The 520,000-nt window shown below is 39.8% G+C and overlaps 1 protein-coding gene and 2 long non-coding RNA genes across 6 annotated transcripts in view; all 3 read left to right on the top strand.

The window, feature by feature from the left end:
• LOC134295989 (uncharacterized) overlaps positions 1-1,627 on the top strand; it is a 6,615-nt gene extending 4,988 nt beyond the window's left edge. Inside the window, exon 2 of the long non-coding RNA XR_010002534.1 lies at positions 1,217-1,627. This is a non-coding gene — a long non-coding RNA (uncharacterized LOC134295989). The remainder of the gene's footprint in view (positions 1-1,216) is intronic.
• Positions 1,628-76,433: 74,806 nt separating this feature from the next.
• suclg2 (succinate-CoA ligase GDP-forming subunit beta) lies at positions 76,434-349,680 on the top strand. Of its 4 annotated transcripts, XM_008105400.3 has the most exons (12): positions 76,501-76,582; positions 87,430-87,482; positions 139,232-139,373; positions 202,521-202,620; positions 202,719-202,809; positions 209,490-209,642; positions 211,228-211,317; positions 233,132-233,228; positions 237,270-237,431; positions 246,587-246,729; positions 331,503-331,623; positions 347,962-349,680. In XM_008105400.3, the coding sequence occupies exons 2-12, from the start codon at positions 87,465-87,467 to the stop codon at positions 348,075-348,077; spliced, it is 1,233 nt and encodes a 410-aa protein (XP_008103607.1). In that variant the 5' UTR covers positions 76,501-76,582; positions 87,430-87,464; the 3' UTR covers positions 348,078-349,680. The 4 variants fall into 4 exon arrangements, with proteins under 4 accessions (XP_062825760.1, XP_003217877.1, XP_008103607.1 ...); XM_003217829.3 differs by lacking the exon at positions 87,430-87,482 and having other exon boundaries at positions 76,435-76,582; XM_062969689.1 differs by lacking the exons at positions 76,501-76,582; positions 87,430-87,482 and adding an exon at positions 131,427-131,456.
• Positions 349,681-459,452: 109,772 nt separating this feature from the next.
• On the top strand, positions 459,453-470,259 carry LOC103277973 (uncharacterized). The gene is made up of 4 exons (XR_010002533.1): positions 459,453-461,203; positions 464,560-464,709; positions 468,461-468,579; positions 469,964-470,259. It is a non-coding gene; the product is annotated as an uncharacterized LOC103277973 (long non-coding RNA).
• Positions 470,260-520,000: the final 49,741 nt, after the last annotated feature.

Raw genomic sequence — 520,000 nt, 5'->3', positions numbered from 1 at the left:
TGCTGACTTCTGTCAACACTCCATTGGAAGCCCAAGATCATCCAATAGGTTTCCAAGGCCAAATGGGAAATCAAATCCTGGTCTCCAGACCTGTAGTCCAATGCTCAAATCACTACACAAAGCTTTGGGATTTTCTACTGCAGTGGTTCTCAACCTGTGGGTCCCTTGGTGTTTTGGCCTACAACTCCCAGAAATCCCAGCTAGTTTACCAGGTGTTAGGATTTCTAGGAGTTGAAGGGTAAAACATCTGGGAACCCACAGGTTGAGAACCATTGCTCTCCTAGAAGATGTGATTCCATTTTTTTGTCCTTCTGCCAACACTTAAAGGCACTTCTATCCAGTAAGACCACTGTCCTCTAAGCTAGCTGGTAAGAGTGGAGCACTATCTGTTTGGGTGTTGGTGGGGTTTTTTTTATTCATGGGTTTTTAACTGGATTTTAAATATGTGGGTTTGTTTGGGTTGCAATTCCTTTTGTTTTGATCTAGCTGGGGATTCTAAAATTCAGAGTCTGAAAAGTAACTTTCCCAAACTCTGCAAAATGCCCTCTTGCTAAGCCTTGTTTATATTCTTCTATGTAAATATGTGTATGTGCAACATCACAGCTGCTTGGCCTCAGCTTGAAATAAAGACTCTGCAGAAGATAATGCCACCTGTGCACACCTAATTGCAGACCTTCTCAATCTGTTCCACAGCTAAAACATATTTAAGGGGAGGTAAAAAAGGTGGCACTTTCTCTCTGAAGATTGCAAAGAAATTGACAAGAAGGAATTTGTTAAGCCTTATAGATTCCCATGTGACAAAACCCTAAAGGGCTTAGATCTATTTTGCCCCTCAACAAAATCACATAACTCTTGCAAAGAAGATGCTTAGACTATTATACCTTTCTTTAAAGCAGCCTGTCCCAATTGTGGGCCATCTGGATTTAAAAGACTACAACTCTCATCATTCCCAGGCCATGATACTGCTGAGGCACAATGACCACTTGTGGGAAGATTCCTGTGCTCTTCCCATGGAACAAATGTATCATCTATCTCTCTATCTGCCTACTTACATATCTAACTAGGGAAAATTTGGAATAGAGGCAGAACAGAGTTTACGATAGTTTTAGAGATTTAGGGGTTCAAGAGCTAATTGAGGATTCAATGGTTCGTAGATATTATTTGTATGAATTTTAATAAACTTCCACTTCTTTGTTTTATCCCCATCTCTTATTAGGCTTGCTGGAGAAGCTGGTCATACCACAGTGAGCCCAACACAACAACACAGTGACAGGTCCACATATAAGGGATTGCCCTGAAGTCCAAGTACCCAACCCACAGTTCCTTGGGGAGCAAGAGCAGGGAGAGAAATAGGACTTCAAGGATTGGAACTATGGAGCCATCCTGGAAAGGGGATCTGTTTTTCAGAATGAGAGTGATCACATTCAAGAATTCCAATATTTTATTGGAAAAGCTTGTTCATATTACAACATTCATCCCATCCCATTGACAGAGAAGCAAAACCCCGCAAAGTTGTGGGCTGCAGTTGTGTGGTTGTGAAAGACTATGGCAAAGAATCTCAGGCTAAAGATGTCATTGAAGAGTACTTCAAGTGCAAGAAATGGACAAATAAAATATTTTTTAAAAATATTTGTTTTAAAAAAACATTCATTCCATTCCCACTTGGGAGAATGTATAGAGATTAGTGAGGGGATATGAACTGTGAATATTTTGATTATGGTGGTACAAACTGGAAATATTTGTCCTGAAGAAAAAAAAACTACTACGAACCCATAGCTCATACGATGGTGAACTTCTACTGAAAGGATCTTCCTCTGGAGCTGGTGACTGGGACTCAAAATTATCACAACTTAAAGAAAGTAGTAACACAGGTTGAATGTGTTGTCGAAGGCTTTCATGGCCAGAATCTGTGGGTTGCTGTGAGTTTTCCAGGCTGTATGGCCATGTTCCAGAAGCATTCGCTCCTTGAACTTTTGGCCAAAACTGTGGCAGGCATCCTGCCACAGATGTGGGTGAAACATCAGGAAAGAATGCTTCTTGAACATGGCCATACAGCCCGGAAAACTCACAGCGACCCACAGGTTGAATGTTGTAGTGAATGTTCAGAAACTAGAGTAGAGTGGTAGCACAGGGAATTGCACTACCTTTCAGCTCCTTGTGCAGTTAAAGCAGGATTTGTTTTTTCTCCCAGTGTCATCATAATCTCTCCATTTCTGTGGTGCAACTGGGCTAGTGTCCCATCCCACAGAAATGGTTGGACAAATTCATGGAAGTGGAGATGCATGTGCTGTGCAGTTGTGTATTTATCTCACTTGATGTGTATCCATCTGCTGCCCTTCTTAATAGTACTCTTCTATGTGTACATTCACTCATTCAGCTGCAGCTTTATACTCATACTTGGTCATGCATATAATTGCAGATTCAGTTGTGCAATATTGCCATCCAACGTAAGAGTCACATAGCCTGCCCAGTTCACATCTATTGATTTACATTATCCAACCCCAGCTGTGGGAGATCAAAGAAGGAAGAACAGAAGTAATTGCTGCTTCCCAGGGAATGTCATGATTCTGGATAAAGAATAGTACACCATTAAAATAGCTTTTCATCAACAAGCCAGCTCAAATATGTTGCTAAATATTAGTACTGCTATGGATGTAGTGAAATCGTTATAATGACTTACACACCTTCGATTCAAAGGAACAGTGGAAGGAACTATGAATATTCATTTCTGTGTTGACATCATAGATTCTGTTTAATCACAGATTCAGTCTAATCACAGCTACCCAAGGTGATGAACATCCCACCTGGGAGATATGGCTAAGTCATATTTTAAGTGTTGCACTTATTTATTCCCACAATTGTTCACATCCTTGGCCCATTATAGTGTTCTGTAATGATAAACTTTGTGAGTTCTATTACATTGCACACATTTTGATCCATTCCTGTAAAATCATTTTTCTCACTTATGCTTCAGTGTGACTAGGGAAATACCATTTTCCCTTAAAAAAGAACTGGAAGCTATTTGGAAGAAAGATGACTCCTTGCAATGTGTGTGTTCATCCCATAACCCATGGTAAACAGAGAGTGAAGAGATATTCCTGCAGGCACTTTTGGAGAGTTTGCAAATCAGAACCTCTGACACATCTAAAATACCATTAATCTGGAGCAAGCAGTATGGAAAATAGGAAGAATTATGTTTCATCCCAAAGTTTCTATTTCTGAGTGTCCATGCTATTTTGGATGCATATAGTGTAGAATTAATTCAGTTTGCCACTACTTTAATGGCCATGGCTGAATACTATGGAATCCTGGGATTTGTAGTATGGTGAGCTACGTGCACTCTTTGTCAGAGAAGGCTAAAGACCTTGTAAAACTATAAATCCTGTGATTGCTTTAATTTCACTGTTGCTTCCTTCCCATTCAGTGGCCATTGGTGGTTTCCATATCAGTGGAATTCATCTGCATTCCAGCACTGTAGCAGTGTAATAATAATAATAATAATAATAATAATAATAATAATAATAATAATAATAATAATAATAATAATAACTTTATTTTTATACCCCACCCCATCTCCCCGAAGGGACTCAGGGCGGCTTACATGGGGCCAGGCCCGATAAAACAAACAAAACAGTAACAAAGCAATAAAACAATTATCCCAGTAAAAAACATCAACATCAATAAAAACAATCATTAAAATCAACAAGCAGGATACAGTGTTAAAAACAGGAGACTAATTCGTAGATCCCAGGCGAAATGCAGAGTGATACGACATGGGAAAAGGAAATTTCACAGTTGGACAATAAAGTGCGGTATAAAATGGCAAGACAACAACAATGGGACTATTATGGAATGGACAGATAGATCAATCCAGCAACAACTAAACATCGAAGGCCTTTTGAAACAGCCAGGTTTTTAAGCTCTTCCGGAAGGAGAGGAGGGTAGGGGCCTGCCTGATCTCTCTAGGTAGAGAGTTCCAAAGCCGGGGGGCCACGACGGAGAAGGCCCTCTCTCTCGTCCCCACCAACTGTGACTGTGAGGGTGGTGGGAGCGAGAGAAGGGCCTCCCCCGACGAGCGAAGAGAACGTGTGGGTTCATAGAGGGAGATGATATCAAAAAAAGGCAAATAAAGTACAAGTTATCATACAGAATAAATAAATAAACAAAATAGAAGCCTGAACTCTATTTTAGTTCACTTTATGGTAAACCCATTAAACACTTTGACTTAGATGTTGGCTTGCCATTGATAATTTAATTCTAATGAGGATTAACCAACAAGATTCAGACTTTAATATAAACATTGTTCTTGGTGGGGTCACACTCCCTCCTGAGAGACTGTGTTTGCAGCTCGTCAAACGTGCTCCCTACCAGGTTCAGCTAATACACCAACTGTGCCCCTTCCTAGAATTGGAGGACCTAAAGATGGTAGGATATCATATTCACTGATACTACAGTCACTCCACTGGTTGCCAATTAATGTCTATGCAAAATACTAACTGTTGGATTTGACCTTTAAAGCCCTACATGGTTTGAGTCCAGGTTACCTACAGGATTGCCTTTTCTCCTACCATTTGCCCCTGCACACTCAGGTCCTCTTGAAGGCAGCTACTCCAGCCTGCCAAAACCCAACTGGTGACCATCACTCAGAGGACCTTTTCATTGGCCACCCCAAGAATATGGAATAACCAGCTGGAAGTGCTCTGATAGCTACATCAGCTGTCAGAGTTTAAGAGACAATTGAAGACCTATCTCTTTGGCCAGGCTTATCCGTCAAATTTAACTTGTGAATTTTAATCTGCATTTTACTTGTATATATCTATTATATATATTTTAATAATGTTTTGTTTTATCTTGCTATTTTAACCATGTTGTACCCCACCTTGAGGTGGGTAATAAATTATCATTATCATTATTTAGGGTGTTCTGATACAACACTTCGTACTTCCCTTGAACTACAGCAGAAAAGCTCTGCAACAAAGTTTGAAATTGTGTTATATGGTCAGTGTAGACTTATTAAATGTAGTTAACTGCACTGCACTGCATTATATGAGTCTACACTGACCATGTAATGCAATTTCAAACTGTATTATATAGGAGTATAGATGAGGCCCCAGTGTCTCAGCACTCAAATCTCCTTGACAGTGTAACATTATCAAAGTGTTCTTTGATAATGTGTAGTGTACTAAACTATTTAGTTCATTCTGGTGATAGGAAGTAATAAACCAAGAAAGAAGGACTGGAAAGAGTTAGAAACCAAGTTCACTGCTTTCTGCAGACAATAGCTGGATTAATGGAGTATGTACCTATATCATGACAAATACCTTTTATAAATCATTTCAACCTTCTTGGAGACTGGCCATTGAAGAGGAACAAGAATACTAGATGTGAATACTTGGCTTTGGAGAAGGTGCAATCAGGACAAAAAATGGCTTCCTGTGCTCTGGTAAGAGATGTGTTGTACCTCTCATGTATGTGGATCTATTTGCTTTGTTGTTTGTTCGTTCAGTCGATTCTGACTCTTTATGACCTCATGGACCGGCCCACACCAGAACTTCCTGTTGGCCATTGCCAACCCCAGCTCCTTCAAGGTCAAGCCAGTCACTTCAAGGATACCGTCCATCCATCTCGCCCTCGGTCGGCCCTTCTTCCTTTTTCCTTCCATTTTCCCCAGCCTCAGTATCTTCTCCAAACTTTCCTGTTTTCTCATTATGTGGCCAAAGTACTTCAGCTTTGCCTCCAATATCCTTCCCTCCAGTGAGCAGCCGGGCATTATTGGATGGACTGGTTGGATCTTCTTGTGGTACAGGATTTTCCTCCAGCACCAAAGTTCAAATGCATCTATCTTTTTTCACTCAGTCTTCCTTATGGTCCAGCTCTTGCATCCATAGCTTACTATGGGGAATACCATAGTTTAACTATGCGAGCCTTCATTGCTAGTGTGATGTCTCTACGCTTCACTGTTTGCTAGCCTTCTCATAAATCTGATCAGGAGAGTTTTACTGAGCTATACAAGGAAGGGATATAGTACCAGGTGTCAGCTGTGGCTGGGAGGGCCTTCGCACAATTAAAACTTGTGCACCAGTGGCGACTGTACCTTAAAATGCCTGACTTGGACATGGTGGTTGACACCTTACATCAGAATGGATTGCTGCAGTGCACTCTACGTGGGGCTGCCTTTGAAGATGGCTCAGGAACTGCAATTAGCGCAAAGGTCCACAGCCTGACTACTAACAGAGGCTACCTATAAAAGCAGCTCCACTGGCTGTCAACAAGTTTCCAGTCCAGTTCAAAGTACAGGTTATCACCTACAAAGCCCTACATATTGGAGTTCAACATGGTTGTACTGCCCATTTAATTAATGACTATTGCTGTGTTTTTATTGATTATTTTATTTAAATTGCGTTGAGTTGTTTCTATTTTTTTGTAAATGTTGTCTTATGTTAATTGGTATTGCTATTGTTATAAATGTTGGTATATTTTATGTGTTTTTATGGCATTATGTGTCTGGGAGATGGTGGCAGGATATAAATAAACTTTTTGTTGTTGTTGTTGTTGTTAACAATAATAATAATATTTTACCAGAGAGTATAGGGGATATCACGTACTAAGGCAATATATTTAATAGAATCAGGCAAACAGTAAAACAACCCAACAGTGGGCTTGAACGGGGGGCGAGGGGGGGGGATAAAGGGATATAACTTCTTCCAAAGAAATGGACCAAACAGGAGAGGAGAAGTAGCACAGGATGTCAAGTATGTGAGGAGATCAATGGCAGAACATGGAAACAGGTTGAAAACTCAGTTCACTGGAAGATCTAGAGATTTCTAGAGAGAACATTTTAATCAAATCTGTAAAAGTTTGCTGAGTGGAAGAGGCAGCCAGAGGGTGAGAACTCTATTTTAGAACTTCTGCCTGGGGCCAGCCTCACCAAACATACTGAGTGTGGCCTACACAGCTGTGCAATCTCACCTGAAGCCAGCAGCAGATAAAAAAGCCATCACTGGCCCTCTGTCAGTAGTGGGTGGTGGTGTTTGTATTAGAGACGCCATTGATATTTTTTTTGGGGGGGGGGGAGTTTTACCATCGTCTTTGCAAGGGTTGTTTGGGTCTTGGAGGGTCTTTTTGGGTTCATGGCGGGTTGGGCTATTTTAATTTGGGTCTGGGTGCTGGGTTGGAGTGGGTTGGGCAAGACCTGTGGAGTAGACAAGCTTGAGGCTCTGGATTTATATCCAATCCATCTATGTTAAGGCAGTCAATAAGATCTTGGCACAATAGGACTTTTACCAACATGGATAGAGACACCTTGCCATCACAAGAAAAAACACTGCCGTCTGCCTCCCCAAGGACCTCATACCACAGTTTATAACCCACCCACCCCCTGCCCCCCGAAGACCTGGGCTGCATTCCTGTGCCTAAACAGTATCCAAAGGAGTCCTTATTTGTGATGACCTGTGAATCTCTGGGAGGGCATAAAGACTGGGGGTGGATATTATAGGGAGGGAATCGGGACACGAGTGGGGGAGGGGGATGGTAACCAAACCCATATAGGTCCTTTTTAACTTGTGGAATTATGCAATATAATAATTCTAATTCCGCCAGCATCTTAAACACTGACTCAGACACTACGTCAGACCTGTTGGCTTGTCGCAAACTGCAGTTTTACGTTTAGCGTTTTAACTGTTTACTAATATTAGATCTATTAGTAAACATGTCCTAAATGTTTGATTTATTTAAAATTCTAATTTTGTTATTTTTGAGTTCTATAAGTACACATGATGATATTTATTTTATTGTTTATGATTTGATCTCTGTTTTATGTTGTCACATGTATGTTTGGCATTGAATTTTGCCATTATTATGTTGTAAACCCCAGGGGTGAGAAAAGTGGTATATAAATGCAGTAAGTAAGTAAGTAATAAACTTGCAAATGTGGAGGACCATCTATATTTCATTTTGTTATTCATACTTTTATTTCCCTTTTATATTGCTGCATCTTTCAGGACAACTGACAAAATGGAGATAATTATGGAATACAAGAAGATCCAGTGTAAAATGTGCAGACTATTAAGAACCATAGAATAAAAGCAATGGGATATCCCACAACTGCGATGTCTTCTGCTTAGGAGGCCCTTGCCAGTTCTCATTGTGGAGAAAACCAGAAAAGGGTTTTAGAAGACAAATTTAGGGCATGAGAAAGTGAGACTAGGACCCAAGCTGCTTACAGCCTGAAATATTAATCTTAGCATTTTGAACTGAAATGGGAATTTTTCCTCTTTCAAGAATTTCTAGAGAAATGATTTTCCTCCATCATTCTACACCCTGTTGTTGCTTCCAAATAGTGTGGAAAATTTAGAGAGGCTATTTTCACACAGCCCTGTTTAAAAGCCATTGTTTTCATGCACAGAATAAAATATAACCAGATGGTTCTCATCATAACAACAAATACCATAGAAAAGTATATTACAGGTATAAAATTATACTGAAAAACTAGCTATCATGCTATTTAAACTGTTTCTCCAATTATTTTTAATAACACTAAGTCTTGCTTAGACTATATTAAACCAATAAATTGGTAGAGAGGGGGAAACATGTATTTTTTTTAAAAAAAAAGGAAATCTCTGCTCTTTTCATAACTGCCATGTTTCGTAATCATGCCAATGTGAATTCAATACAACCAATCCATTCCTGTTATTCTCCCTCTTGGCTGAAATCAATTCTTCAAAGGAGAAAGCAATAAGAACATTCACAAATGTAAATGTCTGCTTAAAATCAATGAAACTATTTTATGGTCTCCCTTTTGAAAAAAAAATGTAAAGTGAAACATGACATTTTAATTTTTTAAAAAAATAAACTGACTTGCCTTCACTTGCACCCTTTCAGCATTTCATTATTTTCTCTGTAGGATGTTTCTCCGTGTGTTTCATCTCTTGAACTCTCTTGGGAGGAAGCAATTATCTATTTATTCCTGCAAGCTGAAGAAGATAAACACCCCCCCCCCTTATCCACAGACTCAATATTCATGGTTTACTTACCTATATTCCAAAAATATTCCTCTCAGAAATGCTTGTGGGCCTCTCTGGAACCTTCAGTATCTTCTGGGATATTTTCCAGTTTGACCATATTACAGAATAGTAGGACCAAAGAGAAGCCAGATTTGACCACGGTGGTCTATGCCTTAGTTACATCAAGATTGGATGATTGTAATAAACTCTATGTAGGGCTGCCTATGAAGACAGCTTGGAAACTGCAACTGGTCCAAAGATCTGCAGCTAGGCTACTAACTGGAGCCAGCTATAGGAAGCACACAATGCTTCTATTAAAGCAGTTCCATTGGCTGCTGATAAGTATTCACTCTCAATTCAAAGTGGTAGTTATCACTTAAAAAGCCCTAAACTGCTCAGGTCCTGCCTAGCTTCATGACCACATTCCCCCTATGAACTGGTGTGGGCTCTAAGACCTGCCGGGGAGGCCCTCCTCACAGTCCTGCCACCGTCACAAGTGCAGTTAGTGGGGATGAGGGAGAGGGCTTTCTCGGTGGTGGCTCCCCAGCTTTGGAAATTCCTACCCAGGGAGATTAGACAGGCCCCCACACTGTCCTCCTTTTATAGGAACTTGAAGACATGGCTCTTCAATCAAGCCCTTGAGAATATTTAGCCCCTAGTTGTCCTACATAATAATCACACATCCTGCATTTTATCCCATGCCCTCTGTCCATTACTGCAGCTGGTACTTATTTTATTCCAGTGTGTACAACCCAACCATGGTGTCAGTAATTTACCACCACAGTTAGAGGATCACAGCTTAATAGAGTGTGAATTTATGTTTTATATGTTGTATGTGTTTTATTTAATTGTATTTTATACTATATTCATTTTTTAGGCACCTTGTGCCATCTGTAAACCACCCCAAGTCCCTTCAGGGAGATTGTGGTGGTATATAAGACTAAAGTTGTTATTATTAAATGTTTGTGAGCTTTTCAAGGTCATCCAGTGCTATACTATGATATGCTTTCTGCCAAGTATTTTCAAAATATATATTTTGACATTATCCATGGTTTCAGATATCCAATGGATTATCATACCAGATAGGGGGTACCGATGGGTTTTGTTATTCAATAGCAGGGAATGGGTTTGTTGAAGAGAAGTAGCAGTTTACTACCTCTATGCAATAGAGTCCTTGTTCTACTTTAGTATGATCCCTGTGCTGTACTGCACCTCTCTACCTTTGAAAAGATATAGCTGCCATCTCCACAAATGCATGATCCCAGATCTCTATGGATACAAAGAATAAGGGTGAGGCAAAATACTTTCAAAGGATTGTTGGGTGGGATGAAATGATAGTTCTTCCCCTGCAAGTAACTTTTCTCCAAACTGGTTCACACACTTACTTACTTAGGTAATCTCTCATTGTCGAGTATGATTGTCTTCCAGGTGGAGTGTCCGGGTAGTGGATACATAGGTGACCAGAGCCGGCCCTAGGTATTTTTCAAGTGTAGGCGAACAGAATTTTGGCACCACCTCCCCCCTTCCAAACCAATCACTGAAAAATAAAAGTGTTGGATAAGCGAAAATGTTGGATAATAAAGGATTAAGGAAAAGCCTATTAAACATCAAATTACATTAAGATTTTACAAATTAAGCATCAAAACATCATGTTTTACAACAAATCAACAGAAAAAGCAGTCTCGACTGTGCCCCCATATGTTTTGCACCCAAAGCGACCACTTAATTCGCCTCATTGTTGGACCGGCTCTGTAGATGACTGTGGGGCCCTATTCTTGACACACATGTTCTTCCACATTAAAGGCATCAATTTCCAAATGGAAGACGGTCCTGATCAGGGTTGGCTTGACGTGCCTTCCTCTTGGCACGTTTCTCCCTTTCTCCCTCCATTCGTGACTCTTCAAATTCCACAGCACTACTGCTCACAGTTGACCTCCAGCTAGAGTGCTCAAGGTCCAGGGCTTCCCAGTTCTTGGTGTCTATGCCACAGTTTTTTAGGTTAGCTTTAAGTCCATCTTTAAATCTCTTTTCCTGTCCACCAACATTCCATTTTCCATTCTTGAGTTGGGAGTCTAGTAACTGCTTTGAGAGACTGTGATTGGGCATTCGGGCAATGTGGCCAGTCCAGTGGAGTTGGTGGCATAGGAGCATCGTTTCAATGCTAGTGGTCGTTGCGTCTTCCAGCACGCTGACATTTGTCCACCTGTCTTCCAAAGAGATTTGCAGGATTTTTCAGAGGCAACACTAAAACGCAAACACACACACACACATATACAAAACAGGGTTAACTGCTGGTTTTGAAGGGGAAAACAGTGAAGTACAGAGAAAGATGTCAATGAAATCAGTATCTACAGGGGACAATAAGTTGGTAGCAGAAGAATGAGCATATACTCCTTCCCAATGATTCACTACTGAAAGTTCTTTCTTGTGTTAGTTTTCAAAGGAAAATGTAGGTGGGGAAGAGCCTTAAATTTTTGCCAAAACATGTCATTCTGCCTTAATTGGTGCCTTGCTCCAACTGCAACTTCCAGTACCCTTGTTACTCCAGCGATAAGGAACTGAGAAAGCATACTTTCCCCATCCACTTCTAGCTAAGAAATCTACACATCCTTCCTTTACTTAACAACACTGGCATTGTGATGCTAATATGAAGTGGCTGCTTTAGGTACCTGCGAACAATGTGGCAAGGTCTGCTATTTCAAATGATGCTTTTGATTTGACAGAAGCTCCTTACTTGAGTTCATGAACAAAATGCCAGCAATTTGGGGATGCTGCCTCAGGTGTTGCTGGGAGAACATTGTTACTGAAGAGGCTTGTTAGTCAATCAGAAACTCTGCATGAAGCAGGCACACATAATACGCAAGAGATGAAAATAGATTTCTCCATTTCCTACCGGCACAAAGGCGAATGGCTGTCTCTAATGCATCTAGAATGCCATTCTGTGGTGCACTTTCAACTGGCAGGTAGCTGTAATACAGATTCATTTGAGACCAGCTCCTACAACAACCAACTTGCTCACAGAGCCATTTATTTTTTCCTGCAGCACTTTCCTCCTCCTGGCAACCAGCTTTCCTGGCTCATTCACCATGAGAAGAACATGGAATTTTGCATGCTGCTGTAAACTCTCCCACCATGAGCTGAGCAGCAGAGTGAAAAATGCCAGGTTTTACCTATGATGAATAATCAGTCAACCCATTCTTCACAGCTGAAAGAAATAAGCTTCCCTATAGAAGGATTTTAGCATGTGTCATTTCCAAAGCTGAAGCGAACATGGGGTTTTCAGAACCCAGACATTTCAGTGGGGAAAGCAAAATATTTGTTGGAAGGATTCAGTCTGGATCAGACTTGGAGACTTCTAAAGTCACCAAAGGGTTGCCATGTTGTTGCTGTTGCCCTCACTCCCCCCATGCAGAGTTCTATGCTGAGGTAGCAAGTCAAGGCTAAGATCCTGTTTACTGCTGGTAAAGTGGGGCGTTCTGCCAGCATATTGACACAGGAAGCCCTGAAAGTAAAAAGAAACTACAAAATAGAAATGTCCCAGCCATTGGTGGCCATTTGGGTCAGGGGAAAGACAGATTTGTGCTCAGCACAATCAGATTGTCATTGTGCAGCTGTAGAAAACTGTTGCACAAAGAGGTACTAGAAAACTACTTGTTTTACTGGAAGCTGCCTAGAAAACCTGCAGGCTGGTTTAGTTTGAATGCATTAGATGGGATATTTGGGAACTATTGTATCTATTTCCTTGATCATTCGTACATTCCAGAGATCAACCAGGAAATAATAATAATAATAATAATAATAATAATAATAATAATAATAATAATAATAATAATAATTTGATTGAAGTCAAAAATCAGAAACTCCTCAAAGCACAGCAGACAAAAAAAACAGTACAAGAAAACCACACTACAAACTAGAGCTGACAGCTGGCCCAACAAAACATTGCATGGAAAGTTCCTTGACAAAATTGAAGGAAAAGCTGATAAGGAGAAGACCTGGCTATGGCTCACGAATGGGACACTGAAGAAGGAGACAGAAGGCCTGATCCTTGCAGCCCAGGAGCAAGCCATCAGGACAAATGCAATCAAGGCCAAGATAGAAAAATCAGCTGAAGACCCAAAATGCAGACTGTGCAAGGAAACTGACGAAACCATTGATCATATCTTCAGCTGCTGTAAGAAAATTTCACAGACATACTACAAGCAGAGGCACAACTATGTGGCTCAAATGATTCATTGGAACTTATGCCTCAAGTACCACCTGCCAACAGCAAAGAACTGGTGGGATCACAAACCTGCAAAAGTATTGGAAAATGAACACGCAAAGATACTGTGGGACTTCTAAATCCAGACTGACAAAGTTCTGGAACACACCCACCAGACATCACAGTTGTGGAAAAGAAAAAGGGTTGGATCATTGATGTTGCCATCCCAGGTGACAGTCGTATTGACGAAAAACAACAGGAAAAACTCAACCGCTATCAGGACCTCAAGATTGAACTTCAAAGACTCTGGCAGCTACCAGTGCAGGTGGTCCCGGTGGTGATGGGCATACTGGGTGCCGTGCCAAAAGATCTCAGCTGGCATTTGGGAACAATAGACATTGACAAAATTATGATCTGCCAACTGCAAAAGGCCACCCTACTGGGATTTGCACGCATCATCTGAAAATACATCACACAGTCCTAGACACTTGGGAAGTGTTCGACTTGTGATTTTTTGATACGAAATCCAGCATATCTATCTTGTTTGCTGTGTCATAATAATAATAATAATAATAATAATAATAATAATAATAATAATAATAATAATAATAATGTGGTTTTCTGGCATTGTATATTTCTGCCGCTTCTGTGACTGTTCATTTGTATTTTGATTTTGTAGCCCACTTGTTGATGGATGTCCAGAATCGGCAGCATCCACCGTGGTCCTTTTTATTCTGCCGCTTCTGTGACTGTTCATTTGTATTTTGATTTTGTAGCCCACTTGTTGATGGATGTCCAGAATCGACAGCATCCACCGTGGTCCTTTTTATTCTGGACAACGACCGAGTCAGTATCGACTTCATTTTAGTTTGATTCTCCTCAGCTGAGACCTTTCTGGCTTGGTTTGACCAGCCAGTAGTTAGACTACCACCAGCATAGCTCTCAGCATCCTTGGAACAGTTAAGCCCCTCCACCACGACAAAGTGGCACCTACGGGAGGGATTATTATTATTATTATTATTAGCAGATGAGCCATTCAATTAGTGCAAGACATCTTTGGAACCAACCAACCAATCCTCCCCCACCACGACAAAAGGCCACCCTACTAGGATCTGCGCGCATCATCCGAAAATACATCACACGCTTGGGAAGTGTTCGACTTGTGATTTTGTGATACGAAATCCAGCATATCTATCTTGTTTGCTGTGTCACACTATGTTGTTGTGTCAACAACAACAACAACTTTATTTTTGTACCTCGCCTCCAGTTCCCCAAAAGGGACTTGGGCAGCTTACATGGGCATGAGCCCAATCAACATAGTTAAAATATAGCATACTAAGTACCTACATAGTATATAGTAGTACATAAACAGTAACTGACTTTGACATGACTGCCAGCAGAGGTGACAGGAAAATCCCTAAGCCACCAGGAAACCATTCACATTTGTAAGTTTCCTGGGTCCGAGCCTTTTAATTGCTTTCCTCTCACATCTTAGAGCCCTTCTACACTGCCATATAATCCAGGATATCAATGCAGATAATCCACATTATCTACTTTGAAATGGATTATCTTAGTCTACACTGCCATATAATCCAGTTCAAAGCAGATAATTTGGATTTTATACATCTATGTAGAAGGAGCTATAGAGGCTCCAAATCTCCAGTGACTGCAAAGTGACCTGTTAATGACAGGAGAACTATAAAGCTCTCCTTCATTCTCAAATCACCACGTCCCGTCCAGTCCAGAAAATCACATCCAGAATATGCCCAGCAGTTTGGGGCAGACCCATGTTTGCCGTGAGAGATATGAAGTTCTGAGACACTGCAAACAGGGCAGTCTCAGCATGGATGCTGTTAGTCCCTCAGCACAACAAACCAAGGAGACTTCAACTTCATCCTGAGAACATTCTGGGTGACTTAAGAAGGAAGACTATAGGACAGCTGTCTAGGCAAAAGTTGTTTTCTCAATTGTCCATCTCTAAATATACAGACTCAAATGCAGCAGACTGTGGGATGAGTCATCTGGTCAGGATGATGGAATTCCTATAGATCACTGCAACTCTGCCTTTCTGTCCTCCCACATCAGCTTGCCCAGTTCCTGTTACATAAGCCAGGTTGACCTGCTCATCCATGATCAAGTTTTGAACCATAGCAGCTTTACCATTAGTCCATCTGGCATTGAGCAGCAATATTTACAACTCGGGGGGACTGTTGCCACAGCTAGCTAGAATATTTGAACTAGACAACAAAGCATGTCTGTGTGCATTTTGCAAATCTATGTATTTTTACTAATGCATGTTTTCAAAAGTTTGCATAGTGTTGTATGTGTTCCCCCTTCCAAAATAATTTGAAAGCTGCAGAATGTAAGGAATCCTGGCAAGATTCATTTTGTTTCGGAGCCAGTCTTAGGAACCATGAAATTGTTATTTCTATATGCAAAGCCAGCATATTTATTTTCCACAAGCTGCTTCTAACAGACTTCTCCAGTGTATACATCCAACATGAACTGACCTTATTACAGAAAGCGTATTTGTGGTTTTGCTGAAGATAAGAAGTTACTAATCCAGATTGAAAAACGGGAACCATACTTGAGGTCAATAGATCTAGATGGTGGCAGCAGGATGAAAACTGGCCAACAAGGAAGGCACAGGAGAAATAGGCTGCTGAAAGCTGACAGATTTGACTCCTTTCCCTCACCACCACTGTTCAATCCTAGAAAATATGGCACAGCTACCATGGTACTCCAACAGCATTCTGGACCATTACTATGACTGGAAACTTGTTTGTTATATACTGATTACTAATTGACGTGTTTTGCTCCAGGAAGAGACTAAGATGATGTATGGGGTGTGATCAACATCTTTTTGATCAATCACTTATGCGGTGGTTTTCTTTCTGTCTGTCTGTCTGTCTGTTTTTGGTCAAAGGTTACTACTTATTGATTCAAAAGATAGCAGATTCTGGAATTTTTTATTGTGATGATGATAGTTTCAATATATTTTGCTTTTGGCATTCTAATAAGTACTGTAGAGAAAGTACATCACTCATGCATTGGCTTAACCACCACCATTTTCAATTATCACTACGGGAGAAGCTATGCTTAACTAGGAGGGATTGTACCACTTTCACTAAGGCCCTTCCCACACAGCTGAATAAAATCCCATATCTGCTTTGAACTGGAATATATGGCAGTGTGGACTCAGATAACCCAGTTCAAATCAGATATTGTAGAATTTTCTGTCTTGACTTCTGGATTATATGGCTGTATGGAAGATCCTAAGTTATTCATGCGAATTTGTGACAGCTTCTCCTACATCTTTTTCATTAAACTTTCCTGCTATCTCTCCTGTCAGCATTAGAAAGAATCGCCTCAAAATTGTTACTGTTATGTGTCTGCAAGTTGTTTCCAGTTTACTGTTACTCTATGGCAGTGTTTTCACGTTGCCTTTTTTTTTTTTGCGGGGGGGGGGGGGGGATTAGGGATTTGTTACATGTTTCAGGGATTTCTGTAACTTTGCTGCCCCTGAGGGCCCTTCCACACAGCCATATAACACAGAATATCAAGGCAGATAATCCACAATATCTGCTTTGAATTGGAATGTCTGAGTTCACACTGCCATGTAATCCAGTTCAAAGAAGATAATGTGGGATTTTTCACAACTGTGTGGAAGGGGCCTGAGATTCAGACAGTGTTCCTTGTCCAAACCTACCTCTGTGTCTTCATGACCAAGGTGGTATTCGGACCTTGGTCTCCAGAGTTGTAATTCAGTGCTCAAGCCTCTATACTACACTTGCTTTATGTTTTATAAAATATCTTCAGCTAAAATACAATATTTAGCTGAAGGAGTGTAAGGGACTGTTCTTGGTCATCCAGCGCATTCGGAGGGGAAGTAAAGGAGGGAATTTCAAGAGAGTGGTAAAACAAGCCTTTTATAGTTATAGTTATAGTTACAGATATGATAAGGCAAACAGACATACATACCCCAAAGGGCTATATCATGGAAATGTCCGCCGCCCTGTATGTCACAGCAAACAAAGAATATATACCTTGGCCTATCTAAAATTGACCAATGGCTGAGGGTTTTCCTCACTTTCCACACCCACTTGGCATAAGTGATACCTGTGACCTCACTTGTTGATTTCAAGCTAACCTTTGGTCTTGGAACTTTCTGGAGAAAGGGACCAGCTCACACGAAGGGAGGGGTATATGCAAAGGCAAAGCCATATAGGCAAAATTTTACTATTTTCTGGCTTATGGTCCCTTCAGGAGTAATAGTATTGGGTTGCTGTGAGTTTTCCAGGCTGTATGGTCAGCTTCCAGTAGCATTCTCTCCAGATGTTTTGCCTGGCATCTTCAGAAGTTCTGTTGGCAGTGAGGCAAGTGGACTATCTAGGGTGGGAGGAAAGACCCTTGTCTGTTTAAAGTAAATGTGAATGTTGCAGTTAGCAAGCTTGAATTAGCATTTGAGTAACCATGAGTAGCCTTCTTCCTTACCATGACTGCCATGTCCTCCAAACGCCCAGTATTTTCACAACACATGAACTTTTCCTTCGATCACTTTGTCCTTTACTTACCTATTTTCAACTTCTATCACTCCTTTTGAAGTACAAAGGCAACTATTAGGGCATTTTCTTCAATTGAAAGAGCATGACTTTGACAAAGTAACTATTTTCTCCTCTGTCTTGAAAGGTCCACCATTTCCACAGCCCTTATTTTCCTGCCTCAATACAAGAGATTTCTTTTTCAGCTAACTGATCCTGAAAGGAATCAACTGTCACTTTCAGCACTGTATTCTACTTTTTCCACCTGATTGTAATTCTGTGTTGGTCTGGCTGTTTCCTTGAGAAAGACCCTTGTCCCGCACTTTATGAGAAGCACTTTCCTTTATTCCCAAAAGACACCAGCTCAAAGCCCATCTGGATGGATTAGAAAAAACAGAATGCCTCTGCTTTTTGTTCCTATTGTTTCTGATTCTTTTCTTTCTCTTACATCTACATGTGGTAGATTTCTTGGGATCTACATGAAGTAGATTATCCAAAATGCTTGGGACCAAAAGTGTTTTAGATTTCAGGTTTCTTTGGAATATCTGTATACCTAATGAGATAACTTGGAGATGAACCCAAGAATAAACATGCATTTCATTCATTTTCATTACTACTCTCCAGGGTCCCTTCTGCACAGCTGTATAAAATCTAGATTATCTACTTTAAACTGGATAATCTGGCAGTGTAGACTCAAATAATTCAGTTCAAAGCAGATAATGTGGATTATTTGCCTTAATATTCTGGATTATATGGCAGTGTAGAAGGGCCCCAGCTCAGTTATATTAACCCAGTATTTTCGAAAATAAAATACTACTTTCTGCCCACATTCCATGAAAGTGCATGTTATCCATTAAGACACTGCTGCCAAGAAACAAAGCAATTGTTCACAGGAAAGCAGATTCAACAGAGATCAACTGAGGGAAAAAAGGAATGCAAGCAATAAAAGAAAATGATATCAATGCTTAACATGTGTAATATTTTTCTGAAGCACTTTAGCACTTTGACAGTAACTCCTGAATAATAATTAAAAAGGTCTCAGAAGAAACAAGTGAAAGGCAATTCCCAAAGTGTTGTATGAGTCTAGATGCGACACATGATTGGTAGGAGGGGGAAGAGAAAGATGGCAAAGGAAGGAGGGAAATCAAGAAAGAGCTTTGATACAAAACCATGAATATCCACACAAAATTAAAACAAAAAGTAATGGAAAGTAGGGATGCATTAAAGATGATTCAAAAGTCATTACAAAACTGGGGAGCACTGGCGTTTCATTTTAAAAGTGTTTTTGAAGTATAGTAAGTGAGAAATACATTATTATAGCAAGAAAAATTTAATTTTGTTGCTATTTTGTTATAGTAATTGTGCATAATTACTATAATTGGAAAAATGTCGGGGGCTCCTTTCTCCCTCATTTTTACAGCTATTGGGGTGAAACTTGCTACAATGAGTTTTTATAAGAACATTTTTAAAATAATAAAGAAAACTTGTTCCTAGTTTGACAGTATTATTTCCTGTTTAATTGTGTAGTTTTCACTTTGAAAGTAGTAGTTCTACTCCAGGAACTTTGTGCCAAAGCCTTTGTTAAATGGGTGGATGACAATGTTAAATTGGTGGACTGGAGACGCCAGAAAAGTGTGCTATAATACAATGTCCCTTATGCAAAGACAAAGTTTTTGCAGTTTAATAAATATTTGCCATGATTTTATGATAAAACCTATTAGGAAATGACATGTATAACTCAGGAACAAAAATCATAATTTATTGGAAATATGACTGGCTACAGAGGGGCAAATGTCTCTGATGCTGAGCAGGACACTGCATTCTGAAAAATGTAGTTTAGGGTAGGGCCTTTTGAATTCTCTGGCATAAGGCTCCTCTCTTCCCAAACTATATTTCCCAGAGTTCTGTGCTGTTCACAGAAAACACTGCTCCCTCTTTTTCCTGCTCCTAATTGCTTCCTTGCACTGAATATGAAACTGACTTTGGGAGCTTTCTGGGATTCACAACATGAAAATGAAAAAGTATGGGATAAGTGTCGATTCTTACATTTTTGGCACGGACCATGCCCATGTATCGGATATCACCTTGTAAGTACGAATTTAACAAATTTGATCCAATTTATGAGGATTAATGAAAAAATGCACACCTCTATTGGAAAGCCTTGACACTTCCAATGTCAGGGCAGCCAGAGACTTTCAAATGTAATTCCACCTCCTTACCAATGATGGAGGTGCACCCAGAGGCCTTTCCACCGCTTTTACAAACCTAGAAAAAAAAAAGAATTTGCTTTTTTCTTACCACCCCTGCCCAGCATCAGCATAAGTCTTGTCAGTGGATCAAGGGAATCTTGGCTTATGTGATGCAAGTTGTGCATAGGTCATATTCAGTCAAGGAAATTCCGCCACAGAGAATAATTGGAGGTAAGGTCAGCAAGCAAGGATGGGGCAGTGAGGAAAACAGGCTCATGTTTTCCTCCATGTGGTAGGAGAGATCAAGGCCCAAGTAATGTTCTTCAGTCTAGCCATATAGTCAAGAAATGTTATCCTTGAGATAGGAAAATACAAAAAAGGCCAACTATTTATTGCAAATATATTTATCCCACAGCTCCACAAATAAAAACTGCACATACTGGATCATTAAATTTCACAATGGTTTGCTTCATGGGTCATAAAACGTAGCAGTTGTTTTTTCATACCTAATAGCATTATAGCAACAATATATTGGTGGCTCCAAATCCAAATGAAAATTCTTGCATCATTAGCATGTTGGCCTGTGTGTCCTTTGTATCTTTCATTTCTCTCTGCTGTGTATAGGTGGTTAGTAGGCTTGATCGATCCATGAAAAATTTGATTCTAAACTCGTTTCAAAACTAGAGGGGGGCAGCTTTTCGTTTCTGATGGTATTTCCAAATTTGGCCCCCAAAAATTTTCGAAATTAACGAAAATTCGTTATTTTCAAAATTAATTCATTAATGGCGGACGCGCATGCGCAATTCCCAAAAACAGCACAGAGGGAGAGGACTTTACAGGACTCTCCCACCCTCATTTTTTGAGTGATCTTCTTCAAACTTGGTACAGTGGTAGAACACATTTAACACTGATAGCTCACCAAAATTTGGAACGTTTCCCTTATCCTCTGATTTTTGGAGAATTTTCATAGCTTTTATAATAAACCATTTTTTAATAATTGCAGAAATCTGTTCCTGGTTTGAAAGTCTTATTTCCTGTTAAATTGGGTTGTCTTTACTGTGAAAGTCATTGTTCTACTTCAGAAACTTTGTTTTTGTGGCTGAAACTTTGTTAAATTGGTGTGTGTGTGATATATACTGTGTATATATATATAGTCCCTGCATATATGTGTGTGTGTGTGTGTGTGTGTGTGTATAGGTAAAGGTAAAGGTATCCCTTGACGTTAAGTTCAGTCATGTCTGACTCTGGGGGTTGGTGCTCATCTCCATTTCTAAGCCCAAGAGCCAGTGTTGTCCATAGACACCTCCAAGGTCATGTGGCCGGCATGACTACATGGAGTGCCATTACCTTCCCAGAAACACCCAGAAAATGGGAATTCCAGACAGGAAACAATCAGGGCCAGCTAATACCTCCCAACAAAGGATTCCCCCAGGTAGGAAGCAGCCAGGCTTTGAAGCTGCAAGGCTATTCAATGCTAATCAAGGTGACCAATTGCAACATTCACACTTGCCTCCCACAGACAAGAGTTCTTTCTCCCACCCTGGACCTTCCACAGATATATAAACCCCACTTGCCTAGCTTCGCACAGACGTCAAAACCTCTATGTCTGCCACAGATGTGGGTGAAACGTCAGGAGAGAATGCTTCTGGCACATGGCCATAGAGCCCGGAATACATACCACAACAGTGTGATCCTGGCCATGAAAGCTTTCGACAACACAACCACAGTATCCATTCAAGTTCATGTAGTGTGGTATGGAGACCTGTATTGGGGGGAGGGAGGGTGCGAATCTGGGCCCCTGGGAGTCGTAGTCCTCCCTCCCTCCCTCCCTCCCCGGGAGCAGCCGAGGACGGGCCTGGCCCACACCCCCTCGCATCGCCTTCCCGCCTCACAGAGAGACACCAGGCCTGAGCTGAGGCGAGGCGGCGGCGGCTGCGGCCATTTCCCCCCTCCGTCTTCCTCCTCCTCCTCCTCCTCGGCCTCCTTCCCCCTCGCCCCCTCCCATTGGCTGAGCCCGTGACGCCCCTTTTGCTGAGGGGCAAAAGGAAAGGAGTTTGGGTGATTTGCAAAAGCTTTTTTTTCCTAACGAAAAAAACGAAGAAATAAGAAAAAACGGCTTCTCGCGATTCGAAACCGCGATATCCAGACGTGTGGACAATCAAGGTCGTATATTGCTTCAAAACAAACGAAAATAACGAATTAATAACGGGTAACGGGGAAATCGAATTATTTGAGCAAGCCTAGTGGTTAGAGTTACTACTACTAATCTGACCCTTTACCAGCATAGTAATTTTCATTGTGAGCCATGAAGCTCATTTCAGGAAATGCGCCTCCCCCCCCCCCCTCAGCTTTTTCATTTTCTGAAGACATTATTGCATGAACACTGCTATTCTGTGGCATTCCCAAATTGGGGGAATAGATGCTGTTTTTCTCAATTACAATGGGAGACATCACATAACAGTTGGCATAACTCCACCCTTCTTTAGTGTAATTCCCCCCTTTGTTTTTTCATATATTTTTTTAAGACACTCGATAATTGCAAATTTCAAGTAGGAGAGTAGAGAAGGTGCTGTCACAATAGCACCCTGACTTAATTGCACAAGGCAAATCCCAGGACCATGGCATGGTCACCAATGACTATTGACAGGCTTTCCCCATCAATGGCTTCACTGCAAGGAGGTTGCAGACTGGCAACGGGTATCACATGACACTTTGTGATAGGACCAAAAGTGATGGTCCTTCAACTGTGCCAGTTCCCAGCTCCATGTGATAAAGTCCTAAATCAGAAGAACAAATGCCTCCCTATACTACTGCTATTGCCATGTTACTGTGGTTCAATTTTTGTCTTATTCGGATTTGCTTCAGGCAGGCAATCCTGCTTTCCACCAAAGCTCTGAGAGGTCCTTTTTCATATGCAGGGGTCATAGATTTGGAAAAGACCTCATGGGCCATTGTCCAACCCTCTCTCAAAAAACATGAAAATTGCATTCAAAACACCCTCAGCTCTGAATTTATTTATTTATTTATTTATTTCCAACATTTATATCCTGCCCTTCTCACCCAAAGGGACTCAGGGTGGCGTACAAAATTGGCAACAATTCGATGCCTACACATAATTAAAACAGCAATGAAAATCCAATTAAAACAATTAAAACAATATAAAAATATAAAACATGATTAAAATCCATATTTTATCATCCTAGGTTCCCAGACCTGTATTTTAGAGATGGCCCCTGGTATGCCATTAAGTCCCAACCACAGTAACTTCCAATTTGTCATTCAAACACATAAAGGAGGATGAGAGGAGAAAAAAAGACAACATATTTTTGGAAATTAAGACAAAAATTGTAGCTATAAGTACTGTTCCCAGAGCAACACAAATTAAGGAGACTATAGACAGCAGTCTACATTTTCTGGAGTTAGGAGGCAGGAACCTTACAAATGTGGAAACATCATGAATAATTGCTATTTAAAAAAATAAAACCAAAAAACCTTCGTTGTCTCTTTATGACTTTATGATCAATTTCCACAGAGTCACACTGGAGGACTAAGACATTTCTGAAGAGAACATTTTAATAAAATCTATGGAAGCTTAAATCAAAAAAAGTCAAGCCCAAAATGTTGATGGCTAACTGTGTTCACTTGCTTAGGGATATGGCACAAGGACTAATGAATACAGCTTACTTCTAGCCCACTGTATCCTGAGAGTGTGCTTATCTCTGCAAACTGGGAGCACAATGTTGGCCCTCCATGAATTCTGCATCCATAGATTCAACCATCCAAGGTTTGAAAATATTTTTAAAAATCCAAAATGTAAACCTTCATTTTGCCATTTTATAAAAGGGACATCATTTTACTACACAATTGTATATAAGGGGCTTTGAGTATCCACAGAGATTGGAATCAAACCTCAGCAGACACCAAAAGACCAATGTCTCTACTTGGGGTACAGGTGCTGCACACTCATATAGTCTGCTGGACCTGATGCGGGGGCAGTGGCCATCTACTCCTATTTATTAAAAAATATATAACCCCTTAAACCTCTCCATCCTTAAGCAGCTGTGCAATTTTGCTAGCTCTCCATCCCCCCAGGGATGTGATTTAGGCCCCGAAAATCACTTCTGATTTTGAAACAGCTGGACCTAAAACAGCTCTAAGGAGTAGGTTTCATACCTAACTAAATTTTCCTCTGTGGTCTCTAATGGGTAAAAGTGGTATATTTCAGTAAAAGTGAACCTGGGGGTGTGCATTATCAGCACTCTTGATATAGGGAGAAGCTGAGCTGGTTCCTATTTTGTGCTTCTTCTGGAAAGCAAACAATGTTTTTATTTAGACAAGCCTTTGGCATTCAAGCTGTTTTGGTTGGCTGAAGGGGGTATTAACTGTTTGAGTGCTGCATATTTCCTATCATTGCTATTTTTGAATCCCAATTGTAATGGATTTGTTTCTGTGTTTTGATAAAGATCTTGCTTTTATTTGTATTCTCTTAGCAGTAGCTTTCTTTAGCAGGGGAAAAGATAGAATACACAGTGAATAAAAATAGAAGAGTTAAGGGGCAATATAGACTCCATCACTGTGCTGAAATAGTCTTGTTTGGAGCAGGAGTTTCTCCGAAAGGCTTCTGTTCAAATTCATCAGTTGGAGACAAACAGACAAATGCTTTGAAGCTACAACATGCTGTTAAAGACAAATCACTGACCAGGTTCCATCCCTTCTTTGGGGGCTTTATCACATGACACTGTTAAAGAACAACTTTGACATTATAATAGTATATTTACTTGGTGATTGCTGCACAATGTTGTATCTCATTGTTGCATTCAAGTCATTCTTGGATCGCCTTTTATCATTAAGGAGGAAAACCTGTTAATGGTTCCTATATTGCTGAGTTGCATCACTTTTTCTGGTGTGATAGTTTCCTTCTGAGGCAGTCCCAGAATTGCCTCATTCATGTGTAGATTGCCCAGTGTGATCCTCCTTCTGTCCCAAGCAAGCAAAATGGTGGGAAGTTGCTCCTAAGATGATAGGAAATTGTGAAATTGCATAGCATTGATAGGACAGAAAAAATATTGTACATTTGTAGGGCAAGGTGAACACAAAAAAGGAGGGGCGAGTGGTAATGTGCAGAAAATTCATCTTAGCATCAAGAACCAATATAGCAGCAACATTATGTGATGGCTGGCAAGTATGTGAAAGTGTTTGTTTGTTTCAAAAGGGTTGCTTAAACAATGTAATAATTGTGAGACATTAAGCTGGTGTGATAAAGTCCTTATACTCTCCAGAACAATGGCTCAGAAAGCCTTACTGCTAGCCATATTGACTCTAGTTTCTGGGAACTGAAGTCTGAACCATCTGCATTGCTCTAGGACAGAGAGGAAAACATATGGTTCTTAGAATACTGCAATTCCTAGTAGTCCAAACCAGCATAGCCAACACCTTATTAGATTGAGAAATTTTCCAGTTGTAGGACATTTCAGCCTCTATGTTATCAAAAGCTTTCATGGCCGGAATCACTAGGTTGTTGTGCATTTTCCAGGCTTTATGGCCATAAAAATGCACAACAACCCACTTCAGCCTCTTTTCAAGCATGGAGGGGCACTGAGCTCAACACAACTAATTCTGTCTGTGGCTGAAAAGAGGCAAATGTGTCCTGAAAGTAGGGAACTCCAGCAATTGACCTCATCACATTGAGAATAATCCCCTCCTAGGACACTTCAGCCTCTTTCCCATGTTTACAACTGAAAAACATGTGTGATAGGAACCATTACAGTTTCCCATCCTGTTCCATCGTGCAGCCGTCAGCAATGGTTTTAACCTGGCTCACTGTCCTTTGTCTCCTGTGGACTTTGATGCAGAACCATAGGATCCCATGGAAAGCAGTGGTTTTAACCTGGATCACTGTATCTTGTTTCTTATGGGCTTTGATGCAAAACCATAGGATCCCATGGAAAGCATTGGTTTTAACCTGGATCACTGTATCTTGTATCCTATGGGCTTTGATGCAGAACCATCAAAGGGATCTCTTGGTTTTTGGATAGTGTTGTTTCTCCTGAATAATACTGACCTTGTGATTAACGTAAGATGAATGTACTGCCAGCTCTTAAAGTGTGAGTGTGATGGGGAGGCGGAATGCGAAATATAAGAGGGGTGATTCTTTACTCTTAAAGGGACAGTCATTCATGCTTTCCCCTCTCAAGGTGATGAAGTGGTAGGAGTTGTATCCTTACAGTCCTGTATTTTATAGTGTTATAAGGGTGCTGTTGTGAAGCTTTAAAAAACATTTCTATGCTGCCAAATATGAGCTAATACAAAAACAGACAACCAAAGTTCAACATGCTTGAAGGAAGGGGTGTGGTAGAAATGTAATAATCTCATTTTCTGAGGAGCTTTTCTCTGTATGTGAAACTTTTACCTGAGCGTTTATTTCTTTGCTTAACTCCATGACCTCAATGGTCTATTGACCGGAGTTTCTACCTCTCATTCTTCACCGTCTCCTCCCCTGTTATCAAATTCAAACACAGGAAACAGGTTGTGCATTAGGAGCTTTATGGTGGCATTAGTGGATGTGTTGTACAACCATCATTCTTTTTCATGCTGTTTTTGATGGCTTTATGACCAATGGAAGGCTGGGCTTGGTTCAGTGAGTTAGCTGACAAACCGCTCTATGGATCATTCTTCAGGATGCTATTGCCTGTTTCTCTTCAGCTTTATCGTACCTTACACTCCTGCTAGCATCTAATTGAAAGTGTTTGGGGAACTCAGCTTCTAAATTATGTGGTTGTATGCTCCAAAGGTTAGAGTTGAACAAATACATTGTTATAAGGGTTGTCATTGTGTCAGCTGATATAACTCCAGATGAGTACACATATAGAGTAAGAAGTTACTTCCTAGAAGTAACTTTTACTCAATGGTTATTGGTTACTCTATGGTTATGTTCTATAGAGCACTGCTTCTTAATCTGTGGGTCCGGACCCCAAATGGGGTCCCCTTAATTCAGTGCTGGGGTCATGAAAAATGTGGTGACAGTAAAAGGTTTCTTAATGCCATGAATTTAAACAAAGCTATTAGCAACAACATGCAGGCAGGGGATTCTACAGAAAATGCTTTAGCTGACCTCCACAAAAAGGAAAACTAGTCTGTTTAGCAAGCCTTGCAAATGCTGATTTGTTATTACAGTAGAGTCTCACTTATCCAAGCTTCATTTATCCAAGGTTCTGTATTATCCAAGGCAGTCTGCCTTTTAGTAGTCATTGTTTTTGTAGTAAATGTTGCAATGTTTTTGTGCTAAATTCGTAAATATAGTAATTACTACATAACATTACTGTGTATTGAACTGCTTTTTTGTCAATTTCTTGTAAAACATGATGTTTTGGTGCTTAATTTGTAAAATCATAATGTAATTTTATGTTTAATAGGCTTTCTTCTTAATCCCTCCTTATTATCCAAGATTTTCGCTTATCCAATGTTCTGCCTGCCCGTTTATCTTGGATAAGTGAAACTCTACTGTATTAATGTTTGATTGTTATACCTCTTTTAAATACCTATATATTCGGGGTTAAGTAAAAATTGCTCAGGTAGAAAGGGGTCATGAGTAGGAAAAGTTGAAGAAGCCCTCCTGTAGACCACACCTCATGTCCCTGTTTTAGCCTGATAACAGGTGATGGGAAAGATATCTGCCTAAGGCCCTGAAAAACTGCTACCAGCCAAAGATGATAACCTTGGATTTAGTAAGCAAACAAGATATAAAAGCTGCTTCTGGGTATAAAAGCAGCTCTTTATGTCTATGTTCCATCTCTTTTTGTTCATCATTGTTTATTCAGAGAAAAATTGCAGGTGCATAGACATTGATAAGGAAGAGCAGGTGAAGGGCCAGAGTCTCCACAGGTGCAAATGGGCTCTTGCCAAGGTGTGGCCTGCAGGGGTGGCCAAATATGCCAAACTGTGAACTTTGGTTCCAGTTTTTACAACTCTCATAATCACCCTTTCCACTTTTTGAACCATTTCCCCATAAAAGAAACCCATCATGCAGAAAAAGAAATCAAGTCCATGCAGTTGCTTCATGGTACACTGCTCCTTCTGATTAATTCATTCTAGCCACTGAATTTCAGCTGTTTGATCACAGATTTTTCATTTGTGCATTATTGTGCGGACAGCATGACTTATTTCGAGACAATATTTGCTTTTGGGGTGGAAACAAACATTGTCCCAGTTGCTTTCAAGGAGGGAAATTTACATGATATATATTTTGTATCAGAGATATTATTTGTACACTCACCAATCATTGCTTAATCTTCATGTGGATTTTGTCTTGTCATTGGAATATTCACAGCACTTGGATTTACCTGGATTTATCTGGCAGCCTGCCTTTTAATTAAGCACATGGTCAAATAAGTTTTTTAGAAAGTTGAGTGAGTGAGTCCATGTTGGCAAACTGTGACCTAGTCATGTGCTATTCCATCAAGTTACACGGTGACCACAACATTTAAAGAAAAGAAACCTGACATAAGTACATTACAAAAACAACATATAACAAACACACTTAACTATATTAACACAACTAAACTACAAAATAAAAATAAAAAATGATGCCTACCTTAACTAATTACTGAAATTGTCAAATTAATAAACATACTCTAAATAATATGTTAACTGTGCTTCTACAACATGCATGTCTCTACTATTTCTTGATACTTAATAGCTTCCCCCAGCATACAAGGCAACTGACTCTTGCAGTTAAGCAGAGGGTGATTATTGGGAAATGTGTGTGTGTGAGAGAGATTGTAGTGGATTTCTCAAGCAGAGTAATGCATTAGGGAGAGGCTGAACTCTTCACCAACCCAGTCCACCCACACAAGGTCTTTCAGAGAAATAAATCAAAACTTAAATTTTCTTTGTAAGGTATATAAAAGTAGATTTACTCATACTTATGCATAATCAAACAGGTTCATCCTTTTCAAAAGAGAAAAGTAAGAACACTACATGGTATCAGGAGAGTTGGAACAACTCATCTAGAGAGGCAGTGATCACATATGCTTCATGGAGGACAGGGAGAGATGGGGAGATGAAGTAAATGAGAACTAACAGAGAACTAAGAAAATCTTTATGATATATTAAGAGAATCAACAGATGCATGACAAACAAACTGGAAAAGAAGGGGGGTATCACACCTTGAAGACTAATTTGTTTTTTATTTTAGCATAACCTTTCATTAATATAATTCCAGTTCTTCAGATGCAGTCCAAAGAGATATCCAGGCCTCAAGATAGAACATATTTCCCTTTTGTGGGAGTGGGATGGAATGTAATAGAGCCCAAATCATGCCCCTTGCCCTCAGTTTTCAAAGAGCTAGGTGATGTGTTACAGATTTTGCAGATCTTAACAGTGGCCACAGGCGTTTGAAAGCAATACAGTCTCCTTGGATTTCAAAAGCTTCTCTGGGAAAATTTCTTTTGTTAAATTAAATATACAATAGGGAGGAGTCTTGTAGTAATGCATGTTATGTGCCATGAAATCATTGTCTTTGTTCCTGTCTCTGTAAATGGATTGGAATTTGTCAATATAACTGGCAAATAGAGGGAGAAAATGTGGTGACAGTGGCTGACTTTGTATTTCTAGCTGCAAAGATTACTGCAGATGCAGACTGCAGTCAGGAAATCAGAAGATGTTGACTTCTTGGGAGGAGAGCAATTACCAACTTCAAAAAAATAGTGAAGAGTAGAGACATCACACTGGCAACAAAGGTCCACATAGTTAAAGCAATGCTATTCCCCATAGTAAGTTATGGTTGCGAGAGCTGGATCATAAGGAAGGCTGAGCGAAGGAAGATAGATGCTTTTGAACTGTGGTGTTGGAGGAAAATTCTGAGAGTGCCTTGGACTGCAAGAAGATCCATCCAGTCCATACTCCAGGAAATAATGCCCGACTGCTCACTGGAGGGAAGGATATTAGAGGCAAAGCTGAAGTACTTTGGCCACATCATGAGAAGACAGGAAAGCTTGGAAAAGAGAATGATGCTGGGGGAAATGGAAGGAAAAAGGAAGAGGGGCTGACCAAGGACAAGATGGATGGATGGTATCCTTGAAGTGACTGGCTTGATCTTGAAGAAGCTGGGGGTGGCAACGGCCAACGGGATCTTTGGCGTGGGCTAGTCTATGAGGTCACGAAGCGTCAGAAGTGACTGAACGAATAAACAACAACAAAATTTAATTCAGCTTTGAAAAATTAGTCTTCATTTGTACCTTTTATAATCGGGAAGGTGGAACACGTGTGGTGAAGGGCAATTTTGTCAAGTGAAACAAAAATGTCCTCCTTCACGACCCAAATCTCAACATGGCTACAGCCTCACTGATGAAGGAAGGAGGGTGGGGGGAGCAGCTCACACCAAGAACAAAATTGGATTCTCCTTTGGGCTCTCCTCCCAACTTTCAACCACAAAGAGTGTTTTTACACAGCTATTTACTCCTATTCGGGATGTGGATCAAAGAGATTCAGTTCACTTCAGAGTGCTTATACAGATACCCCAAGAACCAGCTGCAAGCTCCCATGGAGTCTACAAAGCTCCTATGATCTATCCAAAGCAAGGAGCCATGAAACGTGCTGTTTTTAAACAACATTTTTTTCTGCAGGAGAGCAAGGGAATAGAGAGCAAATGAGTGTACCCTGGGGAGTGCTGTCCTTTCCGGGGGGGGGGGGTGTTCGTTTATCTTCCCTCTTAACTAACTATCCAGGTTTTGCCTGTGACTCCTGAAACTGTAACCCTGTACTGACAAGCAGTCCAAATGTTTTTTCTACTTTGTAGCATGGCACTGTTTATACAGTAATCAACTTTAGTATATTTTATGGCGTGATCCAAAATTTCTGTTGAATTTTATAAATATCTGGTTTCCAGATGGATGGATGTCGAAGGTCACATTGGGAGTGAATGTTTTGTAAACACCCTGATATTGAGACAGCTTCAAGCTGGATTATATTATAGTGCCAGTGTAGATGGGGCCTAAGGCAATCACTATAGCTAAATGTTGAGGTCTAGAAAGTGAGGGTGGATAATGCACTTTCATGCCACTTGGCAGAGCTTTATAGTACCACATCTTGCTCTGTGTTCTCTATCACACCATTCAGCATATCATAGACAATGGTTCCCCCCTTAGACAATGACTTTATATTGTTTTGTTTTGTTTTTTTCCTACATCTCTGGCTTTCCTTCTTTTCTTTCACTCTTCCTCCCAAATCGCTCTCATTCAATAATTCCTCAGTCCATATTCACTCTATTTCTCCTCTTTCACTGTCTTTCCATCCATTCCCACTTGAGTACAGTGTACCACAATTGAGCACATTGTGGGTTTACTCTTTTCATTCCTTCCTCCTCTACTTTGCTGTCCATCACACTTCATGCAATTTCAGCCATTGCCTGCCAAAAAGAATGAGGAGGTCAAGGTAGGCAGCAAAGTAGAGAATGTTGCAGGGAAATTATGTGGCAAATGGAAATCTTACTCTCTGGGAAGTATGTCCTGAAAAATTATACCAAATTTTGTGGGGTGTACATTCTTTATAGTTTGAGAGGATGTTGATATGAAAAAAAATGTAAATTGATGTAATTAATAACAGCCCATGGTTCTAATCTCTGGTTCGTATTTTGTCCACTTTGGGGATATAGACATTTAGCACTTCTTCTTTAGACTCACATAACTATATGGTCTAAGGAGCCCCGGTGGCGGAGTGCGTTAAAGCACTGAGCTGGAGACCAAAAGGTCCCAGGTTCAAACCCCGGGAGCGGCGTGAGCGGCCGCTGTTAGCTCCAGCTCCTGCCAACCTAGCAGTTCGAAAACATGCCAATGTGAGTAGATCAATAGGTACCGCTCCGGCGGGAAGGTAATGGTGCTCCATGCAGTCATGCCGGCCACATGACCTTGGAGGTGTCTACGGACAACGCCAGCTCTTTGGCTTAGAAATGGAGATGAGCACCAACCCTCAGAGTCAGACATGACTGGACTTAACGTCAGGGGAAACCTTTACCTTTTAACTATATGGTAGGCATTTGGCATAAAAATGAAGGCATTATCCACAAGGATTTGTGATTTATAACTGTCCATGGCGATACATCAAGGAGTACTGGAGTAGTAATAACAGGTGTAGATTTAATAGGAACAGAAATGAGGAGCTCGGTTGTTTCAGATTGCTTATAGACCTACCATTTTCTTCTAAATCTATAGCAATTTGATTTCATTGGTGGTGATATATGAACATGTGAAACCTTCTTATCCTAAGTCCATCTGCCTCTGTATTTTTTACTCTAGTTGAAAACAGTTTTACAAATCCCAGAAAGAGGTTGCTCTCATTCTAAGCTGTACATTTAGTAACCAATCACTTGGACTTTCTAGTAGCTGAACTTGTCTTTTGCAAGCTATTTTCCATCACACTGACGCATATATATATATGCAGCACCCAAAAACAATTGCACCACAGAGATAGAGGACTTAAATATGTATAACATTTGCATGTGCTTATTTATAAGTGTAGACACACATTTATTTATATATGTATGTATTTATTTATTTATTAGAAATAATTTCAAATGTTCTGATATACTTTGGGAAGAGTAATCATAATAACTGAGCAATAATTGTCTGTCTAATGTAAACAGAAATCCAATACATTTTCTGGGAGAGACTTTGACCAGGAAACCTATGCATCTGTTGCTCAAAGTGCCGTCCAAGTGGAACTTCAAGGCATCTGCTGGTCCCCTTTCTTCCTGTTCTGTATGCTTAAGTCAGACTTGAATTGGAGAGCCCTTCAAATAAGATTCTGAGAACACCTTCAAAGAGAATGGCTATAGAGGATGTCTTCAAAGAGAATGGCAATAAGGCATGCATGTGTATGTTTCTATAGTGATAGGGAGCACCACTTTTCCTTTGAATTGAGGTGGGCAAATGTGGCCCTCCAGATATTTGCCTGGTGGCAGCTCCTGTCAGTTTAGCCAGTGGCAAGGGATTATGAGAGTTACAGTTCAAGAGATATCTGGAGGACCACTGTTACCTACCTGTAATTTAATCAGCAACGGAATCAAATAATAATAAAAATATAATAAAACTTTATTTATATTCTGCCCTCTCTCTCCAAGGGGACTCCAGGGTTTTCCTGATGATGCTCGTTGCAGCTCCACAGTCTGTTTTGTCCAGAACAAGATAAGGTTGAATGTTGACAATGAAATCCATAGCATGTAATTCACATGTCTGGGAGGCAGCACATATCTTTTGCACCAAATGGTCCTTTTATGCTTTCTTTTGAAGAGGCTGAACTACAATCTTCTCTGAGATGAGGTTTGAGCACCACATCTCATTCTCTCTTTCAGGATAAGAATTGAAGCAAAATGAAACCAATGCACAATTATATCAGTTTGATGTTGTTTTAACAGTCAAGGGTCCATCTGAACTATCTTGGCATTTCTAGTTTGGTGATGTACATCCAATTCTTTGCGAGAGAATTCAACTGATCTAATTCTCAGTCCTTGGCTTCTCAGGTAGCTTGCTATCTTTGCTAAAATTCAACTCTCAGGATGTCTTAGCATAGTGATATTTAAAGTAGATTGAAACTTAAATAGAAGGATAGTGTAGATACATTTTGAGTGGGATGTAATTATGTATCACCACATTGAGGACTGCACCAGAAAACTCAGCCTTCTCAATAGAGGACTGGAAAATCATTACCGTCCATTTTTTCTCAGAAATAAGTCCAACTGAGTTTAGTGGAGCTTTCTCCTTAGCAAGCAGCCATAGGATTGCAGCCAAAATCATAAATTAATTCTGTTAAAGGAAACCAACTTCCTGTAATCAAATAGAATTAGTTGCTTGCATTTATATGGTGTCATGTCTGAAAAACCCATCCATAAGCTGTGAGTGGACAAACCAGCCTGACTTTTCCTAGAACCTAAGAAACTAGGATGGTCTTTAGCACCTCTTGTATGTCTTCTTCAGGCTTCAGATTATGACAGCGTCAACAGCATATTTCTTCTATATGTTATTGGGAGCTTCCACTGGGGAGAATATGATAGTTCATAAACTTTCTGTTTGCAACAAACACCCCCTATTTTTACAAAGCTTGGCAGCTTGTAAAACTATTTTCTGTAGCATTTTTCTTTTCACATTTTTAACCATCTCTATTGTCATACATACGTTCTTGGTGTACATGACAGGACCCCAGCATGGGGTTGGCAATCTGTCAGACCATCTCCCACAAGCTGCTCGTTGCAAGTATTCTTCAGGGAAGCCACAAGCTTTCCCTCGCTCTTGAAGCAAACATCTGTAACCTTTTAAGATATCCAGACTGCTGGATGGCACAGCAACAACAATATTCCATCCAAATCATAAGAATAAGGTAACCATTCCCACATCATAAAGTAAGTAGTCTCACTCCTGGAAAAAAGGAGAGAATATAGATTTGCTTAAAATTGTGCATTTTTTTATTCCTATGTAAACTGAGAAAAATTATTATAGTAATGTGTTTTATTATGCATCTTATTTTGTGTATTTTATGGTAATATGTTTCAACTGTGTTGTGCCCTGCCTTAAGCCACAATTGCCATAAAGTGCAACCAACAAATAAATAAAGCTACTATAAATTAAATAATAATACAATAAACATTGACATCAAACAATAATAAAGCATTGCAAGAAATTAACAACACACCACTAAGGATTACATTTTAACTAAACTATTAACCAGACTTGAAAAATTAATTTTAATCATTAAGATTTAAAAACCAGATTCATGTATATCCATGTGAAGCCCAAGAACATATCCTCTGATGTGTTTTCAAGTACCAGTTTGAAACTACATTAAATTGTCTAGCTATTACAATATTTGGTCTTCATTCATAGACCATGTTAATGGTAATACTAGTACCGCACCCCTTGCTCAAGCACATCTCAATTTGGAGAAGAGTGTTATTGTTGACTAATTTGTAGTGGGACAAATTAGTCAACAATAACATGCTTCCACAAACTGGGGAGAACCCCCAATTTATATTGTCCCATTTCTAAGATATAATGAATTGGTCCATCATTGGATCTGTATTTTGTCCCATTAGAAAATAGTGTTGTTATCTTAAAAGATTTGGGGGAAAAAATCTTGAACACACTCGACACAAAAAGACAGTGTCTATCTGTACAGATGAGAGCATTATTGAACAAGTAACAGGCTGTGCACATGCAGGTCAAATGGAGACCCGATGAAAATAAATCAAGAGATGAAGCCACCTAGGTTGAAGCAGAGCTGGGAACAGCAATCACCCCATGTGGTTGGAAGAGGATGGTTTACCGCCAGTGCATCTCCTGACAGTGACAAATGGCTCTGACAATATGGTCCCTCGCAAAGAAAATGGTTCAGAAATGTCTCTCAAAGACTGTGGCAACCAGAAAGTGAAAAATGATGTTGAGTGTATTGTTGTAGCCATCATACCATGATGGTGGGGCATGCCGTGAGTGCTGAAAACTGACACTTGAGGACAACGTGGGTTTTTATTTTCCAGGAAATGGGACAGATCAGGCACCCTGGAACTGTTTTTCAGGTGGTATGAAAGCTCAATACTGGCAGGCAGGTTCTTATTAATTTCACCTGTTTAGAGGTACGTTTTACAAAATATTAAAAGAATAATCACCAACATCAACTGAAGCAAGAAACACCATGCAATGAGGCCAATGGCAAAATAATAAATCAAATTTATCAATACTGAATAAATTTTAAAAATGTGAATAATACATCTAGCAAAGTGGGGACATATATATAGGACCCTATTACTTGGATGCTTATACACTTTTCTATCACATCCCTCTTTCCAATATGTTTCTTTAAAAGCAAATTCTGTGATGATATGTTAGAAGGTACAGGATTGCACATATAATATTCCAACAGAAAATGCAAAACCCAAGCCTGAGGTAGAGAGAATCAGACATAAGGCACAGTCAGAAGGAAGACAAATCATTCTTAAAAATGAAAACTCTTACAAGCGCAATATGTGCCATCCATGTGTTCAGTGCAGCTTACTCCCAAGTAGATGAATGCAGTCTTTGATATCCCTGGGAGGGATTCAGTCCCTGGGATTCAACTACAACTGTCTTAATGTTTGTGTGTGTGTTTGCTTGATTGCTTGGTGCATTTGTGAATGATTTATTTATCATGTCAGAAGCAAATTGAGAATTCAGTTACAATGTATAGAAAAACTACAAAGTTAAACACTTGGTATTATACTAAATTTATTTTGACCAGAAGCTGGCCACTTCAAGTGCCTCTGTTGTCATTGTAAGAAGGTCCTCCATTGTGCACGTGGCAGGGCTCAAACTGCATTGTAGTAAATTATGAATGATAATTCCTTAGGAGATTCAGTTAAATAGAACCCTTGGTGATCCAATTTGCCTAATCATCTCAAGAAGGGAGGCTCGGTCCCATTAGCCTAGTCTTGGGGAGTGTGCTTAAGCTCCCTTTCCCATCCTATTCAAGGGTCCATGAGAAAGATGGAGTTTGTTGATCCTGGTGGGAAGATTAAGCACTCTTTTACTTCTGAGAAGCAACAGCATGTTTACTTCTTCTGTTTTATTTGTAGGTTTCATAATCTTGCAAACCTGTTTGATCAGACCTTATGAGGATGGAGAAGAAATACATGTATATAACTTGTGAAAATTATTCATGGATTTACTTAATATGTAGATCCCAAGGTTCTGGTAGGTTGAAATTACCTTCTTGTGTGCCTTCAAGCCATTTATGATGTTTGGTGACCATCAGGCAAACCTATCTTGGCGTTTTCTCAACAAGATTTGTTCAGAAGGAGTTTGCCATTGCCTTCCTCTGAGGCTCAGAGGGTGATTTGTCCAAGGTCACTCAGTGACTTTCTGTGGCTGAGCAGGGATTCGAACCCTGATCTCCAGAGTCCTAGACCAAAGATTATACCACTCTATCAAAACACTGTCTCTCAATATGTGAAATGATGTTTCACAAATTCCAACTCCCTTAGAAATGATTCATTCAGTTTAAACAACAGATAACAACTAACAATCTGGTCATATAGTGTCTTCAGTCTGATTCCAGTGTAGTAATGACATATCTGGTTTAAAATTCTCTCTCCTCCCTCAACACACATGATTAAGAAAAGGTGAGGTCACTGGGACATGAAATGCAAAAAGTAAATACAATGGTACAAGTCTGGATTAAGCTGACTGGACCTTGGAGTAGTTACAAAAGCCAGGATCTTCTTTTACACATATGCGAGCTTGCCTATTGAAGCCTTGTGCTGTGATGGACCTAGCTAGGTGGTACTGCTGGGTCAAGATAAGACCTCCTTGAAGCCAGAGCTGTTTTCAGACATAGAGACAGATGGTCAAGCCTCTTTTCCCCAGGAGCTTTTCTTACCTGAGAACATCACAAGAAAACAACTTTCTGTGTATGTGTGGTGCCAGTAATAAGATGGGACTCCTAAATACTTTGAAGCCATGTGCCAGTATCAGTATTGATAATCAATCTTTGCTGTGATTATTGCCTAACTAACAGTGCCTGCATTAGTAAGACATTTAACATTAGCCTTGTAATTCAAACACAAGAAGCCCATCCCTGTTCAATTCATAAGAGGTTGAAATGAACCTCTTGCCCCACTATCTAGAGAAGGATGTGAAAATTTATATTATATTTTAACTGCCCTTTAGGACCTCAAGGCATCTTATGTATTCATTCATTCATTCATTTCTCTCATGTCTCCAGAGGCCCATTCACTGCACAATTATAGTGCTATTATTCTACTTTAATTGCCATGGTCCCATCCCTGATTGCCTTTTGCAGGAAAGTGAAAATGTACCTCTCCTGTCAAGCATTTATGGAATGATGAGAGGCAGGCTGCTGTGGATGATGTCAATGGGATTTTGAGGTGGCTGTGTAGTTTTTAATGTATTGTAATATTTTTATGTTAAATGATTTAATGACATGATGAGTCAAATTGGGTTTTTTTATGTCTATACTCATGTTTTAATGTTTTTACATGGTTTCGATTTGCATTGTGTAATATTTATTGTTAGCTACCTTGAGTTAGTAAATATGTAAGTAAATAAATCTGATGGAATCTAGGAATCTGCAGTCTGATCTTCACTGGTGGTCTTTGGATTAGATGTCTAAATGCTTCAAATGACCTAATCACACAGTTGCCCCCCCCCCCCCGCTATTTTGCCAAACTCCGTAGTGAAACGGCAGGGACACAGAGCAAGTCTGTCACCCCACACACTGCTCCCAAGCATTTCCAAAGCGGCACTGAAATGGGCTGGCTTCATTGGAGGCAGCACAACATAGGGGGCTTTCCATGTTAGGAGGGAAGCGTTCTATGATGCTTTCACTCTGGTTGGGGGGTTGGGGGTGGGGCTTCAACAGGAAGTCCAGCAATGTCATGTGGGCAGCATGTCTATCCATCACTGAACTGTCTCTTTAGCATTCTACGATGCTAAAAAAGGTAAGTGTGATGAGGTCCCTAAACTACCAGGATTCCAAGGAATCCAACCATAGCAGTTAAAGTGGAATAACAGCAAAGAAGAGAAAAGAAGATAAATTGACAGTGTACTTTAGGGGCTTATCACACCCCTATTACTTGTTATACCATTTGAATTGCATTCCAGAGAATTTCATGAGAGTAGCTGATTTTATATGCTCTATTGTAGCCTTGCTGCACTTGCATTTTAAAATCTTTATTTCATGGACTTTTTAAAATGCAGATTTATGGCATCATTACTAACTCCTGGACCCTTCCATAATAGCATTACAACAACAAAATGGTACTATGGGAACATGCTATCATGTGATGGCAATATAACAACAAACAAAAATAATTGGAAGAGGAGGATTAAGAAGTTTAAACATACTAGAAAAGCCACCTTCTCAACCTGAGCACCAGACGTGGTCTGAGCTTCTCTTTGGGAATTCTTGACTAAGGTACAACCTTACTCATTCACCGGATAAAGTGCTATGAGATATCCACACCTGAACTGATTACTAAATTGTTGAGGGGAGGACATTTAGGAGCAAGTGTCAATAGCCCTAATTAGATTTTGATTCCACGTATTGACAAGGGATTCAACAGGATTATTGATGATACCAGACACAGAACACCCTAAGGTAGTGGTTTTCAACCTGTGGGTCCCCAGGTGTTTTGGCCTACAACTCCCAGGAGCTTTTCTTACCTGAGAGCATCACAAGAAAACAACTTTCTGTGTATGTGTGGTGCCAGTAATAAGATGGGACTCCTAAACACTTTGAAGCCATGTGCCAGTATCAGTATTGATAATCCATCTTTACTGCGATTATTGCCTTACTAACAGTACTTGCATTAGTAAGATATTTAACATAAGCCTTGTCATTCAAAAACAAGAAGCCTATCCCTGTTCAATTCATAAGAGGTTGAAATGAACTCTTGCTCCACTATCTAGAGAGGGAGGTGAAAATTTATCCCAGCCAGTTTACCAGCTGTTAGGAGTTCTGGGAGTTAAAGGCCAAAACATCTGGGGACCCACAGGTTGAGAACTACTGCCCTAAGGCCTCCTGTAATCTCAAAGGATCCATTAGCCTTCAAGGGCAGACTATTTTAAAAGGTCCCCCGTCCCTGCAGGTTAGTATCACAGGTTGTAGCTGTGATACTAGCCCTGACCAGAAAATGATCTGTCCATGACAACTTGGTGATATTGGTCATCTCCTCCTACAGATTCATATGTTTCAAGCTGAAAACTGCATCAAGGATATGACCTACCAAGTTCATAGGTCTGGAAATCAATTGGGATAGGCCCATGGCCTTCAGTGGTATGTTGAAGTCACACAGAAGCAAAGGTCTGGGTGACTCCAACAACACCTTCAAGCTCAGATAGACAGATAAATAATTTGCCTATTCTGCTTTCCAGTGCAGGATGCAAGATGGTTCTGCTTGGGTCCTCTTTTCCCCACTGGATTTCACAACAACCGTTTAGTGAAGATATGGTCCACAATCCCATAGCATGTTTCATGAGGGAAATGTGATATTCTATAAAATCAGTTCAATGCCCAATTTGGAAGCAAGTGGAGTTTTTTTTTTAAGAGTTTTAATTAAACTAGTTTGAAGAACACCCCCTTCCCTTTACAAGACCTGGACTTTTTGGAACTGCTTGCAATGCTGTGCTCTAATCTGTCTTTCAGCAAGCAATGGAACACAGACACAGACATGCAAACCTTTCACAATATGCATTCAGCATGCCTTGCGCACACAGTCATGGCACGACATAACCTGGACCACAGAGTGATGCATTACTGAGACACATCAACATTCAGGCTGGGACATAAACAAGCCAAGTGAAAGTATCTTCAGCAAGAAGTCAAAAACCCATCCACCAAATCTTTCCATAAATCATCCTCTGAGATGTAAGCTGGGACTGAAACCCTACCAGCCTAAGATCCCCAGGGATTAGACATTTCTATTTTGTGATGCTTTTATGGAAGTGATATCAGCTATGCCTTAAAAGTCTGCTGAGATATTGATCCCAGGCTTCTGAAAGTATATACAAGACAAGCAGCCATCTAAGTACTGAGTGGTAGCCTGAAATATATGTTCATTGGTTCCTACCGTGCATTTCTATTGAATTTTGTGCATATCATAGATACCCCCCCCCCCCCACACACACACACACACACTTTCTGAATTTATGGAGTTTATTGAAGGAGTAATAGAGCCAGTGAATAAAATAAAAATATTCTGTCCAATATGTCATCCAAATTGAATTGGATTTAGTCAAAAGGTGAATAGAGTTCTACTCTTCATCCACTATGTTAACATTCATTTTTCCCAACGAAGATTGCTTATTTGATAAGAGCTCCTTCATCTGGATCTGATATTAATGCATAAATCCCAGTGATGTGTCTGGAAAGACTCATACATTTTGAACAAACTAAAAGATAAATAAATTACACCCAAAACTAAAGGAGAATAATGGCCTTTTGGAACTAAATGTGACTTCTTTGGCCTCTTTCTGGAAGCGATTATAGGAATAATGTCAAGTTTTGACATCGCAAAAGAAAACAAGCATGGAAAGCTATGGTAAATTATATTTAACGTGATCTCATTGAATTAGATTAATGGAATAAGTGAACATATGTAATGATTATCTCTACTCTGCTTGTTAAGCTCTATTTGCTCTATGTGTATTTAAGCACATGAGTAAAAACACTTATAGTCTGTCCTTATTCATGTCATTAAATTCCAGAATAAGTCTCATCGGACCACTGGTAAATGTGTTTAAGCTTGTATCCTGTTGGAGTATTTCAAATAACTACATGGATGAGGTAGAACAGAGGGTTTCATTGTATGAACATCCTTAAATTAGCTTAAGCCAATCATTTTTGAATCTTGGCATCTTCAGGATGCTTGTGCATTTCTACATTTTATGGATTTTTTTACAGCAACCTCAGAATAAATTAGTCAACACAATTTCCAGCTGTACCATGAACACAATATTGTGCTTTGATAGCAGCATGACCTCTGTGAATCTTAGATTTTCATTAACAATCATGTTTAACCATAATGATCAGTGGTGTGGAAAACTAGTATCTATAAGAGTTCAAGCTAGAGGTGGCCGTTTATAGCTAAAATGGAACCATTCCAATAAAAGTGGAAAATACATGCCCACAAAATACTAAAAATATCCAGAACCAATGCATGTGGATTTGAAGTTACTTTAAAACAACAACAAGGAAGCCTACCAACTTCAGATCAGATTGTTTAATCTATATTTATCCCATCTTTCTGGCAAAGCTGGAACTTAAAGCAGATAACAGTAATAAATTTCCAATAAAAGTCAAAATGCAATTAAAACATAACAAAACAGATGAAAATAATAATTTGAAGGGCATGGCAGAGTAGTGGGGTAGATTTTGTTTCATGTCAGGCGTGACTTGAGAAACTGCAAGTTACTTCTGGTGTGAGAGAATTGGCTATCTCCTAGGATGTTGCCCAGGGGACACTCGGATGTTTGATGTTTTACCATTCTTGTGGGAGGCTTCTCTCATGTCCCTGCATGGGGAGCTGGAGCTGACAGAGGTAGCTCATCTGCTCTCCCTGATTCGAACTGCTGATCTATTGGTCAACAGTCCTGCCGGCACAAGGGTTTAATCCATTGCACCACCAGGGGCTCCAGTGGGGCAGATGTACAGCATTGCAGTTCTGTCCAGTACCAACCTTCAAATACACATACACTAGAAACTGAAATGCGGAATGGGCGGGGACTGAACTAACTGGTGTAATGATTCCGAATTTGGGACAAAATAGGAGAACATAAAGCATCTCATGGGATGATACAATGTCTTTTAAAATGGAAGGAGATGAAGAATTGCTTTGCTAAGAATTCGATCCTCCCTCCAGCACACACATACACACACACTTTGTGCAATGCGTCTGATGAAATCTCTAGATAGACAAAATGAAATGTACAGATATAGGACAGAAAACACTTGGCTTGAAAACAGTACATGTGAAAGTGACTTAGGAGCCTTAGTAGACAACAAGTCGAACACGAGTCAACAGCATGAGGCAGCAGCTTTAAAAGCCAATGCGATTCTGCTGCTGCTCAATCACATAGTCGTTTCCGACTCTTTGTGATCTCATGGACCAGTCCACGCTAGAGCTCCCTGTCGGCCGTCACCGCCCCCAGTTCCTTCAAGGTCAAGCCAGTCATTTCAAGGATACCGTCCATCCATCTTGCCCTTGGTTGGCCTCTCTTCCTTTTTCCTTCTATTTTCCCCAGCATCATGATCTTTTCCAAGCTTTCCTGTCTTCTCATGATGTGGCCAAAATACTTCATTTTTGCATCTAGTATCCTTTCCTCCAGTGAGCAGATGGGCATTATTTCCTGGATGATGGACTGGTTGGATCTTCTTATGGTCCAAGGCCCTCTCAGGGTTTTCCTCCAGCACCATGCGACTCTAGGCTGCATTAATAGGAGTATATTGTCTAGATCAAGGGAAGTCATAGCCCCACTCTATTTTGTTTTGGTCACACATCACCTGGAATACTGTCCAGTTTTGGGCACTACAATTCAAGAAGGATACTGACAAGCTAGAATATGCCCAGAGAAGGGCAACCAAAAATTATCAAAAGTCAGGAAGCCAAGTCTTATGAGGATCACCTTAGAGAGTTGGCTATGTTTAACTTGGAGAAGAGAAGATTAAGGAAAATGTAGCTATGTTTAAATGTTTGAAAGGATGACATATTGAGAAGGCAGCAAGTTTGTTTCCTCTTTATCTGGACACTACGACATGGAGCAATGGATTCAAATAGCAGAAAAGGGGATTTTACCTGAACATTAGGAAGAACTTCCTGTCAGTAAGAACTATTCAGCATGTTGCCTTGAAGTATGGTGAAATTCTCCTAGAGGTTTTTAAGCAGAAGTTGGATGGCCATCTGCCGGAAATTGATTGTTTTTCCCTGCATGACAAAATGGGGTTGGACTGGATAACCCTTGTCTCTTCCAACTCTATGATTCAATGAATGAGATGTTTGGCCACTGTAGGGAGAGAAGTCCAAATGCTATTTTGAGAATCCCATTGGATTTTAGCCAAAGATAACTATTGTAAACAAAATTGAATCAAGTTGAATGATCAGATGTTTGAAAAGTCATTTTGCTTGTTTGAAAAACCTGTCCAATTATAATTGCAACTTCTAAATCAAAAACTGTATACTATGCAGTGTGGTTTTTAGCTTTTTTCTTTCTCTCTCGCAGACACTTTCCCCTGTTTTACAGAACTGCAATTTATTACTTGGAAAAGAGCTTATTTAAAAATGTTCAGGCTAAAAGCCAAACAAAACCGTCTTATAATGAAGTTAACTTGCCCTCGTTAACTGTCGCCTTTCCTACCGTGAAGGTTACAATTAAAAACTCTGTCTGTTTATACTGCACCAGCTGCTTGGCTTCTTTGGACTCACTTTGTTCTTTACTGTGGGTTGTAATTAATGAGACTTCTTGGATTATTATCGGAATGGCTGGGTTTCTACAGATGAAAATTAGTCCCCTGCGAAAAATGTCATCTTATTTAATCGATAGAAAGCTCCTCGAAATAGAACTTATATCTATCTATCTTGCTGTGACATTTGAGTGACTGAGTAACAAAGCTTGGTAATTCAACAGAATGATATACTGTCCACCCACTCTGTAAGATCCAAGTTCAACAAAGAAACATACACTGCAACGTTTGGGTGGGAACAACATTATTCACGCAGTGTTTCCCTCTGTTGGGAAATTGTTTGAACACTTGATTTATAGTATGATCTGATATATAACATGGAACTATGTGTAGATATCGCTACAGTCTTTACCTGAGAGAAGACTGTAGACACACAAGTTGCTTTGGAACCAGTGTTACAATATACGTAGGTGGTGTCTACATTGGGCAAGTTACTCTAGAGTATTCCTTCCCTGGAGCTTCCCCGGATCCAACACATAGTGGTTGAATCTGAAACCAGTGTCCAGGTAGATTAGACTGTCCCCATGCTGGTCCCTTGTCCATAGGTCATTGCCCTGTCCCTTGCTAGCCACAGAACTCCTTCAACACAGACCTTGGCCATCAGATGTTGCATCTGCTGATGTCAGAATGGGGCACCTGTGGGATTAGTAAGGTGGGGCTAGAAGCACCTTCTTTGCTGATCATGCAGGTGCCCCATTCTGATACCAGCAGATGTGGCCTCAACAGCAAAAAACTCACAGGTAGCTCTATGGCAGACAAGGAGCAGCAGCAGCAGCAGCATGGGGAGAATCCATCTCCTTTCCCTGCACTGGAAAACGTTGGTAGCAATGGCAATGATGTCCATCTAGACAGTGGATCAAGCTGAAAGAGACCTCCTGATCTAGCTTTCAAGGGTGCTGTGAAGTCTAAGGATACTGCTGAGTTTCCACCAAACTCTACAATATCCCCCCAACCGCCTACAGCAAAGCAAAGTTGGACTAAGGGCCAAAAACCCTGGATACTCACTGGAATTCCTCATGCTGGATTTGAAATTTCAAAAGTTGTTTTTGTTTGTTTTTCTTTAGATATGCCCTTATTAAAAGTAATGGTATGTAAATCCCAGTTCTTTAACTGCATCTCTTCTATGATTAGGATTCAAATTCCCACTAAGCCACCTAACCATACTGTGTGACCATGAAAAAGTATAGGTCTCTGCTTAGAACTGGCATTGGTGTTGTTGTTGTTGTTGTTGTTGTTGTTGTTGTTGTTGTTCTTGTTCTTGTTGTTGTTGTTGTTGTTATTAATACCCATGTTTTCTCTCTACAAATGAGACTCAAAGTAGCATACAGTCACAATATTTCTTAACACTCAATAATACTGCAGAAGTATTTCATTTTCTTCAGACCAGAAAGAAACAGAGAGACAGAGAGACCATAGATCTTAAAAGCAAAACTGAGAAAATAATAGATTGCACGCCATGTACAAAAGAAATAGAGATCTAAGATTCCAGATATACATTTAAGTTGACATACAAGATGAAAAGGGTGTTTCTTTTCTTTCCAAATACTGGCTTCTTTGGTGTTTGTAGATTGACAGCACAATCCTGTCTATTTGGAAACAAGTCTTACTGGGTTCAGTGGGATTTACTCCAAGGTCTAAGTATTGCAGCCTCAGGCTAGGCATAGAGAATGACCTTTTGGAGACTTGCATGCAGTGTTGTCAATCTGTCAATATCACTGGTTCACATGTTCATTTCTCTGCATCAATAGAGCTGTGGTTGTGGTAAGATTTTATTGGAAGGGAAAAATAAGAACATGTCTTTTGCTTTGAGATCCAGCCTCCTGGATACAAATCTTGCCAAGTAAACCCTATGGTAAGGTCTCCATAAGTCAAGTATGACTTATAGGTGTATAAAAACTCTAAGGGGTTGACACCACTTTAACTGCTATAGCTCAGTGCTATGGAATCATGAGAATGATAGTTTAGCTTTCTCTGTCAAACAAATCCCAGCATTGAGCCGTGACAGTTGAAGTGGTTTCGAGATGCATTAATTTTACAGTGTGAATGCATTCTACAACTAGTTCTAGGATTAACACTAGTGAGGTCAAATTTAGACTAGAACCATGGATACGGAGGGTCTGTGCATGGCAAATATTTACGCTCACAGCCCAATGTTTCAGATTAAAGAATACACTCACCAGGTGAAGACAGCCACAGAGATTTAATTTATGATCTGGCTAGAAAGGATACATGTACAGCTGATGCCAAAAATGTACAAGAAGAACATGCAATACGGAGACATGAGGTTTTATATAGCTGACCGCTATTCAAGCTTCCCGCTCCACCCGCTCCCCTCCCTGATTGGCCAGTAGAGAGGCTGGTCTGAAGCAGTAGCCTGATTGGAAGAGAGAGAAAAATCTTAACTGAAGAAAACCTCAAACATGTTTACATTTCTCTGTTCAATAGCTTGACATCCCAGTAAGTGTTCATGGGATTGTAATTCTATCCTACTTTAAATCCTAGTGCATATTAGACATCAACCCTCAAGATGTTGGTGGGCCATACCTTAGCAATGGAGAAGGATGATGGAAACAGCAATCCAGCAACATACAGAGAATAACGTATTTCCCATCCTCATTGGGGAGCAATAAATACATAGCATCTATACGTTAAACCCACTTCCCTGTGAATAGGTCCAACTGAATTCAGTAGGGCTTACATTCATGTTGACATGGATGAGATTGCACTGTTAGGTTATTTAAAAGTATAACTATTCAAATAATGCTGAATAAGAGTAAAGGGTTTCACAGCAAATGTACAGATGTTCCTGAAAACTTTGTTAGGCCCATTATTCACTGTGACTTATTATTGTGTTCATTGTCACCCAACGGCATGCGACACGCATAGGATGTCTGATTGATAAACACTGACAATGAACAGTAGAAACTGCTGAGGCAGTGGCGGAAACTTCATCTCAGGGTTTATTTTTTTTTCTTCTCTTTTTTTTCTTTTATTCAGGCTAAGAATACATTTTGTTCTTCCTAATCTTTCTTTGAGTATAGAAAATACCTTCATAAGCATATCACATCACACCAAAAAGTATGGACCCCTTCATAATTGTGTAGTCATAATTAATTCATCTTTCAACATTCATTTCTTCCAAAGATTTACATTTTCTTCAGACAAGTAGGAAAGAGAGAGAATGGATCTTAAATGCAAAAGTGAGGAAATTAAACAAGAAATAGAGAGCTCTAATACTCTGGGTGCACATTTGAATTGGCATACATGATTATTATTTTTTTCTTTCATTCCAAATGCCAGATTTCTCAGCATTTGTAAACGGACAGTGCAATGTTCAACTTGCCTACTTGGAAGTAAGTCTTACTGAGTTCAATGGGATTTGCTCCAAGATCTAAGGACTGCAGCCCCAGGCTAAGTCTAGAGAACAACCTTTTGGAGGCTTAAATACAGTGTTGTAAAACAGTCAATATCACTGGCTCACATGTTCATTCCTGTGTCCCAGTAGTGCCTTTTGTAAGGTTTTATAGTGCTGGAATGTTGAAGTAAGACAATCTGTAACAAAACCCTTGCTTTTTTTTTTTTAAGTTTTTAAAGTCTTTTTTAGAGAAGCTAGGATATATTGAGAGCACTTCAGGTGGAGTGATTTGAGTGCTGTACTTGGAGACCAGGTTCAAAAACCCATTCAGCCTTAGAAACTCAGTGAGTGACCTTGGGCAAGTCACACTCTCTCCGCCTCCAAGGAAGGCAAAGTCAAACCTCTTCTGAACAAATTTCACCGAGAAAAAAAACATGATAGTGATGAGTGATTTCAGCTAAACACAGAATACGGGTCCGAAGTCTGACGCACGCTGCTACTTCCAATAAGTCAGATTCAAGACACAAACCAGGGTTGAAGACAACAAACAGAGATTTATTCTATTTAGCCAGATCAAATGTCAGTACAGAACGAACATAAGGTATGCCAGGAAGTAGAAAGCAGTTTATCCACTTTGCCATCCATTCAAAATACCCAAGCCCTCCCTGACTGATTTTGATTTGAGCTCCTGTTGGCTGGGGAATCCTCCTAATATCACTTAACTTAAGGAGGTTTCCCCCATGGCGGGAAGAAGGAACAGCTTTGGTAGATTTAAAGGCCAGGTCTATTTAAAGATCTATCCCCATGAAGGGTGTGAGTCTGGGAATGTGTTAAAACAAAATGCAAATAGTTCCATGATTGTCCTAATATCTAATCAGGTAAATGCAAAAAGATGGTTTGGAAAACACAAACAGGGTGATTGAGATTATCTGGTAAAACAAAGGCGGATTCTGCACAATTCCAGAGGCCAGAAGAGACTATTTTTAAACAAGCAATGCATGGAAGTGTAAGAAGACAACAGAATAGGAAGGACAAGAGACCTCTTTCAGAAAATCAGAAACATCGGAGGCAAATTTCAGGCAAAAATGGGCGTGATCAAAAACAAAGATGGCAGGAACCTAACAGAAGCTGAAGGGATCAAGAAAAGGTGGCAAGAATATACAGAAGATCTGTATAGGAAGGATAATAATATAGAGGATAGCTTTGATGGTGTGGTGAGTGAATTAGAACCAGACATCCTGAGGAGTGAGGTTGAATGGGCCTTAAGAAGCATTGCTAATAACAAGGCAGCAGGAGACGATGGGATCCCAGCTGAGTTGTTTAAAATCTTGGAAGGTGATGCTGTCAAGGTGATGCATGCCATATGCTAGCAAATATGGAAAACACAAGATTGGCTATTAGATTGGGGAAAAAATCAATGTATATCCCCATACCAAAAAAGGAAACGCTAAAGAATGGTCAAACTTCCGTACAGTGGCACTTATTTCCCATGCCAGTAAGGTAATGCTCAAGATCCTGCAAGGCAGACTCCAGCAATACATGGAGAGTTGCCAGATGTAAAAGCTGGGTTCAGAAAAGGCAGAGGAATGAGAGACCAAATTGCCAATATCCGCTGGATAATGGAGAAAGCCAGGGAGTTTCAGAAAAACATCTACTTCTGCTTCATTGACTATTCTAAAGCCTAAAGTGCAATGGCCAGCCTTGACAAAATAGTGAAGAACAGAGAAATCACACTGGCAACGAAGGTCTGCATAGTCAAAGCAATGGTATTCCCCATAGTAACTTATGGTTGCGAGAGCTGGACTGTAAGGAAGGTTGAACGAAGGATGATAGACACTTTTGAACTTTGGTGCTGAAGGAAGGATATTAGAGGCAAAGTTGAAGTATTTTGGCCACATCATGAGAAGACAGGAAAGCTTGGAAAAGATCACGATGCCGGGGAAAATGGAAGGAAAAAGGAAGAGAGGCCAACCAAGGGTGAGATGGACGGATGGTATCCTTGAAGTGACTGGCTTGACCTTGAAGGAACTGGGGGCAGCAACGGCCGACAGGGAGTTCTGGCGTGGACTGGTCCATGCGGTCATGAAGAGTCGGAAACAACTATGCGATTGAGCAGCAGCAGCAGCAGATTCTCCAATCCCATCAATGCAGACCAGGAGGTTTCCAGCTCACATAAGCAGATTTGTGAACAGGGGAGTGGTTTTACAATGGAAGGGAGTTGCAGTTTACATACACACAATGAAAATCCCATCAAGGAGGCTTGAGCTCCAGGCTTGCATCCATTAACCAACTGTGCCCATTTCCTGTCTCCAGGCATGAAATTTTGCAAGACAGATGTATACATTGCAGTTTCAGTAATATTTTAAGGGTTTGATTTCATTTTATTCTAGTTCATAATTTATACAATTTCATAAAAATTGATTTTGTGCCCAGGAGATATGGCTTACCGAACTATTTTACAGTTGAAGCAGAGCAGCACTTTAGAATTGCGGAATTGGAAAAATGGGAAAATAAAATAAATTTCAAATTTAATTCATCTCTGTTCATTAGTGTTTAATCTTAGTGGGCTCGATTTATCAATAACAATAGATTCACCATATTGTCACCATAAGTCAGAAATGACTTGAAAGCACACAGCTACAATGACATGTTTATATAGTACACATATATTGAACTTTATTCAGAACCCATAATCAGAAACCCCCTTTGAGTCATTGGCAAAATGAACCAGCAAAGATTTGGGCCTTGATCCTTTTCTATCACTTTGCTTCTATGTATTCTGCTCGATGGCTATAGATGTGCTTTCTCTGAGTGCCCATGTGTGTCATCTCTAATCTCCCCAAATATGAATTTCCATAAGTGATTGAACTTTCCATTCAAATAGTAATTTCTACATAATCCCCAAAAGATAGACACATGTCAGCTCACCACAGCCGCTCCTGAATGAACACACGAGACTCTCTGTGATATCACCAGAAACTTTACTGCAGGAAACATAAACATCCGAAAAGCCAAGAATGGGAGACTCCGGCCAACCATCCTTTATATACCCTCCCCCTCATTTGAAAAGTCTCTTCCCGCTCAGTAAAACCCCGCGCAAATTCCCCGCCAAGTCCAGCAGCCGTTTCTTCTCCGAGTCCTGAGACGCAGGTGTCTTATCAATGTCAGTGACCCTGAAACTCAGAGCCACATACAGGCTCTAGTAGCAGGGTTCTGACATGGCGTCCTCCTCCCCTTCGTCCTGGAAGGAAAAGATTAAACACAACTATTGTTCTCCGCTGTCCAGAGTTCCTTTATACTTTTTTAACAGGCTGCAATGGAATACCGGGTGTACCTTCCCTAGGTCCTTGGGTAGCTTCAGCTCATAGGTCACTTCGTTTATTCTTTTCGCTACCCTGAACGGCCCTATATAGCGTGGAGCCAATTTCTTAGATGGGAACCCCAATTTCAGGTTTTTTGTGCTCAGCCAAACCAGATCTCCTTCGCCCAATTTGTCCCCCTCTCGGCGCCTGCGATCTGCAAAGAGCTTGTACTTCTTTTGTGTTTCCCTCAATGCCTCCACCACGGTCTGCCACCCTTGCTTAATTTTGGCCGGCCATTCCTTGTCGGTCTGGCCCTCTCCTTCCTTCCACTCGGGTAGCCTGGGGAAAGGTGCCACCTCCTGTCCGTATACTATTTCGAATGGGGCACGACCTGTGGCCGAATGTACGGCCCCGTTAAAAGCCATCTCAGCAAACGGAAGAAGGTCCGCCCAATCGTCCTGTCTATAATTGGTGTACATCCTCAAGAATTGGCACAGTGTCTGTTGGGTACGTTCGACCCCCCCCGTTGGTCGCGGGATGAAAAGCCGAGCTCAGATTCCTTTCCGCTCCTAACAGCTGTAAGAATTTCCCCCAAAATTTTGCAGTGAATTGGACTCCCCGGTCGCTAATTATTTTGTCGGGACACCCATGTAGGCGATATACATGCTTCACATACAAATCAGCGAGCTTTTCAGCCGAGGGGAGTTTTGGCAGGGCCACAAAGTGTGCCTGTTTTGAGAATAGATCCAATATTGTCCAAATGTATCTGTGGCCTCTGCTGGGGGGTAGTTCGCCTACAAAATCCATTGCCACGCATTCCCATGGCCTCATGGGCTCCACCACCTTCTGCAATAGCCCCTGGGGCTTCCCAGGCGGTGTCTTGCCCTCTGCACATAATTCACACTGCGTGACGTACCCCCTGGCGTCTTTCCTCATTCCGGGCCACCAGCATTGTTTGGCCAACAGTTTAATAGTCCTGGTGGGGCCTAGATGACCTGCACCCTTGTTATCGTGGCATTTCCTTAACATTTCTTGTCTTAAACATTCAGGAATATACAATTTCTTATTAACAAACACCAAATCCCCACACAGTTCTCCCTGTTCTTTGTTCGTTTGTAACCATTTGTCCATTCCATATGCTCGCTTCAACTCTTCCTCCCATATTTCTCCTCCCCCCGTGGAAATGGCAGTGCGTTTGTTTTCTTTGGCTGCTTGTGCTCGAGTCAGTACTGCCAGGCCCCATTGCTTATCTAGGAAAAGGCTCCCCTCAGATTCCTGAATTCCTCCCCCGTGCTGAGGCATCCGGGAGAGAGCGTCAGCGAGTATGTTGTGTTTCCCCTGGAAGAACTTGAGTCTGAAATCAAAACGGCTGAAATATTGGGCCCATCTAATCTGCTTCGCTGATAGTTTACGAGGGGATCTCAGATACTGTAAATTTCTATGATCAGTCCACACCTCAAACGGTGTTCCACTTCCTTCCAGGAAGTGTCTCCAGCACTCTAGTGCTTTCAGAATCGCTAAGGCTTCTCTCTCCCAAATCGGCCAGTTTTTTTCTGTATCGCTAAATTTTTTCGACAGATAGCCACATGGCTTCAGGTTCCCCCCCTCGTCTTTCTGCAGCAGAACTGCCCCATATGCCCGGTCTGACGCATCGCAATGTAGTACAAAGGCCTTAGACATATCAGGGTGCTGTAGGACAGGCTCCTCGGTAAAACGCTTTTTTAGGGCTTTGAAAGCTTCCTGGCATTCTATTGTCCAGGTCAGTTTGGCCCCTGGGGCCTTCACTTTGGCTGTTTCTCCCCTGCCTTTAGTCTTTAACAAATCCGTTAATGGCAAAGTGAGGCGCGCAAAGTCCTTGATAAATGTTCTATAGAAGTTTGCGAACCCCAGGAAGGATTGCAGCTGCTTCCGTGTTCTGGGGGCTTCCCACCCCCTCACGTCTTCCACCTTCGCAGGGTCCATCGCCACTCCCTGGGAGGAAATCCTATACCCCAGAAAGTCTATCTGGTCTTTATTGAACTCGCACTTGGCAAGCTTCGCATACAGCTTCGCTTCCCTCAACTTTTGTAGGACTTCCCTGACTAGTTCTACGTGTTGCTCCTTGGTCCGAGACATTATCAATATATCATCTAAAAAAATGAAAACTCCCTTGTACAATAATGGATGCAACACTTCGTTGATTAATTGCATGAACGCGGCCCCTCCCCCGCATAAACCGAATGGGAGCACACAATAATTGAATAATCCGAAGGCGCAGGAGAAGGCCGTCTTCCACCTGTCCTCTGGTTTGATCTGCAATTTATGGTAAGCCTCAATTAAATCCAATTTAGTGAATATCTGTCCCTCCGATAACTGGGCGATCAAGTCCTTCACTAAGGGTAGAGGGTATTTATTTACAGTACTGATTGCATTCAGGCCCCTGTAGTCAATGCAGAGCCTCAGCGTTTGGTCCTTTTTCCTCCTAAACAACACAGGGGCCCCTAAAGGGGAGTTCGAAGGTTCTATGAAACCTCTCGCTAGGTTTTTATCAATGTACTTTCTCAGTTCCTCCTTTTCCCTAGCCGACATCGGGTATATCTTTGCCTTGGGAAGCTCTGCTCCTGGGACTAGCTCTATTTTCACTTCAACTCTCCGCTTCGGTGGGAAATTGTCTGCTTCCTTCTCGTCAAACACGTCCACAAAATCCCGATACTCTGGGGGTAATTTATCTGCCAGTTCTGCTATTCTGATAGAGTCTTCCTCCCCCCTTTTCCCCGGCTCCCTCTCAACTTCCTGGCTCCCTTCTTCCAAACTCATCCCGAAAATCATGCTCTTATCCTCCCAGTTGATTTGCGGGTTGGCCTGCCCCAGCCACGGCATGCCTAGTATAACATTATAGCTGGCTATTTGTGATATCACAAATGACACCTTTCCTTCCCAACTCCCTATCTTACACTTTACCTCTTCGGCACTGTATCTAGCTAATGATCCTGATGCTGTGGATCCGTCCAACTGCGAAAATGCTATTGGGGATTCTAGGTTCGTCCTTTCGCATCCTAATCCCCTGGCTAATTCAGGGGAAATGATGTTCCTGGAACATCCACAATCCACAAACGCTTTGCAGGTTGCTTGTTTGCTGCCATTTTCAAGCTGAATGGGGACCACTATCATAGCTTTGTCCTGACTTACCAACCCCCCCGAATGGTGCCTCATCGGTGTTTCTTCCTCGGCGCGTTTTCCTGCCACGGCTCTTGGTTTGGGCTGGCCTCCGCTTTCCCCTTTTCTCTGCCAGCACTCGGCAGCTCTGTGGCCCAACCGGCCGCACACAAAGCAGCCACTCCTGCTGGCGCTCACGTTCCCTGTCGGCTCCGCTCTCCTCCCGGCTGGGGCTGATCCCTCCTTCCGGCTCCCCTCTTTCATCTGCGGCCGTTGCTGTAGCGCTCCTCGGTGCCTCCTCGCCTGGGCCAGCGATGTCTCGACGCGCCCCGCCAGCTGAATCCATCCGCGCAGTGTGTCAGGCTCATCACGATGCACCGCCCAGGAGAGGATCTCCCGCCTGAGCCCCTCTTTGAAGAGTTCCATCTTTGTCACTGCAGACCATTCCGGCACCTTTTCGGCGAGGCATTGGAATTCCTCCGCATACTCAGATACCGACCTCTGCCCCTGGGAGACGGTCTTCAACTTCTCCCTCGCCCGGATCTGCTCCAATGGATCTCGGAAACGGGTCTCCAGGGCCCCCATAAAGCGTCGGACTGACCCCAGACATGGGTCGCGCCGCGCGTGCAGCTGAACGTACCAGCTAGCCGCTCCCCTCTTCAACACTGCACCAATGGCCCGGACCCGGCTGGATTCCGTTCTAAAAGTGTGAGCATTGTCCTCCATATAGCCCCTCACCGTGGTAAGGAAAAAGTCCAGTTCAGAGGACTCTCCCCCAAACTCGATCCTTAGTTCCTCTCGTCTCGGTAGGGGTCCCTGTGGCGGCAATCCCCAATCCTCCGCCCGTCGCAAGCCCCCTTGCGGACCAGTGGGCCCCGCTGCTGTTTCTCTTGGCCCTGTGCCACGCCCGGCATTCGCCAGGGGCACTAGGGTCTCAGCTGGGAGCGTAGCCGGGATTCTCGGAGGCTTTTCCCCTTCGTCGTCACTCTCCTCCACCCGCGTCAGGCTTGGTTGGGTCTTGGGCCGGGCGCCGGGCTCCTTTCGCATTTCCCTTCCCTTCGGTGCTGGGAGGTCTGCAAAGCCCTGGCTGCTTCCCACGCTCACGTCCCACGTTGAGCCAGCCCGAAGTTCCCTTCCTCTCTCTGGCTCCGCCAAAAACGCCAGGCGCTCCATCGCCCTCGACATTACTGCCAGGGTGGTCTCCATCGCCGACATCCTCTCCTCCAGAAACACCATCCTCTGTGGGCCTGGGGAAGGTGAACCTTCCTCTCCTCCGGTGCTGTCTCCCCGCACCACTCCACGCCTCTGGGTTACCCCATTTGGCTGGGCATAAGCGGTGGATGACGCCAGGGCCGCCAGCTGGTGGAACTCAGCGTCCGGCTCGGGAGTGGCCCTTCCCGACCTTCCTCCTCCTGCGCCCAAGAGTTCTTCATCCTCCACTTGCATGTTACACCTCACCGCTACGGCGGGATGGTGTCTATATTCTTGGCTTAGTGTCAGCTCACCACAGCCACTCCTGAATGAACACACGAGACTCTCTGTGATATCACCAGAAACTTTACTGCAGGAAACATAAACATCCGAAAAGCCAAGAATGGGAGACTCCGGCCAACCATCCTTTATATACCCTCCCCCTCATTTGAAAAGTCTCTTCCCGCTCAGTAAAACCCCGCGCAAATTCCCCGCCAAGTCCAGCAGCCGTTTCTTCTCCGAGTCCTGAGACGCAGGTGTCTTATCAATGTCAGTGACCCTGAAACTCAGAGCCACATACAGGCTCTAGTAGCAGGGTTCTGACAGACACACTTTCCAAAAAAGTGTGTTCCATGAACGTGCCCATCTTTCTTAACTAGCCAATCCCAAAAAATTTTTTTTAAATGCAGAATAAGTTAAACTCTATTTATGAATAGATAGACAGGAAATTGATATATTGTGTATGGATGGAAACCTTAGTTCAGTGCATGTTCAATTACTAACATTCATTATTCCGGCAGTCTGAAATGTAGTTGATATTCTTCTTTCAGAATATATATCTTGGCAAATACACTTAAATCCCTGTTTTTGACAATAAATATCCATATTTATACATTGTTTACCCTTCATGAACACCATGCGGCAATAAAAAAAATTAAAAGTATCAGAAACAAATTGAGATGATTACATTTTTTCCATTCTCTGGATAATTTGTTGGGATTGAAAGCACAAGGGTTTCTGTTTGCATTAAAGGGATTTTAGTGGACAATCTGGACTTGCAAAAAGTTGGAATCCACCCACTTCCAAATATATCCACAAAAGGTGCATCCTCTGTCTGAGTCCATTCCATATGATATATTTGGGGCTTAATCTGGCATGCAGACAGTTTTCACTAGGATAGTTATGAAAGATGGGTTTAGTTGTCTTGATAGACAATCTTTGCTAAGAACTGAAAATGCTCCCTTTTGAGTTCAGCTGCTTTTGATGATGATGATGATGATATGATGATTATTTTTGTACACAGCCTCTATCTCCCTGAAGGGACTTGGGGCAGCTTACATGGGGCCAAGCCCAGGTAATTACAATAAATAGAATAAAACACATCAAAATAAAAATACAAAACTGTACACATTAACATAGTTAAATTAAAATGGTGACCATAGTATAGTTAAAAATAGTTTAGACACCAGAGGAACAGTCATAAAAACCAACTGGGCAAAAGTGCGCAGAGCGAGTGTTGTAAACACAGGGGAAGAGGTTGATGACTAAAGTGCTATAATCAATAAGAGACTTAGAATGGGGTGGACACTGGAGCTATTTCCAACTGATGGATTAAGTAAAGTGCAACAGATAAAGTAATGGCCACTAGTACGGGATCTATCATGAGGATAAAAATTCATTCTCTAAAAGCATGCTGGAAAAGCCAGATTTTAATTTTTTTCTTAAAAACTAACAGGGTGGAGGCTTGCCTAATCTCCCTGGGGAGCGAGTTCCAGAGCCGGGGGGGGGGGCACCACAGAGATGGCCTTCTCCCTTGTCCCCACCAGAGATCACACAGGTGCATAGGGGGAAATGCGGTCACGAAGGTAGGCGGGGCCGGAATCATTCAGGGCTTTGTAGGTGATAACCTGAACCTTGAATTGGGCCTGGAAGACAAACGGCAGCCAACGGAGCTTCTTAACCAGGGGAGTTGACCACTCCCTGTAATTCATTTGCTCCATGTTTTGAAAACAGGGAGGCACACTCTTGCAAAATGGTCCCTTCTCTCCCTCCTCCATTTCGATGCTATATCCAGGAGTGAAAACTCTCCAGCCTTGTCTTGGTTTCTATGGGGCTCTTAAGCCCGATGCAGGAGATTGGTTGAAAAAACTTATATCAGAAGATATTCCGACGGTATTCCAAGAATAGGCTCCAACGCTTCAAATTGGAAGGTTAATTCTGAAGCGCCTAACCACCTCGGAACCCCGTTCGAATGAATTACGATTAACAGATTATTACGATTAACAATGATTCTGATTAATTCGTCCATGCCTAGTAGCTACTATTAGCCCCCAAACTATGTATGTTATAGAGCAGGGGTCCCCAAACTAAGGCCCGGGGGCCAGATGCGGCCCTCCAAGGCCATTTACCTGGCCCCCGCTCTTAGTTTTAGACTTAGGCTCGCCCAAAGTCTGAAATAACTTGAAGGCACACAACAACAACAATCCTACTTGATTATCTCATTGGCCAGAAGCAGGCCCACACTTCCCACTGAAATCCTGATAAGTTTACAGTATGTTGGTTAAAATTATTTTTATTTTTAAAGATTGTATTGTTCTTTTATTTACCAATATTGTAAATGAAATATTGTAAATGAATTATATGGTAATAATATAACATATTGTGTATACATATAATATTGATAATAATATTATAATGTAATACAATATAATATTTATTTATTTATTTATTTATTTATATGTTACAGTATTTCTACCCCGCCCTTCTCACCCAATAAATGACTCAGGGCGGCTAACAATAATAATGCAATATAATAATAGTAATTATATATTATATATTAAATGTAATATTACTAATAATATTACGGTATAGTGGTATAGTACAATATATTAATATATAATGCTAATATGGTACTATGCTAATAATATAATATATTGTATGTACATACAACTTGTAAGCCGCTCTGAGTCCCCTTCGGGGTGAGAAAGGACGGGGTATAAATGTAGCAAATAAATAAATAGTTGTTGTTTGGGGGGGGGGGGTTGCACTACAAATAAGATATGTGCAGTGTGCATAGGAATTTGTTGTTGGTTTTTTTTCTCCAAATGATAATTCGGCCCCTCAACAATCTGAGGGACCATGAACTGGCCCTCCACTTAAAAAGTTTGAGGACCCCTGTTATAGAGGATTGGTTTTCAAAATACTGTATAGAGGATTTAAAGGATTTTTTAAATTGCCAAAAGTTGCAAAGACTTTTGTTTCAGCTACCACCAACAACACCAACACTTCTCCTGGGGTTTAACACCAATAGAGTCACAATATATTTCTCAGATGTTTCTTTCCTGAAGGTTTTAACTATATTCCTCAAAGAGGCTTCCTTAAAAAAAAAAAAACAATTCTCATCTGTCTATTTTCAAATTTCAAACTCCAACTCCCAACTGAAAAAGAATTATTTGGCTGCCTAGCTCCAACTGTCACTTTGGCTCCGCCCATCTCCAGTTGCTAAGCAACCTATTCATTTGCATCAGCCAATCAGACTTTTCCTATTCTCTGTTAGTCTAACTCCTTCCTATAGCCTTCTGTCCATTCTCCACAAACACTCTATTCTTTTCAGCAACAAAGCATCTTGGTCAGTTAGATACATATAAATTAAGGTATACTCTCTTTTTCTCTTATATTACATATTCTAATCCTTAGTTTAGAAAAGGTGAGTAGTGCTGCGGTTTCTCATTCACTGGGTTACAATAAGTCAAAGCTAACTTGACAGCAATTAACAACAACCACCATCCCAGAACAGGATGTTGTAATGACCTCTAGCTTAGAACTTTGTATAGGATGTTACATAAAACATACTTTTGTAAAAGCTTGAAGCAGTCTATTATACCACCATTTGATACTGTCTGATATTTGGCTGATTGGATTCTTTGTTCCTGAAAAGAATAGGGTGTTTGTGGAGAAGGAACAGAAGAACACTGAGTTCTCTTACACAAAAAGGAGTCACTCACTTCCGTGTGCAGAAAAAAAGTGCTGACTTTAAAAAGATAATGTCGACAGCTCTACTCTCTGGCTCACGCGAGTACAGGGTTGTAATCTTTTGCACGGTACCCATCTTTTGTCATTGTGCAGATATTCTGCCCAAGTTTAATTAAAAATATGTTCAAGCTGATCAACTCTTGAGTCTTTCAATGAGACAGGACCTTTTTGGAAGTAGTATCCCAGTTATGGGGCAGACTCTTTATAGCACCAATGAATATCTATTTACACAGGCATTATCCAGTAACTTATTAATACACCCAACTCTACAAATCTGACAGGGACGGTCTATATTGATTCTCTGTCATCTCATTTTTCTATTGCTTTTAAAATGTCCCAGTTTCTACCTCTTTTTCCTTTGTTCTTAGTTTATTTTAATTGCTGCAAACTGAGTGTCAAGGGCATTGAATGGTTGGCAACACTGTGAACCGCCCTGAGTCCCCTTCGGAGTTGAGAAGGGCGGTGTATAAATAACACAAATGAATAAATAAATAAATAAATTGCACTCAGTGAACTCAGCAGGGGAGAAAAGAGAAGAGGAATATTGCTTTTCACAGTAAGGTTAAAGCAAAAGATAATTGTTGCAGTCTTTCCTAGTTTTTGAATTCTTCATCATTTAATAAATGTATTTATTATTATTATTATTATTATTATTATTATTATTATTATTATTATTATTCCCTGCTTTATCTCTCCAAAGGGGAGTCAAAGCGGTTTGACATAAAAGCATTGGTCTCTAATTTAAAATATACAAATATACAAACATTAAAACAGAATTAAACACAAACAGCATGAAAAAAATCAGTTAAAATCCATCAAACATACTGAAAGTTAAAAACCTTGATCACATTTGATGTTTTTGGTTACATTTCCTAGTTTTCATCTGTGAAACAATAGATGGCATACACATGTAGTCTTGAGTCTCTTGGATTTATAATTGGGATGCTCTGGATCTTGTGACTGTATTTTATGTTGCATTTATACTACTACTACTACTACTACTACTACTACTAATAATAATAATAATAATAATAATGCGGCAATAATAATAATAATGCGGCAATAAAAAATTTTTTAAAAAATTATAACTAGCCTCCATCTCTCTGAAGGGACTCTGGGCAGCTTAGATGGGGACCAAGCCCAGAAAACAAGTATACAAGATACAAAAATTAAAACGAGAGAAGGCCCTCCCTGGCAGATCTTAGAGCCCATGCCAGTTCATAGGGAGAGATACAGTCACAAAGATAAGCAGGACCCAAACCATTAAGGGCTTTGTAAGTCATAACCTGCACTAAGAATTGGGACTGAAAAATTATCGCCAGTCAGTGGAGCTGTTTCAGTAGAGGCATCATACGCTCCCTGTAACTAGCTCCTGTTAGCAACCTGGCTGCCGACCTTTACACCAGTTGCAGTTTCCGGGCTGTCTTCAAAGGCATCCCCACGTAGAACACATTGCAGTAGTCCAATATAGATGTAACCAAAGTATGGACCACTGTGGCCAAGTCAGACTTCTCGAGGTACGGTTACAGCTGGCACACAAGTTTTAATTGTGCAAAGGCCCTCCTGGCCACCACCGACACCTGAGCATCAAACGTCAGTGCTGAGTCCAGGAGGACCTCCAGACTGCGGACCTGTGTTCTATTTGATTTTATAGTTTCATATTTTATTTTCTATTTAAACAATTCCTATGTTTTACTTCTATTCCATCATCCCTCACCTTTGACTGTGCTGATTAAGACTGATGGGAGCTGCAGTTCAGCAGCATGCAGAAGGCTGCCCTTTGCCCAACCCTGCCATAATTAAATGATAAATAAATGCTAATTTTAGATCCCCCTCATCAACACTGCATGTTCCCTCTAGAGATAAGCAGATTTCACTGGGAAGGTTTAACAAACTGGAAATTCAATCAAGGTGAATGGGATCTAAAATAAGAAGCATTTAAAATAAGAGAATGAAACAGTGGGAAGTTTCTATGTTGGTGGGCACCTCAGGTGCACATTACCTGAGTTTCATACATTAAATCTCTACTGGAGATTTTCAATGAGCACTTTTATACTTTCCATCTTTGTCTTGGAATTTTAGTATAACCTGAAATCTTCATCATCTGCTTCTAAGAATAAGCTACATTTTTCTTTACTCTTCATTGGTTTTTCATGGAAGAAGAGGAGGAGGAGGAGGAGGGGGGGGGGATTCCTTAAGTATAGATCAGAATACTCAAAATGTGATGGGGAAGGAGTTGGAGACAGATCTTGTTTTATCTATTAAAGAGAACTACATGATATCCTGCTTGCCTGGGAAACTCTCCTTTTAAATACGTTAAACTTACAAATAGTCTGATCCTTTACTCATTACTTTAAAAAAATGATTAATGCTTTAAACCACATTATGCTTTCAATGCTCAACTCAAGTGCTCAGCAAAAAGAATAACATTCAATACAGTATCTATATTTTATTATATACCTAAACTGTGTAATGTTATCATTTTAGACCTTTTCGCACTGTAGTTCTAGAATGCCTTCATCCTATAGAATCCTGGGGTTCAGATTCTAAATATCTCTCCTTGAACTTGAAATAGCAGAATTCCACAGGATGGAACCATGGCAGGTAATTATAGCTTTCTTAGTGGGTACATTTACACTGTACATCCAATGCATTTTGATGCCACTTTACCTGCCATAGCTTAATGCTATGGAGCTATCGTTTTACAAGATCTTTAGCCTTCTCTGCCAGAGTTCTGGTCTCTCACCAAGCTACACATCCTAGTGTTCCATGGCATTGACCTATGACAGTTAAAGTGATGTTAAATCTCATTAATTCTACAATATAAATGCACTCTCAGTGTAGTGTGTAAAGGCCTCACATAGGAAAATCCCCACATGAAAGTAGATTTTTACATGTGCATGCTGATGCTACAGAAAATATGATTCTGTATCACAATACTTCTCTGCATTTAAGTGGCTTCGTGCTTCTTTGTTTATATATTGGGATCTGACCTCAACAAAGATATTTTACTACCTCGGGATCTATTGCCTTTTCTGTCTAATGGCAGTTCCAAGCCTGATTTTGATAAACCATCTGAGACTCCTAGGTGTACATGACTCATTCCCTCAGCATTATGATCTATCCAATGGATACCTGTCGTAAGATGATATTTTGCAGTTGACACCTTATTACTGAAACACACCCTTATTCAAGGACAGCAGTAGTTACTTGCAGATTTTCTCAAGACAGGATTCTTGTCAGGTGTGTGAGTTTTTGAACCACCTCACCTGAGTTGCTCCTTCACTATACATATATCATTACATTCTCCATCTATGCCAGACATGGATGCTATAGACAATGAATGCAAAATTCAGTCAAAACCTGCACAAATATTAGGAGAGCCTGCTACCTTTGTGTCCCTGCTGGCTATTCTCATATTCAAGGTACATGCGACAAGACATTCTAAAACCAACACGTGCCTAGTAGCTATAGTAAAACAAGTTGAGGGAGTTAGGTATGTTTAGCCTGGAGATGAGAAGACTCAGAGGTAATATGATAGCCATCTTTGAATATCTGAAGGGCTGTCAGCTGGAAGATAGGAGTGAGTTTGTTTTCCCTTGCTCAAGAGGATAGAACCCAAATGAATAGATTCAAAGTACAAGAAAGGATATTATAAGCAAATATTAAGAACTTCCTGTTGATAAGAGCTGTGTATTAATAGCAGGTGTTGATTCTCTTAAGGTATCCATGGGACAAGGGTGGACAACTACTGTTTTTCCCTGAAAATATGACAGTGTTTTATATTAATTTTTGCTCCCAAAGATGTGCTTATTTTCAGGGGATGTCTTATTTTTCCATGAAGAAGAATTCACATTTATTGTTAAACAAAAAAAAAATGAACATATATTATATACTAGCTGTGCCCGGCCACGCATTGCTGTGGCGAAGTCTGGTGGTATGGGAAATAAAGTATTGAGGAATTGGTGGTAGTTAAGGTCAAGGGTAAAGGTTTTCCCCAGACATTAAGTCCAGTCGTGTCTGACTCTGGAGGTTGGTGCTCATCTCCATTTCTAAGCCGAAGAGCGGCGTTGTCCGTAGACTCCTCCAAGGTCATGTGGGATGACTGCATGGAGCGGCGTTACCTTCCTGCCGGAGCAGTACCTATTGATGCACTCACATTTACATGTTTTCGAACTTCTGGGTTGGCAGAAGCTGGGGCTAACAGTGGGGGCTCTCTCCGCTCCCCCAATTCAAACCTGTGGCCTTTCGGTCCAGAAGTTCAGCAGCTCAGCGCTTTAACACGCTGCGCCATCAGGGGATATTATTTCCTAAAGGTTGTGAATATACAATATTTCTGATTGGTTTTTTTTGTTTGTTGGAGGCAAGTATGAATGCTGCAATTAGGAAAAATGATTAGGATGTAATGGCCTTGCAGCTTTAAAGCCTGGCTGTTTCCTCCCTGAGTGAATTTTTTGTTGGGAGGTGTTAGCTGGCCCTGATTGTTTCCTGTCTGGAATTCCCTTGTTTTCAGAGTGGTGTTGTTTGCGATATTTTATGTGCTTCTACTGTCTGTGGCCCTGAGAAAACAGGATTTGCCAGACTTTGATGATGGGAATACTTTGTTGGGAGGTGTTAGCTGGCCCTGATTGTTTCTTGTGTGGAATTCCCCTGTTTATTTACTGTCCTGGTTTTAGAGATTATATTGTTCTGCATTATTCTATCCCAGTAATTATTTCATATTAAAGAAGAATCTCACTTATCCAACATTCGCTTATACAATGTTCTGGATTATCCAACGCAGTCTGCCTTTTCATAATCAATGCTTTTGTAGTCAGTGTTTTAAATTCATTGTGATATTTTAGTGGTAAATTTGTAAATACAATACAGTACAGTAGAGTCTCACTTATCCAACATAAACGGGCCGGCAGAACGTTGGATAAGCGAATATGTTGGATAATGAGGAATTAAGGATAACCCTATTAAACATCAAATTAGGTTATGATTTTACAAATTAAGCACCAAAACATCATGTTAGACAACAAATTTGTGAGAAAAAGTAGTTCAGTACACAGTAATGCTATATAGTAATTACTGTATTTATGAATTTAGCACCAAAATATCACAATATATTGAAAGCATTGACTACAAAAATGCGTTGGATAATCCAGAACGTTGGATAAGCGAGTGTTGGATAAGTGAGACTCTACTGTAAATACTACATAGCATTACTGTGCATGGAACTACTTTTTCTGTCAAATTTGTTGTATAATATGATGTTTTGGTGCTTAATGTGTATAACGATTACCTAATTTGATGTTTAATTGGCTTTTCCTGAATCCCTTCTTATTATCCAACATATTCACTTATCCTGCCGGCCTGTTTACGTTGGATAAGTGAGACTCTACTGTATATTGATAATCTTAAATTATCTGCTTAGAACTGGATTATATGAGGCCCCTTCTTCACAGCTGTATAAAATGCACACTGAAGTAGATTATATGGCAGTGTGGAGTCAAGATAATCCAGTGCAAAGCAGATAATATAAGATTATAAATGGGTTATATAGCTGTGTTGAAGGGCCTTGAGTCTACACTGCCATATAATCCAGTGCAAATTAGATAATCTGTGGAAGAAGTCTAAGTGAGGCCTAAATCTGCCTGTCCCCTAACTGAAACCTGGCTGTCCCTTGGTTGCTAGGCAACCAAGTGGGCAGAGATTAGCCCTCTAAACTGGCAGCCATTGGATAAAAACAATTATTGCTCTCCCTCTAATTAGGACTTTATTTTTCTTTTCTTTTTGTTGTATCAACCTTGAGGCATGGATGATGGGTTGTGTTGTCAAATTTTGAGGTTGGGGGGCCTGTACTTTTGTTGTTTTGTGAATTGCCGTGATGCCATCACTCTTTTATATATATAGACTGTACAGTAGTTGTCATCACAAACCAGCATAACCAGACAAACTGTGAATCCTATCAAGAATTTCCTGTTACTACCATTATTTCCATGTACAACTGGTATGTACATTTACCAATTCTGCACGCTCTAGTGTTCTGTTTGGCAGACGCCGGGCATGCTTCTAAACAAAAACTTTGCTAGGTCTTACTTTTGGAGGAGGCCTTATATTTAGTAATTCAGCAAAACCTCTACTAGGTCTTATTTTCTGAGGATGTCTTATTTTCGGGGAAACAGGGTATGGAAGACTAGGGGGCACATTAGCCTTCCAGGAGATCTTGAGGGAATATACCACCTCATGCACCTACTGCCACAAAACAAAAATACCCATAACACCATACATGGGCATGTATTGGATATTACCAGGCCATTCAGGGGCATTATGGAGCTTGAAACAGTTAATTCTGGTCTCGGGATGGGTGGGGGGGGCACTTTGCCGCCCCCCCCCCCCAGCTCATACAACTTGATACTCTTCTTTCCTTTCTACAATTCAATTGGTAGAAACGTCAAAATATTTTTGTTTCAATTCCCTGATTTCAGTCCATTCTTTTCTAGAAGCAGTAAATGAGGGGGAGATTTAGAATTCATTTAAAAGACGAGTTAGGTAAAGTTTTTTCCCCTGACATTAAGTCTAGCCGTATCTGACTGGGGGCTGGTGCTCATCTCCATCTCTAAGCTGAAGAGCTGACATGTCCATAGACACCTCCAAGATCATGTGGCAGGCATGACCGAATGGAGCACCATTACCTTCCCGCTGGAGCGGTACCTATTGATCTACTCACATTTGCATCTTTTTGAACTGCTAGTTTGACAGAAGCTAGGGCTAACAGGGAGCTCACCTAACTCTCCGAATTCAAACCACTGACCATTTGGTCAGGAGGTTCAGAAGCTCAGTGGTTTAACCCACTGCACCACCAGGGTTCCTACAAAAAAATGAATTAATCTCCCTAAATACTCTTAGGATAGACAGTCTGAAAGGGTTGCTAGCCACAAAAACAGCCTTGAAGGAAACATGCAGCCACAAAGCCAGACTTTGCTCACTCCTGGTTTGCATGACCAGCTCCTTAGTGACATTGCACTAAACACTGCATATAGGTAGTTTAAAGGATCTTGTTTTGAATATTAACTCAAATGTGGCAAATTAGTCTTCTATTTGATAGTCATCTCCTTCCCACTGCTGTGCAGACATTGGTCCCTTGGTTCTGGATCTGAGTTACTACCTTGGAAACAGAGACTCTTAGAACTGTGTAAAATACAAGGGTATTTTACTTTTACTCTCTGCCATATAAGAACACATGACTAAACAACTCCTCAAAGATGCCCATCCAACATCTGTTTAAAGGCTCTCCAAAGCAATTTATTCCACGATCAAGCAGCAATTACAGTAAAAAAGTTCTTAAGGTGGAATCATTTTTCTTGTAATTTAAATCCAATTGCTGTATATTTTAGTCTCTAGAAGAGCAGAAAACAAACCTCTTCCATTCTATACATGACACCCATTCAGATATTTACAGATAACTACCATCTCACCAATCGATCTTCTCCCTCAGTTGTTTCTCATAAAGCTTTGTTTCTAGACCTTTGGTCATTTTGGTCAACCTTCTCTGGACACATCAGAGTTCACCAATATCCTTCATGAACTTTGGTGGCAATAACTGGGCACAATATTAAATGTGAGGTCTGACCAAAGCAGAATAGAGAGGTATTATTACTTCCCAAGACTCTTCAGGGTTTGATACTGATGAAGTCTAGAATCACTTTTTTTGACTACCCCATTACACTGTTGACTCACGTTCAACTTGCACTCTACAAAGATCCCTAGATTCTTTTCACATGTACTGTCACATGTCAGATGCCACCCACCTTATATTTGTGCATTTCATTTTTCCTGCTTAAATGTAGTAACATTTCTCCCATTGAAAATTCTTATATTTGTTTTGACCCAACTGAAGTTCATTTTGAATTCTGATCCTGTTCTCTGGGGTATTCATTACACCTCCTCCCAACCTGGAGTTATATGCAAATTGACAAGCATGCCTTCTGTTCCATCATCTGAGTCATTTGTAATGATGTTAAACAACATTGGGCTCAAAACAGAATAAGACCTGTCACTTCTCTCCAAGATGAAGAGCAACCATTGATGGGTTAAGTCTTTAAAACAATTACAAATCCACCTGAATATGTATGTATATACATATGTATGCATATACATAACACATAATATTAGGATATTTATCAAGTACTGCCTGAACTCATGCTGAAGCTTTAACTTATTATTTGAATGAAATAAAAATTTGATTGGTTGGCACATACAATCTGAAATTAAATGATTGTTCTTGAAACTGAATGAAAGCATTCACATTGGTAATCTACACAAGTTCCTGAAGTAGTTCTTGAACTAGGTTTTATTCATCTTTGTTTTGGCCCCAGCAGATAATACTATGATCAAAGTATCTTTGTGTGTCATATCTTATTTAATTTGAGGCCAGGGAATGATCAAATTAACCATTTGTAAGCTGCTCTGAGAACCTTTGTGACTGAAAACTGGGGTTTAAATCCTTCAATGAATGCATGATTGAATGAACAAATAAATCTTGGAATTTAAACAGGATCAGTTCTTGTTAGCATTTGGATGTAAGACTGCCAATGAATACAGTTGCCATAGACTGTATTTCAGAGGAAGGAACTGACAAACCACATCTGAGTTTTCTTTGACCAAGAAAACTCTTAAGAAATTCATGGGGTCATCATAGGTTGACCACATACACACACACAGTTGCTTGTGATTGAACTGTAAAACTTTTAATTTTATAAAAAGATTGTAGCTCTGAGATGCAGCCTTCACTTTGCAATTACAAATGCAGATGATTGTACAAATAAGTGTTACCATTTAAATTCCTAGCATGAAATAGGGATCTATCAAGAGAAAGTATTCAGACTCTCCTGGGCTGTTTTCCGTGATCTCTGACTTCTTGTACGCTAATTTGTCACAAATAAAGAGTAAAACCTGAAGGCCTCATTATCCCCTCATTCCCTATCCCCAGTCAGGGTCCATCAATTACTCAGGCACCTAACACTTTCTCTTGCTGCTATTTGTCTACCGAAAATCACCCTAGTGAAACAGCTTCTCTCCCTGGAAAGAAAATATACGGTGTACCTAGGCATAGAGTGACAAGGATGCTTGTAGAGTGGATTTCACACAGAGAAATGGTAGGAAGGGGCAGGATAAAGCTGTCCTACCACTTTAGATCAGAGCCTCCGGAGCATTTTTAAATGAAAACAACAGATTCAACAAGAATAGCAATGGAAAATAACCATTGGGAAAGTGTATATACAAATGTTCATTTCATAAGGGGGTCTTCTCCTGGAATGCAGCAAGGGTGAGATTAATTTCCAGTGATTATCATACCACAGACATTACAACTTCATTAAAAAAAAACCCTGTAGCTTATCTGCAAATCAGCATGGTGTAGTGGTTTGAACATTGGATTATAACTCTGGAGGCCAGGGTATGATTCCCTGCTTGGTCACGGAAACCCACTGGGTGACTTTGGTGAGTCACATACCCTCAGCCTCAGGAAATACCTTAATAGGTTCACCTTCAGGGTGTCCTATGTCAGAAATGAATGACTGGAAGGTACAAAACAATGAATGGTTAAACCCTTGTGCCAGCAGGACTGCTGGGCGAAACATCAGCGGTTTGAATCCTGGGAGCAGAGTGAGCTCCCATCTGTCAGCTCCAGCTTTCCATGCTAGGACATGAGGGAAGCCTCCCACAGGATGGTAAAACATCCGGGTGTCTCCTGGGCAACATCCTTGCAGACGGCCAATTCTCTCACACCAGAAGCGACTTGCAGTTTCTCAAAGTCACTGACACAAAAAAAAGCTGCAAAGGTAGAACTAATATTGAAGTATAGTTTGCCCGTATTTTAACCCTGGAAGAAAACCTGTTGCAAAAATTATTCCTTCCTTTAGTAATAACATATGTGGCAAAAGTTATCTCCATGAAAGTGGCCAGTGAAAAGTTGAAGAATTATATCTCAAAAACAATATAGGACAGATTGGCATGTGTTCATGTGTGTAGATGAAAGACAAATGAAGAAATAATTACAGTAATGTAAATAAGAGTTCAGTACAGTGTGACCCCCTGTATTTGTGAGGGATAGATTCCTAAATCTACTGTGGAAAAAGAAAATAGTGGATAATAGTGAACCCTATTTAAATACACAACTTTCACCAGAAGTTACTATAGAGTCATCCTGGGGGGAAGACCTCGAAAATGGCTATGGAGGTATCCTGGAAGACCTAGAAAATTTGTAGAGAAGATACCTCTCTAGGTATCTGTAGGCCCTCCAAGATAACTCTATGCTAACCTCTGATGGAAGCATACCGAAGAATCGCTGGCAGACCTTAAAAATTCCTAGAGATTACCTATTTTGTCAGATTCAGATAGATGAAACTTTGAGTACAGTCCTATGGTTATGCGGGTTGTACTTTACATCTCAGCATCATGGAGATCATCAGTGATCTATCTGTTTCCTGCTTAGACTCTTGTCCCGGTGCTATTAGCTATGGATGAACTTTTCATTTGAATTGGATTTGCACTAGGTGGACCTTTTCGAGGAAGCCGTCAAAGAAAAGGCTGTGCTCCGTAAAGTAGAACTTATGGCCATCCATGTTGAACTCCAACCTGCACCCCTATTTTGTTGTCTTTAATATGTGGTCTTTCCTATCACCATTGTCCTTTGGACTCTATTTCTGTTTCCAAAGCAGCTTCTGGAGGGCCATACTTTCGTTTTATCAGTGGCCCGGACTCTGAGTAGTCATTTTCATCTAGTAGGTCTTGCACAGCTTTGATCGTAACACCTTTTCCTTTACTTCCATGGTCCTCTATTGCCTCTGACAGAAATTCAATAAAATTGTCTCTCTCTCTCTTCACAATATAGAGTGCTGTAACGGAGTGGCAGGGAGATTAGAACAAACTTCTCTCAAAAGGTTGAGAATCTCTTTCCCCGTTTCATTACACAACATGCCTTCTGGTTAAGATAATACAGTACATTGTTTTTATAAAGTGATGTGCCACTTGTCTAGTTTTTGGCCAATTCATTACAATCACAATTGGCATGCCTGTGTCCTTTTTTTCAAAAAGAAATCTTTTTATAAGTTTGCAGTCTGATATGAAAAAAGAGCAAAGAATTATTGCTACTCTTTCTATACAAGACACTCGAGTTCTAAATCTCTTTTGACCTGCTCCCACCTCCAGAAAAGCACACTTCGTTTCCTTTCAGCTTGTTATTTTTCTTGTGAGTGTTATGAAGTGTTCACTCTGAATGAAATTTTGGCTGTCTTTGAGATAAGTAGAACTCTTAGCCATTCACATCAATGAGGAGAGGATTAAACTGTGGGGTTTCTTTAAAAAGTGATCAATGATCACTTGCAGGGAGACATATAACAGATCTTACCAACCCATGGTTCATCATTTAAAAAGCACCCTCACTCTTAACATGCTGATAGAAACTTTTACACACTTTTTGACTTCTAGGAAAGGAGTTTCCATACAACCCTGTTACCCCATCTTATATCCTGGTTTGCCATTTCAGCTTTTGAGAAATGGGAAAGACCCAAAGTTTCAGTAGCTGCCATTTTAACTGTTTATTCTATGAAGTAAATCACAAAATGGAAGATCTAGACTACATTAGTTGTTCTTGGGAAGACTGATTCTGGCTCTACACTGCAGAATTAATGAATTGACACTACTTTAACTGCTATGGCAGAATGCTATGGAATAATAGGAGTTGTAGTTTGCTGAGGCACCAACACCCTTTAGTAGAGAAGGCTAAAGACCTTGTAAAATGACAATTGCCATGATTTCATAGCCTTAAACCATGGTAGTTAAAGTGATATCAAAGGGTATTAATTCTACAGTGTAGATGCACACTAAGAGTATTGTCAAAGATTAATTATGACATAAGTCACATGATGTTACTTGGAAATGCAGCTATGGATATGTTTTATATTTTAAAAAATTCTGCTATCAAGTCAACTGTGACTAACAGTGATTTTATGAATGAAAGACACATTGTTATCAACAGCCTTGCTATGGTCTGGTAAACTCAGGGTTGTGGGTTCCTTGATTAGATCTGTAATGGTACATACCCTGGTTGCATCCTGTTTGGATTAATTCAGTTCTCTCTTCTTGGGTTTGCCTTTGAAAAATGCTCAGAAAGTTCATTTGGCCCAAAGGGATGCAGCTAGGTTGTTAAGTGAGATTGGCTACAAGGAGCACCATCCTTTTTGCAATAATCCCACTGGCTGCCGGTAAGGGAGTGCAATGCTTTGGAGCTCAATTTCATAACTACTTCTTGGGAGGAGAGCAATGACTAACCTTGATAAAATAGTGAAGAATAGAGACATCACACTGGCAGTGAAGGTCCACATAGTTAAAACAATGGTATTTCCTGTAGTAGCCTATGGATGTGAGAGCTGGACCATAAGGAAGGTTGAGCAAAGGAAGATAGATGCTTTTGAACTGTGGTGCTGGAAGAAAATTATGAGAGTGCCTTGGACCGCAAGATCAAACCAGTCCATACTCCAGGAAATAATGCCTGACTGCACACCGAAGGGAAAGATTTTAAAGGCAAAGATGAAGTATTTTGGCCACATAATGAGAAGACAGGAAAGCTTGGAGAAGATAATTTTGCTGGGAAAATGGAAGGAAAAAGGAAGAGGGGCCAACCAAGGGCAAGATGGATGGATGGTATCCTTGAAAGGACTGGTTTGGCCATGAAAGAGTGGCCGACAGGGAGCTCTAGTGTGGGCTGGTCCATGAGGTCACAAAGAGTCAGAAGCAACTGAATGACTAAACAACAAAAAAGGTAGATGGCAGTAGGAAAAGAGAATACCACATTACAAAGAATCAAAGAAGCCACAGATGTGAGTTTGAAGGATCTGAATCAGACTGTTGGTAATAGGGACATTTGGAAGTGTCTCAATAGGGTCCCCATAAGTCAAAGATGAGTTTATAGCAGTAACCATTTAGTTGTATAGCAGCCTTAAGGTTTATGTCCCCTCACCCTCACCACCATGCTTTGTGGAAAGAAATCAAAGTAAGGCAATCTAAAACAGTTAAAAATAGGATTATATATGATATGTGGACACATATCATGTATCATAGATTGAGAAATGCAGCTATAAGCCAGTTTTTCAGTGGCAGCATTTCATGGTAATTTGTATGTTAAGATTAATGCAACCTTTATCTATGGCCAACTATAGTTGGCAATTGTTGACTTTCAAATCCCACTGAGTGTTTCTTCAGTTTGATGGTCAAAGTGTTACCAATTGATCTCAAAACAAATCGTTCTTCCTTCAAGAGAGTAAATCCAGAAGACAGCCTCATTCATAGGGTTGTTGTTTCATTCATGTTTGCTGGAGGAATTCACATAGAAGCCACTGGCCCTAATAATAATGTCATGAATCAAGTGAAGTCATATTTACTCCCCAGTCTATTTAATTCTAAATTAAAATATGGTTATTATTTTTTGAAAACACATACACACGCACAACACTCAAAATGCTCCTTGCTTCACTGCTGTAAAAGCTGTTTTATTCTTCAGCATGTATCAGCAGGAGCTCAGATGGCATTCAGAGGATTTTATTTATTTATTTCCTTTGAAAGGGCCATGCAGCCCCGCTGGTTATAATGAGTTTGTATTTGTCAAATAGGCTTTATGCTTAAATAAAAGGTTAATGATAAACAACATTTCTTGAACTGCTGGGCACACCACTCAAGCACTGGGTATAGCATTCATCTTGAACAAACCAGAGTTCAGAGAAAGATCTATACAAATAATATGAAAAAGAGCATGCTATTTCAGCATTACCATATACTTTCCAGAATAAAAGGAAATGTGAGAACACATTCCCCTGCCCCCACAACAAACAAATCTGTTTAGTATCATTTTGTGAACAATATCACAATATATTTGGAACGAAGGAAGTAAAGATCAAGGTAACGCATGGTATCTTGCCATGCACCATTGCTATTTCATTGAAATCTGTAAGTATGTCCTTGGCACAATTGTTTCAGAGTAAATTCCACTGAAATTGGTGGGGAGAGCTGCTCTACTTTCAACTCAAGAGATCTTCACAATGCTGAATTCAGCATATTCAAACACCAGTCATGGCAATATCTTTCAGCTTTCTCATTGTTACACCATTGAAATACAAACCACACAGACAGCAGACGCTATCTGGAGATTAAGCTTGACCCCATGAATGATAATGTAATCTAGGGACTTTAACCGACAACAAGACTGCATGATCTGGATTAATTGCTAACATATATAGGAGAACATTTTTGCTTTTGATTTTGTGAGCCTTGGTCTTGCAGCTTCTTCCCCTCCTTCTCTCCCTACAATATGATTCATGAAAATGAGACAGTTACATTTTCAAGTAACTGTAATGTATTGTTCTGCCAGAACCCAAAACAAAATGAATTGTACCAATGATGTATAGCAGCAGTGGGGAACATGTGGCCTTCCAGCTATTGTTGGATTGTTCCGTCACAATCCCTTGCTCTTGGTGGTGTTGGCTATGAGAAATAGCAACTGCGGTCCAACGGCATCTGGCAGATCACAAAGTCCACATCCCTCGTGTAGGGAAACAAGCCAGAATCATAAACCGTAGATTGAAGTTGGCTTGTGTCCCTAAACTGAGATGGAGAGAAGATTTTTTGCTCTATGGATGACATCTGGCCCATCATATTCTTTCCTCATTCTGCCCTGGTCTTTCCTACCTAGAAACTTTGCAGCAATTCAGCTTGTTTAATTCAAACTTCATGTGCAATTGTGGATGAAAGAGTTATCTCTCCTTTCCCTGCATGTTGCGATCTCTACCTGGCAATTAAATGTGAAAAAACCTCTAATTGACTCCTGTTGGAGGCCTTTCTCAAGCATAAGTACTGCATGGTGGGTGGCTTGAAAGCAGGAGTCTGAATGTGTTGAAGTATTTTATGAACAGGAACGTTTATGTGTCTATACACAAGTATGTAGGTTTGAGAGCATTTCAGGCCATGCTTGTCCAGATTAGGAATGAAGAAAATAATTCTGTTACCAGTGACTTGGGGTCCAAGTAGGGAATGGGTGGTTGTCTCATCCAGCTATTATAAAAAGATAAAGGTTTTCCCCTGACATTTAGTCTAATCGTGTCCAACTCCGGGGGTTGGTGCTCATCTCCATTTCTAAGCTGAAGAGCCAGTGTTGTCTGTAGACACCTCCAAGGTTATGTGGCCGGCATGACTGCATAGAGCGCTGTCACCTTTCTGCCGGAGCAGTATCTATTGATCTACTCACTTTAGCATGTTTTCGAATGGCTCAGTTGGCAGAAGCTGGGGCTAACATCACTTCCCAGATTCAAATTGTTGACGTTTCAGTCAGAAAGTATAGCAACTCAGCAGCTTAATCCACTGCGCCATTTGGGGCTTCAGCTACTAGAGTCAATATTACATGCCATTTTTTACAAGTAATGTGAAGTTTTGTCAATAGTGTAAGAGAAGTCATGCCAGAAAACAATGTTTAACTATACATCTCCCTTTGCATTCCCTTCTGTAATTGTTCCAAGTCTTTGCTATCTTCTACTAGTAGTAATAACTTTATTTTTATATTCCGCTCCCATCTCCCCAAGGGAACCCGGGGTGGCTCACATGGGGACAAGCCCAGCATCATCATACATTAAAACACAGTCATAATTTATAATTTAAAATAATATAAAACAATAAAAACAACATAACACAGCATAAAACAGCATAAACATATCCGGTCCTTCAAACCCAGAGCATAGTGCAAATATGTAAGGGAGAGCTTGTGCAGACTATAGGTGAGACTCGAGGATAATAATATAGGGCTATTAGGGAAGATTACAAGATTAAAATCAACAAGAGTGAAGGACATTTATAAAGTGCAATAATTGTGACAAGTTAATATCTAACTGGAACTATTCATTCGAAGGCATATCTAAATCTGTATTTATTGACAGATTTTAGTTAGAACTGCAACAGATTTTGGCCCTTTTTACACTGTCTTTATATCCCAGGATCTGATCCCACATTATCTGTTTATCCCAGATTATCTATAATCCAGTTCAAAGCAAATAACCTGGGAACATATCCTGGGATATAAGGACAGCATTGAAGGGATCTTTGTCTCCGTAGCTTGAAGCAGCTCCATTGGTATGCCAGCTGTTTTGGTGATTTATTTCTTCCAGATACCTTAATTCTTGTGTAGGTTACATTATTAAAAAAACATTTTCATTCCTTTACCCAGCCCTCACATTTCTGTACTGACCTAAGCATGACGTTCTGGCAAATGAGAAAGATAACTTTGTTTATGACATCTGAGGAAACTGATTAGAATAAATAAAAAATGGAGAGGGCTTCTGCATTTTGGTTGTTGCAGAAGAAGAAATCTCAGCAAGTCTTGCTTGTTGGGCAACCTAGTAACAAGCAAGGCCGGCTGAAATGCCTTCTTCGTGTAACATGAGCTGTCTCCATTTTTCACTTTGGGATGCATAAAACCAACCACAGGCCTGCAATGAAAAAAAACTCATGGGGTTTTCTTGGCAAGATTTTTTGGAGGAGGTTTGCCTTTGTCTTCCTCTGAGAGATTGTGACACATTTAATGGTCAACCAGTGGGTTTCACACCAAGTGAGAAAGGGAACCCTCATCTCCAGAGTTATTGTCCAAGCCTCAAACCACTGTGCCATGCTCACAAAACCTTGTTTCAAAACACTTTTTGAAAAATGGAAGGGATCTGAGGCTGTTAGGAATTGTGGGAGTTGCAGTCCAAAAGACCTGGAGGGCCCAAGTTTCCTAATGTCTGATGTAGATGCACTTTGATCCCCCCTTTGCTCAATATCCCTTCCTTTTTGCAAAAAGTTTATGATTCTCAATTTTGTAATGGTTATTACATGAATCAGGAGCCCTGATGGCAAAGTGTGTTAAAGCACTGAGCTGCTGAACTTGCAGACCGAAAGGTCCCAGGTTCAAATCACGGGAGAGGCATGAGCGGCTGCTGTTAGCTCCAGCTTCTGCCAACCTAGCAGTTTGAAAACATGCCAATGTGAGTAGATCAATAGGTACCGCTCCGGCGTGAAGGTAACAGCATTCCATGCAGTCATGCCGGCCACATGACCTTGGAGGTGTCTACGGACAACGCTGGCTCTTCGGCTTAGAAATGGAGATGAGCACCAACCCCCAGAGTCAGACATGACTGTAAATAAACCCCACTTGACTACTTTCCAACAGACTTCACAATCTCTAAGCATGCCTGCCATAGATGCAGGCGAAACGTCAGGAGAGAATGCTTCTGGAACATGGCCATGCAACCAGGAAAACTCACAGCAAACCAATCATTATTTTTCTCTCTTCTCTTTCTCTCACCACCCCCCTTCCCTCAATTGCCTGCTTTTATCTCTTTTTTTCTCCTTCTCCCTCCCGCCTTTTTTCTTACTCCTTCCCTGAACTTCCAAGGCAAACTCTTCAGCCTCCTTCAGAAGCAGGGGAAGCAGGGGGCGTGGCCTCCCGGGAGGGGCGTGGCCTTTTGTCCTTAGGCTCCGCCCCCTCCGCAGCCCGCGCGTGGCCCGATCAAGATGGCGGCTCCCATGGCGTGGCGGCGCGCTCCTTCCTGGCTGCTGCGCGGCCACAGACCGGTGAGTCCGGCCGGCCTCTTCCTCCTCCTCCTTCTTTTCGCGGCCTTCGGGCCTGCCTGACAGCTCCCTCTTCGCCCTCTCTGTAGAATGACTTAAAAAGGCGGTTTGACAGCTCGGACTGCCATGGCTCAGGGCTATGCAATCCTAGGACCTGCAGTTAGTTGTCAGGGAGGCGGAGGAGGCCACATGCACACCTTGTGAAACAGCCACAACGCGGGATTGCATAACACTGAAAGCATTGCTTTCTACAGTGTGGACGCACTGCCGAGAACCCGTGTCTACACAGAAGTGAATGGGACTTGCTCCCAGGAATTTAGCCTTGTTTTTCTTCCTTCTCACAACTCTCATTGGTGTTTCTGGAGTGGAAAGGAGAAGGCACTCTGCACAGGCTCAGAAACACTTCGTTGGTGTTGAGCAAAGCCACAAAGGGAGGGCGCAAAGTGCATCTACACCAGGCATGGACAAACTTGGAGGCTCCAGGTGTTTTGGACTGCAACTCCCACCATTCCTCACAGCCTCAGGCCCTTTCCTTTTCCCCCTCAGCCGCTAAGTGGCTGAGGGGGAAAAGGAAAGGGCCTGAGGCTGTGAGGAATGGTGGGAGTTGCAGTCCAAAACACCTGGAACCCCAAGTTTGCCCACACCTGTGGGATGAATTCATTTAGTTACCACTATTAACTGCCAAGTCTCAGTGCTCTGGGATTATTATTAATATTTACACCCTGCTTTGAATATTAAATATTATAATATTAAATATTATACCCTGCTTTTGGGGGCCCTGGTGGTGGCACAGTGTGTTAAAGTGCTAAGCTGCTGAACTTGCAGACCGAAAGGTCCCAGGTTCAAATCCCGGGAGTGGAGTGAGTGCCCGCTGTTAGCCCTAGCTCCTGCCAACCTAGCAGTCCGAAAACATGCCAATGTGAGTAGATCAATAGGTACCACTCCGGCGGGAAGGTAACGGTGCTCCATGCAGTCATGCCGGCCACATGACCTTGGAGGTGTCTACGGACAACGCCAGCTCTTTGGCTTAGAAATGGAGATGAGCGCCAACCCCCAGAGTCGGTCATGACTGGACTTTACGTCAGGGGAAAACCTTTACCTTTACCTACCCTGCTTTATCTCCCCCAAAAGGGGACTCAAAGCAGCTTAACATAAAAAGGTTAGCACCGCATTTAACCACTTTGTCACACTAGAGTTTGGATCCATTTCAAGTCCACTTTAAGAAAGGTCCTTTAAACAGCTCGGCCAGACAGGTCCTGGATCTCACCAAACTACAAACCGCAGAATTCTGCAAGAGGCAAAAATTTATAAAGTGGATAAATGTTCAAGTGTGATGAGGTAGTAAATGGAGTCATGGGATTTTTAATTTGGTGAGGCACTGGCACTCTTCGTCAGAGAAGGCTAAGGACCTTTAAACTAGCTAAGGACCTTTAAAACTACAACTCCCAAGGTTCCATAGCATTGAACCATGGCACTTCAACTGGTATCAAACTATTAATTTTACAGTGTAGATCAGGCTTGGGCAAACTTCTGCCCTCCAGGTGTTTTGGAGGCTGTTAAGAATTGTGGGAGTTGAAGTCCAAAGCACCTGGAGGGCCGAAGTTTGCCCAAGCCTGGTGTAGCCTGGTGTTTTGTACTCAGTTAATTTTGTGTATTGTTTTTATGCTATGTACCGTAACTATTTTATGTTGGCACCTTGGAGTGCTTTTGTGAGCCACCCTGAGTCCCCTTGGGGAGATGGTGGTGGGGTATAAATAAAGTTTGTTATTATTTATTAGATGCAGCCTTTATGGAGTAGGCCTCTGTTCACTTGGGAACAGAGCAGATGTGGTTGGTACTTTGAACTGCTACCTCCTTATTTACTTTGACTAAGGAGTTGCTACTGCTGTGTGCCATAGAAGCAAAGGCAGTGTCCCTGCTCTGCTGACTTCTCTGTGATTTTTTTTTGTAAGAATAGCATAAACAGACATATTCTTCTGGAATTTGTACTTTGTTTCCTATTTATGATTGTGATTAGTTCTAATGGCACTGATAATAATGAGACTATTATATACTAAGTCGACCTCATCTATAGATCGGGGGGAGAGTTGGAGACCAAAATTATGGATTTTGATATAATTCCTGGGTGAATTGATGGTCATTCTGCAAAGGGGGAAATACCAGTGCAACCTGAGGACCAGTTGCTTCTGAAGCCTCATCTACCCTGCCATATAATCCAGTTTCTAAATCCAGATTACACTGTGTTACATAATTTTTGTTCTGGGTTATAAATGTCATTTCCTACTTAGTTCTATCATAAAAACATGGAAAAAGTTTATTAAACAGCAAAATCTTTGTTTTTGCGGGACATCCTGCAGCACATTTTGCTACAGTTTTTCATTGAATATCTCATGGTCTCAACCAATCCAACATAGTTTGTAGCAGCTACAAAAATGAAGTTTCTGTAGTAATACAAATAGTTTCAAAGTAAGTACCACACAATTAAACAGGAAATAACCCTTTCAAGCCAGGAACAGATTTTTTTCCAAATGTTGTTACATAGTGTTATATGCTGTTAATTGGATTCTATGGCAGTGTAGACTCATATAGTCCAGTTCAACGCAGATAATTTGGATTCAGAAACTGGATTGTGTGGCAGTGTAGATCCAGCCTGACTGCCACCATTTCCAAGCCCAGACACTAAAAAAGGCCTGAAGCGATGCTATAGCAGAGAAAGTAGAGTGGGACCAGGGCTTCTTTTAAGTTCTCCTGAGTTACACTGAGGCAATGGTTCCCATCCTTTGGTCCTCCAGGTATTTTGGACTTCAGTTCCCACAATTCCTAACAGCTGGTAAATTGGCTGGGATTTCTGAAAGTTCAAGTCCCAAACACTTGGAGAGCCAAAGGTTGCAAACCACTGGGCTAAGCTCTTGCCTTTTCCTACTCCACGAAGGAGATGGTATCTTTTTTTATAAGACACACACTGACCCATGGATAAAAGAGTCCAGTTTTTTTGTGACTGAGTTTTTGACTAAGGTTTCTAGACTTATACATGAGCGTATAGCAGAGCTTTCCAAACCGCATGTCGCAACACGTTTGTGTGTCAGCTGGAGTATATAGGTGTGTCGCGTGAGCATAATGAGAAACCTCTGAGTCTATGTGAAATAAGAAATAACTCATTTTTTAAAAATGTAAATGAAAGGTGTTCATGAGATATGTTGTGTCCCCATACATTTCATTATTACAATTTCTGTATGTGTCTGTATCTCATATAAGGAATTTTTTTAACCTCCAGTTTGCCATTTTGTGTCGCAAAATGATGCCTGTCTCAGAAGTGTGTCACCAACATGAAATGTTTGGAAAGCTCTGATATATAAGATAGTGGACACTTACTATGAGTGTAGCTTGATCTGTTGCTAATACTGGCAACTATGGGCCATGTAAACAGGCTGAATAACCTGAGACAGGAGTGAATAGATTTTGTGGTGTTCACATGAGGCACAGTTTATTTATTTATTTATTACATCATTTCTACCCCGCCCTTCTCACCCATCAGGGGACTCAGGGCGGCTTACAATATACATTGGAAACAGTTGATTCAGCCCCCATGCCTGGCAAGGATGCTTAACACGGTTCTGCCCCACGTTATCTAAAGTCAGAGAATGCCCTGGAGCTTCCTTGCACTTTGTTAACAGTCATCCTATTTTCCCTGGGTTTGGGACAATACCTTCTTTTCCCCTCTCCCCTGTCTGAGTCTTACTGATGCTTTTTAAGCTATCAAACAACAACTAGGAGCACATTTGGGCGCTGTCATTGCTACTGTGATGGTGACAAGATAACAACTGATAAGAAAACCACGTGAAAGGTTTATTTTAGGTTTGCCATAATTCTGAAACAGAGACTTATGGTAAATTTGAATGCATGCAGTATAGATCCCCCCCCCCCAATTCAAACACGAAAAGTGTCCACCATTGGTGGCCCTGGGTTGGTACTAGTTTATTTATTTATTTTATTTATATGCCGCTCTTCTCCCCCAGGGGGACCCAGAGTAGTCTTACACAATGGCAGAATTGGGTGCCACATATAATACAAACTGTAGTAAAACCAACAGTTGTAAAACACAATCAAAAGCTGATACTCAAATCCAATTAAAACAATAAAAACCATGTGCCCATTACAACAGAGGCAGTAGAATTGAGTCAAAGTCAGAGCCAGTCCATGTTCAACTTCATATTAATCCAAAGAATCCATCAGGTCATATCAACCCATATCCTAGGATGGGCCAAAGGCTTGGTCCCACGTCCAGATCTTCAGCTGCTTCCTAAAAGACATGAGTGAGGTGGCTTCCCTAATCTCCCTTGGCAAGGAGTTCTACAGCCATGGAGCCACCACTGAAAAGCCCTGTCTATTGTCCCCGCCAACTTCACCTGTGATGGTAGTGGGACTGAGAGCAGGGCCTCACTCGAAGATCTTAATCTGCAGAACACCTCGTAGGGGGAGATACGTCCGGAGAGGTAAGTTGGACCAGAGCCATTTAAGGTTTTGTAAGCCAAAGCCAGCACTTTGAATTGTGCCCGGAAGCTAACAGGCAGCCAGTGAGCTGCTTCAACAAAGGAGTTGTATGCTCCCTGAATGGTGCTCTGGTTAGAAACCTGGCTGTGGAATGTTGGACTAGTTCCAGCTTCCAAACAGTCTTTGAAGGCAACCCCACGTAGAGTGTGTTGCAATAGTCCAAATGAGATGTAACAAGAGCATGGACCGTGGCCAAGCCAGGCTTTCCAAGGTACGGGCTCAGTTGGCACACAAGTTTGAGTTGTGCAAAGGCCCCCTGGTCACCACCGAAACCTGGGGTTCCAGACTCAGCAATGAGTCCAGGAGGACTCCCAAACTGCAAACCTGCGCCTTCAGGGGGAGTGCGACCCCATCCAGCACAGGCTCTAACCCTATTCCCTGTTCAGCCTTGCAACTGACCAGGAGTACCTCTGTCTTGTCTGGATTCAGCTTCTATTTGTTCACCCTTATCCAATCCAACACAGCAGCCAGCCACCAGTTCAGGATCTGGATGGCCTCTTTGGAAGCTGGAAAAAAGGAGTGATAGAGTTGGACATCATCCGCGTACAGATGACACCGAACTCCAAAACTCCAGATGATCTCACCCAGCGGCTTCATGTAGATGTTAAACAGAGGGGACAGTACTGAACCCTATGGGACTCCACAAGACAACAGTTGTGGTGTCGAACAGCTGTCCCCCATCAATACCTGGGTATGGTCCTCAAGGAAGGATTGGAGTCACTTCAAAACAGTACCCCCAAGGCCCATTTCAGCATGGCGACCTAGAAGGATACGGTGGTCTACAGTATCAAAGGCTGCTGAGAGATCCAGGAGAACCAGTAGGGACACACTCCCCCTGTCCAGCTCTCTGCGGAGATCATCCACCAAGGAGACCAAGGCTGTTTCAGTTCCATGCCCCAGTCCGAAGCCAGGTCTGAAGCCATCAGCTGCTGGTTCTTGAAGAGTTTTCAGGAAAGAAAGAAAAACAGTCATCACCATTGGGCACAGATGTGGTGCCAGTTATAGAATTATAGAGTTGAAAGAGACCACAGGGACCATCCAGTCCAACCATGCAGGTAAATACAATCAAAGCACTCCTGAGAGATGACCATCCAGCCTCTGTTTAAAAACCTCCAGGGAAGGAGACACCACCACACCCCGAGGCAACATATTCCACTGCCAAACAGCTCTTACTGCCAGGAGGTTTGTATTAATGAGGTTTATCTAATCATTTTGTAATTGATTCAATTGGCCTACTGTAATTGGGATTAGCAGTTGGATTTAGGACTATATAAACTCTGCTTGCTTGTCTGCCAGCCTAAAGGGTATATAATGGATTCTGTTTCCCTCTGCCTGCTATTTCTGTTGTTTTGGCTTCACATTTTCGTCTCCGTTTCAGTGTTGGAGTTTTTAATCCTATGACAGTCCTCCAGTATCAGGTACTCCTGTTTTATAGGAGTTAAAAGTGATATTTAGCGGTTGATTTATTTCTGTACATAACTGCTGACATATGGTAAAATAAAAACATTTAGCACGATGAAAGGATACTAAAAATCATGTGCCACCTGGAGCTGCACAAGTGTAGTTAATTGGTCTTGCCTGGCTTTCAGTTATAAGAATTTTCCTACCCGAGCTGTGTATTAAATGTTGAGAAAGTATCTGTTCTAAACATTAAGGGTTTTCCTCACTAAAAAGCAAGGAGCACCATGAGTGGGGTCTTGAGTATATAGTTGAATTTTGGAATCAAAGGTCTTCACTAATGAGAAGGTTAGTCCAGTTTTCTACCTGGAAACAGCTGCTTCTGAATGATTAAAGAGAATATTAGTGGAATATATAATGCTACAGACTTTTAGTATTGGCCTCCAATTCCATTGCTAGCCGCAACCAGTGTGTGTATAGTATACATGTGCCTGTGTATGTATGTACCTTCAAGCTGGCTGTTGGCCCATGGAGACTCCATGAATTCTATAGTTTTCTTTGGCAAGGAATACTCAGAGGTTGTTTGCCATTGTGGACTATAGTCTACAGCACCTGGTGTTATTTTGTGATCTGACAAGTACCCACTAATGGAATAGTAACAATGTATTAGATATCATTAAACATTGTATTACGTACAATAAATGAATATAAATATCAGATAAATGGTTACAAATCACAATCAAACTGTTACATTCACAGTATGATGAATGGTAGTTGCATTCACAATGTAGTAAACTTTCTGGTTTATATTCTTGAGTCTTTGTAAAAGATGAGTAGACCTCGATCCACAACTGGTTTCGACTACCTATAGTCTTCGTCTGGTGGTAAGGTTTTCATTATTTAGTTCAAACAATTCAAGAATGTAAACATTCTACTTGCAGTAGAATGAAACCTGAATGCAGAGTATCATTGATTGGAAATGAAACGCTTTGTTCCATGATATCTATGAAATATTTTACTCTTCATTGTTTACATTCTTGAATTGTTTGAACTAAATAAGAAAAACCCTACCACCAGATGAAGTCTATACGTAGTCAAAACTGGTTGTGGATCAGGGGTCTACTCATCCTTTACAAAGACTCAAGAAAATAAACAAGAAAGTTTACTACATTGTGAATGCAACTACCATTTATCATACTGTGAATGTAACAGTTTTTGATTTGTAGCCATTTATCTGATATTTATATTCAGTCCTATTTTGTTTCAACTTTCTATAGTTTGCCCATTTGGAGGCCATTAATTGGTTAATTAAATTACACTTCCATTAGCCTAATCTGGTAAAACTAATAGTGAGAGAAAACGGAAGTTGCAGTTCAACATTTATTTCCATGTTAAAAACATGACTAAAACACACACACACTGGAGGGTCACATACTCCTCAACTTTGTGCTATCCTATAGCCCCGTATCCTGTGCCACACTATGAACATGGAGACTTGTTCTAACTCGTCTTCTTCAGTCTAATGCCATCCAAATGTGTTGGATGGTAATATGATAATTCCTGACTCTTTTAGATGGAAATGTTAGGATTTTTAATTTATAATGTCTGGATTTTATTTGAATGAAATGTTACAGTATTCTCAAGATTGGGAAGAGACCATAATGGAATGACTTAACATGTTGCTGTTGCTCAGTTTTGGCTCACCGCCTCTTAGTATTTTAGCCTCTAACTCTTTACCTGCATGTAAATTCCACAGGTTGAAATAAATATACCTATTTTATAGCCTCAAATGGGGATGTTTTGTCAACCAAGAAGCAGAACTGTAAAAAACTGTCAGTTGAAAGGCATTATGAAACTGTGGTTGTTCTGTGGTTGATGTTCCCTTGGGATAGCCAATTACATACGGGTGAGTGGGATGATAAATTTTAACAATCTACATTTTACAAATTTTAGAAAGAAATGCTATTTCCCTTTTTTTGGATTATGTCTTTTACCCAGCTATTTACAGTTCTTTTCAGAACACTGACACTCAGCATTTGTTAAATACTGAATGAAATAAAAGGCACATTTCAATTTAATATATCAAAGTTACCACTCACTAGAAAGAAAAGATATTTTCAATACTACTCTCCTCCATTGGTGTTCTTTCCCACAAACTAAATTTGAAGTATCATCTAGTCACAAATTTTGGGACTTGTCTGTAGAAACTTTTTAAAAAGACAAAAAAGGACCACATGTTTTGAACCGATAAGCATTTTTTTGGCATTTCATTCCTAACATTGTTTGGGAACTATAGTGCAGCGATGGAGGTACAAAGCATGTTTTCCAGGGAGCAGTGCATATTTTCCTCCTTCTATCTAGATAGGTTATGGATCACAATGTCATTAGTTTTTAACACGGTCTATTTATTTTGCTATTTTTAATACTGGCAGGGTTGATCAGAAGGACTGGTGTTGGATTTCTCTTTCCACAGAAAGCCCATTTCTATTTTTTAAACATTTTCCCCAGGTATCTATTACCTATGCAGAAGTTTTATCAACATGATAGTGTATGGTATGTGGCATCTATGATCTAGTTGTGTAGTTATCTAAGCTCAAAATTAAAGAACGAAAATTTTCAGGGCACAGGGACATTCCTCATATTTTTATGCCATGATCTATGTGTCTACTAGAAATGTGATACTATTGAACTATAAGGCTTTGCTATTTATTTTAGTAACAAAGGGTTTATTCAATGGTGTTCTTTTTTTAAAAAAATCTTTTTGATCAAATAGACAGGGGCTTTTCGTTTTGGAGTAAGTAACCAGACTTCAAAATGCAATGCCTTGTTTTGCTAAAGGTGTTATTTTTAGATGTGAGAGAAAGCATACATGATGATACACATGTGCTTTTTCTATAAACAAGGTATATGCGTGCACATTATTTAAATAACTATATTTGTATAGATGTGTTCACATTATTATCTCTCTTTGTAAAAGTGAAAATATGCATACATGTTTGTTCCACAAAGACTTCTGTATGGTTTGACAGATCTTGGCTGAACTTGCTACACATGCTCTTTATTAACCAACTTAAAATACTGGCAGGGTTTTTATCAAAGCAAAATATCACTGCTTTTGTTTGTTGCCTTATTTTTAAAACAATCTACATTGGTGGCCCATGAGCCTCACCCTGCTGGGTCAAATGCAACCATAAGAAGGCAGTATGTAGATAGAAAAGCTTCCTCTGAGGGAGAAGTGACAAATGGGAAGAGGAATAGAGAGCATTTATTCTGAGGGCCAGAGCATTAGCATGATGATGGTCGAAAGGAGGCCTTCATAAAGGAACAGGCAAAGATGGTAGCAAAATGGAGATGGGAAAAAAGGAGTCCTGAGAATGACAAGAGCTGTAATTCAGTTCTTAACAGAACTCATATTTAGAGAAGTGTATTTTTATTCAGGGAGAAAAGAATCAACCTGGTTTAATCTATGCTGATATAATTTTATGATTGTTCCCATTAGAAAATTCATATCTAGACAACACCAGATACATATGCTGGTATATAGATCAATAGACTACTTCTTGGACAGCTAGCTGACTGTGATACTACCATCAGTGTGATGGAGACAATAGCAGCAACCCTGAACCAAACTAACCAAAAATTAGGTATATTTTTTCCTTCTCTCTTGCTCACTGTTTAAGAATTAGACTGGGGTCCCATCATTAACCAGCAAATGTTTGAATTGTTCCCTTAATGGATCGATTACAGTTATATTAATATACTTTTTATTAATATATTAATATATAATTAATATTTTAACCTAAATATTATGGAGATTACTCTAGAATGATTGTTGCTGGAATCTCACATAAATAAGATGTTAAAAAAAATACAAAAATTAGACACTGTTTTAGATGATTAGATATAAAAATGTTGCCCCTTGAGCAATGCCCTTATCTATTTGCACTATTAATTAATTAGAACAAAATTAATGTTCACGCTAAATCAACTGTAATATTAATATTGTTTTTAAATGAGATTACAACTAGTCTTTAATGAGTTTTAGAGCAGCACTTATTTGCAATTAGGAATTCATCTACAGGTTTTATTTTCTGGGGTCAAATTCCACCCCCCCCCCCCAATTAAAACCTAAAAAGCTCTAATGCTGAGAAAGCTTTATTTTATTTAAAACTGTGGTTAACTCTTTTAATGAAAAGCAGATGATCTCTGTGTAATATACTGGTAGATTAATTTAATAATATAATGATCTTTTTGTGCTCTTGGCAAATAATTTATGGGTGCTTTTAGGATTAGTAGTGCCTGTCTTCAGTAATAATTTGGACTGCTCAGTGGATTAAGTGGCTGGGAAAGCTAAAGCTTGTCTTGGGAGCTTTTGAGAGTTGAGGTGGTGATGAACTTGGTGTCCCACCATCTCTCACATTGGAGCTGGAGACGATGGATGGGGATTAAAATCCAACAGCATCTGGAGATTCCCAAACATTGAGCAATGAAATTAGGCAGGCTGGAAAACAAATATGAGCTGATGTCACAGGAACGGTCTGTTTTATGTGTTTTTCTAAAGGAAAATATAAGGTAGGGGAAAAATGTAGAAGAGGTTGTTCTTCATATCAATGGTAGGGAGGAGAAGGAAATGTGTGACCTTCATAATGGACATGCATGTTCTCCTTTACCTAATGAGATTTGCCTAATTCTTCATGGATGCTTCTTTTCACTGCTGAGGGGATCTTTGAATATATAGTATAAGTACTTTGTTTTTGTAATTTCAAAAGAGTCCTTTAAGAGAAAATCACCAAACCACAGTTATTGTTTAAAATCCCCCATGGTCCAAACGTTATTGGTGCACTGAGAAACTGACACTGATCCTAAATGCATTTATAGGAAGAAAATTGTGTTTCTTTCAGATGAACTTCCTTCCAACTATGCATAGGATTACAGCATGAATAATTTATTCAAGGTAGGCATCATCTTATTAGAACATAATATTCTTCCCGCATTAGAATTCAGTTTACGCTAAGCTTATGTTTATTTTTTCTTTCTAATACAACACATTGTTTGGAAAAGGGAATATCCTGTCCATTATTAATGGGGAAGAAATTAAATCTAGTTGTTAACAACAACAACAACAGCAACAATATTTACCCATCTCCCTTTGTGTTTTGAAGTAGGGAACAAGAACACATAAGAGAATGCATAACATAAGTTAAAAGAGCATAAAATGTCAATACATGTTCAAATCCATAAAGACATTTTTGAAAAAGAATAATTTGAAAATAATCCAGGTAGACCTGCCTGGAAGAGACTGGTTTTTCCTGCTGATATATATTTAGACTGCATCTTGAGTGTGGGAATCTCCTTTAGCATGTCATTCCATAGTTTGGGGACAGCCAAAGAATCAGTCAAATTTTGGCTTACAGAAGCAGATTTTTCCAGAGGACCTGAGCATATGGGGTGGATTATAAGGGAGAAGGCCATTTTGTAGGTAACCTAGACCCAAACCATGTAGGGCTTTAAAGGTACTAACCTGGACATTTATTGTAGCGATTTTAATATTTGTAATATGGTCCTATGACCAATTCGGTTGCCATGTTTTAAATGAATTGAAGTTTCTGAACTTGGTACAAAGGTAGCTCAATGTACAGTGCATTACAGAAGTACAATCTTGAGGTTACCAGGGCATGATCTACCATCTTTAAGTCCTCCAATTCTAGGAAGGGGTGCAGCTGATATATCAGCTGAACCTGGTAGTAAGCACTCCTGGGCTGACATTTGGAGAGGCGGATACAGGAGCACTCCCAAGCTGACACACCTTCACCCCCAAGTTAGGACTCTTGATGGCAAGTGTGTCTATCTTGTATGGGTTTAGCTTCATCCTGGTTTTTTTCATCCAACACATTACCTCCTCCAGGCTTTCATTCAGAGGAATGTATTCATCAAAAGCATAAAGAGGTTTCCTATGTATAAGTCCAGAGAGTTTAGTCAAAAGATCAGCCCGAAAAACCTGAGTTGGTTTATCCACAGATCAATATAAGTGCTGTATCCCAAACTTTCTCAAAAAGGGAACTATCCCCTTCTTTGAGTTGACTGCCAGAAGATGAGAGTGTAGTCCATCCCAGAGGAACCTAAAAGAAGATTGACACCTGTTTTCTCTGTTGCAGCAGTGCTTCTGGCTCTTTTGAATCACTGGGCAGGGAAATAGTGGCAACTGGGGTGGCTCTCCCCTTGAGTGGCATTGTTGCTTTCCCTTCTTTGTGGAATGACTCTTGATTTATCCACAAGTCGTATCAAAATCAATATTTTTGCCCCCAAAACCTGCTCTTGATTTAATCATGAGATTGACTTATACAAATATGGTATATTCTGGTGCCATGGAAGTAAATCCCATGTATTTGATAACATTTATCCCAAACACACATAGACTTGTAGTCTTCCTGGAAATGTCAATTATTGTATTTAGGATGTACGGTATTAGAATTTTTGTACTTTTATGCTTAAACTGCTTTTGCTTTGTTCCCACTCTTTACTTGAATGACAATCCTCTGTTAATATAGAGTAAAACCCCTCCTAAAAGATAGCAAAACTTGCAACTGAGGAAGTGTATTGATAGTAAATATGTTTAGGATGTTTTAGAATAAAGGTTAAGAATGAGCTCAATAATTCAGAAATTTCATCTACGAGCTGTAAAATAATTATGATCTGGAAACATATATTATTTCTTACGGAGCTGTGCTTGGCACTGTATATTTCTGAAACAGGTAGTTATTAAACAGCCCTGCTGTGTTGCTAATTAGGATAAAAATAATGTTTAATTGCTGTGAATTGGAAAATAAAACACTATTTGCATTTAAAGCTGCAAAGTAAACAGAACTCCCTTTTCCTGAAGTAATATGGAAGTCATATGAACATATAGATGGATTTTAATGCTTAGAATGTGAATATATTATCTTTTCAAACAGTTGACAGGGCAATCCTATCTGCCAAATTGGAGTCTCCAATATATCTTAAGGTCATCTAGCTTGGGAAGGGTAGAAGAAGAGAAATAGATATTTTTAAGTCGTCATTATTGGGTTATTTTGGACGGGGGGAGGTTTGCACATATTCATTTGCTGAAATATTTATTTTATTTATTTTTATTTTGTTTATTTATTTACAGTATTTATATTCCGCCTTTCTCACCCCGAAGGGGACTCAGGGCGGATCACATTATATACATATAGGGCAAACATTCAATGCCCATATACACATAGAACCGAGACAGAGACAGACGCAGAGGCAATTTAACTATATGTTTGTGTTTTTAATCTGCTTACATTTGTAAAGGATTTTCTTTTTAATTTTCTGTTTCGATGTTGAACATTTTAAATACATTTAAATACTCAAAATCTCAACATTTTCAACACAAGAGTACTCATAGCATGTTAGCTATCTCAGTTATAATGAAATAACTTTTACACATTTTTTAAAATCCTGGGGGATATATCTATCTATCTATCTATCTATCTATCTATCTATCTATCTATCTATCTGTATGTATGTGTCGGTAACTTGGCAGTATAAAAGTAAATCTCCCTCTGAGTAAGTAATTACAGTAGTTCTTATTTAAAAATAAGTTAAACACGGTACAATCAAGCAAAGTTAAGCACTTCCAATTCTTGATTTTAGATGTCCAAATCTTAATTTTAGCACTATTGAATTCTGTTTCCCGGGAAAGCATTTATGTTTTTCCAGGAAACAGAGCCTAACAGTACCTACCTTGGTGCAGGACTTTGTCCTTCATTTCCAATATTACATTTGTTAAACTTACTCAACACATAAAATGCAACATGTAACCTTTCATGTTTTCTTTATGTCTACTGTTAGATAAGTATGAAAAACTCTACTACTAATGGAAAATGCAAACTGATTTATCATTCCATAGAAGTGCTAGAACAAATGATGTCATATCTGAGATAATTAAATATCTCAGACATTACTTCTTAACATTCATCTTAAATTTAAAACATTAATTTCTACTTTCCCTGAGAAATATTGTTGTTATTACTGTATTTCACCACATAATAGTTGGACTTTTCACTCCCCCCCTTTTTTTGAAAAGGGGCTCAACTATTATGAGGTGGAGACTATTATGCAGTTTTTTTCCATTTAAGAGATTTCACTTGATTGTCAGCCGAGGGAAACCCCATAGCTCCAAAGGGCAGTGGCATGGGCGAGTTAATAAAGGGTGCATCTTTTATGCAGTGAATAGCAAAAATACCAATTTGCCACCAAAAAAATGGAAGTGCAACTTATATGCGATGGCAACTATTATGCAATGAAATACAGTATCATTATTGTTTAATATTTCACTTCAGAAATTATAGCATTTCCAGGAATGGATGGTTTTTGAGGACCAGCATGATATAATGGTTTGAACATTTCAACAAAGAATCTGGAGCTCAGGGTTCAATTCCCTGCTTGGCCATGGAAACTCATTGGATTATATTATTTCAGTCTCAGAGGAAGGCAATGGCAAATTTTGCTATGAAAATTCTGTGGTAAGTTCATCTTACCACAGAATTCTGGAATAACTTGAAGTCACACAACAGCCACCAATATGGTATACATTTTCTCCTGTGTCTGGTGTTGGGGGCCTTTTCTGCCACATGAAGGGACACAAACAGTTCCCCTTTCAGGTTCCTGTTCTCTTGTGTTAGAGAGCTAAAGGCTTTTTTTTTTTTGGTTTTTTTGCAGAGTCTGAGGTCCCTTTGATATTAAACAGTTATTGTAGTGCTATGGTTCCACTTTAATGGACCTCTTGGCCTCCAGTGAAATTCTGGGATTTGTAGCTTGGGGAGGCACTAGAGCTCTGGATGAGAATTCCAGATTTCATCCATTGCAATTCCTAGTATTCCATAGAATGGGACCATCGCAAATAGTAGTAGCACTATAACTGTGTAATATTAAAGGGCTCCAGGAGATTTCAAAGATATACTTTGCATACTGGGATATCAGTATGTAAGGGATCCTGTAGATCTTTGAGAGTAACAGAGAGAAAGAAGTTGTGATATAAGGAAGTCATCTGAGGAAGCAGGTTAAGGATGCATTTACACTGTAGAATTAATACAGCTTGACACCACTTTAACTGCCATGGCTCAATGCTACGGGATCATAAGAATGGTAGCTTTAAAAGGTCTTTAGCCGTCACTACCAACCACTGCTGGTGCCTCACTCATCTCCTAGGAGTCCATTGCATTGAGCCATGGCAGTTAAAGTGGTGTCAAACTGCATTAATTCTACAGTGTAGATCTACCCAAGTCTACAAAAGCATATTCTACAACCCTTTTTAACTCAGGTGCTTCAAAATCCCTTGGAGACTCTTTTTGTTATCACATTTCCTTCATAGGTTGAACCTTGTTAACCTTTCAGATCTTGATAACCTTTGAAAATGATAACATGTGGTTTTACACCTGAGGCTGTCATAGGTAAGGATCAATCTCTCAACCCTCAAAGGCAAAGATCTCTATCATACTGCCCTTGAACTCTAAAGCAATGCTTATCAGCCTGCTTATGTGGATAGTTATCAATATTTTTTTTCATAATATTCCAAGGATTAGCACCATATTTGTATCAATTTGTTACAGCTGTTTTTATTTCATTGAAATTGACTGATAGCCGATAGAGACCAGGGTTACACCTACACTGTAGAATTAATACAGTTTGATGCCCTTTTTATTGCCATGGCTCAATGCTATAGAATCCTGGGATTTATAACTCGGTTAGGCTCCAGTATTTTTTGGCAGAGAAGGCTAAGAACCTTGTGAAACTACAATTCCTATGATTTCATAACATTGATTAATGGCAGTTAGGTGGAATCAACCTGCATTAATTCAACCTGGACCCCAGCACTGGTCCAGCGACCATTGCTCTTGAGTGTAAATGATCATAGCATTGGATAGTGAATCATGTTGAGATGAATGGGAATATATAATGCCTTGTAGTTTCCAAAGACAGTGAAACCCCATTATTTATTTATCCACTGGGACTGCAAAATGAGTTTTCTTATGTTAAAATGCTGCAAGACAGTTTATTTTCTGGAATTTAGACCCATTGTTCTCTGCCTGTTTCAGTTTTGCAAAGGGATGCTAATGCTTTGGCAAAATCGTAAGCACTTTGCAAAAGTTGCTGGGTAGTGAGAGCATGAAGGAAATAACAGTGAATGTTTTAAAATGCATTTCTTTTGTTTCGTCAGTGCTCCAAAGCTCTTTATTTTTTTAAAAAGGGGTCTATGAAATATTAAAAGTGTTGATAAAACATTTCAATTAAGCCAGTTTCTAATTACTGCATTCAAATGAAAAGTCTCTCTCAAAGGCAACATTCTTCACTTAACTGTATCACACAATTCGAAACTGTCTAGGTTGTTAATCTTAATTTCCCGTGTCCCACGTTCTGTAGTTCCTTGCGAACTAGAAACAATTCCAGGTTTTTGTGCTATATCTGCAAAAAGAGATACCAGACTTGTGATGCCAAGAAAGCAGAGTTTATTAACTCCTGTGTGTAGCAGCATAGCAGTTTTTGCTTACACAAAGGGCCATGCTATTAAAGCTGTGTTTAAATTGTATGTGTGATTTGTTGGGCTTTTTTGTTTTCTTTTTAAAAAACTGAGGCATAAAAGAAACTTTGCAAAAAAGTATGCAAAGACATTTAGGGACAGCCTGATCCCATTGTGAGCTGTTGCAGTTTCATTTCTTCTATCTATGGCCTTGCTTAGGCAGTTTCTAATATGTCTTGACAAGAGGTTGAATTGGGGAGGTAAGCTAATTAAGATCTTGTTAACCTTTTTGAATGATAACATGCTGGCGTGCTTGATGCTTTCAAGAACAATCTCCATTAAACGAGGAGTTCTTTATAGGAATTCGACTGCTGACAAATCATTTTTGGAGGGGAAGGCATTTATCATCAGTTTTTCCTTTCATTAGTAGTGTGGTGCTTCTGTACCGAATCTGAAATGATTGCCAAAGAAGGGTATCCTAATGCTGATATGACACATGTGATATTTGCCAAATCAGGGATAGCCTTTCTATCCTTTTTATGTAAGTTTATGCACAACTGGTGGTTTTGTGTGCCCAGAATAGAAGAATGGTGATGATTCAGAAAAAGGCAGCTGGAATGGCCAGGGGTCTTTCCTTAGGAAGAAACAGTGAAGCAACTTGGTGCAGTTGGATATTGGGGAGCGGGGGGGGGGGGGAAATACAGTAATTGAATAATTGAGTTGTCTTTGCCATTTGGAAGTAATTGGATATAGATGAATTTCCATAAGTGCCCAGTAACGGAAGTGAGACAGCAGTAGGTCTTCCACTTTTGCAGGGGTTAGGGACACAGGACTCCCACCAAAGTGGAAAACCAGTAGCTAAAATTAAGCTATATCCCCCCCCCCCCCGAGATTCCTTTCTAGGAATCTCTGGGTCATCCAGGGCTGGTCTGTGGTCAGCTTCTGCCGGAATTTCTATTTGAAGTTGTCTCTTTTTATATATTTATCCTTATATGTAGTTTTATATTATAAACTCATTTTTGTTTAATAAAGGTTGCTTTAAAATGTTTATATAAATGCAGACATTTTAATCAAAAACATCAACCCCAAAAATTGCATTGACTTACCAACTGGCTAGTGTGAGTACTGCACCTGCAGATAAGTCAACCCCCTTCTCTGAATAGGGTGATGAAAGCAACAGCTTAGTCCATCCTAGGACCTTCTCTAATCTCTCTTCTGTGGTGCCGCTTCTGGCTTTTTGTAATGCCTGGAGAAGAAATCAAAAGTCCGCAGGGCAGAATCCATGCTTTCCTCTCTCCACAAAATGATCCTCAAGTGATCCACAGGTCATATCAAAATCTGTAATTATGGCTGCAAAATGTGGCCTTGGCTTATAGATGGGGTCAACTTGTACATGAGTATATATGGTTAAGAACATTTCTTTGCATCCAGCAGATTATATCTAGTTAGAACTTTGAAATCATTTTGCAGAAGAGTATTTTTGCTGGTAGAAAAGGCTTCTATGTCAAGTGAACACTCTGCAGTTAGAACATGTTTACAGTGCATTCCTGCTTTGGAGAGCCCTCTGAGATGAACTTTAAGAGCTCTGCTCTAGCATTGCCCCCTTGATTGGAAGGTGAACATTTTGAATATAGGTCTCCAGCAACCAGTTTTTTTAAGCCTCTTCCGTATGCAGAAACAGAGAGGAATGGAGCAATGGAAAATCCTTTCACCAACTTTCATCAAAGTTTCATCAAACTTTCACCAACTTTCACCAACTTTCTTTCAAAGTATTTAACAATTGGTTCTGTCTATATATATCTTTGGCCAAAATGTGTACATGTGTAAATGTACCCACAAGTCTCCCATCAACTGGGAATGTTTCCTGTCTCACTGCCAGGATCACAATAGCTAGCATTTGTTTTTATCTGGCATCTGACTGAGTTTTTATCTTGACTGAGTTTTTATCTTGATATCTGTGGGCCTGGATGATTGGTTGCTCGGTACATCTACATCCCCATCTTTCTCTTATGGTTCTGGAGGATTGATTTCTTCTCTCTTTTTTGACTCTCTTGCTTATCTATGCTTCCCAGAGTCTTTTACCTGCCCCTCTTTGTGCCTCCTGGCTCCCTTTTCTATCCACTGCAGCCTTGCTATTTTTTAACAGTTACAACAACTGGTTCAGGTCATCCAGTGTGAACCAACTGAATGACACCTAGATGCATCTCAAAAATTCATACAGAATGATGAGAATATGTGCCAGCTACACGGTCTGCTTTAACTTCTGAACTAGTCTTCAAAGTAAGATATTATAGACTAGTCATATATAACATGCACTGCATTGTGTGATTCGGAGTTGTCTTTGCCCTAGTTTACATAGGTGGTAAAGTAAATAATCATAATAGAGTTTATAGGGCTCTTTCCTATGCTATTCCCTCCAAAGGGATCCAAATGTTGTTTTCCTTAAGGTTAAATATTAAGTTGTATGTTCTTTCAGCTCAGTGAAGGAGGCCAAGGCCCCGTGTTTGCAAGCCGTAATGTACTGGTAAACTCCAGTGAAGAGACACAAGATTTTAGCAAGACACGAAGATCTGTGAAATGGTGGAAAGTGTGGATTCACACTACCACTATACTTGGATTCCTTCCATTTCATAGATCCTCAGTCTCTCTCCAGATACACATCTTGTTCCTTTTCTGCTTGTATTGTATCTGAGATGCGAGGCTGAAGAGAAACTGAGGATCTGTGAAGTGGTAGGAATCTAAGTATGGTGTTTGTATGAATCCATACTTCTCTAGGCTGGTTCTCTTTCCAGCTGCAGTAATAGAATGCCACTGTGCTACTTCTATTCCAAAAAGCCACACCCCTAGATATGAAACACTTGTGGTTCCAAATATTTCCAATAACAGAGATTCAACCTTTATAGATTTATTAGAGGAATAGTAGGATATATACAGTGGGCCTTTGATATCCACTGAAGTTTAGCTGCAGGAACCCCCCCCCCCCCCCCCCCGGGCAATGGCAAAATCTTTTGGTGCTCACGTACCATTGTGTACAGTGGCATGGTAAAATCAAGATTTGTTTTTTGGTCTTTTAAAAATATTTTTTTCAAGCCATGGATACAGAATCTGTGGATTTGGAGAGCTGACCTTTCTATGTAGTGAATTTTCTATTCTATGTATGATCAAAGCAGGTATTCCATATACTGAAGGGCAGGTTGCCAATAGAATATCACTCAGTTTAGCTTCTATTGTTTTGTTTTGTTTAATTTGTTTATTTGCTTACATTTGATTCCTGGCTTTGTTAATTCAAACATTTACCATTTTTTACTCTCTGCTTATCCAGGAACCTTTGCGTGTTTCATCAAATGACCGATCTGAGTTACAGTTGGCCTTTATGTTTTCACAGATGAGGGTCACTCTTTGTCACAGGATGCTAGATGTAATATGATAACTGTAGCACTTGTCAGCAGTGACTAATTCATTCAGTTTGCAGTTTTCATTTTGAATCCGAGTCTAAAGTCACAGATGGCATCTAGTTAATATTTGGCATTTTCTGTTTATTCCCTTTCCCTTTGTTTTTGTTTTTGTTTTAAAATCTGTATAGCATAATGAAGAGACCTGAACAATGTGAAAGCTTATAGAAGTGCTGCTACATCTTGAGCACCAAAAGATGGTCCAAATATTGTCCAATTGCAGATTTGGGGTATCCACTTTTTAAAAAACATATACAGTACCAAAGGCAGTTGCAGTACAAAACTTGGTGCCCCAATACAATACATAATCAAAGGAGTAAAATACATTTCCTATATTTTTGTTGAAGCTTACCTAGCAAACTACACCTTTGGAAATTCCCCTTTCTGTGATAGTAGATTTTACACATATATAATAGTTATACATGAACACAGAAGTAGTCTAATTAGTATATCAATGGCTGTCACAGAGAGGAGATGGCAGGTGGTTCTCTGCTGTCCCAAAGATTAGCACCAGATCTAATGGTCTGAAGATACAGGAGAGTAGATTTAAATTGAACAGTAGAAGTAACTTCTAGACAGTGCAGTTCAACAGTGGAAATATTTGCTGAGAGATAAGGTGGAGTTTTTTTCTTTTGACCTCTGAAGAAAAAGATTAGCCAGCTACCTATTAGGGATGCTTTGGCTGTAGATCCTCCATTGAGCAGGATATTGGACTTAGTGTCCCATGAGGACCTTCCAACTCTATAATTAAGATGAGAATGAAAATAATATCAATAAAAATATGAGCACATTATATAAAATTAACTCAACCCCAAACAGGGCATTATTTAAAAAATGACCAGGAGCTGTTGTTTAAATTTGTTTCACTTTGATCCATTAGCATTTTTCAGTGTTAGTTAAAAGTATCCAGGCTTTTCTAGGTTCTAAAAGCATTCTCTCTTGTTCTCGCCTAATAAGTCTGAGAAAGTGCTGTCACCTTACTCTTGGGAGTATATAAGGGCCTCCTAAGTGGAGATATGGTCCTTCATGTAAGTTGGACCCTAGCTGTATAGGGTTTTATAGGTCACAACCATCATGGTGCTTGGAAATGGACCATAAGCCAGTGGGCTCCTGCAACAGAGGAGTTGTAGCCAGCCCCAGTTAACAATTGGGCAGTTCTCTGGGGCAACTGAAGTATCTGAACATTTTTCAAATTTTCCATTTAGAGTACATTAGAGTTAACCAAATAGGATACAACCAAGACATGTGTGATTGTGGCCAGATCTGATTTTTCCAGGAATGGGTACAGTTTCCGCACTCATTTTAACTGTGCAAATGCACTCCTGGTCACTGCTGAAACCTGGGACCCCAATCTCAGCACTGAATCCAAGGATCCCCCCAAACCGCATCACTTTAAAGAATAATGAGTTCTCTTTGGCACAAGATGCACTCCTTCATCTGATAAAGGCAACTACTAATCTAATAAAAACTTCCATGGTGCCAGAAGACTGGTTTGTTGCAATAGATGAAGATTTAATCCTGTGCATGCTGCATTTAGAAACAGTTTCACTGAACTCGGTGGGACTTCCCTGAAAGCCATAGGATTCTAGTTTCAAAAGCCTGCTTGTTGACCCATATCAGCATTTTACCATAGTTGGGGAAGGTCAAGGTTAATTGTGTTTCTTAAGTCTGCTATAGAATGTGTTCCTTAATCTGATTTAAAGGTATTTGAAAGCACCCTGTGGTACTCTGTGCTAAAATTCACTCATGATTATAGCTTTCCTTTGTAAACGTTCTGTTCGTATCTGTGGTGATATCAGACTTGCATTGTTCTTTATCCTCTTACTTTTTCCTTTCTACAATATTTCCGATAATACTGAATGCAGGCCTAATACTTTATTGGGCGATAAGCAGCATCAGAAGTTTCATCTTCTTGTATCAGCTTCTGCCAACAGGCCTGCAGAAAATGTGTTGTGATTAATATCCAGAATTTAGGCCCTTTTATAAGTTTTAAAAAATCACAAACTGTAGAACTGGTTATTTTGTTTTTTCTTCTCTGGTGTATACTGCTGAAGTGATGCTCTGCACTTTAATATTTTCCTATTCTTCCAAAAAAGCTCAGTAGTAAATCTGCTTTATAGAATATCTTTGAGAATTGAAAAATGAAAAGCTGTATTGAACCAGACTTAGGGAGAACTGAGTTTAAATGCCTGCTTAGCCATGGAGACCTTGGTCAAGACACCATTTCTCAGCTTATCTTACATACTTTCTATGAAAATCTAAGCAGGAGGAAGAAAAGCATGTATTCTACCTTCAATTCCAACAGAAAAAGTGAAATAGAAATTTAATATAGTAAATAAGTAACTAGATTTTTGTGAGGAAACACTCTTTGTCTCTCATATTTTTTTAAAGGCACAGTTGCAGGACAGCATGCCTCAGAGCATTTCCTATTTAATATTTCACATTTGATGCCAGAACAATATGATGGTGTTGAAGTTTCATTTTAGACACATTTTTTTACTTTAAAAGGAAGGAAGGAAGGGATGAAGGAAGGAGTATTTGAACCATAACAACTAAGGAAAATCCCAAATCAATTAATGAACAATAGTTTTATTTGGATTATTTTTCCTCAGTGGCTTAATTTCTCCAGAATCCATTATGCTGGATCAGAGCTTTCCAAACTGTGTGTTGGCTGCAATATGTTGTGCAGATGTAATGAGAAACCTCTGAGTTTAAGTGAAATAAGCAATAAATCATTTATTTAAAAAAATATGAAATGTTTTCATGAGGTATTTTGTGTCCCCATACATTTTTGTATGTGCCTGTATCTCTTATAAGGGAGCGGTTTAACTTGTGGTTTACTAATAAAACTGAATCACTGTGAGATATATTTGTTTGTTGCCTCAGGCAAAATACAGTACGATCCACAGTATTTGCAGAGGATGCATTCAAAGACTTTGTGCATATACACGAAACCACAGGTAATGGCAACCCCTAATGAACATATAAGGGCAAGCATGCTATACAATCAACTGGAAGACCTAGGAAATGCCTAAGACAGTGGTTCTTAACATGTGGGTCCCCAGATGTTTTGTCTTTCAGCTCCCAGAAATCCTAACCGCTGGTAAACTGGCTGGGATTCCTGGGAGATGTAGGCCAAAACACCTGAGGACCCAAGGGTTGAAAACCACTGGCTCTCTCTAGACATTGCTATGTCCTTCAGCATGATTGTGGTCAACCTCTCACAGAAGCATACCATAGAATTGTCTGGAGAACTTAGGAAATGCTTAGGACATATTTTGTCATGGGTAAATTAAACATGCTGATATGAGTTGTCCTATACTTATGATTTGGCCTTAACCAGTCCTTTCACTTAAAATGTATGTCTTAATCCAGTTGTTTATCTCAGCTAGACTAGATCCATTGTATCATTAGAATTAAAATGTTGTTTCTTTGCTTTGCTACACTGTTGGCTGAGAAACTATTGCTGTTGATACATCCTGCTAATGGAAGAACCAAATATCAGTTGGTTCCAGCCTAAGCAATGGAGAGGGTCTCACCTCAAGAGAACGTCCTTATGTAAGAGGAAATCCTTCCATTATCCAACTCTTAACTTGAGGTGGATTGTGTCTTGGGGACAAGGTCCATTTAACTCAAGATGATTTACCTCTGAGAGCAAGCCTGATTTGCCTTGCTAATAAATATTTACTTATATTATTTCATCCTTTTTCTGATAACAGCTTTGTAATGTCAAGAAGTAGATGTTCAGTGTAAAAGGAAAAAGGCAATGGAGAAGACAGGAGCAGAATTCAAAACGATCTTGACAGACTAGAGAGATGGGCCGAAACTAACAAAATGAAGTTCAACAGGGACAAATGCAAGATACTTCACTTCAGCAGAAAAAATGGAATGCAAAGATACAGAATGGGGGACGCCTGGCTTGACAGCAGTGTATGTGAAAAAGACCTTGGAGTCCTCGTGGACAACAAGTTAAACATGAGCCAACAATGTGATGCGGCAGCTAAAAAAGCCAACGGGATTCTGGCCTTCATAAATAGGGGTATAGCGTCTAGATCCAGGGAAGTCATGCTCCCCCTCTATTCTGCCTTGGTCAGACCACACCTGGAATACTGTGTCCAATTTTGGGCACCGCAGTTGAAGGGAGATGTTGACAAGCTGGAAAGCGTCCAGAGGAGGGCGACTAAAATGATTAAGCATCTGGAGAACAAGCCCTATGAGGAGCGGCTTATAGAGCTGGACATGTTTAGCCTGCAAAAGAGAAGGCTGTGAGGAGACATGATAGCCATGTACAAATATGTGAGGGGAAGTCATGGGGAGGAGGGAGCAAGCTTGTTTTCTGCTGCCCTGCAGACTAGGACATGGAACAATGGCTTCAAACTACAGGAGATTCCATCTGAACATCAGGAAGAACTTCCTCACTGTGAGAGCTGTTCGACAGTGGAACTCTCTCCCCCGGGCTGTGGTGGAGGCTCCTTCTTTGGAGGCTTTTAAGCAGAGGCTGGATGGCCATATGTCGGGGATGCTTTGAATGTGATTTCCTGCTTCTTGGCAGGGGGTTGGACTGGATGGCCCATGAGGTCTCTTCCAACTCTACTATTCTATGATTCTATGATTCTATGGTTGGAGCCTGATTGTGCCATGATAATAGTAGATCTGTTAAAATCAGTGGTATAAGCTGTGACTAAGTCGTCTTCATTTCAGTGTGTGTAGCTGAAGTATGATTGCATCTGGATGTAATACATGCTAATCTTTCCATTGGAGAAAATAAAACAACTGTATAGTTTAAACCTTTTGCTGCTCTCATTGACATCCATGTCCTTAAACTGTCTGATTGGTTTTCTTATGGAGGTGCGTCTGTGAGGTTGGATATGAGGAAACGTATCAGATAACTAGGTATTTTTTCTGCTTAGAAGTAAGGGACTAACAGTTATGTGCCTGCACTTACTGGCCAAGTGTAGCTCAGCAGACATGACTGGCTTTCATCAATAGCTGTGCATTCCCCTCCCTCCATCTCTTCCACTCTAAAGAATGAATATGTGACTTCTATATAAAGTACCCAAGCAGTTTAAGTTAATAAAGACCAGGGCTTTATCTTAAGAATGTGTAATAGAAAGAATACTGACCTTCAGGACTCAATGGACCTTAAATGATATCCCGCTTTGTCCTAAATTGAATTAGGCTTTTATGACTGAACTGTAAATGAAAGAGCATGTTTGCCAGAAAATGAATGGTTACTTCTCAGAATATCACTTTCAAACGCTTTAATAAAAAGCGTCCATTCGGATGTTGTGAGCTCTGAGTAATTCAGGAAAGATAAGCAAGTTGATGAAGGTAATAACTGGGGAAGGTGAAAAATGATCAGAGATTATGGCTTTTGTCACCCTCAGGGACGATTCGTACAACTACTAAGCAAGGTTGAGAGATATCCTCTTCCTCGCTCCCCTCTTCTCTCTCTTTTGCCCCTCCCCATGGATTTTGTCAAAGTCATGGCAGATGCGTTAGGTGAATTTGCTTCTTCCAAGTGTTTTTGTACTTATGAGATATGCTTTGGATAATTGCTTGCTATGAGAAGAAGGAGAGGAGGAGAATGAGGTGGCAAGCTTCTCAGTCATGTGAAGAATGTTGTGCGTCTATTTTCAAATATTGCGTATATGTATTTGTATGTGTAACAATTGCGACGTTATCCAAATCAAGGCCTTTGGAAGGACAAACTTCTATTAAACTTGTATTTGAAATTGTGTTGGCAAAGTTGGTTTGGTTTCCTGAATCCATTGACTTTACCACATGAAGCTCTAAAATGAGTCTTGCCATTGCAAATCCATCTTGAGAGCTAGAACATGCTAGGATAGCAACTCTTGTTATTACACCAATCATTTCTGCAAACACTAGCAGAAACCTAAAAGTGGTTTAAGCTTATTGCAGCTGCTAGGATGTAACTCCTCCCAACCTGTGCATTGCTTTTCTTCATCCATGCTCCTCCTTAACTGCCCCCCCCCCAGAAGAATAGCACATCTTCAAGATTTCAGAATCTCACAACACTGGGGCTTTGTCTCTATGTGAGTCCATAGTTGCACAATTAATTACTTTCTCATTGTCACAGCACACAAGCACTAAAATATTCATTAAATAATCAAGATGTATTTTACAATTATCAGCCTTTTCCTGATTTATGTATTTGGCAAGGGTGAGGTGTACTTTTGATTAGAAAACCTTGTTTATTGCTCCATGGCCTTGCATGAATTATTTTTTCAAAATAATAATAATAATAATAATAATAATAATAATAATAATAATAATAATATTTATATTCCACCTTAACTCCCCAGGGGGACAAAGGAAGTATTGCAAACAGTAAGGAAATGGTTAATTAAGAAGAGGAATCCCTACCAGTGCCTGGAATTATTTACAAAATTGTGCAGTTGCTTGAATTATTTTTTGTAAAGATGGAAGTTATGGCTTTATAGCTCAAGATCCTCTTGGGTTGCTCTCTGGAAGTGGAATGGCCATTAGTTTGGGGATGGGGCAGTGAAGCAGCTGAAAATGATACCCCCAACGTATCCACAAACACATTTCACATGCTCCCAAAGTTGCTGCAGGAGCAGTATTTCTCCCATTTATTGAAAAGTACTACTTCAAAAATAGTTGAAAACTGGTTTGGAATGAGTTTAGAATGAAGTTGTTCCATCATGAGTGCTTCCATTCATTGCTAAGAACCTTACAGTGCACAATACAAGCCCCATGTGATAATCTCCCAAGTCGTCAGTGACTCCAATTCATATGTCTTACGAATTTACCATTATATGAGGAAGGCTGTTGTTTATCAAGAGAAGAGAGCTTGTTTTAAATGAGCATTTTCCAGATATAGCAATTACTATTTATCATAATTAGGGAGCACATTGATAAAAAAACTACAAACAGCAAATTATTCCATTCAACAAATTATACATTTAGTAGATTATTCCTTTCAATCAGCCCATTCTCTACCATTTTTCCTGTAGAATTTTGAGTTTCTTTCTACATTTTGTAGGCACCGAGCATCTCCCAGTCCCCAATAAACTGTTGTTTGTCGTTGTTCCTAAACACTAAAAAAAAGTCACTGAGAATCTGCTCCCCACCGAACCTGCTGATCTTTCCTGGCTCTATTTCTGTCAACCCCGTTTTGGCTGCATTTCTTTCTCTTCTCACTACCTTCTGATGGTTTTATACTTAGTCATTGAGTTACATAAATAGAACTTTTGCATTTATTCTAAAAACTGCTTTGCTTTCTTTGGAGAAGTTTTTGAAATCATAGTTCTTTGGGGTTGAAGCTCCTCTCACCTTATTACAGATATTATATCCCAGGAGTCTCTTGTGAGCCGTGGGAGAAACCTGGTTGTTTGCTCTTATCTCTGTCAACCATGGAAATTAAAGTTTTAATTATTTTTGAAACTTATATCCTAGCCTTCTTTAAAATATTCATGGTGAAACTTACTAGAAAAATACAATGAAATAATGCACAATAAGGAAATCAATTTTTTAAAAATATATCTATTCTAATATGACAGACTGAGAATACCTAAAGTAGTGGCAGCAGCTATGTAAGTTTAATTTAAAAGTAATAATTTTCAAAAGCTCCCTGTCTAAAACCTCTGGGACTACATAGACCTTTTGGAGGGACCTATTCCAGGTGTTGACTCAGAACTAAAAAGATCTTGTCCCAGGAGCTGTAATCCCAAGGCAGCCAAAGCTACAGCAATGATGTCTTCAGGAAAACCTACCAGCTGTTCTTTCAGTTAAAAAAAAAGAAGACATTTTGCTGTCACCATAACTACCAGATTTATGGATGTGTAGATAGAGAAGTGGTGGCTTAAACTAGGTTGTAGATCTTTTATGCCTTTATGGTATAAATGAAATGCTGAATCACTTCCACCCATGAATGGTCTGATGTAGCCATTTATTGAGCAGTGTGCTCATTACAAAGGTCTTACATGTTCTCTCCATCATGCTGCTTCCTGTTATTGAAATGCTTTGCTTGTGAGCATCCATCTTGCAAAAGCATGGGGAACATTTGGTCCTCCTGAAGTTAATGGCCGGCTTACTGTCGTACCAGGGCGTTGCTTCTTCCTCTTCCCTTTCCTCCTCTCCTTCAAAACCGATGTACCAATCCATTTTCAGAATGCACCTGCTAATGCTCTAATTTAAATGCACAAGTAGAAGGAACCAGATCAGCGCCAGAAATCCTGAGGTGCTCTAGGTTTGCCACCATCTCTGATGCTGCCCTATGCAATTTTATTAATAGGGACTTCAGTATCCACTTTTTAATATATATCTTCTCATGTTCCTGGAACCAACACCCACTGATACCTAGGGTCCATTATACCTATATGTTGACTCATCACTCGACAATTGACTGAATAGTATTTTCTAATTGGGAGTAACAAACAGAATGCCAGCCGTTTTATATGTTTTCTTTAAAAAATACCCAAAACAAATCCTCCTTGATACTGTAAAATGCCATACTAAGTAGTAAATTAACCCATTCTAATGATCTACACACATACACATGAATGACTAACTTGCAGATGTCTTTCAGAGATCTGAATTCTAATTTCTCAAAAATCAGCATTTTCCCAGGTAATTTAGATTTATTTCATTTCATTGCATAGGAAATAAATCCACTCTGTATACTCCTTTTTTGAGATTATACACCTGTCTTTTTCATAATTTCATTTTCCTTTATATTGATTATGGGAACAGTTCCTAGGCCTTCCTTATCTTTTATTTTATGTTTGACAACTGCTTTTTTAAAAGGCACTCTAATTATTGTTATGTGGAAAGACAGCCATCTGTAGTGTTTGCCCATGCAATACGGAATAATTCTGTCACATTCTTGCTGCTCTGGATGTTTGATGGGCATGGCGGAGTAAAAGTGTGAATTGGAAATTATACTGATGTACTTGTGAGCATGTTGGGCTAGGGATGGACCCAACATGCTCACCATCCGAGGTGTGGGACACCTCCCCCCCTTTCCAGTTCTGTGTCAGGTTTTGGTAATTTTGAAAGAGGGGAGAGAATTGCTTTAAAAACCTTCACATACTTCTAGGCATTGTGAAGGACAGTTTCACTCTTTTACGATTTAGAGGAAGTTCTAAAGATGCTTTCTTCTAATCAGGAAGTAACTGCACCTTGGTTCTTCTTTGGGGGAGGGGGGGGACCCCAAACATATCAAAGATTGTTTATGTGTCAATTTTGTAAATAAAATAAAAATGGTGTGGAGTTGGAGTTATACTTTGTCTGTCTTGGACTAGGGACAATAAAGCTCAAATCCCAATTTAATAATAATAATAATAATAATAATAATAATAATAATAATAATAATAATAATAATAATAATTTAACCATGGAGCTTCTTGTGTAACCTTGGACCAATCCTTCGCATTTATAGTAATTTGCATATTATTGTACTCGCAGAATTGTGAAGATAAAATCAAAGGGAAGGAAATATGAATGCTGATCTGAATTCAGTATCATACAGCGGTACTCCATAGGTGGCAAGGGAGCCAATCAGTGAAAATTGTGTTTTTGTACAACAATGAATATTTGCCACTGCCTGTTGTAAACCGCCCTGAATCCCTACAGGGAGATAGGTTGGAATATAAATAAAGTTCATTATCATTATTATTATTATTGACACAACGACGTTGTATGACACAGCAAACAAGATAGATATGCTGGATTTCGTTTCACAAAATCACAAGTCGAACACTTCCCAAGTGTCTAGGACTGTGTGATGTATTTTCGGATGATGCGTGCAGATCCCAGAAGGGTGGCCTTTTGCAGTTGGCAGATCGTAATTTTGTCAATGTCTATTGTTTCCAAATGCCGGCTGAGATCTTTTGGCACGGCACCCAGTGTGCCCATCACCACTGGGACCACCTGCACTGGTTTCTGCCATAGTCTTTGAAGTTCAATCTTGAGGTCCTGATAGTGGCTGAGTTTTTCCTGTTGTTTTTCATCAATGCGACTGTCACCTGGGATGGCAACATCAATGATCCAAACCTTGTTCTTTTCTACAACTGTGATGTCTGGTGTGTTGTGTTCCAGATCTTTGTCAGTCTGGATTAGGAAGTCCCACAGTATCTTTGCGTGTTCATTTTCCACAACCTTTGCGGGTTTGTGATCCCACCAGTTCTTGACTGCAGGGAGGTGGTACTTGAGGCATAAGAAAAATAAAGTATTATTATTTATTATTTAGACTCGTATAGTAAAATCCAGTCTTCCAGATTTGTTGTTGCAGTATACCTTGAAGCCATTTCTGATTTATGTATGAACCTGTCATGGGGTTTTCTAAGAGGGCGAAATTCATCCAAGATCACATAGTGCATTTCCATGACTGAGCAGGAAATTGAACCCTGTTTTCCAGAGTCATAGTCCAGTTCTCAAACCGCTACACCACATTGGCTCTCTTTTGTATAGATCCAAGCTGTATAATTTTTTAATACTTGCATATGCTGCATAACTGTTGACAAGCTGGAAAACGTCCAGAGAAGGGCAACTAAAATGATCAAGGGTCTGGAGAACAAGCCCTATGAGGAGCGGCTTAAAGAACTGGGCATGTTTAGCCTGCAGAAGAGAAGGCTGAAAGGAGACATGATAGCCATGTACAAATACGTGAAGGGAAGTCAAAGGGAGGAGGGAGCAAGCTTGTTTTCTGCTGCCCTGCAGACTAGGACGTGGAACAATGGCTTCAAACTACAGGAAAGGAGATTCCACCTGAACATCAGGAAGAACTTCCTCACTCTGAGAACAGTTCAGCAGTGGAACTCCCTCCCTCGGAGTGTGGTGGATTCTCCTTCTTTGGAGGCTTTTAAGCAGAGGCTGGATGGCCATCTATCGGGGGTGGTTTGAATGCGATTTCCTGCTTCTTGCACGGGGTTGGACTGGATGGCCCATGAGGTCTCTTCCAACTCTACTATTCTATTATTCTACCATTTCTTTGTAGGGATAGAGAAATCTTTTTTGGGCACTTGTACCAATAACCTGTGATTGGTCTGGTCAACATCTAATCTCACATATACAACTTCTGCACATAAATGGGTATTGGTGAAATTGCACAGTGCAGCAGTAGAACACAAGTCATTCCAACACACCTCAGGCTGTGCGTGGGAAAAACTCCCTGTTGAAATCCAGGGAACATGTTGATCAGTATATACAAGATTTCCTCAAAATTAGTTGTCCTCTAGACATTTTGCTGCCCCAAAACATATGGAAACTACTAGGTTGGTGAAGGCAGTTAGCTATTATCCTAACAAGTTTGGAACACGGCTATCCTGTCTTTTGTTGTTAGTTTTCAAGTTGTTTCTGACTTAACAGTGACTCTAAGGTGATCTAAATTTGTTCAGGGCAGAGATTTACTTTTACCTTCCTCTGAAACTAACAGAGGATGACTTGCCCAATGTCATCCTGTAGTTTCCATGGCTGAGTCCTAGTTTCTAGATCATATTCGAACACTCAAGCCATGAAACCACATTGGCTCACATATCCTTTACTACAGTGCTTTTAATGGGCAAGTGAAAAGTCTATTATTTATCTGTGAATTATCTGTGTTACTGTAGCCTAATTTTGTAATTTCCACAGATGAGTCTCCTTCAGGACCTGCTAAGAGCTGATAGAAATTGGCTTTCTACAGCTCCTTCTATGTGACTTATTTTGCTCTTAGGTCCTGGTCAAATTGTACGTGTCTAAATAAGTTTGACCATACAGATGAACCAGAGTAGTAAGTTTATTAAAAAAAGAGTATCTAATATAAAAACAGTTTCAAAATACATCCATGAGCAAGATTTCCAGAAGCTTAACAAAAAGCAATGACCGACTCTGAATAGGATTTCCAAAAATTATTTAAGGCAAAAGCAAGAAACTACAATCTAAGGCTTGTTGCACTTAAACTAGAATTATATCCCAAAGCTTGAAAGCATGAACATAACCATAGTCAAATGTCTTGATACTTGAACTTGACTATACAGTATTCCCTCACTTATCGCAGGGGTTATGTTCCAGGACCACCTGCAATACGTGAAAATCCGCGAAGAAGGGACACTATATTTATTTTAATATTTATACTTTATTTTAGCAGTTACAATATACAGTACACCGGCAGAGAAGAAGAATGGAAGCCAAATAACCCCTCTTTTAATTTCCAACCCTTTCCTATCCTCCCCTTCTCCCTTTATTTCTCACTCCCCCCTTCCAAAATACTTTCTTTTTTTACCATGTTTCAATTGAAAAACCTTAATAAAACCCGCAAACAGTGAAAATACTGCGATAAATGTGTACATTAATATTCATTGAAAACCCGCAAAACAGCGAGGCTCGAAAATCGAACCGCAAAGTAGTGAGTGAACATGTAATCCCAAAGGCTTGAAACTTCAAACAAGGAGGCATGGAACTTAAATAGGAAAACAAGATACAGATCCAAGAACAGAACTCCTAACTCGGAGCTCTCAAGACAGGAAATTTGGCACATGAAAATCCAACATTGATCTCCCCACCAAACATTGACTCCAGATCCTTAAGAATACTCCCTCTTGCCCATGACATCACTCTTTCTCATACTCTTGTTCCCTTTGTTTATCTTTCAGTCTCCAAATTTGTTTGTTTCACAGTAACCCTTCTGATCTGTAAATGTTTTTTAGGTTTTGGAATACATGTATTGGCATATACAGTAGAGTCTCACTTATCCAACACTCACTTATCCAACGTTCTGGATTATCCAATGCATATTTGTAGTCAATGTTTTCAATACATCGTGATATTTTGGTGCTAAATTTGTAAATACAGTAATTACTACGTAACATTACTGCGTATTGAACTACTTTTTCTGTCAAATTTGTTGTATAACATGATGTTTTGGTGCTTAATTTGTAAAATCATAACCTAATTTGATGTTTAATAGGCTTTTCCTTAATCCCTCCTTATTATCCAACATATTCGCTTATCCAACGTTCTGCCGGCCCGTTTATGTTGGATAAATGAGACTCTACTGTATGTACATAAGGAAATTCATTTATGTTGCATATGCACATAGCCTGAAGGCAATTTATGTACAATATATTGTTAACAATTTTTGTACATGAATCAATGTTTGCTTACATTGAACCATCAGAAAGCAAAGGTGTCACAATCTCACCTATGTGGACAGTTTTTGGATTTTGGAATATTTTGGATTTCAGACTTTTAGAAAAGGGATATTCATAGCTCCCTTATCTGTATTGGGAAACTCTTGGGACTGATTTTTGTGACTGGCTCAAACATCTTCTTTGTAGACTACAGAGTATAAAAGAACAAAGACTTCCTTTCCTTTTATAATCCAAGCTAATAATCAGAACCAGTTTGGTTATTAACAGAAAGTCATATAGACAGTATGAAGAAAGGGATGGCTTGACCTTTGGGCTTCAGCTGGAATTTAATCTATGACTCCCATCTTCTTCTTCTATAAGAGCCTGTTCTCTTACTGGTGTCACCAACCAGGGTGAATAGAAGGCTCCTTTGCTTCTGCTTCTTTTTTAAAAAAACTGTTATTAAATTTTTCTCCTTCCATTCAAAGGGAAAACCCAACTTGTAATTTGGTATCATATTGCTTACTTTCAAGGACTCTTAATGTTGTTTCTGAGGTCAGGATACTTTGCACTTCTGATTGTTTGTTTGTTCTATGAAAGTTCTTCTCTGCCTTTGTCTCAGAGAATGTGACGCAAAGCAACTAACAAAGTTACAGGTTAAAAAAGAGATTAATTGAAATTTCAAGCAGCTTAAAAATAATTAAAGATGAATCAGTTTTTAAAAAGGCAGTACCTGGCTGGATTAAAAACTCCTTTTATAATAGTCCAGTTTAAACATCAAAGGCATGCCTGAATAAAATGTAGTAATAATATGTTGTGGGCTTTTAAGGGTTTTTCTGTTCATTGATAAAGGGAGGAGGCATCCCAACCTCTCTTGGTAGGATGTTAGCAAAGGAGTGACCAACAAGAAGACCTTTACTTATTTTCCCACCAAATCTGTCTCTGAGGATACAGGGGGATTTCAAAGATCCCAGGGCCTGGACACAAAGGTGGAGTGAAGAAGGTGGTCTTACCAGATAACTTAGCCTCAGATTGTATGGAGATTTATATTCCATAATTGGCATCTTGAATTATGCTTGGCACTTCAAGCTAGAAGTACTAGTAGCTGCCAAAAGGAAAGGATTGCATTCCTTCCTTGGGCACCATTGGATAACAGTTAGGCTCCACCATTTTGGACTACTTACAATTTACCTTTTGCAAAGTTACTAGTCCTTTAGCACACATTACAAAAATGAATACCTACAAATTTCAGATCAGTTGTGTGAGCACATTCCTGGCTGGTATAAAACTTGGGAGATTGTGGTTCAGAACTAAATCCCAAAATATACCCTGACTGCACACCTGCGTCTTTGAAAGGAGGATGGTCCAATAAAACCCAGAGTGGGTCCTCTTCCCAGTAAAAATCCCAGAATCTCAAGCATAGGTTGACTGTCATTTGTAGTCCATCTTAAGTTTACAAAACATTTCTGTATTTTATTTGTATATAACTTTAATGAAGCACATTGATATAGCAAGAAAGGCAGATTGGTCCAAATTCTCAGATATGCTAGAAGACAAGATCATATCGGTTGCCCCAATCTGTGAGGAATATGGGCGCTTTATCAAAATAGTAAAAACTTGCTCACAGGCCTCTATACCAAGAGGCTGCAGAACACACTACCTTCAGGGCATTACTCCTGATACAGCTGCCTTGCTGGAAGACTACTACAGGCTCCACAATGAAGACCCATTTAGTGAGCAAACTCTCCAGACAGTGCAGAGCATTCTGTCCTCCATCTCTTAAGCCAAGAAAGAACAGTGGATAACAGAGTTGACATGGGCATGAGCAGTCAGAATAATAATAATAATAATAATAATAATAATAATAATAATAATAATAATAATAATCTAATCTTCACATGACGTGGATTGACTACAAAAAGGCCTTTGACTCACTCCCACACAGCTGGATCATCAAGTGCCTGGACGCCATCGGGATTTGTAAAAACGTTGGCACCTTCATTGAAAACATGATGGAGCACTGGAAAACTGAACTGTTTGCTGGAAATGAAAGCTATGGACTTGTCAACATCAGAAGAGGAATTTTCCAGGGAGATTCATTGTCCCCTCTGCTTTTCATTATTGCCATGATCCCTCTGTCAACAATCTTACAAAAAACAAATCTTGGCTATCAAACATCTAAGAAATCTCACAAAATTTCGCATCTGATGTACATGGATGACCTGAAGCTGTATGGGAAAACGGAAACTGAAATCCAGTGTCTGACCAACACTGTCCGAATTTTTAGCACTGATATCAGCATGGAGTTTGGTTTGGACAAATGTTCGACAGTGGCATTGAAGAAAGGAAAAATCATTGAAAGTGAGGGCATAAATATGCCTAATGGCCAAACAATATAGTGTCACCAGCCAGAGGCCTATAAATATCTAGGCATGCTACAGCTGGATAACATCAAGCATGAACATGTGAAAATTGTGGTCAGCAAAGAATACACACAAAGGGTCAGAAAAATTCTCAAAAGCAAGCTCAATGGAGGCAACACCCTCAAGGCCATAAACATCTGGGCCATACCTGTCATAAGACATACTGCTGGCATTATAAATTGGACACAGGCGGAACTGGACAATTTGGACAGAAAAACAAGAAAACTCATGACCATTCATCATTCACTGCATCCTCGCAGTGATGTTGACCGGCTGACTCAGCACAAAGAAGATGGGTTTGAAAGGCAGCAGATTACAGGAGCTGTCTTCATAGACCTGTCAGCAGCTTATGACACTGTAAACCATCGCCTTCTCCTGAGAAAAACTTATAATATCACAAAGGACTACCACCTCACCCGCTTTATAGGAAATCTGCTACAAAACAGGAGCTTTTTTGTTGAATTCCAGGGTCAGAAAAACAGATGGCGAAAACAGAAGAACGGCCTCCTTCAAGGGAGCATGCTTGCTCCATCAATGTTTAACATTTACACAAATGACCAGCCACTGCCAGAAGGGACAGAGAATTTCATCTATGCTGATGATTGTACCATCACTGTCCAAGCAGGGAGCTTTGAAATGGTTGAACAGAAGCTCTCTGAAGCTTTAGGTGCTCTTACTGCCTATTACAGGGAAAAACAGTTGATCCCTAATCCATTTAAAACACAGACGTGTGCTTTCCAACTTAAGAACAGACAAGCATCTCGAGCTCCGAGGATTACCTGGGAAGGAATCCCACTGGAGCATTGCAGCACACCAAAATACTTGGGAGTTACCCTGGACTGTGCTCTGACTTACAAGAAGCACTGTTTTACTATCAAGCAAAAAGTAGGCGCTAGAAATGACATTGTACGAAAGCTGACTGGCACAGCCTGGGGATCACAACCTGACACAGTGAAGACATCTGCCCTTGCGCTTTGCTACTCTGCTGCTGAATATGCATGCTCAGTGTGGAATACATCTCACCATGTTAAAACAGTGGATGTGGCTCTTAATGAGACATGCCACATTATCACAGGATGACTATGTCTTACACCACAGGAGAAATTATACTACTTAGCCGGCATTGCAACGCCTGACATCCGCCGTGAAGTAGCATCCAGCAATGAAGGGACCAAGCCATTGACATCTCCGGCCCATCCCCTGTTCGGATATCAGCCAGCATGCCAACGCCTTAAATCAAGAAATAGCTTTCTAAGATCTACAGAGATACTCACAGCAATACCTCAGCAAGCGAAAATCCAAAAGTGGCAGGCTAAAACCCGGAACCTTAATCAGTGGCTGATGTCGGATGAGAGACTCCCCCAGGCACACAGAAAACTGGGCGACTTGGAAGGCGATGAACAGACTGTGCTCTGGCACCACGAGATGCAGAGCCAACCTTAAGAAATGGGGCTACAAAGTGGAGTCCGCAACATGTGACTGTGGAGAAGAACAAACCACTGACCACCTACTGCAATGTATTCTGAGCCCTGCTACATGCACAATGGAGGACCTTTTAACAGCAATACCAGAGGCACTCCAAGTGGCCAGCTACTGGGCAAAAGACATTTAATATTAATGCCAAATTTTATTTTATTTTCTTTAAAAAATCTCTATGTTTGCAAATCCATTACAACTTGTACCCTCAGTTCGCTTCTGACACAAGAAATGAATATAGCAATTTTGAGATTCCTAAATACATTCATTGGGGTTAGGGGCACAGGTCACCCATGACAGTGAAAAACCGTGAATAAAAAATTTCCCTGTTTTTAACCCGAGCAAACACTTCTGTAGGAATTTCCAGATCTTCCAGCATGACTTTATGGTGGAGTCTAAACCACAAATGTGGAGGGAGAACTGTAAGCTTTTCTGTACTCCAGTTCATTTCATCAAACCACTGGAACCTAGATATGTATTTTCCTCAATTAGTCCCAAAGGTGTTGCAGTAAAATGATGACACACATACTTAAGGAAAAATATTTTACTGTATCCATTAGGCTGATAACACATATCACATACAATCTTACTCCATTTGGAGATGTACAGAATGTATTACAGGATTTTCTACAATTGATTGTACACTTGTATATTGCAGTGTGAATCTATTTTCATCAGAAACTTCAAAGCTGTTATTTTTTTAGGTCAGGAAAGCATGCTATTCCCAGAGCTTTGAAGTTTTAAATAAGCAAAATAGTCATAAATTGACTGAAGTTAATTATGTATGCAAAGGAAGTTACATTGATAGCTGACACATTGGAATAGAGTCTCAGTTCTTTAGCATGCGTGTATCGTCTTTCAGAAACCTTATTTCAAAATTGTTGCAAATCAGTGGCGGCTAATGTGAAAGTTTTTATAATATTAGCTGTATTTGCATATCAGTTTTAGGCAAGGATTATGTCTTATTAAATTACATCTGGAATGAGCTTGTGTTGCCTCTTCTCCTTCTTCTAATGGTGAAATGAACTAGCTGTAACATAAACTTACTGTTATATTCAAACTTGGGATTATGGTTGGTTGTTCCCATAGAAAATGACTTGAAAGTTGCACCAATTGCTGATTTAAAGTTTGTTTATGATAATTCCATGTTTAGTTCTCAAACCATAATTCTGGTTTCTCACTTAATGCTATGGCATCTGTGCCTTTTTTACTTCCTTGCTTCGGTAAGGAGCAAAACAAGATAAACAGATATTCATCTGTAATAAAATTCATACACATTGTGGTTCAATAACCCAAGTTTCCTAACCAACAGTGACATCCAAATTTGACTAGTATTTATAGTAGTATAGTCTCTCTTTGTCTAAAACAGGGGTCCCCAAACTTTTTAAACAGGGGGCCAGTTCACAATCCTTTAGACCATTGGAGGGCCGAACTATAGTTGGCCACCAAGCAATAATAATAATAATAATAATAATAATAATAATAATAATAATAATAATAATAATAATAATAATAAGAGGGTTGGAAGAGACCCTTTGGGCCATTGAGTCCAACCCCCTTCTGCCTTTTTGCACCAAAAGCACAAGCAAGGCACCCCTGACAGATGGACTCTCCGCCTCAATGTTAATAATAATAATAATAATAATAATAATAATAATAATAATAATAATAATAATAAAGAGGGTTGGAAGAGACCCTTTGGGCCGTTAAGTCCAACCCCCTTCTGCCTTTTTGCACCAAAAGCACAAGCAAGGCACCCCTGACAGATGGCCTCTCCGCCTCAATGTTAATAATAACATAATAATAATAATAATAATAATAATAATAATAATAATAATAATAATAATAGAAGAGAAGAGGAGAACCCTTGGGTCATTTAGCCCAACCCCCTTCTGCCTTTGTGCTGTGGGGGCCGGATAAATGGCTTTGATGGGCCGCATGTGGCCCCCGGGCCTTAGTTTGGGGACCCCTGGTCTAAAAGTTGCTTGTACTAGCTTCTTTGAAGAAAAGGTGTGGAGTCTATTCCTGACTCTAGGAAAATATATGTGACTCCAGATGATGTTGGATTGCAACTCCTGTCAGGCAAAATAGCCAATAGTGAATGAAGGCTTTTAAATGTTTTACTCTATCTTACATTGTGAGAAATGTAAGTGTGTGTGAAATGTGAATTGAAGTGTGTGGGTGTCTCCGCTCTTCTTCAGTAATTCGGAGTACATAAGAGAGAATTTGCACTGATATTTTACTTACGAATCCTTGATAGAGAGGGCAGGAGTAATGTTAATGTACTGAGAGTACAGTGGAATTCCTGCCATCATCTGGTTTCAAGTGGCTTCTTATTCTGCCTACAGGAAGATCTTGCAATGGGAGAACATTCAAGGAGATATCCTTTCTCTTAGGGTGAGAAGACATGGATCTTCTCACCATTTTCACTAGCTCTGTAAATAGCCTTTGTATTGCCTGTAGTTATTTACTGGTTGCTTCATTGCCACAAAGCAAAGGATCAGAAATAGAAAGTTGTTTGCTGCAAAATTCCGTTCAGGTTTCATAACTTCTATTAAGCAAAAATGGAGTTGTTTAAATTCTTTGAGTGTTGATGAAAGGATAGATTTCCTTAAGTCAAAATGTTTTGGTGAGTTAGTGCTGACGGCTGAACAAATGAAAATAGAATGAATGGAAGCAGAATAAACACTTGCAAATGCATTAAAATTTAGTTTCAAGGTTGCTGGGGGAAAGCTGTTCACAGCTCTGTGTTAAGTAATATGTTTTATGTTGGTTTCTTGCTCATGACATTTTGAATGTGTTGCAAAACCTTGACAGAATTAAACAGCAAAATTAAAGCCCCCCACCTCTTTCTTTCTGCTAAGTAGATAATCCAGCGTTTCCAGGGATTAGTTAATAGTTTCAGTTCTTACATTCAATGTTTTAGCTTTCCGCTAGTTACGGGGTTTATGGAAAGATGAGCTTTGTGTAGCTTGACGCTGAGCTTTTGTTTTGATCCCTGGATTTTAAGTTTTTCTATAATATTTCCATGCTGATTAGTCCATTTGCTGTGGAACAGGAATGATGAAAGTCATTCCACTGAACCAGCTTCTTGTTCCACCACTCCTATTTAGACTAACTATGACTAACCTGGGTTGCCTACAGCACTAAACTGTGGTTTAGCCCTGTCTTGATGAGCCTCAATGATTTCCATCAAAGCACTGGGCTCATGCAGTCTATCTGACTATGTTATCTCAAGTGGCTAGGAGGGCTTCAGCAATTTATTTATTCTGTTGTCAACTACAGTAGAGTCTCACTTATCCAAGCCTCACTTATCCAAGCTTCTGGATTATCCAAGCCATTTTTTGTAGTCAATGTTTTCAATATATCGTGATATTTTGTGCTAAATTCGTAAATACAGTAATTACAACATAACATGACTCCGTATTGAACTACCTTTTCTGTTAAATTTGTTGTATAACATGACGTTTTGGTGCTTAATTTGTAAAATCATAACCTAATTTGATGTTTAATATGCTTTTCCTTTATCCCTCCTTATTATCCAAGATATTCACTTATCCAAGCTTCTGCTGGCCCATTTAGCTTGGATAAGTGAGACTCTACTGTACCTTTAAGTTGACTTTTATGAATAAGAAACGGCCAAGTCCCCTGATCATCAACAGCTCTGCTTAGGTTATGCAGATTCAGAGCCATGGCTTCTTTGATTATACTGACCTATTTTCTTTTCTCATTGCCTTCTACTATACCAAACGTTATTGTCTTTTCTAGCAAATTGTGTCCTCTCTTAATGTGACCAAAGTTTGATGGTCTCAGTTTCATTATCTTGGCTTGGGAGAGTTCAGGTTTGATTATCTTGGGTACCCATTGTCTTTTTAGCAGTCCACATTATCCATATCACATATCTCCAGCACATTTCAAATGAGTTGGGTTTCTTTCTGTCAGTTTTTCTTCACTTTCCAACTTTACAACCACGCATACACGTTAAAATAGGAAATGCAATGTCATGGGCAATCCTAACTTGACATTTCAGGATGATTTCTATTTTCTTCATAGCTTCTTTCTGAAGCCCTAAACTTTTGCTTTCTTGACTGCATTCTCCATTCTGATTTATTTATTTATTTATTTATTTTATTTTATTTCCAATATTTATATCCCGCCCTTCTCACCTGAAGGGAATCAGGGCGGCTTACAACAAATGGCAACCAATTCAATGCTTACACATAGTTAAAATTCATAGCAGTAGAATCAATTAAAAACTATTAAATACAATATAAAAATTTAAAACATATGGTTAGATCCATTCGTCCAAGAAACATCATGCTGTAGCCATAAATTGGTCCATGTCGTCTTTGTCATTTATTCATTAAAAGCCTGAGCACATAACCATGTTTTTAGGGCTCTTCTGAAGCCCAGTAGGGTTGGGGCTTGTTGAATATCTCTGGGGAGGGTGTTCCACAGTCGGGAAACACCACCGAGAAGGCCCTGTCCCTCGTTCCCGCCAGCTGCGCTTGCGACATTGTCTACTTTGAAATTATGCTTATGTTACTATATTTTCCTTGCAGTCTTCACTCAGATTTTGCCTTTGACTGCTTTTGCTATATCTCTCCTCACTTTTAAGATCACACTACCTTTTATTAGATGTGCATTTCCAGAGATTCATAATCTCTCATTGCTGTCATTGCAATGTTTATGTTTCTTTCTTGTTTGACTATGTATAGCTTCCTGTACTTCATGTGTCTCACATTTATGTTTCTGTAGTATGAGTTTTGCAGCTTCAGACTTTCATTTTGTCTCTGCACATATCCCTAGTCTTTTGGCTTGAGTCCAGTTGTTTCATTTACTGGAGCACTTCTCATAGATGTCCTCTGCTATATTCCAGGAGTGTGTTGAGTGCCATCTGACCTGAGAGAGTCTCATCTTGTAGCAGTATCTCTTGTTTCATTTTGGATTGTGGTAAAAGATCTTTGAAAGGAGGATTACATGCCTCCCACTATGCAACGTTAACAAGCATTTGCCACTGCTGCCATCTCTGAGAGATCCTCCACCATTTTCACTCCCATTAGTTCTGCTATCCATTGGATTTATTTATTGTGGGTTGATAGGCTTATTTATTTATTGATTGTATGCCAAATAAAACTTCTTAGTTTTTAAGGTGAAAATGTTCTGTTGTTTTTACTGCAAAGGTCTAAAATGCCTCTTTCCACCTTTTTTCCTGATTTTTATGTTTTTATGGCTTAGAGTTAAAAGTCCTATACTGCGTAATCTTCTTTTGAACTCAGTGCCTTCATTTGAACTCTTCTAAAATTTTCAGCTTTAAAAGTTTACTCACTGTACTTATCTTTTGCTCTTCAACTCCTAGCAACATCTTGTTAACCTTTGTGCCAAGTTGTTTCCCTTTCCCTGATCGCTTTTCTTATGTAGAGTAAATATTAATTTTTGAATCCTCCTTTCTCTTTGCTTTATTCTTATCTTCAGAAGACTTGTTGCTTAATTTTAACTTGCTTTATCTTCAGGATTCTCCAGTGTGATTTTAAGTTTCTGGACTGCTTTTCTATATGAATCTATGGGGTGGCCACACTAGAAATACAATATAAAGTCCTGGCCATTGCACCAAGGTCTGCTTCACACTCTGTAACAATAGCACTATTATTACAATTGAAACGCTATAGATGTATCCCACAGAATCCGAGATTTGTAATTTGGTGTATCACTATAGCTATCTGGGAGAAAATTTGAAATGCCTTACCAAACTACAAATCCTAGGATTCTATGGGATAGAGTTGTAACAGTTAAATTGAGATGAAGATGCTGTAAGTGTGTGGTGTGAAAGATTTCTGCATTGTCCATAAGATGATATTCCTGTATACAGTCAGCAATGCTTACTTGAAGAATGTGTTGGGATGAACCAGCTCTTGGCCTCATAAAATTCAGTCAATGTCTGGGAGAAGTGACTGTAGAGCTGGAGAAGATATAGAAAATGGAACCCCAAATAACAGGAAGCAGGAGCGATTAGCCTATCAGGAAATGATATTGTGTTTGAGACTTGTTAGTTTAATGAAGGTAAGTTGAGAGGATCTATAAAAGTATTCATTGTGTGTATGAAGCACACAATGAATACTTTTATAGAGGAAGGAACTGGCAAAACCTTTTCTGGGAATTCCTTGCCTAAGAAAACACTGAGATATTCATGAAGTTTCCATGAGGTCTTAGGTGATTTGGAAGCATATGCACACATCAAAGGAATAGTTTCTTCAGGCAACTCTGAACACCATTTGAAACCTGCCCGATCTTTACAATCATCCGGGGAGGCCCTTTTATCACCACTGTCTTTATCCCAGGCCCACCTTGTGAGTACAAGGGAGAGGGCCTTTTCTGCTGTGGCCCCCCGATTGTGGAACTCACTACCTACTGAAATTAGGCAAGCTCCCACGCTGTTAGCTTTTAGGAAAGACTTGAAAACATGGCTCTTCCGCTGTGCCTTTGGTGAGTAATTTCTGTTATTTCTGTGTTACTCCCACCCCGAACATCTATCCTCTAGATTACCCCACTTCCATATGTCCCTGTCCGCAGTGGAGTACCCCTATGTCCCTCTCACTCCAGGTTTTATCTTTGTGTTCACGTGGCCTGCCCTTGTTTTACTGTTTTTTGATTTCTTGATGTAATGCCTATTATCATTTATTGTATTTTTAATGGTGCTATGTTATGTTGTTTTATATTTTGTTATATTGTATTGCTCTGGGCATGGCCCCATGTTAGCCGCCCCGAGTCCCCGTTGGGGAGATGGTGGCGGGGTATAAATAAAGTTTTATTATTATTATTATTATTTGGTGAGGAGCACAACTGGGAGAAGACTGTTGTGCTCTTCTCTACTTATAGGTTTCTCTTAATTGTTTGGTTGCCCAGTAAGGACAGAGAAAGCTGAAATATACTGAGAAGGTGGAATACTAAGGCAAAAGAGGAAAACCAAATTACAGCTGGACGGAATCCAGGAAGACACATCCCCATGTTTGTAAGACCTAAACAGGGCTGTAGATAATAGGGTGTTTTGGAGATCTCTCACTCATAAGGTTGTCATAAGTTACAACCGATTTCACAGCAACTAAGAACAAAATAGCATTTCCTATATCCATTAAGTAGCCTCAGTTCATTGTCTTCTATCATTCTTCTTTGTCCATTTCCATAATATTTGACAAATGCTTGCTTTGCTTTTGATTGAGAATATACATATTTGCAAATATTTCATGCTGAAGGAATGTATTTTGGAAGAATCTGCTGCCAACATTTGCTTCTTTGAATTTATTTATTTAACAAAGTGACTGTAAGGTACAGACTTTTTTGTGATTTTTTTTTTGGTAGCAATTTTCACCACTGAAATCTTTACCTTTTGATCGGCTAATAAGCTAAAGAAAAATTCAGTTAATCAGCTAAACTAGAAGCCTTTAATCATTTGATACTTCTGTGCATAAATGTATGGATATTTGTATTTGAATATTTATGTGGCAAGTCGAATGAATTTGCCTTCATAGCATTGCAACGGAAAAAATGCCCGATTTTGCATCTGTACAGGATGAACAGGTCATTGAAATTTAAATGAGAAAATAATGTTTTATCCCTCTTGAAGAAATTGCCTGTGAATACATGATAAAAATTTAATTGAAAGAATAATAAAGATATTGCTTCTAGTCATATTTCCCCCACATACGAAAAAACCAATTACTTCATCAGTCTCACCTTCGAAGTGTCTCAAGTTAGTCTGATTTTTGAAAAGATTAAGGAGAGACATGGCAAACAACCAGAGAGGGATTATGAATTGAAAACTGGGTGTTTATTTTTATTTCCAAGGCCGTTTCAAACGTCAGTAAATTTTAAGTTAGGCAGACATATGAATGGTTTTTGTTTTTTTGTTTTGCTTTGCTTTCCTTTGCTTTGTTTAGATAGCATCAGCTTTACTATGACTACAGACATATGAAAACTTGGACATTTTTCTTGGGGCACCTAGACAAAGACTCAGTGGATAGAAATGGTTTTGTTAGCAGATCTGAGTTAAAAGAATTCTCTCTATCCCTTCTTTCCATACCCCAAGGGTCCTTAGGGACTATTCTCAGAAGTGTGGACAACCCACTGAAGCAGATTTTTGAATGGGACAGAGGCTGGATGGTGTGTGTTTGTATGCATGCCTATGTGTCTGTTGAGAATATAGTCCAGGTAAAAGCATGTGAGGGGAAGGAGAAACATTCCTTCCAGTTCTGTTCATGGAACTGGTCTATCAGCAAAGGTCCAGGTAAAAGCATGTGAGGGGAAGGAGAAACATTCCTTCCAGTTCTGTTCATGGAACTGGTCTATCAGCAAAGGTACAGTCAACCTTCCACCATCACTGGGGTTAGGGGCACAGTACCTCCATGAAAATAAAAAAAACCCTGCAAATAAAGAAATTGCTATGAGAAGAACACCTCTCTAGAAAATTCTGGGTCTTCCAACATGACTCTGTGTTTGAAGTCTACTGGAAGACCTAGAATCACATGGGAGGAACAAGAGATCTCTAGAAAGAACACTGGAGTCAGTTTGCAGAGCCACTACCATGTAAGGAGCAGGCTGTTCCCTCCTCTTTAAGCTTGGATCGGGCCTTTTCTCCCAGGGCCTAGAACTTTTCCTACAAACTTGCTTGGCAAGTTTGGCCCATTCCGTTATGATCAACTACTTCTAGTCATCCTGGAGGACCTAGAGATTTCTAGTGAGAACACCTCTCTAGGAGAACTCTAGGGTTTCCAGTGCAATTCTACAGTCAGCTTCCAGAAGAAATTAACCTTAGAGTCATGTTAGAAGACCTAGAAATTCATAGAGACATTCTCTCAGGTAAAAAAGTAGCAATTTCTTTCCTCACCGTTTTTCACTTTCATGGGGTTCCTGTGCCCCTATATGCAACAAATCTGGAGTGCTGACAATAGTGTGAGGTCTTTTATTTCCTGCCCTTAATAATATGGCAAAAATAAAGGGAAATCTTTGTAATTCGGATTGAGGACCTTATAGCTGCATTTTAATAGAAAAATAATAATCAGATTTTAAAAAGTAAATCCAATCTAATTTTTGGAAAAAACCTGTAGTTTTGATATATTAAATGAAATATTGTAGTCAGATTAAAATTATCCATAATTCATTTTAATTTTTGAGTTTAACAAAGTGGTTTTTAATTCATTAAGTATGCTAATATTGCATTCTTTTTTCCCCAATGTCTCTGGTTCCTTCTGCCCCCTCCCACCATATATCCCTCCTGTAGCATCAACATTTCTGGATATTTTACATCCCTACAGGTATTACATCGTACATAGTAAAGTGTGTTAGTTATTATTTATTTATAAGGGACAATGAATGTATCTTGTTAAGATTTTCATTATATTGCGATATTTATATACCAAGGGTGCAAACCAACTACTTTAAATGACATTAATAGGACTGAGGTTAGTCACAAAGATGACATATTCTATTGCTTTTAATTTTCTTGATTATTTGCCTATTTTTTTCTATTCCAGGGTAGAACAACAGCCACCATCTTGTGTGTCTCACACTGATAGATCTAGTTTGATCTGAGCCCAGCTTCATACATTAGGGATTAATATGTTGACATCTGGCACACATGATCTTCTCCATCCCTTCGGATTTGGAAACATCTTTTCAGCATTCTTGTAGTATGAAACACCCTCAAAAAAGCACAACCCATTAACCTGATAGAGGAGGAAGTGTTTCTAATGTACACAAGGCACAAGCACAAGTTTGACCTGCAACCTAATATATAGCATGTTCGTTTGTTATCAAAACTGCATTAGCTCAGGTTACTTTTCCTGATGCTCCTTTAGCTATGAACTGCAGCAACAGTGGTGTTGTCAGTTACATTTATTCAATAATTCAGAGTCTGCAATAGAAACGCCTTGCTTGTTTTATTGATGAATTGTACACTTTTTCATTATAGACAACTTGGCATATTTCCTTCAGCATAGTCTCGGAATTGCAAAGAGTGCTTTGTATTACAGGTCACAGCACAAAAGGAAATCGAATAAAATGTGGAACAGTGGAGAGTGCAATATGTGTTTACTTTCTCAGATTTTTTTATTTTATAATAGGTTCCCATTTCATCTGCCTTTTACTGTTAAAGGTTGTTTTCTAAATGCTTACTCTTCACTTCAGAATAACTTGTTTCCAGTATAATACATTTTACATTATTCCGTACTTATGAACCCTAAAACTATAAATAATTGATGAATAATGTTGGAAAATTTGCATTGCTAAACCTGCTTCAACATCAGCATTGTATCTGTGATCACAAGCAAAAGCTATATCAGTTTAGTGAGCACATTTCAAGATATTTATATGTTCTACAGACTTCCTGGATATGGGACATGGACTTATGCAAGTTGTATTCTTTGATTTGACCTAAATTATCTCAATGTATTTTCCATGAAATTTGTCCTGAATCTATGATACATGTAGCCCTTTACATAGATTAACCTGTCAGATCTTTTGTTACCAGACATTGTCAAACCGTTTACACGTTACTTATATCCAAATAAAGGCAATTTTAGGTCATTATACAATATCACTGTGTGCTGTGGTTGACCACTTGTTTTTAAAACCATGGCCTTTCTCTGTTATGTATTCCAAGTTGTGAACAATTAATCTATTTTCACCTATACACAGTGTCCTCCGTGTGGCACCTATAAGATGTTATTTTTGTATGTGAATCATGTAGTACCACACATATTATTAAATGGCAAGTCCCAGCAGTTCAAGCCAGCATAGACATGTGTTGAGCAATGTTCAGAATTGGCAGTCTCAACATCTGTATGATATTCGTTCTTGATATGAACTTTGCCTGAGCTTCTTTATTTTCTGTGAAACATAAAATCCTCTTCCTCCCCAAGAGCAGCTAAGAATAAAAACACGCATCTATTTCTGATGTAATGCTAATCTATTGTTTGGTGCTGTGTGAATAAGCCTTTTAGTCTTGAGCACTATCCCTTTTCTTGTTTCTGCCATATCTCTCTCTTCCTAATCGTGTGACAAATCATAGTTTGATGTTTGGTTTACCATAACAAAGATAACGATTGGGGTTGGACAAAGTGTTTTTGTTGCTCTACTAGGCTGTTTTGCCATTCTTAATACTGCAGGTTATCTCATAGGCTCATCTAGTCCAACTGCATTCTATACAATAAAGGCTCTCCTGACAAGCCACTAGGATTGACAGTAGGTTGCAGAGCCTCCAACACTGTAACAGTTAAAACACTCATTTTTCAAAACCAGGAGAGTTTTTTCTGGTATTTTTGTCTTAGTTTTTTGACAGTCTGTGTGGATCATAGGGGGCACTGGAGCAGAAAAATGCCCCCATTTGGACCATAGTTGCCCGTTCTGGTCTACAACCAAAGATTTACAGATGTAGCATTGTGAATGGGGATTGGTTACAGGGAGCAAATAGCCCCTATGATATAACACCTCAGTTGGCTCCACTCCGTTGCTGGTCATGATTCACAGTACTGGTTATCATAGACTCATAGAATAATTTAGTTGGAAGAGACCACATGGGCCATCCATTCCAAGTCCCTGCCATGCAGGAAAAGTACAATCATGCAGGAAAAGCATGACCTATAAGGTTCTCTAAGGCTTGAATCTAAGCTATTTGAAGCATCATACGTTCCCACATGAGCCAGCCTCAATGCTGAAATTGTTGGAGAATCACACCTCTTAAATCCCAGCACCTTCACTAGCATATTTGTTAGGAATTTGGGAAAATATCTTATTCTGTGTGACTGCTCCTGCACTCTGAAACTCTCCTTCCTGGGAGGATAGACTGAATCTTATTTATGTAATTACTGTACTATTTATTTTTTGGATGCAAAGTTGCAAATGCCAGAGACAGGCAGTAAGGTTTCAGTCTAATTACATAGACAATTTAATACTATTTTAATTTTAATTGTTTGTATACTTTCAGATATATATGTTTTTTATTTGTACGTCTTTGAGCCCCGGTGGCGAAGTGCGTTAAAGCACTGAGCTGTAGAACGAAAGGTCCCAGGTTCAAACCCCAGGAGCGGCGTGAGCGGCCGCTGTTAGCTCCAGCTCCTGCCAACCTAGCAGTTCGAAAACATGCCAATGTGAGTCGATCAGTAGGTACCGCTCCGGCGGGAAGGTAACGGCGCTCCATGCAGTCATGCTGGCCACATCACCTTGAAGGGGTCTACGGACAACACCGGCTCTTCGGCTTAGAAATGGAGATGAGCACCAACCACCAGAGTCAGACATAACTGGACTTAACATCAGGGGAAACCTTTACCTTTACTATTTGTACGTCTGCTTTATGATGTTGGCTTCCTTGGGTTCTATTTTAGGGTGAACAGCTAGGATATAAATAAAATGATTGATCAAGCAAATGATCTGAAAGGGGAATATTGTAGCAGTATGCGTTATTTGTGTGTGTGTGTGTGTGTGTGTGTGTGTGTGTGTGTGTTTGTATGTAGCTGGAGTAGAAGCCAGCAGCACTTTGGGATTAATTGTCTAGATTCAGAAGAATCAATGGCATCAAAAAGGCTAAGAGGAAGTGATTATTCTCACATTTTCGCAATACCGTAGTTTATTTTTCTACCAAATAAAAGCTTTGTTTCTGAGCTTTTTTGATAACCTGCAGAATTGATGGTGCATTTCCTTCTTTATTTCCTCAGATACTATGGCCCAATAAAATGTATTTTCAGATGGAACACAAACAAGAGTGGAGAGTATCATACTTTCAAGCTTCCAGATTTGTATCTAAATCCATCCTTCTTTTTGCCTTTCTCTGTACAGCAATTTACATTGCAACCGTGTTCTGTATTTGTTTTACAGACCACAGAAACAACCCACCTTATCAATATTTAGAGGATGCATGTCGTGTTTAAAGATTAAAGTTCTTTGCCTTGTCAACTGGTATGGGACGTTGTTGAGAGTGTGTATAACATGCTGCGCTTTGTCCTCTGAAAATAGTTTACAGGGCATCGCCTCCTATGTAGCTCATTCACTGTCTATTGAACTGGCAGGGTCTTTATGAGCAAGTAGGAAGCTGGAAACTGCCTTAAAGCAGCCAGAGGCAGTCAGTGGTATGTCAGTCAAAACATATCTGTTGAATTGCAAGTTCCATTTCTTAAAGTCAATGCAAGTTACTTGTTTTGAGTATAGAGCAAAAACATACAAAATAAGTTTTGAAATGTATTGTTTTGAAGATACTGTATTGAAATGGCGCCTTAATGGGATAATAGGGTACTTAGAAGGGCTGGCTAACTCTCTTCAGATGTTGTGATGTTATAGCTTTTATAGGTTTTTTTCTTTGTGAGCTTGGAATAAATATGTGACTGCCTTTCTTTTATTGGGGTTGAGGCTTGACGTGGACTTAAAAAAAACCTATGTGTCCAATAATGAAAACCATCTCCCTGGGTGCAGTCAGAAGGAACATTTTCTGTGATCTTTACTGACAGAAATTTTGAAATAACCTATTTATTTAAAATTTGGGAAATTGATTTCTTACTTTATATAAAACTTATATAAAAGTAAGATTGGTCATTACTCAGTTCTGCAAAGAGGTGAAATAAATATCTGCGATGGACTCACATAATAGCTAGTGGCAATTAGCTTTGATGGAAAAATTAACTAATAAACATTTCAATCAAAGCTAATTGCCACAAGCTATAATATGAGACTGGACCCCCGGTGGTGCAGCGAGTTAAACTGCTGAGCTGCTGAATTAGTTGACTGAAAGGTGGGTGGTTTGAATCTGGGGAACGGAGTGAGCTCCTGCTGTTAGCCCCAGCTTCATCCAACCTTGTAGTTTGAAAGCATGCAAATGTGAGTCGATCAGTAGGTAGCGCTCCGGTGGGAAGGTAATGGCGCTCCATGCAGTCATGCCGGCCACATGACCTTGGAGGTGTCTATGAACAAGACCGGCGCTTTGGCTTAGAAATTGAGATGAGCACCAACCCCCCAGAGTCGGACGCAACTAGACTTAATGTCAGGGGAAAACCTTTACCTTTCCTTATAATATGAGAAAATTACAGATATTCCCTTTAGGTCTTTCCAGAACTAATGTACTGAGGAAACATAATGGTGGATTTCCAGGGGCATTCATGTCTTTTTGCTTGTGGGTCCAACAGTTTTAAATTACAGTGGGTCCTTGGTATCCATTGAAGTTTGGTTCTAAGTCCCCCTATGGATACCATTTATATATAATAATGCAGTAAAATGATATCCCTTATGTAAAATGGCAAACAAGTTTCGGAAAGAACTCGAGAGCTTGTGAAATGGTAAAGGCTGCTGCAGGATATGTCTGTACATCAACACATAGTGCTTGGCATGTGGAAAAGCAAGATTTGCTTTGTAGATCCCCCCGAATATTTTAAAGCTGTGGTTGGTTGAATTCATGGGTGCAGGGTACAGATTGCTTATATTATAACTGTATAATTTAATATAAAATATATGATTATTTTTTGGTAGTAGAATATATAAAGGGGTAAAGCATTAAAATCATATCAATTGATTTTTTGTCACTGCTTTGATCCTTTAGCAACAACACTTTTAAGTTTTAATGCAATGCTTGTGTTGAATGGGATGCCTGTTAGTCACTAAATAATGTTCAGGATCAATGTGTCACTTTTAAATAATTTAAAATATTATATATTCTTATTTGACTACTTCTTTCTTCTACATACCAGATGTTCCCTTTGCCCTCTGCATGCCTGTGTCCTGTGGTTACAGAGCACATGGATTGCCCACTCTTTTGGTGTTTTCATGTTGTGAGCCACAGAAATGTGTGGACACCCAGAATGATTGTTGATTTATCAAATGCAACATGTATCTCCTGATCCATTAAAAATCATTTAAGGGACCCCCCCCCCCATTTAAGGAGGATTTTTCCCTATTTCAGGGGAAAATTATAAATAAATAACACATGTACACTGGTACACACAACTATGCAAAGAAAATGAATATACTAGATAATTCCCTTAATATTTATGCACATTTTCCTTTCCAATTTATATGCAAAAGATCAGTTTTCTTATGTTACGTAGAAACAATAGCAATCCCTTGATCTAATACAGTGAAAACATGGTGCCCAGTGCTGAACGGAATGGAAATGACAAGTTGAAAAGCTGGTGTGTGTCTCACGCACAGGAGCCGACTGTTTACACTTGGCTTTTCTCTGTCTTTTACCTGCACACATCTCAAATGACATCCCATGAACCTTGCTCAAGCCCTAAGTAAACCCTGCTCTCCATCTGTCATGGATGGGCTGGCCTGCAATGCTTCCTGTGGCAAGACGGTGCTGAGGATATCCATGCTGTTGACAGCAGTAGACAGTGACGGGGGTGGGCCGAAATAGGAAGGGAGGTTGTCAGAAGCTCTACAGCTGGCAGGTACCTGATGCAGGAGGAAGATCCACATGCGGCTTCGATTCCCTGCCAGATTTAAGCAGCTTGTTTATTAAGCCTCAAGGGAGGAACATGCGCTTCACAGTAAGACGGGATGGACTGAGAAACATAGGGTGGCATGTTCTCGCACAATGCTGTGGCAATACGAGAAATATCCAGTCTGTGTGAGTGTATTACACTTTGTGATACAACTGTATAATGTATATTTCCCTGTAGATATTTGCAGAGGCTGAAATTGATTTCTCCATGAAGTCAATGTCATATAGCTAACTATATTGCATGAGGATTGGGTGTGTGTTTGTGGCTATTAAACAGCATGTGTTCATGCCACTTATACAATATTATTGCAAAGCAATGATATATCAGTGTTCCCTTCATAGTTTGGCCAACCTTTTAATTCATAAGCGCTGTTCCAGTGTTAACAGTGGTGTGATATTAAGTGAATCCATGTAGTATTGTGGGAATGCTGTGGCTATAACTGTTCTCCTTCCTCCTTCCCTGTTTCCAAATGTGGCCATTGAACTTCCCGTGAGCAGATGGAGTGAACCTCTGACTGCATTGCCATTACTTCCCCCATTTGCCTTTTCCATCCCTTTTATTTTGCATATTAAATGTAATTGTACAGGTTTATTTTTGGCACTATTCTGACTTCTAGTTAGTTATGCTGTTATGGTCCCACACCCCAAAACCAGTTTGGACACTAATAACTACACACACACACGACCATCAGAATTAACATTTAGGGGCAGGATTTTGCAATTGTCATCCAATAGAATTGACAGTGAATTCATATTTATTTTAATTGAAGGTATGGAGAAATATGGAACATGATGCTGTCAAAGTGATGCATGCCATATGCCAGCAAATATGGAAAACACAAGAATGGCCATCAGATTGGGAAAAAAATCAATTTATATCCCCATACCCAAAAAGGGAAACACTAAAGAATGCTCAAACTTCCGTACAGTGGCACTTCTTTCCCATGCCAGCAAGGTAATGCTCAAGATCCTGCAAGGCAGACTCCAGCAATACATGGAGCAAGAGTTGCCAGATGTCCAAGCTGGGTTTAGAAAAGGCAGAGGAATAAGAAACCAAATTGCCAATATCCGCTGGATAATGGAGAAAGCCAGGGAGTTTCGGAAAAACATTTATTTCTGCTTTATTGACTATTTTAAAGTCTTTGACTGTGTGGAACATAATAAACTGTGGCATGTTCTTGGTGATATGGGGATACCAAGTCACCTTGTCTGTCTCCTGATAAATCTGTATAAAGATCTGTATAAAGTAGCCACAGTAAGAACAGACCATGGAACAACAGACTGGTTCAAGATTGGGAAAGGTGTACAGCAGGGCTGTATACTATCGCCCTACCTATTCAACTTGTACGCAGAACACATCATGTGGCGTGCGGGGCTTGACGAATCTAAGGCTGGAGTTAAAATTGCTGGAAGAAACATTAATAACTTTAGATATGCAGATGATACCACTCTGATGGCTGAAAGTGAGGAGGAGCTGAGGAGCCTTATCACCAAGGTGTAAGAAGAAAGTGCAAAAGCCGGGCTCATCAAGAAAACCAAGATTATGGCAACCAGTTAGGGTGAGGGAGAAAACATGGAGGAAGTGACAGACTTTATATTTCTAGGCTCAAAGATCACTGCAGATGCAGACTGCAGCCAGGAAATCAGAAGATGTCTACTTCTTGGGAGAAGAGCAATGGCCAACCTCGATAAAATGGTGAAAAGCAGAGACATCACACTGGCAACGAAAGTCTGCATAGTTAAAGCAATGGTATTCCCCATAGTAACCTATGGATGCGAGAGCTAGACCTCAAGCCCAGCTCACTGTTTACCTAAGCAGTTCGAAAACAGTTTATAAGCTGTAAGTAGAGAAATTAGGTACTGCAAATTGTGGGGAAGATATTTTATGGCACCATAAATAACAAGACCAGAAATGCAGTAACCGAAAGGTGGAAGGAGGAGGAAGGAGGAAGTTCTGATGGCTCTTTGTCATAGAGAATGAAGCAACAGCACCCCCTGTGACTGAATTTGAGCGCAATATCAGCCTCTAAGGCACCAAAAAAACTGGACTTCAAGACTACATACCTCCTTCTGTTTGTCTTACTCTGTTCTGTCCAGTCTCAAAAACGGCATTGAATGTTTGCCGTGTATGTGTACTGTGATCCGCCCTGAGTCCTCTTGAGGAGATAGGGCGGAATATAAATAAAGTGTTATTAGTATTATGTTGTAGACAATGAAACTTTGGTATCCAGAAATGTTGTATTCATGGCAGGTCCTGGAACCAAACTCCAGTGGATACCAATGTTATACCCATTGTGTATAGGTCAAAATAAAACTAGAAAATGTTATCCATATCAGGTCTTTGTTACCTTCACTTTCAGACTACAACTCCCAAAACCTCCCGGTCCTGAATTCTGGACACTCGGGCAGCCTGGGGATACAGAATGGCACCCCCTGTTTTTCTTATTGTGACAACCAGTGGGTGCAACATGGCTTGTGCCGAGGTAATAAAATGATCTCCCTTATATAGAATAACAATATCTATGTTTCTTTCTGGAATTCTACCCCTCCCCCTAAATCAAGTCATGGATGGTTGAATCTCAGTACAGAGATTGTGGCTAAATAGGGCAGACCGTGCAAAGGCTTTCTTTCTCATTGCCTGTCCAAAGATATGGACTTAGGTGTTGATATAAATGATTAGATTTGATGTGAGTAGTCGGAGGAGAAAAAAACTGTTTTGTTAGTCACATCAATACATAATTTTGGAGTTCTTCAAGATCGTTTTCTTGTACACATCAATTTCAAGTGTTGACTTTCTGTATGTTTCCAGCTCTGTCCGGAAAACCGCTTCTCTGCCCCTCTGTTGATGCTATAACTTGTTGTAATGAAATAACAGAAATCCTGGTGTAAACTAGCAGGATAGGTTTCCTTTTGCTCAAGGGAGGTATTTCTTCTTTGAGAAAGATTTTCTTTCCCTGCAACTTGCAATGTAACTTTTTAAACACATATTCTTTAGCTCTACAGAGCTTTTAATGCACAGTCAATATCCAGCAATTTCCAAAGTGTACAGATAATCAATGATGGTTGTATGCAGTAATAGCATGCATTCATTCATCTTTGCCAGTAGTTCATTTATCACAAGGAGTTTGGATATTGTGAAAAATCCTGATTGAGAGGCTCTCTTGGTTGAAATTCAAACTGGAAAGGGACTCCGCTGTGCTTAAAACAGCTGTAGTCTACAAAGGAGAGTGGTGATAAATAAAAATGTCTGATATGTGCTTGTTTCAGTCTTTCCTTTAAGAATGCATTTTATGATTTCTTCTCCTCCTCCTCTTCCTCCTCCTCCTCTTCTTCTTCATCACCACCACCATCATCATCATCATTCTAAGGCAGTGGTTCTCAGCCTGTGGGTCCCCAGATATTTTGGCTTTCAACTCCCAGAAATCCTAACAGCTGGTAAACTGGATGGGATTTCTGGGAGTTGTAGGCCAAAACACCTGGGGACCCACAGGTTGAGAGCCACTGTCCTAAGGCATGGTTGCTTGTGTTTCTTCTAAGTTCCTGTTTCAGTAAAGGTAAAGGTAAAGGTTTCCCCTAATGGACACTCGGGCAGTCCAGTCATGTCTTACTCTGGGGGTTGGTGCTCATCTCCATTTCTAAGCCAAAGAACCGGCGTTGTCCATAAACACCTCCAAGGTCATGTGGCCGGCATGACTGTATGGAGCGTCGTTACCTTCCCGCCGGAGCGGTATCTATTGATCTACTCACATTGGCATGTTTTTGAACTGCTAGGTTGGCAGGAGCTGGAGCTAATAGTGGCCGCTCATACCGCTCCTGGGGTTTGAACCTGGGACCTTTTGGTTTGCAAGTTCAGCAGCTCAGTGCTTTAACACACTTCGCCACAGGAGTTCCAGAGAACCAGATTATTTGTAAGTTTTATTGTAAATTGCCTTGGGAGTTTTACACAGAAAAGTGATATGTTTGGGTTATACTGTAATTAATAAAAAAGCAAACCGGATTTCTCTCCTATATACTTCTGTAAAGTTGCTCTCTGCTTCACTGAATAGAAAGTAGACCTTGAGCTCTCTTCAAGTATTGCTAGTTTTGACATGGATTTGTTTGCCAAAGCTTGTTTCAGGTCAAATCAGAAATGATCTATTTGTGTGTGGCTCAAAGGCAGGTTGTGTCGAGTTGTGGTTTTAATTGTAATGATTTTAACCATGATATAAATCACTTCCCCGAAGGATTCAATTGTAATGATTTAAGTTAAAATATTTTAAATTGCTGTGAGGAAGGTTCTATTTAATCATATTTTAGTCCATTATTGTTTAAGATAACCTTAATATATGTTCTCTACAACACAAGTGCGCACTAAGCAATGATTCTTTTTGTTCTTTACTTGCATTTTATCTGGATGATTTATTTTGCAATTGTATCGTATAATTTTGTGATTTGTTATTTCTCCATTCCTTTGTCTGTGTATGTGTACAGACACATATTTTTGCTTGTACGTCTCTGGGAAGATGCATTGTTCTTACTTGCTTTATTTTAAAGTGTACACTTGATGGTGCCATATAAATAAATGAAATAAAAATAAGAATTCTGAATAATTTGCAGATTGATTTTCAGTTCAAAACATTTTTGAAGGCAGTGACATAGGTTTTGAGTATGGGCTGAGATGGTGATATGGGCCTTGGGGAGAAGTTGTGGATTCTTTAGTGAACTCAGCTTTTGATTGTAGCTGGTGACCAAGATTCAAATACTCACTTGGCCATGGAAACTCATTATGTGATCTTAGGCAAGTCACACTCTCAGCCTCCAGGGAAAACAAAGGCAACCCCTTTTGAACAAATCTTGCCAACCTCAAGGTCACCAAGTCAGAAATGACTTGAAGACACAACAACAACAAGAAGAAAATGCCTCTTTTCAGAAGGACTTTTTGAGTCCTGAGAAGTACTGAGTCTGAACCTAGATAAATTATCATCTTATCTAATACTATTAGTCTTCTCAGTGAAAATTAAAGGTGGATTAATGCTGCTAGAAGTAGTAGTTTTAGTTGTATGGTTAAGTAAACTCAGAAATTTTGCTAGAACCATTTTGCTCATTCTTCTCTATATTATTTATTTACGGTATTTATATTCTTCCCCTCTCACCCCGTAGGGGACTCAGGGCAGATCACAGAACACAGAATATATGGCAAACATTCAATGCTGATTATAACAATGACAAGACAGATAACAGATAGCAGTTTATTTATTTATTTGTAGTATTTATATTTTGCCCTTCTCACCCTGAAGGGGACTCAGGGCGGATCACAATGCACATATAAATGGCAAATATTCAATACCATTAGACATATGACATATATACAGACACAGAGGCAATTTAACATTTCCAACTTCTGACTTCATGAGGGTATGCCACAAGGGGAGCTGCAGCTTCATCGTCCACTTGTGACACTGATGGAGTACTTCTTCATTCCTTTCCACACGCTGCTGGAAGTTTTTATGGTGTTGTAAATTAGTTAAATTAGCCTCCCCGCATAAAGCAGTACCTAAATTTTCTATTTGATAGATGCAACTGTTTTTCAAGCTGCTTAAGTCAACAGTGAGCTAGGCTATTAAATGGTCGGGAGCTCAATCTGACCCCAGGCTTCCATCTCATGGCCTCTCGGTCAGTAGTGATTTATTGCAGCTGGCTACTAATTAGTTGTGCCATAGCCCATATGTAGGATTTCCCATCTTTCAGCATTTTTGGAGGCTGTGCTCGGTTCCATCTACCGGGGCTTGTTGTCGTGCCATCTCCCTGTCGAAGAGCTTTCTTTGTTCTTAAATGTCCTCCTTTTTTATGATCAAACTCTGAGCCTAAATACCTCCCTGCTTTAATCCCTGCTTTAATCTACTCACATTTGTTTTCAAACTGCTAAGTAGGCAGAAGCTGGGCTAATGGTCAGGATCTCACCTTTCTCCTATTTTATTAAAGTCCCTCTTATATTCCAAGTGGACAACACTGGTTAAATGTTGGTTTGTTAACTAGAATCGTAAATTGCAATCAAATCATCTAAAATCCTGGTTAGTGAAAAAGCATTAGGCCTCATTGTCTTCTTTTTTATATAACTGGGAATTAGTACATAGATGTCAAAAGAAGCACAAAATGGCAGGAGGGGAAAGGCAAAAGTGAAGTGTACGGGCTTGAGGTGCCTCATGTTATGAGAGGGCCGTTTAATAAATAAGTATTGTAATATCACATCCAGGTCTTGGAGGTTCCTCATATCTGTTTGATAGGGACTATCTGACCCTGATTCCATGATTAATTTTAATTAATTCCATAAGCAGCTATTCTGACTACTTTATTCAGAGGCAGAAGTGACACAACAAAGTTCCATCTATCAGCTCAACTGGGACTCCTTGTCATTGGGTCCCTTCACTTCTAGAGTTTTCCCTATCTTTTAAAAACAGGAATGATATGTGCTGAAGTTGCAAAGCAGTTAAGATGAACCTTTGTAGTTAATGTAGATCTCAAACTTGCTTAATGAATTAACAAAAAGATTTACGAATTTTCTACTGAAGGGCAAGGAGGGTCACAGAGTTGACATGTACAAGAATTTGCTATACATTTCCCAGGTGCAGCAAAGTTACTCACATCCTGCTTATGTAGCGTACAATACTTTCCCAAATAAATTTTGATTTTTTTCTCTACTAATCAGGCATGCATATAGTTTTGCACCCTTTTCGGATGAAGTAGTATTCTTAGTTGGCCTAAGCACTGCAGTGGACATTTTAGATATAATTCATAACCCCTCAAATTGAGAATATCTCATTAGGCCTTGTTACAGGGTCACCATTTGTGAATGACCTGAGGCTAGGAGCTGTTTGTGCACTGGGAGAGGCATCTAGTAGTAATCATTTGAAACTCTGTGCCCCACTCGTTCAATTGAGTTTCATTTATGGGTGATTCGTGGTTGCAAAGGTAGGGCAATTTCAAATCAAGTCACTTTTTGAAACACCCTGTTATTACAGTTGGCTTGGAGTTGAATCAACAGTGCTTTGTCTAGAATTTCTGATCATGTTGTGCAGTTAAGGTGCTTCATTAAGCCTATAAAAGGAACATAAATATTTTCAAGTATCTTGGAGCATGTTGAGATACTTGTCTTTTTCTACCAGGTTTACATCTGGCAATTATTCAAAGCACTTCTCAGCAAAGTATCCTGAGAGATGTAAGAAATTGCTGATTCTGCAGCCACTATCTTGTGTAAAAGCTAGGTTCTGCTATTACTACATTGTTATTTGTGAAGGCCATGAAACATTGAACTACTAGACGTGTCTGTGTATCCAATAGGCATTCTGTAATGATTTCACTATTTTTAACAGTTCACTATTTTCTGTTCTATTTTGCTTACACCTCTGTTTTGGAAATGTTAGCACTGTATCACCATATAAATGCAACAAAAAACTTAAAAATTGAAATGGCTCCATTCAGTGATTTATCATATTCACATGACTCCAGAAGCAGCAAGTGCTTCAGGTACTCTAGGGTCATAGGAGGCTGCCAGATTACTCTACTTGTTCCTCTCTGGAGTCCATGAGATAAGAAGCCGTCTAACTAGCAGTGGCTGATATTTCGATAATCCATTAACTTATTTTCCTTTTTAAAGATGATCTATATAACATTGACAATTTCAAATGTTACAAAACCCCCACCCCTCAAAAATGCAAACCCATAAATAACTTATTCATCTCCCCCCCCCCCCGGTAATTTCAACAGAATTGACCTTTTCTTGCCAATTTCTGGGGGGGGGGGGGAACCTAGAAATTCCTTGATTCAGATAATTAATGATATAGGAATGGGCAACTTAGTGGAAGGTCATGTGGCTACGTTGTGTTAACCCAGGCAGGTAGAATAGAATAACTTTATTGTCATTGTACATCGTACAATGAAATTGAATCACATTATATATGTACAAATTACAAAACAAAGCCCCCATCCTTACCCATTCTAATCACTAATGCACAACCCCTAATGCCACATCAGTGTGAAACCACAGAGTTCAATATAGCCACAGCTCTAGGGTAAAAGCTATCTCTCAGCCTATTTATCCTTGTTTTTATCATCCTATACCACCTGCCAGGTGATAACAATAAAAAAGAATATCCAGGGTGAGATGGATCCTAAAGAACAGAATTCAATTAATATCTCAGGGGATAGGGCAGGATAGGATACTTCTTAATTTATTGTTGTCTGTAAATTTGATAAGCACGTCCTCTATTCCATCATCCAAGTCATTGATAAAAATGTTGAATAGCAACGAGCCCTAGATAGAGTCCTGTGGCATCTCTAAGAGGAAGAGGAACCATTGGTGATTAAGCAAAGGTCAAAACAACACCAACAAACGACACAGGAAGGGCTCCAAACATCTGCTGAAACATAGGTTGAAATAATGGCAAATCTGACCCCTAAGATTACACTATATACACAATAAAACCTATTATTATCTGTCCCCTCTACTCTTTTCTCCTGTTTTACAACTGTAGCACCGTTTGTTGGGATTTTTAAATATATGGTAAGCAGAGATAGATAAAGGGACACTTTCCTTTTTTTTATGGCACGGGAACAGTAGTGATTTAGGTTAAGTGATACATCCTCTGCCTCACATATCTCTTCTCCTCTAGACCCATTTGTTACTTGGCCCCAGAGGTCCCATTTCCTGCTTCTCCTTAGTTGCAAAGCCAGACAAAATGCCTGTCACAAACCCCAGCTAACTATGCAGTGGGTTTGGCTACGTGCCTCAAGGTCACCACTGACAGCTCTAAGCATCTGTGCAGCTCCCTTCCATGCTGCAGCGGTGCTTGGCTTTCGCTCAAAGAGTTATGTGCACAAAGGGGAGGTCTTGGCAGATGACCACATGCAGGCCATGTACCCAGGCAAGCTGTTCTTCCGCTAGAAGGGGATGGAGATGTAAAAAAGTGGTTTTCCAAGCTCTCATCTGACCCTGTAGACATTGTGCAGGACATCCTGAGAGCAGAAAGTAACCAAAACAGTAGAAAGGTGCAGGCTTAATGTTTGCCCTTAAGATGTCAGTGGAGAGTTTTGAATCCTGTGCAAGAAGTTTTAAGATTCTGGCCAGCCCTGATGGGAAATTTGGTGTAATCGAGTGTGCTTGTTATAATAAAATCCTTGGCACTGCGTTGCACTTGACCTAATAATGAAGATGTAGAAATGGAACAGAGTCTAGCTGGATTAATAAAATCTTGTACATATTTCCCATATATATTAGCAGATGCATTGAAACAATGTGTTTAGGTGAACAGTTTTCAAGACAGATTGCGCCCTAGGTATTATTATTCTGCTTAAAAATAAGTTGCCCCAACCCAGTGTGACATCTTCACATTATTAGAAAGGCATTTTTTGCTGTCAACAAATTTGATGGGTGGGATGTGATGAACATTGAGTCATTCCCAAGGTTGCAGAAGTTGCTTGTCCCAAATCTAAAGGTTTTTCCAATAGTTTCCGTATGATATGTACTATGACTGAGGAAGAGTGGTTTGCTTGAGAACATCTTGCAAATTCATGGCTGATGAGTTTCCATAACTAGTGCTCCGTTTAATGGATATCAGTGGCTATAGGAAGCATGCAGTATGAATTTCCATAACTAGTATTTCATTTAATGGATATCAGTGGCTATAGGAAATACTAGGCAAGAAAGTTACAGGCAGTTAGCATCATGTTTCTACAGTATGTAGAGTTTATAAACTTTACTCCTCCCCAAATGTGTTGCTTATTTTAAAAGTTGTACAGATATTGCAGGTTTGGAATTGAATAGAAAATAATCTGTTAACATATGTTCACTGAGACTGAAGCTTTACATCCATACAAGAATAAATTCTGTTGTTATTCATGGAACTTTTCCCTAGGGAAGCATGCAGCTTATTCTCACAACTCAGCAATGGTGTTTTATAATGTAGAAAAGGACAACTGTAAATATATAGTACATTACATTGTATGCAGAGATGCTCTTTTAAGTGCCATTCCTGCTTATATAAAATAATAAGTAGCACCATACACCTGTCTTATTGTAATGTCTTCTAGGTTTTTAAAATAGGTGGCACATAAGAGTTTAACTAATATACCTTCTGCACAATATTACATATATTCTAGCCTTGTTTATTGCTAGTTGCAGGTGACTACATCCATGAGACTGAATAGCCGAGTTGACTGTTGCATGAACTCTTCGTAATGAATATGATGATTTCCCTCCTCCTTTCTCTTTTTATTTCTGTAGGCTGTTCAGTTATCCCCCAGACGATGGTTAAACCTGCAGGAATATCAGAGCAAGAAACTGATGGCTGATCATGGGGTCACTGTTCAGAGATTCTTCGTGGCTGACACTGCAAATGATGCTCTCGAGGCAGCTAAGAGACTTAGTAAGTTGGCTAGTAATGAAGTGATCTCTGCAAGATGCTAAACAAGCTTGGAAAATTAAATGGGGCTGTTGTGGGTAAATAGATGGTTGCACGTGGACTTTGAATCTGAGACACATTATAATGTAATGATCAGAAGAATATAATTAGGATGAGCACGATTTCATATGCAATTTGGATTTTATTTTTATCCCACTCAACCCCAGAGGCTGGGAATGAGATTCTATAAATGTAAATATGTATAACTTATCTGGGAGTATAGCAGATATTGTTATTCAAAATAACTTGTAATAAAGAACATGGGTGAATAAGTGCTAAGAGTATGGAAACCAAAGTGAGGAGGAACAATATCTTTGGAGACGATAAACTTTGCAGAAGTACAGTTTGAAGAAGGGCAATCCCAAACACATCACAGGAAAAATTGAATAGGGGAAGAAGAAGGGGGAATAAAATGACATAAGGGCATGGGTTGTTGGTTAAAACATTTTGCTGGAACAACTTGCTAGCATTTGACACACTGCAATATTTTGCTACCGATTCCACATTCTTCTTTTTAAACAATCAAAACTACGATGGTTATTTGTATATGCTTGCAAAACCATCACTAAAAACGTGTATAGTAATTTATCTATTCAAAAACAAGAACAAAACCTTGTTAAACTGTCAGCCATTTTTTCCTAGTTGTCTTTGAGGGGGTGAGGGAGTACAAGTAGTGGGATTGCCATGTTTCTTATGCAAAAAGAGCAGTTACTTAGTCTGGGTAGTGGTAAAACTTCCAGATGCTGTTAATTGGCTGCCAGCTATATATGCTCAGAATCCTTTGGGTACTTAAATTTCATTGGGCTCAGTAGGATTTATTTCTGAGTATGCCAGCATCCCTTTACATGTATATTTCTATATATATATATATTACAAAATTCTATCGCTGCTTCAATGCCACATAAATCAGCATATGATACAATAGCAATAAATGTGGCAACATTGAAACATCAATTTGAAGTCATGGTAAAATGTAAGAGGCCATTAAAAGTTTGGGGAGGGGAAGAGAAAGAACTGTGATTGCCTGGCACCAGAGCTGGTGACACTATAAAAAACCCCCAGAAATGAAAGATTTCTACAGGTGAGATACCACTTGAAAAATGAAAGTGATATTCCACATTCTGGGGATGACCTTCCTAGGTTCAGGTGGCAGATAACACTTCTTCTGATAATATGGTCCTTGGGTTTCCTTGGGTCCTTGGCTTCAAAACAGTTTTATTATGAGAATTTTTAGGAAGTTCACTCTCAGTTTTTTGTATGAGACAGTGTGACCTTGCTATCTGCTGTAGTTTGGTTTTAGGGTACCAAAATCTGTTGATGCTCAGGCCCCAGAATATACAGTGGTGTAGTAAAATGGTGCCGCTTATATAAAATGGCAAAATCAGCATTTCCTTTTTGGAATTTTTGTTTTTGATATTTTTAAGCCATGGATTATTAAATTCGTAGATGCAGAGTCCATGGATATGGAGGGCCTACTATACTCAGGAAACCTTTGGGGGGTGAACTTGTCTTGTTACCCTTTGAAAATTACATTACAGGCACATGCATAAACAAGATTTCTAAGATCACATTAATATGACTGAGTAGCTGGAATGAGTTCAGTGTATGTGAGTAGTTTTTTCCATAAAGGACAAGCCTTCTTATTATTGAATATTGCTTGAATATGCAGATAGGGTTAGAGAGTACTGATAGAGATAGTTGGGGACAGCTTTGATTTCCCTGGCCTTTAGAAATTTTGCTTCATTTGAAAACAGATTTATTGTAATGGGACTTCAAAGCCACTTCTAGGTGTGTGCTCAGTCCTGAGAAGTGTGCCTTCTAAATTAGTGATCTTAGTCCCACTTATACAACTTTGTTCTACCATAGAGGAGAGTTGTTTCAACTCTTCAAACTGTAGTGACAAAAGGCAGCAGAATACAATATGTGCCGTTTCAGCAGATTAAATGAAAATTCTCCTCTATGAGGTTCTGAATCCATCATTTTTAATCTTTCGCTTTTCTTCTCTCATCAGCTCACTTTAAGGAATGCTGAGCCCAAAAAAGATCTTGTAGCTTACCTACTGGCTGCTTTTAACTTGAGACTCAATGCTACTTAATAAGAGAAAGGGCAGATAAGAGACATACTCATGTGCCCAGTATAATGAACAGAGATGGCTTTCTAGACTGAGTCATATTCTTACTGTTTGGCATTTCCATGATTTATAATGATATTTTCATTGATTATGGTATGTAATTACAAAGATATTAATGCAGATTTGAAAAATATATTTATAGTAGAGTCTCACTTATCCAAGCCTCGCTTATCCAAGTTTCTGGATAATCCAAGCCATTTGTGTAGTCAATGTTTTCAATATATCATGATATTTTGGTGCTAAATTTGTAAATACAGTAATTACAACATAACATTACTGCGTATTGAACTGCTTTTTCTGTCAAATTTGTTGTATAACATGATGTTTTGGTGCTTAATTTGTATAATGATTACCTAATTTGATGTTTAATAGGCTTTTCATTAATCCCTCCTTATTATCCAAGATATTCACTTATCCAAGCTTCTGCCGGCCCTTTTAGCTTGGATAAGTGAGACTCTACTGTATTGCATTTTAAAACATAGAGGATAAATTAAAAGCAATATTTGCTATGTCTTGGTCTAAATGTACCCAGAATGAAATATACGTCTGCTCATGCCCTGATGGCAGGAGAGATGGGCATTCATCTGTTTCTCAATTCTCCCTCCCTGTTATGACCTCCATGCCACGTCCCATGGTATTCCTGAGGTTTTCCTAACCCAAAGGGTCACATTTTCAAGAAATGACTGGCCCCAGGTGTAGTAGGGCATGGTGGGAAGAGTGAGAACAGTAAGAGAATATGAAAATCCAGGCCAGGAAACAACATCCAGTTATGTTTATCATACAGTTTGTTTCAAAAAGATGGGCCTGATTTGAAATGTCTACATGTTTGCAACCATGAATTCCTCATGAATAAAATCTTTACCACTTGAAAGGATGGGACATAGATTTTCAAATGATTGTGGCTAGATGCCTCTCCCAGCACACAAACATCCCCTAGCACCAATCATTCGTAACATGGCGACCCCACAGTATACAGCTGAGTTAATCGTTTGCTGAGTATTTTTTCGATTTGTTTCTGGCTCAAAATGGTTAATAAAACTTGATAACTCATTAAACGATTTGTAACCTTTTGTTTAATTGTAACACATTGCCATCATGAGATATATTTCTTTGAAACTGGGTCCATAATTTCAAAGCAGCCTGAACTCCCAACATAATGTGATAAAATCACAAGACAGCAAAAGAAATGTGGTCAATATATGTATTTTGCTGCCCTACAGCTTTCATTTTTGAAACACTATTTTTCATAGCTTGTAACAATAATTGTCATTTACATTAGTACATTAAATGCACAAAGAATTTACTGGATTATTTGAGACACTGCTTTTTGATGTAAAGGAATGTGAAATTACCTCCATACTCCATTAAACCTTTAATGAACATAGTCCTCATAGTTAACACACATTGGGCCAAAAATGCATCTTGAAATTGATACGGTGTTACACATCTCTAGAGATCAACTGATGCTTTATTGTTGCATATATTCTGACATCGCCATTCATTCATTCAATTTTATATTGTGCCTTTCTCAGCACACAACTGAAGGCAGATTGTAGCAGATTAAAAGTACAGCTAAAAACCATTAGTGCAAAAGTTAAGAAAACAATAAACATTAAACAGACCTTTCTGTTTAAACCACGATGTTAAAAACAGTTTAAAACAGAATGGAAAACATATAAAAGACAAAAGCACATCACAACTCATTAAAATACATTTGAAAAAACAACCAAATATCTTTCCTACGTAAAGAGGTCTTCCTGTGGGATAGAATTTTATGACTTGGTAGCAGCCACAAAGAAGGCCCTCTAGCCTATGATGGTGTCAGGACCCAGGCTGCAGAGCACCAATAACCATACACAGAGGCCAGAATCTATCTAATATCTTTATTGAAGGAGTATATAAAGTTAATAAAAACAAGTGTAGAAAATAGTCCAGAATTAGACCTTTCAGGAAAGGTCAAAATTAGTCCAAAGAAACAATGTCCAATATGAAATATTAAGGTCCAAAGTTGTAATCCAATAACCGAAACACTCACTTTGCCAGGCAAAGTGAGGGGAGATGACAAGGTCCTTAGTCCATGAAACTTGAGCGAGGCAATGGAGTAACTTGAAACAAGGCTTGGTACAAGGCAGCAAGGAACGAGAAGCAAGGACAAGATCCGTGGAATTACTTGGCAAAATCCGGGAAACAAGGCAAGGCTGAGTCCTGGAAAAACAAGGCTAAGTCCTAAGAAACAAGGCAAGATCCGTGGAGGTAAACAAGGCTGAAAACGGGAACGAAGGCTTGGAAACAGGAACGAAGGCTTGGAAACAGGAGCGCGCTGTCCACACACAACTTACTCCCGTAGCTGACGAATTGACTCCGCAAGATTCCTAAAGGGGCAAGGAATCTAAATAGGGTCTGGTTTTCCCACCAAAGAGCAGTTCTCTGGAGAACCAGAAACGAAAGCTAATCTCTGAGTCCAGATGCATGACTCCTTAAAGTTTCCCATGGAAAGCAGGCTTAATCAGCTGAATACTTAGCAGCTATCCTAGCACTCCTGCGAGAGGCCGCTTGAACTCCCCTCTGTTGTTTACAAAACTCGTGGCGAGAAAACACAGGAGATTTAGGCTCAGGGCTTGTTTGACAGACTTCTGGAAGACAAATCTCTTGCAGGTGCAAGGTTCCCAAATCTGGCTGGGAAAATTCCAAATCAGACTGAGACGGTGAAAAACCCAAGTTTTCCTCTTCATCTGGCACTACAGTGCCAGAAATGGGACTACATGGCCCATGACTCATCACAGATGGGGATGGAAAAAAAAATCCTCCCAAGATCTTAAAACTTGGGCAGGCTCACATAAGAAGATGGGGTCTTTTAGGCAGTCTGGACGCAAATGTTATCATTGGTCATTATTCGAGACATTGTAGGCATAGGTATGGAAAGACTTTCTTTAGAAATGGACAGTCTTGCCAGACAGTGAGTGACTCACTTCATACATTAGCATGGCTTGTAGGGCATTTCTAAGAAACAAAGTCTGCATTAAACAATATGTGTGTAGTTTAAAATACAAAAGAAAAAATAGTATAATTGAAAAGAAAAACCAACAGTTGCTATGATACCTCTATCAACTTTAACATCAACACATTTTAGCAAAGGCTGAAACACACATCTAATTTATTGTTTCAGTTGGTGTAACCTTGTCCATAGCACTGAAAATTTTATCCCATGACAATTCAGGAAGAAGATGGAGGAGCATGGAAGCCAAAGACCTTGATCCTGATTCCTGATCTCAGTGATGGCTTAGAGCAGGAGTCCTCAAATTTTTAAAGCAGAGGGCCAGTTTAAAATTGCTCAGACTGTTTTGGGGGGGGGGGGGTCACTATAGTTTGAAATAAAATGAACAAATTCCTATGCATAGTGTACATATCTTATTTGTAGTGCAAAAAAACCCACAAAAGAACAATATAGTATTTAAAACGAAGAAGTGAACTTCAACATAAACTGACCAGTATTTCAATGGGAAGTGTGGGCATGCTTTTGGCTGATGAGAGAGTCAAGTTAATTAGAATTGTTGTTGCTGTGTGCCTTCAAGTAGTTTCATACTTAGAGTAACCCTAAGTCTAAAGTTTAGGGCAGGTTCAGATAAATGACATAGAAGGTTCACATCCTGCCCGCAGGCCTTAGTTTTGGGACTCCAGGTTTAGAGCATGGTTGGGGAATATGTGTATTGCAGTTCCATCAGCATCGGCCATAAATTGCCGTCCAATAACATTTAAGTATCACACACACCCCAAACACAATTTGGAGCTTGTGAATGATATTGTTATCCTGAACCAGTAACACAACAGTGGAAGAGTTTATTTCTAGTTGGAAACATAAACTGGTCGCTAATGAACAGGTAGCAAAGATGATATTAGAAAACCAAAAATATGGTGGTTAATATAATCACTTTGATACAGTCTCTGAAATAACTAGAATCAGTGGCAATGCTATAGCACTCTGTTTAATACATTTCTTGATTAATAGTTTCCTTGGAAACATGTCAGAAAATACACTAATAGCTCAAAAGGGAGGGGGAACATAAAAGGATTTGTAAACAAGTTTTATGGGCCTGGTGGATTTTTTTCACCAAGCGAAACCTAGCAGATGCCTAGAAAATTAAAGTCATGCCATTAATACTTGCCTTCAAAGGGAACTCTGACTAGTAAAAGATAGAACCCAAAGGATTTTTGGCTTTGTGCATTGCCGAACAATTCTCGGATGAAACTGCTTTACAGGAAACATTGCTGATGAGTCAACATTAAGTCATTTTATGCTCCTAGACAAGAAGATGTACATCTCCAACGAATAAAGAAAAGGCTCATTCCAAACAATCTTAAAAGTACTGTTACGCCTGATCCGCTTTACGAGGGAGGCTCCAAATCAACAAATTTGCCTTTTTATATCTGTGTTTAACATAGAATAACAAGCTAAGGGATTTGAGAGCCAGTTTTTGAAATTCACATTATGAGGGAACAATCAGAATGTATCATTAATATTTGCATGTGGTTTATTGTCTGTGTTAGATGTGAGGCAGAACTTCTGCAAAAAAAGGAGACAGATGGAATAAAGTTAATAGTCTAAAAATAATCAGTATCAGCAATAACTTTCACTGAATGTGAATAAACAGCCACATTTGTGAGCAGTAAGTAAAGTAGGTAGTTATTGATTTATCTTGCACAAAAATAGGATTGTATTTCCTTTTACAGTAAAGAAAAGTATTATTCAGAGTGATAGTATGTAGAGTGACATCTGAACCTTTTCCTACTCATATTGTGCAATATGTATCTCGGCTATCTTTCACAACTTCAGGCTTCCAAAGCCATCATGCAAATACAATATAATGACAGTATATGGCCATAAAGTCATAGATAAGTTTTAAATTTAAGAGGGAACCAATGAAAACAAGCCACATTCATACCTTCAGCAACTAGTTAGGCAAATATAGATAATAAATCAATTAAAATAAATACATATAACTCTTTCTGGGGTGAATCAGTGAATTTGGATCTTGTCCTAACAATAAGGACTTAACTCTTTTTCTAGACATAAAAAGTACTTTTCTCTCTGTTGGTGTTTTGTGGGATAGTTGTCTCTTGCATAAGTCATCAATACGTCTTAGTCTTGCATTATAGGATTAGCTTATGGGGTACACTGGGGCCATTTGTGTTGTCTAGATCTGACAGGGACTTGGGGAAGTTCTGGCACATTGAGCCATGGATCTCTTTGGGTGACCTTGGGACGGTTGCTTTCTTTTTAATTTGATTCATCTCATAGGATTGTTGTAAGAATAAGTGAGGAGGAGGAGGAGGAGGAGAGCCAAGAAATCCTCTTGTGCTCTTTGGAAGAAAGGAAGGATAGGAAAGCAATATAATAAATAAATAAATAAATATTGAAACAGTTGAAACAATGCAGATTAATTAGGAAAGTTGAGGACATTTTTCATACTGCCTCACACTGTGTATATATGCATACATGTGCCTTCAAGGTGCTTGTTTACTTAAGCAACCCCATGAATTTATAGGGTTTTTTTAGGCAAGGCATGCACATAGGTGGTTTTGCCAGGCCTTCTAAGGAAAAACATGTTTGCCTTCTAGGGCACATGTGTCAAACTCAAGTCCCGCAGGCCCAATTCAGTCCATCGTGTCATTTTATGTGGCCCTTCAGATGCTGAACTACAACTCCTATATTTCTCATCATTGGACATCATAACTAGAGCTGATTGGAGTTGTGCTACAGTAACATCTGGAAGGCTACAGTTTGTTCTGTTCAGTCAGGATAGTGGGATTTTAATTCCCACTATCCTGGGGTTCTAGGGTTGTGAGTATGATGTCTGACTTTAAAATTTCCTTTAGCTCTTTTTCAATCTCAGAGCCACAAGTGCTGTTGGGTTGCTATTCCCATCATCTCCAGTCTGCATGACAGATAATAAAAAATGATGGGAGTTGTCGTTCAATAACATCTGGAGACCCAAATCGGGTAAAAACTAAAGAGCACCAACCATGATGTTAATAAATTTTAGTTGACCCTTTGTACCCATGAATCATCTAACCGTGAATTCAACAGCCCTTTGAAGGTAGATGTAAGGCTGATGTGACGAAAATTAGTTTGACACCACTGTTCTCGAGGATGATCAACAGAAGTCTGGTTTTTCCACTCCTGATAGAGGGAATGCTCCAGGCTAAAAAAAAAAAGGAACCGTATTCTTTCACATTTTTTAAAAAGTCTTACTGAGTGCACAACTGAGCACAAGCTGCAGCCTACCTTCAGTTATTTTATAACCCTTTGCTGCCACAGATGTCTTTGAATCATATAGATTTATAGTAATGTGAGTAATGGGTATGGGAACAGCAAATCAAAATCTCATTTCAGATATTTGACACTAATGTTGTGCTGAGTTACTGTACTCTGTGTTGGATTTCTGATCAAATTACTAAAATTGCCACTTGGAAACAGGAATGGAAACAAAAATACAAACAAATATTGTTATAAATGGGTACTGAATTTCATAGTTAGTCGATGTCATAGATACCATTTTTAGTCCTGTTTATGCTAAAAGGGAGAGGGAAATCAAATATTTGATTGGTGGTTTTTCTATGCTATTGCAATTTTTAATGTTTAAACATGATAAAAGCCAGATTCCACAATGTGTAACATAGTTGTGTGTGTGATTATTTCTGATTTGTCATGATATGTACTATTTAGCTATTAAATCGGCTGGCGGCTCTGTCGATGCTCTGGTCGCTCTCTGGAACAAGGAGACGACCAGGGCAATAGACACGATCGCTCCGAAACGTCCCCTCTTGAGTACCCGAGCTAAACCATCTCCTTGGTTCACCGAGGAGTTGGCAGCAATGAAGCAAAAGAAGAGGGAACTAGAGAACGTGTGGCGTTCAGAGACGGACGAGCCAAATCGAACACGGCTATGCTCCTACCTCAGGGCATATGCAGCAGCAATAGATGCTGCAAATAATTCCTTCTATGCAGCTAATATTGCATCTGCACAGAACCGTCCGGTGGAGCTGTTCCGAGTAGTCAGAGGTTTGTTATATCCTGTCTCCCAAGACGGGCTCCTTGACAACCCGGTAGCCCGCTGTGAAGCATTTGCTCGGTTCTTTGCGGACAAAGTCGCTTTGATCCGTTCTAGCTTTGACACCATGTTAACGGCAGTCTCCGAGGATGTACCTAGAGCATCTGCTTGTCCCATTCTGATGGATTTGTTTCAATTTGTGCAGCCTGAGGATGTGGACAAGGTGCTTGGAGAGGTGAGGGCTACCACATGTATCCTGGCTGGTGGGAGAAGCCAGAGGGGGATTGGCCGAGTGGGTGAAGGTGGTGGTGAATACCTCCCTTCGGTAAGGCATATTTCCAGTGAGCCTTAAATTGGCTGTGATCAAACCGCTGTTGAAAAAGCCATCACTGGACCCCACTCAATTGGATAACTTTTGGTCTATTTCCAATCTCCCCTTTTTGGGCAAGGTCGTGGAACGTGTGGTGGCCACACAACTTCAGGCATTCTTGGTAGACACTGATTATCTAGATCCGGCACAGTCTGGTTTCAGGCTGGGGCATGGTACCGAGACAGCCTTGGTCGCCTTAGTAGATGATCTACGCCACGAGCTGGACAGGGAGAGTGTGTTCCTGTTGGTTCTGCTGGACCTCTCAGTGGCCTTCGATACCGTTGATCACGGTATCCTTCTGGGACTTCTCATGGGAATGGGACTTGGAGATACTGTTCTGCAGTGGCTCCGCTTATTCCTGGAGGGTCGTTCCCAGATGGTGCCACTGGGGAATTCCTGCTCGGCTCCACAACCTTTGTCTTGTGGGGTCCCGCAGGGTTCTGTACTGTCCCCCATGCTATTTAACATATACATGAAGCTGCTGGGAGAGATCATCCGGAGTTTCGGAGCTCGGTGTCATCTGTACACAGATGATGTCCAGCTCTGTCACTCCTTTCCACCTGTTACTAAGGAGGCTGTCCAGGTCCTGAACTGGTGCTTGGCCGCTGTGTCGGACTGGATGAGCGCGAACAAATTGAAACTCAATCCAGACAAGATGGAGGTCCTCCTGGTCAGTCGTAAGGCTGAACAGGGTACAGGGTTGCAACCTATGTTGGATGGGGTCACACTCCCCCTGAAGACACAGGTTTGCAGTCTAGGGGCTCTCCTGGACTCATCGCTGAGCCTGAACCCCGGGTTTCGGCGGTGGCCAGGGGAGCCTTCACACAACTTAGACTTGTGCGCCAGCTGCGCCCGTACCTTGGGAAGTCTGACTTGGCTACGGTGGTCCACACTCTGGTTACATCCTGTTTGGACTACTGCAATTCTCTCTATGTGGGGTTGCCTTTGAAGACTCCAACTAGTACAACGGGTGGCAGCTAGTACCTTTGACAGATCAGATGGTGGTGGTGGTCAGGAATGTTTTTGTCTAACTTCGTTTGGTGATCACTTCCTGAGGAAGGAGCATTTGGCCCCAAGGGATTCACAAACAGCAGCTTACTGTAGTTCTGTATATGACTGTATATGACTGCTCTTGAAAAGTGATTGGCATTTACAGTTACTACGCACTACAGTGGCCGGTTAGACATTTGTCAGACTGTGTTTTGCAGAGCCTTTTGTTACTTTGAGTTTCAAAAACACAACCGTGTTAGTCTTCAGTATTATTATACATAGGGATCTTGCAATATGTTATAGACTAACTGACAGATTGAAGTTGGTAGCATAAAATTTCATAGGTTAAGGGTTCATCTACACTATAGTACAGCACATTAAGTGCCATGGCTCTATGATATGGAATTCTGGATCTGTAATTTGGTGAGGCACTAGGATACTTTGGCAGAAAAAGGTAAAGATCTTGAAAAACTACAACTGCCATGATTCCATAGCATTGAGCCATGGCACTTAATGTGTTGTTTAACTGCATTAATTCTACAATATAGATGTACCCTTTGTCTCATTTCTCAGATGCAACTCAGAAGTTCTGAAGACTGCTTCTTTCATATAAATCTGCCCATAATTTACAATCCCGTTATATAATTTTCATGGCAGAAAACATTCAAAAGGGGGTTAACGTTCCCCCTTTTTTGTGATCCTAAGAATTGTTAGCTATAGTTCCACTCCCATTGTTTCTGAGACATCCTCCTCCTATGTCACCTTTTACTTCATCTACTGCCTAGTAGGTGTTTGGCACATTTGATCCTGTTCCTAAACAAAAGTCCATCTAAAATGGGAGTCCTTGTCAACCACATTGCTGCAATCATCATAACATGATGTTTCACAGTCCTGCCTTCATGGAAAGGTGAAAGCTGGAGAACAAGGATAGGAAGAAGTTCAACTCATCTGAAATGTGGAACTAGGGAAGGGTTCTGCAGATACTGTGGAATGACAAAAAGAAGAATAAATAGGTTCTAGAACAGTGGTTCCTAAAATTATTTGGCCTACCGCCCCCTTTCCAGAAAAAATATTACTCAGCGCCCCCTGGAATTTTTTTAAAAATTTTAATAGCAATTAAACAGAAAGATATATGTATTAATGCATATGGCAATTGCACCTGTGGCCATCATGACCCCCCTGGATCACTGCAGCGCCCACCAGGGGGTGGTAGCACCCACTTTGGGAATCACTGTCCTAGAGCAAATCAAGCATGGACTCTCCCTAGAAGCCACAATGATTGAACCGAGACTGTTGATATATCAAGAAATGAGACACCAGAAAAAGACTATAATACTTGATAAGGTAGAAGCCAGTAAGAAAAGAGGAAAACCACATTCCAGGTAGATAGACTCAATCAAGGAATCCATGGTCTTGGGTTTGAAAGACCTGAGCAGAGCTGTTTATGATCTTATTTATCATTTCCAGGCCTTTACATCTATAGTCTGGGAACAGACTGGTAATCGTGGAGATGTTGTAATGGTGTAGTTCCTGTTTTGGATAAACACCAATTTCTGAACACTCTTCAAAGATTTGATAATGGTTTGGTATTCTAATTTGTTTAGCTAACAAACCAATGTGAAGGACCTTTTTGTACATGTTTGTTTGCAATCAACATATGCTAGGACTAGATGGAACAAATTTTTTCCCAATAGCATGAAATGCATTAGTACAGCAAGGACTGTCAGCTTGTTTTGACATACATTTTCCTGTCATGTTCATGTTACTGAAGTACAGAGATGAGATGTAAAATAATAGTCCCAGTTGAGAAATCAGCAAATGTGTTATTGCTATAACTTAATTCCCCCATCCCTCTGAGTACTGTCAAGTGGCAGCATAAAAACGTCTTCAGAAATCACCTGATAATATTATATTTATTGACAAGAGATTTAGTAATAGTCAATCAAAATCTACTCATTGTCAAAAGCCTATTTATGCTGTTTTAGTTGAGCTATAGGTAAACTGTAGGATAAAGGCAACATATGATACCCTTTCCTGAAGAGTGAACTAAATTTTTGATATATGTTGCAAGTTATAATTTTATGCTGCAGATTGGTAGGGAAGTGTGTCTTGGTTTGACGTGACGCCCTCTATCGGGGAACGAATAAGCACCATTGGCCCATTGGAGTACCTCACTCTCCATATATTTCTTTCTAGCAGAAAAGTGATGTCCTGGTGAATCCATTGCTGCTTCCAGATGGTATTTCTTTTAGCTTTGTGGATATTTCACAACTGAATCGATTGTGAAAAGACTATCTTATGGTGCAAATGTCTACCTTGAAGCTGTTTTATGTGACCAGCGGTGAGCTTCCACTACCTTAGGATAGTCGTTATCATGACAGAATTCTTGAAATGAAGTGATATGGGATGCTAGATAGAAAATGCAGGTCTTCTACTGCAAGATACAGCCTTGTACCTCTTTGAACAGAAATTGCATGGATGATGTTTGGAAGAAAGTCATTTATCAGTGAAAGAGTCTTTTTGACAAGCACTGTTGGAAAACACACCATCCAATGCTAAATGTAGGTCAGGGTAGGCTGAAGCTGGTGTCTGTTAGTTCTGGAGGAAGATGAGTGCTTAGATTTGCTTACTTCCCTTAAGCCATCTGCTCTTGTACATTCAAAATAGTTTTGAGCACGTTTCCCGTGTTACTTTACTCAAATTATATTTTTAATTGCACAGATAGAAAGAAAGTTAGTATTGAGATTACTATGAATGTGCCTGTAAATAAAGCATCATGAATATCGTAATAATTTATTGGTACATTCTTTTTGAAATGCTCTTTGCAGTCTTATTACTTGCATATCAAAAGTCCTTTAGGTTTTGGGAAAGTCACACTCACTTATTCTCAGAGGAAGGCAATGGCAAACCTCTTTAGAACAAATATTTCCTTTAAAAAGCTCCCGATAGGTAGACCTTAGTGGCATTGTAGGTTGGGAATGACTTGAAGGCACACAATGACAACAACAACGAACTAGAGATAAAGGACATAGGAGAAGAGCAAAGGACATCCCTCCTAAATCACATAGAAAATCCATCTAAATTATCATTTTACTTCTTATGAATGGAAATTGATTATATAATCATTTTCCATTGGGAAATGCTTGTCTAGAATATTGACTGTACATCTGGTGGATCTTCAGCCTTACCATGTTCATTCACATGGTGGATGATGGAGAGTCATGTTTTCCAAAGTGCATTGTCCCCTATTCCTTGAGCTGTTCTAGACACATAAATCATTTTTCCATTACAGCAGTGGAACCTACACTTTGTTCCTCCAGATGTCTTGGACTTAAGGTCCCAAAATTCCTGATTGTTGGCCAAGCTGACTAGGGTTCCTTAGGGTTGGAAATCCTAAATGCTAGAGGGACACGGTATGGGCACTGCACCATTTGAATTACATTCCAAAGCATGGTCTACCAGCTCAATAAAATTGTAGCATAGTTCTTAAAATTGTACCCTTGGATCCTTCACAATTTAGAATCTCCATATTCTGTGGCCCTTGAATACACAACCAGCCTGAAAAGTAGCTCTTGGATCTTCAGTGGTAGCATACCAGTTGTGTGCAGAAAGTTACATGAAAATGTTCAAATTGAAGATATAAGAAGAGAGTGAAAGACAGAATGCATCCTAAGCAATGTATTAGTGCTAGCATAGAGTCATAGAAACATAGCATTGGAGAGGTGGTCCTGAAGGGCAATTTGATCTAACCACTTACCATTCAGGAACACAAAAATGAAGCACTAATGAAAGATGGCCATTAAACCTTTAAGACCTCCAAAGGAGGGGACTCCACCATTCCACGTGCCTGCCCATTTTACTGTCAAACCGTTCTTACAGTAAATCTTTCTAAATGCAGATGGAACCTTTTTACTTGTAATATGATCCCATTAGTTCATATTCTAGTATAGGCTTTCCTAACATTTTACTCCTGCAGGAACTATTGAAATAATTTTCCAGTCCCTGCAAACTGTTGCATAATTTAAAAATCTACAGCTACAAAAATGTTTTGTTATTTGTTCAACCACTCTGAGTCTTATACTTATATTATAGAATTAATGCTCTTTGAAGGCACTAATTATCATGGCTATGGAATCATAGTTGTAATTTTGTGAAGTATTTTGCTTTCTCTACCAATAATGCTGCTGAATCACCAAACTACTAATTACAGAATTTCGTAGCATTCAGGTATATCAGTTGATGTAGTGCCAAACTACCTTCGTTCTACAGTGTAGATGCATCCAATCTCTTGTGGAAGTTCCATCAACCTCTTGCAACAACCTAAGGTTAAAGGGAATCCTGGGGAATAAACCATTTTCCCATCTCTGGAGCAGAAGAAAACAAACCTCATATTCTACATGCAGGCCCGGTTGTTTATGGAGGCCCATGAAGCCGCCGCTTCAGGCGCAGCCCTTGCTGGGCGCACTCGAAGTGGTGGCGTCAGCAGCGGCGACCATTGGGTCGCTCGCCGCGGAACAAGAAAGTACTTGGTATTCTCATGAGATCTCGCAGAAATCTCGCAAGAATACCAAGTACTTCCTTGTTCTGCGGCGAGCAATCCAATGGTCTCCACTGCTGGCGGTAAGTTGGGGGGGGGCATAATTTTGGGGGGGAGGGGGCGCGGCCCTAGGTTTGCTTACATACTGAAAAAACCTAGGGCCGCTCCTGTCTACATGAGATCCCTTCAAGGATTTAAATATCATATTAGCTCTCCTAAAAACGTGCAGGTTCTTAAACAGTGCCCCATAGGGCTTGGAATCCTTTTACAATCTCATTTCTCTGGACATGTTCCAGCATGTCAATATTGTTCTTAAATGGTGTTTCCCAGCACTGGACACACTATTCCAGGTTAGGTCTGGCCAAAGCAGAATAGAGTGACACACTACTACTTTCCTTGATATGGATACTACATTCCCATTGATCAGCTAGAATTTTCAATTTGACAACTTGAGATCAATTTCCAATCTCCCTTTTTGGGCCAAAGTCCTGGAACATATGGTTGCCTCGCAACACCAGGTGTTCTTGGAATACATGGAATATCGAGATCCTACACAGTCTAGCTTTAGGCCGGGACATGGTATTGAGACAGCCTTAGACACCTTAATGGATGATCTACACTGGGAACTGGACAGAGGGAGTGTGTCCCTGTTGGTTCTGCTGGACCTCTCTGTGGCCTTTGATACCGTAGAACAGTGTGGTCCAACCTGCGGCCCACCAATTCATTTTTGTTGGCCCTTGCCCTTCTTACTGGAAAAATATTTTAATTTAACATTTGGAGAAAAAATCATTTACCCTTCTTACTGATTTAAGTTTTTAAGAAATGTTTTCTTTCTGGAATGTCTCTGGCCCTCACTTTCCTATACTAAAGTTTGATTGGCCCTCAGGTAACTAAAGGTTGGACCATATTGCTGTAGACCACAGTATCCTTCTGGGACGTCTTGTGGGAATGGGTCTTGGAGGTCCTGTTTTACAGTGGCTCCAGTCCTTTCTGGAAGACCGCTCCCAGAAGGTGCTTGGTGCCACAGCTGTTGTCCTGTGGGGTCTCGCAGGGTTCAAAACTGTCCCCCATGTTGTTTAACATCTACATGAAACTGTTGGGAGAGATCATCCAGGGTTTCGGAGGTGCCATCTGTACGCAGATGATGTCCAACTCTATCACTCTTTCCCACCTGCTACTAAGGAGGCTATTCAGCTCCTGAACTGGTGTTTGGCAGCTGTGACGGTCTGGATGAGAACAAACAAATTGAAATTGAATCCAGACAAGACAGCGGTGCTCATGGTCAGTCACAAGGCCAAACAGGTTGTAGTGTTACAGCCTGTGTTGGATGGGGTTACACCCCCCCTGAAGACACAGGTTCGCAGCTTGGGAGTGATCCTGGACTTGTTGTTGAGCCTGAACCCCAGATTTCAGCGGTGGCCAGGGGAGCTTTTCCACAACCAAAACTTGTGCACCAATTTCTCCCATACCTTAGGAAGTCAGTCTTAGCCATGATGGTCCACGCTCTGGGTTACATCCCGTATAGATTCCTGCAACACGCTCTACGTCGGGTTGCATTTGAAGACCATTTGGAAGCTTCAGATGATCCAGCAGGTGACAGCCAGGCTACTCACTGGAGTGGCATACAGGGAGCATACCACCCTCCCTCTTACGTCAGCTCCATTGGCTCCCAGTTTGCTTGCGAGCTCAATTCAAAGTGCTGGCATTAGCCTATAAAGCCCTAAACAGTTCCGGCCCAGTCTACCTATCCGAACGTATTTCCCTCTATGAACCACCTCAGAGATTAAGATTGTCTGGAGAGGCCCTGCTCTTGGTCCCTTCTCAGTGGTGGACTTCTCTGTGGTGGCCCCTCGGTTGTGGAACTCCCTTCCTAGCAATATCAGATTAGTCCCCTCCCTCCTAGCCTTTAGAAGAAGAGCAAAAATCTGGCTCTGGGAGCAAACCTTTTTAAAATAGCACAGTGCAACAACCTTAACAGGAAAATTGTGTAATTGATTACGGAACGGCCTTAGACCTCATTTTTGGATGATGTGTTTTTACATTGAAATGTATTTTAATTATGCTATTTTGTATGTACAGTAGAGTCTCACTTATCCAACACTCGCTTATCCAACGTTCTGGATTATCCAACGCATTTTTGTAGTCAATGTTTTCAATATATCATGATATTTTGGTGCGAAATTCGTAAATACAGTAATTACTACGAAGTATTACTGCGTATTGAACTACTTTTTCTGCCAGATTTGTTGTATAACATGATGTTTTGGTGCTTAATTTGTAAAATCATAACTTAATTTGATGTTTAATAGGCTTCTCCTTAATCTCTCCTTATTATCCAACATATTTGCTTATCCAACGTTCTGCCGGCCCGTTTATGTTGGATAAGTGAGACTCTACTGTATTAATTTTAATCTAATTTTATCTCATGTTTATGTTATGTCTAAGACACTGTATAAGTGTTGTTGTAAACTACCTTGAGTCCCACTAGGGGGAGTGAAAGGCGGGATGTAAATAAAGTAAATAAATGAATAAGATATAAGCCATCTTATATCTCTGCATTTTACTTTTCCTGCCTTACGTATAGTATCTTACATTATCTCTGATGAAATTGCTGATTCTGTAATAATGGCATTCACTTACACCTTTTAAATTCTAGTACTCATGTTTCCTTCTATGTTGATTCCACTTATGGTGCCGTACACAATAATCCTTGTTATATAATGATCCACAAACTAAGCTTTGTTCCACAGCTCTCTTGCCAGCATAAAATAAATAACGCTAAAACAACATAGTCCCTTTCCCACATAAGTATGGTTGCTTCTCTTTGAACTTTGCAGGTTCCTCCTTGTTTTTAGCATGGTAGGATCTTAGTTCTGTACTGTATATTTCCTATTGATTGCATCACTTATTCTGGGTTTCAGCCTAGTTGGAACAAAAATGTGTAGGGCTAAAGAGGCTGAACACATACCTCCTCTGAAAGAAAGCAATCTGCTCCAGGTTCATCTGTCAGCTTTCAGCTGCTCAGTTCTTCAGAAACTCACTGCTGTTCTTCACAAACTAATCTAGATACCCTGGAAGTAGAAAAGCTATCAGAGAAAAGTTGCAGGTTAGGAAGTTCCCTTATGTTTTTCTTTGTCATGTGGCTGAGAGAAAAACCAACAACATAGAAAAAATCTTTCCTGAAGCTCTACAGGAGGGTGTCACCGGGGCAGAATTTATCAAAGATACTCGTATGGAAGTTGACCCCAAGTATACGCCAAGGACAAGTTTGGGGCACAAAATTACAGATTTTGATACAGTCCATGGATACATTGACCCTCGGCTCATGGCAGCTACCACTCAGACATTTAAATGGGCCAGAAGTGGAACTGTGGTGGAGATGGGGGAGGGATCGGTGCTTCTTGTAGGTTCTCCTAGGATGCATTAAGTTCTATCTTTTGTCAATTCACTGGCACATTTGGTGTCTCAGTTTGGTTGTCCAAGATTCCCATTCAGATAATGCGATGTTTCCTTTTATATACATAGAAATATAGTACTCACGCTGGCCCTGATTTCTGGGTTTATTTTGTGTGTGACTAAACTACCTAGACTTCTATGTGACTATATACAATAAGTCAAACTACTATTCTGCAGGATGAGTGGTGTCAGACAGTTGCATCCAGAATCTAACATTTCCTATGCATGTTTAAAGATATGGGATCTGTGGTAGAAACAAGAACAACATGGTGAGGATAAGGAACATATACAGAAATTGAAAATATGAAAACTGGCCTTGTCTTCTGAAGAGAGCCCAATTCGTGGTACTCAACTCAGGCAGGGGAAATCCTTTTTTTAATCCCACCACTGCCTCCAATTGAGGAGATGTGTGCGCGTGTGAGAGGGAGGGATGGAGGATGTGTGAGTGTATGACAGGGAGGATTTAGGGATAAGGAAGGATAACAGAACTGATGGGTTTAAATGAGTAGAGATGGTAACTTATATAGAAAAGTACGGTAACTTATATAGATAGGTACGGTAACTGCCACCAACGTGAGGTAACAGGCTTACAGAGAGGCAAGGAGACTTATCTTTATGAACAATAACAAAATGCAAGTTTATTTTGGTACATAAGCGTGTGTGGTTTCAATACATAAACGTTTCAGATCTTAAGTTACAATGCCGTCTTGTTTGAATGGATATTTCTTAAATAACTTCTCTTAAAACAGTATACTAAACTCCCGGTCAACTTATATTCCCAGCCTTTCCCCTGAGTGACCATAAGCTGCCGTCCTTAGCTGATTTTCACAGCTCCTAATCTTTCCAAAACCTAACAGCCACTGTCCCTTTTTTAAACCCTCACAGCAACTGAACTTTTGAAAGGGAATATGCTCCAACTGTCATCTTAGCCACGCCCCTTTTCTCCCAAGGGAAGCTGTGTTACCATGGCAACCTACCAAATGCTGCTTCCAGCTAGTTTCCATGCTAGGCTTTTCCTTGCTAATATATAACCCTTTTTTTTCTTTTAACAAACAAATAAATAAAATCATATCAATAATCTCTGTTTAACACATAACATCCTTACATCTTCAAAGAGTGATCTTTAAAATTTCTATTGTGACATAAACCCACCTCTTTCTTCCCTCAGTTAGTCAGCAGATGGGATAGAGCACAAAATTATGAGAAGACCCATATCTATATCCATTCTGTACTGTGGAGAGAATTGGGAAGGAGTGGAGTGGTCCTAGATTACCAAACTATACTGTTAAAGAGTTGATATCCCACACTAAATTCTATTGCTGGCTCTTGCTGAATCCTGGGATTTGCAATTTGGGGAGGACCCTTTAAAATTCTTGGCCAGAGAGGTCCTGGGCCCCACTAAAGCCCAGAATTTTGAAGGCAACAGTCACGGGATTTAAAGTGGGGTGTCCACTCTTTAAAGCAGAGCTTGCCAAACTGTCGCGACGCATAGCTGCAATGTGTAAGTAAAGAGAAACCTTTAAGTCTGTGTGTAATAAGCAATAAATCATATATTGTAAAAATATAAATGAAAGTTTTTCATGCAATATGTTGCATCCCCATAACATTTCATTATTACAATGTATGCATTTGCCCATATCTATCACAAAGGATTGGCTTGCTAGTAAAACTGAATAACTGTGTTGTGAAATGATTCTTGTCTAAAAAGGGTGTCAACAACATGAAATGTTTGGAAAGCTCTACTTTAAAGTATAGTGTGATAATCTCCAAAATGTTGCAAATGAGAAACTGCTCTGCCAGTTGCGATATTAGGAATAATTTATCCTTCCTGGCAACAACTAATCCTTCCAATATGGTTTCAGGTCCTCAAATGTTATCGCAATCCTGTGGGATTAAATCACCATACTACTACACCATATACAAAATATCATAATATTCGTTTGCTTCTGAGATAAGTCTAAATCATTCAACTTTCAAGTTTACAATAAATAAAAGCGTGTTTCTTCAAACATTTTCACATGCCAATCAGGTGAATTCTACATTGGATGTTCCCTTATGCTTTTGAGATACAGGCTTACAAAATTTACACCCACGTGGATACCTCATTTATAGAGCCATTAAAATAGCTGCCACACAAATAAACCATCTGTAGCTTTTAGATATTTAGTTACTTGGTTACTATGGTGCAGACATGGTATTGACAGCCCCACTAGAGAGAAGATAAACAAAATTATAGGTATATTAATGGAATTAATTTCACATTGGAGTAAAGTGTTACTTGTAAAATGTATTAAATATCCTTGGTTACCATTCCTAATAAATAAAAGAGATGCCCCCCAACTACAGTGTGCCAAATAACTTTTCACTCAGGTCAGTTTTTCTTCAAGTCAATCCCAGGCAATCTTTCAAACCAGAAGCAGATGCTGTACCTAGATCTTGGCTGTTCCAGGTCTTTGTTCACAGGCTTCTTGGGTGATTGGTTGCATGGCTTCCTGCTGAAGTTTTCTCTGATCAAGCTTCTGTCAGAAGCCTTCTGTTGCTGGATTCTGCTACCTGCTTGATAGGACGGCCTTCTATTCTCAGGTCTCCCAGTAGGAATGCTTCAGATTGGACTTCCTTTTATTCTGTGTATTATGTCTGCAACTGCTAGATATCTTACTTTACCCTTTTAGTCCTTTTCACCTGTGAATGTCGACTTCCCTGCAATTGTTTCAAGCCTACTTTTTATTAGATTTCCTGATCAGAACTTCAGCTCAACCATGATCCTCATTCAACTTCTTATAACCAGTCAAATTTGTTGATTTCCATGACCAGTCTTTTCTTGTTAGCCTGTAGCCTGCTTACACAGCAATAATACCAGATGCAACCACAATGGATGAGCCCATGATCTTTCTCAATCCCATTGGAAACCTCAGCATGTCAGCATATTCTTCTGTTCATGCTCACCGAACGTACAACCAGTGGAGTCTGTTGGCAGCATGAATGTGCTTTGCTTCAATCCCATTGCAATGGTTCGGCCTGTCCCTCGGCAGCCCATCAGCTGAGGTCTTCTACTATCCCTCTGCTTCCGCCAAATGTGAGGGAAAGTTCCCCTCCAACATCTATCCTCGAGACTGTACCAATATCTTATGTCCCTGTTCCCCGTGGTTTTTATTCTTATTTCTTTCTCACCCCGAGTTTTAACTTAGTGTTCATGTGGCCCGCCCTGGTTTTTATTGCTTTCTGATTTTGTGTTGTAATGTATATTATTATCTATTTTATTGTTTAATTGTGTTATGATGTGTTGTTTTTATATTTTGTTATATTGTATTGTTCTGGGCACGGCCCCATGTAAGCCACCGTGAGTCCCCGTTGGGGAGATGGTGTATAAATAAATTATTATTATTATTATTATTATTATTATTATTATTATTATTATTATAAAGTTCTTCATTTGACACCAAATGTCTGTCACGCCCTGGCAGCGGAGCACTAAGAACCAAACACGGAGACCAATTATAATCTAATATCTTTATTAAGGAAATATTATAGTAGAATAAAAACAAGTAGGAAATGTAGTCCAGCAATAGACCTTTCAAAGAAGGTTAAATATAGTCCAGAAATATATTGTCCAATATATAATATTAGAGTTCAAAGTTGTAATCCCAAAACCGAAACACACTCTACTTTCAAGCCGTAGAGTGGGGAAACGTCCAAAGTGTTTCTAAGGTTCAAAGTAAGTCCAAAGCAAGAACTGGAGACAAGGCTAGATACTTGAGACAAAATCCAAGGCTGGAAACAAGACGAGATAGTCCATGAAAACTTGACAAGGCAAGGCAAGGCAAGGGAACTGAAGTTGCAGACTTAAAACGCAGTCCAAACTAGGCTGGAACCGAAGTTAATCCTGAAGCTGATCTGTTGACTCCACACGGATTCCCCTGTGTGGGGAACTTTTAAGAGCTTCAATCTTCCTGCAAAGCAGGTGTCCAGAGCTTCCTTTCCCAAGGGAAAGAGAAGCGAAACACATCTTCCTGCAGCTGCGCTCCTCCCTGCAAATTCCCAGGAGAAACTTAGCTAATTAACGTCTTGTTTGGCTGCTAATCTGAGGCTTCTCCTTGATAGTTCTTTCTGGTCCCGACTCGCAGCATAGGATTCTCTTCTCGCAAAGGGAGGAGAGGCACTGGGAGAAACTTGTTCAAGGTCCATTTTAATGAGGTCCTGGTTAGAATCGTCAACAACAGGCATCTGGAAGAAATCCGTCTCCTGCTGAGACGGCAGAAAACCCATGTTTTCGACATCATTATCCATGATGGTGCTAGGGTCAGAACTCTGAGGCCCATGAGACATCACAATGTGAGACTTTCCCTAGTCTTCACCTCTGCCATCAATGTGAGGATCTCTTCATGGCCCATTGCTGTGGCCACCAGTTGTGGAGACCTCCTTGATTTCCTGGCTGAGATTTTATTTATCTTCTGTCTCAACTGTACACCATGATTTATTAACTGTTTTAAGCACAGACTCCATTCCTGAGATCAGTGTTCCAGCATGTACTGTTCCTGAAGGATAAAAGTTGTATGGTATGAAATGTAATAAACAGAATTTGAACATAGTATCACAGGTTAATTATTCATTACATCTTAATCACATCTCCCATTCTAACTTAACTAATTTAGACCCTGACTCTGAACCTGACACATAACCACACAAATTGCTAAACTTCACTAATACCTAATCTTCAGAGATTACTCTCTCTTCCCTCACCAACTATCACACAGAATTGAATCTCCAAATCCGCTGATTCTTTTTCCATGGATTTAACCAGCTACTGCTTAAAATATTTGGGAAAAGGTATTAAACGCAAATCTTGATTTTTGTCATGTAAACTATGCTGATGTGTATACCCTGCTATAGCCTCTCACCATTTCACAGATCCTTAGTTTCTATCTTGCATATTTGGTTTACTCTCTATATGCCATTTTACTTTATCATTGTATATAATAGTACTTGAGCATCCACAAATATTGGTATCCATGGAGAGTGGGGGCCAGTTCCTGAAAAAAAAGGCTTATTTTGGAGGCCCTGTCCCAGCCTTTTTAAAATTCCATCCCATATTAGATCCATCAACCCTCACTCCAAGCTTCCCATTTCTTCATCTTCTCCCCACAGATTCTTACTTTATAACATGTAACATGTAGTGCATACCTTAATATGTTACATTGGTATCTAATTAGTAAAACAACATTTCCCTCTGAAAAGTCCAGAATGTCACACCCTTCATATGCTTTAAATACAAGAAAATATTGGACTAATCATATCCCTATTAATATGATGCATTTTTCTTGATTACCTTTTCATCATATTGAAATAGGACTAGAGAATACTAGCAAAACCAAACTTTTAAAAAATAAAGTCAGTTAATGCACAACTGGGAGGATTAGCAAATAACTTTTTTTCAGATGAACAAAAACAGCCATTCGTAGTTGTTTTAGGCATGTGTAATGAATCTTACCTGGTAGGCCGGAAAGGGAGCCTGGATAACAGTATGGCAGGCCTCCATGTTGGGAGAGAATGCCAGCGAGGCAGCCATCTTGAGTTAGGAAGGTTGGAAAAGGGGAGGAGTTAGGAGACTCCTAGGATTGGCCAGAGGAGTGGGGAGGGGCCGAGAGGAAGAGAAGAGGAGAAGGTGGGAAGTGGAGAGGTCAGAGAGAGCTGGTGTGTGAAGGTGTAGGGAAAAAACAACTGGGTACACAGGGAGAGAGGGGAATGCTGTGCGTTGACAGGAAAAGGTCAGACAGCAGTTTGATTTCTTGTGAGAGTTAACACAAGAGGTTGACTCTCCAGGCCGGGTTAGTTAACAGGAAGAACTCTAAGGTAGAGTTAGTTAAGGACCCAGGGGGCTAACTAGATAGATTAGTCAAACTCGTCATTATTCTCTGAAGTAGAGCAAGGTTTTTGTTAATAACAGTTAGAACGGTTTGTTTAGATCTGCCTATAACAGGGGTCCCCAAACTTTTAAAATTGGGGGCCAGTTCACAATCCCTCAGACCATTTGGGGGGCCAGACTATAGTTGGCCAGGTGGCCACCGAGCAATAATAATAATAATAATAATAATAATAATAATAATAATAATAATAATAATAATAATAATTTTTATTATTATTATTATTATTATTATTATTATTATTATTTTTATTATTATGACACAGCAAACAAGATAGATATGCTGGATTTTGTATCACAAAATCACAAGTCGAACACTTCCCAAGTGTCTAGGACTGTGTGATGTATTTTCGGATGATGCGTGCAGATCCCAGTAGGGTGGCCTTTTGCAGTTGGCAGATCGTGATTTTGTCAATGTCTATTGTTTCCAAATGCCGACTGAGATCTTTTGGCACGGCACCCAATGTGCCGATCACCACCGGGACCACCTGCACTGGTTTCTGCCAGAGTCTTTGAAGTTCAATCTTGAGTTCCTGATAGCGGCTGAGTTTTTCCTGTTGTTTTTCGTCAATGCGACTGTCACCTGGGATGGCAACATCAATGATCCAAACCTTTTTCTTTTCCACAACTGTGATGTCTGGTGTGTTGTGTTCCAGAACTTTGTCAGACTGGATTTAGAAGTCCCACAGTATCTTTGCGTGCTCAACAGTATCTTTGTGTGCTCAACAGTATCTTTGCGTGCTCAACAGTATCTTTGCGTGCTCTAATAATAATAATAATAATAATAATAATAATAATAATAATAATAATAATATTTTTAGCCCAACTCCTTTCTGCCTTTGTGGGACCAAAAGCACAAGCAAAGCACCCCTAACAGATGGCCTCCCAGTCTCAATGTTAATAATAATAATTATTATTATTATTGACACAACGACATTGTATGACACAGCAAACAAGATAGATATGCTGGATTTCGTATCACAAAATCAAAAATCGAACACTTCCCAAGTGTCTAGGACTGTGTGATGATGATGATGATGATTATTATTATTATTATATTTTGTATTTGTGGAACATCAAAGGTAGAGGATATCGTACATGTACTGTTCAGCTGTGAATTGTATAAGAAAGAGAGAGACCAATGAGTCGAGCCATACATTATTCACAAAACACACTGGGACCCACATATTAAAACTTCATTTTTGTTGGCCGGCCAGAATCCTAAAATAACACACAAAACAGCCCTTTTCCTATTCAAAGCAACACTGCTGAGAATTGTTTTGATACGGCCAATGGGCTAATCAATAAAACGTGATTAATAATAATAATAATAATAATAATAATAATAATAATAATAATAATAATAGAGAGTTGGAAGAGACCCCTTGGGCCATTTAGCCCAAACCCCTTCAGCCTTTGTGCCGTGGGGGCAGGATAAATGCTTCAATGGGCTGCATGTGGCCCCCGGGCCGTAGTTTGGGGATCCCTGGTCTATAACAAAGTGAAGAGAACTGAACAAGCAACCAATTCAAGCTGAAGTGCTTTTGTAACAAATCACGCTTTTTTGTACCTCTCAGGAGTGGTTAGTTGTCTGTTTTAAAATAAACAAATCTTATTCTATTTAACTATCAAAAGGTCTCTACAGCGCATCATTCCATCGTCAAGCCTTTGTGATAGTTCCAACATTAGTAACATCCAATTACTACAGAAAAACCTCTTAATAAACAGTTGTTTTGGAGCCAGGGGTGAAAGCAGTGTTGGCAGGAGTGGGAGCTGTTTACCTCAAATACGTTGGAAAATTCCTAAAACCTATTAGGTTGGTGGCAGCTTTAATTCAAAAGAAAGTTTAAAAGACAAGCAGGGTTCACTTTACCCTAACCCATATCTATCATCATCCTGCTATCATATTGTAGGCAGGGGTGGGATCCTATAGGTGTGTGAAGAGGTCTGCCCTGCCTTAATTATAGTTGTCCGTGCCCATGATCTCTCTTCCCCTTTGTGATAGCATGCTTTGGATCAAGGTGTTTTATTTTGTTTTGTTGGTTTTTTTAAACCTACAAATTGTGTGCTATTGAAATTTTACCACTGAAACAGTTGCTGGCAAGTTTACTTAAATCCCATTAGTTCAGTGTGCTGTGTGCTTTTGGTGACAAATCTTTGTTTAAAAAGAGAGAGCAAGTTATCAAGTTCAAGGTGTTCTTCCATTTGCTTAATCTTCTACTTTAGATTTGAGTAGTTGTGATATTTTAGTATTTTGCTTTTGATATTTGTACATTCCCATCCTTTTTGTTTTTTAAAAAAAATATCAAAGCATTTCCATATATCCATGAATATAAACTATTGCTTCTCATTTCTACTGGATTCAGTTAGAAAATGCAAAGCTTCCTCATATTTCCTGTGTTTACTTTAAGATTGGGCTTTGGAAGTGTCTCATTTAGCTACAATCAAAATATCCAAGATAAAAACAAACATGTTCTTTGAACATGTCCACACAGCCATGAAATAGACTGCAGTAAATACAATTTACATATCTGTCTGGTGAGCACCTTACCTAGGTTATCCATCACAAACTGGGAGGCCTTTCCCTACTTTTAATCCTCTCCGGTTTTTTAGTTCCTTGAGCAACAAGTTTGGTAGAAAAGCGTAACCACATGTGATGTATTGACAGACTTTAAAATATGCTATGTAATTATAATTGTGATATGTGTTTCAAGGTTGGATTATTGCTATTTTAGTCCTTGTTTTTTATTGGAGTCTGATATTTCAAGTGCCTCCCTGAGGATGAGGAAAGGATTAAACATTTAATATAAATAAATCAAAAATATCAGTAATGCATATTATAAATATTAAGAGAAGTGTGCATTATCATTTCCATGATATATGAGAGAGCTGAAGTTGAATGATTTGCTTACCTAAGGCATGTTGGCAAGCTTATGAAGCTGATAAGTGAAATTACCTGATTTATCCTGGAGTATAGTTTGTTCTTTTAACTGCTATACAGCACTATCTCCTTCTCCCCCACTACTTCTTATATGATATTGAGTTGTTTCTGACTGATGGTGACTCTAAGGTGAATTATAATATTAATAATATTAATTACTTTATTTATACTCTGTCTTCCTCCCCATGGGAACTCAAGGCAACTCACTACTATATCTTATATTTTTCTGCTCACTATTCTTAATATGTCAATATTCATTTGGCAGTTCTTTGGACAAATGTTCGTCTAACATATATACATGGCCCAGTACTTTACAACCTGGCTGTAGAAGGGTCTGTATTTAAACAACACTAAAAGTGAGTTGCTGTTTTGATAAAAACAGTATTACTAGAGAACTGCCAATTATTTGCATTTAGGTTAAGCTCAGTACTTATCATTGACACAGCATTAGAAAAAATACTATAGGTTTGGTGTCCATTTGCAGATTCTATGATGGTGGTATCATTCTTTATAAACCATAATTATATTTGAGCCTAAAACTGTAAGACTGCTGTTTTATGTTTTATGCAGTTGATATTGTTGTTATATGTTTTCACATTGTTTGTGAGTTATTGGGGTTTTCTTGGCAAGATTAGTTCAGAGGAGGCTTGCCATTGCCTTCCCCTGAAGCTGAGAGAATGTGACTTGCCCAAGATTATTCAATGGCTTTTTATGAATGAGAAGGCATTCAAATATCCATCTCCAAATCACTACAGAAAAATGGATCTCACACAATTTGTACTTTTGTTTATAGTGACTGGAATTTCCTGATAATGTGTGTGATAGCAGTTTATCCTGTCATATCCATCTAGGGAAAGCATTCCAATGAATTGACCCTAGAGAAACAGTGGAGGTAAAACGGCCTCTGAGTCAGATTACTTTAAAGTCTTCCCAATCTGAGCACACAAAAAAGGAAGCTCCTTTGGTTGCATTGCAGGGGGGCAGTGGACATCTTTGAAGTCATGGGAAACATTAAAATGCTAGCAGCAAGCCCAGGATTAGGAGCTATAAATAAGACCACGTTCTTTCCCCCAGAAAATCCTCCCAGCTTTCTATTTCTCCCGAGGCTTGTTAGTTTCATTCCTAGACCCGGGGGGACCAAGCATCGGCTGATAACAAGCTGAGGAGAGAGGTTAGGAGTTGCAGTTCTCCTTGTGATTAGGGAGGATTCAAAGGCTTTTTTAAAGAAGAGAGGCGGGTTCTACAAATAATCAGTTGTAAAATGATATATTTCTTCATGCATTTATATAAGCTGAAACATTAAATTAAAACCTACTCACAATCTTACAGATATGAAGTGCCATACTCATTTGAGATTAGATTTTTTTGATGTCACGCCTAACAAAAAATTATTGGTATCTTGGTTTTTAGGCCTGATCCCGGGGTTATTTGGGGTGCTGATACAGAAAATTGCATAGGATAGATTGTACCAGCTCTAGTTTCTTAGATATGGTTATCATGGTTTTCTATGGGCAAGCAGATGAAGATTGGTAGATGGCATGTGTTCTGTATCTCAAAATTAGCGCTGATAGAGAAAATCTGGTGTAGCATTTGCAATCAGCAGGTCAAATATACTCAGAAATTATTGGCTGGGGGGTGCTAATGAAGATAGATGTCCCCTGCTTATTCAACATGTCAAATATCAGAGCACTGTTGAAAACTGGAAATCCTTGAAATACAGAATCCAATTCTTAAGATTACTAGGTTGGCGGCAAGGCCACTACATGAAGTCATTTTTGATCAGGTAAGTTTTTTGAGAGGAGTGGGATGGACAAAGCAGAGAAGTATTTTGGTTATGGTCAAAATTACTGATCATTGAAAAGTGGACTGTTGAAAAGGGTGGGATCCCTGCCTGATCCTGCACCAAAGCTTTTTGCACATTCATAGCAAATGTTTATCATTGAATGGTTGTTCCATCATGAGCATCCCCCTGTTATTACTAGAAAAATATGGACTAATAAAATAGGCTCCAGCAATAGACAGGCTGCTGAGGAATAGACAGACAGATAGATAGATAGATAGATAGATAGATAGATAGATAGATAGATAGATAGACAGATAGATAGACAGATAGATGTTGATATCAATATATATACACACGCATACACATATATACATATCTACATATAACCCCCCACCCACACACACACACTTTGGTTTTGTCCCAACACAAAACAAATTAATACTATCCTGCTAGAATAAACTCTTCATCTCTCTTGTATGCCATGATGGTGTTCTATAACTAGTGCACTCTGATGGACTGTTTTCCACACACAATTCATTTTGTGAGGTCCTTACGGTTCTTCAGATGTAGATTTTACCCTTTTCTCATTCCTGAGATTCTTTTATTCATTCTGTCAGGGGACTCTCTTGTCTAATTTTTTGAGATTTATTTATTTATCTATTTACTGTCTCTGCGATGTGTCAACTCAGAGTGATTAGTTCTTTCTATTTTCTGAATTATTGCAGAGTGAATGAATTTCTGAGCACACGTCTCTTTTGTAAGCATGTTTTCTGGAAGAACAAAGACAGCTGACATTCTTTGTATATAAATAGGGAAATAAAGAGTTTGTGGAAAGGAGTGAGGAATCTTTTAATAAAACATTGCCCCTTTTTCTAGTTTTTGCTCATCTGGGAAAATCAATTTTTTGGTTTTTCAAGTGCAGAGGAAAGATCAAAAGGAAGAGCTGACAATCTAAACAAAGGGCAGGGGTGTGAAGTGCCGCTTGCTTTCTTATTCCCTTGTGAATTTGTGTAGGGATTTTCTGAGCAGAATGCATTTGCTGAAGAATAAAGTTGGTACCATACACCCTGCCTGGAATCAGCAAAGTTACAACTACGTTGCAAATGGTATAAATTCAGGATGTTCTAGAATGTGAAATATTAATTTGTTTTAGGTGCAGTATATAGATGCCACACGGTTTGTACAATGGCTCTTCAAACAGTTGTGTGTGTGTCTACATTATCTTTAATACCTACATTATCCTTAATACTATGACATTATTCATATGAAGAACCTCAATAAGGTATCAACATAGGGTTTTTCTTTGATGAACGTAGCAGGGGTAGGCCTCCATATTTTTCCACAATAATTGTGGGCATTTCTACTGTAGGAAGCACAGGAGTGTCTAGGACAGCTCCACCTGACCGACTTCTGCAGGATTGTTGTGTGCTGTACGTCATGATTAGAATAGTTTGACCCAATAAAGAGCTGTTAATATTGTATTTCTTCAATTGTAAGACATTCTTGATTATAAGAATCACACTAATTTCAGCATCACCAACAGAAAAAAGTTTTATTTTTATATATTAAAAGGCACCTGCAATTTTAAGGTGCAGCCCATTTTTGAAGATGTTTATATGGTGAAAAAAGCGAGTCTTAGAATCAAAGAAATACAGTTCAATTACTGTAAATTTGGAGTCAAGGCATGCGGCTGAATGACATGTGTTTGTGTATCCATTCTTCAGATTCAGCCTGAGACTCTCCAACTTTTATGAAATACAATATTCATGTTGTTTCTTTCCTTCTTTTTCATAATGCTTGCTAGATTTCAGGATATCTATGATGCAATGATGATGGCTGATTAATCAGTAATCTAGAATACCTTACTGAACTTATTTTATATTCTGATGAGTGCAAAGAGTAATAGAGGGATGCTTTTGTTTTACATCTTCCTTCCATGTCCCATGTCTGAGCATCAGACTCCAAAGAAGTACATTATTTATCTACCTGTAGGTACATTTATATCACATCTTATCTCCAAATTACTTCTGCATACAAAACATGGCATTTATTTCTTGAGATGTAAACATACACAGTATTGTAAAGCAAATACTGAGTGACTACAAAAGAAATGTGTGAAGTCTCATGTCTGCAATACGGGATCGCATCAGGAAGGGTTAATGATACTATTCAACTAGTATGCAGAACACATCATGCGACGTGCAGGGCTTGATGAATCCAAGGCTGGAGTTAAAATAGTTGGAAGAAACATTAACAACCTTAGATATGTAGATGGTACTACTTTGATGGCTGAAAGTGAGGAGGAGCTGAGGAGCCTTATAACCAAGGTGAAAGAAGAAAATGCAAAAGCTGGGTTTCAGTTAAACATAAAAATTCAAGATTATGGCAACCAGACTGATTGATAACTGGCAAATAGAGGGAGAAAATGTGGAGGCAGTGACAGACTTTGTATTTCTACTTGACCTTGAGGGAGCTGGGGGTGGCGACGGCCGACAGGGACCTCTGAAGTAGGCTGGTCTATGAGGTCACAAAGAGTCAGAAGTGACTGAATGAATAAACAACAAAACAGCCCTTGTATCTTTGGTTTTACAGTGTTCCCTCACTATCGCAAGGGTTACGTTCCAGGACCACCCGCAATAAGTGAAAATCCGCGAAGTAGGGACACTATATTTATTTTAATATTTACACATTATTTTAGTAGTTATACACTATTTTAAGTCTTTATCAACCAATTGTATGTTGATAAATCGCCTCCTTCTCCTCCCGTTGCTGCTTAGGCTCCTTTTCTCTCCCTTTGGCTTCTCCTTCATCCCTTCCTTAGGCTGTAAATTGTAATTTTTTATGATTTATAATATTCTTGTAGAGTTTATTGAAAAACCGTGAAACAGAGAATCCGCAAAAAGCGAAATGTGAAGTAGTGAGGGAACACTGTATATATCCACTTCCAACTTTGTGTCCTTTCTTGGCATATTTTAGGTTCTTTAGCATGATTCTTTGGTATTTTGGGGCCAGATATCCATCACTTTAATAGGATTTGCTATACGCCAGTTTTATATATCCATTCGAAGTCTGAGAATCTCCCTTAGATACAGGGGTCGTACTTTACTAACGTTGCCTCTAGCAGGACTGAGATTTAAATGAGAATTTCTTTCAGGACCCAATCCTGAATATATTATTATTTTAAAGCAATAGTAACCAAGTCTGGTTCTTTCTAGGAAAATTGGATTTAATCAACTTTCTTGGTGGGATCTCAGTTTTAGGAACAAGGTCATTCTGGCACAGGGAACTTCGTGAAGAGAAGAATAGCTTTCGGTCTTGTTGCAGGCAACTCACTAGATAAAAACCTCTGATATGTCAGCAGAAAATTGCCAACTGTGCCCCTTTGGTCTGTAGTGCCAAAGAAGTGATATTGTAATATTTCACTGCTGTATGTCAACAGTAGAAGTTTTCTGTTTAAAGAAATCCACCCATTGTTTTCCTGCTTGTTAATCTTCTTGAAGGGAGCGGGGGGGGGGGGGGCTGAAATGTAAGTTTCTGTATAATAAAGCCTCCTCATTTTTTCAGCCCTTTTCGACAAAAACGTGCATCAGAAAACATTTCACATATTTATTGATGTTATTAATTGTCCTTTCCCCTTCCTGATATTGTCTGGATGTAGAGGGAGAAAACAAAATTAAGCAGTGGTGACTCATGTGATCTTGATTTTTATATATGGAAACATTTTAGAATGTATTTTGAATTACTATAATTATGAGAATAATTTTATTACAGTCCAAAATGTTTCCTATTTTTGAGCAAAAATATCCATGTTCTATCATGCAGTTGTATGTTTACAAATCTTAAGTTTATTCTTATTGATTTGATTTTGTGTCTATTTTTTATTTTGTTTCTGCTCATGGAGTAAGTTTTTGATTTATTTATTCATTTAGACATTTTATATCCTATCTCATCTTTTGTACTAGCCTCCAAGAAGATTAAGTAAATAAAAGAGACACTTATAGTCTTCCTGCATGAGAACATAAAAGACATTTAAAAAACACCCTGCAATTTTAACTTTCTAAAGATCTCGGTGGGTAACCACTGGGCGAGGTCATCCGGGGTTTTGGAGTTCGGTGCCATCTCTACACAGATGACAACTCCACTACTCCTTTCCACCGAATTCCAAGGAAGCCCCTCGGATCCTCGATCAATGTCTGGCCTCTGTAATGGGTTGGATGAGGGCCAACAAGTTGAGGCTCAATCCTGATAAGACAGAGGTCCTCCAGGTCAGTCGTTCGATCGGGGCATAGGGTGGCTACCTGTGCTTGATGGGGTCACACTTCCCCTGAAAGCACAGGTCCACAGTTTGGGGGTCCTCCTGGATTCATCACTGTCTCTTGATGCCCAGGTGTCGGCGGTGGCCGGGAGGGCCTTTGCACAATTAAAACTTGTGCACCAACTGCGACCGTACCTCGAGAAGTCTGGCTTCACCATGGTAGTCCACGCTCTAGTTACCTCAAGGATGGACTACTGTAACGCACTCTACGTAGAGCTGTCCTTGAAGACGGTCCGGAAATTGCAGTTGGTACAACAATCGGCAGCCAGGTTACTAACTGGAGCTGCTTACACGGAGCGGTCAACCCCCCTGCTTAAGCGGCTTCACTGGCTGCCGATAATATTCCAAGCCCAATTCAAGGTGCAGGTTATTACCTATAAAGCTCTAAACGGTTCGGGACCTGCCTATCTTCATGACCGTGTCATCCCCTATGAACCTACGCGATCTCTGAGATCTTCTGGGGAGGCCCTCCTCTCACTTCCGCCTTCTTCACAGATGCGTCTGGTGGGGACGAGAGAGAGGGCCTTCTCGGCTGTGGCCCCCCAGCTCTGGAACTCCCTCCCTATGGAGATCAGGTTGGCGCCCTCTCTATCCTCCTTTAAAAAACAATTGAAAACTTGGATATTTAGGTTGGCCTTTGGAGAGACAGCCTTTGGATGACCAGCCTCATTGTAATTCTATTCTGAATTTTACTAGGTCCCTCTTATCTGGGTATTTTAATCTAATGATTCTATCTTTATATTGCTGCTGCAGTCCCCCCACCTATGAAGTTTGACTGAATTGTATTGGTGGTTGTTTGATACTATTACTGTTGTATTAACTTTTGTTTTCACTTTTGTTTTATTATCTTATTGTGTTTTAAACTTTGTATATTGTGCTAATGTATTTGTGTTGTTACTTCAGTAACAATGTGAGCTGCCCTGAGTCCCCACGGGAAGATGGTGTAAATAAAGTTTTATTATTATATTATTATTATAATAGTGATTTTTTTCAATCGCTTTCTGTTGCTGTAATATTGCTGTTTGACCTTCATTTCTCAAATTTTGTATCATTTCATCTTCCCTGTTAAGTCTTTGATGATTCCAGTGCCCCATTCCTTGCTATAACAGCTTTTCTAGCCATGGACCAGCCAGATGATGGATGTCTGTTTGCAGAAAGATACTCTCACCTGACTTGCAGGATTAATATTCTTGTAGCTGTACTCTTCAAGGCATTCCATTTATTTATATTTTAACAGATTTTCTGTGTTGTCCACTAACCAGTCCTCCCTGGGTGGTTAACAATAACATTAAAAACCATAGAGATTAAAACCAGTTCCTCCACTCCAAGAAAAAACAACAACCACCAGAAACAGAGTTGCATAATATAACTAAAATTAGTTGTATCTCTAGCAGTGGCAAAGCAGTATTTTCATGGTCGGGTTTCAGTCAAGGAATTACATATGAATACATCATACATTACATAATAATGTATACCTTGGTTTTATTAGGTGTTACTTTCATTCTCCCCAGATATTTCTCTCTCAGCTTTCAAACCCTATACTGAAAGAATGGCAAGATAAAAATGAAGGAAATAAATAAAAATGTGCCAAGAGAAAATTAATATAATATAAATAATATATTATTTGATGTATAAGAGTAGATTAGTTGTATTGCATGGTGACACACAATACAGTACATTGTTTTTATAACTACTAGGGATTTCCCGTATTAAGAAAAGATATTCAAGTAAATCACCACTGAAAATGGGGTGTAAGACAGCCAAAACACATATGACAAAATACAAAGATTAATTAATTAATAGGGCTAAGATGGGACAGCTTTTGTCATGAACTGCACAAGATCAAATTCATTGTGCACCATCTAATAATAAACAGTGATAACAGGTGCTGTTTGACATTGGTGGAACTCAAATTTACTTGTATCTAACCTTATTATGCAGTCCATGAATTCTACATCCACAGATTAAACCATCTATGCCTTGAAAATATTTTCTTGACAATTTATCTAAAAGAACACCATTTTACAACACCATCTATATATATAAAAGAGTGATGGCATCAGGGCAGCGGACAAAACAACAAAACTACAGGCCCCACAACCTCGAAATTTAACAACACAACCCATCATTCACGGCTCTAGGTTGATACAACAAAAAGAAAAGAAAAATAAAGTCCTAATTACAGGGAGAGGAATAATAGTTTTTATCCAGGTGCTGCAGTTAAAGGCTAAGCTCCGCCCACTTGGTCTCCTAGCAACCCACTCAGCCCAGGGGACAGGCACAGTTAGGCCTCACTTAGGCCTCTTCCACAGATTATCAGATTTGAACTGGATTATATGGCAGTGTAGACTCAAGGCCCTTCCACACAGCTATATAACCCATTTAGAATCTTATATTATCTGCTTTGAACTGGATTATCTTGACTCCACACTGCCATATAATCCACTTCAGTGTGCATACTAAACATAAAGACTACCATACAATAGACATTCAATACCACCACTACCTCAACAATTTCTCACCAACACCACCAGAAAATGCCACAGCAACGCGTGGCTGGGCACAGCTAGTTGTATATAATGGGACTTGAACATTCACAGACTTTGGCATCCACAGAGGTTCTAGAACCAAGCTTCAAACAATAACAAGGGCCCAATGTACTGTACCATTAACTTAGAAACCAGTAGATTGTATACAATCAACTTATTTTTCCCATATGATGATACTGGGAAAATAGAATTGAAAATAGAAAAACTTGGCTACTGATTTGTACTGGTTTTGCTTCTACCAACAATAGTTTCACAGCATCCTTATGGACAGCTAATGCTTTTATCTAGTGCTCCATTTGCAAAGGACTGGAAAAAGCTATTTTCTTCAAAGAAAGGGAATTATTTGGGTTTCTAGATGCCCTGATTTTCCTAACTCTTTTCTCCCATTTTCTTTTATGCATTTTATGAATTACAGATATGCAGTTGGTATTATTTCTCCAAACATGGCTGCCTCTAAGCTTTTGTTTTCTTCCAGTACAGATTTCACCTTTACAAGAGGCCCACAGATTCATTTGTAGAGGGTGGAGTTTTTCAACTATACATAGACCATTAATCCTCAATGCTTCAGGGTTTGTGTTTCAGGAGAGGAGTAATCCATTTCTCTTTTAATACAATTCCCTTTGTAGAGAAACCAGGAATGTGTTGATACATCAGCTTTGCTTCAGGCTGTAACTAAGAAACTAACCTCAATTTAATTTCTGCTGCTTAGATGTTTCATAGGCAGATGTACTAGGTCTTGTAAGTGTCTACTGAGTTAATATTAGAACAACTAGAGGGGGAAAATAAAAGAAATAGATAGACACTTAGTGTTACAATCGCTCTGGCTCAAGAAAATGATTTGATTGTACACGTTCAGTTTCTGAAGTGCGGTAATGAAGTAGAAGACAATTATTGCACACATTATCTCATTTCATTTCTCATTTGCCCAGTAAAATTGGCTTTAAAACACCAGATCTGAAGGCTGTATGTCGAGGATGAACTCAACCAAGGAAGCCACAGCCCTGACTTTGCAAGACCTGAGCAAGGCAGTTAATACCAAGGTGACTTGAAAGTCTCTTATTCATAGAGCCTCCAAGAGTCAAAGTTGACTTGATGCCAAAATTGACTTGACTTGATGCCAGTTACCAACAGCTATGGTGGATGGGACTGCCGAGAGATATAGGCCACACACACACACACAAAAACACCTGGATGACCACAAGTCCCTAGCAAACAATCAATGTTGTGATATTCATTCCCTAAAGTAGAGTTGGGTAAAATATCATGTAATTTGGACATCCACCTCCCCTCAGCCCTAGCTAGCTTAGTCTATAATGAGAAATACTGGGAGTTGCAAGCCAATAGTATCGGAAGACTGTAATTTTCCTACATCCCACAGTATTGAAGGAACTTGCTGAAGTACTTGCAATACCATATGCCATCATTTTTGAGAAATCTTGGGAGAACGGGCCTCACCATATTATCTGCTGGTCAAGCTTTGTCTGGGGAACAGTATTCAGTTCCGACCATCTCATTTTAAAATGGACATAGACAAGTTGGAATGAGTTCAGAGGACAACAAGAATGATAAGTGTGGTGAATAAAATATATGAAGGAAGTTTGAAGAAGCTGTGCGTGTTCAGCATGACAAAGAGAAAACAGAGGGGTTACATGATCACAGGCTTTAAATACCTCAAGGGTTATTGCAAAGAGGAAGGCGTGGGCTTGTTTTCTATTGCCTCAGAGAGCAAAAATAGATATTATGCTTTTAAGTCATAAGAGAGCAGATATTGAACAACAGTAGAAACTTCTTGCCCATGTTGAGCAATGGGACCTAGTGATGAAGTCTTCTCTGGACATCTTCAGAAAGAGGCTAGAGAGCTATTACCAGACAGTGCTTTAGCTGGGAATCCAACATTGAGCAAGGATTGAGTTGGTGGCCCATGAAGCTGCATCCAACTCTGTAATTCTGTTGTAAACTTACTTGTTAAGATATAGTTCTGGTAAAGATACATTCTGTGATATTTTAGCCAGTCTTTATGCCCCCTAACAGTTTTATATCACAGGTGCAATTTTAGCTTGAACACAAATTCAGAGTTTAAATTTGCAGGCTGTGTGAGAGAAGTCCCATCCTTTGATATTTGAAGTGACCTGCTACTTAAGATACTGTCAGTCTGGATTTTATAAAAAAATTAATGACTATCCTTCTTAACATCCTCCATTCTCCCCTTCTCCTGCAGTGCATCTCAGTCAGTTGTCAGGATAATGCAGTCAGTAAGGGGATATATGAAAATAAGAAAGTTTCATAAAGAGACCTTCCAAATAATGAATTCTCTCAGTTCTACCTAAGGATGCATTCTTCATGAATCCCTTGTGTCTCTGGCCAATGCCTGAAACTGGGTGATGATCTTTAACCAAACCACCACCACCTCCAAGACCTTTTGCTGAAGGGGTTGAAATTGCCTTAGAGGCATCAGCATTCATTATTTTTGAGGCAGAGTGAGAATTTGGAATATACAATGATACTTTATTTAACAAAGTCCTCTCTGGAAGTGAATCTGTGTGCTTGGAGGTAAATGCAGAAAAGCTGTAAATTATGAGTCATATCTCAAGAATATTAATCCTAACATTTATGCACAATGGCTATGTTCATTCAGTTCTTAAAAGTTTTAGATTCAAGCTTGTTGTGTATGTGAATGAAGAGTGTGATGGAATCTCTCCCTTTGTGTTCAGATTTAAATAAAATAGGAAGAAGAGAGGAATTTGATTCTTATTTTTTTGGTGTGGACAATGCCCGCGTGTCAGATATTGCGTCATGAGTACCAATCTAACTTATTTATTTATTTATTTATTACATCACTTCTACCCCGCCCTTCTCACCCATCAGGGGACTCAGGGCGGCTTACAATATAAACATACACATCAAAAAACAGTTTTCATCAAATTTAAAAATCCATCAAGATTAAAAATTACAATAAAATTAAGAATATACATTAAAATATACATAATTATACATTTAAATATACATTTAAGGTGCTTTCCATGTCCAGGTGGGGTCTGTCAGTAGGTCATATATTCATATCTCATTTTTGCTGCTACGCGTGCTCAAATGCCTGGTCCCATTTGATTTTGATTAGTTAAAAAAATGTTGTACAGTCCTAATGGCTAGTAGTACATGCACTATTTGTGAATTGCAGTTAGCTAAATATGCATTCAGCAGTTGCGACATTGCATGCTCTTCTACTGTTAGGTATCTGTGCAGTAGATACTTCTACTGTGCAGTGTCCCAATTGAGTTTCATTAATCTAGACCAGCGGTTCTCAAAATGTGTGGAGTTTTCCTGCCGCCATGGTCTGCAAAGCCTCCCTGCTGCCGCTTTTACTGTGCTTTTCCTGCTTGGTAGAGACCAGTTGGACTGAGTGGCCCCTAGAGTTGCTCTTATTATTATTACTTATTATTATTATGCGACCTCCATCCATGACATGCCATTTTTAGCATGCAAATAAAAAGTTATCTGTTTATTTTTTTAAAAAATTTTTGTTAGAGCACATACTAAGCATTTGGTTTTTTAAAAGACGATCAACAGTTATATAATAGACATGGTATGCTTATATCTTTTACCTTACAAAGTTATATAGTGAGATTTCACCGCACTTTCTGTCCCTTATGATAAGTGGATTTTGAAAAAAAAATGGCTTGTTGTGGAAACAAGGATTGGTGATAAAGCTCCAGAGGAGACACCTTTTCCCCATGATAACTCGTCCAGGAATGAATTTCCCTTCTGAGGGGTAGATTTCTTTTACTTCCTGTTGTCTCACCCTCATTCTTAACTATGAGTCACTTGTAAGTCAGATGTTTGTAACTCAGGGATTGTCTGCATATGCTAGTGTTATTTCTGAAATATTTTGAAGTAGTGGTGTAAAATCTGGTTGGGATTGTGCTTGATTCATTGTTCAAAGAAGCTAGTTGGATGACATCTTCTTTCAAAGAGGATATTCATGTGGTAAGAGCCTCAATAACTGAAGGCACCAGATCTTGGAAGCTAAACAGTTGAATCCCCAATTAGTATATTCATGTGCGACCATCCATGAAAACCAAATGTTGTAGGCTGTATTTCAGAGAAGAACTTGGCAAAGCCACCTCTTAAGTATTCCTTGGCTAAGAAAACCTTTAAAATTCATGGGATATTAATAAATTGATGGGTTTATTTGAAGACACATTGATGTATTGACAGAAGCAGTCGGGTAACATCCAGTGGCTATACACATTCAGGATACCCCTGACTAGATATAGTGGCCCTCCACATTTGCAGGTTTGACTTTTGCAGATTTGTTTATTCATGGATTTAATTAAAATGTTCTCTTTTAATCTCTAGATTCTCCAGTGTGACTTCCACCAGAAATGGATCATAGAGTCACACAGGGCCACCTAGAGATTCTCTGAAAGGACACCTCTCTAAATATCTCTAGGGTCTGCCAGTGTGATTCCATGATCAACGTCTGGTAGAAGTCACAATGGAGAACCTAGCATTTCCCTAGAGATGTGTTCTCTTAGGCAAAACAAATACCAGTTGATTTATTTATGATCCCTTACTTTTGCAGGTACCTTCAAGCCCTATCCCTCCCCCACTGTGAACATCAAGGGCTGACTGTACTTAGAGGGCCCTGATGGATATCAATTGTATGTAGTAGCCATATGTAGAAGTGCATCATATATACTACCCATTCGAATATATATGTGCTGCCAGTGCACTGGGAATAACTCTCATCAGTAAATAATGGGCATCCAGATAGATGTAGTTGCAGTTAAACACCAAATTTTTCCAGTGATAATATATTTTATAGATTGTGCCTAACATCCTTGGTCTTCATTGTCAGGGTAAGAGTTGTTGCTAGTTTTGATTGCATTTACTTCCAAAATGAGCCATTTGTGCTTTATATGAGTAGAAATAGAGCAAGAGAGATCAAGATTTTCTCTCTGCAAGATGGTTCAGGTTGTGACCACCAAAGTTTTATTTTCTCCTTTGTGTGAAAACTATTTGTATTTTTCCTCCCCCTTCCCCCATACTGAGTGAAGATTAGAAAATTAGTTTTAATTATTACTTATGAGGCACCATATGGCTACTCTATAATTTTGGCTTCCCATTGAGCTTTGTCTGCATATGGAAAATGAAATTAATTAGGATTCACACTTTGAAATCTATTATTAACTAAATAAAGCTGGCAGCTTGTAAGGTGCCTTCATACACCATGTGATGTAATTGTTTATGATAACAAGTCACTATTTATAAATCCACATAGGAAATCTGACATGGGTGACTAGGAAAGGTCAAGAGAAAGAGAGACAATACAACGGAGATATCATTTTTTTTTATTTCACGTACTGCTCTCAATTATGTGCATGCATCATGAAACAGAACACTCTCAGCAAATTTGACTTAATTTAACAGTAATTCCTTTGAAGCCAAGAACTGAAAAGCTATATTACAATGTTCACAGTGTTTTGTGGAAGCCTACAAAGGATTAAATGCAGTCCGACAGTGTGTAAGACAGGTGACATAGCTTCTTAGGTGGCCTGCTTTGTGTTTTCCTTCTTGAGGGTCCCTGAATTCACACATGGACATTTCGCTTGAATAAAGTTACAGAACTTAATCATATTTATCATGGTATAGCCATTAGGGAGCTTGACTGAAACTTGATTAATCTGAGTTCACGCTTGTTTTGAGCTAGAAAAGCTTCACTTCTTTGTCTAAAGTGCCTTCTAAAGTTGCAGTAAGTACAAAGGAGAAAAAAAAGGAGAAACAGGTATGTCATCTTAAGTTCCGTTGAAGAAATTCTGACTATAAATACATTGACTAAAAACAGACCAATAATTAAGGCATAAATGATCTGGATTAAATAGTTCCGAGTATAAACTTTCCATCAGCCATGCTGCCTCATGCAATCTGGACATATCTACTTGAGCATTCCCTCAATAATTATTAGGATAAGCAACCCGATTACATGGGATTTACATCTGTTTTGCAAATATGTGGGTTTTTATAAAATCGAATAATTAAATACAGTGAAAGTGTGTTTGTGAGATCAACATCAGTAGATAGTTGGTTATAAGATATGTCTGCTGCTGTCACCCCCACCCCCCCCCCCCCATTTGAATGTGTTGCACTGTGTTTTAAGCAGAATATCAGTGAGGCATGTCCTTCCTCATTTCTGGTAACTGATGTGGGATTAGGGGTTGCACAGTAGTATGGAAGAATTGGTGCTTGGTCTTGTAATTTGTTCGTATATAATATGATTGGGGATGGCATTTAATTTTGTTGTATGTTGTACACCAACAATAAAGTTATTATATTCTATTTTATAAATGATTGCAGTTCTAAACTTTTAAACCTTAACATGAGCAGCTCCATATCTCAAGACCACCAGAATGCCATTCCTTAACACCTTATGTGTTAAGAGACATTTGTAAGAATCTTTCAATAGGAAGCTTTCTTTATGTTGGCTCAGCCTGATTCTCCATCTAGCCCAGATCAGGTTAAGTATTCCTTATACAAAATGCTTGGGACCAGAATGTTTCAGATGTATTTACTTATTTTGATTTTGGAATAGCTATGTTTGCATATATGTACATAAATGAGATGGTTTAGAAATGCAAAATTCATTTACGTTTCACATACCTGAAGGTAATTTTATGCAAGATTTTAAATAATTTTATGCAAGAATTAAAGTTTGTGTAGATTGCACCACTAGAAAGCAAAGCTACTATTATTTCAGCTGCCCGTGTGAACTATTTTGGATTTTGGAGTATTTCGAAATTGTGGATAATGGGTGCTCAAGCTGTATTATTTGCTCTCAATGATAGCTCTCAGAGAGAGCTTTTAACCTTACCTACTACTTGATCCTTTTCACAGATGATGTCAGGAATCAAATCTAATCCCATCTGTATGTAAAGCATGTGCTCTATCACTGAGAGTCTGTGGGTATGCATATTTTTAATCAGAGCTTGTAATATAACTTAATCCTCTGTATCCTGGGCAGTCTGGGCATTATATCCAAATAAATAAATAAATAAAATGACAGTTCCAAGCTTTGGTGCTCAGTGATAGGTGAAGTGAATCTCCCAGTTGATCACTAACTCATTTTTGAGTATCCTGTAGAGGTCTTAAAAGAATTTTCAATTTCTTATCAGATGATCTGATATAAAGCTAAGTATCATTATATAGCATTCTTGAGTCCAAACATTCATTCAGGAATTCATTGTGCCTTTCTTTTGACAAGAAGTGGAAAGTCTAGGATTATCTTACCTCTACGAATAGAAGTTTGGCTTCACATAGCTGAATATGTAAAAAATGGGATTGGCCATATCTTCCTCCTGATTTCTATTCATGAAATGTAGGAAATGTAAGACTTTCCAGATAGAACTTTATAATGGCCCTGTCACTTTCCTGTCTGTTTCATTTTGTAATGGAGATGTGCTTGGTTGCAGTGGTAGATAACCACCTCCCTCCCCACTTCACTTCAGTAGAAATCTTTGCAAAACTTTGAAAACAAAAACCATGTAGCTAGCGCTATTGTTTTATAGCTATTTAGCATATCCTCAGCCAAAATATTTTTATATATTTTATAGAGAAAGATGCAGTCCTAATATTAAGCAAGGTATGTGCAAATGAGTGTAGAGTTTGATGATTGAAGCTTTCTGAAATTCTGTAAAATGTTTTGTTATTGTTTCGTGTTACATCTCTTCCTGAGTTATTCATTTAACAGTGTATTGGAGAAAGTATTTACACAAATACAAACCTAAACCTAAATTAAACGCATCCAGTAGTTTAGTCACCTCATGGCCCGAAACATTAAACCCAGCAAGTTTAAAAGTTGCAGGAACACATTTTAAACTTGCCCTAGAGTTGGTGTCTATGGAAATAAATAGTTGACAATTTCAGCTTGCCCTCTACTGTTATTACTGATCCTCAGTTTACTTTTGTCATGGTTTATATTGAATTATAAAATGGTGGTACATACTTTTGATGAGACTTCATCCCTTTACAGTAGTTAATATATACCCGTTGCCTCAGGGTCACAATATTTTTTTCTTCTGCTGTTTAATGCAGTATATTTCTTTTTCTAATGGGGGGGGGGGATTTTGAATCCAAGCACATAAAAACTCATAGTAGAGTCTTCTTGCATCCTTCAATTAACAAAGCAATAAGATATAGAAAAAAAATGATCCCTTCTTTCTTTCTCCAGTGTTTCTGTTTATAGTTGGTCCTTAAAAAGCCCATGGATGCTCAAATTCAGTTATATGCAAAGGTGTAGTGAAATTGTATCCCTTATATAAAATGACAAAATCAAGATTTGCATTTTGGAATATATATATATTCAGGCCTTAATTGGTTGAATCCATGCTTGCAGAATCCATGGATATGGATAGGTGAATGTCTTTTTTCTCCATGTTTTTAAATATTTAAATGGGAGAATAGTGATGTCCACTTCTAGTTTGGATAGACTCCACTTCTTTGATTCCCAGAATTGTTAGGGACAAAAATAAGCTGTTGGCCAGCAATTCCGAATTACTCAGGTTTCAGTGAACAAAAAAGTAACAGCATAAGAATTCCTATCTGTTCTCCCCTTCTTTTCATTTCCCCCCTCTTTCTCCCATCCTTTTCTGAAGGAAAGAGGGGAGTTTTGCCCCTGAGCAGAAGAACAATGCGCCATATTAGTCCTAAATTGTCTGTCAATCTCTATGTGCAATTATGGTTTCATACTTCTCATGTCACCAATGCTATGATTGCTTTCTTTCATCAGACATCAAGCTCTACAAGTGATGATAAGATATTGCTATTTCAATACCCTTTTGCATGGTAGATTGCCTGATAGGTGGCCGTCCACTACATACAAACTGTGCAGCTACATAAAAATAAAGGGATTAATGCAGTTCTGATTTAACAATAATTTCTAAAAACCCTGGACCTAAGACAATTCTGTACAAGTTCTTTAATGTTGCAATGTTCCTTGGACTGTACAGACTATACAGGACAGCCACTTGAAGATAACAAAACTGTTTTGATTTTAAAAGCACCAGTAAAATCCCATAATTAATTGATTCACCCTATGCCAGTGACTTTTGGATCTCCACATCTATCACCCTCATCCATCTGGAGGTATCCTGCTATGTGCTATCTTTCTTCCCAAAACTCACTTCCTTCTAACTTTCTTTTTCTGTGAAATCTATGGTACGACCTCCCTGTCCCTTCTATCCCTATTTAGTCCTGTCTCCATCACTCTTTTTTTCCTTTGTTGTCTCTCTTGCAGCAAATTTTAGATTACATGCCTTCAGGGCAGGACCTTGTCCTCTTGTATTTTGTCAGGTGCTATATAATTGAATTATACTGTAAGAGATACATAGAGAGCGGGAATGAGAAGCTGATAGAAGCTCTTGGGGTGGTGTAATCCTGAAGTCCAGCTAAATAGAAATAGTTTTTGCAGTGCAGTCCCATTCTTGTTTTTTTAACTATGTGAAAACATCCAACTAGGAGCAGTGTTTTTACTGTACAGTATGCATCCATAGAGGCTATTTTTCCAAACTTCACATGGATATGCAAAACCATGGATAATAGTGAACCCTATTAAAATGCAGGGCTTTCATCCTAGGAATACCACAGAGTTGCACTGGAGGACATGGAAACTGCCTAGATGGGACATATTTTGTCAGATGCAAAACACACGGACAAGGGAGTTTTAGGTATTTTGTTAAGTTTCATTTCATTTAGAATGTAACAGATCTTGCCTACCTGACAAGGTTGGTAAGTGGCCCATCTTGCAGAACTGGTGTGTGGCCATTTTGTAAGCAGGGCTGATGATGTGGCCATTTTGCAGGCCTTACCTGCAGAAGCTCAGCAGAACAAGGGGGACGAACAGTCAAGCAGCCATTACAATAGGTGCAGTCTGAATGCAAAGGAAAAGTTGCTTAGTAACTGGAGATGGGCGGAGCCAAAGTGACAGTTGGAGCCAGGGAGCCAGGGAATTCTTTTTCAGTTGGTTTTGGAAATCAGTCTGTTGGAGTTGGTTGAACTGCCTTACCGCTATTTTACCTACAGAATAGTCGGATTCTCACTGATTTTCTTGATTCCATCCCTGTTTCTCATAATGGGGCTCTCTTGATGCTGGGATTCTTTTTTTATATATATAGTTAAAGTCTACAGGAAAGGAGGGACTGAGAATTATATTTGTGAACTCTATAATCTAGAGTATTGCTATTTTAATTCCAGGAAAAGTGGATATAAAAGTAACTTATCCTGTTGTGTCTCCTTGGTAAAGGAACATATTTACACAGAAACCAAGTTATATGAACATCCTTTGAAGCAAAAAGCATAAGCCTTTAATGAAACAGTTAAGCATCTTTACTGTTCAATGTTAATGAAATCATCACACATATTTACTGTTCACACTACAAATAAACAACCATTTCTTGTTTCTCCACACATAAAGTGTCACGTGTCTCTCTCTCAATATCCTAACCTAGAAGAAACTCCTGAATAAAGCATTGCTGGCAGCATTAACCCAATCCTTTGATTTTATCACTTTATCTTGTATGTGGTTTTTATGACTTGCTTTTATTGTCTGATTGATTTGTTTTATTGTTTTGTTTTTATATTGTTCTGTCCGGGCTTGGCCCCATGTAAGCCACCCCGAGTCCCTTCGGGGAGATGGGGTGGGGTATAAGAATAAAATTATTATTATTATAAATTATTATTAATAGAGGTAGTGAGTTCGAATCCTCTACATATTTGGTGGCAGCAGAAATAAAAGCCTTGGCAATTCTGTCCAAATGGAAAAATCTTCTCTGTTATATATTGTTGAAATCCCCCCATCCTCCATAGTATCTTGTCTTTCCCCAGCACAAGGGGTTTTACAGAAATGAAAATAGAGATTGATAAAAGTTTGCATTAGTAAAAAATAATTATTCCAAGAAGTCAATAACCATTTGAAGTGTTGACATAATAGAAGAGCATGGCCAAAGTAAGTGTTATTCACAAGGTTATGCTAATTCATCTTATTTTGTATTTCGTGATATGGAAGTTAACTGCCATACTTCCTTGCTATGCAAAGAAACAAGCCAAAGGGATGTTTCCTTCCTTCCCTCTTTGCCATTGTAGCTTCTGTATTTTGTCATTCTCAAAAAAAGAAAAAGAAAAACCAAAAGCCGTTGAGGAATTCCTATGTGCATACTTTTGCAGCTAGAGGCAAGAACTGTGTGTTTTGTTCTTAATGACTGCTTGACTTCAATACTACCTGCTACATGATGAATAAAACTTAATCCTCCAAGCTACATTATAATAAATTTTGTTATGAATTTGAGGACATAGCTGAGCAGTTTTATCAGCTAACCCTATATGCACCATTAGGAAGACTGAAGGAAAGTAGCATGGAGGGGAGATCTCTAGCATGCTTTCCATCTCTGTGCAACAGAGTAGTTTATATCTTTATTACAGGTATATCCTTACACTTCTCTGCTAAGCTCAGTGCAGGATATCTGTCTTTCCTGATTCGCTCTCACAGCAACCATGGAAACTGAAACCTGAATTCCCTACTCCTAACGGAGTATTCTAACTAATGGCCTTGACATGCTGACATATCTGTCTGAATCCTTTGCCCTAAGCAGGCTTTATAGAATGACATAGGGTGCACCCACACTGTAGAATTAATGCAGGTTGATAGCACTTTAACTTCCATGACTCAGTGCTATGGAATCATGGAAGTTGTAGTTTTACATGATCGTTAATCTTCTCTGCCAAAGAGCACTAATGCTTCACTAAAGTAGATACTGTCATGCATTAAGCCATGACAGTATCTAGCTGTATTAATTCTGCAGTGCAGCTGCAGAATCAGGTCTATTGTGGAGCTAAACATATTACCTCATAAAGTTTCTATGCAAGGGAAGATAGTCATCTACCACCAGCAAGACTGTTGTTGCTTATTAGTTATGACAGATTTGCAGATGAGTTTCAAAACACCAAAGTCATATTTGTAGATAGCAATAGTGTCAAGCAGACTCAGACATAGCATAGTTGGAATGAATTTCCTGCTGTGGGGTTTTATGCTATTGTGATGTGGTAGAACACACAGATAAGGTCTAAACACCCCTAAGGCATCCAACTCCATCTGATCTCACTGTTTACGCAGGGTTCTGCCCTGGTTAATACTTGGATGGGAGACCTCTAAGAAATTCAAGGTGCTGCAGACTACATTTCAGAGAAAGGACCTGGCAAAACACTTGTGGGTATTTAATTTCTAAGAAAACCCTATAAAATTCATGGGATTGATATACATAGTCATGCAATTTGACAGCACATATTGAACATATATATGCAAATGAGCAAATTGGATGTAGTTGCATTAGCATCAGTATGACTTCACAGAGTACCTCACAGTTAAATTTAGGGTGACGATTGTGGTCATTTGGAGTGTAAGCTGTCGAGTTACTGGATTTTGTGCAACAGCTACTTCATTGCTACCGTCAAATCAGTGTTAATAAAAATAATTAAGGAACTCTTGTTTTGCATACATTCTTCTTTGCTGCACCTTGATGTAGTATCAGTATTTAAATACTGTAAATAAATAAATAAAAATAAACTTAAATTCCCACCATAAGACTATGCTGTAACCCAGATTTCTTTTCAGTGGCACCCAGCACACATGATAAACGAAAACCCACATCATTCCCTGAAGCATTTCCCATTATTATAGTCTCATTCATGGAGAGTCCACATCAAGGCAACACTTCAGGAAGTTATGCATTAGAAGCGGTGGTGTTATCTCTGACCTGAAACTTGCAGTAGGTGATGATGTGATCGCTTTCTGAAAACAATATGATGCTGGGCACCAGGGCAAAATGTGTTTATCTATTATATGTTTTACTGTAATGGAAAGCTCTTACCTATTATCTTAAAATGTTAATTTTGGGCATCCATTTGGGGGGGGGGGGGCTCTTGATATTTTAAATGCTACCAGTGTGATGTAGTGTCTTGAGTGTTAGAGTATGACTTTGGACACCAGGATTTATAAATCCACTGGGCAACACAGGGCAAACCACCTCTGAAGAAATCTTGCTAAGAAAATCCCATAATAGGTTCACCATAAGTCACAAACTACTTGAAAGCACACAATATTGTTCACCGCTTTGAATCTGTTTTAGAGATAAAGCTGTATATACATATAACAATAACCACCACCACTACCAGAGTGATATAAATTACCAATGAGTAATTTTGAGTAAATGCCAATGAACAGTGATGTTTCCTCCATTGTTACAAGTGTCAGGAACAAATTACTTTAAAAAAAATAACATACTGTTATAGCCCAGCCTCCATCTGAGCTGTCAGGTGAGCCTGTTCAGCCTGTGGTTGTCCTTGCAGAGTCACTGGGTTTGGACCTGAGATTCCTGTTCCTATGCAACCAGAGTTTGTCCCAGTGGATTCTGGGACCAGAGATATTATGGTTTCAAGCAGACAGCTTGAACCGCATTGCTCAAAGGAGTCAGACCTTCTTGTGCCAGATGGACATTCTAGTTTGGATTCTGGAAGTGATAAGACTAATGAGCTTGACAGAAAGAAAGTGATAAATCAGCAGAGGAGAGAAAGGGAGTGTTTCAGATGCAGCAAATGATTGCTATTGAAATGGAATAATGAGCAGGCTTCTCATGGGAAGAGACCTTGAGTTTCCCGTAAGAAGGGCTGCTTTCTCTGAGAGATTCAGACGTGGTAACTTTGCTCATCAAGAAAGATCTCTGCTTCGTGCTCCGTGTTCCTGTGAATTCCATGTTGATTCTTGCAGCTTTGTACCTTGATTCTTGCTCAATTCTTGTCCTTGTTTCTGAGGATTTTTGGTGTATCCAGTTGATGTTCCAGTAATTGTGCAGTTTGAGTATCTGCTCCATCCAAGACCCTTGCCTTGTGTTCCAGCATTGACCCTATACCTTGGACTAACCTTGGAGTGTTGACTCCTCTGTTCCAGTTGGATCTCCTGTGTTCCAGTTTTGCCTCCTATGTTCCAGTTTGACTCTGTGCCTTGAATTAATCCTTGATATCTTGCTTGGACTAATCTTGATACCTTTATTGAGACTAACTTTGATTTCCTGTTTGGTCTCTGTTCCTTGCATGACTTTTATAGATGCTTGCTCCAGGCTTTTCAAGTACTTTGTTCTTGTGGATTTAAACCCATTTTATTGACTTTGAACTTTGATTTGTTATTGCTTCCATAAACAACTTGCTTGCTTATATTCTGGCACTCCAGTGTGATTTTGAGATGCCTTCGCAGCCTTGGGGTGCAACACATAGAAAGATCTGGGTTGAAGAGGTGCTATGAATTCCAGGTCATAATTGACTGTAGAACATTGTCATTCAAGAAATAACTTTCAAAAGTGGCACAAGAAAAGGTATATTATCTGGATATATATTTTGGGAGATCTTCTTTGGAGATTATTTTAGCCTATAGCAATCTGGGTAAAGACGCTGATGTTTTATCAAGAATTTCACATTTTCAATGTGATGTATAGCAATGGGTCCAAAACAATTAATAACATTGGTTGACAGGCTCAAGAGACTGACTAATTTATCATTATAGATCGTAATGAGGCCTATAATTTTGTAATGTATACACAATATTTTAAAAAATACCACATAAAATTGAAGATTTATCTGTTTCATCTCTGGAACTGAAGAGAAAAATGTGTAAGGAGAAGGATATGGACACTTCTTGTTTGAAAGGATGACTGCACACAAGGAGGATGAGCCACAAATGAGATAGCAAGAGTGAGGGAAAGCTTTAATTTAAAAGTAAAACACACAGATGATGCTTGGTGGTGCTTAACAGAAGGATGACTCTGCTGAATTTCTTCCCTGGGTGGGAGGTTGGTCTGCATTTTAGATAAAAAATAACTTCAATTTCACACCTCAGTTTCACATCTGATTTTATTTACTTGTTATTTGTGGGAGTGCTATCTTTAAAACAAGGGGCTACTTTTGGATGTTGCTGCTCTTACCGATACGCCTGCTCTTGGAGAATAAAGAAAAGTAACTTCCGTCTTAATTGGCTCCACCAAGTGTCTTTTTAACATGAAAATTCATCAACCTAAGAGAAATTAGCACAGTGTTCTGGCCCTAGCACATAGTCCTAAGGCATAGAAATTTATTTGGGAAGTGTATCTGCCAGGCAGCCTATCAGTTCACCTATCTATCCATCCACTGGTCCAGACAGTTCTGCTATTTTTGAACATGCAATTAAATCGTGAGACTACTACTTGTATAGATGCAGCAGGAACATACCCCACCACTTCATCACATGTACTAAATTCCACTGACTGCTACACTTAAAATCCAGGAAGCTACATTCATTTGGCTTCAAGTGTAAAAGAGAGCATTCCTTGTGTATTTTTAAGCCTGCTGGTGAGCAGTCTTTTTCAACGTTTCAGGAGGTGGTGGGTAACTGGATTTTTAAAAATCATCTGGAAGTTTGGCCTTTTCTGTAATGTAGTGGCCTTCATTGTAAATGTGGGAGGGCAACTTGTGGGAGGAGCTAAACCACCCACCCCAGTAAAGAAGAGTTTTGCAGCCATTACCTTTTCCTCATGGAGCAAGTTATCTCCCTTCTAGAGAGAGAGGGGGGAGGAGGGGGAGAGGGGAGGAAGGCAGCAGATCCATCACTGTCACACACACATACATACACACACACACACACACACACACACACGGGGGGGGGGGGGGAGAGAACAAGCGAGTGACAGAGGAGGGGAGAGATATGGGGGGAAGAAAGCAATTCATCACTATCAGAGAGAAGAGGGAGAGGGAGAAAGACAGAGAGGAGGGGGAATAGCCCTGCTGCTTCAAAGCCTGACTGCAATAATGCTAGCAAGTTATCCAGGTCTTTGGGATTCAGAAGCTGGATTATATGGCAGTGTTGATGGGGCCCTAGATAATGTCACTTCAAGATAAAATTCAGTACCCACTGAGTTGAATTAAACTCTAGCCCCTTTCAGAGCTGTCAAGGCAGTTTTCTAGAAGCATTATTTTATTATTATCAGAGGCATGCGGAAATGTTGCAACTGGCCACGTTAATTGGCATTGAATAACCTTGCAGCCTTGCAGCTTTAAACCTCACTGCAATTATGCTATGATACAAGTATCCCCTAGTAATTTGTTTGTATATGGTTTTGAAAGTATTATACAGTGTAGAATACTTTGTTCCCAGAGCACATACAACTAAGTTGCAGAGTTCTTCCCCCTTCCCTCATGCCAGAAATAACACTAAAATACCTCATTCATTCCTCTTCTTCCTATCTTTTTTCTTATTTACTTCCTCCTCTCTTTTAGACAGCATCCCAAAGGGACAAATTGAATATGCTCAGAAACTTCTCAGCTCTCACGTTAATACAAAGCGAGGCTAAGATTTCAAGGAGAGGAAGATTTCTTTCAACAAATAATGCCGGTGGGGGGGGGGGGGGCTCAGATCTGTAATGTGGTGAGAAATTTACTCAAAGAATGGGGAGAATATACTAAGTTGCATGGAAATGTGGTGAAGGTAAGGAATTCATCCGTTCAATAAAAAAATGGAACTCTACTCAGCTCTACTGAGCAAAACATTTTCATCCATTTCATTGCCTTAATGTGATGAAGTCCTAAGTCAAGGACTAAGGTTTTTTTTTTTAATGGCAATTTGATGGGATAAAAAAGTAGCTGCTGTGCTACAAAAACATTAAATCTATTAGACATTTGACTGTGGTATTCTTGTAGTCCCCCCAAATCAGTTATTTATTTATTTGTGAGTGCTTATAGCTGCAATTTAACCACTAAGTTTCCTAGAATGTCTTACCTTTAGTTTGTTGCCAGCCCTCAGTCTTACAGTCTAAATATATACCATAAAATAGGCATGCTGGGGTAGAAATTAAGTTTAGCAGATCCCGGCTGCTCTCCTTTCTTCTCTAAAGTTAGAGAAGTAGTAGTTGAAATTGAGGGAGGGACTGTCACCAGCCACTGGAGTCTCGACATCATGGAACTGAATATGTCTGCTCTTCTCTCCCTTAGAAGTCATTGCAGTAGAATTAAAGAGCGAGCTCTCATCAGCCACTGGGGTCCAGATATGATGGCTGCTCTTCTTTCCTTCATAAACTATAGCAGTGAAATTGAGGAAGTTGCTCTCTCCAACCACAAGGTTCCAAACATGATGGAGCTGAACATGGTTGTTCTTCTCTCTCCACTCAAATATGTAGCACTGGAATTAAATGAGATTTCACCATCCACCATGCACTGGGGCTCAGACATGATGGATGCTCTTCTCTCCCCCAGAAGTCATAGCAATGAAATAAAAGAGGCTTTCATCAGCCACTGGGGGGCTGCTCTTCACTCCTCAGAAACCGTAGCAGTTGGAATAAATGGTCATGTACCCTGACCATGTGTTCAGGGTAAATTTCACAGAACAACAACAACAACAACTTTATTTTTATGTCCCGCCACCATTTCCCCGGAGGGACTCGGGGTGGCTTACATGGGGACAAATAACAAATATCATAAAAACATAGCCACCAGCAAACAATCAATAGCCTAACATAGTGGCCATTTACTCAACTAAAGGGCGAGGCAGGAGCTTGTGAAAAATAATTGCAAGGACAGGGCTGGTGGGAAAGTGCAAAAGCGAAATCTTAAGTTTGAGCAGAACAGCTATAGGGCAGGGACAACGGTAAAATGTAAGAGCAAGATGTTGACTTATGGCTGGAGGGACCACAATTTTCTCGCGAACTGCTGAATCAAAGGCACAGTGGAACATCCACATTTTCAATTCTTTACAGTAGGTGGACAGGGTGGGCGCTAATCTAATCTGCCTGGAGAGAGAGTTCCAGAGTCGGGGGGGGGGGGGGGGAGGTCACTACCGAGAAGGCCCTTTCCTTCTTCCCCACCAACCGCACTTCACCTGGATATCATCAGAGAGCAAATATGCTTTGATTATGGATTGTAATAAATCATTTCCAAAAAAGCATTGTAATCCATTGTAGTAATAACTTAGGGTATTTCTGAAGTTTCTTGAAAATACAGCTGCCCCAAAATGTAAATCAGCATGGGCCAACATGGAAAGGCCACCATGCACATTTTATTAAGCTATTAAAAGATTTTCACAGTCTTTCAGGTTGTTTCTGGACTCTATAAAAAACCTCCAACATTAAACCTAGGTAAAATTAGCAATCTCATATCAGAAGAGCAATCTATGTTCTAACCTAACCATATTGCTTTGTGATTAAGAATCCAGAAGTTAAATGTACACAGCAGTGAACCTAAACCAAGTTACTCATTTCTGCCTCAGGCATTTCAAGTGGATCAGAGCAATCATAGTTGCTAAAGTAGGTCCAGTTTTTATTGACTCACAATAAGCTTTCATTATAGCATGGAGTCCTTTTGCAATTTCAAGGTGTAGCACTTCAATTTGTATTCACAACACTAAAACACAAGGAGACATATTGTAAAATCTAATATTGTATGTTTTGTCCCTTGAAAGAATTGCTGCATGTAGACGTACAGTAATTCATTTGCTAGAAGAGTAGCCCAAGACTGAATGCAAGTCTTTCGAATTCGACACAATCCTCTAAACAAGCACTTCTTCCATTTATTTGCTGCTAAAGTGAAATGGATCCAGAAACGAGCAGGGCTAGAAAAATGACAGCATCTCTCTACTTCCCTCTCAAACAATTAGCTTTTAAGTCCTGACTTTCTTGTACAATTAACCATGTATGGTTAAGTGGGAGTCTGGTTTCATCTGTTACTTAGTCTAATTTACTTTCATTCAACTTGACATTGCTTTGTTGTGAACTTTGTTTTCATCAGCATAGCTTGCTGGATAATGTTTAATGGGAAAAACACTAAAAAATATAGCAAGAGTAATTCACTGGGGGGAAAGTTTGCAAAATCATAGAAGTGCTGAAGTCATTAAAGTTAGCTCCACCAAACATAAATGGCTTGTACAGCCAGATAAATACGAATGAGAGAAGGAAAGGAGGCTGGTTGGCTGGATTGGCTGGCTGACATAAGTGATGAGTATGAATGAAACCATAGAATTATAGAGTTGGAAGAAACCCCAAAGGCCATCCAGTCTAATCCCCTGCCTTGCAGAAACACACAATCAAAGCACTCCTGACAGATGGCCACTCAGCCTTCATTTAAAACCTTCCAGAAGAGGTGAGTCTACCATACTCTGAAGAACCATATTCCACTGTCGAACAAATAATAAGCACCTTTTTTTGTAGCAGGCATAATCCATATATGCCTTATTTCCAGTGCCATCACTACAAACCTGGCAGGCTAGGTGAATCCTGTATTTCAAGCGTGTTATCTTGGTTACATTGTTCAACCATTTGGTCACAAGGTCCAATTCCTTTCCATTGGACCCACAGATCCCCTACTCTCTAAACAACTTATGTCTAGTATTAAAGACACAGGCTAAGCAGTGTGACATCCTCCAGATCAGGACCTCTATCTGGTTTTAAATAACTCTTCTGATCAATCTTTATTGTTTTGGATCAATATTTTGATCCATGAATCCCAGAACCTGATTGCTTATATTCTGATTCTTGATAGGCTCTGACAGCACTTGTTCAATTCTTTGGATAGCAGCCACTGGAAACTTAACTCCTGCTTTCCCCATTCTTGTAAAACCAGATCTCTACTCACAGCAGACTATTATTCCATCTCAGTAATTTCAAAACATAGTCGATCTTTAAAAAAGAAAATATGGTATAATTAAGTGCAGAGAAATGAATAAGCAATATATTGAATAAGCAATATATTGACATGGTCTGAACTTAGGTTTATGTACAATGGTTCCGTGGAAAAGTGGTTTTAAGTAACTATATGTTTTAGCTGACTAATGTATTTTATGTATTTATGTGTTGTATTTTATGAATAGTTGTTAATGGTTTTAAATGTGTTGCTGTTTTATTGATCTGTTTGGCATTGAATTTTGCCGGTTGCCCTGAGTCCCCTTGGGTGAGAAGGGCAGGGTAGAAATGTTGTAAATAAATAAATAAAATAAATAAATTTGATACATATGTAAGAGCAAGGCAAAAGAGGAAATCAAAAGAGGGCATTTCAGTTGCACTGGGATACCTTGCATCATACTCAATAGCTATGAATTGGACATTCCTTTGGAATGTGAGTTTACATGTGTACGTGTGAATTTTGCTGTTTACTAGCAAACTACATGTGGCAGGATGTAGTCTGTTCTATGAGCCACTGTGCAGACATAGTATCTTAATACGTGGATATTGAGAAAACCTAACAGAAGGAGCCAGACATCGTCATTGTGACCCTATGCAGACACAGAAACCAAACTATGTTTATACAGGACGTTGACATACTCCTTGTTGAATATAATAGCACTGCGTATATACATAAGTGGTTACCCAATCATGCCATTATAATGAAAAGTAAAAATTATCAGGAAAATTTTCCATTGTGGTTAATGAGGCATATTTACATTTTTCCAGTTCAGTGCTTAATTACTAAATTAGTTACAAACCCAATGCACTTTTAACAAGGATCTGACTTATCTTACTAATTTGTTTTCAGTTTGGAGTTGTGAAGCAAACACTCCAGTAATGAATTTCACACTGCGTCTTATCGGGCAGTAGACGGGACCGGCAAAAGATAGAGGGTCCTTAATTGCAAAGTGAAGTGTTGTCAAGAGTGTTACATTTCATTGCACTGTAGCACACCCCATGGTTCTAAGTATTGACACAACACTTTATTAGTCATGCTAGGGTTTTTGTTTTTTTTGTTATAGTGGGTGTATGTGTAAGAGAGAGAACAAGTCTATATCTTTTTAAAAGACCTAGCAAGACCCCTATATACTCATGCATCAAGTTATCCACTCTTCAGCGTGAATATTATAAATTAGCTTATCAAAAAAAGGTACCACCCTCTTCTCTGAGTATAGTGGGAAAAGGAAAGAGCTTAGTTTGTCCCAGAAGAACCTAAAAGAAGCACTGGCTCCTTCTAATGTCTTCGTCGTAGGGTCATTTCTGGCCTTTTTGAATGCCTCGGCTCAAATGGTGGCAGCAACCAGGGTGGCATTGGTGTTTTCCCCTCCCCACAAAATCACCCTCGACTTATCAATGAATCATATCAAAATATATAGTTTTGGACTTAAAACCTGTCCTTGACTTATAGTAAAGGTAGGTAAAGGTTTCCCCTGACATTAAGTCTAGTTGTGTCCGACTCTGGGGGTTGATGCTCATCTCCATTTCTAAGCTGAAGAGTCGGCGTTGTCCGTAGACACCTCCAAGATCATGTGGCCAGCATGACTGCATGGAGCGCCATTACCTTCCTGCCGGAGCGGTGCCTATTGATCTACTCACATTTGCATGTTTTCGACTGCTAGTTGGCAGAAGCTGGAGTTGACAGCTGGAGCTTACTCCACTCCCCAGATTTGAACCGCCCACCTTTTGGTCAGCAAGTTTAGCAGCTCAGTGGTTTATTCCACTGCACCACTGGAGGCTCCACCTTTACTTATACAAGAGTATATACCGTAGAGTCTCACTTATCCAAGCTAAACGGGCCGGCAGAACCTTGGATAAGCGAATATCTTGGATAATAAGGAGGGATTAAGCAAAAGCCTATTAAACATGAAATTAGGTTATGATTTTACAAATTAAGCACCAAAACATAATGTTATACAACAAATTTGACAGAAAAAGTAATTTGACGCAGCAATGCTATGTTGTAATTACTGTATTTATGAATTTAGCACCAAAATATCATGATATATTGAAAACATTGACTACAAAAATGCCTTGGATAATCCAGAACCTTGGATAAGCGAGTCTTGGAAAAGTGAGTCTCTACTGTATATGAAATGTCTCTAAGAAATCTGAGTATACACAGTATGCAATAGAGATATTTCATATGTAAACCCTTGACTTATACAAGAGTATATATATATGAAATGTGTATACTCAGATTTCTTTTGAAGGCTCTTGATAGATATTAAATGAAGAGATCCATTTAATCTTATTTTCTGAATGTGGGCTTATTCAATTTCCATACAAAGCCTATTAGTAACTTTGCTTTTCTCAGTAATTTATACAGCAAGTGTGGTTGAATCATGTATTTCAGATACAATTAAGTTACCTGTGTGAGGTACTCTTTCTTAATGCAATCTGAGAATTCAGGTTGGAGACAACATTTTTCTAGAAAGGAATTTCTAGTAGTGTGCTTTTGTCGAATTAGATCTTTAAGTAAAATGGAAACATTGACACTGGAGAAGTGAATCAACTTGGTAAATACTCAACCATCAGGCCTGGCTACTGTAAAATAAGATTTGGCTGGTTTACTTCATTTTCCAGAGCTTGGGCAAATAACTGTGGAATTAAATTACTTCTTGTCACTTTCCCCTAGGGTGCCAGGAACCTGTTTGCAAAGTGTTCTGTTAAGTCGCTGTATTGATTAGTACTTGAGGTCTAACCTTTACATAGTTATGCTTACTTTCCTGCGTGCCTGTTTACGCCTTTCATGCCGGTTGCCATGCAAGTTCTTTCATTGCCTTGATGGTCTTTTGGCAGGTTAACAAAAAATAAAAATACCCATTTCATTCCGCTCTTTCTCTCTTCTCCTTATTTGTTGTTGCCAAGTAAGAAGTAATCAGTATGCAGGCTATGAATACAACTGACTTGGCCTGAAGAGCCGGTGGCACAAAGGGTAATGATCGCAGTCATAATTGACAGCACTTATCATGGGGCATACAAGGCTTTCATTGTCAGGATGGTTAGCGATTCAAAGTAATCTAATTAAATGCTCATAGCGGCCATTAACAATGCCAAAATAGATGTTTTATCACAGCGGACGGGGCCATTCCTGGCTTTCTCGATTGTTGCTTGGAAAGTGATTTATTTTAAAATTCATCTTAATAATTTGTAGACCTAGACAACACCGATATAAAATGGGATACTTTTTATCGCATTTAAATTTTCTTGTTATCTGCCTTTTGGGCAGCATGAATTATAGAAAAGCTGAGACAGGAAAAGGGGGTGCATTGGAATGCATGGCAGTGCTTCGAGGGGAAGGATTTAAGGTTCAGAGTGATATATATCAAAAGTAAGTGCCTGGAAAACAGATATTTTCTAGCACACAGAAAGGGAGGGGAGAATTTCTTTTTCTTGTCTAAACTTTATTCTTTTGTAAGCGAGAAGGCATTGCCACCTCATCTATTTTTCTACACACCAGATGTGAGGTGGGGGATTTGTAGTTAAAACTCTCCTACTTCCATTTTTATTATAGAAACTACTGCAGGGGTGGGGTGGGGGTAGATTGGATGAGGGCCATTGTGTGGGATAGGTGGTGAATGGTTTCCCTTTACCATTTCTTGATAGCTACACTTCAACCCAAGAAATCTGCTACTTTTCTTGGCGTAGAAAAATCATTAGGTAAAAGGTAGATTTAACTCTCTGCAGCTGGTGAGTCTAAAAAAAACTATCACCAATCCAAGATGAAATCATGTCCAACTACACCCCCATTCTATTGTGTCTTTGCCATGCAGTTCAAAATAAATAAATAATCAGAAGAGGGAGCATGCATTTTCCCTGAAAGATGGTTACCTGGGTCTACTGCATTACAATGGTTCTGGAGTGGGACTTGGGTTACCCTGGACCCTTTCACACTAAACAATTATAGTGCCATTTTCCAATTTAACTGGCATAGCAACACCTGGGATTTGTAGTTAATACAGCACTAGAGAACTGTAGCTGAGAAGGTTGTGGAATGTTGCCATTGCCATTTAAAATAGAATCATAGCACCGCAGTTACGTAGTGTGAAAGAAAAGCATGTTTAATCCCTACAAAGCCATTAAATGTGCCAGATGATTAAGAGCCAGCAGTTCTTTTTCAGACCAATCTACCTTACATAGAGTTTCTCTGGGAAGAAAGTGGAATGGAAGAGATGGGACAGAAAATACACAGAAATATAACAAATAAATCAAGATAGATCAGATATTGCTTCTTCCATGGTCCACATCCCCTCTTCTGTTCCTGAAAAGGTTGGGCTGTCTAGATTCATCTTGTGCACCCGAAACCAAGGGCAGAAATGCAAATCCTTTTATCTTCTCCCTCAGCATTTTGATTTTGTTCAGTCTGTGAATTTAATGTGTCATGAGGTATTGAGTAATTCCGACTAGGGCATCAGTCCAGGTGTGCACTTACAACAATCTTGGCTTGGAGTCTGATACCATCTTATCAGGTTCTAGCCTTGTATTTCCCTATCCATATTATATCTTTGATCAAAAGACAATATATTTTCTCAGTCATATCATTACCAGCCCAGCTCAACAATTTCTCTTGGAATGATGAGATCTCGGAATTTTATTTTCCCTCTTAGATTGTAAAATACCAGTTTGCTAGTTTTATCTTTAATATGCCAGTAGCCAAGGCACCGAATGAGAGCCAAACATATTGTAGCCAAGTCCTTTACATTCCCTAATTGGTCTGTCTGTTCTGGAAGATGCATTTTTCCTCATTTAAAAGTGTCTGTTCCCACCCCCCACCATATTCCACAAAGTTTAGGGGGTGCATCTTGGCATTGCTACTTGATCTGGCTACATTTCTAGAACCCCTCTGGTCTCAACAACTACATATTCAAATTTGCTCTCTCCTAGCCTGAGTGCAGTTATTCAGTCAGGGATATCAGTAGGATTGTGGTTATGGATATAGTTGTGGTTCCGCTGTCCCGTCAGATTGATTCTGACTTAAGGCAACTCTGTTCTAGAGTGTTTTTGGCATGATTTGTTCAGAGGAGGAATGCCATTGCTTTCCTCCTAGGTTGAAAGAGTGCAACCTGTCCAGGGGGTGGGGGTGTCTAACTGTATGTAAGAAGAGAATGACCCGTCGAATGGACATTACTCATCCCAGCTTCCTTATAGTTGTCTTATTTATGAATGAGGAAAATGTAAGCACTGGCTAATCTTTCTGAAATAGAATTTCAAAAATATTTGAAATTGTATATGTTACCAAATGTTCCTTGTACACAACTTTGTTCCTCTTCATTGAACATTTGTGCTGTTTAGAATATGCTATGTAAGCAATATTTTTCTTTAAAAGTTTGTTTAAAAATAAGTCCTTCTGTGTAGAAAACAGTGATGTGTAAAAAGCTTAAATGAATACTGTTAATTAAAAAAAAAGATTTTTGCATTTTTTCAGACACAGGTCAGTTTTTAATACAACATTGCACCCACAGGAGAGTTAATGTCCCTTAGAGTGAAATGGAGATGTTGAGAAGAGTGAGAAATTGGAAAATCTTTTGATATAGACTGAACAAACTCTGCTGCAATACAGTTGCAGTATCCCAAAAATGATATAGAGGAAGATGCTTGTTTTACCATAGCTTGGTGTAATCCGTTCTGTGTTTTTCATATCTGTCCTTATTTTTTCATAGAGATTTAGCTAATCTGTTTTACTTTGACTCGGTATATAATTGATTCCAACAATTTTTAAGAAAGCATCTCCTTCATTGCCAAGTTGATTGACTCTTGTTTTGCAGGACTTGTTTTATAAGCCTGTGGGATGATATGCTTGCTTGAGCCAAATATATGTATTTTGTCCTACAGTTAATTTAGGATGTGGCATGCCAGCTAGAGTCTAACTTGTTTATTGCCATTACTTGATAGTTGCACATTGTCATATAAATTAGAATTGGATCACCAGATAAAGCCAGATTCTTTAAATGATAACTGCTAACTAGGTCTAAAGCACATTGTAAATAAAATGTCTGGAGAGTAGGAAGTTGGCTTTCTCTGACTTACATAATGCTCTCTTATTTGTTAGATATTCTCTAAAAGAACTGTGCAAGCATGTATGTAGCAAATTGGCAGAGGATAGAAGAGGAGCAATTTTTTTTGGTATAATTCCATATTTCATAAGGAATAACTACAGAGGATGTTGTGGGGTGAGTCCCCTCTCTGACCCACCTTAGCTTAGTACCGTATTAGTGGCTGCCCATGAATTAAGATAAAAACCTGGGGATTGAGTCTGGAGCCTATGCATGTAAAGAAGCTTGTCTAAAATTGAGCTACAGAGTTAGATAAAGTAGTCTGAAGTTGGGAATGAATTCATTTGATAAGAAAATAAACCAGCACTTCACAAGGGTTGTTGCATGCAACCATCACTATTACATAAATTACCTTCTGGCCATAATTCTCCATAAGTCAGAACCAACTTGAAGACACATGACGACAGCATTTGTGAGATACCACTTTGAAATCTGCTTGTGTGTGTGTGTGTTTATAAGCACTGGGATAAAAAATAATCTTGAAAAAATAAAGTTATTGAAGAAGAGCACCATGTAGAATTGTAACACTGTGCATTAATATAAGGCTGTGTGGAAGGGCTTATATTTATTGTTCAAATTGTGCCGTGAAGTCACATTATAAAATTAGCTAATCATTTGAATAATGAAAGTGTTTGAATTGGCAGAAATGGATGAGTTATCCACTTGGATAAGAGAATAATTGTTCAGCGGTTTTATGAAAGACGGGATCATGAATTGTCTTTTTGCAGGAAAGTGGAGAGAAGATACTAACCGTAGGATTTGAGAATTAGTAGTTCAGATTGGAAAGTAGAAGTGCAAAGTAGCATTACTATAGGGGAAATAAGATTTAATATTATTTATACAATTGGTAGAAAAGTTGGAAGTCAACTTTTAATTCCTTTATTTTCCTTTCTGTAACCTATTCTAATGTTGTCTGTATTCCTTTTAGTTATAGTTTTAGTAGTTTTTCATTTAGTAGTGGTTAATAGTCTGTAATGTATTGCTGTACTGCATGTACAGTATGACCCCTCCCTTAATATCTATGTATTCAATTCAGTACCCACGATTTCACTATTAACCAGTTTCAGGTATCCATGGGGGGGGGGGGTTCTTGGAACCCATAGCCCATGGATTCAGGAAGGCATATTGTATTATTTTCTTTCAGGTATATAGATTTTAGTAAATAAAATTTTAAAATGAACTTATCATTACTGTACTCAAATAAGACATTTTAATTACACTGATTTTGTTCGTTTTCTCATGCAGAAGCTACAGAAATTGTATTGAAGGCTCAAATTTTAGCTGGAGGGAGAGGAAAGGGTGTTTTTAGCAGTGGACTGAAAGGAGGAGTGCATCTGATGAAGGAGTAAGTGAGAAATTACAGCAATTATTATTAGTCTTAATTCTTCGTATGCGATCTTTCAAAAAAAAAATCATACATATTCTCCCCTATCTTTCATGTAGCCCCAAAGAGGTTGGGAAGCTTGCAGAGCAGATGATTGGATACAATCTCATAACAAAGCAAACACCAAAAGATGGCGTTAAAGTTAAAAAGGTAAGACAGTCCTACTGAAAACCATTGAAAATCAGAATTGACATTGTCAGATGCAGTTTTATGTTATTGGAAATCCACAGCTTGAAGCTGTTAGGGAAATTACAGTTCCTAATATGGATCAGATCGGCATTTTACAGACATTAACTTTCCCCAATTCACATTTCCAAATTACTGTATACTATTGATCTGATAATAGAAATCACCAGTTGTTTTGTACTCTTTTCTTTACAAGACTTTAAAATTTACTGTTAGACATTCACTCAAAAAAGAAATGTCATGCAAGCTTTCTCTGACTGGCATAACTGGCAGGAAAAAGAATAGAATTGAAAGGTCAAGCACTAGAATCAAATCATTATGGCTGCATATTGGAGCTTCTAACCTCATGATGAGCAAAGTGGCAAGGATATAGAAAGTTCAAGGTTTAATTTTTGACATCTCCATTTAAAGGGTCTCATCTAGGAGCTGTAGGAAAGACTTCTGTTCAAGAACTTCAGTCACTACTAAGAAATGATGGTATTTGAATAGATGCAGGGCTTGGAAATCTTGTGTTTCTGTCCTTTGTCACAGGAATGCTCTGTTAGTTGAAAATATGGAATTGCTTGATGAATTCAGGGCTAGCATGTCCTTGATATTATAGGATTTTATGTCTTTAAGTAGAAGCCTTAAAACTCTGAATTGAGGACTGGAAAATACAAGTTAATAGAGCAAAAACTAGATTATGCTGAGCACATAATGAACTAAACATATAAAAAGGCAATGTCCTGGTCATAAAATGTTTTATCACAAACTGTAGTTATCCACTATATCATGTATATATAGATGTTTCATTGGTTTCAGCAGATCCCATTGGCATGTAATAATTGCCCATGGGATTGCTGCAAGAATATTTTAGATGTGGAAAGACTCTTCCCATCTTTTTTAAATTTCTCAATATCCTCCCAGACACTCCTTAAACTGACTTCAGCCTGCTGTTTTTCTCTTTTATGTGTGATTGAAATATGAGATCAATTTTTAGATGGTTAAACCTGAAAATAAGGCTTCTACTTACTTTTGAATCAATTGGTAATGAAAGACTGGTACAATTGGAATAGTTTATTTAAATGAACATTCACTAAAGCACCCTTTAGAGTAGTGAATCCTAAACTCTAATACTCTAGGTTAGTGGGTCTCAACCTCTGGGTCCCCAAATGTTTTGGCCTTTAACTCCCAGAAATCCTAAGAGCTGTTAAGCTGGCTGGAATTTCTGGGAGTTGTAGGCCAAAACACCTGAGGACCCATAGGTTGAGAACCACTGACCTAGGTCTTGAAGACGTGAACTCCCAGAAGCCTCTGTTACCTTGGTCAATGATTAGGGATTCTGGGAGTTAGAGTCCAAAACAGTATGTACACGCCTGGGAGAGTTTCTAAATCTGTGTTTTGAAATCTTCCAGGATTCAAGTAATGACTAGCACTGAAGGATTTATAATATCAGGATACTGGTTTTTTGCAGCATCAATATGATGCTGCTACCAAGAAAACAAATCCTATTCTTAAATTGTCATGATTAACTGTGCTAAGAAAAAGGATTTCTGTCTGGGTGAAATCATGGCAGGAATGCTGCATCTGTTTTTTTTTCAACTGAATAATTCACAGACCCAGAGAATCAGGTGGTACAGCTTTTCCTAGGCGATACCACTCACCAATTTTTCTCTCTCCTTGATTACTTAAAAACTCTCGTCCACCCCTTTTCTTTTACATGGCTCCATTCTCCCTCCACTGATAATTTTGTATGAGAAAATAAGGTCTTCACCTGTAAAATTCCCAGCAAACCACTGGAACTACAATTCCCCAGCTAGTTTGAGAAGATAGGAGGGAAGCACAGATGGTGTCCTTGTCGAAAAATGAAAATACTTTTCTTTCTCTCTAGTGATACTTAAAATGTTGGTGCAAAATCATTTTGTCTTAAATAAACAGAGCTCCCCGGCTCCTTCAGAAGTTAACAGCTATTTTATAGGTTTACATAAAATTCTCTTAGGGCATCTTGGCATTTGGAGAACCTGGTTATCTGCAGAGACAGTTTCTGTGTATTACAAACTTATTAACTGTTCCCTTTCTCTAAGCAGTAAGAGAATTAACTTGAGTAAAGTTTCAGTTGAAGACCTGAACGATTAAAAAAAATGGCCAACCATGGAATGTTAAATCATTCTGAAAAAATTCAGTAATAGTGAGTTGGTGAATATAGGATTCCATTAATTTCTTTAGTCTGCTATCCCATTTTCATTTTGGATAACTTGGGACAATATTAAAAATCTAGGTGAAGACCATTCATATCCTTGCAGAGGCCAGTCAACAGTTCCATCTTCTGGAACTTCTGAAAAAAGATTTGCACCTGATATTCTGCAAGGTTTCCAAGAGAAATTCTCTCTGTATATGACAGCCATTTGTATATGCATTATTCCTAAACCAAGCCATTTAGCTGTATCTTGAAGAGGGGATTCTTGCTTGATCTTCCAAGCTGACATGTTTAATAAAGGATGAGGATGCTAGAGTTTTTTTCCTAACTAAGCATGAGTATGCTTTTTCCTTATTTTCTTTTCAAAGGAGAATGAATAGTGTTCACTGTGTTAAGGTGTCTGGAGAATAATATTCTTGATATTATGTACTTCACCATGTGACCCCCCCCCCCTCCTATTGTGATCTTGATGTGTGTCCACTATCCATCTAGAATATCTCTCTGATTGCTGTAGAACAGCTAGGAAAGTGGTGTTCTCCCCATCTTCATCCTTTGTGTCACGCCCGAGGCAATGGAGCACCAAGAACCAGACGCAGAGACCAATATTTATCTAATATCTTTATTAAGTAAATATTTAAAAGTATTAAAAACAAGTGAAGAATATAGTTCAGAAGCAGACCTATCAAATGAGGTCAAATATTGTCCAAAAATGTATTGTCCAATAAATGATATTAGAGTTCAAAGTTTTTAATCCAATAACCGAAACACACACTATTGCCAAGCAATAGTGTGGGGAAAATGCCCAGAGTCTTTGAAGTCCAAGGTAGCTTGAGAACAAGGCTGGAAACAAACTTGAATCATTAAACAAGGTCCGTGACTAGGAACAAGGCGAAACAGAGATTCTAAGAACAAGGTCCGTGGCTAAAAACGAAGCCAGACAAATCTTGAATACTTGATCCGGAAGGCAAGGAACTGGGGTTGCGGACTTTGCGAAGTCCACACAAGGCTGGAAACACGAAGTTGCTTCTGGAGCTGCTCTGTTGACTCCGCAACAATTCTAACGTGCCAGGCACCTATATTGGGGTCTTGTTTTCCCGCCAACGACCTCTTTCCCTAGAGAACGGGAAACGAAACCCAACTTTGTCCAGATGTGAAACTCCTTAGAATTTCCCAAGGGAAGCATGGCTAATCAGCCTGTTGTTTAGCTGCAATCCGTAAGCTCCTGTGAGTCTGTTCTCTCACTCCCCTGTCTGCAGAATAGGACTGTCTCCTAGGGAACAGGGGTGAGGAATGCCCAAGGTCTGTTTTACTGGGTTCTTGGGCGAAAACATCAACATCCGGCAGCTGGAAAGATTCCGGCTCTTGTTGAACCGGTGAAAACCCCATGTTTTCGTCTTCATCTGTCACGATGGCACTAGGAGCAGGACTACAAGGCCCATGAGGCATCACACTCTGGGAGGTTTCAGCAGAAGACACAGTTCTTGAGGGGTTAAATAGTACTTTCTGCTTTGACTTTTGAAAGTAGTGCCTCACACTTCATAAAAAGGTTCCTATTTCCCTCCTTCCGTTTTGCTTGTGTTTTTATGTTCTAGGCAGTTGCCTACAATTTGATTTCTCAAATTAGGGTTTATATACGTAAGTGTATTCAGACAGAGATGGACATGAAATTGAGAATTGGTTTTAATTAGAAAGCAGTGTTTCTTCTTTTATCTGCATGCAGTTTTGCAGAATTTGGCACTCAAATACTGAACACCATATTACATCTCTGTGTGGCATGTCTCTGAGTCTCCAGACATTGGGAGGGTAAATTATCATCACAGTACAGTATCAAGAAAGAGGAACTTTGGACAAACCATTACTGTAGTATTTATGAAGTCCTATAGACCCTATACTGTGGATGAAGGTGTCATTGAATGCTGGCTGATCTATGATCTATGATCCAGCACAATGGAATCTTTTGGAAATCACCTTAAACACAAAGTATAATGGAAAAAAAACATCTAAAATGGAAACAGGACTAAGCAGACCTTTAATCTTAGATTTTACCTATATAGCTGTGACTTTTTCATATTTAGTATAAACATAAATAATAAAAAGATAGTCACTTCTTTCTCTATGTAGGTTGTCACCTGAATATTTATAACTCAACAATACGTATTTTGTTAGCTCTTGACTTCAACTAGCACATCCAGAGATAGTGATATAAACAGAATTATGTAAGGAATGAGTCCAAACAAAAAAAGATGTGTGATCATAGATAGACATAAATATCCAATACAGTAGAGAAAACTGCAAGGAAAAATGAATATAAGCAGTATTCTATACAATACATGATTGAAATAAGGTCTGTTTTGCTGGAGGAACAAAAGGTCTTTGGTATTCACAAGTGAGTTTCAGAAGAACTAAATTTGAAGAACTCAGAATCCTGTACGTTATACAGTACCTGCCATTAATACCATTTGTTCAGATTTAAAGTCCAATTTTTAAAATAGCCTTGGATTGGTTTTTGGTGCTTTTTTAAGGGAAGGAAGGAAGGAAGCAAAGAGGAATGAAGTCTAGATGGAAAGAACAAGATGCATACAAAATAGATAGCAGGATTGGGTCGAAGCCCAGGAAGCTTTGCTGAAAACCCCATTTGGTGTTCAAAGAGCAGCGCCAATATTCAGTGCTTCCTCCCAAAGAAAAGTGACCTCTTTTATCCATTAAAAACAAGTTCAGCATTAAGCACCAGAGTGTGATATTTTCCCCCCAATGAGCAGTTGAAATAGAAAATCCATATTTTGTAGATATAATAATTAGCTAATAAAAATATGGGTTATGGAAAACCATCTCATGTCAATACAAAAATTTTTAAGGATTAAAGAATAAAGGAGATATTAAGGTCCTAAATCACTGAATCTGTTGCCCTTACGGGTTTATTCAATAGGTTATTCTAATTGGGAAATATAGTTGCCTTTAAAGATATCCTTATATTGACACCTACAGTGAAGCTTTGACTAAAGCTAATTTAACTAAACAAAAGTTTAGTATAGGGGTCTAAACATGGTAAGTACTGACTAGAATAAACCCATTAAAACAATAGGATTTCTATAAGTGTTGATTTTGTTGTTGTGTGTCTTGAAAATATTCAGTAACTGCTTGTAAAGTAAATCTGTTTGGAGCTAGCGATTATATTATATTATTCATTAGATCTATACCCCATCTTTCTTTTTAAAACAGCTCAGAACTGCAAGTAGAAAGTATAGTTAAAATCAGAAATTATTTATATCTAGAACACATATAGGAAATTTAAATTTTTGAATTGTTTTGGAAGGAAGCCATCTTGGGTCCCACTTTGGAAGAATGGTTACTTATAAACAAACAAACAAACTTAGCTGCAATCAAATTATTCTTCTAAAAACATCAAAATCCATCAACTAATAACAAAAAACAAACTCGTGATTTTCCCCTAAAGGCTGAAAGAACAAAGTGTGGATGAAAATGGAATTTCTGGTGGGTCCATCTAATGATGGACTACTAATGGCATAACAGGTGATTCCAGTGTCCCATGGGACACCCTCCTCCAGGTACAGAATTTCCAGAATCAACTCTGGAGAGGAAGGAGTCTTCTAGAGGTAGCATTTGTGTGACACAAAGAACATGAGATGGGAAGGGAATAGTTCCACTAGTGAAGCACTGGATTTACCCCATTGTTTATGCTAGTTTTCTGTTGTCATCTTATTCCGAATGGCTGTGGTTGTTCCGTCTATGGAATTTTATGAAACTCACCTCACTGTCATACCATTATACAGTTGCATAATGTGCTACTGGAATGATTGATTGGTTCAGCTTTTCAAGCTGACTTGCATTAAAAGTAGTATTAGCAGTAGCAGGTGATACAAGCTTTTATTGGAGTGGAGCAAGAATTGTGTCATGTTTCTTTGTAAGCACCTAAGCTGCTCAACCCAGCCTGTCTCACACAGGTGACCATCTTTGAAACAATAAAAAGATACTAAAATTATGCAGTAATACTTTTTTCTCCATTTTTATAAGTTGTGGAAAAAGTCAAACCTGGCTTTTAATTTTTTCCCTTTTATTTGTTATTCCTTTTGTTGAAAGCATTTCTAAAAGGATCAAGGTAGGTATAATATTACTGAATCTGTGGATCTTTAGCTTGTGAATCTGTGGATCTTTAGTTTGTAGATGTTTCTTGCCAGTGGTGTACACTCCTTTCTATCTTATGGTTGATTTCCATGCTTTTAAGAAAAATGAAATGGAAAGGAACAATGTGATACCTATGTCCAGATAAAGTCATTAATCAGTGAAGGACTGGATAATGAGTTAAACTTTATTTATTACAGTGCAATGTGTTCTCGCTGAATAACTGTCAGTTTCTACTTTAGGAGCCTGTGTAATTCCAACACAGCCAATAAAATACTGTCTCTATTGGATAGTGTGAATAATACATTACTAAATGGTACCTTTGCAGGTTATGGTGGCAGAGGCACTAAATATTTCCAGAGAAACCTATTTTGCAATATTAATGGATCGAGCTTGCAATGGACCTGTTCTAGTTGGCAGTCCGGCAGGTGGGGTTGACATAGAAGAAGTGGCAGCTACAAGCCCAGAGCTCATCTTTAAGGTAAGTTTCAAAATTTGGCTAGAAGGTTTAAAACACCTCAGATAAAAGAACATGCTCCTTGTCAGAGCTTGAAAAAATGTTTTTAGTGTGGGAGGGTGCTGCAGTTCCCCTAAATACTTAGCAGGAGACTCTGACATTTGTACACCTAAACAAAGTAACTTGTCCAAGCTGTGCTGACCTGCATTTGATCGGTTATTATTCCTGTACAGCAGAAGGGAATGGGACTGGATGGCCCTTGTGGTCTCTTCCAACTCTATGGATCCTTTGATTGTATAATAGGAGGTGGCTTCCATGTAACATCTACACAAGCTATTCTAAATACGAGTATTACCCTCATAAGCAAGTATATTGTAGTTATGTTTAGTGAATTTACTCCCAGGTAAGTAGCCGTAGGACGTAAGCACCCTTATTTTAACAAATTAGGGCTGATTACTCTATACAATCTAGAAATTTTAGTAAAAAAATCAACTTCAAAAAACTGGGTAGACTTACAGTGTGTGAGTACTGTAGTTGAACTGTGATTTAAAAAAAAGGAACCATCCCCTGAGTAGCTAAAAGCATGCATTTCGCTTGGCCCTGGAGAACCTTAAAAAATCATCAAATCCTTCTAGCTTCTCAATTGTACCACCACTTTTAGCCTTGTTGAATGTCTGAAAAGCAGAAGTGGCCCCTGACGCAGTGCTGGTGCATTTTCTCTACGCAAAATTATATTTGACTAACAAAATCCATAATTTTGGCCCCAAAAGCTGATTTATACAGGAGTACATATGGTGGCATAATAAACAGAATCAAATGACAAAGCTTTTCATAAATGGTAGGATGTAAATGGAACATGGAATATTGACATTCCAAAACACATCAAGAAATCTAACAAACAATTAATCTTAATTTCTATGTAAAAAAGATGGGAGCACTGAAATGTGCAGTCTTCTACCTGCTGTCTGACGTGGTATAGTCTAAGAAAAGCTGTACCACCTGATTCCCTGGGTCTGTGAATTATTCCGTTATCTCCCAGCTAATAAAAATGTCCCACTTCTTGAGCAATGCAAAAAAGATTTCCTTACTGTAAACAGAATATTGCTTTTTCATTGTACAGTTATTATATGTTGCTATACTGATGAACAGTCTACTGTGTTATGCCATCTGCATCTTTCTACTTACATATACATTTGAAACGTACACTTGTTGGAAGATGTGTTATTGCTGGGCACCATTGGTTCGGCTCCTTGCCAAATCAAGTCATAAAAATTAACAGACTACGTATTCATCAACGCCATCTGTACAGTAATTAAAAGTGAAAACTGGTGTCAGATTGTCTTGTCAGCATGCCACCCTGAAGAATTACATGGTTTTTGGAGGGACTCTTTTTAGCATGGATGGTGTAGTAATTATAACATACCCTATAGGCAAAGGCTATAGCCTCAGTCTCAGCATTTGGGCAACTTGCCCTATTTTCATTACTAATTTGCAAATATATATATTGAGCCTCCCTTTTCTCTTTCTGTCTTCCTTGCATTTTCCTTCTTAAAGTTATAAATCTGTTTTTGGACTATCTTAGTGCTCATTTTGTCCTTTATTGTAACAGGAAGAAATAGATATTTTCGAAGGTGTAAAGGATACACAGGCTCTACGATTGGCAGAAAATTTAGGATTCAAGGGTCCTCTAAAACAGCAGGTAATTTTCACAGAAGCAAAACATGCTGGTGTTCAGGTTTTCTGGGAAACATTGTACTGCACACCAATCTAGTGTCAAAGCATCTTCATGCCTCTAATCTAGAAATCAATGCTGGAAGTCAGGGATGCCAGACCAATTCTTAAAATATGGGGTGGGGGTAAAGACAGGCAGGCATTCATTACGACTTCTGCAAACTTGTATATTTCTTTTTACAAAACAGTAAAGCAAAATACACAGTGAATACAGGTTGAGCATTCCTTATGCAGAATTTCAAAATCCAAAATACACCCAAATCCAAAATTGCATGCATAGCTTGCTGAATCCATAATTGTTTGCATGGGTAGCTAAGATAGTGATGCCTTTCCTTTCTGGTGGTTCAATGTAGGCAATTTTTGTTTCATGCACAAAATTATTAAAAATACTGTGTGTAAATTTACCTTCAGGGTATGAATATAATGTAAAAAACAGTAAAAAAATGTATTAAGACTTGGATCCCATTTCTGAGATATCTCTTTGTGTATATGCAAGTATCTCAACATGAAAAATCAAAACATGGAACACTTCTGATCCCAAGTAGGGTTTCCACTTGTAACTCCTTTTAGCCAAAGATCTTTTTACATGGCCTTGAGTGTATAAGTATATAAAATATCCATCAAGTAAAGTCAGCATTTTCAAGGCTTGTTAAATGAAGTGGGCAGATTTTCCTTTCTTATGAGCATAGCTCAGTAGTTCGCAACTTGTGACCTGTGGCCCACTGGTGGGCCGCAAGACCTAAAATAAGGTCCTTGTGACATGCGGGGAAAATCAGCTCTAGATTATTAAATATGATTTTCTGTGGGCGAGCAGATGGCGACTACTGGATGACATATGTTACTGTATCAGAAACTAGAGCTGATGTGGTCTATCCAATGCAATTCTCTGAATCAGCACCCTAAATAACCAAACTGAATCTAAAGTTGACCAAAAACTGATTTGTAACCCTTTTGGTACTAATGTTGGTCAAAGTGGTCCCTGGTCAAGTGGTCCCTTGTCAAAAAAGGTTGGGAAGCACTGGTATAGCTGAATCATTTGCTGCATGTAGTTGCTAACTGATTCATGTAAATGTCTAAAACAGCCACTAGGTGGCAAGGTAACAAATTCAGTTAGGGGACTCCAAATGAGGTGGTCATCTGGTTTTAAAAGCTTTGGTTTAGACTCTAGGCAGTGGTTTTCAACCTTTTCTTCACCATGGGCCCCCGTTTAAAAACCTTTTGTGGCCGTGGATCCTTCAGACTTAACTCAAAATTTAAGGCACTAGACTGCATCAAATAATTATTTCAATTTTCTCAGGAAAGTCCTTCAAATTAGAGCGAAGGGGATATAAATTATCTGTTAATGCACATACTCCTATTATATATTTTGTTTTTAATAATTCCATACAACTTCAAAATAATAACATAAATATTAATAATAGTTAATAATTTAATGATAATAGTGGTGATAGCAGAAATGTAATAACATTAATAGACAATAATAATGGCAACAGTAATATCAATAACTATAACAATAATCATGACACTACGACTACTACTAATAATAACCACAATAGCAATAATAATAACAACTTTTCTTTCAAATTGCCCATTTTTGTAGTATTCATTCAGATTAAACTGCAAAAAAACAACAACAACAATAACAATTTCTTCAATGCTTCACAGATGACATTGTGGCCCTGCAGGGGTCCCAGGCCCCAGGCTGAGAACCACTGCTCTAGAGCATTTCAGATAAGGGATATTCAATCTGTACCAATCATGTCACCAACTAAAGCAATTAATTAGATGGCTATGCTGTGTGGTGGTGGTGGGAATGTGGAGGGGTGGCTGTATTTTGTGATGTGTGCTGGGGAAAGCATTTAATTTAGTTGTACAATGTACAATGACAATAAAGTTATTCTATTCTATCAAGACAAGGACAAAATAATAAATGAAATATAAAAATATGAAAGCATAAAATTGATATAAAAAGGAAAACATGACAATATAAAAGAGCATATTAAGCAAATGCAAAGATGGCTATAAACCAGGATATATCTGGCTCAACTACATGTAGAGTCCTGATCCTGGGGGACTGAACACTTCATGAAGGCCTCAACTCCTCAACTCCTCCTCCCATTTCAGGAGCCTTCCTAGAGGTATGACACACAATACCAGAAATTTATCATCAGGACTTAATTCTTTGATCTCCTGGATTTGGAAGAAGGACAAAGCCTATACATTTTCTTCTTTCTATAAGCATCTTCTTACACGTGTTTGTCTTTCCAAAAGCCTATTTAGATAATTTTTTCATACTTTACAACCAAGAAATCAAACGACCTTCCCCCTCCCTGTGTAGTTGAAGGGGTAAGGTTCTAGGGGTGAAAGTGCATCTACCCTGTCAAATTAATTCAGCATGAAACACTAACTATCATGAATCTGTGCTATGGAATCATGGGAGTTGTAGTTTTACAAGATCTTTAGTCTTCTTTGCCAAAGAGTGTTGATGCCTCAGGAAACTATACATTTTTGATTCTATAGCATTGAATGCTTTAACTACCATAATTCTACAGTGTAAATGCATCCTTCACACTCATTCCTTAGAATACTGAATTTTACATTTAAATACCAGTTGATTACCATTTTATTGCAGCTACTGTAGTACTGTGTTGTTGCAGGCCTTAAAAGTTGCAATAGTTAATAATTCTTTAATACATTTAATAGTTATTAAATACACTACTATCGACTGCATCTTTGTGCTTCATTTTTCCTATTTTTAAAAAATTATTTTTAAGAAAAGCAAAGGCTTCCAGTTGCTTATTAAAGTTCACATAGTCTTCATATACATTTTGCCCTTCTAAATCAGAACAAGAAATCACAAACCATCAAGTCTGCACAGATTCATTTTGCAACTAATTTCTACTTTTACTGCTTTGGGAAGGAGAGTTGATAAATTGTTTTTGTACAGATTTTCCCATATCATCAAAATGTCACTTTTGTAAAACCTTTGAATTTTTAATATACCACTTCTAATTAATTTCCATCCCAACTGTGCAATTAACAAATGCATAATCATTAAGGTGATTAACATCCATTTGAAGATTTAGCAGTTTCTTTAATGAGAGAGAATTATTATTAAATCTTCTAGCTTTGCATGTCCTAATACTTAATTATTAGCACAATGCATGAACTGCTTAACTAAACAACAGCTAAGACATTTCTTCCTATGTGCTGTTTGACTTTGCAATGTGATTTACTGGAGCATCAAACCATAATGGCTACATCAGTGTAATCAAACGTCTGTTTAATGTAGTCTTGTCATAATCATTTATATTCCTCAATTGGTAGGTTCCAGAAAGAAACTCTAGTGAAACAATGTAAATCTAACGGCTCACATACCATTGTGATAAATTGAGTACTGCTTGGTGACTTCTTAGTTGTTTGTGAGATTTTGCTCCAAATTTATATTTATATTATTGAAGGTGTTTCCAATATTAATGGAGAATTTTTTGTTTTAAACTTGCTCTATACTACCAACTTGATTTGATACCACGCGTGAGAAGGACATGTTTGTTCATTTAAATATCCAGCATTGATTTTTATCCTGCTACTTACCTGAAATTGCTAATTCAGGTTAGAATTAGATCCATTGTTAAAGGGCTTTGATTACTGTACCACATGCATTTCTGAGTGCATAACATTTCTTTTGTCAGTGGGAACCATCAAGCCCATCTGTAGTGTAAATAAATAATAATGCTGTTGTTAAAGAAAGGCTGAAGTTAGCAGCTGATATCTCGCAATGCCTGCTTCCTTGGACTTCACTCTCCTGTTGGCAGAGAAACTCTTAAGAGTTGGAAGTCCAAAAAAGCAGCATTTTCAAGGTCTGCATCCAGTCCATTAACCTTGTCACTTTTCTCCAACCCCTATACTAAAAGGCTGACATAGGGCTTATCTACACTGACCATTTAATGTGGATTGAAAGAAGCTTAATTGTTCAATGTTTAGATAATGCACACCACAAACATGCACTGCAAACACTTTAAAACTGAGATAACAAAGCCAGAAGATACAGAATAATTAATTTACACCAGCACGCTCTAGTACCTCATATAATCCACATCACATGACAAAATCAACTCTGCACAATTCTGATTGCTGTCTAGACACCTGGAGTTTTCTCCTGATCCATACATTTATTTATTTATTTATTTATTTACAGTATTTATATTCCGCCTTTCTCATCCCAAAGGGGACTCAGGGCAGATCTCAATGTGTGTGATGACCCATGGGCCTTGTAGTCCTGCTCAGGACATTGTAATTCCTGATGAAGATGAAAACTTGGGTTTTTTACCTTCCCAGTCTGAACTGGATTCTTCTCAGCCAGATCTTTCCCAGGCAGATCTGGGAACCTTGCACCTGCAAGAAAGTTGTCTCCCAGAAGTATGTCAAACAAGCCCAGAGCCTACTTCTCCCGTGTTCTTGCGGCGGGAGTTTTGTAAACAACAGAGAAGTTTGGAATCAGCTTCGCGCAGGAGTGCGAGGATTGCAGCTAAGAATGTGGCCAATTAAGACTGCTTCTCGTGAGAATCTTTGGGGAGTCTCACATCTGGTCTCAGAGTTTAGCTTTCGGTTCTGATTCCCAGAGAACTGCTTCGGCGGGAAAGTTAGACTCTATTTAGGTGTTTTACCCGCGTAGTAACTTCGCGGAGTCAATTCGTCAGCCTACGGAGCGGGTCGCGTCTGGACAGCGCGCTCCGATTCAAGCCTCGCTCTCGCTCAAGCCTTGCCTTGCTATCCAGCCTTCACCTTGCTTCCCAGCCTTTGTTTACCTACGGACTTTGCCTTGTTTCCCAGGACCAATCCTTGCCTTGTACCACGGATTTTACCAAGTTATCCCACGGACCTTGTTCTTGTTCCTAGTTACCTTGTTCCACGTTCAAGCCTTGTTTCAAGTATCAAGTTATTTCCTAGCCTCGCTCAAGTTTCATGGACTAAAGGACCTTGTCATCTCCCCTCACTTTGCTTGGCAAAGTGAGTGTTTCGGTTATTGGATTACAACTTTGGACCTTAATATTTCTTATTGGACATTGCTTTTTTGGACTAATTCTGACCTTTCCTGAAAGGTCTAATTCTGGACTATTTTCTACACTTGTTTTTATTAACTTTATATATTCCTTCAATAAAGATATTAGATAGATTCTGGCCTCTGTGTATGGTTATTGGTGCTCTGCAGCCTAGGTCTTGACAGTTTGACTCCGCCACCCTAAGCACCAATTAACCTCGGCCAGAATGTCTACCGGAGTCGTACCTGGGCCGAGCGGCCAGCCGATTACCTACACCATCGACAAGGAGGAGGTGGACCGAATCCGTGATAAGCTCAATGCACAGGATGGAGAAATAAGGGGTTTGAAGGAACGCGGGATTCGTCTTCCGGCCATGGCGTTGCCAACCAAGTTTACTGGAGAAGCTTCTAAGGTTCATGTCTTCCGTCGCCAATGTCAAGCTTATCTAGAGGCCCGTGCTGCCGAGTTTCCCCAAGAAGACATCAAAGTGGCATGGGTTTACAGTCTTCTAGACGGGCCAGCGGCCAGCTGGGCGACGGCACTGTACGACCAAGCCTCTCCACACCTAAGATCAGCGCAACGCTTCTTGGACCACCTCAAGGAGACTTGGGGAATCGAGGACAAGTTGGAGGCAGCCGGTCACAAACTCCGTCGCCTTTTCCAAGGAGACAGACCTATGTCTCAGTATATAGCCGAGTTCCGAGTGCTGGCCCACAACACCGGCTGGAACGATGTAGCCCTCAGGGGACAATTCCGGGAGGGTCTCAACATTGAAATGCTGGAAGAAATCTCCAAGGTGGATCCTCCCCAGACCCTCGAGGCACTCATTGATCAATGTTTACGGGCTGAAGTCATGATTGCCAACAGGAAACAGTGGGTTCGAGGCCAGGGCGGTAGAGCCGGGGCAAAACCCCCCGCTCCCGCCAGCGTTCAGCCACGTCCGGTCTGGAGACCCCCACCGCCAACCCCATATCCCAGAGGGAGCGAGGAGGTGCCGATGCAGTTGGGCAATGTGCGTCCCAGACTAGATGCCGCCGAGAAGGCCCGTCGTCAACGCTTAAACCTCTGCTGGTACTGCGGGAACGGGGGCCACTTCGCCAGAGAGTGCCCAGCCAAAGGGAAGCCTGCCGCCCGTCTTGCGGCGGCGTCCTCCACGGAGACGAAGACGTCTGAGCCGACTGGCACACAGCCGGCGGGGGAAGCCAACGACCGGGTGTAGAGAGGCTCGCCAACCCGGTCAAAAAATCCATCCAAGAGCCGCCAACCGGGGTCCTGTTCCTTCTCGTGGTCACATTATGGTCAGCAAAAAGGGGACCCGTCATGATCCACGCCATGATAGACTCTGGAGCTACCAACAATTTCATCGATAGAGAGTATGCCGACTCTCTGGGATTACAATATCATGATTTCAAGAATGCCCGTGTGGTGCAAGCCATAGACGGCCGCCCCCTCAAGACGGGCCCCGTAAGTCAGTGGTCGGAACCCACCAGGATGTGGATAAGGGAACATATGGAAGAGATTTCCTTCTTTGTTACCGAGGTTCCCCATTTCCCTGTGATTTTGGGAATTCCATGGCTGACTCTCCACGACCCTAACATCTCCTGGTCCAACAGAGAACTGCAGTTTGCTTCACCGTACTGCCAAAACCATTGCCTCGTAGCCAAGGTATGCCACGCCACAGACACCGAGCCCATCATCACCTTGCCAAAGAAGTACTCCGAGTATTGGGATGTATTCAATGAGAAAGAAGCCGAAAAATTACCCCCACATAGACCTTATGACTGTGCCATTGACTTGGTGGAGGGGGCCCCGATCCCGCGAGGGCATCTCTACTCCCTGACTGAACCAGAGCAAGAAGCTCTCAGGGAATTCCTAGAGACAAACCTTCGCAAGGGATTCATCAGACCCTCTCAATCCCCAGCCGCCTCCCCAGTGATGTTTGTGAAGAAGAAGTCAGGGGAACTACGCTTGGTGGTGGACTACAGAGCATTGAACAATATCACCAAGCGGAACAGCTATCCCCTGCCCTTAATCTCGGATCTACTGGATCGGCTTCGAGGAGCCAAGGTTTACACCAAGCTGGATCTTCGGGGGGCTTACAACTTAGTTCGCATCAGGGAAGGGGACGAGTGGAAGACCGCCTTCCAGACCAAATTCGGATTATTCGAGTCCCGAGTTATGAATTTCGGTTTATGCGGAGCCCCCGCAACGTTCCAGCATTTTGTCAACGACATTTTTCAGGACTATCTAGACAGGTTCTTGATAATCTACCTGGACGATTTTTTGGTGTTTTCTAGATCACAATCAGAACATGAGAACCACGTCAAAATGGTGTTACAACGATTGCGGGATCATGGACTTTATGCCAAGCTGGAAAAATGCGCCTTTGATCTACAAGAGGTAGATTTCCTTGGTTACCGCATCTCGCCTCTAGGGCTTTCCATGGATCCAGCCAAGGTTTCAGCAGTATTGGAATGGCGGGCGCCAACTAACAAGAAAGAGGTGCAGCGTTTCTTGGGGTTCGCGAACTATTACCGCAAGTTCATTCCAGATTTTGCCCGCTGGTCCGACCCCATCACTAGCTGCATCCGTGGAAAGCAGCCTTTCCGCTGGACTGATCAAGCAGAGAAAGGGTTCCAGCAACTAAAGAAACTATTCACCTCCCAGCCAATTCTACAGCACCCAAATCCTGGAACCCCTTTTGTGGTGCAGGCGGACGCCTCTGATGTGGCAATTGGGGCTGTACTCTTACAACCGGTGGGAGATCACCTCCATCCCTGTGCCTTTTATTCTCGTCAACTAACCACACCAGAGAGGAATTACACCATTTGGGAAAAAGAACTACTGGCCATAAAGGCAGCCTTTGAAACTTGGAGACATTGGCTAGAAGGGGCCAAATTTCCCATTGAAGTCCACACTGATCATCGTAATCTAGAACATCTAAGTACTGCCCGCAAACTAAATCAGAGGCAGCAACGTTGGGCTTTATTCTTTGAACGCTTCAACTTCCAGATCCATTATGTGACCCCAGCCCAAACCAAGCAAGCAGACGCCCTGTCACGTAAACCGGAATACGCTGCAGGACGCAAGGAGACCTTTGAATCCCAACTGCTACAACCCGAGAACTTTGCCACGCTCACGGTGGGGAACACCAAATCCATTCCCATTGGTTCAACTTCCCCTACTCCAGGACCCATCTGTGCTCAAGAAATCAGGGCTAGTCAGCAAGCAGATGCCTGGGCGCAGGACCAACTTCGCCAAGGTCTGCACTTTCCCTTTTCGCTTAAAGATGGGCTGCTCTGCTATAGAAATCATGTTTATATCCCACCCGGACCGGGCAGGGAAAAAGCGCTTCGTCTGTGTCATGACTGCAAACCAGCAGGACACTTCGGACTATTTAAAACTATGCATTTGATCCTAAGGGATTTTTGGTGGCCCAAGATCCGCAAGGATGTGGAAAAATATGTCAACACCTGCCCAGTATGCCAGCGCTCCAAGATACGAAGGGAGAAGCCCTCAGGGCTTTTACACCCCCTTCCTACCCCATCTCGCCCATGGGAAATAATTTCCGCGGATTTCATCACTGACCTACCACCTTCCTGTGGATTCACCACGATCTTGGTGGTGGTGGACCTTTTCACCAAGTTAGCCCATTTCATTCCCTGTGAAGGCCTCCCCACGGCCAAAGAAACTGCGGATCTATTTCTTCAACATGTTTTCAGACTACATGGATTGCCCAAGAGTTTAGTCACAGACCGTGGATCTCAATTCACCTCTCGTTTTTGGAAGGCACTACAAAAACTATTGGGCATAGACTCTCGCTTATCTTCAGCTCATCATCCCCAAACAGATGGGCAAACGGAGCGCACCAATGCCACTTTGGAGCAGTATCTTCGCTGTTATGTAAACTACCAACAGGACAATTGGGCTTCTCTGTTACCACTGTCTGAGTTTGCCTACAACAATGGAGTTCAAGCTTCTACAAAAGAAACGCCGTTCTTTGCAAACTACGGCTTCCATCCACGTTTCTTCCCCCCTGTCATTGAAACTTCAGAAGTTCCCGCAGCAGAGGATTGGCTGCAGGAACTCACAGCGGCGCAACAACTTTTGCTCCAGCAACTGGATCAAGCCAAGGAGGACTATAAACGCCACGCTGACAAACATCGCCAGCCGGGCCCCGAAATCAAGGTAGGAGATCGGGTTTTTCTGTCCACTCGCTTCCTGCCCTCCCACCGCCCTTGCCGGAAGTTAGATGCCCGTTTCATTGGCCCCTATCCAGTGGTGGCGCAACTTAACCCCGTGACTTTCAAACTCCAACTTCCGCGTTCAATGCGCATTCACCCAGTGTTTCACCGTTCCCTGCTCCTTCCGGCGGATGGTGTGCGACCTGATACAGACCAACCGGCCCCCCCTCCTGTTTTGATGAATGGGGAGGAGGAGTTCGAGGTTGAGGACATTTTGGATTCTCGCTTTCACCGCCGCCGCCTACAATATCTCATTGACTGGGTGGGTTTTGGCCCTGAGGAACGCTCTTGGGAAGACGCCTCCACAGTCCATGCTCCTGATCTAACCCGTCGCTTTCATCAGACCTATCCCACCAAACCGCGACCTCGCGCCTCGGGGAGAGGGCCCCAGTTTGGGAGGGGCCTTGAGGAGGGGGATAGTGTGATGACCCATGGGCCTTGTAGTCCTGCTCAGGACATTGTAATTCCTGATGAAGATGAAAACTTGGGTTTTTTACCTTCCCAGTCTGAACTGGATTCTTCTCAGCCAGATCTTTCCCAGGCAGATCTGGGAACCTTGCACCTGCAAGAAAGTTGTCTCCCAGAAGTATGTCAAACAAGCCCAGAGCCTACTTCTCCCGTGTTCTTGCGGCGGGAGTTTTGTAAACAACAGAGAAGTTTGGAATCAGCTTCGCGCAGGAGTGCGAGGATTGCAGCTAAGAATGTGGCCAATTAAGACTGCTTCTCGTGAGAATCTTTGGGGAGTCTCACATCTGGTCTCAGAGTTTAGCTTTCGGTTCTGATTCCCAGAGAACTGCTTCGGCGGGAAAGTTAGACTCTATTTAGGTGTTTTACCCGCGTAGTAACTTCGCGGAGTCAATTCGTCAGCCTACGGAGCGGGTCGCGTCTGGACAGCGCGCTCCGATTCAAGCCTCGCTCTCGCTCAAGCCTTGCCTTGCTATCCAGCCTTCACCTTGCTTCCCAGCCTTTGTTTACCTACGGACTTTGCCTTGTTTCCCAGGACCAATCCTTGCCTTGTACCACGGATTTTACCAAGTTATCCCACGGACCTTGTTCTTGTTCCTAGTTACCTTGTTCCACGTTCAAGCCTTGTTTCAAGTATCAAGTTATTTCCTAGCCTCGCTCAAGTTTCATGGACTAAAGGACCTTGTCATCTCCCCTCACTTTGCTTGGCAAAGTGAGTGTTTCGGTTATTGGATTACAACTTTGGACCTTAATATTTCTTATTGGACATTGCTTTTTTGGACTAATTCTGACCTTTCCTGAAAGGTCTAATTCTGGACTATTTTCTACACTTGTTTTTATTAACTTTATATATTCCTTCAATAAAGATATTAGATAGATTCTGGCCTCTGTGTATGGTTATTGGTGCTCTGCAGCCTAGGTCTTGACAATGTGCGTATACATGGCAAACGTTCAATGCCATTACACAAACAACATATATAGACAACCACATATAGACAGACACAGAGGCAATTTAACATTCCAGCTTCTGGCTTCATGAGGGTATGCTCGATTTCAGCCACAGGGGGAGCTGCTGCTTCATCATCCATTGTAACACCAAGTCCTTGGTAGAGTACTTCCTCATCTTCCACACACTGGAGATTTTACTTGTCCGAACGTGTCTCCCACTACGATCCACCTCGAAGTTTAAGATCCTCAGGTGAGGCCCTGCTGGCAGTCCCGCCAGCCTCACAGGTGCGGCTGGCAGGGACAAGAGACAGGGCCTTTTCAATAGTGGCTTCCCACCTATGGAACGCCCTCCCAAGTGAAGTCAGGCAGGCTCCCTCCCTCCTATCTTTCCATAGAAAAGTTAAGACCTGGTTGTGGGACCAGGCCTTCGAACAATAACAGCAGCATTAATTATTACTAAGTGTGTTGGAACTCAATGACAGACCCAGTTTTTTAGACTCTGAAAGCGCCAATCTGCATATTTTGTTATGGTTGAGCCTTCGGGCTCCGGTAATAAAAGAAGGGGTCATAAGACTCCTCGAGAGTCAGACTCTTTCGAGGAGCGTGAAAGGAAACGGCTCCGGGATTTGTTTACAGACCCGACAGATGAGGACTCATTTGAGGGTTTTTCTCAGGGTTTGGAGGAAGAGATGGCCAGCTCGGAGGAGGACGACATGGAATGGACTCGTGTGAGGGAGGATTTGGGTGTTGGGGAAACAGGCAATGAAAGCATGGGAGGTGATTGGCGGGTTGCAGGATCAGACCCATGGACTGGCTGGAGGGATGGAGCGGGATCCACAGCTGGGGATGCTGTGGGGCGTAGTCAAAGGTGCTTAAGCTCTGATGAGGATGATGATGTTGGGGCGCCTGGAATTGGGATGGCAGCTGACAGCGATGATGAGCTTGAACTGGGATAAAATGGGGTTTGGGATCAATGTCTAATTGCGTTGGGCAAGGTAATCTGGACGGACGCTTGGGCTTTTGTTTGGGAACTTCCTGAAGACGGGTGTGATTCGTTACTGGATACGTAAGTTTACCAAGGACACTGGGCATAGACGGAGGGAGGAACTGTGTTTTTCTCTGTGCAACTTGTGTTTAATCTCGATAGCTTGACCTCCGTTGTCTTTTTGACGGGCAATACCTACTCACACTGGATTGACGCTGGACTGACTGACTTCGACTCCGGATTATCCCTTCTGCTGGCTATCGGTGAGACCTTTGGACTTCTTGACTACTACGCTTGGCTGTAGACCTCTGGACTGGATTGGGACCCTGCTGACTGCCGTTACCCTGACTGCTGTGCCTGGACCTGGATATCGTTGGCCGCTGAACCCTAAACTGAATCCTGACTACGACCACTCTTTCGCTTGCTGCAGGAAGGAATAAACAAGCCTGGTTTATTCCCCTGCTGTTTCTGAGTAGCAGAGAGGAATCTGCCACCAGTCTGTTGTTTACATTTTGGCTCCTGCTGTTTCCCTTTTGTTTGCATTGTTTGCCAGGCTGAAGTAAGCACTTTTGATTTAATCCGGATTACACTTCTGTTTAACCCGGTTTATCCCTTTGAACCGTTTAAGCTCAAACTGAGCTGTTTTTTGTTATTTATCACACTGAAGTCAAGTGTTTGCCCTGTTCTTTGTTTCCTACGGGCATTTTTTAGTTCTGTAACCTCAATAAACTGAGTTTTGTTTTACTTGCTGGCGTTCTGTCTCTGACAGATTTATTGTCACAGACAGAACGCCACCAAATAAGGTTCAACACAGTTTATTAAAGTTACAGAACCAAAAATGCCCGTAAGAAACAAAGGGCTAGGCAAACACTTGCCTTCAATGTGAAAAGATACAAAAAGACTTTGCTGGAACTAAAAACGGTTCAAAAGATAAACCGGATTAAACAGGAGTTTAATCCGGGTTAAATCAAAAATGCTTACTTCAGCCTGGCACTTTAAACAAACAAAAGTTGATAAAGAAAGATTCAATGAAACACAAATAACTGGCAGCAGATTCCTCTCTGCTACTCAAAAGCTACGATTGAGTAACTAAGTTGTTACTCCTCCGTGCAACGAGCGAACTCCGGGTCCAAACACATCAATCAGGGTAGCAGCGGTCAGCAGGGTCCCAATCCGGTCCAAGGTCGAAAGCCAGGTACAGACGTCTTTAGTTCACCAGTTCCACCGATAGCCACAGAAGGGATAGTCCGAGATCGTAGTCAGTCAGTCAGTCCAGCGTCAATCCAGAGTAGACAATTAATGTCCGTCAAAAAGACGACGGAGGTCCAAGCTATCAAGATTAAACACAGGTTGCACAGCAAAAGCCCACACAGTTCCTCCCGCCGTCTATGCCCAGTGTCCTTGGTAACTTACGTATTCAGCAAACGAATCACACCCGTCTTCAGGAATTTCCCCAACAAGAGCCCAAGCGTTCGTCCAGATTACCTTGCCCAACGCAATTAGCCATTGATTCTAAACCCCATTTTATGCCAGTTCATAACTCCTCATCACTATCAGCTGCTATCCTAATTCCAGGTGCCTCATCATCATCATCCTCATCAGAGCTAAAACACCTTTGACTACGCCCCACAGCATCCCCAGCTGTGGATCCCGTTCCATCCCTCCAGCCCGTCCACGGGTCCGATCCTGCAACCCGCTAGTCGCCTCCCATGCTATCATTGCCGGTGACACCCAAATCCTCCCTCACACGAGTCCATTCCATGTCATCCTCCTCTGAGCTAACCATCTCTTCCTCCATTCCCTCAGTAAAACCCTCAAAGGAGTCTTCGTCTGTTGGTTCTGCAAATAAGTCTCGGAGCCGTTTCCTTTCACGCTCCTCAAGAGAGTCTGACTCTCGAGGAGTCTTACGACCTCGTCTCCCAGTATCGGAGCCATAAGGCTCAACCATAACACTATCCCCTCTCACAAAGGCCTCCTCCTCCAAAGGTGGAGACACAGCAGTGATCTCCTCGTCTACAGTGTTACGGCGCCCAGAAGTATCTAACTTCAACAAAGAACGGTGAAAAACAGTGTGGATCTTAAAAGAAGATGGCAAGCGCAATCTAAATGCCACAGAAGAAATCTTTTTAGCAATAGGAAAAGGACCCAAATACCGTGGCGCAAACTTTCCCCCAGCATGTTCAATATATTTAGAGGATAACCAAACCAGATCCCCTTCTTCCAACTCTTCCCCGGCTTGTCTATGGCGGTCGGCTTGAGTCTTCTGTGCTGCCTTAGCTTCTAATAACAACCGACGAGCAACATCATGTAAGGCAGCCATTTCAGAGGAACGGTACACCGGATCAGAGGAAACCACATTGGTTGACGGCGCCACCCCTCCCCGTGGATGAAAGCCATAAGTTAATTCAAATGGTGTGTGTTGACTAGACGTATGTACAGCGTTATTATAGGCGAATTCAGCCACCGACAGCCATTTTACCCAAGCACTCGGTTGTTCCAGACAGAAACAACGTAAATACTGCTCCAACAACCCATTAACTCTCTCAGACTGACCATCCGTTTGTGGATGAAAAGCAGAGGAGACATTCAATTTGGTTCCCAAACACTCATGGAAGTGCCTCCAAAAGCGAGACACAAATTGAGGAGCTCTGTCAGAGATAATAGCCTCAGGAGCCCCATGCAAACGGAAAATATGTTTGGTAAATAGTAAAGCCAATGTAGGAGCCGCTGGAATTGTTGAACATGGTATAAAATGAGCCATTTTAGAAAATAGATCCACCACCACCCAAATACATGTATAACCCCCAGACCTAGGCAAGTCAGAAATGAAATCCATGGAAATAATCTGCCATGGTCTCTCAGGAACAGGCAAGGAAGATAATAAACCCCTAGGGCGCCCGACAGGCGTCTTACTCTGCTGACATACTGCGCAGCTATCACAAAAACGGAGAATGTCCTGTCGCATTTTAGGCCACCAATAGTTCCTGGTAATGAGTTGTACGGTCTTAAACCTGCCAAAATGCCCAGCCATCGGTTCATCATGATGTGCCCTAATGACTTCCAACCTGAGTGCACCCGCCGGTACATAAACCTGTCCATTACGTACCAATACCCCTTCCTGGTCTTGTAAATGAGGCAGCACAGTACGAGTCCCTACCGAAAGTAACATGAGTTGCTCTTGAGTCCAGTTATCGTCCTTCTGAGCCTCTAGGATTTGAGCGTGTAAACCAGCCTCGTTTTCTACCACGCATAAAGAGGCAGTAGGCAAAATTGTCTGACACACTGTCTGCTCGCAAGTTTTAAACTCAGGCTTACGAGATAATGCATCCGCCCGCAAGTTTACCTTCCCTTCCACAAACTGAACCTTAAAGTTGAACCTAGAGAAAAACAAGGCCCATCGAATCTGACGTTGATTCAATTTCTTGGCAGTTTATAAATGTTCTAAATTCTTGTGGTCAGATCTGACCACAATTTGATGACGTGCGCCCTCTAACCAGTGCTGCCACACCTCAAAAGCCACCTTAATAGCCAACAATTCCTTTTCCCAGATGGTATAATTTTGTTCAAAAGGTGTTAGTTGTCTGGAGTAAAATCCACAGGGACGCAAAGTCCCTGATGAATCCCTTTGAGATAATACAGCCCCCAACGCATAACTAGAAGCGTCTGCTTCTACTATGAACAGTCTATCAATGTCTGGATGGATTAGTATATTATCAGCCTGGAAACTAGACTTCAACTGTAGAAACGCATCGTGAGCCTCCCGTCCCCACACAAACGGTTGTTTCTTACGCAAGAGTTGCGTTAAAGGTACAGTGAGTTTGGCAAAGTTTGGGATAAACTCTCGGTAGTAATTAGCAAATCCCAAGAATCGCTGTACATCTTTTTTAGACTTGAGTTCTTGCCACGAGTTGACTGCGTCAACTTTGTGCGGGTCCATTTTTAGTTCCTTTCCCGAAACTACATGTCCCAGGAACTCAACTTCAGATACGTGAAAAACACATTTGGAAGCCTTAGCAAAAAGCCCATTACCCCGTAGACGGTGTAGTACCTGCTTTACATGCTGCTGGTGTTCCCTTTCATCCTTAGAGAAAATTAATATATCGTCCAAATAAACCACTACAAATTGATCAATTAAATCTCTAAATACATCATTTATGAATCTTTGAAAGACAGCAGGTGCATTGCATAATCCGAAAGGCATTACACGGAACTCGTGACATCCGAAACACGTGTTAAATGCCGTCTTCCATTCGTCACCTTCCCGTATTCTAATCAAGTTATACGCCCCCCGTAGGTCAAGCTTGGTAAAGATCTTAGCCCCTTGCACTCTCGATAGTAATTCCGAAATCAAAGGTAGCGGATATCTATCACGAATGGTGTGCTTGTTGAGAACCCGATAGTCACATACTAGTCTAAGCTCCCCTGTCTTTTTAGCTACAAAGAACACAGGTGCAGCAGTTGGAGAGCTAGATGGGCGAATAAACCCTTTAGCTAGGTGCTCGTCAAGAAATTCCCTCAAGGCTTGTCTTTCTGGTACTGTTAAAGCGTACAACCTTCCTGCTGGTAACTTAGTGCCCTCTATTAATCTAATCGCGCAATCGTATGGTCTATGAGGCGGCAACTTATCCGCTTCCTTCTTACAAAACACATCTTGAAATTCCCTATATTCAGCAGGCACTCCCTCCATGTCAATCTGAGAAGGATTTAAAGCAAAACATTCCTGCCTTTTAAAAGCTATAGTACGCTTCACCCAATCCACTTGAGGATTTACTAAAGTTAACCAATCCATTCCCAGGATTACATTGTATCTTGGTAACCGTGTAATGTCCCATACAAACTTTCCAGTTACTCCTTGTACCTCCCACGTTATTTCTGAGGTTTCACGATTAACTACCCCAGACTCCAGTAGTTTCCCATCCGCTCCTTCCACCCATATATCGCATGCTTTACATACTGTAGGAAGCCCATGCTTCCTCGCAAACCCAACATCCACATACGAGACCGTAGCCCCTGAGTCCAGCAGTGCCAGAGTTGAAGCAAGTTCTTTCCCCCCAACAGATAAGGAAATGGGTACAAAAACATGTTTCTTCCCCTCAAGTGACTGCTTTATAAGCCCTAATGCGTTGGACTCACGTCGCACTAGGGCTGACCTTTTCCCGAAAGCTGAGAAGGCTTAACATTACAATTCCTAGCGAAATGCCCAGCAGTCCCGCAATATAAACACAATCCCAATTGCCTTCTACGGTCTTTTTCTGCCGTTGACAATTTTCTAAACACCCCGAGTTCCATAGGCTCCTCCCCCTTTGCCACAGATGTCCTAGGCGCAGATACAGATGGCGCATACATTGCTCTAGACTGTTTGCGAGATTCGAACCGGGCGTCCAAACGCAAAACCTTAGCCACCAAAGTGTCCCAGTCTTCTGCCGGCTCTAAACGCGCCAATTCATCCTGGAGATAATCATTCAAGCCAGCAATAAACAAAAGCATAAACGCGTTCTCCCCCCAGTCTAGTTGATGACGAAAAGAGTTAAACTTATTTAAATAGTCCAAAACAGACCCCTTTCCCTGTTTTAACCGATAAAGAGCCCAGCTAGCATTCTCCATACGGAGGGGATCCCCAAAAGTGTCAGATAATAATTTCTTGAAATCATTTAAATTGTCCTTGACTGGGTCATTTCCCAAAATCAAATTAGTGGCCCATTGTCCCGCAGGACCGGTCAACAAACTCAAAATAAATGCCACCTTGCTGGTGTCCGTAGGGAAAGCTTGTGCGCTAATCTGAGAAAAACAAAGTTCAATTTGCGCCAAAAAAGTGGGCAATTTGTTTTGAGACCCATCGAAACGTTCAGGAGTCATTACATGTCCTTTAGCTGGCTGTGCTGCCTGTGCAGCGTAAAATGCAGCCTGCAGCTGGTCAAAACGAGCCTTAAGCTCCTCCATCGTCTTCTTGACATAAATACCTAACTAGAAAAACTTTTTTCGGGCGTTGGGCAATCTATCACAGACAGAACGCCACCAAATAAGGTTCAACACAGTTTATTAAAGATACAGAACCAAAAATGCCCGTAAGAAACAAAGGGCTAGGCAAACACTTGCCTTCAATGTGAAAAGATACAAAAAGACTTTGCTGGAACTAAAAACGGTTCAAAAGATAAACCGGATTAAACAGGAGTTTAATCCGGGTTAAATCAAAAAATGCTTACTTCAGCCTGGCACTTTAAACAAACAAAAGTTGATAAAGAAAGATTCAATGAAACACAAATAACTGGCAGCAGATTCCTCTCTGCTACTCAAAAGCTACGATTGAGTAACTAAGTTGTTACTCCTCCGTGCAACGAGCGAACTCCGGGTCCAAACACATCAATCAGGGTAGCAGCGGTCAGCAGGGTCCCAATCCGGTCCAAGATCGAAAGCCAGGTATAGACGTCTTTAGTTCACCAGTTCCACCGATAGCCACAGAAGGGATAGTCCGAGGTCGTAGTCAGTCAGTCAGTCCAGCGTCAATCCAGAGTAGGCAATTAATGTCCGTCAAAAAGACGACGGAGGTCCAAGCTATCAAGATTAAACACAGGTTGCACAGCAAAAGCCCACACAGTTCCTCCCGCCGTCTATGCCCAGTGTCCTTGGTAACTTACGTATTCAGCAAACGAATCACACCCGTCTTCAGGAATTTCCCCAACAAGAGCCCAAGCGTTCGTCCAGATTACCTTGCCCAACGCAATTAGCCATTGATTCTAAACCCCATTTTATGCCAGTTCATAACTCCTCATCACTATCAGCTGCTATCCTAATTCCAGGTGCCTCATCATCATCATCCTCATCAGAGCTAAAACACCTTTTACTACGCCCCACAGCATCCCCAGCTGTGGATCCCGTTCCATCCCTCGAGCCCGTCCACGGGTCCGATCCTGCAACCCGCCAGTCGCCTCCCATGCTATCATTGCCGGTGACACCCAAATCCTCCCTCACACGAGTCCATTCCATGTCATCCTCCTCTGAGCTAACCATCTCTTCCTCCATTCCCTCGGTAAAACCCTCAAAGGAGTCTTCGTCTGTTGGTTCTGCAAATAAGTCTCGGAGCCGTTTCCTTTCACGCTCCTCAAGAGAGTCTGACTCTCGAGGAGTCTTACGACCTCGTCTCCCAGTATCGGAGCCATAAGGCTCAACCATAACATTTATAAGTGTATTTTTATGAATGTCTAATGTAATTAATTTTAATTGAATTGCAATGTATTGTATTATTTTTATATATGTGCTTTTATTGTAAGCCGCCCTGGGTCCCCTATTGGGTGAGAAGGGCGGGATACAAATATTGTAACAAACAAATAAATTAATAAATAAATACATTTTGTTTCGTTGTAAATTAGTTAAATTAGCCTCCCCGCATAAGCAGTACCTAAATTCTACTTGACAGATGCAACTGTCTTTCGGCTACATAGATCAACAGCAAACTGGACTATTAATGGCCAGGAGCTTACCCTGACCAGGCTGGCTTCGAACTCATGACCTCTCAGTCAGTAGTGATTTATTGCAGCTGGCTACTAACTTGCTGTGCCACCGCCCGGTACATGTGCATCTGGTGGGAGTAGTGTGGAAAAAACCCACATAGAGTGGGTTCTGGAACTGGTTTGAGGCCAACTTCTGTGGCACATGTAAGAATCATCCGGGCCTTGAACCAGTTTCAAGGTTTGCAGTACAGTCATCCGCGTACCAAAACCTCTTTCTTTTATGCTGATTTCATACTGATCTAAGTGGTCAGTGTAGATAAGCCCAAAGACAGTCATTTTAATTTCACACAATGACATCCCTTTCTTATTCACATATTGCCAAGTATGTGGTTCAGCTGATTCTTTCAGAGACCTGTATTTGCCCCTGGAACCCGCAGCCATTGATCCTTAGTATACTGAGCCAGAGCATCAGATATAATTCAGTTTCTGAACTTGGTCTTGTTTGTACACTACAATAATATGGATTATAAGTAATGACAAGCCACTTCTGAAAAAACTTGCCAGGAAAATCGTGTGATAGGTCAGAACAACCCAGAGTCATCTTAGGTCAGAAACAACTTTTAAGGCACACACCACCAAAAAGTAGGATCAGTATAATCTGAACATGTGCCTTCTGTCTAAATCTTGGAATAATTTACTTTGAGGTCTCCAACTCTCCACAGAATATCTCAAACTGCATGGGAATTCTGGGAGCAATGGTCTGCAACAGTAACTAGTCCAAAGTCTAATACAGCAAACAAAACACAGATACCTTTATCGGATCAACTGAAATGCACAAAATACATTATTCATGATTTCCAAATTTCATGGATTTCTTCATCAGGCAAAATATGTAAAAAGTCATACATATTGTCTCAGATGGAGTCCAAACGTAAGAGTTTTGCTTCTGTTGGAAGAACAGACTTTGATGAGTTAAGTCCTAGTCCATTAGTTCACTTTTACTAATTTCTAAAATACATATATTGAAATACACAGAAGATAAATTAACACCAATACTAAGTTAAAATTCTTAGTTTAAAATTGACTGGGTAGGCCTACCAAAAAGACTCCAGTGTCCCTATAATTACCTTGTGAGTTAGATCAAAGAGATGGTGATAAGCCCAAGGTCTTCCATTGACTTTAATAACACAGGAGCAAGTAGAAACTCACAATTCGCAGTAGAACTCACTAGTACACCACACTGAATCTGATGAAACTTATTTCAGAGAGAAAAGAAATGCTGTACTGCGAGAAGTGGAAGGAGAAATCTTCTAACCTCTCTGACTCCATGGGTGCATATACACTGTAGAACTGATGCAGTTTGAGACATCTTCAACTGCTATAGCTCTATGCTATGGAATCCTGGAATTTGTAGTTGGCGAGCCACAAGCAATCTTTGGCAGGGAACGCTAAAGACCATGTAAAATTACAGCTCCCACGATTTCATAGTATTGAGCTGTGATGTTTGCCTTTGAGTTGTTTCTGACCTATGGCAACCGTAAGACAAACTACAGGATTTTCTAGGCAACATTTGCTCAAAGAGGGGTTTGCTATGGCATTTCTATGAGACCGAGAGAGTGTGAACTGTCCAAGGTCACCCAGTAGATTTCCATGGCTGAATGTGGATTTGAATAATGGTTTACCACTTTCCTGGTCCAAACTAAACATCATTATAGTACACTTGGCTTTGAGATGAATATAATTGCTCATTTTTCCAGTCTGAATTTGGTCCGTTTTTGTCTACTCTGCTTGTAATTAAGTTTTTATCATAAGTGCTGCTGTTCCCATCTTATGTTTTATTTTAATGATTTATGTATTGAATATTTATTGTTTTTAGAATTTGTTTATTTTATACAGTTTTAATCTGGTTTCTGATGTGTTCCCCCCCCCATCATAAATTGACTATAAATCTCTTAAATAAGTAAGAACTGACCTTCCCTTTTTCTTAAAAAAACAAATCAGTACATTAGTCACCTAGGAAATTTTAATTTTGGTCATGGATCATTGAAACTTAAAGCAAAACAAATAAGAGCCAAGTTGCGAGGACAAATAACCCAATTTTTCAACTGTTGTTTCTGCAGTGAAAGTCACATTTTTATGTAGGTAGGGTGGGTTTATGTATATTCCAAACAAATTCAGCAAGTAATCTGCATTTGTCAGCTGCATATTGCTTCACAGTTTCTGAATTTAGTCTCATTAAGGTAATCACTTTAACTTCAATATCAGCATAATGTATTCATTATGAACTCTCAAACTTGGTTCATTGTGCTTAAATTAAATTTGTTTGAATTAATGATGGTGCACTTTCTTACTGCAAAGCTCTTTTTCATACAATGCAAAAAGTGGGCATTTATGCAGGGTTTGAGTGTTTGGAAGCAGAAGTCAATATTCATTTGGCTGAGCGATAGGCTACTAATTTACAAATAATATAAGGCACTTCCATCTAATAAGAGAATATTAACCATTTAACCCCTCATAGTGGCTATTAACAGTAATGCAAAAAATATAAACATCTCTAATGTTTTAATTTAGGATAATTCTCTTCCTCTCCCACTGTGTCATCCCCCTTGATTTCCTTTTGTGTAATTATGCACTACATTTTAAACTTTAGGCTGCAGATCAAATTAAGAAGCTGTACAGTCTTTTCCTGAAAATTGATGCCACTCAAGTAGAAGTGAATCCCTTCGGTGAGACTCCAGAAGGACAAGGTATGTACAAAAGAAAACAATAAAAATATTCATATTCCTTTAGCAGAGATGGGGATTCCTAGATCAGATCATAAGTGTAGAGGCTCAGTATGATAACCTGACATTAATGCATTGACAAAGAAAGATTGTACAATATTGTAACCAGTGGTGGCCAGTATATAGAGTAGATGATGAGTAAATCTGTCCAAAAAAAATTGAGAATTTAAATTATAAAACTATTTTTGCAGTTCCAGTTGTTTGTGTGCCAAACCCAGGAAGTGGGATGGAGCGATGTACGATGATACTTTTATGCAATTATTTTGGGATAAGGCAATTCAAATATCGTGTGGGTTGGCGGCAGGATCTGCCATGGGAGAAAGGTACTAATTTGTTGGTTTCCCTGCTGGGCCTCCTCTTAGATCAGGAATTGAGGGCGGGATTGTGGGATAATGCCTGGCTTTAATTCAACTTTAACTGGCACTGCAGATTTGGTCCTCCCCAGTGTACCGGAATATCAAAACAAGGAATGCATTGCAAGGGTAGAATGACTGAATAAGATGATGTTGATTAGAAGAAGTTTGAGAAAGTTCAGGAAAGTAGTAGGGGAAGAGGGCATAGAATGACAGGATGGGGTTAGGGGAGGGGAAGCTTTTGCTTTTTGCCCTTCTGTAAAGCGGGCAAGCCCTGATATGGCCAAATCAATAAAGAACTTTGATGCATTAACCTTTCACCTAGATCCTCAATTAAAACAGTGGGTTCAGGTCTTGAGTTGGGCTAATTGGTGGTACACAGCGGTACTCTTTGACAACAAATGAAAAACTGGGTTGCTGTGAGTTTTTCGGGCTGTATGGCTGTGTTCCAGTAGCATTCTTGCCTGATGTTTTACCTGCATCCTTGGCAGGCATGCCCAGTCGTTTGCTAAGGGGTCTGTTGGAAATGAGGCAAGTGGAGTGTATATATATCTGTGAGAGAAAGAACTCTTGTCTGTTTGAAGCAAGTGTCAATGTTGCAATTAGCCAGCTTGATTAGCATTGAGTAGCCCTTCAGCTGCAAAGTCTGGCTGTTGTTGCATGGGACCATCCTTTGTTAGGAGGTGCTAACTGGCACTTGATTGTTTGCTGTCTGGAATTCTCCTGTTTCTGAGTGGTATTCTTTATTTACTGTCCCGATTTTGGTGTATTTTAATACACCAAAATAGAGACAGATTTATTCATTTTCATGGTTTCATGTTTCATGGTCTTGTGTGTGTGTGTGTGTATACATATATACACATACATATATAAACCTCATTTCCAACAGACCTCTGAGCCAACCTCTGAGGATGCCTGCCATAGATACAGGTGAAACATCAGGAGAGAATGCTACTGGAGCATGACCATACAGCCCGAAAAACTCACAGCAACCCAGTGATTCCAGCCATGAAAGACTTCAACAACACAAATGTAAAATTCCCAGTCTTTCAGTTCTAACTGAGAGATTAGGAATGCAGTGGTTCTCATCCTTTGATCCTCCAAGTGTTTTAGATATCACCTCCCATGATTCCTAACAGCTGATAAGCTGACGGGGACCTCAGGGAGTTGAAGTCCAAAACACCTGGAGGACCAAAAGTTGAGAACCACTGCATTATAGGCATTGTGTTCTCTACCCTGTTTTTGTCTTGTCTCATGTAAAATATGCCATTGGCAAAGGCTTTCACGTCCAGAATCATGGGGGTGTGGTGTAGTTTCAAGGCTGTATAGCCGTGTTCTAGCAGCATTTTCTCCTGACATTTCACTTACACCTGTGGCTGGCATTTTCAGGGGATCCTCTGAAGATGCCAGCCACAGATGCAGGCAAAGCATCAGGAGAAAATACAGCTAGAACATGGCCTTACAGCCCAGAAACCACACAATACACCAAAATCTCCTATATCTCCTGCACTGTAAAATTGTGTGTGTCTTGCTGCAAAACATTGTTTACCTTGAATAATATGGCCTTTATAACTATTGGTACAAGGTCTGTGTAGGTGAGACCCTTGAGTGTATTGATTTAATTTTTCAGCTGCATGCCAATAAAAAGGTGCCCATCACACCCCTTTCTTTCCTCTGGGTGAGCAAGTAAGGGAACCCCATGCTTACCATTTTCCATTCACTTCCCATGCCCACTTAAGCAAGCAAGTGTAAGAGGGAACACATATGCACATCTTTCCTCCATCTTTGTGCCCCCCATCCCCTTCCACCTTATCCATTCATACAAGTGAGTTGAATGAATGAGTGAAGGAATCAGCCACTTCACCAGTGTGATTTCCTCCCAACATCCAAAGATTTGACTAACCCTGACTTAACTGGACACAGCTTAATCAGAACACAGATGTTTTCAAATATGGTTTGGGTTAGCAGCAAATCATCATAGTCAAACCCCAAAAGTTTGACCCACAAATGTGGAGAATGTTTGAGGCTTCAGAGTGATCATCTTTGGTTACTTAAGGAGTTTCTTTCAAGCCTTTGATTGTACAGTCCTTTTGCCTTAAGAGTCTATTCCTTTGGACACTGAAATAAAGCATAATACAGCAACTTTTTTTAAAAAAGAGACAAAAGACATAAATATAATTCATTTACAATAATGTGTGACTATAATTTAGAGATTGAATTACAGCCATGATCAAGTATGTATTGTTTAATTACTCTAATGTACACTAGTGAAATTCAACTGAGTTATGGGAGATATGATTAATGACCAATATTTTAAGGGTTGCTTTAGAGCAGAAATTGCTTCCCCTCCCTCTTCGCCCAAAATTTTCCTCTGGGATTTGGGATAGATTTGCGACACTAGTGGCAGCATGAGAAAGAAGGAAATAGCATAAATGAATATTCACTTCATACCTTATTTTTGAATACTAACTGCATACATATAATGGGTTAGTCCTAGTTGAAAAGTGCCCAGGCCATAATCTCCACCACTCATAAACTGCAACTAGCATGGTTAGTCGCCAATGTTGATGGGAGCTTTAGCCAACAACATCTGGAGAGCTATGTTGTGTGTCTTCAAGTTGTTTCTAACTTAGAGAAATACTAAAGCAAGCCTATCACAGGACTTTCTTGCCTTCCTCTGTTGCTGAGTGTGACTTGCCCCAGGCCACCCATAGAATTTCTGTGGCAAAGTGGACGTTTAATTCTTCTAGAGACCTTGCCCACCACTCAATCCACTACATTACACTGGCTTCCATCTGGAAAGTGTCCTTCTCCCAAATCAATTGTTGTAATAACTACAGAGTTTTTCAGAAAATACTGATATGAGTACAAGTTGCAATTTCCATCAAATGCTTTTGTTCTTTTACAACAATACACTGGATGACCTTCTATTTTTGACAGCGATAGAAGGTAATCAGGTATGTTGTTGACAAGGATTTAGAGTCCAGGAACCTGGCTTAAATCAAGGGATTTTTATGTGCAATTTTTGGTTGCACATGACTCAAAGTCTGCGAACATGGATGGTCATACATATTTGTGTCTGCGTTTCAAGACTCTGGCAGAAGATGATATGGTCTGTCTATTAAACTTCTTGTTTCAAGATCCCTAGCCATAAATAAATTCCCTCTGAATTTTGTAAAATAAGGTAGTTTTGCTACATTATGCATGCCAGATATATAAAAATAATCTCTTATGGACTATATTCATGTAAAATAAATGAAAACAATGGCTTTTAGATAGTTATAATTGAATACAGTCAGTTGAATGTAGTTGCATTGATAGGTTGACAACATTTGTTGAAACTGAATGAAGATTTTTCTGTTGAGGGTCTATTTTCTGTGTTTGCTTTGTACAGCTCATTGAGGTCTGATAGCCCTTAGTTAAAGACACTATTAGATCTACAGCAAATTGAGTTTTCAAGTGTGTTCCTCTGTGTTGCCTTAGGCCTACTTTTGTATAATTCCGTAGATGTGAGAAGACTTGTATTAATTACAGAAATTTTAGGAATCTGCACTCTCAGTATTGACATACTGCTTCAAAATTATGAATTTCAGATTGGAAACTGACCCCTCAGTAACAGTTAACATGTTGATTTTATTTCCTTTTTATTTAGTTGTATGCTTTGATGCCAAGATAAACTTTGATGACAATGCAGAGTTCAGGCAAAAGGAGATATTTGCCATGGATGACAAATCTGAGAATGAGCCTATAGAAAATGAAGCTGCCCTCTATGACTTGAAGTACATAGGCCTGGATGGGAACATTGCCTGTTTTGGTGAGCAAAATAATGTAGCACTTTAGAAGACTGGAATCGATCAAAATACTATGGGATATAAATGCTGTATGGGTTTCATTCTGCCAGTATCCCTGGCAGATCAAATCCCCACTCTTTTCTGAAGCTCCTCTTCTACTCACCCATACCTTCTGGGAGTTGATCTCCTCTATAGTGGATTTGGGAAGGTATAGATTGCTGCAGAGGGGGAAGAATAGAGTGGAAATTCCATTGTGTGACCAGAAGTCTGCTCCTGCAAAGTTTGCTTTTTTCCATGTTTGTAATACCATACACTTACAAACGAGATGAAGCAATTCATGAGCATCAACCATTCAGAGGAAGCATTCAGGCTACAGACTTCTGACATCCTTAGTTAAATGGCTAATCATTTGACAGAACTATTAGACAACCTGTTGAAGTTACAAATGTGGGTCTGAGCTATTTTTCACATTGAAGTTCTATGCAGTGAATAACCTTTTCGTCTGTTTTCCCTATAAATATCAAAGATGCCAAATGATACTGAGTAGATGTGTTACTTAATCTGCAGTTTTATTTCTGAAATTATCACCCACATAAATAGGAAAAAGCACCATTCTTGCAAAAGTATGTGTTAGTTCTAAATAAATAAAGACAAAAAATAGATATTTGAGCTCTGTAAACCACACTCGTGTGTGAACTTCTTGTATTAAGCTGTCTGCATAATATCTGAATCTGCAGATCAATCTTCCCCCAGAACCCTTATGAGCAAAACCCCATAACAAGCCCAAGCATGTCTGTTTTCCTTTGTTGTCACTTTCAAAATGATAACAGGAAGTAACATGAGAGGGACTAGAAAGGATACAGGTTTTTGGGATGCTTGCAGCTTTTTGTGTTAAGGAGTTCTGTATGTTTTGACAAATTTGAGGAGCAATAATAGTCTAAAAATCACATTGCACAAAATGTAAACATAGTAGGTTGGGAAAGTGCTTCTGGGGCCACAGAAGTGGGCTCTAAAGGCTCCATGTGGTCCACAGGTTGCTATTTGCCTACTCTCCTGTAGTCATTTGTGGCTGTTTTTGTTGGACATGCTTTAGCTGTTTCACATATCCTCCCCTTCATTCTGTATAATAAATGTCAAGCCAGTCAACATTATATTTGTTTGCATGTTGAAATTTTCATTTCTACCCTCCTTTGAAGATTGGAGGTTGGGAGAAACTGGGCTTTACCTTTTATTCATGTCCAATGACGATTTCTTATGGTGCTATCATTTAAATATAGAATTGATGTTCTTGCTTCAATCCTCTTGTGGAGTAGTAAAAAATTATGCATTGTACATTGTGATTGGGAGGCAGAAAGACCTTTAAATGTTTGCAGGCTTCCACACAGACCTTACCATTTTTGACAGCAAGCAATTACAGTCTGCTGGAGACAACTTCTGAACTTTCCTTTTTTCTTTGTGTACTCTGTGAGTGCACACTAGTGGAGATAACAGCACCTGTGCAGGCTCCAACGGAAACTCTTCCAAGTGGAATCTTTCAAATGTTGGCGGTAACCCCGCCCCCCTCTTCGCAGGGCATAAAAGGCAGCCCTGGGCACTCACTCCCCAGTTCCTTTTTTTTCTGCAGCAAAGCTCGCTTCAGAACCTTCCTGATGTCGACCATGTGTTTCAAGAGATGCATTGAGTTTGCAGCTAAAATCCTGGACTCGGACGGCCACACCAATTGCCTCCTCTGTCTGGGTGAAGGCCACATAGTAGGATCTTGCCACCATTGCTTGGCTTTCACTACTCAAGCCAGGAAAAACAGAGTGGCCCGGCTTAAGGCGCTCCTCTACCAAAGATCTCTTGCGCCTGAAGCCTTGCCTTCCACCTCAGGTCCACAAACGACCAGCTTGATGTCCTCGAGAGTTTTGAAGACCTCGAAAACTTCTAAATCCTCAAAGCGTCCCTGCATGGTAACCACTGCTATGGTGTCAACCCGATCGGGTAAAGTTGGGCCTTCCTCGATGTCGAGCTCGGTGGCCTCAGTGGCATCGGTCTGCTCCCATGTGGCGTCACCTCCTTCGATGTCGGCGATAAAGATCGCTTTTAAGAGGGCCCATGAAGAAACACGCCGTGCCCAATCGGATTCCTGCCCAATCCCTCTGACACAGGGGAGATCCATGTGGGCCCCTTCAAAGCAACCACTGGCCATGAAGCGTCTGGTTCAGTGGTCCTCTTCCTGAGCTTCCTTGAAGAAGGGTGCCCCTTCTTCCTCAACCACCTCATCCAGGAGGTCTTCCCCAATCCGACCGGCGCAACCACAAGGATCTTCCTTTCAATCCACAACCCGGCACTTGTCCAAAGGCGAAATCCAGAATTCACCCCACCACTCCACACAGACTGTGGTCCAGGTGTCGATTCCAGAGGCTCAGCCCCAGCAACCTCAGGCCTACCAGGAACTTTTCTGGCTAGTGATAACTCCGGAAAGGGGTAGGCAAACAGCTCGTTTGGCTAGAGCCTCACAAGTCTCTGCTTCGAAAGACACCAGACCTACCTCCTCTTCCCTCCCACCGGCCCTACCTCTTCCAGAGACTGTACCATCCTCTCCTTTTTGGTCCCCTCAAGGGACCGAGGATGATGAGCAGGACAATGACCCTCCAGACTCCATACACTTGGACTCCGTCTTGTCCTTAGGCCTCAACCTCTCACCGGCTCTGGAGGGCTATGAAGTTTGTTCCCCTTTAGGGGCTGTGACTTCATGTTGATCCATCAAGGGTATCCTGTGCCTTCACGGAAGGCCGATCTTTTGCTTCTCCCTCCTGTTGCGCATCTCGCCCTTCATTATTGAGACTCTTGTATGTGTAATACACACTACCTCCTCAGATGTACTGGGTGGTCATGGTACCCCTGAGCCTACCCTTGATCGCATACGTATCTTGCACTTGGCCACTGATGTGGACCTCTTTACTTGCACTGTTATTGCCTTGATTTGTGCCTTAATAAATCATATGTTTGGACATTCAACTCATTGTTGGGCTTGCTCTGTCCCACCAGCCTGCACTTTAGCTTGCTATTCTCCACTAGTGTGCATTCACAGAGTACACGAAGAAAAAGGACAGGTTACTTACCTGTAGTCATGTTTCTTCAAGTGGTACTCTGTGAATTTACACAAACCTGCCCTTCCTCCCCTCTAACAAACCTCTTCCTTTCTCATCGCCTTTGCGGTTTTGGAACCAGGGAGCGAGCGCACAGGGCTGCCTTTTATGCCCTGCAGGGGGGGGGGGGACCACCAAAATTTGAAAGATTTAGCTTGGGAGAGTTTCCGTTGGAGCCTGCACAGGTGCAGTTATCTCTACTAGTGTGAATTCGCAGAGTACCAGTCGAAGAAACATGGTTACAGGTAAGCAACCTGTCTTTCTCCAGGAGTTGAAGGCTCAGTCAGATTTTACTCAGGAAGTTATCCTCAAAATTCCCCACAGTTGTTTTTGTTGTCAAAAACAGCTACCCGAGATTGTCATTCAATGGGGTTTAACTGCTCACATCCACCTCACCATATCCTCAGTTTAAATTGCCAATTTCACAAAACTGCTGTACACTCTTCAGGACATACAGAAAAGAGAGAATTAGAAAACCTGTTTGTTGTCATTTTGTTGCTCAAACTCTCCCAGGCATTCTTTTCCAATCCGAGTTGTATGTTACATTACAAGACCCACTCTCCCCCACTGATTTCATGAATATTTTGACACATTTTTTTCTTGGGCCAAATATGTTTATGTATTATATGAAGTGTCTGAAGTAGAATTTCTCCCATCTCCGATTAAACTTTTAATTGGGATTATTGTTCCCAACTTGAATCATGGGGAATTTATTTAAGATATTGATTGAAGGATCTTGCTTGGGACTAACAATTGGATTTAATACATCATGACTGTTTTGTTTCTCTGAAATATCCTGCAAACCTCACAAATGTGTGCAAATGAGACTTTTTATTGCATTTATTGCAAACCTAATGGAAATGGATACTTACCTCAAGAATTTTGAACAAAATTCTGGAAACATCTCAGTCCATTTCAGGTAAGGGAATATATAGCAACTACCCATGACAAAGGCATGCTTGAAGGCTAGTTTGGGTGAAGTGAAATGTAGAATTATACATAATCTTAACACCAAGATGTTTTGTTCAACTTTTTATGTCTTCTTTCCTAATATTTGCTTAGATTATAAGATTGCTTAAATAGCAATTCCTAAACTTTGGACTTCAAGGTGTTTTGGACTTCAGTTCTCAGGAGCTGTTGCTGACTTGGCCAACAGTCAGAAATTCTGGACTGAAAGTCTAAAATACCTGGAAAGTTTGGAAACCACTGATATAGAATTTCTCCATCATATTACTTGTCCATCCACTGGTCTTATGGATGATGGTGATTATGATGATTACCTATAGCAAAAGATAGCAATAGAAAACTCGAACTTTATTTTTGAAAAAGTTTTGATTTGATTCAAATGAGCAAAAGAATGGGTCCATGTTTAACTTGAGGGTTCTATCATAAAAAAAACTCAGCACAAGAAATAAACACACATTGAAGAAAATAATGTTGTTTTTTGCTATTCGCTGTTTATAGCACATAGATTTATGCTTGCCCTGCTTAATTGCAAGATGCAGAGATTATGGTGGAACCAATTTGTCGCTTTGGTATGGACCCTTCATCTTAATGAAATTAACATTAAAAAAGATTTGTGGCTCACTAACCAATAGTATCGTCAAATTATATGATGAAAAACATCCCATTCAAGTGGTGAGTTCCTGTTCATTTCAAATGAAGTCTGTAGAGCTGCATTTTTATTTTTATTTTAAAGAGAACTTACTTTGTAGAGAAGCCATCATTTTAATGTGTCAGGCGGTTTTCTTCTATCTCACACAGTGAGCCAGTGTACTTGTAATGCAGCATTTAATGTAGCAGAGTTACCAAAAAATTTCAAAAGGAAGTTAACACAGTGTCGTCAGAACAGTAACCAGTAGGAATTTAGTTAAAAGGAGGATTGTGGTTTTTAAAAACATATGACCACGGAGAGTTAGCTTTACACTAAGGTTAATGGAATTAGACATGGGCCATAAGACTGCTGGGAGAATTAAGAAAACAGTAGCAAGAGTTCCTCCTCATTTAGTACTTTGTTTTTGTATCAGATTCTCTAGGAAGGTTTGCATGAATTTAGAAAAATAGAAATGTGAACGCATAATTAAAATTTAAAAAATCAAATTCCCTCAGGGTGCTGTAGAATCAGCTGCACTGCTAAGGTTCAAAGAGTCTTGGGTAAGATGTCCTTTCGTATAACCAGGCACTTTATAGATCAGCCTTCCATTGGGCTCACCCTCTTTGTTTTCCTTCTCAGTCAGCGAGGAACGTCTAAATTATTATAAGTTCAAGAAGCACCTTTTTAGATCAGTGGTTCTCAACCTGTGGGTCCCCAGGTGTTTTGTCCTACAACTCCCAGAAATCCCACCCAGTTTACCAGCTGTTAGAAATTCTGGGAGTTGATGGCCAAAACATCTGGGGACCCACAGGTTGAGAACCACTGCTTTAGATGTTTTGCTGGATATGACAACCACAGCTAGAGAGGAAGTTGCTAGAGAGGGGGAAGTAGGCCAAACACAGAGTGTCTGTCAACAATTTCATTTCATTCATACACCTCTGTTGGCCAAGACAAAGATATTTCCCAATTTCTGTTTCCCCCAATCTGGCCAGTGAAAGGGAGCTATGAACATAGAAAACAAGGGGTGCTTTATTTATGTTGTACAATATGTCTGCTTTATCCACAAATTTGTTGTCCATGGTATCATTTACCCCAATCTCCAGCCCACCCCACACCCCCGGAAGTGTTAGTGGGCCTTTTTAGGACTTCCAGTGTGATTCTATAATATGCTTCCAGCTCACGTATAGAAAAAATATAGGGTTTGCTGTTATCCATGGTTCAGATAACAACCAGGGGTCTTGGAATATATCCCCTGAAGATACAAGAGTCATTCTGCATTAATTATAGGTTGCATTTCTATCCCACACAATACCTCACCTTCCCAATTTATCCATACAGCAACATTGATAGAGAAGTCAGATTGAGGGAGAGTGTCAAAGGGCACCCACTGACATTGCTGGGTAGGGAGTAGTATCTGGACATGCCAAATCCTATTCAATATTTTAATTCTTACACCCCACTAGTTCTGTTTATACTATTTTCCTTGTGCTTCCACTTCAACACCAGAGTCTCATCTCATTTTTTTAGAAGTGAAGTCAGTGACAAACACAGCCAGGGGGCTTTTTGCCAGCAGCACCATGAATAGTAAATACTTGCCCTAACTTTGCATCAATATTACTTTTTTTGAAGAGGTCTTCAGTGTTTCATATGTTATAAACTTGCTGCTTTTTCATTTTTTCCCCCTACTATTTCATGTTTATCATATATCTTCTTCATACTCGTATTTAAATTGGGTAAAATGCCCTTGAAATATATTCTTGTGCAGGGAAGTATAGACATATTTCAAAACAAATAAATGGGGAAAGATAGATCTGTGGGTCTGATGGGTTAGCAGTCTGTCTCTTCTCTCTACAAACAGAAGGTAGCAACAGTAACAGCTATTTGTGTCAGAGTATTCATTGTAAACGCAATAGTTTCCTTCAGATGCCAAGATTTGTTCTTGTATTTTCATATTTGTATGCCCACAATATTTTGTTGATGTCCTGAAAGCTTACAGAATGATTCAGCGTTGTTTATGTATTTGCTTATTTTTCCTTTACTTTCCAAAAGTATGTGCCTTTGCATTCCTAAACAGTCCCTCAAGGATGTAGAAATCACATTTTTGGTAGTTCTGTTTCTCTTCAGAAATTGAAGGCACATGACCACATGAGCTGGCAATTTGAAGGCATGATGATTTTCTGCCTATTTTTAATTGTAATCCATTCTACCTCCTAGATTCCGAGTGGTTTACATTTGAAACAACTTTTTCTTTTATATAGTCACTTCTTAACACATATTGCCCCTAATTCTTCCTTAAAAATTGTACATACCCTATATCATGTATAAGTCAAAAAATCACCACCACCACCCCCAAAAAAACCTGGATCGACTTATCTGTGTAGCAATGTGGGTACTGTAACTTAATTCTTATTTTTAAAAAATGAACCATCCTTTTCTCTGAGTGGTGAGAAAGAAGGAATAACTCAGTCCATCCCAGGAGAACCTAAAAGAAGCACTGACCCACTCTCTTTGCTATGGCATCACTTCTGGCCTTTTTGAATCCCTTAAGTTGGCATTGGTCTTTCCCCTCTCCATGGAATGACTCCCACTTTATCCATGGGTCATATCAAAATCCATAATTTTATCCCAAATCTGCCCTTGACTTATACATAAGGTTGATTTATACATGAGTATATATGATATGTTTGAAAACTAGAATACCAGCGAAATCTCCTTCTGCATACATTTACTCATTTTGTTTTACATATTGAGATAAAAGGCATGCGTGGGAAAGATCAGAAATATGGTATGTCTGCGCTCAAGGTATAAGAAAAGGAACGTGCAGGGTTAATTATAAATAATAATAATAATAATAATAATAATAATAATAATAATAATAATAATCAACTTTATTTATACCCCGCTCCATCTCCCGAAGGACTCGGGGAAGCTTACACTGGGACAAGCCCAAAACAGTATTACATCAATAAAAACAGTAACACAATAAAATCACAGTTTTTACAAAAGTTAAAATAACTTAAAACATAGACAGTAATCCCAATCTGTAGTCAAGCACCATAAGCCATGGGCCATTTTAAGAGGAATGGAAATCTGAAAATGCACATTCTTCGGTGACTAGGGATGGGAACGACTAAAGGTAATAAAGTGCATGGAATGGCCAAGGCCTAGGTAAAGCACATGGACAATCAGTTATCAGTTATGAGAAGGCACCTGTGAACATCCAAGTTTTCAGATTCTTCTGGAAGGAATCCAGGGTGGGAGCTAATCTAATCTCCTTTGGGAGGGAGTTCCAGAGCCTGGGGGCCACCATTGAGAAGGCCCTCTCTCATCCCCACCAACCGTGCCTGAGACGGAGGTGGGATCGAGAGGACGGCCTCCCCAGCAGATCTTAGAGCCTGTGTGTGTTCATAGGGGAAGATGAGTTCACGAAGATAAGCAGGTCCTGAGCCGTTCAGGACTTTATAGGTAATCACCTGCACCAGACACTGATCAGCAGCCAGTGGAGCTCTTTTAATAGGTGGGTTGTACTAATTACATGAGTACAAGCCCTGATGAAGTAAACATCATCAGTAAGCTTGTGCAGGTAAACTGCGATCCCATTTCGGTGTCCCGGATTTTGGTGGGGGTCCTGATCCGTTTTTCAGGAGCCTCCCAAATTCGGAAGGACAGAAATCCTTTTTCAATCCAGGAAGCCGAAATATTTGTTTTCTGTCAGCCCATTTGTGGTGGGCGGGGGGGGGGGACTTCCCCGGCTCCCCATATTTTTAGGCACCGTTTGTCCTTATATCCTTGATTAAGAGCTGAATTAAAAGCATCAGAGTTAAGACACCATTCTTTCTGTGATCCTTTCCCTACTGTCTGTAGAGGAGAGCTGGGTTTAAAGAAAGCGTTTAAGAAACCTCACTTTCTGGGATCCTTTTCCTTCTAGCGGCTGCCTCCCTTCCCACACTCAGCATGTAACCAAAAGAAACTGAAAGCAACTGGTTTTCGACAGCCACTGTTCTGTTGCGGCTGATAAAAAAAAATGCGGAGGAGCCCATTCCATTATGGGCTTTTGAACAAGCCAAACACACTGAAGGCAAACGTCAAAAACAAATCTATGCACAAGCCTAAATCAGTACTGAATGAATTGTTTCCTTATGCTGCTTTTTAATATTATTGATTCTGTTCACCAGTGATTTTTTTTCAGAGTTTCACTCAATGAACTAAGGCATATTTCAGCAAATGTGTGTTCCTTTGGAACCCATTTTACTTGCATGCCAGCATAATTGATACCTTGTATCCTGTTTCTTTTCACAACCATACCTTTCTCCATATTTCTTCCTTGCTGCCACCTTTATTTGCTTTATTTTAAAAAAAAATAAATCTGTTTTAGTCTTGGCACTTCATATATATTCAAGTATGCCTTTTGCCCTTTACAAATGCAACTCTCTGACTCTCTTAATTATAGTCAATGGAGCTGGCCTTGCTATGGCAACCTGTGATATAATTTCCCTTAATGGAGGAAAGCCTGCCAATTTCCTGGATCTTGGTGGAGGCGTGAAGGAAGCACAAGTGTATCAAGCATTTAAGTTGCTCACTGCGGATCCCAAGGTAAAAATCTGTTGACTTTGTCCTGACGATTTCTTAATGTGCTTATGTGTTGTTGTAATAAAGACAAGAGTCTTTTTATTAAAAAAAATGTAATAAACCGGGAAAATTGAAATGCATTCATTTTCTGAAGCAGTAACCAACTTCATATTTCCAATGGTTAGTTTTTAGTTTAAAAGCTCCAAGCCCAAACCTGCAAGGTAGGTTTGTGTACAAGGGTAGGCCATTGCCTTTCTTGGTAGATCAATCTTGTAAGGTTGACCCAAACTTTGCTCATTTGTCTGTATTGTCTATATGATTCTCCCTGGGTGTTTAAGATCTTCCAAGAAGACACTTCTCTGGATCCCACCACTTTCATAGCATGTTTGGTGGGAACAATTGATGGTTTTTCTGTGGCTCTTTCTGCATCTCTAGAAATCCCTCCAGAAGAAGGCAAGGGCTTCCTCCTTGTTGTCCTTTCATCTGCAAGTGTTTGGAAACTGTTTGTTTACTTGCAAAGGCTTACTGTTTTAGTGTGTATATTGTATTTAAGAAGAAGACAATCACAAACTATCTCTCACTATTCCTTTGCTAAGAGAACTGTATGAAATTTATTGGGATCTCCCTATGTCTGCAGGTGATCTAAAGAGACATGCACATACATGATACTTTTACTTTGTGCTTTTTATGTTTTAAATGGCTTTAATTTTTCATAAGTTTAATATGTGTGTTTTAATTTATATTTCTTTTTATCTGTAAAATGCCTTGAATCTCCCAGTCTTGGGCAACAAGCAAGGTTTAAATTTATTGACTATCTGATTGATTTGATGTAGATTTTCCTTTTGTCACGACCCAGGCTACAGAGCACCAATAACCATACGCAGAGGCCAGATTCTATCTAATATCTTTATTAAGGAAATATATAAAGTTAGTAAAAGCAAATGTAAAAGTTAGTCCAGAAGCAGACCTTTCAGGAAAGGTCAAAATTAGTCCAAAGAAACAATGTCCAATATGAAATATTAAGGTCCAAAGTTGTAATCCAATAACCGAAACACTCACTTTGCCAGGCAAAGTGAGGGGAGATGACAAGGTCCTTTAGTCCATGAACTTGAGCAAGGCTAGGAAATAACTTGATACTTGAAACAAGGCTTGAAACGTGGAACAAGGTAACGAGGAACAAGAACAAGGTCCGTGGAATAACTTGGTAAAATCCGTGAAACAAGGCAAGGGTTAATCCTGGGAAACAAGGCAAGATCCGTAGGTAAACAAAGGCTGGGAAACAGGAGCGGAGGCTGGAAACAAGGCAAGGCTTGAGCAGGAACGAGGCTTGAATCGGAGCGCGCTGTCCAGACACAACTCGCTCCGGAGGCTGACGAATTGACTCCGCGAAGTTACTACGCGGGTAAAACACCTATATAGAGTCTAACTTTCCCGCCGAAGCAGTTCTCTGGGAACCAGAAACGAAAGCTAAACTCTGAGACCAGATGTCTGACTCCTTAAAGATTCTCACGAAAAGCAGACTTAATTGGGTACATTCTTAGCTGCTATCCTCGCACTCCTGCGCGAAGCTGCTTCCAAACCCCTCTGTTGTTTACAAAACTCATGGCGAGAGAACACGGGAGATGTAGGCTCAGGGTTTGTTTGACATACTTCTGGGACACAACTTTCTTGCAGGTGCAAGGTTCCCAGATCTGCCTGGGAAAGATCTGGCTGAGAAGATTCCAGTTCTGACTGGGAAGGTAAAAAACCCAAGTTTTCTTCTTCATCAGGCATTGCAATGTCATGAGCAGGACTACAAGGCCCATGAGTCATCACACTATCCCCCTCCTCAAGGCCCCTCCCAAACTGGGACTCTCTCCCCGAGGCGCGAGGTCGTGGCTTGGCGGGATAGGTCTGATGAAAGCGACGGGTTAGATCAGGAGCATGGACTGTGGAGGCGTCTTCCCAAGAGCGTTCCTCAGGGCCAAAACCCACCCAGTCAATGAGATATTGCAGGCGGCGGCGGTGAAAGCGAGAATCCAAAATGTCCTGAACCTCGAACTCGTCCTCCCCATCCACCAAAATAGGGACGGGGGCCGGCCGGTCTACATCTGGCCGCACACCATCCGCCGGAAGGAGCAGGGAGCGGTGAAACACTGGGTGAATGCGCATTGAACGCGGAAGTTGGAGTTTGAAAGTCACGGGGTTTAATTGCGCCACCACTGGATAGGGGCCAATGAAACGGGCATCTAACTTCCGGCAAGGGCGGTGGGAGGGCAAAAAGCGAGTGGACAGAAAAACCCGATCTCCTACCTTGATTTCGGGGCCCGGCTGGCGATGTTTGTCCGCGTGACGTTTATAGTCCTCCTTGGCTTGTTCCAGTTGTTGAAGCAAAAGTTGTTGCACCGCTGTGAGTTCCTGCAGCCAATCTTCTGCTGCGGGAACTTCTGAAGTTTCAATGACAGGGGGAAAGAAACGTGGATGGAAGCCGTAGTTTGCAAAGAACGGCGTTTCTTTTGTAGAAGCCTGGACTCCATTGTTGTAGGCAAATTCCGACAGTGGTAACAGAGAAGCCCAATTGTCCTGTTGGTAGTTTACATAACAGCGAAGGTACTGTTCCAAAGTGGCATTGGTGCGCTCCGTTTGCCCATCCGTTTGGGGATGATGAGCTGAAGATAAACGAGAGTCTATGCCCAATAGTTTTTGTAGTGCCTTCCAGAAACGAGAGGTGAATTGGGATCCACGGTCTGTGACCAAACTCTTGGGCAATCCATGTAGTCTGAAAACATGTTGGAGGAATAAATCTGCAGTCTCTTGGGCCGTGGGAAGACCTTCACAGGGAATGAAATGGGCTAACTTGGTGAAAAGGTCCACCACCACTAGGATCGTGGTGAATCCACAGGAAGGTGGTAAGTCAGTGATAAAATCCGCAGAAATTATTTCCCATGGGCGAGATGGGTTAGGAAGGGGGTGTAGAAGCCCTGAGGGCTTCTCCCTTCTTATCTTGGAGCGCTGGCATACTGGGCAGGTGTTAACATATTTTTCTACATCCTTGCGGATCTTGGGCCACCAGAAATCTCTTAGGATCAAATGCATGGTTTTAAATAGTCCGAAATGCCCTGCTGGTTTGCAGTCATGACACAGACGAAGTACTTTTTCCCTGCCCGGTCCGGGTGGGATATAAACATGATTTCTATAGCAAAGCAGTCCATCTTTAAGCGAAAAGGGAAAGTGCAGACCTTGACGAAGTTGGTCCTGCGCCCAGGCATCTGCTTGCTGACTAGCCCTGATTTCTTGAGCACAGATGGGCCCTGGATTAGGGGGAGTTGAATCAATGGGAGTGGATTTGGTGTTCCCCACTGTGAGCGTGGCAAAGTTCTCGGGTTGTAGTAGTTGGGATTCAAAGGTCTCCTTGCGTCCTGCAGCGTATTCCGGTTTACGTGACAGGGCGTCTGCTTGCTTGGTTTGGGCTGGGGTCACATAATGAATCTGGAAGTTGAAACGTTCAAAGAATAAAGCCCAACGTTGCTGCCTTTGATTTAGCTTGCGGGCAGTTCTTAGATGTTCTAGATTCCGATGATCAGTGTGGACTTCAATGGGAAATTTGGCCCCTTCTAGCCAATGTCTCCAAGTTTCAAAAGCTGCCTTTATGGCTAATAGTTCTTTTTCCAAAATGGTATAGTTCCTCTCTGGAGAATAATAAGCACAAGGATGAAGGTGATCTCCCACCGGTTGTAGGAGCACAGCCCCAATTGCCACATCAGAGGCGTCCGCTTGCACCACAAAAAGGGTTTCAGGATCTGGATGCTGAAGGATTGGCTGGGATGTGAATAATTTCTTTAGTTGCTGGAACCCTTTCTCTGCTTGATCAGTCCAGCGGAAGGGCCGTTTTCCACGGATGCAGCTAGTGATTGGGTCAGACCAGCGGGCAAAATCTGGAATGAACTTGCGGTAGTAGTTCGCGAACCCCAAGAATCGCTGCACCTCTTTCTTGTTAGTTGGCGCCCGCCATTCCAATACTGCGGAAACCTTGGCTGGATCCATGGAGAGCCCTAGAGGCGAGATACGGTATCCAAGGAAATCTACCTCTTGTAGATCAAAAGCGCATTTTTCCAGCTTGGCATAAAGTCCATGATCCCGCAATCGTTGTAACACCATTTTGACGTGGTTCTCATGTTCTGATTGTGATCTAGAAAACACCAAAAAATCGTCCAGGTAGATTATCAAGAACCTATCTAGATAGTCCTGGAAAATGTCATTGACAAAATGCTGGAACGTTGCGGGAGCTCCGCATAATCCATAATTCATAACTCGGGACTCGAATAATCCGAATTTAGTCTGGAAGGCGGTCTTCCACTCGTCCCCTTCTCTGATGCGAACTAAGTTGTAAGCTCCCCGAAGATCCAGCTTGGTGTAAACCTTGGCTCCTCGAAGTCGGTCTAGTAGATCCGAGATTAAGGGCAGGGGATAGCTGTTCCGCTTGGTGATATTATTCAATGCTCTGTAGTCCACCACCAAGCGTAATTCCCCTGACTTCTTTTTCACAAACATCACTGGGGAGGCGGCTGGGGATTGAGAGGGTCTGATGAATCCCTTGCGAAGGTTTGTCTCTATGAATTCCCTGAGAGCTTCTTGCTCTGGTTCAGTCAGGGAGTAGAGATGCCCTCGCGGGATCGGGGCCCCCTCCACCAAGTCAATGGCACAGTCATAAGGTCTATGTGGGGGTAACCTTTCGGCTTCTTTTTCATTGAATACGTCCCAATACTCGGAGTATTTCTTTGGCAAGGTGATAATGGGCTCGGTGTCTGTGGCATGGCAGACCTTGGCTACGAGGCAATGATTTTGGCAGTACTTTGAAGCAAACTGCAGTTCTCTGTTGGACCAGGAGATGCTTGGGTCGTGAAGTGTCAGCCATGGAATCCCCAAAATCACAGGGAAATGGGGAACCTCAGTAACAAAGAAGGAAATCTCTTCCATATGTTCCCTTATCCACATCCTGGTGGGTTCCGACCACTGGCTTACGGGGCCCGTCTTGAGAGGGCGGCCATCGATGGCTTGCACCACACGGGCGTTCTTGAAGTCATGATATTGTAATCCCAGAGAGTCGGCATACTCTCTATCAATGAAATTGTTGGTAGCTCCTGAGTCTATCATGGCGTGGATCATGACGGGTCCCCTTTTTGCTGACCATAAGGTGACCACTAGAAGGAACAGGACCCCGGTTGGCGGCTCTTGAATGGGTTTCTTGACCGGGTTGGCGAGCCTCTCTACGCCCGGTCGTTGGCTTCCCCCGCCGGCTGTGTGCCAGCCGCCTCAGACGCCTTCGTCTCCGTGGAGGACGCCGCCGCAAGACGGGCGGCGGGCTTCCCTTTGGCTGGGCACTCTCTGGCGAAGTGGCCCCCATTCCCGCAATACCAGCAGAGATTTAGGCGTTGGCGGCGGGCCTTCTCGGCGGCATCTAATCTGGGACGCACATTGCCCAACTGCATCGGCACCTCCTCGCTCCCTCTGGGGTATGGGGATGGTGGTGGGGGTCTCCACACTGGACGCGGCTGAACGCTGACGGGAGCGGGGGGTTTTGCCCCAGTTCTACCGCTCTGGCCTCGGACCCACTGTTTTCTGTTGGCAATCATGACTTCAGCCCGTAAACATTGATCGATGAGTGCTTCCAGCGTTTGGGGAGGATCCACCTTGGAGATTTCCTCCAGCATTTCAATGTTGAGACCCTCCCGAAATTGTCCTCTGAGGGCAACATCGTTCCAGCCGGTGTTGTGGGCCAGCACTCGGAACTCGGCTATGTACTGAGACATGGGCCTGTCTCCTTGGAAGAGGCGGCGGAGTTTGTGCCCGGCGGCCTCCAAATTGTCCTCGATTCCCCAGGTCGCCTTAAGGTGGTCCAAGAAATGTTGCGCTGACCTTAGATGTGGGGAGGCTTGGTCGAACAGAGCCGTCGCCCAGTTAGCCGCTGGCCCGTCTAGGAGACTGTAAATCCACGCCACCTTGATGTCTTCCTGGGGAAACTCGGCATCACGGGCCTCTAGATAAGCTTGGCATTGGCGACGGAAAACATGAACCTTAGAAGCTTCTCCAGTAAATTTGGTTGGCAACGCCATGGCCGGAAGACGGATTCCGCGTTCCTTCAAACCCTTTATTTCCCCATCCTGTGCATTGAGCTTATCACGGATTCGGTCCACCTCATCCTTGTCGATGGTGTAGGTAATCGGCTGGCCGCCCGGTCCAGGTCCGGCTCCGGTAGACATTCTGGCCGAGGTTAATTGGTGCTTAGGGTGGCGGAGTCAAACTGTCACGACCCAGGCTACAGAGCACCAATAACCATACGCAGAGGCCAGATTCTATCTAATATCTTTATTAAGGAAATATATAAAGTTAGTAAAAGCAAATGTAAAAGTTAGTCCAGAAGCAGACCTTTCAGGAAAGGTCAAAATTAGTCCAAAGAAACAATGTCCAATATGAAATATTAAGGTCCAAAGTTGTAATCCAATAACCGAAACACTCACTTTGCCAGGCAAAGTGAGGGGAGATGACAAGGTCCTTTAGTCCATGAACTTGAGCAAGGCTAGGAAATAACTTGATACTTGAAACAAGGCTTGAAACGTGGAACAAGGTAACGAGGAACAAGAACAAGGTCCGTGGAATAACTTGGTAAAATCCGTGAAACAAGGCAAGGGTTAATCCTGGGAAACAAGGCAAGATCCGTAGGTAAACAAAGGCTGGGAAACAGGAGCGGAGGCTGGAAACAAGGCAAGGCTTGAGCAGGAACGAGGCTTGAATCGGAGCGCGCTGTCCAGACACAACTCGCTCCGGAGGCTGACGAATTGACTCCGCGAAGTTACTACGCGGGTAAAACACCTATATAGAGTCTAACTTTCCCGCCGAAGCAGTTCTCTGGGAACCAGAAACGAAAGCTAAACTCTGAGACCAGATGTCTGACTCCTTAAAGATTCTCACGAAAAGCAGACTTAATTGGGTACATTCTTAGCTGCTATCCTCGCACTCCTGCGCGAAGCTGCTTCCAAACCCCTCTGTTGTTTACAAAACTCATGGCGAGAGAACACGGGAGATGTAGGCTCAGGGTTTGTTTGACATACTTCTGGGACACAACTTTCTTGCAGGTGCAAGGTTCCCAGATCTGCCTGGGAAAGATCTGGCTGAGAAGATTCCAGTTCTGACTGGGAAGGTAAAAAACCCAAGTTTTCTTCTTCATCAGGCATTGCAATGTCATGAGCAGGACTACAAGGCCCATGAGTCATCACACCTTTTTCATGTAAATGGGGATGTGCAGCTTCACTCTGTACTACCAGTCATAATGTGTGACTAGTCTATTTATCAAGACAGTTATTGTATGAAATCACAACTTTATGAAGTGATCTAAGGCATTTGATTGCCTTATAGAAGTTAAAGATTAGGAGTGTTGGTAACTCTGTTACATCTCCATGAAAGCAGCTGAGTATGCAAGGATTTCAACCCACACATTCAAGAGTTTCACATCGAAAACCAAGTGTATTGATGGACCAATCTGTCAGTTTTGGTTATTTCATCATTCATGTTATAAACATTCAAATTCTTTTCATTCTGATTAAGGAAGCTAGAAATTCCTTAAAACCAGGCATCTTTTCAGACACTCACAGTTTGACTGCATTTCAGCATTATAATTTAGGAAAATTGCAGAAAAACATTTAAAACTGTTTAATCAAAGCCTTTGTGGTTCGAAACAAATAAGAGCAGAAAGAGTGTGCCCAGATATTTTCATCTTCCAAGGTCTTGTTTACATAGACTATTAGTAGTGTGTAAACTGTTTCCTCTTAGCAGGTTCTCACACTCTTGTGATGAGGATCAGGAAATAATAACAATATTTTTGACAGCAGTGGCTTCGACTTGTCAGTAGTATGATATCATGACAGGGTGAATCCATGTAAATGCAGTGAGAGGGTCAAGATAGGAGCCTTTTCTGTCTGCTTAGCAGCATCACTTACTTCATAGTTTTCATGGGCAAGAAGAAAATGATTAAGGTGTGCACACAATAGAAAATGGGTGATAAGAACATTTGTGTATTTCCCAACCTCAGAATCTCCGCAGCTATCGAAATTCTGATTGTGTAAAAAGAACACAGAAAAATCAATTGGTTAAGAAGTGACCAAGGGCAGGATTGAGATTTGGCCATACATAGAGTTTGGCCACTGGAAATAGAATTTCTTCTTGACTGACTCAAGTACCATTGATTTGTGGGAGTCTAGCCTATGGCCCCATCTACACTGCAATATAATGCATATTAGTGCATTTCATCTGGATTCAAACTACTGTAATTTTTTCCAAGCTTGTTTTTCTTCTTGACAGAAGGTAATGGGGATTCATGTATTTCATTCAGCATAACTGAGGGGGAGAAGCTCATTCTAAACCCACCCTCCCAATCCTGCCCTGTAAAGCTGAGAAACAGAGTTGGTATGTGGAGCTTGTAAGATAAAGGATAATAGTACGTGTTTCCCTGAAAATAAGACAGTGTCTTATATTAATTTTTGCTCCCAAAGATGCACTAGGTCTTATTTTCAGGGGATGTCTTATTTTTCTATGAAGAAGAATTCACATTTATTGTTGAATACAAAATGAACATTTATTATATACTGTACAGTAGTTGTCATCACAAACCAGCATAACCAGACAAACTGAATCCTATCAAGAATTTCTTGTTACTACCATTATTTCCACGTACAACACTCTATGGTACGTACATTGACCAATCCTACATGCTCTGGTGTTGTGTTTGGCGGGTATGCTTCCAAACAAAAATTTGGCTAGGTCTTACTTTCAGGGGAGGCCTTATATTTAGCAATTCAGCAAAACCTCTGCTAGGTCTTATTTTCTGGGGATGTCTTATTTTAGGGGAAACAGGGTACCTGAGTGATGCTAAGGGCCTTGGTTCAGATGATTACTACAGCACAGGGCTTCCATCCTATGAATTTAGTAGAATTTAATAGAGTGGGGCTAAGGGGACTACAAAACTACTAGGTTTTGTACATTGACTGCTAATGATTTTTGTGCCAGTAGCACAGGAAGAATGCCCTGGGTTTTTATGCAAACTTTATGCAAAGTTATCCATGGTGACAAACCCTATTCTCCCACATAGGTTCTCAGTACTTTGAATAGCTGTATAAAATCTGGAACAGATTCTCCACCCCTCTGACATGGGAACCACAAGTCACCACTGTTTTTTGTGCACCTTTATGAATAACGCTACCTCAATCAAAACGTTAGATTCAGTTTCTAACCTGCTAGGGATTGTTATTGTTTGATGATTTGGGAATACAAGCAGTCCCCAAGTTACAGTAAGGTAGGGTCTGTAGGTTTGTTCTTAAGTTAAATTTGTTTGTAAGTTAGGACAGGTCCAGAAAAAAATGCACTCTTTGGTCAGAATCTGGTCAGAAAATGTGCATGTTATCGTTTCTGTGTGATTAGAATCTCTTTTTTAAAAACACCAAAAATTCCAAGCAATGGGGAAAAAATCCACAGAAATAGATAACCCTCCCCTCCAGGAGCCTCTCCTGTTTATCCTGCCCCAGCTTCCTTGAGGTATAGTTAGCTGTGAAATGAATGCAGTTTGACACCACTGTAACTGCCCTGATTCATTTCTATGGGATTCTGGGAGCTGTAGTGTTTTTCAAGGTATTTAGCCTTCCCTGCCAAATAATGCTATTGCCTCACCAAATTACAAATCACAGCACTGCATAGCATTGAACCAGGGCAATTAAAAGTGGTGTCAGACATGAAGGAAAGGAGAGGAGAAATGAAGAAATGTGGAGAGAACTAAGTGAGAACGATAGGAAGAAAAAGAAAAAGGGGTGGAGACATCCATAGGAAGAAAGGGGGGAGGGTTAGAGAGATCCATAGGAATAAAAAGGAAACGGTTTGGAGAGATCCATAGGAAGAGAAGAGAAAAGAGGTTTGGAGAGATCTATAAGAAGAAAATGGGAAATATGGGTTCCTGTGAGTTTTCTGGACTGTATGACCATGTTCCAGAAGCACTCTCTCCTGACATTTCACCCACATCTATGGCAGACATCCTTAAAGGTGAGGACCTCACGACCCCTGAGGATGCCTGCCATAGATGTGGGTGAAACGCCAGGAGAGAATGCTTCTGGAACATGGCCATACAGCCCGGAAAACCCACAGCAACCCAGTGATTCCGGCCATGAAAGCCATTAGCAACACAAATGGAAAAGAATTTGGAGATAGATTGGGGGGGGGGGTGAACTGGGTGAAGATACAGACACCTTTGGCGCAGTGCTAAGATTTCATGGTAGGGAGGGAAAACAGAAGCCTGTTAGTAACTATGAGTTCATACATCAGATGTTCATAACTCTCTAACTGCCTTTATTGTGTTTTGTAATGTTCTTAATTTTGTTCATTAATTCTGTTTTGCATTTATCTGTTCCTTTCTCTTACTATTTCCTCATCTTCTTTTTATTTGATATTGCTAATTATCACTTTTCCCCCCTCCAATGGAAGGAATTGCCTTCCGTTTTCCTAGACTGAAAAAAAACTTCTCAGTCCTCGACTTTGCCTTTTGTTCTCATTTATTCTTCCCACCTTACTTTTTCAGTGCTTACTTCCCTGCTGCTTTTCAGAGTGCATCTTTTTAAAGCCTCCCACTGGACAAGTTAAACTCTCCCTCCACACACCTATGCCCATAGATGTTCACACACACCTCGTAAAATAAGTGCCCCGCTAAAAACCAGGCCTGCCCTTGGGCACCTTGCTAATAGGAATGTCAGGATTTGACATGTAGGTACAATTGGTGCCTGTGGCTTTCTCCACTGTAGATTTGAAAGGAGACAAAAGTTATTGCCATCCTCCTTTTAAAAAAATTAACTTCCCTTGCTTTGATGCTGTCCCTCTATATCCCCACTATTCATCTCTGGCTTTTCTTTTAATTTTAGTTTCTGAATCTCCTTAAATGAGGCACTTCCACACTGCCTGTCCCTTGACCCTCTGGTGTGACTGATTCTTATGCTTTTACCCTTCTGGTACCGCTGTGGTCATGGGTGATATTGCTTCCATGCCAACAAGCCACTGAAGGAATAATTTTAGCCTCCGCTTTGTTTTTCAGTAAGTTATGAGGAACATTGGGGGTAGGGGGGATTAAATTGGGATTTCCAAGGATATATTTCAGGTGATCAGTCTCCCATTAAGCACAGACATGCATCAGCTATGCAAGGTTTTAGAAGACGAATTACAAATTGTTTTTTTTATTCATAATTGCCTTTCCTGCCGTGCAGTTTAAAGGCTTCGTATGAGCTATTAGGATGTAATAGCTGAGGACATATTTGCAAGGCTGTTTCAGGATCTGCCTGTTTTTCTTCCAGTTCCTTAATGTCTTACGTACTACCTCCCATCTATCTACACCCATCCTGTTTCTGATTATATTGCCCACTATAATGAATAATTCTTTCTACTTCTTTTGCCTTAAGGCTAGGAGAGACACCATCATGAAGCACCAACACATAAAGCCGCCCTGAGTCCCCTCGGGGAGAAGGGTGGGGTAGAAATATTGGAAATAAATAATATAAGGTGTGTTTCCCAAACTATGGGACAAATTCATATGTTCATTTTCATGTCCCCGGGTATAGAACATGCCCACTGTCCTTACCTCCAAAGCCCATTATGATCTCCGCCCCCAGAAATTCCCTGTATTTGGTTCTAACATCTCTGCATCTCTCCACTGTCCCATGGTCTTCACCATGAAAAGATTTCATCTGCCACTCTCCATGCGTTGATGTTCTGTTTGTGAACTCTTCCTCAAAGTCCTGTTTGGTGCCCTCTCTCTTCCTTTATTCTTACCCTCCTCAAAATCCTTCCTATGGAGTGGTTGGCACAACTTCTAATTCCTCTTTCCTACAGCATCTTAGCAACCATCAGATTTCAGAGGGTTATATTCTATGATTAAATTATTTATGTTTCATTACTCAACTAAAGTGACCTCTCTTTAGACACTGTATTTTCTTATGTTGATAATTTCCTTCTTTAAAAGATATTTGGAAGTTTTGAGTGTTTGTGGAGGTCAAACTTTTTAAAATGTGAAAAAAACCTCTGGTGGTTTTGGGGAACTGTCAGGGGACTCCAGAGGCTACAATATGGGACTTCATGTGCTGTGTTTTCCCCACCCCTCCTCTTTATGTTTTATTTCCATTGATCATATGCTATGATTTGCGAAGTTGTAATCCAGCAATAACTGAGATCCAAGGTTTAAAGCCAGAGGTAATACAATTTCTTCTTTTCATTAAGATTATGCTCAAATGTGTTCAATAATGACATTAGAGCTTTAATCAAATCAGCTGTTTATTAATAACTGTTTACTTGTCATATTCAGAGGTGGTTATATTGACTGACATTGATTTTTTTTCCCAGCACAATAAAAGGTTTGCTATTGGCAACTGTTAGCTCACATGAATGGAATAATGAATGGAAGCCGCCCTGAGTCCCCTGTTGGGTGAGAAGGGCGGGATATAAATATTTGAATAAAGAAATAAAAATAATAATTGATGACAGGCTTAATTTGTGTTCTTCAGCAATCATGCCTCAGTCCAAACACACACTTGTTTTATGAATATGGAATAAGCATTTCCTATTCATGTCACTTTTCTGACCAACAAACCATTTCTGTCTGACGCAGTGAAAGTAAAATAATAAAAGGTGAACATCAGAACTATTATGTTTTGTATATATGAAATTCAAGGACTTGAGCTTTCTGTTTTCTAGACATCTCTGGCAATACTCAGAATCCAGGAGGAACGTATCATTAAATATTTCTGCCATTTGCTTAGTTTTCAGCTGTCATAAGTGTCAAAGTAATGCCATTTGTCTTTTCAAAGAACATTTTACAGCTACTGTTTTTCCTTTTGGACTTGACAAATTTTTAAGATTTATTTCCCTAACATTGTAACCTATTCTGCAATACCACAGGTGGCTTTTGTAATTATCTAGCGTAAAAGAGGTCAAAAGTAGGGAGGGAAATAAGAAATAAGAGATGTTTAAAGTATATAAGCACACACAATATGCAAAAAAAAAAGTTGGGTGATATAATGTCACAAAGAGGTCCAATTCTGGAACTATTGTCAAGATTTGAAAATTGTTCTCTTCTTCCTCATTTGGAATAGTTCTAGCATCCGTTGGGATTCTTCAATGGATGCAAGCATAATTTTGGAACAGCCAACTTCCACACACATCCAAATGATTCAGAGATGGCTGGGAGACAACTGAAGATTTAAAGAAATGTTTGATCTTGTTGGTCTTATAGTTGGCAAGAGTCACTAATTCCCTGGAAAGATAGTAGAACCTGTAGATTCCACCTCACTTTCTAAGGCAGTGGTTCTCAACCTGAGGGTCCCTAGATGTTTTGGCCATCAACTCCCAGAAATCAATGAAGGGGACAAGGAACAAGGGCTTGATTTAATTGGAGGGGACAAGGAAGTTGTAGGCCAAAACACCTGAGGACTCACAGGTTAAGAACTACTGTTCTAAGTTCTCTATTCTCCTTGTTTATGAATTGACATTAGGGATCTGAAAACCCTCATCCTCACCTTTCTGAATCTCTGAATGTCACCTTCATTTTGATTCCCCCCCTTCCCAAATTATGAAGCTGCGTTCTTTCTCTCCAATTCTTAAATCTGTACATACTTCTATGAAGCTTGAAAATAACATCGCTAATTATCTTTTTAAGCAGTTGACTCATCATTGTTGTCCAAAAATGTGACCTAATGCTGAAGTTAATCCTCTTGTGTTAGTCAGTTCATTATTTTAAATTTTTTAGAATAATTGAGAATGGGTCAAATTTCCCCTGGAAGACAAAACAAGGCCTATGGGGAGAGAAGGTTTTAAGCTTGAATGGAATATAGATCACTTTAGATCCCAGCAGAAGAATAGCTTGGAGGAGCCTGGACTGAGTAGTACAGTTGAAAAGGGGGATGAAAGAGATTAGATAGCCTGATTTGTTTGCTTAAACTTCAAGAAGCACTGACCCTTTGCAAAATATCAAGCCCTTTAGGGCTAAAAAACTGGTATTCTGCCCACACTTTTGAACACATATAATTCTTAGCCTATACGTTTTTTGGCATATGTGTGAAGAGCATGGCCTGATTCTCTTCCGTTCTCCTTGTTTTCTTTTTGTTCTGGTTTCTGTTCTATATTATTGTAAACACATAATTATTAGAATGGAGTGTTATTTGTACAAGGATACAAAGAATTCAAAGATTTTTTTTAATTGTTGCTCACATATTGCTACAAACTGGATAATATAGATTCCCCCCTCTCTTGGCTTTTCCTCTTTCTCTTCCTTATGCTTCTGTTTTCCACTCTTCTCTTTGCTCTTAGTTTAATCTGTCACATCATTACAAGTCATAGATATATTCTGTTGCCATCTTCTACACCTTGAAAAAAATATAACCATAAAAAACAGAATTGGACCCAATATTACCTGTGGAGTGTAAAGATCTAGCATAAGAACTAATTCAAGTGATTGAGTTGGGGAGAGTTTGTGTCTGTATCATTCAGAATCAGTAAAGAATTGACTATAGTCTGGAATAAGTGCCAGATGTAATAGAATGTAAATGTATGAGAAAAGCCACTCTTGCCTGATAAATGGCAAAGATCTTTGCCTGTTTCAACATGTTTTGAGTAGGCTAGTGAGATTGAAGCTCATTTACTAAGTTTTGTCCTTCTTAAGTATACTCAGAAGTAAAGATGTAATTCAGAGAACCAACCTAACTCATTTGTAACAGAGTGCTCCACATTTCACTGAATTTTGCAGTGCAGTTCTCAGTTCAAAGAACTTGCTGGAGTGTGTTTAATAATATGCATATTAAGATAAATGATGTTTAGAAAAATAAATTTGAGAAAAATACATCTGAAATGTGTATCTGAAAGAAAGTCTCAAAAGTCTCCATACATAGGAAAAATTAACAAACTGTTAACAAAATTGACAAACTGATCTTTAATGTTATATATTATATTATATTAATATTTTATTAATATAGGTTCATTGAGCTACAATTTCGCAGTTTTCACTATGCATGACAGCCTTTGGTCCACCCTGTAGAATTATATTATTGTGGATATTTTACAAAAATATCATAAATTAATGTGGAAACGGTATATAATATATTTCTTAACAGAAACATTTGACTCTAATACAGATCAGAAATAACTGTTCTTTGTTTAAATTAGAAACCACCATGAGAATTGAGGCCACTGTGTCATATGAACCTTCAGGATGGATTTGATTCTCTAGGTATGCCTCTACACTGAGGAATGAATACAGATTAATGAATGCCACGTCCTGATGCTATGGAATCCTGGGATTTGTAGTTTGATTAGGCACAAACACTGTTTTACAGAGAAGGCTACAAATATAGTAATAATACTTTATTTGGACATTCTGACAGGGTATCTCCAGTCAAAAGACCCTTCCGAGTTTAGGAAAGACTGGGAACCCTTCAAAATGTTTTTAGAAGGAAAGATTATTTCAACATGCGGGATTCAAATTTGACTATTATAAATTTTAATTTTCACCACTTGTTTAACCTCCTTCTGTAAAAAAAAGAAGCCATGATGAAGAAAAAAAAGAACTACAGTTCACAATTGCTGGTGGCTTGTGAACAGGTTGTGAAACAGTGAAAATAAGCAGATAATTCAGGTGTATTTCAAGGGATTCTGGACCTTGTGCAAAATAGAAAAATAACTAAGTATATTTATGGAGAAATTGTTATATTCTTGGGAATATCTGAATAAGCATGGAGATCTCTGGGATATCTTACTGGAGTGCTTTACTGGAAAAGCAGGGAGCTAGACTGTTTAATTGATGACCTCTGGAACAATAGATAGTATAATTAGAACAGGATGGACTCAACACTGGTATTTTCATTAAGACATCCTAGTCTATTTATTTGTAGAAATGCTCTGACTCACTGCCTGCATATTATAATTTATTATGCTTTATTTTATTTAATAAAAGAACATTCCTAAAATAAACAAGTGATACAACAGACCATGGGATAATTCTGCCTAAGGTGCAGGCATTTGTGTTATACCATCTAAGGAAATACATTAAAAATATTCTTGGTGTACTAAAAAGCAAACATATGCTATTATAGGAGTAGGAACATGATTTATTACTAGCCTTAATGAAATATAGACTTGTCATGAGTGTATGTTGTATTATTCTTCTATATCTCTCTGTTGACCAAGTGAGGACATGCTGCTTGGAAATCCTGACTATTGGTATTGCTACTACTACTATTATTATTATTGTTTTGTTTTCCAACTGACGTACTGGAACAGCAATAATTGTTTAGTTTGACTATAACAGTTTTTGGCAGTTCTTTGTTGGAACGTTGCCAGTGTCAGCTGCCTCTAACCTGGCGATTTTGTTCGAGGTGTTTAGTGCCAGTGCTGATGCTTTTTGCTTTTGCTTTTTGGTGTGTTTCTTTGCCAAATGCTTTTGCATTTTTGTATCGCCATTTGTTCAGATTTTTTTTCTTTTTTATATAAATATAAAATATTTATATAAATATGGACATTTTAGCTTTGTTTTTGGTTTTTGGGGTTTTTTTCTCTCCCTTTTTGATCCTTTTTGAACCCAAAGGGTGCTCACTAATGCGTCATCTTCATCATGGAAAGAAGTGACAAGTGGAGTGCCGCAGGGCTCCGTCCTGGGCCCGGTTCTGTTCAACATCTTTATTAACGACTTAGACTAAGGGTTAGAAGGCACGATCATCAAGTTTGCAGATGACACAAAACTGGGAGGGATAGCTAACACTCCAGAAGACAGGAGCAGAATTCAAAACGATCTTGACAGACTAGAGAGATGGGCCGAAACTAACAAAATGAAGTTCAACAGGGACAAATGCAAGATACTTCATTTCGGCAGAAAAAATGGAAATCAAAGATACAGAATGGGGGACGCCTGGCTTGACAGCAGTGTGTGCGAAAAAGACCTTGGAGTCCTCGTGGACAACAAGTTAAACATGAGCCAACAATGTGATGCAGCAGCTAAAAAAGCCAACGGGATTCTGGCCTGCATCAATAGGGGTATAGCGTCTAGATCCAGGGAAGTCCTGCTCCCCCTCTATTCTGCCTTGGTCAGACCACACCTGGAATACTGTGTCCAATTCTGGGCACCACAGTTGAAGGGAGATGTTGACAAGCTGGAAAGCGTCCAGAGGAGGGCGACTAAAATGATTAAGGGTCTGGAGAACAAGCCCTATGAGGAGCGGCTTAAAGAGCTGGGCATGTTTAGCCTGCAGAAGAGAAGGCTGAGAGGAGACATGATAGCTATGTACAAATACGTGAAGGGAAGTCATAGGGAGGAGGGAGCAAGCTTGTTTTCTGCTGCCCTGCAGAACTAGGACACGGAACAATGGCTTCAAACTACAGGAAAGGAGATTCCACCTGAACATCAGGAAGAACTTCCTCACTGTGAGGGCTGTTCGACAGTGGAACTCTCTCCCCGGGGCCGTGGTGGAGGCTCCTTCCTTGGAGGCTTTTAAGCAGAGGCTGGATGGCCATCTGTCGGGGGTGCTTTGAATGCGATTTCCTGCTTCTTGGCAGGGGGTTGGACTGGATGGCCCATGAGGTCTCTTCCAACTCTACTATTCTATGATTCTATGATTCTATGATTCTTTTTAAATCTCAGTTTTCCTACTTTCTGTACAATCAAATGTTCTCACTCTTTCGATGTTAATTTACTCTATCTTATAAAGTAAAACTTCAATAAAAAGTATATTAAAATAATAATAATAATAATAATAATAATAATAATAATAATAATAATAATTACTTTATTTGTATTCCAACCTATCTCCCCAAGGGGACTCAGGGCAGATTCCAGCATACACAAACAGAAAGGCAAATATTCAATGCCTAGAAACAACCATAACTCAGATATAGGTAAAGGCTTCCCCTTCCAGCTCTGAGGATTGGTGCTCATCTCCATTTCTAAGCTGAAGATCCTGCATTGTCCGTAGACACCTCCTAGGTCATGTGCCTGGCATGACTGTATGGAGCACTGTTACCTCCCTGCTGAAGCGGTCCCTTTTGATCTACTCACATTTGCATGTTTTCGAACTACTAGGTTGGCAGAAGTTGGGAGCCCACCTCGTCCTGCGTATTCGAACCGCCGACCATTGGGTCGGCAAGTTCAGCAGCTCAGCGTTTTAACCCATTGTGCCACTGCGGCCCCATATAGACCTTGCAAAACTCCAACTTTCATGATTCCATAACATCGAACCATAACAGTTAAAGTTGTGTCAAATTGCATTAATTCTGCATTGTAGTTAGATACACCCTAGGTCTTTTTTGTTGTGCTATTTTCCTAACCAGTATCCACTTAACTGAATGCTTCTGTTATCCTCCTTTGGGAAACTAGGAGTGTTGACTTAAAACACAGGCATGCATCTCCTCTTTCCCTAAGAGGGACAATAACAATCTTGCTGTATACTTTTGATTGGCCCAACTGTGCTAAAGGATTAAACGCCCTCCTCATAACGCTGCTTTTCTAGTCTAGTCTTCACATTCCAGGCATGGATTTCCTGTTTGACCTGTAGGCAGCTCCTTGATTATGCTAATTCTGAAAAAACAAGTGGGTAAATGAAATTGTTTCTCCATTTCCTAATTGAAGAGCAGCATGATGCTGCCTAAAGTAGAAGGCGCTTAATCTCAAAGTAAAATAAACTTTATGTCTGTCAGCTGTTACTACTATTTTGTTGAAGCCAAGTAGGTTGGTTCACTTAAGGTTATTGAGAGCAGCCTTAAAGTTCTTCATCCTAATGAAGCTCTTATAAAAGATGTCTGTATTTCTTTGGGATAATCTAGACAAGATTTGGTTTGTGTGAGTCCCACTGAAATCGATCAGACTTAAATACACAGGCACTGAAGCCTTGTTGAATTTAATGAAGGGTGCTTTGTTTTGTCTGGACTGAGCTTTTTTGCTGTGAATGACTTTATAATGTAAAGTCTTTATAATATTTTTCAAAGGGTGGCATCTCCCCCTACTTGTCCAGCTCCATTGTTGGCACGTATTACTGAATGAAGTGGAATGCAAACAGCATTTAGTTCTAAATGTAACACAGAACGTTAGCAGTGGATTTATTTGACTTGTCAAATTGCATGTCATTAGGTAATAGAGAAGCAACCATATTTTTCTGTGCTCATTAACAAGCCTTTTGCATTCTGATTCAAATGCCATGCATCTTTTACACGCCTCATTGCCCGGTTCTTCTTTCTGCAGCATGAAACGTCTTTCATTTATGTGTTACATTTTTTTCTTTTGCAGATGCTCATCAAAGAGTGATGTTAGAAACAGAGTGTGAAGTTACTTGGAAGCTAGAAAAGAGCTGGGATAATGAAAATGTTTATTCTTTAATAAGGAGGGCTCTAATAGCATTAATGACAGCCTGCATTCCCTGGTACAGCTCAGGAACATGTGTTTAAGGGATCTCTGACTGGTAGGGAAAACATTTAAGATACAAAAGGTCCAAGTTCATTCCCTGTCCTGGCATAATTTCTTTAGACATTTTCAGTAGCAAGACTGCAAAATTTGTTCCATGGTGGCTGTTTGCTTCCATTGCACTATGACTATGCACCAAGCTTTAGTCCAAACTAAAAAGAAACTGTTCAAAGTTGAGCATACTTGATTGCTCCTTTGAAGTTCAGACTAAAAACTGAAACAGATCCCTCTCCCTACTAGCAAGGAAGCCATTGCAGTTTGTCTCAGATGTTTGAAATCTGTAATTCAAAGTAGGAGCTACTCTTCTGATTCAGTGTAAGGACATGTTTTCAAATACAAGTGATACAAGAAATAAAGCAGTCGGATTCATACTATTGCTGCAGTGAGCTTATAGGCTAGTGACGTCTTCTTTTGAAATAGAGTTTTGCCCCTATCAAAAGAAGCTTTTGACAATTTTTTTCCCCATGGCAAGGCTTGTCATGCCATCCAGGAGACATTTGTATTGCAGTCCTACTCTTTGCAGGAATAGACAACTTGAAGGGGTGGCTTTTTCCTTGGTCTTGCCCACTTTTGAATTGAATGGATTATTAGCCTCCTATGGTTTTTGATAGAGTGCATTACATGCATGAACACAGTAATGGCTCAAAGCTTCCAAAAGCAAACTCAGATAAAAAGCTTGTAGTCCAGTGTTTCTCAACCTGTGGGTCCCCAGGTGTTTTGGCCTACAATTCCCAGAAATCCCAGCCAGTTTACCAGCTGTTGGGATTTCCGGGAGTTGAAGCCAAAACATCTGGGGACTCACTGGTTGAGAACCACTGTTGTAGACATACTAGTTTTGAATTTGGCCTTTAAAAATATTATGAAAAATGAGTTTCAGAGTAGTAAGGCTAGCTTTTTTTAAGACAAGAGCCATAAGATTTCAGTTATAGATAAAACAACTACTAGACCAGAGGTGGAGAACATGTGTCTCGGAGTTGTTGGATTGCAAATCCCATCAGCTCTAAACAAATATTGTGGGATGCTAGGAACTGAGATCCAACAACATTTTGAATACCAGATGATCACAATAGTCCTGTTTCGGTTGGGACAAGGCACATACAGTACCTTATAGGTCAAAATCAACCATGTCAGATGTGGTTCCAGAAGCAATATGAGAAACCATTGGGATTGTGGGGTTTTTTTTTTTACTTTACGATCTGAAAAGTGCAGTGAAACATTTTTATTCATCATCTTTCCTTTCTTCCAATTGGGAAACCAAGGGAGTTTTCAGTGTGTAACTGAAGCAATATATAACATGAAAAAATTAAACAAGATATCCAACTGAAGCATGCAAGAGATTTAAAACACATGCTATGCCTGAGTGAACATATAAATAGAGCATGAAGGCCCTTCTGCCACACTGAATTATAAGTTGAAGATCTATGTAAATAAAAAGGCCCTAGTCTGCCAGTGAAAAGAGAGAAGAGACTACATTCAAGAGTGTATATGTGCCTTCAATTTCTTTCGGACTTATGGCAACTCTAAAGCAAACATAGGGTTTTCTTAGCTACATTTGTTGAAAGGATTTCCTTTCTTGAGACTGAGAGAATGTGACTAATTTAAGGTCACCCAGTGGGTTTTGATGGTTGTGCGGGGATTTGAACCTTGGTCTCACAGAGTCCTAGACCAACACTCAAACAACAACACTCTTCTTAGTCTGAGAATCAGTGCTTAGCAAAAACACTAAAATGCCATGAAAGAAAAATACTTCATCTGTGAATTTGCTGCAGTACTTAGTTAATTCTAATTTTTACTGGCAACTATGTGTGTATGCAAGCAATTTTCATTTTATACTGCTGCTTTTAGTGCATTTAATTTTGTTTCAGAGTGTTTCCCCTCCTCTACTCCCCCCCTCCTTTGGGGGACCAAGCGTTTTTGCCATGATTTAGTGCACTGTCCTTCCTTATTACAAGGTAGAACCTTCATTTGCTGTGTGGGCATTTTTCAACCCATTGGAAAGAGAAGTGATTTAATACCTTTTTATTTGAAGAATGAAGATGTAAGAGTTTGCTTAAAATTGGGGGTGTTAATGTGCCTCTTGTCAAACTAAGTCACAAAGTCTTGGGTTGGCAGAAGTCTGGACCAAAGGATTCATGCCGCAAAATTTAATTAACTATTATAATGTTTTTTTCATAAGCTGAGGTACTATTCTTTTGAGTTCTATATTATAATGTATCAAACCAAAGTGGAACAAAATGTTACCTATGAGCAAAGCCTGGGGACATTACATTATTGGACTATATCTCGCTCCATTGCTCAGCTGGCCTAGTCATTAGCTGTGGTGGCTGAGGTACAGTCCAAAATGTAACTTTAATTGTCTCTGCTTGTAGTTTTTATATTTAATTTCAGTGAATTTCTTGGTCTTTTTAAAGCACTGTTTCTTTCTGTTTTTTAATTGGTTCTAGTCTGTATTTGATTATGTTGGGTTTTAGTGTTTTTAGCCATTTCAGCATTTTCACACAGCCTCTTGGCTATTCCACCTTCTCAGAGGGTGCTGCTTAAACACAATATTGTGTCTTCATTTCTGTCTTCCACCCCTACAAACCAGAATTTTAGCATAATTTGAGCCCTAATTTCCCACACTCTGTTATATTGTTGTGTTTCTTCAGACATTTCCAACTTAACCCTAATGTGAACTTATCATAGGTTTTTCTGAGGCTTGGAATGTATAGTTCGCCCACGGTCCTCAGGTGCCATGGCAAGCAGGTAATCTAACCCTGGACTCCAGAGTCATAGTCCAATGCTCAAGTCACTACATCGAGCTGACTCTCATGCTGTAATATAGCATCCCAGAAGTTGCCCTGTCGCTCATAAATTGTGTCTATACTGAGATAGCCATCTATCCAACTAGCATTCCTAGTCAGATATTTAGGGTACCTTTCCAGGTCAGAAATCAAAAATGGCCTTCTGCAGACTTCTATAAAAACAAATAATTCCTTGCTCTCAGTCCTTAACCCTGGGATGAGTGAAATGTGTTGAGTGTAATCTTTGCTATGACTATTAGCGTTTCTGGAGAAAAGTCCCTAAAGTTAAGACATGCAGCCCTAAAGAGAAGTAAGGGTTTTTTTAGCCCAAGCAGAGCTAGTCATTTATTATACGGATTGCATATCTGTCTCATATGTTTTAAAAACCAGATTTCTTGGATACATTTGTCCCAAGGCCTGCTTTTATGTTCCAATGCCAAAAGCACCAAAAATGCATACCAAAAATCTCTTAATGACCAAGTGGGATTGCTTCTAAAAACCAAAGTTTAAAAGAGAACGAAAAATATTTTAATTTTGTTTGCAAACACATGGCAGGTTTGAGTTGTAATCACAAACAAACTCCAGCTGAGAATTTTATTAAACATGAGAGTTTGAAAAGCTATGTCCCAATTGACAAGTTAGTGTCAACTGTACATGATTAAAGCAAGCAAATTAAGACAAAAATCCATAGCATCTTCTGTTGATAAGGTTTTTTATTTATGAATAAATCATTTCAGTTTGAACCAATAGATAGATAGACAGCTTGTTAAAAACAGTTTTCTGGATTGGTTTGTTTGAAGACTGCTGTGTATTTACTGACAACATTTGTATTGAGGTTGGCTGGGGATGGGGGTAGGCTCAATAGAGCTAACTTTTTGAAAAACTAAGTCTTGATTAAGCTGTCCTTTCTAGAATCTTATTATGGGCCTCTAAGAGGCAAGCCTTTGAAATGGGAAAAACCAATTACTGTTAGGAGTCAAGGAGATGGTATAGGGAGGGGAACAAATGAGGAGAGTCAATATTTTATAGTAGGTGATGAAACTTGAATGCCTGATGCCCACCAAATCATTTGATTTAAAGGTTTTGGGACTGCAATGCATGACTTTTCATTGAAGACATATAAAAGAGCAAATCACTCTTTGCTAGAAAGTCACAGAAACCTTATCAGAAATGTTTAATTCCTACTCCTCCCTAAAGGTTTTCCTCTTCAGCTAGTGATATAATATGTGCTCTGTGTATTGTGAAGAATTTTTCTTTAATCAGAACTTCAACATGGCCTGATATATGTCCCTCCATATTGTTTGATTCTTAGGAGAAAACCCTAGGATATGTTGTGAGGTGTATGATTAAGCTATCTGTGTCTGAAATCAGTACAACTTTTGAAAAAATACTCTGACTTTATCACCTTCAATTATGCTTATATGCAACCTCATTTGAAGGAGACTACAGAAAAAATCTTGACCACACCATTGGTTTATGTTTAAATTAAATAGTACTGTGTGTTGTTTTTTCTGATCCATCTTCAGAGAGCTCAACACTGGATGGAGTGACAGCAGATTTTGTATATGTTGAAATTAAAGGACTTGGCTAGTTATCGCATTTCATAGAATCATAGAGTTGGAAGAGACCTTGTGGGCCATCCAGTCCAATCCCCTGCCAAAAAGCAGGAAAATCGCATTCAAAGCATTTATTTGTACTTGCACTTTTTCCACTGGTAATCAGAAGAGGTCCTTGTGTGATTTTCTGCCACACCCAACCAAGGACCATGGCTGGCCTAGGGAACTATTCACTTTGATTTTGCCATGCCTTGATTACTTTGATTTTACTATACTTTGAGCACCATCTCTTGAGAAACAAACTGTCTTGGCCTGGTCCCAGGAACTGTATGATACTCTCGGCAGCTGACACTTTATGACACTTTCTGCTTCCGCTGTGAGTTCATAGGGACACCATTCTCCCTCTCCAGTGAGTCTCTCTTTTTCTCCCTCCTGATTCTTTGGCAGGACAGGAGCAGCTCCTGAGGACATGATACTTATGCTATGAGCAAAGTCCTGATTGCCCAGTCAGTCATTGCTCTAAGGAATGTAGAACTTCGCAGATTGATGCTTGACAGAATAATTAGAAAACTGTCACTAGAAGTAACCACTCCAGTGTTCCCTAAAGGAATGTGCCTAAGCCAAATGTGTGCCGTCCAAATCTAGAGGTTAAATGTTCAGTAAGACAAAACACAGCCTGTCAGTTGAGAAAATTGCTTCAAACTTGCTGTGGAAGTGATGCCCTTATGCCTTTTTAAAAAATGACTCTATAGTTCATTGAACTTACCTGCTTCAATCATGTCCTGGCATCAAAGGGATTTTTAGTCAGTTGTGGCTTTGTTTCTATATGAAATCATAAGGGTGCTTGCCAGATTAATGGGGACATAGCCCTCTCAAGTTAAGGCTTTCTCTCTGTCCTGGCACCATCTGTGAAGGAACGAGAGTCTTCTTGCTACCTGCTCTCATCCTTTGGGATTCCCTTCCATGGGAGACTGGACTGGCCCCTCCCTACTTTCCTTTTGCTAACAAGCAAATATCTTCTTGTATTTAGATAGTCCTTTAAGGGCTAATTACTTCCAGGGAACCTTCTTATCTCGGTGGGTGGGTCCTCTAAACTTTTTTACCTTTTTAATCAGTTCATATTTTAATGTGGGTTTTTTTTAAAAAAAATGGCAAAACTTTATATGTATATTAATGTTATTCCTGTTTTTGTTTTATTTTGTTTTATTTTTATTTGAGCTGCCTCAGAAGATTTTTATATGAAAGAAAGATTAATTCTGAATATTTGTGTTAGGTTTTTCCACCTTAATTTTTTTGATAGACTGGGGGTGCTGTGTAAAAAAAAAACTTGGAGGAGACAAGGATGACAACTATTTCAATTAATTTTAAAATACCCTTTCACCTTTCCCTAATCTCAGAGCCACAAGTGCTGTTGGGTTGCAAATCCTATTACCCTCAGTCTTCATGGTGGATAATCAAAAGTGATGGGTGTTGTTGTTCAATAACCTCTGGGGACGCAAATTGATAAAAACTAAAAGAGCACTGACCACTATGCAAATTATAGTTGGCCCTCTGTATCTGTGAATTCTCCGTCCATGGATTCAACGGCCCTTTGAAAACAACCGTAAGGATTTTTTGGTCCTCAATGAAAATGAGTTTGACACCACTGCTCTACTGTTATAAGTAAGCTGTCAGTGAAGTTGGGTTATGAGTTAGCTGTCAGTGAGTTAGCTGTCAGTGATGTTGGGAAAAGGCACTAAAATGAGCGAATTGACATGGCTGTTAAAATTCGTTGGCCAGCTACTGGCTAATGAGATGTTTGCAGGAGGACATTTGGTATTTGCAAGTTGCAAAGCAGTTCCAACAGAATGATTTCCAAAGATAGGTAGCTTGACAATCTCTAAAGTCAAGCTTACAGTCTAAACACAACACAGGACAAACAAATAAAGGAAGAAGAGGGAGAAAATAGCAAGTTCAAGTTGGAGTTCTTGCAATGTCCAGCTGGGATAGAAGCTGAGGTGGCCTGCTGGAATGGCTACTTCTAGATAACAGCTGAGGGAGTGTCAAAGCAGCTGGTCTCTCAGCAGAGGGGAGGGAGTAGGCCTACTTCTCCTCTTTTCGCTCCTTATGTTCTCCAGCTTGATGGAATAGCTATTGCTAACTGATGCGTCTTTTGAACAAAATACCCAACTCACTTTTCATTTTAAACAGGCACTATTTTAAATAATACAATTTATGTCAGAAATTCCTGTGTGTATTCTCTCAGACCCTATGCAGACATTGTTTGAGCATGTTAAAACAATGCAGTTTGGAAACCAAGTCCTATAAGGAACAACTTAGGGAGCTGGGTATGTTTAGCTTGGAGAAATGATGGCTGGGAAGGGACATTATAGCCATTTTAAAATATTTGAAAGATGTCACGTTGGGGAGGAGGCAAGCCTGTTTTCTGCTGCTCTGAAGACTTGAACATGGGGCAATGGTTTCAAATCGCAGGAAAGAAGTTTTCACCTAAATGCTAGGAAAACGTGATGGGGAGAGCTGTTCAGTAGTGGAATATGCTGCCTTGGAATGTGGTGGAAGCTCCTTCATTGGAGGTTTTTAAGCAGAGGCTGGGTGGCTATCTGTTGGGGGGAGAGATGCATAACAGAATGGGTTGGACTGGATGGCCCTTGTGGTCTCTTCCAACTCTTACGATTTTATGAATTCTATGTTGTCGTCATCACAGTCTACCAAGTGTTGTCAACTGAAGTTTTGGACGATCTGTGATTTGGATTATATCCAAAATCTAGGAATGAGGGTTCTATTTTATGTCCCCTCTCCATTTTCATCGGTGTTCCTACATAAAGAGTGGTGAGTCTGAATATAAAAACTTTCCATGTCTAGGGGCTCTTTTTGCAATTGAGAACATTCTCTCTCCCACCAAATATCCTTACTGTATAATGATTCTCCTTGTGAGTGGGGTGACAAAACTAGGGACAAGGTGCCATGCTATAATATTCTTTGCAATAGAACATACTTATCATAATGCAATGAAAGGAATACACACAGAAAATAGGGTTGTTGTAGGTTTTCTGGGCTATATGGCCATGTTCTAGAAGTATTCTCTCCTGACGTTTTGCCCACATCTATGGCCGGCATCCTCACAACCTCTGAGGATGCCTGCCATAGATGTCGGCGAAACGTCAGGAGAAAATTCTTCTAGAACATGGCCATACAGCCCGGAAAACATACAACAACCCTGTTATCCCAGCCATGAAAGCCTTCGACGACACAGAAAATGTTCTCATATTTTGACTCATTCCTTTCCACAAGAGCCAAAGTGGTATAGTGATTTCAATGTTGGGTTATGATTCTGGAAACCAGGGTTTGAATTCTGCTCAGCCATGAAAACTAATTGTTATGTGACTTTGGGGAATTGTGACAACTTCAAATGACAACAAAGGCAAACCCCCCTGAATGAATCTTGCCAAGAAAATCCTGTGTTAGGTTTGCTTTAGAATCACAACAACAACAACAACAACAAAATTTCTTACCCACCTCTCCCTATGGCTCAAGGTGAGTTATAACACAATTTAAAAAATGAACACTGCAAAAATTCAACATATATATGTATTTCTATAAAAGATCCACATTAAACTTCATTTCTATAAAATACATATCAAAATACACAAAACAGACATCAAACAAAAGACATGAGTTTAAAATTCATCATTAAAAACTCTGGATAGGCCTCCTGAAAGTGATGTATCTTTAGATAGATTTTAAATTCTGACAGCTGACCTAGCTCTCAGAGCTCTTCTGGAAGGTCACTCCAGAGTCTTGGGACAGCCGATAAATAGGTGTGATGTGCTAACTCCTAGATGTTCCTGTAACCAATCTGGCTGCCGTATTTCGAACCAACTGAAGTTTCCAAACTTGGTACAAAGGTAGCCCAATATAAAGCACATTACAGAAGTCCAACCTTGAGGTTACTAGCACATACACTACTATCTTTAGGTCTAGGCCGAAGCTGGTAGTAAGCACTCCTGACCACTCCAGAGGTCATAATTCCTGACTGTCACATCTACCTAGGCTGATATTTGGAGGGACGGATCCAGGAGCACTCCCAAACTGCAAACAGTCTTTCAGGGGGAGTGTTACCCCATCCAGAAATGGTTGACAAACTTTCATCCCCAAATTAGGATCCTTAATGGCAAGTACCTCTGTTTTGTCTGGATTCAGTTTCAATTTGTTTTTCCTCATCCAGCCCATTACCTCCTCCAGGCATTCATTCAGAGTAGACATGCTATCCTTAGCTGAAGCTGTTTTTTGAAGGCATAGAGAAATATATTTGGGTGTCATCATCATACTGATAATACCCCGCCCCATTCCTATGGATGATATCTCACAGCGGCTTCATGTAAATATTAAAGAGCATTAGGGATAGAATGGCACCTTGTGGGATACCATATAGCAACTCCTTTTTGGAGGAGCAACTATCCCAAGCACAACCATCTGGAACCTGCCTGCATCACAGTACCTTTGATTCCCAGCATCCTCGGGCAGTCCAGAAGGATACCATGGTCAATGGTATCAAAGGCTGCTAAGAGGTCTAGAAGCATCCAAACTCCATATCCTGCTCTGAAGCCAGTCAAGGAAGTGTGTGTCATCCAAGACTGCCTGGAGCTGGAGGGCAACTGCCTTCTCAATCACCTTGCCCAAAAAAGGGAGGTTAGACACTGGTCTGTAATTATTAAAGTCCAAGGGATCCAGGGAGGGTTTCTTCAGCGGTGATTTAATTACTGATTCTTTTAAACAGGATGGGAAATTCCCATCACTGAAAGATGCATTAATAATTTTTTGTATTTGAGATCAACTTGCAACCAAGAGGGACAGGGATCAAGAAAGCAGGTTGTCCTCCTTACTTTCCTTAGCAGCTTGTCCACATCAACAGTATTCACTAATTGAAACTGGTCTAGTGTAATCCCACTCACAGAGTTACTGGACACTTCATTGTTGGCTTCTGCTCCAATGACAGCATCTGTCGACTCTTATGTGAGAGATTTCATCTGCAAAATAGTTATTAAAAACATCACAGTGAGCTACTGAAAGTTCTAGCAATGGGTTTTAAGGGGTTGAGCCTCTCACCACTCCAAACAGTTCAGCTGGACATGAATCTGCAAACGCAGTGCATGCAGAGAAGAATGCTTTCCTCATAGCACGTATTGCCACCTATAGGAGCAAAGGTGTCCTCTATACCATGACTTGTTGCATAAAAGTTGAGTTTTCTGCCATCTGCGCTCAAGTAGTCATCTAGTCAATTTAAAAACAATATGAAGGAACACAACCACGTAAATCAGAACTACAGAGACCTTCCATCTTGTTCACTTGCATTTTAATGTATGAAATTATGGAGTAGCACTAATAAATAGCTGCATTTCATCACGCATCCCACGTTTCAATTTTTGTCATTCTAAGTATTCACCAGTTGTGGGAGGAATAGCGGTGTTATTTGTGATAATCAGCAGGGGGAGGGTGCTGTTTGTACATTCTTTGTAATATGTAGAAGGTATTTGGGAAAATAAACTTTTTTCTTAGTTGAGGGAGGGAAGGGGAACTAGGAGACTTTAAAAAAAAACAAGCAATAGGAGAAAATGACACTGAATAAACCGCATCAGTAAAATATTTTGAAGCTGTGAGGAACCATAACATTGTTGTTACTTGCACAGAGAAAATCTACATAGTGTTCATCTATACAGATACCCTTGGGTCTGGAAGCTGTACCAAAAGCTGTATTCATAAAATCTCTTTAGGGCTTTGTGCTGTTCCACTTTATATTTATCCCATATTTTTTTACTCTTCCACATAACCAATTTTCCACACATGTTTTATATGTGGGTTTTTATCACAAAAAGTGTAAGCAAACTTTTGACTCAAAGCTGTTCTCCAGAATAGAAGATTTTTGGCTGTGTTCGGCCCATCCATTTCACAATGCTACTCTGTCATTGGATTGATTTAATTCATCCTCAAAACCTCCATCCCAAATTCTTGTAAATGACTCTTTTTAAATCTCAGGAGAATTTACCATTAGAATTTACCATAGAAGAAACATTTTTTTCTTTGTCAATATATTCCAAAGAAGTATTTAAAGAAACAGGAAACTTCCCTTGGAAGCTGTAAGTGGTATATATATTTATTTCATAAAAAGAATCTGTGTCAGTATTTACATGGATGTAATTATATTCCTTTTCACTAATGTTTACATTCTGCAGAAGGGTGGGTAATGACCATCAAGACAAAAATAATTTTGTTCTTCATAAATTTGTTTAAGATTCTTTGTAGAGTTAAGTCGGTGACCCTCACTGCACATTTTGTAAATTCCAAGTTTATGCAGTGTGTGAAAAAGCACTGTCATTACACTATTCTTAACCTTTGTTGCTCTTTTTACTGTTGTTGTTGTTGTTGTTGTTGTTGTTGTTGTTGTTGTATGCCTTTGATTTACAGTAGGCCAGGTATTATCTGTAGCTCCACGTATTCACACAAAGTCTTACACCACTAACATGTGATCATGAAACACATCTTGTGGAGGACCACAGTTACTTAAATACCATTCAGTGGGCCACTCTCCACCAATACGCAAGGGATAGCCCTGATGGGGATGATGCATCACCACATTCACACTTACACAATCATGCAGATGCTCCATCCCCAGTCATAGATCTTGGAGTCCTTGTGGACAACAAGTTAAACACGAGCCAGCAATGTGATGCGGCTGCTAAGAAAGCCAATGGGATTCTGGCCTGCAGAAATAGGGGTATATAGCGTCTAGATCCAGGGAAATCATGCTCCCCCTCTATTCTGCCTTGGTCAGACCACACCTGGAATACTGCGTCCAATTCTGAGCACCACAGTTGAAGGGAGATGTTGACAAGCTGGAAAGCGTCCAGAGGAGGGCAACTAAAATGATCAAAGGTCTGGAGAACAAGCCCTATGAGGAGAGGCTTAAAGAACTGGGCATGTTTAGCCTGCAGAAGAGAAGGCTGAGAGGAGACATGATAGCCATGTACAAATATGTGAGGGGAAGTCATAGGAATGAGGGAACAAGCTTGTTTTCTGCTGCCCTGCAGACTAGGACACGGAACAATGACTTCAAACTACAGGAAAGGAGATTCCACCTGAACATCAGAAAGAACTTCCTCACTGTGAGAGCTGTTCGGCAGTGGAACTCTCTCCCTCAGACTGTGGTGGAGGCTCCTTCTTTGGAGGCTTTTAAACAGAGGCTGGATGGCCATCTGTCGGGGGTGCTTTGAATGTGATTTCCTGCTTCTTGGCAGGGGGTTGGACTGGATGGCCCATGAGGTCTCTTCCAACTCTACTATTCTATTTCTTTTGAGGCTTTTAAGCAGAGGCTGGATGGCCATCTGTCAGGGGTGCTTTGAATGTCATCTTCCTGCTTCTTGGCCAGTGTGGTATCTTCCAATTCTATGATTCTAGGGAATGGTCTCCCATAGATAAGGCAGTTGTACTGTACAAATGTGGTAGTTTAAATTAACCACTCCTGTGAACTTCCCCTCACCCTAAGAAAAAAAGAATGTAAATGATAAAAGGATGTAAATGATGACTGGGTGCAACATTACACTGGTGTAGCCCATGTAGGGTGTACGCACTCAAACACACACAGAATTGACTGCTGCTGCTCTAGTGTCATTTCCATTCCTATTATGCTACAGTTTTCTTTTAGAGAACAGGAAATGTCCAAATCACAGTGGAATACCATTAAGAATACCATTAATACTACTGATGGGAAAGCCCTCTTTTGATATAGGAAGAGTAAGGTAATGTGAAATCAAAGGTCTGAATCTAACAAATGCCAGTGAAATCATATTGGTAAAGAAACACAGCCTACCTAATTTTTTTTTTGAGGGGGGGGGGGATTCATGCTGCTTTTCAATGGTGCAGCTTGGTGCCTGGGAGCCAAGAAACACTTTTCTCGAGGGGTTGGTTTCATAGGCTGTTATAAATGTGTTTGTGTATCTGAAATAATTTGTGTGCCTCATTATCAACCCCAACTTGCTGCTGTCACTGACATGTATGCATATGGTTGGCCAATTTGGGCCTCTTGTGAGTCTGGTTCCTGCTGGGTTTTTTTCCCTTAACCAAGGTGTTAGAGCACCCAACATTTCTATCTGAAATCAATGGCCACTTCCCCTCTGAAATATCAGGCCCGAGGAGGTCACTCAATATAAAAGGCTAAATTGGAAAATATAAGCCCTAATGATTTCTCTACGGACACATGTCAAGTGGGTAACAGAACTATGTATCGATCTCCTGCATCTCATTCTGTAAGTGCACATCCATACTCCTCTTTTGGCCACTTTTTGGTATTGAATTTATTTCTACCATGTTCCCTTCTCCAGTCATTTGGAGACAGTCTCTGTCTCCAAAGAATATGACTCGATGGCCACATTTGCCTACATTTATCTTTCTATACGCTTGTTAAATTCTCTTGAGTGTGTGTGAGTAGGTATTTACTCATCTAGAAAAAATTGTACATTTCTATATCCTCCAAGTCATAGGCCATTTGCTTTTTTATCACTCACAACCCTTGGATATATCGAAGGGGCAGTCAGGCAGGAGGTCCCCAGATAAGAAAAACAGAACTAGGCCCTCACTCCCTTGACTCCATCCACGACTTTCTTCTCTACAGTCCTTCTTCCCTGGGACATAGAATCACAGACCTTACAGTTGCAGCTCCCATTTGGAAATAGATCTAGCATAGAGAGAGGGACAAGAAAATGAAACACTTGTTGGAAATAGCATCAAAATAATAAGCCACTTGGTTGGGGAAGACTTACCTGTCTTCATTAATGTGGCTCTTTCGCCCTTAAAATTGTGTCTGTATGTGTGTGGCCCTCCTTTCTCTCAACTTAGGACCCAGATCATTTTCTTTATGGCACTTCTTTGTTTGAACATAACAAAATGGTCACTGGTCTTTAGGCAAGATGTTCAGCTGATTCATTCCCCTTAATAGCTATGATATAGTCATACTGGATCAGACAAAAATACTGACTGGCCCAGCATTTTTCTGCCATAATTTATCATGGAACACCCAAAGGAAGCCCATCACCAAATCATGTGGATATTAGCACTCTTTCTTCCACTGATATTCCCCAATAACTGCTACACAGAGGCACAGTGCCTCTGCTACGTTACGAGTTGCAGCTGTTTTATACTCCATACATTTGGTTAATCTCAGTTTTGAATCTACCCATTACAAGGAATGGGCTGAGGCTGTATCAGTTTCATAATGTACCTTTGGGGCAATTTGCACATTATACTGAACTTATGCAGAAGCTGCCTGTATCTGTATTCAATTACTTATTGTGAATGTGTAGAGACATATTTGAATAGCAGTGTTTGGATAGAATGGAACGCACATTTCTCAAGGGATGATCAGCTAACTGCTTCAGTCCAGCCAAAGGGAATTAAAAGCCTATTTAATACCTAAATACCTACTGCAGTGATTTTGTGTTACTGGAAACAGAGAAGGATAATTTCACTGGATCAGTACGTGCATTAGAAGTCTGAGTAGTTAAAGAATTCTGTATAGATCAGCCCTCGATGCATCATTTTTGGGGATCACAGACCATTCTCTTAAGTCCTGTAACGAGTCCTCTTCCTTTTTTCCCTCTTTTAAAAAAATATATTATTTTTTTTATTTTATAAAGAAAATTAATACTCACTCTTCCTTTTTTTTTCTTAACCTGCTATCATGAGTAGTTTTAGAATCACTCCTGTTTTGTGCTATTGTTCACAAAGTTTTTCTTGCTGTGAGAACAATAGGATTTGTATAGAAAAATTTCCTATTGCCTTCCTCTGAACCTGGGCCCCCTTCTCCACTTCCATATAAAATCCAGATTATATTATTTGAACTGGATTATATGGCAGTGGAGAATCATGTAATCCAGTTCAAAGCAGATAATCTGGAATCAAATTCTATGATATAGAACAGAGTAGAAGGGGCCTGACGGCTGAGAGGAAATTCAAACCTTGGTCTCTCAGAGTCCTAGTTCAAAACTCAGATCACAATGGTTTTGGATGAAGTCAAGTGTGAGTGAGAGGGAAGGTGCAAAGTTGCAGGTTTGCTGTTGTTGCATTGCTGATCTTAATGTGGCAAGTTATTTCTGACTTATGGCAAATCTAAGGTGACCTTATTATGGGGGTTTCCTGGCAAGACTTCATTCAAATGAAAATCTCTTTCGGGTCTTATTTCTCAGTACAGGCTGAATATTCTTTATCCAGAAATACGTAATGCTCCAAAATTGTCCACATAAGTATCTTAAATTGTGACACCTTTGCATTCTGATGGTTCAGTGTACCACACACTTTGTGTCATGTGCAAAATTGTTAAAAAATATTACATTGAATTATCTTCAGGCTATATGTATAAGGTATATATGAAACATAACTTAATTTTCAAAATATTTCATTGCATATATGAAATATTACAAAATATGTTATATAAAACCCACGTTTGGTTCCCAGGCATTTTGAATAAGGAATACCCAACAACTTTGCATAGCAACATCAAGATAGAATCCAAATAGATATGAGCAGAATAGAGAGGTGTTGATTTTAATCTATTCCCTGTACAGAAGAGTAGCCTTCCACAGCCACCAGATCTGCACCAAGGAACTGGAGCCCCTTGAGATCAGTATAGATCATTGGGCAGGAGATGCAGTTGGGAGAGAGAGTAGCTAAGAATCAGACAAACACTCTTCTGCTGACCCATGTCCTCATCTTACAGATCTAACCCAAAGGCTGCAACCCATAAAACACTTACTAGTGAACAAGCATTCTTGGAAGTCTTGGCAGTCCAGCTTATCAATAGTTAAACTACAATCTACAATCTTCCACCTACATTTGCAGGTTGGACTTTTGCAGATTTGATTATAATGTTATTTCTAGGAATCTCAAGGTCCTTCAAGTGCAGTTATCTGGTCAACTTCCTCAAGGAAACTATACCTTTTTTCACCTCCCTAGGAATCTTCCAGTGGTATTCTGTTGTCAGTTTTCAGTAGTTGTTGACCATAGGTCCATGCTGGAGGTCCTAGAAAGTTCTGGAGAAATGTTCTCTCAAGTAAAATAATATTTTTTTCATTTATGGTTTTTCAGTTTCACTGGGGCTTGTGTACCCCTAGGTCCAGACAATGTTTAGGGCTGATTATAAACATACTTAGAATTCTGCTCTTAATGTGACAAGCTGGAATTTTGGAAAAACCACTTTCTGTATCTGTCCTAATTTTTAATCTGGGGAAAGAATACCATACTAATGAACAAAGTAATACACTGATACTTTTAGAAGGGTATTTTTTCCTACTACTTGTTATGTTGGATTTTTAAAAGCAAATAATAATTTCTTATCAATATTCATTACAATGTTTAAACAATAACGTCTTGCATTATTTGTGACATTCCTTTAAAAAAGAAACTTAGGACTGATGAGATGATGACATAACACAAGAATGAAAAAAAATCCATTCAAAATATTTCTTAAAATGCTCTTTAAAAATAATTGGACTTGTTGCACCCCTAGCTGCCCAGTTTTATAGTATTGTTCTGCTCATTAGGTTCCTTTGAAATGTGACTTCATTATACTCAATTTACTCTCTCCCGCACAAAAGGTTAACCATTTCAGGTAATTACGCTGCTTGTAACCTATTACTTTCATGCTGTGATATTTTTCGATTGTGCTTATTTTCATATGCTTTCCTTCCACTTTTTGACACACCAGGAAGTTCCAAAGCAACATTTCTTTTTATTTCTTTTTCTGTGCCTGTCACAAACTAATAAATACTGTTCCACCCTGAATACTGTGTACTTTAATAGCACTCCATTCAATAGCATTTGTGGCTTTTTGGTCACAGTTTCGCAAGCTTTTAAAAAAAAGTTTGCAGATTTGATGAGTGGCGTTTTTATTTATTTACTTACAAAACCAGAAAACTGGTGAGCATTTTCTTTTGTAAAGTTGTTGGGGGTGTTAATAGAGGAAGTAAAGTTACTTTGTTCTTTGGTAGCTGGCAACCTCGATGAAATATTTTCATAAAAAATAATAGGAAAAGTAACTTGCTAAGATATAAGGCCCAGGAAATAGAAGAAGCATTGGACTGAAGCAATAACAATTGAAGCATTAAGACATTTCTTGAAGCTTAATGACTGGGGGAAGGATCTAATGGCGCAAACATGGCAAAAGGCAATTAAACTCAACTAATTATTAATTCCCAGGGAGTACCTTGTATTCTGCTCATCTTTGTTATTGCAAGATAAATATTAGGAGATGAGGTCCAAACACTCTAAGTCTATTACTTAGGATCATTTCAGGTGACCAGGGTGGTCAGAAATAACTGTTAAGGTAATTGTATTCATCTCCTTATATGTTTCCATATTGTTGATTCTTTAGAGCCTTTTCTCATGTTTTGTTCTATTCTTTTTTATTCACCATATTGTTCTGGAAGATTGAAATTCTGGAGCCATTTACAGTAGCACATAAAGTATACAAAATAAATAAAACATCATTTAAGCCACTTGATTTAATATTATATTTTCTGAAATTTCAAAAGTAGTAACTGTTCAGGAAACAATAATTTCAATTAGTAGTTTTTATGTTTATTTAAGTATTTGTGCAATGTGACTATGCATCTCTTTTTAAATATAAAGGTCTTTAGCATCTAAAGTAAGGCTTTGAATCATGCAGACTTCCTTTCTTTGGACTGCAGATTCCTGCCTGGCCGGTGGTGAAGACTGCTGGAAGTTCTAATCTAATGAACTGTGGTAGGACACATAATTACCACTTTTGCAATAATATAGGTGAAATCAGAGGTCTGGGGTTATAATGATACAATCAGTATATTCTGCTATGCTGCCATTGTACTCTCTCTTGCTCTCTCAAACACACACACTTCAGATACAAGATGCAATCAAATAGTTTGGCAGCTAGCAGTGATAGAAATTGCGTCACTTTAACTACCAGTGTGTAGCTATTGATCATCAAAATACTTTCTTGCATCCTGAAATCTGTTATATAGTACATAACTATAGGAATTCCCACTGTCAACTGCAAAATAGCTATGGGAGTAGGGGGATGAAATTGTTACAGATGTGAAACAAAGTATATGGGTTACAAATTCAGTCACTAGTTATATTTTCTTCCCCTTTCCAGCTCAGTTGCCCATCTTAATAGTACAGTAGAGTCTCACTTATCCAACGTAAACTGTCCGGCAGAACGTTGGATAAGCGAATATGTTGGATAATAAGGAGAGATTAAGGAGAAGCCTATTAAACATCAAATTAGGTTATGATTTTACAAATGAAGCACCAAAACATCATGGTATACAACAAATTTGAAAGAGAAAGTAGTTCAGTAGTAATTACTGTATTTACGATTTAGCACCAAAATATCACAATGTATTGAAAACATTGACTACAAAATGCGTTGGATAATCCAGAACGTTGGATAAGCGAATGTTGGATAAGTGAGACTCTACTGTACCTGTTTATTTTTTTTTACAATGATTTTTATTGAGTTTCTACAACACATAACCATTAAAAGCTACAGCTACCAAAAAGAGAAAAAGAAAAAGAGAAAGGAAAAGAAAAAAAAACCATACATACTTATTGTACTTCCCTTCTTCCCTTTTGGGGGTCCATTAAAGTCAACTTTATAATTGTTTTTCAGTCCTGATTGTGTTGGTATATCCAAATTAGTTCTTCTGTAACAAGGCTTGTTTCTTACTACATGTCCATATACTTTTTATATTGGTCCCAGTCCGTCTTTTTTATTGGCTGTCCTCTATGCATCCTCAGTAAAAATGTTAGTTCATCCATGTCCCTTATGTCTTCTGTACCTGTTTATTAAATTGCTCGTCATCCAATAAAATCTCCTTATCTACAGGTTTATTTTTCCTACATTGAAAGTGAATTTTTTTGGTCTATTTTGGTCCTCCAGTGTGATAACTATAGTTTGCTTGGGCAGGACATTGACCTCTCACTTCATTATGCAAGCAGAACATCAAAGATAGAATGTGAATGGATTGGTTCCCCTGCTTCCCATGATGCTCAAGTCTGTGCTCAAGGGCATCTTCTCAGCAAATGGGAGCAAAATAATATAGGGGCTTCATACTATTTGTGGTATCAGGTGTCTATGTGAGGTCTTGGAACATAACCCCCATGGTGTGTGTATCTTAGAACCTCATTAGATGGGCAACATTGCCTGTCCTACACTTCTTTCACCCATCTTCCAGCACGGAGCCCACCAGCTCCCCTCCCATGACATGGATATACTTCCAGCAGGGCTCTGTGCCTGAAGAGGGGTGAAATTGGCATTGGCCACAGCAGCCACAGCTGTGGCAACATGGGAAGCTTCCCATGTCGCTTGCCTTGCAATTTACTCCCATGTTGCATAAGGAACAACAGGGGAAAGCTGGGCAGCGGACGCTTCCCCTGTGGACTGGAGTAAGTGGCAAGACAAGTGATGCAGGGTGTGGCGCAACGGGTTCCCCCACTGGATTTACCGCAATTTGTGACAAATCCAGGAGTTAATATGATAAGGTCCTTACTGTAATTAACATTAACTAATGGAAATTGATGTTCATCTTAACTTCCTCTCTTGATCTTCTCCTTATCCATGCCCTATGTTTCACTCCAGGAACCAGGTGATTGGAGTCTAAGAGCTGTTGAGGTGTTAAACCAGTCTAGGTCAATCACGGGGTATCCAGCAAGAGAAAGTGAGAAGCAATAGAGCGGTCATCAGCCAATTCAGAAGTTGTTCAGCATATAAGTAGTCCTGATAAACAGTGCAAGTAAAAAGTAAAACAGTTGTACATTGTAACAAGTCCAAGGTCAGAAGGACACTAACAGATTAAATGTATTGCTAGTCATCAAGATAGAAGTTTGAAAGTACCAAAGTTGCCAGGATGTGGCTCGGAGATTTATAGACAGGTAATTAAAAACCAGATGTCTAATTAGGTTGGTGTCTCCTACTTAACACCCTCTGGAAAGGAGGCAATATCTTTTGGTTTCTACAAAGGTTGACTATTGATGACAATGTGTATTTAGCATCTGCAGCCATATCTAATGGAAACTGGGCATCTGAATCTATCTTTGTGCAAGAAATATGCAAATACTAGACATTTACTTTGAGTGTTTATTTTGTGTCCGCAGTAGGAGCAGATAGATGCAAGTTTCTATTTCTTTTTATCCTCCATAATATTAGAACTCAGGGCCATCTAATAAAGCTAAATATGAGAGAATCAGAACATACATGAACTATAGACTTAAGATATGGGATCTACTACTACATGAAGTAGAGATGGCCACCAAAGTAGACAGTTTTATTAGGGTTGAATGGAGACATTCCCATTGACTAGGCAAATTAATGAAGGATAATTCAGTCCAAGGCTATGGAACAGGACCGGCTAAAGGACAAGAAAAAGATACTGCCCTCATTTGTTGTCTCTGTACTTACCCTGGGGATCTGGTTAACCACTGTGAAAAATAGGAAGCTGCATCAAATATGCTTTTGATTAGATTCAGTTATTCTAGTACCAGTAGTTGAGGTTTAAAAGCAGCAACTGTCTTTGATCTCCATAGTTTGTCTTCTCTTTCATTGCAGTTTCACTGGATTCAAAGTCAGCATTGGCCTGTTACCTTACCAGCTCTTAAAATGCAAATATTTTTGGTGATCTGGGTTTTTTTACGTTGCATTATTCATCATGCCTGCTTAGTAGCTTGAAATTAACATTCTTTTCCCTACCGATTTTGTCCCTTTGTCCCATTGATTTCCTTCTCACCCTCCGTGTCTCTAATGGACCCTGAAATTACCATGTCCTTTTCGGTTTCCTTCTCAGTGCACCAGCACTGCCTATACTGTAGCTCTCCTAATTGTTTCTCATTTTGGCTAACAATACCATGGACTGTGGATCACCAGTTCAGTTCAGGCATCTCTGTATTCTAACTGACTGTGATTTTATGGAGATAATTAGTGGGAGGTGGCAGTTTCTGCCTAGCTGCATAATTTTGGAATTACATAAAAAGAGACATTGTAAAAACAATAAGTAAATGAATTGCATGATCTAACTCCACTACTCATACATCTTAGCATAATTTGGGAGAAACTACAGGCACTAAAATAATTTGCATTACAAAGAATCTGGAATTGTATCTTGTTTGTGGTTTGTCCAGTTATAGTTTTATCCTCAAGCAGACAATTTATCTTTCATACAGGTCACATTGAAAATCCAAAGCAAACAACATATTCTGTAAAGGTGCATTTACATTGTAGAATTAATGTTGCATGATGGTCTGTTAACTACCATGACTTAATGCTGTGGAATCATGGGAGGTGTAGTTTGACAAGGTTATTTTTTTTTTTTGCCTTCTGTGCCAAAGAGTGCTGGTGCCTCTACAAACCACTCTTATTTCTTTGTTGCTTGACCACACATTCTTCTTGAATTGACAAATTCTATTGTGGTTCATTATTTTGAAGTAACAGCTTATTGAAACAAGAAAACAGAGTTCCACCAATTTTCTATAATATAGGATGAACATAAGCTTTTAACACATTAATGCATAAGGACTTCCATACTGGTTCTGTGTCCTGAATACATGTATTATCATAGATTTAGAAGGGACCACAAGGGCCAGCTAGTCAAATGTCCTGCCATGCAGGGAGGTACATCACTTCTAAAGATATCTGTCTGTTTCATAGAAAGCACTATGGAAACCTTCTCTGTTTATAGGACCATGCATTGAGATGTTTCAAGAGCAGTTCCCAGATCTTTAGCACTTTTTCTTTATTTGTGTCTTGCTACCTGTGGGCTAAAGAACCTTTATTTCTATGCACCCTTGATGCTTCATTCCAACCATAGAAATCTGTAAATTTATTGGAGTTTTTTTTTTTTTTACTATTCGCTGAAATTGGAGACATTGTCTACAGCAACAACTGACCAATACTAGCATGCATGCCATATACATCTGTTTCTGTGTGGATTCCGTATCATGATGTATCTGAGAACATAAAAAAATCTCAATCAGGTAAATAAGGATTAAATGTGAAAATTGGCTTTATTGCTCCAGCAGCAACTCCACCACTGCATATACGGAAAAGATAATACAAATTCTGTGGATTACAGAGAGAGAGTGACTGTGTGTGTGTGTGTGAGAGAGAGAGAGAGAGAGAGAGAGAGAGAGAGAGAGAGAGAGAGCAAGCACGTGAGAGAGACCAACCTAATAATTGCAAGATGATTTAGGATACCTTGCCAGAAAATATAGCACTTTCTAGTAATGGTGGCACCAAAATAAATTAGGTGGGATTGTGGCTATGGCATAAGGTTAAAGCTTCGGAATTCTAGGGGAGACTTTGTTTATTTGGTGAGGTGTAAAAGAATCTGAAAGGCTCACCTCTTTATGGAAAGTCAATGTGTTAGAGGAACATGTAAGATGGAAGGCTTAACTATAAGTGTCAGATAAATTAATCAATTTAAGCCTTACACAAGCTCAGATATATGTCAGGTTACACTTTTTTGTCAAACTCTCTCTCCTGCCACAATTGATTGTGCACATTGTACTGAAATTCGAAGAATAGGATTGGGAACAGAGAGGAAAGCATACTAAACAATATAACAAAAGGGCATACAAGAAAGGTTGAAAAGCTCACAGCAGTTCTTGTGAGGTATTATTTCCCATTCAAAGATTAAAATTACAGGAAATGAGCAACAATTTTAACTTTATCCAATACTGGAGATACCTCAGCCATTCAGTAATGACAAGACCCAAATAGCTAGCTAATATATCCAAACTATTAGGCCAGTTCCTTACAGGACTTACTTGCAGTATCAAATTATTCTGTGATTCTATTATTATGTTTTGTATTCTTAGAAAAGTGATATGATTAAAGTCCAAAAGAGATATAAATTTTCAGCACAAATGTGACAGCATGGTTGTGGCAACCATTCAGCAATGTGTTTCATGACCTAACTTGTACCAGCAAACCCCTAAGGGCCCAAATTGTGCTAGAACGCAGATGTCCCCACCAGGATAGACTGTATTGTTTTAGTTCATCTCATAAATAGATTGGTATTCAATTAAAGAGAACATGAATTCTTCCTTGTTGTGTGTGAGATGTTCTATTTTGTGGACAACACTGCTGAGGATTTGTAAAGAAAGCCCTCCCCCCAGTTACCACAATAAAAACATCAGCACTCAAATTGTGGTGATTAGAGCAAAGAAACTTGTCATGTTCAGAACTGGATGTGATTTCCATAGCTAGTATTTTGTAAGTAAATAATTGTGGTGGATGGGTGTTTGGGTGGTGTGTTTAAATAGTTTGCAACCTTTGGTTAGCCAGGGAGAGACAGAAAATATATTCCCCCAAATAGCAGTATTTCCATTTTTTTCCAAATGCAATACTTTTTTCACAACTGCAAATATGAAACAAGGCCAACATCACTGAATTTGTAGATAACCTGATTAATCAACACACAGTTATTTTGCAACATACCATGGGGGGAAAGTAGCTCTGATCACCATTCCTGGGATTGTACTGGTAGTTCACACTGCTGAATGATAGAGCCAGCTCTTTTCTAAACTACTGTCTACTTCATGAAAAGTGATATTTTTCCTAAAATGGTAGACTAATGCACACAAGAGAGTGTAAGCAGGATGTGAGAAGGAGTTAAAATGCAAAAAGTACAAATGATAATTGCTATAATATTAACCAGTAGATGTTGTGTGGTAGTACAGGTTGGGTATCCCTTATTCAAAATACTTGGGAACATAAGTGCTTTGGATTTTGGATTTGTTTCAGATTTTAGGAGACCTGTATTTGCAGAAGAAATGGAAAAGGAGGAAAATCACCAAAAAGGAATTCAAACAAGTAACCAACATATGTAGGGAAAAGGTTCGTAAGGCTAAAGCTCAAAATGAGCTCAGGCTTGCCAGACAGATTAAAACCAATAAAAAGGGGTTCTTTGGTTATGTCAGTAGAAAAAGGAAGAAAAAGGAAATGGCAGGGATTCTGCATGGAGAAGGTGGTGAAATGCTAACTGGGGATAGGGAAAAGTCGGAGCTGATCAACATCTTCTTTGCCTGTCTTCTCCCAAAAGGAGGTTGGTGTTCAACTTGAGCAATACGGAGCAGATGAGGTAATAGGGAAAATGCAACCCAAAATAAGTAAAAAGGTGTTCCAGGAATACCTGGCAACTCTGAATAAATTCAGATGAACTACATCCAAGGATATGCAAAGATACAAAATGGGGGACAATGCCTGGCTCGACAACAGAACATGTGAAAAAGATCTTGTAGTCCTTGTGGACAATAAGTTAAACATGAGCCAACAATGTGATGCGGCAGCTAAAAAAGCCAATGGTATTTTGGCCTGCATAAATAGGAGTATAGTGTCTAGATCTAGGGAAGTCATGCTAACCCTCTATTCTGCCTTGGTCAGACCACATCTGGAATCACACTGTGTGCAATTCTGGGCACCGCAATTAAAGGGAGATGTTGACAACCTGGAATGTGTCCAGAGGAGATAGACTAAAATGATCAAGGGTCTGGAGAACAAGCCCTATGAGGAGTGGCTTAAAGAGCTGGTCATGTTTAGCCTGCAGAAGAGAAGGTTGTGAGGAGACATGATAGCCGTGTATAAATATGTGAGAGGAAGTCATAGGGAGGAGGGAGCAGGCTTGTTTTCTGCAGCCCTGGAGACTAGGATGTGGAACAATGGCTTCAAACTGCAGGAAAGGAGATTCCACTTGAACATTAGGAAGAGCTTCCTCACTGTGAGAGCTGTTCAGCAGTGGAACTCTCTGCCCCGTAGTGTGGTGGAGGCTCTTTCTTTGGAGGCTTTTAAGCAGAGGCTGAATGGCCATCTGTTGGGGGTGCTTTGAATGTAATTTTCCTGTTTCTTGGCAGGGGGTTGGACTGGACGGCCCCTGAGGTCTCTTCCAACTCTATGATTCTATGAGTCAAGGGTATTGAAGTAACTAGCAGAAGTCATTTCAGAACCACTGGCAATAATCTTTGAGAATTCTTGGAAAATAGGGGAAGTCCCAGCAGACTGGAGGAAGGCAAATGTTGTTCCTGTCTTCAAGAAGGGAAAAAAGAGGACCCAAACAATTACCGTCCAGTCAGCCTGACATCAATACCAGAAAATATTCTGAAGCAGATCATTAAGGAGGCAGACTGCAATCACTTAGAAAGGAATGCTGTGATACAAAAAAATCAACAGGATTTCTCAAAACCAGTTGATGCCAGACTAATCTTATCTCCTTTTTCAATAGAGTTACACACTTGGTAGATGCAGGAAATGCTGTGAATGTAGCATGTCTTGATTTCAGGAAGGCCTTCAACAAAGTCTCCCATGACCTTGCAGCAAACTAATCAAATGTGGGCTAGGCAATGCTACTATTTGGTGGATCTGTAATGGGTTAAGCGACCGAATCCAAAGTGTTCTCACCAATGGTTCCTCTTCATCCTGGAAAGCAGTGACTAGTGGAGTGCTGCAGGGTTTGGTCCTTGGGTCAGTACTTTTCAACATCTTTATTAATAACTTGGATGAAAGTTTAGAGGGTGTGCTTATCAAATTTGCAGATGACACCAATTAGGAGGGATAGCTAATACTCCAGATGACAGGATCAGAATTGAAAAAGACCTGAACAAATTAGAGAGCTGGGCCAAAAGTAACAAAATGAATTTCTACAAGGAGAAATGTATGACACATCACTTGGGCAGAAAAAATGAAATGCAAAGATACAGGATGGGTGATGCCTGGCTTGACAACAATACATGTAAAAACATATTGGAGTCTTTGAACATGGGCCAATAGAGTGATGTGGCAGCTAAAAAAAACCAATGGGCTTTTGGGCTGCATCAAATACTATAGTGTCTAGATCGAGGGAAGTCATGGTGCCTCTGTATTCTGCTTTGGTTAGACTTCACCTGGAATACTGTGTCCAATTCTAGGCACCACAGTTCAAAAGAGATATTGCCAAGCTGGAAGGTGTCCAGAGGAGAGTGACTTAAATGATCAGAGGCACAGAGACCATTCCCTGTGAGGAACATCTTAAAGAATTGGATATGTTTAGTCTGCAGAAGAGAAGGTTGAGAGAAGACATGATAGCCATGTATAAATATGTGAAAGTATGTCATAAGGAAGAGGAAGCATGTTTGTTTTCTGCTGCCCTTGAAACTAGGACTCAGAGCAATTGATTAATATTACAGGAAAGGAGATTCCACCTGAACATTAGGAAGAAAGAACTTCCTGACCATAAGAGCTGTTCAACAGTGGAACTCTCTGCCTTGTAGTCCAGTGGAAGCTCCTTCTTTGGAAACTTTTAAACAGGCTGGGTGGCCATCTGTCAAGGGTGCTTTAATTGTCCTTTTCCTGCTTGGCAGGGGGTTGGACTAGATGGCCCATGGGGTCTTTTCCAACCTATTATTCTGTGATTCTGTTATTCCTTTTACATGCATAATGACATATTTTGGAGATGAGACCCATGTCTAAATATGATTTGGGCTATGCAGCCTGATGTAAATCTGCCCCAGATTCAGATCCAGCATGTTCATGTTCATGGCTGGTCATGTGGGCACCCTATTCTGACATCACAGACTCATCAGGTGATGAACAAGATCTGGCATGGAGCTTCATGGCCAGCTAGGGGCAATGGCAAGGGCACAATCCATTTTAGCTGCCCTGAGTCCGCAAGACCCGAGCAGTGCAGTTGATGACAGGGAGTCAGAGGAGTGTCATAAGTCAAAGTCGAGTTGACAGTAGTTAACAACAAAAACAATAAGAACAAAGTTTGTTTTCTTAAAATAAGAATGTAGTGACTAGTCTACAAACATTCTGAAAAATCCCATTCTTTCCCCTGTTTACTAATTTGGAGTTTGTTATTGTTGTCTTCTAAAAAGAGGCTGAATAATGTAAACAAGCACTAAGCAAAGTTTTGAAAGCTTGCCCAGTCATTTGTGAATTGAATTGGATTGGGTAGCTCAAGTTTCGGAGCTAATTCAAAAGAATTTTCCAGTCTCTGGCGGGCAAGGGATTATAAATGGGTCTATCTGTCAGTTGCAGACACTTAGACAAATGACAATGTGAAGCTATGATAATGAATGTATTATCATCTGCTGTTATTCTAGAATAAATTTGTTCTCCCTTGCAGAATTCAAGAGAACTGCATAATTAAAACTGATTCTCTCCCTCTCTGAATCCCTTGGCAATCCCCACCCACATCATCTTTGAATTCTGGCCCAAATATGTTCTGTGTTCACAAACAGTATTAGAATGTGAGGAAATGGGATTTTGATGTCCCTGTTCCAAGCGTGTAGAAGACATATACAAGGTGTCTCCATGGACACATGCAGGTTTGTTATCTCTGGGCAAATGTTAACATCTCAAGACCATAGGCAATGTACCTCTGGCTTGCTGTAATTCTTTGTTGTCTTTGAGCATTGTAAGCTTATAACCTGGAACAATTCCTCCCTGAAATGGGAAACGACGCTTCTAGAAATTTTGTTTCTAAAGAGTTGCAATAGCAGCTAGTTTCAAGCAGAGTTGTCTTTGCATCCACATCTTGCAGATAAGGGGTACAATTTATTGTACACATCAGGGGAGTGGTGGGTGGAGTGCTGACCAACAGGAACTGCCAAGCATAGGGAAATCCATAACTCGGGGGGAGCTGCGCATGCGTCAACGAGAGTAGACGTGCCTAATTGCTCTCCTAACTATAAAGGCAATTAAAGCCTCAAAAAGCCCATAAAGGGTCATAAATCTCTCCTTAACTGGAGTCCGGATCAAAGGAGAAAAGAGAGAAGGCTGGGAGGTCACAATCAAAGGTGACTGAAGCCATAAATCTCAGAATCCAAACAGAAGTTCGGACAACTGTGAGTATGGTGGACAGAAAGGAGAAGGAAGGGGAGGAAGAAAAATTGAACAAAATTATAACTACATTGGAACATCTTAAATTAAACATGGAGATTTTAAGACAGGGAAATGAGCAGACAAGAGAGCAAATCACACAAATTAATAGCAAACTCGGGCTGATAGAGAATAAAGTGGAAGAATGCCAAGAAAAGTTTAAGGAGGCAGCAGCGGAGATCAGAAGACAAAAAGGTGAATTAATCACTCTGAGAGACATTAATAGAAAACTTCTAGATAAAGTTGCTGACCTCGAGGACAGATCCCGAAGAGCCAATCTGCGTTTGAGAGCAGCAGGAGAGAGTCTTCAGATAAAGGAGAATCTGAAGGGAGTTATAGCTGAGTGGCTTGCAACAAATGCTCAGGTCCCATCGCAAGGAATCGAGAGGATACATTGGGCTTTCAGAGGAGGCAGGAAACCCAAGGATATTTTGATACGGTTCACAAGGGAGGCTGAAAGGGACATTGTTTATCGAAAATTGAGGAAAATGAAGAACCTGACCTTGGCTGGCAGTAAAGTATGGCCACTCCTGGATTTATCTTCAGAGACATTGGGAAAGAGAGCAGAAATGAGGGAAATTACAGGAACTTTGGAAAGGAAAGGACAACGTTATACCTGGGCTTTTCCAGCCACCCTAATTGTATATAAAGACAATAAATTATATAAAGCTTCCGACTTGGAAAGTGGGAGGAAAATGCTTAAACAGTTAAAACTGGATACAGACGGAAAAGAAACAGACGGTCTGGAGGAGGAATCAGATAAGACCAAGGACAAGCCGACTGGACAAGAAGCATCGAGGGAGCTGGAGACTGCAGAGAGAGGCGGACCAACAGAGTCAGACTTACTTCAGAGTCTATTTGCAATGGGAGATCCAAAGGACAGGGAAGAAAAGAGAACTTTAAGGAATTTGAAGGACCTGGATTTAGAACAAATTAAATCTATAGAAAAACAATTAAGAGATCTTAAAAAACAGAAAATTAGAGAGGAGAATAGAAGAATTGAAACGAGATCTAGTACAGAGACTTAAGAATGAACAGCCTAACATTTGTGGAATAATGAAATTTGGACAAATGGGGTTAAAGGGGTAAAAGATGATGCAGGAGGGGAGAGCAGTGGATGGCAACGCAGTCACCGGTGGGAGGGAGTCTGGGAATGGAAGAGAACAAAGGGAAAACTCTTTCAGGTCTCCCTCTGATGGGAGGAGGGAGAGGTCTGGACTCTGGGGGGCATGGGGGAGGATGGGAAGACAAGCAGACAGGGGAAAGAAACTACAGGAGGGTAAATGCAAATAATACCTGGTTATGGGTGAAGTAGTAATAATGTCTCATAATGTTAATGGTTTATCAACTCCACAAAGAAGGGCAAAAGTTATGAAAATGGTAAAGGATTATAAAGTTGGCATTCTGCTTTTACAAGAATGTCATAAGAGAAAGGACCATACTCCATTATTTAATGATAGGATTTGGGGACAGGTGTATGAATCGAGAGGTTCAAATAGAGCACGGGGTGTGGCAATTTTAATTAAAAATACAATAGACTTCCAAGTGGAAATGGTAAAAAGGGATTCAGATGGGAGATGGGTAATGATTAAAGGGAAAATTGAAAAAATTAGAATCACTTTAGTGTGTATATATGCCCCAAACAAAAATAAAAAAAAGTATTTAAAAAAGCTATTTGGGGAAATTGATAAGTTTGCACAAGGAGAAGTGTATTGTGCAGGAGATTATAACCTGGAATTGGTAACAACAAGGCAAAATACTAATAGAAAGTTAAATATAAGGGAATACAACATGAATGATTTATTAGAAGGGGAACCAGAGAATAATAGATGGACATATTACTCGGGAAGACATGACACATATAGCAAAATAGATTATATTCTGGGGAAAAATACAAACCAATCAGTGATTCTAGAAGCAAAAACACTTCCAATACATTTATCGGATCATGCACCATTAAGAGTAAAAGTAAAATTAGAAATAGAAAGAAAAGAAAGAACCTGGAGATATAACACAGTTTTAAACAGTAGAGAGGAAGAATATGAAACAATTAGGAAAGAAATAAATAAGTATTTTGAGACCAATGACAATGGACAAGTAACTAAAGATATAATTTGGGATGCAAGTAAGGCAGTGATAAGGGGTCACTGTATAAGTTTAGAGGTAAATCTTAGAAGAAGATGGAGGAATGAACAGGATAAGAGAATAAAAGAAATAGAAACCCTGCAAGACAAACATAAAAGGACTAAGGATAGACAGATTTGGAGAGAGCTAAAGGAGAAAAAAAACCAATTAGAAGCATTTGAGGAAAGGAATATAATAAATAAATATCTATACGTTAAAAGCTATTCCCAAAGTTGGAATATAAAATCAATGAAGAGGATGGCTTACTATTTGAAAAAGAAAAAAGAAAAAACATGGATAAAGAGATTGAAAGACGAAAATGGGAAAGAACAAGAGGAGCAAAGTAAGATTAGGGAGATAATGGCAAAATATTATAAAAATCTATATAAGGAAGAGAGGGTAATGCAAGGGAACTTAAATATCAGAGAAAAAATTGCAGAGGAAGACAGAGAGTTATTAAACCAACCAATAACGCAAGAGGAAACAATAAGGGCAATTAAAGGGTTAAAGGGAGGCAAGTCACCAGGGCCAGATGGATTTCCAGCAGAATATTATAAAGCATTTATGGAAGAGTTGGCACCACACCTAACAGAATTGTTCAATGAAATATACATTAAGCAAAAAGTCCCCCTAACATGGAAAGTATCAGAAATTATAACTATACCCAAAAAGGGGAGAGATTTAACACAACCAGGGTCATACAGACCCATTAGTCTATGCAATCAAGATTATAAAATATTTACAAAAATTTTAGCAAAAAGATTGGAAACAATAATGCCAAAAATAATCAAAGAGGATCAATATGGATTTGTGAAGGGAAGAAAAATTGGGGATCCAATAAAAAATGTAGTAATTGCAATGAATCATGCAAATTCGAATAAGAAAAAAATGGGAATTCTCAAATTGGATGTTTACAAAGCATTTGATAAAGTCAATCACAATTATCTGTTAAGATTATGTCAACAGTTGAATATGGGGGAAAACTTTTGCAAAACGCTGCAACAATTGTACAGCAACTGTAAAGCAAAAATAAGGGTGAATAATGGAAGGACAGGAGAGATACCAATTTTAAATGGTACAAAACAAGGTTGTCCATTATCCCCCACTTTATTTGTAATAGCGATAGAAATGCTAGCTGAAAGTATCAGGAATAGCACCAATTGGACAGGGTACAAAATAGAAAAGGGAGGAGGACAAAAGGAAGAAATAAGGCTTAATTTCTTTGCCGATGATGCAATGATTATTACAAGTCAACCGTTAATTATGGTAAAAGATATTATTAAAAAACTGGAAGAATTTAAAAATATATCAGGACTATTCGTTAATATTAAAAAGTCAGAGATACTATGTCTTAATACCCCACCAAGGGAACAACTGGAGATTAGGAAAATATCAGGGTTAAGATTAGGATTAAAGAAGCTGAAATACTTAGGAGTATGGATATATAAAAACCCAAAGAGTATAGTCAAGGGGAATTATAAACAAAAATGGAAGGTAATAGAGAAACAGTTTAAGAATTGGGAAGGAAAAACATTAACAAGAGTGGACAGAATAAGGGCACTAAAAATGTTCATAATACCAAAATTGACATATTTATTTCAAACATTACCGAACACAGTAGATAGGAAGACACTAAAGACATGGGACAGGAGAATAAGAAAATGGGCAGTCGGAGGAAAAAGGCCCAGAATAAGGGACAAATGGTTAAATGCAAAAGAGGAAGAGGGAGGCTGGGGGATTCCAAGTTTAGAAGTCTATCACGATGCGTTTCAAATCCAAAGATTATTGGAAATACAGTATACTAAAAAAAAATGGGCAAATATGGAGAAGATAATAAATAATACTAAAGAAAAAGAAATAATATTTAGGGAATGGAGTAGGAGAGAAGAAGCAGAATTTAAGGAACCTTTTAAAGGAACAATAAAAGTGTGGAAAAAAAGAAAGAAGAAGCTAAGTCCAGGCAATGAGAATAAGATGGCAACTATATGGCAAATTAATTACAATAACAACGAAATTATAGGCAGAACATTGAGATCAATTGAAAGTAGAGGGAAAAGGTTAGTGGAGGATTTGTACACAATAGATGGAGACCCTGTAGAACAAAAAGAAATTCAGAATTGGATAGGATCAGGGAATTGGATTCAAAGCTGGGCTATAAGACAGGAAATTTTTAGATTGAGAGAAAAAATTAGAGAACAGGACAGTCCATTTGAGAAGGCGATTAGGAAATGTTTGAGAGAGGAAAAGAAGGTGGCAGGAGATCTGTATGAACAAATTATAACGGTAAAAGAAGAAATAGTAGAGGAAATTTTCCAAACATGGAGAATGGACATGGAAATTGAGAGGGAAGATATACAAAGGGAAATAAGTAATATAGCAAAAGAAAAGTACAATGTATTAAGGGAAGCAAGAAGGAAAATGTTACAAAAATGGTACAGAACTCCTGCACAACTTTCACGGTTTTTACCAGGGATGAAAGATAGGTGTTGGCACGGTTGTGAACAAAGAGGGGTGTTCAATCATATGATATGGGAGTGCGATCGGGTGCAAGAATACTGGAGAATGATTGAAGGAGAAATCAATAGAATGCTAAATCTACAAATAGTAATAGTTAATAGAAATGTACTACATGCAAGGATAACAGAAGTGAAGAATATACAAAAAGAAAAAATGATTGACAAATTAATAGCATGTGCACAAATTGTTTTAGTGAGCGGTTGGAAAGATAAAACAAAATGGACTCTGACGAATTGGTATAAGTATATAATTGATATGTTAAATGTAGAAATCACAAATTGCAAATGGAATAATATAGATAAAATTGAAAATATTGCAATAATCAAGGGGATGTGGGAACCAGTTAAGAACTATTTAGAGAATGTACTAAGATGTGGAGTGGAAAAATTAAGATTGAGATTGATATTTCAAATGTAACTTCTGTAGTTTGTTGTATAAAGTGTATGTACAAGGAGGGGAGGGTGGGAGGGTGGGAGTGGGATAAGATGACAAAACAACAATAAAAAAATTTAAAAAAAAAAAAAAAGGAAATCCATAACTCGTAGCATTGTTCATGATTGGTTATTATACAAGTACCTTATTGCTTTAGGCAACACATCCACAGTGGTCCACGTTCTCGTTACATCTAGGATAGACTACTGCAATGCGCTCTATGTGCGGTTGCCTTTGAAGACTGTTGGAAGTCCAACGAGAAGCAGCCAGGTTAATAATTGGGGCAGGGTACAGGGAGCAGTTAACTCCCATGTTGCGTCAGCTCCATTGGCTACTAGTTAGCTACCAAGCATAATTCAAAGTGCTGACTTTGGCCTATAAAGCCCCAAACGGCCCCAGCCCAGTTTACCTGTCAGAACGCATCTCCCTCTATGAACTGTGGAGATTAAGGTCTTCTGGGGAGGCCCTGTTCTCAGTCCCGCCACCATCACAGGCGTGAATGGCGGGGATGAGAGACAGGGGCTTCTTAGTGATTGCCCCTCGGCTCTGGAACTCCTCTCTGGCAAGATTAAATCAGCCCTCTCCTTCCTGTCCTTTAGAAAGATGGTAAAGACCTGGCTGTGGGACCAAGCCTTTGGGGCAATAATAGGAAACCTACTCCACTGACCGAAGCCAGCATGGTGTCCTGAGTTGGTTTAGACAACTGATTTTAAAGTAGATATAACTGATTTTAATGTTTAATGGTTTAATGTTTAATGTTTTTAATGTTATAATGTTTGTGTATATTTGTAATTGTTTTATGTCCCAGGATGGAATGCTTTGCCATTATACGTTATGTCCTGCCCTGAGTCCCCTTCGGGGTGAGAAGGGCAGAATATAAATGTTTTAAATAAATAATAAATAAATAAACATCTGGAGGATTTGGCTTTATCCTCCCATGTTATACAAGGGAGATACGCAATTAATGACTGGAAAGACAAGTAACAAAAGAGTGCAGTGAAGTTCCATCAGCTACAAGGGACACATTCCTAATAAGAGGTTTAACCTGGGACAAAAGCATTGTACGCTTATTAATGCAAGGTCACAAGCTTTTACTGACTTAGATATCACAGTTTATTTATCGTGTCAGAAGCGAACTGAGAGTACAGTTGTAATGTATTTGAAAACACACTGTATCACAGTTGATACAGTTCCATTGGATGTAACCTTGGCTTTTGTTTATCCAGTGTTGAATACTTTTCCATTGGTACAGCCTGAGAATGTGGCCAGAAGAGGTCTTTGAGAGGTGAGAGCCATTACATGTGCTCTAGACCCTTGTCCTTTCTGGCTCATAAAACAGGCCAGAGGGGGACTGGTTCAGTGGGTCAGGGAAGTAATTAATGTCGGCTTGTATCAGGGTAGGATCCCCGTGAGCCTCAGGGAGGCTATGGTATGGCCACTTTTAAAAAAAAACACCTCCCTAGTTGTCCACTGTACTGGACAACTACAGCCCAGTCTCCAATCTCCCATTTTTTGGGAAAGTACAGAAACATTTTATCTAGATCCATTTCAGTCAGGTTTGAGGCCTGATTATGGGACAGAGACAGCTTTGGTCGCATTGGTGAATGACCTATGCAGAGAACTGGACAAGAAGGTGTATCCCTGTTGGTTCTCTTGGGTCTGTCAGCTACTTTCAATATCGACCATAGCATCATGATATCATGGTATACATGAAACCGCTGGGAGAGGTCATCCTGAGATTTGGAGGGCAATGCTATTTATACGCGAATGACGTCCAATTTGAGTCTCCTACAGATGAAATAAAGCTGGATATAAATAATAATAATCATCGTCATCATCATCTGTCAACTGCAAAAGGCCACCTTACTGGGATTTGCACGCATCATCCGAAAATACATCACACAGTCCTAAACTGTGACTTGGGATTCTGTGATACGAAATCCAGCATATATATCTCGTTTACTGTGTCATACTATGTCTTTGTGTCAATAATAATAATAATCATCATCATCATCATCATCATCATATAACTTCTTTCCATATAATTCCAAAGAAGCAGTTGCTGTGCTAGACCGGTGCCTGCCAGCTCTACTGAACTGGATGAGGGCAAACAAATTGAAGCTTAATCCAGACAAGACAGAGGTGCTCCTGATCAGTTGCAAGACAGATCTGAGAATAGGGAGTCAGACTGTGTTCCCCCTGAAAACACAGGTTTGCAGTTTGGGGGTACTCCTGGATTCATCTCTGAACCTGGAGCCCCAGGTAACAGCAGTGACCAGAAGTATTTTTGCACAATCAAAGCTAGTACACCAACTGCACCCATTCCTAAAGAAGTTGGGTCTGGCCATGGTAGTACATGCCTTGGTTACATCCCGGTTAGACTACTGTAATGTGCTCTACATGGGGCTGTGCAAAAACTTCACTTGGTCCAAAGAGGAGCAGCCAGATTGCTAACTGGGCTGGCTACAGGAAACATACAACTCCTCTGTTGCAATAGCTGTAGTGGTTGCCAACACATTTCTGGGCACAATGTGCTGGTTTTGATCTACAAAGCCCTATATAGTTCCAATCCAGGTTATCTGAAGGACCATATCTCTTTCTATGCACCTGGTAGACATGTAAGATCAACTGGGGACGGCCTTCTCTCTGTCCCACCACCCGCTCAAGTGCATTTGGTGGGAACATGGAAGGTGGGGGGGATTTTTGGTTGCTGCTCCCAGACTGTAGAAGTCCCTCCCAAGAGAGATCAGGATGGTCCCATCCTCTTGGGGGCCAGGGGGTTTAAAGAGATTTCAATGCAAGTAGATACCAGACTTCTTGGCTATGTGAAGACTGAGACAAAGAAATTCTGAATTTTGACTCCAGCAGCAGCCGGAAGTAACCGCATTGAGATCTTTCCAGACCACAGAAACATCTAATACAAAATGCAGGTCTGTGACTCTAATGCCATCACTCTTCTTTTCTTTTGCATGATTTTTTTTACACCTTTTGTCTGATAAAGAAACCAGTGGAGAGTCAAATGCTTGCATGAAGTGTTCTTTTGGAACTTTGCTTGGCCAATAAAGGCATCACTCTTACGTGGATTTTGTTTTATTCTACCAAATGTTACTGCCATGGAGGAGGTAGTGCACAGTTCCAGGACCTGAGGTTATACAGCTCAGCCTAAAATATGAGTCTCTGTTTTAAAAGAAAGGTGGGATGAAAATTAAGTAAATAAAATATAATGCAAGGATGGGGGGGGGGGGGTTGTTTTGCTTTAACCTCCCAGCAAACTTTTGCACAACTTCAATTCTAAACCTTCAAAGTTTCTTCATGCATTCCCTCTCCTTGCTATTTTCCACAGTTGGCTGCTCAATACTCAAGAACCTTATTGGTTACTTCAAGATTGTTTCCAATGTGCTCACCCCCCCCCCTTTCATGTCCAAAGTTAGATATTTCTGAATATTTCTGAATAATTAAGGAAATCCTCTGGTTATGAAGAGACAAGTACCATAGATTTGGATGGCCCAATTTCATTTTGAGATTTCAGATAACTATTAGCCTCAATTCCCCAATTCCTTTCTCTTCTAGGATACCGTAATGTCAATCTAACTCCCAGTGAATGTATCACAAGCCCCATGGTGTTATCTAAGAAGTCTGAAAGCAAGTATCAAACTGTTTCCTTTAATGATGTCCACTAATCTACTGAGCACTTGTTCAGTTTATTCTCAGTTCAGATGTTTTTTTTTTCTGTGTGCTAAGAGTACAGTCATTTTGTTTTCAAAGCAAGTCATTTCCTCAGAAGCTAAAGGAGTTATGCAGCTCTCAAAGAATTCATCAACCTTTGCCCTTTAACATTTCTGCACCACCAGATTTTTGAAAGAGTTTTCAATTAATAAAGGGTTAGCTTCTTAGCTGTGAATACAAATGGAAGAGCCTGCAATTAATAGATAACCTAAAACAATGGTTTTAATAGGCTATGATAGAGAACATTTAATATGTAAGGGGATTTTCTTAGTTTAAAACAAAACAAAAGCCTGAGTGACTGTGGGTGAAATTAACAACACACATCAAGGGTATGGCATTGTTTGAGCTGAAAAGAGCCACACATGTGTAGATAGTTGATAATGCAGATAATCATTCATTTGTATATCACCCACTTTCATAATGGGAGAGGGCTACAAGTTCTATTTGTGCTTTTTCTATGTGGTCTGAATTAGATAGGGAAATGATTAATTACAGAGCTATATTTCTTGTCAAGTCATGAATAAATATGTTTAGCATCAGTATAGCTGTTTACAAACAAGAAAGGCACATACTTGCCAAAGATTTGATTAGAAAAATCCCCCAGCATTGAATTCATCTCAATATTCTCTGTAGGAAAGATCTTTACATTTGTATACTTTGGCATCTTGTAATTAAGCGACTCTTAAACGTTTTAATTAGACCAAAGGGAAGCTGAAATGCCTTTTGCTGTGCTCTTTTAAGCTCTCTTGCAATGACAACTAACTTGGTTAGGTTTGTATTACAAGCTGATTGACCACACAATTTGTTTTCTGCATTGCCTGGCTGTGTGATGCCCCCAAGCTGCAAAGATCTGCCCTGCATTTCTATACTCAAGTGTAAATGTGGAGAAATATTGGAATGGAAACAGTTTTACATGCAGGATATCCAGGTTTTACCTGTGGTCAAACATTAGTTTATTGGATTACAACTCCCAGAATCTCCTGTGGGTAAGATTTTGAAATGTCTACCTTGTAGATCTTGCTATCTTAGTTGCTATCCCTGTATATTTAAATCAAATCCTAATCAAACTTCAGAAATATGTTTTCATCAATCAGCAGTTTGTATTAAATATAGATTACATTTTTGAGAGTTCTTTATAATATGCTGGGACTGAGAGAGTATATATGAACACAAGAAGGGGTTTGATGAATCAAACCAAAAGTGAGGGTTTGTGTGTGTGTGTCAGGAGCGACTTGAGAAACTGAGGGTCCCCTTCTGGTGTGAGAGAATTGAGTGTCTGCAAGGATGCTGCTCAGGGGACGCTGGGATGTTTTAAGGTTTTTACCATCCTTGTGGGAGACTATTCTCATGTCCCCACATAGAGCTGGAGCTGACAGAGAGAGCTCATCCACGCTCTCCCCGGGTTGGATTCGAACCAGCAACCTTCAGGTCAGCAACCCAACCTTCAGGTTAGCAGTCTTCCGGCACAAGGGTTTAACCCAATGGTTCTCCACCTGTGAGTCCCCAGATGTTCAGGCCTTCAACTCCCAGAAATCCTAACAGCTGGTAAACTGGCTGGGATTTCTGAGAGTTGTTGGCCAAAACACCTGGGGACTCACAGGTTGAGAACCACTGGTTTAACCCATTGTGCCACCGGGGGCTCCAAAAGTGAGGTTAAGACTGATATTGCATCTTTACTGTGGGCAAGAACATGCCTTAAAGAGCTCACAAGGAAAATGTGATGGCAAAAGAGCTCCCTCCTTGTCATCAGGTGGTATGCAAACACCACTGCTGCTGGAGGTAGCATATGACCTTCATGGCTAGCACCCACCAATATCTATGAATTTGTCCAATCCCATTTTTAAAGTTCTGCGTTGATGGCCAAGACTCAAAACTAATTCCATAGATTAATCTGGTTAAATGTTTATTCTTTATATGTTCCAAATGTCTCACCATTCAACTTTCAGTGGAACGCTAGTTTGCTTTCAGCCTTTGAACATTTTGGATGTCTTTTTGTCCTTTCCTCCATTTTTCTTTGTTTACAAGTCAATTCCAAATCATGGTGATTCTGACGTGTGGTTTCCTTGGCAAGATTTATGAGAGAAAATGCCTTGTCCAAGGCCACTTGGTGGCTTTCCATCACCAAATGGGGATTCAAACCCTGGTTTCTGAAGCCCTGTTCCAACACTTGAGCCAATATTGCATGCTGACTCCCATATTTCCTTAATACAGAAGATTAATTATGTTTTGGAACAAGAGATGGCAAACCAGTCAGATGTATTTCTGCTGACTGACTGACTGATTAAACACTACAGTCACAATTAACATTGCATTGTTCCATTACATTGGAATATCTTGATGCAGATCACTTCAGATAATAACACCAACAAATTGTTCATTGTCTTGGAAATGTTTTCAAGTGGATTGGCCCTGAATTACAAGTACTTTTGCGCTCACCCACTGTGCCTGTACAATCCCAGCCATGTAAAAGTGCCGATTTATACATTGAAAGTGAAGTTGAGAAAAAGTGAATATAGAAAATTACTTTATTTTCAAAAAGGATGGAATCTATTCCCATTAGTCTCAATTGTGTAAAGAAAGGGATTTTTTAAATCATTACACATTGACATTATTTGCAAGATGAAACATTACATTGCTTGTGGCTTTCGAGAGGAACTTTTGGAAGTTATAGTTGGTATAGAACTTGGAAAATTCTTATTAAAATATCCTTAAAAGTAATTAGAATTACTTTACTTGCCACATTAACAAACTTATTCACTTGCAATGAAGTTCCCAGAAAAAGGGAACTACAATACTTGTGATTTGTGATTTCTAAGGTCTGGAGGAAAGTTGTAGCTTTCACCCAAATGATACTTCCCAAACAGAGGACCATGTGAGCATCAAAGGGTGCGTCTACACTTCAGAATTAATACAGTCTGACACCACTTTCACTGCTATGGAATCATGGGTGTTGTAGCTTGGAAATGTCTTTATTGTCCTTTTACAAATAGTTCTGGTACCTCAATGAACTACATCTCCCATGATTCTGCTGCACCAAGCCATTCCAGTTAAAGTGGTGTACAATTGCATTAATTCTTAATTATATATACACCCCCAGTCCTTATTGCCAGGCTTCAGAAATCATTATCTTTATGTTTAATGTGGCCCTGTTGCAGCCAGTTATAATGTGAATGCATCAGTATTTTTCCCCTCTGCAGATATGGACAAAAATGTTGCATCTGAAATGTGATTTGTTTTAAAGCTGCCCAGCAAATTTACAAATATTATAGCTTCGAATTGGCAGTGATAAAAGGACTTCGAACTCATTACTGAGGCTGTGAGCCATCTAATACAGGCCATAATATGAGTTCTGAAGCTAGCACTTTACTTGCATAAATGTTATTACTGATCATTAATTTTTAAACTGTCACACTTATTCAATTTTTAAAAAATCAAATTAGTTTTATATAAGCCTGCAAAAGATAAAAATGAACATTCATCTTCCCAAAACTTTGCTCACAATAGATAGCCTTTAATATACTCAGCAAGTATGCTGGCAGTCTCTGCAAATTGGCATGGCAAGCAAAAGTTCTTACTAAGACCTTTTTAGTCAAAGTGGAAATTTTTAAAAGACCATATTTAACTTACACACTACTTAGGAACATTCAGGTTTTGGACTATAACTCCCAGTGTGCTGTCTAGTGGGTTATGTAATCAGGAAGGAAGGAATGAAGGAAGGGGAAAAGAAAGTTTGATTCAAACATTTTAGAGTTTACCATTCAAATTAACATAAAGCTAGGTCCAGTTATACCAGTAACTTTTCACCTTCTTACAAGTCTATGAAAAAGGGAGCCTTTGTTATCTTGACATCTCCCACATTGGTTTGAGATATTCTGGGACATTTTGACAGCTTCTTTGAGATTAGATACCATCTGTATATCTTATACAAGTTTTCTTTAAAATTACTACATATATCTTTGGCACACATTTTTCCATGAACATTATGCCCCAGATTTTGGGCTCACCTTATAATATATTATTTTACAGTTTCATCTTATGCCTCTAATAGGCTTATGTATTTTGGCTGAACCTCGATCTGTTTCTGCTGGCTGGATAGTGGTAGACCCCCATATCTGTTTTCACATACCTCCTGAAAAAAGGCACGTAGCCGGATAGCCGTTTTCATACCACAGCTGGAAAATTCAGCCAGATCTGGTCCATTGGCAGCAATGGGGGGGGGGGGCTCCCCAGGCTCCCCTTCCCATCATTTTAGGCAGTGGCATCGTTTGTCCTTATATCAGGCCTGGATTAAAAAGCATCAGAGTTAAGATACCACTCTTTCTGCGATCCTTTCCCTTTGGTCTGTAAAGGAGACCTGGGTTTAATGCTTTGTTAAAGCTGTTTCTACTCTAGAGGAGACAGGCAGCAGTGTGCACACACTCTCTCCCTGCACGCAGCTTTCCATTAAGACATTTTCAGGAGGCTTCCCACTTCCCACTGCGAAGGAAGAACGATGACCTGGAGCTGTCCTATCCTGGGCTTACTTTTTAAAAACCCTCTCTTGATTTGCACTGCAGGCCCTGCCTGCCTTTTCTCTCCTCATGCATTTAAGTTTAATGTTCTCTTAAAGCTGTTTCTACTTTCTATTCTAGAGGAGAGGTAACTAGGTGGTAGTAGTTTTCTTAGAATGAGTTTTTTCTTTTTGTTTGCTGGGATTACTATTATTAATAATTATTATCTTTTAGAAGTATTTTCTGAAGGAGGAGTGGGGAAGAGAAAAAGAAACTAAAAGGGTGACTCTAATAAGCCCCCAAACGTGTGCATGTGCCCCACCCACCCACTCCGCATATTCCCAACTGCCAGTCAGTTCCACTAAATAAAAATAATCAAGAAAATATAGGAAAATCAAAAATATTCAAGAGAAGCCAAGCTAGAAGCCAAGGCAAACAGTACACTGAAGCCAGGACACAACTGTGATGCCGAATAGTGGAGGAGGAGCCATGATCAGCTGCCACATGTTCCCATTACAGTCGGGAAAATGTGATGGCTGTGCCCTTGCTGTTGTGGTCACCCAGCTATAGCAAAAGAAGCCGGGTTGGCTGAAGTAAAACAGATAAAATGGATCTATGCAAAAGTGTAGCCTCTAATTTCAAAAGCAATTCATACATTCTTTTAAAAAAATATGGTCATCATCTTTACAAAACTCTAAATAAAACTCATTTTCTCCGTTCTCAGTAGCTGTATTTCTTATATCTGTAAGTTAAACATTTCTCCAAGAATCTATCATCTCCCTTTTTCTAATAACCCATCACATGCCTTTTTGAATGGTTGAAGTAGTTCATTTTCAAATTTCTTATAATATTCTACAAGGACTCTATCTGGGCCTGGCATTTTTCCAGATTTGATCTTTTTAATTGTTCCAGTAAGTTTCTTAGCTGTCACAAACCCATTCAGGCTTTTCTTTTGTTCTAAATGTAATTTATCCACATGGAATGTATCCAAGTAGTCTTCCAATATGAGATTTTCTGCCGATGATAACGATGATGATGATGATGTTTATTTATATCCCGCTTTTTGTCTCCACATGGAGACTCAAAGCGGCATACATGAAAAGCATTTCAATACATTTGAAATCTACAAATATACAAACTTTAAAACAGAATTTAATATCATTAGTATTAAAAAATTCAGTTGAAGTCCATAAAAACAGATTAAAAACTAAAAACAACAGCATCCCCTGTCTTGATCTTAAAAACCTTATTCTTTAAAAGCCTGCTGGAATAAAAAGGTTTTAGCCTGCCGCCAGAAGGACAGCCGGGAGAGGACCATTCTGGCTTCCCTAGATCTATCTATCTATCATCTATCTATCATCTATCTATCTATCTGTGTAATATTACTCAAAGGTTTTAACATTTTCAAATTATCCATTACAAACTGATTTCTCTACTTTATCCTTTCCTATATCAATCTTAATAGAAAAACAAGCTTATAGAAAAATTTCTGAAACCTTGCAAGATGCAAAAACATACCTGTAGTAACAGAACCAGAATCTTCTTTAAACTCCCCCATGTGCTCAGTAAATGCCTGCTGCCCAAATTTCTGCCATTGTGTATGACAGAATATGGTTCTATGTGTATTAATACAGGTTACATGTCTCTTATCTGCCATCTGAAACTCACTTCCCAGGAAGCCAGAATGGCCCCCTTCCCTGTTGTCTTTCTGGCAGCAGGCTATAACCTTATTCACTCAGGCTGTTAAAGAAGAAATTTTTTAAGAGCACGCCAGGGGGTGCTGTAGAGTACTTGATTATTCCAACTGTTTTAAATGTTTTAAATTATTTTAATTTACTTCTATATTTATTTCTATTTCAATATTTGAATGCAATGAATTTTAAATTGTATAGTTTTTAATGCTGTGAGTGGCATTGTGTCTCAGTCAAGAAATAAAAATGGAATAATAATAATAATAATAATAATGGCAGTCCCCAAGTTACAAACATCTGACTTACAAACAACTCATGGTTAAGAACAGAGGTGAAACAACAGGAAGTAAGATAAATCTACCCATAGGAAGGGAAATTCACTCCTGAAATCATGTTATCATGGAGAAAAGGTGTCTCAATTGAAGCTTTATAATTTTGTTTCCACGTCAAGCCAGATTTTTCAAAATCCAATTAAACGGGCACAGACAGCAAAACAAACACCACAGGGGTGTTAACCCTTTCCTTGATATTCAAAGCTTGTATATATGTGTGTGTGTGTGTGTGTGGCTGGACTTATACTTAAAAAATGTATCTGTTCTGACTTACATACAAATTCAGCTGAAGATCAAACTTACAGATTCTATCTTGTTCTTAACTTGGGGATTGCCTGTATTTGAAATGCTTGGGACCAGATGGGTTTTTGATTTTGGGAATATTAATAATTATAATAATTTTAATGATCATGGTGATTACAATGATGATGACAGTGTCTGAAATACTTGGGGCCAGAACTGTTTTGTATTTTATATTCATTATTTTGGAATACCTGTATATGTATATGCATATACATACAAATGAAATATCTTGGAGACAGGACCCAAATCAAAACACATTTTTATGTCCTGTAGACACATAGCCTGTATCCTTTATACAGTATCCTTAATTACTGTTAATTACTGTTTTTAATTTACTGTTGTTATTTATTTTATTTTATTTTATACCTAGTATATTTGTTTCGGGCTTGGTTTCCCATGTAAGCCGCCCCGAGACCCCTCGGGGAGATGGAGCGGGTTATAAAAATAAAGTTATTATTATTATTTCTATTATTTTGTGCATGAAACAAAGTCAGTGTACATTGAGCATTCAGGAAGCAAAGATGTCATTATCTCAGCCACCTATATGGATAATTTCAACGTTTGGAGGATTTCAGATTTAGGAATTCTGGATGAGAGATGCTCAACCTGTAATGTGATTTAATTTCATGCTACAGATCTCCCAATGTGAGCTGTACAATGTCTCTATTTTATTTATTTATTTATTTATTTATTTATTTACAGTATTTATATTCCGCCCTTCTCACCCCGAAGGGGACTCAGGGTGGATCACATTACACATATAAGGCAAACATTCAATGCCTTGACATAGAACAAAGACAAAGACAAACGCAGGCTCCGAGCTGGCCCCGAACTCATGACCTCTTGGCTCACCAGCTTGCGCCACAGCCCCGGTTTTATTTACAGTATTTATATTCCGCCCTTCCCACCCCGAAGGGGAATCTCAGGGTAGATCACAGAACACATATACAGTAAACATTAAATGCCATTAGACATTAGACATGACAGGACAGACAATAGTACAGATCGAGGTATATAGGCATTTCCCATCTTCAGCGTCCTGGAGGTTGTGCTCGATTCCAGCCACAGGGGGCTGTCACTCCATCCTCCATGTCGAAGAGCTCTGTTCACAGACTTCCTCCTTTGCCGACATTTTTCTGGTGCCATTAAAATACCTCCCTGCTTAAATGATACCTATTTATCTACTCACAGCTGTTTTTGATCTGCTAGGTGGGCAGTGAGCTGGGCTGAAGGATGGGTGCAAGATTTATTACAGTTGGCGGTTAACCTGATGTATTAAAGCCTGGCCCTCTAATTCCTCTAATAATGTTGTTCCAGATCTGGGTATTGGACTTACTGTGAGAAGCGTTTGTCCCTTGATGGGCAAGAAATATTATATAGAGGGATCAAGTGAGCAAATGTGTTTGGAGTTGCAATGCCTCTGAAAATTTCTTATAACCAACAGTGGTGACGGATCCCAAATAATGATACATCAGAATCCAAGTTTGCATTTGTGATTGTGCACTAGCCCCTTAAATGTTACTTTACTACCTCTTTCCTCTGAGCTTCCTTTAGCTGCCTTTTTGGGGGAGGGTGTTGTCTTTGGTTGGAAGAGGGCATTCTACCAACCTACTTTGGCTGATGGAAGCACACCTGGAAACAAAATGACATTGTTGGATATTGTCCCCAAATCCACATTTTCAGAAGTTTCAGCCCATCGATTAAAGAGTGGTTTGACCTAGATAGGTGTTACTGAGAAACCACATTTATTCCTGCACAGGGAATAAATGTCAAAGACATTCCTCAGGTGACAAAGTGCTGGAACTCCCAATTCTCTCAAAAGCTGGTGACTAACTGCTCCTCTCTGTTTTCATTCTGGTGGGTGGATATCAAAAGTAAATGTTTTGACAGGTCCAGTAAGCAAATAGAGCATATATTTAAGGAGTGTTACTAAACACAGAATTAAGTTATTTCAGGAGGAGATTTTGATGTACCTGTCCACTACTCTAAGGAAAATATGGAACTCTGCCTATAAGTAGACAGCAATAAATGGCATAAAAAAAAAAGACAAAGAGAAGAACTTTGGGGGTTTTTTAGAGCCGTCATTTTCAGAAAGTCAGATAAATTGTTCCAAAAAATGTTACTTTGCTTTTCCTTCCTATACTTAGAATTCTGTAGAAAATCTCCTTCCCTTTAGTTACTTCCCAACTTGGAGAGCTGGACTTGGATGAAGATTTTGCCAGAAATTAGTCAGTTCTTTCCAGCTTGGCCCACAAGCCTTTGAAAAAGTATCTCAGTAATTGTGTATGTTTTTTAAAAATCCACACATATTGAATTTAGGAATGTCTACAAAGTACCCAGAGTAAATGAAGCTCTGCAACTTACTCCAGTCTATGTGGAGCAAAGGCTTGTCTAAGGAAGAAAGTCACATTGAGACTAGATTCATATTGTCCTAAAGCCAGAGATTTTAAAAGTTACTATTTTTCACTTTTTCACTACAACATTTTATAACTTCATATTTTGTATGAAGATTCATTCAAGAAAAAAAACCTCCTCTAAAAAAAACCCCAGTAATATTGGCATCCAAGAAACACAAACATTTGCTGATATTCTGGATCTAGAGATGTAAGTGTGGCACAGCCACAAATCTGAAGTTACAGCTCCTGGTGTTACATCTCCAATATCCACCTTATAAGCAAAGCACTCTCTCCAAACATGGCTATTCCCACATAGTTGGAGAGCAGGGAAGGCTCAGGGAAGATATGGCCTATAACTGGATGTGCTATAACAGACAGTAGGATATGCTGTAACAGACAGATATCTCTAGGGTTCTTGCAGAGATTTCAGATGATACTCTTGCACACATCTCTGCTGATCCCACTCCTCTCAAGTAGTGGGAGACCTGTGTTATTTTAAAGGTAGGGACTTTGGCTATTACACAGATAATAAAAAATTATGATTTAAAAAGTGGGTTGTGATTGATAAATTCCATTTACACTACTCATTAACAGGATGCTAGCTGTTGCTTTTAGGTTTAGCTCTATCGCAGTATCCCTCAATTTTACTTATGTATTGTTTAAAATGCTTGACACCATAAATGTTGCATATTTATTTACATTTTGATTTTGCATGCATGTAATATTTTGGAGATGGGACCCAAGTGTAAACACTAAAGTCAATTATGTTTCATATATACCTTATACACATAGACTGTAGATAATTTTATAAACAATGTTTTAATAGTGTTATTAACGTTGCTGAGATAGTGAAACCTTTTTCACTTTTGGACAGTTAGATTATGGAATATTTGGAGTATTTTGGAATTATGGGTAAGATATATTCCACCTTTATTTAAAAAGCTGCAATACAAAATGTTTACTGATGTGATGGTGAGCCACATGACAGCTGTAGTACAATCTACTAATTCCAAGCTCTTCCTAAGCTGAGCCCTGAAAGCTAACATAAATTTAAATCCTTTGAAAAAAACATATTTAATCTCATGATCGTACATAATATTTTCTGGTCTTTAAAAATAAGATTGAATAATAATAATAATAATAATAATAATAATAATAATAATAATAATAATAATATTGGGTGCCGTGCCAAAAGATCTCAGCCAGCATTTGGAAACAATAGACATTGACAAAATTACGATCTGCCAGCTGCAAAAAGCCACCCTGCTGGGATCTGCACGCATCATCCGAAAATACATCACACAGTCCTAGACACTTGGGAAGTGTTCGACTTGTGATTTTGTGATATGAAATCCAGCATATCTATCTTGTTTGCTGTGTCTTAATAAAATAATAATAATAATAATAATAATAATAATAATAATAATAAGAAGAAGAAGAAGAAGAAGAAGAAGAAGAAGAAGAAGAAGAAGAAGTGAGGGCATAAATATGCCCAATGGCCAAACAATAAAGTGTCACCAGCAAGAGGCCTATAAATATCTGGGCATACTACAGCTGGACAACATCAAGCATGAACATGTGAAAACTGTGGTCAGCAAAGAATACACACAAAGGGTCAGAAAAATTCTCAAAAGCAAGGTCAATGGAGGCAACACCATCAAGGCCATAAACACCTGGGCCAACCTGTCATAAGATATACTGCTGGCATTATAAATTGGACACAGGTGGAACTGGACAATTTGGACAGAAAAACAAGAAAACTCATGACCATTCATCATTCCCTGCACCCTCGCAGTGATGTTGACCGGCTATATCTGCCTAGAAGATCAGGGGGCAGAGGACTCTTACAAGTAAAACAAGCAGTCAAAGAAGAAGAACATGCCCTGGCAGAATATGTCAAGCAAAGTGAAGAACCTGCTTTGATTGAAGTCAAAAATCAGAAACTCCTCAAAACACAGCAGACAAAAAACCAGTACAAGAAAACCACACTACAAACTAGAGCTGACAGCTGGCACAACAAAACACTGCATGGAAAGTTCCTTGACAAAATTGAAGGAAAAGCTGATAAGGAGAAGACCTGGCTCTGGCTCACGAATGGGACCCTGAAGAAGGAGACAGAAGGCCTGATCCTTGCAGCCCAGGAGCAAGCCATCAGAACAAATGCAATTAAGGCCAAGATTGAAAAATCAGCTGATGACCCAAAATGCAGACTGTGCAAGGAAACCGACGAAACCATTGATCATATCCTCAGCTGCTGTAAGAAAATCGCACAGACAGACTACAAACAGAGGCACAACTATGTGGCCCAAATGATTCATTGGAACTTATGCCTCAAGTACCACCTCCCAGCAGCAAAGAACTGGTGGGATCACAAACCTGCAAAAGTATTGGAAAATGAGCACGCAAAGATACTGTGGGACTTCCGAATCCAGACTGACAAAGTTCTGGAACACAACACACCAGACATCACAGTTGTGGAAAAGAACAAGGTTTGGATCATTGATGTTGCCATCCCAGGTGACAGTCGCATAGATGAAAAACAACAGGAAAAACTCAGCCACTATCAGGACCTCAAGATTGAACTTCAAAGACTCTGGCAGAAACCAGTGCAGGTGGTCCCGGTGGTGATGGGCACACTGGGTGCCGTTCCAAAAGATCTCAGCCAGTATTTGGAAACAATAGACATTGACAAAATCACCATCTGCCAATTGCAAAAGGCCACCCTACTGGGATCTGCACACATCATCAGAAAATACATCACACAGTCTTAGACACTTGGGAAGTGTTCGACTTGTGGTTTTGCAAAACAAAATCCAGCATATCTATCTTGTTTGCTGTGCCATACAACATCGTTGTGTTGATAATAATAAACAACTTTATTTGTATTCTGCCCTATCTCCCCAAGGGGACTCAGGGCGGACTCCAACATACAATGGCAAACATTCAATGTCTCCATAAAACAAATAAATACTGACATAAAACCCCAGGAAAACCCACATATGAAAACAGCAGTTAAAACCTAACATCAAATTAAAGCTAAGATCCATGAATTAAATCTAACATCAATAATTTAAACCAATATAGACAAAAATTATATAATGATATAAAATCTGAACTAATGTCCATATTAATTTACAGAAGCCAAGTGGAGTTCACAAAGTTGTGTGGGTTAGTTGTGTGGTCTATGGTTGGTGGTAATAGAAATCCATATTTCATTCACATCCAGACATTATATTGGTAACATATGTTCTCTACTGCTGTTTTATTATTCCTCTTGCTAGAATATACACATGCATGACATTGTGTCATTTCAGAAGGTTACTGCACACTTTCTTAAAATTATGTTGCTCTTATCTTTTTAGCATGATTAAGTTATACAGAAACATGTTGTCTGTCATGGTATATTGGTAAAAATCTAGAGAAATCTGCAACCCGTCGTTTTTTGTTGCTTGAATTTTTAATCCTAAACTTGTTTTATCCCCAATGCCACTTTTATTTCTCAGATCATTTTGTAATTCCAGTTGAGTTGTGCAGGACAAGAGATTTCAATATATTTTAAAAATCGGAAGAATTAATGGTTGAGGACTATGGTGTGTACTTATGCTGATGAAATAATATTTGACTTTTACTTTTTAAAAAATGATCTTTTCCCATTTAGCATAAATCATCAAAACAAACAGATTTGGGCAGCTTTCAAGATCTGAAAGGTTGAAAGCTAGATAAAATGATGTTTAGCAAGGTGTTTCCATTAAGCATTCAGCTTTAATGGGAATACATTTAATACAGCTGTATCTTATTTACCATAGGTCAGGAATTGCCTTCTATTAATGTCTGCAGAGGTTAAATTTATATCTTGAAGAAGTCCCACTGGACTTATTGGGATGGAGAGCCAGATCCTTCTCATTACACCATAACTTAATACTGTTGCATAGGGTCTCATTTTTCAGTGTCTGCATCTTTTTACAGGAAGAAGGGACACTTTTGCCGCCCAGTTATATGTGTCTAAATCGGGCTCCAGCCTAAGTTTGGAAACTATTTGCTTGATTCATTATTAAAATTACAGATTCATAACCTAGAGTCACAGATGTGTAACCGGTCTATGTTCAGTAGGAGTTTGAAAACCTATGTAATTACCACCTCAGTCCACAACAAAAGCCAGCCACCACACTGGACAAACAAGATCCTTAGTGTTCCCTCCTGTGACAATCAGAAGCGGGACACTGTATGTAAATTTTTGAAGCAGGATTACTTGGTGCTAGAAGAAAGATGCAAACATTATTCTCCTTGCACCTCCCACATCCAATCCAGTGACTGTTTCATAAGGGGTGTGTCAGGCCAGAAGAAATTACTTATGACCTCATCAGATGGACTTCGGGAAGTGTCCTAGGATGCTTCTAGGATGCTTCCTTGAAAGAGCCCATCATACGACATAAGGCTATTTCCAACAGGGCTCTGTAAAGGAAGCATCCTGACAGCGTCCTAGGATGCTGCTCAGAAAGCATGGGAGGCTTCCTCTGTTCTCATTAGATAGAACGGCGAGAAGCCAAGCAGCAACAACTTCCTCTGTGTGATGGGGATGTGGGGCGTGGGGTGACGGTTTCCCCCACTGCCACACAGATTCACCACTCTGCCCTGGCGAATCCCTCCACTGTTGCCTGGCTTCAGGACCTCAGTGTAATGAGACCCTTAGTTATATTTTAATTGTTTTATACCATATAATTTTGGTTTTAAAGGATGATGTTTGTTTTTTCATTTAATATGTTTGGTTTACTTTTCACTTTTCACTTTTCACTTTTATGGATTGTTTGGTTACTTGTATTGATTCTATTTAAATTGGTTATTGGTTTATTGTTTTATTATTATAATTTTATTTTGAGTGTTGTTGTATTATTTGCACTGTTGTAAGCCGCTCCAAAATCCCTCGGGGAGATGGGGTGGGGTACAAATAAAGTTGTTGTTGTTGTTGTTGTTGTTGTTGTTGTTGTTATTATTATTATTATTATTATTATTATTATTATTATTATTATTATTATGCAGATATGACTTAGTAGCCAATCTAGGATTTCAGCATTTTTTAAAAGGCAATACCTTAATGGAGAGCTTTCCAAACTGTGTGTAATAGCACGTTGAATGATGTGTCGTGAAATGATGCATGTCTTAAATGTGTGTCACTGACATGAACTGATTGGAAAGCTGTGCTTTAGTATTACTTAATGCAAGATAATCTGTTGCAGTTACTCCTTCCTGATAGATAAAAGGCAATCTATTAGCAGTGTGTTACTTCTACACACACACACACACACACTAGATAGATAGATAGATAGATAGATAGATAGATAGATAGATAGATAGATAGATAGATAGATAGAATAACAGTGGACAAAATAATTCCATGAATGACTCCTTTCCAGATATACACCCGAATTCTTAAATAAATGAAATTATTTGTTACTGAAAACATCAACATCTTTGTCAGAATACTGCTGAAATAAATGATGTGGCACGTCTCTGTCTGTCTCTCTCTTTTTCATATATACACACATATATATGATGATCAAGTAATTTTGTCACTTTCAACAGGTTACTTTCAAGCTCTGGAAATTACTAATGTTCTTTTCAACAAATCCGGGAATTGGCCTGTAAAGTGACAAGATAGTTGAACACTGCCGTCCCTACATCAGCTGTCTTTCTAGAGAGCTTGGATTGAAGCAAAAGTGTCTATCAATGTTGACAGGTGTCACTTGGCCACATATCATGTCCATCTGAACTTTATGAAGCCATGGGAGGATAGCCCTTTAGCCTCTGCTAGCGCAGCAGACGCCTGTGGCAATTTGGCTACAGGAAGCTCTTCTTCAGCTGTTATTGCTAGAAACCCAACACCACAAGTCCCAGCAGCCATGATTATATTGAGCATTCTAATCATCACACTGATTATACCAATTATACGGTAGGGCACTGATTATATCATACTGAGCAGGGACTGTGGCTCACATACTAGTCATTTCATTATAAGGTTTGCCTGGTATTGCGGCCAAGTAGGAAAATAAGCTATTAATTCCAGAGTCTCTCGCCACATAACATTTCCACTTTTTAGGAAGAGAGGGCAAACTGGAACCAAGAAAAATATTTCAAGTAAATTCCATGGAGAGCCAAGCTGGGCAGTTCAAATTGATAGCCAAACAGTTCCTTGCAACTTTCTGCCTCTAATGGGATTTGTCAAAACAACCCTGAAACACGCATGTATTTCAAGGAAGCAACTCATTTGCGTGTCTTGCTTACAAATGACAGTTTTTCCACATCATTAACTTCAACTGCGGATGCCAAGGCACAACTGAGAATTGTGTTTTATTTGCCCTGGCAACATTCTGAAATCGTTAATGTCAAATTTTTAAAAACCACCAATATTGGAGTCAGTCATCAAAACGTCATGAAATAGAATAAAATCATAAAGAGCAACTACAGTAGAGTCTCACTTATCCAAGCTAAACAGGCCGGCAGAAGCTTGGATAAGCATATATCTTGGATAATAAGGAGGGATTAAGGAAAAGCCTATTAAACATCAAATTAGGTTATGATTTTACAAATTAAGCACCAAAACATCATGTTATACAACAAATTTGTCAGAAAAAGTAATTCAATACGCAGTAATGTTATGTTGTAATTATTGTATTTACAAATTTAGCACCAAAATATCATGATATATAGAAAACATTGACTACAAAAATGGCTTGGATTATCCAGAGGCTTGGATAAGCGAGGCTTGGATAAGTGAGACTCTACTGTACTTTGGACATGGAAAGATAAATCATAAAATTTGTAAACTTGCAATGCCAAAGACAAGGAGAACTGGGAATTAAGATTTACTGGATATTCAAATGTCTTCTCGATGATGATGATGATGATGATGATGATGATGATGATGATGATGAAATAATATTTTTTCCTTACCCGCTTCTCCTTGTGTCTCGAGGCAAGTTACAACATCGCAACATCTTTATTGCTGCCATTTTTATGTGTTTTTATTTTTAAATCAATCTGTGATAAGCATCTAGAAACAGATGTAAAACTATTCATTGCATCATGCAAAAAACAGAATATTAATATATATTATGTTCCATATTTAGAAATAATGGAGCCAATATCAGGTTTATAAAAATAGAATCCAGTTGGCCCTCCGTATCCAGAGGTTCTGCATCTACACATTCAACAAATCCAACCTCAAAAATTATTCAGAGGGAAAATGTCAATAGCAAACTTGGATTTTGTCATGTGCCAAGCATTACACTGATATGTAGGAATACCCCATCATAGCTCCCACCATTCCACAAATCTTCAGGCTTTCTCCTGCCCTCATCTGAGTTGTTCATCATTTTATATAAGAGATGCCATTTCAAAACTGTACATGATGGGACATCCACTGAGGTGTCCTGGAATCTAACCCCAGTGGATGCCAAGGCTCCAGTGTATCTCCAAAGAATGTATGTGTTGATTAGCATCAAATATAAGATTCTACTTAATGCAACAAATTGATAGTTATTCTGTCTCTTGGTGGTCCTCTGAAACCAGTTTTTTAACAGCGCACCACTATCTTCTGTTTCCCATATTCATGGTAGAGCATGCAGTCCTTCTTATGCTTTTTCATTCAACCTAAAACCTATTTAGAATGCAGTATATTCTTGGCTTTCATATGAGGGTTTGTAGCTATTTCAAATTCTCTGCCAAAGCACTTTAGTGACTCCTCAAATTGCAATTCCAATGGCATTATAACTCAGAAGAATACTATCCACTTCAAAATGCACCTAGAAACATAGTGGCCCTTTCAAAAATGCGAGTATAGGCCTGCTGTTTGTTGTACCCGTTCACAATTCTACTACAAGCTGTAGTTTTTAAATTGTATTTAAGGGTAGTCCCACAAAAATGCATTGCCATTGTCTGCACGAGAGGTTAGCAGAGAGTGAATAGTTCCATCCAGGAGAGACTGTGGCAAACATACCAGTCTGTGCTGTTTAAAAAATAAATAAATACCAGCGTTATAACTTACTTACTTAGGCGATCCCTCGTAGGCCAAGGATAATGGTCTTCCAGTTGTGGGGTCTTGGGGGTGGGTCCATAGGTGGCTGAAGAGACCTATTCTTGATCTGCATGTTCTCCCGCAATGAGGACATCGGTTTCCAGGTGGAAGGTGGTCCCGGTCAGGATTGGCTTGACGCTCCTTCCTCTTATAACCATTGAGGTCACTTGAATCTTCTAGTGAATTGTGAATTGCACATGGACATCATCCTGAACAGGTTGAATGCCATATCCCTTAACCCAGGAACCATCTACCTACAGAATTGCTATCCTACTAGACTGAACTTGAGTTTACTGACTGGAGACCAGTTTAGGAGTCGTCTTCTTCTTCTTTGTTTTTTTTGTTTTGTTTTTTGTTTTTTTGCAAAATCTCAGGCTAAAAAGATCAATTATATTGTGGTCCTTTTGAGCAAGAGAGAAAGAACATTCTAACCTTTCCACTTTAAAAACTGAATAATGCTTAATGTGTTGTTGAAGGCTTTCATGGCCGGGATCACAGGGTTGTTGTATGTTTTCCGGGCTGTATGGCCATATTCTAGAATACTTCTACAACATGGCCATACAGCCCGGAAAACATACAAAAACCCTGAATAATGCTTTTTAGATCTTCAGAGCAACTAGCACCTGTACTGCCTAAATTTGTTCGCATTTCAGTTTTGTTTTAAATTCTGTACTTGTTTTATACATGTTAAATGTTGTCTTTAATTTTCTTTAGCAAACTTAATGTTGACACCCAGAGAAATGAATTGAAAAGATGGAATTCTGTAGGACTCCATAGCAGAAGTACCATTGGCATGGTCCTTGTAGTTGCCTGTTGATGTACAGCAGCCCCACAAATTTCATAGGGTTTCTTAAGCGAGAAATACTTAGACATAGTTTTGCCAGTACCTTCCTCTGAAATATTGCCTACATCACCTGAAATTCATGGCAGGCTTCCATCCAAGTACTAACCAAAACTGACCTTTGTGCCTTTTCATACCAGACAGGATCTAGAGCAGGCATGGGCACATTTTTTTTTGCCTTGGGGCTGGGCCAGGAGGGAGGGAGACCTGACACATGCAGGGTGGTGTGGGGTGGGCCCAGGAAAGGGCAGGGTCAGGAGGTGACAGGGAGGGCCTGGGTCATCCTCACGTTGTCCTCCCATCATAAGAATGGAGCAGCTCACCCCATCCTTATGCTGGGTGAAAGGCAAGACACGCAGCAAAACCCACAATCCTCCCTCCTGATCCTCCTCTCGATCCTCCTCCCCCGATCCTCAGGCTGTCATCTTGACATTATGCCAGGTGGAGAGCAAGACAGGTGGTTGCTGACAGTGCTCCGGAAGGCTCTCAGTTGCTACGTGCCTTCCTCCCTCATCTTTTTGGCATAAGGATACAGTGAGCCACCGTGTCTTTATGCCAAGAGGACAAGGAAAATGAGGAGGCCTAAGATAATCACCCAGGGGGCCGCATCCAGCCCATTGGCCTTAGTTTGCCCATGCCTGATCTAGAGCTTTTAGAGTATTGAGGCCTTGCTACCTCTGTATCAAGAACTGACATCCAATTTGTGCCCATTTACTGCAGCAGTTTGCTTATTTTCTAGACTTTTCTGCCGACTAGCTGTCAATAAGTTGTGGATCATCATTGGTCCACTGACCCCTACTTTGATTAGCACTGGTGCTTCTACCTCCCAATTCCCAGGGTGGGTCTAGAAAAATAGCTTTGATAATGGTATGAAAAACTGCTTTGTGGTCCAAGTTAATTTTCTGGGCCACACCAGTTAACTGGTTAATGTGAATAAATTAAACTTGGTATGACCAAGTGCATCTATTAGTTGAGACTTGGGGAAAATGGAAGAGATAGTCATGTTAATTTACTTTGCATAACTTTTCTGTTTTCTCTTAGATTCTCCAAACCCGTGCCAAAGAAATAAAATAAACTGCTAATTTTGCTTTTTGCTCTACAAAGCTGATGTTCCATTTTTTATTAATGGTATTCTCTCTTCACACTGATGAATTCATACTGTCCTCTAGTGGATGTCCTCTGAAATTGTTAGGAGAATGCCAGCTTAAATCTCACATTCATCTGAAAGTGGTGCATATTTTTGAAAGAAATGAATAAGCAAACCAAATTCTACCATGTTGAAGCTTATGCAAAAAATAAATAAAACTTAATATTTAAGAATCCCCAAATAGGTGCAAACCCCAATCTTAATCATTGTTTTTTCTTTGGGGGCCCACCAGCAGTAATAAGCTTCTTAATATTTGAGGAGAGGACCTCAGGTACCACTGAAGGATTAAGCCAGGCTTGTTTGCCATGGAAAGGTAGGAGTGTTCAACCTTTCATTGAGGCACCTGGAGGTATAAAAAGGTGTTGTCAGATTTCAATCACAGTAGGCTTGAGGCAAGTTCTCTCCAATATGTAGCTTTTAATTCACTGAAGACAAGGCTTTACTGACAGTTGCTGAGCAGCTTGTTTCAGCTAAAATAAATGGATCAACCAGCAGAGCAACCGATTACCGCAAGGTCAGGCAAGCGATATCTGTAATTTTAGAATATTGTATATAAAGGGAGGCTTTGTTGTTTTTGCACCCTGAGCTGGCATTCCTCTAATGGAGACATCTGACTCCAGCAGTAGATGAAAAAGTAACCCAGAAGATTAGCTTTTCCTATTGCTGCAAGATTAGATAACATTTAATTTGTCTTCAAGAGAAGCATCTCATAAAGAGAACATTAGCAGAAGCTTTGATTCTTGGGATCTAAGGACTCTTGTTAATTAGCCCCTTCAATTACTCACGTGAGAACGTGTGTGAGAGAGGGAGAAGGAGGAAGGGAGGGAGAGAGAGAGATTATTATTTCAGTACTTATTTTGAAAAAAATGTTTTCAGAGACTACTTTATTGATCATTAACAGTTTCCTATAGAAGGAGCCAAGGTTACATCCAAGCTTGCAGATTCTCCTTTATTACTTTTAATTCAGTGTTTATGCCACCATATGATTTAATCTGTATATCTGGATTTGTGGTCCAGAAACAGCTGGGGTTGTTTTCCTCTGGGTAGTACTGATTTTACTCTCCACCTTGTGCTGCTGAGACTAAATGTATGTCTGGATAATGTGTGTGCCATTGTGTTGTTTGATGTTTTCTAGGAGAGCTCTGTATGAAACAAATCTTTCTGAAAACCCATACATTCCTTCTACCTTGACATACTTAAATACTTTTAGCCATTGTATACGGTATTCAATTCACTGGGATTCAAAGGATACCTTATAGACAAAATAGCAGCTGCATCAGACAGCCAGGCATCCACTGTATAGATTTCTAAATGAGTTATCTATGTGTGATACGACTTTTCTTTTTTTTTTACCTTTGAAAAAATGTGTGATATCAAGATACTGAATATGAATTTGACAGGCTCAAAGCGTGGGTGTATACGTGGGTGTTTACAGTGATTTATATGTATCTGCACATGAAGATGCACACCGGAGTAGCCACGATATATGCCAAAATTAGAAAAACAGCTTCTGAGTCAGTGGAAATACAGTGTAGAAGAGAACAGAGCATGAGATAAAAAGTTCCTCCAGGTAGAGTGAGCAATTGTTAAATAAATGTAGCTGTAAACATGCAAAAAATAAATACATATTACTTCTATTCTGAGAACATCTTTGCTCCATTTTACATGTAAGAGACCAAAAGAGACCTCTTTAAAGGCCATGTCATTCTATTGGAGCAAAATTGTCCCCTTTGGTGCAATGAGTTAAACCCTTGTGCCAACAGAATTGCTAATTTGAAGGTTGGGTTGCTGACCTGAAGGTTGCCGGTTCGAATCCAATCCGAGAAAAACGTGAATGAGGTCTTTCTGTCAGCTCCAGCTCCATGTGGGGACATGAGAGAACCCTCCCACAAGGATGGTAAAACATAAAAAAAAATCCAGACATCTCCTGGGCAATATCCTTGCAGACAGCCAATTTTCTCATGCCAGAAGCGACTTGCAATTTCTCAAGTCACTCCTGACACGAAAAAAACAAAAAAACAAACAAACTAGGAATCAGAGGGTTGTTGTATGTCTTTCGGGCTGTGTGGCCATGTTCCAGAAGTATTCTCTCCTGATGTTTCGCCCACATCTATGGCCGGCATCCTCAGAGGTTGTGAGATATGGATAAACTAGGCAAGGGAAGGAAAATATATATATCTGTGGAGAGTCCAGGGTGTGGCTCCCTGAGGAAGAAGCGGAGGAGGTAAGAATGGAAACAGCAAGGATCCTGAGAAATGCAAAACTTCCCCCCAGCAACATAACGAGAAAAGAAAGACAGGCCATCAAAGATCTCAACTCAGATCCAGAAATTATCATTCTCCCAGCTGACAAGGGGAATGCCACGGTAATCATGGAAATAGAACAATACAAAGAAAAAATCAGACAACTTCTAGATCCCACAATTTACAAGAAACTGAAACAAGACCCTACTAACAAAATCACCAGAAAAACGAACACTCTAATCAAGAACTCCTCCATTAACTTTAAATACGCCAACAGCTGTGCAAATCAGAAGCCCTCCCACCCAGGCTTTACAGACTCCCAAAAATCCACAAGGACTCCATCCCACTCAGACCCATTGTAAGTGCCATTGGATCGCTGACTTACAACCTGCAAAATTTCTGGCTACACAGCTACAAACCCACATTGGGCTCACTGCGCACTATATCAAGGACTCAACACACTTCATAGAAAAGATCAGCAACCTCAGGCTAAGCACCAAGGACATCCTGATCAGCTTCGATGTGGTGTCCCTATTTACCAAGGTCCCGGTAGCTGACACCCTTACACTAATCAAACAAAACTTCCCAGAAGACATCACAGCCCTGTTTCACCATTGCCTCACCACTAGCTACTTTCAGTGGGACAATGGATTCTATGAACAGAAAGGTGGAGTGGCCATGGGGAGCCCTCTCAGCCCAGTAGTAGCAAATTTCTATATGGAACACTTTGAAAAACAGGTCCTAGAAACAGCACCAAAAAAGCCAACTGTTTGGTTCAGATACGCAGATGACACCTTCAAAATTTGGAGCCATGGAGAGGAAGAACTCAGCAAGTTCCTGGATCACCTTAACAGCATCCACCCAAACATCCAATTCACCTTGGAAAAAGAAAAGGAAGGAAAACTGCCATTTCTAGATATTCTGGTAATCCGCAAACCCAATCAAATTGGGTCACACAGTTTACAGAAAACCTACACACACAGATAGATACCTTCATAAAAACTCCAACCATCACCCAAGTCAAAAAAGAAGCACAATCAAAGCCCTGACAGACCATGCACAAAGAATCTGCGAACCTCACCTCCTCCAAAGTGAACTAAACCACCTAAACTGGGCTCTACAGGCCAATGGATACTCCACCACAGACATCAGAAGAGCTGCACGGCCAAGAACAAGCCATGAGAGTCAAGACAAAGATCCACCCAGAGGAATGGTGTTCTTACCATACATCAAGGGAACCACTGACCGCATAGGCAAACTGATGAAGAAGCACAACCTACAAACTATCTACAGACCCACAAAGAAAATCCAACAAATGCAACGGTCAGCGAAGGACAAGAGTTATCCTCTCTCCTCTGCAGGAGTCTACCGTATCCCATGCAGCTGTGGACAAGTCTACATAGGGACCACCAAACTCAGCGCACAAACAAGAGTCAAAGAACATGAAAGGCACTGCAGACTAATTCAACCAGAGAAATCAGCCATAGCAGAGCACTTGATGAACCAGCCTGGACACAGTATATTATTTGAGAACACAGAAATGCTGGACCACTCCAACAACTATCATGTCAGACTACACAGAGAAGCCATTGAAATCCACAAGCATGTGGACAACTTCAACAGAAAGGAGGAAACCATGAAAATGAACAAAATCTGGCTGCCAGTATTAAAAAAAACTCTAAAATCAAAACAGTAGAAGGGAGCCAACACTCTGAAGGCAGATGAGCCCCAAGGACGGCTATTGACTGAACAAAGGATGCCCCCCAGGCAAGAGACAAAAACCTTTCCAATGCTAATTAGGGTGATTAACTGAAACATTAATGCTGGCTTCCCAGTGACAAAGGACTCTTGCCACACCCTGGACTCTCCACAGATATATATTTTCCTTTCCTTGCCTAGTTTATCCATACCTCACAACCTCTGATGATGCCTGCCATAGATGTGGGTGAAACGTCAGGAGAGAATACTTCTGGAAAATGGCCACACAGCCCGAAAGACATACAACAACCCTGTGATCCCAGCCATGAAAGCCTTCGACAACAAACTAGGAATCATATGAAGCACTTTTAAGACTAACACATTAATTGTGTCTTAAGCTGTTACAGACATTGATCCATTTCATTGGATGAATGAATTGGTATCCTGAATAATAGGGCAATGCAACTGGTGGAATGAAGTGTACAAACAAGAAGACGGAAGCGGAAATGAAATACAGAAAAAAATGTCCATTTTTGTCTATACCTCTCCAAACATCTTCTATTCTTCAAAGTTTGCAATAGTCATCAGAACACTTTATGATCTTCACAGAATCTTAAATTTGGAAGAGACCATAAGGTCCATTCAGTCTACTGGTAACTCCTTGCCACTTCACAGAAGTCCCCGTTGAAATCTCACTTCAGTCATGAAATGTTTAGGTAGGAAAGGTGCTATATTTTCTGTTTCATCCAGTCTGTAATAGGAATGTAATAATGACCTAGGTAAGGCCAACACAGGTTTGACATTAGTGATTTAGAAAATGCTCACAAGTGCTCTTGTCCTCAACAAAAAGAGAGCTGTCAAGCCACCATGTTGAATGCTTAAGTCCATGAGATTTTTCATTTTTGCACACTAACTAAATTTGGCATAGAAAACTCTGTGTTTGTGTGTGTGTGTGTGTGTGTGTGTGAACCCCAAAATCCTGGTTCAACTTATCCACAGGTTGGAAATGACACTTAGCCTATGTTTGTTTAGTTGCTTCAATGTCATATGTGTAATGGTTCTAAATGTCTAGCCTCAAGATCCTTATTCTTAACAGGCAGGAAAATCATTGAGTCTCCTCCCAAGCCCTTGTGTTTTTGGCTGCTAATCTCCCTTCTAAAATAGCTGCCCCTTAAAGTTCATAGCCTTCTCTGGGATGGGATAAGGATGTGCAGAGGTAAAATGCTAACAGGCTGCACCACTTTCCCAATGTGTCTAGATGAGCTGCACTTTCTGCTTAGAAGGGGCTGCTTTTAAATATTAAGCTACAGCTTTTTGCCATCGGCCCATGGTTTCTTTTTGATGGATATTTCATGTCTGCTGTGTCAGGAAAAGCATGCCATTACCTGTCAAAGATGCTGGCCGCTGTACTTCCGACTAAAAGGTGGCTTGAAATATAAAGCCCAGTTTTGCAAGTCAAGAGGTTTCAGTGGAAGTGTTAATCATTAATATGCTGCTTGGGGCATCTTTTGCCATCTGCAGGCAGAGAGGCTCTGTTCCCAATGTCCATTTTGGGTCCAGGGTGCCTCAAATGCCCAGAGTATGTTAATACAGGCTTATTTGCAATATGCACTGTATGGTTGCTGTTTTCTCTGCTGAGCAATTTTTCAGCCGTCTTCTGCTGTGCACACAAAAACACCAAAAATAAAAAAACCTCATCATTGGCATACATCGCGTGATTGTTAAAAACTGTTGGAAGGAAAAAGACGAAATCCGTTTAGGGCATGCAGAGGAACAATAAACTGTGTTCACCAATTTTTAGCTGAGTTTATAATTGAATCTCTTTACTGTTTGAACTGGTCTTTTGGCTTATTTATACAATTACACTAAAGCCCAAGATTAAATTCCCTACCTGATTCACTTTCTTATTGATTAAACTCATTCAGTCTCCTCTCTAATTTAACTTATTTTATTTATATTACTGTTATTATTATTAAAGCCCGGTGCACAAATGTCAATTATCCAGCAGTGAATCTTATTTCTCTTCTGTGTGTGTGTGTGTGTAACTGGGAATGGATTAGAGAGGCTGATTAGAATTTAACTTGAAAACTGAAAAGCGTGTCCTTAAATGAGAGTGCCTGCATTAGGAATTAAAGTATCTTTATTTGGGCATAAAATCCTCTTTAATGATGTAAGAAAACTTTTTAAAATAAAAGTCACTTGGTTGATACAATGGCCTTCACATTAGACATTTTCTAAGAGTTTTTTTCTGTCTCTGAATGAAAAGGGAAGATGAAAGTAGTGAGAAATCTAGATAAGAAGCTAAAGTGGGATCAAATTGTTATAACTGTCCTTTGTGAATACAGCCAGAGACTCCTCTAAAGAAATGGGTTAATATCTACAAAAGATCATGCTGAAATGAGCCAGTCTCAAAAGTACTACTAGATTTCTTTTCCCACTATCCCCATTTTCCTTTATATTAGAAACTCTTTTTGGAAGACAGATTTTTTTTTCATTAGCTAGGAATTCTTTTCAGTGGTTTCCTTTAGATGTCATGTATTCAATTCTCCTAAGAAACCATATTAGGCGAACCTAATATGCATGGGCACTTCTTCCTCCCGTTTTCCTCCAGTGCCCCAGGTAAGGGAATGCTTCCTGCTGTTGTGGTTGCAGCTGTGGAGAGTCTTCCCAAACAGACTGCTTCTTCAGATCTCATGGCAATCTGTAGTTGGACGAGACTGGATGCTGTCTGTTAATTTGAGTGTATAACAGGTATGAAGAAGAGGGAATATGTATAGACACAGCTCAATCGCTGCTCCTCCAAACTATGCATTGCACAATCAGGTAACATGGTTTTTAAACATCCTTATTTTTTCTGTTTGCATAAAAAATGAATCAGCAATTGCAGGGAGTTTGAAGTCTAATTTTCAGTCCTAAAAAGAAAATAAATCCAGACTACATTTTGCAAAAACAGTTTTACATTTTTGAAATATTAAATCGCATAGGCACATCTTTTAATTAGTTATTTATTGGTGACAGAAAAGTTAAGAAATAAGAAGACTATGACTTGGAAGTGCAGGTATATAGGAACAAGAGAAGCTCTTCCAAGTGTAAAGATATGTCATGGAGTACCAAAGTGTCACGACCCAGGCTACAGAGCACCAATAACCATACGCAGAGGCCAGATTCTATCTAATATCTTTATTAAGGAAATATATAAAATTAGTAAAAGCAAATGTAAAAGTTAGTCCAGAAGCAGACCTTTCAGGAAAGGTCAAAATTAGTCCAAAGAAACAATGTCCAATATGAAATATTAAGGTCCAAAGTTGTAATCCAATAACCGAAACACTCACTTTGCCAGGCAAAGTGAGGGGAGATGACAAGGTCCTTTAGTCCATGAACTTGAGCAAGGCTAGGAGATAACTTGATACTTGAAAACAAGGCTTGAATCGTGGAACAAGGTAACGAGGAACAAGAACAAGGTCCGTGGAATAACTTGGTAAAATCCGTGAAACAAGGCAAGGTTTAGTCCTGGGAAACAAGGCAAGGTCCGTAGGTAAACAAAGGCTGGGAAGCAGGAGCGAAGGCAGGAAACAAGGACAAGGCTTGAGCAGGAACGAGGCTTGAAACGGAGCGCGCTGTCCAGACACAACTCGCTCCGGAGGCTGACGAATTGACTCCGCAAAGTTACTCCGCGGGTAAAACACCTATATAGAGTCTAACTTTCCCGCCGAGAGCAGTTCTCTGGGAACCAGAAACGAAAGCTAATCTCTGAGACCAGATGTTTGACTCCTTAAAGATTCTCATGGAAAGCAGGCTTAATTGGCAAATTCTTAGCAATTATTCTCGCACTCCTGCGCGAGGCTGCTTCCAAACCTCTCTGTTGTTTACAAAACTCATGGCGAGAAAACACTGGAGATGTAGCCTCAGTATTTGTTTGACATACTTCTGGAACATAATCCTCTTGCAGGTGCAAGGTTCCCAGATCTGGCTGGGAAGAATCTGTCTGGGAAGAATCCAGTTCTGACTGGGAAGGTAAAAAACCCAAGTTTTCTTCTTCATCAGGCATCACAATGTCATGAGCAGGACTACAAGGCCCATGGGTCATCACACAAAGTCAAGATCATTTGTGTCATAATATCTGTTTTCTGTGTATAATTGTGAATCTTGGAGCAGTCGGTGCCATCCATAGAACTTCTTCCATCACAATCAAATGAGTTTATTCTCTTCCCATCAGCTTTTGTCACTGTCCAGGATTGACAACCATACATGATCCTGACTTTGATGCTCCATGAGGTCTTATGTCATACCTTCATAGCTGCCCTTCTGAGTCCTATTCTAATGCCTTGATTACAGCTTCCATCTTGGTTTTAATTTTTTTGCCTCCATACCACATGTCAGCATCCTATGACATGGAAGATAATAAAGAATACTGTCATCTCACTATACTTTATACATTCAACTAAATGAGCCAAGTCAGGACAAATATATTACCTCTCTGACTATGCTGCTTTGAATGGAAAACATGTGCCAGTGGTTAAAATACAGTTATACAGGTGTTCTAACTGAAAGATAAATTAAGATAATCTAGTTTTATTACTTCCCTTTCAGATTGGTTACATTCAAGTAATGTACTACATTTTGTTCTTTTCACTACAAACATTGCTACTAATCAGATAGCATGATTTTGAATTACTAATGTTACATTTACCCATGTAAGAGAATATATTGGCCACTATTACAGCTCACTGGGTTTAGAAAGTGTAAAATCAGTCCTGTAAAACAAAGGCCTTGATTAAGAGGCATGCCTCAGCTTTATGAATGACTAAGGTGTGGGATTCCATCTGAAATTCAGGAAAGACCTCTTTATGAGCCCAGCCAGTTTGGTATGGTTGTATCTGAACAAAAACTTCCTACTGGGTTTGGATTTCCTTGTGGACCTTCCTTTTTCACTCTTCATGTCTGGGGTGAGCTTTTTCATAGGCATTCAGAGCATAGCTATTGTAGCCTTTGCACAATAGCCTTATGATTCCCAGTTTAATGGCAATAACAATCTGTTTTGTCTGCTCATTATCATAGAGTAGGGAAGGAGTCACATGTTTCCTTGTTTGGAGACCTAACTACTGTCTCCCAGCTCAACATTTGAGCAGTCTTGTCTAGTAGTGCTCTAGGAACACAGGAGAGGAAATATAATATAGAATGCACTACAAAATAAAACTCGATATATTGTAAAATCTTCACATACATTGTGTGTGAGAGAAACTTCCCCTGGCTCTTTCCTGTTTCCAAGAGAACATGGCTAGATACTCTGTCTCCTATACTTGGAAGTATTTGGTGATAGGAGTTGAGAGAGTAAAGGTGTGTGTGTGTGTGTGTGTGTGTGTGTGTGTGTGTGTGTGTGTGTGGTATTGGTGTTATTGTAAGTTACAAAATGGAGCTAGTACAGGAAAGATAATTACCAGTCATGAATAGTGTTGTGCATTACCCAGTAGATGTCTGTATGACTTTTGCCCAATCCCATTCCATGCAGCAATTTCAATAAGCAATAAATGCACAATCTAGGGAGAAACATCCAGGGGAAAATACCACATTTGCAAAGGTACCAAATGCACTGCTTCTAAGTGTTGGAGATGCAAATCATCCCATCAAAAAGTGCATCTAATATGTGTGTATTCAGCAACAAAGCAGAACGAATGCACATTACCAAAATAGATTTAACCGAAAATCTCTTAAGAGCCTGTTTTCCCTGAGCAATCTTAAGTCAAAAAGTATAGCTTTTTTTGTAAACACCATACTCAAAGCTCAGACCATATATTGCTGGATATAAAATGTTTTAAAGGCACCTTATGAATCTTCCCAACTTATTGTGGTTTATCATTATTTCCATCATTTTGTGGAGGCTGAAACTGCCTGACTTTCTCACAGCTACTCAATTTGTTAACTTCTGAGAAGAGCATTCCAGATTCAAGTAAAAGTGTCATGATTTAATGACACCAGGGAGCCCACCAGACATCTGGTTGATAGTGTATTGATTTTTCGCCTTCAGGTTGAAGCCATTCTGGTCAATATTTTTGGTGGAATTGTCAACTGTGCCATTATAGCCAACGGCATCACCAAAGCCTGCCGAGAACTTGAACTGAAAGTGCCTCTGGTGGTCAGACTTGAAGGTGGGTTCGTGACATTCTTTATATATATATTGTCTCATTTCATTTGGACCAGACTCTGATTTTTATTTGCAGAGATGACTGACAACATAATGTGAAATGAGAGTTGGGGGTACTGTTGCACAGAGATCATTGCTTCAGAGAGCTGATGATAAGATGGGCATTTCTGTGTGTTCTGGACCACTTATCCTGAAGCTCCTAAACAAAATTGTTGCCTTTGTATGAAGTGGAAGAGGCTGCCTCTTCACCAGCATTGAAACAAGAAATTGGCTGCCTTTTTGTCTGCTTCAAGTTCATGTATTGTTATTTTTGCCACACTCCAAACTACCTGTATTTATTCACGTCTAATGAACCATCAAATCTAATACGCAACTCAAATTTCAAAACCCTGAAACCAAAAAAGTATTTGCTAACTCATGTAATGCGCAGCAGCAAAAAGTGCACTCTTTAATATACCAATTATAGTTGTGGCCTGCTTAGAATTTCTTCTTTAAAAACAACTATGCTCGAACACCAAAACTTTCAGCAATAGAAAAGAAACCTTGGGGTGCAGCTACGCTGTGGAATGGATCCCCTTTAACTGCCGTGATTCAATGCTGTGGAGTCATGGAGACTGTAGTTTCACAATGCCTTGGGCCTTCTCTGCCAAAGAGTGTGGATGCCTCATCAAACCACAAATCCCAGGATTGCATAGCATTGAGTCATGGCTATTAAATGACAGATGACATCTCTCAAATAGAAGCTCCAGAAGTTCCTAAAGCAGCTTATGGCTTTGGATCAGCACTAAGATTAACCTATTACACAAATCTAATGTGCACCCTAATTTTGGCAAAGTGATTTAGCCAAAAAAGGTGAGCAATATATTTGAGTTAATACAGTAATAACATGAGCCCCATCCTACACCTTGGCTCCAATTCCATTCTATAGCTGCCAACTTCAGGAAATACATTAACTGGTTGGCTATTATGGAAACACCATATTTGACTTGAAGGCCTTTGGTCTGATCTGACATTTGCTCTTGCAACCTTAACAAGAAATCTGAAGTTTAGTTTTCCCACATCAGTTCTCCAAGGAGAAAACCTCAACATATTGTTACCTTTTCTTGAAAAATGCAACTGTTTAAACAAAGACTCAGAATTGTAGTCTAGCCTTCATATATTTTCTGCAACAGACACCTTAATGCCTTTAGACATTTCAGCTAGGAGCTTCTTAGCCATTATTCAAGCCAATTATTGATTACAATTAATGGTTTATGCCATGTAATAATCTGTTGGTTCAACTCTAACAAATGGAGAGATACTTGTCTGGGGCAAGAAGGGTAGTTTCTAGCCCAAATCTTATCAATAAAATCATAGATCTTAATAGATCCCAAAGAAATCTATAGCTGCTATTGCACTAGGTTGAGAATTCATTCATTGGGGGGGGGGGGCACCAATAATGTAAAAATAAGCTGAAAGAATATGATTCTGAAGATGGTGAAAAGCCTGTTTATTTTGTGCTTTCCATTTTGTACATTACTCTAACAAGAAAGGTCATGATTATTCCTACAAATCTAACAGATTTGTGCCCTGGACCCCGCATGCAATGTATTACAAATGTCTTGATGAGTAAAGTTTTAATCAGTCAGATCTGTCTTGATTTAGCAGGATTTTCTGGACAAATCTTTTCTTTTCAGCTGTATAATAATTACAAGCTGTTTTAGCAGTGGATAAAGGAAGGATTATTCTCCTGTTTGAAAATGGTAACTTTATAATTGCATGTATTTATTTACTTGCTTGATAGAGAGAAAGAGAGGGAGTACTTGATAACTTAGACGAAGGATCATTTGTTAAGAAGCCCAAAGTAGCTGAAGAAAAGCATATATCCTGTGTTTTAATTTCAGTGGATGAAGACATTTTTTGTACTAGGTAAATACAGCCCTTCTTTAAGATAATATTCTGTTTTGAACATTTTCTTTCACATATACTGTAGTTTTAAAAGTACTATATTCAACCTAGATGTGAACTTACTGCATGTAGTAAATTACTACATGTGATTTCTAAATAATTTTACCAGTTTCTTATTTGTGTTCCAGAAATCTGTACTCCTGTCTAGAACTCCAACCCATGTATGCACACATTATACTTGGCACACATATATAATTGTGGTACACTTCAGGGTCTCCACATTCATTTTAGTAGAGGGAACAGTTCTAGCATAATTTTAATATGTGGACATGTGGATTCCCTCCATATGAATGGATATCATAGACAGAAGAGTTATACAAAGCACTGCTACTTAAAACTGAGTCTCAATCCCAAATGGTCTCCCCTTATCTCAGCATTGGAATCCTGAAAAGATTTGGCAGCAATAAAAGTTTTCTGGATGCCACTTAGTGACCGTTTTCTGTTGTGCAGAAAAATCACCTTGTTTAACAAGCAAGCCTCACAAATGCTGATTTGCTATCAGTAAATGTTTGATTTTTATACCTGTGCCTTGACTTAAGAGTTGAATTTGTTTTGCGACTGAGCTCTTAACTCAAAATGTTCTTATCTCAAATGGAATTTTCCTATTGAAATGCTATTAATACATTCCCCCCTTTTTGTTATATGTTTTTAAATAAGAAAATGTAATTTATGCATAACAAATACCATATAAATGCACATTCATATAGAACAATAAGAAAGAAAGATAAACTTTAAAATGGTAGAAGCACAAAGTTGTGCCAGAGAAGCACGTTTGAAGCAAAAAAATGTGTTTGGACCAGTGTAACAGCAAGGCAAAACCTGCACATTCACATGGAACAATAAAAAAGAAAGACCAACTTTAAAATGGTAGAAGCACAAAGTTGTTGCAAGGAAGCACAAAGTGAAGAGGCAGAAGCAACATTTTCTTCATACTGTACTTATTTCAGCCTCCCTCCCTCTCTTGCTCCCTCTCTTCATGAAGCCAAACTTACCAGGAATAAAAACCACATAAACCAACCCAAAGTTCCTCAAACCAGACAAGAGCAAAGTGGACAGTAATCTCCCAAAGTGGACAAGAGCATGAGGCACAGAGGCTGCTCCCTTAAAGCCCTGTCCTTTGGCACCAGCGCTCCCTCTGGCACAAGCTCTTAATTCAAAATGCTGATCTTCTGTCAAAACAAAGCCCAGTCCAAGCAACACCTCTTAACTCAAAATGCTCTTAAATTGAGGTTCCACTGTAGCTAGGGTCACATAAAAATGCCTTGGGCCAAAAGGGGTCCCGAGAGGGAAAGTTTAAAATGCCCTGATATAAAGGAATTAATGCCTTCATCCTTACAGTATAGCAAAAGTCTGCCTTGTCAGAGGGGACTTCAAGAAGAGGTGATGAGCCTATTTACATTAACCAAATGCAAGGTGGCACCAGAGGAGCATGTTCTACCTCCGATGGGCCAGTCTTTGTCTCAGATCCATGCATTGACATAGCCCATACATGTGACAACCAGATACCTGCAACATTGTTAAATAATGAGTTTGAGAAATTGCATGCAAAAAATTTTAAAACACATAGTCATTCAACTCCAGAAAACAAATGACTAAGTAAATCATAGGTGACCTAGAAAATGCTTTTTAATATACATTTTCCTTCTACTTGACCTTGTATTCTTTTATGAAGTTAAGTTGTTTTCTTGCCCTGTATGTCCATTAATAGAAAGAAGCACCAACTCCCCCATACTCTCTCCCTTGTGGCACTACTTCTGATCTTTTTGAATGCTAGGCAATTTCCTCACCCTGGCTGGGCCCCTGAGTTGGCATAGATGTTTTCCCCTCTCCTTGGAATGATCCTCAACGGGTCATATCCAAATCCTGCCCTTGACGTATATCTGAGGTCAACTTATACATGAGTAGATATGGTATGTACAATATTTGGGTGTTACCTAATTGATTGCAGTGGTAATTTAAATATGTTTAGAACTCATATGCCATACTTTCTCCTTTTCAATCTGTACAAAGTAGGTTTGCTACCTCAGGACTGCAATTGAATACAAGCTAAGGAAGGTTACTAATTGGCCCACTATCTGACTCTGCATAACTTTGTATGTCATTTCCATACCAGCAGAATGCAGAATCTCTCTGTACAATTCTCAGAGCTACAATACCAAGCAACCTAGTGCGAACCACTGCATAAAAAAAGTATTTCCTGCACAAAAGTGCTGTTTTCTCCATGAAACAACCACATATGGCTTTTGTGCAAAATTAGTCCTAAACTGCAAATGAGCTTACAAAAATGTTGTGGTTTTATAAGATTTTCTCGAAGTGGTAGGAAAATTGTTAAAATTACTCAGGGACCCTTGTGAGAAGAAACTTATTGAAGAATGACATCCCTGCGTGCTATTTCTTCCTAATACTACAGTTCTCCACATTTCTTCCAAAGCAGGAGCAGGTGCATTTTTCCTGTTTCACTGAAGTCTAATTCCTATCTTACTTTCTTCAATTTTGTCTGTTCATCTAACCAGTGTTCATTGTGTTCTCCTTTTACAGCACAGAACTGTTAGCCAAACGTGTCTTTGAATCTCATCTACCCTGTGCTTTCTCCCCTATTTCATATTACTGTTAAATACACCGCATCTTGCATAACAGATTGCCATGTTTTTCTTTTGGTTATTCTCCCATACATCTGGAATAAATACTTGTCAACATGTTTATGTAGTTTGGGTACTTCTCTAAAAAGAGCAAAGACGATTTGATAGGAATTTCTGCATCCTTAATCTGTTCCAGGTGTCCAGCAGTGGACTTGCCTTCTGAAAGTTATGTGGGAAACTGTTCTTTCTTAATTGTTTGCAAACCAAGTTTGTTTGGAACACATCTCCTTGATGCATTTCACAAAAGGGATAATCTGGTTAATCACTTGTATAAAACTTGCCATTTGAGCACAATCTTTGTTATTACATCAAGGGACTAGAATGAGATGCCAGAAAACTCTCTTCAATTTTCATGCATTTTCTCCTTTAACACTTGTTTAAGAGCAAGTGAAGTGCAGATTATTCTGATAGCTTGGCAGTGGGACTCTGTTTACAGTTCTCTAACACCATCCAGTGGCAGGAGGTTTGTGTTGGTTTAGTTCAGTAAGGGATTTTTAAAAATACAAATTTGAAAAGGAAAAATATCAAATTTCAGGTCTTGTTTCTCGAGTTTTCTAAATAAAAAATATCCCAAATTTTCTAACACTGTTCATTCAGGATTTCAAAATAAGCAGCATTTATTATGCTTGGTGGTTGGGTGTTTGAGTAATTGATTTTGATGATGGGAAGCACAATTGTTTTTCAACAGAATACCTGTTTCACAGAACTTATTAAAACATTTGTAATTTTCTAATATCTTTAAAATAATCTGTTTGGCTTGTAACAAAAATCAAGATACAGTAGAGTCTCACTTATCCAACATTCGCTTATCCAATGTTCTGGATTATCCAACGCATTTTTGTAGTCAATGTTTTCAATACATCATGATATTTTGGTGCTAAATTCGTAAATACAGTAATTAATACGTAGCATTATTGCATATTAAATTACTTTTTCTGTCAAATTTGTTGTATAACATGATGTTTTGGTGCTTAATTTGTAAAATCATAACCTAATTTGATGTTTAATAGGCTTCTCCTTTATCTCTCCTTATTATCCAACATATTTGCTTATCCAACATTCTGCCGGCCCGTTTGTTGGATAAGTGAGACTCTACTGTATTGGGAAATGTATTAACAATCCACAATGTGCCTATTTCACAGCAACAAGAAAACTAATTTGAAGTTTTGTGTTTCATGAAAACTTAGTGTTACTATTGCTTGTGAGAAATCATTTGACTTTTCAAGTCTATCTTTCTCAAATCTTTTCTTTTGGGTTTTTATTTTTCTCAGATTGATTTAACTAGCAAACATTAAACAGAGTCCAAATGGCCATCTGTCCAGGGTACTTCCACTGTGCTTTTCCTGCATGGCAGGGGGTTGGACTAGATAGCCCATGTGTCCTCTTCCAACTCTATAATTCTATGATTATTTTGCACAAAGCCGACTTATACCAGGGTTTCTTAAACTTTTTCCACTCGTGATCTCTGTTTGCCCAATAAACTTGTACACAACCCTGGATATATAGTTATATAAAATAGATATACAAATAAAACATTTGCTGATAGCAAATCATAATGAAATTTATTTTAAAGCAACTCTTTGGTAAACATATAATTTATTAAAGATTAAAGCAAATTTGCATACTAGTGAGATAAAGGATTAAATCTTGGCTGAAGATTTAATACTGGAGAACCTAGGGCATCATCAGTGTATTTCCTGCCATGCTAGCATGCTTGATTTGCAGGTTCAAATCAAAATAGACTCTGTTGACTCTCATTTCTTCTCTTGGATTCATGTAAATGCCTGAAACAGCCTCTAGGTTTCATGCTATCCCAGAATCACTTAGGTAACCCCAAGTGGGGTCATAACCCACAATTGAAGAGGTTTACCAGTAGGATGTACAAGAACTCCAGAATAAATGGTAGATGCCAGCCTTCCAGAATCTTAAATTCTTTACATGGCTTGCAAAGCAGTTGCCAGCATCTCCAGCCAGCTTTGGCTATGTGTTTGGAGATAAAGGGTAATATACAACATCTGGAGGCAGCCATATTGTTGAAGCCCATTGTAGAGAATGAGCAAATATGGAAGGGTTACATACCTGCTGTAGATGCTTGCACACACACACACACAATTATTTTGACTCCAAATCCCCTCTAGGGGATATTTTTCACAATATTTCATGGCTTTGCAGGACCTCTAGAGGACATTTTGGACCATTTTGATGATTTATAAAAGGTTTCGAAAATGATCAAGGGCTGCACTTTGCCCACATTTGTTCCACAATCACTCAAATGAAACTCCCATCAGTGTTCCAACATATTGAGGAAAACATACATGCAAACACTCCTGTCCCAAACAAAAGGACATAGGTTCCTGACTATTAGCACTTTTTGGAAAATATTATCATTTCTTCAGGCGCAGAACTATTGTTTAATCTCTGCACTGCTTGCTGTATATTTATCTGTACTTGTCCCCTTTTCACTTAATTCTGACCTTTGTGATCCAGGACATTCTAGAGACAAATGCCTACATGGTAGGAAGCCTTCATCCTTTGTAGTTAATAATTAAGAGATATAATTAGAGAAACAGAACAAATATAATTAGCATTTTTAGAAGAATCTGAATCATAGTCACCTAATTAAACATTTTGACATGGTAAATGAAACTGACAATTTGCTTAGTGGATGCTGCTGGGTAGAGATGCAGCAGGACAGTCCTGTGGTTTTGTAGTTCTCTTTTGACATTTTATGATTCAGGACAGCATATTCAGAACACTGCTCTGGTCATATGCCAGCATGACGTTTCCCTGTTTACCTCCCTGAGATACCTCCCACTGATGTTTTCAGCACTAGTGTCCTATAACTTCTCAGTTTACAGTCCTGCTTTCACCAGGAAATGAGTGCTCATTATCAGCATCTTTCCCCCAATTCCTGAAAGAAAGCCAGATTATGGAAATGGCATTTCATTTTAATAAATGTAGAATACAAGTACAACATGTAGGTGACCCATTACAAAATTGCCTTAGCAGTGTAGGAGTTGGTTCACATACTGTGTATTGAAAGTATTTAGAAAAGTATTTCCTCCCCACTCAAGGCAGTTGTTCACTCAAAACAAGATATGTCAAGGATTTGTGGCTTGACTCTTCTGATGTTGAATCATTTGAATATGCATAATGTGGAAGGTAATATACCAGGCATGGGCAAACTTCCTACCAGCTGTTAGGAATTGTGGGAGTTGAAATCCAAAACACCTGGAGGGCCAAAATTTGCTCATGCCTGTTATATACCGTAATTCCATGTGTTTGAGACCTGTAAGCTAATGAATAGCAATTTTGTGTAGATGAGTTCTTTCAAAATGAAAAATATCTCCCAAGTTCAGAGCTTAGAAACATTATGTTATTACTCTCAGAAACTCTCATGCTAATCCTAAGGTGCATCGACACTGTACAAATAATGTAGTTTGACACCAGTTTAACACCAAGGTTCAGTATTATGGAATCATGAAAGTGATAGTTTGGTGAGACACCAGGACTTTTTGCAGAGAGAACTAAAGGCTGTACAAATCCGTAATTCCATGAATGCATAGCATTGAGCCCATGGCACATAAAGTGGTGTCAAGCTGCACTAATTTTGCACTCCTAGAATTCCCCCTAGTTAGCCAGATGAAATAAGGGACAGGACCATATAGAAGATGATGTTTCAGCAAGTATTGCTTTATCATCCAGAAAACACCTGCTGAAATTCCCTCTTGTACATACCATTATTTCACATGGTAACCCTGGTCCTAGTGCAAAACAGAATCATTTTCAAACTATCCCCAGGACTGACTTTGAATTAAAGATTGTTGTCAGTAAATAAGATAAGAGAGGTGATGTAATATTTGGCAAGTAGAATATTAGGAGCTAGACATAGAAAATAGCTATTGCTCTGTTAATATTTGAAGATAATTTTACACACGCACGCATTCAAATGTTCTTGGAAATATAAATTGGTTCAGCATGTTATCTCTCTTTAAAAAAATACCTATTCTCATCCTGAAGCAACCTGATTAAAATTTATGCTCATATTCCATGGGACTGTGTTGGCATATTCATCAGCCAGTGCAGTAGTCTCAAGAATAGCTCATACCCTTATGCTCTTATTTAGGATTATCTCTGATTAAAGGACTGTAGCAGCATAAATTGATAAATATTGAGATGATTATCAATTATGTTCTAGTGAAAAGAAAAGAAGTTAAGGTCACATCTATGTTAGCTTTTTAGAAGTTTCACTGGAGCTCCATTGTGTGCATAGAAAGAAAATGGCACATGAGGACTATCTACTCATAGAAAAATGTTAGTTTCCTTGGTGTCCCCCCCCCCAAGTTATCAACCAAAGCAACTGATATCAGTAAGTAGATTCCTTAGCAATGCTTCTTTATAGTAAATGTAAAGGTTTCCCCCTGACATTAAGTCTAATCGTGTTTGACTCTGGGAGTTGGTACTCGTCTCCATTTCTAAGCGCGAGTGTTGTCCATAGACATCTCCAAGTCATGTGGCCAGCATGACTGCATGGAGTGCTGTTACCTTCCCGCCAGAGCAGTGCCTATTGATCTACTCACATTTGTATGTTTTCACACTGCTAGGTTGGCAGAAGCTGGGGCTAACAGCAGGAGCTCACCCCCGGATTCAAACTGCCGACCTTTTGGTTTAATCCGCTGCTCCACTGGGGGGCTCCTGCTCCTTTATAGTACAGTATTATTCGTACATAGCCAAAATGAGACTTCTTGTTAAACAGCTATATGTATCCCTCTCTAAGTTATAGGCATTATACAGTAGTTCACTTCTTTTAAAATATAGCATCAGAATGCCATTATTTATTTTTCCTTTTGATTGATATGTTGTATTCTGAAAAACTAATACAAAACCTACAAACGAACAAAAAACTATATAAACTATAAGACAAAATATTAAAGGAGTAAAGATATATTTTCTTAATATATAAAACATACTACTGTTACATCCAGTTATTTGTATGCTAATTAGTTACTCCTTCTCCAAATGAGACTTAATGTTGCACCCCAAGGCTGCAGAGGCACCTTAAAACCACACTGGAGCCCCAGGTATAAGTAATGCAAGCTGTTTATTGAAGATAATATGTAAGCATTAGCAAATCAAAGTTCAAAGTCACTAAAACAAGATTATAGTCCACAAGGTACGAGTCACTTAGAAATCTTGAAGCAAGGATCCATAGAAATCCAAACAAAAGAATAAACTTCAATCAAGGTAGTCAAAATTAGTCCATGTAACAGAGTCATGAACTGGAACAAAAACAGGATCATGAACTGGAACAGGAGATTCAAAATGCAAGGCTTTTAGGAACATGACATGATAACCCAAAATACCCAAGAACAGGAACAAGAAGTGGAACCAGGCTCAAGGTACAAGGCTTACAGGAACTTGGCATGAAAACACACAGGAACAAGGCATGAAAGTCCAAAGGAAACATGAAACAAGAGTCCATGAAGCAAGATCAAACGTCTTGATGAGCAAAGTTACCATCGCTGAGCTCACTTTCAGAAGCGGTTCCTCTTAAAGCTAGAATCAAGGCCTCTTTCTGTGGGAAGTTTGCTCTGTTTTGTTATTCATACATTCTCATTTTGGAGGCAGCTGTTGTTCATCTTGCCTGTTGTACAGAGGCACACATACCTACAGTCTGTCTTAATTGGCTACAGGAGAATTCCATGTTTTTCCAGCTCAGGCTTTGTGAATTTATTTACTGTTCTTTACTATCATTCCTATGATAATACTTCTTTAAAAATGTCCAGCTAGTCAACAGAGAAGGAAGAAAAGTGTGGCTGGGCAAGCGTAGAAAGCTTTTGTTGTAAGAAGCACTTCTCTGATTTGGGCCTGTTCCAACCTAAGTGGTCAGTGTAGCTGTGCCCTTTGTTAACTAGTTTTTTCAGTACCAGGAATACAAGGCTCCAGATCACAAGGAAGCTGACACTCAAACTGTTCTTTGTGTACAGGTGCACATCCATGCTGTTCTAGAAGGGGCTACATCATGTATGCAGCATTGAGTGGCTGTACTACATAGCACAACCCTACCTGTTTGTAAAGTAAAGAGCTCCTTTAATGCTCAGATGTTTTGAAAATGTTTCTACTAAATAAAGGTAAACAACCACTTTTATTATAACAAGAGCCCCTTTCTCCATTCACAAGGCAGAGACAGTGAGTTGTAAATGGCAGATGGAAGTGCCCTTCGTTGGCTTTGTTCCTTATAATTAGAGGTTTAGTAAACACTATTGAACCAAGCTTTCTCCAATTCAGATGGAGAAATGTTTCCTGCTGTTCGAATTGTGGAACTGTTGAATCTCAAAGTTAAATATCAATGTTTTCCCTCAAATGCAGTTTGAGGGAAAGACCTTTTTGTCAGAAATAATTAACACAGCCCTATAGCTCCCTGGTTAGTGATGACATAGGCATCCTCATATGACATGTGTAAAAATGTTGCAGCCATCCAGTCTAATAAGTGATATTCAGAAATGCAGTTACTTAACTGATGGGAAGGGCTCCACATCTTTTGTACTCTATACAGCTGATCCTGATTAGGAGAGAGAACCTACTAATACTGTCAGCTGCCATCACCCACAAATGTTTTGCACTGCACTTCTTTGGAAGTCAGTAAGGGTTTTAACAAGCCCTTTTCTCGCCTGTGATGCTGGAGTGAGTTTTATCTCCCCTTGCCATGGAATCTCATTCTGTACGAAAGGCAGGATATAAATTCATGAAATAAAGAGAAAATGAGAATCCTATTCAGATGCACGCATGCACACCAAGGAAAGGTACATAAAGAGACAGTAGAAAAGATAAGATCTTGTAAGGAAAGCTTTTCTTATTCTAAACAAGCAACCTTGAATTAACGAAGAGGTATCTTATACATGAAGGCACTTTCCTTCAGGCATTACTTAGGAATAGTAATAAAATTACAAAAATAGTCTAAATCGTATTCAGCTGAGGTAAGAAAGAAAACATAAGCTCCAATACAACTAGGTAAATATTCCTGTTCTGTTCATAATAGTATTTATAATCTCTGTCATCAAACAAGAAACTGGAAGAGTTAAAGTCTTGTACAGCCAATGACCAAGCTTCCCTAGGAGTGGTGAGACAGGTAGTACTTCCCCTACTGCTCTATTAATCCCAACGTCTTTCAACATCTCAAAGTATTTCTTCTGTCTCATGGAGTCATGTTTTATAACCTCTCATTTTGGTGATGACCAGCTTCTCACAAACTGATCATCACTATTGGGGCATTGTTTCTTGTGATCTCTGTTGATCTTCTGTGATGCTGAGCCTAATAAGGCATTAACAAGGCTTTAAGACTTGGTTTACCTGGAGGAGAGTCGATATGCTTTTTATTGCCTTCTGGCAACATGACCATCCCACTTGTGACCCCAGTAAAATCCAGGTAGACACAATTAACATCAGCTTTCCATTTAAGTATTCTTAAAGATCGGAATCTCAGGATATTTATATGAGAGAATGAACAGGCTCTCCGTTAAACTTTTGGACTGGTATCATAAGCAATCATACTATATAAACATTCACATTCTCTTATAATTCCTCTATTTATCCATTAGTAGATACCATCTTATCTTGTGCGGAACTATGCATCTCTCAATAAACACTGGTGAACACACAGGCTTTCAGGAGATAATATCCATGGGGATTGCTATATCCAGTGGTGTCCATTATTATATCTTATCAGTATGGGAAATTTGTCTACTTAGCATAACCTACTTCAGAACAAAGATTTTTCTCTTACCAACATTATCTTTTTCCATGCCTGTGTTATCAGCTCAACAGCACAGCTGTTATCAACAGCATTCTTCAAATGTTGGATTTTTTTCTCCTCTCGGGTTGTTTTATATCTTTCTTCACCGATTAGCTGACATATTTGATCCACACAATATGAAATACTTGTTATTCCTCATCTATATAGACAATTCTGTCCTCCAATCAGATTCATGGAGACAACATAAACATATCAGATATACTCACCTTTCAAGGGTTACATCAGCTATTACTGTCTATGCAGCACCTGCCTTGACTTTATTATCAGTCAAATCAAATTGTTTATGCTCTCCTATCTTTGTTTAGACTTGTTGGCATTCTGCCTGGAAGCAAGCTGTTCCTATAATATGTGTAGGAGAGCTTCATCTTTTCCTTTTACCTCTGATGACATCAGCAGCTGGACTTTGTTTTGGCTTGAGTCCAATTGCATTGTTAGTGACAGTGCTACCCATTCTTATCCTCTGCTCTTCTCCAGTAGCTCATTGAGTGACCCGAGAGTCTCATCTTCTGGCACTATATCTTGCTTCATTTTGGATTGTCTCATAGTAGAAGACATTCAGAAATGGTGCCTCGTTTAAGGCCTAGCACTTCTATAGACTCTTTCAGCAGCCTTGGTAAACCCAGTCTCTAACATTCCACTCTTAACATTGCACATATACAGACCATTATAGTTCAAGAGGCTCAATTGGCGCCAATCTTAGAACTATGTCAACACCAAGTTAAAACATTATTATTATTATTATTATTATTATTATTGACACAAAGACAGAGTATGGCACAGCAAACGAGATATATATGCTGGATTTCGTATCACAGAATCACAAGTCGAACCCTTCCCAAGCATTTAGGTCTCCTCCTCCGCCTCCACCTCCTCCTCCTCCTCCTCCTTCTCACCTTTGTGTCAAGCTGATTTTATTCAGGCAGCACATGCTTTATAATTATATTATTCAGGATGATTTTAACCAGTTTTAAATTGTCTGTTTTTAAATAGAAAAACTCTTTAACACATTTTAAACTTTTGCAATTATTTATTGTTTTAACTTGATTTTCTGTATGCCACCCTGAGATTTTCAGATACATTTTAATAAATAAAAATAAATGAGAGATGGTGATAATCTGCCTTACATGGTTATGGTCTGGATTACTTAGTGGGGGCACATGAGGACCAGCTGTGGACATTCAAATTTTGTTGAGATGCAACTCACAGCAATCTTAACTGTTATAGCCAATGGTGAGACATGATGGGCATTGTAGTCAAACAGCTACAGGAGAGCCACACATCCCCCCACACCAAAAGCACTATGTGCAGTACTTGATGTGTTGCCTACATTGTTATGCATTGCTGAATCAAACTTCAGATAAAGCCTTGAGCAGTTTTGAAGCTTTTCTTCAATGAACATTCATTTTTGGTGCTTGCTGCTTCTGATTCAACCAGACATTTCAACTTATCTGCCACTCTCACTTATTGAGGAAAAGCCTTCTGTTCTCCGTTATGCAGTAAGGCACTGAACATCTTCCAGTTGATTTCCTTCACTTCGGGAATGGAAGAGGCAGCAATTGTCCTCTCTCCAGTGATCATCTCAATACATGTATAAAATATTTCACCCACAGCCTAAATGAGAGCTCCCTGCTCAGAAGGTCTTAGCTTTCTACATCTTCAACACATCTGCACACAAGTGATGTTCTTTATTGACATTCTGTGTTCATAGTTACAAAAGCTTCCAGAATGTGGCCGGCAAGGAACAGGGGAACTGTCTTGATTTTTGATAGACCTCTGTTTGCACATCGCCTTGTTTCCTGCCAAGTGAAAGGTGTTGTGATTGTCAGATGGTACTCAAATGTACAGCATCAAAAACACAGAGGGAAGCGTCTGAGCAAGAGATAAATTTTTGTGATCTTTCTGCCAGAACATTTCAAATAGGCTTGCCTTTTTGCAGTGTTAATGAACAAAGAACTACAGGATGTGAGCCGCAATCAGTCATCTCTTTTAATTAATCTCTTCTCATTTAGCTATTCATGCGCCTTTGGAGGGAGTTTGACAGAGTGTAACACACACTTTCCTGAAATGTCTCCTTTAATTTATGGCTTTTAAAAAAAAAAAAGACAAAGGCTACAATTCTTACCTTGAGGTATGTGTCAATGAATATGACTATTCTAGTTCAATCCTATGTAGCACAATTAAAGAGGGAAATTGAAAAGCTGGAAGGTGTACAGAGGAAGTCAACTAAAATGTGAGAGGAGCAGCTTAAAGAGCTGGGTATGTTTAGCTTGCAAAAAGGAGGGTTGAGAGGAGACATGATAGCCATGTTTAAATATTTGCAAAGATGTCATAAGGAAGAGGGAGCAGGTTGTTTTCTGCTGTCCTGGAAACTAAGATTTGAAACAATGGATTCAAATACAGGAAAGGAGATTCTACCTGAACATTTAGAAAAACTTCTGTTGGGGATGCTTTGATTGTGCTTTTTCTACATGACGGAGGTTGGGTTGGATGGCCTGTGTAATCTCTTACAACTCTCTGATTTTCTGATGGTACATTTACTCAGAAGATTCACCTAGAATACCATGTCCAATTGTGAGCACAACAATTTAGGAAAGCTATTGACAAGCTGGAAGTAACCAAACTGATGAAAAGTCTGGAAACCCAGCCATATGAGGAGCATCTTAGGGAGCTGTGTACAGTTAGTTTAGAAAACAGGAATTTGGGGGTGGGGGGCATGATAACCATGTTAATATTTGAAAGGATGTCATATTGAGGAAGGGGCAAGGTTGTTTTCTGCTGCTGTTTTGTTAGCAAGGCATGGAAGCAATGGTCCCTATACTCTGGCCCTTTACTCTGTGTCCAAACTTTCTCCTGACAGCTGCCTACCAGTAAGGGGGGATGCAATTCATACAATAAAAATCCAATTACTCTGGCCTGTTAGGAAAAGGAAAGAGAAGGTCAATTCTGTGAGTGCAATCACCCCCTCCCCCTGAGCGGATATCAACCACTTTTTCATTATCTGAATAGCCTCCCATCCCAAACCCAGGGAGCAGAAGCAGGATTTGAAAGTTGCCAGGTTGGTATTGAGCTCTGTCTACTTGGTGTAGGGTCTCAGTCATTGATTCTTCTGTGTATTATTCACTTTGTTAGCAAATCTAGAATCCTCAGGCACAGGTAACTTACAGTGAGCCCTTGTTATCTGCTGGGTTTTGGAGTCAGGACCTTCTGTAGATCTATGGGTGTTCAAAGAACATTAGTATATAATGGTGTGTTACATGGTTTTGCTTATATAAAATGGAAAATAAAGGTTTGCTATCGGATTAATATTTTCAATCCATGGATGATGGAATCCTTCTATATGAAGGGCCAACTGCATATTATTGGAATAAAACAATCAAACAACAAAAATCATGTTCTTTGTATTCTTTATCTGTGCTATATCAATGATAGCATGTTCTATATCTGTGCTAATATTTATTCTCCTGGTTTACTTCTACCCCAAAACACATTGCTATCATCTTCCCAAGAAGGAACAGTGTATATAAGACCACATTTCCAATAACCACCCAGATATCAATGTACAATAATAATCCAAGCTATCCATTTCCTTCAACACATCTCAAGTTATTGTTACTTTGCAAAGTATCTCGTAGTGATCTAAATTACCTTTCAATTCACAATTTTCTGCTTTAATGCTTTTTTTATAAAAAGAAGAAGAAGAATACTTTAGTCATAAGTAATACAGAATAGCATAGGTTCACCAATGGTTTTTCATGTTGCTCCTGATGTCTTTCCAATATTGTCATCTCTTTTTGTGGTGCCCCCGGTCATGCTTAAGATGTTCCTGATCTTTATTTCCCCTTTCAGTCTTGTCCTGAAACAAGACCCCAATTCTTCCCCTCCCAGGCTTTCAGAAACTGAAAAGTGTATATTTGATAACATTTTCCCACCTTTCTTCCCCTAGGGACAAATGTCCATGAAGCCCAGCGCATTCTAAATGAAAGCGGACTCCCAATCACCTCTGCAAGTGACCTTGAAGACGCGGCCAAGAAAGCCGTGGCTAGTGTGGCAAAGAACTAAAGACACAGCCAATGAAGAAATGTGTACAATAGATTACATTCCTGAAATTGCCTCAGAATATATATTTAGGATCATTTTAACCAGCCTAGGCCTGACCTCTTCGAATGATAAATGAGAAATCATAAAATGTTTAAAAAAAACTGGGAACCACACTGGATTTAAGGAATCTGTATTTGTCCCTACTATGTCACTATGGTAAATGTAATGAAAAATCACTATCTGTTGCCATTCAGGTGTATGGTTTTGTAATGCATCTTTGTTAGTGAAGACTAGTTTTGGTAAGACGTTTTGCTACTTCTTTAATAATTTAGGGGTACAGTAACTAATTGTTTGGCCTTTATTGGTAATTCTGGCCAGAATCCAAGGCCCATCAGAGAGCACCCCAGTCACCAAATGGAGTTTAGGACTTTGGTCTCTTATGTGTGTTACCTTCCCTTCACACATGGCAAAACATTTCTGAAATAAGTAAAACTCACCAAAGATATGTGTGATAAGATATAGGGCCTTCTGTTTGACAGAAAAAAAGAGATACAAACTCCAGTCCATCCAAAAAACTTCAGTACAAAGATCTCTGAATTCCAACCAGTTTGTTTTGTTTTATTTTTTAATTATTCCAGTGAGAGCTAGAGAAAATAGCACCTTTTTCTGTCATTTGAGCCAATAAATGGGAAGGCGAATCTCCCTAACTTATTTCACAACTGCCTTAAAATTAAATGTGCGTTGATACCCAGCATATACCTCAAATTAAATGAAAATTCAGAAGTGACCCTATTTTGTATCATACCATGAATGCATTTCTTGTGAATGTTTTTAAGCACTTGAAGTAGAAACACAACACACCAGAATGTCAACATGCATGCAGTATCTATGAACATATCCGTCCATTTAATGTTGTGATCCTCAGAATCAATGTGTGTCTGCCATTCACAGCATACGGGGAGAAATATGGCAGCTCTGTAATGCTTAAGAATGAATGTGATTACTCTGCCAACATCAGTCAGGTCAGAGATGTGTTCAACACTATGTTCCATCATCCTTGTATGCTTTTTGGCTGGGGGTGATGAGGTTTGCAATTCAGCGCATCCATTTATATCATAAGTGCCAAGAAAACTAACATTGCTGAAATAATGTGACAGAAATAAACTAAAACTGATGAAAAATACCAGAACATGATCCAGCCTCAGAAAAGTCCTTATATGTTATAACCTGAAAGTATTGATCACATGCTTAATTCTCACTTTGAATAGAAAATAATGAACTTAAAAGCACTTTGACTTACTATGCCTTTGCTTTCTGGAAAATAATGCACACATACTGTACGATTTTTGAACTGACTTCATAACCACTTCACAGTACTTTCATCGTGTAAAATATTGTGTAAAAGTGGATTTCAAAATGTTGAAATCCACTTTGCTTTAAATGCCAATTTTATGGGTTATTATCTAAACAAGAAATAGGACGTAAACAACATAGTTCAACTGACAAGCCACAGATATATATTCTGATTTCTTTTCAATTATAGTCATATATGAAAACTTTGTAATTTAATAAAAAATTGAATCTTATCTAATAAATGTGTCCATTAAACATCAGTGCCAAATCATACCGTATGGTTGTTTTCTAACATACTTGTGGAATGCTTAAATGTCGGTTTTGTGTGTGGGCGGGGGGGGGGGGGGGGGTAGAATGTCAATATATCCATTCATTATATAAAGATAAATAAATTATAAGACATCAACACACACACACACCTTCCCCATTTTAGACCAAGGGCTATTGATACTAGAATACGTTGTATATTTCACATTGTTATGTGAATCCTGTAAAGTCATCTAACTAGTGATAAGTATATCAGTTTGGATAGTAAAGGTGTGTTATTGTGTTACATAGTTTATTGATAGAAAACCTACTCCTTCGTTCTTCTTCCTCTATACCTCTGTTGTCTTCCTGCAATTGTCTGGGTAAACTGGGCTGCAAAGTGAAGACTGTAGCAAGTGAGGTTGAGTACCTCCTCTTCTTCCCCATACAACTCAACTGGTCACCAGAATTTTTTGACCAATACAGAGGAGTAGGTTTTGGTGTGTCTGGAAAGAAAGGATGTGTTGCATATATATGTGTGTGTATTTAAATATAGAGAGTATTGCCCAAGTTGTCATCAATATATAGCCTCTGAGCAGATTCTTCCAGTGGATTGTGACCTATTGAATGCATCCCTGTGCCTGAGTTGAGAAATGTGCCCTACAAGCAACAGGAAAAGGTGACTGTAGTCCTATAAAAATGTAAATGGGAATCTGAGGCTGGAATTTTTCTTGCGGGTAGTCGATAGTTCTCTGAAAGAATAAATGGTTTGATGCAGACAGCCTCAAGTTCAATCCTGTTATTTCCTGGTAAATCTGGAAAAAAAAGTCTTGACTGTAGTCCTGTAAAACAACTATCAGTGTGGATCACACTGAGCAATGAGGGCTAATGAACAGCTTATCATGCTCCTTTTTATGACATCACTACTTTCACTATGAGCCGCAGTGGTGCAATGGGTTAAACCCTTGTGAACTGCTGACCGGAAGGTTGGGTTGATGACCTGAAGGTTGCCAGTTCATATCTGTGAGATGGGTGAGATGAGCTCCCGTCTGTCATCTCTAGTTTGCGGGGACATGAGAGAAGCCTCCCAGCTAACACATCCAGGAGTACCCTGGGCAACATCTCTGTAGACAGCCAATTCTCTCACACCAGAAGTGACTTGCAGTATTTTCTCAAGTTGCTTCTGACACGATAAAAAACTACTTTCACTAGAATTTAGTAAGTTTGCTTCTGAGCCAAAGATTAGATGTGACCTTCACCAGAAGAGTGACCTTCCCAAAGGTGATCCTGCCCATAGATGTAACCCTAATTCTAACTTTTTAAAATGGCAAAGTCATAGCAGCCCCTTTGCCTTAATATAATTTCTATTATATTATGTAACCCCTGCATAGTTAAACATTTAAAGCTTGTCCAACTCTATGGGACTATTGTCAGGCTTTTCCACTCATCCTTTTTACAGGAGAAAGAAAATGAAGCCAGCATATTTCCCCAGGGCAGATGTACTGAAGCAGAATTGGGAAATAGATGGATAATCTGACACTAAATTCCTATTGAAATCGAGACTAATTTGTTCTGAAAACTAATGGGGCTAGCAGTGACAGAAGTAGGTTACTTTGTGAATGAGCCACTGTTTAGGGAGATGGCATGATGGGGTTTTGAGACAGGATTCTTTACATTTCCTAAACTGACTCTTCTGAGCACACGCAGAGCTGAAACAGGTCATTGCAGGGAAGGCTGACAGTGACAAAGTGTCGGTAAACACTTCTGGGATAGGAAAGCTCAGAGGGCTTTCTGTGTAAGACAGACTGCCTTGTGCAAACTTCACAAGCAGGGAATTAGAGATGTGATCTTTCTATTATAACAGACTCCAGAGGTTTCTGAACAAAGCAGCCAAGCAACCAGACAAACCAATTTGGCATAGACCGTTCCCTAATGTTTCCCTCCTATACTCCCTGGGAGAGGTTCAAACCAAACTTTCCTGCTCCCAAATGCAGGACAGGCTTCTCTGCCTTCCTTCCAAAGACCTCTCGCTGAGACAGAATTAATTCTGATATAGTTCAATGGTGCCCTCTAGAGTGTCTGGCAGTTTAGCTTCTTGCCACACAACCGGAGAAGGCCAAATGTCACTTCTTGTTCCACAATACATACCCCAGACTTTATAGTAGTCAGCCCGTTTTAAATTATTAGTCCTGTTTTGTTAACTGACGTCAAGTCAACTTCAACTTAACATGGCGCTATGAACGAGAGACCTCCAAATAGCTAACCTCAACTGCCTTGCTCTGGTCTTACAAACTCAGGGCTATTGCTTCTCTAATTGAGAGTGCAGGTACACTGTAGAATTATTGCAGTTGGCACCAGTGTAACTGACATGGCTTAATGCTATGGAATCATGGGAGTTGCAGCTTTACAAGATCTTGTTTTAAAACTTTTTATCTTGTTTTATGTATTTGTTAAAACTGCCTGAATTCATTTGTGTTTTATGTTGCTTGTTACTTGTTTTTATTGTCTTGTTTTATATTTTAATTTGTTTACATTGTCTTTTTGGCTTGGCTCCATGTTAGCCGCCCCGAGTCCCTTCAGGGAGATGGTGGCAGGATACAAAAAAATTATCATCAGAAATGACTGGACACAGCAACATGCAGTCTCTGTTAAGGGGCTGGCTTTTCCTGAACATGGGGTCCCAGAGAAATGAAAATGTTCTTACTCCTAATTTCCCTAATAATATCAAATTGGAATCATAGAATCATAGATTTGGAAGAGACCTCACGGGGCATCCAGTCCAACCCCCTGCCAAGAAGCAGGAAAATCGCATTCAAAGCACCCCTGACAGATGACCATCCAGCTTCTGCTTAAAAGCCTCCAAAGAAGGAGCCTCCACCACACTTCGAGGCAGAGAGTTCCATGGCTGAACAGCTCTTACAGTGAGGAAGTTCTTCCTAATGTTCAGGTGGAATCTCCTTTCCTACAGTTTGAAGCCACTGTTCCACGTCCTAGTCTCCAGGGCAGCACCAAACAAGCTTGCTCCCCCTCCCTATGATTTCCCCTCACATATTTATGGCTATCATGTCTCCTCTCAGTTTTCTCTTCTGCAGGCTGAACATGTCCAGCTCTTTAAGCCGCTCCTCGTAGGGCTTGTTCCAGGCCCTTGATCATTTTAGTCGCCCTCCTCTGGACACATTCCAGCTTGTCCACACTTCCCTTAAACTGTGGTGCCCAGAATTGGACACAGTTTTCCAGGTGTGGTCTGACCAAGGCAGAATAGAGGGGGAGCATGGCTTCCCTAGATCTAGGCACTATACTTCTATTGATGCAGGCCAGAATCCCATTGGCTTTGGAAGCCAAGATGTTCTTTCTCAGAGCATTCATTCTACAAGTTTCTGTAGGTTTGTTCTTCAGCTGAATTGTTTGTAAGTTGTTTATACATGTCAGTGTAATTCCAGCTGCTCATGCACATGCGCATACACACACAGCTTTGGATAGCATAGGGAGGGGATAACACCCCTGTAACATTTGTTTTGCTGTCTGTGCCCCTGTTCAGAGGATGTCACCTCACTTTCTTTCACTGTGATAATTGGATTTTGAAAAAAAATTGGCTGGTTGTAAAAACAAGGATTGATGAGAAAGTTTCAGTGGATATATTGTTTTAACATGATAACTCTTTCAGGAGTGAATTTCCCTTCCTAGGGGTAGGTTCCTCTCACTTCCTGATGACCCACCCCCGTTCTTAACTATGAGTCAGCAGTGGTGGTTGTGGGTATGTGCTGTCAAGTGCTTACCAATTTATATAATGGACATACCAGAGGGTTTCCTGGAGCTAAGAGTATGTGGCTCACCAAAGGTCACCCACTGGTTATTCATGGCCAAAAGGGAACTATACAATCTTTCAAAACACAGTTCAATGAAAAACTTTCAATGCAGGAGTTAAAACACAATTAAATCAGATTTAATTCAATAGATCAACATGGAGAATTCCTGTTCACAGCTCAAGCCAGTTAGCCATGCATGCTTCCTTCCACAATATTTCATTCAATTCTGGTCACCTCCAATTCTCTGTTTCATCCTCCATAGAAAAATCAGTGTTCCATTGCCATTGCTCTAGCTCAGTCTTTATCAGGATATTGAGGTCAGCTTCAGCTAGGGAGACCATCTGTTCCATATGTCCACATATCTCCATTGCTGAGGACTGAACTAGACATCTATTAAATTCTTTGTACCCAGGTTCTGGGATTTTGAACTTATTTTTAGTGCTTAGGATGTGATTAGTGTGAAGGTATAATGCCTGTGATCTCATTCCTTCCCTTTGCCTGAGAGCTAGTAGTTCAAATTCACTGCAACACTATGTGGTATTTATTTCCTATGTGATCTAGTACTGCATTCCTTTTTCATATCTCAATTTGCTCAACTGTTTATGCCTGTTGAAATGAAGCCAGAAATTTATAAGAACATGACAAATTAGTATTTTAGTCTGTCAAATGTCAATAGGCAGCACAAAATGCTTTATGCTGTAGTTATTGCATACAACAATTAAAGCAGTTGATGAAAGTATTTTTATTGGAATATACATCACCATTGGTTCCAATTATTCTGCCATTATGCATTAACAATAATTGAACAAATGGCACCCAGTAGCAGGGGTACATCTGTTCCAATAAATTCTAACTAGAAATCAGTGTGGGTATTTCCCTCCCTTCAAAATGTATTTCAACATTACTCTATGTAACTAAAAAAGTAATGTTTTTGAAGCATAATTATAACACATTTCTGCTCAAAACTGGGAACCAATCTAATTTAATACTGGACTGTATATATTCAGGAATAAGAGAATAAGCCATTATAGTGTGTTTGTTGTAACAATCTTGGGAACAACTCAAACCCTGGGCTTGTTGGAATAATACATAAGCCATTATAGTGTGTTTGTTGTAACAATCTTGGGAACAACTCAAACCCTGGGCTTGTTGGAATAATACATAGTGGAGACAAGCCCATTGAAGTCTGAAACTCTTCCTCCATTCTGACTTTAGAGTGACCATGTTGACGTCAACAGAGAATAGAGCTTTTCACCCTCTGCTTACAATTATGTCTATGAATATAACCACATCTTTGGTTGGAATGTGAACAAACTGCTTCACAAAATTCAATCAGTTACTTTCTTGCTTCATGCCTTGATCATAAGCCAAATTTTCCTACCATTTATGGGTCTGCTCTGTTTCTTTCTTTTTTATTCCAATCACCACAGCAGTAGCCAAGGGGGGGGGGGTAGCAGTTCAACTCTCCCCCCAAAAGGTTTACTCATCATTTTTAACTGGTTAACCAAATACCCATTAGTGTCCACTGAAGTTTATCTGTCTTGAGTGTCCACTGAAGTTTATCAATGGAGCCTGGTTTCTAAATTATTTTGCATTATGGAACTATTCTTCATGATTCTCTAAAAAACATTCCAACCCCCGCCCCCATTTTTTCTGGCAATGGCCCTGCCAATGGTGCCTCAAATTTTAGCCCTATTTCTGACCTTCCAATTCCAAAAATAGTACCAGTTTTCCTCTATCAGCTATAGGTTTTTTTAATGTACAGAACATATGCCATGTACAAGTCATCATCTACTCACCCATAGAAAATCATGATAATCATATCTAAGAAACTAGAAGTGATGTGGTCTATCCAATGCAATTTTCTAAAACATCACTCCTAATAACCCCTAAATAGCAAGACATGAATAACATTTTTAGGGGGTTGATTGTGTTATCAATACGTCCTGTGTTGATTGTGTTATCAATACCACATTAGTCATGGACTCCAGAATATGTTTTTAATCTCTGTAGTTGGAGCATTAATAGGGATAAAGAGGGGGTTTTGATGGTTTTTATTGAAGTCTTACTGATATGGTTTGGTCAGATTTCATTATATCATTTGACTGCTTTTGCTCCATCTCTCCTCAGTACAAATGCCATCCCGTTGATTCTTAGTATTTCATTTCTGTAGTTATCTGACTACAAAAGCCCCATTCCTGTCCACTTTAGTTTGCAAGGTTTATACATTCCATTTCTTTATAATGTCTCCCTTCTCCTGGTTTATGCTTCTCACATCCTAGAGTCCTATCATATGTGTTGTGCAGCTTCTGACTTTCCTTTCATCTTTGAGCACATCAACAGCTGAATGTCCTTTTGAGCTTGAGTCTAGTTATGTCAATGCTAATTGTACTTGTCTTCTGCTCATCTCCAGAAGCTTGCTGAGTGCCTTCTGCCTGGGAGTCTCATCTATTTATTTATTTATTTATTTATTTACTATATCTATACCCCGCTCTTCTCAACCCCGAAGGGGACTCAGAGCGGCTTACAGATTATGGCAAAATTCAGTGCCGCATTATACAACAAATAATAAATATAACATATCGAATTATAAAACAATTAAAACATATACATGCAATAAAACATTAAAACATAGTTTAAAACATGTTCCATCAGGCAATGAGACAAAACTGGTGTCGCAGTGCCAGCATTCACTCGAGAGGGCCCAGGTGAGTCAAGGACCATGGCCGGAAGAAAAAATGCCAGTATCTCTGTGCTGACCCCAGGATGCTGAAACGGAGGTGGGTCAAGATGGAGTCTGGCAGCACCAAGTGGCCAGAGTCCCCAGGAGCTGAGCCAGGGGCAGCAAGGGAAACAAACACTGCCCCTTCCCTCCAAGCCCCTGGTGATGGTACCTTCACTTCTTGCTTTTTCATTTTGGATTGTCTCATCATAGGGTTTTCATAGTAAAAGACATTCAAAGGGGTTTTACTGTGCCTCCTTCTGTGTAATGCTAACAAGCATTAGCTGTGGTACCGCTGCTGTTGTCTCTGAGAAATTTTCTGACAGCGGCACCCCCTACTAACCGCTGCCACTCAATAGCTGTTTGGTCCATCCAATCTGGCTCCTCAACAAAAGCCTGTCTAATGTGGGAGACTTTACTAGTAGCATTGCAGCCATCAGCATAGCCTCTTGCCTTCAAGGAGCATGCATTCTCAACATCATAGATAGATAGTCGATTGTTGAGAATTCAGAGGACGTTTGACAAAATCTGGGAGGTAGTGCTAGCAAAAAAACCAAACCCACCACCAATGTATGTTGGTTGAAAGAATGGTCCAAAATGATACTTTGTCTTTTCCTCTCTCCTGTAAACAAAAGGATCCAGAATCTCAATCTAACAAAATCTCAAAAGATTTTCTGAGATGTGTTGTCATAGAATAACTTTCAGAAAGAACATAAGTATTTAAATTTTATGTGATATGGCTGTATGAAATCAATTTTAAATTTAAAAGCCACACAACCTCTCTTTCGTATATTGCCTTCCAGTGGCTTTCAAATTGAGGCTCTTCTGTGTTTCCATTATACGCCAATGATTGTCATTAGCATTTCCTGACTAGTCACTGTTTTATTAATGGATTAATGGGCATGGTAATATCCAGTTTGTTATTCGAGATACCCATCTGTTGTCTTTTGTTCATGCTATATGCCCTGCCCAATTCTTTTTGCCTCATAGATTACATTGACCATGTCACGTACCCCGGTTCTTTGACGCAGCTCTTTATTGCTGACTCATAGAAGCATGGTTTCACACATTGTCCAATCTTTAGGTAAGATGGCACTTAGCAAGTATTGCGTAAAACGTTCTGCAATCGCCTTTTGAAGAAGGTTAGAAAAGGCCATCTTAACCAGCAATAGATCCTTGCAATCTTATAGCAATTGTGCATCAGTTCCTGGATGGACTAATTCACAGCCCTGCTGGAGTGAGGAAGAGTATCTGTAGGATTTCCAGAAGAGAAAATCTTGGGAGCAGAGAACAAATGTGCATAAACAAACATGGTCTGCATATTTTGCTGTTGTGGAAGTACCCATTGGAGTCTTTTTGTTTTCCTGTTTTCCTCCTTGGGTTGTCCTTTGTTGCATATGAATTGCCAGATAATCTACTGTTTGTCTCTTTGGCTGGCAATGGCAATAGGATGAGAAAGTTGGAACTCATTAAAAACCGTTGAGAGCAGTCTTAAAGTCCCAGGAGAACAGAAGGGAAGGAAACATGTACTGGGCCACATAATGGGAAGGAATAGGCAAGTGGAGCTGTGCATTAGCTACGTAAACATTTCGAAGCAGTGATGAATTTTTTACACACTCTTTTAAGTTCCACAGGAGGGAAGGTAGTAACTTGATATGAATCCTGGATGTTCTCAAATATTCAGTGTTCACTAAGAATATATTCTTTTTGAGCCATTTTCTCTGGTGTGCCACAGTAATGTTGGGCAGACTGGGTAATAATCATAAACCTACTGAATTCTTTCTTTTAAAACAAGAACAGCAGCAGCAACAATGTAGGTATTGAACAACCCCAGGTGGAAATAAAGAATGGCCAATATCTCTGACCTTTAAAAGCTTCCTACAGGCATTTTGCACTCCTGCCCCCTTTTCATAGAAATCACAACATAATTCATTTATATGTCTCCAGAAACTATTATTTCTTTTGAGCCATCTTTGTTTTCTTGAGACTATGAAATATATATATACAGGGCCAAACAACATCGGCAACAAAAATTAAATAGCTGCGAGGATCCACTAATGATCAAAGGGCTGAGGATCATACTACATTGCTAATCCACTTTTGATCCACAAGTGCTCAAAATGACAACCCCAAGGAAACATTGCTATATTTAGGCCCATTGGTTATAATTTTTTTCTTTCAAGGTAGCTCAGCAGGGCCAACAACTAATGGATTGCATTATTGATGACCTATTGGATTGAGCAGTTTTTTTTTCTTCTAGGAGATGTTCACTGTTGGGCGACCAGGTCCAAAATCAGGTTGGTATCTTTGACCTCCTTAATTTTCCTACAGAAAATTGGTTGGAATTTTTTTCGATGCACACTGTCTGTATGCAATGTGCATAATAATCATTGTTTACCAATGCATATCTGTCTGCCCCTACCATTCATTTGGCTGTGCCTCCATTTGCACATTTGGTTGTACATTGAGTTATATAATTTTGCCTTTTAACGCAAGGGTCATATACAGCACAATAAATACATAACTCTTTTTCAATATTTTTATTTATTTATTTATTTACATCATTTCTGCCCTGCCCTTCTCACCCGTAGGGACTCAATAGATAAATACATCTGACCAATTTTCCTAAGAAAACTGTTGATGCATTCTAGATTCTAAAATGTAAAAGATTCTTCAGAATCCTTTGTAATGGACATGTTCTGCTTTAGAAAAATCCAGGTTTCCAAAGTCTGTGACCTATTGTCAAATGGAAACCAGGTTTTGATATCAGAAAAGTATTGGCTTTGTCATTGATATACATTCCAATAGCAAGAGGTAAATAATAAATAATAATGATGATAATAAAGCAAGTTAAACGTGCTGTTGAAAGGATCTAGAAGATCAAAGGTTTTCTGTAATCAAATCATCAATCAGTCAGGAACAAGGGAATCATCCCAAGAGCTGAGAACCAGCAATAGTATTGCTCTCTACAATAAATGTATGTTCTTATCTGCTTTTTATAGGTGGATGTGTCTAGCCAATGCCCAGCTCTCTGACTGCATTTAGCTGTGCTCTTGCTAGGGCTTTGACTGCACACTCATACTACTTCAGGGGCAGGGGCCTGACCCTTTATCTTTCTCTGGGACTGGAAATTCTCTCTTTTTCCTCTTCTTTTTCCTCCTCCTCTGATCTTGAGCTGGAGCCACCAGTGGCAAAATAGGTTAAACCCTTGTGCCGGCAGGACTGCTAACCTGAAGGTTGGATTGCTGACCTGAAGGTTGCTGGTTCAGCTCCAGCTCCCTGTGCAGGGACATGAGAGAAGCCTCCCACAAGAATGGTAAAATGTCAAAACATCCAGGCATCTCCTGGGCAACGTCCTTGCAGACGGCCAATTCTTTAACACCAGAAACGACTTGCAGTTTCTCAAGTTGCTCCTGTCATGAAAAAAAAATCTTCAATTGACCTGTTGAATGGAATGAGGGTCTGCTGAGCCTCATCAACTCGTAAATGTACTACTTCAGAAGAACTCTTGAGGAGTTGGAAGGATGATGGTACAAGACTTCCATGACTGAAACAAAGAGGGTTGCTCAGCGAACAAGTCAACCTGGAAAAGATTTCTGGGGCACATGGAAAGTGATCAGATCATTGACTGCTTCAACCTCCATTAGAACCCAACTTCATGATTCTATTCTATGATTCTAGGAGAGATACAGCATGTTCACTTTTTAAATTAACCACAGCCAAAACTCTGAGTACTATCCATATGCAAACTATGATGTGGGAAATGATATCCTAATCCGCCAACTTTATAATCTTTCCTTGATTTTGGATCAGATGAGACATTAATGTTTCCATCCTTGAGGACAATGTAAAGAAATATGATGGATCTGCTCAAAAGCTAATCAAGATCTCAACAACTCTGTTTCATGACTATTTTTTAAGAGCAGAAATACATCAGGTACAGGGTAGCAATGGCATTTCTCAGCAGTGTGTCATAATGATTGGTTGTATGAGTGTTGGACGTGGGGAAGAAATGCACTGTGCTCTTCGTTCTACCATCAGGTCTGCCTCTCACTGGGAAACATTTGTAACTAAAACTGTTGTTCATTTGCAGAATGTGTGAGAAGAATGAATCCTTGTCTGAAAATATGCTGAGGAGCTGCTGTAATAAATTTGATATTATATTCATGACATGGATGGATAGACCATTGTTCAGAAGGCCTGGTAAATAAAACGGATGCCGTGGAGTGAGAATTACTGAAAAGGAGAGAAAGATTGTTCAACTAGGCATGCTTCAAATAGAAACCAAGTCTGAAATTCCCATATATTATTCCACTACATTGTTTTAAAATGCACCTAAATAATGAGGAAGGCTTCCTCTCAAAGATATTGTGCCTTGATGGATTGCTGCTAAGTGAACTTCCAAGAAACTTTCTTAGAAGTAAACACAAACTTCAACATACTTTCTTTCTGTTGTTGAATGCTCAAGGAATGCAATACAATTCATCCACATTCTCCAGACCATCTTCATCACCATTTTATGGATAGAGAAGAAAGGAGTTCTTACAAGAGGCAGGCCTATAGAATACTATGATTGTCTTAGAGCATACCTGCCCCAGTCAGAGGCGGTTCAACCACCAGGCCAACTAGGCAGTTGCCTGTGGCGCCATCTTGTTGGGGGCACCATCGAGGCAACTCCTGTCCCCTGCGGCCTGCCTCCGTAAGGTATTGAACTGCTTTTTCTGTTGATTTGTTGTAAAACATTATGTTTTAGTGCTTAATTTGTAAAATCTTAATGTAATTTGATGTTTAATAGGCTTTTCCTTAATCCCTCCTTATTATTAAACATTTTCACTTATCCAATGCTTTTATTTTTCAGTGATTGGTTTGGGGGGGGGCACCAAAATTCTGTTCGCCTACACTTGAAAAATACCTAGGGCCGGCTCTGCCCCAGTTATAAGAAAAAGAAAGTTTGTTCCCAATGATGTCACTCCATTGACAAAAGTATCAGTGGGCCAGTGCAAGCTTCCTTCAGCAGTATGGAGAGAGATTTTAATTTTCCAAACACCTTGAAACTCCCCACACTCATTTCACAGATGAAAATGTCACAAGTGCTGTTGGGTTATAATTCCCATTATCCCCAGTCAACATGATGGATAATCAAAAGTGATGAGAGTTGTTGTTTAATAACATCTGGGGACCAAATTGAGTAAAACTAAATAACCATATATATATATATAGTTGGCCCTCTATATCTACAGATTCTTAATCTATGTATTCAACAACCTTTTGAAGGTAACCATGAGTGTGACACCCTTGCATTAGATTTTTGTCCCAAAGTCCCACCAAGATGGCTCATTATAATATTGTAGATATAATCTGGAGAAGTTCCTTTTTCAGGCACCACGTTTCAGCATCCCTGAGTTGTTATCTACAAAAGTAACTTCAAGGGTTACATCCCTTTGATACATAACCAAAGGTAATGTTGGCTGGTGTTGTAAATTTGTTACCTTTGGACATTTTGTTTTGTTGTATCTGAAAAAAAATACATTCCCTGAGTGCAACAATACACCAGCCCTATTTCTCATCCTTTCAGTCTTTGAAAAATACACACATTTGACAAGGGACTCAGGGCCTCTGGAACTTTCCAATCCTTCAGACAAAGCATTACTCATGTTCTCTCTTCGGTGGCATTGCAGTTGTTTTCAAACTGACTGAAATGAAGAAGTAAAACAGTAAGCTCTGCGGTGTTTTATTTATTTATTTTATTGTGTTTGCTTCTGCCCTTGAGAACAGTATGTAGAAAGTACTTTACACCTGCAGCAAAAAGTTCAAGAAATGATTTGCAATAATTTTCTCTAAAAGAGTTGGGTTTTCATTGTTAAGAGCCTAGACGTCTTTAATCAGTCACTATTAACAAGGCATTTCTGAACTATGATATGGAGCCAGAAGTGTTCCACTGTGTAGCATTTAGGTATCACTTCAACAAACCAAATATCACCTTTGCTTTTAAAAACAAGCTTCTAGCATTCATGATTTCAAACAATCATAGAAACCATGATTTGGAAGGAAGCTTACAGGTCTTCTCGTTGAATCCTCTCCTCAATGCAGGATTTCCATTTAGAGCAGGCATGGGCAAACTTCAGCCCTCCAGGTTTTTTGGACTTCAACTTCCAGAAATCCTGCCAGCTGTTAGGAATTGTGGAAGTCCAAAACACCTGGAGGGCTGAAGTATGCCTGATCTAGAGCATCACCAGCAGGTAGCTTTCTAACTTCTTTCTGAAGACATCCAGAGTAGGAGATTGCAACACTGACTCCACTGCTAAACTGCTCTCACCATCAAGATCTTCCTTCTGAGGTTCTTAACTTCAACCATTAGATCTAGGTTGCCTGATTTTCACTCTTCTGTATGCAGAGTTCTTACCCCTTTCCTCCCCCCCCCCCCCTAAAAGGCTCCTTCAGGAAAAAATAGTGGGTTCTGGTTTTGTGACTAACCCCCTTTCCTGCTTTCTTCCATTCATGAATGGCAAAATCTGAAAAAATGCAAAATACAAAAAACATCTCATCCTAAGCATTTTTCAAAAGGTATTTCCACAAATTCAGTATGAATAATCTCTTCTCAAAGGCTGTGTTTAGGAACTGGGACAGGAATTGGGCAGCTCTATGGAGACCCATACAGCAAAGTGAGGAATATTGGGAGCTAGAGGTGAAAAACCTCTAGAAGACCATGTGAATCTCAGCCTTTGTTTCCAAGACGGCCCTAGACAATAGCTGCACAACCTCCCTGAAAGTTCATATTATGGCTTCATAATTGTTTTCTCTTCGCAACATCTGATGAGTTTCAAACAGCTGGAGCCATTTGAGGGAAAGGGACTGCGGATGTTAGATGCTCTGCCCAATATGTTGTCTGTGTGGGAGAGAAAAGGGAAGGTCACCTTGCAACAACGAAGAACAATTATCTGAAGGAGTTTAGCTCTGTGCCCTCTTTCTTTATATTATATTCTCATAAGCTGCATTCTGTGGCATCTCTCAGAAGCGGGGAACATATCAAACCTGCATATGTCAAATGCTATTGACATCAAATACCTTTCATCCAGCCCCAGGGCTCCCCGATGTCTTTTGAGCACTTCACCCACGAAAGTGGCTTGTCACAGCTGATTTTTCCAAGTGAGGAAGCACGTGGCATAATGAGACGATGTCGTTCTGGCGCATACCTTCCAGCCAATTCCCCCCACAGTTCAGGCTCCAAACATGAGCCTGCATAGCAATTAGAATCTCAATCTCGCTCAATGAAAAATAAAAATAAAAACCCAAACACCGTCAGACTTTGCGTTATGCTCTATTTTCAGAACGATTTTCAAATGCTTCTCCTACACCACAGGAAGAATTTTAAGGCTTTTGTCATTGAGAACTTTTTTCTTTTCAAATATTTTCATTTGAGAGTAAGGTGGAGAAAGATGATATTTTACATACAGTATGAACATCCTGTAACATATTGAGATGAGTTTTTATCTATGATCCCCATGACGGCTAACATGGGCTATGCGATCTGGATACGGTTTTCAAAATCTCGGCCACAACTTTTGTTCTTACTGGATAAATGCTGGATGTTCAAATCCTTCTGGGGATCTCATCAGATGGTTGGGGAAAAGTTGGGGAAAGCAGAGGGAACTGTTCTCCTTCGTTCCCATCTAACATCCTTTCCCTGTCTTCTACCCCTCTTTCTCTGTTTTAAGCTGTTTGGAATTGGTTAACTATTGGATAAGCACAGATGTCTATTCTAAACAATGTAATGAGCTATATAAAACACAATAATGGTTCAAAACATAAGTTCAGTAGAGTCTCACCAAGCTGGCAGAAGCTTGGATAAGCGAATATCTTGGATAATGAGGGATTAAGGAAAAGCCTATTAAACATCAAAATAAGTTATGATTTTACAAATTAAGCACCAAAATATCATGTTATACAACAAATCTGACAAAACAGTAGTTCAATACACAGTAATGTTATGTTGTAATTACTGTATTTACGAATTTAGCACCAAAATATCACAATATATTGAAAACATTGACTACAAAAATGGCTTGGATAATCCAGAGGCTTGAATAAGCAAGGCTTGGATAAGTGAGACTCTATTGTAGTACACAATATGTATATTAGAGTATCATATACATATTACATTCACAGAATCAATGCTCAGTCCTATGATATATAACCCAAAAGTATCAAACTCGGTATTATAAATCAAACAAGATGATATGTCTCTGCAGTCCTAAAAGGATCTGATTGGCTTAAAGGCAAACTGATTCAGAGTCTCTGCAGTTCTGGAAGGATTCCTCAGGACTCCATAGGTTTAGAATCAATAGTAAAGCCAAGGAGACAGAATCAATGGTGATGTAGATCCTGAGTAGCTGGTTATATATCCGTTTACGCCGTTTACAACTGGTTCAAAGGTTTTATCCCAGTTTCGGTAACCCTTCTTCTAGTAAGCGGCAAATGTTTTATAATTTCTTTATTGATGGCTCTGCTTCAGGTATTATGTTTGCAGTATCAATATGCTGCTGTGGATTTTGTGGTGGCTTTCAGAAGGGATAGCAACTCCTGAAAATTTCACTGTGTCATGAAGAAAATTTAAAAAGCATCAGTACTTTTTCTTTTTAAAACATAATTAAATGAGCATCACACACACAAGGCACATATTTGTTTGAAGTGACACCTAGAAACAAATGGGCTGAAATTTAATAAAGATAACATCTCCGGGTAGCATATGTGGCATGTTCTTGAATTATTAACCAATAAGGCAGCAATTGTTGTTGGACTGGGTATGTTTAAAATATTAAAAATATATATCACAAAATTTAGTAAGGAATATAGGGACACTGAATCAAACAGGGAAATGAAACAAAATCAAATAAAGGGACAAAATGCAAATAAGGCACAACAATGAAGGAAGAGAGAAGGCCCCAAATCTGATCAGAGATAATAATACAAATGCCTATGTTTTATCATTATTGTTCCAGTAATGAACAAACAATGACTGGTAAATTTATCAGATGAAGAATTGCCATCTTAGACTTGCAAAATCTTTCGGCTATATCATCATTGCTCACTCTGGGACTCTGGTTTATCAGAGATAGGGAAAATGTAGTCATCTAGAACAGGGCGTCTTAAACTTGTTCAACTTGTGACCCCTTTTTGCCCAATAAATGTTTATGTGACCCCAGGGTACATAAGTATATGAAAGTGGTATACAAATCAAACTTTAAAAAAAATGCAGTTGGTTACTTCAATTGATATGGCGGACCAATTGTACCAAAGCAATAACAATTAGGACATACCTAATTTCCAAGTACATAAAAATCAAAGTCCTTAAATAAAATATAGTGGCCCTCAGAATCTGCGGAGTTTGGTTCCAGGACCCACAATGGATACCAAAAACTATTGGTGCCAAAATACCATGATATACAGTAGTGTAGTAAAATGATGTCCCTTATATAAAATTGCAAAGTCAAAGTTTGAGAGATATAGATATAAATATTCAAGCTGTAGTTGGTTGAATCCATGGATACAGCGGGCCCATGGATTCAGTCATCCTATTGAGAGGATGGGCCAAAACTAACAAAATGAAGTTCAACAGGGACAAATGCAAGATACAGAATGGGGGTCAATGCCTGGCTCGACAGCAGTACATGCGAAAAAGACCTTGGAGTCCTTGTGGACAACAAGTTAAACATGAGCCAACAATGTGATGTGGCAGCTAAAAAAGCCAATGGGATTTTGGCTTGCATAAACAGGAGTCTAGTGCTTAGATCCAGGAAAGTCATGCTACCCCTCTATTCTGCCTTGGTCAAACCACATCTGGAATACTGTGTCCAATTCTGGGCACTGCAATTGAAAGGAGACATTGACAAGCTGGAAAGTGTTCAGAGGAGGGTGACTAAAATGATCAAGGGTCTGGAGAACAAGCCCTATGAGGAGCGGCTTAAAGAGCTGGGCATGTTTAGCCTGCAAAAGAGAAGGCTGAGAGGAGACATGATAACCACGTATAAATATGTGAGGGGATGTCATAGGGAGGAGGGGGAAAGCTTGTTTTCTGCTGCCCTGGAGACTAGGATGCGGAACAATGGCTTCAAACTACAGGAAAAGAGATTCCATCTGAACATCAGGAAGAACTTCCTAACTGTGAGAGCTGTTCAGCACCAGAACTCTCTGTCCCGGAGTGTGGTTGAGGCTCCTTCTTTGGAGTCCTTTAAGCAGAGGCTGGATGGCCATCTGTCAGGGGTGCTTTGAATGTCATCTTCCTGCTTCTTGGCTGGGGGTTGGACTTGATGGCTTGTGAGGTTTACGACATACCGCTGCACCCCAGCAGCAAAAGTCTGCATTTCTCAACAACTTTCAGTTAGGCAGAAAGAAATGAGGTCTGGTCATGTAAAAAGGGAGAGCAATTCAGTGCTTCCTTGTAAGAAGATTTGCCAACTGAGGTATACCTGTGAAAGGTAAGATGGGACAATACAGATTTCACTGCCTTTCAGAGATTTGATAAGAATGGGTGCAGCCTGACCTCCTTTGAGATAAAATGCCAAAATTGTGATGCTGCTAAAGAGAAAGCCCTGTTTTGTGTACTTCCTGGTGGCAAGAGCTGTTTGGCAGTGGAATATGCCGTTTTAGAGCATAGTGAACTCTCAATCTTTGGAAGTTTTTAAACAGAGGCTGGATGGCTATCTATTGGGAGTGCTTTGACTGCGTATTTCTGCATGGCAAAATGGGGTTGGACTGGATGACTTGTGTGATCTCTTTCAACTCTGATTTTCAAAGAAGTAGGACAAATAACATGTCCTCTGTCAAAGACCTCACATTCTAGGCAGACTTATTTTGGGAGAAGGCAGTCTTCCACATCTCCTGACCTCAAGTTGAACCCTTATCCAAATAAGAGATCCACCAAATGCTTTAAATGTATGATGCCACAGCCAAAGGCAACTATGCACCGAGCCCTGTGCCCCCTTCTCTGCAGATTCCTTCACCTGGAAATCCACTTGAAATATTGGTATCATGTTTATTTCCTCTTTCTCTCTGACAGCACCCTGGGCAATGGTGTTTTAAAAGCTGTTTTTGTGTGTCAAGGACTTGTCGGATCATTTATTATTAAAAAGCGAAGAACAATCATTCTGTGTAATAGAGTGCTGATGCGCCGGCGAGCTCCGTGCCTTTAATGTATTCATAAAAGGCTACAGTTGTAGATTTCTCTTTTATGCAGGTCAAGCTAGGGCAATGAGTACCGAATCGGTGTCTCTGCCTCTTTGAATGTCCAAATTTGCAAAGAATACATCCCTGCAAAGATTTCAAACAGCTCTTTTTATTATTGTGTCTCATCAAAAGAAAATCCACATAAGGTGAGCTTTTAAAAAAAGGTGCGGGAAGGGAGGTGGATGATTTTTCTTGTGCCCAAGAGATGTTCAAAAATTAATGAATAAAAAGCAAGCAATGCCAGCCTGGAACATCAGCATTACCGCCTCCTCACTGAATAAATTCTCCCAGGTCAATTTGAAAACAGTTCAGGGTCAAACTGCCATCCAGTCACCTAGATTAAAAAGTAATTTAGCCAAAGTATATGCTATGTCGAAGCTTTTGCATGCAAATAAATAGCTAGGGGCTTCATTTTCTTGTGTTTTATTAGTAGCACATGTTGTGAATTTGAACAGGGCATATTCTGCCTTGTCCAGGTTCTTTGAATTTTTTGGGGAAGATGAAGTAAGGAAAAGTAACCTGTTTCAATATTGATATCATATTAAAGAAATATTCCTAGGTTAGATATCTACACTGTTATTGTTGTAGTTTTTGACTTATGAAAGATGAGGCCAGAAATGGGAAAGGTTTCCTTTTTTGTACTACCTCATGGGAGGCCATGGTGATGGAGATTCTGGGAGTGTTTGTCCATCTATATGGACCTCAAAGCTCAAAATGCATGAAACTTTGCTTCTGGAAATCCTCCCAACCCCCAATGTGGGGTAAAACTAGTTAACATGGTTTTGTCCCATATTAGGAAAAATTGAAGAATTTTCTGAACAGTCCTTGAAGCTTCAAATCTGCCCCACTCTTCGGGTGGTGCAAACAGTTGAAGTGGTTCTAATTTGGAACTGGCCCCACTACTGACATGGACCAGTGCCACCATCCCACTTTCCCCCACTCCATGCCATGGGGAAAATGGGATGGCATTTACCTGTTTGTCTTCAGTTACCACAGAGGTAGCCATGGAGTACTGAATGTCAGCAAAGTGGCCTGCACAACTTGGTGAGGGGAAGGGGATGGCTTCACTCATTTTCCCCATCCACTCTTCCCCATCTGCTCTCATTCAGTAAAGATGATGAATGACAGCTAGGAGCTCGAGCTCCAGAATCACCACCGTGATAACAGAAAACAACACAGGCAAGAGTGACCATCCAGCAGGACCGAACCAGGATGAAGATGGGCAATGTAGTCACACCTGGAGTTAGTCTGCAATATTGCCCCTTTGGACCAAACTACCTTTCCAAGTTATAGATAAGTCTCTAGTGGCCATTCCTTCCACAAGACCAACAGTAAATCTAATTGCAGTCCAGCCATGTCTAAATTCCATTTCTAGCCAACATACACACCCACACACACAAATTATTTGCCACATAGGTAGTTGTGATGAGATTAGCATGCTAAAAACACGCTCAGGTGCTGATTATAGAAAGAATGAACATCTGTTCCCTTTTCTAAAGTGTGGCCATTAGAAGCTTTGCATTACATTACCATTCTTGGATATGTCTAATCTTAAAACTGCTTTTTATTTTTAAAATGCTGTTAGTTGCTTTCAATATGTAATGTATGAACAGTAATATTACATTTTAATGATAATTTTATATGTTTCATTTTAATATTATATCTTACTTGTAAGTCACTGAGATTGGTGGAATAAAGGCATTGCTACCTCTGCCATTAGTCTTGCACAGGGGTCCCCAACCTTTTTAAACAGGGGGCCAGTTCACGGTCCCTCAGACCATTGGAGGGCCGGACTATAGGTTTTTTTAAAAAAACAAAAACAAAATTCCTATACACACTGCACATATCTTATTTTGAAGCAAAACAACAAAAAACAAAATGGGAACAAATACAGCTACAATGTTAATAATCATAATAATCATAATAAAAATAATAAAGAGGGTTGGGAGAGACCCCTTGGGCCATTTAGTCCAACCCCCTTCTGCCTTTGTTCACCAAAAGCTGAAGCAAAGCACCCCTGACAAATGCCCCCCCAGCCTCAATGTTAATAATAATAATAATAATAATAATAATAATAATAATAATAATAATAATAATAATTGAAGCTGATAAGAAGAAGACCTGGCTATGGCTCACAAATGGGACACTGAAGAAGGAGACAGAAGGCCTGATCCTTGCAGCCCAGGAGCAAGCCATCAGAACAAATGCAATTAAGGCCAAGATAGAAAAATCAGCTGATGACCCAAAATGCAGACTGTGCAAGGAAGGTGACGAAACCATTGATCATATCTTCAACTGCTGTAAGAAAATCACACAGACAGACTACAAACAGAGGCACAACTATGTGGCCCAAATGATTCATTGGAATGTATGCCACAAGTGCCACCTCCCAGTAGAAAAGAACTGGTGGGATCACAAACCTGCAAAGGTAATGGAAAATGAACATGCAAAGATACTGTGGGACTTCTGAATCCAGACTGACAAAGTTCTGGAACACAACACACCAGACCTCACAGTCATGGAAAAGAAAAAGATTTGGATTATTGATGTCGCCATCCCAGGTGACAGTTGGATTGATGAAAAACAACAGGAAAAACTCAGCTACTATCAGGACCTCAAAATCGAACTGCAAAGACTCTGGTAGAAACCAGTACAGGTGGTCCCAGTGGTAATTGGCACACTGTGTGCTGTGCCAAAAGATCTCAGCCGACATTTGAAAACAATAAACATTGACAAAATTACGATCTGTCAACTGCAAAAGGCCACCTTACTGGGATCTGCGCGCATCATCCGAAAATACATCACACAGTCCTAAATGCTTGGGAAGTGTTCAACTTGTGATTTTGTGATACGAAATCCAGCATATCTATCTTGTTTGCTGTGTCATACTATGTTGTTGTGTCAGTAAATAATAATAATAATAAGGGTTGGAAGAGACCCCTTGGGCCATTTAGTCCAACCCCCTTCTGCCTTTGTGCACCAAAAGTACTAGCAAAGCACCCTTTAATAATTAATTATTAATTAACTAATAATTAAAAAAACCTATTATAAACAAGCAAAGCTTTGGAAGGTGCGTACCGGGCGAGGGTGGAGGCAGGAAAGGCATGCGCGGGGCAAGAGAGGAGGGAAAGGCACGTACCAGACTACAAACAGATGAGAGATGGTTAGAGATTGAAAGTGAGATACATGGCTATCATTTAGATTTGTCAAAAGGCCAAGACCTTGGAAAGCAAGAAACTGAAAGGCGAGGTAAACTAAGGACTTCATCAAACAACTGATTTTCAGCATCATAGTATTTTTCTGTCCCAGTTGACCTATGGACCCCCACGCTGCCCATCAGATGATGTAGCCTCACTTCCAGAGGAGCTCCTTGACTCAACTGGGGCAGAAGCATCCTATGATGCTGCACCGGCAACACAGGAGTCTTTCTGTGTTCTATTAGGAACAATGGGGCTAGTATGGTGAAGCCATGTGGTGATGTTTTCCCACATGTGACAATGCTTCCCCACATGCCCTGCCGATTTGCCATGGAGGTTGATGTACCATGTACCATTGCCTTCAATAAAATGAGAGGCTTGGTCAGTAGTCATGTTGGTGAGGGGTTTCTTATAGTCCAAATAGTAATTTATCTGAGGTCTAATGCAGATGTATTATATAAGTGCCTTGACCTGAACCTACTCAGAACTCTACTAGTGCCCTAATTCAATCAAATAAATAAATAAGCAAACATGCACACAAGCATCTAAATACTCCGTGCCATGTGGAACAGAGAAGAAGCAAATTGCTAATGCTATAGAATGCTTTGAATCTTACCTAATTTAAGTCTTGTGCATACTTTAAGCCAGCCTAAGTTTCATCCACCTGGCAATGTGTTATGACCTGAAGTGGCTTACACCACAAAGTCTTCTCATAGCACATAGAGCTGTTCCACCTGCATGTTTTTTGAAGCAGAAATGGTATTCCAGATCCATTTCAGCCTTGTTGCTCCTTATTCAATAAACAAATTTATATGAGAATGGACCTTCACTTTTACCATTTGGGGAGAGAGAAACTGAATCCTATAACCTCCAACATTTCACAGATGAATATTCGGGCATATGTGGAGGTATCATCAGAGTGTGGTTGAAACAGCAAAGGTTATTAATGTTGGAAGGTTACCAGACTTTTTAACAGTAACTGGTGGCAGATTAATGGGGCATTCATCTTTTAAGAACTCATAACTCAGTCAGCAACACCCAGCAGTAACTGCACCAAGGGCAGGAAATCACTTGGATCCATTTTCATAGTGACTTCTCTCCCCTCTTTTATTGGAAAAGAAAATAAGGGGTTCATAGAAGAGCTATACCATTGTCTTGCAGAATTGCTTCCCTATTTTTAAGCATAAGTAATACATAAATAATGGGGTCACTTTACTGGCAGAAGTATCAATGAGCCAGTGAAGGTTTCCTTTCGCAAGATGGAGACATAGGAAAATTTCTCCATCCCATGCCATGGCCAAGTTACATCACAGCATAGTCAAGGTGTCAAAATGTGTTAATGAGGGACAAGATACAAACTAGAAGAGACTGCAGCAATTTGCTTTCGCCTGCGCCTACTATGAAAAGAGATTCTAGCCTTTCCCTTCTCTCCTCTAAGTTGCTAAAGTGTGAATTACAGTCAACCTTCCAGAGCTCCAGATTTGACTTTTGTAGATTTGATTAGACACAGATTTGAATGAAAATGTCACCTCTAGGTTCTTCCATTGGCTATATGTAAGTTCCCCCAGTCATGCTGGTGAACATAGAGATTCCTAGAGAGAACAGCTCTCTAGGAATCTCGAGGTCCTCTAATGTGATTCTATGGTCAGTTTCCAGGGGGTTTTTTTTGTTTGTTTTTTTTGTGTCAGGAGCAACTTGAGTCGCTTCTGGAGTGAGAGAATTGGCTGTCTGCAAGAACGTTGCCCAGGGGACGCCCGGATGTTTTGATGTTTTTACCATCCTTGTGGGAGGCTTCTCTCATGTCCCTGCATGGGTCCCTGCATGGAGGGACCCCGCGCTCTCCCCGAGTGGGATTCGAACCTGGCAGCTTTCAGGTCAGCAACCCAACCTTCAAGTCATGAGGCTTTAGTCCACTACGCCATCAGGGGCTCCATTGAAGGTTGATCGTAAAGATGTTCTGAAAAAACTAGAAATTCCTAGAGATGTATTATTTATTTGTCATTTTTCACTTTCACCCCAGTGAAAATTTCCTTAACCCCAGTGAATGGAAGGCTGACTGTAATCTGAACTGTCTCTGCCAAATCAAGACAGTGGGTGAATATGGAATCCTATATTGGACAATCCTAGCTAAGGTAGACTCATTAAACCATCTATAGAATTCCATTTCTATCATAACTGGGATTTGTAATATAATTTAGGACATTGTTCTTTCCTTTGAAATGATGGTCCCTCATTACAGGTGGACTAACAATGGGTTAATTGCCATAAATAAATATTTCTCTTCTCCCTCTTGACCTTCACCCTCTTTCCTCTGTTTCTAAATGATAACATTTCCTCTGAGATCAAAGCTGTGATTAGGATCTGCAAGTGGCAGTGTAGGTGCAGGAATGGGGCGAGAGATTAGATGAAATCAGTTGAACATAAACAAGGCCTGAAGGGAGAAAAACAACCAAACACCCCAATGAATGCTCCAAGTATAAAGGGCAGGCGATTTATCACCACCGATTTCAACTCAAGATACCATCACTGTAAAATAAAATAATAGGATAAAATCTTGTCTATCCTCTTTGCAGATGGTCTTAGTCTTGACTGGATGGAAACCTGGAAAATGTATTTATATCCTACCTTAACTAAAATTAGCTATTCAACTATGGGCAAAGCCCTTGTGACCCTTCAGATGTTTTGTCAGACCATCATTCATGATTTTGGGGATACATTTGCTTACTGTGATGGGAGCGACATCTGGTTGTCTACAACTTCACATGTTTCTCCATAAATGCTGTGCTAAAGAAACATCATTTTTAACTATGGATTTAAAAATCACATTCTATATTTATAGTTTTAATTTTGTTCTATGTATTTTAACCTATGTATGTTTAAATATGTACTTTTAAGGAATGTATTTTAGTATGATGAATTTTAACTATGTTTTGCCCTACCTTGAGCCATAAGGACAGGTGGCCAATTAAAAAATAGTGTTGTTATTGTTGTTTTGAAATTTGCAATTTGGTGGGATGAACAATTAGGATTTTGCCCCTTTGGTCAGAGCACTGGTCGACATGTGAGCAATTGTTTATGGCCTTTTTCAAGTCTCCATGTTTGAAGATTATATGAAGTTAGATTTATCTTTGCACCCACAGCACCAATATTTTACATCAGCTACTTAATTATATATGCATTTTTAATTGTTGTACATACATAATGTTAATCTAACACTAAATCTAACACAGTAAAACTAAACATTACACATTAAATATCAACCATTGTTGCTTACATACATGTATACAAATACAATATCTTTTCTGCTTAGAAATTTAGGCAGAACAATTAACTAGAGAAGCTGTTCCAAAATCAAGGCGAAATGAGGATATTATTCCTTCTCACTTATTTAGGGAGACATAATAAGGAACATTTAATCTATCATATTTGCATCTAGGCAGAAAATTCATGCAGAGTTGCGCAGAGTAGAGGGTGATCCCTGGTACCACAATGGAACTACAGAGGAAAGAGGACGCAGACTACAAAAATGCATGGACCTCCTGAGTATTCCAAGTTTCTTCAATCCATCCACTGAGCCTTGAGAATTGTTGATCTCTGGTGCTAACTGCTTCTTAATCTGTGGGTCCTGAACCCAAATGGGGTCTTGACCCCTTTGCTCAATGTTGGGGTCACAAAAAGTTTGGAAATAGTAAAAAGTTTCTGAATGCATGTCTTTGCCTGGAGCAGAGCTCACCAAAACTGGAGATGATCCACAAAAACTGGAAACTCAGGTCCAGGCCCTGAGGACTGTCAATCTTAGAGAAAATTGATGAGATATATATGTATACATTGTCCCTGAGGATTTGGAGGAAAAAATTCAAACTCTAAGTGAATAATCCTTTACCATTTCAGCATTTTCTTTTAGTCATTCTTGCCATGTCAGAGACAGTGCATTTAAAAAACCAAACAGAAATGTGATTGCAGGGTTGTTGTATGTTTTCCAGGCTGTATGGCTATGTTCCAGAAGTATTCTCTCCTGACGTTTCACCCACATCTATGGCAGGCATCCTCAAAGGTTGTGAGGTATATGGGAAAATTCACACTGGCCTCCAACTGATGAGAGTTCTTCTCCCATCCTGGACCTTCCATAGATATATAAACCTTCTGTTCTTAGTTTTCCCAAAGAAAGCTTCTGGAACATGGCCATACAGCCCAGAAAACATACAACAACCCTGTAATTCCGGCCATGAAAGCCTTCGACAACACAGAAATGTGATTAAATATTCTGATGGTCATGGAAAAAAACTGCTTCTCTTTTTATGGAACTGACAAATTTCCCCATACTGTGTTTTTCCCTTTGTGGTCTGCTAAATAAAATCCCAAACAAACAATTGCAACTTTGGAGCCACAAATGTATTGGCTGCCCATTTTATTTCAAGAATAAATTATTTTGAGAAGAATATGTAGCCCAAATGTCTTTTACACTGCAATTTATCTGTCTGGATATTGTGTTAGCATTTGATTGGCTTCCGCCATTCCTCGATCAAAGATGCTTTGGGCTGATAAAGCCAGCCTGCCTAAACCTCGGACGATTATGGAATCCCATTAGCTGAAGAAGCAGAATACATTCAAACCAGCCGCCGTGTTTTATTTTTGTTTACAGAGCTCTACATCAAAGCCTCAGTGTTCTGCACCGTGCATTTGTTTGCTTCAGAAAGAACAATTTATTTGGCCGAAAATTGCAATAACCCATTCAGTTATATTGCCAGTATGAAATCCAATCTTTAAACTCCCATCACTCAACATCTGAGTTATACCATTTGTCAATCCTTTAGAAAAATATGGTAGGATATTAGGATCCCATTACTATCTTTGTCAGGAAAATGAGATACCAGAGATTTAGTGCATTAAATACCACAGGTAGTTATCAATAGTCCATTGCAATGGGGTGGCTATTTTCATGCTCGGCAATGTGGTGGCTAGTTCTTCCATTGCCCTTATTTTTGAAGGACTGAGCCACTCAAGCGTTAGGACAAACCTCAACAAATTTGCACAAGTCATACAGAATAATATCCCTGGTGTCCTTAACATAGGCATATTCCAATACTGATTTCCATTTGTCAAGATTTCCAAACAGGGAAGTGTGAAATATCAGGGATACACAAACACACACACACTCATATATGATGTTTTCGGCTGTATATGTAGCATCTTCCATATGAACACATCATGATGGTCTAAATTGCCTAAAAGATTCTCTGTTAATTAAGTCTTAAACCTACCAAACAAACAAACCCCTGTGACCCCATCTAGTAACAGATAACAAGTTCTTTATAACTGATTCCTTTTTTCAATAATAATGGTATAATGTTATTAACTTGGGATGGTTTCTCACCAGTGTTATAGAACGGAGGTTCTCCACCCACTTTCTCTATAGACCATACCATCTTTATGTCTAAAACCCCTCCATTATGTGTTGTCAAAGGCTTTCATGGCCAGAATCACAGGGTTGTTGTGTGTTTTCCAGGCTGTATGGCCATGTTCCAGAAGCATTCTCTCCTGAGGTTTTGCCCACATCTATGGCAGGCATCCTCAAAGCACTTCTCTGGGCTTAAAAGCAGGAGTCATTTTTCTTTCACCTTGGCATATTTGAATTCTACAGCTATATGGCATTCCTCACAATCTGCCAATACATATTCAGCTTTAATATAGATGTTTCTCCCCTATTGTCACAAATAGAAGATTGATATATTTGAGAAATATGTTATTTTTGTTGGATCATGGACATATGTTGGCACATGCTTTGTATTTAAAGAGTATTTAAATTCTGTTGGGTTAAGACAGGATACTTATGTTATACAAAGGAGCAGACAGGAGGTTATAGTCCTCACTAGATAACTTGCCAGCCATGAAAGATGGACCAGTAATGATGCTGACAGCTTTATTGTCCTGATGCTGGCAGAAAAATAGGCCAAAACCTATCAAGATTGCAGAGGCAGCAGGATGCAATGCAATGTGAAACCTGAAAAAAAAACTAACTGGTACTAAAAGGAGTGGGCGGATGCACATTAGATGCATTGGCATTTCACTTCCATAATAAGTTATTACAACATTTTTTCCAACCAAATTTTACCCTCCCCCACCCTCTTAGCCACTTGCCCCCATAGCGCATTGTACTGTTATCTCAGCGTCTTGGGTCTGGTAATAAAAAAAAAAACTTGGGTGAGGTACAAAAGTTTTATTGGGGAAGGGAGAAGTACGACTGTTGTGAAACACCCAAGGCTGAATCAGTCTATTGATCTCAGGGACAATCCCTTGACAATTTTTGCTCATTTAAAAATATATTAGCTGCTGTGCTTTTACAGTTCTGCTGTAGCCTTTTATTCCCCAGCCAGCCAGGGCTGGGGCAAGACATTTTTCTGCTTGAAGTGATAGGCAAGATGACAAACTCTTTCCCATCCCACCTATTGAAAGCAACTGGACCAACAGCTGAATTCACAATGGGTGATGGAATAACATCCTCCACAGAACCAACATAAGACATTCTTCTTCCTGAGATAGAGCAGCAAATGGCACCAGCACTTTCATCCCATGCCCTTGTTCCTTAGCTACAATCTGCACTATTCCATTCTCTTGTTCTTCTTTGCAGTTGACCATATTTTACCACTGTTGTCATCATAGGTTATTGGGCGCTGTTCTGAGTTTAAATTGTTGTTTTATATGCTATTGGTTTTACTTTTTTATTGAACAGTGCATTTATTTTATGTGTTGTTTTAGGTATTTTGTGCCATATGTAACCTGCCCTGAGCCCCGTCAGGGAGATGGAAATGGGGTACAAAAATAAAGTTGTTGTTGTTGTTGTTGTTGTTGTTGTTGTTGTTGTTGTTGTTGATACAAAGACATAGTATGACACAGCAAATGAAATATATATGCTGGATTTCATATCACAAAATAACAAGTCAAACACTTTCCAAGTGTATAAGACTGTGTGATTATTATTATTATTTGAAACATAACAAGATGAGCCCACAGCAGACACTCTGCTGGCTGTTGTACTGGATCACACGCCGGACACTTCCCAAGTGTCTAGGGTTGTGTGATGTATCGGCGAATAATGCATGCAGATCCCAGTAAGGCGGCCTTCTGCAGCTGGCAGATGGTAATTTTGTCAGCGCCGATTGTGTTTAAGTGCAGGCCAAGGTCTTTAGGCACTGCACCCAGTGTGCCGATCACCACTGGGACCACCTTGACTGGCTTGTGCCACAGTCTTTGCAATTTGATCTTTAAATCCTCATTGTGTCAGCTTTTCTAGTTGTTTCTCTTCAATCCTGCTGTCCCCTGGGATTGCAACATCGACAATCCATGCTTTGTTTTTTAACACGATTATGAGGTCAGGAGTATTGTGCTCCAAAACTCTGTCTGTCTGAATTCGGAAGTCCCAGAGTAGCTTGACAAGTTCATTCTCTGTAAGTTTTTCCGGCTTGTGATCCTACCAGTTCTTTGTCGCAGGCAGATGGTATTTGTGGTATTATTATTATTATTATTATTATTATTATTATTATTATTATTATTTTATGTTTTCCACATGAGACTTAAAAGGCCCTCTCCCTCATCCCCTCCAACCTCACTTTTGAGGGACGTGGGATAGAGAAGAGGGTCTCCCCTACTGATCTTAAAGTCCAGGTTCATAGGGAGAGATGTGGTCACGTAAATAGTCAGGATCTGAGGCATATATAGCTTTGAATTGGACCCGGAAGCAAATTGGTAGCCAATGGAGCTGCTTTAAGGTGGGGGGGGGGGGGCAGTATGTTCTGCCCCTGTAAGTATAAGCAGTATTGTTGCTGATCTTTGTATTAATTGAAGCTTCTGGATTGTTTTCAGAAGCAGCCCCATGTAGCCCCACATAGAGTGCATTACAATAGTCCATTCGAGATGTAACTAAGGCATGGACCACCGTGGCGTGGACCACCTTCTGAAGTATAAACACACTGGCTGCACACACTGAAATAAGGAAGTCCATAGATGTAGCCACTTTATGTTTGTAGTGTCAGATAAGTGTTAAGTTGGTTAGAAGCAAGCATTGCCTTTTGTGTATGCCACAAATTTCTAAGAACAGTTGAGGCTTTTGTAATTCAACATTAGAAGTTTCTTGCAGCATCACCTACCTAGTGAACAAATGGAATTATAAGAACGAGGTATAGTTCAAAACCTAGAATAGAAATGGAATATCTAAAGAAGAGAAAAAAAAACTCAGCCATGTGGTTGCATGCACTTCTGAAACTGAAAACCACTAAAGAACCTTGCTGACAAAACAAAGGTATACCTCTAAAATGTGTTATTTGGGTTGATTCTCAGGAAGTTGAGGAAACAAATTGAATTTTCTGCAACAGTAGGCAAAGAAGGGATAACAGGCTAGCTAAAACACTGATACTATAATGCTAGAAAAATTACAGGTTGTATTACAAAATGTCTGTAGGAAGGTATACACAAGCCAAATAGCGAGGCAGCAATTTGGAGGGATTCCCCCCCCCTTTTTTGTATAGTTTCTGCCCCCCCCTCGCCATTGTCTCCCCTCCCGCATTTACTCTAAATGCTTCCAGACTCTACAGAAAGGATTTGGCCTGGGACAGGATGGGGTACAATAACCAAAAATGGGTCCACCATTTGATATTTGGTATCCACAAAGTGACCACAATTGGATCCAACTTACCCAACAGAAAGGAATACTGAATGTTTTTCAATGACCTGGGACATACTGTCAACAGAGTGGTGGTAATCTGTCTATGACAAGAGAACTACAGAAAGTTCCTCTATCCCAGGATCACTATCATCCCATGAAGCCCAAAAATGAGGTCCAGAGGATGCCATATTATCTAGTGAGGCCAGATACCACTTGAGACAGACCACATGTGGCATCCTTCCATATGTATTTGTTGTTTTTCCCAACTCATTCACATTGCCAGCAGAAATTAATGAAGGGCAAAATCCTCCTCCACAGCCTTAAATCTAGTTCTTCCCAATGTAACAATAAAGTTTCTTATGAAAATAATGTATCTAGTGTCCCTCTGGTCCATTCTTGTTTCCTGATTGTTGCCGCATTAATCACACATTGACAACTGAAATGTAATTATACTTACTGCATGGAGAAAAGGAGCAAGATCATATGTTCTGGACTAGTTTCATTTCTTGATCAGCTGTTATGGATAGAGCCAGGTGCATATGTGTATGCTTTGCGTCTAGAAAAAGGGAGATCAACATCATCAGGCATAGTCCCTATCCTCTTAATATTTTGATTATCTGTACATTTTAGTCTCAGGCATAAGACTAGTACAAAATGGAAAAAAATAAGAAATCATGGTCTCAATATGGGGTAACTTTGAGCATGTTGAGCTGACATGGCCACTCTGAACTTTATTCTGGAGCTTTTAAAAAGCTATCTAAGATACTGAATTTATTTGGAGACAGAATTAGCTCATTGGCTAGTCTGAACAGAAACATGGAGCAGATTCAGCCACTGCTGATCAATTCTAATTAGCTATTCTTTAGAATAGGGTTTCTTGGGTTTTCTGATGTGGGGACCAGTGGGAAATATTATTTCCCAATGTGCCAGATGTACAGATAACCATACTACTAGCAGAAAATGAAAAGACTCAGAACAATTACTGAAGAAAGGTAAGGCAGAAAGTACAAAGGTAGGTTTACAGTTAAACATTAGTAAGGGTAAAGGTTTTCCCCTGACATTAGGTCTAGTCGTTCCCAACTGTGGGGGTTGGTGCACATCTCCATTTCTAGGCCGAAGAACCGGTGTTGTCTATAAACACCTCCAAGGTCATGTAGCTGGCATGACTGCATGTAGTTCTGTTACCTTCCCGGAGCAGTACCTATTGATCTACTCACATTTATATGTCTCTGAACTCCTAGTTTGGCAGAAGCTGGGGCTAATAGTGGGAGCTCACCCTGCTCCCTGGATTCACACCCCAACCTTTGGGTCAGCGGTTTAACCCGCTACACCACCAGGGCTCCATTGAAACATTAAGAAAAGAAAAATAATGACCATAGATGACTAACACAATTTTAAAGTAAATGATGAAGACATTGAAACAATTCAAGATTTCCCATACAGTCATAAATCAGAATGCAGACTGCACCCAAGAAATCAGAAGACTAGGACTTGGAGGACCTACAAAGGAACTAGACAAAATCCTAAAGTGCTAAGGTAAATAATTGAATGCTAAAGTCAGGCAGATCCATGCCACCATATTTCCCATTTCTACATATGTTTGAATTTAGTCCACTGATGCCTGAATTTAAACAGCAAACTGTGCTCTATGGCAAACTAAATTAATGAAAAATGGTAAAATAAAAAGAGGGAAGGAAGAATGTATTTCCTATAAATGTTTCTTCACTATGCCTTAAGACAGGACTAGGCCAAAAATAAAATAAAAACCTTTTATGAAGATTCAGGATACTAAAGCTTACCCTCTTAAAGTATGATATCTTTGGAAATCAGATCTAAAGGTGATCCAATAACACTAGGAAAATGTCTGTCTTATGACTCATATTTGCTTTGAAAAAAGTGCAAAGCTAATAGGAAAAATGACAGCTCTTCTTCTCTATGTATTTTAGAATGGCCACATATACCACATTTTTATTAGCAGTTGCATTATGTGAAACATTTGCATTGCATTTGTACCAATATATGGTATTGGTCATAGCTGTCAAAGAGGTACACACACCTGGCAATGCTGGGAGTAGTTAAAGATTTTTCAATATGGATAAATAGATACGCTGTACTAGGAATGACAAAATGTACCATTTTGGTAGTTCACACCTGAAAGTCAAGAGGTTACATAGAGGATACTCCACAGAGTGATTCATGATTCCTTCTCTTTAAACATTGACAGACTCTGAAATTTCCAGTGACTTATGCTCTTAGCATGGCTCTTTCCCCTATCTGCTCAACAGAATTCTAATTCACATATTTCTTTATTGTTTGTCATCTCTGTACAGAGCTTATAAAGAAGAAAAACAGAATGTATGTATTGCAATGCCTTTCCAACTTCAGTTGCTGAATGCATAAATACACGGTTTTCATAACATATGGTTATGTGCCCAAGGACCAGCATGGGGGAGAATGTATTGCCTTTAAGCTTTTCTAAAATATGTCAGTTGAGTTTTTCTATAAAATTGCATGAGGCTTGTTCAGTCTACAGCTTCCCATAAGCCATACTCAGAAAATTTTCTGTTAAGCTTTCCCGTCCCCACAGTCCAAAAATATGAGGTACTTCACCCTACTGTCTTCACCCTACTGTCTGATTTCTAGGTATAGTTATGAAAACCAAACAAGAAGAGAATCAACTCATTTGAAATGTGGGACTGAAGGACAGTGCCCTGGATAGTTTGGACTTCCAAAAAGGCAAGCAAGTGGTTCGAATGGCTAATCATGCCTGCATTCTTCATAAAAAGTCCAAAATATGAGACTGTAGTAAGGCAAAGGTAAAGGTTTCCCCTGACGGTAAGTCCAGTCGTGCCTGACTCTGGGGATTGGTGCTCATCTCCATTTCTAGGCCAAAGAGCCGGCATTGTCCATGAACATCTCCAAGGTCATGTGACTGGCATGACTGCATGGAGCGCCATTACCTTCCCGCTGATGCGGTACCTATTGATCTACTCACATTTGCATTTTTTCGAACTGCTAGGTTGGCAGGAGCTGGGGCTAACAGCCGGTGCTCATTCCGCTCCCGGGATTTGAACCACTGACCTTTTGGTCAGCAAATTCAGCAGCTCAGAGGTTTAACCTGCTGTGCCACTGAGGGCTCACCCATGTCATGGTCAAAATAAACTGTGTGCCCATTGTAAAGAATTCATTTTGCCTTGTACAGCTACGTAAGCCTGTGCTGACAAAGCTGAAAGACACTGTACCATGTTTTTGTGCCTGCTAATTTGAGCTTAAAATCAAAAAGTGATTGGTTTTCTTTAGACACATATAAAAGCAAGCACATGTTGCCCTTCAGTGTATTAGGCATTGTGATATAACAGGACAAATTATTGGTTTGGATGAACCAAAGTCTGTTCAATGACCTACAAAGCATCTGTAAAACAGATGACTCACACAATATTGATATCAATTTTGGCTAGAAGAGGGATGTTTGTAAACGGAAGAGGATGTTTTTGGAGGTGTAAACAGATTGTGCAGGCTATCCAAGTTATGCAGTGATTGTAAATAACTAGCAATAAATATTGAATTGTTTTGATTAGTTTAGTTTCTCAGTAGTAAACTCAAGTGATGGATTGTACTGTTCACCTTTTCATAAGGGTTCAGAAAATGATGATAAGCATGGGAGAAGAAATAATCTTGTACCACAAGCTGGTACATACAGTGCTTTTTTACCTTTTAAATGTCTCTTTCAAAAATGATGGTGGTTGTTTAAAAATAACATTAGTGGGTAAATAATGAACAAACCTAAATAAACCATCTTGAACATCTGCCCAGAAATGATGGTAAACATTCATATTGGAATAGTTACCTCACATTCCTTCCCAGTCCTCATTTCTTTGATATACTTAGTGCTTCTCTGATACAATTTCAAATCTCTGTGGTAAATTTTTTATACTCAACCTGTATCCTGCCAAAGGACATGCTGTTTCATATGGCCATATAAGGACATTTAAGAGCTTCATTTACATGATATGGATTTAATACAACTCTCCTGGAAAATAAATTTGATCTCCCTTGCCTGAAATCTATGCATCCTCATTTTCATGGGTTGAGAGTGATGCACAGTGTTAAACATAATTATTGGCTGCCATTCTGCTTGGGACTTGCATCCTTGTAAATGGTCTGCAAGTGTACAAATTTGAGTGGGTAGTTACTCAATGTCCATATTCAGAATGGCTCACATCACCGGTGCATCACTTGAGACCATGGAGAGATGCACTGCAAGATTATCCATCCATGGTTTGATCAGTGAGGTATCAGGCCCTTCTCTATATTGCATCTTCTTTCTTCTCAATAATTGCTTGCATCCACATGTTGTTGATTTATTAATTATTTGATGAATTTTATTGAATCTTTTTTATAGATGTGGCACAGCAGGTTAAGCCACTGAGCTGCTGAACTTGCTGACCGAAAGGTCGATGGTTCGAATCCAGGGAGCAGGATGAGTTCCCGCTGTTTGCCCCAGCTTCTGCCAACCTAGCAGTTCGAAAACATGCAAATGTAATTAGGTCAATAGGTAACACTCTGCTGGGAAAGTAACAGCGCTCCATGCAGTCATGCTGGCCGCATGACCAAGGAGGCATCTATGGACTACATCAGCTCTTCAGCTTAGAAATCGAGATGAACACCAACCCCCAGAGTCGGACACAACTAGACTTAATGTCTGGGAAAAACCTTTACCTTTACTTTATAGATGAACTTTACCACTGATAAACGATACTGTCAGTTAACTTTTCTGAGCACAACAGAAGCATGCAATGTATATCAGAACTGCCCAATACACACTGGATTACTTTGACCCAAAAATGCATCTGTGAAATTCATTAATAGGAATTTGTTGCCTTTCTGCAGAGTAGCTATGGATTTGTAAAGCAACAATGATGATTTATTTCACCCTTTCCACCAAAATGTAGAACATCAATTATGTACAAATACAAAACACTTTCAATATACATTTTCAATATACAAAATTTAAACTGTTCCGTCCCCCAGGACGATGGTTTGCCTTACCTATTGGTCGTTTGTTTGTTTTCCCTCCTTTGCATTTTGTTTCAGCCTCTGGCTGCAAAAGCCCAGGAAAAGTGGCTTGGAGTCTGCAAGAGCTGGCTGCAGTTTTCTTTGCAACGATTGGTCAAAGAGTACAACATCTTAGGACCGCCCTTTTTTACCAGGGTCTAGTCTCCATTTTGGAGCCTCATTTTGGCTATAGTCTTCCAACGTGCTGCAGCTGTGCAAGCTAACTGGGACAAATCATCCTCAAAACCAGGCCAATCTAAGCCTATCCAAATTAGATAAGTATTGAATTATACTGATCTGGAATAGGAAATCTAGTTAGAGGAGCAGGGTTATTCCGTCGCTTCTAGAACTAATCTTTGCTGTAAAGATAGGGAAGGAAAGAGTTTCTCCTTCTAACATAGACAGCGTGATTAGGGTATAGTGGTTTTATAATCACCTTTGCCTTCTGGAACCAGGGATAATTCTGTAACTAAAACCTATAGAAATTTGTTTCATTTTCTGTAACTTTAAGATCTGTGCCAGGTTTACAACCTTGTATGAATAAACATCCTTTTTTTTGAAGTTTTCCAGACTCAGTCGTTCAATATTTTTAGGACAGCTTATAGGGATTTGCAGTTCGCCCGGATAAAGGATGGCACGTTTCAGCTTTATAGTTTTTTTATTGTCTGGCGGACGGCACAGTTTTGAGGTCGATCAGCGGTTTTTCCGCTTGAGCTAGCCTGCACGGCCATAGAGACTTTGATTTCATTGGTCTGTTGCAGTGAAGCTTGCTGCCAGGCCAAAAGGCAAGTGAGAGAGTGGGGCTCCATTCCTTCAGCCTCTGCAGTATCCTGCTCTTCAGCTCGCGTGTGTGCGCGTAGCCCTGCGGCTGTTTCTGCAATTGCACGGCTGTGCAAAACCCAGCAATCTACCCCGAGCTCCTTCGGTGGCAGGTATCGAGCCGCGGAGTTCCAGCAGCAGTCTTTGGGCTCACACGGAAGTGGTGAGTCCAGAAGCACCAGGCCGGGACCCAGATAAGCCTGGCAACTCCAAAAGAAAGTTCTGGCTGAGTCTTCACAGTGGCTAGGATCTCGGCCGGGACAGTCGCCTGGCGGTGGTGACCTGCCTCATCGTCCGGCAGTGGTGACCTGCCTCATCGTCCTGCGGTGGTGACCCGTTTCATCGACCTGCGGTGGTGACCTGTTTCATCGACCTGCGGCGGTGACCTGTCTCATCGTCCTGCGGTGGTGACCTCCCTTCACAGCGGGGAGGAGGCGTCTCTTCTCTCCTCCTTTCCAAAGCCAGCCTCGGTGCTCCTTCGGCGGCAGGCCTCGAGCCGCAGAGCACAAGGTGCTTGAAAATTTGGCGAAGTCGCCATTTTGGCAGTTTACGTCACTCGGGCAAGGGAGGTATCAAGTGGCAAGTTGCTGTCAGTTGGCATTTTGCAGCTTGCCCACCAAAGTCTGGCGCCAAAGGTCACAATCTTTGTAAAGTATAGTTACTTAGTGATATATATTGCTATGGTTAAGTGCTGTGCATTGTATTATATATTGCATTTGCTTTTATTGTAAATTTACTTGCAGGTATATTGCATTTGCCTTTGTTGTAAATTTACTTGCTACTAAGAATATATAATGTCTATGCATTTTCAAGATGATATAAATGGTATATCTCCTTCTGAGGCTGAAATTAGGAATGAAAGGCCCCAAAGGATAAACCACCCTTCAGCCAAGATGCTAGCCCATCTAATAGATGAAAAGGAGCTCCTCCATGTGAGGTTAGGTTCGGCATGGGAGCGCATTGTAACATTAATGGGCAGAATAGAGAGCTTGGGTATTACAAGGGTGCCATCCATATTACAGACAGACCTTGAAGAGACCTTCGGTCTTTGGAGGGGTTTGGTGTCTAAGATAGTCCAGGTCCTCGAGCGCATTAACGCCAAGGATTCAGAGTTAGAAATAGTGAGTGTTTTAGCTGACACTAATGAGAAAGAAAATAGGGTGAGGGAAATCCTAGCTTCCTTATGCAGCCATGAGACCAATCTTTTAAAATCACCTGCTGTGGCACTTAGTCTTAAGTCCAACCGCTCTAGCCAGGTATCTAAACTAAGGGAGCGTGCATCATCTAAACACAGCCACTCTAGCAAGTCTTCTGCTGCTGGGAGTGCCATCTCTTCCCTAGCTGCCTTGCACATTAAGGAGGCTGCACGTCTGGAGCTACAGAGCAAGGTTGCGGAGGCGGAAGCTGATGCAAAAGCAGCTGACCACACTTTCCACCTTAAAGAGGAGGAACAGCGACTCCAAATAGAACAGGCCCAAAGGCAATGTGAAATAGAAATGCTTAGAATAAGGATGGATGCTACTGCCAAAAAGGTAAAGGCTGAGACTTTGGCCAAGGTCCTAAGTGGGCAACTCACAGAAGAAAATGTAAGTCAGTTGCCGAGGCAGGACCCTTCTTCCAAGGTGCTTGTGCACCTTAATAGTTTAAACAGCCAGCTTTCTGACGAGGAACATGAAGACTTCTCTCTGCGGTCAGAGCAGGGCCCTAAAGTTGCCTTCGGGTTGGCTAAAGTTCAGAGCGTTATAGCGGGGAGCTCATCTTTGCTCAGTTTGCCTGTGCCTCCTACTAAGATTCCCGAGCAGTCAGCCAAACCATCAAAGCCTATCACCAATTGGGCCCTACAAGCAAGTCCAAAAGGAACCATCTGTCCGTCTACAGACGATGCCTTCCCTCCAAAGGGTCAAAGGTCGACACCAGGAGCACGGGATTTCTCCCCACAGCAGCCAACGCCACACTTGTTCCCATCGACACCAGAATCCCAGCTCATCTCGATCCTTAGGAGTCCCAAAAGAGACCTCAAGGACAAGGGAGTTGAAAAGTTTTCAGACAAGCCTGAAGAGTTCCTTCTCTGGAAGGTTACCTTCAAGAGGGCAATTAGAGACTTAAAGTTGTTGCCTGAAGAAGAGCTGACCCTGCTAGGCGCCTGGTTGGGTCCAGCATCATCTTCTCAAGTTAAGAGAATATATTCAGCCCATGTAGCTGACCCCGACAAAGCCTTGGAAAAGGCTTGGGACAGATTACATCAGCGGTATGGAGCTAGCACGGAGATTGAAGCATCTCTAATGGACAAGCTGCAAAGGTTCCCAACCTTAAAGCTCAAGGACTGCAAGCTCCTGTGGGACCTCAGTGATCTTCTTGCAGAGTTAGAGTCGGCCAAGGAGAATCCAGAGTTGCCTGGACTGCAGTGCCTCGATCAGCATCTGTCCCAGTGGCAGATTCTGGGCAAACTTCCCTTCACCCTGCAGGAAGACTGGGGAAAACAGGTTTTTAACTACAAGGAGGCCCATTCTCAGGCGTACCCACCGTTTTCCCATCTGGTACAGTTCATCACCAGAGCGGCCAGGGAAAGGAATGATCCACAGACGGGCCTGCCCACCTTATATCAGGGGATCCATCCAGGGAAGGCACCTGAAGTGGACAAGAAACCACCTAGAGAGGCCAATAGACCTGTCAGCGTAAAGGCAGTCGAAACTCAACACAAGACTGACGAACCCAGGTCAGAGGTAAAAGAGTTGCTTTGCCCTATTCACCAAAAGCCTCACAGCTTGGCCAACTGCAGGGAGTTTAGCAGGAAGACATACAAAGAAAGGCAACAGCTAATTCAAAAGCAGGGAATCTGCTTTAGATGCTGTGGAGCAACTCCGCACTTTGCATCTAACTGCAATGAAATCGTCAAGTGTGAGAAATGCAACAGCCTCAAGCATTGCACCGCAATGCACAACTCCACACCAAAAGAAAAGTCAGCAGTCGAAGACACCGACAAGCCAGCCGCACCAGAGATGCAGGTGGAAGTTTCAGCAGTCGCCTGTACAGAGCTGTGTTCTGACTCGCAACAGTTAAGAGTTTGTCATCCTATCTGCCTAGCGGATGTATATCCAGCCAAGAGCCCTTGGCTTAGAAAGAGACTCTATGTGGCCCTGGATTCACAGAGTGATGCCTCCCTGGCTACTCCAGAGTTCTTCCGCATGTTTGACCTTAAAACCAAGATGGTCGACTACACTATGACTACGTGTGCAGGAAAAAAGAAGTTGCAGGGTCGCATAGCATCTGGCTTTGTTGTCTCCTCTTGCGACCAGAAGAGACAGTTCAAGCTGCCAGACCTGATTGAGTGTTCCTCCATCCCTCGGAACAAAAAGCAAATTGTAACTAAAGAAGTTGTGGAGGCTCATCCACATTTGCGACGATTGAAGAATGCTATACCAGCATTTCAGCCAGATGTGGACATTGCCCTTTGGCTTGGTTCGGACTGCCCGAGCTTGTTTTGTGTGAACGATCAAGTTAAAGGACCTCCAGGTGCACCTATCGCACAACAATTGCCATTAGGCTGGACAGTCATAGGCCCAGTGTGCATAAACAAGATGCACTCACCATCGTCGTTGGACTCCAATCAAGCACAGGTGCTTAAAGGTGGACGTCCTACACTTGTGCGCAGTTGCCTAAGTCACATCTCAGTCTACTGCCAAGGAATAACTCCAGAGTATTCCTCCACCTTCAAAGTCTCTGAGAGAGACGAAGCCATAGCGCTCTCGAAAGATGAGCAAAGGTTCTTGGACAGTATGAATGCTCAAGTCTCACGAAGTGCAGAGGGAAATTGGGTAGCTCCTTTGCCCTTTAAGTCAGATAAGCCCACTTCGCCAAACAATAGACACACGGCAGGGAAAAGACTCTGGTCCCTAAAGAAAAGAATCCATCATCAGGGTAGAACTCTAACTGAGGCAGCCCTTAGAAACGAGGGTCTGTGGGTAGTTAATGCCAAAAGGTTGGTCAACAGTTGTATTTTCAAATGTGTTAAATGCAGGTACCTTAGGCGAAACTGTCAAAACCGGTTAATAGCAGAACTACCTCAGGATAGGACTTTGACAGACCCCCCTTTTTCCCACGTGGGAATTAATGTGTTTGGTCCTTGGGAAATTGTTACCAGAAAAACCAGGGGTGGTGTTGTAAATAATAAAAGATGGGCGGTTTTGTTTACTTGTTTGTCAAAACGAACTGTCTATATTGAGGATGTAGAGGGAATGGACACTTCATCATTCATAAATGCCTTGAAAAAGTTTATAGCCCTCAGAGGGCCAATTAAGTCAATTTGGTCGGACTGTGGCACCAATTTTGCATGTGCAGACCTTAGCCAACCACTTCTGGAAGAGGTGGAAGGCCGAATACTTAAGCCAGCTTCCAACCAGAAGACTCTGGCAAACCCCAAAGGACAATGTCAAGGTGGGAAACCTTGTGTTGCTAAAGGACAAAGACTTGCCCCGCTATACCTGGCCTATGGGCATTATACTAAAGACCTTTCCTTGCCCTGACGGTAAGGTTAGAAAAGTTCAGGTAAAGACTCATAGTAAGGACAAAATGTCTGTCCTAGACAGGCCAACCAGCAATCTCGTGTTGCTTGTCCAAAGTGTGTAAGTTTTATACTGTTTTATTGTTGTGTATACAAAGGTGTTTGTATGTTTTTGAGTGGTAAATTCCCACATCCTGGGAATTTAAGCGGGGAGTGTTCCGTCCCCCAGGACGATGGTTTGCCTTACCTATTGGTCGTTTGTTTGTTTTCCCTCCTTTGCATTTTGTTTCAGCCTCTGGCTGCAAAAGCCCAGGAAAAGTGGCTTGGAGTCTGCAAGAGCTGGCTGCAGTTTTCTTTGCAACGATTGGTCAAAGAGTACAACATCTTAGGACCGCCCTTTTTTACCAGGGTCTAGTCTCCATTTTGGAGCCTCATTTTGGCTATAGTCTTCCAACGTGCTGCAGCTGTGCAAGCTAACTGGGACAAATCATCCTCAAAACCAGGCCAATCTAAGCCTATCCAAATTAGATAAGTATTGAATTATACTGATCTGGAATAGGAAATCTAGTTAGAGGAGCAGGGTTATTCCGTCGCTTCTAGAACTAATCTTTGCTGTAAAGATAGGGAAGGAAAGAGTTTCTCCTTCTAACATAGACAGCGTGATTAGGGTATAGTGGTTTTATAATCACCTTTGCCTTCTGGAACCAGGGATAATTCTGTAACTAAAACCTATAGAAATTTGTTTCATTTTCTGTAACTTTAAGATCTGTGCCAGGTTTACAACCTTGTATGAATAAACATCCTTTTTTTTGAAGTTTTCCAGACTCAGTCGTTCAATATTTTTAGGACAGCTTATAGGGATTTGCAGTTCGCCCGGATAAAGGACGGCACGTTTCAGCTTTATAGTTTTTTTATTGTCTGGCGGACGGCACATAAACTGTGATATGAGATCTCAGACATAATTTTTTAAAGACTCAGATGGATGTACTGGTCCATAATTCTTTATTTCTTTTTTCTCCCCATGAAAATTGTATGCTAAATGTCCATTTCCTCAGAATTAATATGTGACCATTTTCACTGAGGAAAAATTGAAAAAACATGATTATGAATTATTGAGTACAAACTATAATTGTGTGTTTTAAAGCACAGGCTTTAAAGGCATGGTTGAGATCTCTTGGGCCAACCAGAAAAATGAACTTGCTTAAAGCTGCGCATAATCTGATTGTTTCTGACAGAGGGCACAATTTTAGTGCCGGCATAATAAGTTCTAAATATCAAACATCAGTGAACTAAGGTAAAGAAATGTAGATTGGTTATGAGAGGGTGCTTTGGACTGTGATGTTTTCTCATTTGAAAAAGCAGTGCTCCATTCAGAACAATATTATGGGATCTGAAGGATGAATGACCCATGCACTTCTCCCTGAATCCAGGCACTATACTTCGGTTAAGGATCAGATTCTGTTGTTCTTCACCATATACAACTCATAGTATCTTGTTCACAAGAAATTTCCAGGAGGTGCCCATAGTCAAATAGACAATTGGGTTATTTTTCTGCTCGTGACTGTCCAGAGTTTGGGATGAACTTTCCTTCAACAAAACAAAACCATTTGTCCCTATCATGTTCCATTCCTGCCATAGAGTTCACTAATGTTGGAGGGCTCCAAGCATCAATCTACCCGCTTCAATCTCAGCAACAAAAGAAAATCAGCCTGGCTCCAAATGGATATAAATATGTCCTAAAGCTTATTCTTTGTGTTGATTTTTCCCGTTGTCCTTTTCTTCTTCACCCGTGCGTGTGTCTTGCAATTTCATTGTTAAACTAATAAGGTAAAACCAGTCTGACCTTGCATTGTATTATCTTCATTAGGTCCAGAACTGAATATCAGTTTTTCATCTTGACTATAGATTGCCATGATCCACTTTTGTCACTAAAGAAGAAAGATGGATGGTGTTTTCCATGATGGTAGCCATGGCCCTCACAAGAGGAGGGTGCAGACAGGACTCTAGCCTGAGATTCAGGGGCCCCAGTGTGGCAGGCTGTCCAGCTAAGTGAGATGAACAGAATACAAAAATTGACTTTACAAAATACTGCCTTTTGTTTTGTCCATCCAACTAAAACTCATTATTTTATTACGTACATTACATTATCCTCTCATCATACCAACTTTTTCTTTCATCTTTGTTTCCCTTGACACAGCACTAGTTAACCTGAAAAAAGTGGGAAAATGTTTAGAAGGACATCTCCGCTTTTGTTTCCCAGCCATGCAGATACAATGCACATTGAAACTGATCAATGTGTAGTTGAATGGAAATCTACTGCTTCACTTATAAGGTTCTAAGGAGCCCTCGGTGGCGCAGCGGATTAAACCGCTGAGCTGCTGAACTTGCTGACAGAAAGATTGACGGTTCAAATCCGGGGAGCGTGGTGAGCTCCTGCTTTTAGCCCCAGCTTCTGCCAACCTAGCAGTTTGAAAACATGCAAATGTGATGGCGCTCCATGCAGTCATACCAGCCACATGACCTTGGGGGCATCTATGGATAACACCAGGTCTTCGTCTTAGAAATGGAGATGAGAACCAACCCCCAGAGCTGGACACGACTAGACTTAATGTCAGGGGAAAACCTTTACCTTTACCTAAGGAGCTATATTTTACTTATTTATTTGAGAAAATAAAAAATTAATCCTAACAAAGGAAGAATGGGATGGATTTTTCAGAGAGAGAGAGAGAAAGAAAGAAAAAGAGATGCATGCATGCCTAAAAATAGAAAAAGAAAGGTGAAGGATTAGACCCCAGTCGTCATTATTTATGCAATAATCAAATGTATCAGATTTTATTTCTTTATTTCTTTCCTATATTTCTAGGTTTGGGGAGTTTTCAAACATATCCTTCCACTATGGGATAATGACATGGGTGTGTGTTTGTGTTAAGTTTCCAGTGGCTCCTAGTCTTCGTGAAGACAAAGGAAAGACATCTGCAAGCAAACTGCACCCACCCTCTGGAGTCTGGGTGTTACTTTTTGTTGTTGTTTCTTTTTTACTTTTGGCATCAAGATCAAGCAAAGTTTTACCGCTCAAGGTCCCAAATCCCTCACATAAGAATTCCAACTCTGTTCATTTTGAATACGTATAAAAATTCTCCTCTCAAAGGATTCTAAAAGCCCTTTGCTGTTGTTCTCGCAGCATCTGTACCAGTAGACCTCCCCTCCAACATCTGGCAGCAATGATCAGAAGGTGCATGCATAATGCAGAAGGATGTCGGTTTCTAGATGGGCCTTTTTTCATTCTTTCTTTCTTCTGCCTCCTTACCAATCAAAGATTCTAAAAGTGCACCTGCAGAACTAAAGGCAGGAGCCACAAGGGAATCTGCTGGCCAGATGTGAGGGCTTACCATTTATAAAGGCATGGGAAAAACAGTTATAATCAATGCAAATGAAAACTTCACTGATTACTGATACTTAGAAAATTGCAGATTGTGAAAAAAAAAAACCCGTTACTGATAATTATTTCCTGTGTTTCCTGGTGTCTGCATGCACTTACAAGGTTAGAACTTACAAATTATGCATGTATTATTTTTTATTTCTTCATATCAGTTTTCTTAAATACATTTCTAATTTTATAAAGGCAGGTAAATTGGCTTGATCTGTTTTAGGATCAGCTGTCGGACTAAATTGCAAGGCCAGGCCAAGCATATACATGCATACCAAATGCTTAGAAAGCAGAGAGACTGAGTGATTGATCCACAATCCTGTGTCACATCTTTCCTGTGTCATGAACACACTCAGTGGTCATAGGTAAGCTGCTCTCCCCAGTCATCCCCCATCTAAACTGTGAGCAGTATAATAATGCTTATCTTCAAGGTAGCTTTATGGGTTTTTTAAGTTGCCAATATATAAAGGTAAAGGTAAAGTTTCCCCCTGACATTAAGTCTAGTCGTGTCCGACTCTGGGGGTTGTTGCTCATCCCCATTTCTAAGCCAAAGAGCCAGCGTTGTCCGCAAACACCTCCAAGGTCATGTGGCCGGCATGACTGCATGGAGCACCGTTACCTTCCCACCGAAGCAGTACCTATTGATCTACTCACATTTGCATGTTTTCGAAGTGCTAGGTTGGCAGAAGCTGGGGCTAACAGTGGGAGCTCACCCTGCTCCCTGGATTCGAATTACCAACCCGCTGTGCCACCGAGGTCTCCCTGCCAATATATAGAAAATATTTAATGTCACAAGTTACTATTAAGACTGATGGTACATCTGCATGAGCCATAAATGGCAATACTGATCCAGAGTGGGGCATGATCTGCACAGTCAGCCACAATGTATGTTCCTGAGTTATCCAGAGTGCTGGATGACATCCACACAATGCAGCGGTTCCGGAAGTGGTTCAGCACCACTAATCTTTAACCATCATTCTTGGCTTTGTGGTGCCAACTGGGCATGAAAATGATGGTGTTCACTGTTTGGTGCCTGTAATGATGATAGCCAGAGTTAAGAAATCATGCAGGAAAGGGAGAGGGAGAGGTAAATTGATCCTCTTTCATCCCTCCCGTCTCCAAATACCTCATTGCTCAGGCTACTGTTGCTCCAGGTGCCAAATGTTGACTCATTCTATTTGCGTACCTATATTCACTGCAAATGAATTACTGGTTGCACACATGATGCACAGTGGCTTTCAATAAGTATAATGGGATTTTTAACTTAAAACTTTAGCAAAGTTGGGATAAACTCTAGAAACTGCTGAATATCTCAGGGCTTCAGAAGAGCCTAGACAGCAAAATCAGGTGTGATTCAATTGGGGCTCTAAAATCATCTTGTCTCTATCCCACCACCTTCCCAGTCTTGTTTGATAGGATCAAGGGGGACAGTCTCCTTGGGCCCCATCTACCCTGCCAGATAAAAACCATCATATCTACTTTGAACTGGATTATATGGCAGTGTAGACTCATATAATCCAGTTCAAATCAGATACTGTGGATTATCTACTTTGATAATCTGGATTATATGGCAATGAAGATGGGGCCTCGGTGACTGTTCCTAGACCTTTGGAACTTCCTCCCTAGAGAAGCCAGGACAGGCTCATCCATGATCTCTTTCATGCAGCAGGTAAAAACAATGCTGGTCCACCATGACTATTGGGCTCTTAATGCTGTAAAGTATTGTTATTATGATTAATAAAAGGGTTTTATGTGTTTGCATTTTTAATTTTAAATATGTTAATTTACAAATAGTTTAATTGTTTGTACAGTTATTGTATATTTATACTTTTATTCTGGTTTTTGTGTTGTTTTTAATATGCTGTTAGCTGCCTTGTGTCCCATTATCAGGAGAAAAGCAGGGTGAATAATAATATAACAATAATTTGCCACTGCCTTCCTTTGAGTCTGAGAGATCGTAACTCTGGTCTCGAAAGTCCTAATTCAATATCCTAACCACTTCATCACAATGGCTCTCACAATTAGTCTATCAGTAAAGCCTCTTGCCTCACAGGAGCACTGGACCCCGCCATCATAGAAGGGCAGGGAAGACCAAGTTCTTTGCTGTAAAATAAATCCCAATTTAGCAGCTTCATCCTAGGATCTTTTTCAGCCTTGGTAAGAATGTCCTGGGATATTGAAATGGATAGCCCAGTGTTCAGAAAAACACAGATTATTTGAACAGAGCTGTTGATTGTTCCATAATCTTTACATTGTTCTCCAGTTGTTATTACAATTTTTAAGATCTAAAATAAAAATGTCCATTTGTTTTGTTACAGAAGGGAGGAGGGACGTTGCAAGCATTAATTCCTTGTAAATCTGTCAAGCCAGCTGTCTTCTTTCAGGGAGAGACAAACTGCAACCTCTAGATGGCTCTTGAGGCTTGCTTTGCCCATTAGAAACCTGTTTCTACCAAATTACCTTGGGCACATTTTCTGAGCTACAGAGATAACGTGCAGAGAAGTATTTAGCATCCACAATGAAACTAGCTTGGTAGTGCACTGCCTGTTTGGGTGTGAAGTTTTCTTTTGAAATATGAAGCAGTGTTTATCTTGTAAGGAAGAGAGGAGAGGGTGAGAGAGCAAGAAAAGATGTTCAGTTATTCATAGCTAGTAAGCATCCCAGGATACTTACTTCCCCATTTACAAAATTCATAATTCACTGGTTTAAAAAAAAAATAAAAACAACTAAGGCATTTAAATTACAACTTGGGATTATTTATCAGTTATACAATATGTGCGGAGAATAAACACCACCATAGATTCCACTTATGCAGAGTGCATGCTGGGCTTCAATTATTCACATGGAAGGAGCACTCTTAATTGTTACCATCTCATAAACAAGAGGCTAACATTTAAAATACACTCAGCAGATACAATGTATAGAATTGCTAGCCATCTCACCTTTCCAGAACTTAGTTTACAGGATCACACTTAATTGTAATGCTGAAGAAGGTTTCCAGTACTTATTTGTAGGAGTAATTGTAAGTGCATATTGTTGTTGTGTCCCTTCTAGTCATTTCCAACTTATGGAGACCCTAAGACAGTGTTTCTCAATTTGGGGGTCGGGACCCCTGGGGGGGTCGCCAATGACCAGTATTTTCTGGTAGTTATGGGGGTTCTGTGTGGGAAGTTTGGCCCAAATCTAATTGGTGGGGTTCAAGGGGCTCTTTGATTGTAGGTGAACTATAAATCCCAGCAACTACAACTCTCAAATGTCAAGTATTTGTGCCAAGTTTGGTCCAGATCCATCATTGCTTGAGTTCACAGTTCTCTCTGGATGTAGGTGAACTACAACTTCCAAACTCAAGGTCAATGCCCACCAAACCTTCCAGTATTTCCTGTTGGTCATGGGAGTTCTGTGTGCCAGGATTGGTTCGATTCCATTGTTGGCAGGGTTCAGAATGCTCTTTGAGCATAGGTGAACTATAAATCTCAGCAACGACAACTCCCAAATGACAAAATCAACCCTCCCCCAACCCCATCAATATTCAAATATGAGTGTATCGGGTATTCATGCCAAATTTAGTCCAGTGAATGAATATACATTCTGTATATCAGATATTTACATTACGATTCATAACAGTAGCAAAATGACAGCTAACAGTTAAGAAGTAATAATTTTATGGTTGTGGGTCACCACAACATGAGGAACTGTATTAAGGGGTCACGGCATTAGGAAGAATGAGAACCACTGCCCTAAGGCACACAATAAGATCACAATAAGATTTATTCAGGCAGGTGCCTTTGCCTTCTTCTGTAAAGAATTTAGAGCTTAGGCAAGTAAAGAATCTAATCTTAAACATCACAAAAGGATTATTTACAGTAATAATAAGTACACTTCTTAATAGTTAAGAACTGGATCTGAACTACTCTAACACCCATTTCTTCTAAGGTTTCAAAGAGGGGGGAAAAACACCAATCACTAAATCTCTCCCGACACACAGGCAGAGAGAGATCTCAAAACACACAGCACACAGCACACACAGATGCAAAAGTTGAAGTCAGAAGTAAAGGGTTGCAGTAGAAAAGTATCCATTCTACAAGAATATAAATGCTGTAAATGCTGTAAATAATAAATTCTACACAACCAATCAGAATTGAGAACAGAAACAGAGAGGAGAAAGCAAATAGTTACATTCCAAATGTCATACAGAAGTCATGGGGAAAGGGAATTCCTCAGCTTAACTAACTTATCCTCATTGAGGACTGGAGACTTCAGCAGTGTGGGGTTGAATTCCAGTATTTAGTACACGAAGACCACTCATGAAATGTATCTTGGTTTCATTTGCCCATGAGTGGGAAAGCTGATGTTAGATTTCAATTTTAACTCCTCCAGATTATGTATGATGGAAACTAGTTTGTTGTCAAAGGCTTTCATGGCCGGGATCACAGGGTTGTTGTATGTTTTCCGGGCTGTATGGCAATGTTCCAGAAGTATTCTCTCCTAACGTTTTGCCCACATCTATGGCAGGCATCCTCACAACCTCTGAGGATGCCTGCCGTAGATGTGGGCGAAACGTCAGGAGAGAATACTTCTGGAACATGGTCATACAGTCCAGAAAACATACAACCCTGAAACTGTAGTTCTTTAACTGGAAGGTTTTGTCACCCTTAACGAAGACCATTGTACAAGATGACTCATGTCCTCTGTTCATGTCACAGAATCATAGAGTTGGAGAGGTTCCCAAGAGCCAACTACTCAAATCTCTGCCGTGCAGAAATCCACAACTAAAACACTCTTGAGAGGCAACCACCTAACCTCAATAAAGGTGGTTAACTTCTTTCCGTGTTGCTCTGTTCTAATTTCAAACAGCTTTTCCCATCAGAAGGTTCTTTCTAAGTTCTAGTCAAAATCTCATTTATTGTAATTTGAATCCATTGGTTCAAGTTCGATCCTCTGGAACAACAGAAACCAAGCTTGATCCATCTTCTGAATAATACCCCTTCCGATATTTTAAGGTGATCATATTTCAGTCTTCTCTTGAAGCTAAACATGGCCAGCGACTTCAATCATTCCACTTTTCACTTAGTGCCAATTGCTTCCAAACAGCATCAGTCTTAATCAGCCACATCAATATTGATCTCTTGGACTGGAGCTAGATGAACCCAATGCTATGACATACAAAAAATAACAGTAGCATTAACTTCCAGCATGAAAGCCAAATTCCAGAATTTTCACATTGCTTTGGGAACTGAACTGAACTGAACTGAAGCAGTACACATCCCATCCTAATGATATAAGCACTATTTTGTCTTTACTTCAACCATCACTCATATACACACCAACTATCTGGTCTCTTTGTCCGTCTCCTGGGCTACTATTTATCCTTCCTTGACAGCCATGACTACACTGTAGCATCATAAACTGGTGTCATAGACAGAAAGAAATAGCGCTATTTCCAGCTATCACAACCCAGTTGTTTCATATCCAGTAAGGCTATAATGGGGATCACAGAGAATACCTCGATTAATCATTGAATTTTCAGGTGACATCTCCCACCGATATGAATTCTTCTTATACCAGTTTAACTGATCCAATTTATTTTTTCTCAATTGCGAGTGATGAGCAATACTTGCAGTAAACTAAGTTCTTCAAAGAATATATCATTAATTTGTCAGCAGTAGCTGTACATGTCTGTTACATCAAAAACACACAGAAAACTTGTGAGATCTTAAAAGCAAACTAGTTTTCTGTGGCATAAGCTTATGTGAACTGCATCACATCCATCAGATATATGTGTAATCTTCAAAGCATCACAAGGTTGTCTGTTGTTTTTGTCTTCAGTTTTGTCTTGCAGTTTTGTTGCTACAAGATGCAATGAATACCACCAGCTTTAACAGTTTCCAAAAGAGACATCAGATACATCACATGACCTTTCTGTCGGATGAGGCTATGGGTGGATCTATACTGTAGAACCAATGCAGTTTGATACTATTTTAATTGCCGTGGCTCAGTATTATGGAATCATAGGATTTGTAGCTTTATAAAGTCTTTGGTCTTCTCTTCCAAAGAAAGCCAGTTCCTCATCAAACCTCAAATGCCAAGACTCCATAATTTCTTAATTACTTACTTAGGCGATCCCTCGTTGTCCCAGTATGATGGCCTTCTAAGTGTAGTGTCTTGGTGGTGGATACGTAAATGACTGTGGAGCCCTATTCTTGACCCACCTGTTCTTCTACAGTAAGGGCACCGGTTTCCAGGTAGAAGGCAGTCCCAGTCAGGGTTGACTTGATGTCCCTTCCTCTTGGCACATTTCTCCCATTTGCCCTTCATTTGTACCTCTTTGAATTCCACGGTCACAGCTGAACTCCAGTTAGAGCGTTAAAGGCCAGGGCTTCCCTGTTCTCAGTTTATATGCCACAGGTTTTAAGGTTAGCTTTAAGCCCATCTTTAAATTTCTTTTACTGTCCACCAACATTCCGTTTTCCATTCTTGAGTTAGGAGTATAGTAACTGCTTTGGGAGACAATGTCAGGCATTCGGACAATGTGGCCAGTCCAGTGGAGTTGATGGGTTAGGAGCATCGCTTCAATGCTGGTGGTCTTTGCTTCTTCCAGCATACTTGGGAAGACAGTCCACCTGTCTTCCCAAGAGATTTGCATGATATTTTGGAGGCTACACTGATGGAATCGTTCCAGGAGTTGAGTGTGACATCTGTAGACTGTCCATATTTCACAAGCGTATAACAGGGTTAGGTGGACAATAGCTTTCTAAACAAGCACCTTGGTGTCCCTATGGATGTCCGGGTCCTCAACACTCTCTGCTTCATTCGGAAAAATGCTGCACTCACAGAACTCAGGCAGTGTTGTATTTCAGTTTCAATGTTGACTTTTGTGGAAAGCTGGCTGCTAAGGTAGCAGAAATGGTCAACTTTTTCTAATGTTATACCATTAAGATGTATTTCTCGCATTGCAGAGGGATTGGCTGGTGACTGCTGGAAGAGCACTTTGGTTTTCTCAGTGTTCAATGAGAGGCCGAGCTTCTCGTATGCTTCCTGTCAACTTGCTGATGGGAAGCTTCCCACCAAAGTGAAAATCATCTATTGGACAGATTGCAAGCTATTTAACCTCAGCAGACTGAAAGCCAAAACCAAGGTCACAACAACATCGGTTATAGAACTCTAATATGCTGGTGATAACCTAGTCTGTTCACATTTAAAAGAAGACCTACAAGCCACTCCATAGCATAAAGCCATGGATAGTAAAGTGATGTCCAATAGCATCTATTATACAGATCAGATCAGGCATGGGCAAAATTTGGCCCTCTAGGTGTTTTGAACTTCAACTCCCACAATTCCCAACAGCTAGTAAACTGGCTGGCATTTCTGGGAATTGAAGGCCAAAACACATGAAGCGCCAAGTTTTGCCCATGTCTGACACACCCTAAAATACACATGAAAACCATACAAGTTCCCTTGAGCTTTCTACCATAAGGCCAAGGTATATGCAAATGTTGCCATCCAACTCCAGGCGGACTTGGATGACACACACTTCTTTGACCCATTTCAAACTAGCTTCAGAGCTGAACACGGAGTTGAAACTGTTATGATTGAGTCTAAACTCAATTGGTAGTCTGAATTAAGGCAAAATCATTAAGTAAGTTGATTAATGCGAAGTCAACACTTGTGGAAATTCCATTGAATCAATGTGTTCAGTCTAGTTGGAACTAGACCCTAGATTTTCAACAAGCTTAATCTTTTTTCAGTTATATTCCTTTAAAAATATCACAAATGGGCATTCATTTGTCTCCAATCCATATAACTACCTACAAGATTTCTGTATCAAACCAGTGAGGTAAATTATATTAGAGCTTGGGGGGGGGGATCATAGCTTGCAGATCATACTTATCAGAATTCCCAGGCATCATACCAGTAGCAACAGGATGAAGGATTATGCTTGTAATTACAGAAATGTTTCCAAACCCTGGATTATACTATGCAGTGGGCCTTGCACTTTTGCATGGGCTAGGAGTGCAAGATATCTGAAATAGCAGAAAAACCATGTACAGGCAGTCCACAAGTTACAAACATCTGACTTACAAATGACTCATTATTAAGAACGGAAGTGAGACAATAGGAAGCGAGAGACATCTACTCCTCAGAAGTTAAAATTTACCCCTGAAAGAGTTATCATGGGAGAAAGATGTCTCTGCCAAAGCTTTATCACAATTCCTGTTTTAACAACAAGCCAATTTTTTTAAAATCCAATTATCACAGGGACAGAAAGTGAGGTGAAATCTTCTGGATGGGGCACAGACCGCAAAAAACACCACAGGGGTGTTAAGTCTTCTCTATGCTATCCAAAGTATGTATGTATATGTATGTGTATGTCTAGCTATCCATCATCTATAGATCTTTGGCTGGAGTTACACTTAAAATGTAGTTGTCCTAACTGAAGTATCCAGTTGAAGTTGGCCATAACATTGCAGTAGAGGATCTTGAAGTTCCTAGAGAGAATGTATTAATCAAATCTGCAAAAGTTAAGCACACAAATCTGGAAGCCTCGCCGTATTTTCCATTATAGAAACTCTTGAGTTTTTTTGCAGATGAAAAATATGTTTCCAGTTCTTCAAACAAAATACACATCAAAACATATATAAACTTTTTTTAAAAAAAATCAAGTCATATTTTTGCAGTAAAGAAGGGGTAGAGCTTGCAAATTACTCTTGCATGAATGTGCTTTCCTTGCAGCAAAGCACAGTGAAGTAATACAGACATTTTAATTATACATAGCAACCTCAGTTACTAGACATAAGCTGGCTAATTTAATATTAATAAGGAATAACACAAAGAAAGATTCAATGCGTGGTTTTGGTTTCCTCAGAAAGGTTAATATCTTACAGGCATTTTGTATAATATCACCTGTAAAATATTTACATTATGTGTTTTAGGAAATAATGGGGATCAGTTCAGATTTATGATAACTAGATTGTATGATGCTGTCTTTTCAGAGACATCTGCCTTCTCTGAATACATCAAATAAAACATAAATCAAAAGCAGAATGTTCACAAATATTTGCCTGGATTATTATTTAAAAATTGAATAGGGAACCTTCAGATGTTTCTAGAGAGTTACCTCCCATACTCCCTTGCCATTGACTCTTCTAAGGAAAGGCTGATGGGAACTATGGTCCAAAGATATCTAGGAGACAATAGTTGCTTCGAATATAATTTTGTTCTGCTTTTGAGACAGATACAGGCTTAATCTGGAGCTGAGTTTTTCTGTTTCATTTCAAGCCCCGTATTAACATACTACTGGTGTGGAAACAAAGCCCTATGAAATGCATTTGAAGGAATTGGGTATGTTTTGCCTAGAGAATAGAAGAGTAAAAACGACCATAGTAGCCATGCTTAACTCTTTGAAAGGATGTCAAATTGAAGATGGAGCAAGTTTGTTTTTTTACTGCTTTAGACATGGAGCAATGGAATCCAACTATTATTAGCCTCATCACACTAGAGACTAACTTTGGGTTGTTCGTTTAGTAAATCCCAAGACCAGGCTAGCTGAGCAGTTTAAAAGCCCCTCCCTAAACTACAAACCCTAGAAATCTGCAGGAGACAGAAACTGGATTTGAAAGTGGATCCATACTCTAGTGGGATGTAGTGGTTGTCGGATTTGCCACAAAGCGTGGCCATTCTGGTGACCATGTGACAAGGTCACAACCCTCTGCCATGCAGGGAAAGCACATTCAAATTACCCCTGACAGATGGCCATCCAGGCTCTGTTTAAAAGTCTCCAAAGAAGGAGCTTTCACCATACTCTGAGGCAGAGAGTTCTGCTGTTGAACATCTCTTGCAGTAAAGGAGCCCTTCTTAAAATTCAGGTGAAATCTCCTATCCTGTAATTGGAACCCATTGCTCAGAGCACTCTTCCACACAACCATACAACCCAAAATATCAAGGCAGAAAATTCCACAATATCAGTTTTGAATTGGCCTATGAGTCCACACTGCCATTTATTCCAGTTCAAAACGGATAATGTGGGATTTTATTCAGCTGTGTGGAAGGGACCCGAGTCCTAGCCCCCTTCTACACTTCCATATAAAATCTATTGTATCTGCTTTGAACTGGGTTATATGGCAGTCTAGATTTTGGGCCCTTTTACACTGCTATATAATCCACATTATCAAATCAGATAATCCACATTATCGGTTTTGAACTGGATTATATGAGTTCCCACTGACATATAATGCAGTTCAAAGGAGACAATTTGGAATTTATATGGTAGTGTACATGGGGCCTTGTATAATCCAGTTCAAAGCAGATAATGTGGATGATATGTTTTGATAATCTGGATTATATGGCTATGTAGAAGCGGTCCTTGTCTCCATGGCAGCAGAAAACAAGCTTGCTCCCTCCTCCTTATGACATCCTCTCAAATATTTATACATGGCTCACAACCTTCTCTTCTGCAGGCTAAAAATCCCCAGCTCTTTAAGCAGCTCCTCATAGGGCATGGTCTCCAGACCTTTGGTCATTTTAATTGCCCTCCCCTGGATAGTGGACACTTTTCAGCTTGGGCATGGCTGGCCACAGGCCCTTTTCTCCAAATGTGCACAGGGAAAAAGCTCATGCAGCTCATAACTGAAGTCAGAATAAAATAGCTCAGTCCTCTTTGTCCACAAAACCTTAGCAACCCACTCACTACCTTATAGACAAGTACCAAGCCTTTAAACAAGAAGAGACAAGCAAACACACACTCAGCTTTCTAGTGCACTCTAAAAGACCAGGCCTATCTTGAGCTAAGATGCTTCCTCTTCCTCTTAAAAATATGTACAACAAACTGCTTGCCTTTGAAAATGCAAGCACACAAGACCCATCTGGAAAGGGGAGTGGATTCTCACAAGCCAGTAGAGAACCAGTATAGAATAAGGAGGCTGGATGAATTTCAAGAAAGATCACGAATCAGAGACAGAAAGATTTTCCTGTTCTCATAGGAACCAATTTGAAAGCACATGGTTCAATGCTGCCTGGTTTTCAGATGGGAGACGTCAAGACAAGGGAAACTGTGTATAATCACAATCAAGTTACACGCAGTAACATAACCTGTGGGCTGGTTTACAAAGTAAAGCAACTTGAAGTAGCCAAGCACACTACAGTAACAATGTTTCTCTTCGTATGAAGTGTTTTGCTTTCTCATTCATACAAAATTAATTAGAACTGGGTTTTCCATAAATAAAAGTATTAGCCTGCATATTTCATGTCTTAATTCTCCTCCTGACAATTCTGGTTTTTCTTTTTGTGGGAGGGTGTGTGTGTGAAAAACTCCCTTCTTCCAAAACAATAATAATGTGAAAGGTTTTAGAAAATTTGTTGTATAATTTTTATAATCAGTTTTGGATATATGGAACATTACAATAGCTAGTGGGTGTTGTTTTTCAGATATCAAAGGGGAAATATAAGAGTTTGGTTAGGGTGTGGAGGGATGGGTGTGTTGTTTTGCTGTGTGTGTTGAGGAAGGCATTTGATTGCAATAGCACAATGATAATACAGCCATTCTAATTGGTGTACAACTTGGCATTACCCTTGTAAGTAAGGGTGGGACTGTGGAATGACCTCTTTAGGTCTTGGAAACCGGGAGGCCCTGAAGCGGGCTGCCCTTGGCATAATAAACAAAGGAGATAATCACAATTTGACAACCGGACTCATTATGTTGCTTCCTCCATTTGTTTTCTCAGTCACAACTCACTTAAAATGTCAAATAAAGTGAACCCACTATTGTTGAACCCAATATTCTGCATCTGTATTTGATGGCTGGCCATCAATATGCTCCCGAGACCACATGATTACTTAGTGCTGTAGGTAAGGGGGATATTTGATAACTTCTATGAATAGATGCCAGGATTAAAGCATTTTGGTGTGACCTGCCAAGTCTTGGCATGTATATGGGCCAGAACTAAGGTTATTTAAGGCCAGTCCAGGAGTAGATGAATCCAGAAAAAGTCAATTGTTGAAAGTGACACTGTTCCTTGCAATGCTACTATGATTATGATGCTGTTTAGGCTAAAAGAAACAACCCAAGCCTTTTTCATTCATGCATAGTGATCCCAATTTGCAGGTTTGTAGACACTTGCTTTGAATGAAAGAAAAAAAAATCAGAGCTCAGTTAGATGTTACATATTTAACATAGTATGTTTAACTGTGTTCCAGCATTTCTTGTAGGCACCTGAGGGTACACTTATCTGACAAGTAATCCTGTTGAGCTCAAGAAGGCTTCCTGCCTTGTAGAGAAGTGTACAATTTTGTTGTCAACCTTTTTCCCTCTTTATGCCAGTGCTGGTCCACACAGGCAGTGCCAGGCCACAAACCATTGGTAGACGATCTTTTGCACATTTTAAAGAAATTATGCAGATATTCTAAGAATATGGCACAAATATGAGACCAATCTCCAGCAGATTGGGGAAACTATGACAATCTATTCTTTGGAAAGCAATGCTTAAGGTTATTATACTTATATTGCCTTTTCTTCAGAAGGGCTGAAAAGGTGTATGTTTTACTTAATGCTGTACAATTGAACCACATTTTAATACAAACAGTGAACATACTTACTTTCAGTTCCTATAGAGCAGATATTAGTCATCGTGGAAGGAGATAAGGAATCTCAACCTCCATAATGACTTTAAAAAGGCACACAAAGGCCCCAGAATTGACTTACGTCTGCATATATCCCTAATCTACTGCAGGATTGACAGGACTGACTTCTGAAGCCTATAAATGCCATCACAGTGTAGGCAGATAAACATAAAGGTGAAATGTAAATATGCATGTGCATTGATTATGTGTCCTTACATGTAGGGGAACAAACTAGATGGCCCCTGTGTTCTCTTTCAACTCTATGCTTCTATATATATATACAATCACAATAGATACTGTATACAATTACACAACCCTATTATTATTATTATGTTGTTGTTGTTGTTGTTGTTGTTGTTGTTGTTGTTGTTGCTGCTGCTGCTGCTGTTGTTGTTACATAGTCTCCCTTTATTGCAGGTTCAATCTTCTTTCCCATCCACATTTGTTTTCCACCATTTCCAGTGAATTGTATATGTTAACCCACATTTACTGGCAGAGTACTGTAAGTCCTTGGTCACAGACCACAACAATAGGAAGGGTCACTTTGTATTGCTGATGCAATTCTACGTGCTTTTGGGTTTTTTGGATGCAAGTGTGTTTGCACCCTGTCAGATACTCTGAGTGGCTGAGAGGATCCCGCTGTTAGTCCCTGAATCTCATCAGTTAAGATTTGTGTGTTTTTCTCCTCATTCATGCCATTACTGCTTCTCTGGTGTCTATCAACAACATCCCATGATGGAATGAACCTGTCAAGACCAGCACATTTCTGCAGGTAATTCCTAGAGTCTATCTATGGGAAAGAAAAGATGCAGAATGCTACAATCCTTCCCTTAGATTAATCATTCACAGTTGGGTGGTTTGAGAGCGCTCTCTGCTCTGCCCTGCTGTTGAACTGTAGCCTCTCTAAGGAGCACGCCTTGCTGCAAGCATTTCCATGGCAAATGTGAGGGTTGCTTGAACTGCACCAGAGATACAAGGAATCCACGAGGTGCAATTATAAAATGGAGTACAGTACAGGACTGATTAAGGAACATTAACTTAGCCATGAAGTCATTCCTAGAGATTGCTTTCCATTTGCAGCAATGTTGTGACGCCATAATGAGTGGAGGTTTTTCATGTGTTGCCTAGGAAAGAACAAGGAACATATTAGCATATTTTTGCATGTACTAACCAATATGCATAGATTTAGAAATAATACTGGTAAATAGGATTTAAGATACACACAGAGAGAGTTAATGCATCTACTGGGATGATGGTCAGGTACTCTTTCACATTATACATTTACAGCACCGTGATTCCCCTTTAGTTGTCATGGCGACATTCTGTGGCAAATGAAGCTTAGGATTTTCAGCTGGAGAACTCTAGTGAATCCCCAAAAGACAAAGCCCAGAATTCTCAAATATCCCCTCTGAATTTGATTAAAATCCTTCAAGTCATTTGCATGTGATACAATAACAGTGTACAAAGACTGGAACGTTTTTTTTTTAATGTAGATGGTCACACCTAAGGTTTCAAGAAATATCTTTTTCATTCTCCATTGAGGGTTTCTTTTACTACAGTATCTCACTGCTATAATAAATAGAGTATTGGAAATCATATAAAGGAGAGCCTATAGGACTGTGAGAAGGGAAAATCTTTTTCTTAGAACTATGATTATAACCATGATGGTGGGTTTTATGTAGGGTTCATCAATTTCAGTTTATAGCCAGGGAAATTAGCAGCTCCAGTAGTGTTTCCATCTTTAGTTAGCCATCTTCCTTTTGAAACAAACAGAACTGATCTGGTGAAGAACTGAATGAAATATACCAGGATGAACTACAGATGGCATTGATATCACCAAAACATTACAGAGCACCAGAAGGGCATGTTGAGTTGTTGTTGTTGTTGTTTTGACCCATGGAGGTTTTTTAAAAAATCCCAAATGCCCTCTAGGAAGTGTGGAGGGCATTTCTACCATGTTTAGAGGTCTACTGCCTCTAAGTGTAATTTATTTCTACCTCCCCATGCCCTCTTTTGATTGGGGGCATTTTCATCTCATTTACCCCTCCCCCCTCAATTAATACAATTAGGTCCAGGATAATTCTTTTGAGAAACAGAACATTATTTCAACTGACCTCCTGTTGTTTAGAGGGTGTTTGGGAGACTTTGGAGTCAAAATACAGTATTTTTTTTTTCTTTTCAGGAGTAAATGTGGCGGGAGGTCTGGCCCTCCAAAGATTGGAGTAAATACTGAATACGGAATTAATTACCACAAGATAGCTTTTTTCCTTTTTTTTTTTTTTTTTTGCTGAGTGAGGTTAGTTGGATTAATAAAATAAAATATAATACATTCCTTGGTGTTACTGCAAAGCTAGAAATTTGGCAACTGGAGGACAATTTCTTGGAGGAAGGAAGAAGTTTAGAAGACGGTGCTCTCATTTTCCCCTCTTCATTAGCAGAAAGCCAGATATACCAGGACAGAGACCAACAACTCTCTGCCCCAGATATACAGCATAAGGAAAAATCACCTGCTTTAAGTACTGAAGTCTTTTCATCCATTTTCCATAGTGGTGTTGTGTAACCCAGTGATTCGCAACCCAGGAGTGGGCCATGAGAATGAAAATCCAGTCTGCGAACCTCCTTCCTCTTTATTTTATTTATTTTATTTCTGCTCCTTTCTGCAGAGCTGATGATTGCATTGGATAGACTATATCAGCTCTAGATATAGTCGAATCTAGATATAAACGAATTCAAGTCCCCAGGGCCAGATCAGCTACATCCAAGAGTATTGAAGGAACTAGCGGAAGTTATTTCAGAACCACTGGCAATCATCTTCGAGAGTTCTTGGAGAACAGGAGAAGTCCCAGCAGATTGGAGGAGGGCGAATGTGGTCCCTATCTTCAAGAAGGGAAAAAAGAACGACCCAAACAATTACCGTCCGGTCAGCCTCACATCAATACCAGGCAAGATTCTGGAAAAGATCATTAAGGAAGTGGTCTGCAAACACTTAGAAACAAATGCGGTCATTGCTAATAGTCAACACGGATTTACCAAAAACAAGTCATGCCAGACTAATCTGATCTCTTTTTTCGATAGAGTTACGAGTTGGGTCGATACAGGGAATGCCGTGGATGTAGCATATCTAGATTTCAGTAAGGCCTTCGACAAAGTCCCCCACGACCTTCTGGCAAACAAACTAGTAAAATGTGGGCTAGACAAAACTACGGTTAGGTGGATCTGTAATTGGCTAAGCGAACGAACCCAAAGGGTGCTCACCAATGCGTCGTCTTCATCATGGAAAGAAGTGACAAGTGGAGTGCCGCAGGGCTCCGTCCTGGGCCCGGTTCTGTTCAACATCTTTATTAACGACTTAGACGAAGGGTTAGAAGGCACGATCATCAAGTTTGCAGATGACACCAAACTCGGAGGGATAGCTAACACTCCAGAAGACAGGAGCAGAATTCAAAACGATCTTGACAGACTAGAGAGATGGGCCGAAACTAACAAAATGAAGTTCAACAGGGACAAATGCAAGATACTTCACTTCGGCAGAAAAAATGGAAATCAAAGATACAGAATGGGGGACGCCTGGCTTGACAGCAGTGTGTGCGAAAAAGATCTTGGAGTCCTCGTGGACAACAAGTTAAACATGAGCCTACAATGTGATGCGGCAGCTAAAAAAGCCAATGGGATTTTGGCCTGCATCAATAGGGGAATAACGTCTAGATCCAGGGAAGTCATGCTCCCCCTCTATTCTGCCTTGGTCAGACCACACCTGGAATACTGTGTCCAGTTTTGGGCACCGCAGATGAAGGGAGATGCTGACAAGCTGGAAAGCGTCCAGAGGAGGGCAACTAAAATGATTAAGGGTCTGGAGAACAAGCCCTATGAGGAGAGGCTTAAAGAGCTGGGCATGTTTAGCCTGCAGAAGAGAAGGCTGAGAGGAGACATGATAGCCATGTACAAATATGTGAGGGGAAGTCATAGGGAGGAGGGAGCAAGCTTATTTTCTGCTGCCCTGCAGACTAGGACACGGAACAATGGCTTCAAACTACAGGAAAGGAGATTCCACCTGAACATCAGGAAGAACTTCCTCACTGTGAGGGCTGTTCGGCAGTGGAACTCTCTCCCCCGGGCCGTGGTGGAGGCTCCTTCTTTGGAGGCTTTTAAGCAGAGGCTAGATGGCCATCTGTCGGGGGTGCTTTGAATGCGATTTCCTGCTTCTTAGCGGGGGGTTGGACTAGATGGCCCTTGAGGTCTCTTCCAACTCTACTATTCTATGATTCTATGATTCTATGATTCTAGATTATTAAATATGTTTTTTGTGGGTGAGCGGATGGTGACTACTGGATGGCATATGTCCTGCATCAGAAACTAGAGCTGATGTGGTCTATCCAATGCAGTTTTCTGAATCAGCACCTCCAATAACCAAACCAAATCTAAGGTTGACCAAAAACCAATGATACCAATGTTGGAGAGTGGTCTCTGTTCAAGTGGTCCCTGGTCAAAGTGGGCCCTGGTCAAAAAAAGGTTGGGAACCACTGGTGTAACTGGAGGGTAATTAATCTGTGAGGAAGCATGTGTGTTTTGTCTTAGACTGGATCTACATGACCCTATATTCCAGGATCTGATCCCAGATTATCTGCTTGGAACTGGATTATATGAGTCTACACTGCCAGAGAATCAGGGATAAGCAGCAAATCTAGGATCAGATTCTGGAATATAGGACCGTGTAGATTCAGAGTGTGAGGAAGGATAGAGTAGATGACACTTGAGGGACCTTTCCCCAGCTAGCATCACTTTTGGCCAATCACTGATATTTGACAGTATTTGAGTAACAGTCGGATGCTAGAGAACTGGGGAGAATTGGAAATTCAACAACATCTGCCCATAATGTAATTTTTCAAAAAATTCAATCACCTTTAGATTGCTAAGAACTCAATAAGTGACCCCATAGAATGATTACCTTTTCTCACAAACCTGCCATTCTGAAGAGGGGTCACTTTTCTCAACTTGAAGCTATTTCCAAATGGTGCCTTTGGGGAGTGGCTTGCAGACTGAGGGTTCTCTTGATCGACCCGCCTTTTCTGGGCATAGAAATGCCCATTTCTGTTCAACTTGTCCTCCTGATACTTGGTAACTTTCTGCCAGGTTACATGTTTGACAGCTGTTCTGGGCGCTGTTTTCCCAGCTATTGGCTTGACTGGCCTCATAAAGCCAATTACAGTCACAGGCAATTAATGACACCCTCTTCGAAGCACTTGTGGAAATGATAACGTAATGGGGCAGATTAACATTAAATCTATGACCTTTTGAAAGAGAAGCCTGCATAGCAAGCCTGCATCAGAAAGGATCCAATTAAGCTCTGAACAGCTGACAAGGAATACAGAGGCTATATATTTGAGTTGTTATTTGCGGTTGTTTTTGATCCATGCCATTATCAGGTCATTCTCAAATGGAGAGGTTTTTTTTTTTACTCCAGTAGCTAGTAAAAGCTCTCTCCCAACTGCCGAATCCATTAATTAGATATTTTCATTTGTTGGCAAGAGTCTGACCATCTTCCTTCCTGACAAAGTCTGAGCTGTGTACCAATCTGCTTTCCCCACAGGATTCCATATCTTGCATTATTTATTCTCTACTATATGAATGTTTTCAATGAATTACCAAAAGCCTCTTTGGGTTGAACATGTTGTTTTTAAGGACTTTCCATCTGCAGTCCCAAAATTACAAGTGATCGTAATGTAGATACGCTATGGTTAGTTCTCACCTAACATTTCAAAGATATGGATTAATCTGAGAGTCACATGTATTTACTCACCTGAAGATGCCATCCCATGGTGTAGTTACTCAATTAATAACGTAGGTGTGTTTGTAAGCACATTAGAAAACTCTCCCTCCCTCATCTCTCTCTCTCTCCCCCCCCCCTCGCTCCCCTTCCTCTTTCAAACTGTTGTACACAGACTCTGCTAAGTTACTTCCTTTCTTGAAACATTTCTGTAGTGACCCAGGTCTTAGGCACATAATTAGTAATGTCTTTAGCTATGAGACCTATTTACAGTTGTCCCTCTATATCCACAGATTCTGCATCCATGGATTTCACCACCCATGTCTTGAAAATATTTTTTAAAATAAAAAATAACCCAACATAAACCTTGATTTTACCATTTTATATGAGGGGAAACCATTGTGCTACACTACAGTATCCACAGATTTTGGTATCCACTGGGGGTCCTGGAACCAAAACCCCAGCTGACACCAAAGTCCCAAAAGATTCAGCACTTCCACTTATGAACTCTGCTAAAGGAGACTGAATTGTAATTAAATCAGTCTCTATCTTCCCCAGAAAAGGTGGTAACACCCCAAGAATCTACTTCTAATTCAACATGGATGGTCCCAAATTTGGTGTTCAGTCCTTTCCCAGGATCTCTTTGACAATCAGTCACTCAAACCCTGTTTTGTACATTCCCTTTCCAATTTCTCTTGAAGTTCGTCAACAGAGACTGCTATTGACTATACCCAAAGAACAGCCTTATGAACTCTATAACCTAACAAGGACTTTAAAATGATTTTCTTTTAAGCCTGCAAGAATGTTATGCTACTACAAGTGAAAAGCATGTAGTAAACTTTCCTCTCTGACCTAACACAAGAAACCATTTCCCAAAAGAAATTGCACAAATGTAAACATCGATCAACCAAGAAAACCTTTGCAAAGTCTATGAGAAATGCTTCTTTCCCCCTTTTATGCACTTAATACAGCCAGCAATAGTCTTTCAACTATTCCTATTTAGTTTTTTTTGCCAAGAGGGACAAATCTTTAATAAATAATCATTTCCAAAACCCAACCAGATTTGGCTGTTCCACATGCCAATTCTTGTGTGAACTGAGTACAAATTGAATATTCCTTTTTAGTTTCCACATGGCAGTAGACAGAGTAAACTATGCCACTATCTCCACAGCCTTGAGTCTACTCAAACTTCCCAGCACCTGCAAAAACAAATGAAAAAGCCCCTGTGATTCACTGAATTTATGGAACATCTAGTCCAGTATTGTAAGAGACAGATGAAGTTTGCAGCTTCAGGATTCTCAGGTCATCTATCCTAATATTCTGTCTGGGTTCAAAGCTCAAGCTCAATTTGAAGACCTAAGTGTTTCAGAATGAAGGGAAAAAGTACACTCTGATCCTGTGAATAAACAAACAATTAAACAAACAAACAGCCTTTGATAACACATTAAACAATTAAAAATATTAACCAAATGACCAGGACTTATTTGGGGACCAGGATATCCCCCAAATAAAACATACCCATAAAGAAATTGATCTATTTACAAGGAATCGAGAGGGCAAGGGGTAGTCATATATTCAGAATTTGTTGCTGCTGTATGCCTTCAAGTTGTTTCTGATTTATAATGACTCTAAGGCATAATATAACACTTGGTTTTCCAGCCAAAATTTCTTCAGAGTGGATATGCTTTTGTCACCCTCTAAGATTGTGATTTGCCCAAGGTCACACACTGGGTTTCCATAGTGAAGTAGGTGATTCAAACCCTGGCCTTCAAAATCATAGTCCAATGCTTAAACCACAACACCACACTGGCTCTCTAATCCTGACCTTAGATCCTACCATCAGGAGCCATCAAGCATAGTTTTGGATAGACATTATAACTGGAAGCTAAGAGAAAGAATATGATTGTGTTAGTTCATGAACACCCCATTGGTATGGCTAACATCCAGGCAGAAATAGTATGCCTATATTGAAACCAGTGTCTAAGTATTAGTGGCTCTGGCTGGGTTCATTGAATTCCTGCCCCACCCCATCTGCATTTCAGACCAGAAGCACACAGTAATGTCTTTACCTTTCTCTTTCAGTAAAACCACATTTCAATATGGAGTTTAGAACCTAGATTTTTGCATTTCAGTGTAAATGTGAAGATCTTCTCTGTGGTGATGACAGTGGTTGTGTCTTCAAGCCATTTCCATTTATGTTGACCCTAAGGTGACACTAGCAGAATATGTGTGGAGAAGATTTGTTACTGCCTTCCTCTGAGACTCAGGGGGTCTGACTTACCCGAGGTCACTCAGTGGGGATTTGAAATCTGGTATCCTGAGCTGTAATCCCACACTCAAAGCATTACACCATGCTAGTGCTGCAAGATCTTCTCTAGCCACTGAAAAGAAAACCCACCATTAATGATGTATCTTAAGTATTCCCAAACTATCCAGTCAAAGAACCAATACCATTATAGTATAGCTTCCTACCTTTCACAAATTCTGATACTCTTCTTGAGCACTATATGATAACTATAATTTCATATTAACATGTCTTCATGCCTGAGCAATTTTAAATTATCATGGAAATTTATTAATACCTCACAGCACCCATCATACATTTTAAAGCTAAAATTATCTTGTAAAATTACTGTATATACAGACACATAAGTCTAGAAATATTAGTCAAAAATTGACCCTATAAAACCTGGGTTGACTTATTCATGGGTCTACGTCAGAACGGCGCTCCATGCAGTCATGCCAGCCACATGACATTGGAGGTGTCTATGGACAACGCTGGCTCTTCGGCTTAGAAATGGAGATGAGCACCAACCCCCAGAGTCAGACATGACTGGACTTCACGTCAGGGGAAACCTTTACCTTTTTTTTAAAGTCAGAACTGCTCCATAACTCTTACCAGATAACCACACATGTCACTGTGTTCATCTTAGTCCATTCAAGGAGAACCTAAATACAGTCCTTTCTATTCTCTGAGCTTTTTGAATGTTTGGGTAGGAAAATGGCAGTGGCTCTTTGACACTTCTCCTCAAAGGAACAGTGAGAGAATAGAGGGTGGGTTCTTCTAGATTGAACCTTTTATCACTCTGCTCAGAGATGGTTAATTATAAGCTTCTCTCTGAGCAGGGTGGATAGGTGCTTTTTTGAATGCCCTCAGAGGGGAGGGAATGGTAGCTGATGGTAAAAATTATTCAACAGTGGAATATACTGCCTGTGAGTGTGGTGGAGTCTCCTTCTCTAGAGGTTTTTAAACAGGTGTTGGATGGCCATCTGTCAGGAATGCTTTGATTGTGTGTTCCTGCATAGCAGGGAGTTGAACTGGATGACCCTTGTGGTCTCTTCCAGCTCTTTGATTATATGATTCTGCAGAGTGGTCCATGACATATCCAAGAGCCATATCAAAATCCATCATTTTGCTCACAAGACCTGCTTTTGACATATATGATTTATATATGACTATATACGGCAGTGAATTACTCTCTCAATGTAAGTGTGGAATCAAAGCAAAACCAAGGAAAACTGAAAGCCATGGGGCAGACACACACATTTCTGTCCTGTGACATTTTCTCACCACTCAAGCACCTAATGCCTGAGGCACCCGTGCTATCCTGCCTAATGGTAGATCCCTGGGAGAAAACACAATTGACAAAATTATGGCAACTACTCTTTGACAATTTCAAGAATGGACCAAAATTACACTGGAGGGAAAAATCAGTTTTTTCCATTTTCCCCCCTTTCAGTAGCTGTATTTAAGACCAAAGTTTTGTCTCCCCCTTAAGACCTGTCAGCTTTGTTTTATCACATAAATGATAGCAATTCATTTTGGATGTGATTCCAATAGCAACTATAACTATAATGACTAATATGAAATGGGAAAGGAGTAAAAAAATAGTTGGGCGTCTCTAACTTCCTTGGCTAATACTGTGGGGAAAGGCAAGAGAACTGGGCGGCATACTTGCTGGGTTTTGCAACACTAATACATAGTGACAGCTGTGTTTAAAAATGTATGTGGTAGTCAAAGAGAACTCATTTTAATTCCCACACTATTATTTTAGCAAGATTTTTCATCAATACTGGTGGAATTGTCAAGTAAGAAAAATGGCAAGAATATATATTGTATGCACATGTATATACTGTACAACACTCCACCTCACCTCCACCCTTTTCCATTGATTTGACATCCGCAGTTTCACTTACACACACTCCAAAAAATATTCCTTTTCAGAAGTGTTTGTGGGCCCCTCTAGGTGATTTTATAGTATGTTTCCAACCCAAAAGATGGGGTTTGCTATTATCCATTGTTTCAGGTATCCACAGGGGATCTTGGAATATACCCTCTGTGGATATGGGGGTTGTATTGTATTGTGTTCAATGTTGTGCAATAATGGTTACATTTTCTAAATGTAAGCTACATTTATCTGTTCACAATAAGATTGCAATTACTTGGTGAAAGCATAGATGTAAGGCTAGAGCAGGAGCAGTTTGAAAGCAGCTGAAAATGTATTTATTTATTTGTTTACGATATTTCTACCCCACCTTTCTCCACCCCAGAGGGGACTCAAGGCGGCTTTACACGCAGGCAACTATTCAATGCCTTAAAAGTAAACCATATAAATAGAATTATAGAATACATTAAAACAATGAAAAGCAATTAAAACAATACATTCATCATTAATCTCATAATTCTCAAGCATATTCCAGACGGTTCCAATAGTCATTTCACATCATTCTATCTATCTATTGCATAAGTTCTCCAAGGGCTTGGTCACAAAGCCATGTTTTCATTTTCTTATGGAAGATCAATAAGGAGGGGGCTGATTTAATATCCCTGGGGAGGGAATTCCACAGCTGAGGGGCCACCACTGAGAAAGCCTTGCATCTTGCCTGTGAAGTCTTGGCTTTGCCTTTTCCTCTCCTTTGCTTTAGTTCTCCCTGTTCATAAGCTTTCCCAATAGTGTAGATAGCTCCCTTTGTATTAGTTTTTGGGTGGAGCATAAAAAACCCCTAGAGACCAGCCTTAGTTGGTTTAGTCCATTTGCCTGTTCAGAATTCTCTTGCTAGACTCCTCCATTTCTGCAGCAGAGCTACAGTCATTAGAGGCTTGGGCATTGTCTGGTAATCCTAGGCCCAAGCAATCCAAAACAGGCATCCTTAGTACCTAATACTGCATTCAGCAGTATTCTTATACCATCAGTCCCAGAGACAACAGAAGCCTTTGACCAGCTTAGGCTTCACAAAGAAAGAAGATTGAGACAGCTTTTGGGCTCCAGCATTGTGAGCCATTGCTTTGCACCAGAGGCCGGGGGCTTTCAAGAATTTCAGAGAGATGACTGCAACCAGAAAAATTTCCCTTTGTAATGTATTGTTTTAAGCTATTTTACAATAGTCCCGGGTGGAGTTAACTCTTTATTCATCTTGTTTTTAGTAAACTCATTTTGCTTATCTTTTCACCTTGCCAAAAGTGCCTCTGTATGTTAAGGGTCTTGATCTTAACAGAAGGTATATAGATAGCCCTCGAGTAAAGCCAAACACTATAGTTTTTCCCAAAGGTTCGGGCGTGCCATTACACCTGCCAATTGCACCTGCAAAGGAAGTGGGATCAAGGGCAGGGCCTCCTCAGATGATCTTAAACTCTGAGATGGTTCTTAAAGGGAGATACGTTTGGAAAGGTAAGTTGGGCCACAACCATCTAGGGCTTTACAGGCTAAAGCCAGCACTTTGAATTGCGCTTGGTAGTAGACCGGCAGGCATTGGAGCTGATGTAACAGGAAAGTTGTATGCTCCCTGTATGCCACTCGGTGAGCAGTCTGGCTGCCACCCATTGGACCAATTGAAGCTTCTGAAGAATCTTCAAAGGCAACCCCATGTAGAGTGCATTGCAGTAGTCTATACGGGATGTAACCAGAGCATGGACTATGGTGGCTAAGTCTGACTTCCCAAAGTATGGGCGCAACTGCTGCACAAGTTTTAATTGTGCAAATGCTCCCCTGCTCACTGCCAAAACCTAGGGTTCCAGGCTCAGCGATGAGTCCAGGAGAACTCCCAAGCTGTGAACCTGCACTTTCAGGGGGAGTGTAACCCCGTCCAATACAGGCTGTAACCCTATAACCTGTTAGGCCTTTACTCCTTTGAAATTTACTCCTTTGAAATTGGGTCCCTCATTTTGAGACATTCTGTGTAGCCTTGCCTTTATAACAGAGGGGCCACAGTGGCACAGTGGGTGGCCACAGTGGTGCAATGGGTTAATTCCTTGTGTCGCTGAACTGCTGACCAGAAGGTTGGCCATTCAAATACACGAGATGGGGTGAGCTCCTGTCTATCAAGCCCTAGCTCCTGTCAACCTAGCAGTTCAAAAATATGCAAATGTAAGTAGATAAATAAGTACTGCTTCAGAAAGTAAAGGCAAAGAGACGGCCCAAGCAATCTTTCTGACCACATGACTAAGAGGTGACAACACAGGCTCCTCGGTTTGAAATGGAGAAAAAAGCACCTCCCTGGAGCCAGAGATGATCACCACCTCCAGAAGCCGAAAATGAAATGAGAAACCTTTGCCTTTGTTTCTATGTTTCATTGTATTTGACTGTAAAGGCATTGAATGTTTGCCTATGTAAATGCTGTAATCTGCTCTGAGTCCCCTAGGGGAGAAAGTCAGAATATAAATAAAGTGTATTATTATTATTATTATTATTATTATTATTATTATTATTATCCATACTTGCTCTTTTGCACTGAACGGGAACTTGGAGGGCCATGATGCCCACAACACTTAACTTCTAACATTTTGGCTAAAGAGGGGTTCAAATGTCCTTGGGTTGTGTATGGGGTAATTTTATCATATTTCAAGCCCTGTTCCAACTCTTTTAGGTCCTAATGAGGGCTTTCTTCACCTAGTCATCATCATCATAGGTGATCACTCGTGGCTGAGTATGATGATTTCCAAGTGTAGTCTCTTGGAGGTGGCTGTAGAGACCTATTCTGGATCCGCATAGACTTTCACAATGGGGACATTGATTTCCAGTTGGAAGGCGGTCCCAATAAAGGTTTTCATGATGCACTTTCCCCTTGGCACATTTCTTCTTTTTCCCCTCTATCCATGCCTCTTCAAAATCCACAGCACTGTTGGTAACAGCTGACCTCCAGTTAGAACGCTCTGGGGCCAAAATAGCAACCAGACAGCCTCACATTTGCTGATTCCAAAGTCATCCACCACTCTTCTGAATCTCCCTGATATTTATTTTGGGGGTGACATAATATCACTTCTGTTTGCTATTATGGGAAAAGAACCAGAAAAAAGGAAGGAATTTTGGTCAAAGGAGATACAACGTATTTGGGGGAAGGGGTTGGCATTAGGAGTAGAAGATTAGCCTGAACTCCGGTGTAGTTGCCTGCTGAAGGTCTGGATAAAGCCTGTAGTCTACATAAACACACAAATTGTGTGTGGCCACATAGTCGAAGACATAAAAGACTTTCTTAGCCAGATCCCCTGGGGATCAGACATTAAAATTCCTATTAAGCCTACCATTATATGGTCTGATAGATTTTGATTTTACCAGTCTTTAGATGATCCAATAAAACAACCTCAGCAAAAAAGAGAGAAAAACTCTTAAAAATGTAACACGATATGGTAGGCAATATATCACATGAAGGCAAAATAATATGATTACCTTATTGGCCTTTTAAGCGAAACAACTGTATCATTTGGGTGTCATGTACATAAAAGCATGTACTGTTTTGCTGTTCCCTTCCTGATCTAAAGGGAGAAGGCATCACCTTTCAGCTCTGAAGTTGGGACTTTCTGGGTGAAAGATAATTATTGAAGCAGAAAGAATATTTCCTAGTGTTCTCTTATGGGGGCAGTCAGCGAAGAGAAATTGCTGTTCCTGAGGCTCTTGTCTGCTGTTCCCTACCTAGAGACTCTTAACCTCTTTACTGCAATGTGGATATATGCTGCGCGTCAAAGTTTACTACCCCTTTGGTGCTCTGCATGGAACATACGTCCTGCCTTTTGGCTGGCTCCTTTTTGTAACTGTAATATTACTCGCAGTGGGAAAACACAGTGCAATGACTGAGCTATATTGGATGCTCTCCTCATCTCTCTCTCTCTTCCTCAGTTCTAGAGTTGGTTTTGAACCATGATAGGGGTCATTGTCTTTAATCACCACATGTAACAATGATGTGGAACTAATGTGGGGGCTGATCTGTGCCAACTGGCTACATCTTCTTTATGTCCTTTGGCAAAATTAACTGTTCCTGCCGTGCCTGTACTGGGTCCCTGCATGGTACATCATTGATCAATGCAGAGAATAAACTTAGTAGATGAAAGGATAGACAAGGGTTTAAAGACCCTAAAGGCACCAGATTCTATTTAATCTTGAAAGCTAAGCAGAGTCAGACTTGGTTAGAATTTGGTTGTGAGCCCATTAGCAAATTCCAGGTGCGGTAAGCTATATTTCAGAGGAAAGAATCAGCAAAATCTAAGAAAACCATAAGAAATTCTTGGAGTCTCTACAAGTAAACAAAAAACCTGAAGTCACAAGCACAAATGCACTACGGACAAGGTAGATTTTTTCTGATACCAACAGTTGCTATGAATGTTGTGACTAATTGTGCATTTAATTATTTGTGTATATACCTATACAGTATTTCCTTGTTCCACTTAAGAGCATTAATGGGAGTTTCCAAATTGTAAAAGAAGACCAACCCAAGGGAGACATAGCTTTTTCAAAAAAAGGACCTATTTATTTTTGTTAAAGTGCACATTTTAAACAAAGGCTCCTTCCTTAAAAGTGACCTCTATGAGACAAGCCACCTCTTTCCCATTCCACATTCATCTCAATATTCAAAAGCAATTCAAAGAAAACTCACTTACAAAGCAACTATAACTTCCAGATGTTTATGGCAGTTAGAATCTCCCATCTATCATGAAACAACATTAATAATAACTTCCACATTTTAGCTCTACATTTGTACTCTGGGTATTGTGCCTCTTTTACCAATGCCCACCTGATATATGCAAGAACTATTACCCTTCAGGTTCTGTTTATTGCCTCTAATGCACATTGTGGCATATGATTAATTCTCTCTGTTCCCTGTTTAATTCTCAGTCTTTAAAATCCTTCTATCCAGTTCCCACATCCTCTATATCTTGTATCACAAGGCCATGCTTGGGACCAGAAATGTTTGGGACCCCGATTTTCGGAATACCTGTATATACAGAATAAGATATTTTGGACTTGGGACACATGTCTAAACATGAAATTTATTTGTTTCATATATAACTTATACATATAGCTTGGAGGCAATGTTATATACAGTATTTTAATAATTTTGGGATAGACAAATCATTCTTCATCGCCCATGTTCCAGCAGTGTGTAACTCTATTCCTTGTTACAGCTATCTGGATTTTAAGATGGGTTTGCAGTAGCATTGTAAATGTGACTACCAAACAGTTGTGAGGTGTAAGCCTAACAACATTCTAAGTGCAGTACAAGATATCAGCTTATAATAATACAAATGTGTTTATATGATTGTCACCATTATAGCTCCAAAACAATGAAACCCAGACCGCTAAAACTTATTAAGGGGAACCTAAGCTCATTTTTATGGATTGATTACTTTTAATCAAATAAAATCGGTATGTAGCCAGAGAACCACAGTAAATTATTGGGTGATATTGAGTTAGTATACTATTAAGATACAGAGTCTTCAGGAGTAAGAGTTTTGAGACTGCAGCTGATTTAAGGTGAATCATTTGAGAAATTGCTATTTCAGCTCCTGACTTTCTTCATTGTTTGAGGAACCCATCTCATTTCTGAGTAACGGATAGACTTGTTCACGGACCCACTTTAACCACTTCCCTTCGGCTTGTTCGGCTTCTCCAGAAGGCCATAACGGTAAGGACTCAGCTGCCATTTTTTCACCTGAAACAGCCCATGTGGCTACCGGGTATGGCTTCTTTCCCTCTATTCAGGAGTACGCAGTGCATGCTTCCTTAACCCCATTCCTCAAACCCAGACTCTCTTGAAAGGAAGAAAGGAAAGGGTCCCAAGAAGGGTGCTTCCTCAACCCCATTCCTCAAACCCAGGCCCTCATGAAAGAAAAAAAAGAAAAGGATCCCAGGAATAGAAAGGGGAGCCTTGTAAGTTCCCCATTGCTGCCAATTGGCTGGATCTTCCTGCATCTTTCGGCTGCCTAGCCAAAAACAGATTTTTCTATTAGCTAATTTTTAGGAGGCTCCTGAAAATTGACCTGGGTACCCAACAAAATTCAGATACCAAAAACGGATCAACTTCTATCTGAATTGCACAAGCCTAGTAACTGAGTTAACTGGTAACCTTTCCTGTTACTGATGCCAAGAATGTGCATGTATGTATTTGGGTGTCTCTATCAAAGGAACACTAGAAATTCCTACTGGCTGGTATGCCGGGAGAAGAATGAATAAGCAGTAGATGAAGAGCAATTCTGAAATTGTTGATAAGGAAAGGAGTGGAAGCTATACTAGTTTTAAATGGCTAGAAAGCCATGCCACCTTATGTCTGTGTATGTTATTAGCTAGGCTATCATTTAAAAAGAAAAGTAAACATATATCTGTGTTATTTGTTATCTGTTTGACACCATTGTCACAGCTTCAACCTAAGGAATCCTTGGATTTGTAGTTTAGTGAAGTACTTGGGTAGCCTGAGAAAAGTAGGATTGAAAGTTAAAACAGCTTTATTATGTTGTGAAGACAAACCACTCAGAATACCTGGGGAACTATAGTTCAGGAAGGTGGACTGTTATTCTGTAGCAGAGAACTGAAATACATTGCCAAGCTATGAATCACAAATTCCCTTAGGAATGAGCCCAAACAACTGAAGTAGCATGAAATCAATAACAGTGTAGTGCAGCTATGTCTATAACCTTTGTAGAAGCCAAGTTGAAAGGCAAACTCTGAAGCCACTATTCTATGCAATTGTTTCGCAAGAAACAAACCTAGTATGGCAGATGTGTTTCCGATATGGTTCAAGTCCCAATTATAGGGAAGTCTGCGTCTTGCTGTATAAGGTGCCAAGCCCTGATAACCACCAGGAGAAGCCCTTCTCTCAGTCATGGTTGGTGGGGATATAAGAAAGGGCTTTCCTTAGACACTGAAACTTCTTTCTAAAGAGGGCAATCATTAACAATTTTTTTTATTTTTGCAATTACCTTTTGTTTTTTAAAGTATTTATTTATTTGTTTAATACTGTGAATAATTAAATTCCATTTTAATGTTTACCTTTTATATGTTTTAGGATATATTATTCTTTTTAAATCACAAGCTGTCTTTCTGGAATATGCTGGAATAAAACATAAGCTGTTACATTACCCAACTTTACATATACCTAGTTACAAAGTAGCTAAGAAATGCATTTACTGAATTACACTACTGTGTAATAGCATACCAGCAAGAATGATTGTGTACATTCCAAAAATTCTCTCCTTTGTCTATCAGTCTACTTTCTTAACCGTGTTTGGTGACCATTTGTTGCAAGTTTCCCATTACATTTATAAATTGCCGGTCTGCATTTTGACGTTAGCAAGCTGCACAAAACAAATACACCACCCAACAATCAAAACATACAGGAATGCAGCATCCCTTTATCCTTGGAGAAGGAGGGTCTATCTTCTTGAGCTAGAATTCTATTTGTATTTACGACACCTGAACTAGAGTTACTAAAAGTCTTTCTGCTTCCACAGGTGTCTCTGGTATTGTCTTTTGATGCTTGCTAAATTTGCTGAGCACAAAGATCTGGTCACTCTATGACTTCTTCCCAGCACAGAAGAGTACATTCACTATTCTTGGGTTTCTCTCTCAAGGTTCTTGGAAACCAGTTCATTGCCCTATAGATTCAGAGTATTTCCAACATCAGTATGCACTTGGAGAGTTCTAATTACCTCCTGGGTCTCCACCCCAATTTCTGTGATAAAGCAGTTCCTGAAATTGAACAATTAATAAATAATGATCACATCTATATTGATTGTGGAAAATACTTTGTAGATTCTTTTCTTTCAACAACAACAAAAAGAAGAAGAAACTTGCGCTAGCTTGCTGTCTCCCTTGAGATCTGGTTTAAGTCCCAGCAAAGATACAGCCTTTCGATTTAAAGATGGTCTCATTAACAGATAATTAAGTGAGGTCAGTGATGATGGGCCAGTAACAAAAGGCAAAAAAGTAAGAAAAGGCAAAAATAGAACTGAATTCTAAGGGGTGACATTGCGGAGGATATTTTTGGAATGCTGTTGAATATTGTTATTAAGAAGTTGAAGCTATTTTTCAAAGAAGACACTGTACCATTTTTAGTGTTTGCGGATATCTCTTCATTACCCAAGAGAACGGAGCCCCCAGATGGTGTAGTGGACTAAGTGACTTGAAGGTTGGGTTACTGACCTGAAAGCTGCCAGGTTCAAATCCCACCTGGGGAGAATGTGGATGAGCTCCCTCTATCAGCTCCAGCTCCATGCGGGGATATGAGAGAAGCCTCCCACAAGGATGGTAAAAACATCAAAACATCCGGGCGTCCCCTGGGCAACGTCTTTGCAGACGGCCAATTCTCTCACTCCAGAAGCAACTCCGGTTGCTCCTGACACGAAAAAAAAAAACCCAAGAGAACAAGCAGAACAAAAAGATCTGTTAACTAAAAAATCCCATGTGATTCTCAAAACATCTGGGGCATCTAAGTTGGTAAAAATGGGAAGTAGATTTAAAACATCTATAAAACTGTAGAATGTGGGGATTTTTTTTTTGTAATTACACCTCCCAGACTCCCTAGTTAGCATGAGTTTTCCCCTTCAAGAGCCCAAATGATCAGCTGAGCTGCTGGGTCAAATTTCTGTGTGGGGAGTTCCACCAAACCCAGAGATTGCAGTGGAAGTGGTTGAAGGCCACAGCCTGCTCATTCCTTTTCTAACAGAATACTTGTATATACTCATGTATAAGTCTATCAATGTTAGTCAAAAATCCTGATTAGACAACTCTTCTTTTCTCTGTGTAGAATATCAAAAGTGGAGAGCTTGTTCTATCCTGGGAGAACTAAAAGATGCACCAATCCCCTCTAGTCTTTCCACCATGATTCTGCTTCTGGCTTTTTTGAATGCCTGAGTGGGGAAATGGCACATCAGTGGCCATTTCTTTGGCATTTTCTTCCTTTGTTTCATCCTTTACATTCTTTGTAACATGTAGGTCCTATCAAAATCCATACTTTTGGTTCAAAAAGCTATCCTCAACTTATACGTGAAGTCAACTTTAACACAAGTGTACACAGTACTCGGTCTACCATATGGCTTTACCAGTAGGAATGATTGAAGCATGTTAAATTGCTGCATGTTTTTCAGACTTACCATTGTAAGGAATCTTGTTCCTACTGCAAAGTACTACAGTTATTCCAGCTTATTTGTTCTGGCTGATGGAAACGCAAGAACCACATTGTTTAAATGTTGGTTTAAGACTCTGAGACACCAGGGTGCAAATCTCAACTCAATCATGAAAACCCCAAAAGAAACTTTGGGCAAGTCATACTCTCTCAGTGTCAAAGGAAACAAATGGCAAACCCTCTCTGAACAAATCTTGTCAAGAAAACCCCATAGTAGACTTGTCTTAGGATTGTCATAAATCAGAAATGAATTCAAATGAATTCACATAACAACAATGGAAAATGCCTTGGCTACATAACAGTAGCTAAAATATGAAACCGGCTGCATAGAGGAGGAGTGCCATAATCCATGACAGAACCCTATGAACAAATTATATACATTAATACTTACGTTGACTATATTCCAAATTAGCATTAAGGTTTCATGTATTCTCCACAATTCCAACTAATATTTTATCTTCTGTAACATACATATATTTTGTCACATTTGATTTCTTGACACCTCACATACAATAGCAACCAGTATTTAAAATAAACCATATGTCAGCATTTCACTGAAATTTGTGCACAGCAGCTAATATTGGACAAAATCTGAGATCTCACATTAAGGAAGACTGAGGCCCCTTTCACACAGCTGAATCAAATCCCACATTATCTGCTTACCTGGGATATATGGCAGTGTGTACTCAGAAATTCCAGTTCAAAGCAGATATTATGAGTTATTTTGCCTTTATATTCTGGGTTATTTGGCTGTGTGGAAGGGCCCCAAATAGCTGAGAATACATTATAGAAGACTCACAGGATAATTAAATGAAATCAACCAATGAGCTTTAGATATTTTCATACGTAATGAAATATGTTTCCAAATTCACCTAATATCTCAATTCACCTGTTCCTCTCTCCATACCTACTGCCATCATGTTCACAATGTTGTCTCCACTGAAGAACATTGTTAAGGGTCAGGGAACTCAAAAAATAACCACTATTTATTTTATTTCCTGGGTGAAAAACGAGTTTCCTGACACTCAGGGGAGCTAGTCAGAGATTAAAATGCAAGTTTTGTCTGGTGTTCATTCAAATTATTTGTGCAAAATTGCTATTTTATCTATTAAAAATGTATATTGTGCACAAAAAGGTTATGTGAGTTTCTGAAAATCGTGTTTTATATGCAATATTATGTATACAGGGAACACTTTTTTTACTCAAATACCCTCATATTTCTGTGCAAAGTAATTTATTGAAGCCCTTTGGATATGTGAATACTGAGTGAAACTGGATGTTGTGTTCATTTTATCCAGCAGTGAGAAGAAAACTATGGCAATTACTAAAGGCACATCTAAATTGATCACCCTACCCTAGAGATCTGCAATATCTCAGGTTTGAACATTTGCGGAAGATGTTATCAGAGCCTGGTACAGAACATGGAAAATGTCCTTGTTTGGAATGGAACTTGATTCACTCAGACAGCATGTTCTCCTACCAGACACCAACTCCATCTGCACTGGAAGCAACATTTCAGGTCTTAATAATTTCAACCATAACATAAAGAATGCTTTTAACTGCTTATCCTTCAATGTGATATGTGCTCCTCTTCAAAAGAACAAACAGGGTAATCTCTGTGAAAGACACAAATCTGTGGCAGAATATTTTTATCTTCATGGACATAATATCAAGGACCTTCAAGAAGCTGTTCTCTACATTTCAAAGAAGCTTTAGGGGAAGTTTGGAAAGCCAGCCACTAATTCCAATTGCTCTGTAGACAAGCAATTTCTTGGCACACTAGATATAAAATGTATATTGCATATATTTAGCATGTCAAGAAACCATTTTGTTCATTGATATATCTCCTGATGGGTTGTAATTTCTCTTTCCAAACATCCCTTGACCTCTGAAAATGCCAGCCACAGATGCAGGTGAAACATCAGGAGAGAATGCTATTGGAACATGGCCATACAACCCAAAAACCTCACAGCAACCCAGTCACCCCTTGCATTGTACTGGAAATTAATATATGAATATTAGGACCCCCACAGTTGCTCATGTACATAGAAATTCTCCTCAAAAATTTTTTCAAGGTCCAAGGAACTGATTTGCATTAATGTTGTTTTGATATTTTTCTTGGGCATTGCCTCAGGTGCTGCTTAAGTACCACTCAAACGCCAATATTACTTTAAATATTAACTTCCTTAGCATTGCTTTAAGTATTGCTGTCACACCTCAGGACTACAGACCAGCTGCTTGACAGACCTGTATCATCTCAGACAACTCTGAAGGTTTATGACCTAGGTCAGAATTTACATACTTCTATATCCTATTATATTCCAATATGCCTGTGGCTATACTTCCATTTCTATCAGTGCAGCTCAAGAAGTAGCTTGGCATCCATGAAAGTCCATACTAAATGAAAACAGTTATTCTCAAAGGTGCTGCTTGATTCCTTCATTCTCTTCACCCTTTCTCCATTTGACTAACACTGCTTTCTCTTTTAAAACTATTGAGTGTTACATTAGTTATTTTTGCTCAGACAAATCTTGGATTGCAAGTGATAACTTATCCCCTCCCACCGTAATGCAGTATGTTATCAGCATCTCCAACTACTAATGATTTTATAGCAGTGTGATAAAAGGGAAGGCGGGTAGTATGTGAAAACACATAGATTATTTGTCCCCCTACTCTGCAACCAAAAATAAAGTCAATCACAAAACATTCATTGATAAGGTTGTCAAGAGAGATCCTTTCTAGAGGTATCCTTATTGTTGCATTCTTAGCTCAACAAAAAAGAGAGAGCATATATATAGTTGTGTTCTTTGTAGTTCTCTTCTGAATAGTCTCCCCGTGTACATAAGCCACCATGATATAAGATTTTAAAAGAATCTATCAATGCTGATATATAGCAATCTGTAATGGTCATTGAGACATGACCATGGCTTCTAAACATCTCTAGATCTTTGTTAAAATCTGCTCAGAATTTGTGCTTTGTTGACTCAAACTCTTCATGATCCTATCTTTCTCCTTCTTCATCCTGTTATTTCTGCCTTTCCTTTCTCTCTATATCATGTATCTATCTACTTGTTCTTCTCAATTCCTTGTACCTTCAATGACCTGTGATTGTGCCCCCAATTCCCTACCCTTCTGTCTCCTATGCCCTGCTCTGACCCTGCATCCTCCCAGTAGTAGTCTCCCACGTCTTGTGGTCCACTTGTATATCTGAAGCTATTCTCAAACTATGCAACACATTTTTCAAAAAGGAGAATTTGCTATTTCCATCCAGAGCACAACATTTCTCCAAAGTACAGAAGGCTTTCTTCCCCATTCAGTGGTGTTCTATGCTTGAAAAGTAGCTCAATAACATGTGTTTGGGTGATTTAGGGCTCTTTCAATGTTGCCGCAAATGGAAAACAAGCATTTAATAAAAGGACATAACTCACCTACCTGGGAAGCAGGCCATTTTGTTCCTCAGTAAATTCTCCTGATTATCTCCAAAACAGAGAAGTAAATATTTCTTTCAGCTTGCAAGGTAAATGAGGCTGCCTTGTGTTGGACGTGACAAAGTGTACCCTGAATACAAGCACCTGTTTTTGACTCGCAAAACTGCCTTCACAAAGGCATAGCTTTTGTGTTCTGACAATTGCACAACAACAACAACAACAACAACAACAACAACAACAACAACAAAACTTTTATATACCGCTCTATCTCCGATAAGGACTCAGAACGGTTTACACATCATAAAAACAATCAATATATATACATAATACAAAATATAAGAAACCAATGTAACAAACATGTTTTAAATTCCAACATTTTAAAACAATATAATACCTAGTAAGAGCAATTGCAGATCACTCCATTGAGTGGTTCTACAATGAAAGGGTATAATATATAAAATATATAAAATAGGCAAGATGGCAGTATGTTATAATAAATTGTTATAATTTTATAATTAAGCTACATAAGCATGATATAAATGGTGCACAAGCAGAATTAAGATCAGACATGTGTAGATACATGCTCCTTTTGTTTTCAGATTTATACTTTCTTGTTATTGTCTGCCTTCAAGTCATTTTGACTCACACTGATGCTAACGTGAACCTATCATTGGGTTTTCTTGACATGATTTGTACAGAGAAGGTTTGCCTTTGCCTTCCTCAACCTCAGTGTCATACAGGGTCATACAGGGGGTCATTTGAACCCGAGTCTCCAAAGTCATAGTCCAACAACCAAGCCATACATCACTATAGCTTTCTTATTTTTATCTCATTCTCTCATATTGTCCTCTTATTTTGACCTCTCTGATGCCACTGTACATTTCCTTCTAGGCCAGTGGTTCTCAACCTGTGGGTCCACAAGTGTTTTGGTCTACAATTCCCAAAAATCTCAACTAGTTTACTAGCTGTTAGGATTTCTGGGAGTTGAAGGCCAAAACATCTAGGGACTCACGTTGAAAACCACTGTTCTAGGCCATCCCTCCTGCACCTTGTCATGACTACTGCCTGGCTTCTGTGATGGAGACTTAGGCTGTTTAGCAACAGAGGAAACTTAACATTGTCTGTAAAAGGACATTGTTCATCTAGAGATCATTAAGACTGTAGCCTCCAATAACTGATTAACCAGGAAAGCCACTCCTAGTAATTTGCAGTCCTGATTTTTTAAAGTTTTTCTTAAGAAGTTCTTAATTGGATCCCTCAATCCTTTTTTGGCTTTTGTGTTTATTCAATACTTTACAATTATATTTCCTTTTTTAAAATTCATAATTGAAACTGAAAAATTGGTCTGAAAATTTACAGCAAAGTGTGGGAAGATGGGATTACAAAGATATGCAGAAGTATATTCATGGGACCACAGATTATCAAACTGGTGCAATTGTGTGAATGAAGAAAAGTGCTCTGCTCAGCCTACTATGTAACACTATCTCTGATAGCACAGCTGCCATAGAATAGTGGCTTTGTGCAATAAAGTCCATGAGTCCTGATAGAGTTGATCCACTCAAATATCCCAAGAAGCCTCAAAATAAAACAAACTTTCTGCAGGGACTCCAACACTGACAGTTACTTGGAAGATATTGCCCTTCATAGCAAAAATGTCACAGTCTGCAAGTACTTGAGCCAAGGTACAGTTTCCTAAATATATTATATAGGGCAAGCAATGATACACAGAGACAACAGGAATGATGGATGAAGCAAAACATAAAGTACATGACTTCAGGAGGATGTGATCTAATTTTAACACCAGTCCTGTCCTGGTCTATCTAGCACAGTGGTTTTCAACCTGCAGGTCCCCAAGTGTTTTGGCCTACAACTTCCAGAAACCCCAGATAGTTTACCAGCTGTTAGGATTTCTGGGAGTTGAAGGCCAAAACATCGGGGGACCTACAGATTGAAAACCACTGATCTAGCAGGAGATTGTTCTGTGAGGGGAGTAGATTCTATCCTGTGATAATTCATAGGCTTGGGGTAGGGTAACCCATCATCCTTGTTCTTGCCTTGTAAAGCAATAACAGATTCACAGTTCAATCCTAGCTCAATATTCAGCTGGCTGGAGTGGATTTGCAGGTTTAGATCATTCTGCAGTATGCTGAACAGAACAGAACAGACTCTGGAGAGCTCACTGGGTTTCAGAGGCTATGGGGAGTTACAAGCATAACTATAGCAAAATATCTGATGCAGCATATTAACTGCGATCTTTCATTTCACACTCTTGAGTTTATCATAATGTTTACTTACACCAGTGGTTCCCAACCTTTGTTCCTCCAGGTGTTTCCCACAGTTCCAAACAGCTGATAAGATGGCTGGGATTTTTGGGAGCTGAAATCCAAAATACCTGGAGGACCAAAGGTTGGGAACCACTGGCTTAGACCCTAATTACATTTGTGTCTGAAATCATGTGTAGTCCTCATGTGTATCTAAGCACCATAGTTATACTGCAGTTCCCAATCTCCATGTACTGGAAAGCCGCTGCCGCTATGGACAGGAGTCTGTTCCCCTATTGCTTTGGAAGCAGCTGGCTACTATTTCCATATTATGTTGGGATGAATTTTAGAATGCCTGATGGAAAGCTTCAACATACTTTTGCATTTACATTCCACATTGTCACAGGCAGGAATAGGGTCCCTGCCACAATGCCCCCTGGTGTCTGAGATTGCTTGTGTGACAAGAGATGAGAACAGCAGCTCGTGGTTTCCTGACTGACAGGGGAATTAATCCTCATTGATCATAGTGACTCTTCCAAGTAAGTGGAGATTGAAGAACTTTTATGGTTCTTAAATAGCCTGGACTATATATAACCCATAAATATGTTATCGTAATGAGTGTGTAAGTACATTTGTAATAGTGACCCATGATATTCCAGCCTACATTTATAACAAATGACTTCACCTTGTCGTGTAAAGAGTGTAGCATTCAACTATGGGAATTAAAATCTGCTTTAAGCATCAGTTGCCTCAGTGGCTGCTTTGGCCAATGTATATCTTGAGCAAGCCATACTAAGTAATGTGTGTCTTTCTTCTCCGCTGGATCTCAAGGACTACTTGTTCCCACAGAGCATTTGTTTTTATTCCTTTAGCACTTCAGTGAGTCTCCCACTGGCTGACTGAAGATGACAGTTAAGAGTTGTCACATTTTATTCCACCATAAGTAGAACAAATTGCTAGATACACACAAATGGGAATGTACAAACACCAAAAGGTTTTTAAAAAATAAAAAACAGAAAGGGGACAGAAAGAATTTGAGAGACTAAAACATAGTCTAGTCTGCACATAAAAGTATATTTAACAGCTAAAATAGAAAAGAACTATGTAGGGCCATGAGAGCAAGGCAAATACTGTACTCCTGAATCCACCATTGTGAGTATTGCCAGTATTGTCAGTTTCTCTTCAGCAATTCTATAACTAATCTTTTCCAAAACCTTCTTACATATGTGTGTGCTCTCTCTTAAAACACAATCATATAGCTTAGTATTTTTAAAATTACAATATTTGTATGAAATGCTGTTGGAGGCTTGCACCTTCAAATTGGATTTATATCTGCTAGAATTAGAACCACACAGATTGATAACATTTGTTACATTACTGCAGAAAGGAAATTGCACAGTGACTGATGCACATTGACTACTATTGCATTGATTACAGTTGTTTGCTCATTCTTTTTATTTCACATTTGGTTGTGTACCATTTTCTCAGGAGTGAGGTTCTATCATGGAGATAATTTTTTAAAGTGTTTTGAGCCCTGTAAGGACAAGATCATTATTGAAATAGACTGGAATACTGCAATCTATGCTACATAAATCTATGTATGCCTAGATAAATAGCAGATGAATTAAGAAACCTTGTTGGTGTTGCAAAAATGCATAGCTGGACAAGAGTGCTGATGGGCATCATCACTTCCTTGCTAGTTTCTCAATGTTCATTGGCCCTATTGTGCATCAGGACACTAGCAAGTGAGTGCCAATGTGCATTGAGACACTCTTTACAGCATCCCATAATGCATATTTGCAATTCACTACTAGGGTTATTTAATGCTTTTAGTACATAGCTAAGGACAACTCATAGTGAAGAATGAGTGTGACACAACATACCCTGCCATATATATAAAAAAATCAGGAAGATGTATAATTAAAATGTGTTCAACTTATTCTTGCTAATAGAAACTATTTTTTTTTGATACAGTGGGCCCATACTTTGATTGTTACAGTCAGTTTATTCGCAGGTTCTACTGTGCTTTAGAAATTTTTATAATTTTATAGTCTTACAATTTTATTAGTGGGATTTTATATGTGCTGTTGTTTATACTTATGTCATTATATTTGTCCTTGTGTATTATTATTATTATTATTTATTATTTATATGCAGGACTTGGAGTGCTTCTGTGAGCCGCCCCGAGTCCCTTTGGGGAAATGGTGGTGGGGTACAAATAAAGTTTTATTGTTATTTATTATTGCTATTTGCTGGAACTCCCCTCTTTATGGATTCCAAAATCTGTGGCTTCCCAAGTTCCATTGTGTTCAATATTATAGCAAATGGTATCCTTGTATAAAACGGCAGTATCAATGTGTGCTTTTGGGATTTTTTTTAAAAAAATTCTTGATCTGTGGACTTGGAGAGTTGACTATATTTGCTACTCTATTCAGGAAGCTGGCAGGCAAAATGTCAAACAAAGACTGCTTTAAAAACAGAATTCATTTTATACTCTCCCAGTAAGCGCATTCCCTTTAGAAAGACAAGAACGGAGTGGATTTCGTCTTGGAGGCCAGGCTTCACAATCTTGCTCAGCCATGGCAACCCACTGAAGGAGATCTTGGATATGTTACATTCTCAGCCTTAGAGGAAGGCAATGACAGACTTCCTCTGAATAAATCTTACAAAAATGCTCTATGATGTAGGTTTGCCATACATCAAAGTCAACTTGAACTGCCAAACAAAAACAAATTTCTATAACTGTAAAAACAACCCCTCCAATCTTTTTCAGTCTCAAATTTGAAGCAATGTGCAGATGTGGATCAGATAATCAGTTTTATTTGGGCACCCTTAGTGCTGGGATGCCACCATATAATGTTTTGCTTCCAAAATGCCACAAGATCCTCTATTGTTTTTACAGGATGTGATTATGGGTGAGTCTATATTCGTAAATCTGCAGCCAGTCTGGAGCAGAAATGGATGCATATAGCACAGAGGAAGGCAAATTCACCCTGCCGAATCCACTGCAGTGGTGGGTCAGCATCCACACTGCCCATCCAGCCAAGACTCTATTGATCCTGCTTAAACCATCACCTCATCTTCTTTATCACCATCACTGTTCCCCAACAGCTGCTGAGCTCCATGTGAGTTCCTGTCCATTGCGGATGCCCTGTTTTGACAGCAATAAAGGCACCCACAGGACAGGAAGAAGTAGTGAGCCAATCTCCCTTCCTGTTTAGACAGGAGCCTCTATGCGTGTTAGAACAAGGCACCCACAGTTGTGAAGACAGCCAGAAGCTAATTCAGGGTGGGTCTGTGGCCCATTCAAATTTCATTATATGATCAGTGTATACTCATAAAATGCAGTTTAACTGCATTGAACTGCATTATATGAGTCTACACTGACCATATAATCAGAGCCGGTCCAACAATGAGGCAAATTAAGTGGTCGCTTCGGGTGCAAAACATACGGGGGCACAGTCGAGACTGCTTTTTCTGTTGATTTGTTGTAAAACATGATGTTTTGGTGCTTAATTTGTAATATCTTAATGTAATTTGATGTTTAATAGGCTTTTCCTTAATCCCTCCTTATTATCCAACATTTTCGCTTATCCAATGCTTTTATTTTTCAGTGATTGGTTTGGGGGGGGGGGGTGCCAAAATTCTGTTCGCCTACACTTGAAAAATACTAGGGCTGGCGCTGGATATAATGCAATTTCAAACTTCATTATACGGCAGTATAGATGCATCCTCAGTTTTCATGCTCGTGTAGATTCACCCTAACGCAGCTCTGTTCTGGAAAATGTTGCCATATGACGCACTCTGTTAGGGATCCATATTTTTTAATTTTAATACTGTGGTGCTAATAGTGGACAACATTCTGCTAGCGGACAAGCGGATGCCTCCAGAAGTCCAAGAAACCAACAGGAACATGAATCTCCTTTACTATGAATGATCTCTGCTGCCCTCTGCTAAGCCCTGTAGCGTGCTAAGGCCAGATGCCCGAAGTCACTGTGTTCTGTCAATTCTGTTCCTATCAAGCAGGTGGTGAGTGAAAAGTTATTCAAGGATGGTGTTATGTAGCCTTCATGAATTATGCATCTTAAACAAACTTGCATGATCTGAAGCACTCGAGTGGAAGCCTTTTAGCTAGAAGCTGGCCACAGGAGAGCTCAGCTACAGATCTCTGGTGATGGGTTAAAATAGCTCACTGGAGTATTCGCGCTCTTGGTCTTTCTTTGACTCAGTGGCCCACAGTTCACTTAATCTGCTTGCGAGCTTGCTGCTGTGGAGCCTTTATATTTGAAAAATCCCTCCAGGATAGAACCATCTTGCAGCTTCTTCAATGGTTAGAAGCACTTCTTTCTGTTGCTTTGTCTCCTGGTGCACTTTTAAAAAGGAAGAAGAAACCCCACCAAGGTCATATTTCACAAAGAGATAATGAGTGTTTGTCAAATGCTTACCCTCAGTCAAGGGGAATTATTATTATGTTAAAACTTTTTCTCTATCCTGACCGAAGACTACAGTATCAGCAATGCACAACCCTTTTGTCAGAACAGCCTCCATATCCATAAGGGATATGTTTGTGGACTTACCGTGGAAACGTGAAACCCAATATCATAGTGAACCCCATCAAAATGAATTCCTTCCAGTGAAAACATACCACAGAATCATACTGGATGTCCTAAAATGCCTAAAAGGAACACCTCTTGTGCATTTCTAGGCCCTTCAGTGTGACTCTGTGATCAATGTTCAGCCTAAGCAAACCATACATACTGTATTTCTAGTTTCACCAAATTATTAGCCATTAATCATGCTGCTTCTCACATTTCCATGGACTCATATGTTTGTCCATAAACCCATATCCTCCGAAAGACTTTTAGCTGAAGAAGGCACAAGAAGGTTTTATTTCACGGCCAATGGTTTCTTCATTTCATTTTGTTGAGATCCATTCCTCAGGGTGAGGAATGGCGACCACACCCATCTTACATTTCTTTCGTTATTTATCAGTAGGAAGGTTTGGGAGCAAATTAAGGGACAACAATAGCAGCATATACATAATGATATCAGTTCTGCTGCCAAATTGGTTTGTTTACATGGGCATTTAGACATTCCTATTTAACTGTTGAGAGTGTACATGAAATCATCATGGGATTCTATATATGCCATGAATGTCCTTAGTGTGTATTTCCTCATACAAATGTAGGCAATGCTCAATGTATGTAATCCCATTTACAATATTTAAAACGTACAACACTTCTCCATAAATAAATAAATAAATGTCTCATGCATAAATGCATAGCTCTCCAAGTGCACCTATGCAGTTTAATGGGAGACAATAGACAGAGAAAGGGGAGATGCATTGAAGTTTTGGTGTAAGGAAATGTCACTGGACTGAGTTTCATTTATCTGCCTAAGTTAAAAGAAAGGGAGAATGGGAAGTGGGTGAAAGCAACTGTGGCTTTCTGTTGCCTAAATGAAGGAGTTTCCTTCCTCTTCTTAGAAAGAGGGGTGTGATGAAAGAAACTAATATTTTGAACTTTTTGCATGGCTGCAAGAAAAGATTTCCTCTGTCTGCTTAGGGTAGGTAAGCTGTGATGGAGATGAAGCTAATGGGTAACCGTAACAGTACCAGCAAGGGTAACTCTGCTATATTGCATAACCTATTGGAAAATAACTGCACCCAGTCTATGGGCGCATAGCCCTTTGGCAAATGTGAATCTCCATGAATATTTCGAGATCACCTTTTGAAAACCATTAGTCAATAAAAGCATAACCTTGTTAGAAGTCAACTCTTTGAACAAGTGATATTTATAAGCATTCATGCACACAGGTAACTCAACTGTTAAACTGAAGAACCATGTTTTTAAACTGCCAAGGAAAAAGATATGCCACTACAAAAATATATTTGGTTGGCAGAGTTTTAAAGATGTTTCTTTGCAGTTGCAGTGGTCCAAAAGATATACCTTCCCTTAAAAAACCTTTTAGTTTAAAATATGCACTCAGAGATAAAAATGAAGACTTCTTTGAAAAATAACATATCTTGTTTACTTATAAAGCATTTTGTATTAATTCACCAAGTCTTTGAGTATAATTGCACTCACTGTAGTCCATAAATCATACTATATCCATTAAAGTCCAAACAGCAACCTGCTTTCATTGAAGACCAAACACATACTTCTCTACTGAAGTCCAAACAGATACTTCTTTACTGAAGTCCAAACAGACACTGAATACAAAATGGAGTCTTGAGTCTGCACATGCTCAGTACAATCACATGTCTATAACCCCTCCCACACCAAAGAGTCAAACTTGCAAATCAACATACACATAGAATACAGGCTAGCAAAAATATACGTCAACAAATAAATAGTGAGAGGCTTGGGAAGTTGCTATTTCCAACATGCTAACACTTCTGCAATAAAAATAAAAAAGAACCTTGTGGTGCAAAACCTGTTCATCATGAAGGGCTAAAGCTGGATCAACAATGGCATATGATGCAATTTGGACTGCATTGCATAGTCAATGTAGACCCATATAATGCAATTTGATCTGCCTTGAGCTGCATTATATGGCTCTACACTGACCATAGAATGCAGTTCAAATTGCATTATATCTCAGAGTAGACCCAGCCTAAGTAGAAAGAGAGAAATCAGTAGGCCACCTCACTTGACTTTCTTTTAATCCCATAAAACAAAACAAAACACAGGATGTTGGAAGAAAGTTTTACTTTACAAAAACCCCAGTTCTAAGCTAGGCTGGCGTGCCCCCAAAGACAGCCCAATTCTTAATTTGAGATGTAGAAATGAATTGCAGCTCAGAGAGGCTAAAGTGGAAGTCCTCTGTCTACTCAGTCAAACTTTATCCAAAGTCATTCTCAAAGTGACAGGCCTGGAAAGAATCTCTACTGCCTTTTGTGAACTCCCACCCCTCCCCTACTCCTCTAGCTCACTTCACCATTTACTAATTCTCTTCTCCGTCCACCTACTCCCACCTAAATTATTCTGCAAATGCAGTTCTGACATTTTGGATAAGCACTAATGTTCAGCATGCTTGCTTTTGTAACATGAAAAGAAGTCATTGCCAAACCAAGAGAGAGATACAGGGAGGTGAAAAGGAAGAGAATTCCATCTTGCCGGAAACTAGATGTGTTACAGGCTGCCACAGGATTTTTAATACAAATTTCAAAAGGCAGCAAGAAACCAGCTGGCATTTAATTGCCAATGTGTACTCAAGAGTCAAGCTATCTTTATTGAGTGCAAATGGTGTGGGCTGCTTTTTTTTGTAACTTAAAAGAACAAAGGAGTTCAGTTTGACCCCTTATGCTGCCCCCTTAATCACTTCTTTGATCGAGAATGTCCCCAAGGAACTCAGTCGGCCTGCTGAAACATCTTCTTTGGCACGCAAGCTGTCTCCTTACGGAATAGACACAGTGATCAGTCAGACACCAAGCACTGTATGCCGGGTTCTTTTCCATTATTACTCTGCCAGCACTGGCCTTTCGAAGCCTCTTGATTGTCCTTTTGGAGTTCTCTAACTTTCTCGACTTTCTCTACTTCAGATAAGGACAGTAAATCCATACAATCGCTTCCAAGTTATACTCTGCTGCTAATCGGCTTGTTAATTAATACACACACAGAACAGGATGTCCTTCAACTAAATGTTTTCATTGGAAGTGTAGTGGAGTTTAAAATGGAGATCCTGGCCAGGGAAATGGAAACTGGGGAAGAAAACAAAAGATTTCACAATAACCAGCGGAGGCTGATAGTAAATCTGGCCTGGGCTTTAGTCTTTAAATGAGCTATCCAAGGTGCTGAACTTTACATACAATATCTTTCTCTACCTACATATAGAAAGAAGTTTGGCTTTTCAGACCTTTAAAGTTCAGACTAAAATGTAATGCACATTTGCCTCTTCAGTGATATCAGAGATACTAGTTCTACCAGCAATAGTTGGGGAAGATTGCATTCTTTGAAATACGTTCTCTCTTCCTGACAATACAGCTAAGTTTCCTGGGGCTGAGAGTGTGTGACCCGCCCAAGCTCACTCAATGCGCTACCATGCCTGTGCAGGGAATTGAATCCTGGTCTCCAGAGCTGTAGTCCACCACATAAAGTACTACATCACACTGGCGCTAACTAACAATTACACCATGCTGACTAATCATGCACTCTGTTTAGACCAGTGTTTCTTAACCTGGGGTCACCAGATGGTTTTGGCCTCCAACTCTCAGAAATCCCAACAGCTTGTAAACTGGCTGGGATTATTGGAAGTTGTAGGTCAAAAAACATCTGGGGACCCCAGGTTGAGAACCACTGGTTTATACTTTACTAAAGGTCCGTGGCTGAAACGCAACATGCTATAGGAGAGCTCCACTAGCAATTATAGAATCATAGAGTTGGAAGAGACCTCACAGGCCAATATAGAGTTTTCTATCACTCCCCTTCCTCATCACAGCAATCTTTCATGTCACTTCATCCAGTAGGTTTTCCTGACCTCCATAGAAAATTTGGATGAGGTATGAGGTATTGCAGAGCGCAAAATAAATCATTCCTGATTCCTCTGATGCAAACCTTTCCACCATGGAAGGCATAGCTTTGTATTACAGAGGTGGACAACTTCTTGCACTCCATATTATATCCACTTTGAGTCCCCATAATCTCTGTCCATTATGAATGGCACTAGGGCTTATGGGGTGTGGGGTAAGAATCCTACACTGTTAGATAAGATTGGTCTACACATGTTCACAGGAAATGAGTCTTATTGAAATCAACAGATCTTTCTTCTGAGTGAATTTGGGGATAAAAATCTGCTCTTTGAATGTGATTTTCCTACTTTGAATGTGATTTTCCTGCTTCTTGGCAGACGGTTGGACTGGATGTCCCATGATGTCTCTTCCAACTCTATGATTCTATGATTCTATGATTCTTATCAGCTAAGAACCTATACAAATATTCAAAGCCTTGCAGGGTCATTATGCCTTTCCCCAAAATGTGCTTTAGGGAAGACCATCTAAAGCAGTGTTTCTCAGTCTCCAGTCCTTTAGTTGTTTTGGACTTCAGCTTCTAGAAATGGACCATGCACAGGATTTCGAGCAGTTAAAATCGCAAACCTCTGGAAGGCCAAAGTTTGAAAACCTTTGATGCAGAGCAATGCTGGTGTGTTTTGGTCCTCCTGGTGTATTTAAGGCAATTCCCACAATTCTTACCATGATAAATGTGGCTTCTGGGAGTTAAAACCCACAATATCTGGAGGATCAAAGTTGCCTAGTCTCTGCTCCAGAATTATGTGAGAGAGGACTTAAGGAGCAAGAAGAGAATCAGCAAAAACATTTATTTTCACTCCCTCTAATGGGATAATTTTATGGAGCTGAAACTCTTCCATGAATAGATGCGTAAACCATCCCAGTATGTGTGTGTAATCCTCCCCTCTTTTTGGTTAGAAGAGCTATGTGTTGCTGTAATAAAAAAAAGCTCTGCATGGTTTGCTCCTATTTTCTACCTGCAGCTGACCAAACCACAGGCAATCCAGATTTATTCACTATATGGGAGTAGGATTGACCATGCTGCCATTGCGTCTTGCCAAATAGCCTTCACTGAGTGGAAATCGGTTACTTCTTAATAGTACCTTTTAAAATATTTAAACGGAAGTATCTTCATATTCTTTCAGACGCACTTAGATGTAATAGTAAAACATGCAGATAAAGAAAAGGAATTATATACACTAAGTGGCATTTCAACATGTAATCACATTTCAGACAGACTGTTAAAAAGTCAGCACTTATTGTAAGCCAAGGTGAAACTGGAAAAGATATCTATACCCCTATACTAGGTTTGCATAGCAGATTTGGGGGGGGGGGGGGGGAGAAAGGATGCATGGATATGAATAATTATTACAATATTTCTTGTTGTTTTTTTATATTCCACCTTTTGTAAAGTGGTCTACATTTTTTTAATTCCAGATAAGTACATATAAAGTAAAAACCCAGCATTTTTTTTTGTTAAAATTCAATCACATTATCCATGAAATTAAAACCATTTGAACCAAATTCATTAAAGAGACAAAAGGGAAAAGTCAGTCAGTTGGAATTAAAAAGGGTTTTCACTTGGAGATGCCAATGGCAATGCCTTAAATCAAGAAACAGTTTTCTAAGATCTACAGAGGTAGTTGTAGGAACACCTCAGTAAGCGAGAGTCCAAAAGTGGTAGGCTAAAACCTGGACCCTCATGCCATGGCTGATACCAAATGAGAGACTCCCTCCTGGGCACACAAAAGACCGGGTGACTTGGAAGGTGCTAAACAGACTGTGCTCTGGCACCACGAGATGCAGAGCCAACCTTAAGAAATGGGGCTACAAAGTGGAGTCCACAACGTGCGAGTGTGGAGAAGAGCAAACCACAGATCACCCATTACAATGCAGTCTGACCCCTGCCACACGCACAATGGAGGACCTTTTTATAGCAACACCAGAGGCACTCCCAGTGGCCAGCTTCTGGTCACAGGACATTTAGTATAATGCCAAGTTTTAAACTTTGCTTCTGTTTTTAAATACATTACAACTGTACCCTCGATTCGCTTCTGACACAAGAAATAAAATACTTGCAGATGGAAAGACAGCTCCAAATGTGGATGCTAAATTGTACCCAGGGTTGATAGTGGTTACAGTCAGTACCCAGAAGTGGTACCAGTATCCTGGTGCTACCAGTATCAATCATGAATTACAAAATATGCCTGACTCTTAATTCATTAATTTTGTTTAGGCTCTTGCATATCTAACAATGAATTTCTTGGTCAGAGATCTTGTGAATATTACAGAGTATTTACTTAGAGTGCAGAAAAGCTGGTTGGGTCTCATTCTGTATGAGTAGAAATACAAAGCGCATATCACACACTTCCAAGATACAGTCATTTAAGGACCCATTTCCCTGTATAATTGGACTGAGCCATAACAATTATAATGTAATTATTTAATATTTTGTGTATGGCTTTTGAAATTGTCACATGGCACCCCGCCCCCTACTAAAAAGTCATATTTTAAAATATACCTATCAATATGTCTAACACTGAAAATGGGCTTAGCCCCGAAAATGGCATAAAAACTGCAATGTTAGGACCAGTGTTTTCAGCAAAGCAATCAGAAATACAATTGTTATCAGATCTATATGGACATACGGTGGCAATGAAATAAATAGAATCATAGAATAGTAGAGTTGGAAGAGACCTAATGGGCCATCCAGTCCAAATGAAGGCACGAATGGATTCCTTTTGTGGAATCAAAGATTTGGAAGAGAACCAAAAAGACATCTAGGGTGCATCTGCATTCTAGAATTAATGCAGCTTGATTTAACTGCCATGGATCAATGCTATGGGATCCTGGGAGTTGTGATCTGGTGAGGACCCAGCATGCTCTGGTAGTTGCTCTCTGTTGCATCGTTGATATTTGTTTTCAGATGAAGAAGTTTTGAATTTTCTCCCTTTTCTATTTTTTGGCCATTTCAGGGAACCATGCTGCCCATGACAACTCTGAGCTGATGATTGATTCTTTTTTAATTGCACAGAGAAAATTTTATAGCTTTTGTAGTGGGCATTAAAAATTAAGTAAGTTCAGTTAGCGAATAATTTATTTGGTGCAGGGGCAGACAGACGGTCCCCCACGTACAAGAGCAGACAGAAAGCTGAGCAAGAGATACTATATATTTCACTTGTCTTCTTAATGCCAAGGCACCTTGCGCAATTCTGGAGGGTGAAAAACAGACACTTCGATACACTCACTGCAGTTTATTGATCCTATTAACATTATCTCTCGGTAGGATCAATGTGGGAGTTTCAGTCTTCCAGGAGACATGTAAATGAAGGGGTGAAAAATAAGACAGGACAAATGGCTTCTTCCTGACGGAAAATGAGATAGGAAAGGAAACAGCTGGATGTGAGCCCTATGAAATGATGTTGTTCTAAATCTTTAAGCTCATGCACATCTTCCATAGATACATCACCCAGAAAAGTTGAGAAATGCAGGCAGATGTATATCAGTAACCACTTCTAGAACTTTTCATTTCTGCCAGAAGAGGGTCTTTTAAAAATCTAATGGGTCTTAACTACCACACTGAAACCAAGCAATGCCAAAAAAAAATCCTTTGCATCATAACAGGTATAGTTTATAACTATCTAGCATTATCAAGAAAGTCCGCTGTCTTCTCATAGTGCCTACAGCTATTGTGAGGATTTCATCTAAACTCAGAGGGAACAGAAAAACTTGAACAAAGTGGTAGATGACAACATCATCCCCATTGTTTACAACGATGGAACTGCTGCCATATCATCTTCTCAGTCTATCAGACAGTGGTTAAAGTATTATTGATATGCTCACATGTCACAGTAAGCTGTGGTTTCTCTTAATCATGGTTTGTTGCTTGAGTTCAGCTAACAAAGCAATTTCTGGTTTGTTTCTTATTAATTTTTCTCTGTTTTCCTTTTGTCAGTTCCTGTTTGTAAATAGGCAACCAAGAGTAAGCCATGGTTCCAGGTTCAGAGGTCACAATATTGTTTAATGAGCCACAAACAATGAACAATGAACCATGGGTTTATTGTAGATGCTTATGAAATCACAGCTTATTAGCAATGGCAACACCAACTCTGATTTCAGGAAACCACACCATGGAATCATTATGTTGCCAGCTTTCTGAGCTTTTTCCATGGAACTTCAGCTTTCTGTGATCTTTAGACATAGTACAACCAAATGTAAGCCTTCTGAAACTCCATATATATGTTATGTATCAATGTAATCAGTGCACAAACTTAGTTAATTACTGTTTCTGGAATAATCCTAGAATTATGCTCCTTCACAGCCTTTGCCTTCCAGGGTGTTCCAGCTCTGTTCTCAGAACAGCTGTCCTTGAACAACAACCACCACCACCACCACCACCTTTACAAAGGAAGGTTGGAAAGAGAAACATTGGAATTGGAATATATTCAGAAACTCTAGCTGATTGATAGTAAGTTGAGCAGGGATTTCCTGACACAATACACAAAAAGCTTTTGGGGATACTCTAGTAAAGATTCCCATGCATGGTATAAGATGCTACAAAAGATTATTGTACTTAAAAGAAAATGCAAAGCAATCCAGATAACCGAAGCTACAACACAGTCTGTCAGCTGATAATTGAACCACTCGAGGAGACAATTTCATTGGTCTGATTGATCAAGTTATAATAGTATAATAATAACTTTATTTTTGTATGCTGCCACCATCTCCTCGAAGGGACTCGGAGCGGCTTACATGGGCTTCTGATGTAGCTTTACCACATATGTCCCATTATTCATTTGAGTTGTTGTAAGGTTCCATTTACATCTTAAAAAGATCTAATTGTCCCACTAAGAAACACAAGAACCCGTCTTATGCCAAGTCACATTGCTGGTCCATCCAGTCTAGTTTCATTGTGATGAATGACAGCAGCTCCCCAATGTTTCAAACTGTGTGATTATTCCCCTCTTTCTGTAAGATGCATACAGTTCCTTCAGTTTTCCTGTTCTTTCTACTCTCTATGACCAAATTAGATACCACATTGGAATAAAATTGAAAGACGTGGCTGTGTTGGTCTGGAATATCAGTGTGCAAAGAGATCTCCCAGCACTTTAAAAACTAACTGAGAGATAGCATAAGCTTTCAAGTTTACTTCATTAGACACATAGAGTGTAATGCCAAGGAACAGACATTTATAAGCAGACAGCATGTGTGACTAGCCATAGAAATACAAAATCTGTAGGAATACTGATGGAGTAACATGCTCAATTTTACCTATGGTCATTGAGGAACAAAGACAGGAGGGCACAATGAATCAATAAAAATATGAGTGCTGGAGATATGTATTGGATTGCTGGCTGGGAACCAGAAACGAGATGTGATAATCTGGCCAAGAGGACCTCCATGAGGCTGGGTTGTCAACTTACATTATAATATTTGTAGTGCGCCAGGAAATCATTGTGTCTGTTCAACCCACCACTGATGGACTGGAGTTTGTGAACATATTCCTGTTCCAGTGTTTCTCTTTCCAATCTTCCTTTTAAGGCTTTGTTATTGTTTAAAGACAGCTCTGCTAAGAATAGAGATGGAACACCCAGAAAATTGAAGTGTTCTGCAACTGGATTCTGTGTGTTCCCATCCCTAATGCCTGATTTATGTCAATTTATCCTCTGGTGCGGAGATTGCCCAGTTTGCCCATTCTAGAGTACTGAAGAGCACTGTTGACAGAAGACGGCATATATCACATTAGAGGATGAACAAGGGAAGATACCTCACTGTGGGTGATGTGATTAGGTACTGAACTCTGTTCCTCCAGATGTTTGGGACTTCATACTAAAAATCCTGCTAGTGGCCATGCTGGCTGGGAGTTGGCGTCCAAAACAGAGCTTGAGAAGAATTGTGCTAAGGCTGAGCTACATCAAGGATGCAGGAGAATGTACAGTTCCACCAGTGTTACTCTGCAGTGCTTCCGCATTCTTTAGTCGCATACAGCAATTGGGAGGCATTGGCATGTACTCTCAGTCCATTTAGATATGTACTTTCTCAATTATGCTAGACATTTGGGAGGGTGATATCTGTCCCTTTTTCCTGCAGTCAAAGAGGGCGTGTTACCTAAAGTGGTAGTGGATGTCTCCTTCCATGATTTACAAGTACCCAAGTTTTATGGCAGTGAATGTCAGAAGAAGCATTGTATTAACTTCTAATTTCCTGCCTTTTTAGAACTAAAGCCAACCTGACGTAGACTTAACTCTGATTCTAAAATGGCAGAGTATTGTTACTGAATATGGGTCTTTGTGTGTTTCAGATTATTACTCTTATTCAATTACACTGGGGCAGGATTTCATTTGCTTGAGCTACTTATATTTTTGTCGCATTTTTCAGAGCACTAGACCATCAACATCCAAACTCATATCAGGTTGCAAGACCTTCTTTTTTTCCTCCTGATATAGACATTTGCACATATTTAAGGTTATCTGATTATGTCTTTTGTCTAATACACACATATCGTATATACTTCACAATATTTCCCAAACATGCATTTTGCCAGGGTTTTTTTTTTTTTTTTTGCATTCGTTGGTGTAGAATTTGAAAAAAGACAAAAGTGGTGGAATCTGACATTTGTGTTTACTTCCAACAACACTAAATCACAATATACCTCCTGGGTGTTCTTGTTTATATGAACTGGATCACCTCTGTTCATGAAAATCCCTTTCCTATTCTTGCTTGAGAGCAGCTTTTCCATCCTTTGTTGGGAAGCCCTGTTACCCGTGTAAGTGACAAAATGCTGCCCATTAGCAATACTTAATTGACTTTGCTGCTTGAAGTGGTACAGAAACCCTCGGAGATGCAAGGCTTTTCACAGGTAGGTCAAGATGGGCCTTGAGCCACTAGCTCTGGGCAATTCATTCCTGATCAACAATAGGAAGCACCGATTTGCTTCAGGCACTGTGCTCACAGTGTTGCAGAATGCTTTGCAATTGCCAGGGGCAAGCATTGTTTGCTTTGGTGTAAGGCCACGGATTTCTGGTGGTATTTTTACAAAATTGAAGAAAAAGAACACTCACAATCACTGTTAAGGAGTATTTCTCTTGTACAAACAGCCCTCTTGAAAATATTTTTTAATTATTTTCCCCTCTTATTGGCAACCTTTCGTTTTGCTTTCAAAACCTGCCTCAGAAGACAATCCTTTCATTTGGCTTACTACACTCTTAGGACTTCATCAAATGCATTAAATTCTACTGTTTTAAGAAATGGCAACATATGGCGTCCATCACATGACATAAGCTTCAAATATAGGGTAGAGTGGCATGATTTCATGACATGATTTTCATGTCTTGGAGAGGAGGAAGAGAGGGAGAGGAAGCAGCAGCAGCCCAAGTAGTGCCTGGTGCTTTATTATATGGAGGGGAGAAGTAGGGAATGAAGACACCACGCTTTGTGCATACACCCCCCCCCCCTCACAAACTGGCTCGACCAGCTTCCACTTTCCCAATGCCGTTTGCATGGCAGAGGTTATTGTTCAGCTTCACTTCTGCCTCCCCTTTTTTTATCCATCGACAATTAGGCTTGTGCATTTGCATAGAATCGCTATCCATTTCTGCTTATTTAATTCATAAGGTCCCCATTTCCCAAAGAGGTGAGAGGATGATGCTCAGCCTCTTCTTCTGGCTTAACAGGCCCTTGTATGGGAGGAGTCATCGTCTGCCCATGTGATGGGAATTGAACAGATGGTTGAGTTAGAAGCTGGAGGAGGTGATTAGTGTGATGGGAGTGAGTAAATTTTTCATCTCCTTTAAAGACAGAACCCCATGAAACTCCACTCTTCCTCTCTTTCCCCTCTTCCTCTCATTTTCTGCAGTTCCATGTGATGAAGTCCTTAGCTTTTACCTTATGATTTTACTCTTAATTTACATCACTAATTTACATCGCCTTTGTCTTTTCCTTTTCTCTCTCTCTTAATTTCTGCAATATCTCCTGTCTTTTTTGTTTTCTCCTAACCCCTTCTATTTTTTCTACTGATTTCCCCTCATCCAATACTTCAAGCATTCATTGACTTTCTATCTGATAGCATTTTTCCCCTTCCTTCCTTCCTTCCTTCTCATCCTCTATTATTCCTATTCTTCTCTGTTCTTCATTACACAATGTCTACATTCATTATTTACATATGTCCTTAGCACTTGGGATGTGAAAATTCAAGATTCAGAAAACAAAAATGGGTCATCCCCTATGTTTAAGCAGATTGAGGTGATCTCCTCAGGTGGCAGATACTGAGGGACAGTGCTGGAAGCCCCATCTGTTGCTGTTTCTCCTGAGCTAGTAAAAAAGGAGAAAATATAAAAAAGTACATTGCACAAAGAACCTTGCCTGTTTTATTTTGTTTGTACACTTTATAGTCCACAGTATAACCAAAGTTATCCAGGGGAAATACAGGGACAAAATTAAGAAATTAAAATTGCAATAAACCAGCAAAATGCAACCAGTGAAAACATATTGCAAAGTCATAAAACAACATTAAAAGTTAGCAGGGGTGTATGCCTTTCACAGAGCTAATTTCACACAAACAGAGTACACTTTACACTACATAATTATAGCACTATGTTTCCACTTTAACTGCCATGGCTGCATCATATATAATCCTGTAGTTTGTGAAGGAATGAGAGCTCACTGGTGAGAATTTTAAATACTTCTCCATATACTACAAATCACAACAAGCCACAAGATGCAGTCAAAATAACCTTATAATTGTGTGCAGTCAGTCTGCATCCATGGAGTCAACCATCCACAACTTGAAAAAAAAGTTAATCTCAAAAATAAAACTTGATGTTGACATTTTGTATAATGGATGCCATTTTACTGTGCCCTTTCATATAATGAAGTTTAAGCATCCTGATATTTTGGTATCTACGGAGGGTTCTGGTTTGCCCCAGCAGAAAACAAGAACCCACTATAATATGAAAAGGCGTGGGGAAGGTAGAGGAGAGATTGTATTGTTGGGTTCAAACACCCTTCAGACTCTCCCACTGAACACCACTGAAATTTAACAGTGTGAGAATAACTGAAATTTAATAAAACAAGATGAACATAAGCCACATACCTTGTTTTAGACAAGAATTGCACTTCCTAGAAGTGTAGTTCTACCCTTACAGAAAGAAAAAAGATAAAATTCAAACAAAACCAAACAGAAATGTTTGAGTAATTGGTTGGATGGGCTAATGCTGCATTGCTGCATTGCTCATTGAACATCAAGAAAACTAATGTGCTCTTCCAGCAGTCACCAGCCAATCCCTCTGCAATGCCAGAAATACAGCTTAATGGTGTAACATTAGAAAATGTTAACCATTACTGCTACCTTAGCAGCCACCTCTCCACAAAAGTCAACATTGACACTGAAATACAACACTGTGGAGCTCCTTGGGGTTTAGTCTTATCTCCCATGCTATTACATCTGAATGAAACTGCTGGGGCAGTTTGTCCAGATGTTGGGCATCAGGTGTCACCAATATGTTGATGACAAGTAATGCTATGATTGTTTCCCAACTAATTCCAAGGAAGCTGCTCCTGTGGCAAACTGGTGCTCAAAATCTGTAAGGGACTGGAAGTTGTCCATCGGATTATGTTAAAGGACCTAGAGATTACTAGATAAGTGTTCTATCTCTCTAGGAATCTCCAGATCTTCTAGCATGGTTAATGTTCACTATGCCCAGTAGATAGGAATGGAAGTTGACCATACAAGTTGTCCTCAAGAATCTAGACATTCTTAGATAGATGTTCTCTCAGGCCCCTTCCAGACTGCCCCTTTATCTCAGGGACTAATCTCAGGTTATCTTCTTATCCCAGATTATTTGACAGTGGTGACTCATACAATCCAGTTTAAAGCAGATAATCTGGGATCAGATCCTGAGATATAGGGCAGTGTAGAAGAAGCCTCAGATAAATTATCCCCCCCCCCCCTTTTTTTTTAATTTACAGTTTCTCCATTCCTCACCCCCATGAAAGTGGAAGGCCTATACATTTTCCAGGCAGAAACACAGTGTATTTAACATTAAAAGAGGGCAGCAGCCACTGATCCCATGTCCTTCAACAAAATAAAAAGGATTCCTTGCTCAGTCTACCTAACTTTTGTGTGCACTTGAACTTGCCAGATGTCTGTGCTCGTCTCCCATCCTACATCTCAGAATGACTACAATAGAAAATACTTCAGAGTGAAAGGCAATGAAAAAAGCAGAGACTGTAACTTATGTGGGAGAAACTATCCCTCTCTTCAAATACTTCAGAGACGTAGTTCAAGAACTGCTCAGCCATGTGAAAACATGATTCTTGTAATATAGCCAAAGTCAGAGAGAAATTTAAGGTGATCCGCTGAGCAAGAACTGGCGCTTCAAGTCAGGAGTTGCCTCAGGGTAGTTTAAAATACCTAATTTTTCCAAGATGTCAGAAAATGCCAGGAGAGGGAATATGTGTGCATTTCTCACTCCAGTGACTGCCTTGTATTTGGTTTTTTTTATTACCTTCACTTTCTCTTTGAGATATTTCTCAATTCTACCCTCTAACGAATAACCTGGGAGCACATCAAATTCTAGCGAGGAGACAAATGAATATAACATAGCACCATTTGTTATTCAGAATGTATCTTCATCAAAGATGATCAGCACAGGAGGAAGTAAAATTTGTTTTTCTTTTCTCTTCACGCACAGCAAATGCCATGGTGAAATAGCAACATATTCAGCAGGCAGTTAATCTGGATTGCAGGGAACATGCCTCCCAGGGAACTGAAATATCTATGAGTGGTGAAGGGCAAGGCATAATCCCAAACTCACATTTTCCCAGTTTCCTCTTCTAGCATGACTCTCTTGCTGTCTTTACTCTTTTAGTTGTGCATTTTGATGGAAATTACGTTTACGTTATTCCAAATACCAGTGCCCAGAAGACAGCTGGGAATAATGGGAAGGTTTTATCACTAGAATTATGTTCTGGTTTTAGACTGATTTACTTTCCTGAAAATATATTCTTCTTACATAATTGTAAAACTGTTTTCTTAATGTAAAATTGTATACATCTCAAGCTATGCTTTACTTTCTGAATTGCCCTTTAATACTGCCAGATTTCAGCAATGCTTACTTACTTAGGCAATCCCTTGTTGTCCAAGTATGATGGCCTTCCAAGTGCAGTGTCTTGACCCGCATGTTCTTCCACCGTTAGAAAATCAGTTTCCAGTTGGAAGGCAGTCCAAATCAGGGTTGGCTTGATGCACCTTCCTCTTGGCACGCTTCTCCCTTTCACCCTCCATTCGGGCCTCTTCAAATTGCGCAGCACTGCAGGTCACAGCTGACCTCCAATAAGACTGCTCAAGGGCCAGGGCTTTCCAGTTCTCAGAGTCTATGCCACATTTTTTAAGGTTAGCTTTAAGGCCATTGCTAAATCTTTTTTCCTGTCCACCAACATTCCATTTTCCATTTTTGAGTTAGGAGTATAGTAACTGCTTTGGGAGATGGTGATCGGGCATTTGAACAGTGTGGCCAGTCCAGCGGAGGTGATGGTGTAGGAGCATCGCTTCAATGCTGGTGGTGTTTGCTTCTTCCAGCATGCTGACATTTGTCCACCTGTCTTCCCAAGAGATTTTCAGGATTTCTCGGAGGCAACATTGATGGAATCATTCCAGGAGTTGAGTGTAGCATCAAACAGTCCAGGTTTCACAGTCATATAACAGGGTTGGGAGGACAACAGCTTTATAAACAAGCACCTTGGTCTCTCTACGGATGTCCCTGTCATCAAACACTCTCTGCTTCATTCTGAAAAATGCTGCACTCGCAGAGCTCAGGCGGTGTTGTATTTCAGTGTTGATGTTGACTTTTGTGGAGAGATGGCTGCCAAGGTAGCGGAAATGGTCAACCTTTTCTAATGTTACACTATTAAGCTGTATTTTTGGCATTGCAGAGGGGTTAACTGGTGCCTGTTGAAAGAGCACTTTGGTTTTCTCGATGTTCAGTGAGAGGCCGAGCTTCTCATATGCTTCTGCGAAGGTGTTTAGAGTGGCTTGTAGGTCTTCTTCTGAGTGCGCACAGACTACGTTGTCGTCAGCATATTGGAGTTCTATAACAGATGTTGTAGTGACCTTGGTTTTGGCTCTCAGTCTGTTGAGGTTAAATAGCAGAACTATATATTACCTTAGATCTAATTGATTGTCCCAACTAGAATGGACCCATGGAAGCAATTGCATTTACATAAGCAGTGACTTAGCATTAAATAGTTGGTCTATTCTACTTCAAACAGATTTAGTCATTCTTCTTTACTAAAAGCAGATGGAAATAACCTATGAATGCAAAATAGGAGTGATTTAAGGAAGAAAAATATGGTTATTTGTTACCTGCATGATTGGCTTGCAGGCTTTCAGATATGCTTCTGATATAGCAGTTTTAAATGTTCGCTTAGGAAAATACAAAGAGAAGCTAAAGCCATGGCATATAAAAGCATCAAAGCCTCAGTTTTAGTGTGAAATATGTTACTGTAATGTTATTTAATTACATTCAGGGAAGCATGTTTAATATTGACTTGGAGCAGAATCACTCGTGTTTTAATTTACGATGTGCAAACGGAGCCTCAGACCATCTTAAACATTATCCTCTTTGAGGTGTTGCTGGATACTATAATTTTATTACATACTCTAAGTTGCCTTGTAAAAATTATTATCTTTCTGTCCATCTAATTAAAATAAAGATGTAATAAAGAATTTACAGTTTTAATTAGGGCATAGATCTTAAAGCTATTATGGTGTGATTAATAATTCTTTAACAAGAGATGAAGAATAAAAGGTTCTAGTCTCATGAAAAATCAATAGGCATTCCTCAATTATGCTAACAGAGTTATACAAAGCAATCTGGGTCCCAATTAAACTGCTTTTCTTGTTAAGCTGCTTGGTGGAGTTAGCAGTTATTAATGAGTCCTAATTTGTTTGTTTATTTCAGCTCCTTTAATAAAAAAACAGACAAAGAAATCTCAAAGACATGCAAGGATAAACACTGACACTGAGTGAACAATAGATGTGTGTGTGTATGTTCAAACACTTTTGATCCTTCAAGGGTTTTGAAGTCTGGCTACCATAGTTCCTAACTGTTGGCCATGTTGGATGGGACTTCTGGAAACTGAAGTCCCAAACATTTCGATGGTTAAGGATACCCCATGCCTAAACAGACGATACTAGTGTGAAATCTTAAATAGATGTTTAAAACAGCTACTTTGAATGCCAATGTAGATTGGAAGAGGTCCTCTCCATGTTCTCCCACAATCTACTGCACATTCTCTCCGCCCACCCCCACTGGTGGGATGATAACGCTAGTGTGGAACTGCTGGGACAATAGCTCCTCCAACCAAGCTCAGTTCCCAGGAAGATTGAGTTGGGGTTCGTTCACACTGCTAGAACTCTACTGCCATGGGTCCATGCTATGGAATCCCGGGATTTGTAGCTGAGGGAGGGGCACATATAATTCTTAGCCAAAGTGGCTGTTTGCCTCATAAAACCACAGCCCCAGGGTTCCACACAATGGAACTACTGTTGTGCAAAATCCAGACGCTAAAAGTCAGAGCCCGGAAATAGGACTCAGATGGATGATCTCCCAATGCACCAGTTGATTTCAGAATCAGTAACACGCACACACACACGCACGCACGCACACGCACACACATACCACTGAGAAGCCTCGTCTGGCTTTTCTCCTTCCTACCAACATACAATGGGCTCAGGTCACCTAAAAGCACAGGAATGCCAGATAACCTGGGGTAAACAAATAATCTGGGATCCAATCCTGGGATATAAGGGTGAACCAGGGAACTTCTATGTGCAAAGCATTTGCACTTAGTTGTTAACTGCCATGAAGTCTGCTTCGATTTATGGTGACCCTATGAATGAAAAACATCCAAGAGACATTATCACCAACTGTCCTGCTCTGGTTTTGCAAATTCTGGGCCATGGCTTCCTTGACTGAGTCTATCTATCTGGAATAGGGTCTTCCCCTTTTCCTACTGCTTCTATCTTACCAAGCATTATTGCATTTACTATTGACTCATTTCTTTTCCTGATGCATTCAAAGTATAACAGTCAATTTAGTCATTTTGACTTCTAGAAAGTGTTCAGGCTTGATTTGCTCTGGGATCAATTTATTCATCTTTTTAGCAGCCCATGGTATTCCTAGATGTATCCTCCATCACAATATTTCAAAGGAGTTCGTTTTCTTCGTAATAGCTTTCTTCACTCTCCAGCTTTCACAACAATACCAAGAAATAGGAAATACCGTGGCATGGGCAATCATAACTTTAGTATTTAATTATATATCTTCACACATCAGGACCTAGCCTAGTTCCTTAATAGCTGACATTCCAAATCTTGGTGGTCTTGGTGGTTGCAGTCTCCATTCAGATTAATCACTGACTTAAAGTTAAGTAAATCATTTGTTGCTATTATTTTGGGTACCTTAATGACACCAAAAACACTTTTTTCTTGATTTTCTTCAGTCATCATTCCAAGTCCTTGCTATTTTCTGCTACAAGCTGAGTATCTGAAATGTTTGGACCTGGAAGTGTTTGGGATTTTGGAATACTTGTATTTGCATATGCAAACATCATGAGATATCTTGGAGATGGGACCCAATTCAAAACTCACAATTCATGTATGTTTCAAATCCACCTTATATAGCTGAATGATACCTTTATATAATTTTGTGTATGGAACACAATGTATGCAAACTGAAAAATCAGAAAGCAAAAATACCACTCTCTCAGCCATCCATTTTAACAATTTAGGGAGATTTTTGGATTTCAGTATTCCAGATGAAGAATGTTCAACCTATACTAGTATGGTATCATCTGCATATCTTGGAATGCATATCTTATGTTCCTTCCTTCAATTTTCACATCTCATGATTTATATATGATTTGTACAGCATGCGAGTAAAATAGGGTGATAAAATGCACTGTTGCCGAGTCCATTCCATTTCTCCATAACCGATCCCTCTTGTCCTGAGTACAGACTATGTATCAGGAAATTTAATATTGTGGTACAGCCACTTCTTTCGAGGTAATCCATAGTTTTTCATAACTGACACAATCAAAGACTTTGCCACCATCTATAAAGCACAAGCTGGTTTTCTTCTAAAATTCTTTGGTGTGCTCCATTATGTAACATATGTTTGTAATATGATCCCTAGTGCCTCTTTTTTTCTGTAGACCTGGTTTGGACATTTGACATGTCTCACTACATATAAGGTAAAAGTTTTTATTATTCAATGTTAAACATCACTTTACTTGCATGGGAAATTAATGCTGTGGTACTGATTATTGAAATTGCATTTTATGGGATTGACATGTATATTGAGCATTTCCAGTCAGTGTCCACATTTTCCTTTTCCATATTTGCTGATATTTTTCATTTGAATTTAAGTGGATTCTGTCTTTGAATCTTCAAGCAGCATTATTGGTAAGTGATTTGAGTGCAGCTTCCATTTCATCTTTTAAAATTGTAAGTTTCTCCTTGAATGTTTCTTCCTTGAATGTATTATCTGCTTTGGACTGGATTATATGGCAGTATAGACTCAAATAATCCAGTATAAAGCTCATAATTGGCTTTGTTAATCTGGCTTATATGGAAGTGAAAAAGTGCCCTTAGTACTTCTGTAGCTCACAGGATGCTTAATTGGCAAGGGTATCTCTTCTGCTTATGTATCTATCTGTCTGCCTGAATAGTAACATAACTTCCTGTTAACTAGGTGTAGTTTGATTCCTAACTACTAGATAATGCACAAGTGGGGTTATCATAGGGTAGAAGAAAACCTTTCCATCAGCTTTTTTCACTGCTCTTTGATTTATCCTGTCATTTACATACATTTTGGTAATTCATGAGTTGGTCAATGCCTTGGCACTGTAAGTGCCTCTTTTGCCTCTAAGCCATCTTGTCTAATCCAAATGTTAGTGACCTGTAGGGCATACTTATGCTCTTGAAGTCTATGATAGATGGCTTGCAAAATGCCATGGCTAATGCACAGCTAAACTTTCGCAATTCAGCAGCCTAGCTGCCAAGTGATTAAGTGTCCTGGAAGCTATTGTGGCCAAGAAACAAACTTTGGTCTGCATATATTGCCAATTTTGCAAGCAAGCTCGAAACTTCATGTGGAATAAACAACCTGGCATCGTTCTCATGTCTGACATTATATAGTTTCAGCATGTGAAGGTGGCCAGTTGATGAGAAGTACCCCCAAATAAATGAATACAAGTTTAAAATGTTATTTTCTTTTAAAACGATCAGAACTTTTCGAAATGTGTATACTGCTTCATAAATACAATAGAAATAATTCAAAATTTTAGAAAGCCAAATGGGGATAAAGAAGAATCGATCATTATCTACATCCAGGCAGACAGCTTAGAGAGTTTGGCTCTTGAATGGCTAGGTTTGTTCAGCCAAGGTTGAATTAGGGTTTTCACCATTTTCCTCTTGCAGGTTTCATCTTTAATCGCCACTTATAGACCACTCCATACTAGTACTGGTCTTCCCATTAACTTCACTGATGTCTGTGAATTTTATTCATCTTTTATAAGAATTAAGATTTTTTTTTTTAATATGGCCAGAAAGTTCCTTTAAAATCAGTATCTGGGCATACCAGTGATATATTACATTGTATGTAAATATTATTTGTAAGCTGCTCTGAGTCCACTTTGGGGTGAGAAGGATGAGATATAAATGTAGTAAATAAATAAATAAATACCAATAGGTTTGGCTAAAGGTGCATCTACACTGTAGAATGAATGCAGTTTGACACCAATTAAATTGTTATGGCTTGGGAAACACTCTACAAGGAATGTCTACTTACTCAGGAATGGAATTGCGGCTAATAGTGTAAAATAAAATAAAATAATAGTTATGTTTTTTTTCATGTCAGGAGCGACTTGAGAAATTTCAAGTCACTTCTGGTGTGAGAGCATTGGCTGTCTGCAAGGATGTTGCCCAGGGGACTCTGGGATGTTTTGATGTTTTTACCATCCTTATGGGAGGCTTCTCTCATGTTACGTGGAGCTGGAGCTGATAGAGGGAGCTCATCCACGCTCTCCCCGGGTTGGATTTGAACCTGGCAGCCTTCAGGTCAGCAACCCAACCTTCAAGTCACGAGGCTTTAACCCATTACGCCACCGGGGGCTCCAAATAGCTATGGTAGTAGTCAGTTTCATATCAGGGAACAGGGAACCCACTCTTGGTTTTAGTCTAAACTTTAAAAGTGATATTAAAGGAGTTGTTTATTCATTCAGTCACTTCCGACTCTTCGTGACCTCATGGACAAGCCCATGCCAGAGCTCCCTGTCAGCCATTGCTACTTCATCTGTGACTCTAATATCCTTGCCTCCAGTGAGCAGTCGGGCATTATTTCCTGGAGTATGGACTGGTTGGATTTTCTTGCGGTCCAAGGCACTCTCAGGATTTTCCTCCAGCACCAAAGTTCAAAAGTGTCTATCTTCCTTGGTTCAGCCTTCCTTATGGTCTAGCTCTCACATCCATAGGTTTCTACGGGCAATACCATTGCTTTAACTATGCGGGACCTTTGTTGCCAGTGTGATGTTTCTACTCTTCACTATTTTATTGAGGTTGGTCATTGCTCTCCTCTCAAGAAGTAAACGTCTTCTGATTTCCTTGAAGGTATTGAAGATGCTGACCCCATTTTAAGAATGAGATCATAGAATAATAGAGTTGGAAGAGACCTCATGGGCCACCCAGTCCAACCCCCTGCCAAGAAACAGGAAAATTGCATTCAAAGCACCTCCGACAGAAGGCCATCCAGCCTCTGTTTAAAAGTCTTCAAAGAAGGAGCCTCCATCACACTCTGGGGCAGAGAGTTCCACTGCTGAACAGCTCTCACAGTTAGGACGTTCCTCCTAAAGTTCAGGTGGAATCTCCTTTCCACCGTTCAATATCTTAGATGGCTCAATGAATGTCTGGATTTTTTGAAAAATGTGTTCATCATCCCATTGACAAGAAAACCACTGGCCAGCATCACAATTAAGTAGGAGAAGCCATACTCAAAAGAATGTTTTTTCTTCCTTTTGTTTTGTGTTCTTGTTTTATACAAGTAAAAATTGCAAAAGGATTCTGTTTTAGATGGAAGGCCCAAGACAAGGAACCTGTAAAGCCTGTTGTGGCTTTCCTTAGAGCTCTGCCTTGGAGCTTCTTGGAAGGTGCTTATTGAGATTAACATGATAATCTTTAACTTGATTTGCAAAAAAACAGTAAAAGGTGGGATAGTGAGGCACTTGCCTCACCACTTTATACTCCACCTATGCAGCACTTTAATGCAATCAGTTGTAGAAGACACATGGTTCTTTATAATATAAAAGGTTTGTTTGGTTACTGTATATGTTCTCCATTTTTTCCTTTATTTTCATAGAATCAGAGAATCAGAGAATCATAGAGTTGGAAGAGACCTTGTGGGCCATCCAGTCCAACCCCCTACCAAGAAGCAGGAAAGTCACATTCAAAGTACCCCTGACAGATGGCCATTCAACCTCTGTTTAAAAGCCTACAAAGAAGGAACCTCCACCACACTCTGTGGCAGAGAGTTCCACTGCTGAACTAGCAGTTCTTCCTAATGTTCAGGTGGAATCTCTTTTCCTGTAGTTTGAAGCCATTGTTCCATGGCATCAAAAAACAAGTTCGCTCCCACCTCTCTATAACTTTCCCTTACATATTTATACATGGCTATCATGTCTCCTTGTAAAACTCCCATGGTTCCATAATATTCAATCATGGCAGTTTAAGCAGTGTCAAACTGCATTAATTCTACAGTGTAGCTGCACCCTTGGTCAGTTACTCACCCTTTTGTTTCCATTCTCAGAATTTCCCAGGACAAAATTGCAGAAGAGCCAAGTGACCTGTGAAGTGACCTACATATTTAGCAGATATCTTAGCAACCATATTTCCAAACTCAGTATTTTTGGGTCCCCAAACTATACATCAGTAACAAAAACACATAACAAAGCCTGTCCTCCTACAGACATATCATTGCAAATTAAACATGATTGCCAGCTACACAACCAACTTCAATATGATCCCACCTAGCTGGGGCTGTCAAAAATGAATAGAAATTGCAGTGAAATTCTCAGGTAACAATGTTACAAGCCATGGCAGGTATTCTTTTTCCCACCTAAAATTTGTCCCTTTTCCCTCCTCTTCTCCCCCTCCCATAGCTTTCTTCCATCCCCAAAAGACTAAAGGGTGTTTGTTTGCCGTTCTATGTAATGTCATGCTCCATTTGTAATCTTAATAGCTCTCTGGGGATCATGCGAAATATCCAAATGCTACCATGCCACCTTTCACAAAAACTGCCTACCCGACCTAATTAATAGTGCATCCTAGTTAACACATGCAGATTTGGCATTATTAGTCTAATTAAAAGGGTTTTAGCAATCCCGGTCGCCCTCCTTCCCTCCCCCGCAAGCAGTCCGACATATGCAACTCAAGTAAATTAAAGCCATTAATCACCATTGGTGCAAATGATATACGTTCTCTGGGCACGGTCTTGTCTCTGAAAGAGAGTCTCTAACAGCCCTCATTATGTTTTATTTTGTTCCCCAGCCAAGGCTAATAAATACAAATTGTAACATCGCAATAAAACATTTAATTATTCAAGAGTAGGTACGGAATGTTATAATTAGCAGTCTGGTCTGTTGTCTCCATTTATGCAGTAATGGAAGTAATTTGGAAGCCCTGGTATTTTCTGGTCAAAATGAGGATTTGCTGAAAATTTGGTTGTTTAGCACAGAATGAATGAGAAGTCTTCTGGGAAATGTGACACTTCTAGTGCTGCTGTGGGAAAGAGGTCCTCAAACCAGAGCAGTAGGATGGAGTTCTAACTTAAACTCTCATAAATCTTAATGGTAAACATACCATGAACTAAGGGGCATCTACACTGTAGAATTAGTGCAGTTTGATGCTACCTTATCTGCCATGACCCAATGCTGTGGAATCCCGTTTGGTAAGGCACCAGTGCTCTTTGGAAGAGAAGGCCAAAGACTTTGACAAACTACAGCTCTGATTTATTTATTTATTTATCGTGTCAGAAGTGAATTGAGAATGCAGTTATAATGTAGTAAAAACCACAAACAAAGTTAAGAACTTGGCATTATACTAAAGTTCCTTTGACCAGAAGCTGGCCACTTTGAGTGCCTCTGGTGTTGCTGTAAGAAGGTCCTTTACTGTGCATGTGGCAAGGCTCAGACTGCATTGTAGTAAGTGGTCTGTGGTTTGCTCTTCTTCACACTTGCATGTTGTGGACTCAACTTTGTAGCTCCATTTCTAAAGGTTAGCTCTGCATCTCAGAGTCTGTTCAGCACCTTCCAAGTCTCCCAATCTTCTGTGTGCCCAGGAGGGAATTTCTCATCTTGTATCAGTCACTGATTGAGGTTCCGGGTTTTTACCTGCCACTTTTTTCTCACACTTGCTGAGGTGTTCCTGAGAGTATCTCTGTAGACCTTAGAAAGCTCTTGATTTAAGACGTTGGCATGCTGGCTGATATCCGAACAAAGGATGGGCCAGAGATATCAATGCCTTCCCGACGGATATCAGGTGACACAATATCGGATAAACAGTATTATTTCTCCAGCAGTGTAGGGCATAGACTTCCTGTGATAATGCGGCATGTTTCATTAAGAGCCACATCCACTGTTTTAACATGGAGAAATGTATTCCACACTGGGCATGCATATTCAGCAGCATAGTAGCAAACCGCAAGGGTGGAGGTCTTCACTATATCTGGTTGTGATCCCAAGGTTGTGCCAGTCAGTTTTCGTATGATATTATTTCTAGCACCCACTTTTTGCTTGGTATTCAAGCAGTGCTTCTTGTACATCAGAGCATGGTCTAACTGCAATGTGCTGCAATGCTCCAGTGGAATTCCTTCCCAGGTAATGCTCAGAGCTTGAGATGCTTCTCTGTTCTTAAGATGATTCCATCGCATTGAGCCACGGTAGTAAAAATGGTGTCATACTACATTAATTTAACAGTGTAGAAACACCTAAAGTCTCAGTTGTCCATGCAAGAATAACTTTCTTCTGATCAGCCATCAAATGTACTATTCCATTTTAATTTTAAAAACAGTAATGTGACCCTCATTCCTCCAAGTGATTTTTTTTAAATGATGTTTATTTCGCTTTTAGTTGTACATAAAATTTGGGGTTGTAGGGGAGGGGGAGGGGGGGTTATGAAAGGCAGGGGAAGAGGTGAAGGGGGGGAGGTTAAAGGAAAGGGGATAGGAGAGGGGGGTAGTGTTACTTCCAAGTGATTTTTGTGTGTGCCACATCTATATATATAAAAGGGTAATGAAATTTCGGCCTAGGACAAAACAACAAAACTACACATCCCAGAAACACTAAACTTGGCAGCATAACCCCTCTTCCATGCCTCTACATTCATACAACAAAAAGCTCCATCTACTCCAGAAAACGGCCAGGCTTTGAGACTGCAAGGCTATTCACTGCTATTCCACCTGGCCAACAAAGGATTCCCATAAGCCACAGCAACTCGTGGCCGGGCAAAGCTAGTAGTATATATTTTAAAACAGGCTGTTTCAAACATCCCGTCCAAATACCAAGTAAAGTCCCTCCAGCTATTTTATGCAATGGGGAAAGAAACATATAGATAGAAGCTTAAATGTATTTATAAGATTTGGGGTACTTCAGTCTACTGGGATGAAGTGGGTGCTGCCCATGAAAGCTTGTGCCAAAGGAAACTTGTAAGTTTGTAAGATGTTATGTGACTCTTCATTATGAGCAGAAATATGAATCACATATCTATGTAGCCCTTCAAAGTTTCAAAATGCTAAGTGATTTCGATAATGTAAAAAAAGAGAAAGGAAATCCATGAGTGATTTCTTAGCTGTCAAGTCACCTTTCAACATGTACTTGGAGGAATTCATTAAGACCCATGGCCTTTCTGAAGAGTTCACTGCTAAAATTTGAATGCGAAGGAAAGGGACTGCATTGTTCAGCAAGTCACGATCCCGGCTTTTGGTTGTTATGTATCTTATGGGAACTAGGGCAGCTTAAGAGTGGATTAATGCTGAAAGAACATCTGAATTTGAAAATCTGCTTCCAGCGCACACACCAGCCATCTCAGCATTGTCACCTTTGTTAAAAGAAAAACCCTTGGATGCAGAGGTAAGCACTTGAATTAAAAATGAGAACTATGCAGTTCAAACAAACCCCATTGGGTCATTAGCGCTTAGGAGACTTGAAAATATTTCATTGTTGTTGTTGTGGTTGTTGTTATTGTGTGCTATCAAGTCTTTGTAAACTTATGCCAAGAGTAAAGCGAACCCTATCATGGGGTTTTCTTGGCCAGATTTCTTCAGAGGAAGCCTTTGTTGTCCTATAAGGCTGAGAGAATATGACATGCCCAAGATAACCTATGGGAGCACCCGGTGGCGCAGCGGATTAAATCACTGAGCTGCTGAACTTGCTGACTGAAAGATCGGCAGTTCGAATCCAGGGAGCGGAGTGAGCTCTCATTGTTAGCCCCAGCTTCTTCCAACCTAGCAGTTTGAAAACACGCAAATGTGAGTAGATTAATACGTACTGCTCCGGCGGAAAGGTAACGACACTCCATGCAGTCATGCCGGCCACATGTCCTTGGAGGTGTCTATGGACAATGCCGGCTCTTTGGCTTAGAAATGGAGATGAGCACCAACCCCCAGAGTTGGACACGACTAAACTTAATGTCAGGGGAAAACCTTTACTTTTATCTAAGATAACCCAGTGGGTTTCCATGTCCAAGTCATGCATTGAACCCTGTTCCTCAGAATGATAGTCCAATGGTTAGAAGGCTATATCATGCTGGATTTCCAGATATCCTTGTACAAAAAGAAAGGCAAGGTTAAGAAAGATTCCATTTGGCATAAATTGAGATTGCCAAGAAGAGGGTGAGCACCACTGTCGGAAACACATTTTTCAACCCAGAGCTGATTCTCGCAGGTTACATACATGAATGATGATGTCCTTCTTAAGCACAGAGCTGAATTAGTCCAAGAAAGTATGAATGTGAATAGGCAATCAACATAATAAATGTGATGTGAGTGTTATTTCCTCCTCCGCTAAGTCTTCCCAGCAAGATTTGCCATCACTGGGAAGCCAGAAAATAAATTAAATATAACAGTGAACTAGATACTTGCTGAGGGGGAGCGCCTAGTTTAAAGGCTCATTAATCATAGGTTTAAATCCTAAAGTCCCCAGTCATCCTAATTAATGGGACACTGCTGAACCTTTGGAACAAAGGGATTGCAAAAAAAGCTGATCATAGCTGAAGGGGACCATATCTTTTTTGTTTTGTTTTGTTTTGTGCTGAAGGAGATTAAGCTGTCGATTTAAGTTAGATTCCAGGGAAAACAACTGAATTTTGACATGCTTATGCACCTTTGTTATGTCACCTCCCTATCCCGTTTGACTTTCTCCGGTTATTTGTATTTGCCATCTAAACTACACAACTGAGAAATTTGGAAGACAGAGGATTAATTGGGACTGTCCCTGCCAAATTGGAGTAGTTGTAGGTTATGGTGGTGAGAAACGTGGAATGAAGAAGCATTTGGAGTACATGATGTGATGGGGACGAGGTATAGGTCTCTAAGGTTTGGGGGAGTTAATTATGGTTCTAGATCAGCGTTTCTCAACCTGGGGGTGGGACCCCTGGGGGAGTCACGAGGGGGTGTCAGATGGGTCGCCAAAGAGCAGTGTTTTCTGTTGGTCATGTGTGGGAAGTTTGACCCAATTTTTTCATTGGTGGGGTTCAAAGGGCTCTTTGATTGTAGGTGAACTATAAATCCCAGCAACTACAACATCCAAGTGTTAAGGTCTATTTTCCCCAAACTTCATCAATGTTCAAATTTGGGCATATTGAGTATTTGTGCCAAGTTTGGTCCAGATCCATCATTGTTTGAGTCCACAGTGCTCTCTGGATATAGGTGAACTACAACTCCAAAACTCAAGGTCAATGTCCACCAAACCCTTCCAGTATTTTCTGTTGGTCATGGGAGTTCTGTGTGCCAAATTTGGTTTAGTTCCATTGTTGGTGGAGTTTAGAATGCTCTTGGGTTGTAAGTGAACTATACATTCCAGCAACTACAACTCTCCCCCCAAAATCTCCCCCCCCCCCCAAACTCCATCAGTATTCAAATCTACACTGCCATATTATCCAGATTATCAAAGCAGATAATTCATATTATCTGCTTTGAACTTGATTATGGGCCCTTCCAGACAGTCCCTATATCCAAGGATCTGATCCCAGGATTTTTGTTTATCCCAAATTATCTGGAAGTGTGGACCCATATAATCCAGTTTAAAGCAGAAAACCTGGGATCAGATCCTGACTTGATTAACTGATTAATTGGCTGACAAACAAATAGATGAAAAAGGCAGATCCGAGAGGGATCGTTCTTGTTGTGTGCCTTTATGTTGACCATATTATAGGGTTTTCTTGCAAGGTGTCTTCAGAGGAGGTTCACCATGACTTCCTCTTAAATATGGTTTGCCCAAAGTCGCCCAGTGGGATTTGATGATTTGAGCGAGAGGTTGAATCCGGGTTCTCTTCTTCCAGTTGTGCTGTGGGTCAGTCTTCTACCAGAAAAAGCACAAAGACAAACGCTGGTAGATTCCAACAGGTTTTATTGTACAGAATACCAGAACCTTCTCTTTGGCCCATTTATATAGGGGCTCTCACATACCAGAGGGTAATTGAGGTTTTATGGCTGGCCCGTTTTATGCCTGGCATCTGTTCTTTGTCAGCCGACCGGAGATGTCAAAGATTGGATATCATGACACAGGGCCTTTCCACACAGCTATTTAAACCAGAATATCAAGGCAGGAAATCCTACAATATCTGTTCTGAACTTGGTTATCTGAGTCCACACTGCCATATATTCCAGTTCAAAGCAGATATTCTGGGTTATATGGCTGTGAGAAAGGGCCCCCAGGGTCCTACTCCAGCACTCAAACAACTACACCATATTGGCTGTCATAACAGATAAAATAGTTTGTGTCAAATCTACCTGTCCCTCGTGTCTCACTCACATATGACACTACAAGCTAGAGAACATAACTTGTGTAAACAATTGCACTTGAGTTGTGACATCCCAAGCAATAGTACTACAAGGCCTTTTGAATGCCCAGATGTTGAAACTAGAGATTTAGTTATCCAAATTCCCTATTTGTTCAATTCTTAACTTCAGATCAGTGTAAATTTGCATGAATAGGTTTCTCTTTATTCAAAATGCCAGAAGAGGGGCTGTATTTATCACTCCGGGCTCTCTTATGACAGCATTTACATGGAATTTACAACCACAGATGAAATTCCTGCAAGCGAATGGTTACTTGCCTATGCAAACTAGTTTATCTCTGTCATGGGGGAAAGTACCAAGACGTCTTCTATTATAACACTTCCATTCCCTTTCTGCTTGTTTGTTAAATATTGGCAACAGATTCCACTAGCATAATGCAACCTTGATTTTTTTCCCCTCTCCCTGAAGCAGGCATGGAGAGCCCCCAAATAAGCAGGAGAATAAATTTGCAAGTGCCTTTGCCCTGGTCTGTCTCCACCATCTGGAAGTTAATTAATTAGAGGGTCTGGAAGGGTTGAACTGTGCTGTCAGGAGAAAGAAACTTCGTTCTGGTGAAAGGTAGGTTACTGCCCCATGAAAGCTATCTTATTGCATGTGGATTCTTTATAAGGCAGTAGAGCGGGGGAAATTATCTCATTAGTTTTTGCTTTAGAATTTATTTCCTTTTTTATTATAATTGACTTCAGTGAGGCCTCAGTTTACTTGTTCAGTCACCAGGATTTATTGAGGAAGGCTACTGCTGATGTGTGGTTTTTTTACATAGTATTTTATCACTTAATCTTCCTTCCTTTCCTCCCTCTTTCTTTCTCTCCCCTTCCCTTTGATGTAGAGCCCTTCCACACAGCCATATAACCCAGAATATCAAGGCAGACAATCCCACAATATCTACTTTGAACTGGGTTATCTGAATCTACCTTGCCATATATTCCAGTTCAAAGCAGAAAATGTGGGATTTTATTCAGCTGTATGGAAGGGGCCGTAAAGCCACTTTACAGAAGCACATTAAAACCCATGCACAATGCAGAGAACAGAGGTAGGTAACACATGGATTATGAGCCTCCTATATACACAACTGGGTTGTTCTGACATTACTCTTCCTCTCTGGGCACTGCTGCTGCTAAAACTGGTGGCAAAATATCAAAAAATGCACTCCAACATGTTTCCTTTAAGTTTGTTTTTCTCATGTCGAATTGTGGGTATGGAGCTGTAAAAGGCTCTTTAGAACCAAAACATGAGGGAGGACTCAACTTGTTTTGAAAATGATTCCATTGTACCAGAAGGTTTTTGCAAGAGTTCAATGGCATCAAAACAAAGTACATTCTCCCATGTGTCTGTTATTTGAAAGGGAAACTGATTGCTTTAAATCAGTGGTTCCCAATCTTTGCACGTCCAGTTGTTTTGGACTTGAACTCTCAGAAATCCCAGCCAATTTGCCAGCTGTTAGGAATTGTGGGAGTCAAAGTCCAAAACACCTGGAAGACCAAAAGTTGGGAACCGCTGCTTTAAAGGGCAACTGTTCCAAATTGAATTTTGGTTGACACCAGGTTGTTGATGTGGCAATGCAGTCCTCTGATCCATGAAGGATCAATGTTCATACTGCTATTAACCACCATCAAATTGACTTTACCTTTTTGTGATTCCAATGAGAAACCTTCAAGTTACCTTACCTTCAAATGTCCTGTTCAGGTCTTGCAAACTCAGGGTTGTGGATTCCTTGTCTGAGGCCTCTTCTACATTGCCATATAATTCATATTATCAAAGCATATAATCCACATTATCTACTTTGAATTTGATTATATGAGGCTAGTAAAGGTAAAAGTTTCCCCTGACATTAAATCCAGTCATGTCTGACTCTGGGGGTTGGTGCTCATCTCCATTTCTAAGCCGAAGAGCCGCCGTTGTCTGTAGACACCTCCAAGGTCATGTGGCTGGCATGACTGCATGGAGTGCCGTTACCTTCCCGCCGGAGCGGTACCTATTGATCTACTCACATTGGCATGTTTTCGAACTGCTAGGTTGGCAGGAGCTGGAGCTAACAGCAGCCGCTCCCGCCGCTCCCGGGGTTTGAACCTGGGACCTTTCGGTCTCCAGCTCAGTGCTTTAACGCACTTTGCCACCGGGGCTCCTTATATGAGGCTACATTGCCATATAATCCAGTTCAAAGCAGATAATCTAGATTTTATATATCAGTGTAGACGGGGCTTGTGTCTATCCAGCTGGAATGTGGTATTTCTCATGGTCAAAGTATGTCAGGTTCAGAATAATAATAATAATAATAATAATAATAATAATAATAATAATAATAATAATAATAACAACAACAACAACTGCAACAAGAAGAAGAAGAAGAAGAAGAAGAAGAAGAAGAAGAAGAAGAAGAAGAAGAAGTTGTTGTTTATTTTCAACCTGCCCTCTCTCCCTGAGGGGACTCAGGGCAGCTTACAAAAACAAAAACTAATTTGAAAATAAAACAGCAGTAAACAAACCATTAAAACAGACCATTAAAATTTACAACTACCACAGCAATCATTAAAACAGGGACAGAGGGCAGGTTGAAAATAAACTTGTTGTTGTTGTTGTTGTTGTTGTTGTTGTTGTTCCATAAATAGCATAATCGATTGATAAAAATTGACATAAAAACGTGACTATGCAATGACCTAAGATCTTGGCTTCTAGGGAGAATTCTTACTTGATTTGCCTTGAGACCCATTTCTTCATCTTTTTAGTAGTCCAAAGTATCTGTAGTATCACATTTCAAATGAGTTGATTTTCTTCCTAACAACTTCCTTCACTGTCCAGCTTTCACAGTAGAAATGCATTGGCATGGGCAATACTAACTTTAATATTCAATTATATGTTGTACCCTCTACCCTTGTTATCCTCTACCAATTCTGTTAGTACCAATTCCTCAGCTGTATCACCATTGCCAATGTGTATACATTACATATTGGTGTCCATGTAGTATGCAGTGATTTGTGCCCTTAGAACAAGGGTGAACAAGGAGACGTTGAAAGGAAAACTTTAATGGGATTTTAGTAAAACTGTCCAAGGTGCTGAACCTACTTTGGGAAGTTTCTGCATTTGAGGCCCTTTCTACACTGCCATATAAAATCCAGATTATCTGCTTTGAACTGGATTGTATGGCAGGACACAATCATATAATCCAGTTCAAAGTGGATAATGTGGATCATCTGCTTTGACAATCTGGATTATATGGCAGTATAGAAGGGGCCTAAAATAGCTCCTTTAAAGTTCAACTGAGGCCCCTTCTACACTGCCATATAATTCAGATTATCAAAGCAGATAATCTGGATTTTATCTGACAGTGTAGAAAGGACCTGTAATCCAGAACAGAGTCCCCATTCCACTACTGAAGCATCTTAAACTGGTTTTCTTTTTTGTGGCATAAGAAAACTATACCTATTCCTTCCATGTTATTTCTGCTTCTCTCCCCCTCGATGGATTGTCACCTTGATGTGGTGAATGGGCTTGTGTGTTCCAGTGAACCTGAGGGCACAACCACTGGAGTCATGCACTCCCAGGAGTGGCCGCAGGGGAGGATCCAGACCAAGAACAATCCGAAGACCCTAAGACCTCAATGGCGGAGCAGGCGGAGGATAACATGGTACATGTTACAACAGCTGTGAAGGCAGAAGAAGTCTGCAACAGACTGAGAAGCCACTGATGTTGTGTTAACCACGCCACTGCTGGAACTTCACTCTGTGAAGACTGTGTGTTGACCGGCTGTGCACCGACCTCCACACATTAAAAAAAAATCAGGCACAGGAGTTTTACAAGAAAAATAAAAACAAACCAACAAAAGTCCCATGGTGATTAGCGAGTGGCGACGGGAGGAGGATTGTGAAATCTGTAAACTCCTAGTCACAGGCTGACACATGGGTGATGGATATGGACTCAGTCGTTTTGCCTCAAGGACCGAGGTAGTTGAGTAGTCCAGCATCTGTATCCATGACTGAGCAGCCCTTTTTAGGATCCGCTCTGCTCACCCCACATGGGGAAGGGGCTAGAAAAGGTGCCCTAAACATAGTCTGCCTCTCTTATCCCTGACTGGACTGCCACGTCCAGAGGGATCACCACTCTGTGGCCAAAAAAGAAAAATGAACTTTGGAACATGGATTTCTGCTTCTCATGCAAATGTTCTGTTAGTGAAGTTATGTGCAGAAGCACATCACCTCTGTTAACTGAGGCATGCTTTTCTGTGTTTGGGTCAGGCATGATATGTGTATGTGTATGTGTTTATATACATCCTGTCTCTCCCTTTCCCTTCTTTCTCCTTCTCACTATCCAGTGAGCCTGGAAAGGAAAAGGGTGTTGCCCATAACACACACCCGAACTACTTGATAACAGATGATATAGGAAAACATGATGCTGCCACAGGAGACTGATTTGAAACTTCTACACCAAAAGGTAGCTGACTGGCGCATGCCCTTAAGAAGCTTGTAAACCACCAGCCAACCTAACTATTGTTTTTATTTTGCTGTCAATGTGTCTTCCACTTCGGATGACCCTAAACATGAAAGACCTCCAGGAACCATGTGCATTAACTGCCTGCTTAGAACTTATAAACAGGGCCATCATATCTTGGATTAACTTAATCCATCTATAATTAGATATTTATCTTCTCTTATTGGCTTCCACTTCTGCCAAGCATCATCATCATCATCATCATCATCATCATCATCATCATCATCATCATCATCTACTTTATTTATATTCCATTCTATCTCCCCAAGGGGACTCAGGGCGGATTACAGAACACATATACAGTGAACATTCAATGCCATTATCTACAGTTAACAAGGACAGACAATATATAGACAATAGGCATATTGTGTTTTTCAACAAGTCACATTATCTCATGATATGTCCAAAGTATGCCAGCTTAAATTTAGTGATCTTTGATTCTGGTGAAAGTTCAGGCTTGATTTGTTTTAGGACCCATTTAATGCTGTCCATAATATTCAAATTTCAGATGTGCTGGTTTTCTTTTTGTCAGCTTTCTGCACTGTCCATCATACACAAAAATTGGAAATACATATCCTGGATTATTCTGACGTTGGGATTTAGTTACATGTCTTTAAACTTGAGGATTGGCTTGAGTTCCTTAGTCTAGTTGACCATAGTTTTCCAATTTGGTTAATGACCTCATTGGCTGTGAGGAAAGAAATACCTGGACTTGCTGACACTTCAGTGAAATCACACGCATACACCCAAATGTTAGCCAATGCTATACATCTCTTTTGCTAAGGTGAATTGGTAGCATAATGACTGTGCTAAGGTTAATATAAATCCTAATTATTACCAGGTGCATCAATGAACAGAAGTTCAGGTTTTGCTTCATTTTGTATTAAAAATTGCTTCATGGTCCAACAGGCATTGACGTATGCCTTGAAAATTAATCATTTATTTGCCTCAGAGTAAATTCTAATGAAGTCAATGAGTTATCTCTGAGTAAGGATATGAAAATCTCTGTTCGATATTCAGCATTCTCCAAGTTCCCTAAGAGGCTGCAAGAGGAATGCCCCCCTTTCTCATACAAATGGATGCATATTTTAGTATACATCTTTTCTAGCATGCATATTTCATGCATTCTTTTGCTATACACATTTTACATATTTTGTCCAACTGACTAAATCTTGTTCAGGCACGTTTTTCAAATATACACCTTTTAGTCAAATGCATTTACTTGCATATAATCTGGGAAAGAAAGAGGGGGGAATCAGACACTTGGAGTTTCTTCCCAGTGAAAGGCAATGAAATGTGACATGACATTTTGTTCTTATTCTTACAGACTGTGTTGGTGTTTGCTGTCAAGTTGACTTCAACCTTTGGTGACTCTGTGAATGAGAAATACAACAAAAGCCAAAATCCAGAAAAGAATGATAGCTTTATTGCCCAAACGAAATGCATAAAATACATCATGCAAGCTTTTGAAGCTTCATTGGTTTCGTAATCACACAAGGATATACAAATCATACGGTAGAGGAAAAGTGATAATATATGATGGAGTCAGCAAAGTTTTGAAAGCTTGCATTATGTATTTTGTGTATTTTGGTAGCTCAATAAAGGTCTGTTGTGGATTTTAGATTCTCTTGTACTTTTGCTTGCAAGACCAAAATGGATGGATATCTTTCCTTTGAATGAAATAACTCCAAGACCCTTGATCATCAACTGATACAGATTCAGGGACATGGTTTCTTGATTGAATCAATCCACCTGTAGTATACTCTCCTTCTTCTTCTCCTGCTGTCTTCTGCTTTACCAAGCTTTATTGCAAACAGGATGAATAATAGAATCATAAAGTTGAAAGAGACCTCATGGGCCATCCAGTCCGACATTATTGTAAGTCAATGGTATTGGCATATTTCAAGTGTGAGTAAACAAACACAGGCATGAGGACCACTGAAACACAAAGGCAATAAGGATGCATTTGTGTGCATTGTCATGCTACTATTTTCTGAGTAGAAGTGAAGAACTTTTCAAGTGGAATGATCCAAACAACTGACTACCATGGTAACCACCTTGGTTTGTTATGTTCCCAATTGTATTATAACTTATGGTGCAGATGGGTTTTTCCTCACATATAACACCTGAGCTATTGCCTCAGCCAAAATATTTATCCCAGCAGCAACAACAAAATGATCTTTCCTACAGACAAATGAGTCAAAATGAAAAATGTTTTTTAAAATTATCTAAAAATTTATATACACACTCACAGGCATGTAGTGGGGGGGGGGCTTGAGGAGCTCCAGCCCCCCCCCCCTGAAATTCTCAGGGTGAAGGCAAGAAGGCCTTACATTTATTATTTAAACTGTTATGTATATTCATATCATGATCTGATCACCATGCTCACTATATCCCATATGCATGGGGGTATTGGGATTACGATACAAAAGGTTTGCTAGAGTAGATCCTCTCTCACTCAGACTCAGCCACCCCCCAACCAAAATCCCACCCCCCGCCCCAATCAAAATCGTGGCTACAGGCATGCACACTCAGTCATTGAGAAACTCCCTACAACATCATCAGACTGAATTCTGCAACAATGAGTAAATGGGCACATAAGAAATACGGCATATACTCATGTATAAAATGACTTCAGTTATAAATAGAAGACTGTTTTGGGGCCAAAATTATGGATTTTGATATGACCTATGGATAACTCCAGGGTCATTTCACAGAGAGGCCAGTGAGATAACATTGGTACTTTCTCCTTTCCTTTGAAGAAAAAACTAGGCTTGTGCATGGATTCATTTTGGCCATACGCCTTCAGTTTGTTCAGCTTGTTCAGAAGTTTGTAACAGTGTGGGCTCCACCATCATTGTTTTACCGGCCACAACAGAACAGTGGATGTCAAAAACCGGCTGCTTTTGGTTTCTTTTGGTTAGACGTTGAGTGCTGGGAGGGAGTCAGCTGCTAGAAGGAAAAGGAAGCGATGTTTCTAGAAGCTTTTTTTAAACTAGGGTCTCCTCTAAAGACAGAAGGGAAAGGATCCCAGGAAGAAAGGATATAATGACAAACAATGCCTACAACGACAGAAGGGGAGTCCCCCTCCTCCAATACCCCAATGGGCCAAATTTGGGAGGCTCTCGAAAAAAGGATTGGGACCTCCATCAAAATCTGGGACACCGCAACGGATTGCGATTTACCCAGATTGCACAAGCCTAATAAAAACCCAAAATACCACAACTGCCATCTACCAACCATGTATTCAGAAAGTCCAGAAGAGAGTCGACAGGGTCAAAGAAGAGGATGGTTCCTTTTTTGATAAGAATTAAGGTATAGTACTCACATTAACCTATGGATAAATTGACTATGGTTTTGGGCTAAATTTTGTGACTAAAATTTCTACATCTTATATGATTTCTTCACAACAAATGGAAACAGAAAATGAAAAATTAGAAAGCACATTAACACCATTAAATGCAGATTGCTATAAACCCTCTGAACTGGTTCATAGAAAATCAAGCATTCAGATAAAAGATAAACCATTAGACAAGGTGGATGTTTTTGCACCAGTCCTAGAGAACTGTAGTTTTCCTGCAGTAGTACTTGATAGTGGTGCAATGCCAGAAGGTATTACCCTAACCAACATGGAAGTGTCTGATACTGACTCATCTCAAACAGATGATGTTTGTTTGGACCTTACAATGATATTTGGAATGAGTAAATAGGGTAACACTTCAGGAAAAAATGTAAATCCCTCCAAAGGGGGAACAAAGACAAACAAAATACAGCTACAGATAAAGTCTATTTTAAAATGCACAGAGAAAATGAGGTGAGAGTAAATTGGGAGGGCATGCATGTAGCACAGCGGATAAACTTTACCCTCTTCCTTGAAGCATCAACAAAACAGGGATTCCAATTTTAAATAAAGCTGTGAAGTAAATAGGTTAGTTTTGGCTCAGCTCTTAGATAAAATAGTTATCTGTATATAATTAATCACCCTCCAGCTAGGATACAAATAATGTTGACTTTTCCATTGTGAAACTTAGTTTATTGTCAAAAGAATCTTGTTGTGTGACATGGGAAGAGGGCATTAGTGTTTGTGAAAATCAAATCTAAAACCTCTTTGTTTCTCACAACTAGTGTCATGACTTTTGGCCTAAATGTTACTATTCAAACAGAACCATCAACTACTATAGTTAAGTACCATTGCTATCCTTAACAGGCACTCTGCTCAAAACTTTAGCATCATGGGATCATGGCTTGATTCTATACTCAAATATTTGATAGTGGTATGTGACTGGTTGTTTTTTTTTAACTGATTGATTGATTTTTGTCTTGATGATCTGCCAAAATTGTGCTCAAGGTGGCCAACCACAGTAAAATCAAGAATAAAAATGGAATCTGGATTTAAACAAAATATTCTGATTTTTGTACCCCTAACTCCAGCAAATGTGGAGGGCTGATTGTACACGATGACTCGGAGTATGGTGGAAGCTCCTTCTTTGGAGGCTTCTAAACAGAAGCTGAATGGTAATCTGTTGGGATTACTTTGATTGTGTTTTTCCTGCATGGCAGGGAGTTGGACTAGAAGGCCCATAATGATTCTATGATGAGACTGTTGGGTGAGTGGGCTTATTAACAAAAGAAGCTCCCCATAAATGCATAACAGAGTAACTTATCAGCAGCAGCATGACCCAGCACTAGTAGCCAAAAGTGATAAAAAGAAAAATAACACAGAGACCAAGATTTCCACAACACAAAAAAGTTCCTTATACTTTCTTCTTTGCTTCCTAGCTGGGCTTCTTTCTTATGAAGATAAACAGCTTCGCTCTCACAGAGCTTCCTCTCACACCGAACTTACACAGGAGCTTCACACAGCAGCCTTCACACTGGGGCTTCTCTCACCAAACCTTCTCACACCAAACCTCACACTGGAGCCTTCTCTCACTGAGGCCTTCCTCACGCTCCTCAGGACAACACTAGCTTTGGCCCACTAACTCTAACAGGGCTTTGGCCTACTCACTGTCCTCAGGACGACTCCAGCTTATTTAACGCTTTCAGCACTTGACTCACATTTTTGTAATTAAAATGCCTAGTTAATTCTTAATATTTCTGACAGAGACAAAGCCCTTCCTCTTGCTCAAAGGTAGGAGGGCAGCAGATGAAGGCTTTTTTAAAATTTTGCTCAGGAAGGGTCAAGTAGAGGTACTCATGTTATGAAAGAATGGTCACTGACATCATTCAGAAATGCCTGGAGCCAAAGAAGAATGAAAATAAAAACTGACTGCAAGGCTTTGAATAGCTCCTCACAAATGCCTATTTAACCACAAAATGTGTGGCTCAAATAGAGAGGAATGAATCAAAGTATGGAAATCCTTTGATGTAACTTAGTTGATAGCCTATAAGTTCATTGGCTTACTGCTGTTGGTGAGGCTGAGACAACATGAAACCATGGAAGAATGGTAACACTTTGAAGAGATTTTGTGCAACACAAGGTCCTTATAAAGTTTAACATTTCACAGAGGTAACCAAGACATATGTGGCTGAGCAACATCAGACTGTGGTCAGGCAAAAAGAGGGCAAGTTATTAATGAAGAATGCATCAAACAACCGTACAGCATTTAATTTTGTTTTACAATGTACAGTGACAATGAAGTTATTCTATTCTATTCTATTGAGAAGAGAAACCCTAGAATTCATATAATTAAGGAAAACCCAAATCTTCTAAGAAGGGCAAGACTCTATTCCCTCTGTTTTATTCATGCTGAGGAAATCAGGGAGCAATGAGACCATAGATAGCAGGACATTTTAAAACTTCAGAATGTGGAACAAGAGATGATTAATTGGAAATGTTCCTGCCAAACCAGGACAGTTGGAGGAAATGGGTGCTTAAGGTTCAACAACGTGGAAACATGAACAGTACGTAAAACTGCTACATTTTAGGACACATGGATTATGCCTCTTGAGTAGTGTCTAGTGTGGTACATACCAGCACTAGAGATTATACTTAGAAAGCCAACTGCTGGTGTGCACCATAGGGAAAATCTGCTTGAAAAAGCCACTGCAGCATCCAACTGACATGCTCTAGTTGATTCTAGAGTGTCTGGCACAAAAACGATCCTTCGCTGTGGGGTATTTTCTTCAGCAGAGATGATTTGATTTTTAAAGAAGTGCCTTTCATATTTGTTATCTAATTTGTTGTGTTGTTTTATTTCCTTTTGAATTGGAAATAAGTGTGAAATATTTTTAGGGCATAAAAATCATGTTGGTTACATTTTTGCAGAAATGAAAGATTTCATTTACACAGAAGTGTATCTGTTTTCTAACTATCTGGGTATATGGAATATCCTTGATTTTGCCCCAGAGACAACCCTGTGTGCATGGCATCCACTGAAAAATATTTCAAATCTCATTGGATGTCTCATAAGTTAAAAAACAAAAAAAGAAAATGGAAATCTAAGGCTTTGTTTTGTTTAGATGTATCTTGGTAAGCCAGATATATGTTAAATTAATGTTTCCACTTATGCAGGGACAGGCCAAGTGTGTTCCCAGGTCCATTTTTTCAAAACCCAGGGTTTCCAGGGGCCAACAAATTGCTTTTGTTTAATGGAAAAAATTGTATTAGAAGGTTTTCTTTTCTTTTTTTAAAAGTGTTTTTGTCTCCAAGGAGTCATTTTTGCCACATTTTTCTCCTCTGGGACATCTTTGGTACAAGAGAGATCTCTATTAAAAGAAGATACGAACATGAAGTGATGTCTGTGCAAATGTTCCCCAGGTCCCTTCAAGTGTATTTTGTGGCATTGGGATGGGAAGGAACAAAAATGCAAGTGGGGATTTGCCCTTCCAACAATTCCTGAGAAGGGGCTAATGCACATACACACTGGTTTCCACATTATACATACCAGCGCAACAAGACTCTCTCCTCTTCTACTTTTCTAAAGTTTATGCTGCCAAAAGTCATCTGCAGATAATTTATGATCCCTCTATAACAGGCATGGGCAAACTAAGGCCTGGGGCTCTCCTCATTTTCCTTGTCCTCTTGGCATAAGGACAGAGTGTCCTGCTGCATTCCTATGGCAAAAAGATGAGTGGGGAAGACACACAGCAGCTGAGAGCCCTCTGGAGCGCTCTCAGCCATTGCGTGTCTTGCCCTCTTCCCAGCAAAAGGACAGTGCGAGCGGCCTCATCCTTATGCCAGGAGAAAGGCTCGAGGAAGGCACACAGTGGCTGAGAGCCCTCTGGAGCACGCTCAGCCACCGCCTGTCTCACCTGCTTCCTGGCATAATGCCAAGAGGACATCCCAAGGATTAGAAGGGAGGATTGGGGTAGTTGCCATGTGTCTTGCCTTTCTCCCAGCATAAGGATGGGTGAGCAGCCTGAGGATGACCAAGGCCCTGCCCTGTCCTTTCTTGGCGCTCTCCCTCCCGGGTCATCCTCACTCAGTGTGTGCCCGACCCTCCTCCCTCTTGGCCCAGGCCTCCTGGCTGGGCCTGCAATGCAGCCCGAAGGCAAAAAAGTTTGTCCATGCCTGCTCTATAACAAATTTAGAAAGCATATGATTGCAGTGAGGGTGGATGAGATTGCCCTTCTTTCTGGTTTTATTAAGGGGCTGTTTCAGTCAGCAGAACAAAACCATTGGATTTTGGCCTCAGAAACTTCCTGAACTCCTAAGTCTCATCTTAAAGCTGAACCCTCAGAAATGCAAAGGTTTTCAAGGAACTGCATATTTGACAGCCATTTTATTTTCATTAGCTAAGCACTAGAACTGTTAGTCACAGAGGTGGGTTTAACATTCCAATGTCTTGGCGTCAGTTGTCTTTATACTAGTAAGAAGCAGTATTGCCTATGTCAGCACTGCAGTATAAAGCTGAATCTTGTGCCCAGAAATGTAATGCTAGCATCTTAGACCCTAAAATATTTATTCAGTTGTGTGGAAGACTGGTGCCAAAAAATGTCCTGGCTTCTGAAAATACTGGATATGGGTGCCTACAGTTTCCCATGGGAGGGCATAGGGAACCCATCATCCCGCACATCGCATCATCTGAGTCCCCGTCCCACCGCGGGGGGGGGGGGGGAGGGGGGAGGGACCATCAGCTGCTTGGCTGCATGAGGCCGCAGTTGCGGTTGGTGGGGATGAGAGAGAGGGCCTTCTCCGTCGTGGCCCCCCAGCTTTGGAACTCGCTCCCTAGAGAGATCAGGCAGGCCCCTACCCTCCTCTCCTTCCGAAGGAGCTTAAAAACCTGGCTCTTCCAAAAGGCCTTTGACGCTTAATTTGTTTTTGGATTGATCTATCTGCCCATTTTATAATAGCCCCATTCTTGAGGTGTTGCCAATGTTATACTGCATTTTATTGTCCATTTCAACTGTGAAATTACCTTCCCCATTTCGGCACATTCTGCACTTTGCCCGGGTTCTATGAATTAGTCTCCTGTTTTTAATATTGTATGCTTCATGTCGATTTTAACGATTATTTTTACTGATATTGATGGTTGTGATGACTCATGGGCCATGTAGTCCCGTTCCTAGCACTGCTGAGACAGATGAAGAGGAAAACTTGGGTTTTCCACCGTTTCAGCCAGAATTGGAACTTTCTCAGCCAGAATTGGAGCCCTTGCACCTGCAGGAGGTTTGTCTTCCAGAAATCTGCCAAACAAGCCCTGAGTCAGAATCTCCCCCATTTTCTCGCCGTAGTTATTATCAACAACAAAAAGGAGTTCAACAGGCTAATCGCAGAAGCCTGAGAATCGCAGCCAGGCATTCAGCTGATTAAGTCTGCTTTCATGAGAAACTTTAAGGAGTCATGCATCTGGACACAGAGATTGACTTTCGGTTCTGGTTCCCCAGAGAAGTGTTCTTTGGTGGGAAAACGAGACCCTATTTAGGTTCCTTGCCCCGTAGGAATCTTGCGGAGTCAATTCGTCAGCAACTGGAGTAGGTTGTGTGTGGACAGCGCTACTCCCGCTTCCAAGCCTTCGTTCCTGTTTCCAAGCCTTCGTTCCCGTTTCCAGCCTTGTTTGCTCCACGGACCTTGCCTTGCTTCCTAGGACTCAGCCTTGCTTTCCAGGACCTTGCCAAGTATTTACCACGGATTTTGTCCTTGTTCCTCGTTCCTTGTTGCCTTGTATCAAGCCTTGTGTTTCAAGAATCAAGTTACTTCCTAGCCTTGCTTAAGTTTCATGGACTAAAGGACCTTGTCAGCTCCCCTCACTTTGCTTGGCAAAGTGAGTGTTTCGGTTATTGGATTACAACTTTGGACCTTACTATTTCATATTGGACATTGTTTCTTTGGACTAATTTTGACCTTTCCTGAAAGATCTACTTCTGAACTATTTCCTACACTTGCTTTTATTAACTTTATATATTTCCTTAATAAAGATATTAGATAGATTCTGGCCTCTGTGTATGGTTATTGGTGCTCTGCAGCCTGGGTCGTGACAATGGTTTTTTGGGGGATAATTGTTTTATTGCTGTGTTATTGATATTTGATTGTTTTATCGGGCAAGGCCCCATGTAAGCCGCCCCGAGTCCCTTTGGGGAGATGGGGCGGGGTATAAAAATAAAATTATTATTATTATTATTATTATTATTATTATTATTATTATTATTTGGCGGCATGCTCCGGTTTGCCTAAACTTTTTTGATGGAGCCAGTCAGTTCCCAACCCATGACATAGAGCAACTTCTGGCAGGGCTCTGAAGTAAATGTATGGGTGAAGTGGCACATGCTGCAGCAGCAACACGGGAGGCTTCCCATGTTGAATAGAAGTCAATTGGGTAGAATAGAAGCCAAATGACTTCTATTCACCATGGGAAGCCTCCCGTGTTGCTGCCACGCCATGTGCCACTTCACCTATACTTTTACTTCAGAGCCCTGCTAGAAGTTGCTCTATGTCATGGGATGGGAACTGGCTGACTCCATTGTAAAAGTTTAGGCAAACTGGAGCATACTGCCGAAAAGAACCTCACATGATGAGGTCATTAATCACACACTATCAGTTCTAGAAAACCCTATGAAAGGGTCTTGGGGTCTCCATAAAGCAGAAACAACTTGATGTCACAGAACAGTAACAAATCTAATAAGAAGTAGGCGGCATCCCATCCTCAAGAAGTCACGACAAACTTTTGTTTTGGGTCACAATCCCAGGAAGGGGTGGGACAGAAGGAATAGCTATCACACTACTCAGTTACACACCCAATAGCTTCAGATACAGCATATGATTCTGCTTACCTTCACTAGGCAGCTCCCTGGCAAGATGGAAATATAAATGGCAGCAACGGAAATGGGAACAGCAATAAAGGCAGAATGTATAACATGAAGGCACATGAAAGGATCATCTTCTAAGTATAGCTTCCTGCACTTGTTCCATATCGAAGGTACCTATTAGGTTCAAATAAGGGAGCATTGGCTTAGAGAAAAAAGGAGTTAGCTATATTGACTTTCACTCTATTAGTAGAGTACAGTTTTTGTCACTGCAAAGATTGGTACTCCCTTCTTCAACAACAATCAAAGTCTTCCCTCCAGATTTACCATAGGGGTATGGCAATCCCCTCTCACGGCAATGCAATACCCAGTGGAGAGCAAAGGAATTGGAAAAGCCTACAGCTATGTATAGCCAGATGAAAAATAATAATATTTATTTATTTATTTATTTATTTATTTATAGTATTTATATTCCGCCCTTCTCACCCCGAAGGGGACTCAGGGTGGATTACAATGAACACATATATGGCAAACATTCAATGCCAACAGACAAACAACATATATAGACAGACACAGAGGCATTTAACATTTTTTTTCAGCTTCACGATTCCAGCCACAGGGGGAGCTGTTGCTTCACTGTCCACTGGTGGCTGTACTTCCTCATTCCTTTCCTCGTGTTTTGCTGGCAGTTTTTTTATGATGTTGTAAATTAGTTAAATTAGCCTCCCACATAAAGCGTACCTAAATTTCCCTACTTGACAGATGCAACTGTCTTTCGGGGCTGCATAGGTCAACAGCAAGCCGGGCTATTTAATGGTCGGGGGCTTAACCCGACCCGGGCTTCAAACTCATGACCTCTCTGTCAGTTGCAGCTGGTTACTAGCCAGCTGCGCCACAGCCCGGCCCTATCAGCTATTGTCAGCTATTAAAGCCTCTAGAAAACTTTTGAACCTCGGCAGATGATGCAATAATTTTGCATCTTACTACTGGGACAGAGCCGGATACTTCCCCAAAACTGATCTTTTACTCTTCCAATTGTGTAGTTGCCATGGGGTGGCATAAGGAAACTGGTGGTTCTACAGTAAGGGGCACTGAGTGGGCAATTGTAGTGTATGTAGAATCTACATTTGGAACCACGATACTGCACCAGACCAGAAAGGATTCCAACCTTTGGAAAGATATATTATATTTTTTTTCTGCATTTTCTGTTATAACCATAAATAGTTAGAAAACATAATAAACACATTCCATCTGCAATAAAGTTTGAAACTTTAACACACTCTTTGTTCATTACAATTGTAGTTCATTAAATTTGGGTTTCTTATTCCCTGAGACCGATGGAACAATATCTGTTTACTGCCATTTTACAGACCATGAAGGATTGAATAATTCATATTCTTTGTGGATATATATATTATTTTGCACTGTTTTTTAAAGTTGTTCATTCTTCCTGAAACAAGAAAAGCTCCTTCAAATGAGAACTCACTCTCTTCCTTTCCCCGCTGCTCTCTCCTTCCCTCTCTCTTTCTCTCATTAGAATGAAAGTTTAACAAAATATGTCATTTTCCAAATGTTTAATCATTCACTTTGGACAATAACAAAATCTAGACATTTCATTTTGACAGGTCTGTTTTGGATGTTTTGAACATTTGACAATCCATTGGAATCTAATTAAGGAAGATCAATGCTTCTATTCAGACAAAAAAAATATTCCTTGACAAAATGCAACATTTAGCATTAAAAATACTACATGATAGAACTGAGATTCCACCATACAGAATACCTCTAAATACAACATTCCACGTTACATCAGGGCATTAGCCATGGCTAAATTGTGTCCAATTCATTTAAATGGCTGCACTCTAAACATGAGTGCAGCCATAGTAGAGGGCATGCTTATCAAGTTTGCAGATGACACCAAATTAGGAGGGATAGCTAATACTTCAGAGGATAAGATCAGAATTCAAAAAGACCTTAACAGCTTAGAGAGATGGACCAAAACTAACAAAATGAATTTCAACAAGGACAAATGTAAGATACTACACTTAGGCAGAAAAAAAATGAAATGCAAAGATACAAAATGGGTGATGCCTGGCTCGACAACAGTCCATGTGAGAAAGTTCTTGGAGTCTTTGTGAACAAGTTAAACGTAAGCCAACAGCTTGGACAGAGAGTTTTTGTTTCATTCTGTTTGTGTTGTTTATAAAATTGGCTGAGTGAAGTCAGCCTTTGGTCAACTCCAGCATTCAGCTGAAGTTTCTACCCACTGGGATAACTCCCTTAAAGTTCAGACTAAGAACCTTATCCCATGGAAGTTTCCTCCTGTTTTTTCTCCGTTTTTGCATGCTGGCAAAATGGAGTCACACTGAGGCCATGACATGATGCAGGGCCATTTCCAGTGGCTGCCTGTGGGAATCCAGCTTGCCAGCATGCAAAAATAGAGAGAAGACTCCGTTTTCAGGAGTTGGGAAGGAAGAGGGAGAAAGGGGGGCTGGGAAGAAGATGGGGAAAGCATATGGGATGGCTAGCTATCTCTGAAGACAGACCTTCCTGGGGTAAGATGAGCCTGAACTCTTCCAAAAAATTTTCTTTGTTTTCCCTTGCTTTCCCCTGCTTCTCTCGCTCCCATGGGATAACGTCCGTAAACCAGAGTGAAGTTACTACCACAGAAATATGGAAGCCACCAGCTATTGTAAGTGGAGGAGGTCTTTGTGAATTTCCTTTTTTGTGCACTTCCCACATTTTCCTATGAGGTCATTCCAGCTCATAAAAATTGATTAATAGTAGAAGGAATTTGGAAGGGATCTGTAAATGAGAGATAGCATCAGAAAAGTTTGCCTCTTTTTATGTTCATGAAAACTATTGAATCAGAATTTTTGAAAATCAATGGATGCAATTAAACATGTGTGTTCGTATTGGCTTGACTCCAATTGCTATTCCCAGGAAGAAGATCCCCATTGAAATTATTGTTGAAAGCTAAATCTTATTGCTTAGTGAATTTTTTTTAAAAAATAATTAGCCCTTTGATTTAGAAATTAATTTTTGTACATATGCTCAAAATGTCTCAAAATTAGATATAGTTCCCTTAAAACAATGGGGCTTAAATATGTGTTGACTGGAGGGAACCCCATATTTCAAATTCTTTATTTATGTGCTGGATTCAGATTTGAGCACCAGATATTGAGAAATTAGACTTTCCTCCACCTCCTTGTGAAAGCAATTCTTTAATAATACTACAAAAATTGTGACAGCCATTTGTTGGATGATCTGAGATACAGCAGACATATCTTCCTCATGTTTTAGACATAGGACTTAACTATACCTACCCAATATTCAGGGGCCAGTCCAGAGGAGAAATGCTTCAGACTGCCCCAGGGATCTTGAATTCCCCAATCAACCAAAGCCAATAAGGAGACAGCGACCCCTTCCACACAGCTGAATAAAATTCCATATTACCTGCTTTGAACTGGAATATATGGCAGTGAGCAGATAATAATCCTTTATGAAAAGGTATGAATTAGTCCAAAGAATTGAAGGGAAATGTCCAATATTATTGTCCAAAGTCCAAAAACCGAAACACACTCAAAACTGTTGGAAAGTTCTTGAGCGGAGAAAAATAAGGAAGCAAGGCTGAAATAACAAGGTCCAAAGTCACTAGGAAGTCTTTGATACCCAGGCAGGAACATAATGAAACCGAGGCAAAACTTGATTCAGGAGCTAGGCAAGGAAGTAGATTTAAACCGGGTCTACTCTGGAGTCGTGGCTCGGCTTGGCTGCCAGGATCTAGAAACTTGACTTGGAAGAAACAGGAGTTAGAGTCGGTGAACCTTTCTCATGAAATCGCAAAGTTGACACCGTGAATTGTCCATGGTGCAAAGCACTTTTATGGAACTTAGATTTGATCACAAATCAGGGAAGCCAAATTCCCTAAAGGTTCCCAAGGGAAAAACCTTCTATCCATTATCCCCTCGAGATGCCAAGCGGTTACTCCTGGGGAGTTATTTCTTAGATCTCTGGCAATGCAGAAACTCCCTTCTGTTGAAGGACACATTCTCTGGGGAACTAAGAACATCTGGTTCCGCCATGGGAGTAATATTTTCACTTTCTTTCCCAATTAAGGAATCATCCGAGCTATCAAAGCCAGCAGCTGTAATTGGAAAGAGCTCTGTGGACTAGGTAAAAAGTCAGAATAAGCTTCCTCCTGGTCATAGTTCATTTCTGGATCAGGTTCAGAAGCCAAAGGTGGCTGGGGTATGACAGGAGCATTCCCTAACTTTCCTTAATGTAGGTCAAACTATTTCATGCCAGTTTACCCTATGTTAAGGACTGAAAGTCCCTGGATGCAATTTAGCACACAATCTTTAAATTTAAGGTGTAATGTTTTTTGCAACTGTGGTTGATAATTCTTGTTTGATGACTCATTTATATCACCCAGAACTGTCACCTTGTAACATCACCAGGGGCCAACTCCCTAGCATCTCAAAATGTTCAATTTGGGCCCCAAATAGAATCATAGAGTTGAAAGAGATCACAAAGGTCATCCAGTCCAATCATCTGCCACAGTAGGAGTCCTGACCTCCCAGGAGAACAATACCTGTCCAAATATGTGGATAAATGGAAAGTGCAAACCTCTAAAAGCATATTTAAAATGAGCCAGTGTGAAATGTAAATCACTTTCATCCCATCTTTTCCTTAGCATACATTTAAACATTCTGTAGCAATTAATTTGAGTAAGTGGAAATATTACAAGAGCAAAAGGGCATGTGACAATTGATTTAGCACACGGGCACCTGATGAAACACAGCAGTTATAAGCCTAGAGGCACCTGAAGTCCTACACTCTTGTTACCCTGTGTGCGGAAATGGTGGGAAATTATTTTGCATTTGAATTGGAGCTAAAAGGAGGCTAATAGGAAGATGTTTGCAAGGCACCTGGATACAGATCAATGAAATCGCCTGCTGCTTAAAGAGAAATTACATTCAGTTCCTAATCTCAAGTCTCTGAAGATACTCCGTAATGAGAAGAAACCCACGGAGGAAGAAGGTGAAGGTAAGACTGTGCTTGTTCTTGGACTGGAATGAAAACACCGTGCATAACTGTTGGATGAAAGGGCTCTTCATTTCATTTGGCAACAGCATTTGAAAAGTGTAACTAAAGATAAAATGAGTAACAGAAAAATAAATGAACTCACAAATAAAGCATGGACAAGTTCAAGAGTATCCTGGGTACAGAGATTTAAGGGCCAAGACTGGAGACCCAAGGCTATTTGCTGTTACGTTTCTGATAATGATGTTATTAAGCATGATACATTAAACATCAACCACAGCTGCCTTGAGCATGTAAATTGAATAATAAACATCAAGCTTAGCAAATGAGAAATAATTTATCTAACTGGAAATTAAGCTTGATAAACTCTGTAAAGAATAGAAAATACACACTTTCTCCACCTCTTGCTTTTAATGGTCCAACCAAAGAAAGCTTTCCAAGCTCTTCTTTGAACTCAGCTTGCAGTAGCTTCTCCAAAGCAATCTATAGCAATAGGTAAAGGTAAAGGCTTTCCCCTGACATTAAGTCTAGTCATGTTCGACTCTGGGGGTTGGTGCTCATCTCCATTTCTAAGCCAAAGAGCCAGCATTGTCCATAGACACCTCAAAGGTCATGTGGCTGGCATGACTGCATAGAGCACCATTATCTTCCCACTGGAGTGGTACCTATTGATCTACTCACATTTGCATGTTTTTGAACTGCTAGGTTGGCAGAAGCTGGGGCTAACAGCAGGAACTCACCCCGCTACTCAGATTTGACCCACCAACCTTTCGGTCAGCAAGTTCAGCAGCTCAGTGGTTTAACCCACTGTGCCATCAGGCACTCCCGGTGGTGCAGCAATAGGGGCCAACACCTCTCAGTATACATGTAATTTTGCTCTTGCTTTGTCCTGAGAAGAAGAGGAACCAGTCTCTGGGCCTGAGGACTCTATGGATGAACAAATTGTTATGAGGAAGTAAGAATGAATACTCGCCTGCCTTCTCCTGTGCAATGACACCTTTACTTGCGCACAACATCCAAGTGGTCTTCATCTATGCAGTTCAACATCTGCTCACCCAAAAAGATGAACCATCTATACTGCTCAAAGCAAGATAGAGAAAGGTTTCACATGACCATGAGCAGTCCTTGACTAACACCATCCACTTTAAGTGGTATCCAATAGCTCACCAAATTTCAGAATGTTTGACTTATCCTCAGATTTTTGGCGAATTTTCTAAGTTTTTATAAAAACATTTTTAATAATAGCGGTAATTTGTTCCTGGTTTGAAAGTGCTATTTCCTGTTTTATTGGGTTGTTTTTACTTTGAAAGTTCTTGTTCTACTTCAGAAACTTTGATTTTGTGGCTGAAACTTTGTTAAATTTGTGGAGAGAGACTCAACAAACCATAATGTGCTATTTATAGAATGATGTCCCTTGTGCAAAGAAAATGTTTTGGCAGTGTAATAAAGTTTTGCCATGTTTTTATGACAGAACCAATTAGGAAATGGCATTTATCACCCAGGAACAGAAATCATAGTACACCATCAAACCGCTCCCGGAAGATGGCCATCAGCCTCTGAATAAGAAAATCTGTTCCTGGTTTGACTGTGTTATTTCCTGTTTGATTGGGTTTTCTGGGGCTGAGAGTGTAGTTTATATATACTATTATTTCCTTAACTCCTCTTTGCAGATTTCATGATTGTATATATTATAATTAGACTGTCCCTCAATGCCACAGATCACTGCTCCAGCCCAATGCTTTCTGGGAAATGTAGTTCAGTGCAGGCATTATGGCATCTCCTCGCTTCTCATTAAATTACTATAATGGGAAAAATTCAGAGGCTTCTTTCTCCCTAATTTTTAAAGCTATTGGGGTGAAACTTGCTACAATGGTAGAACATATCTATCACTCTTTGCCTATCAAGTTTCATAATGATTCACCCATCCACTGATTTTTTGGAAATTTTCAAAAAAAATTAAAACAACATTTTTTTTAAAAAAACGCTACAACAATGCCTCCGCCTCTCCCTCCCTCCTCTGTCAGCTCTGATTGGCTGAAAGACATGCCAACATGTTTGGCTTCACCTCTCAGCAGGGCTTGGTCACAGCTACATCTGAAGACATCCGAGACATAAGAAAGGAAGGCTCCTTTTGATTCAAATTCTTAATATTGGGAAGGCAGTGAGCAGGTGAGTCGGAACTCACTTCAAAAGTGCTTTAGATGCGAATTAGATCTGAATTTAACGAGCATACGAACAAATTGCACAAGCCTAATACGCACAAGTAAATTAAAATATTCTACCACCAAAAACCTCAGGGTATTGGGATTTGATAGTACTTCTCCTTTCAGAGCAGTCCAAATTCTTGGAGATCTCATGATCATTGATGAGAAACATGACACTTTGTGTCTCTTAAGTTTTTTTTTCCAGCCATAAGGTCAAATAATTTAGCTTCCAAATCAAATCACATCAAGTCAGATTGTTTTCCAAATCAGGATCAAAACTGAATTTTATGTATGGTACTCATTTGTACTACTGAGCTGAGTTTGGAAAAGTTACTTTTTTGGACTAAATCTCTCAGATGGACATTATTTGAATGTATCTGACAAGGTAGTTTTAAAAAGTTCTTTTTCCAAGTTTTGCTAGGCTTTTGAACAGTCTTTCCTGCCTTCTCTCCTACTGCAGCCCAGGTCCTGTTCAAAAAAGCTTTCGTTGGGTGCATCTACACTGTAAACTTATTGCAGTTTGATACCACTTTAAATGTCATGGCTCAATGCTATGAAATCCTGAGCTTTGTAGTTTGGTGAGGCATCAGCACTATTTGTAAGATCTTGTAACACATAACGCTCATGATTCCATAGCATTGAGTCATAGCAGTAATGCCAAAGTGCATTAATTCTACAGTGTGAATGTAGCTAAAGAGTTTAGAGGTGCATGAAAAAGAGGGAGAAAAAAGCAGGGAGTTTTTCTATTGCAAATAATCCATACAAGTTCTGCAATGGATCTAGCTCTAAGCTCCATAATATAGCTAAGAAAGAAGAAAGCCACATACATCAATGTCAATTTTGGAAATATTCTGGATGATGCTCAATTTAGACTTGTTCAGTGAAATCTCCTTTCCGCAAAGGCATCTCTAAAACTGATGCATCTGAATAAATGTCTAGCATTCTTTTAGAACAGGAGTTATGCTCTGGGTTAATGTGACCTTTTCAATATTCCATGTTTTGATTGTCCATTTATTTATCCCTGTTCTGTCCTTGGCTTGAGGTTGTAAAAAAGGGGGCTGGAAAATAGGCAAAATAAATGCTGGCGGGTTGCATAGGCTAAATCAGAATGTGGAAAATTTATGGGACATAAAATTCCACTGTCTCATAGTTCACATAAAAAATATTAAGAGACCAGAATGTGGCATAAAAATCAATCCACTCTCATGAAAAAGACCATTCATTAGGACAAGAGAAAATATATATTTCACTCCCACTCATTAAAACTAGAAGGTGATCGCTGAAGCTTATGTGAGCACAGGCAGAGTGAAAATTCAGAGAGAGAAAATGTGGGAAGAAGAGAGAATGGTAACATAGAAATAGTTGGATTTCTGATTTCCTGAAATATTTTGGCATCTATATTTCTCAGAAATCAGGCTGGGTATTTCAAATGAATATTAAAGATCAGAAGATGAAAAGAAAACAAACTGAAGTTTTGCAGTAGATTGTGGAACTCACTGTCAAGGGAAGTTAGGCTGCCTCTATCCAAACTGAATTTATAGCCAGCAGGTAAAAGGGTATTGTTTTGGATAGCCTTTGGTGACTGAATTAAACAGAGGAATGGACAGGCTGGTTAAATTGGAAATGTAGAATCAATTTCCAAGCTGGATTGCTGTGAGTTTTTCTGGCTGTATGGCCATGTTCCAGAAGCATTCTCTCCTGATGTTTCACCCACATCTATGTCAGGCATCCTCAGAGTCTGGGAGGTCTGTTGGAAACTAGGCAAGTGGGGTTTATATATCTGTGGAATAATGTCCAGGATGGGAGAAAGAACTTGTCTGTTTGAGGCACATGTGAATGTTGCAATTGTTCACCTTGATTAGCATTGAATACCCTTGGAGCTTCAAAGCCTGCCTGCTTCCTGCCTGGGGAAATCCTTTGTTGGGAGGTGTTAGCTGCCCCTGATTGTTCTTTATTTACTGTCCTGATTTCAGAGTTTTTTAAATACTGGTAGCCAGATTGTGTTCGTTTACATGGTTTCCTCCTTTCTGTTAAAATTGTCTACATACTTGTGGATTTCAGTTGCTTCTCTGTGTAGTCTGACATGGTGGTTGTTAGAGTGGTCCAGCATTTCTGTGTTTTCTAATAATACGTTGTGTCCAGGTTGTTTCATCAAGTGCTCTCCTATGGGTGACTTCTCTGGTTGAAGTAGTCTGGAGTGTCCTTCCTGTTCCCTGATTCGTGTTTGGGCAATGCAGCTGCCTTTGGTGGTCCCTATGTAGACTTGTTGACAGCTGCATGGTATACGGTAAACTCCTGCAGAGGTGAACGGATCCCTCTTGTACTTTGCTGAACATAGCATTTGTTGGATTGTCTTAGTGGGTCTGTAGATAGTTTGTAGGTTGTGTTTCTTCATGAGCTTCTTTATGCGGACAGTGATTCTCTGTGGGTGGATCTTTGTTTTTACTCTCATGGCTGTTCTTGGCCGTGCAGCTCTTCTGATGTCTGTGGTGGAGTATCCATTGGCCTGTGGAGTCCAGTTTAGGTGGTTCAGCTCACCTTGGAGTGAACTAGCCTCAAACTGTTTTGGTTGTTTGGTTGTTTTTAGCTTAGCTTTCATGGATATCAATCCTCTTTTTTAGTTGCAGTACAAATGCAGAGTCATGGTGTGTTAGGTTCTTGAATCTACAGGTGCCAAATCTCTGTTTGTAACATTTCCTGATCTGTGCAATTAATCTATGGGAACATTTCCAAGTTTCTATTGGACAAGAAAAGTATGGCTATACTGAAGATATGTCAGCAGCTGAGAAGTTGTGTCTCAAAACATTCTGAAAGAAGAAAGGCCATTTGTTTACTCAAGACTATGGTTTTATGACTTTTAGACAATCACTTACCAATATTTGTTTTCCAGTTATGTGCCTCAGGTCCTCTATATTTCAAGCCAATCTACAGAGATATGAGACAGAGATATGAATCTCACTGCAATCAATGCAAGCTGCTCAGCAACTATTTAATGGATTTCCCATTACCCCTACTGAGTCTAAACATGTTCTCCACAAATAACAGAGATGATATTAAAGGCATGGGTCTGGGTTACATGATGTGATCATTTCATATGAAGAAAGGTTATGTCATCCAGACAGTAGTGTTAAATAAGCCCCTTCTACACTGCCATATAATCAAAGCAGATAATCCACATTATCTGATTTGAATTAGATTATATAGAATCATAGAGTTGGAAGAGGCCTCATGGGCCATCTAGTCCAATTCCCTGCCAAGAAGCAAGATAATTGCATTCAAAGCACCCCCAACAGATGGCCATCCAGCCTTTGTTTAAAAGCCTCCCAAAAAAGGAGCCTCAGCCACACTCCGAGGCAGAGAGTTCCACTGCAGAACAGCTCTCACAGTTAGGAAGGTTCAGGTGGAATCTCCTTTTCTGTAGTTTGACGCCATTGTTCCGCATCCTAGTCTCCAGGGCAGCAGAAAACAAGCTTGCTCCCTCCTCCCTATGACATCCCCTCACATATTTATACGTGGTTATCATGTCTCCTCTCAGCCTTCTCTTCTGCAGGCTAAACATGCCCAGCTTTTTAAGCCGCTCCTCATAGGGCTTGTTCTCCAGACCCTTGATCATTTTAGTCACCCTCCTCTGAACACCTTCCAGCTTGTCAATGTCTCCTTTCAATTGCAGTACCCAGAATTGGACACATGATTCCAGGCATGGTCTGACCAAGGCAGAATAGAGGGGTAGCATGACTTCCTTGGATCTAGACACTAGACTCCTATTGATGCAGGCCAAAATCCCATTGGCTTTTTTCGCCGCCGCATTGCATTATTGGCTCATATTGAACTTGTTTTCCATGAGGACTGCAAGATCTTTTTCACATGTACTGCTGTCAAGCCAGGCTTCCCCCATTCTATATATTTGCATTTCATTTTTTTCTGCCTAAGTGGAGTACAGTTGCTTATCCAACAAAAATAGGCCAGCAGAATGTTGGGTAGGCAAAAAGGTTGGATAATAAGGAAGGATTAAGGAAAAACCTATTAAATGTCAAATTACATTATGATTTTACAAATTAAGCACCAAAACATCATGTTTTACATAATAATAATAATAATAAACTTTATACCCCGCCACCATCTCCCCGTGAGGACTCGGGGCGGCTCACAATGTTACAAAAGTAACAGCGCAAATACATTAACAATACACACAGTTTAAAACACAAGAAGATGATAAAACAAGTTAAAACAAAGATTTAAACAGTAGTAATAATATCAATAGTAATAATATCAAACAACCACCAATGCAGAAAAAGCAGTTCAATACACAGTAACGTAATGTAATAATACTGTAATTATGAATTTAGCACCAAAACATCACAATGTATTGAAAACATTGACTACAAAAACACTGACTACTAAAACATTGACTACAATAAAGATAGAATTGCATAAAATGAACTTACAGTAACAACATTGTTGGAAGTTAAATCTGTAAAAATTTTAATCCTCTAAAGATTTTTTAAAATCTGTGATCCTTGCCTGCCTAGAGAAATGGCTGTGGATCCGGGTGGAAGGCAGACTGCATTGGATAATACAGAATGTTGGGTAAGCAAAGGCTGGATAAGCGAGACTCTGCTGTATCTTGCATTTGTCCCTGTTGAACTTTATTTTGTTAGTTATGGCCAATTATCTATCTAATCTGTTAAGATCATTTTGAATTCTGCTCCTGTCTTCTGGAGTATTAGCTATCCCTCCCAATTTGGCATCATCTGCAAACTTGATGATCATGCCTTCTAGCCCTTCATTTAATTCCTTAATAAAGATGTTGAATAGAACCAAGCCCACTGAGTCTACACTGCCATATAATCCAGTTCAAAGCAGATAATCTGGATTTTATATGGCAATGTAGAAGGGGTCTGAGACATTTTAAATATTTTATGTTTTTAATGAGGCACATTCAGTCTTGGGAGTCCATATCTGGAGTCTAAACTAATATGAATCTGAACACAGGTATGTCATCTCATTTGCTTTTTTATGTCTTCAACACTTTATTGCTACAAGGACTCAAACATGTCTCGACTCATATAAGTAGATATATAACCAGCTAAAACATGTCAAGTATTAACTTACAGAATGTCCCTAGTAACACAGACAACCTTGAGACACAAATAAATATTGATCTTGGCCCTTGGTACTCTATAGAACAGCTGGACTTTACCCTTAAACAAGGGTGATGTTAGCTATTAAACACAGTCTGAGATTTTGAATCAAATAATTTTGGTTTTATTGCAAACTATACACGCTTATCTAACTATGTGACTTCAATAAAGCATGATGCAGTTGCCTAGATGAACTCAATTAACCCTCAGATAGTTATAGCAAGCAAATAGGAAGGGAAAGAAAAAGACACTGACTGAAACAACTAGGCTATAAGTCAAGGCTTATAAGAGCCAAGTTATATTTGCCAAGGAAGAAAAGGGGTTATTCATAGATAGAGTTAGGTGGTGCTAGAAGCATAAAACTAATGGGGAAAAGTCAAGATTGTCACAAGACAGAAAAAAGTTGAAAGTGACAGAATAGTCCAAGTACTGATATTTAGTGAACCTATCACACGGTTTTCTTAAACTACAATGCCATATAATCTAGGGCCCTTCCACACAAAAAATCAGGGCAGGAAATCCCACAATATCTGCTTTGAACTGGAATATATGGCAGTGTGGACTCAGATAACCCAGTTCAAAGAAGATATTGTGGGATTTTCTGCCTTGATATTTATATGGTTGTGTGGAAGGGCCCCCAGATTATCAAAACAGATAATCCAGATTATCTACTGTGAACTGGATTATATGAGTCTGCATTGCTATATAATCCAATTCAAAGCAGATAATCTGGATTTTATATGGCAGCGTAGAAGGTGTCTTAGGCTAAACGTATGTCACTCACTCAAAGTCACCCAGTGGGTTTTGTTGGCCAAGTAGGGATTCAATCCCTGGTTTTCAGAGTCGTAGTCCAATGCTCAAACCAGTTTGCCACACCGATTTTAGTTAAAAAAAAAAAAAGAATTAAAATATTGTGTTGTTGAAGGCTTTCATGGCCAGAATCACTGAGTTGCTGTGAGTTTTCCAGGCTGTATGGCCATGTTCCAGAAGATTTCTCTCCTAATGTTTCACCTGCATCTATGGCAGGCATCCTTAGAAGTTGTGAGGTCTGTTGGAAACTATGTAGGTGGGGTTTATATATCTGTGGAATGGCCAGGGTGGGAGAAAGGACTCTTCTCTGTTGGAGGCAAGTGTGAGTGTCGCAATTGGCCAGCTTGGTTAGCACTGAATAGCCTTGCAGCCTCAAAGCCTGTCTGCTTCCTGACTGGTGGAATCCTTTGTTGGGAGGAATTCCAGACAGGAAAAATCAGGTCCCGCTAACATCTCCCATCAAAGGATTCCCCCAGGCAAGAAGCATTCAGGTATCAAATTGTTGCCTATGTGTAAAGCTGCCTTGAGTCCTCTCCGAGGTTGAGATAGGCAGGATATAAATATCGCAAATAAATGAATAAATAAATAATGCCTGTTAGTTCTTGAATGGGAGACTACCAAAGAAATACCTGGTGCTTTAGGTCACATTTTAGAAGAGGTCAGTGAAAAACAGCTGTAAGTGCTTCTTGCCTGAGAAAACCCTATGAAAATCATGGAGTCACTGTAAGTTAACAGGTCACCTGGAAGACAAATCCACACACATAGAAGTAGAAATGAGTCTTGTTAAAGTAGGAAGGGCCCATACACCTATTAATTCAAAGCCAATCACTTCAGGGCATTTTAAAGGAAAAGATAGATCCTTGCTTCTCATTGCTTTGTACAATTTTAAAGGAACTTATGTCACCTCATTTTGCCAAATACTGAACTTAATTAAGCCTTGCCTTTGGAGCAAACATAAAATAGAATAGAAGCCCAATGAAGCCATTCTGCTTTCCACTGGAAATGAAAAAAAAAATGCTTTGAAGCCGCAAGGCCATTCAATGCTCATCAAGCTGCCCAATTGCAACATCCACACTTGTCTCAAACAGACGAGAGTTCTTTCTCCCACCCTGGACCTTCCACAGATATATAAACCCCACTTGTCTAGTTTCCAACAGACCTCACAACCTCTGAGGATGCCTGCCATAGATGTGGACAAAATGTCAGGAGAGAATGCTTCTGGAACATGGCCATACAGCCCAGAAAACTCACAGCAACCCAGATTAAAGTGTTATTTTAATTTGTTTTTAAAGTGTTATCTTTATATTGCTTTTGGTACTTTTTCCTATTATGCATCATTGCATGGGCCTTGTCGATCAGGTAGGCATTATAGAAATAGTGTGAATGAATTGGATGGATGAATGAACGGACAGACGGCTAGACAAACCAACAGACAGACAGACATGAACATCATAACACTCATGCCAGAATAAAGTTCGAGCACCAGAAAGAGATTATAGAGTCCAGGTTTGTGAGACATACTCCCCAAACAGCAAGGCCTTCAATGTCCTCAGCACCACCCTATAATTAAAAGGAATCAATAAGCTCACTCTCTGTTCCCAGTGACAACACACAGGATGGAATCTCTCATAAAGGGCTTCAAATTATCCCTTTTTTGGAGTATGTATATACTGTTTGTCATGTTGGGCAGAACAGATGCAGTTCATTTCAGAGGAGACATCTGGTGCTGTCAGGACGTGTAACTGGTGCTGATTTGTAATGTGAGCTGAATATTCAGCTTTTATTTATGAGAGATGATAGCCCTAACTCATAGCCTAGTTGCCTCAATCATTGCCTAGCATATGTAATCCAGGAACTTTACTACTCTGTGTGCGCTTCAAATGGCAAATAACAAGGAATATGACGAAGAGAGATTTGAGCTTTAATAATTCATGCTAAGCAGGAACAAGTCTTAGTGAATACTCCTGTATTATGTTCTGAAGACGAAAAGGCTTTATTTCTGCCCTGGTGGCACATTCATTTAAATGGCTCTTTTTTTAACCCATAAAGAGAATTGTGCTTAGTCAAGGCAAGTACAGATTCTCTAGAGTCATCTCATCTTTTTTTCTACAGAGGAAGCAAAGAGCCCAGGAACCATGGCCAACCCTACCATTGGGGTGACTCAACTGTCTGCAGCAAATTCTATATCAGTTTTTCAGTATCTGGAAAGGACAGTACATTCTTCATGGTTTTGTTTATTAAGAGCTGGTGCTTGTTTTGCTTTTACTGCTAGTAAATAGGGATATAAATCTTCTACTATTTCATCCTGCTGGAGGAGAAAATGAATATTACTCCCCATTGCCTGATGCAGGAGGAAATGGACATTACTCCACACTATTCTCATAATGTTCAAATGTTCCAAAATATTCTGGGATAATTATTTCGTAACAGAAATACACATATTTTTAAAATGTAAAAATAAAATCTCCCGTATTTTTCTGCACAATAAGAACATGTTTCTGTATATCAATAAGTAGATGGCAGATAGATGGATGATAGATAGGTAGAATGCGATGGCACACCAGAGCCTTTCGGAAAACTATAGTGTCTGGCTTTACTCGGGGGCTAACTGTATACCTTCTATTAAGATCAAGACCCTTAACATACAGAGGCACTTTAGGCAAGATGGAAGTTAACCAAAATGAGTTTACTGAAAACTGGATGAATAAAGATTTAACTCCACCCAGGGCTATTGAAAGATGGCTTAAAGCAATACATTTCAAAAGGAGATTTTGCTGGTCACAGTCATCTCTCTGGAATCCTTGAAATTCTTTTGCCTTTGATGTAAAGTGATGGACTTGGTCTTCTACTTTGTGAAACTTGGGCTGATCACAAGCTTCTGTTGTCACTGGGATTTATGGTATATGAAGAGTTTAGTGCTAAGGATGCCTGTTTTGATTGCTAGGGCCTAGGATTTCCAGACAATATCCAGGCCTCTAAACTCTATAGCTCTATTTCAGAAAGAAAAGAGGGCCTAGCAAGAAAGCTCAGTGCAGGCAAATGGACTAAACCAACTAAGGCCGGCCTCCAGGAATTTTTTTAAAGCTCCACTCAAAAACTAATACAAATGGAGGCATCTACATTTTTGGGGAACCTAAACAGCGGGAACTGAAGCAAAGAAGAGGAAAGGAAGAGCCAAGACTTCACATATAATATTTTCCTAGAGTTCTTTGGGATGCTGAGATACTGGGGAATGGGGAAACTATTCAAAGATCTCATTGTTCTATTATGTTTTCTAACAGATTTTCCCAACAGTTGAGAACATTATGTTTTAAGTGGGAGATGAATAATTGAGAATATTGGGTTGTTGTGAGTTTTGCAGGCTCTATGGCAATGTTCCAGAAGCATTGTCTGCTGACATTTCGGCCACTAAATGTTTACTTAATGTTTTTGGAGCCAGTCCATAGATTCAACATCATTTGCCCTCAGCAGAAGGTGTAACCATTGGCTCTTAATCATCTAATACGATCCCCATCTTCCCCTATTTAACTGCATGGCAAGAATCTCTAGCCCAGTGGTTCCCAAACTCTGGTCCTCCAGGTGTTTTGGACTTCAGCTCCCACAGTTCCTAACAGCTGGTAAGATGGCTGGGATTTCTGGGAGTTGAAGTCCAAAACACCTGGAGGCCCAAAGGTTGGGTACCACTGCTCTAGCCCAATTTGATTTGGCTGATAAACCTGTGTTGAGGGGTATTGTTTCCCACCAAAGAGCAGCCTCCATATTGGGTCTTACTGTCTATTTGGGCACAAGGATGTGTTATCTCTTTTTGATACCCATCTCCACTTTTTTATTCAGGGATTCGGTGTTAGACCAAATAAGTTGGCTCATCTGGGCTATTAAATTACATAGATCCAAGGTAGAGCCAGATTCCTCATTGGGTGGATTCATATTGGCCTCACTGAGTAGGAGCATTACACCTAACAGAGAGTAGTACTAGGATGTGCAAAGGCCCAGCAGGCTTCCCACTAGAGTGAGATGTGGCACAGTGGCCGCTGATGCCTCACTCCCAATCTGCGGTGATGTATCCTGGCCACTACAAGGACTCAGTGGTGAGGGCTCACCCAGAGATTTGGCAGCAGGTTGATGGTAGATTCCTGCGGCGGCTTGGCGGGCTTGAACAATTGTCTCATGTCTGGCTGATTGTAGTGTCCCACTGCAGTTTGGCACGGCCTGATAGTGATGCAACCCGTGGGCATTGAAATGGCTTGGTTACTTGTGCGGTGACTTAGCAGCCACTGCTGCTTCCTGGGGCACCAACCATACCTACTTTTAATGCCTCAGCCGACAAAGCCCTTCTCCCCATTACTCCTGAGAGGAGGACAGAATGGCAGCTTCTCTTGTCCATAGCAGAGCTTTCTGTATATACACTCTCATCTATCTGGAAGCTTGGTCAAAGGAGGGAGAAAATCTTTTAAAAGCAAGTAGCTTCCTTCTCTTGTGTCTTTCTCTCCTCTTTTCCCAATGGCGACTCCGTGTTTGCAAGCCTCATGGTGCTTTAGATGCAGATACCAACCTCAGAGGTGAGGATGCCTGCCATAGATGTGGGCGAAACGTCAGGAGAGAATACTTCTGGAACATGGCCATACAGCCTGGAATACATACAACAACCCAGTCCTATGCCTGTTAGTACTTGAATGGAAGACTATCAAAGAAATACTTTAGGTTACATTTTAGAAGACGTGAGTGAAAAACAATTCAAAGTGCTTCTTGCCTAAGAAAACCTTATGAAAATCATGGAGTCACTGTAAGTTGACAGGTCGCCCAAAAGACAAATCCAAACACATAGAAGTAGAAAATGCATATGAGTCTTGTTAAAGTAGGAAGGGCCCATACACCTATTAATTCAAAGCAAATCACTTTGAGGCACTTTGAAGGAAAAGATACATCCTTGCTTCATCATTGCTTTATACAATTTTAAAGGAACTTATGTCACCTCATTTCGCAAAAACCTGAACTTAATTAAACCTTGCCCTTGGAGCAAACATAAAATAGAATAGAAGCCCAGTGAAGCCATTTGCTTTCCATTGGAAATGAAAAAAGAAAGAAAAAGGGAAAGAAAAGAATTCCAGTTGGGAAATCACAAAGCAGTTAAGAGTTTCCAGCTATTGCTGTAAAGTTAAATTTATAGTCAAAACGATGAATTGTGGCAGAGTGATTTGAATGCATGCTTTTGCCTCCATATGACAAAGCCTCTGTCCATGGTATTTCTAATTGCTGTGAGCCTTTAAGAGTTGAAATTCTGTGCAAACAGTCTTTGACTGAGTCAGGCCATTGTTTCACCTAGTTCATGTCACCTGGTACAGGGATTAGAAAGGAAGACCCAACAAGAACCTAGACAGAAATTTTAGGAAAGTTGAATTTACATCTCAGCTTGTGGCAGACAGCAGAGCCAGAGTTGAACTTGTAAAATCAACCAATCACGGTTCTTGAAAAAGTGCAGTAAGGGAAATAAAAGAAAGGTGAGTGAGTTTAACTGACAGCTGATTTAGTAAGTTTAGGCTTGGTGAGATTTGGGACACATTTACATTGACTGCCTAATGTGAAAGTCTCCCAAATCAGCTCTGTGGCAGCCCAATTACTTCAAATGATGAGATAGAATTCAGAGCAACCTGCAACTTTGGGTCTGTGTAACCAGATGGGTCAGTTCCACAATGGCACCAGGCACAACTATTTATACAACCATCCTATGTTCCCTGGGCTCCAGTAGCCAGGGGACATGGCATGGCATTTAGTGTCCCCTTCCACTCTCCTTGTCATGGTAATCTTCAGGCACAACATGGGTCCTGTCAGTCGCTAATCACTTTCAGTGACATTGGTCAGGGCAACAGGGAGATCAGGAAAGGTAACGGGGAAATAAGGGTTGATATCTCCCCACCCCCACCCCTGCCCCCATCCCTCCCCTCATTGCTTTGATGCCCAGGACAACATCACTGTTTGTCTGAAGTCCTTTGATGCTTAGCTGCACCACTCCTTAGATTGGTCAGGAGAAGGAATTTTAACACCAGTCTTTATGTTTTGAGAACACAGACTATTCTGTTGGATTTCTATTCTTATCCTTTTCTGTTTTCTTAATAAAGAAATAATTATTTTGCTTTAAAATCAACTTGCCCTCGACCTGACTTCTTTTCCTTTTTGGAGTCACTTGGGTTAATTGTGAATTTTTAAAACCATTAGCCTAGAAAACTCCCACAGAGAGTTTTTAGTGTCTGGGAGAGCTTTTCCCCCAAAACTAGAATTGCCAGGCATTGCTCTTATCATTGTGCATTATTCACAGATGTCTATATGTTGTTGGGAGGGCTAGATGTTGTGGTCTTCAATTAGGTCTCCTCTTGGGTTTTCTCAAGGTTTCTTTCATCTCTTTCCCTTTTTTGATAATTCACTAAGTAAAAAAGGAGCATATAGCAGTGCAGCACCTCTTAACTATAATCTGTCTTCAAGCAATTGTTGGAGAACTTGTCCTCCCCTGGAGAATTTCAGTAAATTGGTCTACCCAGTTAACTTTGGGCCGCTTTAAGTCTCCTTCTGGAGACAGAAAGCAGGGTATAAATAAACATAATAAATATAGGGTTGCTTTGTGTTTTCCGGGCTGTATGGCCATGTTCCAGAAGCATTCTCTCCTGGCGTTTCACCCAAATCTATGGCAGCGATCCTCAGAGGTTGTGAGGTTTGTTGGAATTTCCAACATGCTTCTGGAATATGGCCATGCTGCCCGGAAAATTCACAGCAACCCAATAATTCTGGCCACAAAAGCGTTCGACAACGCATAATAAACATAATACTAATACTAATACTAATAGTCTACTCATAAAAAGAGTGGAGAATTCTGAAAGACTATTTTGGCATAGTTCTGCATCAAACCCAATGGGATTTCTTTCCAAATAACTATGTATGGAATTGTGCTGCGAGAGATAATGAAGATTCTGGAGCAGCCAGACGTGAGATCACTTTTGGGTGGCACACACAGTTGGCAACTATGATTAATTTGGGCTTTAGTTTCAATTTTGCCATAAAACACTTATCCTTCACAACCCTAGCATAACAAAATTAGAAGGGAAAATTATCATTTATATACATTTTCAGGCATGTATGGTTAGATCTATGTTATATCCTTCTGAGCTCGCTCATGTTCAATACTATTGGCTCAGAATTTTAGCATTGACCTTTCTGAGGCCAGATGTGGGAAAATCATTGTCATTTCTCATTGAAATGTGTGTCAAAATATGTCCCTGAAAACAGTGCATTTTATTTTATTTTTTTAAAGCAGAGTCTTTCATTTTAAGAGAAAAGAGCAGAGTACAATGGTGCTGACCTTTCTGCAGGCTTAATAAGATATTTTCAGAGCTGGATGAGATTTTTGCTCTTGGCTCTAGTTGTGATAAAGAGGAGCTGCTTGCTGTCTGTTTGTTTTGTTGTCTTGGGTGGTGATGGCAGGGCTGCTTTCATTTTTAAGGAATGGACTTTGCTTTCACCCAAATAAATGTAAGGGGCATTTCTTATACAACAGTGTGATTTCTAATGCAAACACAGCCCTCCCTAACCATTGGGAAAAGCAAGGTGGCTTCCCCAGGCAAGCAGTTTAGGATGTCGTAAGAGGGAAGTAAATTGTCAGTTGTTGTATTATTACTGTTGTATTTTTACTGGTAGAGAAGTGCTTGTGGATTTTTTGTTTTGTTTTTTTGCCTAAAGTGCCAAAATCACCATCATGCCTGGATGCAGAGTTCAGAGAGAACCTAAAAGCTCATAACATTTGTGATACTTCAGTTACCCAATAAAGACATTATTCAGTCCTGAATTTTTTCTGGTCTAATGAACTATGTGCCTTAACTATGGGGAGTGAGGTAGCATTTTCAGATGAACTTCAAGCACGAATATCTCAGGCCAGTTCTGATATAATATAAAACATATTAAATGGCATATCGTAATAGCCGAGGAGCTTCCTCTATAATATTATATTACACTATCCCCTTCTGTCATCCTTTAGCTAAGATTGATACTGAAATTGAACTGACTGCAGAGATTAAGCTGATGGCTGAACTTCTAACTGCAAATTCCATTACAGATGAAACAAATGTCATTACCCTACCATAGTGATCAAAAAAATGCAGTGTGTTTGGCATCTTTTCCAGCCTCAATAATAAAAAGCTATGATAATTTTCAACGTATTATTAAAACAAAAGATTCTGAATTCTGTGAGTAACAAGCATTGGTGGAAAAGGCTTCCTTAACATTAAGCTCTACTATTCAGATAATCAAGAACTGTGGTCTCCAGAAGTAATTTCCCAAGTTCCAATTTACCTTGTGTGAAGAGCAGAGCTGAGAGATTCATGAGTGAGGGGAAATTTCTCTCTGATCAATAACTTTTGCAGATACCCAAATATATATATATATTCATTCGAGTACAACCCCTGTATCTGAACCAATAGACCCAGTTGCCCTTATTCACCATTTCGCTTAAACTGCACCATATTCTCAATATTTGAGTTGTTTGTTCCATTAAAAATAATAGGGTTCAGTATTATTGGTATTTTCTTGTAAAGTGCAGGAATGTATCATCTGGGGAAATGGATGGTGTCCTGTAGTCCACAAGATTTGTCATTGTCGAATATTTTCACAACCTATGACTGGCACGAATTCTCAAGTGAACACATTGGACATATACGGTCCTCTCTTCAACACCTTACTACTAAAAATCTATTTACAGAAGACAGAGGCAATAGAACTGCAGAAAAATTAAAAGTAGGCTAGCTCAAAGTCCAATGCCTCTCAGAGTGCAGCCAAGAATCTATTAAGGAGAAGGCAGTTCCCAGACTTTGAAACTCCATTGCTAGCAAGTAAATGCTGTGCATGTCCAGTTCCATTGGAATTTCAGAAACTGACTGTAATTGGCTTATAATGATTGTAGTGTATGTTTATGTGCAGTATTTAAAAATTTATAGAAAGATTCAGCCAACCACGGCTCAAAAATATTACTGATGCCTCAAATGTTGGCCCTGTTCATGGGTATATTTGACCTGTTGATTCCAAAAGCAGCACTAGTTTCCCCCTATCAGCTCTAGTTTTGAGACATAGAAAAGTAGGCCATGCATTTTTCATTTACTTGCCCATAGAAAATCATGAAAACCATATCTAAGAAACTGGTGCTAATGCGGTCTATCCAATGCAATTTTTTAAATCAGCGCCCCCAAAGAACCCCAGGAATAAGCCTAAAAACCAAGGCAGCAAGATATTGGGATGGAGAGGAAAGCTCTGTGTATTAGGGAAAAAAAACCTCCAGCACTCATTTGAGTTGCTCACTATTTGTTTTATAAAGGACTCCAGGAGCCACAGTGGGTTAAACCCTTGTGAGGCTAAACTGCTGACCTGAAGACTGTCTGAACTGCTGACTTAAAGGTTGGCAATTCAAATCTGGGATATGGAGTGAGCTTCCATCTGTCAGCTCCAGCCAACCTAGCAGTTTATTGATATTATGTTTTTATTGATATGACATTGTTTTATTGCTGACTTTGTTTTATTGCTGTTATTGTATTGTTGTCGGGCATGGCCCCATGTAAGCCGCTCCGAGTCCCTTCGGGGAGATGGGGCGGGATATAAAAGTAAAGTTATTATTATTATTTGAAAGCATGCAAATGTGAGTAGATAAATAGGTACCGCTTCGGCGGGAAAAGGCAAAGAGATGCTCCAAGCAATCTTGCCAGCCACATGACCAGGAAGTGACAATGCCGACTCCTCTGCTTGAAAATGGAGAAAAGCACCTCCCCTGAGCCAGAGATGAGCACCGCCTTGAAAAGCCAGAAATGAAAGGAGAAGCCTTTGCCATTGTGTGTGTTTGTGTGTCTTCATTGTATATGACTGTAAAGGCATTGAATGCTTACCTTTGTATGTAAATGTTGTAATCCGCTCTGAATCCCCTAGGGGAGAAGGGTGGAATATAAATAAAGTGTATTATTATTATTATTATTATTATTGTTATTATTATTATTATGCCATTATGCATCATAGGCCTAGAGCATCCACAGATTTTGATATCTCCAAATTTTGTATGTTTTCAATGTGTTCTGTTTTATTCTGTAAGTCACACTGAGTCTTAATATTGGTGGGATATAAATGAAATAACAGCAGCAACATCTGCACTTCACCATTAAAGCAGTTTAATTTTTCTTACCAAGTTCTATGGAATCCTGGGATTTCTAGCTTTCTAAGGCACTGGTAAGGGAAAATATTCTTTGCTGTAGTTCAAGGGAGTGAGCTATACTTTCTACCAGAGAATTTGAAGGACCTCAGCCAGGATCTAAGGCAGGGGTCCTCAAACTTTTAAAGCAGAGGGCCAGTCCACAATCCTTCAGACTGTGGAGGGGCCGAATTATCATTTGGGGGGGAAAAAACCGGACAAATTCCTATGCACACTGCACATGTCTTATTTGTAGTGCAAAACAACAACAACAATGAAAGTACAATACAATATTTAAAAGTGAAAACAATTGTAACCAACATAAACCTATCAGGATTTCAATGGGAAGTGTGGGCCTGCTTCTGGCCAATGAGATAGTCAAGTGAATTAGGATTGTTGTCGTTGTGTGCCTTCAAGTCATTTCAGACTTTGGGCGAGCCTAAGTCTAAAATTATTTATTTATTCATTTACTACATTTATTTACTACATTTATATCCCACCCTTCTCACCCCGAAGGGAACTCAGAGCAGCTGTATGCACATACAATATATTATATTATTAGCATAGCACAATATTAGCATTATATATTACCATATTGAACTATACCACTATACTGTAATATTATATGTAATATATATCATATAATTAATATTATTATATGGTATTACTATTAGTATTATATTGTATAAAATGATCATATTATTATCAATATTATATGTATATACAATATATTATTAAAACTGATATAAAATATTATATTATAAAACTGAGGGCGGGGGCCAGGTAAATGACCTTGGAGGGCCGCATCCGGCCCCCGGGCCTTAGTTTGGGGACCCCTGATCTAAGGTCTGGGCAAGCAAATAATTACTACTTTTCTGCATTGCAATTTTGAAAGCTAAAGCATCATTAAGATCAGATTCATGGCAGGGAGGGAGGGAGTATATTTCCTGGGAAACTCCTGACCTCACATAGTGAACTTTCCACTTCTTTTATTCCAACAGTGAGATGCTTTCTATTTTTAAACAAAAAGCCTTAAAAACAACCTCTTTTAAAATGCATTATATGACACTGACTTTAGGCCCATTATTGTAAGTAGAGCTATCATATAATGTTAGTGTAGTGCCTGTAAAGATGCTTGAGAGAGCAATATTTGTGAGTTCAAGCCTAAATTCTGACCAAGTTCGTATCTCCTGGATGAATGTATAGGTTGGAAATGAGTTTGCTGCTGAACTTTGTGCTTCTCATGCATTCTGATGCAATTTAGGGCTTTCAATAAACCATTGAAATGCATATTTCTTCAATTATCTATATTTAGAAATGTGTCTTTTTTGAGAGACAATATATTTTAAAATGTGGATTTGAGTGTAAATTTTCATAGTTCCAAGCACAGAAACAGAATGAACCTTTAGGTGAAGACATGTGAAATAGAGATCAGAAATAGGCTATTTGCCCATTATTCAGTCTCTGCCATTAAGAAAAAATCATATTTTGATATTTGTTTTATGTGCTGAAAAATTAGAATTGGAAATCACGTAATAAATGGAGGGCAGACAGGCAATCTCTTGGAAATGGTTGGCCATAGGTTTTCTTCTAGGTCAATGATTTATATCAGTATATAATTTATAGAGCCAGAAAGAAATCCTAGTTCAACCCCCTGCCATGTAGGAATACATAGCTAAAACACTTGTGAGAGATGTGTTGTCGAAGGCTTTCATGGCCAGGATCACAGGGTTGTTGTATGTCTTTCGGGCTGTGTGGCCATGTTCCAGAAGTATTCTCTCCTGACGTTTCACCCACATCTATGGCAGGCATCCTCAGAGGCTGTGTGGCATGGATAAACTAGGCAAGGAAAGGAAAAAATATATATCTGTGGAGAGTCCAAGGTGTGGCAAGAGTCCTGTGTCACTGGGAAGCCAGCATTAATGTTTCAGTTAATCACCCTAATTAGCATTGGAAAGGTTTTGTCTCTTGCCTGGGGGGCATCCTTTGTTCAGTCATAATAATACACTGTGTCCAGGTTGGTTCATCAAGTGCTCTGCTATGGCTGATTTCTCTGGTTGAATTAGTCTGCAGTGCCTTTCATGTTCTTTGACTCATGTTTGGGCACTGCGTTTGGTGGTCCCTATGTAGACTTGTCCACAGCTGCATGGTATCTGGTAGACTCCTGCAGAGGAGAGAGGATCCCTCTCTCCACCAACCTGGACACAGTATATTATTTGAGAACACAGAAATGCTGGACCACTCCAACAACTATCATGTCAGACTACACAGAGAAGCCATTGAAATCCACATGCATGTGGACAACTTCAACAGAAAGGAGGAAACCATGAAACTGAACAAAATCTGGCTACCAGTATTAAAAAACTCTAAAATCAAAACAGTAGATGGGAACCAACACTCTGAGGGCAGAGGAGCCCCAAGGACGCTAATGACTGAACAAAGGATGCCCCCCAGGCAAGAGACAAAACCTTTCCAATGCTGATTAGGGTGATAAACTGAAACATTAATGCTGGCTTCCCAGTGACAAAGCCACACCCTGGACTCTCCAGAGATATATATTTTTTCCTAGCCTTGCCTAGTTTAACCATGCCACACAGCCTCTGAGGATGCCTGCCATAAATGTGGGCGAAACGTCAGGAGATAGTACTTTTGGAACATGGCCACACAGCCCGAAAGACATACAATACACTTGTGAGAGATGATCCTCCTATCACTATTTAAAGACCATAACATGGTCAAAGTCTTGGATTAGGATTCTTGGAGACCAGGGCTCAAATTTATGTTCAACCATGGAAACCCCTTGGTCACCTTGGGCAAGTCATACTGTCTCTTAGCTTCAGAGGAAGGCCATGGGAAACAACCTCTGATCAAAGCTTGCCAAGAAGGCCCCATGGTAAGTTCACTTTAGGGTTATTATAAGTCAGAATTAATGTGAAGGCACACAACAACAACAACAACAACAACAACAACAACAACAACAACAACAGACCACCAATCTTCAGACCAGTTCATTCCGTTGCCAAAAAATGTGGTGGATTTTTTTTTTTGTAATTTGAATACATTGGTATTTGTCCTAGTCTCTGGTGGAAGAGAAAGCAAGTAATTTTAGTTTTCTAAATGAAATCCCTTCAGATATTTATAGATGGCTATCACATCACCTTCTCATCTTTAGGCAAATATACCCTTCTTTTTTAGCTGATTCTCATAGGACTTGTTTTTCAGATCTTTGATTATCTTGGTCATTCTCATCTGCACAGATCCCAAAATCACTGAATCATAAAATCTTAAAGGGTTAGAAGGTATCACAATGGGGCTATGCAATCCAACTCTCTGTCATGTAGGAATATGCAATTGCAGTTCTCCTAAAATGGCCATTTAACCTCTGTTTTAAAACCTCCACTGTTCCACTGCTGAACAGTTTTTACGCTGAAGAAGATATCCTTAATGTTAAGGTGGAATCCCCACCCTCTTTTTTTGTTTTAGAATCATAGAATCATAGAATAGTAGAGTTGGAAGAGACCTCATGGGCCATCCAGTCCAATCCCCCCGCTAAGAAGCAGGAAATCGCATTCAAAGCACCCCCGACAGATGGCCATCCAGCCTCTGCTTAAAAGCCTCCAAAGAAGGAGCCTCCACCACAGTCCGGGGCAGAGAGTTCCACTGCCGAACAGCTCTCACAGTGAGGAAGTTCTTCCTGATGTTCAGGTGGAATCTCCTTTCCTGTAGTTTGAAGCCAGTTGAATCCACTGGTTTATGTTCTAGTCTCTGGGACAGAGGAAAACAGGCTTACTCCAGATATTTGAAGATAGCTATCATGATTCTTCTCAGTCTTCTTTTCTCCAGGCTAATGATATCCAACTCCTTAAGTCTTCTCTCATAAGGCTTGGCTTCCAGACCTTTTATTATCCAGGTCAGTCTTTTTTGGACATACTTCAACATGTCAATATGCTCCTTGAACTGTGGCACACAGAATTGAACACAATATTCCAGGTGTGTTCCAGATCAAAGCAGAATAAGAATTCTCTGAATCCTGTTGGTACCACCCAGAATTGCATTGGCTTTTTGGGCCACATCATCGCACTGTGCATTCATGATTCATGATTATCTTGTGGTCTACTAAAATCCTTAGATCCCTTTCACATGTATAGTTAAGCCAAGGATGCTGCTTATCATATATCTGTACATTTCATTTTCTGCCTCCTAATGATAAGCATCCTCAGAGCTGGCCCTATTGCTAGGCAGAGTAAGGCAACAATCTCAGGATTCAGATGTTGTGAAAGTTGTAGTAATAGGCCTTGGCTGTTCCTCCTGATCATCTCCAGCATGTGTCATGTGGTCTGATCTATCCTTAGTTATAGTGGAGGATGTGAGCACATCCCTTGTAAGTTTGAACTGACAGTCTAATCAACTTCTGTTCATAGAATAGGGGATCATTTTGTCCAGTCTGAGTAGCTCTTGGATCAGCCATGTGAAGCATTTTAAAAAGCAAGTGAATGGGTCTTGTGCTGGGAGAAATACTGAATTTAAATAAAATAATAAATAAACCAAAGAGGCCAGGGGCTATGTGTTTGGCTGTATACATCCAGTAGGAATGAAACTGTCTTTCTTTCATCACTGTGTTGCAGATAAAGAGATGTTTACAACCTCACAATCTCTGAGGATGCCTGCCATAGATATGGGTGAAACTGTCAGAGTAATTTACGCAGCGCAGCAGTAGATGGAGTCAGTGGGAAGCAAAACAAAGTGACATCCAGAGACTTTGGTAAAACTATATACATGGTTTTACTGTACAAGACAAAACAGACTTGCAGACAATAGACACAGGACTCTCACTCTAGGCAGACAGAACAGAAACTGATGCAATCAGTAATGCATACACACTTGTGTCTGGACACTCCCCAGCTCCAGCCACACATCAAGGTCAACACAGCTTCTCAGTAATTAACTCTTTACAGACTATAGTACACTCTGGATGATGCAATCAGTATGCAATACAAACCAAGACACAAATTGCATTTAAACACTATCAATACACAAATCCCACATTAACAGAAACATCAGGATAGAATACTTCTGGAACATAACCATACAGCCCGGAAAACACACAACAACCCAAAGATATGTTTATATTATAGTGTTCGGTGGCAGTTGCTTCACTTTTTCACTTGAATTTTAGAGAATATATCTAGTTCCCCCCTATGAGCTCTCGTTTTTGAGATATAGAGCATATGACATATACCATATCTGCTCACCCATAGAAAATCATGATAACTATATCAAAGAAACTAGAGCTGATGCAGTTTATCCAATGCAATTTTCTGAATCAGTGCCCCAGATAACACCAGGAACAGTCTAAAAACAAGACAAGTTGGTGAACAAGAAATTATTTATGAGATAAGGTATAGCATTTTTAGGAGATCCCATAAAGCATGGAGTGAACCTAGGAATGAATCCATTGCCCTACTGACAAAAAAAACACCACTACCATTGATGGCATTACCTTCCTAGAACTTTGTTTTGATTGTGTCTTCACTTTCCACCACAAACATTTAAAATAGGGAGTAATGTGGCAAATGCTGTAGATGCTTTCTGGAAATCCAGGGAAATAGGCTCGAGGATTAAATACATCATCAGTCTATCCCATGAATGTTATAAACTAGTCTCTAGACCAGTGGTTCCCAACTTTTGGTCCTCCAGATGTTTTGGACTTCAGCTCTCACAATTCCTAACAACTAGTAAACTGGCTTGGATTTCTGGGAGTTGAAGTCCAAAACAATTAGAGGGCCGAAGGTTGGGAACTACTGCTCTAGACAGTCAACACATCTACCAAAAATGGTCACCTATTGATTTCACCACAATTAACTGCATTAAGTATATCCAACAGAACTGTCCAGCATAATGTTTATTTCACAGCAATACATTTCTTCCTACACCTATAAATCACCAGTAACTAGGTTTATGGCAGTCACACCAGTCAAATGCAATAATTGATATGATTATCAGTCTAGAAGCCTTAACTACCTTGGAAAGAGCTGGTAAATTAAGTAAATTAGACATTGAAAGCTAAAGGTCATGCATGCTGTGAATTACAGATAGATTTCTTGAAATGAGAAGAACATGAGCAAATGCAACACAAGAATGAACTCTAGTGGATATATCAAAACATTGCATGCAGCTTCTGAGTGATGCAAAAACAAAAAAAATGTTTTCAAAAGTCTGCTCCAGATGTTCAAGGAGAAATCATGCCACCATTATCTGCAGCTGAAATAGACACAAGATACCTAGATGAAGGGAGGGAGAGACTCTGCAGTGTGGGTGCCTGAAAAATAAGAGCAAATTAAAAAGATTTAAGCAGTGTTATTTCTCAGGACAGAGTGTCTGAGATGCTCAGACACACGTAGTCATTGTTCTATTAACGCCCTGTTGGATCCTATTACTGGCATAAATCAGAAGTGTGAATCATGAAGGCCTTCACGCAAGCCTGTAGCCAAAAGAGGGAGAATTACAGGTTATCTTATTTTCAGATTAAAATTCCCCTGGTCTATTCATAAATTTTTATTGGTTAACCAAATCCCCATGCTAAGTCTATGAGAAACAATCATTAGAGTTCCTCCAGAACAGCAAGCACTATCTCAATCAAATTTTGATAATTTATTCACATTATCGTTACCTAGCTTTCTGCCAAATTACATTACAATAGCAGCAGTAGTCCACATAGTGGAAATGACCAAATTTTGATGTTGCAGATTTTTAGTCAACATTTTTGATGTGAAAATGATACAATTCACCAAAACTGACATCAGACTTGAACTCCCCAGGATAAATTACATAAGAAAAGCTTACGTTTAAATACAATTTACAACTTATATAATTTACAGGTATGTATATAACAGCTATGATAATTAAAGTTTGAACTGTAATTTCTCCTAAACTATCAAGTATTTTTAATACTAGATACCGGATTAAAGGTATTGTTATGTAGTTTCTAAAAATGCAATAATACGTGTGAGTCATCGATCTTGATTTTTGGATATTCCAATTTAAAGTGAAAAAATGAGATCTTTCAAAATGCAATATCTGATTCTAATAAAAAAAATTGTGAAATTTGAACACAATTATAGACTTTATTATGTTGGTTCATTTATATTAGTGGTTCTCAACCTATGGGTCTCCAGATGTCTTGGCCTTCAACTCCCAGAAATCCTAACAACTGGAAACCTACAAGTTGAGAACCGCTGATTTGTAGGCTTTATAGGCTTTGTGAAGATTAGTGATATCTTAAAAGATAAGTGAGATCTTAAGTGATTTAAAAAAAAACAACCCAGTATATATTTTTAAATTTATATATATTTTCCATCACTGAACTCATGACAGAACACATAAAGTACTGAAATGGTCACTCATCTAAAACACTAAACAGCTTTATATTTGCTTAGATTCAGCAAATCATCTGTACACTGTACTATTGTCCATTTAGGTGTTCTTCATGAAAGAAAAAGATTGGTGATCTGAAAGATTTCATTGCTTAAAGACATTGACAACACATTTGTTTGTGTTACATGGCATGCTATTGATTGCTTGACTTACTTTATTCTAAACTTGTTGCTACCTGTATTGGGAAGCAAAAGTATACACATTACAAATACATGAATGAATAAATGTTGAGGAATATGCAAGAGCAACAGAGGAACTATAAGGAACTGGATTTATGAATTCAGTGAGGGGAAAGCCCTTTCAGTGTTACATATTTCAGAACACTGAATATCCTCTGGAAAGGTAGCAGGTAGAAGATGACTAATTTTAAAAGTGTGTGCACCTCTGAATTCAAATCCTTCCCAAAACTAGGGGATCTCATGCTGGAATTAATTTATCAAAGCCAAGTCATTAAGTGAAGATGTATAATCTTTATTGGGCTTTCCTTGGGTGACTTGCGAAGTCCCATCCATTTTAAATGTATCAACTTGCTGGTTCCATTGTCAGATAGAATAATAACAGACATTGTAGAGAACACAACCTGTCAAGGAGGAATATATTTGCTCATAAGTCAGACTGCATTAGTATACACATCCTTACTTTTAGTAGGAATGGAGATAGTGCAAAGAAAGAGGCTCAAAGTCTCTTATTTGGACATAAGATAGAAAAAACAAAGTGTGCCACAATCCACAATCCACAATATTTCATCTGAAAATGTGGAATGGTGCCACTGCAGTGATAATCAAGATAATGATTATGATGATGATGACAAGAACAGTAACTCAGCTACTGATTAAATTACATTTATATATTTGAGTCCATAGACTTCTTAATTATTACTACAGTTCAGCTTCAGTGTTCCAAGTTGCCAAACTGGACCTCAAAATCACAGGTATTACTTGCACAGGATGCAGTGTAGGGCTATGCAAAGAGTAAGTATCAAGGTTGAGATAATGTTATTCATCCTGTCTCTGTAGGAATATAAAGTTGAATGTTTACTAAACAGACAACTTAGCACCACAGCCATTAAGTTAACAGCCTATAGTCATAGCCAATATAAAGATACCTCTATCATCCTAGCTTCCACAAATTTCTGCAGTAACCTGCAGGAAAACAAACCCCAAATGTGAATTATCTCATTCTTACATAGAATGGAGTCAAAACCCTGTCCTCCAATTTCTTGAATGATCAATTTCTCCAACAAGAATAGTGATTCAGTGCTAACATGATTCAACTAATTTAGCTCCAACACAATTTAATACAAAAATGATTGGAACTCCAGTAAGAATTGAGTTCTGAGCCTGGATGGACTAATTTTCATTTCTTTCCCATTTGAGGACCTCACGGTTGGAATTCACAATCACAGTTATAAATGGGTAACCTAGAGTTAGGGATTTATAGCAGATTCATATTCACAATCCCTCTGAATTCAATAGCATAGAGAATACGAAGATATTGTAAAACTTCCCCAATTCTGGCTTACTGAGCACCAGTCACTAAGGAAGTGAATTATTCTCCTATCAATGTGGACACAATAGACCGGCAGTTCTGCCATCCCTCCCACCAGTGAACTCTGGTATGTGGAGGAATTGCAACATAGAAACTGTTTTAGTTTTTTTATTCTTTTTATTTACAAAAGACACACTATAGATTGCAACTTTGTGCTGTTTATTCTGGTTTGCTGATTCTCTGGAAGGATAAAACAATATATAAAGTCCCCAAATATCATCTGACTAAATGCCCAAATAGCCTAAGGCATCAGATCCTGTCTGAATTTTGAAGCTAGACAGAATTCATGTTAGTACTTGGATTTTTTTCCGTGTCAGGAACAACTTGAGAAACTTCAAATTGCTTCTGGTGTGAGAGAATTGGCCGTCTGCAAGGATGTTGCCCAGGGGATGCCCATATGTTTGATGAGACACTACCAATGGATACCAGGCCCTGTTGGCTATATTTCAGAGGAAGGAACTGGTAAAATCACCTCTGAGTGTTCCTTGCTTAAGAAAATTGTCTGAAATTCATGGGCCACCTAAGTTGATAGGTAGATATTTTCAGCACTACATTGTAGCATTAATAAGTATCAGGATGAGGTAATAGCATTCCTCACAGTAAAAGCTGCAAAAACATCACACAAAGTTGGACCCATCTGGTGGCCTCCAAATAGTTATAAGAGCAAACAAAAATGAAACCAAGAACAGTATTCTTAGTTCTGAACAGTTATTGGACTGTGTTGTCGAAGGCTTTCATGGCCGGGATCACAGGGTTGTTGTATATCTTTCGGGCTGTGTGGCCATGTTCCAGAAGTATTCTCTCCTGATGTTTCGCCCACATCTATGGCAGGCATCCTCAGAGGTTGTGAGGTATGGATACCTCACAACCTCTGAGGATGCCTGCCACAGATGTGGGCGAAACGTCAGGAGAGAATACTTCTGGAACATGGCCACACAGCCCGAAAGATATACAACAACCCAGTTATTGGACTACTGTCCTGCCTGAGTCCCTTCAGACAAACAGTTGTTACTCTTGGACATGACCAATGCCCCGCCTGGACCACACCTTTAAGTCCTTGCTCTGGTCCATATAAATTTGGAGAGCAGCAATGACTTCTCTCCTTTCTTTTGTGAGCAATCGCCCTGTTTTTCATTTTAGAATTGCCTGGTCTAATTATGAGCTCTTCCAGCAATTATTGTTGGTGCTGCTGTAGAAGTCATGGCATTGTAAATGGACTTGCGATTGCATCAAGTTGAATTGTGCTATTGCTCATCATTCATGTTCTCAGAAAGGGAATGGAGATGCAGCTACACTGTAAGGACCTCTATATACTGCCAATGTACACAAAATATTTATTGGAACATGTCTAATTGATGTACAGGAGCATTTACACAGTGCCCTGTTGAGTATGATTGCAATTTGCTAATGTGGTTGCATATTGTACCAGTCGCATCACTTTGTTATTGAAAATGACACGTTGTAATATTTGATGCATCATTTCAGCTATATTCACTCAGGCTACCATATATCTATTTTGCTGAGAAGATTCCCAGAAATATACATAGATATGTGCTTTCTTTGTCAGGCAGCTATTTCATTGTCACTTCCTTTGTCCTCATCCAAGCACACGGAGGCAAGTTTTAGTGAGGACACATTCCCGATATTTTAAAAATCAGATATGGTTTCTGCCTGCATTATCAGCACAGGAAGGCTTTGTTTAAACACTGTGTTCCTTAAATATCCGCTATCATCATAATCATCGCTAGCATGTCATTCAAGGTTGTTGTCCTAGTACTGAAGCACATGAATAAATAAGAAAGGTGGTATATGCGCTTATCTGGAAATTGGTGCATGACTTAATTCGACAGCCACTCAGGAGCAGAACTGCTGTCAGTTTGTTTGAGGCTGTTATCTTTGACATTCATCCAAATAACAGCACTGAAGAGACTGGTTGTCTTGTTACCTACTGACAAACACTTGCAGAAAGACTGAAATCCTATGGAAAAGTTGTATAGACTATCCAGAGCTCAGGAAAGTTGCTTTTTGGACCACAACCCCCTGAGTTGGCTAGGTAATACTGGGACTTACAGTCCTAAAAAGAAAAACTCCTTCACCTGAGCCTTGGATACCCTAGTTATTTCAGAACCTATTCTCTAGCTTCCCTAAACTAAATTTTATGTCCTAATTCAGAAAGGGATATGAGAACAAACTGAAGAGCCAGTATTTCAGTAGTAAGGATTTTTGAAAGACACACTATCATGTATATTGTACAAACAATGGCAGCATCTTTATTAGCTAAAGTTGCCAACTAACTGAAAGGAAGGGGAAAGGATTTTATCCTTTGGACTGTTTGGACTGTTCCATCTTATACCCCTGTTCTCTTTATTTATATGCCTCTCTCTCCCGAGTTTTTAATTAAATGTTCATGTGGCCCGCCCTGTCTGCTCTGATTTGTGTTGTAATGTATATGATTATTTTTGTACTATTATATTGTGTTATGATATATTGTTTTATTTTGTTATATTGTATGGTGTCTGGGCATGGCCCCATGTAAGCCGCCCCGAGTCCCCATCGGGGAGATGGTGGCGGGTTATAAATAAAGTTTTATTATTATTATTATTATTATAACAACCAGGTCTGTTCCTGGACCTTTGATTGCAGCTGTATCTTTACAGTAGGAATTCTCAAACTTTTTAAGCCAAGGGTTGACAGTCCATCACTGTTGGGGGAGTGGACTATAGCTTGAAAAAAATATGAACCATGCACATATGTTATTTTGTACAGCAAAAAAAGAAAAGAAAGAACAATACAATATTTAAAATGATGTACAATTTTAATCAACCTAAAGTTACCAGAAAGGAGCCCCGATGGCGAAGTGTGTTAAAGCACTGAGCTCTGAACTTGCAGACCAAAAAGTCACAGGTTCAAATCCCAGGAGCGGAGTGAGCGGCTGCTGTTATCTCCAGCTTCTGCCAACCTAGCAGTTCGAAAACATGCCAACGTGAGTAGATCAATAGGTACCGCTCTGGCGGGAAGGTAACGGCACTCCATGCAGTCATGCCTATGGCCACATGACCTTGGAGGTGTCTACGCACAACGCCAGCTCTTCGGCTTAGAAATGGAGATGAGCACCAACCCCCAGAGTCGGACATGACTGGACTTAACGTCAGGGGAAAACCTTTACCATTACTACTAAAGTTACCAGAATTTCAATGTGTAAGCCTGCTTTTGGCTGATGAGAGGGTCAAGTTAATTAGGATTGTTGTTGTGTGACTTCAAGACATTATATACTTAGGGCAACCCTAAATTTAAAGTTTAGGGTGGAGGTTGGTTAAATTACCTTTTAGGGCCGCATTTGGCCTGTGGGCCTTTGTTTGGGGACCACTGCTTTACAGACTACAACATGAGATTTTGCATAATATGAAAACACAGATTATTCTCTATATATATCACAATACTAAAGGCAGAGTAGGTGATGATTAAACATTTAACTTTCCTATCTATTGCTCAATATCAAGTGTAGCTTTCTGTTGAATTTTAAAAATCTAAACCTAGGAAATGTGTATGGAATAAGAACTATTTTTCTAATAATGAAGATAAGGTAAAGATTTCCCCTGACATTAAGCCTAGTCGTGTGCGACTCTGCGGGTTGGTGCTTATCTCCATTTCTAAACCAAAAAACCGGCGTTATCTGTAGACACATCCTAGGTGGCCAGCATGACTGCATGGAGTGCCATTAACTTCCCACAGAAGCAGTGCCTATTGATGCACTCACATTTGCATGTTTTCGAACTTCTGGGTTGGCAGAAGCTGGGGCTAACAGTGGGGGCTCACGATATATTGAAAGCATTGACTACAAAAATGCGTTGGATAATCCAGAACGTTGGATAAGCGAGTGTTGGATAAGTGAGACTCTACTGTAAATACTACATAGCATTACTGCGCATGGAACTACTTTTTCTGTCAAATTTGTTGTATAATATGATGTTTTGGTGCTTAATTTGTATAACAATTACCTAATTTGATGTTTAATTGGCTTTTCCTGAATCCCTTCTTATTATCCAACATATTCACTTATCCTGCCGGCCTGTTTACGTTGGATAAGTGAGACTCTACTGTATATTTCTAATCTTATATTATCTGCTCAGAACTGGATTATATGAGGCCCCTTCTTCACAGCTGCATAAAATGCACACTGAAGTGGATTATATGGTAGTGTGGAGTCAAGATAATCCAGTGCAAATCAGATAATATAAGATTATAAATGGGTAATATAGCTGTGTGGAAGGGCCTTGAGTCTACACTGCCATATAATCCAGTGCAAATTAGATAATCTGTGGAAGAAGCCTAAGTGAGGCCTAAATCTGCCTGTCCCCTAACTGAAGCCTGGCTGTCCCTTGGCTGGTTGCTAGGCAACCAAGTGGGCAGAGATTAGCCCTCTAAACTGGTAGCAATTGGATAAAAAAAAATTATTGCTCTCCCTCTAATTAGGACTTTATTTTTCTTTTCTTTTTGTTGTAACAACTCTTATCCATATTATGTATCTTTATTGGGGTCAAATACCACTTCCATACTATCTTGTAGTAGTTTTCTTTTATTCTAATTGATAAATTTTTGAGGGGCCTTGCTTTCCATAATTTTTCCCAATTTCTTTCTCCTACTTTTATTCCCAGTTCTTCCTCCCATATTTCCCTTGTTAATATCCCTTTCCTCCCACCTTTAATCTCTATTAATATTTTATATATCATACTGGTTATCCCTTTCGGATATTCATTTCCCTCTTTAGTCTGTTCTTTTAATACTATATTTTCAAATTTTGTTGGTTCTCTTTCTTCCCAGCTCTTTCTTTGCCAATTTTGGAACCATTGATCTAATTGGACCCAATGAAGCCATGATATATTTAAATCACCTAGGATTCCCTTTATGTTGTTTTCCTCCTTTATTTGTTCCCTCCAACTTCCAATTTTGTCTAATTTCTTCCTTTTCAATTCCTTATCCATCACATTTTTTAAGTTTTTAGGAAATTTCTTCTCCATTATCACTGGCATTATTTTAGAGTTCTCTTTAATGAGGTGGCTTTTATATTTATTCCATATTGTTAATATGTTTTTAATGATACATTTCCCATTTGGTTGATTTCCTTTTTTGAATATTCCTTTAAAAATATATTTTCTAATCTCATTTCTATATCTTTAGTAATTATTTCCATCCAGTTTATTTCTACTTTGTTTAGCATCCCTTCTACCACATGTCTCAATTGGTTTGCTTCATAATAACTTTTGATTTCGGGTAATCCTAGTCCTCCTTCCTTTTGTGGTTTGTACCAATAGCATTTGTTTATTCTGTTTTTTTCCCATTATTACAAAAAAAATTTGTTAATTGTTGCCATTTGTTCAATTCAATTTCTGATATTTTAAGGGGTATCATTCTAAATAAGAAATTTACTTTAGGTAGTATTTTCATTTTGAATAAGGCAATTCTACCAAACCAGGACAAGTGTATGTTGTTGTATTCATTTAATTTTTTTTTCTGTCTCTTTCCTCAATGCCTCTAAGTTTTTCCTTTCCATTTCACTTAGGTCCTTAGTTACTACTATTCCTAGATATTTTATGTTTTCTTTTAAAGTTATTTTTATATCCCTCTGATCTTTAAATTCTTCCTCTTCTTGTTTTGTGTAGTTAAATAGTATCATTTCTGATTTTTTCCAATTTATTCTCAGCCCTGTTATTTCTCCAAACCTCCTTATATGCTCCCCTATTATTTCCATTTTATCTGCTATTCCTTTTAAAGTCAAAATTGTGTCATCGGCAAACAAACTAATTTTATCTGAGTCTTTTCCTATCCCTATTAATTTATTATTATTTCTAATTACATTTGCCAATATTTCTATTGTAATTGCAAATAATATTGGTGACATAGGGCATCCCTGCCTAGTCCCTCTTGTTACTTTTATTCTATCAGTTATCCCATCATTTACTAATACCTGAATGTAACTGTCTGAATATAGTTGGTTCACTAATCCCATTGTTCTACTTCCCAATCCAAATTTATTCAAAATACATTTTAACGTTGGCCACTCCACGCAATCGAATGCTTTAAATATGTCTAAGGCTACAATTCCTGCTTTTATCTGCTGATTTTTTATTATCTGAATTTTATTTATTAATTTCCCTACTAAACTTGACATTTGTTTCCCTTTTATAAAGCCACATTGGTCATTATTAATATATTTATATATCCAATTATTCATTCTATTTGCTATAATTGCTGACAATATTTTGGCGTCCTGATTTATTAATGAAATTGGTCTGTAAGACCCTGGGCCGGTTTCATCTCTATTGACTTTAGGGATGAGTACTACTAATGCCTGTTTCCAAGATTCCGGAATTTTTTCTCCATTTAATATTGCATTATATAATTCTGCCAGTTTTGGGATTAGTTTTTTCCCAAATATTTTATAATACTCTGGTCCAAATCCATCCCACTGGGGGCTCTAAATAATGAGGATGCATGCTAATAAAAAAAGAATAATTCCATAGAGGAAACCACAGGACTTTTACACCCCAGTCATCTGTACTGTGCTACACTAATAGGATCTGAAATGGTTTAATTATCATCTCCTTCACCCTGGGATTCCCCCACCACAACAGAATGGGTGGTGAGAATTTGCCACCAGTCTCCTAACCTTACTCAGCAGCAGTTCCGGCCATCACAATTCAAAAAGGATTTTGACAGGCTGAAATGTTTTTTAACTTTGTAAACATTATTAAACAACTTTTTAAAAATAACTTTTGTATATATATTATGAAGGGTTATGTAGTTTTGCTCTACCATATACTGTATTTAAATATGTTATTAGTGGCCTTGGGTCTCATTGTTGCTCAATAAAGCGGGGGGGGGGGGGGGTTGCTATGAATGAGTGGAATGAATAAATGAATAGGTATTGATTTGAAAACCAAGCCAAATCATCCTTCCTCTTAAGATTCTTCAAAATATCCCCTGAGGGATGAACATGGAAAATGTTACTTTAGAATGCATCTGAGAGACCTTTGGTGTCTTCTGGATTTGGTGGTCAAGGGATTTTACATTTCAAGGAAAGATGTGTCAAAGGATTCTTCCCTGAGAGTGTCTCAGCAAAGGAAGTCCCAAACGGGTCCTTCTTATAAAAGTTATAGGTGTCTGCATGCTCAGGTGCTTCTGTCAGAAGGCACAATACGTGTTTGTCACAGTAAAGTGGATAAAAACAAAGGTCAAAATAAACTTGGGGACAGCACTGTGATTTGGGGCTCCAAGGGAATATTTATTTCCTCATGCTCAGTATTCCCTTGAGAATATTCACTGTTTCTTATTTCTCTCTCTCATGGATTTGTCACAGACCCAATGCCTTCTTGTTAAACATTCTTTACTTTCTCTTCCTCCTTTTCTACTACCATCACCCTAATTTAGAAGGGGCCAAGGTAATGAGCATCACCAATAGCATAAAAAGAAATGGGCAGGTGGTTGATACAATTGCTTCTGAGAGTCCCCTCTTATGGAGTGGAGCCAAACCAGTCCACTGGTTTTCCGGGGAGTTGGTAGTGATGAAACTAGTGGGATGGAGTCTAGAGCAATTTTGGTAGAAGACTCCAAACAAACCTGATTGACATGAAAGCCTACCTCATTGCAATATGGGGAGCAATTACTGCCACCATTGCATCTGCAAGCAGTTGCCCAGTGGAGCTGCTTTGACTGGTTAGAAGACTGTTCTCTGGTTCTCAAGTAGAAAATGCTAAACACTTGACAGGCTGCTGTGAAGAATTTGCACAGCACTTTGAAGATAAAATCATTCAGATTCTGATTTGGATGATGTAGCTGATACAATTCCAATTTATGCAGGATGAGGATGTGGGCAGGATCCCTGGAGAGGTGAGATCCACTCTATGTATTCTAGATCTTTTCCCTTCCTAGCTGACCAAACTGGCTAGAAGGGGACTAGCTAAGTGGATGAAGGGGGAAGTGAATGGCTGCTTACAACAGCAGGGTTCCAGCTTGCCTAATGGTTGTAAAGCCATCCCTGAACTAGGTACTAGAGTGTGTGATAGCAGCCAAACTCCAAAGTTTCTGCATAAAAACGAACTGCGATCCATTTCAGTGTGATTTCAGCCAGAGACAGCTTTGGTGAATAAACTACACAGGAAAGTGGACAGAGAGGTTGCCCCTGTTGATTCTGCTAGAATTTTCAGTTGCTTTCAATAACATCATCCGTAACATCATTTTAAGCTGTCTTGTTAAGATGAGACTTGGAGGAAGTTTTACAGTAGCTCAGTTCCTTCCAGGAGAAATGAACCCAGAAGGTGGAGCTGAAAGCCTCCTCTTTGATCCCCTGGTCATTAATATATACATGAAATCATTGGGAGGGGTCATCTAGAGTTTTGAGGTTTGGTGCTATCTATGTGTAGATAACACACAGCTCTACTATTCCTTTCCACTCCAAGTTGAAGCAACTATCCTGGTCCTAAATCAGTATCTGCCATCAGTTGTGGATTGGATGAGGGCATAGAAATTGAAATGTAATCCAGACGAGACACAGAAGGGCTCAGTTCAGTTGGAAGACAGATCAGCGGTTACACCCCCTGTACACACAGGTTTGCAGCTGAGATGTACTCCTGGACTTGGCTTTGAACTTGAAGACCCAGGATTTTGTAGTGGCCAGGAGTGTCTTCACACATTTAAAACTTATGCGCCAATTCTGTCTATTCCTTGAATTTCCAGGTGTGGCCCGTGGTGATACATGCTTCAGATACATCCTGTTTGGATTACTGTCGCAC

This window comes from Anolis carolinensis, chromosome 2, assembly GCF_035594765.1.
Source record: "Anolis carolinensis isolate JA03-04 chromosome 2, rAnoCar3.1.pri, whole genome shotgun sequence".
Taxonomy (NCBI): Eukaryota; Metazoa; Chordata; class Lepidosauria; order Squamata; family Dactyloidae; genus Anolis; species Anolis carolinensis.
The sequence above is the reverse complement of the archived record's forward strand: the minus strand, read 5'-3'. Positions and strand labels throughout refer to the sequence as shown.

Coding starts and splice junctions, on each gene's coding strand:
- suclg2 (XM_003217829.3), top strand. CDS start 76,523: ATGGCGGCTCCCATGGCGTGGCGGCGCGCTCCTTCCTGGCTGCTGCGC. Junction 211,318..233,131: donor AGGGTCCTCTAAAACAGCAG/GTAATTTTCACA, acceptor TTTAAACTTTAG/GCTGCAGATCAAATTAAGAA. Junction 237,432..246,586: donor TGGGAACATTGCCTGTTTTG/GTGAGCAAAATA, acceptor TCTTAATTATAG/TCAATGGAGCTGGCCTTGCT.